This window comes from Symphalangus syndactylus, chromosome 9 (assembly GCF_028878055.3).
Source record: "Symphalangus syndactylus isolate Jambi chromosome 9, NHGRI_mSymSyn1-v2.1_pri, whole genome shotgun sequence".
NCBI lineage: Eukaryota > Metazoa > Chordata > Mammalia > Primates > Hylobatidae > Symphalangus > Symphalangus syndactylus.
The window spans coordinates 13078783-13655498 of record NC_072431.2 but is presented as its reverse complement, the minus strand read 5'-3'; the positions used below and the strand labels follow the sequence as shown (position 1 = coordinate 13655498).

The 576716-nt window shown below is 34.8% G+C and overlaps 1 protein-coding gene, 1 non-coding gene and 1 pseudogene across 9 annotated transcripts; 2 read left to right on the top strand and 1 right to left on the bottom strand.

The window, feature by feature from the left end:
• Positions 1 to 217780: 217780 nt before the first annotated feature.
• Positions 217781 to 218194, bottom strand: LOC129490517 (ubiquitin-conjugating enzyme E2 D3-like; annotated as a pseudogene).
• Positions 218195 to 258271: 40077 nt separating this feature from the next.
• Positions 258272 to 258400, top strand: LOC129490885 (small nucleolar RNA SNORA31). Its single transcript, XR_008660359.1, has one exon. It is a non-coding gene; the product is annotated as a small nucleolar RNA SNORA31 (small nucleolar RNA).
• An 11254-nt stretch (positions 258401 to 269654) lies between these two features.
• LRFN5 (leucine rich repeat and fibronectin type III domain containing 5) lies at positions 269655 to 560069 on the top strand. Of its 8 annotated transcripts, none has more exons than XM_063609274.1 (7): positions 269655 to 271465; positions 384178 to 384194; positions 384614 to 386490; positions 418106 to 418281; positions 518569 to 518664; positions 542423 to 543827; positions 546729 to 548141. In XM_063609274.1, the coding sequence occupies exons 6-7, from the start codon at positions 542443 to 542445 to the stop codon at positions 547642 to 547644; spliced, it is 2301 nt and encodes a 766-aa protein (XP_063465344.1). In that variant the 5' UTR covers positions 269655 to 271465; positions 384178 to 384194; positions 384614 to 386490; positions 418106 to 418281; positions 518569 to 518664; positions 542423 to 542442; the 3' UTR covers positions 547645 to 548141. The 8 variants fall into 8 exon arrangements, with proteins under 8 accessions (XP_063465344.1, XP_063465347.1, XP_055147430.1 ...); XM_063609277.1 differs by lacking the exon at positions 518569 to 518664 and adding an exon at positions 386914 to 387011; XM_055291455.2 differs by lacking the exons at positions 384178 to 384194; positions 384614 to 386490; positions 518569 to 518664 and adding exons at positions 554441 to 554484; positions 559680 to 560069 and having other exon boundaries at positions 546729 to 547441.
• The last annotated feature ends 16647 nt before the right edge of the window (positions 560070 to 576716 follow it).

The following is a 576716-nucleotide window of genomic DNA, read 5'->3' as shown; positions in this document are numbered from 1 at the left end:
GTATTCTTTTTTTTTTGTTATTATACTTTAAGTTTTAGGGTACATGTGCACAACATGCAGTTTAGTTACATATGTATACATTCGCCATGTTGGTGTGTTGCACCCATTAACTCCTCATTTAACATTAGATATATCTCCTAATGCTATCCCTCCCCCCGCCCCCACTCCACAACAGGCCCCCCTGTGTGATGTTCCCCTTCCTGTGTCCAAGTGTTCTCATTGTTCATTTCCCACCTATAAGTGAGAACATGTGGTGTTTGGTTTTTTGTCCTTGCGATAGTTTACTGAGAATGATGGTTTCCAGTTTCATCCATGTCCATACAAAGGCCATGAACTCATCATTTTTATGGCTGCATAGTATTCCATGGTGTATATGTGCCACATTTTCTTAATCCAGTCTATCATTGTTGGACATTTGGCTTGCTTCCAAGTCTTTGCTATTGTGAATAGTGCCACAATAAACATATGTGTGCATGTGTCTTTATAGCAGCATGATTTATAATCCTTTGGGTATATACCAAGTAATGGGATGGCAGGGTCAAATGGCATTTCTAGTTCTAGATCCCTGAGGAATCGCCACACTGACTTCCACAATGGTTGAACCAGTTTACAGTCCCACCAACAGTGTAAAAGTGTTCCTATTTCTCCACATCCTCTCCAGCACCTGTTGTTTCCTGACTTTTTAATGATCACCATTCTTACTGGTGTGAGATGGTATCTCATTGTGGTTTCGATTTGCATTTCTCTGATGGCCAGTGATGATGAGCATTTTTTCATGTGTTTTTTGGCTGCATAAATGTCTTCTTTTGATAAGTGTCTGTTCATATCCTTCGCCCACTTGTTGATAGGATTGTTTGTTTTTTTCTTGTAAATTTGTTTGAGTTCATTGTAGATTCTGGAGGTTAGCCCTTTGTCAGATGAATAGGTTGCAGAAATGTTCTCCCATTCTGTAGGTTGCCTGTTCACTCTGATGGTAGTTTCTTTTGCTGTGCAGAAGCTCTTTAGTTTAATTAGATCCCATTTGTCAATTTTGGCTTTTGTTGCCATTGCTTTTGGTGTTTTAGACATGAACTCCTTGCCCATGCCTATGTCCTGAATGGTATTGCCTAGTATTCTTAAAGAATAAATTAGGCCCAAGAATTTCATATACAGCTAAAGTAAGCTTTATTAAGTGAAAAAAAATAAAATCCTTTTCAGACAAACAAATATTAGGGACATTTGTTACCACCAGATCTGCCTTACTAGAGGTCCTTAAGGGAGTACTAAACATGGAAACAAAATTCCATTACCACCCACCACAAAGACACGCTTAAGTACATAGACCATTGACACTATAAAGCAACTATACAATCAAGTCTACATAACAACCAGCTAAGAGAATAACAGGATAAAATCTGCACATGTAATACTAACCTAAAAATAATTAGGCAGAATGCCCAACATAACATTTATAGAGTGGCAATTTGGAGAAAGAAATAAGACCCAACTGTATACTGCATTCAAAAGACCCATCCCTCATGCAATGACACTTGTAGGCTAAAAGTAAAGGAATGGAGAAAAATGTATCAAGGAAATGAAAAACAAAAAAGAGCAGGGGCTGCTATTCTTATTTCAGACAAAACAGACTGTAAACCAAAAATGACAGTAAAAGACCAAGAAGGGTATTGCATAATAATAAAGGATTCCATTCAACAGGCAGACTTAACTATCCTAAATATATATATCCAATACAAGAGAAACTAGATTAATAAAACAAGCTGTTAGAAACCTATGAAGAGACACAGGTAACCACACAATAATAGTGGGAGACATCCACACCCCACTGACAGTATTAGCCAGATGTGATGCAGAAAATTAATCAAGATATTCGGGACCTAAATTGACACCTGACCAAATGGACCTACCATACTAACTGCAGAACTTGAAGAAAACAACAATAGAGTATACATTCTTATCATTGGCAAATGGCACATATTCCAAAATTGACCCCATCCTCATCATAAAGCAAAACTCAACAAATTTGAAAAACACAGAATCATGCCAACTATACTCTTGGACTACAGTGCAGTAAAAATATTAATAGAAGTCAATACCAAGCAGATCTCTCAAAACCATACAATTACATGGAAATAAAACAATCTGCTTATGAATGATTTTTGGGTAAAATCTGAAGAAAAAAAGATCCCATTAAAAAGTGGGCAAAGGTCATGAACACACGCTTTTCCAAATAAGACATACATGTGGCCGACAATCATATGAAAAAAAGCTCAACATCACTTATTATTAGAGAAATGCAAGTCAAAACCATGATGAGATATCATCTTACACCAGTCAGAATGATTGTTATTAAAAAGTCAAAAAATAACAGATACTAGCCAGGTTGTGGAGAAAAAAGAATGTTTATGTGCTGTTTGTGGGAGTGTAAATTAGTTTAAACATTTTGAAAAACAGTGTGGCAATTCCTCAAAGGCCTAAAGACCATTCTATGTACCTATCTTAAGAGTATCTTTGAAAACGATATGATTCTACACCTAGAAAAAGCCATAGTATCTGCCCAAAAGCTTCTATATCTAATAAACAACTTCAGCAAATTTTTAGGATGCAAAATCAATGTAAAAATCAGTAGCATCTATATACATCAATAATGTGGAAGCTGAGAGTCAAATAAAGAATGCAATTGCATTCACAATAGCCACTGAATAAACGAAATACCTACGAATACAGCTAACAAATGAGGTGAAGGATCTCTACAATGAAAATTACAAAACATTATACATATGCAAAGGGAAAAACGTCCCATGCTCGTGGATTGGAAAGATCAATATCGTTAAAATGGCCATACTGCCCAAAGCAATTTACAGATTTAATGCTATTTCTATCAAACTACCAATGATGTTTTTTACACAATTAGAAAAAAACTATTCTAAAATTCATTTGAAACCAAAAAGGAGCCTGAATAGCCAAAGCAATCCTAAGCAAAAAAGGACAAAATTGGTGGCGTCACACTACCTGTCTTTGAACTATACCACCAGGCTCTAGGAAGCAAGACAGCATGGTTATGGTACAAAAACAGACACATAGATGAAGGGAACCGGGTAAGGAATCCAGAGATAAAGCTGCACCCCTACAACCATCTGATCTCCAACAAAGTTGACAACAACAATCAACGTGGAAAGGACTCCCTATTCAATAAATGACGCCGGGAAAACTGGCTAGTCATATTCAGGAGATTGATACAAGATTCCTTCCTTTCACTGTATGCAAAAAAATAACTCAAGATGGAATTGAGACTTAAATGTAAACCCTAAAACTATGAAAATACTAGAAGAAAACCTAAGAAATACCATTCTGGACATAATCCCTGGCAGAGATTTCATGATGAAGATGTCAGAAGCAATTGAATCACAAACAAAAATGACAAAAGGCATCTATTTAAAGAGCTTCTGCACAGCAAAATAAACTATTAACAGAGTAAACAGACACCCTACAGAATGAATGAGAAAATATTTGTGAACTATAAATCTGACAAAGTTCTCATATCCAGAATATTTAAGGAACTTAACAAGCAAAAAACCAACAACTACATTGAAAAATGGACAAAGGACATGAACAGACGCTTTTCAAAAGAAAACATGCGTGCAGCCAACAAGCACTTGAAAAACTGCTTAACATTACTAATCATTAGAGAAATGCAAATCAAAACCACATGAGATGCTATCTCACGCATGTCAGAATGGCTATTATTAAAAAGTCAAAAAATAATAGAAGCTGGCAAGGTTGTGGAGAAAAGGAAATTCTTATACACTGCTGGTGGGAATGTAAACTAGTGCAGCAACTGTGGAGATCCGTTTGGAGATTTCACAAAGAACTTAAAATTACCAACCGACCCAGCAACTGCATTTCTGGATATATATCCAAAGGAATATGTCATTCTACCTTAAAGACATATAAATGCATATGTTTATTGAAGCAATATTCACAATAGCAAAGACATGGAATCAACCTAGGTGTCCGTGAACAGTAGACTGACTAAAGAAAATGTTGTACATATACACCATATAACACTACACAGTCATAAAAAAGAATGACATCATGTCCTTTGCAGCAACATGGATGCAGCTGCAGGCCATTATCCTAAGTGAACTAATGCTGGAAAGGAAAACCAAATACTGAACATTCTCACTTCTAAGTGGGAGCTAAACATTGAGTACACACGGACACAGAGAAGGAAATAATAGACACTGAGACCTACTTGGGGGTAAAGGGTGGGAGGAGGGTCAGAATAGAGAAACTGCCTGTTGAGTACAATGCTGATTACCTGGGTGATGAAATAATCTGCACACCAACCCCCCATGACACACAATTTACTCACGTAAGAAACTTGCACATGTACCCTACTAAACCTAAATTAAGAGTTGGAAGGGAAAAAATAGGTTTTAAAACCACCAAAATTTTCCCAAAGTGGCTGCACCATTTTGTAATGTATTTCAGCTTCTCCAGATTGCCATCACACTCTTTATATTATCTGTCTTTTCAACAGCCATCCTAATGAATACAAAGTTGTACCTCAATGTGGTTTGACTTACATTTAAGTAATGATTAATGAAGTTGAGCACCTTTCTGTGTACCTTGTGTAAGTCTTTGGGAAAATGTCTACTCAAATATTGTTTTATCATTTTTAAATTGGGTTGTTTGTCTTTTTTGTTGTGTTTTATGATTTTGTTATATATCCTGAATGTAGGTCTATTGTTAGGTATTTTATTTGAAAATATTGTATTTCATTCTGTGAGTTAACTTTTTCCATTTCTTAGTAGAGTTTTAAAGTTTTAGCAACATTTTGCTCCATAATCTATTTGCAGTTATTTTTTTTTTGTATTCTGTGGATTGGGGATCCAAATTCATTCTTTTGCATGTGGATATTCAGTACAGCGTTTGTGAAAAAGACTATTTCTTAACTTTTTTAAAAAAAGAGCTCACAAGTTTAAAGGGCAATTTAAGAGACATCCTGAACTGTCTCTTATGGAAGTAGAACTATGTCCATTGCTAAGCATACACCGACCTTACAAGTATACTTATTCTTGATCCTTATTAAAGATACCATAATTTGCAGCTAAATAAGAAAATGGATATGAAAGTACGTTTTGCTAAAATCTCTTTGGAATGCAATATTGCCAAATAAGGCAATCACAAAATTTACTTTAATTATAACTATTCTAAAGTTTTTACTGCATATTATTTCAGAAATTGCAGAAGCACCTTTATAGACAAGCTTGCTGTCTTTTTTCCAAAACACCTTGCAATATGCATTGAATATCACACACAAGCCTTTAGCATGAAAATATAAAATTAACATAGTGTTCATTTTTTTAAAATGTGCTTTGATAAAATGGTAAATGAAAATTGAATCACTAAAAATTGTTTAAATATTAAATTTAAAACATTTCTAAGAATTCAAAGAAAAATAAACAAAGTGGTAAAAATATTAGTAGAAATAATGCAAGACTGTTAGGTATAAATTATTCAAATTTTGAAAGGAAGTTTTCTGAAAGAAAAAACAGAATATATTAAACAAAATTGATAATCACAGGAAAAATTGAAGAAAAACTTCCTATACCGGACAATTGTGACTTCAAGTCTAAACAAAATAATCTTTCATCTAGTCCCAAAGTGTATAATTACAATATGAAAGTGGAATTATAATGGTTTCAAAGTTTTTAACTACATCATCAAATTCTAGAAAATATTCAACAGCATCATCAGTATTTACAATATTTAGCATGAAAAGTGTAACATCTCGAGGATTCTATAACTAAATAAGTTATTGTGAGCAAATAAAGAAAAAACAATGACAGCTGTAGAAGGTTTTAGAAAAGGCACTACTGATGAGTGTCTTTCCTCAGATAAAAGATTAAACCCTAATAACCTTCTTCAGTAAACAAAATGATTAATCAGATCAAAACGAAGAATGGAAGTAACAGTGCCTGAGCAAATGTAGTGCAAGATGAGAACCCCTGTGTGCTTCTTTGTTGTAGCAGGGAGCAGAATGTTGAGATGATGTTCTGTGCAGATTATAATTGAAAGGTCTGCTGTTGATGCTATCATATGAATCCGAGGAGATAACTGAGGCTTCTATGGGTTGTCAATGTTCTGCCACATAAGAGTAATATCCAGATATGTCTTCTGGGTCTCTATAACAAAGGCACATCTATAGAAGACTGTATACACATATATTGCAGAGACACAACAGTTTGATGATCCTATTCCAGCTTACCTTAAAAACCATCTACATCTGTACGCTTTTTCCTCTGAGGTCAAAATTTAACTGTGGGACTGTATAGATGGCATTCCCATAAAGACTTTCGTATTGTACATAAGCAACATGTCTTTCTTGCTCTTACCTATAATAGGTATCTACATTTTTATGATAAATAAAGAAGCTCCAGATAGCTTTCAGCTAGTTCTTATGAAACTACCAAAATCATCAAGACAATAAAAACATGCTAAGGAGTTTCCTTTACTTTAGATTACATAAACCAGGTAACATAAATGTATTACCTTTAGAAATGAGGAAAATATGTTGCCACCGTACCAAACTTTTATTGTTTTTTTAAATTAAAACATTAAAATGTTCTTTATTGTTATCAAGATGATAATGATGAATATATAAGTACCAAGAATACATTTACTTATGAAGCATTTCACCAAAAGTGAAACTGCATAGCAGTGGGTCATATTAATTGCAAATATCATCACTGAATAAATTTTGATGCTCATAAAAAGCCCACATACACATGTTTACATTGACACCATGATATAGTCATGGATTTGAGTTTTACAAAACCAGTAACCAGTCAGCCAAGTGGCCATTGTGAATTTGTACTTTTACAGTAGCAAGATGTTACAGGGACGAGATTTTTCTCAGAGTTAGCAGATATTATTTGTCATCTTTTAGTCTTATCTGCAGGGTGTTTGTTCTGTATCTCACTTGGATTGTGGAAGACAGTGTTATCTTTACTAGTTGTAAAATGTATCCAATAATTAAAGCTTTGGTGATAAACAGAAGACCTGGAACCTGTGGTTTTCATCTCTCCAGAGTGACAACTACTTATGTAAATTATGGGTACATGGTAAAAATATATCAGTTATTCTAGTCTGATCCAAATTGGAGTGGCAAAGACTGCATTTAGCTGTCAGTGAAGCCTTCTTGGAATAGTGGGACAACAGCAACAAAATAATAAAATAAAATAAAATAAGACCGGGCGCAGTGGCTCACGCTTGTAATCCCGGCACTTTGGGAGGCCGAGGCGGGAGGATCACGAGGTCAGGAGATGGAGACCACGGTGAAACCCTGTCTCTACTAAAAATACAAAAAATCAGCCGGGCGTGGTGGCGGGTGCCTGTAGTCCCAGCTACTTGGAGAGGCTGAGGCAGGAGAATGGCGTGAACCCGGGAGGCGGAGCTTGCAGTGAGCCGAGATTGCGCCACTGCATTCCAGCCTGGGCGACAGAGCGAGACTCCATCTCAAAAAAAAAAAAGAAAAAGAAAAAAAGAAATAAAATAAAATGGAAATGAAGCTTTACTTGCATACGCAATCAAGGACACAATAAGAAAACAAGTGTTCTGTCCATTCTGAACATAAAACTTAACATGCTGCACAAAAATTGATAACATATCTTTCTGTTTCTGTAATACAGAAAAATGTTAAAAACCCCACCTTTGTTTCAGCTAGTAGAGATGAGCACTTCGAAGTGTGAATGTTAACAGATAATTATGATACATGAAAAAAGCTGTTTGCAGAAACTGTGACTTTGTGGAAAGTTACCACAAATATAAAGCAACAAACTTTTGTTTCTCACAAGATGGCTCTTCTTGACAGTTTTGAGGAAAACGTCACAATATGAGACTCAGAGGCACAGGAGTTTAAATACACATTCTGTCAATGAGCTGAGAAAATAAGGAACCTTTACTTTGGGAAATTAACATGTGTTAAGTATCTTCTTGCTACTGCTGAAAATGACATTCTTCACTATTGGAATCTGTCTAACTGTGCATTGAAATAGAATACAATATTTAATGTTCTAGTTGTAAAACCTGATCCTAATTCAGAAAGCACTGCTGCATAATTTTGATTTTCAAAAGATTTACTTTTTTAACCCAGCTAACTAAGGCCACTTTATATTCAAAAGAATATCTCCATTTTTAATATCTCCAAAGAGGAAATTCACTGGGGAGTGTTTAATTCTGGAGGTATCTCTGAATCATTCATCTTGGAAGCTTACCAGAGACTGAACAGATCACAGTTTTACTTACAGTTTTATTCACAAAAATGACAAGAGTTTATTGACATGCAGTCCAACATTTCTTCTCGAAAAAATGTTTCCAGGAGAAACGTTGGACTGACTGTCCAAGAGACAAAATTTAGTTCATAAAAACAAATGGCTAATAGCAGAATAAAGTAATTCAACAATACTATTTAACTTCATGTATGAAATCTCAGACAACAGCAGGATTTAAATAAATAAAACTTTGGGTAATAACTCGTAAAATTTCCTTTAACAGATACCATGCCTGCAATTATGGGATTCTTCCTACACTACCTCATGCAATGCCATCTGATTTTCTATGCTCTATGTTTATAAATGTATTAAGACTATCAGTAAAAGAAATTGATAATTCAGATAAAGAAAGTAATTTTATTGGATACAGTTAGATACAGATTTTGGAGAGGACACTGAACATGAGCTGTGGGCAACTGAAGAAAAAAAAAGGACTTAGGGTGAGTAAATTAGATCTGCAAAACTATTCTTCAAACTTTCAGAATGAGGGCAGGATCTTAAATTTTTATTGTTACGTTTATATACCTAAAGCGTCAATTTTAATGTTATTTCTTTTCCAAAATAAAATATTAAATAATGGAAAAGTAGAGGACTAGGGAATAGTAAAATAGATGTCTACATGGGTTGAAATGAATACAAACAAAGTACTATATAGAGATAAGTAAAACAAATTGTGTGAAGATTATTCATTTAAATTAAATTTTAAAATCAAAGATAATTTAAAAAAATCATATTGTGGTAAAATTGATGATATATCAAAATATCGAATTATAATCTCATTTTAATTTATGGATCCTAAGTTGTAGGTTCCAGGAAAATAACATGGATGCTAAATTGTTTGTGTAATATAACAAAATGTCAAATGACATAGTTTTGTTTCATCCTTTGATAACTTATTTATGTAAATATATATTATATAATCATAAATGTGATTGTTTACAGATAATCACCACTTTAAAAATAACTATCAGACATAAAAGAACATTTAAGTTGGTTCACATGAAACATAAAAATGTAAATTATAAGAATGAACAAATACAAAACAAGGTAGTATATTTCCAAATATTTAAGTTGTAGCATTTAATTCAATTTCATAAGAGATAAAGTCTTGAGATTAACTTAAAACAATAAATCCAAACTATATGCTATTTACCAGTGATTTATTTAAAACAAAGAACTGAGAATAGTTAAAAATAAAAGATGACAAACAAGTATGTCAAATAAATGTATCCCTAAATCAGGCAAGAACAACAATATTATTTGCAGACTAAAAATAATCTAAGGCATAAAGCTGTGTTGCATATTATTCCAAATATATAAACAATTATGTGTATCATAATGTAAAGTTTCATACTCCAGTGCTTTTTTCTTATGTATTTGAAATTTCTTTCCCCCTGGCCCCATCTGACTGGTGAAAATCTATTGTTTACCAAAATTTAGTTCAAGAATCATTTTCCCTATAAACTTCTCAAATGCATTCCACTCCTACCAACTCTTTCAAGCTTCCCAACAAAAAATTGAACATGTTCTCTGTTGTACCATCTTCGTGTACATATATTTATTAAGATTCTCATCAGTCTGTATAATATCTTTTTATCTGCCAACTTATCAAACAGATTGTGAATGCCTTAAACTTAAGGTTCTGTGTCTTATTCATCATTGTGGCAGAGATGGGCTCTTTTCCTACTTCATGGGCACACAATTATATGATATTTCTCAGTCTTTCTTATAATTAGGTGTACTTATACACTTTAAGGCCTTTTCTGTACAAAGTTTCCATTTGCCATCCTCTATGCCGTTTTTCTTTCCCCTGGCTTGATGCCTAGGACCATGGTAACTCAAATACTGGAAGAAGGTGGTTTCCTAAACCACCACTATAGGAGTATGGGCTTTACCTCACACTGGCTAGAATTACACAAGTTGATGTTTTTTTTTTTTACACTCAATACCTGGCTCTTTATAACAGCTCAATAATAATTGCTGAGTGAACAAGTAACAATTTTTTATTCTCTGTTCAAAGTTATACCATATCTTCTCTAAACACAAAGCAGCTCTTTTCAACCATCCAACATATTCCTTTCTATCTAGTAATCTGAAATACGTTGAATATTCAGCACGTCTATCCAGAATCCCATTAATGTTTAGATACTGACATTTTCATTGAATTTGGATAAAATGGAGTTTAAATAGTTATGTACTGAATATTGACTTAATGCAGTTAATAAAATATTTTATTTTTGTAAAAATTGAAATAATGACTTCATTTACAATAATGTAATGCTGAGTTATAAATCTTTATTAAATGCAAATTTAAATAAGTAGCCCTATAAAATTCGTGCCTGTTGATGCTAGAATATAAGTTGTTCTTGATTTGGAAGAACATTTGTTTTTATAGTATTCACAACCTCTTGAATTATTAGAGAATATATGGAATCATTGCTGTGTTTAAACTGCTTTCACTTGCACAGCAATATTTCATTGTCAAAGTGAAATGGATCATTTTTTAAAGAAATGCATTTAATGGTAATGCATATATTTTTGGGATCCATGTTGTTTGCAGCTTCTATGATGTTTATATGAATAAGGTATTAAAGAAATTTGTATTTCTTATTCTTGGATACAGTATCTTTTAAAATATTAGGAAGAGCCCAGCTTAGAGAATTATATCCCTTCTTGGAGGTAGACTTAAACAAAATGAAGCACTGCTGAAATCCAGTTAATGACTTGTGGTGTGATTCTGTGTTAACTGCATCAACCAGGCAAGTCCTCTAAACTTTACTTGTATATTAAAGGAAAAAAAAACCACTATATTAGGCCATTATAGAGTTGTAGTTAGAGAGGAGAGAAATAGCAACCCCCTCACCTCCCTTCAGGGAGGAACAAAACAGGGAGAAAAGGAAATGTTGAGGTATCTTTAATAATGCGATTAGGTAAATAAGCACAGAGTATGTGTGGCAGACTGTATTGTTTAAAATGTTTGCTGCAACTCTCCTTGTGGAAGGATTCTGTATATCTGACAACTGCCATCAAGCTTAACTATGAGACTTGCTTTAAGCAATAAAAGTGAACATAAATGTTGTGTGAGAGCCATCAGAAGCTTCTGCTGTAATGATGATGTGGGGCAGAGCATTGGCATTTAACATAAAAAGGAAATTAACATTTTTCTTTAAGTCACTGAGATTTGGAGATTAGTTGTTACAGCAACATAATTTGGCATGTATGGTCTTGTTTATCACTGTTTGCTAACCTCAGCACTGAAAAAGACTCCATACAGCACTCATCTCATGGTATAAATAGGAGAAATAAACCTTCAGAAAAAATAATTAGTACATTCAGAAAAGTATCCTTTCTTATCAAAATTTTGAATAGGCTCCCAGGAAAACCTACTTACAGGATGAAAGGAAACAAAGGCCAAACAATGTGCCCCTCATCAGAGGACCAGTATCTTGGAAATCACTCAGTAAGACAATAAAAATTAAATAGAAATTAATATATAAACTTGGAGGGAGAAATAACTTTATTATTCTTATAAATTCAGTTGTATTTCTTATTTGTGATTCATTTATCAGTGGAGATTATATTTAGTTTTTTTCTTACTCTATATGCCCTTTAGACAACACACAATGTATATTACTACCCATAGGTGAATGGTTCTAAAGCTAGTTTTTACTTTGTCTTTTATGTTTTAGATACATATAAACTGCTACTAAATATCTCTATATGATATTCCAAAGGCACTTTCCTGTCTTTCACCAGGGTGAGTAGTAACAGCATTCTTCTAATACTTAGACCAAAATCACGGGAGTTATTCCACAGACCTCTCTCCTTCAATTAATGGTTAATAAATCCATTTAATTATATTTATTTAACCTTCCTCTGATTAGAACTTCTTTTGCTCATAATCCCCAATATTTCACCTGTATTGCTCCATTCATATTTTAGTGTCTTTACCTCTAGGCTCACTACGTATATATCCATCCTCAACATAAGCACGTGAAAGATCTGTCAGAAATGTGAATTTAACCATATAAGGGCCTTTTCTGTTTCTCAACTTAGTAAATCTCTATTTACCAAAACAAATGATCAAACTTTGTAGCACATAATTGCAAGCTTTCATGATCTTCTTTCTTTATTTCTGTGAAATAATTTTCTACCTCTTATTTCATAGAATCTACATATTTACCATTCACTTGCAAAATACTTCATCATAAAGCACAGCCTATAGGCATATATGTCAAAATACAGTAAAAGAATACTCAAGTACACTAAAAGATAGTATTTCTTCCATATTTAATTGTAAAGCATTTCACCTGTAATCTTCAGCAAGTTTGTTTCAGTTACTTATTTGTTTTTCATGGCACTGATCCATATGGTATCAGGACAAAGAAGCTAAGAACTGATAGTCCCTGACACCATGAAAAATAATCTCAACCACAAATAATCAGTCTATTCTCATTGCACATTGAAGCAGATTTCAGAAGTGTATTTTTCCATAGTGTCTACACAGATACAAAAATGTGTTGTTGTTTCACTGTATGTGCACACAAAGCTTGTGGAATACAGTTTTTTAAAGCATATTCCATTCATATCTTATAAAGGTGATTAATTTAAACAGACAAAATGTTTTAAATGAATGATTCCAGTTGTACACAAATAAAAAATTTAGGAGAAGTAGCTTATATATGTGCCTCAAGCTTAAGAAACAGCTCTCTATTCTCATTGTTTGTCACAACAGGGGGGTTGCAATGGATGAATGGCTTTGCGAACACATTAAAGGCCTTGAAGCTTTATCCACATGCTAGAATGAAAACTTGGGCAACATATTCCACTCTTGTGGAAATCAGTCCTTTACAAATCTTGGTGCAAAGATTCACTGCAGAGTATTAAAAAAAAAAAACCTGCAGAGCCACTGGACCAATTAATGATGTCTCCCTCTTCTTAATCATAATTTTAATCATCATAAAAGTATAAAGCAAGAATTCAGACAACAGTGAGGGAAAATAAATAAGTGCATTTGATTATGTTTCCATCTTCTGAATCCTGACACACACAGTTGAAATAAATGTGATTCTTTCATTTCCATACACATGAACAACAAAAGCAAGTAATGGCAGTAATTTTGCCTATTATGAGAAAGATCATTTTTTTAAACTCCCCAAAATCAGATTCACCTTTTGCTCTGTCTTATATTAACAAGTCTTTGTTCTTATATTTTGAATACTATATTTTCTAATATGTAAAGGTAATTTATCTTGTTTTTAATATTTCCTGGGTATGCATTTTAGGTGAAAATATTTTGTTTTATTTCTTAATAATTATAAGCAAAATACAATTTATTTTTATTCTCCCATTTCATTATTGAACCCGTGCTCCAGTAACAACAATTAATTTTAATACTCATCTAGGCAAATCTGTCTCTGAAAAGTAACTGTTTTATTGTGCAACATCATTATCACATCCCAAAAGCAAACAAATTATTTTTTCTGAACTGCATTAGTGCTTCTTCTCCATTCAGTTGAATAATTGAGTTAAAGGTGCAATACCTCAGTATTTATTGAGATTACCTCAACTTGCAGGGAGGCCACCGACTGTTTGAAGCCCCAGATTGCATTGAGCATGTTAATAAGGAACAGAGCAAAAGAGAAATATTGAGAAAACAAAAATAAAAATAAAACAAAGAAAAACAAACAAAAAGGTTAAAATGTTTGTATACCCTGCATAAGTAAGAGCGTAAAGGAGAGATAAAAGCTACGAACACAAGTTTCTGGAAACAGTAGTTTGTACTATTTCTCCTAGTTTTTTTCTTTTTTTCCTTCAGTTCATTTTACCACTTACTATAACCCAATTTTTCTCCCCATTAAATTTTTTATATTATTTTATAAGTGAAGTGATCAATTATGAAATCTGTCATATTTCTCACCACCTCTTGGAATGTACTTAAGTCCACGTCTAGTATGAAGTCAACTCTATCATTTATATTTATTATTTAAAACTTCTTCTGCTCAGGCAGTATTTGTGTAGCCCCTATAGGCCTCAACAGTTTAAAACTCTCAGTCTCAACAAATTATTTTCTTTAAAAACTAGGAATATGTGTTGACATCTCAAAGAAAATGGAAATTCAAAACTAGAAACATCTTATAGACGTTTATTCATGCAACATGAAACACTTCAAAAAAAGACTAAACAGAAATGAAAAGGGACTAAAACAACATCTACCAATTTTTTTTTTTTTAATTGGAGGTTAGGGGAGAAAGATAATATACTTAACTTTTTTAAAAAGAGGATCAAATAAATAAATAAATGATTTTGGACTGGCACACAGAGCCAGAGAAACACTTCTCCTCTATGTGTATCAGCTCTTCAAAATCCACACTATGGAGATGACTAAATCTGTGAAGTTTCCGTAACATGCCAGCATCTTAAGATAAACCAATTAGATGGAGGCCTATATGTGTTTGGACTATTGAAGCTGACTGCTGGGAGATCAGGAATACAGATAATGATTCTGATTCTCTAAAAAGGAAATGAAGTCTTGACAGAATAATCCAAATGCTAAGGATATGGTACATAACAAACGTTTGTAGTGCCATTATATACATATTTTTAAAATTAACCCAGTAAGAAAACAGAGAAGCATCCAGGCAGTCTACAGGCATCTTCACTGAGCCAACTCCTCTCATATTACCTTTTCTTTAGCTACAAGAAGGTCATAAAACACAAAATTCGTTGCCCTCACAGTATAGTCTGAGATACCTTAAAAAGGGAATCAGAAGTTTATGAAAGATTATGTATGGACAGAAACATGCAAGCACAAATAAGATAAAAAGGTATAAAATGAAAATGTTCAAAATACTGCAATACGAAATAAAAGAAGAAAGAAATAAAAGATATACATAAAGACTGCCACAAGAAAAATAAATTAAGGAACCCAAGAAACTTCTGTAAGTCAATGAAATAAAAAGCATAAGTTCTTAACATGAGATGATTAATTAAAAATTAATATGAAAAGTAAAATTCCAAACTTAAGACATATTAAGAATGAAGACAATATCATCAAATACTTAAAAAATAAATTCAAATTAACAGTACAGATAACAGTACTGAACAGTACTGAAAACGGAATTATTCCAAACAGGGCTTTGAAAGTAACAATGAGTAGAGATGAAAAATGACAAATTAATTAATCAGTTATAAATAAAGGAATACATATGGAAGACAAAGGAAATTTAACACATAATATAATCAATATTTCTGAAGCAGAGAGGTCAAGAAATGGCAAGGATTTATTCAACTAGATACTGCAAAAGAATTTCCTTGAAATTGAGGGAGTTATAAAACTGAGTTTTGTTACTATGCACTCGGCTTAGGGGAATTTGATACAGAATGTTCAGTTCAAGACATTTCATACATCAGTTTTGGTTCCTTGACTATAAGAAATTAGGTGAACAAAGCAAAAAAAAAAATTATTTCACAAATCTTTCACACATCTTTTGGAAATATGGTATAAAATGTGCCAAGCCAATGGCAGAGTTAACTGTAGTTGATTTGGACAGGGCATTTTCTATGCTCTTCTTTTAACTTATCTGTATTTTTAAAGTATCTGAAGCTATTCTATGAATTGGCATTTTCTTTTGCTAACTCCCTTATCAGCTAAACATGTGTTTCCCCCAACGTTACTTTTTTATTTACTGTAAATATCCTAGAACAAGTTATTAAACATTACCACAGAATTTCCAAAATTTTACAAGGAGAAAGGAATAACACTTCAAGAATGGATACATTTATTTATTTATTTATTTATTTATTTATTTATTTATTTATTTATTGAGATGGAGTCTTGTCTGTTGCCCAGGCTGGAGTGCAGTGGCACGATTTCAGCTCACTGCAACATCTGCGTCCCAGGTTCAAACGATTCTCCTCTCTCAGCCTCCAGAGCAGCTGGGAATATAGGCATGCGCCACCATGTCGGGCTAATTTTTGTGTTTTTAGTAGAGGCAGGGTTTCGCCATTTTTGACAGGATGGTTCAAACTCCTGATGTCAGCTGATCAACCTGCCTCGGCCTCGCAGCACCAGCTGGACCCAAATATGCTTATACATTGAAGCAATAACTTTTTAAGTTATGTATTTTATTATGTTTACAAATTTATGGAAAAATAGCAACCTTACGTTAAGCCTAATAACTTTCAAAATTGATAGAATTGAAAATATATACTTTTTAATTTTATTAAAATTAATTAATCAAATCATGTCTGGGATTACAGACATGAACCACTGTGCCCGGCCAAGAATGTATACTTTTTAAAATATTTAAAATAAATTGTACCATATAGCAATTATATGGCTTTAGACACACTGAAAAAGCAATTTAAAATTTTAGTGTATGGAATGTAAAATTGGACAGATTCTGGTTTAAGTCTAGCCTGTGTTACCTAATCCCTCAATGACTTCGTGAATTTTACTTATACACTCTACACTTTAGTTCCTCTAACTATACAACGTGGATAGTAATATCTACCTCAGAGGGTTATCATGATATAAAGTATGACCAGAGCTTTATATTCTGCCTGTAATAACTACAGGATACGAGTTTGTTCTTAATGCTATTTTTATTTTCTATTTATTCTTCTCTTGTTTTATAAGTCAAAATCGCATCTGGAGAAAGATTTAGACAGCAGTGGTGTTCAATGCTGTGTGCACATTAGAACCACTAGGGAAGCTTTTTAAAAAACACAGATGCCGGAATCCTATCACCAGGGATTCTTATATAATTGGCCTTGAGAGAGAATGAAACCTCAATATTTTTATTTTCCCCGGGTGACTATTTTGTGCATCCAAGTTTGAGACCCACTTATTTAAAAACACTTCAGTTTGTACCGTCTGACTAGTTTACTTTCACATTCTTTAAATCCTGTCATTGACATTTTGTTGAGTTGTATCTACCCTATAAAACATTAGCAATCTATGAAGCACAAATCCTTGTCAATTTTACCTCTCAAATATTTTTAAGCCAACTTTCTACTCAGTTTTCCTCATATTAGCAGTCTGGCCTTCATCATCTCCTACCTGGATTACTGCATTATTTCCCACTGCTCTCTCTTTCCAGGCTTGCTCTTTATAAATTTCTTTTTCAGGCTAGAATGAAACTCTCACTCATCTACTAAAATCTTCAATGCTTATTTATCATAGAGGATGGAGCACAAATTCTATGCTTTGTTCTTCAATGTCCTTTATCACGTTTCTCCTTTTTAACAATTAAATTGAACACACAATCTGTATTCACGCACCACCAAGTGCATTGTAATGCCATAACTTTACACACAGTGTTGCTTTTTCTTCTTCTTTAAATGCCCTTCCTTCCTTTGTTTTCTTGTATTATCCTTTGATATTTATCTCAGAAATTCAGGCCTCCTGCAAAACCCCTAAACTCACTCTGTCAGGCAAACAGTGCATCTCCTATGCTCGTAAAGTTATCATTGCATTAATCACTTTGTTAAAGTAATTAATTCTTTTAGACAATATGTTCTTCAATGAAGGTGTGGTGTCTATCTCATCTTTGTATATTCAAAGCTTAATATACTCCTGTGGCAATCGGTAATGTGAGTTGATTAAAATGATTCAAGGAGCATAAAATTATATCGGTAGAGACTTCATAGTTTCTAGAGTAGAAATTCCCTAAATGACAAGTAAGAACATTTTTACCAAGCTTTTAAGAATCTTTCAGTATTACTTACAGCTAAAATTAACTTCAGGGTTACCACATACAAGGATGGAAATATATTGCATGTTCTACAGAGTCAGGCTTTATGCCTTGGGATATACACATGGTATCTCACCTACTTCAATTGCACAGGTCATATGTGGTGGCTCAGATTAGCTGGACCCAAATATGCTTATACATTGAAGCAATAACTTTTTAAGTTATGTATTTTATAATGTTTACAAATTTATAGGAAAATAGCAATCTCAAGTTAAGCCTAATAACTTTTAAAATTGATAGAATTGAAAGTGTATATATTTTTAATTTTATACTCCTTGACTCGTTACTACAATGGCTATTCAACATGAAACCCCCATTTAATAACTCATCACTTAAATAAAAGTAATCCTTTTTCTGTTCAAAGTAATTTACTTAATTTAATCATGAGAACTAAATTTGTAAAATGATGTTATCAGAAGTCATACATTTAAAACTGACCAGATTTTAACATATATTTTTTCTTGTAATTGATTTACACAAGTGTTACAGAAAAGCATTACATTTGTTTTTCTCATTGAAAAGATCTTTGGTTCTTTCCCTACCCAGCAGCCCTATACCTTGCCTTAATGCTACGTATAGCTGGAGTTTATCTCATACCATGAATAGCCAAGCATCACATGGAATATATCCTAAGAAATATTCCATAAAAATGAACTTGATGGGATAATGACAGAGATGGCATACCAACAAATTTTAAGAATTGGAGACTATCTTATAGACTTTGTTAAGATCACAATCAGTTCTCAACTTCAATGTGGTACATTTACAAGCAATGCAAACGGTGTGAGATCCTAGCACAGATGTCAAACCAGAAATTATGTGACTTGAATGGCTTGGAATAATGGCCCATTTGAAGCATCTAGCACTTCCACTGTTGGGTAAGTACTGTTGTCAACAGTCACACTGTCCAAGTGGATGATGCACCCTTGACATTCAAGTCTTATAAAAATAACTCCAGTATTCTGCTACAATTTTTTCAGTTGTAAAAATCTTCTTAATGCTGGTACTAATTTGCTTGATATTTTTCCTGCATCTTTTATAGCTTTAAAGTGGGGAATTGATTTTGGTAACACAATCAGATATTTCATTTTATTGAATAAAAGAAAGGCATTGCAAATGTAGCTGCCAATTCTTTTAGAGACTACTTTCAAATTCAACAAAGTTGAATAGTCAGTTACAAAATATTCACTTCTCATGGCTATGGCAAAGTCTTCTTTTTGTTCATTTACATAGCATCTTTTGTTTTCAAATTACTACAAAGATGATCAGTGAAAACGAGTTTATTTTTGGACTTCAATTTCCCCAAGAGCCAAGCAAAATTAAGGAAACAGTTTCCCAGTTTAGAAGCTTCCTTCTCAAATTCAATGATTCTCAGTATTTCACCACTTTTTTTAATGTTTATTTTTAATTTTTGTGGGTATATATTAGGTGTATATGGTATATGAGATGTTTTGATACAGGCATGTATAGACCATATGAGCAGTAAAAGGGAACCGACCAAAAGTACACTTATGGCTAAGACATTGAAAGACTATGTAACTCTGCATTTCACTCATAATCTACTCTAATAAAATAATCTAATGTCTGGATTAAGACATTGGCTTTTATTATCTATATGTAATAGAATTGAAAAAAGTGTTTTCTTGAAATAGGAATAGTCAAGTAAATAATTATGTATTCTTACAATGAAATGAATGCATTCATTTATCAAGAGATGAAACAAATTTAAAAATAAATGCCTTTGATTTAGAATTAATTAAAAAAGAGAAAGTACACAAAGTTGTATATAGCATACTATATCAAATATGTAATAAACTATGCATAGAAAAAATAGAAATTAACACAAAAATGTTATGTAGTTATTATGTATAACAGAGAATTATGGATGATTTATATTACCTGAAAGTGCTTTGTATTTTCTATCCCCTTTCTTTGCTATAAATCAATTTTATAATTTAAAAAATTAAAAAAAGAAAAAAATTATGTAGATCATATTATTAATGATAGAAAATGTGCTTAAATGCTTGCTTTTTATTACTGTTACAATATACTTAGGTTGAAAGGTGATTATATATTAATATTTTAAAATACATATAATTTTCTGTGTGCCAGACACCTTTTCTACCACTTCAAAAATACTAACTCACTTAATCCTCATAACAACCCTAATGGGACTATTTCTATTATCATGCCTGTTTTATAGGTGGGAAAACCAAGGCATGGGATGCTAAGTAAGTAGCCTACAAAAAAACACATCTTTGGTGGGACAGCTGAGATTTCAGAGTCTGTGCTATGAACTACTATGATGTTCCCATTTATAATGATTATAACATTTTATCTCTTTTTAAAGTAATTGATTATTTTAATTTATTAAATAATAAAATTGGCTTTTCTCAAAAACCAAATTAACATTTATAAAACCAGCCTACCAAGAAAACAATTATTTTACTTTTAGTGATACTATTTGATACGGTTTGGCTACGTCCCCATCCAAATTTCAACTTGAATTGTATCTCCCAGAATTCTCACATGTTGTGGGAGGGACCCAGGGGGAGGTAACTGAATCTTGGGGGCTGGTATTTCCCTTGCTATTCTTGTGATAGTGAATAAGTCTCACGGAATCCGATAGGTTTATCAGGGGTTTTCGTTTTTGCATCTTCCTTATTTTTCTCTTGCCACTGCCATGTAAGAAGTGCCTTTTGCCTCCCACCATGATTCTGAGGCCTCCCCAGGAATGTGGAACTGTTAAGTCCAATCAAACCCCTTTTTCTTTCCAGTCTCAGGGATGTCTTTATCAGCAGTGTGAAAATGGAGTAATACAGTAAATGGGTACCAGTAGAGTAGGGCATTGCTGAAAAGATACCCAAAAATGTGGAAGCAACTTTGGAACTGGGTAACAGACAGAGATTGGAAAATTTTGAAGGGCTCAGAAAAAGACAGGAAAATGTGGGACAGTTTGGAACCTCCTAGAGACTTGTTGAATGGCTTTGACCAAAATGCTGACAGTGATATGGACAATAAAATCCAGGCTGAGGTGGTGTCTGATGGAAATGAGGAACTGTTGGGACCCGGAGCAAACGTGACTCTTATGTTTTAGCAAAGAGACTGGTGACATTTTACTCCTGCCCTAGATTATTTGTGGAACTTTGAACTTGAGAGAGATGATTTAGGATAACTGGCAGAAGAAATTTCTAAGCAGCAAAGCATTCAAGAGGTGACTTGGGTGCTGTTAAAGGCATTCAGTTTTGTAATGGAAGCAGAGATAAAAGTTTGGAAAATTTGCAGCCTAAGTGATAGAAAAGAAAAACCCATTTTCCAGGGAGAAATTCAAGCCAGCTGCAGAAATTTGCATAAGTAGCAAGAAACCTAATGTTAATCCTCAAGACCATGGGGAAAATGTCTCTAGGCCATGTCAGAGAACTTCACAGCAGCCCCTCCCATCACAGGCCCAGAGGCCCAGGAGGAAAAAGTGATTTCTTCTTTTTTTTTTTTCCCTGAGATGGAGTCTCGCTCTGTAGCCAGGCTGGAGTGCAGTGATGCCATCTTGGCTCACTGAAACCTCTGCTTCCTGGGTTCAAGCAATTCTCCTGCCTCAGCCTCCCAAGTAGCTGGGACTACAGGCACACACCACCACACCCAGCTAATTTTCATATTTTTAGTAGAGATTGGGTTTCTCCATGTTGGCCAGGATGGTCTCAATCTCTTGACCTCCTGATCCACCTGCCTTGGCCTCCCAGAGTGCTGGGATTACAGGCGTGAGCCACCACGCCCAGCCTGAAAAAGTGGGCCCAGAGTCTCTCTGCTGTGTCCAGTGTAGGGACTTAGTGCCCTGTGTTACAGCCGCTCCAGCCATGGCTGAAAGTGGCCAACGTACAGCTTGGGCTGTGGCTTCAGAGGGTGGAATCCCCAAACCTTGGCAACTTCCACATGGTATCAAGCCTGTGGGTGCACAGAAGTCAAGAATTGAGGTTTGGGAATCTCTGCCTAGATTTTAGAAGATGTATGGAAATGCCTGGATGCCCAGGAAAAAGTTTGCTGCAGGGGCGGGGCCATCATGGAGAAACTCTGCTAGGGCAGTGCGAGAGGGAAATGTGGAGTTGGAGTCCCCACACAGAGTCCCTACTGGGGCACTGCCTAGTGGAGCTGTGAGAAGAGAGCTACCGTCCTCCAGACCCCAGAATGGTAGATCCACAGGCAGCGTGCACTGTGCACCTGGAAAAGCCCCAGACACTCAATTCCAGCCTATGAAAGCAGCTAGGAGGGTCGCTGTACCCTGCAAAGCCATAGGGGTGAAGCTTCCCAAGACCATGGGAACCCACATCTTGCATCAGCATGACTGGGATGTTAGACCTTGAGTCAAAGGAGATCATTTTGCAATTTTCATATTTGACTGCCTGGCTGGATTTCAGACTTTCATGGGCCCTGTAAACCCTTCATTTTGGCCAATTTCTCCCATTTGGAACAGCTGTATTTACCTAATACTTGTATCCTCATTGTATCTAGGAAGTAACTAGCTTGCTTTTGATTTTATAGGCTCATAGGTAGAAGGGACTTGACTTGTCTCAGATGAGACTTTGGACTGTGGACTTTGGGTTAATGCTGGAATGAGTTAAGACTTTGGAGGACTGTTGATAAGGCATGATTGGTTTTGAAATATAGGGACATGAAATTTGGAGGGGCCAGGGGTTAGATGATATGGTTTGTCTGTGTCCCCACCCAAATCTGATCTTAAATTTTGTCTCCCAGAATTCCCACATGTTGTGGGAGTGACCCAGGGAGAGGTAATTTAATCATGGGGGCCGGTCTTTTCAGTGCTATTCTAGTGATAGTGAATAAGTCTCATGAGATCTGATGGGTTTATCAGGGGGTTCTGCTGTTGCTTTTTGCTCATTTCTCTCTCTCTGGCACCATGTAAGAGGTGCCTTTTGCCTCATGTCATGATTCTGAGGCCTCCCCAGCCATGCGGAACTAACTGTAAGTCCAATTAAACCTCTTTTTCTTGCCAGTCTCAGGTATGTCTTTATCAGCAGTGTAAAAACAGACTAATAAACTATCCTAACCTAAAGAGCCATTTTATTTTAATAAACTTAGTATACTTGATGCCTCTCAAGAATCAGGTTCTCAAAATGTATAGTCACTTAATTTGGCCTTAAATAATTTATAGACCGTTGTTTTAATATTTTGTTAAAATGCTACTGATTGCTAGTTATCATAGCCAGCAATTTATAGAATCTATGGAAAAAAATTTCCTTTACATTGGCCTTAGAAGAGTTTTTTAATTGAAGACACAATTTTGAGAGAGACTGCTGAGCTTGAGTTATAAATGATAAGTCCTTTTTATCACAGCTGGTTCAGTTTAATCACTCAGCATGGATAACCACGTGATGAAATGTATTTCTCCTTTGTGCATATTACTAAGCATTATTATTGGGAGATATTTAAATTTGTTTCTTTGCAGCTGCCAAATATGCCTTGTTATATATTGCTTAAACATGAGTTCTAAGAACATGAATAAACAGTGTTTTTTACAACAATAGCTTTCACTCTCGCAAGGAAGTTGCCTGTAATTTAGAAAGTTTTCAACTGAAAACATAAAAAATCTGTGCTAAATAAGCCCCACACCAGAACAGATGTTCTGCTGCTTGGTTTTCAAGAAGTTTACATAATTTAAGTGATGTACAGTTTCAATAAACATATTTCCATAAACATAGATTCTTTTCATTCTCAACAGCAAACATTTACTATGGCTTGATATGTGCTGCAAATTCTGCTAGATATTATAATGCAAAGTAACAGCCTCTAGCCCCTGTTCTCAAAATTATGGGACCAGATAAAGCATTTCAAATCAGATGGCTGGATGATTGGATAAATAGAAAATGACTACTAATTAGATAAACAGATAATGCAGGAACTTGGAATCTGAAATTTTAGTTGAATATTTTATTGACAAGAATAACTTTTGGAAATATGCAGTTGTAACATTAGGCTAAATGGAAATACAGTAAAAAAATGTAAAACATACCATAGAGGTGGTAATTATTAAACAATAAATGGCTGTGTCATTACTGTAGGATGGGAAGAGCAATAGATTTTGAATTTACTGTTGTGTTCACTGGGTCTTGGTTAATCACTCTCTGAATGTTTATGATAAATATGGGTTTTAGAAGGAAGGTAACATAAAGCAACTGCTTCAGGAAATCAAGAGCACTAACAAATGCTAAGCTTTAAGGAAAACTTTCCCAATAGGGTATAACTTGAGCTGGAAACATTTTCACAAATATTGTCAGAAAAATTAATTCATTGTCTTAGAAGACATAATTTTCTTACTTAAATTATTGCAAGTTTTCAAATTACAGATAGAGAAGAATACAGTCTTCCTAATCAGACCCATGATGCCAGAATATCTCTGATTCTAAATATGAACAAGAAATGCACATCCCTACACAAACATCACTCAGTGAATAAATATGTCAACAAGCAACTTAAAGATGCAAGTCAATTTCGTAAACATATTTGCAAATTAGTAGTGATGCTTGTAAAGGTTTATACTGTTATTGGAAGTATGTTTTATAATTATAGTTTAAAAATAAAATTCACATTATTATTTTGGCAAAGAAAATTAGGTAATCTCAATATATGATAAAAAAAGAATCCAAAAAGATCTATCAAAAATTGAAGATAATATCATATAACATGGAAAAAATAACAAAATTAAAGAAACAATACAGCTAATAATGATATTATAGGGATCATTGAGATATTCCTGAAGCAAAATTTCTTCACACATATTTGGCATGGTTCTTAAACTTCTGACTAATACCTAACCTTCAAATAAAAAGAGTGGAGAAAGTGGTATACAAGAAATTTACGTATGTAAATTTCTCAATAAATCCAATAAAAATAATTTGAGCTAGTAGGGTTGTATAAAGGTGCAAAACACAAAATAAACATACTAAATTAAATAGTCATTATTATGTGTAAGGTACTCAGGTCCTGCTTATGCTAGGTTTCATAGTATAGTGTGCCTGCTAAACTAGTGGAAAGGATTGTTAGAATTATATAGGTATCTGAGGCCAAGAAGTTCCCAAAGGTGGGAAGAAATTATGTATAATTTTCATACATATGTTATATATATATATATATCAAGGTGAAGGGAAGTCAGGCATCATATATTTGAGCAGAGAGAAATAATATGTAGCAGTAACTTTATTTTCTGCCCAAAATTCATAGAATTCTTTATAAATTGAAGGGAAAGGGATTTCTGAGTACAGACTAAAAGAGCATTTTCACTAATAATTAATTTAATCATTCAAGTACAACTAACAATGACTGGTAACAATTTAACACAGTACAGAACCAAAAGGGAGACAAGGTCTTCTTTCTCACTTTACCATAGATCTCTTTCATCCTGCTGCTGCATTTCATCTATGCTGCTAAAATGTATTATTAAAATAACATACCAAGTATCAGAATAATGCATAGATGTTCCATATATGTTTCTGTGCAACATGTTCACATGTGCATAAATAATTATGTACTTGCATAATTATAGGTCTGGAATGATGTATACCAGGGCTCAGCAAACTATTGCCTACTACCCAAAGCCAGCCCACTGCCTGTTTTAATAAAGCTTTCCTGGAACAAACCAGCTAATCTGAAATATAAGGAAAGCTAGGAGCTTCCAAGAAAAGACAGGACAAGATGGCTTGCTTACATGAGTATTATATTCCTGGGCTGTTGTAACAATTAGCACAACATGATGAATTAAAAGAGCAGCAATGCATTCTCTCACGGTTTTTCAGGCCAGAAGTCTGAAATTAGTTTGAATGGGCTGAAATCAAAATGCCGTTAGAGAGGCACTCCGTCTAGACGTTCTAGGCTCTGCTCTATGAGGGCAGATCTCACCCCTGACAATCCAGAGACACAGTATCTGCTTAAATCTGAGGCTGAATCAGAAAGCGAGGAGAACTTGCCCACTCAGGAAGAATTTGCAGCTAAACAAGAGCTAAGACAATAGGAAAAAATATTCCCTGAAGTGGAAGTGTAAAGGAAAGACTCAAAACCAAGGGTCGGTGCATATTGAGATAAATCTTCTGGCACCCCAACCATCACAATAAACACAAGGTAACACTAGCAAGATTTGAAGGCTATGGTATTCTGAGGGTAACTGTAGCAACAATATTTCCCAAAGCAGCTCTACTCCTGATGAGATTAACTCAGTGCCCCATACTAAAGACCAAGAAGAGATAGACAATGTATCATTTTATTAAAGAACATAAATCGATGTTACCAACAAAATTACAATACATTTGGTAAGGGAAATCAGCAGCTTAACAGATCACAATGTTGGTGCTTAATACCATAATCAAAGTATCTTATTCCTAAGTAAAAAGATAACCTAATGTCACATTTTCTACTTTCTTAAAAATTGTTAGAATAATTTTTAAAATTTATCACTTATTAAAGGAAAAATGTATTAAAATATAATCACATGCATGTAACATTTTAGCATTTTCATGTAAGTATCTTGAAAACACAGAAAGTAAGCTTTCATTAATTATATCACAGTGCAGAGAAAGACAAATTATTTTAAGAGAATGGTTGCATTTCACACTCACAATGTAACATCAATAAATGTCTGTAAAATGTAATAAGAGCTTATAGAAAGCAATAGATTATTCACAAATAACTGAAGAACTGGTCTTGTAGCTGAGTACAGAATACCTGTATGAAAATCTCTAATTAATGCCAAGTAAGAATGAGCTTAACTGAAATAAGCTAGGTGCTTGGAGTTGAATACTCAAGTTAACATTTCTGAGTAACAAAAGAATAACACTAGGAACAGAAATTCAGATAGAAGTAGCTTTTGAGTAGCATTATGTTTCACTAAAAACAGAGAGCATATTATTGAGATAAAATTACAAGCTGGTTGAATTGATACATATAATTTTAAAGAGATCTGTGGTATATATAAAATAACTCCATTACTGATGATAATAACCATCCCCATGAATATCCTGAAGAAGAAATTTTCAAAACTGGAATTAAACCTACGTAATAATAAGAGATAATTGTTTTTTATGCTAAATTTTACTGTTTTATATCTTGGAGATTACTAATTTTTGAGACTTAAAATACCTAAAATTTAATTATGATTAACATTTTATAAGCTGTGGACTTGATTGAAAGTGATCTCTTGACTGTTTCATGGAATGACTAAATATTGTATTCCCTGACTGACAAGTTTTGTAATGTCAAGGTTATTTGACCAAATAAAATAGAAATTTCAAAAATAATTTCAATATTTATTTGCACAATGATGTCAAGTCATAACTATATTTTCTTTAAATCATCTCAAGAATAATTTACCACAAAAGGTTGCAGATTATTTGAAATTATTTTGTCTAATTATTTATTTTTAGATGAAGTGAAAGAAAGAAAAACATAGTAATTTACCTAATGATAAAAAAGCCAAACTTGAAGACCACGAAAACCATGTTATGCCAGTTCTAATGAAGAATAATAAATCCTATATTTAAATTTTACAGTTGAAAAAATTTTTTTTGAAAAAACATTGAATTAAATTTAATTTTTCTCAAACACTTTGTCTTTCAACTGGGAGCTCTCTGAGAGCAGAGATTTTTGTCTGTTTTTTATACTTCGTACTTTCTTGATGTCATTTTTTTATTCAACACGAAGAATAGTGGCTGGCATTAAAAAATAAGCTTTGATAGTTGATTCTCAAATGCATGAATATATAAGTAACCTTTGATGTCTCTGGCAGAATTGACAGCAAAAAAGGAGGATAACTTTTATTGGCACATAAAAGTTAGGTACATAAGAGTTGGAAGTATATTGCATAGTACTTAAAATTTAATTTAATAAATGAACATGTAAATTCAAGAGTATCTTTTCAAAACTCAAAAAGAATATTGTTTGCTTATTTGTTTTTCAATAATTTTTATTAATAATTCTAGTCAGAAATACTTTAGTTGCAAAGAATAAAAACCAAATCTAAAGATATTAAAATGTTTTTTAAAAATCTAAACATTTTTAAAAAGTGTTTAAAGCATATTAAAGTAGAGAATTCTCACAACATTCCAAAAAGAGCTAACATTGGTATCTCGGGAAGTATAAAAATCAAGTTATCTCTAGGAACTCCAATGCCAAAAGTTCATCAAAGACATTCCCTGTGCATCAGAGTTATCTTTCTTCAGTTACATTTTGTAATTTGCTGCTATTTTATCACCAGCCAATTCAGCCTCTAGATGTCTCAATTCTATACTTCTCAGAAATATTTAGCTCAGCACAGACTAAATATTTCCACCATGTTCACTATATATCTACCTCAATCCAACGTTTACTTGCTTTGTGTCATCCATTGCAGTCTCTCCCTCTTCCCAGGGAGGTTTTATTTATTTATTTATTTTTATTATTATTATTATACTTTAGGTTTTAGGGTACATGTGCACAATGTGCAGGTTTGTTACATATGTATCCATGTGCCATGTTGGTGTGCTGCACCCATTAACTGGTCATTTAGCATTAGGTATATCTCCTAACGCTGTCCCTCCCCCCAACCCACAACAGTCCCCGGAGTGTGATGTTCCCCTTCCTGTGTCCATGAGTTCTCATTGTTCAATTCCCACCTATGAGTGAGAACATGCGGTGTTTGGTTTTTTGTCCTTGCGAAAGTTTACTGAGAATGATGTTTTCCAGTTTCATCCATGTCCCTACAAAGGACATGAACTCATCATTTTTTATGGCTGCATAGTATTCCATGGTGTATATGTGCCACATTTTCTTAATCCAGTCTATCGTTGTTGGACATTTGGGTTGGTTCCAAGTCTTTGCTATTGTGAATAGTGCTGCAATAAACATACGTGTGCATGTGTCTTTATAGCAGCATGATTTATAGTCCTTTGGGTATATACCCAGTAATGGGATGGCTGGGTCAAATGGCATTTCTAGTTCTAGATCCCCAGGGAGGTTTTAATATGAGAAGGGGAAGGTTAGTGGTGGCCATCAGACTGAATAACATCTAAAATTAAAATCTTGAGAATAGATTTTGAACTTCATCAAATGTCTCCTGGTTAGCCTCAGTCTACCATTTATCTGTTTACTTACTGTCTCTAGTTGCATTTCCCCATACTCTACACATACATGCATATTGCATTTGAGGCCTAAGCCTATGCCTTGACTGTGTTTCCCTCTGCTGGAAGTGTTTACCCTTTCTTCCACTCAGAAAAATCTTACTCATTTAAAGCCTCAGCTGAACTGTAACCTCTTCCAAATCAACAAGGAAAGTCCATTTCCACCTCCACTGGAATCCCCCGGCATTTTAATTGTACTGTTCATATAGCTGTTCATGACGTGGCTGACTTTGTCATGGTCCGCATGAGAGCTCCATTCACGCAGGCATCAGCATCACATAATTCCTGGGTCTGTTGTCCGTTTTTGTGTCTTTCCCATTTTTGTTAAAAGTTTAATTTTAAAAGCCTCATCATTATTTCCAATTGCTGTTTCTCCATTTTCTCCTCCTAAGCAACATACAACTCTTCTTGACCAAGTTATTTCCTAACATTACTATAAGTAACTGACACTATTGGAGTTGTCCAAAATGTAAACAATACATAACTGATACCCATAAGATATTACAAAAGAAAAATGTCTGACTGAAAGTAACTGTGTATGCTAAGTCAACAGAATTGTAGACATCATCAACTTCAGTTACATTAGCGTCCCCAAATAATCACAACTCAGATTAAATTAGATGGTTTAACAACATGAACAGTTTTCCATTCTTCCTACTCTAAAAGGCATTTTAAAATAAATTTTATTTCAAAGGTTTTCTGTCCTGGAGATTAATGTTTCAACAACTAATTCATTCAATATTGCTTAACATATTAGTAAAAGAATTATAATAACCCCCCAAAACACAAGTCTGAAAACAATGCTTCCTTTTTTGTTAAATTTAGTATGTATTTGATACATGCTACAGACAGGGGTTTTAAAATGCTCTGGTGATTGATCTTCTCTCAGAAACTTTAAACCAAAGTTTTATGCTATTAAGATTCCGACTTATATTCAAATAAACTAAAAGTAACCAAACATGCCATTAATAACCCTAATAAGAGCAGTATTAATTTTAATATTTTTCTTCACTTTTTGTTCAATTTTTGAGTCAGATATTAAAAGCAGGAATAATAGATGAACACTTCATTAACTCTTTATGCCATACATTTTTAACATTATATTTTTCTTTAACTGAATAATAGACCAAAAAGAATTAATAAAGTATTATTCCATATTGACAGGGAAAAGGCCACTGACTAAGCTACTCTTCCTTATTCAGTATTTAGTAATTATAGATTATGTAAAGACAGATAAATTGTTTGAAAGATTAAGAATTTCAATTTCTGCTTCTGGCTAGTATGCACACGGATTATCATGCTAAATAAAACTATTTTATTTTTACCATAAAGAATACTTTTCATTAATTATTAGGATCACTAATAAGTATGGCAAGGGAGAAATGGGAAATAAATCCATTAAAGTGTAATGATCAATAAGGCAAAATATGAGATTGACAATGACTCACTAAAATAAGAAGAATACATCCCCCCACTTTCAAACATTAACCTAGGAGTCCTCCATGAGTGGTAACTGTTTCTAGGATAGGAATATCTACTTTTTTCCAACAGATGTAAGCAGCATTCTCTCTTGAATATATCATCCACAATTTAGGACCTCTATACACCAGAGATTACATCAACAAAATAAAAACTTACCAAAAACATACAATGAGCAAACTTTAATTAATGAGCATAAACATAAAAAAGCAGATCTAGTACCATGCCTAGATATTAGACATGTTGGAATATTTAAATACAGAATATGTAATAACTACATATAAATAAAAAGTGAGATAAAAACATGCAAAAAGAGGAGGCCATAAATATTGGCATCAAGATTAAAAAATGAATAGAACACTAAAATATAAAAATACAATAATTGAAAGTAAAAGACTACGAGATCCAATGTCAATGTACAATTAAGAACATAATTTCGACCATCACTCATGATAGAGATAGGCTGTTTATATATATATGCAAACAAATGCTTTAAGACATCAGAACGGTAATACAGTAGTGAAGAATTTCTGAGCCAACTGTGGCATAAAATATAAATCTGTAAAGATTAGCCCAGCATTTGGGTGGCATTGAGCCGCGAGGGTATTAGCTGATAAGGAAGAGGAAGGTAAAAGGATTAGCAGCGAGTATGCAGCCTCTCAAGGGTATAGGGTTATATTTTAGAAACAATGGGGCCTCCAGGAATGGAAACTGTTGAACACTGCTATGTTTTTGGTAGTGACCCCAAAAGGCTGCACGCCAGTATTTGGAGCAAATTGAGACTATAGCAGTATTTGCATAAACTGCTTCAAATTATCCATATCAACTAGAAAATTTAAATCGTTAAATCTGGATACAAAGTAAACATTTATATATCAATTTTATGTCTATATTTTCAAGAAACAACAATTTGAAAATTCACATTTTTACAAATTACTTACAATCACAAAAGACATTAAATTAGGAACGAGGTATCACAAGCTATTTTGAGTTTATTCCAGATATATTACAGTGATGTGACACCAAAAATGAATTGATTAACATTGTACAGAAATGGAAACAAATATATGATTATTTCAATACATGAAGAAAAAAGTACATTTGGCAAAAATACCTAACTCTGAAGGCAGAAGAGAAGTTTCTTGATATGACAAATAATGCCTGTGATATACTTACCATAAGTAACATGGTTGACAATGATTTATTAAATAATTTTCCTGTTAGATTCATAATAAGACAAGGATAGCTGAAATAAATAGTTCTCTGAAACCAGGCCTGAAGGTCCTAGCTGGTGAATTAAGGCAAAACAAAGAGGCAAAACATCTAAGGACAGAAAATTATTTTAAATTACTATTTGGAGAAGATATCATTGTGAATGTAGAACATTTTTTTAAAAATGTTTCAGAGAACTTTTTGCAGTTAATAAAATACTAGCAAATTTGACGGAAGCATGGCATGTTTGTGAACTCACAGAAATAAATTCTTTTTCTATACCATCAGCAATAAAAAATATGCTTTAATATAGGAAACATTTATAATAGCATACATAATCAGATAATTAATAATAAATACAACAAATGGTATGTAAGATTTCTATATAGAAAACTAAAATATATGATTGAGAGAAGTTAAGGACCCAAATAATAAAAGACTAGACATAGTCATAGAAGGGGTAAGGGCCAGAGAGAGCAAAGATGCTCCTGAAAAAGAGCAAGGTGCATAAATTTGTCATAGGAGATAGTGAAATTTAGGGAGAGCTGCAGTACTAAGTATCCTGTGGTATTTGCACAAGAATGGGTGAATGGGCCAATGGAACAGCAAAGATTGTGCAGAAATAAACTTACTTCTATTTAAAATAGTAGATGTGAAAGAGCTGGAATTGAAGATGATTGTAAATAAAGGAGTTTGTTTAATAAATACTTCTGGATTAGTTTGTTTTTCATATAGTCATTATATGAATTTTGATTCTTATGCAATATCGCATTTGCTACAAATAAAAATAAATGATTTAGCATCTTAAACCTGGAAGACAAAATTTGAATATTTACAACTATAGCAGAATGGCTTTGTAATCTCAGCATGAGAAAGATTTATTAAATACTTTTCAAAATTTACTGAGGGTAATAGGAGACAGTACATTTTATTTCATTAAGGACTTCTGTTGGTAAGGATACAGTGAAGCAAAAATGCAAGCTGCAATACAAATAACTAGCAATGTTGATATTCAGATTATTGACAGAATTCCTGAAAATCTACAGGTAAAATACATTATCTGATAGAAAAATAGAAGAAGACGGAAAGAGGAACTTTCGGATAGCTGAATAAGTGGAGGCTCCTGGAAGGTGGCACAACCAGGGAGGGGATGGAAGCTCACTCCCCTTCCCACATAGCTTGTCCTATGCATTTCTTCATCTGTATCTTCTGTGATAATCTTTTATAATCAACTTGTAAATCTTAAGTGTTTCCCTGTTCTGTAAGCCGCTCCAGCAAATTAGTCAAACTCAAAGAGGGGGTTGTGAACTTGAAGCCAATAGCTCAGAAGTTCTGGAGGCCTCGGCTTGTGACTGGTGTCTGCAGGGAGTGGGGACGGTCTTGAGGACTGAGCCTTCAGCATGTGGGATCTGATGCTACCTGCAGGTAGATAGTGTCAGAATTGAACTGGAGGACACCAGGCTGATATTAACAGAGAGGACAAACAGTAGCTGAGAGTAAAGAAATGAATAAATAGAGTATTAATTGAGGAAAATTCAATATTATATTAACAACTTGAAGGAGTCTCAAAGCAAGAGATGATACTGTCTCTCAGCTTAATTATTCCAGATGCCTGAAAAGGTGAAGATACACATTTGCCGAGACCACTCCTACTTTTGGAATCTGACAAGATTGAAAGGAAGCCTATAAGCATGAGTAACCTCACCCTGGAAGACATTCTTACAATGTCTGCCAGGCATTAATTAATTATTAATTAATTATTTTTCCACTAGTTATTAATTATTAATGGTTCTGTATATTCTTTTGATGTAAAAGATCCATGGCCAAAAACCAGGGGGTGGCCTGTGGTGGTGAGATCTATATATATATACACACACACATACACACACACACATAGGTATATATATGTTTTCATTTGTTTTCATCTATGGTTCCTGGTTAATAACTCCTAAAATCCTTGAGATTTCCAAAGTGCTGTCTTTTGTGTGTCTTCTGTATGATAGTTTCAGGGTGGTGCTGGTCGCAGGAAAGACTAAGGCGGGATTAGTGGACTGGACTTTCAGCCCCACATTGCAACCTCCAGGGAGGGGAGAGGGGCTGAAGATCAAGTTGATCACCAATGGCGAATGGTTTAATCAATCATGCCTACATAAAGAAGCCTTTATAAAACTCAAGAGCACAGGATTAGGAGAGCTTCCAGACAGGTACACACGTGAAGTTTCCTGGAGGGTCAGCGCCCCAGGGAGGGCATACAAGCTTCGTGCGTTTTCCCCCATACTTTGCCCTACATCTTTCTTCATTCTTTGTAATATCCTTTGTAATAAACCAGCAAATGTGAAAAAGAAAGAAAGAAAGAAAGAAAGAAAGAAAGAAAGAAAGAAAGAAAGAAAGAAAGAAAGAAAGAGGAAGAAATAAATTTTACATAAAAAATTAAATTTTTCTAAGACAAAAAGGGCAAACAAGCACACACACAAAAGATCTTCAGCTTCATTAGTAGTAAAGAAAAGTAATTTAACCACCCTCCCAAAAAATTCCATACTACGGCTACATGCATAGATTTGACAAAAATTTAGAATTCGGAGAATAACTAATGTTGGTAAGAATTTGGAACAAAATGCGGCTCTTACTCTTATTCAAAGTACAAAATTAAGCTCCATGTTGGAAAGGATGTATCATTGTCACTAAAAGTACATATCATTTGATTATACTTAAAGACATGTCCTATAAAATTTCTGCAATTTCTAAACTAACAGATATGTACAAGAATATACTTAGCAGTGTAGTTCATAAAAGAAAAAAAACTAGAAACTATTCAAGTGTCTATGAACAGGTGAGTTAAAGAAACTGTTGTTTACTTAAACAAAAAAAATTAGACAGCAGTGAAAATTAATGTAGGAAATGCAGCTGACAAAAATATTGCTAAGTGATGAATACAAATAAGGGCAAATGCAAACAAAAATATTCACATCTAGAATAGAGTCAGCATTCCTTACCCTGACTTTCAATTTCTACATGCTCTGGTCCCATTTTATAACATCCTTATGTATAATTGATTGATTGATTGACTTTGTTTCCCCCACTACAATGGCGCTTGGTGAAAAATATAGATTTATTTTTATTTTTTTAAATTATACTTTAAGTTCTAGGGTACATGTGCCCAACGTGCAGTTTTGTTACATAGGTATAAACGTGCCATGGTGGTTTGCTGCACCCATCAACTCATCATTTACATTAGATATTTCTCCTAATGCTATCCCTCCCCCAGCCCCCCACCCCCTGACTGGCCCAGTGTATGATGTTCCCCGCCCTGTGACCTTGTGTTCTCATTATTCAGCTACCACCTATGAGTGGGAACATGTGGTGTTTGGTTTTCTGTCCTTGTGGTAGTTTGCTTAGAATGATGGTTTTCAGTTTCATTCATGTCCCTGCAAAGGACATGAACTCATCTTTTTTTATGGCTGTATAATATTCCATGGTGTATATGTGCCACATTTTCTTAATCCAGTCTATCATTGATGAACATTTGGGTTGGTTCCAAGTCTTTGCTATTGTGAATAGTGCTGCAATAAATATATGTGTGCATGTGTCTTTATTGTAGAATGATTTATAATCCTTTGGGTATATGACCAGTAATGGGATTGCTGGGTCAAATAGTATTTCTAGTTCTAGATCCTTCAGGAATCACCACCTGTCTTCCACCATGGTTGAACTAATTTACACTCCCACCAACAGTGTAAAAGGTTCCTATTGCTCCACATGCTCTCCAGCATCTGTTGTTTCCTGACTTTTTAATGATCACCATTATAACTGGCGTGAGATAATATCTCATTGTGGTTTTGATTTGCATTTCTCTGATCATCAGTGATGATGAGCATTTTTGCATATCTCTGTTGGCTGCATAAATGTCTTCTTTTGAGAAGTGTCTGTTCACATCTTTGGCCCAATTTTTGATAGGGTTGCTTGTTTTTTTCTTGTAAATTTGTTTAAGGTCTTTGTAGATTCTAGATACTAGCCGTTTGTCAGAGCAGTAGATTGCAAAAATTTTCTGCCATTCTGTAGGTTGCCTGTTCACGCTGATGATAGTTTCTTTTTGCTGGGCAGAAGCTCTTTAGTTTAATTAGATCCCATTTGTCAATTTTGGCTTTTGTTGCCATTGCTTTTGGTGTTTTAGTCATGAAGTCTTTGCCCATGCCTATGTCCTGACTGGTATTGCCTAGGTTTTCTTCCAGGGTTTTTATGGTGTTAGGTCTTACATTTAAGTCTTTAATCCATCTTGACTTAATTTTTGTATATGGTGTAAAGAAGGGATCCAGTTTCAGCTTTCTACATATGGCTAGCCAGTTTCCCCATCACCATTTATTAAATAGGGAATCCTTTCCCCATTGCTTGTTTTTGTCAGGTTTGTCAAAGACCAGATGGTTGTAAATGTGTGGTGTTATTTCTGAGGCCTCTGTTCTGTTCCATTGGTCTATATATCTGTTTTGGTAGCAGTACTATGCTGTTTTGGTTACTGTAGCCTTTTAGTATAGTTTGAAGTCAGGTAGTGTGATGCCTCCAGCTTTGTTCTTTTTGCTTAGGATTGTCTTGGCTATGCGGGCTCTTTTTTGGTTCCATATCAACTTTAAAGTAGTTTTTTTCCAATTCTGTGAAGAAAGTCATTGGCAGCTTGATGGGGATAGCATTGAATCTATAAATTACTTAGGGTAGTATGGCCATTTTCACAATATTGATTCTTCCTATCCATGATCATGGAATGTTCGTCCATTTGTTTTTGTCCTCTTTTATTTCATTGAGCAGTGATTTGTAGTTCTCCTTGAAGGGGTCCTTCACATCCCTTGTGAGTTGGATTCCCAGGTATTTTATTCTCTTTGTAGTAACTGTGGATGGCAGTTCATTCATGATGTGGCTGTTTGTCTGTTATTGGTGTATAGGAATGCTTGTGATTTTTGCACATTGATTTTGTATCCTGAGACTGAAGTTCCTTATTAGCTTAAGGAAATTTGGGGCTGAGATGATGGGGTTTTCTAAATATACAATCATGTCATCTGCAAACAGGGGCAATTTGACTTCCTCTTTTCCTAATTTTATAGCCTTTATTTCTTTCTCTTGCCTGATTGCCCTCGCCAGAACTTCCAATACTATGTTGATTAGGAGTGGTGAGAGAGGACATTTTCAAAGGGAATGCTTCCAGTTTTTGCCCATTCTGTATGATATTGGCTGTGGGCTTGTTATAAATAGCACTTATTATTTTGAGATACCTCCCATCAATACCTAATTTTTTGAGAATTTTTAGCAGAAGGGCTATATGTAAATATATTTATAAATATATATAAATTTTATATATATATAATTTATATTTATATATATATATGTAAAATTCCTGACTTCTCTATACCTTTTAGAGGTTCCTGAGCAGACTTATTTTACCTTCGGGTTGCTGATTTCCACTGATATCTACACTTTAAGGGCTTGCCCTTGATTTCTTTTTCCCAAAAGATGTCTGGCCTAAGACATATTTTGTCAGGAGTTTATCTATATTTGTCATCATGATGTTTTATGGTGTTTCTCTAGTCACCTCAATTACTCCTGGCTTCCTCTTCTAATTTATTGGCCCACTGTCTTCTTTTTCTCTACTCATCTTTAAAGTAGTTCCAATATTTGGAAGAAGTTTGGGATAACAGCTGTTCTTGAACTGAAATATTCCTTTTAGCAATTACTCCTTCAGGATTCACTTTAGTGAAAATGCTGCCTTTTTTCTTTTCTAGTACCGTTTTTGTATTAGAATAATCAATATTATTGTTAGAGAAACACCTTTTTTCCACTATCAGCAAGTGGTATGACTTCAGACCTGATCTATCGTATGATTTACAAATAGCCTGAAGCATTCTTTCTTCTTCATTTTTATCATTGAGAATGTCAGGTTTCCAAGGCCTTCTGTTTATCTCCTCCTGTCTTTTTAGAGTGTGAAGAGCATGCCATAGTTAGTTGTCCAGTGCACTTTTCTCTTCTAGTGGGATGGTAACCCATAAGTTTAAGTTTAAGTACTGTTTCGTTTTTTTATAGTGTCCGTAACAGCTGGGATAACATTTCTTTCTCTCTTGGACCCCTGACTTGGGTGGATGTCCAAAGCCAAAATATAACTAACGATTCCCCCCATTCAATGATCAGAGAGACTTGGGCAATATTAACAATTTTGGAAAGACAGAACATGTTCTAAAATCTCCAATTTTTTTTTCAGCTACAATAACATGATATCGATAACTACAATCTATTCATAAATAAAACTTTTCAACTATATTAGTATAGCTCATACAAAAACCTACTTAAAATCCTTACTTGAAATGGGCAAATCAATTATGTGAAAATATCACCAGTATGAAAACACAAAACACATGATTTAAAGGTCAGATTAGTGAGTAATCTGTCACTCTACTATGTAAAAAAATCCAAATATATCTGTAAATAAATCCAATATAAATTATGTTTAAATCATAAAATTGGTTTATGCATAGTATTATACTTTATCCTTGACATATGTAATCATGAGTTTATTGATTTATGAGAAAAATTAAAATCACATGAATTTTTCAGTCATTTAGTCAACAATTAGATATTGATGTCTAAGTAATCGAAACTCTTGATTAGAGGCACATTGTATACAAAGCTAAACATACAAAATCTGCTCTATATTTAATTCATATCAGTTGTAAATTTTGTTACAATAAACATGCTAATAGTATATTTCTGTAAAATGTTTTATAGACAGAAAACTATTTCAAACACTTTATTTGCTTATGCTGTGAGATATATATGAAATCCATATACCTTTTAAAAACTCAACCTTTATAATCTTATATCCAAGATAATAACATCAACACTGAAACTTTGAGTTTCAGTCAATTTGCTCAAAAGTAGATCAGTTTTGCCATTTGAAGTACTTGAAAGTTTATTTATATAAACTTAAGAGACACAATGCACTTAGTACAGTTTTGTTACATGGATATATTGCATAGTGGTGATGTCTGGGCTCTTAGTGTAACCATCACCCAAATAATGTACATTGTACCTATTAAGTAATTTCTCAATCCCACTTTCCTCACACTTCCCCACGCTTCTGAGATCCAATGACTATTATTTCACTCTCTATGTATACACATTATTTAGCTCCCAACTTTTAAGTGAGAATATGGATATTTAACTTTCTGAGTTATTTCATTTAGGATAGTGGCCTCCAGTTCTGCACATCTTTCTGCAAAAGATATGCTTTTATTGATTTTTGTGGATGAATAGTATTCCATTGTATATATAAAACAGGTTGTATTTTAAAATTTTCAGTATTGCGGTTCGTATTTCCATTGCCTGTCTTATCTTTCCCTCATCCTTCTTGTAACAGGATGTTCCCCCTTCAACAGGACACATAACGTACCAAAATATCACATTTCCCTGGCGGTGTGATTTTATTCATTCATTTATACATTCAACATACCATACTTTATTTTTTTAATGCTTTTTTAATGCTGTGAGGAGACCTTTTCTGCCTTAATTACATATTTCAACAAATTCAGCCTTTAAGGTTCCAAAAAGCCTTTCCAAAAGCTATGTATGTTGGAGCTAATTGAAAGTACAAATAATAGTGAAAAACCTCTAAGAAATATGAGAATCTTTCATTCGTCAGTGGAAGCAGCACTGAATTAATATGTAATTCAGAAAGAGACTGTGGTAGCCATGAGGCTGTACCTTGCAGACCTCCAACTGCAGAGAGCATAACTGGCCTAGGTCATGAGAGGCTGCTCTGAGATGACGGCTGTGTTTGTGCAGAGACCACGCTTCTGTGTGCTGCTCCCAGCCAATTACTAAGCTCCATAGGATACTGCGCAGGCCATTTCCTGGGAGACATATGGCTCCTCAGGCTAAAGAATGCTTAAGGCCTTGTCAAACATGCCTCAGTCTAGGACTGTTCCATCAAAACTCTCTTCTTCCCTTATCCCTTTATGTTGTGTTAGATTTGCATAGTGATCTGATGGCTATCCCAGTCTTCCCAATTTATTTCTCCTTTTCTCTTGGTTTTTGCTTCTCTGAGAACCTGGACTAACATAAAGCTAAGTAAAGATCTGTGTCAACAGTAACAGGGAAACAGCCAACAAAGAAAGAATTAAGAACTCTATTGAGGGAGGAGGCAATTTGAGGAGGGTAAATTGGAGTCTAAATTATTTTCGTTATGATGTTTCTTTGTTTCTTAAACCCATGTTGTAGTCTTCCTCCAGGGTGGTATTGCGTGATAAACTAAGATTCAGATGAAGGTTTCAATTTAAGTGCCTAAGCAAAAAATTTAAACCAATTACCACTGTTTGGAGGGAGGTCCACCATAGACCCTGAGTGTTTTTGCACATTTTGCTTACTGTGCTCACCCTCAAGACATTCTTCTCTTAATTCTAAGTAGTTTCTGTAATTAGCCACATAGGCAACTATGTAGCTCAAGCCCACAAGGGAATGATGACCATGTAAAGTCTTGCTCCCTGAAGGGAGGAAGACTGGCTTGTTTGCTGCTTGCTACCAAGTTTGCTGCTAGCTCAGAAAGTACTGGGCCCTTGGCCCTGGGATCTTCCCCTGTGAGACAAACCCCTTCCTGTGCAGGCATAATCTGTCCCTCCATACTGCCCAGTGCAGTTAGGGGTCAGAGAACAAGCACAAACTTTCTGACACACTGGTTACTGCTTTCTCTGTGGCTATTAATGCCTTTTGTGTCTGCTTCAGTAGTCTCATGTCTTCTTCGACTGTCTACACAGTGTGGGCAGGCTAAATTGTTAGCTTGCAAGTAGAGTAAAATTGCATACTCTTCTCAGCTGGGGACACTCAGTACTTCTTTTTTCTCAAAACTGCTTCTCTTCTATGTTCTCTTTTTAGTGAATGAAGCTATTAGTCATGCTACAAATAAGAAAATTTCTCAGATATCTAAGAATACCAATGGTGGTCTAGTATGACATATAAAAAAATAAATTTTCTTAAACATTCTTTTTCTGTAAGCAGAAAACAGTTTTAATTAACCCAATGTAACTGGCCACTATTAACAAATGACTTATCCTATAGTATTTAATGAGGCATCATTTATGTTTAAGTCATGTTTAAAAGAATAGTAATCATTCATTTAAAAAATATAGTGATATAACATCAGTTAATGAGTTGCTTTTTCACTCCAATGGTTTCATTTTAATCCTGCAATTTACTTCAGTTAAGTATTTGGGCCAAAATATAATTTAAAGGGTGCACAAACTCATTAAACTGTTCAGCTATTGAGCATGTTCTTATTTGAGCATAGGATCCTGGTTATGTGTGCTTAAACTCCTATGCAATATCTTCACAAAACTAAGTGCACTATACAATCATATTTTTCCTACTGGCATTTTGCCTATCTCAGTTAAGCATCCAAGTGTCCAGATGTTTTAAGAAATTCTCAGATAACTAGAGATTACATAGAATACATCTCGGCCAAATGAAATATTAATGTTTCTGCCAAAAGCTAAAGAACATTTGTTAATGACTTCACAAAAGAACATAACTCTGGACCAGAAAAAAAAAATCTGAAATGTAGAATTTTAATTTTTCTAAGATCTAGTTATATAAAGATATTAAACCAAAACTTTAGTATTTAACATCTGAGGGTTTTTAAAACATGTAAATATAAGATTTTTTGAGGAATTAATTCTACTTTACATTAATTTAACTTTTGGTTTAAACATACTATAAGATACCCAAAGCCTCATATGGCCAGGTCATCGAAAGTGTAGCAAATGCCTGAATAGGAAAGCAAGGATGAGATGAGAGAAGCCACACTGGTGTGAACCACCTGAAGCCCACAGAGCAGCCCAGGAGCAAACCACTCTCCTCTGCTGCCATGAAAATATGTAAGATAAATCTTGTAAGCAGATGCTAACAAGGGAATAGTTAAGGAGTAACAAGAATGAGAAACTAAGCTTCCATGGATCTCAGTACATAATTTTAAGTTATTTATACTTTTAAATACAAAAATAAAGTATTCGTTGTCATTAGCGTAATTATTTCACACCATTCTTGCTTTTGTTAATTATATCTTAAGTATATTTCTGTATAGAGAACCATATGCTCCAGTTTGTGCAGGACAGTCCTGGTTATGTGTGTTGTCTCAGCATAAATAACTAATTAACAGACCCCGTTTTCTGTGCAAAGTATCCCAATTTGGACTATATATTACGTAATCAATATCTTTATTATATTTTCTTTGTATTGTGCTTTATATTGCTCATACAGATAACACTTTGATAAGTTATATGTAATACATAGTACTTTTCGGCTTAGGTTTTATTTGAGGATAACAATATTTAATGTTTAATGCATGATGAATATATTGCACATATCACACTTGGCCTTGTAAATAAGACACAATTATTTTGTTACAGGTTCAGTTATAATTTTACTTAAAGCCAATCCCCATACAGTCTTTGAGTTAAGCCTATTGATAGTTCTACGCGCAGGAGAATTCGAACATAATCACTACAAGTAGTAAGGTAGTCTCCTGAAGATGAAACAAAGAGTTCTAATCCATTATACACTGACCGACTTGTATTCCCATTCATCTAACAGTTATCTGGGAGCATTTCTATAGGTGGAGGAGAAAACATCAAGCTAGTTGCAATAGACTTTATTTTTGGCAATGCTTAAACTTCAGGTGTTCACCTATGCTCCCATAAATTGATTCCTCTGCCTGGCTATTTCCCATTTCAGTGAATAGCAATAAACAAATTCCATTACACAGAAGTATTTTATTTTATGGCAATTGGAACAAAATGAATAAAGTATTTTAATAGCTTGAAGATTTTCATCACATCAAAGCTCAGTAATTGTTTCTCAAAATGATTCTCTTGGCTAATATACACATCTAAAATTGAAAGCAAAAAAGAGACAACCTTAACTATCCATGTAGTTTGGCACCTGTGGTAATGCCATTTGCCAGGAGTTTTTGAAGAGAATATAATGGATATTGTCACATGGAACCAAATTGTGTCAACTGCAGTGTTCCTGATAATTAAAAAGATTGGTCACAGGTGTAAATTGGAGTACACAAGAGAAACAGTAAAAATCAGGTTTTTAGTCATTAAAGCAGTGGGGCAAAGGATAAAACATTACAGGAAAAACAGCTGCATGCCTGCTTCATGCTTTATGAGCATCATGAGTATATTTGATGCTCAATTAAATCATCATAATAATAATTTAGGGTGCCGCCCTCAAGAAAGAATATCTTAACTTTAATTATCTGTCCAGGAGTTGCTACTCTGTTTTGCATAGATATCAGCAACAATGTTTAATCATGGTACAATAAACCAAATTTTAAAGCTGCCTAAAAGATATTTTCTAAAATAAATAAAACAGTAAATCATGCAATGCAATGTTTATCTACCTTTGTTTTTATAGGAAGCTCTGACATTGATTTTATATGTTTACATATAAATAAAGTAAAATTAACTTGGGGTAAATAATGAATAGAAGTTGCTCACTAACATAAAAATTTTCATTTAATTAAAAAATAAATTTAAAGAGTGTATTCATGAATTATGTTAATAGTATTAACTTTTACATTTTATTAGAGGTTGGGGTGATTTACAGCTTATATGGTTTGACAGTGTCCTCACCCAAATCTCAACTTGAATTCTGTCTCCCAGAATTCCCATGTGTTGTGGGAGGGACCCAAGGAAGGTAATTGAATCATGGGGCCAGTCTTTCCCATGCTATTCTTATGATAGTGAATAAGTCTCACAAGATACGATGAGTTTATCAGGGGTTTCCACTTTTGCTTCTTCCTCATTTTTCTCTTGCCACTGTCATGTAAGAAGTGCCTTTCACCTCCTGCCATAATTCTGAGGCCTCCCCAGCCATGTGGAACTGGAAGTCCAATTGAACTTCTTTTCATTTCCAGTTTCAGGTATGTCTTTATCAACAGCATGAAAACGAACTAATACAACAGCTTATTTCACATTTCTCCCTAAATTAAATGTTTTCCTTTCTGTAGGCCTTCACCATATAATATGGTTTTGTAACCAATACAAAATGGTTTTGTAACCATGATTGAGTTTATAAATGTCTCTGAACTCCATTTTTCATTTATAAAGTGCAGGTAATAATGACCTGCTTATCAGGACAAATTTGAGGATTTAAATTGGTTAATAAATGTAAAATTCCTAGAGTAATGCTTAGCACATAGTAAGAAATCAATACACAGTCATCCCCTTCTTATCCCAGGGTTCCATGTCCATGTATTCTAAAAATCATGGATCAAAAATTTTCCAGAAAAAAATATAAATAACAATTGAACAAAATATAATACAAATAAAATATGCACTGTAACAACTATTTATATACACTAGCATTTACATTGTATTAGGATTCTAAGTAATCTAGAGATGATTTAAAGTATGTGGGAGGATGTGCGTAAGTTATGTTCAAATACTGCTCAATTTCATATAAGTGACTTGATACGCAGACTTTCTTATCTGCAGATAGGTACTGGAACAAATCTCCCACCAATATCAGGGGACAAATGTATGTCGCTGTAGTTTTGAAGATAAAACCAAGATTTAGAAAGGCAAAATTAATTATCCCACATGTATACTAACACAAGATAGTCTAAAAGCAATATTCAATTTAAAGTTCATATCTTATAGACTGATTTTGCTAAAATTGTTCTTATGGTGTTGAGTCTTTGCTTGTTAAATGTTTCCTAAAGGTTTTCTAAATGAATCATTTGCAAAGGGCTTCTATCAGCAAAAAAGATAATTTTAACTAATACAGAAAACAGAGTAACATATGAAAAACAATAAAACGCCTGTTACCTTTAGTTATTGGACTTTATATCTGACTTGATAGTTAACTTCATAGTGCTTTGGACACTATTGTCATGAAAAGAGGAAAACCAGGATTCAGAAGGTTTAAGCAGTTTGCACAAAGTCTTCTTGACAGTGTAAACTTGAATCTAGATACTGATATCAATATCTGTGTTTTTCCCACTTAAATACAGAGTTTGCACTTAGCCAGTTACACACTCCTGCCAATATTTCAATAAGAAGGTACACAAGCAGACATGACAAGCACACACACAAACGTTCATATTAACATGCACAAATGCTCCTACCCCACCCCCAACACACATCGGCATTTATGGGGATGGACTTTTATACATTTGAGTCCTGAACCACCTACTACTTCCATCTATTACTAGTGTGGTAGCTAACGCCCAAACTGGTGATCAAATCAGCACTGAAAGTAGACTCCCGGTGATTATAAAAATTCACCTTTAAAACAACTACTTACGGCTTCCATTTTATGACGAAGAGCAAACAAAGATCAGTGATAAGACCTCATTTTCATGACATAGATAAGGGCTTATTTTTTCTTTATTCAAAATGAGAGCTCTTACTTCATCCACAAATATTTAATTCTGTACATTAGAGACCATCCTACACCAATATATTAAATCATGTCTTTGAAAATTTAAACAAAATTATTCATTTCTATTAGATTATCTAACTCTCCATCGTAAAATTTTGTCCCTACTCTGCTCTCTATTTGCTTATACTGAAGTAGTTCAATATGTGTATTTCTTTAGATATCTGTCTCTCATTTCTAGGTAGTAATCTCCTTGGCTTTGTGTACTTTGTGATATGCCTGGCTTTGTATATCCAGCATGCAGTATAGAGTGTGGTGCAAGATGTGTTTGGAGAAAGGAATAAATGCATGAAAATACAGATATGGCCAAAGTGAAAGTTCAGAAAAACTTTCTTGAAGACATCAGATAACTAACCTTTAGTTTCTTCATATGTAAAAAGATGATAGCAGGAATACTAGTCTCAGATGATAGCTGTACAGAAAAAAAGGTAGTGTAGATATTAATACTTTGGTAAAATGAACATTATAAAAACATGAATTGTTATTTTTACATCTACTTTATTTTAACCTTTTGATGGAGAGTTCTTGCATCTTCTGAAATACAACCCTACTTGGTTCCACTTTTAATTCTGCTTCTTCTAGTTTCCACTGCCTTCCACTCCAACTCTCAAGCCATGGCGTTATTGTCCACATGCACTATTGTCCCCCATATCTGTTATTTAAAGGCTACTCAGAATATTCTTCTTAAAACATACACAGATTCATCATTAGCATGACCCAAATATTTTAGCCTTTCATTTCACTTAAAACAAAATCCTAAATATGTATTAAGATATAATAAATATATCCTCTGTGTACACCTCCTGTCATTTTCCCCTCTCCAGTCTGTTTCTGATATATGGACTCTCTTCCACTGTCTTAAACTCAATAACAAATGTCTACATTCAGTGTTGTCCCTCTGCCTCACATCTTCTTCCTATCGTGCCTAGTTATTTTTCTGGTCTACATTTAAAGGTACTTCCTCAAATGGTCCTTCCTTTCACTTAGCTGTTTTGGTTATGCCATCTCACTATGCTCTATAATTATCCTTCATAGAATATTGCTTTCAGTATTTTTTTTGTTTTTATCCAATTAATGTCTGACTCCCCTCACTAACTAAATGAGGGGAAGGGTAATGACTATTTTGATAAAGCAGAGTGGCTGACATTACTAGGCCTTTTAGAGCTTTTCTAAAGGATATTGTCAGGTCTTATATGAATATATAAGAATTAGAAAAATGTACTAACTGGTGGTGCTTAGACCCAAAACAATTTTGTATAGTCATGTGCTATCCATATATTCCTTAACATAACTAGAATAAATTATTGTTTATTCAAATGAATTCATCTATATGAATATATATCTCAGACTGTACTTCTGGGAAGACATCTAAAATAAATGTGCTGAGCACAGTGGCTCATGCCTATAATCCCAGCAATTTGGGAGGCCGAGGCGGATGGATCACCTGAGGTCAGGAGTTCGAGACCAGCATGGCCAGCATGGCGAAACTCTGTCTCTATAAAAAATACAAAAAATTAGCCAGGTATGGTGGCAGCAGCCTGTAATCCCAGGTAATCAGAAGACTGAGGCAGGAGAATTGCTTGAACCCAGGAGGCGGAGGTTTCAGTGAGCCGAGATCGTGCCACTCCACTCTAGCCTGGGTGACAGAGTGAGGCTCTGTCTCAAAAAAATAAAAAATAAAATAATAAAATAAAGTAAAATAAATGTAATTCTCTTTATATTTTCCCAACCAAAATAGAAGTTAAAATCAGTATTTAACTCTCTACAGGGAATTACCATTTTAACTACATATCTAACAAATTTAACATATCTTCTTTGGATAATCAGAAAAAAATTAGGATTTTAATATTTATTACTTAATGCAATTAACTAATCAACTGATATATTTTAATGTGTGACATTTTATTTTAATTATTGTTTTAGTTAGAATAATGAAAGTTGGTTTACGTTAACCTGAAATGTAAGTGGCTTCAAAATTTAGAACTTTTTTTTTTCATTCACCAAACAATTCATCACAGCTCTTAGTCTGCAGGTGGATTTTATCACATGGTAATTAAGGAATGCAAGCTCTTTTCATCTTGTGGCTTCTCTCCACTATGTTTAGAGTCCCAGTTAGCTAGATGGGAGGAAAGCAAAAATTGTTAAAGCACACTAGCTTGTTAACTACTTTAGTAAAGGAATGACACATGACTTGTTCATATTCGTGGGAACTATCCACATGGCCCAGCTAGATGCAAGGCCGTCTGGGAAATGTATTCCAAGTTTGTGTAGCTGCTTTACAATGTCAATTATACACTGTAAAAAGTAAAACAAATGTGTACCTGCCAGCTAGCTTTCCCTGCATGAACCGTATAAATATAGAAATAGTATTGATGCACATACATAATCTGTAAAATACAGATAGTACAACAGGATATAAAGTATTCTGGTTTTGTTTTTCTCATTAATATTTTTGAAGTGATAGAATTTGAATTAGGTATTAAAATTCAAAAAGTTGACAAATGATTTTGTATTATAAATTTATCATTATTTTAATATTCTAACTTCAGATAATTTTCCAACATTCTCAATTTTACTAAGCTAAAACATGATTTTATTGAAGACCATATTAAGATTCAACATTCCAGTTTTATAATGAAGTGTATAATACTATGGAAGAAAAATACTTTGTTTAATCATATTTAAGCATACCCTACTAGGAAAACTAGCTTTAGAGGAACTTCTATAAAAGTTAACATTAAACTAATAACCTCTAAATTACCAGATACACATTCATTAGCATTCATCACTTTTTAAAAATGAAACTGTATTTTATATTGTTTCATCTCTCTTGAAGAATTTAATAAAATGACTAACTCATGAAATAGAAACTTTTTATTTATGCCAGTGAACCTGATCTACAAAATAATACAACGATTTACAAAGTACTAACATTTCCATTTCAATGATTTAGCCTGTTACAAAATGATAATATGAATTTTATTTCAAAATTGTTTAGCTTACATGCTACATATAACTATAAATAAATGGAATTGCAGTGGTCATGTTATTTTTAGAGCACATGATCTTACTAAGAATATTTATTTAAAACATTTGATATACTTAGAAATTAATAACTATTTTCTTATTTTTATAATTCCCACCTGCAATCTCCTCTGCCTCCATTTGCATATGAGGTTCTCCCCTTGAGTTTCTGTGTCTCTATGTCTCTCCTCTTCTTAAAAAGGAACTAGTCATATTGAAGGGTCCACCATACTCCAGTATGAACTCATCTTAACAAATTACATATGCAATGACTCTATTTTAAAATAAGTCACATTCTGAGGTATTGGGAGTTAGGACTTCAACATGATTTTTTGGCCGGGGTTGAGGGGACGGTGGTGGAGAGACACATTTCAACCCATTATAATCCCCAACAAATTTACTATGAATCAGGAGAGCTAAGGGAAGGTTTTACAGGATTTCTGCACTAGGATGCCCACAAAGGTTTCTTAATTCAACCCATTATAATCCCCCCAAAATTTACTGTGAATCGGAAGAGTCAAGAGAAGATTTTACACGATTTCTGCACTAGGATGCCCATTCTGACTTTAGGCAAACAGAATATGAACCCCCCCAAAAGAAAATAAAGGTTATATTTCTGTTATTTTTCCTATTTATTCACTCAGAGAGTTAAGAGATAAATAAAGATAAAATGTTTCCATTACATGATTTGGGAATAGGTTTGACTGCCATTCCTTGACAATGACATAAAACCATTTAAAACATTTTCCAATATACTGGTAAGAAAAGTGCAATGGTAGCAGATTTTTTGTTTGACAACAGCTTTGGTTAGGTTAAGGAAGATGGCAGCACATGTGAGGTTAGTAGAAAAAAAGCCTGATAGTAAGTTGGTATACTGTGGAAATGGCAGGACATATCTTGATAATGGCCTAGGTTAGATAATGGAGAAAAAGGTGACAAAAACCAATTATGTATAGAATTATTGTTATGTGAATAGTGAAAATACAAAATTCCCTGACCACAAGAAGATAAAAGTGTATTTTTATGTTGGATTTTCAAGGCTAGAACTTTAATGGTGATTAATTTATTTGAGTTGGAAATTTTCTAGGTGTTGAAAATGATCTTCTCTATTAAAGTTTAGAGAATTTGTTCACCACTAGAATTTGTGCTACAGGTAGAACATAGCACTTACATATAACATTACTTGTAAATGCCCTTCTCTTCTCCAATCACTGTTTGTCCCACTTTGCATTCCTTATTATATATACATATGTATATATATATATAGCAGAACAATGATTAATGTGTTCTAATAATTGACTAAAAGTAGTTGGCAAGAGTCAGACGATTATGAAAAGGGTCTTCAGAAAAGTGGAAAATGTGTATTAGGAAAAAATATATAGATGGATTTCAAAATATTTTTGCATCAAAATAAACCAACAGGATCTAGTTTGAGGCATAAGGATAAGACATTATTTTGGAAAGAACCCCTATCAGAGCAACATGAATTCTGATAAAATAGAAACAAGAACAAACCTCAAATTTATGGTGAAGTGTGGATGGAAGAGTTAGGGATGGCCCTAACTGAAGGGGGCTGAGAATCAACAGCTAAAACAGCTAACACCATAGACATTTCAATTGGTTCAGCTTACACAATTCTGAATGAAAAATTAAAGTTGAGCAAATTCCACTCAATGGATGCCAGAACCATTGCACCCAGATTGGCCGTAGACGAAGGCAGAGCTTTCAATGAAAATTTTAAACAAGTGGGCTGAACATCCTGAAACGTTTTCTTGAAGTATTACAAGAGGAGATGAAGCATGGCTTTACCAGTATACATGGCTTTACCAGTATAATCCTAAAGACAAAGCACAATCAAAGCAATGGATGCTAAGAGATGGAAGTGGTCCAAACAAAACAAAAGTGAACCAGTTAAGTGCAAAGGTCATGACAACAGTTTTTTGGGGATGTTCAAGGCATTTTGCTTGTTGACTTTCTGGAAGGCTAAAGAACAATGACATCTGCTTATAATGAGAGTTTTGAGAAAGTGATCCAAGGGTTTAGCTGAAAAACACCCAGGAAGGCTTCACCAGTGAGTCCTTCTCCACCATTACAATGAAATTTTGCCAGAGTTTCAATGAAAAATTATTAGGCATCCACCTTAAAGTTCTAACTTCACTTCTTCTGGCGTCTTTTTGTTTCCTAATTTAATTGTTTAAAGGTCACCCAGTTTTCTTTAGTTAATAATGTAAGAAGATTGCATTGACAAGGTTAAATTCCCAGGACTCTCAGTTCTTTAGAAACAGACTAAGTAGCTGGTATCATCATTTATAAAAGTGTCTTCAACTTGATGAGGTTATATTTAGAAATAAAGTTTCTATTTTTTATGTTTATCTTTTAATTCAACTTTTCACAAGCTTTTTGAAGCCCCCTCATATTCTACTTTAGTTGAGTTGGAATTATCAGAAATTCTAGACTACATAGTTCTTTTTCTCACTAGAAATGTTTTTAGTTACATTTACCTTCTAATCTGTTCCCTCTTTTTCGATCACCTCATGCAAGAATCTATCATCACTACTAAACACATCAGGTTTTAAGTTCTCTTAATTGGCTTTTATGAAATTCCTGTTACAATCGAAAACCTGATACTCTTGTTTTTCCTTAGACAAATCAACAGTTACCTACTCTGCTTCCGTTTTTTATACTAATCACTGCTTGTAAACTTCTCTAATCTCTCCAGGGAGATTTTATATTTTGGAAGCACCAAAGCTATTCCCTTAATACCAGCCATTGTAATGAAAAAGTTTGGGGCAAGTCTTCTAAGAGAAGATAAACAATTATTTATGTAACATTTATTCTCTCTTTCCAAACACCAGGACTATTTAAAACGGCATAATATTGTCTCAGTTTTCAAATGGATTAGTTAAATGTGAAAGAGTTGGTTTGATGATGATAATTCAATTCCATAAATGCTGCTTCTATCATCTTATCCCAGGGGTTCACACAGGTGACATCACACAGCATAATCTTCTGAGATATTTAGAGCAATGGGCAGATCAAAATTATTCCATTATTTTCTCTAATTTTCTAGAATATGAGTTGGATTTTTATTTTGAAGAGAAAAATATCTTAAAATATTTAATTTAAATCATATATAGTGGAATTTCTAGAAATGACTAAAACTTCTTTGGGCATTAAAAAACTGATTTATTAAAGTTATTTGTACGTGAATGTTAAACAAGTACAGATACACAAGAGCTTAAGAATAAACTAAAAATTTTTGAAAATATGCAGTTGTCTTTGAGAAGCAAGGATGAAATAAAAGCTCGTAAGGAGATGGTTAGTGTAATTTATCTGTAGATAAAGCTGATTTAGTGCTTCAGGCTTGTATACTTACCCTGAGGCACCAGTCTCATTAGAGAGGGAGAAAATTATGTCTTATATCTCAAGTTAATGTTTTAAAAGTACAAGATTCTCAAAGAAGCATTCAAGGATTTTTAGATCATTATTGTTTTATGGATGGAAAGTAATAAATGCAATTTTAAACTCAAAGTTTAATTTCTGTAAGAATACTTTTGAACTTGCTAATATTTTGTATTAAGTCAAATAACATTGGATAGTACATGAAGTCTTGATATATATCTGGTATTTAAACAAAATACCACTAGTAATAGCAAGTCAGTGACTTTATTATTACTGATATAAATAAATTATGGATAAATCTAAATTTGCGGTCAACTACAAGCTATTTTCTATTTTTACAACTCAAAATTGTAGTTCAAATTAAATTTGTTACTTCATAAGTCAAAATATAAAATTTTGGTGTTTGATTACTTTATATAGTATTTTGCTAAAAATGAGCAAAATATTGATATATTAGGCTGATCATTCCTCCACACTCATACAAAGGTGATACTTGACCATACCTTTTTTTAAAAAAAGTCTTTTTTGGCTTTTGTTGCCGTTGCTTTTGGTGTTTTTGATATGAAGTCCTTGCCCATGCCTATGTCCTGACTGGTATTGCCTAGGTTTTCTTCTAGGGTTTTTATGGTTTTAGGTCTAATATTTAAATCTTTAATCCATCTTGAATTAATTTTTGTATAAGGTGTAAGGAAGGGATCCAGTTTCAGCTTTCTACATATGGCTAGCCAGTTTTCCCAGCACCATTTATTAAATAGGGAATCCTTTCCCCATTGCTTATTTTTGTCAGGTTTGTCAAAGATCAGATAATTGTAGATATGTGGCATTATTTCTGAGGGCTCTGTTCTGTTCCATTGGTCTATATCTCTGTTTTGGTACCAGGACCATGCTGTTTTGGTTACTGTAGCCTTGTAGTATAGTTTGAAGTCAGGTAGCATGATGCCTCCAGCTTTGTTCTTTTGGCTTAGGATTGATTGACTTGCCGATGTGGGCTCTTTTTTGGTTCCATATGAACTTTAAAGTAGTTTTTTCCAATTCTGTGAAGAAAGTCAGTGGTAGCTTGATGGGGATGGCATTGAATCTATAAATTACCTTGGGCAGTATGGCCATTTTCACAATACTGATTCTTCCTACCTATGAGCATGGAATGTTCTTCCATTTGTTTGTATCCTCTTTTATTTCAATGAGCAGTGGTTTGTAGTTCTCCTTAAAGAGGTCCTTCACATACCTTGTAAGTTGGATTCCTAGGTATTTCATTCTCTTTGAAGCAATTGTGAATGGGAGTTCACTCATGATTTGGCTCTCTGTTTGTCTGTTATTGGTGTATAAGAATGCTTGTGATTTTTGTACATTGATTTTGTATCCTGAGACTCTGCTGAATTTGCTTATCAGCTTGAGGAGATTTTGGGTGAGACGATGGGGTTTTCTAGATATACAATCATGTCATCTGCAAACAGGGACAATTTAATTTGTCATTTACATTAGGTATATCTCCTAACGCTATCCCTCCCCTTCCCCCACCCCACAACAGGCCCCGGTGTGTGATGTTCTCCTTCGTGTGTCCATCTGTTCTCATTGTTCAATTCCCACCTATGAGTGAGAACATGCAGGTCTGGTTTTTTGTCCTTGCAATAGTTTGCTGAGAATGATGATTTCCAGCTTCATCCTTGTCCCTACAAAGGACATGAACTCATCCATTTTATGGCTGCATAGTATTCCATGGTGTATATGTGCCACATTTTCTTAATCCAGTCTATCATTGTTGGACATTTGGGTTGGTTCCAAGTCTTTGCTATTGTGAGTAGTACCACAATAAACATACGTGTGCATGTGTCTTTATAGCAGCATGATTTATAATCCTTTGGGTATATACCCAGTAATGGGATTGCTGAGTTAAATGGTATTTCTAGTTCTAGATCCCTGAGAAATCGCCACACTATCTTCCACAATGGTTGAGCTAGTTTACAGTTCCACCAACAGGGTAAAAGTGTTCCTATTTCTCCACATCCTCTCCAGCACCTGTTATTTCCTGACTTTTTAATGATCGCCATTCTAACTGGTGTGAGATGATATCTCATTGTGGTTTTGATTTGCATTTCTCTGATGGCCAGTGATGATGAACATTTTTTCATGTGTCTGTTGGCTGCATAAATGTCTTCTTTTGAGAAGTGTCTGTTCATATCCTTCACTCACTTGTTTGATGGGGTTGTTTTTTCCTTGTAAATTTGTTTGAGTTCTTTGTAGATTCTGGATATTAGCCCTTTGTCAGACGAGTAGATTGCAAAAATTTTCTCCCATTCTGTAGGTTGCCTGTTCGCTCTGATGGTAGTTTGTTTTGCTGTGCGGAAGCTCTTTAGTTTAATTAGATCCCATTTGTCCATTTTGGCTTTTGTTGCCATTGCTTTTGGTGTTTTGGACATGAAGTCCTTGTCCATGGCTATGTCCTGAATGGTGTTGCCTAGGTTTTCTTCTAGGGTTTTTGTGGTTTTAGGTCTAACATTTAAGTCTTTAATCCGTCTTGAATTAATTTTTGCATAAAGAACAAAGCTGGAGGCATCACGCTACCTGACTTCAAACTATACTACAAGGCTACAGTAACCAAAACAACATGGTACTGTTACCAAAACAGAGATATAGACCAATGGAACAGAACAGAGCCCTCAGAAGTAATACCACACATCTACAACTATCTGATCTTTGACAAACCTGACAAAAACAAGAAACGGGGAAAGGATTCCCTATTTAACAAATGGTGCTGGGAAAACTGGCTAGCCATATGTAGAAAGCTGAAACTGGATCTCTTCCTGTCAATTTATTTTTAAAAAAGCGCTAAGGATTTATGAGAAATAGATGTTAGCTAACATTTTTTCTACATATAACGAGAGGATTATATGGTCTCCTAATATGGGTAATTACAGGGATTGAGTTACAATATTAAATAAGACTCACATTTGGAGGATTAAAAAGTCTAATATTCTCTTTCATTATCATTTATTCATGATTTTTTTTTTCATTTTGTCTTGAGCAATTTTACTAAAAGCAACTCAATTTTATTAGGTGTCTTTCTGTTTGTCTTAAAAAACAGCTTTTGGTTTTGATTGTCCTCTCAATGATTTCTAGTTTCTTTCTTATTAAGAATTAAACTTTTTCTTTCTCTTAATTTCTTTAGTCTAACTCTGTTAAAATGGTTCTAGTAAATTGAATTCACTCATTTTCAAACTTTTTTTGCTAATTCATTAATGCCATAAAAATATATTTTATTCTATTTCAGAATTTTGACAAATGGTAAATTTCTTTTCGTCAGTTATAAATATTAAATTATTTCTACCATAATTTTGTCTTAACTCATGTGAGTTAATACATATATTTATGTATAAAAATACATAAGATTTAATGCTTTAAAATATTTTTATGTTATGGTAAAAATATGGATTGATGTTATAAATTTTTGGAAATGTGATGAAACTGCCTTTAAAACCTACAATATGGTCAAATTTTGGAAATGCTGAAAAGGACACTTAAAATCAATATATTTTTATTCTGTATTTATTGCAAGCAGAGTACTTTATACATCTTTTAGATAAAACTTGTTAACATGGTCTATATCCTCATTAATTTTTGTCTTCCTAATCCTTTATTTTATTAAAAATACATATCGACGCATCTGCTATGATTATGCATTTTTTAAATCTTGTACTTCTCTCTGTTTTCCCTATTTATAATGTGAGACTTTCCAAGTTCACAAAGGTTCCATCTTCCTGTAATAGTGTTTTTTTTAATTTTTGCACTATGTATTTTTTTATATTTATTACCTTTTAAATACTAAATTGTATAAATTAATACAGTTTATGTACTGATTCAGATTAGAATTTTAACATTTTTATACTTCACTTCTCTATTCAACCTTCAAAAAACAATGATATTTTAGTTTGACTATTCTCAGGATTTGAGGAGTAGTTTCTGGACTACCCTCACGACTTGATGAACAGGGCTATACTGTAGCTTTGGGCAAGATTGAAACAGTAAAACTCTTTCACCAGCTCTTTCTAAACTCTCTAGTGAAAGACCATATTTCAGATTTCACTGAAAACAAATAGACTATAAAGCATGGATTTCCTTAATCTCTTACTCTGCATAAAAATTACATCTCTGTCCATCATTATTTCTTTCTCTGGAAACCAAAGAATCCTGTCTTCTGTTTGAGGCTAATCCTTTCACCTATGTTTCTGACACTAATCTCCTGTATCACAGGTACTTGCGCCCTTAGCCACCCACGCTGCTTTCTCTTGTATGTGTAACTTTTCCCTCTCTACTCACTTATTCCCCAGTAGAATATGTGCAAATATCGCATGTCCTTTACAACATTCCAGTGACTCTGTCTTCTACTATCTACCCTATGACGTAATATCATCTCTGCTTTTGCAGACAGGCTCCTATATCATATCCAATATATCACCTCCCTCTCATTCCTACAGAATCTGAGCTGATGTTTTTTAAAGTACACTAAAATTGTTTGGCACAATTTTTCTATGTTTCTCTATCTCCAAATCCAATGCATTATTAGGTTCTTATCAAGAAACATCTCTGAAATATTGATATATTGATATTCTCATTTCACTTGACCTATGGGATGACACTATTTTCTGAGTTTCACACTTCTTCCCTCTCAGTATTACCACTACTATCATCCCCATATCCCCATGCCCAATCAAATGTCTGTCTTTGGGTTCTTATCTTACATCCACTTTTTGTTGATCAAATTGTATTATGTAAACTCTTATTTACATTCTAATGACTCCTAGGTCCATATTTATGGCTTAGTTCTCACTTTCAAGTTTCTAGGAAAAACATTTTGCTTGTTTCAAAAGGAATTAAAAGCCCATGTTTGTTGAACTACTTTATATTTGCGATGGGGAAAAAATTGAAAAAAAAATGAAGGAAATGGCTTTTGGTGTCAGATTATAGCAGAGTACACTCGTGAAACAATTTGAGCTCTACTCAGTAGGTAATGAAAAATCATCAAATGTTTGCTGAAAAAGACAGTGATTTTATGGATAATGTACTTTAGAGAAAGTAATGTATCATTCTATGGTAGACAAATTAGCGAGAGATAGAAGAGAATAGAGATGGGGAGAAGTTAGAATAAAGAAATAGCATAAGAAATTGATGACCTAAAGTAGGATATTAAATGAAAAGAAAATTTAACTGGATAAAAGATCGCATGGGGTTTATAAAATGCATTAGAAAATGATCTATGAATATTGGAGTGTGAGAAAAAAATAAAGAGGGACTAAGTATGGTGTTAAATTATGCGATGTGGCTGAATAGGAAAACAGCACACCCATAGGAAAAAGGGTTAATTCATTTTGTCTCATTTTTAAGGTACCAGTTAGACATCTCTGTGAAAAAAAAATCTGCAGGCATTTACAAAAGCAGTTCTAATATTCAAGGGAGAAGTCATGCTAAGGACAAAAATGAGGAAGCTACTCAGGCTGATGATGGATGTTTTATAAATGAAGAAAGTCCTCTAGATACAGTTTTTAGAGAAAGTGCATTGAAGATAGATTCCTCAAAAGTGACTGCATTTGTATATAGATAAAAATGAGTAGTTGATATCAGTGAAAATACAGAAGTAATCACAGAAAAAAAGAGAACACAGCATTAGGGAAACTAAGGGAACAGAGAGCTCCAGGAAGTTGATTATGGTCAACAGATATGAAAGTTGCAGAAAGGCCAATCCATCAGATTTTTTTTTTTTAAAAAAGGCACTTTGGTTACATAGCGAATTTGGGCAACCTAGAGTACACATTTTTTCGTTTATTCGAAACATATCACTGAAGGTTCATGAGAGTGGAGCAAGAGCTCTTTCCTATTGCAGATTAGCACCATGGCATGCAAGGGGCACTCAGTAAGATTTGTGCCCTCTATTTGAAAAGTCTAGTAGACATTGGAAATAAGCCAAGCTTACTGTCCTTAAGGATATCCTAATTGGCTTGCAATGGCTACTACTTTTGAAGGTAGAAATGTCGATGTAACCTAGTCAGTGAACTCAAGTATATATGTACTGTAACAAAAGGAGGGCTTTCAGTAAAAAACTGAGTTCAGCTTAAGCATGAGAAGGTAGTGGGTAGTTAGGTAGGAATCAAATCATGAAAAACATTGTACACTCTGCAATGGGGACTCTTGTAGTATCTTAAGGAGGATAACCATATTGCAGGAGAATATTTTAAATTCTTAACAATATTCACCTATTACTTTCTCAAATTTGCCTGTCCTTTTTCAAGCAGAAAGATTTTCTGTACAAATTGCCAATGTAAAAAAAGAGTGACTTCACTGCCTAGAGTAGTAAAAAAGCAGCAATTTCCCAAAAACAAACAAACAATGCTACTTGATGTGTTTAAAATGTGGGGCCCCAGATAGTGTTACTGAGATTCTCTGTGCCCTGCATGACACAGAGTAGCAGAATGATTTCTGAGTGTTTAAGAATAGAACAGATGTACGCAGAGCTACTAGGCTTAAAAGGCCCAAGTAGTCAGGGTCCTGAAGCACCTCTAATGTAACCTGTCTGGGCTTGTAACACAGAAGATACGCCTACAGAATGTAACACAGAAGATACGCCTACCTGAAATAGTTTAGCCTCCGTGTAAGTAATATCAATTTATGTATTTCAATTTGATCTTTTCCTTTGAGTTGCAAACAGCTTCAGTTCTTTCAATTTTGACTCTACATGTTCTTGAAAGCATTTCAAAATCAGGATCATGAATTCCCAATAGTTTCGGTTGCTATATTTACTTTTTTTTTTTTTTTTTACCACTGCATGTTACTTAATATTAGAAACAACAAGAAAGTCTCTCAGCAAAAGGGATATTTCAGCACAACACAACCGGATGGCTAACCAAGATTATGTTTTGACCTATTGAAAAGAAAAAATGGATATTAAAATATCTCTAATTCAATTATGTAGTATATATACATATATTCTTCTGTACTCTTTTACAGTACAATGTTAAAGTATTTGCATGCAAATTATATATTATGAGATTTAACTGAATAAAAGCCAAATTAAATATCTTAAAGTTAATACTGAAAAGACATTCTCTGTAAAAGATGGCCTAATATTTAGATAAAAATGTCTTTGACACATTAGGAAAAATTTGATCCCTTTTTTCTTTATTATGACTTCCTTCACATCTGAAGATATAGTGCAAGTTGATAATGCATTATAAAATAACCTTCACAAATTTATAATAATGACTGTCTAGAACAGATTATGGTATTATGGATTACTCAGTGAATAATGATAGTTTTTAATGAAAAGAAATAGTGAAACTTGTCTGACCTTGCCACTTCTATATGTCCTTCCGGAGAGTCACAGTAATAGCTCAGTCCATTCATTCTCTATAATTCAATAATTTCTGATTTTAGCATCTTTATAACTGCAAGGGGATTAAGAAAACTCTGGAAAATTTAATCTAGTTAATAAAATTAAGTTAAATGGTAAGGCAAAGCGGTAAAATTTCAGGGACAATATTTTAGTTAGAACCTGGTTTATCTGTAATGCCAACCACACGTGGAAATGGAGAACCTGCCTATATATTATTCTAACAAAATTGTGTTACAAAAATCTCTTTACCAAAATAACTAAAATAATATTAGCTTTCCTAGAAAACATTTTTAGTGTTATTTAAACAGAGAGAAGCTAAAATAGCTAGACAAAATTCAATATGTTTGGAAGAAATATGTTTGTAGGACTAAATAATCAATGCAAGTTTGTCAAATTACTAAAATATCAATTTGAATGAATTGAGTATAGTTTGAGATCATAGGATCATGTAGATTTTCCTACAGTCAAAGATATTAATGAATTTTTAAGACATAACAAACATTTTTATTTGCTACACTTATTTTACCAAAATAGAACTAAGCAAATCAAGATTGGCAAATTTCACATTAATATTTTTATACAGTGTTTTAAATGTTAAAAACTGTCAGATGCATTCCATGTGGATGATCTGCCTGAACAAAAGTGCTAAAGTAGACTGACTTAGGTTAACTTTCCTTTCTGAAAATAATTAATAATTTTTTTGTTTTGTTACAATAAAGACTGATTCATATTTTAGCTTTCAATGTCATATTGCCAATGCCCAATTTTTATTGTCTCCTCTACTATAAAGCATGTCCTCTTCTTGTCAAGCTCAAAAGGGCACTGTGATGAGCCTTGAATTGCATCAGCTCATGATCATTTTTCTGTCAACATCTATCACAATATCACAGAAAGAATGTCTTTCCTACAGTCACCTCAGTGAGACTATTATATAATCAGCACTTACTATGACTGAACATCACTGCTCAATATTGCATTTATCAGAAAAATAAAAAAGATAGATTTGCCTGTTCTGATTAATAATGTGCAATAAGATATATATGACAGGTAATTACTTTTTAAAAGAAGCTCTCATTTAAAAGCAAATTTGCTGAATTATCCAAAAGCATCAATAAATAGTGAGAGTAGAACAAATGTGGGTCAACTTCAAACCTGAATTTAAATGTTGCTTTATAGTTTCATAAAGCCAGTGGGATTTTTATGACTTCAGAGAAAAGGGATTTTTTTTTTTAAATTTCATGGGGAAATTGACAGAGCAAAATTAACCAGTTTATGAACCACAAATAGACAAGATGAACAAACTCTGAGGGGTAGAAATAGTTAAGAGATTATATTCTAAGAAAACTGAAAGACAAGTCTAGGAAACATAGTCAACTTGCCAAGTGAATATTCTATGGCAGAGATGGAAAATCCTGTCATTCCCTCTCCACTGCTCATATTTGAGGTGACCTGAACATGCTTAGTCTTAACATTAGACTGTCCTGGGATCAATTTTGTGCTCTGCTGCTTTCTTACTAGTGCTGTGACACTGTGACTATAATTTACATTGCTCATGCTTTAGTTTTATCTTCTTCAAATGATGCAAGCTTGATGGGTGGATTAAGGCTAATTTTACAAGTGTATCTCATCATGCCTTGTGATTTCTAATTTTGTGATAGTAACAATGGATATGAAAATAGTTTAAACAATAGTAATAATGAGGCTATTTTAGAATCTCTGGTCTCATGTCAAAGAACTCCCTTTGATCTTAAAGGTTTAGTGAATCATTAAAAAAATTAGAAACACTTGCTGAGATTATTCAGGGTAGAGAGCCTCTTAAATGGCCTACTGGAAGCTGTTCCTTCAAGATTAGATTAAAAATGCCTCTTACCTATGTGTAGAGAGCAATTTTTATTTTTATACTTATGAAGAGTTTGTGTTTCTCACTTAAAAGTCAGAAATTTCAGTCTCAGAAAACAAAAAGACCAAAAACAACTAAAATTTAAACAATTTCAATTAAAGTAAAAGGAGGTGATTTTGTCGTAACCACTAAAATCCAACTTGAAGTAACTCTGGAGGTGACTTCTTCAAAATAGGCAGTCGAGGCCGATACCATGAAAGCGAGAGACATGAACACTATCAAGTCCTCCTTTTGGTTTTAGCTTTCTGTCTATATTTCTGTTTCAGTCTCATATTTTAAATTCCATTTTCTCCATAGAATTGGAACCATGTTCACGAATGGCCATGAGATGAAATATTTTTAGCAATATTACTTAGGAAAAACATCCATTTCCAGGATTAACACCCTTGAAGACAGTTTCTAACTGGCCTAGGTTGGATTATTTTGTCGGTTTTGGGACAATTAACAAGTCCACATATTTGAAACAACTGAAATTTCCGCATCTTAGATTATTTGCCTATCACTGTGAGTTATAGGAAATCTGTTTTTCACCCTCCAATAGAAAAACAGTTTTGTTGGAAAGAGACTCAATTCCCCTGAGTACAGGGCACTAAAACCAGAGTGGGAGGAAATATGTCTTATAGTTACAGTGGGAATTCCCTTTTATGTTAAGCTTAGAAATTTGTTATTTAACCAATATGCAGCAAAAGACAATATGTCTTACAAAAATGATGATCATGAAAAGGAATAATAGTGATTGTAATAAAGAGAACAACATGGGTTAAGATAAAAAAAGAAACAAGATGGATATACTGACCTTTATGTCTCAGGTAGATTTCTATTTTTCTTTATATCTCTATGCATTTATATATATAGACAGTTTTAAAATTATCTAAATTACTTTCTTAATTGATTTATATATGTAATGCATAAGTCATATTTATTTTTTCTAAGATAAACATTTAACAATATTGTAATATATTGCTTTAAAGAATGATTCTCTGTACATTTTTATTTACCTAGTCAGATGACATGTTACATGAATGTTATTATTATTTTGGGTGTATAGCCGGGCATAGTGGCTCATGCCTGTAATCCCAGCACTTTGGGAGGCTGAGGCAGGCGGGTCACGAGGTGAGGAGTTCCAGACCAGCCTGACCAATGGGTGTGTTCAGTCACAAATAACAGAAGACATTACAAACAGTGGCTTAGAAACGTCTGTAATCCCAGCATTTTGGGAGGCCGAGGCGGGCGGATCACCTAAGGTCAGGAGTTTGAGACCAGCCTGGCCAGCATGGTGAAATGCCATCTCTACTAAAAATCCAAAAAAAATTAGCCCACCGTGGTGGCGGGTGCCTGTAATCCCAGCTACTCGGGAGGCTGAGGCAGGAGAATCGCTTGAACCCAGGAGGCAGAGGTTGCAGTGAGCAGAGATTGTGCCATTGCACTCCAGCCTGGGGGACAAGAGTGAGACTTTGTCTTAAAAAAAAAAAAAAAAAAAAAGAGTGAGTATGTATCCTACACAACAAGAATCCACACTGGCATGGAAATTTATCTTTGTCAAGAGGAACCTATGCCTCTTCCATTGTCCTCCTCTATCAGCTTAAGCTGGTGGCTTTCATCCCTATGGTCACAAGACGGCAGCCACACTTCCAGGTATCAAGTTTTCATTTCAAAAAAAAAAAAATAGAGAAAGAGAGAGAGAGAAGCGAAAAAAGGAAAAACAAAAAAAGCAGAAAGAGCAAACAAGTTGTATATCCTTTTATAAAAAGTTTCCTGAAAGTCTGTTCCAGCAACTTTTTAAAGTACATTGTCCAAAACTGCATCTTAATGGCATTCTCTGGCCCCAGGTTAATGTGAGAAGATAAATAATTTTAATTAGCCTATTGATACCCAAGGAAAATTAGAGTTCTTATTAGTAGGGTAAGAGAGACTGATAATTGGATAGGCAACTACTTGCATTGACAGTCCATCATGACATAAACCTATCATCTATAGTTTACACCCCACAGAGGCATGAACAGACATCTGATGTTTCAGATGGAAACATAATCAGAAATCGTAGTAGCTACGGTCAGCTAAATCTTTTTAAAAACTGCCAATTATCACAGACAATTTAAAGCTGATGCTGGAGAAGTTTTCAACTTTATATGTTCTACATGCCTTTTTGTTTATTTCACATAAACATCTGAGCAGGCAACCCATTCTCAACTTAACAGTTCAAGATGTTTTATCTGTGGTTATATCTAGGTTTAGTTAAAGAGGGGTTGTTTTTGTTACTTAGTCTTCAGAATTTTTCATCCTAGTCATCCCCAAAATCACAAAATCTAATTAAAATCAGTGTTCTTTCCATATATATTTCGGCCTATAGATAGTCCCATAGATTTCAGCTATCATCTAGGCACCGCTCCCTTGAAGTCCTTTCTTTTTCTTTTTTTTTTTTTGTTATACTTTAGGTTTTAGGGTACATGTGCACAATGTGCAGGTTTGTTACATATGTATCCATGTGCCATGTTGATTTCCTGCACCCATTAACTCGTCATTTAGCATTAGATATATCTCCTAATGCTGTCCCTCCCCCCTCCCCCCACCCCACAACAGTCCCCGGAGCGTGATGTTCCCCTTCCTGTGTCCATGAGTTCTCATTGTTCAATTCCCACCTATGAGTGAGAACATGTGGTGTTTGATTTTTTGTCCTTGCGATAGTTTACTGAGAATGATGTTTTCCAGTTTCATCCATGTCCCTACAAAGGACATGAACTCATCCTTTTTATGGCTGCATAGTATTCCATGGTGTAAGAAGTCCTTTCTTTAGAGAACTATAGAGTAGCTACATTTATTCAGCTGACGATGATTACGGCCAGAACCCCCTGTCTTAGGAAGTTCAATAAGATGATGACATTCACGAGACCCCTGAAAACCCAGCCAGCTTGTCTTTTCTTGCTGGTTACCCTATGGTTATCTTCTTATATTGTTAAGGTGCTATTGTTACTATGACTTCATCATGCTTTCTCCCTGCACTGCATCCTATACAAATTGCATAGTAAAGGCAATACTTCAGAAGTAAATTTATCAAGAGCAGAGCTAAATTCCCAAAGGGAAGCATAAATGACCCCTGCCGTGACGCGAATCCTAGGCTCCTGAGGTGGAAATGGCCCTGCTTTACTCAAAATGTAGAAAGAAAATGCATATAAATAATTCTGATTCTTATAAAATTAGAAAGTGATTCCCTTATTAATCTAATATTGTGTTCATTTTTTTAAAATGCCTTAAATTATCAAATAGAAATAGGAAAGGATAAGAAAAAAATATAGCTCAATAATATATTGAGAAACAAACATAGCTCAATACTAACTGGTAGGAAATTCATAATTCTTAATATAGCAAAGACTATATTATACACAAGGGTGGATATAACACATTAAATACTTGCAGAATGAAAAGGTAAATAGTTCTATGAAGAAGATTGTAAAGTCACTCACTCCATAAGGACGTTTCAGTCAACAACAGACAACATATACAATGTTGGTACCATAAGATTATAATATCATATTTTTATTGTACTCTTTTAATGGCAGATATGTTTAGATACAGAAGTACTGACCATTGTATTACAATTGCCTATAGCATTTAATAGTAATATGCTGTGCAGATTTGTAGCCTAGGAGCAACAAGCAGTACTATATAGCCTAGGTGTGTAGTAGGCACTACCATCTAGGTTTGTGTAAGTACTCTATGAAGTTTGTACAACAATGAAATTGCCTAATGCATTTCTCACAACGTATCCCATCTGTAAGCAACAAATGATTGTATTAATTACAGTCATTGTAATAAGTGGCTATTGTAATAAGTTACCACAAACTTCATTATTTAAACACCACTAATTTATCACTGTATACTTTCGTAAATCAGAAGTACAAAATGTGTTTCAGTAGGTGTCAGCAGGGCTGCATTCCTTGTTGGGACTCTAGGGAAGAATTGGTTTCCTCAGCTTTTCCAGGTTCTAGGTCAGTGGTCCCCAGTCTTTGGGCATCAGGGACCAGTTTTGTAAAAGATAGTTTTTCCATGAGATGGGGTGGCTGGGGGATGGTTTGGGGATGAAACTGTTTCATCTCAGATTATCATGCATTAGTTAGATTCTCATAAGGAACATGCAACCTAGATCTCTCACATGCGCAGTTCACAATAGTGTTCCAGCTTCTATGAGAATCTAATGCCGCTGCTGATCAGGCTGGAGGCAGAGCTCAGGCAGTAACTAGAGGTTATTCTCATGTCGCAAAATACTGTGTCACACCAAATTCAGTATAAAATGAGATGAGAAATTTGGGAAAAGTACTCTACTTTTAACATTATTAAATGTAGTTACACATACAAGGATATATTTTGTGTGGAATTTGGAGATATTCCAATATCTGCACTCCAGTGCACGAGCAAACAAGGAAACTATTTTGATATGTGATATCAGCAGTCAGTCCAGGTAAATACTGGCCTCTGTCCCTGGAAATTTCTTAAGATAGCATTTCTCAATATTGCTTTTTCGTGTATTTCTTTTTTTAAGCTTCATGAGATAATTCTTCTCTATATAAAATACTGAAAGATAGTCTCTAAAGTTTTGTCTGGACTGAGGTAGCTTAGCAAAACTATGTAAGTTTAGGCAAGTTATTTTTATCTGGGCTTGCAAAATCACATAATCGAGTTGGTGAAAACAACTGATTTACTGTGTTCAAATAGAAACATGAAGTTCCGAAAAAAGAAATCCAGATTGAAAAGTTAAGAATCATATATTCAATAAATGGGCTCAGTAGTAATCATCAGAATTGTTAACAAATATTCTCTTTTTTTTGACCACCAGTTATGTCTTTGACAATCATTTCCCATATGTGACTATCAACCACTGGAGTTTTTTTTTTTTTTTTTTTTTTTTTTACATAATGTATTTGAATTGGTACAAATTGAGCATTTCTGTTTAAAAAATAGCCAGAAAAGTATCAGAGTGAGTCCATGTTACCTACTTATTATATAACAACCAACAGGAAAAGAAACAAATACTATTTAGATAGTACTTACACTTGCTAGGTTCTGGGCTAACAGTTTTAAATGCATGATTTATTTAATCTTCATAGCAGATGTATAATTGCAATAATTTTGCATTTACAGTTGAGGAAATTGAGGTTTAAAGAAGTGAAATAAGTTTTCTAGGTTTGCCCAATTTGTTAGCTGAAAATATTTTCTTTAGTATATTGACATAGTTTTCTAAAGGCCCATAGAAGAAGTAAATACATGAAATATCACTATAACTATATTAAGCAGTAACCAACTTCGTTTTCATGTTTTGTTCCACTTCCTGAATTTGAGAAGCCTTCTTACATAAAACAAAGATTAATCAACATGTATGCTATACTATAATCATTTAAATTCAATTTTCCCTATCGGTTTTAATTTTTAAAACATGATTTGAAAGTTGATTTACTTTGAAAATATATACATACATATGCATATAGTTTATATATTATGAAATCTAGGATATCTCACCACAGATATGATTTGATGTCAACTTAGATAATAAAGCATAATACTCATCAAATATCTTATTATTGTGCCTTGCTGACTAAAACCAATCTACCAATCTATTCAGGTATTCTAAGTACATTTTTGGAAAAATGTACTTAGAAGTTAAATGAACACCACTTGTACATGATTATTATAAAGGACTAACAATCTCAAAAGATTTCCAACTTACAATCAGAGAACTGTATAGGTGTTCCCAATTGTAAGCATTATTTTTGTCTTTATCTGAAAATTAAAAAAAAAATTTAAAGCACAAACACTGGTTTGAATTATTTTTATCTACACAAGAATCACCTATTTCACCTACAGATTTACTATATTATGCATATAATTAATGAATTTCAAACATTATTTGAAATATTTTATTCTTGAAGGTTATTTTAGTTTCCAGGAACATGTTTGTTTTATAAAATAAATTATATTTTCATATGGACAATAAGGAACCACATGAAAAACTCTAATACACTATGAAAATGTGTTTGATTTACAGTTGAGGAAATTAGGAGAAGGATATTCATTAATATTTGAGTATTTTATAGCTATCAGCATAAATTCAGTAAGAGTTTAAAGTATAGCTATATTGGTGCCAGGTGTGATGGCTCACGCCTGTAATCCCAGCACTTTGGGAGGCCGAGGCGGGTGGATTACAAGGTCAGGAGTTTGAAACCAGCCTGACTAACATGGTGAAACCCCATCTCTACTAAAAATACAAAAATGAGCCAGACATGGTGGTGTGCACCTGTAATCCCAGCTACTCGGGAGGCTGAGGCAGAAGAATCACTTGAACACAGGAAGCAGAGGTTGCAGTGAGCCAAGATCATGCCACTGCACTGCACTGCACTCCAGCCTGGGCGACGGAGTGAGACTGTCTCAAAAAAAAAAAAAAAAAAAAAAGGATAGACTATATTTATCTAGATATTTAAAATATTTTGTATAAAAATTCATTACATAAAGTCTGATATGGAGTGCTTATGATTTTTATTGGGTTTTTTGAAGTCAGAATTTTTATTTGCAATGTGAGAATATCTTATAGTTACATGTAAAGAACATATTCTCAAGATTTAAAAAATTATGATTATAACGATGATGGTGGAAAAGATGATAAGGACAAATCACTTGTACTTCTTCAAGAATGGTGGTTGGCTTCTTTCAAGAATGCGAGAAAGCACCAATATCTCTTTTAGAAACTGAATAGTTTATTAAGGAAAAATTAAATCAGATTCCTTTCTTTCTGAAAGGACTATTGAAGAAAATGACTAAACACATATGTTATTTATAAGTGGACAATTATAAAATTCTCACAATGTAAAAATGATTCAAATATTCTGTTCTATTCCCTTAAACATTTAGCTTACTGTACTCTGAGCAGAAGAAATTATTTCCTTGCATAACGTCACATCTTAATTTAGTGTAGAACAAAGCCAAATGTTGAATGATTATATTAGCAATTTTAAACTGTTTTTTGATTATGGGAATGGACTCCATTCTTTCTGCCTCCACAGATAACATCAGGATAAATATATTTTCAGTGATGCACCTAATTTTATTATCCTGACTTAGAGGTGTCCTTGGTAGAGAGTTTACTCTATTACTGAATTATGTCGGGGGAGTTATTTAAGAGTATTCATTCTTAAAATCATCATTTTTTAGTTCATGTTTTCTCAAATGTAATTGGCTTAAGTCAACAACACTACAGAGTTGGTCACTGTCGCCTCATAGAGTTTCTACTAATTTAATTTGGTAGTTTAAGAGAAGGTAAGTTTACTGAGTTTCCTGGGGATATAGAAGGTATTTAATAAGAATATTTTTATAGAACTTTTTATTACTGTGTGAAAAGTTAATTTACCTGCCTTAAAATATATCCAATTTAGGCTTAGTTCAATATAGTAGATTAAGCTGGCATAAAAAAAATCATTCTGTACCTCCAGATTTCTTTCTAAAGTGCCTTATGGAAACCACTTCTAAGGAATTAAACGTTGGCTTTATGTCTTGCTTTGCATGAGAGATATAAAGAGCTATACTCACTTTTTTTTGTTTTTAGTATAGGTATATATTAAAAGATATTATCTACAATGTTATTAATTGTTTAGGACATTATACCAGAGTCAATAGACGTTTGTTTAAGCTATTATTCCAGAAGCCTGTGTTCCCAGCACATTGGCTCTACCTACACGATTATACGTTCAGTATTTAAGTAATGTGTACTAAGATTTCACTATGTGTTAAGCAATGCAATAATATTTTACCTGCATTTTATTGCACCTAATACTTCCTGGCACACATATGACCAAACTATGATTCAAATGTAAATCTGACTGGAAAAATTCACAGCCTCTTAAACTAATTTTGTGTTGCATGTCTTCTTACTGGTTAACTAAAATGTGCAATGGGTTATAAATAATCATTACGTGGTGATTTATTTCTTTTTTGTGGAGTAGTTTTCTTTTAAATAAAAGTATTTCTTCTGCATTACAAACTCTTTCCAATTAATGACTTATTTCCCATAATTTATACTAACAACTAACATTCTAAATTGTTTTGCTATTTTGCCCTGTAAAATAGCAACAGTGTTAACAGTTACAATAGCAATAACAATAGCATTCCCCAGTGGTACTGCCCTTAGGCAGGCATGTTCTAAGAGCTGTCCTCAACATGTCACTTTGTTCTAGAATATTAAAGAGCATAATGAAAGGCAACACTTAAAAGTGGATTGTAGTTGCCTTGGTTTATAATACTCAACTCTGAAAAAGAAACTGTAAAATGTGTTAAAATTTTAGCATAGTCGGCTCCATTATGATAAGCTTAGTTTCTTGGTATTTAGGTGGACACCTAAAAAAAAATGCTTATTCCTTACTCTCTTTGCAGTCTTCCTAGATAGCAAAAACTGTCTTCATAGAGTTCTTTTCTGTCTTTTGTGTTGGCTACATTATGTCCTTGATCATCTAAAAAAATGGAAAATACAACGTGTCTCACCTATTGTATACTATATTTAAGTGTTTCATTATTTTGTTAAGTAAGTAACCAAGTATGGTTTTTTAGGGACCCATGATCTTATCTTAATCAAATGTTCAAGTCTTTTCTCACAACTTTTTAAAAATTTTATTCTGCCAGATCCTAAACACAGAAAAATATAAAATAACATTTTCAGGATATCCCTTGTGCTGAAAAGTCTTTTTGAAATTTTTCTGAGAGCTTCTGGAAAATTACAAAAAAAAATAACTTTATGATAAGAGAGATGCTAGAAATAACTAGATTTGCTTGAACAGTTTCCTGAGATGAGTTGTTAAACCAAAAGAGACATACAGCCTTTTCCAGGTTACATTTTGATAGTTAAAATGCTATCAATATAAATACAGCAGGTCGTCAAATAACATTGTTCTGTTCCATGTCATTTTGCTAGAAAGCCGATGGGGGCACTGTCTGCATGGAGTCTGTGTGTTCTCCCCATGCCTATGTGGGTTTTCTCTGGGCACTTGTTTTTTCTCCACGTCCTAAAGATGTGCATGTCTATATGGTCCCAGCCCTACAGTGTGTGTGTGTGTGTGTGTGTGTGTGTGTACATATGAGTGCGCCTATGTTGGAATGATATCCTGTCCAGTGCTAGTTTCTTCCTTGTACCCATTACCCTGAACTGGAATAAGCAGGTTGGAAACTGAATGAAGGGATCAATACAAATTAATTCTCAAATAACACTTTGTAAAGTCATACAAATGCTTGACAATAAATGATGTGATAAGCAAGCACTGGGCCAGCCCCCACCATATCTGTTACTCTTTGTTTGTGCTACAATTTGTGAACTGTAGGATGTGCTCCTTAAAATTTTCCCTTTGTAAACATTTATTCCTTCATTTAACTCACCACCACTGTGACCACCATCACTCACCAATTCACTAAAAATTGGGCAAAAAATTATCTTACTTGGTTTTATGAATATTTCTTAAATGCATATACAGGTCATGGTTATTTCAATGGGCAAGCGTTTGGGTTTTTATCGAGAAGTTTAGTGATGTTTTAGTGGCCAGAAATATGCCATAGGAACTTAACACTTGTTTATATCAATTAGCCTATGTTAAAACTGGTTTTGTTATAAATCTTTTCACTTAAGTCTCAGTTTCCAACAACGTATCAACAACATTAAGTGAGGGCTAGTATGTCTGTACTAGTAAGTCAAAACATGTGATTTGGGGAAGGTTCCCTGTAGATATGCCAATGCCCTGGCTGTCCGTGGTATGTTTTTATTATCAGGAAAAGCATTGCTCGTATTTTTATGAAATAGTTATTTCGAATTTTCTAATATTTACTGGGAATCCTGATCATGTTTGATTATGTTACATAACAAAAGTATAAATTGTCAGTAATAATTTCAGTTATTATTTAAAATATTAATGTGGTCACAGTTTTTACTTCTTTAATTTCATTTTAGCCTCTTCTAGGCCAGTGCATATTAGATTCATTCATGAATTTTATTAAAATATGGATATCTAAACTCAACCCCAGATTTTGTTGATATTCCTGGAATAATGCCTCAGGATTATTATACATCATATCTAGAGCTTTTTTCCTCTATACATATTATGTTATTAATTCATTTTTATAAGTCTGATGCAACATTCCGCAACTTATTTGAAAACAGACAGTCATTTTAATCATTATCCTTGGAAATATTTGTCTGATTCTTTTTATTTGAATGGCTTTTTTATCTCTTTGTTTTGTATTATACTGGAGGGAAAAATTTCAGTGTCAGCTGCATTATTCTTATTATGAATTTTCAACAGACTTTTTACATTTGAAAATTTTCAATAATAAAATAACAATTATCATTATATTTCTGTTCTCCAAAATAGTTTTTATTTTATTCTAATGCTTTTTAAAAGACTCTGCTATAAGCGAGAGTTTGTTTCTTCAACAAAGAACCAGCTCGGAACCTCATGGAAAATAATTTGACTCAGTACTTTAAATTATTGACATTTCAAAAAAGAGATTCCTGGGCACAGTCTTTGAGCAGACTTTGCTTAGATGACATGACATTCAGAACATACTCGTATGTTAAGTCAGGATTTCCAGATTTTTTTAAAAATTCAGACAACAGGCAGTTGCATGCCATTGTTAATCAAAGATCAAGAGGAATATGAACTAATTATATGGGACTAAATGAACTGATCAGGGAAATTTTACTGTAATTTCTTTGAAATTTTTTGATGTGGTTTTAGTGTTGTCTTTTCCAGATATTTAAGGAAGTCCTTTCTGTTTCTTCTTAAGCTATTCTTTAACTTACAAAAATTTAGTAGATTCTGCTTTTATGAACTATGATGAAACATTTCAAAATTAAATTTGATTCTCACTGATTCCCCCCAATTATGAACAGACACTTCTCCAAAGGAGACATTTATGCAGCCAAAAGACACATGAAAAAATGCTCATCATCACTGGCCATCAGAGAAATGCAAATCAAAACCACAGTGAGATATCATCTCACACCAGTTAGAATGGTGATCATTAAAAAGTCAGGAAACATCAGGTGCTGGAGAGGATGTGGAGAAATAGGAACACTTTTACACTGTTGGTGGGACTGTAAACTAGTTCAAGCATTGTGGAAGTCAGTGTGGTGATTCCTCAGGGATCTAGAACTAGAAATACCATTTGACCCAGCCATCCCATTACTGGATATATACCCAAGGAATATAAATCATGCTGCTATAAAGACACATGCACACATATGTTTATTGTGGCACTATTCACAACAGCAAAAACTTGGAACCAAGCCAAATGTCCAACAATGATAGACTGGATTAAGAAAATGTGGCACATATACACCATGGAATACTATGCAGCCATAAAAAATGATGAGTTCATGTCCTTTGTAGGGACAAGGATGAAGCTGGAAACCATCATTCTCAGCAAACTATCGCAAGGACAAAAAACCAAACACCGCATGTTCTCACTCATAGGTGCGAATTGAACAATGAGAACACTTGGACACAGGAAGGGGAACATCACACACTGGGGCCTGTTGTGGGGTGGGGGCAGGGGGGAGGGATAGCATTAGGAGATATACCTAATGTAAATGATGAGTTAATGGGTGCAGCACACCACATGGCACATGTATACATATGTAACAAACCTTCACGTTGTGCACATGTACCCTAGAACTTAAAGTATAATAAAATACATTTATATATATAAAATCCCTAAGCCATTTTTTTCTTTTCATGCAATATTGTTATTAATATAGTTTCAGTAAGAATCTGTTTTTCTTTCTCTAGAATATAATTTGATACACTATACAAGATAGGCTTGACCTGGCGTGCCATATTTGTAAATCATGCTCCTTTAATCAGGTATGATAGGCCACTTTTAAGTTACCTAATTGACTTAACTTATAGACTCTAGAAGAGACTAATTTCTGCAAATGTATAAGCAGTTGAAATATTGTGCAGGGTCTTGGGCTTAGTTTCATAGTCTCTGGATATCAAATAATACAGACTTTTAAAAGTCTTACCTAAGATTCCAAAAGAAAATTTCCAGACAGAAGTTAGTTTTGTGATCTTGGTAAAGGTTCAATACCATATGGCTCTAGATGTTTCAAAGCAAATTGAAGGAAGATTCATATAGTAAAGTAATACTCTTTCTACGCCTATAAAATTAATCAGGCCAAGCCCAATGTAAAACACCTCCTTTTGTGATTGAGTTGTATTTCTATAGAATTATTATAATCACAGAGTGGGGACAGGTGGGTTATGAAAGACTTTGAAATGTATAAAATAAGACTAATGTAATGTGTACAGTGTCCAGCTTATTTTTTCAACTCTTTATTTTATTGTCTTAAGCTATTTTAAAACTCTATAAATTGTAGCAAATGAATAGTAATACCAATTATTCTTGATTATAGAGATTCAAATAAATTGCATCCTGTGGAATGTAGCTGATTATTGTCCTGTTAGTATTTGTTTTGCATCTATCTGTAAATGCATTTTAGATTTCCTTATTCCCAATATGTCTCTCCAATCGTTGAATTCTCCTTTGTACCACTTGAAAACTATTACCAGGTTCCTTCTTAATAAGTAAGTTTAATAAAATCTTTCGCATGCGTTCAGTACATGTAAGTATTAGAATCATGATTATACACTAAACTGCTATTCTTCAACATAAATGACTCTAAATAAAGATTATAAATTAGAATTACTATATTTAAGATTTGATTAAGTTAACGATCCATTTACTGCTATAGACCTTCTATTTTGTTCAAACTTACAAACAATAAGCTCTTAAACTTGGGAGTATGTATAAAGTAACTAATGAATAATGGTCAGTATTTCAAAAACCATCACTTTTTACAAAGCGAAGTCTTCAAGATCAGATGGATGTAGGCATCTGTTGGGATGATATAATATTTACCGTCAATGGAATTTACTCCTGAGTGGAGTAAAACAAAGCTGTAAATGCAAACAGGCAGAAGAGAACACAATTTTTTTTTTCTCTCTCTCTCTCTCTCTCTCGTTTTACCATAAGAGGCAGATCAGGCCAGAATGTCTGAAAGGGTAATTAGAAGAACATTCTACTCACTACAAAGCCTGAGTTTCCCTGGAATTACTGCAAAGATGCTTAGAGGTTTCCAGAGCTAATTAAAAATGCTAAGAAGCAAATTAACACTTTCTCTCTAATAAACCGCAAACCGGCCTTTTAATAATGTTCCAAAGTCTCCCAAACAGCTGGAGCAAGCCCAAACAGATTGAAGCCAACAAAGCAGGCAATGTGAAATAAAGGCACCATGCCCAGGGTATTTGGATGGCCAAAGACGGAGTGGGAAAAAAATTAAGGTACATCCTAACTGAGAGTGTGAAGGAGCTTGATGAGAATACACAGAAGTTAGTAAAAATAAAAGTTTAGTAAACTACACTTTTTTTCAGCATTTGTTCAGTACCATTTGCTGATTTCCATCACTATGGTTCTTTTCATTTTAAATATAGCTATTTACTTGTTATTTTCTCCATCTAAATCACGTGTCTCGCTTTCTGTTGATTTTCTAGCATCCAGCGAAGTGCAAAACCAGAATAGGTCTTCGATATTTTTTGATAAATAAATGGATGAGTAAGTAAAAGAATTAATGGATTGATGATATAACATGTGCAGGCAAAGCTTAGAAATGTTAAGAAAATACTTACAATTTCTATTGAAAATAAAATATTTTGGCTTGTAATAATTCATCCTTTGTTTGAAAATCGGTTTTTATGTCTCCTTTTCAACCTGTTATTTATTTCCCACCAAAGAGCCAGAGTCACTTTTTATAAATAATACAATAGATAGATCTTACCCTTCTGCCATCCAAAACTCCCCAAGGTCCCCTAAAAGGCAGTTTAGCTGACATCCAAACTCAACCCTCCACCCCTGAGTCCCTGATTCCCTGACGCATATTTTACCATGCTCCCTCTTACCCACTCACTTCCTAGCTTTAGCCTCACCACCCATTCTGTATCTCTGAGTCATGACAGTCCCTTTCTTGCCCCAAAGTCTTCCATTGTGCTCTTTCCTACTAATGGAATTATCTTCTTTTCCAAGTTTATTCAGAACTCTGATCAAGTATCAATTTCTTGGAAAGATCTTCCCTAAGGACTCTATCATTTTACTTTACTTTTTAAAACATTGATAGCACTGATTCATCACTTGTGTTTACTTGTTCACTTTCTTTTTTTTTATTATACTTTAGGTTTTAGGGTACATGTGCACAATGTGCAGGATAGTTACATATGTATCCATGTGCCATGTTGATTTCCTGCACCCATTAACTTGTCATTTAGCATTAGGTATATCTCCTAATGCTGTCCCTCCCCCCTCCGCCAACCCCGCAACAGTCCCCGGAGTGTGATGTTCCCCTTCCTGTGTCCATGAGTTCTCATTGTTCAATTCCCACCTATGAGTGAGAACATGCGGTGTTTGGTTTTTTGTCCTTGCAATAGTTTACTAAGAATGATGTTTTCCAGTTTCATCCATGTCCCTACAAAGGACGCGAACTCATCATTTTTTATGGCTGCATAGTATTCCATGGTGTATATGTGCCACATTTTCTTAATCCAGTCTATCGTTGTTGGACATTTGGGTTGGTTCCAAGTCTTTGCTATTGTGAATAGTGCCGCAATAAACATACGTGTGCATGTGTCTTTATAGCAGCATGATTTATAGTCCTTTAGGTATATACCCAGTAATGGGATGGCTGGGTCAAATGGTATTTCTAGTTCTAGATCCCTGAGGAATCGCCACACTGACTTCCACAATGGTTGAACTAGTTTACAGTCCCACCAACAGTGTAAAAGTGTTCCTATTTCTCCACATCCTCTCCAGCACCTGTTGTTTCCTGATTTTTTAATGATGGCCATTCTAACTGGTGTGAGATGGTATCTCACTGTGGTTTTGATTTGCATTTCTCTGATGGCCAGTGATGATGAGCATTTCTTCATGTGTTTTTTGGCTGCATAAATGTCTTCTTTTGAGAAGTGTCTGTTCATGTCCTTTGCCCACTTTTTGATGGGGTTGTTTGTTTTTTTCTTGTAAATTTGTTTGAGTTCATTGTAGATTCTGGATATTAGCCCTTTGTCAGATGAGTAGGTTGCAAAAATTTTCTCCCATTCTGTAGGTTGCCTGTTCACTCTGATGGTAGTTTCTTTTGCTGTGCAGAAGCTCTTTAGTTTAATTAGATCCCATTTGTCAATTTTGGCTTTTGTTGCCACTGCTTTTGGTGTTTTAGACATGAAGTCCTTGCCCACGCCTATGTCCTGAATGGTATTGCCTAGGTTTTCTTGTAGGATTTTAATGGTTTTAGGTCTAACATTTAAGTCTTTAATCCATCTTGAATTAATTTTTGTATAAGGTGTAAGGAAGGGATCCAGTTTCAGCTTTCTACATATGGCTAGCCAGTTTTCCCAGCACCATTTATTAAATAGGGAATCGTTTCCCCATTTCTTGTTTTTGTCAGGTTTGTCAAAGATCAGATAGTTGTAGATATGCGGCATCATTTCTGAGGGCTCTGTTCTGTTCCATTGATCTATGTCTCTGTTGTGGTACCAGTACCATGCTGTTTTGGTTACTGTAGCCTTGTAGTATAGTTTGAAGTCAGGTAGCGTGATGCCTCCAGCTTTGTTCTTTTGGCTTAGGATTGACTTGGCGATGTGGGCTCTTTTTTGGTTCCATATGAACTTTAAAGTAGCTTTTTCCAATTCTGTGAAGAAAGTCATTGGTAGCTTGATGGGGATGGTATTGAATCTATAAATTACCTTGGGCAGTATGGCCATTTTCACGATATTGATTCTTCCAAACCATGAGCATGGAATGTTCTTCCATTTGTTTGTATCCTCTTTTATTTCATTGAGCAGTGGTTTGTAGTTCTCCTTGAAGAGGTCCTTCACATCCCTTGTAAGTTGGATTCCTAGGTATTTTATTCTCTTTGAAGCAATTGTGAATGGGAGTTCACTCATGATTTGGCTCTCTGTTTGTCTGTTATTGGTGTAAAAGAATGCTTGTGATTTTTGCACATTGATTTTGTATCCTGAGACTCTGCTGAAGTTGCTAATCAGCTTAAGGAGATTTTGGGCTGAGACAGTGGGGTTTTCTAGATATACAATCATGTCATCTGCAAAGAGAGACGATTTGACTTCCTCTTTTCCTAATTGAATACCCTTTATTTCCTTCTCCTGCCTGATTGCTCTGGCCAGAACTTCCAGCACTATGTTGAATAGGAGCGGTGAGAGGGGGCATCCCTGTCTTGTGCCAGTTTTCAGAGGGAATGCTTCCAGTTTTTGCCCATTCAGTATGATATTGGCTGTGGGTTTGTTGTAGATAGCTCTTATTATTTTGAGATATGTCCCATCAATACCTAATTTATTGAGAGTTTTTAGCATGAAGCATTGTTGAATTTTGTCAAAGGCCTTTTCTGCATCTATTGAGATAATCATGTGGTTTTTGTCTTTGGTTCTATTTATATGCTGGATTACATTTATTGATTTGCGTATGTTGAACCAGCCTTGCATCCCAGGGATGAAGCCCACTTGATTATGGTGGATAAGCTTTTTGATGTGCTGCTGGATTCGATTTGCCAGTATTTTATTGAGGATTTTTGCATCATTGTTCATCAAGGATATTGGTCTGAAATTCTCTGTTTTGGTTATGTCTCTGCCAGGCTTTGGTTTCAGGATGATGCTGGCTTCATAAAATGTGTTAGGGAGGATTCCCTCTTTTTCTATCGATTGGAATAGTTTCAGAAGGAATGGTACCAGTTCCTCCTTGTACCTCTGGTAGGATTCGGCTGTGAATCCATCGGGTCCTGGACTCTTTTTGGTTGGTAAGCTATTGATTATTGCCACAATTTCAGAACCTGTTATTGGTCTATTCAGAGATTCAACTTCTTCCTGATTTAGTCTTGGGAGAGTGTATTTGTCGAGGAATTTATCCATTTCTTCTAGATTTTCTAGTTTATTTGCATAGAGGTGTTTATATTATTCTCTGGTGGTAGATTGTATTTCTGTGGGATCGGTGGTGATATCCCCTTTTTCATTTCTTATTGCATGTATTTGATTCTTCTCTCTTTTCTTCTTTATTAGTCTTGCTAGTGGTCTATCAATTTTGGTGATCTTTTCAAAAAACCAGCTCCTGGATTCATTAATTTTTTGAAGGGTTTTTTGTGTCTCTATTTCCTTCAGTTCTGCTCTGATTTTAGTTATTTCTTGCCTTCTGCTAGCTTTTGAATGTGTTTGCTCTTGCTTTTCTAGTTCTTTTAATTGTGATGTTAGGGTGTCAATTTTGGATCTTTCCTGCTTTCTCTTGTGGGCATTTAGTGCTATAAATTTCCCTCTACACACTGCTTTGAACGTGTCCCAGAGATTCTGGTATGTTGTGTCTTTGTTCTCGTTGGTTTCAAAGAACATCTTTATTTCTGCCTTCATTTCATTATGTACCCAATAGTCATTCAGGAGCAGGTTGTTCAGTTTCCATGTAGTTGAGCGGTTTTGACTGAGTTTCTTAATCCTGAGTTCTAGTTTGATTGCACTGTGGTCTGAGAGACAGTTTGTTATAATTTCTGTTTTACATTTGCTGAGGAGAGCTTTACTTCCAACTATGTGGTCAATTTTGGAATAGGTGTGGTGTGGTGCTGAAAAAAATGTATATTCTGTTGATTTGGGGTGGAGAGTTCTGTAGATGTCTATTAGGTCCACTTTGTGCAGAGCTGAGTTCAATTCCTGGATATCCTTGTTAACTTTCTGTCTTGTTGATCTGTCTAATGTTGACAGTGGGGTGTTAAAATCTCCCATTATTATTGTGTGGGAGTTTAAGTCCCTTTGTAGGTCACTGAGGACTTGCTTTATGAATCTGGGTGCTCCTGTGTTGGGTGCATATATATTTAGGATAGTTAGCTCTTCTTGTTGAATTGATCCCTTTACCATTATGTAATGGCCTCTTTGTCTCTTTTGATCTTTGTTGGTTTAAAGTCTATTTTATCAGAGACTAGGATTGCAACCCCTGCCGTTTTTGTTTTCCATTTGCTTGATAGATCTTCCTCCATCCCTTTATTTTGAGTCTATGTGTGTCTCTGCACGTGAGATGGGTTTCCTGAATACAGCACACTGATGGGTCCTGACTCCTTATCCAGTTTGCCAGTCTGTGTCTTTTAATTGGAACATTTAGCCCATTTACATTTAACGTTAATATTGTTATGTGTGAATCTGATCCTGTCATTATGATGTTAGTTGGTTATTTTGCTCATTAGTTGATGCAGTTTCTTCCTAGCCTTGATGGTCTTTACAATTTGGCATGTTTTTGCAGGGGCTGGTACCGGTTGTTCCTTTCCATGTTTAGTGCTTCCTTCAGGAGCTCTTTTAGGGCAGGCCTGGTGGTGACAAAATCACTGAGCGTTTGCTTGTCTGTAAAGTATTTTATTTCTCCTTCACTTATGAAGCTTAGTTACTTGTTCACTTTTCACAAAAAAAAAAAAAAGCTTTCAGTCTTTGTTCACATCTTTATTCCCACAGTAAACACTGTGCCTAGAAAATAGTACATGTGCAATACATATTTGTTGAAATAATTAATGTTTACATATAGAAGAATAAATTTAAATGTTGTAAGTAATGGTGTTTATAGAAAGATTCAACAATGTAAAGGCTAAATTAATTTTCACGTTTTGAGATCCAAATAAGAATTAGCAACTAAGACTCTTCTTGACCAAATTAGAGTCAGGCTCTCCTTAGTGCTCTTTTTGAGGCCTTGACTTTGGGCTCTGTCCTTAGCCCACTTAGTCCAGTTTCAGCAAGAGTGCTAGGTCGATTTAGCAAAAATCCCTCACCCTTGATACTGACCAAATTCTAACACAGACCCTAGTATTTATGGCTACTTGGTATAGGACAGGCTGGTATCATTTGTGGGGGAACATATATATATATATATGTTTTTAAAAGTTAATATTCCTTTGGTAAAAAAAAAAAAAAAACAAATCTAGATTGCTACCTCTTACACACAACAAAAATTTCAGTTGGAAGGAGCAAATTGAATACATCACCACTATAGGAAATAAGTTCAAATGTGTTTACTTACAGATCCTGAGGAAGGAGGGTGTAATTAGCTGGGAGGGCAGTCCTCCATTTCTGGGTCACTCAAAGCAGGAATGAAGAGTCAGCAGGCAGAAGGAGAGAGAAAGAGCGCTCATGAGCACATGCACATAGCAACTAGCAGTATACATAAGGGAATAAGGCATTGGTCACTTTAAATTTGTGGGCAAATGCCTGAAAGCTTAAAGTCCCTTTAAAGGAAATGGAAATCTGATTGCTCAGTCTGCTAGGTGAGACAGATGCCCCTAAGTTCTTATGTCTGGCCACTGTCTTGGACCGTGGGTGGAGTGTAGAACTATAAACTGTCAAGGGTGAGTGAGCCCTGCTTCTGATATGAGAAGCACTTTTGAACTTGCATTAAAAAATGGATGCAGAGACAACATAAAAGAATTTACTATAGGTGCCAAAGAAGCCAGGGATCCTTTGAGATGGGCCTCATTTAGGATTCTGAATATTACCTGGCCCCTAAACACCCCCCAGCTTAACATGGAGCTATGATTATACTTTAATTATCTGTGTATCTACATCAAATCAAATTTTATGCTATATATTGAATGTTTGTGTCCCCTCACCCCAAATTCACAAGCTAATCCCACCCCCCAAAGTGATGATGTTAGGAGGTGGAGTGATTACGTCATGAGGGTGATACTCTCACGGGCAGGATTAGCGCCCTTGTAAAAGAGGCCTGAGAGAGGCCCATGACCCAATTGCCATGGAAGATTAGAGTGAAGAGGCGACTGTCTATGAGGATGTGGTCCCTTAGCAGATGACATATCTTCTGGCTGGTTGATCTTAGACTTTTCACCCCTAGAACGGTGAGAAATAAATTTCTGTTTTTATAAACCACCTAGTCTCTGGTATTTTGTTTCAGCAGCTGGAACAGACTAAAACACCTTGAATCAAATAGCCTTCACAAACCTACATGTTTTCCCTTTTTTAAAAGCATACGACTAACCAATAGAATAATCACATGGCCCTTTGTAGGAAGTCGGGGACTCACTACTGCAAATGCTCCCTGTGGTGCCCCGTCGTCTTTTCACCTGAGGTCTCAACCTCTCCTTCAGTCACTGGTTTCTGAGAACAGGTTTAGTTCAGAAAAGTGGGTAAGGGACATGTGAAATGTGAGTTAGCTTGGGAAGGCTTGCCTCAACTTTCTGCTCATCCATTCTTGATATTTTTTGTATATATAGAATATATACATGCAGAATCAATATATATTGAAAATACATAATCGAGATATATAGAAATGATCAATAATGGATGAGCAGAAGGCTGAGATAAGCCTTGTGTTTCTGTATGTGCTTGTGTGCATGTACACATGTTTAAATGTACATGTGTTCTAGGCATATGAATGTATACAGGTACATATTCCTATGTACATATATAGAAAAGATCAAGAACATATTTGTGTACATATATATGTGTATGTCTGAAGACAAATATATAGAGATGTAGAAAGGTACAAATATATAGATATAGATGATATAGGTAGATTGAGATATATTGATACAGATATTATTGCTGGCTTCCAAAATACTTTGCCTGTATGAATATTATGTTCTCTATGTAAGTTCCAAAGATCCCTGTAAGTCAGGGCTTCCTTGCTGCCATTCATATATGCTACTTATAATTACATCCACATTGTTTTGACAGTTAAATGCTCCTACTTGGCTCAATAATTCTGAAATCCTGTTATCTCTGTTGTTACTAGAATGCCCAATTGTTTTACAGCATTTCTTTTCATTACCAAAGCCCACAGAAGATGACAACCTCTTAGCTTCTCAATAATGCTTGTGCCTCTGTTATCAGGGCATTTCTCACTGACTTGGTAAATGGAATGCCCTCCAGCTTTCCTATAGAATATAATGAGCTTGGCACATTTTGGTCCTACAGAGTACACCTATTCTAGCACACAGACTTCTCTGAGCTTTTTCTCTTCCTCCAAAGGGCATAGCAGATCTGGCATCATTTAATATGTGCTGTCACTTTTATACAGCCTCCAGGATCCATCCAGTTAGTGTATTACAACATTCTCCCGGGTCCTTTGCCGAGCCGTTAAATACTATGTCACAGAAAGGAGCCCCCGTATGTTTAACTCACAATTTAGGAAAAAATCTCAACGTAACGCAAATGGGGAACAAACTTTCTCTCATCTAGGAGGAAGTGTTTTTCATTTGTTTGTTTGATCCAGGCCACTTGAGATCTATTACTGGACTTGTTCTCCCAGTTTCTGCTGGTAATGTTAGCTAGTACCTACAGTTTCTTTAGTATATTTCCCCTTTCTACCTTTAATAGGAACAGAAATCCTCCAGTTGAATTATGCAGTTATGCTGAGATTTCCCCTAGCTGTAGGAACCTGGAGGTTAAAGTTTCTGAAGTACATATACCTAGTATCCCTACCCCAAATCTCACATCTGACCACTTCCCTGTCAGGTCTCTGACTTTCTTGGGCTAAATAATTAGGTTTCTTTGAAATCCTGCCACTCCTAAAATTAATATTCAGCTCTGTCTACTATCCAGATGTAGGAGAGAAGTCTTTTGCAATGCTGCCAAGGAAGCACTCTCACACTTTGCATGAAAATATGCAAGTCTAAAATAACGTACAAATAATAAAATGTTGAGTAAAACTAAAAACACTGATGTTTATCATTTGCACAGACATAAGAAAAAGGAATTCATATGCTTTGTTATAAATTATATATTAAAAATATAAATTGGTAAAACACTTGAATAGAAACATGGAGCTAAGTAATGTGTTAGCTTTGATTATTATTCAGCAAATATTATTTCCCCCTTTCCTTCTAACCTCCAAAGAAAGAGTGTCTTTCACCATGAATTTGGTATTGAGCTTGACCAGTGAATTTCTGTAGTCAATAAGATGCTAGCAAATGTGACAAAATGAGACATGAGCAGAGACTTTCAATGTGCTTCCCTCTAGTGTTCCTTCCTTTTATCATAAGAAGAACATGCCTTAGGTAGCTGCTGATTCAACAAGGATAAAAGACACATGAGGATGACTTTGACCCAACCCGCAGTTTAAAGCAAAGCCCAGCCAAATGATTACCTGAACATCAACCAAGTCGCAGACATATAAGCAGAAAGTAAATGTCTTCTCCTACATGCCACTAAATTTTGCAGTGAATTTGTTATACATCATTATTGTGGTAATGGATGATTGATACAACTTCTTAAGTGGAGCATGGTTGTATTCTATGACCCAGGAATTTGATGTATTATGATAAAAGAAAAACTTCAGCTGAATTAAATTTAAAGGAGTTTAATTGAACAATGAACAATTAGCAAATGAGGCAGCCCCCATAATCACAGCAGATTAACATAGACTCCAGTGCAGAAGATTTATAGACAAAAAAAAGGGAAATGACATACAGAAATTGGAAGTGAAATACAGAATGGCAGGGTTGGCAACAGCTCAGCATATGACTTATTGGAACACAGTTTCAACACTCAGCAGTGTATGAATGGTTGAAGCATGGCCACTGGGATTGGCCAAGATTTAGCTATTGTTACAGGTGCATACTCCTAAGTTAGGTTGTCAATGTTGTCTGACTGTTAAGCTAGGTTACAGTTCATCCACAAAGACTCAAATATAGAAGTACGAAGTTCTTCTCAGGCCGTATTTAGTTTGCTTTAACAATGTCTATCCTGGACAATTTCTCATACATGTGTGTAAGGAGATATGTAAAATTATGTTCATGGCAGTACTATCTGTACTGCAGAAACTGCCTCACTTGCATTTTTAACATTTTTTAGGCGGTGTCGTCTTTTGAAATATGTGAGCCACCCAGCGTTAACTTAGAAGGTTTTAACATTGTCTTGACCCTGGGTAATGTGACCATACATTTTTTTTTTTTTTTTGCCTTTCAGCCTCATAAGTCAATGCTGTCAACTATACTTTTAAAAATTGATTGTTATCTCATGAATTCATAAATCTAGCCACACTTTAGTATTTCCATAACTTTATGACATGCTGTAAATGTTATTTGAGCAATTTCTGATGTGGTCTCCTATATAATCAATGAGTTTCCTCTTCCTTTTTCTGGATATAGCATATTTTTGAATCATTAATACTGAACTCATGGCCAACTGCACTTTGTTCAGCTCATGCAAAACATGTGTTTTCTTTATAAGGCACATCACTGCCTTCTTGTGCTTAAAAAAACTAGACAGCCAGTCTGTCCAGTACCATGCTTAAGAGCCATTTTCGGCCAGGCACGGTGGCTCACACCTGTAATCCCACGACTTTGGGAAGCTGAGGTGGGTGGATCACGAAGTCAAGAGATCGAGACCATTCCGTCCAACATGGTGAAACCCTGTCTCTACTAAAAATACAAAAATTAGCCGGGCCTGGTGGCGCATGCCTGTAGTCCCAGCTACTCAGGAGGCTGAGACAGGAGAATTGCTTGAACCCGGGGGGGCAGAGGTTGCAGTGAGCCAAGATCGCACCACTACACTCCAGCCTGAGTTGACTGAGTGAGACTCCATCAAAAAAAAAAAAAAAAAAGAACAAAAATGCAAAAAATGTGCTAAGAAATAAACTGTAAAAATGACACATATTTATAGTATGAGAACCAAATAAAGAAAGTAGAATGAGTGTCATCTTGTTCAGCCTCAACTAGAAACAGACACACTGGGTAATTAAAATTTCTTGTGCTTCTGTGCAATTCTATGAGTGACCGTGAAGGTCTAGTGTGTATCAATTGTGACATTACAAATACATTTCAGCAAGAGAACAAATTCACAAATATGTAATCTGTGAAAATAATAAGGATTGGCTATATTTAATTACACTAGAATGCAAATATATGAATGGAATGATATCCAAAAACTTCAGGATAGTGCTTAAGTCTAGCAAGGAAGGAGGTAAAAAGGATGTTTATGTGGGTCTTAGATTTATCTGTAACATTTCATTTGTTAACAGAAAAAAAAATTTCAAACAAATGTTGCAAAATGCTGTTTTTATATTCTCTGATAAGTATAATTGTCTTTGTACTCCTTTCTATAGTTTTAAAATATTTGAAATACTTTTAATATTGTATATTAAATTTTAAGGACATTTACAAATTCTATTTGCAAAAACTTTTAAAAAATAATAAAAAGTTTCATGGGAAGTGGAAATTTGGGCCATGTTGTCAGTTTTGGCACAGAAGGGAGATTTTGAAATATCTATTGTTTCAAGCACAAATCTGACTAGTGAAGTTACAGAGGCCTAGATCTACACTGACTACTAAAAGAGTCTCTTCCAATATATTTAGAAAATGGTTTAATTGCTATAATTTTCAATATATATTTGACTGTGAGATATTAACATTCTTAATATTCAGTGACTTAAAAATTTAAATCTATTAAAGTATCCTAAGAAGTCCTATAAGGCAATCTCTAATTATTGATAGCATGCTCTTCATACATATCCCCAATAATTTTGACCAACTCTGAAATGGTGACCTCTTATTCCTTAAAAACATCAATTTCTTTCTTTCCTGCATATACTATCCAAATAGAATGCCTGCTATTTTCTTGGACAAGTAGAAACCCACTATTACTGATTAAATACACTGAGGACCAGGATATTTTTGGTTACCATTTTTTTTCCATACAGATGATTGCCATACTTTATTATAAACTCTCTGAGGAAAACTTGCTTATTTTTTTTATCATTATACCAAACCTATCTGGACCTTGGCCACTGTGGCTAGAAACAATATTTATAGCCCAAGCTACACAAGTTCAATAAAGACTATGATTACTGTCAGCACTCAAAAACTGCATCTTCTAGCTGTAGTGTAGTATCAAACATGGCAGGAACATTGCTTAAATGAAGCAGTGAGAAATTTCAAAAGGTGTAAAACAGATTCTTATCATCCTCCTTATTTCTTAAGCATTATTTATAACTATATTGAGACCAATTTGTATGAGCCTTTGTTAATAGAGAAAACAAATATTTGTTTTTATCTATTTGTTTTTAAGTAACGAATCAGCATAAGTTATTTGCATGCAGGTCATTATGTATTGATAATTGTATCGAAAGAAATTTGGCCTCACTCAAAGAGACATCTGACATTTTTTTCTGGCTCCCAGGAGGTAAAGTCTAAAGCATTGGAATTTCCCCAGTGCTAAGAGTTTCCATATTATTTCTGATGAGCTGCTCACACTATGCCTAATAGTTGATGTTAACAGAGTGACTCTGGGGGGGTGCTGGCCACACAGGATAGTTAGAGTAGGGGCTGGCGATGCCAGAAAGACTAACCAAAGGAAAGAATTAGTTCGGGCCTTTTGGTCATGCTATATCATTCCACCTCTGGGAAGGGAGGGAGATGAAGACTGAGTTCAATTATGTGAACAATATAATCAATCAATCATACTTAAGTAATGAAGTCACAATAAAAACTCTGAAGACTGAAGCTTGTATTGGCTTCCTGGATTGGCAGTGTGCTATGCTAATTGTCACATACTAATACTGGAGCATAACGTGTCCTGAAGATAAAGAAAGCTTTCTATTTGGGACTTTCCCAGACTCTGTGCTCTGTGTTTCTTCCCTTAGCTAATTTTAACGAATCTTTTCCTGTAATGAACTGAACTATAATAGCTTTCTGTGAGATCTGTGAGTGTTTAGTGTGAATTATTGAAACTGAGGGCATACTTGGTTGTCTGCAGAACTGTCTCCTTACCTCACAGTTTGGCAAACTTTGAAATAATGATATATTGTTTTGTAGAAGTAGGTTTAAGCTGAACAGAAAGCTAACGTTTTAGTTTTCTGACAATTGGGAGAGAAGGGCTACAGATCAACTATTCCAAACCAAAATACATCTTGTTATATATTTTTAAATATTTCATAAATTTATAAGTAGTGTATTTATTTATAATAAGACATCTTATTTACATTCCTTTGTGTATATTTCCCAAAAGTACATCCAGAATTACTGTAAAATAATGTTGCCCAAAGTGATACACTCTCTTCATGAATATATTATGCATATTTTGTTTAAGCTGAGACAACATTGGATTATCCCTGACTTAAAAATCTTTCTGAGTAAAACAATTTCAGCAATGTTGAGTGGAAAGAACTTGAGTGTCAATTGCTCATTCCTTTATATGTATGGGAACAGAGTCAAAACAATCATCTACAAATAATCAAAGCTTGTTTTCTACCTATGTACTAAGCTCACCTCAGACTGAAGAAGAAACACTTCCATTGTGGTACATATCCTAGCAAGGCATCTTGTCTTAACTTAAAAACAAAACAAAATAGTGTGGAGTAGCAGAAGTTGGAGATTCTGTGGGAGGATAAAAAAGGGGTGAAAGATGAGAAATTACATAATGCATATAATGTACATTATCCAGGTGCTGATTACATTAAAAGCCCATACACTAAAACCCAATATATCCATGTAATAAAACTATGCTTGTATGCCTTAAATGTATACAAAAATAAATAAATATCACGATAGCCAACCTACTTTCAGTTTGATTGCTTGTTCAAATGTACATATCTGTGCAACTGGTAGTATGGAATAATTGTTTCCACATATCTATTAGTGAGTAGGATTTTGAGCTACCAAAAATCAAATCAAATTTCAGTTAATAAAATAATTATAATTTTTTATTTTTCATTATTCCTATTTTATAAAACACATGTATCACAACTGTCTTTTTGGTATTTTAAAATACTTCCTAGATCAAGCCATACTCACAAAGACTAAGACACTGTAACAGAGACTACTTATTATCTGCTAATCATTCTACCCAGTGACCACAACAAAAAAGAAAAAGAAAAAAACAAAACAACCCTGGTTATTATCTGGACACATCACTCCCAAGGATAAATATTATATTTCTTATTCCTTTAGCTCTAGATGTGGCTGTGTGATAGATGCTTCTTAATGGCAGCCTTGAAAGAATAGAACAGGGTTAAGGACATGAATAGACAGTTCTCCAAAGAAGATATACAAATGACCAACAAATAAATGAAAAAATCCTCAACATCACTAATGATCAGGGAAACTCAAATGAAAACCACAATGTGATACTACCTTACTCCTGCAAGAATGGCTATAATCAAAGAATAAAAAAAAAAAAGTAGATGTTGGCATGGATGCAGCAATCATAGAACACTTCTACACTGCTGGTGGGAATGTAAACTAGTACAGCTGCTATGGAAAACAGTGTTGAGAGCCCTTAAAGAAGTAAAAATACAACTACAATTTGATCCAGCAATCCTACTCCTGGGTATCTGTTACATGCGAGAAATGCTCGCGGGGCGAGGAAAAGGTGCACACACAATACATTTAAGGGTAAACAACCTTTATCCCATGTAATGGCAATGTGGATATAATAAGCAAATGATATAATCAGCAGATGATATAATAAGCAGATTGAGATAATAAGCAGGTTGATATAATAAGCAGGTTGATATAATAAGCAAATTGTAATAGGAAGGGGAGAAGGGAAAAGATATTTACATTCACCAGACTATGGAGGATTCACCACCAGATTGAGAAGCAACAGCCTAGGCTCCAGAGTCAGAAGGAACAGCCTGGGCTCTACAGTCGGCCACTCGTCCGTGCACAGACGAGGAGAGGTCTCATGAAGCTTTGGGACAGTCTGGGACCCTAGCTCTTTTTGTAAGAAGTTTTTTTGGCATGACGCCCAGTCATGAGGGCCCTTCCCCACTGAGCTAAAGGAACACAAAAAGGTCAACTTGTTTTTTGCGATTCTCTATTGTTTTTCAATAACTAACGTATAGGAATAGCTTGAAGTAGAGATTTCTCGGAAACAGAGCTGGATGAAGCCTCAAGGGGCTAACACAACCAGTTCCAGGACTTGGTAACCATTGTTTGTGTCCATGTTCAATTGAGTTCAAATTTAATGTTTAACTTTTCCTCCACAGTATCTACCCAGAGAAAAAGAAGTCATTATTCAAAAAAGATACTTGCACACGCATCTTTGTAGTAGCAGAATTCACAATTGCAAAATCGTGGAGTCAACCCAAATGCCCATCAATCAATGAGTGAATAAAGAAATTGTGAGATATGTATGATGGAATATTACTCAGCTATAAAAAAGAATGAATAAACAGCATTTGCAATAACCTGGATGAGATTGCAGATTATTATTCTAAGTAAAGTAACTCAGGAATCGAAAGCCAAACATTGTATGTTCTCACTGATATGTGGGAGCTAAGCTATGAGGATGTAAAGGCTTAAGAACGACACAATGGACTTTGGGGACTTGTGGGGAAGAGTTGCGGGGTAAAGGAAAAATACAATAAATGTGGTGCAGTGTATACTGCTCAGGTGGTGGGTGCACCAGGATCTCATGAATCACCACTAAAGAACTTACTCATGTAACCAAATACCACTGGTACCCCAATAACTTATGGAAAAATAAAATAAAATTTAAAAAAATAAAGAAGAGGACAGTTATCTTGGCACACAAGGACACAAGCATGCAGTCAACGACAGGAATAAGATGTTGCCATCTCACCTGAGCATCTTTAATCATATGGTTTCCAAAGATACTCCAGTAATTTAGAGGAGATGAGGAACTGGGATGGAGCTGAGCATGGTCTGTAAGGAAAGAACCACAGTCTTCAGACTCAACCTACATCTAGGCAAGATCTCTAGCTTTTATTAGTTATATATAACCCCCAAACTAAGTTGTCAAAGAATCACTTTCACAGAAAATCCTTCTTGGCTTGCAAAAGCCAGTCGTTTAGTCCCTAAAGTTACCAAGAATAACACTCCCAGTCCCCCCAGCCCCCCCCAGCCCCCACCCTACCACCATACCCACAATAATTGCATCAGCAGGATGCTGGCTAGGAATTTTGCAGCCCCCATAAAGAGCTTTCTTAACACAGTTAACTTAAGACATGACCATGAAAAATCGATAAGGAAGAGCTTCCCAGGGAGTTATGGCTTGCCAGGTAAGCTAGCCAAATAATTTGTACTTTATAATTCATATATGGTAATGTGTCTGGAATTGGTGGGTTCTTGGTCTCACTGACTTCAAGAATGAAGCCGCGGACCCTCGCGGTGAGTATTACAGCTCTTAAGGTGGCGCGTCTGGAGTTGTTCGTTCCTTCTGATGTTCGGATGTATTTGGAGTTTCTTCCTTCTGGTGGGTTCGTGGTCTCGCTGACTCAGGACTGAAGCTGCAGACCTTCGTGGTGAGTGTTACAGCTCTTAAGGCGGCACGTCTGGAGTTGTTTGTTCCTCCCAGTGGGCTCGTGGGCTCGCTGGCTTCAGGAGTGAAGCTGCAGACCTTCGCGGTGTTACAGCTCATAAAAGCGGTGTGGACCCAAAGAGTGAGCAGCAGCAAGATTTATTGCAAAGAGTGAAAGAACGAAGCTTCCACAGTGTGGAAGGGGACCCTAGTGGGTTGCCGCGGCTGGCTCGGGCAGCCTGCTTTTTATTCTCTTATCTGGCCCCACCGACGTCCTGCTGATTGGTAGAGCCCAGTGGTCTGTTCTGACAGGGTGCTGATTGGTGGGTTTACCATCCCTGCGCTAGACATAAAAGTTCTCCACGTCCCCATCAGATCAGTTAGATACAGAGTATCCACACAAAGGTTCTCCAAGGCCCCACCAGAGCAGCTAGATATAGAGTGTCCATTGGTGCACTCACAAACCCTGAGCTAGACACAGGGTGCTGACTGGTGTGTCTGCAAACCTTGAGCTAGATACAGAGTGCTGATTGGTGTATTTACAATCCCTGAGCTAGACACAACTATTCTCCACATCTCCACCAGACTCAGGAGCCCAGCTGGCTTCAGCCAGTGGATCCTGCACCAGGGCTGCAGGTGGAGCTGCCTGCCGGTCCCGCACTGTGCGCTCGCACTCCTCAGCCCTTGGGTGGTCAATGGGACTGGGCGCCGTGAGCAGGGAGTGGCGCTCCTTGGGGAGGCTCCAGCCGCACAGGAGCCCATGGAGGGGGTGGGAGGCTCAGGCATGGCGGGCTGCAGGCCCCGAGCCCCGCCCCGCGGGAAGGAAGCTAAGGCCCGGTGAGAAATCGAGTGCAGTGCCGGTGGGCTGGCACTGCTGGGGGAGCCGGTACACCCTCCGCAGCCGCTGGCCTGGGTGCTAAGTCCCTCATTGCCCGGGGCCCGCAGGGCCGGCCGGCTGCTCCGAGTGAGGGGCCCGCCAAGCCCCCGCCCACCCGGAACTCCAGCTGACCGGCAAGCACCGCGCGCAGCCCCGGTTCCCGGTTCCGGCTCGCGCCTCTCCCTCCACACCTCCCTGCAAGCTGAGGAAGCCGGCTCCCGCCTTGGCGAGCCCAGAAAAGGGCTCCCACAGTGCAGCGGTGGGCTGAAGGGCTCCTCAAGTGCCACCAAGAGCCCAGACAGAGGAGGCGCCAGAGCGAGCAAGGGCTGTGAGGACTGCCAGCATGCTGTCACCTCTCAGTAAGATTTGATCGTTGCTATAGGCATGTAAGTACTATATGTTTCTCATTATACTTTTTCCCAAATGAGAATATCATGATTATTTTGTGTATTCATGCATTCGGGGATGGGCAAACTATGCCCCAAGGGCAAATCTGACTTGTTGTATTGTGTGTGTGTGTGTGTGTGTGTAAGTACAGCTTTATTGGAACATAGCCATGCCCATTCATTTTGTCTCTGGCTGCTTTCACCCTTGAGTGGCTATTAAATAATTATAACAGAGACAATATGGCCTGCAGAGCTTAAACTATTTACCATCTGGCCCTTTACAAAAAAAGTTTGGTGATCCCTCGTCTACATTATCGTTTTATATTGAGCATGTTAAGACCAAATTAGTTGTTTCTAGACTAATGGTAGCTATATCATACTGAAAGGAAAAGATTGCACATTGACTAGAGTGTCAGAGAAAAATCCATTTTTTCTTCTTCCTATAAAAAGCAAAAAACTTACATAGTTATCTACACTGCATGTTGTTGGACCCTTGAAAAATGTAATTTTCTTTAATTACCCTTTTTAGTAATAACATCTATTTATATGAAGGATTCTTGTAATAAATAGTACTATGAGCTTTTTATTGTATATTATAAAGATATTATTGAGTTTTTAAATTCATTATATTATATCATACTATACATTCATTTCTCCCAAGAGAAATGATCATGGTGCCTACTGATGTTAAAAATCTTCTCAGAAGTTTGTTTTTATCTCATGAATATAATAAATTGTGTAAATGATACTAACTTTGCCCTTTTTTCAAATTAAAATTTAAATGATAAATTTATACTTCACTTTTGGTGAATTGGTAAATTCTGAAATTGAAAACAACTCCAAAAGTCCATGATATAGTAATTTTTATTATTGTTGAAACTGCTGAAATATATGTCATTAGGCTGAGAGAGGCTAAAGAACGTCCACAGCTAGAGAGGAAGCCTACCCTACCACCTAGCATCCAGCTTTCAATCCAGTTTTCTTCTTGTATTTACATAGGCAATAACTCATAAAAATAAAAATAAAATTGTATTTTTACAGGTGAAAAGAAAGCACTTGATAATGCTTTGAATATAAAACAAAGGGGCCTAAAATGGTCCTTATTTAGAAAATTGAAAAAAGAAACTAAAAGTAGAATAGCAAATTCTCAAAACTGCCCAGATTTATGGCATTCAAAAACATATATAGTCATTCAATAAAATAAATTTGTGAAGTTTTATCACCACTGCAAAAGTTGCTCAATAATAGTGATAGAATTTTAGTAAAATTTGAAAAGGCCGGTAACTGGTCCTTTGAAGTTGTGTAGCCCCAGGAAACAAGGCATTATTTTAAAAAGTTCTTTGCCCTTGTGAAAGCACAAGAGAGAAAAAGAGCATTAATGTTTCTTCCTGACTGCGGAAAAATACTTAGAAAAGAAGGGGTATAACCAGAACAAGAGAGTGCAACAGTGATGAAACTCACTTAGTTTTAAAGCAAGATGCCTCTGAAAGGGGAGTATCATGGTTAAATGCAGCCAAGCACATACTGATTCCTCCATTGTGGCAACGTGGGATGTTTGAGCTCTGCCTAATCTATAGTCGTGCTAATCAAAAGTCATGACAAAAAAACAGAGAAATCTTATTCTTCCATTGGGTATCCCATTAAAATACTTGCATCATGGCACAGCTTATTTTAACATGATTTCACAGTTATATGTGTGCTAAAGTGACAATTCACAAATGTAAGTTTTTGAAGAGACTGGTTTTCCTTAGAAATGTCAGCATTCTACTCAGGTTGCTTTTGCCAAAGTCACCTAAATTGAAAAGATCCCTCACTCACTGGCATAGCTTCTCCACATCCAGTCTTTAAATGGTTCCATTTCAACAGTCTCACTGAAATCCAGCTGGCTCATATCCCGATTATAATAAAAATCCAAAGTGTTGCTAATTGGCTAGAGAACGGAATTTGAAATTCTGACAGGAAGTATTTCCTCACCCTCGATTGAGAAAAACAGTGCACAGATGGTCAAGGTGATGCACATTCGTGTGCCCTCAAAGATTTCTTTCCAATTGTTATGTCAAAATAAGGCTTAATAAAAAAATATAAATAAATAAATAAATAAAAGGAAGCCCATCTCTAACCTCTGGTTTAAAGTGTTCATTGTTAACTCCTATTATAATTTAAGTTTTTTAACGGATTCACTCGCCCTTGCCTGCCTGTAGTTTAGATTACTGCATGAACTTCCAATTCTACCACAAGCAGAAGTTTCTATGGCAATTATAATTCTTTCTGAGGACAAGAACACTGAGGTCACATCACATCAGTACATTCTGCCCTGTACTGATACCGATCAAATTCTGAAAATAATTTAAGGTTTTGGTCCTTAGCCTTAGGGCACAAAACTCGATAGAATCTAGCAATTTCAGAAACCTTATCATGTTCGACACCACATTACTCATAGCAACTATTTTCAACAAGCAGTCTGTGGTATTGATCCTAAAACTGAAATAGACAAGATTCTAGGTTAGAATACTCCTTTAAAATCAATGGAATTGTAGAAATTAGTTTGAAAACTTCTATCAGGATATTAGAACATTCTCAAAGAACTTGGCAACAATTTAGCAGGTTTATTATTTCACTTGTTTATCAAAATATTCTTCAAGCCATAATTTTGTGATGTTTCCTCTCCTATTTCCAAACTATTTTAGTTTCTCAAAGGTCCCTCCTCCATGCACTCAGCCTAATTCTCCACATCTTTACCACTTACTTGACAAAAAATCAAAAGCCAAATATCAGGAACACCTTCTCTGTCTACTCCTTTCTTCCACCCAATTATATCTGTATTTGCAGGTAAATTGCAAAAACAAAAATTGTTCAAACAGCAAGCTGTTTATTTAAAAATATATATATAGCCCTATTTTTCTCACTCTATGCCTGTTATTTTATCTGTCCTTTTCCATCTCCTTTCTCTCTTTTTCCTCTTCCAACAGTGGAACATTAAAAAAAAGCAAGTTACTACAAAGTAAAATTAGATTTAGGACAAAACTGAAAATAAGGACAGCAAACAAACAGAGAGAACCTGAGGTAACTGTGGCCTGGGTAAGAGTTTATTTACCCTTACTAATCCATGAGACTATGTGCTTCAAACCAAACTGATCCATCCCAGAGAGTGGATCTCAATTAATTGTAACCAGTATCTTGAGATATTACCATGAAAAGTGTACCTGATGGCTCCTGGGAAGTTTTACTCACTCTTAAAAGACAAAAAAGTAGGAAAAGATGGTTTCTGCTTATATCAGTCATAATACGATCAGAGAAGCAGAGCCCTACCCGTTCTTGATTTCTTTTAGTTGGGAGTGGGCAGGAGTAGGAGACTCAACAAACTAGAAATAGAAAAGAACTTCTTCAATATGATAAAAGATAACTACAAAAACTACGTATTACATCATGTTTAATGCTGAAACAATCAATGGGCTCTCCCTAAAATTGAGAACAAGGCAAGAATGTCCCTTTTACCATTTTTATTCTGCATTGTACTGCAGACTCTTTTCAGAGCTATCAGACAAGAAAACAAAAGTTATGCAGACTGGATTAATTTTTTTTAAAAAAATTATTTATTTATTTATTTATTTATTTATTTATTTTTGAGACAGAGTCTCCTCTGTCACCTAAGCTGGAGTGCAGTGGCACAATCTCAGCTCACTGCAACCTCCGCCTCCCAGGTTCAAGCAATTCTCCTGCCTCAGCCTCCGGAGTAGCCAGGGCTACAGGCACGCTCCACCACACCCGGTTAATTTTTTTGTTTTTAGTAGAAACAGGATTTCACCATGTTGGTCAGGCTGGTCTCGAACTCCTGACCTTGTGATTTGCCTGCCTCAGCCTCCCATAGTCCTGGGAATATAGGTGTGAGCCACCGTGCCTGGCCAATTAAAATTATTTTTATTCTCAGACGACATGACCCTGTGTGTAGGAAATACACCCATACTAGAGCTAATAAATATGCTTAGGAAGACTACAGAAAACAAGATCCATATACAAAATAAATGAACGTTTTCACCCTGAAAACTAAAAAAACTTTGCTTAGAAAAAATAAAAAGAATCTAAAGGAAAGGAGAATTATTCCATGTTCATGAATTGGAAGACTCTGTTTTATTACAATAAAAATTCTCCCCAAAAGATTCATTGCAGATGTTTTTCTCCAAAATTGATAATCTGATTCTAGAATGTATATGGAGAAGGAAAGGACTCAGAAAAGTCAAAACAACCTTGAAAAAAGGATAAAGGTGGAGGACTTTCACTCCTTATTTTCAAAAATTATTGGGACTCTACACTAACCAGGATAGTATGGTACTGGAGTAAGAATAGATACACAGGTCAATGGAATAAAATTGGCACTCCTGAAATAAATCTTTACATTTTTGATCAATTGATTTTGAACTAATTTTCGAAAGTAATTCATTGAAGGAAGAATAACGTTTTCAATAAAGTGCCTTTCTCCACCTCTCCTGGTTTAGAATTAGTCTCATATTCTACATTTTAGTGATGGTCTTTTATATTTTATTATTATTTACCAGAAACAGATCCTAATAAATTTTGAATGCTCTTTTTTTTTAATTCTTTATTTCAAAAATCCTTGATTTGATTGAGAACTCCACTCTACAATTTCCTGTGAAAGTTTAGCAGCTGACCCTAAGTATGTATTCAACAGAATGTAAGAGGAAATACTAGGTCAAGACTTTTCTTTTCTTTTTTGGAGACAGAGTCTCGCTCTGTCACCCAGGCTGGAGTTCAGTGGCACAGTCTCTACTCACTGCTACCTCCACCTCCTGGGTTCAAGCGATTCTCATAGCTCACCCTCCCAAGTAGCGGGGATTAAAGGCATGCGCCACCACACCCGGCTACTTTTTGTATTTTTAGTACAGATGGTGCTTCACTATGTTGGCCAGGTTGGACTCAAACTCCTGGCCTCAGGTGATCCAACAGCCTTGGCCTCTCAAAGTGCTAGGATTACAGTCATGAGTCACCACATCCAGCCTGGGTCAGGACTTCTGTAAAAGCTTTCTTTACAAAGGGGTCTGAGTTAACTGGAAGGCTATTTTGCCCTTGACACTTCTTAGTAGCTTACTTAATTGTCTTGATGTCTTGCAATTGGCCATGATGGGAGATGGTGCAATCACTGACTTACAATTAGTGCAAACTATAACAGAAGAAAGAGCCTACATTTCTGATGACAAGATAGAGCTGCCATCTTTGCCCTAGACTGCTGTCCTGTTTTATTTTATTATAAAAAATAAATCTCTAAGATGTTTAAGACAGTCATTTTGGATTTCTGTTACCAGAAGCCAAACATAATTTCTAATAATACTAAACAAACTTTATTTTCAGTTACTAGCCTCACAGCCCTCTCCAAAAGTTACTTAAAACAAGTGAAATCTAATCAACTTCATCCTTTATTGTAGGGCGTGGTTATCTTTAACTTCACTTCAATATATTTTTTGGTGCCTTGTTTTATTAAGCCCACAAAATGGATTTCTTAATATTGCTTTATAACTTGATATTTATTTCAATTTGTTTGTATTTGTTTCCTTATTTGTTAAAATGGCTTAGATCCAAAAGACAGGCAATAACAAATGCTGGTGAGGATGTGGAGAAAAGGGTACTCTGGTACATGGTTGGTGGGAATGTAAATTAGTACAACCACTATGGATAATAGTTTGGAGGTTCCTCAAGAAACTAAATATTGACCTACCATATGAACCAGCAATTCCACTGCTGGGTATATAGCAAAAAGAAAGGAAATCAGTTTATCATTCCTTCTTGACCTCAGCTGTATCTTATGATTCATTTCCTTTCTTACCGAAGTACATTCTTTAAACCTTTTTGCTGTGCATCTGTGGACAGTACACTCAATTTTTATTTCGGCAAACGTTGATCTGGTTTGAGAAAGATAGATAGCTTGGGACTTGATTCAAAGTTGAACTTTCCATCTGTACTTTTAGGATATTCCATTACTTTTCTGTCTTCTGTTATTTCACTTGAGAAATCTTCCTCCAGTACAATTTTCTATTCTTGGAAAATCATCTGCTGATCCTCTCTTGATTATTGAATTCACGTATTTTATCAATTCTGGAATGTCCTTAACCGTTCTCTGTATTTTCTATTTTTGAAAAATGGCTATTTAACTCTGTCCACCAAATCCATTAAGCTCCTTGCCATATTTTGGATTTGATTTTCTCTCTGTTCTACATTCCAAGGAGATTCTTCATGGAGTTATTACTTCAGGCTTCCAAATGCTATGTTTATCTATTCATAATCAATCAATTAGCCCATTCACTGTACTGTCTAATTTTACTTTCTAAATTATTTAGCTTTAGAAGTTTAGTTTTCTCTTTTTATTTTTTTCCCAAATTATCCTAGCAATGTGGATAAACACTAGTTTTCTGCTCACTGTTACTAGGTTTACCCCTTATCTTTTTGAACATCTTATGTAATATAATATATTTCTTATAATTCTATTTTCTTAAGTTATTAGAGGTACTAAATTTGTTGTGTTTTTGCTGTTTTTGTTATTGTGCACTGTTGTTTCTCCTGAGTTTCGCTCATTGTTGGTTGTTTCTTTCTATGTTATACACAAGTGTACTTTAAAAGAATAGAGGATTTTGAGAAAGGTGAGTAGAGAATGATCTACAATAATCATGAGAGGCACTTATAGTCGCTTCCAGACCCTGTGTATATTGATCGTGAGAAAAATTTGTTAAAACTACTGCTATGTGAGATGACTGAATGAGCAAGAAGTGTCTCCAGAGGAGATCTAGGCTTCATTTAGAGAAAAGGGATAAGCAAACATTCAGAGAAGAAGTAAGGGTATGGGAAAATTTTTGTACATATTATTAGGTCTGACAGGCACAATAAGAGGCATTCACCATAGGAGGGGACGGCTTGGAGAGTGACTGAATCAGATCAGCAGATAAAAGAGGAATATGGGAAGAAGTAAGTACTGGATGTCTAGGGGAATGAGGATTCTGCAGGGCCTAAGGTAAGCAGGAAAATAACATATGATGAAATTCTTCTTGATCGTCACTTAGGATAAAGTCTAAAAATTTTGCTCTCTAGGAGCGGCACTCCTAAAGAGTACAGAACTTGAGCAAAATATGATCTCAAAAGGAATATATGGAGTTCAGTGGGCCTGGCTTAAATTCTCCTAATGTTAGAACCCAAATCTTAATAGGTGTGAATAATAGCAACCTATATTTTGCTAAATTATCAACAACAGTAGAAAATAATTAAAAATAGACAAATAATATCTCCACTTCAATTTCTATATTACCCGAAGTAACATCTGAACTCTTCTGGGCTCTAGATTCCTCCTCTTTAAATGAAGAAATTAGACAAAATAATTTTGCCTTTGCAGTTTTGTGTGACTAATTCTTCTAAATTTTTTTCAGTATGCACAATAGAAATTCATCAGAGTACATTAATTTGGATTTTACAGCTCAGTATCTAAACTAATTTTTATACTTTTTGTGTTAAAAGAATGATGGAAAGAAGATTTCAGATTGAACCCTTAAAATTCTCTAGATCAGAGAGAATTGAGAGACGTGTATGTTATAAAATAATATGCTTTTCAGAAATAAGAAATTTTTGAAAGATTCTGTTTTTTTAAGTACTTTTATAAATTTTATTCTTTCTACAAAAAAAAAAAAAACTAATAAGAATTTGCTGTATGCCAGCCATGATCTCCATTTATTTCTCCCAACGCTTATGTGACAGACACCTTGTCCCCATTTTGCAGATGAAGATGTAAAGCACTGGAAGTTTAACTGCCTTCAGTTATAAATTAGTTCGTTCTACCCTCACTTTGTATATAGACACCTGATGTCTGTATTCTCCTTCCTAATGCTTTCTAACAGTTATGATGCACAGCTCCAGGTAACACAGGACTTAGACCTCAGTTTACCCAAGGTATGGTAAGTTTCTTGTAGCTCCTGAAGTATGTTATTTTTAAAAATAACATAATAATAGGTGTCCTTTGGGACCCAGATATTTTCTTCTCAGTCCTCAATGTTGCTATAAGCCTGCTGGTCTCTGCCCAAGGGTTTCCATTGGTCACAAGAGTGTAACCGCCCAATGGGTTCACCTTGCTGGCTGTCTAGACAGAACTGATATATCAAGATTGGAATTGCAATGGAGAAAGAGTAATTCACATAGAGCCCACTGTGCAGGAGACCGGAATTTTATTATTACTCAAATGAGTCTCCCCGAGCATGCATGCAGGGATCAGAGTTTTTTTGTTGTTGTTGTTTGTTTGTCTGTTTGTTTGTTTGTTTTTTGAGACGGAGTGTCACACTGATGCCCTAGCTGGAGTGGTGCAATGGTGTGATCTTGGCTCACTACAACCTCTGCCTCCTGGGTTCACGTGATTCTCATACCTTAGCATCCCGAGTAGCTTGGATTACAGGCATACACCACCACACCTGGCTAATTTTTTGTATTTTCTGTAGAGACGGGGTTTCACTATGTTGGCCAGACTGATGTAGAACTCCTGATCTTGTGATCTGCCCCCATCCGCCTCTCAAAGTTCTGGGATTACAGGCGTGAGCCACGGTACGTGGCCTCAGGGATCAGAGTTTTTAAGGATAATTTGGCAGGTATGCGTTCGGAAAGTGGGGAGTGCTGATTGGTCGGGTTGAAGATGAAATCATAAGGGATCGAAGTGAGTTATTCTTGCTGACTTCTGTTCCCAGGTGGGATTGCAGGACTGGTTGAGCCAGTGGTGTCATCTGCTGCATTGGAATGCAAGGTCTGCAAAATATCTCAAGCACTGATCATAGGTTTTACAATAGTGATGTTATTCCCGGAAGAAACTTGAGGAGGATCAGACTCTTGCAGCCGGAGCCTGCATGGCTTCTAAACCATAATTTGTTAGCCTTACAAAGGCAGACTGGTTCCAAGGCAGGAAGGGGTTTTTCAGGAAAGGGCTGTGATCCATTTTGTTTCAGAGTTTAAACTATAAACTAAATTCCTTCCCAATGCTAGTTCGCTAGTTTGGCCTACACCCAGGAATGAACAAAGACAGTTTAGAGATTAGAAGAAAGATGGGGTTGGTTAGGTCTGATGTCTTTCACTGACATAATTTCCTCAGTTATAATTTTGCAAAGGCAGTTTCAAGAGCATGCTTACTTTCACACAGAGCAGGCTGGAACTGCCAGGAATTAACACTTTCAGGAGTATCCTTCAATCAGTGATGAACAGAAATTGGTGGATAAATACAGCAGAATATTTGCTTACCAATGGGACAAGTATCTCCCACATGCCCCAGTAGAATTTAACCCAAGTTGGACATACTGGCTGCCTGCTTAGTAACATGCCTTGTATTGTGCTTCCTTAACCTCACATCTTGTTCAACTACCAGTGCTTGATGGAATGACCTCAAATAGTCTATCTGCATCTAAATTCTTGTTTCAGGCCAGGCACAGTGGCTCACGCCTGTAACCGTAGCACTTTGGGTGGCCAAGGCGGTAGATCATCTGAGGTCAGGAGTTCGAGGCCAGCCTGACCAACATGGCGAAACCCTGTCTCTAATAAAAATACAAAAATTAGCTGGGCTTGGTTGCAGGCAACTGTAATCCCAGCTACTCGGGAGGTGCAGGCATGAGAAGCTCTTGAATCCAAGAGGTGGAGATTGCAGTGAGCCGAGATTTTGCCACATGCACTCCAGCCTGGGCGACAGAGACTCCTTCTCAAAATAAATAAATAAATCTTTGTTCCAAGGTCTTTCTTGTGGGAAAAACAGTAAAAGTCAAATAATGTTTAAGATTTTATTTCATTATTTGGTTGCTGCTTGAGATTGAATAATATTCTCTATGGATAGATTTTGTAATTTATAACTAGACCTTAAGCCATTCTTTCTCATGCATGAGATACTTCTGACTGGTCACATTTTAGGAGGATACAATTTATGTGTTAAAAATGTTTTCCCAGAAAAGCAGAACAACACATCCTCAAATGGAGTATGTGGACTGAATGAGGATATCAGCCTTGACCAAATGACATAAAAGCCACAAGTCCTTCTCCAGATTTTCTTGTCTACAAAGGCCTCCAGAGACTATTAAATGAGCTATGTGTTCAATAATAGTTTTTTGAATTGGTAAATTAATTCCTTTATTCCACATTAGATTTTGGCAGTGATCTTTTAAATATAGATACAGATAAATAGTTACTAGATATTTGAAGGAGGTGTAGGGAAGTTAATAAAGAAAAAAAGTCAGGATAAATGGAAAAAATTGAAAGCATTCCCCTTAAGTATGTGAACAGGACAAGGATGTCATTCTCACCACTCCTATTTAACATAGCAATGGAAGTCTTAGCCAGACCAATTAGGCAAAAGAAAGAAATAAAAGGCATCCAAATTGGTAACTGGGAAGTCAAATTATCTTTGTTCGGTGATGACATGATTATATGCCTAGAAAACCCTAAAGATTCCTCCAGAAGATTTCTAGACTTGATAAACGACTTCAGTGAAGTTTCAGAATGCAAAATCAATGTAAAAAAATCAGTAGCCAATACACCAATAATATGCAAGATGAGAACCAAATCAAGAACTCAATCTCATTTATGATAGCTACACAAAAAAAACAAAACACCTAGGAGAACATTTAACCAAGGAGGTAAAAGATCCCCACATGGAGGACTTAAAAACATTGAAGAAAGAAATCATAGATGACACAAAGAAATGGAAAAACATCCCATACTCATAGATAGAAATAATCAATATAGTTAAGTGAAAGGAAAATAAATGTCGGAGCCCCCAAATCACTAAGCTAAAGGGAAAAGTCAAGCTGGGAACTGCTTAGGGCAAAACTGCCTTCCATTCTATTCAAAGTCATTCCTCTGCTCCCTGAGATAAATGCATATCTGATTGTCTCCTTTGAAGAGGCTAAGCAGAAACTCAAAGGAATGTAACCACTTGTCTCATCTACCTATGACCTGGAAGCCCCCTTCCCCGCTTTGAGTTGTCCAGGCTTTGCTTCAAGTTGTCCTGCCTTTCCAGACTAAATCAATGTTCATCTTACATATGTTGATTGATTTCTCATGTCTCCCTAAAATGTACAAAACCAAGCTATTCTCTGACTACTTTAGGCACATGTCGTCAGGACCTCCTGATCCGTGTCACGGGCACACGTCCTTAACTTTGGCAAAATAAACTTCCTAAATTGACTGAGACCTGACTCAGGTATTTTGGGGTTCACAGTTAAAATAACCATACTGTCCAAAGCAATGTACAGATTTAACACAATTCTTATCAAATTATCAATGTCATTTTTTACAGAATTAGAAAAAAAATCCTAAAGTTTATATGGAACCAAAAAAGAGCCCAAATAGCCAAGCAATCTTAAGCAAAAAGAGCACACCTGAAGGCATCACATTACCTGACTTCAAATTATACTGCAGGGTATAGTAAATAAAACAGCATGGTACTGATACCAAAATAGACACACAGGTCAATGTAACACAATAAAGAACACAGAATTAAAGTCACATGTCCACAAGCAACTGACCTTTGACAAAGTCAACAAAAGTAAATAATGTAAAAAGGACACCCTATTTAATAAATGCTGCTGAGAAAGTTGGCTAATCAATTCTGTACACAGAAGAATGAAACTGGACCCCAATCTCTCATCATATACAAAAATTAACTGAAGATGGATTAAACACTTAAACATAAAACCTGAAACTATTAAAATCCTAGAAGAAAACCTAGGAAAACTCTTCTGAGTACTGACCTAGGCAAAGAACTTAGAACTAAGACCCCAAAAGCAAATGCAATTAAAACAAAAATAGACAAATGAGTCTTAATTTACCTAAAAATCTTCCACACAACAAAAGAAATAACAGAGTCAACAGACAACCTAAAGAATAGGAGAAAATATTGGGAGGCCGAAGAAGGCGGATCACGAGGTCAGGAGATCGAGACCACGGTGAAACCCTGTCTCTACTAAAAATACAAAAAATTAGCCGGGCGTGGTGGCGGGCGCCTGTAGTCCCAGCTACTCAGAGAGGCTGAGGCAGGAGAATGGCGTGAACCCGGGGGCGGAGCTTGCAGTGAGCCGAGATCGTGCCACTGCACTGCAGCCTGGGCGACAGAGCCAGACTCCTTCTCAAAAAAAATAAAATAAAATAAAATAAAATAATAAAAATAAAGAATAGGAGAAAATATTTGCAAATTATGCCTCTGACAAAGAACTAATAATATCCAAATCTACAAGAAACTCAGACATCTCAACAAGAAAAAAACAACGCCAACAAAAAGGGGGCAAAGGACATAAAAAGACATTTTTTCAAAAGAAGGCATACGAGCTGCCTACAAACATATGAAAAGATGCTCAACATCACTAATCATCAGATAAATCCAAATTAAAACCACAGCTGTTACAGTAGATAGCTAGTCCGACACGAGCAGAGCAGGAGAGGGCTCCCGTCACCCCCCAGTCCCCCACACACTGGGAATATTAGGCGACCATCAGGTGATAGACAGTTGTTAACTATCTCTTTGAAATAATAATTGGTCACAGCAGCACCAGGGAAAGACAGTCTACCAATAAACAGAAACACCTGAAGCTTGTGATCAGCAACTCTCCGATAAGATCTCAGGATTTGGGTGAGTGGACTCACACATGTGCACTAAGAGGCAAAATGGTAGAGTTTAACCGGTATATGATCTCCTAGGGTTATTTGGCTGGTAAGGGAAGAATGCCTCAAGTAAGCATGCTTACAACTCCAGTAGACACTGCACATGCAGCCCCTCCCAAGCGCTGGCAGGCCACTGCACGTGCGGACAGCCCACCCCTAAGAGAAGAATCGGAGAGAAGGGATGCAATTCCCTGGAAGTATGCCAACACATAAAACGCCAAGACAAAAGGTCAAACCCTGCACTTGCCTTTCGAGTCACCTGCTTGACTTTCTTCCTAGTGTTCCTTTTGTTCCTTCCTTCTTTCGTTAGTTTCTTTTGTTCCTCCTCTAAAGCTGTTTTTTTTTTTTTTTTTTTTTTTTTGAGACTGTAGCCCAGGCTGGAGTGCAGTGGCGCGATCTCGGCTCACTGCAAGCTCCGCCTCCCGGGTTCATGCCATTCCCCTGCCTCAGCATCCCGAGTAGCTGCGACTACAGGTGCCCGCCATGGCGCCCAGCTAAGTTTTTTTTTTTTTTTTTTTTTTTTTTTTTTTTGTATTTTTAGTAGAGACGGGGTTTCACCGTGTTAGCCAGGATGGTATTGATCTCCTGACCTCGTGATCCGCCCGCCTTGGCCTCCCAAAGTGCTGGGATTACAGGCGTGAGCCACCGCGCCCGGCCCTCTAAAGCTTTTTAATACGTTTTTAATCCTGCTCTAAAACTTGCCTCAATCTCTACTTCTGCCTTATGCCCCTCAGTCGAATTCTTTCTTCTGAGGAAAAAGAATTGAAGTTGCTGCAGACGTGCCCCAATTCACCGCTGGCAACACAGTGACACATCATCTTACACAAGTCAGACGACTATTATTAAAAAGTCAAAAAACAGCAGATATTGGTGTGGATGCAAAGAAAAGGGAACACTTATACACAGTTGGTGGGAATGTAAATTAGTTCAACCCGTTTGGAAAACAGTATGGAGATTTCTCAGAAAAACTCAAAATAGAACTAGCAATTCCACTACTGAGTATGTACCCCCCAAAATAAATCATTATATATAAAAAGACACCTGCACTTGTATGTTTATTGCAGCACTATTCACAATAACAAACTCATGGAAATAACCTAAGTGTCCATCAGTGATTGATTGGATAAAGAAAACCTGGTATATATACGACATAGAATACTATGTAGCCATGAAAAAGAATGAAATAATTTCCTTTGTGGCAACATGGATGGAGCTGGAGGCCATTATCCAAAGTAACTAAGAAACAGATAATCAAATATTACATATTCTCACTTATAAGTGGGAGCTAAACAATGGGTACATATGGACATAAACATGGAAATAATAGATACTGGAGGTTCCAAAAGCAGGGTAGGTGGGAAGGAGTAAGGGCTGAGAACTTACCTATTGGGTACAATTTTCGTATTTGGATGATGCATACACTGGAAGCCCTAGCCCCAACATTATGCAGTATATCCACCATGTAACATACTTGCATGTGTAACTTTGAATCTAAAATAAAATACAATTTTAAAAAAGAGAAAAGAAAAATGTCAGGTTTTGTTTTCTTTATTTTAGGTTAATTAGGTAATATAATGTTTAATGGGCCCAAATATAATAGAAAATAATTCATGAACATTTTATACTGATATATTCAAGTAGTTCCATGTTTGTTATAATAAAATATGTTTTAGAAATAAATTTGAATGCAGTAATTTCAAGAATTAAGTATTTTCTCTTGTCCAGTGTTTATTTCACTCAAAATTATGTCCATTAAACAGTTTCATCAGAGCTTTCCTGATGCATGACTCTAGACACAAGAAAATGTATTTCTTAAAGTATTCATTTCCATTTATAGGAAAGAAAATTTACGTGCCTAGAGTCATGCATCACGAAAGCCGTGATGAAATTGTTTAATGGACGTAATTTTGAGTGAAATAAATATTGCCTTTCTGCTCTAATTTAATTTTATAAAGCCATTAGTGTCACTTTAAAAAATTATATATACCTGGAGTAATGCTTTTACTCTCTGATAACTTCCCATTGTACTTAAAAGAGCCCAGAACTCCTTATTTATTTACAATACTTTTCATAATGGTGCTGTTCTTATATCCCCAACGTATTTCAAGCTGTACTTCACACCTTAACCTGTTCTGGCCCTCTGGCCTTCTCTCGGGTCCTTTCCTACCCAGTCTCTTACGCACCTGAGGACTGCACTGCATGTAGTATTTCCTTGGACAGTGATCATGTTAGGAAATTTAATTCAAAAATTTAAAAAGCAGTAAAAGGCAGTTCTGTAACTTAAACGGTAAGAAGTGCTGGTGTTAAAATAATCACCAGAATTTATTTGAAGAGGCTTATTTTCTATCAGTTAATAGGTATCTCAGGAAAGAAGCTTTAGGCTTGTTAAATCTGTAGTACTTTTATCTGTGAAGATAAAGAACATTTGTGTCTTTAGTTGGGAATTATCTGTAGCATATCTTCACAAGTTTTGCCATATATTTTCATTTCTCTGTAGAGAAAAACAGATTCAAATTTATGCAATTTTAGATTCCTTTCAAGTGATTTATTTCTCCATATTCCAATTATTTTGTTATTTAATGGATACTCAGGCTAATATTTAATATAACTACCAGATCACTAAATTTAGCACTTATTATCCCAAATTAAGCAGAATAGAGTGATCTTTTATGTCATAATCATCATTACCAAGTTCCCTTGGAGATAGAACGCATTATCACTTTGAAAAAATATGTTAGTAATATTTCAATTTGTGTATTTTTATTACACCTATTACTTTGACCTATAAAATGGATCCTGAAATTAAATGTTTTACTAGCTTTTCCTGCTGCAGTAAATGTTATTTTGAACAAGTCATGATTTTTATGATTCCCTCCTATAAACGGTAATGAATACTTTAAAATTTAAAGTGTCAGTGCTAAGGCAAAGTGAGTACTAGTTAGATGAGTTTGTTAATTGCCTTATTAATGCATTGTCTCTATTGATTTCAAATTATTTATATGGAGGCAAGTTGCTTCTGGTAAAAATAACTCAAGTGATAACTATGGTTGGTGCCGAGTCTATGTCTGAAAAGAAAAAGGAATTCTGAATTGGTGTTGAGTGATAACAGATATGAAGAGATTAGTTCCCTTGGTCAAAGAGTAACTTCAAAAGTTAGGTATAGTACATAGAGAACATCTGAGCCTTGGTTTGCAACACATACACACAAAGAGACAGAGAAATCTGTGTCGAATTTAGGTAGTCCCTGACTCTCTCTAGTAGCCAATGAACTGATAGGAAGGTATTGTCCCATGACAATAAAGCTTTCAGTGTAAGCTATATTTGGAGATGCCCTTAGTTGTGTTGGGGAAAATTAAGAAAATAAACGTACATTTGTAAGTAGGACAAAGTGGTACTGGGTTTAGCAGCATCAGCTCAAGGGACGCAGATGCAGAGTCTTCGGTTAAGTGTTCTTTTGCTCAGAAACAGTCAACTAAGAATGGAACTGAATTCAGAATACTGTAATCAGCTGGCTGGCCAATGTAGTGAGCAAAGGACAAAATGGGTCGTGGAGTTTATAGGCACTCCTAAAAGTAAGAGTTTTCAAACTATGGGCTCAGAAATAACAGCATCAACATCAACTTGGAACATTAGAAATATAAATTCTTGAACCCAACCCACCCCTGCTAAACTGAAAGTCTGGGGATGGGATCCAGCAATTTCACTCTTTGGGTGATGTGGATGAATGCTAAATTTCAGAAACATTGCCCCAGAAATCTCCCCAAAAAGAATATGAATTTGGAAAAAAGACTGGATTTTTAACAGCTATGCAGTATGATAACTTTAAGTAAAAGCCAGTGAAACAGTGGTTTCATGTAATAGATTGATAAGATTTGGGCATTTGAGTTTTATACATTAATATAACTTTATTTAAATAAAAGGCTTGATTGAATTTGGGTTGCAGAAAATTACTATTTTTTTCAGTTAAAGAAATAACAATCCAATTGCACTCTTTAAAATTCCTTTTAAAATAAAAAAGACTACTTTAAAAATATTGTGCTAAAAGTTCAAAAATAGTCAATTAGATATACTATCCTTAAAGTCTAATTTTATACATCTACTAATGAATTCAACATTTTCCAAAATTTACTTTAAAATTTCCTTATTTCTACAATAAATGTAGGCACCATAAAATCATGGTAGCTTGGTCATTAACTCTTTACTCAATCTAATTGCTTTTCAGAAAAGAAGAACAATCTTTACCAATAAATGTATGATTTTAAACAGTCCCACAAATTAGCATTGCATCTACTGCTCACATGAGATAGCTAGACTTTAGAGATGAACAGCTAAGTTTGTAATAATTCGTAAAAATTATGTGCCCTTGAAAACGGTTAGAATATAAAATTTGATCTTATTACAGTAAAATCAGAGTCAGCTGCAAAGTTTTATTGTAACATTTGCCATATTATCTCAGCTATACACATTTCATATCATGATACCCCATTCAGATAAAATAGTGCTAGCATCTCTCTCTTTTATGTACTGATCAACAGATAATCCAGCTAGAAATCTTTTATTTTCTCCATTTTCATCTTTCTTTCACTGTGATTTCTGTCTTAAACAATAATTCAGTAATTCAGTGATGCAAATAGTTTTACCCAAAGACTGCTATATCATTCCCTTTAAGTAAAGTGTCTGCTATGTAATTTATTCAATATAATAAAACTAAATACAGAGCTATGAATTTATCTAATTTTTTCCTAACCTAGAGTTTTATGTACTTACAAGTATTTTGTAGAATATAATGAATTCTTCTTTTTCCTATATGTAATTATTAATGCATTATAATTTGATTTTTGGACTTTACAGACATTCCTCCTTTAATAACACCATAATATCTTTACATTATTTGCATTGGAAATTTTAGATAATATTTTTAAGCTCTTCTTGATTAAGTCTTAGATAATTTTGGAGAGTAGTCACTTTTTTAAAAAGTGGAATACAATATTTTATTTTTTATCATGGCCAAAAATCTGTATCTTACACAAGGCCATTCTTGACTGCATACATTGTAAGATTTAATACAATCAAGCATGAGTAAAAGATTACATACTACTCACATCAAAAATGTATCACTGTAATTATTTTGAATTTTACAGGCTGGCTCTAAATCTTGGATTAGTAACAGGGCAATTGTTTACGTTGTCCTCAATACATGAAAGAAGAAGAACACAAAAACAATGATAAAGCAGTATATTCTATCAGATTATCCTGTATTTGGGCATTTTTATCATCCAATTTCATAATCCATAAAGATCAACAACTTGTTTTGCTAAGTTGCCTGGAAAGATGGAACTTAGACAGTTACAGTGGAAAAAAGCACATGAAAATGACACATCAAAGGCTGGTCCAGTAATGCCATTAATTCACTAAAAGTTGCTGATGGTAATTAATCATGAATAAAATGAGGATAACATTCATGAAAACAAAGCAAGTTGAGAATCAGAAATCTAGCCTTTTATTAAATTTATTGTCCACGTTTGAGTTGGTCATATTGGACAAACATCTGAAAGTTCCTTTGGTAATATCTATAATCACCAAATGCAATAAACGTAGCTGTTTAATTCTATATCCAACACAGTGCCAAGTAGTATCACTTAACATCTCTAGAAAACATATTTTCTGGTTGATTGTATTTTTGAATCATCTTGGAGCCCCTGATATGTCTGAATTAATGAATCAACATTCAAAAATTATGCTCCAAAAGACTTTTCGTCATTTTGTCTTCAACTTGACACAAGGGAATGCCATGTAGGAACCTAATATGACATGTAAGGGATATTAAAATATTGACCTGATTGCTGAATTCATATTATCACCTCACAGGGGGGCCATCAGTCTCATAAATTAAATAAAAATAAATAGGAAAAATAACCCATTCTTTTTGGTTGCCAACAGAAAAGTCTGCTTCCTTTTTAATTGTGTTCAATCGTCTTTGTCCTCAAGGACCATGCATTGAAAATGTAAAAGAAAATATTTAGTTATTGGTGAAAGAATAATAATTTGGTGCTTTCTCCTAGAAATAAAAGCATTAAAGCTGTGGTTATACAAAATAATTTTTCTGTCTATGAAGTTTTCAGATTTAAGACTCTAAAATGCGTTGAGAAACATTATCTCAACACTCCAGTGGCATAATATTTCAGAGTCCTCATTTAAAAAGAGGAAACAAAAAATATTTGAAGCATACATTTGCTAACAGGATTTTCTGAGCTCCCAGAAGTCAGGTAGAGCTACCATGAGTGATGATATCTAGGTTATCTTCATGGGATGGCTTTTTTTTCTATCAGAATAATTTGAGCAAGGAATCAGAAAGCTGGATTTGTAAACTCAAAAGACTAAAATCACCTTACAATAAAAAAAAGATTAATTTTCATTTTTGTCTCACTGTATGAATTTCTTACTATTGTTATATATCTGGTTTTAAATAAAAATATAGGCAGTTATGGAATTGCTAATCCCATAAGGAGTTTCCGGTAATAAGAAATAAAAGGAACAATTTTTATTTTTAACATGTATTAAAGTAAATATAAATATATAAGTCCAGCTGTATAATTTATAAAATAAAAATTTCTATTTCAAATTCATGTACTTTCAGCACAGCATTCTCATTAGAAGACTATTGGAAAAGATTTAAGTAGTTATCAAAATAAAACTTTTATTTAAGAGCAGGATAAACCTCTATGTTTAAGTAAAGCCAACCTAGTGTTTTTTTTTTAATTATTTACACTTTAAATGAACTGTACTTAAATCTTTACATTTAATTGCAAAGCTTAAATGATTTCATATGCACCTGTAATTACCTGTGTATCATAGGTTTGTTGTAGTACAGAGTTTATATCTCTGTGCTTTTTCCCTATATTTGGCACAGCACGTGATTAGCAAACATTCAGTTGGACCATTGGGTTAGATATTATTGCTTGTCTTCCCAAATAAAATTACTTGATCTGTTACTTTGAAGTTATGCAGAAGAACAGGCTCACAAGCCTTCATGAGGAATGCGACTGACCACACACCTCTCTTTTTAAGTCATTTGATAAACTTTCATGCAGTTTGTTTAAAAGGGGCTGTCCCTGTCATTCCTTTTCACCAGAATACAACTTACAACTTGGAAAAGGAGAAAATAGCATACTCATTACATATGCTATAATAACCTTGCACTGTAGATGTTATCATTATTTTAATTATTTTTTACAAAATGAAACTTAAGCTTAGAGAGTTGAAGTGGATTGAGCAATGTCACAGAGCTTCTAAATAGCATATAATAAGTATGTTAACCTACCACTATCTGGAAACAAATTGCATGTTATTATAAATAAATACTTGGCTTTACCCAAAGTCAACTCTCTGATCATTGACATGAGCTAAATTTTATCTAATATTTCTAAATTATAATCACTCTGAAGAAGCTCCCCCATAAAACTACCTCAGTATTGTCAACAAATATGTGATCCTCTCAGATTCCAATAAAGACATTAACATATAACAAAGCTGGTTACTTAAAGAGTTTCAATGTATGTGATACTTTAAGAAAATCTAATTGAATTCCAGATTACTTCATTTGTCCAAAATTCCCCTCATAGTTATTTACTAAATGAAAATGAAAGCATTCCCACAAACACATCTGTATAAGAGCATTGAAATCATCATTATTTGTATTAGCCAAAACTAGAACCAATCCAAATAACAAAAAAGAGAATGATTAAATAAAGGGTTTTATCTTTACATAATAGGATAATATTCTACGTACAAAGATAAATTTTCTGATACAGCAGCAATACGTATGATATAGCATGGCTCTGTGTCCCCACCCAAATCTCATCTCAAACTGTAATCCCCATGTTAGGGAGGGACCTGGTGGGAGGTGATTGGATCATGGCAGGGGGGTTGTTCCCATGCTGTTCTCATGACAGTGTGTGAGTTCTCGTGAGATCTGAGGGTTTTAAAATGTGGCACTTCCCCCCTTGCTCTCTCTATTGCCGCCATGTTAAACATGCCTTGCTTTTCATTTGCCTTATGCCATGATTGTAAGTTTCCTGAGGCCCCCCAGCCATGCATAACGGTGAGTCAATTAAACCTCTTTTGTTTATACATTACCCAATTTCAAGGAGTTCTTTATAGCAGTATGAAAACAGACTAATACAATGTATAAACTTCAAAACATCGTGTTGTGCAACGTAAGTCAGGCACACACACAAGTATTTAGTATGATTCAATTTACATGTAGTTTAAGAAATTCATTGTCCTGAAAATAATGGCTTGGGTCCTTGGAATGTAACGGTAACCAGAACAAGACAGGAGAATGTCAAGATAAGAGAAGTGTTCTATGTCTTGAACTTTGGATTATGGTTACATGGCTGTTTATATTTGTGAAAGCTGATCAAACTATGCACTTAAAGTCTGTGAATTTAACTGTGTTTTTAACATACCTCAATAACAAATTCCAATTTTTTAAATAATCAATTTATGTGTCCATCTGCATGCCCCAACACTCACTTCATCTCTAATATTTCCCATTAGTCAAGAAAAAAAGCTAAACATCTATATCAGGTTTGAGGGTTTCAATTATTCATATGACTCGCCACTATAATAATCTGATAATTCTATCATTGTTTGTTAGATTCATCATTTAATGGTATTGAAAATAATTTCAGTGTGGCAAAAAAGCCATGTTAAGGCTTCTTACATGTCACAATCGAATTCTAGGCAGCCATACTGATCCTTTAAGCAACCTTTGCTACTTATTCTTTTGAATGAACAGCTTTAAATATATTGGAGCGATCATAGAGTTCATTGATCCCTGACTCAGTTCTGGGAGGCAAAAAAGAAACACCTCTTACTAGGGCAAATATTTTGATCATGTTACTTACCAAATGCATTGTGATGCAGCGTTGCTTAAAGTTTGTGGATTTCCAAATGAAAAACCAAGTCACTCAGCAGAAACCTTTCCAGAGGAATCCTATCGCAACAATTTTGGAGATTGTTGATGGTTTTCAAGAGAGGAAGTTAACGCAGAATGTATATTTTACTAGATTGTTTTCTAGTTGCAGAGAAGGATTAATACATGACTGTGAACAGGAATTATCTGTTCTTACCTATCAACCAAAACATATATTTATCTATAGCTTGTAAAATGTTTTATAATATATAAATATGGATGCATAGTTGCCATCTTCATAAAAGATCTTGTTTGATAAAAGTTCTTACGGAATATTTTAGCATCAAGATTTTTGCTTTTCTTTTCTGCCAGAAGTTGAAATAAGGCTGAATATTTTTGCTTTACATTGTTAGTTGATGGCATTAGCAAAAATGAACATGATAACTGTTAGAATTTGTAAGATTCTCAAGAGTGGCATTGCTGTTATGTAATTTCTTTTCAGAGGATTTTTCTCCTAGAATCATTTTTCTCTTACTGTTCCGTGATGATAATAGAGTTTTGTAGTTCTAATTTTTATAAGTGTGTCTGTGTCTCCATCTATCTATCTATCTATCTGTCTATCTATCTATCTATCTATCTATCTATCTATCTATCTATCTATCATCTATCATCTATCCATCCATCCACACATACACACACTTACATAAACACACACACCATGCATTGGATATTTGTGCTATGGAATCATTATACAGATACTTTGAAACTCTAGAATGGTTTAATTAGTAAGTAGATTTCAGGATATACGATTTCTTAAAGCTTTTATATTCTGTGGGTGATAAACTAATTTAATCTGACATTTTGGCCAGGATATGTGAAGAGGGTGGTAAAAAACTAATTAAGAATAAATAAATTAATAGGCATATTTGATAGATAATTTGCCATACATTAAATTTCATTTCAATTATCATTAAATAAGCACCTTGAACACAAATTAAATTCCAAAGACATAAATTGAACACTAGGTTAGGTACTGTTAACTTAATAATAAATTAAGATTACAAGAAAAATCTTAACTTCAAGGAACTTACAATATAGCAACTAAAGATATGCCTCAAATAAGAATACAAGAATATCCTCACTTTATTAAATAGTAATTAATCTTTTATTTAAAAATGCACACTGAGTGCATATACAACGTGCAACATATGTGTAGTATACACAATGCACCCGGAATTATACCGGGTTCTGAAGCATCGACGGTAAGTTGGACAATTTTTTTTCCTAGAAAAGCTTATATTATGGTAGAGGAGACAGCCAGATAAATCAGAAAGTACAACGTAATGTGGCAAATGCTCAGATGAAGTTCTTTATTCTGAGTAAGCACAAAGAGCTGAGTGAATGATAGAACAACTAAAAACCAGTCTAGGTCCATCAAGGGCCATAGAAGTCTTTCCCAGGGAAAGGGATGTTTAAGGATGAGTTGGAAATGCTAGACGAAGGCAATGAGGAATAACAAGAATTTCAGGCAGCCAGAATGACATAAGAAATGCCTCAAATTTAGGAAAAACAGAAACACACTTGTAAAACCACAAGTACAGGTTGGGCAGAAGAACACCAATGAAGAAACTTATAGCAATTCTAATAACTTTGTTTTTTATACTTGAAATAGAGTGTCTTGGATGAGGTCTACAGGCATTCGTAGAAGAAGCCAATCAAGGATCCAGAAAGTCTTTATGTAGGAACTGAAGTTTGAGGTAAGTCTTGAAATGATAGTATTATTTTGATTGGCAGAAATGAGAGCAGAAAAAAATTAGTTTTTTGAAAAAAAGTGAACAGCATTAAGAAAAGGAAGTAAATTTAAGGGTAGATTACATTTATCTCTTTCAATAGGATTATGGCATATGGAAGAAAAGAATGAAAAACAATTGTGAAAAGGCACACCTGAGCTATTGTTAAAGGTCTTGATGAACTGCGTAAGATTCCATAGTATTTCTTGATTAAAAATATACTTCTCTAACATAGTCTTTTTCACTTAAAAGAGGAAAAATAAAATTTTAAGGCATGATTAAAATGTTCTATAATTTCATTTGTGTGATGGTTACACAGATGTATACATATTTCAGTACTCATAAATGTGTGTACTTTAAGATTATGCATTTGTCCATAGGAAAAATACCTAAAATTATAAATATATAAAAAATGTTTATGTACATACATATAAACCAAGAGCAAGCAAACCCATGATTAAGGAAATAAGTTATAGTTGCTTTGTTTGATGGTTATCATTGCAACAATTTATGAAAAGAACATATACGCCTCTAGAACATAAAAACATATTTTCTTAAAATAAAAAAATATTTTTTATCAAAGTGATACTCAAAACTTCAAAAGCCAATTAATAGTACATCATATAATAAAAAACAGATCACTAAGATATTTATAAAGGAGAAAACCAGGATTCAAATCCACCTTTGATAACCTCAAATGTCATGTTCTGTCCACTGTATCATAATTAGTATCTGGTTCAACAAATACTAAAAGTACTACAAGATTAGGCATTCCTTATTTCCCTTCAGTCACAAGTACAAGCTACCCTATAAAGATAAACCCATGAAAAAGACATAAGTATAGATAAAAGACATATAAACATTTATATGACTAATGGCTAATTACTAATAATAACTCAGATGTAAAAATAATTTTATTACAAATGTCCTATAGAACTTTGCAGATTCTATTTTATATATGGAAAATACTATTATTATGTAAGGTGAGTTCTACAGATATGAACATATTTAAAATATACTTCTCTATTATGGTTGGAAAAAAATAAAGACATGAATGGCTCATTGAGAATGAGGTCAAGGGTCTTTCAATATTATATTTTTTACTAAAATGAGTTTATGTTGAAAAATAACTGAGACAAATGACTGTGATTTATTAACATCTGTGGTATTAGTAGAAATAGTTCATTTTAAAAAAGCATCATGTCTCTGGAAAGGCAGAAAATGGTTTTGTTTAATGAAAGCATATAGAAGAATTTCTTATTAGATGCATGGATAGATCTATTTCAAATGAGCACTAACACCTGCTCTGCTCATATTGTTTGGAATTCTCCCAGTGCCTTGCCGGTCACAAACATGCTTGGCTTCCTTCTTATGCAAGTCAATACTTACATGGATTGTAATTGTAAAGTAGTTTTCCTACTAGAATTGGTGAAAAGATTCAAGGAGCACAGCTCTAAAATGTAATTGTCAAATACAATGCAAGACATTACCCAGAAATGAAGTCAGAAAAGTTCAGACCAGAGAAAAAAATTAGCCCAGATGAAGAAACAAGAAAAAGAAAATCCTAAACTCTTGAATTAAGACAATGGTTTTAACACTTAAACCCCATGAAAAGTAACTCTGAGTCATGTGAAGAAGCAATACAAAGTGTTCTATAAGCTGTATATAAATTCAAGGAAAAGGGCTGATTGCAGATATTTGATTTCTAACCCCAAATATCAGTAGTAATCGGTGACTCCCTGTTCTGAAGTACAAAGGCAGCCATGTGAGTACATGACATCTATCTGTAACAAACGTGATTTTCCTCATGTGTGTCTCAAAGTAATGGAGACCTTTCTGAGACTCATAAAAACTGGGACACCAATTGATTTACTTGGTAACAAGTGACCGAGACAGAATAACCATAGTATCCCTTTCAAGTAAGTAGAATTTTATATACAGTAAACTGAAATTTAGGCTAAAAGTTCATTATTCCTTGCAACTGAGTACCATGATAAGTGGATAGAAAATAGTAGGTTATCCAGTAGAATAAAATAACTGAATGTGGGCTGGGTGCAGTGGCTCATGCCTGTAATCCCAACACTTTGGAGGCCGAGGAGGGTGGATCACCTGAGATCAGGAGTTAAAGACCAGCCTGGCCAACATGGCGAAACCCCATCTCTACTAAAAACACAATTAGCTGGGCGTGGTGGCAGGTGCCTGTAATGCCAGCTACTGGGGAGGTTGAGGCAGGAGAATCGCTTGAACCCAGGAGGTGGAGGTTGCCGTGAGCCGAGATCATGTCACTGCACTCCAGCCTAAGCTACGAGAGCAAGACTCCACCTCAAAATAAAATAAAATAAAATAAGGTAAAAATTTTAAATTAAAAAAACTGAATTTGATAGCAAAAAATAAAAAACAGTGCCCATCAGAAAAAGGTAGAGGAAATTTTTACTATAAAAGAGAGTTTTACTTGATCAGCAGGGCTTTAAACTGAAATTCCAGAGAAAAAACATTAAAATGTCCAGTTGCAGAAAAAACTGCATTCTATGCAGAAAAGTAGATTTGACATAGAAATAATTATAGAAGACGTATTCAGTGATTCTCAGTATAATTTGTTGAGAGTATAAAGGAGTACCGAGACAAAATGTTAGAACCCTGTACTTTAAAAGTATGGGCAGAAAATGGAAGACATAATTGGAGCAATGGTTTTCTACTCCCCAGCTTATTTCTCCTGTTTCTTTTTATATATTTTGTTATACTCTAGCAACTTTATCTGAATATTCAGTTTTTTAAAAAAATATGTTTGCTTTTTTCTTTGTTCTTATCTAGTTGCCCTTTCTAATAATATAAGCATTCCCTTTTATAATAAACAGTGTGTCTTATTTCTGTCATCTTGCTTTATCTGTGCTTTTACACTTCCTTTACTTCCTGTGCTTGGACATTTACTTACTTACTGCTTAGTGTCAGGTGTTTTAGAATATATTAGGAATTTACTATTACTCTTTCCATAACACATATTGGTTAATATATTGTCGTATAATACTGTCATTCCAAGTAAGATGAATCAGTATCCTTTTACTCCCTGCACTTAACCCTCTGATGTAATGTTATCCATATTATTCTTATTATTGAACAGTTACTTTCAAAATAATTCTTGATATTTGCATAATGAGATACATAATTGATAAGCCTGTTTATTAATTCACAGTACAAATCAGAAATATAGTATATGTAATTTATTATATTTTATATAATATACATTTCTATTTTCATATAATTTTTTATTATTTAATATAATATAGATGTTTCTTTATATAATTATATAGTTTATTATTACACATACAGTATTGTTTGTGTTTATCAAGTATGCTAGCTAGAAATCTTGTATCTCTTTTTGATATCTCAGTCATATTATATTAAGGGGCTTGCTAGACCCAATTGGAGTTAAATTTGTAAATAGAAGAGAGAGTAAGTTGCAGCCTTTTGTTTTCATTAGGGCTGGTGATCTTCTTTCTTACTGCTATATGGTCAATCCTAGATTTACAAACAAGTATATATTTAGCTGCGTATCTAGCTCACTCTCTACCCAGGTTGCAGCAGTGTCCCATGTTGATGGCCAAGTTTAAAACAGTTTTTATTTCACATATGCCTGCCTATATGGAATCCCACTGTGGCAAGTTAGCTTGGCATGGAGATTTCAGTATCTACTCTGTATGAGGCCAACCCTATGATATAAACTCTTATGTCTTTGTTTTATTTATTTATTTATTTATTTATTTATTTATTTATTTATTTGAGACAGAGTCTCGCTCTGTCGCCCAGGCTGGAGTGCAGTGGTGCAATCTAGGCTCACTGCAAGCTCCGCCTCCCGGGTTCACGCCATTCTCCTGCCTCAGCCTCCCGAGTAGCTGGGGCTACAGGCGCCCGCCACCACGCCCAGCTAATTTTTTTGTATGTTTAGTAAAGACGGGGTTTCACCGTGGTCTCGATCTCCTGACCTCGTGATACGCCCGCCTCGGCCTCCCAAAGTGCTGGGATTACAAGCGTGAGCCACCGCGCCCGGCCTATGTCTTTGTTTTAAACCAGGGCCACAGACTAGACTCACTCTTTCATCTGAGGCTTTATTGCCTCTATCACTAGACATTGATCAAACCATCATTATTCATTCTAACATATCCTCCTAATGTGACCTATTATAAAACAAGAATTTGTGGCCTAATTATCTTTCAAAAAAAAGTCACGCCACAAGAGAAAATCCTAGACTTCTATAAAATAGTAGCAATTAACAGAACCAGAATTTATTGAGCACTACTATATACCACATCTTATTCTTAGCATTTTATAGGTATTGCCTCATTCGTTAATTTATTTATTTTCAAATGAAGAAACTGAGGCATGGAAAAATTGACTCCAATTCACACAGCTAGTAAGAGACAGAATCAAGAATTAGCTAAGCTCTTGACTTTGGAAACCATGTGCTTAACTACTACACAAACAAGCACCCAGTTACACATCAGTCTGTTCCCTTTTCCAGATCCCTATAGAGCAAGAAAAACCTCAGCTCTGCATAGTTCCACAGGACAAAAGGTGTATTAGTCCAGGACTATAGATATCTACTATTTTTACACTTGTGTAACAAAGAGAGCTACTGGAGTTATTTTGTAAGACAATAAAGATTTGCTCAAAAGCAACCTTCCCCACTTGCCAGCTGAAAAATTAGTAATATTTTTATAGTTGACTTATAATAATAGAATAAATTTGGTTGGAGTCAGTACACTTACATCCTTATGTTGCTATTCTTCATCTATTGTTTTGCTTTTTTTATGTAATAAGAAATGAGTTTAGAGAAATAAATATGTTTCAATTGTATAAAAATCATAGACTAATCATGTTGACATATAAATGTATGTTCTCTCTATAATATATAAAAACACGACAACACACATAGCTCACTTAACAGCTCTTGTTAAATTTCTCTTCTACAAAAAAAGGAAGAGATTGAGAAAACATTTGCATTCTAGTGAGAACAGAAGTTGGTAGATAGATAATAGGCAGATAGACCTCAAGTGAACTCAAGCTTTTATTCAAGCCTAAATCCATAGAAACTCTGCTTCCTGCTACCATGACTAGAATTTCTCTTTTAAATGGTATTCTCTTGTGTTAAACAAAGCAAGTTACTCATCATAAATGTACATCCCTTTAGGATGACAAGGTTGCAACTTGGAAAGAGTCTTGCTCTCTGAATTACCAGGCCAAAAAAAAAAGTCACACAACTAAGGAATATCCATGCTGGACATTTTTCCTAGGGTAAAATAAAATTCTATTGCTTTAAATTACTGACATATGAATATATTTTTACATCAGCTGATGTACTCTAACCAATAATCATCAAATAAAATAATGTTTTGCTGAATCTCAGGAATTTAATCTTAATAAAGAGACTTGTAAATTATGTTGTTTTGAGAAACCATATTTGTTCATTAGGCTATAAAATATGCTTATGATGGGAAATTGAATTCGATTCATTAAGCTATAAATAAAACCAACAGTCTTGTAATAATTAAGACAGAAAGGAGAGAGAGAGAGAGAGAGAGAAAGAGAGAGAGAGTGTGTGTAAAATGTTTAAGACTATTTGTCAACTCTCTACTCTTTGATTTCTCCCACAATTCCCATGCCCTTCTGAAATATTTTCCATGGAATATTTGGCATATGTGTTTTACATTTTTTCCAAAGCCTATAGCTTGTCCTTTCATTTGATTTGTGGTGTTTTTAATTTTAGAGCAGTTGTCATAAATGTCTATATTATTTCTTTCTATATAGTTTCTGGGTTAGGATGTGTGTGTGTGTGTGTGTGTGTGTGTTCTGAGGAAAACCTTTTCTACCTACAATTATACTAAATTGTGTGCAAGTGTAAATATACATAGACACACACAAAACTGAACATACGTAACATACATATCGTTTTGACCTTTAACATGTCTAGACTTGGTTTGGTATAAGATAGAAATCTAACTTGTTATGTATTTTTTCTGAATGTATTAAAATAACTTTAAGTTTTACATTATAGATGTATAATTTCTCTCCTGATTTGACAATCTGATGTTACCATAAATAAATACATCCATGCATCTAGCTAACTATCACCTATAGAGGTTTATCCAGTTGTTTTTGCATATTTTCTCAATAGTTCTCTCAGAAGGCTGATTTGCAACCTGTAAATATGTGTGGAGCTTAATAAATGGCAGCTTGGCCTTAGGAATTGGTTGGGTGAATCAACTGGTGAATGAAAACCCTGGAAAAAATAATTTTTTTTGAGCACTTTTATCCAGTCACCAATCTAAACATTATAAAATTCTGAGATTAGAATTTGGCTTATACTAATTTCGAATAGAATAATCTGGACTTCCTCTTATCTTCTTTCCATTAACTGTAACACAAATATGGCAGTAACCAACCTTTAAACATTCAGCCAAGGACAACAACTGGAAGAGCAGTAAGCCATAAAAGAAGAGAAATTTGGTGTCTTGGTAATTTGGGGGATATCTGTCTTATAATCCTAGATATCACATAGTAAAAACAATATTTTGGGGTCACTGTTACGACAGCTAATAAAAAACTTGGAGCATGTCCAAGTTTTTTGGGGGTGATAGGAATAGTAAGGCACTTCATGAATAACTCTTTTTTGAATGTTAAATAACCTTATCAGAAATTTTGACTCATTCGGCATAGTAGCAAATGGACAGCATTATTCACCAGTAATCTTGGGATATGAAAAACTTTCCCATGATCTTCAGAAGAGAAGGGAAGATATTCAGGAGGATATCATAAAAATATTCAAATATTTTAATATAGAGATAATACAGAATGTATAAAAATATTATGCTTTTATTCTGTCAAAGTATATATCAGGGGATATTTATGTAGTAGGTACCATTAAACATTTATATTATGGTACATATATTATATTAATTACTTAGTGGTTAGAATTAGGTATTTTACATTTTGACATGCCAAAGACAAAAAGAAAATAATATAATACATAAATGAACAAATTAATAAGTTAGTATATAGTTGGTATGTCTGTAACTACAACCAAGTTTAAGGAATGGAATATGGTTCCCACTTGTTCCCACCCCAGGACACCCTTGCATGTGCCTACAAAATCAAAATGACCTTCCTTTACCTTAGAGTTAACCACTATATTGACATTTATGGTGGATAGTTTCTTATTTTTCTTCATAGTTTTCCTGGAAATATGTATTCCAAAACACACTAGTTAAGTTCTGCCTGCTTTTTAAATTATACTGTATTTTTTTTATGTCTAGTGTCTTTCACTTAAAATTATGTTTGTAATGTTTATCCACTTTGTGTACACTATAGTTTGTGCACGGCCATTATCTAACATATTGTAATGATGATATCACATTTTAAAATCTCTGATCTTAATTAACATTTGCATTTTGTTTTTTTTTTTTTTACCATTCTTAGCTATGACAAATGACACTGCTTATAAACATTCTTCTCTGTCTTCTAGGACACATACATGGGCACATTTCTGTGCGTATAAGCCTCGCCACACTGCTGTTGGCAGTGTGACATGGTACAACCACCTTGGAAAATGGTTTGGAGTTGTTTACTAAAGTTGGTGCTGCATACTTAACTCTAATCTGCTCTGGAGTCCATTCTGTTAATTCCTAATATCAGTCACTTTAATTGGTAGTTCTAGAATTTCTCCTTGATTTTTTTTTTCCAAAACTGCCATGTTATTTTTTATGGATTCTAGTTCTCCACTTCAACTTTTTGGAATGCCTTTTACCTACTTGAAGTCATGAGATAGTTGTTTCAGAGTCTATTTTGATAATTCAAATATCTGAAGACCTAATTAGAGTGTTGCTATTGTCTGATGTTTATCTTTTATGTTTTCTTTTTAATGTTGTCTGTTTATCATTGACCGTGTGCTGGCATATAGGTATTTGCACACACAGACACACAGACACATAGAAACACTTATGAAAATAATTTGAGAACTAGAATGGGGTTATTTTCTCCAAAGAGAATTTTTGTTTCTGTCTATCACCTGAAGGCACTACCAGGTATAGGTCGGGCAATATTCTGTGCCACCAGACAACACAAAACCAGGAAGTGCTGCAGTCTCTGTGATTACTCCACTGTTCTGTGCTATTCCAAAAGATCAGGCTTCTAAGTGACAGCCCAAATAGGAGTAATTAAACATGACTCCTACTCTTGGTGAAACTTGGAATCCCACTTGTGTTTACTGAGACTGATAAGGATTTCAAAGCTATGCTAAGGCCCCAAGATGTCGGTCAGCAAATTAACCCAAGGCAAAAGTCCTGTCAAATGCCATGTCTGTCTCGCTGGATTTTTACCTACTCCTGAACTTTCACCAAATAATGCTTGTCTTTCTTATTAGCTCTTTAATGTTTTTAATACAATTATTTCTTCTATGTTTTAAAGTTTTCAATAGTGAAAGATTTATTGATTAAATAATTTGCTATTAAAGGCAGTAAAATTCTAGTTAACTTAAAGGTAAATTTATGTATCTGATATTATTAAGGCATAGGTTCCTTGACAACAAGAATACCGTCAGTTTTTAAAAATACTATCACCACTTCCCTATCGCCACAAATAAAGGGCTCAATGAATATTTGCTAAGTGAAAGAATAAAAATTGTAAACTCAGTATTTAAACCATTTACAATTTAGTAGGAACTATACATGAATTTTCAATTAATGAAATCTAGTGAAAAGCTGCTGTATTCCCAGTATTGTAAGAAACTGTGAACAAACTAAATCTGTTGAGAAACTAAAATGTGCTTTCTTGGGAAGGAGATAACGTCCTCACTGTGGCCAGAGTATTTTATGTTTTGACAATGAAGGAGCGCAGGAAATGCAACCCCAAAATATGCTACTTTGGTATACCGATTACTTAACCAGAGAGCACTTGGGGCACAGCAGATGCAGTGTGAGGCTTTCTCTGAGGTCTCCTTATCTGCATAAAGATCCTGCAAAAATAACTCAATTGTCATCAGTCTCCTCCCCAGGAGTTTCATCAACCAGGAGACTCATCACAGGAGAGGAGAGGACAAATTGACGCCCCGGCCAGAAAGACTGTCACAAAAAATCATCTTCTCTCCTAAGGACCTATTTATCTTTCCAAAACATTATTTACCTTTCCTTAAGTTGCTTACACAGTCCCCTTTTCCCCCTTCCTTATGAAGAGGGCATATGAGCTTCTGGATATCACTGGGCTTTGGGATATTCACCTTTCTTTCCTGTGATGCCCCCTTGCAAGTAACAAATTTGTATGTATTTATCCCATTAATCTGCCTGTTGTCAGTTTATTTCATGGACTCAGTTATGCACCCTGAGAGGAAAGGGGAAAGTCTTCCCTCCCTTTAATCAGTATATTCATAGGAATTGAGTTTTTTTCTTTTTTCTTTTTTTTTTTTTTTTTCGGACTAAGTCTCACTCGGTCACCCGGGCTGGAGTGCCGTGACAGGATCTAGGCTCACTGCAAACTCTGTCTTCTGGGTTCAAGCAATTCTCATGCCTCAGCCTCCTGAGTAGCTGGGATTTCAGGCATGCGCTACCACACCCGGCTAATTTGTGTATTTTTAGTAGAGACAGGGTTTCACCATATTGGCCAGGCTGGTCTCGAACCCCTGGTCTCAAGTGATCTGCCCACCTCGGCCTCACAAAGTGCTGGGATTAAAGGCGTGAGCCACCACGCCCAGCAAAAATTGAGGATCTATTTCTTTAGTAGTTTGAAATATTGTTTAAAAGTTTCATAAGAATTGCAAAACTATGAATGTTCACATTTGGACAAGTATTAGTTTTCATCAGTGAAATTACAAGATTTTTAATTATTAATAAAATATCAAACTGGAAAACCAGGTACACCTCCACAAACAGAAAGAAAGAGAGAAAATGAAAGAAAAGATTTAGAAGGGTCAAATATCAGTGCCATTTCAAGGTCATTGAAATGATAGTTTGCTATTTCCTTTGAGGTAAGACAGAAACAATAACTGCAGAGCAGAGCTCTTCTAATAAATATCCCTCTGATATGACTGTAGCTAAGCACATCATTGTCAAAGGCTTAACTATTTCTTATTCTCTGTCATCAATTTTTTAATCCATGTCAATTAGGAGGTAAACATAATCAAGTCTTCAATGACACTTTATTCATTTAACAAATATGTATTGAGTTTCATCCATGTCCCAGGTACATTCCCAAACACAGAAGATACACAATAGTGAACAGGAAAGGCAGCACTGCCGCTCTTATATAGTCCACAAGCAGACTGCAAGCAAGTGAACAAACATAAGCTGGTTTTGACCAATCATAAGTGATAGAAGAAAATGGATCAAGATGAGGTGATAGAAAAGACTAGCTTTATAATTGATAGTCGAGAAAATCCCCTCGTATGAGATGAAATGACATTCAAAGAAAAAACTGGATGATGAGAGAGTATAAATCCTGCATAGATCTAGAGAAGGAGAGTCTGAGGCAGAAGAGATAGCTGATGCAAAGTATCCAGAGTGAGAACAAACTCTGGTCACTGGCAAAGGCACCTGTAACAGAACCATTAAGGATGACAGGATGATCTGTAAAAAATGAAATTAGGGAAAATGGCAGGGAGCACAAACAACTTTGTAAGACATACTTCAGGGTTTTGACTTTATTCTAATCAGAATGGAAAGCAACTAGTGGGCTTGAAGTAGGGTAGGACTATAATCTTATCAAAGTTTTCACAAACTCTATCCTGCTACAGTGTAAAGAATAAACAATAGTGGAAGCAGAAAAAGCAAGATTTTGCAGTTTCCTAGATCAACTGAAACAGTCTCTACTAAAGAAAATGTAGTGTTTACTATTTTCGAGTGCTTATTACATTTAGGCATGGAGCATTCAGTTCATCAGATTACAGTTTCTTATTAAAATACTCTGCTTTTCTTCAGTTTCAACATGTCTTTTCCAGAAAATGATGTAACCAAGGCTTATTTATTATCAGTCTAAACATATATATGTTTAGGTTATATATGTTTATATATTATATATATAATGTTTATATATATATGTTTATATATTATTATACATACATTTACAGTATTTCTCTAGTTTCCTAACTCTCTTATTTTCTTTTTTGGCTTTAGTACTCAGCAATGTAGGGAACAGTGTTATTAACATTTTGGGTAACTGAGTTCTTTCCCCAGAAAGACATATATGCACATGAAAATTTGCAGACAATTTCAGAGGATTCACAAACTGCCTCAGTTACATTGATGAAAGCCCCCAAATAAGAAACCTTGCTATAAACATCTCTCATAATCTTTTCTTAGATGTAGCTGTCTTCCATTAAAAACAATTAAGAAATTATTTAATGAGAAGATGATAGATATAAGAATGGAATAAATGCCTCAAATATTAGCCTGATATAAAATCCAATGGCACAAATAAAATGGTACAATGGCAAAGAACAATGGTCATAACCTGAATCAGTAGTTCTTACGTTGATTATCATCCAATCATATAGGCATCTTTACATCAAAATATTTTAAGATAAAAATCAAACTGGATTAACATAAAGAATGAGTTTCAACTGTGCAAATAATATAAAAATTAAATTATCCTCTGTTACTGAAGTAATGTTAAATCAGACACTGTGATTTACTGGTAGCCATATTTTTCTGAAGTGATTTTAAAAGATAGAAAATGAGCAAATATGCTCACACTTTCTAATTTTGATCTTAAAAGTAAAACACAGGTACTAATGAGAAACTCTGGTTATGGGATCATTAGCATGCAGCTCAGATACTGGTATTTTCTCCAGATTTAATAAATAATTGTATAACCATATTCTCTAGCTTGTGGTAAACAAATCATAAAGTTGAACTGCCTTAAAAAGCAAACCAGAAAATCAATACTTAGAAGAAAAAGCAAGCCTTTATTTTTCTTATAAATGTGATTTATAAAGGATCCTTATTTTAAATGTTCAAATAGATCTCTCAGCATATACACTTATGTTTAATAACCACCTAACCAAGAGCCATCTTTTAAAAACAAAAATTAGGCATACTTGATAGCAAACAGAGAAAAGATTCAATTCAATATACACCATTGAGCAAACCTCAATCTCTCAGCAAAAATTGAAAATTGAAAGTGCATGAACCATAGCTATTAGGCTTTCATGAACCCAGTAAGTATCATTATTGGGCTATTTAGGTGCTTTTTGTAATATATCAAATATTGTAATTGAAAGAGTGAAAGACAGAAAGTCCTATTCATTCCCCTCAATATTAAATACAATAATAATCTGAGGTTTTTCTGTGTCATAGGCAATCCATTACAGGTTATGGAGAAATTGAAGGTCAATGAATAATGAAAAATATATTCATATAAGCAGGTGGAAAAACCCGGTAAAAATAAAATAGTAACAAATAACAGTAAAATATTTAGTGCTTGCTTTGTACATGAAATGCAAATTTAGAAAAATTTTATAAATTGGATTTTTAAATCAAGCACATAATTTTAAATGCATTAGGGGAGATAGCTTTGGAAAATAATATCACTCTGAAAGCTTGTAGAAAATGGGCACTTTTTCATAAACAAGTGCTCTGAACCTTCCTACTCCCATCTACAGTTCATGAGCATTTTAAGAATAGAATAATCTTAACAAAGACACTAACAGGAATAATAGTAGTATTTGCAAAACAAAAATCATTCATATTCAGTCTTATAAATGGGTTCCACAGAATTCCTTAAACCAAGAAGGGTTACACTCATTTGACTTACAAACTGTTTCGTTTTTGTGTGTTTTTTTTGGAGTACATATTTTATGACAAACAAAGCATTTTTGTATATAGTTTTCTGGAAGTAAAACTTCATTTCACAAAATTTAGGAAGTGTCTTCCATGTGTAATGAATTAATTTTGTGTGCTCTATATGAATGAGATGGAAAATTTCATTAACATAAAGTACTATCACTAAATTATTATTTAAAAATACACAATGTATTGAAGCTGTTCTGTAACTGTTTTCTAATGTTTCTACCAAGTCAACATTAAATGGTGATATCTTAGGTCCCTTTCTTTATCTCCTCATGAAAGTGTTTATTGATTCTATCTACTCAACCATCTCCTATCAGAAAATAAATGTAATTTGAGTGTGGCATTGGAAAGGTTTTTAGACTTCCTCATTTTTCCGGGGCAAATATCTCCAAGATAAGACAAGCTTTAGCTTGTTTATATGGACCACATCTGAGGTTGATGCATTGTTTAACAGAGTATATGACTCTTTCTTCTGCATGGTTGAGACGGTCTTTTGAGAATGGGAGAGAAAAAAAGGACATAGATAAGAATTGGAATAATTGGTTTTGTCACTTAATTGAAGTCATTGTGTACATGAAAGTGACTTGGAAGTGGGGACAGGGATATTCAAGTTGGTTCCAACAAGACCAGAGATAGATATCTAACTAAATAATTAAAATTCAATTTGACCAGTAGTTCTATGAGAATAGTAAATACAATTTATGGAAGGTCATTGTCAATTTAGACTGAGCGTCTGCATTAGACTCCAAAAGACCAAACCAAAATGGAGTCACTCGTGCTAAAAGTTCCATGTCATCAAACTGAAATTAAGTTGTTTATCTGACCTTCTGAGAAATCAGGAGAGAGATGATAACCAAACACCCAAACAGACCAGTTTTAGCCAGCATGATAAAGAAATCCCCTCTGCTTTAACACTTACAAGGAAAGTAACCTAAGATACCCTGATGTTAACCAGTCAGCTTTTTTTATATTACATTGTTTCCTTGTTCCTGCTCAAATTGTCTTATAAAAACTGACTGTTCTACTATTCCTAATGGAGCACCTTTCAATATTTTATAGATAGAGTGTTCCCTGATTTATGAGTAACTAATGAAAGACAATTACATTCTTAAACTCAATTTGTTGAAATTTTGTTTTTTGCAAAGAGGCAGTACTGTGCAGGATCATCCCTACTATGAAGGACTAATGAAAACTTTAGAGAAAATAACAGATCTGAAACTTTAAGGGTCCCTGACCAACCCTGAAGTACCCATGGTCTGACATAGTGAAGAGCAAAGTCACAGCAACACTTCTAAATACAGAATATACATAAGATTACTAGGGAAATTGTAATACTTGATGCACATATTGACCACTGAAATTGCATCCAAAAGACAATAAATATGGAACAAAAATCCATTCACCCTACATGTATTTTCCAGAAACGCATGTGTCCTTAACCAAACAGCATCTATACAGCCAACTCCACTGCATGAGAATTGCTCCCTATGATGAGCACTTCTGCTGTCTCCAGTCTTCATCATTATCTCCTATTCTAAGTCCATTTAAAACAGAAGCTTCATGTAATCAAAGCCAGGAGTGAATAGATGTGATCATTAGGGTATTATAGGGATAGTTTACAAAGTAGAGGGTTAAACACTCAGGTTCAAGGACTACCTGGATTTAGATCCTGGCTCTGGCACTTGGTAGCCAAGTAACTTGGCAACTTATTTAAACAGACTGTGCCACATTCCCTTCACTACCTAAATCCTAGAATTGCTATTCCTAGAAAAATCAAAAGACTATCTGTACCATTGTACACATGATACAATTTAGATTAGACCACTGTACTAAACCTTTGAAGGTTTTAGTAAAATGTATGATTCAGAGCTTTTATTATTTTAGAGCATTTGGTGCAATAATTAGAAAATATGACCAATTTTCCAAATAAGAACCTGCCTAGTTTATGGTACTTAAACCACCTTTGTAGAAAATTACTATTTCTATTCTCAATGGCAAGGGGAAAAACATTTAGTTCAGTTAATTGAAAAATGACTATAAATTATTAAGATAAAAATCTGACAGAAAAATATTCAAAAATTCCCCCCAATGTGACACTCTTCACTGTGTTACCTGATCTGTCAGGACACTGTCACTATACTGTACTGGCTTTAATGAAGTTTCTGGAAAATTCTAGAGATAACAGGAGTTCCTTGATGAGGTCAGACATTGTAGCTCATTTTTAGTTCATGTCCACAGATTCAAAATCAATACAAACTACAAAGTATCTTACGCACATTTTTATACAAGATAGAGATTACAAAAACTGGCTGAGTATTAATCAAAGCTAAAGATGCCTGCCAATTGCTGTATTTTTAGGGTGAGAAATTAATGATTATGATTTGACAAGGAGAAAACTGGCAAAGACTTCCAATATCATTTGGATCTCTGTGCCTGCTGAAATCTCATGTTGAATTGTAATCCGCGATGCTGGAGTTAGGGCCTGGTGGGAGGTGTTTGAGTCATGGGGTCATATCCCTCAACGCTTGATGCTGTCTTTGTAAGTTCTCCCAATACCTGGTCATATAACAGTGTGTCTCCCCCGCACCCGACGCCACTTGCTTCTGCTTTTGCCATATAACATGCCTGCTCCCCTTTCATGTTCCACCATGATTGAAAGCTTCTTGAGTCCTCCCTAGAAGGCAAGCTGATGCCAGCACTATACTTCCTGTAAAGCCTGCAGAACCATAAGCCAATTTAACCTCTTTTCTTTATACATTACCTAGTCTCAGTTATTTTTTTATTGCAATTCGAGAATAGCCTAACACAAGTTTAATAGTAATGCCTAATGAATGAATAGAAATATGGCTTGGTGGAAATGTGAAGCTTGTTCTTTAAAAGAATGGCATATATTAAAATCTAGATTAATTTTCAGGACCATATGTAGTTACTCTAACTAAACAAGGCTACAAAGTTTGAGAGCCCCGTTCAAAGGGAATGTATTAAATATATAAGGCAAATAGCATAGCCAATGGTGTGTTGCAAGATTTTTAAAAATGCAATCTCACATCTAATAAATACATCTAATCTTTCTTTAAGCATTAAAATACAAGATTTAGGTAAAGCAAAGATTTATTAATGGTCAAAAAATATGTGACTCAGGAATAACCAACAGAAATCGTTGTTTAGTAGAGAGAAAACCTACAAGTCTGGTTATAAACTGAAGGTAGTGGGGGGAAAGAGAACATTTCTGATAGATGTAAATGGTTGTACATAACTTCTATATCTGTCTCTAAGGAAACAACCATTGCTTCAAATGCACATGGAGCCTCCAAATACATGGATGTTCAATAGGTTGATACTGTTCAACACATCACTAGTTTTAGTTAAACCATTGTGCTGTAGGCTCCAATCTGCTGTTTAACTCAAAAAGTAAATTTTTCATTTCAGATATTGCATTATTTAGCATTATTTAGTTCTAAAATCGGTACATAGTTCTTTTTTATGTTTCTAATTGTCTACTAAGATTATTATCCATTCCCTCATTCTGATAACTTTACTTGTAAGTCCTTGAAAATACGTATAACAACTATTTTCTGAAGATCTTATCTGCTAATTCCAACATCTGAGTCATCCTGTGTTTGTTTCTTCTAACCTATTTTACTATTTTTGGTTATGGCTTATATTTTCCTTCTTTTTGTGAGTGCTAATTTTTTACTGTATGCTTTATGTTGTAACTAATGTACTTTAGAGAGCCCAATTTACTCTCTTCCTTTAAAGGATATTAAATTGTATTTTAGAAGGCAGGCAGTTAAAATACTCATAAATCATGTGATCTTTTTGGGCTTTTTTTTTTTTTTTCTATAGGACCCATTTCAGTTTTTCCCTTAAATCATAGAGTTTACACTAAGACATGGCACATTTCTGGACTTTCAGCTGAATTGCCAAGATGCTCCTCAAGGTCTCTCTACATTCCGACTGGGTCACAATTTCAATGTATTTTAGAACCATGTGACCTCTTACATGTCCATTTGAGTCTTAGTCATGCAACAGAGTCACTCTCTGCTAGGCTTTCTGTAGTCTCAACTTGTGATATAATAAATCAGTCCTAAGACAAATGTCCATAGGAAATCATCATGAAACTTCAGTCGTGCCCCAGAAAGACATCACTCTCCTTTCTGATACTTTACCACCTAAATTATCAAAGTTTTGAAGTCTGAAAGTCTCTTCTTCAGGTTATATTGACCATGTTCTGCAAGGGCTTCACTTACCCTGGTTATCATCTGGAAAATGATTCCAGTGAAGAGCGTGAGGGAGTGTAGGGCTCGCTTAATTTGCTTCTCTTCTCTCAAACATCAGAGTTTTGCATTGTCTGTAATACAATGCTTACAAATATCTATTTCAGATATTTTGTCAGTTCTATAGTTGTTAAGCAAGGAAGCAAAATTTTAATATGCTTATTACATATATGTAATATGATATGCCTAATATTCATATTACAATTATGCTTCTATGGTTAACAACAACAAATGGCACTTACTGCACCATAGCCAGAACTTTTTAAAATTGTATTTATTTAGTAATCATTGAATTAATCTTATTAAATAAGTAGGCCTTTACATTATAATATTTAAAAATGTAATTTAAAAATCTAAAACTATATGCAAACTTTATTATATAAAACTTCTAATAAAAATACCACATTAAAAATAAAAATCCAGGAAAATATTAAATCAATGGAATGTCAGGATGATAGTCTTAAGTAAAGACTATATGAGTATATAAGGATATATTGCAAGCTAAAGAGAGTGAAATTTCAAAGATACTTCCAAGGTTTCTAGCTTGTGCAACTAGAGTTTTCATAGTGACGTTTTTTCAGTGAGCAATTTTAAAAGAGAAACACATGTTTGTTATTGTTTCTTGACATTGTCATGTGTGGATATAATTATTTAAATTCCCAGAATTACTGCAGCCTTTTTGCTACGAAACTCGGTGAGGGTCAAAGTCGAGAATCTGAAGAACGCCCAATGTCCTAATATACAATGCATCCAACTCTTTATTTTGATTTTTGGTTTTTTAACATCATAAAGTTTATTGCTTACAGCTGAAAACATTTTTGCCTGATAAGAGTTCTCTAGTCATTGATTCCATTGTGCCCACCAGACCGGGAACTATAGATCTGCCCCTGATGCCCAGTTCTGTCTGGATTAACTCATGTTTGATAAGTATTCTCTCCAGAAGATTATTACATACATAATCAAGGCTGCAAACTAATAAGTAACTTTAATGATATAATAATTTGTAATGAGTTCTTGCAAACAAATTCACCCAAGCAAAGACTCTGCTCATCTATCAAGACAACATTTTTTATCAAGATTTATCTCAAGACCCCCATCACACTTTTTCCAACAATCCTCGTCTCTAATGTCACAAACGTTGTGCAGTCCCTATGAGTTTCCCACATTGAATGAGCCAGCTTAAACAACAGAAGCCTAAACTTCAAAGCTTGATAAATACCCTTCGGTCCATTTAGTCCTTTTGAGATATTACCAGTAATTAATCAAAGTGATATTTTCTCTTGCTTCAGTAAATTAAATACACTCAAATTTAATTAATCAGTAGGTTTCTCTGGTGGTATATCAGGGGGCAAATAGTCTTAGAGGACCCACTGAGATAAAGCCAAGGACCCTCACTACTGCAGCAAAATCTCTCACCGTGTAAACAGTATACTTATCAGGATACCATTGAACTTACAAATTCAGGGTTTCTCAAACTGCAAAGTCGAGTTTCCACATTGAGTCTGAGCCCTGATTACTTTTTTTAGCCTCCATTTTAAGGGACCCTTAGATTATTTTATCAGACTTGAAAGTAATTTTTCTTGGCATTAATTTTTCTTGTAACTATGAAAGTTAGTACCTTTTCTGTTTGCCTCACTGCCCTTGTCTCTTTCTGTTGTGAGTCTATAAGAGCAAATCCTAGAGTGGAAGAGATACGTAGTTCTGATAAATACATCTCTGGAACTAATCTCAGAGACTAACTAGTAATAATCTCTTCTAGACCTTTCATTATCGGATAGGGACATCTACCAAAATTTAGGAAAACTTTCCTCAGTCTTATCTTGTTTTGTGAAAGTCTAGTTAAAGGAAATATCTCCTCTGAAAATTTCTTGTCTATCAGGAGTTGCAGATTGATTGGGTCTGCAACACAAAATGGCCAGTCCTTAGGTGGCAACCCCACATATAAAATGAATAAAAAGTTTGACTGAATGTTTCCAGACTCTCATGGGTTTATCTCAGCCTAAGGACACACTTTGTTTAGCACAAACTCCTGCTTTTTGTGCTATAAACATCACTTTTGTGCTTATATTTATAAATGGTATAATTTCACCAAGAATAATTTACAATTATCGTGGTCACTTTAGATAACTTAAATAGAAAGGAAATTGAAGTAAAAGGTGAGCAAACTTCCAAACATTCAATGGTCTGAAATTTTTGTATGAAAAAACTTCTAAAAGAAATCAAGATTCCATAATTTTATCCTGAAGTGATTCATTGGCCAAGGCAAATTAAAAAAATACAAAACTTAAATCTCTTTCTCTGTGTATGCACTAAGGAAAGGCCACGTGAGCACACGGTGAGAAGCTGAAAATCTGCAAGCCACAAGGAGTGCCTTTACTAGGAACTCAATTGGTGACACTTTGATTGAGGTTTCCCAAACTCCAGGACTCTGAGAATACATTTCTGTTTAAGCTCTCTAGTCTAGTGTTTTGCTATGGCAGCCCAAGATAATTATTAATGTACTTTGCTACTCTCCTTTTATTACCATAAGGGGAAAGTTAATATTAGCTTTTGTTTGTAAACTATGTTCTAAAGAAACTTATTAGAAACTTTTCTAGAAAATGCAAGTCTAATCTCTTTTGCTCTTAGGTCATACCTTAAGACTGAAATAGAAAAATTTCAAATTCTACCACCAAACTAGAAGTCCATTCAACCATAGATAATTATTGCTTTTCAGAAGCACACATCAGCAGGAATGGTAACTTCATTGCATCCATCAGAGCTTGCCAGTTGGCTAGTGATAGAAGAATCAATACATAAATCGGTAGCAACATGCTATTGTGGCAGTACCTAATTTTGGAATGCTTTGGAAACAGTGAGGGTTCTTGACATTACCTAGGAAACCTAATTTTAATCGTTAACAATTAAATAGTTTTTTTCTTAGAATCTTCTTAGGAAGCAATAGAACACTTTGCAAAGTGCTCTATAGCTTCCTAAGAAGATAGCTAGTATAAAAGTAGGAACACATGTATAAAAGGAAAATAGGAAGGCTAAAGGAAATGCCCAAGCTGATCAGCATGACAGGAAGGCAGTTGTTCCTAACATCCTGTCTCCCGCTACATCTGAAAAGACCAAAACTTTGGAAAAGTTCAAAGAGGCTATATAGAGTGCTAGTGATCTAGACTCAGAAGAAAAAAAAAAAAAACAAAAAGATTTTTGAACAGTCTGATTGCAATTTACATGATGATAATTTCTGGCACTTTCAAAATAGCTGCTGAATAGTACCAAAGTAACTCAAAAGAAATCATCCAAAATTTTAAATAAAATTGCCTACCAAATAAAGTACAAATTGGACAATAGGCTCAATGAATATTGGTGGGGAATGTTATAAAATTTGCTGAGTAAGTTTCTGGTGCCTGACTCACCCATCACTAGTATAATCTTGCAAAAATGATAAAAAATAAGGCACTAACAAGATACCAATATCCTAGGCCTCTTTAAAATTTCCAAAATGTTTCATAAGACTAACCCTAAATAGTTTTGAATACTTCTCCGTCATTGTCTGCTGAGCCTTAGGATAGAGTGACAATTTTCCTTGCCAGAAAGCTACCTAGCAAACATCTGCATTCTGATCACAGCGAATAAATAAATAAATAAATAAAAGCTTAAATTTGTGTTTTTCTGAGATGGTTATTAACTGCTTTGTAATAACTTTGTAATAACAAACTCAGAAACTTCACTTTCTTATCACCCTCAATCACTGCAAAATGTATGAGAATTGAATTGTCAAACTAAAATCAGCAAAGCTTAGAGACACTCAAACTTCCATTTCATAAAGTAAAGCCATGGGCTTTAACACCCAAATCAACTTCTGGGGTGAATTGGCTCTTTCCTCATGGTTAAAGAATAGGCCAACTCAACACAAACACGGATGAATACTGAAAAACAATACATTACATATATTGATATTGGTTATACCAATACCATACAAGCAATATACCATATCTGATCATCAACTTTTCTTCAACATCCTCCCAAACAACTCTTACATGATCTAAAGCCTGAAGATCTAGTCTTCTAGAAGAGATACAGATAAATAAAGCTCTTGAAACACAGTTGGAAGGACCACATCAGGTAACATCAACGAGTAGGATATCAGTAAAACTCCAGAAACTTAATCCTTGGGTTCATAATTTTCAATGAAAGAAACATAAGCCATCCTCAGATTACTGGAAAACTATCTCAATCAGACATCTCAGGCTGAAGATTTTAGTGATCTCTCAGGAGCAGATCATCTTTGGAAAGGAGATAATGTCAAAAAAAAGTCCTACAGAATTAGATTGACATGAATGGGGCCAAAGATTACCAGGGGCCAAAGACTACCAGGTTTCAAGTAACATTCATATATTCTCTATTTTTACAGCTTTTTTTGTGTGTGTCTTTTTATTGATATAATGTCCTGGACTACAGATTCTCTTACAATTGACTAAAGCACAAAACCAAACCAAATCATAAATTTGTACTTTCTTTCTTTTAGAATCTTTTTTTCCTTTTTAGAATTTACCTAAAAGAACGTGGGTATAAATGTCTCTCTCTTCAGTACAAAGTTCATTTTAATAAATGAGTTTACTTCTTAGATAATTGCATGTACCTCGCATGTGATTTTCTATGTAAAATATACAATAATAGGCCAGACATGTCATACCAGAAAAGAGAGGTTGCTATCTCCACTGAAATAATACTTGAGCCTTTGAAACTCTATAGACCTTAAAACTGAAGTTTCACAGAAATAGAGATTAGAAAGTAACCTTGGAAAATGGTGTCGTTGTGGAAGTTGTCTTACTTTACAGACCATGCGAAGAATTTCTCCCAATTTAAACTCAATCTCATGTTCTTTTGCTTCAATCTACCTGGTTGGTAATCTCTGTACTATTAGTCTCATTACTTGTGTGCCAGTACACTCCTCGGTGACAATCAATCTATATAATATGATTCATCAATCCCATTGGAGTATTTTGGCTGAAATTAGATTATTATGTGTCTCCACCATCACCACCATTAACTGGTATTAGCTTTTTTCCACAAAAGTCTATCATTCCACAAAAGCCTATCGGTTAAACTCTGCAAGAAGATCAGTAATTTGTTTTCTCAATAAATTAATGTGTGCATTCAATTTCTTATTTCACTTAGAATTTGCTTTATCTCATCAACTTTCCACTCCTAGCAAAAGAGGCCTTAAGATAATTTAATTTATAAAAGAGAAAAATTTGTTCTCTATTTGAAACTCTGAAACACACCCCCTTGAAAAGAAATTTGATGTTAACTTCTTCAGTATTCTATGTCCTTTATTTAATGCTTACAGTAAGTCTGAAATTGGAAAAAAATAATTTTATGTGAGATTTGCATGGGAGGCATTTCACTAAGAGCATAAATTTTCCTGTCCTTGAACCTTGTGACCTTGAATAGGTTGTGTTTCAAAAGAGAGGAGTCCTAAATATAATAGCAGTCTTTGAAGGTAAAATACAGGTGTTCTTTGGTGAAGAATGCTGTACATAATTCCTGGACACTTCCTGGTATTATTAATATTACTAAAATATTGAAATAGTAAACAAAGACATCAGGAAAATAGGTAACTTGACTAACACCCCTATATTGTTTTTCTCTGAGTTACTCATATTGGGAACTCATTTCATTTTCTCGGGTGAATGTGGACATGCTAGTCTACTAACTGAAAGTACAAAGCAAACTGTAATAATAATAATGATCTTTTTCTTAGACTCTGTATTATTTAGCTTTATTTCATTTTTTTGGGCAAATGTGGACATGCTAGTCTACTAACTGAAAATAACAAGTAAACTATAATAGTAATAATAGTACCTTTCTTAGAACCTGTCTGTATTATTTAGTTTGGACTGCAATAACAAAAGGTTAGGTAAATCAATTGGCAGAAATTTGTTTTCTGACCATTCTGGAGGCTGGTAAGTCCAAGCTCAAGGTGCGGGCAGATTTGGTTATTTGTGAGGGCCCTCTTTTTGTCTTGTAGACAGCCACCTTCTCACTGTGTCCTCACATGGCCTTTCCTGGGTGCACGCTCATGAAGACAAAGATCTCTTCCTCTTCTTATTAAAGCACTAATCCCATCATAAGGACCCACACTCATGACCTAATAAAAACCTAATTACTTTCCAAAGGTCCCACCTTCTAATACCATCACTTTGGGTGTTAGGGTTTCAGCATACGAATTTTGAGGGAACACAAACATTCAGACTGTAGCAGTTACAATTTTCAAAATGCTTTTGCCCAGAAGTTGTCCTATGAAATGATCCAATGAATGATTATTGAGAGAAAAAAATGACAGCAAGAGAGACGGAGATAGAAAAAGAAATAGAGAGAGAAAATAGAAAAGTCTCGATAATATTAAAGATTAAAACAGCTGCTTTCTAAAACATGATCCATAATGATAATTCTTCAGTTCTGCACCTCATTATCCAAAGACCAGTAGCAGTAATGAAATAAGACCAATAGCCCACTGCTTGTACCTTCTATTTTCTTTAGCATTAGTTAATCCTAAGTACTACCTTTCCCAATCCCACGGTGTTCTGGTGGAGCTGTCATTCACTGTGCCACAAAACAAGCCAATCAATATCTCTCCCTCTATAGAATTTTAATCTCAATCGTCATGGCAAAAAGACAGGAAGGCTTTACGCTTCTCTTTCCAACATGAATATGGAAACTAGTCATCAGCTCCTGACTTGCAATCTGGGTTATCCTGACTACTATACAGGTTTTCCAAACTTTTAAAAACAAAATTCTTTGTAATCCCTAGTGTCTGATAATAAATTTGTTATAATTTAGCTTGAGTCAAATTCTGTTACTTATGAAAGGCTCCTCATTGATTTCGTATTAGCATGTGTGCACCAACATATGCTCATTCTCGAAGCCTTTCCATGCTCTGAATTAATTTCCAAAAAAGAAAAGGGTAACGGTTCCAAGCTGCATTAGGCTTAGTGAATTGTATCAGCAGCTGTAGACCAAAGGATTCTCTTTAATATTCTAACAGCATAGAGAAAGCTGCTGCAAAAGGCTCCAGGTTTTCAGCCACACCCCAAAACCTAGAATGATAATACCAGTCACAGTATCATTTTCAAATGCAAAGGGGGCAAAGTCTTTTATTATTAATGTCTTTCCCATATCCTATTCTTAAAGAAAATCTATGATTGGAAATTCCTCTCAGACTAAATCCTAACCTGATCAACTCCTCACCCGCTAAAGCTGCATCCAGCAATAAATGAAGATAGAAAATGACTGACTCATCAGAGCCCTCATAGACCATCAGAGCTATAAATATTAATTCCATAAGGAAACTTGGAGGAAGGGAACAAAGTCAATGATTAGCAATGGAGAGAAAAACCAGGTCTGGGGAACTGGCTAAGGAGGCTAACTACTTAAATTATCAATTTACATTAAAAAGCAAGGACAATAAACATTAAGAAGTCTTTAGGCTAGCTATTTAAATAGAATTATTCTTTTTAAACCCTTTCTTAGTCTACAACCTTCTCTAACTACTTCTAAATGTAATCACGACTAGCACATGAGCCAGTGCACTTAATGCTTGTTGAAAGCATGGGTATAGATTAGTGCTATGTCTTCACTTTATGCTTCTTATCTTTCAATGGCCTGGTTCTTTTTACGTCTGGCCTAACGTTTTTCAAACTTTGGGCCTCAGGGTCTGTGCTAATTTACATAAGGGTATGAAGAAAAAACAGTTCATAAAAATGTCATGTAGAAATTGAAAGACTTCTATGAAATGGCCTAGTTAAATTTGGTGATAGATTCCTTTTACAGGCCATCTGGTTTAATTCTGCAAAATGCAATGTGGTCTTCATGGAAAAAAAAAAAGAAATATAAATGCCAAAGGGGATTATTTTTTAATTGGAAAACATAAAAAGTTGACAGATTTTGAAGAGTTCCCTATAAAAAGATCCCTTAATGTTTTTTATTAACTGTTTTGCTTACATTGAAATATATAAATGATTGCACATATGACCAAGTAGAAAAGTACTTATAGATGTTATAGCTAATCTGACTTTAATATCTTTTTTTTTTTTTTTTTGAGATGGAGTCTTGCTCTGTTGCCCAGGCTGCAGTGCCTTGGCTCACTGCAAGCTTCACCTCCTGGGTTCATGCCATTCTCCTGCCTCAGCCTCCCAAGTAGCTGGGACTACAGGTGCCCGCCACCATGCCCGGCTAATTTTTTTGTATTTTTAGTAGAGACAGGGTTTCACTGTGTTAGCCAGGATGGTCTCGATCTCCTGACCTCCTGATACGCCTGCCTTGGCTTCCCAAAGTGCTGGGATTACAGTTGCTATTTTCTTAATCAGAATTATAAAGGGTAATTTAGTTCCTACTATCTTCCCATTTCAAAGCAATTAATGAATGTCATACTAAAAATGTTTAAGAACAAAGTTGTCTACCTTAGAAAGCTTCAAAAATGTATAACTTATTTCTGTGCTTTTCGCATTTGACAGTCAAGTAAATAGGTTATTAAATCTATTGTAATCTATTAAGTCTAACAGAAACAGAACAATAGTAAGAGCTAGTAAGTTCCATTGCTTACTAGTTCTTTCTTCTGAGACCTTCTAGTACTTTTCTTCTGAGACCTTCTTTCTCAGGATTCTAAGCAGTAGGATATACATTCAATACAACATTATTTAAACAACTTATTTGCATATTCCGTATCACCAAATAATATATGGGAAAGAAACAGCATCCTAAGATAACCAGAAAAGTCCATTTTATTTGACTGAATTTTTGCACTTATTTCCTTTGTGACTTACTCTCTTAAAGTATTTCTGTTTCATTGTTTATAATAGTAAACAACAGGCAAGCAAGGAAAAAAACAGTTACAGCTTTGACTAAATATTTCCCTGAACAGGTTCATGTAAAAGTGGCTTATTTATGTAGCTTGTATGAGAGGGGGAATTTCTTGTAAGGGACAATGTGGTTCTTAATGATTTTTGACATAGCTCCATTTAATCTAGTAAATAATAAAAGACAATGCATTTGATGTTATTTTATTTTATTGTTTCTTTGAAAACATGAACTCATCATCATAATACTATAGTTTTCAATACAAGATAAATTTTCATATTATTCAATCATAAAATATTAGACAGCACAAAATTGCCTGACTTCCATTAGCAGATATGTTTTTAACCAGAATCAGCTCATTTCAACTAGTTTATTTCACCATCATCCCTGACAAAGACTATCTTTTTCTTCAAACTAAATTAGGTTCCAGTAAGCACTCTTCTCAGTTAGGCCTGTTTTCAGTAAATGTTGCTACATCAGTTTAGCAAGAACCCCTACCCTTGATTTCTGATCACTTGGGCCTGCCTTCAGTAAGAATCCCCTTATCCTTGATGTTTCCTCTTAATAATTTGCCATCCTCTAATTTCCTCACTCTGTTCCTTGGCTATGAATCTCCAGCTGTCTTTGCTGTATTTGGAGCTGGACTCACTCTCTTCCCTATTACAGTACAATTGACTCCTATTGCAATATTCCTGATTAGAGTCTTCTTTACTGTTTTAATGTGTCAGAGTAATTTTTTTTCTTTAATACCATAGATGTCAGTTTTTCTCTTCTAGTGAATAGTTGGATTATTGATATCACTTAAAGTTCATCTGAGAAAAGGAGGCATTGGTTCTCACAGTTGTTAAGTGGTAAACCCACCTCTCCTGATATTTTAGCTTAGGATAAGAATTTGAGACTACTTTACCAAAAATTTAGAGATATCAAATGTATGACTCAACTAATCTAGCATAGGATTATTAGGCAGGCTTGAATGCCTAGATGATAAATGGATAGTAAATGCCAGTGGAGAGTGTTGATAGTCAAAATATAAACCAATCACATACAAAGAAATCAATAGTCACCTGATACAGATACTATGAACCAGAGAACTAAAGAGACTGAAATGCACATTTCTTAAAAAATGGAGGATAGGAAGTAAATTAAAAGCGTCATTTCTTGTACCATAGACATGTCCCTCTTTACTTCTTCCCACCTATCTTTTACACGTACTCATAATTATCGCCCCCCACCACAACCCCTCAAATGAATCTCTCAGTCCTCTAGTTTCAGTCTTTTCTCTTCCCATTCACGTACAAGACTCATGAAAGAAACATTCCCAGTTTTTACTTTTTCACCCCTTTTTTACTCTTTATCTCAAACCACTGGACTCTGTGTCCTGCCACCATTAATTCACTGAAGTTGTTCTCACCAAATTCACTAATTCTTCCTTCTAAATTCACTGAATATTTTTGAGTTCTTATCCTACTTTCTATCTCATTTTACAACACTAACAACTCTTTTATTTTAGAAATGTTCTTTTAGCATATATTGACACTGGTTCTATTTATTGTATTCTAGTCATGGCTTTTTAATCTCCTTTGCAACTACTTCCTTCTGGGCTTATCCCTTAAATAGCCCATGAGTTTTCCCCAAGTGTCAGCTACCAGCCTCCTTCTTTTCTCATTGTGTGCTCTTTCTGTGAGTATCCTCCATCATCCTGTGTGAGTTCTAACTACCATCATTAAGCTGACAACACTCATATCTTTCTTCGACAGGTCTTATATCACATCTGAAAATCAAAACCATGTATCCAACTGTCTGTTGATGTAGTTAACTTTCAAATTCACCTATCAAAGCAGTCATGTTTCAAATTCAACATATCCCAGTGTAGTTGATTATCCATAGGGAATAGTTACCTTAGTTACCCAGGGAGAGTCCTACAACTATAGCACCTCTGGCTTTCAATAATGAAAAGCAGCCACTGCCTATCTGAAGAAAGAGAAAAAGATGGAGAAATAAACATGAATTCAGGAAAATAAATATCTAAACTTTACTTTCACCCGCTGATTTTTTACTGGTGCTTGCCATTGGCTAAATCTACCTGGGATCCAGAGGGCAAGATAGCTTGCTGATGCAATCTCTAAAGTTAAAGCCTCCCCAGGCACAAAGCAAAATGAAGCAGAGTCCTCCCTGGACAGCACTTTGAAAAGTACGCCATGACGTCATTTTGAGTTTTTGGGGATTAGCAGGAGATGAAAGCCAATATCTGTTGCCCTCCTGAAAGTCTCCTCATTTCCCTTTCTCCAGTGCACAGTCACCCCAGTGAATGAAAAAAAAAAAAAAATACACACACACACACACACACACTCCTTGGTTTTGTTGCAGGGTCGTTACTCAAAGTACTCTGTTCTTCCAGTTCTTCAAAGGGCTTCAAGTCTGTGAACAGACACACAAAAACTCAGCAAAAATCCTTGAATTTCCACTATGGAGTCTGTCTACCAAATAAATGTACCAATACTTCCATCAAGATGGAGCCTAATTCTCCTCCTGTTGGTTATAGGCTGTATTTAGTGACTCCATTTGTAATGAAAAAAATGTAGCAGAACTGATAAAGTATAACTTCTGGGACTAGGTCATAAAAAGCATTTCGGTTTCCTCCTTGCCGACTTTCTCAGACCATTCTTTCTAGGGAAGTCAGCTGCTATGTCATGACAGAAACTCAGGCAACCTATAGAGAGTTCCATGTGTCAAGAAACTGAGGCCTTCTGTGAATAGTCATGTAGGTGAGCTATCTTGGAAGTGGATTCTCCAGCCTCAATCAGGCCTTCAGATGAATGCATTCCTGGCTGACATGTTCACAGCAACTTCATGAGAGGCCTGGAAACCAGAGACATCCAGATAAGCTGCTCCTACATTTCTGACCCTCAAAAATTATGAGTTAATAAACGTGTTATTTTAAGCTGCTAAATATTGGGATAATTTGTAATATATGTAGCAAAATATAATCAGTATATCTATATAAGTCAACTATCATTGCTTCTTTCTGGGGATGTCGGGATCAATTTGTCAGTGCCAAAAAATCCCAACAAATCAAAATAGTCTACTATTCTGTTCCTATGGCTTATTTTGATAACTGTATTGTCTCCGTCTATTTTTATCCCTATAGGTCTCATTATTTCCATTAAGATCAGGGCATCCCCCATAGTCAACTCTAGCTTATCAGGACAGCCACCATGGTACTCATCAAGGACCCTTCATGACTGCTTTTTATAATAGCCTAGCAAAAAGAGTATCCTCTGGTCCTTATTGAAGAGTATACTGAAGGAGTCGTTAAACAATTTTTTCATAATCCATTCAAAAATTATCGTCTTCCTAATGTTTCAGATTATTTTTCCACCATGACAGTGGAACATCTAGCATTTTACCCTCATTAACTATGAGACCATCAATCAGTCCAGGCATCAATTAATCAATTCAGTGGATTATTAATACTACTTCCAACTGCTCAAGCTACTGTGTTAAGTCCTGAATCCCAGGTGAATGTACCCATGAATTTGACTCCATCTAATCTAATATTTCAGTCTTCCTTCATCTACTTCTCGTAGAATTCATCTCTATATATATTGCTTATATTAGTTTTGTAAGGTTGCTGTAAGAAAGTATGAAAAACTGAGTGGCTTACAATAACAGAAATTTATTTTCACACAGCTATTAAATCTACAAGTCCAAAATCAAGGTATTGGCAGAGCACATTCTCTCTGATGGCTCTTCGGGAAAGTGCTTTCTTGCATCTTAGTTTTGGGATTTGCTTGCAATTCTTAGTATTCCTTGGCCTTTAGATGCATCATGCCAATTTTGTGGCCATCTTCTCTCTCTCTGTCTTCACTTTGTCTTCCCTCTGTGCATGGTTGGCTTTTTGGTTCAAATTTCCTCTTTTTATAAGGATATCCAGTCATATTATATTAGGGCTCACTCTAACAACTTCATTTTATCTTGATTACTTCTATGAAGACCCAATGTCCAAATATGATAACATTTTGAGGTACTGAGGGTTAGAACTTCAACATATCTTTTTTGGGGATGGGTCACAATAAATCCATAACAATCTCCAGCCTCCTTCCAATAAAAAATCATAAAGTCCCATGTCTTTTTTCACTGTATCTGAAATCTTCCCAGGCAATACCTTCCCATACAATTCTGGCTCTCTGCTTTTGTCTATCCTGGGGTTTAATTCTCTTGGACCTGGAGGAGGTGAAGATTGCGTTCTGAGAAAAAGTGGCATCCTCCTGTGAGACAAATTCCATAGCTAAGACTTTTAAGGAAAGAGAGGAGTAGGTTGCTCTATTAGCAAGAAAAATTCAAGGAGATTTTGAATTCCAAACTTCTCAGCCAATTCTGTGATGGCCCACACATTCCTTTCTCAGGTAGCGTGCACAGTTTAAACTTCCATCAGCAGTACCTGAGTTTCTGTTATTTTACTCCCTAAAACTACGCATTGCCCTTGTTTAATCTGAATCATTTTGGTAAACTTGCAGTGGTTTCCCATTGTGACTTTAATTTGTATTTTCTTGATATCTAATGAAATTTGATGGGTTTTCTTATCTTTTTGACCACATGAGTATTCTCTTTTATTCCTATTTAAAGTTCTTGCCGGTATTTTTATTTAGTAATTTCTGACTTTCTCTTACTAATTTTAGAAGTTCTTAATATGCATTTGAAATGTAATTTCTTACATGGTGGCTTAAATTTTCACTTTCTAAATGGTATCTTTGGATATCCAGAATCTCTCTTTTAATCTTAGTCTAATTTGTAAATTTTTTTAGTGTTTATTACTTTTTATAAAGTGTTAAATAAGTTTTTACCTGTATCAAGATTATTAAGCATATTCTATATTGTATTCTGATAAATTTATTATTTTTCGCCCTGAAGACTATTTGTTTAGGGGAGGGTGTGAAATGAAGTTATTTTTTAATAAATTAATGTACTGCTTTATATGAAATTACTTAGACTTATCCTTAGTTGTTTGCTATTTTCTGTAGTTATTATAAAAAGTATTTTAAATTTTTTTTCTAAAAAAAAAAAAATCCAACAGTCTCATGAAAATGATGAGAAAACACAGGTAGAGTTTACTTCAAGGAAGTTATTTAAGGCCATACAATCACTTAATATAGTGTGTACAAGAGTCACTCCTAAGTATTCTAATTCTTCCTTTGCATAGTTTTTTTTTCATTACTATGTCATACCTGAAATATTATTTTAAATTTTTCCATATCAGATTTATACTGGTGTATATGAACCATAACTCAATGATTCTTAATCCTGACTCTGACCAGTGCCCTATCCTGCTGTGGCTGAGCTGGTATCCAAGATGCAAGACAGAGCCCTCTCCACTGTTCCCTCTCCTCTCCTTAAGTGGAAGGAAGGAGTCTCTTCTAGAGCCACTAGCCGTGCAGCCTGGGGTTAGGGGAGGGGTGATGCCAGCACTTCCTTAGCCACCCAGATGGTGTTTCAGTAGGTGGCATGCCTTGCCAGCCCAGTCTTTGGGTCTGGTTCAGCACTAGGACTTGCCAAAGAGTTGTAGCCCTTATGGCTTAGACTGCCTTTCAAGTTTACTTAGAGACAAAGAGAATTGTAGCCTTCAGTGGCAAGGTTCGTGGGTACTCAAGTTAGGATCACTGGGAATAAGCAATTCTCCTCTGGCTAGGGCTGTTTTAAATGCTCCCTCCATGAAAGGTCATCAGCTGAGTTTGGGGTGATTTTCCTTGCTGCTCTAACAAGATAACACTGAGTTAAATGCCTTCCCCAGTGAACAAAGAGACTCTCCACACCATACTGCTGCTGTCAAGGATGAGAGTGGAGGGAGTTGTCGCCAGAGGATTGGAGGCACTGGGTGGCTTGGGGTCGAGGTCAGTGGAGCCTCCTATCCCTCCATCTTGCTCCATGTACCCGCTCTCTTTTTTTACTTACTTTCTTTCTTTTCCATTGATTACTTCTTATTATTTTTTTTCCATTGTGAGCTTGGTATGAACTGTTTAAAACTTATTTTAATGATTTTCTTTGCAATTTTAGCCTACATCCTCAAATAATCAAAATCTAATATGAATTGATAATTTACTTTCTTTCTGAATAATTTAAGGAACACTAAAACACTTTAACCCAATTCACCTCCTTTTGAATTATTTGACATTATTTCCATGCTTTATTCTATGTATGTCTAAAATTCAACAGGATATTTTGTCATTTATTTACTCAGTATTTATTTAGATTTACTCATTTCATTTTATTCCTTCTTGTATTTCTAAAATTTCATCTTTTTCATTTTTTTCTTTTTAATTTTTGTGAGTACGTAGCTAAGTGTATATATTTATAAAGTATATGGATGTTTTTCAAATCAATAAAAATAAAGCCACTGTATGATCCAGCAGTCCCACTGCTGGGTATATACCCAAAAGAAAGGAAATCAGTATATCAAAGGGATATCTGCACTTCCACGTTTTTTGAACTTTTATCTTGATTATGTTTCTTCTGCCTGAAGAACCTTTCTTTGTATTTTTTGCTTAATGTGTCTAATGGTGATAAAATTTCTCACTTTTCTCTTATCTGAAATTAATATAATTCAGTTAATTCCTGAGATATTTTTGATGTTTTTTGGAGATAATATGATTTATTTTTCCCTCTGTGGTTGCTTTTAATCGTTTCTGTTTATCTTTTTTTCTCAGCAATTTTAATGTGCGTGGTAGGCAGCATCCTAAGAAGACCCTATCGTTCCTAGTCCTTGATGTACAAACACATTTTCTCTTTTAGTCAATTGAACACTCAGCCAAGACTCCTCTGAGGGATTTTACAAATGTAATTAAGATATCCTATTAGTTGATTTCTTATTTGTTGATTATATTAGTTATAAATTAGTTGACTGGTTCGTAGGGAGTTTATCCAGGTAGCTCTGACCTAATCGTGTGCACCCCTTAAAAGCAGAGTGTTTTCCAGCTGGTAGCAACAGGAAGTCAGAAATTTAAAACACCAGGAAGGTTTGATGCACTATTCCTTCCTTAAAAATGGAGGAGGCCATGTGACAAGAAATATGGGTGGCCTTCGGAGAACACCTCCCAGCTGGCAGCCAGCAAGGAAACAAAGACCTCATTCAGTCCAGCTATCACAAGAAAACCAACAAAAAGAATGAGGTAAAGAACTTATTTCCCTAGAGCCCTTAGACAAACACCCAGCACAATAGACACCTTGATTCCCATCGCCTTGTGCTGCTCAGGGTAGAGAACCCAACTACACAGAACTGTGAGCTAGGAAATAGTTACGATTTTAAGCTGGCAAATTTGCGATGCCACAATAGAAAGTCAATACAGTATAATGTTCCTACATTAGGTTTTTTTTTTCTTTTTTTCCTTTTTTTTTTTTTAGATGGAGTCTCCCTCTGTTGCCCAGGCTAGAGTGCAGTGACACAATCTCTGCTAACTGCAACTTCCGCCTCCCGGGTTCAAACGATTCTCTTGCCTCAGCCTCCTGAGTAGCTGGGATTACAGGCGCACATGACCATACCAGGCTAATTTTTGTATTTTTAATAGAGACGGGGTTTCACCATGTTGGTCAGTTTGGTCTCGAAATCCTGACCTCATAATCCGCCCGCCTCAGCCTCCCAAAGTGCTGGGATGTGAGCCACCGTGCCCGGCCCACAGGTGTGAGCCACCGTGCCCAGCCCATTAGATTTCCTTATAATTTTTCTGCTTAGAATTTATTGAGGTTGATGCATCTGAAGTACAATATCTTTCGATGGTTTTAAGAAGATGATCAGACATTATTTTTTCACACATATTATTTCTTCTGCCTACTTTTTTTATCTTTCTCGTTTTCAGGATAATATATAATAGATCTTTACTTTGTGTCTTCTATGTCTTTTTTCCCCCTTCTAATTTTAAAACCTTTTTTCCCGCTACTTTATTCTCAATAGTTTCTTTTGACTTATTTCATTTCCATATATACAATCTTCTGTTTAATCAACACATTTGATTCTTTGAGTAATGAATTTGTCAACTTTAGAATTTCTACCTTTATATATTTTCCAGTTTTATGCTTATATTCTTTTTCTTATCTTTTATTCTAATAAGCACAGTAAATAAAGTTACCTGAAGTGTATGTGAGGTGTCCAATGTCTCTTCCCCTGTGTATTTGGCTCAATTGTTAGTTGTTTTCATTATCTAATGTTTACTGTTTTATGTGATTTTTGTTTTGATTTGGTTTGGTTTTGCCCTCTTGTCTCTTTGTGGGTCTAGTAATTTTTGTATATGTCCAACATTTGTTTTTAAATATTTGTAGAAATAATTTTGAGAACGAGAATCATATTATCTTTTTCCTTAGCGTATTTTTGTGTGCTTTCTTGAGGAATCTATTAATGCCTATAATTTAGTATTATCTTCGTCTAAAATCATAGATTTATATATTCAAACATGAGCTCTAGGTTACAGAAAAAACCTATTCTGGTTGACCCTTACTCTCAGATTACAGTTTTTTAAGTTCTCATCCTAAAGCAAGGCAGATCCACCAGCCATTCCTTCACCTTTAATAAAACCTGGACATCAGTTTCTGTCACTTTAGTTTTTCAAAATCCTCAAAAGAGCCTCTCAGGCTCTTGCCTTCTGAATTACTCACTCCAGCAACTATAACAAAACCCTAAAATCTGGGTTAAACTTCCTGGTTATTTCCCTTTCACCCAATTTGGATCCAGTATTTTTTGCTATTTATTAGTTTACCAATACTATCAGATGACCTTAGTAATTGTATTTGTCAGGATTCTCTAGAGAAACAAAATAAGTAGGATGTAGAGAGATAGAAATTTATTACAAGGAATTGGTTCATGTCATTACAGAGGATGAGAAATCCCACGATCTGTAGGGTGAATAGGCAAGTCAGAGACCCAGGAGACCAGAAAGTATAGTTCCAGTATGAGTCCAAAGGCCTGAGAACCAGGAGATCCAATATTGTAGTTCCAGTTCATTCCACTTTGACAGCTGGCACAGCAGAAACTCAGGAGGAGCCAAAATTTTAGTTCAACTCTGAATGCAGGGAAAAGCTAATGACTCAGTCCAAAGGTAATCAAGCAGGAAAAATGTTCTCTTACTCGAGGAAGAGTCAGCCTTTTAGTTGCATGAGACCCACTCACATTAGGGAGAGCAATCTGATTTACTCACTCTAACAGTTTAAGTGTTAATCTCATCCAAAAACAGCCTCGTAGGAACATCTAGAATATTTGACCAAATATCTGAGAACCCCATAGATCAGTCAAGTACCCATAAATTAAACATCACAATAATTTTCCTAGGTTTTCTTTGTATACTTGAATCTGAAAGTAAATGTGATTTAAATTTAAGCTAATATTTCTCTGCTTATGCAATATAATCCAAATTTTTTAGTATGTGAAGTTTGGAACAAATCTGATCCTGGTGAATTTCTCTGACTTTTATTAATAATCCTGCTTACACCATGGCCACCACTTAATGCTTGGTTTTTCTGCATATGCAATGCAATTTTACAATTTCTTGCCATTATTAAATATTCTTCCTTCTTGTCAGAAGGAAGAATATTCCACCTTCTTACCCTGACAAAAGCCTACTTACTCCATAAGGTCTCTTTCTCAATTTTTGCCACCTTTATGGAAGTGTTCCTCAACCCTCTCAAGCCCAGAGAATAAATACCATTTTCCTTTCTTTTCATGTTGTACATGTAGTGTGAGTGTGTGTAACAGGTTATGACACACACCCACATATATATATTATGAAACATAAAATAATAAATGATCGTCTGGTGATTTCCTATCCACTTTAAACTAGACCACTATCAATCCACTGAAACTACCTATTGCTCTTATCTTATTTCATATCACTCTTGCCATAGAGATAATCACCCTGACTTCCTTGTTCATTTTTTTCTTGATTTATTGTTGATTTTTCTAAGTTTCTAGCCTTATATCATGCATTTATTTTAAACTATCTTATTTAATATTATGTTTATAACATGGTTTTATAATGGTGCATGTAGCTGAAGTTGATTTATTTTCTCTACTGTATACTTTTTCACGGTGATGAAAGAGTACAATTAATTTGTCTAACTTCTTGTTAATGAAGATTTTGTTCACACTCTCTTGGTTTTGATAATAAACACATGGGTGCAGGATAGTTTGGTATAGATCCAGCATATCTTGGGTTAGAATATTTCAGAAACAAGAGATTCTTATATGAAGGACTTTCTCTAGCGTTTATGGTGAGACTTGAAATTGTTAAATCTTAGTGTGTACCTATGTTCAATTTTAGATAGTAGCCTATTGTTTTAGATTATTATTGTCCTAGTTCACACTCACACATAAACCAAATAAGTTCTTATTGTTTTGTATCATTATCAACATAGGTATTTTAAGACTTTTAAATTTTTACCAATCTGGATCATGAGAATAGGAACATTTGGTGTTAATTTCCCTTGATCTGATTACTAATAAAGTTAAACATCTTTTCATATGTTCACTCAGAAGTTGAAGTTGTTTCCTCTTTCTAAAAATGCTTTTTTAAGTCTTTGGCAATTTATCTGAAGGTTTGTTTAAATTATTTTTCTGTTGATTTATGAGTTCCTTTTATATTTTTGTACCAAACATTTATCAATTTTATGCATTGCCAATATTTGCTGCTCTTTGTATCTAATGTTTTCAGAGTCTTTGTGGTACTCTGCGTAGAACAGAATTTTAGTTTTCTAATGTGTTCTAATTTAACCATCTTTTTATATTTAGCACATTTGTTATTAGTAAATTCTTATCCTGAGGTCATGAAGTTATTTTTAAAAATATTTTATTCTATTTGTTTTAATTTCCTCATCTTTTTACCTATATATTTACTAAATCTCAAAAAAGTTTTGTTCATTTTCATTAAGAAATGAATTTTTTTTTTCTATGGTTTGGTTAATTTATCAACACACTTACATGAATGGAATTTCCTTTGCTCCGTCATCTACCATATCTGTCATATATTAGGTTTCTATATATGCATGGGTTTTTCTAGTCTTTCTATTTTGTTTCGCTTATGCTAAAAATTCATGGCCTTTACTTTAGGTTTTAATAGGCATAAATGTAGGGAGGTATCTGGTAAACATCGCAAACCTTCTACCTTATTCTTCTTTAGGAGAATCTTGGTTCTTTTTAAGCCTTTGCTTTTTAAATATCAATATTTAAAATCAACTAAATACATTTCTTAGAAACTTTGTGGGATAGTGATTTAAAATCATGGCAGGCACAGTACATCAACCAAATAATCCATTTGCTCTCCATTACAGTCTGAATGTTTGTGTCCCCCCAAAATTCATATGTTGAAACCAATCCCCAAGGTGATATTATTAAAGGACAGGGCCTTTGGAAGTAATTAGGCCTTGAGGGGAGAGTCCTCATGAACGGGATTAGTGCCCTTTATAAAAGGAGCCCTTGAGAGCTCTGTGCCCCTTCTACCACGTGAATACACAGCAGGAAGGCACCATCTATAAACCGGAATAAAGGCCCTCACCAGACACTCAGTCTACCTTGGTCTTGAACTTCCCAGCTTCCAGAATCATGAGAAGTAAATTTCTGTTGTATATAAGCTACCCAGTTTATAGAATGTTATAGCCGCCCAAATGGACTAAGACACTCTGATTTTAGGGAGCAGAGCAGAGTCTATAAGAGAAAGTATTGCTTGATACTTCTGGAAGAAGTATTTGAGAGTGGGTGTGATTTCTCCACATTCTCTCTTGCCCAGGCTTAGTGACAAGGTTTTGTGTGGGAGATGGAAGAGTGTTTCAAGAAGGAGAGTGTTTGAATACTTAAGGATGAGATTAGGAGGATGGTTTTACTCTATTGGGAGACAATTCTTCTCCATTGGTCTGTTGCATTTTTGCATGTTTGTAGAGCAGAGGCATTGATTGCCTTTGTCTGGACTATGTTTCCAAGGACTATGTATGGCAAACAACACTGGAGGACAGAGATACTCTCATGCTGTTTCACAGGCCAGGCATGCTTATTCTCCAGTATTTGGTTCAGGTTGTCTAACTCAGGGTTCCTCCCTTTTATGCAGCCCCCTTAGTATGAGATGCTACCTGGCCCTCTTTGAGTTGTCCTGGGGAACTGAGGCAATAGGAACTAAACAAACATGATGTGCATGCTGCTTGCTGCCATGAGGAATAAAGTTCAGTTTTTCTCATACATTGGCCTAATTTATAGCTTGCAAGTTGGGTAAAATATCATACTCTTGATGCTCTTGACCTACTGAATTCAATATTATGTGATGAAGAAGTAAATATTTATTGTGTTAAGACACTGGAATTTGGGGGATTTTTATGTTACTTCTGAAAGCTTAGTCCAACCTCATATAAAATAGCATGAATCCTATTTTGTTTTTCCCATGTGGAATTTATTTTTCTTGTCTTCCTGTACGTTTTAGAGTCTCTAGTATAGTGCTAAACAAAAGTGGGACAGGGGGTACACTTTTTCCTAATTCTAAGAGGATTGCTTATAAAATTCCTCCATTAAAATAATATATGCTATAGGTCTTAATAGATATTTCTTAGCAAGTGAATGGAATTTTCTTCTAAATTTAATTATGAGATTTTTATCATGAAAGGTTATAGTAGTTTATCAGAATCTTTTAAAGCTCCCATTGAGATGATTATACATGCTTTATCTGTTAATATGTTACATATTTTCCAATGTTAATTGACCTTTGCATCCTAGGACAAAACCAACTAGGTCTTGATGCACTATCACTTATGTACATCAATGGATTTGTTTTGATTATAATTCGTTTGGATCATTTCATAAATATTTATGAATAAAATTTGCTTGCACAAAATTGTTTGTCTATCTTTTGCAGAATAATGATGGCTTCTTAAGCTAGGACCATATCTTATTCATTTTTATATCTTCAATACTTAGTAAAATGTCCAGCACACATATTGTACTAATAAATGGTTTTTCAAAATGCACAATTGAGCAAATATATCCTAATGCAGAAATGTGCTCACAGATAGGTTTTCAGTATTCTCAGCTTTAAATGAGATAGCAAATATTTATCAAATTTCTATAGTGACTTTTCCAACTCTCTGTTTGCTCAAACCACAGATATGAAAGAATTTTAACACCTGACCATACTAGACTCTTTAAATTCTGCCCCCAAAATCTTATTCTGATACCTGCATTTTGTCTGTTTCCATTCTCCCACTAACACAGAATAACTCACTATCACCTCCTACTTCAGCTATTGTAAATGTATTCAAATTGGCTTCTCTAATTTTTAAATTTTTCACCCCCCACTCCATTACCTCATGTGTTTATCATGCATAAAATGTCAAAATGATCTTAATAAAAGACTAGTAAAATTTTTATCCCTTCATACCCCACTTAAAACCTGTCAACTGTTTCCCCTACACTTGGGAAAAACTTGTTAAATATTACACTGACCCGTAAGCCACTACATACCCGCATAACCTCTTGCCTACCTCCACCACCTCCTCTCACACCTCTCTTGTCTAATTCATTACCTGACAGATACACTGACCCATTTTCAATTAAAATACAGCCTTTCTACTGTAGCACTTCCCCGTTGGCTCTTTGCTTAGCAGACAGACTGATGCTTTAAACCTTAGACTACTCTTTAGATTTCTAGGTCCAACTTAGCATGCTCTCTCTTTTTTTTCCTAATTTCATTATTATAATTATTTGTATTTGCACATATCTAATTTTCTAGTAATTTTTCTGTATTTATATGATTGGTCATAAATATAGAAAGCATGTCTATTTTGCCTACCATTGTGTATTCAGCTTACAGTTGAATGCCTTGAAGTTTTATTTCGTCAATATATTTTGTGAATGAAAGGAGGATAATGTACAACATGTGTTTTAAAACTTTTCATTAGTTTTGCTCTAATTACTTCTTTTTGAAGATAGACCAATAAGCAAACAACTGAAAAAAGCGTTTTGCTACAAATAAAGATAGAATTTGTAAATAATACCCAAAAGCTAAATAGAGAAATGACTAACTGAAATGCATTAAAATTGTGGATGTATAAACTAAACTACATTAATAAATGCAGAGTATTTACACAATATAAATGTAGCAGATGTCTCTCCTATGGTCTAAGCTGTATTTGCAGCTCAATCTGGACATAGCTGGAGATAATTGGCACCTGTCCAACTGAAATCTCGTTGCATAAATTACTTAGGATTTTGGGGGAGATAACTCAACCTGTTTTAATAAAAAAAAAAAACTCAGATGAGCTTGACTTAATGTCAAAGTTTTAGTCTTAAGCAGGGCCAAGTGACTTTGAAGAAAACATCGTGCCTGACATTTAGATTTTTCTCTTGGTCCTAAAACCTTGCATTGAAAGACTAGCCTCATACTGTTATATTTGAAAATTTAAACAGTTTTCTATTAAGATTTTTGTATTTCTCTTTTAAACACTGATTTGGCTATTCTCCTGTAGCATGCATTATCAAATGCAGCCCAGAAGAGAGAGAAGGCAAATCAACTAGGGAGACAGGACAGCATGAGCACAGAGCTTCTGGCAGAAAAATCTGCTCTCCCACCTCCTATTGTCCCAGGCTTTCTCATAGATCAGGTGTGTAGAGACTGGACAGCTGCATGGTCTTGGCAGAGTTAAATGGTGCTCACTTTTAGGCTCAGCCTGGAGCTGCGTACTACTACTTTTCTTTTTTTTTTTTTCTTTTTTTGAGACGAGGTCTCACTCTGTCACCCAGGCTGGAGTGCAGTGATGCCATCATGGCTCACTGCAGCCTCAGCATCACAGGCTCAAGTGATCTCCCAGCTAAGCCTCCCAAGTAGCTGGTTCTGGAAACACGTGACACCATGCCCGGCTAATTTTTGTATTTTTTGTAGAGACAGGGTTTCACCACGTTGCCCCACTGGTCTTGAACTCCTAGGCTTAAGAGATCCACCCACCTCGACCTCCCAAAGTTCTGAGATTACAGGTGTGAGCCATTGTGGTCAGCCTAGAAAATTGTGTGAAACAAACAAAAAAATAATCATAACATGTCTCCATCTCCTCGGCCACCTTCACTCATCCCCTATTCCTCTGTCTTGACCAGTCGTTATATTCCTAAATTCCCTCTAATCAGCAACCATTTACACCTCACTTGTTCATAGATGATGATCTTTTCTTCTTATATGACCAAATCTCAGATTGCGAGTGACTATAAAGTTCTCTCAACTTGGAGGCCACTTTGTCTCTGAAGGCTGCAATGAATGAAGACAGGAAACCACAGAGATTGCCTGAAAATTTGGTGGTTTGTGCAAAATACAGTGAATCCAAATAATGCATCAGTGAGCAGGCAGGAGCCATAGCAAAAAGCAATAGGGTTGGTGGTGCCTAGGGGCCATGATCTGTCTATGTCCAATGGGGCTGGGGAGAAGTATTGAAATAAAACCAAAGTTGCCACATAGTTACTGTGAATAGTCTATGAGCATATGTGAAACAGCCTTCAGAGAACCTAGAAATATTAAAGGTAAAATGAAGAAAAAAAGCAAAATGTGAATTATATATAATTATATATGTGTAACTACATCAACCACAGTTATAAAAGTAGTACCATTAGCTATAGTTTTATATAGAGTAGTTTTTCATGGTTTCATATATGTATATATTTTTAAATTTAATCTTCTTATATTTAATTGTGTTTTAATTTAATTGAATAAGATTTATTTTATCATTAAAAGGGATATACACATATTAATATTTAATAAAAATATATATTTTTAAATCTTCAATATACAACCTTGAATATTTCCCCACTTTGGAGATAAAAGGAAAAGCTTGTCACTGCTGTTGGAAAAATGAGTCAATCATGGAGAAAACAGCGAAGCAGCTGAGGCTATGGATCTAAGGAGGGCCTTTTTCTAAGGTGAATGCAATGTTATCAAAAACAAGTAACACTCTGGTGTCAAGCAGTCTGAAAGAATATTAGGAGACTGACAGTTGGTACTAGAAATGAAATATCTACAAACTGGCTAAGCTGGATTCAATCAGAAAGTATATACCTCTAAAGTGGTTACTTAAATGGAACTTTTATCTAAAGTAAGGGGTTTGTAGGTTTGCTATAGAGAAAAGGGAAAAAAGGACAGTTGAACATGTGCTGTGAACAGAGTGACTCAATAGAGTTCGAAAAAAGTGTTAAGATACTCTGCCAATACTTTACCAAATAAGTCAGATTTTGTGGACAAATATTTAATTTAATAGAGAGTTTATTTGTTGTCTTAGTCCATTTGTGCTGCTATAACAAAGTACCATGGAATCACTAGCTTATGAAGAACAGAAATGTATTTCTTACAGTTCTGGAGGCTGAGAAGTCAGAGCTGGAGGCGGATTTGGTGCCTGGTGAGGGCCTGCTTTCTGGTTCATAGTTGGTAGTGGCTCCTCCTTCTTGTGTCTTTACATGGTAAATAGGAAGCTCTGGTCTCTTCAGCTCTTATAAGGGCAGTAATCCCATTAATGAGGGCTCCACACTTATGAGCTAATCATCTCTCAAGAGTCCCTCTTCCTAATACCATCACATTGGGAATTAGGTTTCAACATATGAATTTTACGGGTACACAAACATACGATCCATAACACTTGTTAACATTTGATAATGCCCTTCCAACAAATTCAGCATATTAGGTGCTAGTTTATACATTATTCTTAATAAAAATAAATGAAATACAGTTTCATTTCCTCTTCCACAATCTTATTATACATAGTTACTTAACCAGACCACTTTATTAAAGTGATTTATACTTGTTCCTAATTGGTATCATCGTATGGAGCTGAAAACAGGAAACAGTCTCAGAAAATATTGAAAACAATAATAAATCTATGGGACAGTATCATCAATTCCCAATATGTTTTATGTAAATAGTAATTATTAATAATTTTCTTTAGTATCTGAGATAAATGAGTACTTAACTCAATAATTTTATCCTACGAAATAATAGTGGAAAATACAAGGACTGAGTTATAGTATCTCCCTTCCACAGATTTCCTGTAAGTAAAGCCTTTGTCCATAACATGTCAAGCCAGCCCTTCCTCCCTTTTGACACCTGTCTGAACACACATAATCTCAAAGTGTAAATAGAAAAGAATTCAATTCTTACACATTTTTGAAAAGCAAAAATGATTATTTAAAATCTCATAGTAATACATGGTAAGCCAAGACAGAAGATAGAAATACAGATAAAAAATAAAGTTTTGATAAGGCTATGTAGAATGTTCAAGTGGAAATAGAATAATTGTACTTTCTATTTGAATTTCAAGATGGAAACATTTCTATCCTAAATGTGGGAATCATCTGGGAGAGTAATATGCATGCTAAGCTAAAATTTAAAAATCCCAAACCAGATTCTAGTTAATTAAAAAGCGGATCTCCACATTCTAACCAGATACAATGAGAAACAACGATCCAAAGACAAAATGCGTATGTTAAGTGTCTTCTCTTTCATTCACACCAGGAGTGCAGGGAGTCCTAATAGGAATCAAGGCAACTTCTTTCCAGATGTTGAAGCAGTGTTCTTCATTTTAGGGGTTCATTCACATATGATCCCAAATGAGAGGGATATCAGTGGAACACTCATCCTAAGTCTAATTGGGGTGATAGCCACTGGCTTCACAACCTCAATAACATAAACCAGGGCTATATATCAGTACATTGTGGAAACTTGAATCACTTCTAGAATGTTCACAGCCCATTTTGTGAGAAAATAGATGTGTAGTTTCAACAAATAAGTTGTAACTGAAAGAATATTCCAAGTATTCTGAAGAATCTGCACAAGAAACATCTACTGAAAAGTGTTAAGACAGATATTTAATACTTTGACCACAGCCTGCTAAATTTTCTTCCATATTTTAAAATCATTTCTTTATGGAATGTCCAGATGCTATCCATTGATTTCACAAATGATGTTTTGCTATTTTTTTCAGCTACTTTGCAGGTTAGCATTTGTAAAAAGAAAACAGACAGACAGACTAACCACATTAAGAAGGGCAACCACAAGATAGGCAAATTGTGAATTATTTGACATGTTATAGTAAATATTTCATGCTCATAATATCAGTTTGGTTTTCTGAAAAGCACCTCCACCACACAAACTTCTCAGTATATACATTCTTCCTCTTAAACTGTGAAAATCCAATTGATGTGTTTGTGTATGTGTGTATGTTGATAGTCAAGGAACCCATAAAATAACAATAGTAAGAGTTTTGAGTGTTAAGAATAGAAATAATTATAATTTCATAATTAAGATTTAACTTAGAAGAATAACTTCAAAATTAGAGAAATATTCTAAGGATAGTAAACAAAAATCAGAGAGAAAAATACTTAAAGGGGAAATCTAGATAATTTCGACGAATTAGATCTCTATCTTCTCCAAAATGCAAATGCTTTAAGAATCAGGTAGGTAATACTCAGGTGAAACAGACAAGGAGAAGATCACAGAAAATGGGCAGTGTGTGAAGAGGCAGGCGAGTATGGTGAATTCAAAAGAACTTATACAAATGAGGAAAATTGTCTCTAGTGAATTTTAGCCATGCAGAAATGAAAAATCACTGTTATAGCCCTTCTAATTTTTCAGTATAATTTATGACACAAATTTTCATATAAAACGTCCAGATTCAAAATATTGGCTTTTTTTAAAGCCAATATTTTTAGTGAGCTCACTTTTTAGTGAGCACTCTGCAGCCCAATTCAAACAATTTTCTGAGCCAAATTTTGCCCTTGGGCCACAGTTTGTTACCCCTGCATGAAAATGGAGACATGCGTCAGGATAAATAGCTAATGCATGCGGGGCTTAATACCTAGGTGATGGGTTGATGGGTGCAGCGAACCACCATGGCACACGTTTACCTATGTAACAAACCTGCAAGTTCTGCATATGTATCCTAGAACTTAAAATAAAATAAAATTAAAAAAAAAATCTCTGTAGACTTGCTCAATGTAGGGTTGCCACAAACCTTCAACTTGTAAAAAAACACAATATCTGCAAAGTACAATAAAGTGCAATGAAACAAAAAAAAGGAAAAAGAAAATGTAGACCAGCAAACCCATTCAGAGAAAGAATTGAAGTAAGCTGAGTAAAAAATCTTAGTACTAATCAAAGAGAACTGGATATAAATAATCATGAATCCACAATTAACTTCTAATAGAATAACATAAAATACAAACTCTAGTCATCAGTAGTGAACATACATTCTTAATAATTTCTTTTCTTTTGTTGTATCTACAAATATTTTAATACACAATATACAATAATATAAATATTTATTTGATATCAAAAAGTTAGTTTCTTATACATGTAACCATTTTATTTACATTAGCAAGTCACAAGGATAGATCAGAGAATCTGCTTATACTTTCTGAAAACTATTTTTAGCCAGTAACAACTATGTTATTCTCTCAAGAATCTTGTAAGAGCATATTTGTAAAGAAGGTTTTAAATAGTATTTCTCTCATGATGTACATATCCTTAAAATATTGTCTCAATAATTACTATTAACAACTAAAGTGAAGTATGTAACTCCCTTCATAAACCACCAAAGACTTGGAATAACATCTTAAAATTACAACTATTAGAGAAATCCTTTTAAATATTAATAGCTTAGTTATAAATGCAATTTCATATTAATTTTGAATTTATTTTACCTATACTATTTTGTTTAATCCTGAAAACTACTGCATTTTGATGATATGATTATATATAAATTGAGTTATGAATTAATAAATGAGTTCTCTAAATTCACAAACTAGAGCTCAAATTAAAGTTTTTGACTGCCACTCTTTTTGTAATATTTCACAGTGCTATAAAGCCCAGTTTAAGACTTTGAAGTTACATATAGGATTATGTGGTAATGCAAGAGAAAAAGAATGAGTATTCATAAGTCATTTGCATTTATTGTCTGGCATAATATTTAAACAGCAACACTGAATCATGTTCAGATATAGAGAAAGTATAAATAATAAATATATTAATAAATAATGTTCTATAACAGGAATTAAAGGGTTTTAGTAAGGCAAATTACATGCAAAATATTTCATGAGGCCAAAGCAAAACATGATGTCTATCATAGATAAAGGCATTTTGATGAGGAAACCCATTGTTGGAATGTAATTGTTATCTTGGCTTTGTAACCCCCTGTACCTCATCACTTCAATACCACAGAGAAAGATGATGTGGAAATAAGCAATAGAGCACTGTAGGGAATTTTAGTGAGCCAATAATTAATACCAACCTGCCTGGGCTTTGAACCAATCCAGAAATCACAGGAGAAGTAAGGCAGAAGAGGACCGAATATCATCTCAATTACTGATAAAGAATGTGACTCAACTTTAAGATAATTTGGTTCTCCCACCCCCTGTCCTCCCAAAAAATAAAATTAGAGTAACTTACTCCCTAAACCTGCTTGTACTAGACTAGGCTAGGGCTAGTCTCTCTTTTTAGGGACTTTATTCCTGACATTCTTTTAAACATGGAGAAAAGAATAAAACTTGCTTCCCACAGGTAGCTCACTCCAAGGAAAAGGAGAGAGATTAAGTCATTTTTCACTAAGGAGGAGTGAGTGAGTGAGTGAGTGAGTGAGTGAGTGAGTGAGTGGATCAAAGAGTAGTAGACTATAGTCTCCTACCATAGGAAGTAAAAATTAAATTTGGGAAGAAATCCCTTCTAAGAGACCCAAGTGGGGCATGAGGTACAAATTATGGTGAAGCCAAGAAAAATGGGAAAGAGCAGAACAAAAGCTTAGGGTGTATCCATAGCATATGGAGGGAACACTGAGTTGTCCCGTCTCAGTTTTGATAAAATTATCTTCTAAGCATTAAACTATAGATTCAAAAGGCAGTTGATCAGTCCGCAGCGGGAAAGAAAGAAAATCTTCCAAGCTAGGTCATAAGAAGTATGACAAAGTACACTTTGGTCTTTTACATCACTCCTTCTAGGGGTAAGCCAGCTACCATGCTGTGAAAACACTCAAGCAGCATCATTGAAGGACCCGCATGGAGAGAAATTGAGGTCCCCACTCAACTAGCAAGTACCATATTCCCAGCCATGCATATGAGTTACATTGGAAGTGAATCAGCAGCTCCCTTCCAGCCTTCAGATGACTATAGCAGCAGTTGACATTAAACAACAATCTCACAAGACACACCCAGGTTAGAATCTCTCTGCTGACCCACTCTCAAGTTCCACAGGAATCATGATAAATATAAATGATTATTATGATTAGAGTAACTTTCAATGAAGCATTAGATAACTAATATGGGTTGATATGTTGTTTTCTAATACGTATTTCCTCTCAGTTATAGCTAGCTATTATTGAATAACTTAAAAAATAGTACCAATTCTATATAGAAAATATTCTAAGCTATATATGCATATAAATGTGAATATAAATATAGATACGTAAACTCATTTAATCATTAATTCAAACCTAGTATTACCTCCATCTCACAAATGTAGAATCTGTGACACAGAGAGAAACTTGGCCAAGATCACACAGGTAGAAATGATCAGAACTGGGATGCATTTTCTTAACCACTAAGCTATATTACCTCTTTGTCCACAGAAAGGAAGAAATAAATCAATGTCTCTGAGCCTAGGACAGAGTGGAGAACTCACCATGCTAAATGTTCCCTTTCTTCTGTCTTTGCATCTAACTACCTGAACTTGCCTAGCAATATCTGAATTATTCTCAAAATGCACATACTTGTGGTGTACCAGGACTGACAGAGGAGGGACACAGTGGAGAAAGATTACTAATTCTTTCTAATTATACCAGATGGGTGCAGAGAGGAGGACAAGAAGAACCTGAAAGGTGAAGACAAACTTTTCCTTCACAGTGTCAAAATGTTTTCTTGACACAAGAAAGAGAAGGCTATTGTATTGACTTTTATTATATTCAATTTCCAACCTCATGACTCCTCTACACTTGGTCACTCAGTGATTCAGCAAGATATTGGCTTCTTGAAATGGGTGGTTAATCCTTTCAAGCTTTATATTTTTGCATTTCTATTTAAAGATCTAGCCTACAGCATTTTGAGAGTCACAACCCAGAAAACAGAGAACTTTGATTTAATTATTTGGTAATGTTCTCAGGCATAGTTGGCTTTTTTTGATGAAAACAAAACTTTGGTTAAATTAGCAAACTGTGATCCACTTACTGTTTTCTGAACATCTTATTTAATGTCATATAAAATGTGCACATGCAATTTCTGTCAAAATGAAAAAAATAAAGCAAATAATTCATTTTTAAAAAAACAAATTAGTATTTATAATTAAGCATGAGCATGTCCTCTATGATAATAAATTGAAATCCCACCTCTGTCCATTTCATCATAAGAAGAATGAGTCAAGAATAATGCATATATTTTATAATCTTATTTTATTCTATAAAATAAGCTATCTTTAAAAGGCAATATGATTGTAAAATCTACAGACCTGGATTAAAAGTTCAATTCCATCATTTATTACTTTGAGTTAAACACCATGTGTAGCTGTTATTGTTCATAACTATTTACTCCCTTCCTATAATAGGATTACATTCCCAATGATTCCCAACAGTTGTATTGCCTACCGTAGGAAAAGTACAAATGCCCACCTCAGTGACACTGAGCTTGACCATGTGACTTGCTTTGGCCAATGGAATGAACAGATGTGACATTTACCAAGTTTGAGCAGAAGTCTCAAAAGACATTTTTTTACAAACTGACTTCCTCTTTTCCCTTTGAAATAAGAATTGCATTTTCCAAATAGCAGCTGATTGTTCATACTGGGTCCTTGAATAAGTAGTTGGCTCACACAAATGAACATATAATGTAAATAAGAAAATCGTTCTCATTGGAAGTCACTGGGTTTGTATTTTAAACACATGAACACACGTGGTAAGAGACGCACATTATATTATTCTCCGTTTATCAAAGGTTAATGGTAACTTGAGTCTTAGCATCACTCTTACCATTAAATACATGCTCAGGAAATGGTAGATTATCTACCTGAAAACTTGCATATGGCCTTCATAAAAAATTGAAGTAACTCAAGTAAAGAATTGTTATTTTATTTGGCATGAGAGTGCTGTGATTTTGAAAGATATGTTGAGTTCATATAAATGAATTCCAATTATGGCCCTGCCACTAACCTCTATCATTGACTCTCTTTGTGCATCAGTTGTCACATATATGAGATGGAGGCAATAATACCAATCCTGCCTCCCATCGGGGTTAGTGAATGGCTTAAGTGAGAGGGCAGATGATAAACTTCTGGGGGCAGCTCTGATATAGAAGAGAAAGCATGGATCTAAGTAATGGTACTCTTCCTAAATTTGAGGTCTGATTCCACTTTTTACAAGAGGTATAAAAATAAGTATATTACAGCATCTATGAGTCAAATTTATTAATCTAAACAGGTTGTTGACTCACAGGTTGAGTCAAATAAGATGATGTGATTTATTATGTAAATATGAATTATTGGCCTTATCATCAACACAACACTTTATTCTAATATCTTAAAGAAAACATGTTGATCTATTTTTCTACCATACCATCCTGTTTCTGTTACTTTAGCCTTGCAGTATAATTTGAGGTCAGGTAATATAGTGACTCTATGTTTTTTATTTTTGCTTAGGCTTACTTAGGCTATTTGAGCATTTTTCATTTCCATATGGATTTTAGGATTGTTTTTTCTAATTCTGTGAAAAAGGACATTATTGTTTTGATAGGAATTGTTTTTAATCTGTATATTCCTTTGGGCCGTACAGTTATGTTAACGATAGTAATTGTTTCAATCCATAAGTATGGAATTTTTTTTTATTTGTGTCATCTACAATTTATTTTATCAGCATTTTGTAGTGTCTCTCGTAGAAATCTTTCACCTTTTTGGTTAAGTATATTCCAGTAATAAAGCCACACACAGACAACTGATTTTTGACAAAGTTGACAAGAACATACATTGCGGAAAGGACAGCCTTTTCAATAAATGGTGCTTAGAATATTGGATAGCCATATGCAGAACAATGAAACTTGAATCCTATCTTTTTCACCATATGCAAAAATCACCTCAAGGTGGATTAAAGTCTTAAATGTAAGACTTGAAACTATAAACATCCTAGAAGAAAACCAAGGGAAAGCTCTTGTTGACATTAACATCAGCAAAGAATTCATGACACAAAAGCAGAGGCAACAAAACCAAAATTAGACAAATGGGATTTATTAAACTAAGAAGCTTCTGCATAGCAAAAGAAATAACTAACGGAGTAAACAGACAACATGAAGAATAAGAAAAATATTTGCAAACTACACATCCAACAGGAGATTAATATCCGGCATAGACAAGGAACTGAAACAACTCAACAACAAACAAATAATCCCTTTAAAAAGTGGGCAAAGAAGATGAATAGATATTTTCAAAAGAATACATAAAAATGGCCAACAAGCCTAAGAAAAAATGCACATTATTGCTAATCATCAGAGCAATGCAAATTAAAAACACAATGGGATATTAAACTTACACCAATCAGAATGTTATTATTAAAATGACTAATAATAACAGATGTCGGTGATGATGCAGAGAAAAGAAAAGTCATGCCTTTTTGATGGGAATGTAAATTAGTAAAACCTCTATGGAAAACAGTAGGAAGATATCCCAAAGAATTAAAAATTGCACTATTGTTTGATCGAGCAACCCCACTCCTGTGTATTTACCCAAAGGGAAAGAAATCATTGTATCAAAAGGATACCTGTACTCATGTGTTTATCGCAGCACTATTCACAATAGCAAATGTGTGGAATCAACCAAAGTGCCTATCAACAGCTTGAGTTAAAACTGTGGTATATATGCACAATGGAATACTAATCAGCCATTAAAAATTTTGAAACCACGTATTTTGCAGCACCATGGTCTCTGACAAAGCAGACTTTAAACCAACAAAGATAAAAAAAGACAAATAAGGGTATTACATGATAGTAATGGGATCAATTCAACAAGAAGAGCTAACTAACCTAAATATATATGCACCCAGTACAGGAGCACCCAGATTCATAAAACAAGTTCTTAGAGACCTACAAAGAGACTTAGACTCCTACACAATAATAGTGGGAGACTGTCACATCCCACTGTCAATATTAGACAGGTCAATAAGTCAGAAAATTAACAAGGATATTCAGGACTTGAACTCAGCTCTGGATCAAATGGACCTAATAGACATCTACAGAACTCTCTGTGCCAATCAACAGAATAGACATTATTCTCAGTGCCACATGGCAATTATTCTAAAATCAACCACATAATTGCAAGTAAAACATTCCTCAGAAAATGCCAAAGAACTGAAATCATAACAGTCTCTCAGACCACAGTGCAATCAAATTAGAACTCAGGATTAAGAAACTCACTCAAAACCACACAACTACATGGAAATTGACCAACCTGCTCCTGAATGACTCCTGGGTAAATAATGAAATTAAGGCATAAATATATATATGTGTGTATATATATAATTGAATTTTTAAATATATATTCTCTCTCCCCTTCCCCATATAAACAGATTATATTCTCTCTCCCTTCTGCCATATAAACATATATATCTAAAACTTCATAATACTTGAAATATGATTATAAACAGATATATCTGTTTATGTGGGAGAGGGGAGGAGGGAAGAGAGAGCATATAGCATATAGCAATATCTATGTTTATCCGTCTATCTATCTATCTATCTAATCTATCTATTTATGGAGAGAGAAAGAGAGAGATGGTAAGGGCAATTATCTTATAATTACCTTACAAAAAAATGTTAGAAAAATATGAAGAAATTTATCTGTGAAGGCAGGAGAGGAGGAAGACTCATCAAGGAGGGCAGAGAAAGAGTAGTCAAGAAAGTAGAAAATGAATCGAAATAAAACTCCCTAAGAACTAAACATAAATGGGGATTCCAAACCGAAAGCCTGATGGTTCCAAATGCTGCTGAGTACCAGTAAGTGGGATGACTGAGAATGGGCATTTAGTCATTAGGTTGTCCTTGGAGATTTTGCCCACATAACTTCCAGGCAACTTAAATTTATGGTGGACAATAACTTTCAACAGAAAATGGAAGTTATGTCTAATTAGATCCCTTAAATGTCTTAACTTACTAGTATTTTTATTGTTTTGAAATAGGAAGAGACAAAAAATTTTTCCACTTCATCTATTCAGTGTTCTTAGTAAGACAACACTAAAGCGATACAACAGTCACATCAATAATTAGTCCTCTAAAGTTGTATTTTTTTTTATTTTGGAACAGATTATTTTAAAAAGACTTTTTGAATATTGACCTCATTATAGGATTGAACCTAGTGCTCTCATGCATTATGAAATTTAATTCTTATAACATGCCTGTAAACTTGAGATTGCGCAAGAGGAATAAGAACCAGAATGATGATAAACCGCTTGCCAAAGTGATACAGCCAGTGAGTAAGGGAGCTGGAATTTGAACCCAACTGTTAGAGCTGGTAATCACTTTGCCTAACATGCTCTCGAGGAGACAGGGATGTGAACCTCTGTGTAGACACACAAACTCACAGCATGCATATAGAATTCCCTCCCTTCTTATGTCCGATAATATGTTATACCCTTTCTACGTCTTCTCTGTGTTATTTCTCCTCTATTGAGCAATCTTTCTGATCTGTAATTTGACTTATATAGTGCTGCCTCCATTATCTTTTGAAATAATAATATTCAAAAAAATTACTCTCGCCGCTTTCTGAGCTTGAATTTCTTAACCCTTTCTTTAGTATGACACCACGTTTCCTCTTTTATCATATTTATTAATAATTTGTCTTATTCCTTGTCCTGACTTTTACTTCCACAAAACTCCATTCGCACTAGATTGCAAGCCATTTAACAGGAAGAACCCTTGTATTCAACTTGATGTCCCCACTCCCCCATATTTAAAAAAAATAATATTCATCGGATTTCCTGATGTTTGTGAATGACATATATGTCTCATTGACTATCTCAGTACCTAACACCTTTTCCTTTGGATACTCAATAGATATTTATTGATTGTAAAAATGAATGTGTGTCTAAGTGAAGGGAAACTTCTTAATTATCTACGAGGGGTGCACTGATAATCAGATGCATACTGTTGCTTACCTCTACTCACTCTTGATAAAGCAGCAGGTGTTTCTTGATAAAGCAGAAAATCAGCAGGTGCTTCTTTTCTGTGCCAAAAAAACTCTCACTGGAACTCACAATGAATTAGAGCTTTGTAATAGTCAGGAAAAAAAAAAGAAAAATGTCACCCATAAAACCCATAATACGAAGCACCTGGATCCAGATCTAGTTTTGCTTTCAGGTTTGATGAAAATAGTTGGGGGTGGATAGGTGGATAAAGAGAATAGAAAGCTCGAAATAACACGATGTCTTGGGTCAAATGAAAGTATATTTCTTTGAAAATAGGGATAATTATCACTTAATTTTTAGAGGCCCACCTTGTCTCTAGAGTGTATAATGTGTGTGTGTGTGTGTGTGTGTGTGTGTGCGTGTGTGTATAGTGAAGGGAGGTGTAAAAGAAAACAGAACACTGCATTTTTAAACTGTTACCATCACATACTTGTGATCCTTATAGAGAAATGCATGGTAGACTGGCAAAAAAAAAAGGGGGCTACATAGGTCAGATTAAAGAAAAATTAGTCTTGAATTTATTTTTCCTTTATGATTGTTGTTGATATAAACAGCTTTTGATTACCCAAATTTTCATTTTATAATAAGTTGTATTCAAGATGTGTGTGTGGTCCAAAATAGTAAACTAATTTTATTGCATCTTCATACAGTTCCAACTAATTATAAATAGAAATCATATGTAAAACTTTATAACACTTCAAATACAATTTGGAGATTATTAAGAATGCTGATTTTCTCTCCTTATAGCTAAATAATGGATTAAGTTGCCAATCACAAATTAGTAGGAAGATGATAAATTTATTGGTTATGTTCCCATATGAGGACCATGATCTCAAACCTATTAAATATTTTTGTTTGGCTGAGTGCTAATGGAATTGTTCAGATCAGCATGTGCTTAATTTATGTGCCAGGAAAACTCTTATTGAAATCCACAAAGAAATTAGAACTTTGTAATAGATGTGTGGGGCTGGGGAGGATGGGTGGTATCACCCATAATACAAAGCATCAGGATCCAGATCTAGTTTGATTTCAAGTTTGATAAGAATAGTTGGGAATGGATGAGTGAATAAAGACAATGAAAATGTTCAAAATAGTGATTAAGTGTGTGCATTGTTGCTCGTTATATTGAATAAATGTTTAACTTTCTTTTTATTTCTTTATTTTTAATTTTACTTTAAGTTCCAGGATACAAGTGCAGAATGTGTAGGTTTGTTACATAGGTATACGTGTACAATGGTGGTTTGCTGCACCTATCAACATGTCAACTAGGTTGTCAGCCTTGCATGCATTAGCTATTTGTCATAATGCTCTCCCTCTCGTTGCCTCCGACCCACCAACTGGCCCTGGAGTGTGTTGTTCCCCTCCCTGTGTCCATGTGTTCTCATTGTTCAACTCCCGCTTATGAGTGAGAACATGTGGTGTTTGGCTTTCTGTTCCTGTGTTAGTTTGCTGAGAATGATGGTTTCTTGATATTTTAATAAATGCCATTCTGACTGGTATGAGATGGTATCTCATTGTGGTTTTCATTTGCATTTCTGTAATGATCAGTGATGTTGAGCTTTTTATCATATGTTTGTTGGCCACATACATGTCTTTTTTTGAGAAGTGTCTGCTTATATTCTTTGCCCACTTTTTAATGAGGTTATTTTTTTTATTGTAAATTTCTTTAAGTTCCTTGTAGATTCCGGATATTATACCTTTGTTAGATGGAATTGTTTGCTCTTGCTTCTTTAGCTCTTTTAATTGTGATGTTAGGGTGTCAATTTGAGATATTTCTTGCTTTCTGATATGGGCCTTTGGTGCTATAAATTTTCCTCTTAACACTGCTTTAACTGTGTCCCAGAGATTCTGATACATTGTCTTTTTGTTCTCATTGGTTTCAAATAACTTCTTTATTTATGCGTTAATTTCATTATTTACCCAGGAGTCATTCAGGAGCAGGTTGGTCAATTTCCATGTAGTTGTATGGTTTTGAGTGAGTTTCTTAATCCTGTGTTCTAATTTGATTGCAGTGTGGTCTGAGAGACTGTTATGATTTCAGTTCTTTGGCATTTTCTGAGGAATGTTTTACTTGCAATTATGTGGTTGATTTTAGAATAATTGCCATGTGGCACTGAGAATAATGTCTATTCTGTTGATTGGCACAGAGAGTTCTGTAGATGTCTATTAGGTCCATTTGATCCAGAGTTGAGTTCAAGTCCTGAATATCCTTGTTAATTTTCTGACTTATTGACCTGTCTAATATTGACAGTGGGATGTTACAGTCTCCTGAAGCCCTTCTCCAGCCTCTTTATAGTATCTTCTCAGATGGTCTCATCCGTTCCTAAAGTTTGTAACCAATATGTTGATGATAGATCATTAAGAATGAGTATCCTGAACAGATATTCACAACCAACTGATTGTCATTTCTGTCTCCTAACCAGTCCCGTTTTAAGGCTTCTAAGCCAGCAAACATCTGAAGTTTTTCATATTCTAAATTATACTCTAATATCTAAGATGAACTTCTAATTTATCTATTGTCAAATATTTTGCCTCATAATGAATGCAGAAAACCTAATACTCAAGTTCTTACATCCACTTTGGCCTAATGGTGCTTGTAAATAATGCATTTGCATAATGAACAATATTTATAAAAGCCAATTACTGCTAATACGTATGACCTTTTGTCATCAAGTACGCTAATAACCTTTGAAATGTTGACTAGATTATATAATGCCAAAACAAAACTTAGGTATAATAGGAACCAGGCTCCTTGTATATATAAGAATGAAGGTTAGTTTCTATTTTGGCTGCACTTATAAAGAGGTGTTAATTAGATATGTGATTTGAATTAAAAATTCTGGCACATTTTCAAATGGCATTAAAAGTGAATTGTGTGGAAATGACTATAACTAGACGCAAGAGCCCTACTTTTACAAAATAATTTCTAATGAAATAGAATTAACTTGTAACATAAATACTGAGATTCAGATATTTTCAAAGTATTAATCCTCCAAAGTTGCTATACAGTTTATATTTATAGACAGAAGATTTTGTAGGTTTTTGTTAATTCTTATGTACTTAATATAAATAAATATTAAAAATAATAATCAGGTTAAATTTTAACTTATTTTTTTAAAGGCCATAATAAGTATCCTCAAACATTTAATTCACTTTTTTTTTTGTTATGTTGTAAAACGAATTATTTCACCTAAGTGCTGGTAGATTTACAGGTCATTCTACTAAAGCACTTTAGTTTCTGTATATTACATTTTAAATTGCTTATTTACAACTATATATGCTTTAATATGGCAGCTTAGCCATAGTGAGTTCATGTAATAGAACCACAGAGCTGATTGTGTTTTGTGGCAATAAAAATACTAATGCAAAATACACTGTGTAATCTGATTTTTGCTTCACTGCCGTGCTCTGTCCTATTTGAATTATTTAGGGATCCAAATTCAATTCTCCAAAGCACAAATAACTTTCAACTACTTATCAAATAATTTTCAACTTTGATAATATTACCACAGGTCTGTTCTCATCTATCAGGTCTAAGCCTAGACAAAATAGCCCGAGTAGAGTGAGTTATTTTGAGTAATTAATTCAGTTAGAATTTCAGCTCTATGTTCACCTTTTAGTGACTTTGCACTCAACACTAAATTCGTAACCTGAGCATTAACAATTACTCAGTGATCATTTAGGTCTACCCTCTGGCCCTCAGTCATGGGAATCCCTATAGTTATTTCATCTTCTTTTGTAATTTTCTTTTATTTTCTTCCTAAATTATTACTTATATTCTATTTTCTCAACACTTTATTTTTGTCAACTCCTGTGACAAAATAATTGCAATAATTTAATTTTTAAAAATACAGAATATGCAAGCCCACTAGGAGATTAAAAAGTAAAAAGTGATTTTACTTTCTCAAGGCTCATGAAGTCTAGAGGTGAGCTGCAAGTATACAGGGTAAAGTATAATGAGCACTAGAAGTATCAAAGTTGATGATACTACTTTTTTAAACAGTTTTAAAATAGCCTCAAATCGCCATCTTTCATGTAATACATTTATGTAGGATGTCAAACCCCTTCCCTTTTTAATTATTCTCCATATCCTGACTTTTTAGCAAGGCTTTATTTTTGACAATAGTCAAAAAATCTTTGTAGAATGTGCTGAAAATTATAAACTATGTCAATTGAATACAATGTGTGATAATGGTAGTAATTTTATTTTTGCCCCAAATATTTTTTTGCTCATTTTTCAGTTTCATAACTCTTTAGATTACTTCTCTGACTTTTTTTTTTTTTTTTTTTTTTGAGGCAGAGTCTCGCTGTCGCCCAGGCTGAAGTGCAGTGGCGCAATCTCGGCTCACTGCAGGCTCCACCCCCCGGGGTTCACGCCATTCTCCTGCCTCAGCCTCCCGAGTAGCTGGGACTACAGGCGCCCGCCATCTCGCCCGGCTAATTTTTTGTATTTTTAGTAGAGACAGGGTTTCACTGTGTTAGCCAGGATGGTCTCGATCTCCTGACCTCGTGATCCACCCGCCTCTGCCTCCCAAAGTGCTGGGATTACAGGCGTGAGCCACCGCGCCCGGCCACTTCTCTGACTTTTTATGCTTGAGGTTAGTGGCTGAAATGCTGCAGAGACTCCTAATTTATAACTCAAAGCCTGAAGCCTATATTATACTCTCTCAAATGGATCAAACGTCTTTAAAAATACAGCTAAAGGAAAGGGGAGAAAATGGGTCAAACATTTTGTGTTTGTACTATTTTCGGTGGAAACATTCCTATTACCTAAAACCTCTGAATAGAAGTTAGCTATCAATTCTGCAAGAGTCACTCATGACTAACAGGAAAACACAACATCATCCCACAGCACATGATGCTTTCTACCTTGGTGTTAGTGAGCACTCACAATCAGTAGGACATGAGGCTGTGAAGGTCAACTTATGGATTGCAAACTCCTCCCTCATCTTCTCAAGCTCTATCCTTATTTCCTAAAGTTTTCTCCCCACACATATGAACACCAAAAAGTTTTCTCTATTCTTTCTTCATTTTTAAACTTTTTTATTGAAATATAACCTAATATAGAAAACAAATGTCTAAGCACAACTTATGAGTAAACTGTTCAGCTAATTTTCACAAACAGAACCCACCCTTGTAATCAGCATCTGGATAAAACATAGAATATTCCAATATCCAGAAAAGAAACATGCTGAAAGGGAACATTCTTAGAAATGAAAAATAGGTATGTTAATTAAAATAAACGTGAGAAAGGTAATCCCTTTCCCATGTATATGCACGTGCTGACTCTATAATATACCATTTTCAAAAAATGGGTTCACAGAAGACTTTCCAAGGGATATTTGTGTTATTGTTCAAAAGCTTTTGTGATAATACCGATTTAGAGACATGTTGAATTAAAGCTAGTCAAACAAGTTTACCACATAGGATCTTCACAAATTCAGACTCCAGTGTCTACTCCCTGATGGTTCTCAAGTCAGGAGAGAAATGAGAAAAAAGACTTCTTGTCTATTCTTATAATTATTTTTTTCTACCTGGAGAGAACTCAATTAATGTAAATTGTGGCCTCTTCATCTTTTACACTTTTTTCCCCAGGAGAATGAGTAATCAATTGATAAATTTGGGACAGATGAATTAGACATGCTAACATTAGTTCTTCCCACGGAGTAAACTTTGTATTGAGAGTGAGCTACCTTGAGGGAGCAAGCAGAATTGGCTTCACAAATGTATCACCTGTGTGGCTACATAGAACTTATTACTGAGAAGAGCCCTCCTTGGTTTAATGTTCTACTGTTGCCATCTTGAAATTCTTAATAATTTTGTCTTTAAACCGTATTACGGAAATGAAGTCCAGCAGGAAAATGGAGCGCACTTAGGAGTAGAGTAGATCAATGCAGTATATACGTCTACCATTGTTGCTTCTCTGTTAGCATAGGATATTCGTAATGCCCCATGAACACAAAATTTCTGTGGACCCACCTTCCATGAGAGTTTAAAGAGATTTAAAAAGAGTTCAAGGTAAGCCTGTTACATCTCAGATTGAAAAAGTGGGAATGCTGACAACTTAGAGAGTCCCAGTTTTCCATTCAAACCAGAACTTGCTTTGAATGCAGAAATAAGACAATGGTGTTCTAAGAAGCGTGGACAACCAAGAGAGCCTTTCATATACTTTATTACTCTTGTTACTTCTCTGTATTAGCCAGCCACTTCATTGAAATAAGGGCATAGATGGAAGAGGGAGAAATAGAGACACCCTTGGTTTCTTTTCATTTCAACCATTCCTTACTCATCAGTAGGCGAAAGGCAAAGTGTTGGTAGAATGGGTATATATAAAGAAGTGAAATAAAAACAGTTGAGTTAGTTTTGTGCATCATTTACACAGTTGTGTTAAGAGCAAAATACATAGGTTATAGATAAGCTACAAAATACAGATTGAGTAATTGTGATAATTCCGCTAATGAGTTAAATTCTCTTATAGTTTCATTTAAAACTGCCATTGCACAATATAACATTGAACAGTAAAATTCATGCTAATAATTTAAATTTTCAATTTTCATTTAGTTAGAATGACATTAAGTAGCAAATAAAAATGTCCTAATTGGGAAAGAGAGAGAGAGACCGTGAAACAAAGAAAAGAAACTTTTAATGTTTTAATACATTTTTCCAACTTACTAAAGAATAGCCCCACATTTTCACTTTGTGTCAGGCACCACCTAGTAGGCAGCTGACTCTGGAGGCAAGCATTCTCCTCTGCCCTCAGGGACTGGATGTAACCCTCTAGGAGGGGAAGCCTGCTGTTATGATCAGGTAGGTAAGTCTACCTAGTTCTTGGGTTTCATCAGCAAGCCATTAGGCTCTCACACTGAGCTGCGTTTCCCAACCTCACTTCTGTGAGTAATAAAGGTGATATTTGGGATTTTTCTTCTACTTTTTGTTTTATTTTTCAACATCTGAATGTAGGAAGATACACAGATATAACTGATATCCAGTCTAATTTTGGACTACATTACATCCATAACTCAGGAAATCAGAGTAAAATCTGTGGATTGTGCCAATGTCAACATCCTAATGCTGAAGTTGTACTGTTTGGAAATTGAGTAAAGTATACCTGGGGACTTCCCTGTACATTCCTTTGAAACTTCCTATGAGTCTATAATTATCTCTTAATAAAAAGCAAAAATTATAATAATTTTAAATTTATTAATCTTATTTTAATTAAGCTACTTTATGTTGGCTATTTTCCTGAAAATAATGATAATGTTAATATTTAAATTAATAATAACAGTTAATATGGACTATGTTTACTACATACCAAATATTATATTAAGACACAACATGGTATAGGTAATGTTTAAGTAGTAGGTTTTCTATAAAGATTTGAATAAATACATGAATTAAAGATAAGTAAATTATAATATTTGAGGCTATCAAGGAGGTAAGAAATTACTATAATATTATAGCCAGTGAAAAGAACAATATTACAAAATGAGTTTTGTTTTTAATGGCTGGAGGGAATTAGTAACATTAGACTTCAGTATAAAACTTGAACTATTAATTTAGTGCTAAGTTACAGTATATTTTTTCCAAAACTCTAATATAACTTTGATTAAATTGCAGCCATCTTCCAGGACTATGAAATTCCAATTATAAAGTCAGTATTAGCAATTTCTTTTCGTTTATAAGGAACATCACAATTACTCATGAAACCTAGTATTTAGATAACTGTTTCTTTTTTAAAGCACGATAGCCAATCTCTGCATCTAGAAAAGGCAACTCTTCAGTTAGGGAAATTTTGTAAAACTAATATTAAAGTTAATCACCTGGTAATTATGTTAAAAGATTATTCCATGAAGTACGAATTTATATGCTGACAGGTAAATAAAATTCAATTGTTGGTTCATGGTATACGTTTGTACATTTGGGAAAACCAAGGTGTTTAAAAATAGTCAAATTTTCAGTCAATATTTGGAGAAAGATCTTCGTTACTAGGCAGAATTCAAATTATGCAGTGATATATAATATTTTAATTATAATTGAGATTTGCTTTAATTATTACAATCCAGTTATATTCTTTCTACTAACTCAAGATCCTCTATTATGTGTCATCCCCACCTATCTACAAATGAGGTTTTAAATACTGCACCCCTCTATATCTATTTCCTTCAAATATGGCACTTCAGTACCTTTCCATGTGAGTTTCATTACGGTGATTTTTTTTGGAGCATTCACTCCACCCTGCGTACCTTTCTCTCTTCATTATACTTAGTAAAATCTCCCTGTGCTTTAAAATCCAGCTCACCAAAATCCGTTTATAGGTATGATTACTTATGTGCCAGGCATTGTGCCAATATCCAAATTACCACTTACAGTGTGGTGGGTACAATTATTATTCTTACTTTCCAAATGAGGAGATCTGGGGTTTGGAAACGTAACGTAAGCCCAAAACCTCAACAGCAGGATGCTGTGGATTTGGATTACATGAGAATTCTGACTATCCAGCCACAGAGACTGTATGAAGAGGCCCTGGGACTACAGAGAAAGGCAGAGAGGTCCAGTCATCATACTCATCAAGGCTTTAGGCATGTGAGGGAAACTGACTTTTTTTTTTTTATCAAGACTGGAGTAGCTGCTCATGAAGCCAGTCAATGTTTCATGGTGATGCTTAATTTTTTAGTTGGACCTTTTCCAAATTCCTGACCCATAACACTATAAGATACAAGAAAACATAAATTCCAAGAGAATTGAACATCTAGCCAGTCCTCTAAACTAATATGCTAGACTGTAGTCACACTCAAGACTCACCTTCTTAATTACTTAATTTACTCATTTCATTGGGTAGGAGGAATTAGATAATTAACGATAAACCTTAGTAACAAATGGACTGATATTGCAGCAAAATATTTCAGTATATTAATTTCTGTCTCTTGCCTGGAATCCTGTATTAGTTGTAGTCTAGAATGCACAATTCTATGTTTAAGTTTAATTCTATGTTTAAGTTTTAATCCATCGTTTTTCAATGGTTTCATACCTAAGAGAGTAGAAAGTCTTCTGCAGTATCCTTGAAAAGCACTCTGAATAAAATTTGCATTATTTCATACTTTTGAGTCCTAACCCCATTTTGACTTTCCTAGTAGATTCTGTCATAAATGGTGCTATCCAGAGAAAAGAAGGCATTATTTTGAAAACCCGTAGGTATAAAATTCATAGACAAAGTCAAATTTAGAAGTCAATTTAGAAGTTGGATTTAAAAGGCAGCAATATTCCAAACTAGTTCCTACTTTATTTTACCTTTCTCATTTTCTGCTTCTAGTTAGTTTCACCTTCCTTCTTCTCTTAAGTTTTTTTTTTTTTTTTTTTTTTTGAGACGGAATCTCTCTCTGTCGCCCAGGCTGGAGTGCAGTGGTGCAATCTCGGCTCACTGCAAGCTCCACCTCCCGGATTCACGCCATTCTCCTGCCTCAGCCTCCCGAGTAGCTGGGACTATAGGCGCCCGCCACCACGCCCGGCTAATTTTTTTGTATTTTTAGTAGAGACAGGGTTTCACCGTGTTAGCCAGGATGGTCTCGTTCTCCTGACCTCGTGATCCGCCAGCCTCGGCCTCCCAGAGTGCTGGGATTACAAGCGTAAGCCACCACGCCTGGCCGAAAATATTTTTATTACCCAGTTATGGCAGCTTCTCTAATTAGTGTATACAATGGCCTAAATAGGAAATTAGAAAAAAAAATTGCTTAACATGATAAGAACATTAATATGCTAAAGAACACAGTACTATCTACATAAAACCCAGATGACGTTAGCAATATATAGAGTACTTGATACCTACACAGGTGCCAATAATATCTATTCCTGTCTATCACAGAGCCTGATATAACAGTTTATGGGGTTGATCTTTCAATTTCTTTTCTCTCTTTTTTTTTTTTTTTTGAGATGGAATCTTGCTCTGTCCCCCAGGCTGGAGTGCAGTGGCGCGATCTCGGCTCACTGCAAGCTCTGCCCCCTGGGTTCACGCCATTCTCCTGCCTCAGCCTCCCGAGTATCTGGGACTACAGGCCCCCGCCACAACGCCCGGCTAATTTTTTGTATATTTAGTAGAGACAAGGTTTCACCGTGTTAGCCAGGATGGTCTCGATCTTCTGACCTCGTGATCCACCCGCCTCGGCCTCCCAAAGTGCTGGGGTTACAGGCGTGAGCTACCGTGCCCGGCCATCTTTCAATTTCTTAATGCCATTCAAGCACCAAGAATTTCCAAGTAAAATTTAAAGATTCATTTTTGTTCTGGTGGTTATTTTTTTAATAATTTTTTCGAACCTTTGTGATGATATGAAGTGGAAGGTTTATGTGTCCAGTGATCGTACTTAGTGGGATTCAGAAATAGGTACACAGAGTTATCTGTGGGTGGTGAAAGTCCCTTAACCACCAGGAATATTGATCCACAGCTTGAGATTTAGGTAAGCAATAGAATAACCACACACATATTAAAATCTGCCTGACATCCAAAACTAAAATATTAGAGAAGATTTTCCAAACCATTATTATCAAGTCCAGCTAGATGCTAAGAGCATAGACTTTAAATCAGACTGACTTACGTTGGAATCCCAGCTTTGTTACTCATTGTCTGTAATTATAAGCCTTGGTTTTCTCACTTGTAAAACAGTTGCAGTGATACTTAGACCTACCATTCATTTATTACAAAAGAAATTTGTTCATTGAGTGTGTATTAAGTGGAGAACATTATATACTTGAGATAGCAGTAAACACACTGGACAAAACACATGGCACTTACATTCTTTCAGAGGAAACAGATGATATAAAGAAGGCAAGAAGTGCTATGAGAAAAAATAAGCGGAGAAAACATTAGAGGCTGCTGAGAAAATCGATTATTAAATTTTTAAAATGGCCTGTAATCCCCAAACTTTGAGAGGCTGAGGCAGGCGGATCACTTGAGGTCAGGAGTTCGAGACCTGCGTGGGTAACATGGTTAAAACCCATCTCTACTGAAAATATAAAAATTAGCCAGGTGTGGTGGCATGTGCCTGTAGTCCCAGCTACTCAGGAGGCTGAGGCAGGAGAATCGCTTAAATCCGGGAGGCGAAGGTTGCAGTGAGCCGAGATTGTGCCACTGCACTCCAGCCTGGGCAACAGAACAAGACTGTCTCAAAATAATAATAATAATAATAATAATAATAATAAAATAAGCTGGTATTAAAGCCCATATTGAGAATGTGACATTTGAACCACCTGGAAGGAGGTGAGAGAGAGCACCACTGGACTTCTATGTTAAGAAGCAAAACAAAAACTACATTCTAGCTGGAAAGAAGAGTAAGCGTAAAGATTCAGAGGTGGGAGGTTTGAGCATTCTGTTGCTGAATACTAGCAGGCAGGTGTATAGTGAATAGAAGGAAAGGAGATCCACACACCCTTTTCCTGTCAAGTAGAGTCCCTATAAACTTTATTTTTCAAAAATAAGTGTCAAAAACCAAAATGTTAACAAATTGAATTTCATGATCAAATTGGCTTTTTAAAATGATCCATGAATCAGGTAGCATCTCATCTATAAAATAGAATGGTGCTCCTGTGAGCTGAACAGAGAGGATGAGCTTTACAAACAGAAAAGGTTGAAGAAAGCCAAAACAGGGAACAGAAAGGAGATTGGCCCTTTCAAAGTTCCTTTCCTTAAAGGACTAAGGCAGAGGGGACCTTCTTATCATGCAGATTCATGTTGACTGGGCCCCTTTTTATTGGTTTCTATAAATGTCCTACTTTTGGAAAACTGGCCAATTTCTAAGTTATATTTTATTACATGGCACCAAGCACAAGTGACTCTCATGATTTGATTGGGTCTCTTTGGGCCATGTGCAGGATCTCAGTTCAAAACAATGGCTTCCCATAAATTTTATTTAACATAACTAAAGCAATCACAAATAATAGGAAAAAAAGTTAGCTCAAGAATAACATATTGAAGCTTCAGAAAAATAATATATTGTTTCATTTATCCTAATACACATAATTTTAATATATTTTAACATGTCTGAAATTAGGACTTAGCTAACAATCAATGCGTTAAGAAATTTTACAACTTAATTTGCAATATTTTTTCTCTCTTAGTTATACAAAAAATAATGATGCATCATATAGTTAACTATTGTAGATTCAATAAAATATGACAGTTATGAAAATTACTTGAAAAAAGCGCAGAGATAAAAATTCAGAAAAATTTTACATCTTTTAGTGGGAGGTGAGAGTCTCAATTTCTAGGAACACACACACACACGAAAAAAAAGAAAAAACAGGCAAAAGAACAGAAGAGGCTGAGCTAAAAAAAAAAATGAAGTAATGACACAAACCAGAAAGAAAAGAGAAGACGGAGTGGAACAAAATGATCAAAAGGAAATCCATATTTTATTATGAAAATTAAATGCCTCCCTGGAGATGGCAAGGATCGGAATGACTGTGGCACAGTTATGAGGAGGATAAAGTTGAGAAGCTATCCTTTCCCTAGAATAGCAGAAAAGACCAAAGAGATAAAACCAATCAACAAGAAGGTGATAGATAGGATGAAACAACATGTAAGCCTAATAGTAGGTGTTCCTCAGGAAAAAAAATGCAGAACAGGAACAAAAGCAGTAATCAGAAATAAAACTGGAAATAAATATTTTTCATTTGAAAATGATACCGATAGGCCGGGCGCAGTGGCTCACGCCTATACTCCCAGCACTGTGGGAGGCTGAGGCAGGTGGATCACTTGAGGTCAGGAGTAGGAGACCAGCCTGGCCAATATGGCCACATCCCGTCTTTTCTAAAAATACAAAAACTAGCCAGGCGTGGTGGTGGTCACCTGTAATCCCACCTACTAGGGAAGTTGAAACAGGAGAATCGCTTGAACCCAGGAGGTGGAGGCTGAAGTGAGCTGAGATCACGCCACTGCACTCCAACATGAGGGACAGAGTGAGACTGCATCTCGAAAAATAAAAACAAAACAAAAAGGAAATTATACTAATATATAAAACAAAATAAGTTAACCATTTGTCTAGAACACATGACAAGTTTCTACGAGAAAAAGAACTACAAGCACTCAGTGAAGAGAAGACATGAAGGAAGTAAAACCAGATTATTAATTAACACATGCCAGGAAAAACTCTGCATTTCTTTTACATTGGTAAATGCTTGAAATTAAAGCAACAATGAATACAAAAACTTAAGGAAAAATATGTTCTCTTAAGAATTTCACACTCAGACAAACTGTATTTCCACTGTGAAGGCTGAAACACTCCTTCCAATCAGATGATATCTGTTCTGGGTGCTTTTATTATTTTCATAATGAGGGCCAGCCCTACCCTCGGTAGAATAACTACATTTGAGGACTTTGTCAGAATATAATCTTGAACCTGTTTCCACTCAAGAAATTTCAAAAACTTGACTGTGACAAGCAATATTTATGGAGAACTTTCTGTAGGATATGCCTTCCAGTTTCATTGGCAAGTATTCATCAAATTGTGTTCATGTGAAGATTAATATTCCCAGAATTATTGGTAGAGAAATATAAAGGAAAATTTCTGTGATCAAACGTCAGGAACACACTATAATTCTCTTCCACAAGACTCCTCAGAGCCTGATAACAAACTAAGGTGATTTGTACATCTACAAGAGCAATATAAAGTGTGCAGTATTCAAATGTTTTCACTTCTGCACCCTGTAAACACCCACAAATCACTTGTCATGATTTCACATGATGTCATAATTTGTGATAATTATAATATTGTAATTATATAAACCATATAATTTATCTAATTAAATTTTCATTTGAAAATGATACCGATAGGCTGGGCGCAGTGGCTGACACCTGTAATCCCAGCACGTTGGGAGGCTGAGGCAGGTGGATCACTTGAGGTCAGGAGTTGGAGACCAGCCTGGCCAATATGGCCAAATCCTGTCTTTTCTAAAAATACAAAAATTTTTAGAAAATTTATATAATTTATATAATTAAAAATTTATATAATAAAAAATTTATTTATATAAATAAAAATTTATTATAATTATATAAACCATAATTTGTGATAAAATTCATTCCTGGAAAAGCCATGTTTGTTTCCATCAGTACAGTCTGTTTTGGGAGACATCAAAATTTTAACTATGAAACTCTTGGTCATATCAAATTCGTTGCATAGAAGTGTCATCTTTTATAAAACAACAGGAGAAATGTTTCATTTGTCTTGATATGAAGAGTGGTTCTGTTTCTCCTAAGAAACAAATCGTTTGTTTATGTTGATTGCTGTGAACCTCACAATGTACTGAGTTTTCCTTTTGACGTTGACTGCTAAAAAGGTTATAGAAAGCAAACAAACAAGAAACGACAACAAAAGCACTGTGGTCAACTTCTCTGGGAGTGTGTAAAGAGGAAAGGTGCAAACAAGAAAGGGAACAGTAGGCCCAGTGCAGTGGCTCACATCTGTAATCCCAGCACATTGGGAGACTGGGACTGGAGGATCTCTTGAACCCAGGAGTTCAAGACCAAACAGGGCAACCTGGTGAAACCCTGTCTCTACTAAAAATACCAAAAATTAGCTGGGCGTGGTGGCGCATGTCTGTAGTCCCAGCTACATGGAATGCTGAGATGGGAGGATCACTTGAAATCGGGAAGTTGAGGCTGCAGTGAGCCAAGATCATGCCACTGCACTCCAGCCTGAACAATGGGAGTAAGACCCTGCCTCAAAAGAAAGGGAACAGTAGCACAATGATAGGGCATGATGATGTCTGTTCTGTTACCCAGATCTAGCCTTTCCACTGGACTTTGCCCTGTAAGTCCTTCTGGAGTGGTACAGAAAAGCTTCAGAAGCTTTTTCGAAGAGGAATCTTGTGAGACTCTGGCTATAAGCAATGCTCCTCTGGACCCATGTACCAATGGGAAACACATAGTAGGAGACAAAATTTATCTTCCCATTTGTGCTCCAACACACTGAGGAAGGACTGCACTTACTGTTTTTGCAGTTATAGCAGCCTGAGCATTGTGCTAGAGAAAGACACGTTCTTTCCAGAGCGTCAGTGGTAGCTGGCACAGCAGAGCACCAGTGGAGACAGCAAAGACAAGATGCAGCCTGGTAAAAGAACATTGGCTTGAAGCATGTCCATCCTCAACACTGAGACATATTGAACCTCTAGGAATGCTTGAGGAGAAATTCTCAGGGACACCAGTTCCTACACTTATGATGGTAAGAGGTAAATAAAAATGTGAAATTTGGGTGCAAATGCTAATATTAGTGTATCTGTGCCTTAGAGTGGTGGTTTTTGGGATTATTCAGGCTCTTTATTTAGTAGCTTTAACGCTAGCTTGAATTTCCTACTCTTTTTTAACCTCACTTTTTTTCACATTAAAACGTTTAATATTGTGATATTATTATACGCTTTTTTCTTAAGCAAAATTAAATATTTTCTTATAATAAGATAGTACTAAATAAATGATTAAGTGATTGATACTTTACAGTAGAAGTTCAAATGAACAATAAACGTAATGCAAAAGAAGTTTGTGGTAGACCAAGTAATGACCACCCAAAGATGTCCACTTCCTGCTTGCCAGTATCTATGAATATGTTATCTTACATGGCAAAAGGGACCCTACAGATGTGATTAAGTTAAGGATCATAAAATGGAAGATTATCCTGGATTTATTGGGTGGGACCAATACAATCACAATGGTGCTTATAAGACACAAGATGGAAACAAATGAGTCATGGAAGGAGATATGATGATGGAAGCAGAAATCAGAGAAATGCAGCCACTAGCCAAGTGAGGCAGGCAGACCCTAGACATTGGAAGAGGCATTGAACAGCTTCTCTCCTAATAGCCTCTAAAAAGAATGCAACTCTGCAGAAACTCTGATGATTTTCATGCCGTAAGAGCCATTCTGAACTTCTGATTTCCAGAACTGTTAAGACCTGAAGTGTACATTACTATACAATACTAAATTTGTGGAAATTGGTTACAGCATCAGCAGGAGTATAGTACAAGACTTTACTGAGATACACTTTACTCCTACCAAATTGCCTTTTTTTCCACCCCTAGGTAACACTAAATGTTTAGTAAAGTTTAGTGAAAATAGAACTAATATCCACCACTGATAAAGTATAAACTGAAACATTTTCAGAAAGTAAGCAGCATAGACAAAGTTTTAAATCCTTAAAATAATTTTAATATTTTGACCAGGTAACTAAATTTCAGGAATTTAGGATGAGAAAATAATTAGATATGTGTATACATACCTTTATACAGTGCTGTGCATTCAAATATTACATATGCTGAAACTAGATTAAGTGGTTTGGATAAACTTTACTGTATCCATGCAAAGAAATATATTACACAGTTGTCAACTGCATTAAATGCCAAAGGAAAGAGTCAGCCACCTAAGTTATTGTATATTATAGCTCTAATGTTATAAAATATAAGTATAAAAGTCAATATTTGTGAAAGAAAAATATTAATAGGAAATATACTAATATAACTCATTTTTGAATGAGATATGTGATATGTCTTTTTGCCTTTACATCATCCTGATATTTTTTCATTTTTTCATGAACGATTAACACATTACTTCCATAATCATAAAAAGTAAATATAAAATGTATATTTAACATGTTATTTTAAAGCATATCATCACTGTTATGCTGGAAACGAATGTTGTAAGCCCAGAATCCTCGCAGTAAGATAGCATCATTCTGTTAACGGATAGCTGGAAAGCAATTGTCTGGTATGTCTGTCAATTCAGTTGTTAATCTGTATTCTATATATTTTTAATATTAAAAAATCATTTTAAAATGTAAAATAAATGATTGTTATAATTTTAAAAATTAACTAAGGTGCCAGGAGTTGTGAATCATCACCACAGGGTTAATAATAAGAAGCTATATGACTTTCAGCTCCTTCCTTTAACCTTCTGGAATACAATTTTCTCACCTGAAAAACAAAGATGTTTCATTAGATGATTAGTCAATTAATTTATGGTTTTCTAATTGTGACTCTTGTAAGGATCTAAAATATTTATGCCACACACCCCTTCTGAGAAGAAACTGTCGTTGCTCTAATATTCCTGCCTAAATCTTAACAATATTCCCTATAAATTACTCTGTAATCCTTTTTCACTCCTTACATGCCTTCATGTCTCTTCTAGTACATTAGTTAAGGATGTATGTTCCACTCTGAGCAGGTATATTCAAACCTACCTATAAAGGTCAAGGGAGCTGAGAGGCCAGAGAAAGGGACTGACAAATCCAGTTTCTCAGAAAGAAACATTTAATAGGGTCTTATGAATAGAAGCAAGGTCTCGGCCATGGGATGGTGGATCCCACACTGACCTCCAGAAAGTATTCTTTATATAGCAAGCTTTTTTGGTAAAATATGTGCAGCTCGTCATGTCTCACACCATTTTGTGAAACTCTTGATTGCTGAGGAAGTTACGTAGCATCTTTATGAGAGATTATCTGTGCTACAGGCATTGTTTCTTGGCCTTGCTGCAGGAACACCTTGCTAGCAGGAGTCAAATATCAGTCATTATACCTACTTGGTTTCAAGATGACATCACTCCTGCCATGCAACAGGCTGTTTCCCTATAGTTCCTTTATTGCTATACAGTATTTTATTTATTCACAATCATTCAGCAAGAGTCAGCTATATGCCCAGTGCTATATGGGGAAGTTATTTATAGGTTACAATATACTACTTGAAAAAACCATTCAATGTATGCAGTACAAGTCAATCTTCAATTGGAAAGTGTGGTAGGCCAGTGAAATAAAATAAAACCATCTCCCTGTTATTAAATATATAATTTCACATAAGTATGAAATTAAGTATCATAAAATTCCTATTCAGATCCATATTTGCTACCAAAATAGGTAAGTCCATTTCTAAATACTTTTCAGAAAAATATAGTGTAATTATGTAATGATGGGAAATTTGAAAATATTTTCCTGGAAAATTATTTAAAACTAACTGAACATAATAGAAAACTGGACAGATTTTTTAAAAACATTTTCAAAATCCAGTTAGAAAACTATTATTATAGAAAGAAAACTTGCTGTGCTAGTAGATATCTGTTTTTAGTATATTGAACAAATAGATATTTCAGACTATAATGAAAGCAGAGCCTTTTTTCCTCTACCAATTTGATGGAATGATCTTCATGCCTAGTCTAAATAGTTCAGTAGAAGGTCACACAGAGAATATCCAGAAGAGAAAGTGTAAAGAAAATAATAAAAATCTGTGCTGAAATGATAGACACTTTATTGTAATCCACGGAAGATTATTAAATTAGATATTTTAATTCTTTTTCTTTGCCATCTTATTAATCTTTGCAGACAATTGGGCATATAATCAATAAAATATTCCTAGGAGCAAGTTCACCTAAAATTGGCTGCAGTGTTTTATGCTATTGAGATCATAACTCTAGGCTATTACCTTTTCGAACAAAAAGTCAGCTTTCAATGAAATCCAGCAGAGAAAATATGTATGCCTGGGGGACAGAATACTTCTCACCCTTACAGGCACTCAAATAGAATCTTTTTTACTCACCATCTATTGTTCATTCTGCCATCATAAATTTTAAAGATTTCACGAATTCAGTTTTCAAATGAAACAATGACCATTTTTCTACTGAAATTCCTCAGTATGTCCCAACAGAAAACACCATATTCCACGTTTTCTGCAATCATTCTACGTATATGATTTTCTTGAGATGGGAAACAAAGAAACTTCACAGTAGAGAAAATAAACTCTGCTCTACTTTTAGAGTTTGGCTTTTCAGGAGAATGTAATATAAGAGGTACAGGTTCAGCCTACGAATGTACAAGACAAATATTTGTGCAGCAGTTTCCGACGCAAAGGAAAGGCAACAAAAATTTAGAGAGTAGGACATTTTGCCCAAACATAAATAAGTGATTTATTCACAAAAAGGGAAAGCATTAAACTGGGTTTTATAGGAAATGAATAAGCCTGGGAGGATTTTTATCTCTAAAGAAAGTATCACGTATCTTGTATGGGGAAGTGTGCAAATGAATTTAAGGAACACATCGGGATGGAAGACAGAAGTCTGGAGTCACAGCAATGAGGAACAAAGGCCATCAGTTCCTGAAAGATGAGTATAGTTGGTATAAAGCACAGAAAGTTAATAAATTCAATATGAGAAAACTTCTTTAAAATTTAAAACATAGTCTCCTTAAGCACACCAGTTTAGTTGTTAGGTAAGTTTTCATATTTACTAACATTCCTGAAAAATAAAATGGAGATTTAAAGGGAGAAAATAAAACTGGTATTGTGATATATTTTAATCTTCATGTTGAACTGTAAAACATTATGGCTGTCTCACCAATATTAATTGAAAAGTAAAGGTTCTTTTTAAATGAATCCTATTTTTATGTTTAAATTTCAATATGTTGATTAATAACTGAATAAATAAGTGGATAAATACATAAGTAAAGGACAAATCCTAGTATATATTTAAAATTATCCTATTTCTTATTATTCTTTAAAAGAGGAAAGCATAATCATACAATTAGATTCTCAGACTCACAATCCCCTAAATAATTTCCCCTATTCTAATTGAGGCGAAAAATGTATTTTATTTATCCCCTTCCGTATACTTTCAAGTGTGTTGGCTGGAATACTATATTTAAGCATGCACAATTACCGATTTGCTTACTAGTTACCATTGAAAATAACCAATTCTAAGTTTTTGGTTTCTTTAGTATCTTAGCTTAAACCAAATCTGTGTGGTAGACCAGTATCCCATCACACTTTCTATTTTTCTTCCATTGCAATAATTTGCATAAATCATTTTAATTTAGATTTTTCCCTTTCATTCCTGGGGCTGCCACCTCTCAGGAGCCCTTTACTGGCTTATCTCTCTGCTTTCAGGGTGTGCCCACCATTGAATCTTTCTTCCCTCTCTGCCCACCAACACCATCACCAGTGTCTCTAAAATCTTGCAAATAATCATCTCCCAAAAAATATTTTTTCCAGATTAAAAACTGTTCAATAAAAGCTAGTTATCTATTCACAAATCCCAAACTATTATATTTGTAAAGCATTTTATTAACCGCAACTACTTTTACACCAACCTAATACATTTGTTTATTACCTGTTTCTCCCAAATTTATTTTTTTCACACTTTTTCAGCATAGTTATCCCATTTTAGCCAGGTTTACCTCTTCATTGTTTCTTAAACCTCCATAGACACTCCATTGCGATTTGTGCCTTTATGTTTTTTTGTTTGTTTGTTTTTGATTTTTTACTCTTTCCCAAATGTGTCTCCGAACTCTTTGGAATGTCTTCCTTTATCCTTCCCACATAACCAAGTAGTATTTATTATTTAACTACCAAATCAAATTTCATTACTAAAGATTATAATCAGTCTTCTAGACATATGAATACAAATTGCATGTTGAATTCTATAGTTTCATATTTCACTATTTTCTGTTTTGGTAAGTATACAACACCAAAAGACATTCTGCTTTATTTCAAGTACAAGTACAGAAAGAATCATCCAAAACATGTATGCAATGTTCTTAATGAATGGTTTACCCATACAAACTTATTAGATGTATTTACAGAGATAGGCTCTAATAACCATGAATGAAGTCAAGGTCTCCCCTCTACCTGTTATTCTCTTACCAGTCCACCTCCTTCCTTAACTCATGCATCTCTCACATCTTCATGACACAGAACTTTCCTGAGTGGTCTCTTTGTTCTAACACCTGGTATGTTTCCCTGGTGAGTCACTTCCTCTGTACCTATGACCCAACATATTCTTCCTTTCTCCATTCTTCATAATCTTCATTCTTCTTTTATTTCTTTCTTCACCTTCTGTCTCTCTCTCTATATATATATATATAAATATTATATATATACTAGGTATATAATATATTTACTGTATATAAAATATATAAAAATATTATATATATAAATATTATATATATAAATATTATATATATATATATATATATATATATATATATATATATATATATAAAATGGTCTCATCTATTCACATGACTTCACCTGTATCTTGTAGGTGATAAAATTGTGTATCATTGTATCTCCTTTTTGGTATCTCTCCTAAGTTCCACACTCACATTTCCAAGAGTTTACAGAGTTTTCATCTGGATCCTTCTTTGCATATTACTTATGACAGTTAGACTTCTTGATTCCTTATCTTTTCCAAATGCATGTTTTTTCCCTTTACTATGTAATTAGTATCTTCTCAGGTATTCTTAACAAATATCTCAGTTATGTTTTCTTCTACCTTCTCCAGTCTCTGATGTCTTTCTGAGCAGTATTATTCACTTCTTGATATAGAACATGTAAAGGAAAAAAGTTTGTTTTTTCCTTGTGTTTTTTTTTTTCTATGTTTGGAACAAAACTACTAGAAACTTCTTTATTTTACTTAGGTAATGCTCCAAAACTGATGGTAGACATTTCATTAAAATAAAATACATTTTCTTTCAAAGGCAAAAAAAAAATGTTTTTCAATTGTTTAAAAACTACATTAATAATCAGCATTCTGGGCCGGGTGCAGTGGCTCACGCCTGTAATCCCAGCACTTTGGGAGGTTGAGGCGGGTGGATCACGAGGTCAGGAGATCTAGACCATCCTGACTAACACGGTGAAACCCCATCTCTACTAAAAATAGAAAAAATTAGCCGGGCGCGGTGGCAGCGCCTGTAGTCCCAGCTACTAGGGAGGCTGAGGCAGGAGAATGGCGTGAACCCGGGAGGCGGAGCTTGCAGTGAGCTGAGATCACACCACTGCACTCCAGCCTGGGTGACAGAGCAAGACTCCGTCTCAAAAAACAAACAAACAAAAAACAACAACAGCAAAACAAAACAAAACAAAAAAACAAACAAACAAAAAACAACAACAACAAAACAAAACAAAAAACACCATTCTGACTGGCCTGAGATGGTATGTCACTGCGGTTTTGATTTGCATTTCTCTGATGATCAGTGATGATGAGCTTTATTTTTTGTGTTTGTTGGCCACATAAATGTCTTCTTTTGAGAAGTGTCTGTTAATATATTTTGCCACTTTTTGATGGGGATGTTTGGTTTTTCTTCAATATTTGTTTAAGTTTCTTGTAGATTCTGGATATTAGACCTTTGTCAGATGAATAGATTGCAAAATTTTTCTCCCATTCTGTAGGCTGCCTGTTCACTCTGATGCTAGTTTTCTTGGCTGTGCAGAAGCTCTTTAGTTTAATTAGATCCCATTTGTCAATTTTGCCTTTTGTTGCTATTGCTTTAATAGATGCTGGTGAGGGTGTGGTGAAATAGGAATACTTTTACACTATTGGTGGGAATGTAGATTAGTTTAATGATTGTGGAAGACTGTGTGGCCATTCCTCAAGGACCTAGAACCAGGAATACCATTTGACCCAAAATTCCATTACTGGGTATATACCCAAAGGATTATAAATCATTCTACTATAAAGATATACGTACATGTATGTTTATTGCAGCACTATTTACAATAGCAAAGACATAGAGCCAACCCAAATGCCCATCAGTGATAGAATGGATAAAGAAAATGTGGCACATATACACCATAGAACACTATTCAGCCATAAAAATCCATGAGATCATGTTCTTTGCAGGAACATGGATGAAGCTAGAAGCCATCATTCTCAGCAAACTACTACAGAAACAGAAAACCAAACACTGCATGTTCTCACTCATAATTGGAAGTTGAACAATGAGAACACATGGACACAGGGAGGGGGACAACACAAACCAGGGCCTGTCAGGGAGTGGGGGGCAAAGGGAGGGAAAGCATTAGGACAAATACCTAATGCATCTAGGGCTTAAAACCTAGATGACATGTTGATAGGTGCAGCAAACCACCATTGTACATGTATACCTATGTAACAAACCCGCATATTCTGCACATGTATCCTGTAACTTAAAGTAAAATTTTTTAAAAAAGTATATTGTCCATATTCTTTAGATTCCACAGTTTGAAGTTTTATGATAAAATTATTGCAGGTGTCATTGTTAGGAAACTCCATTTATTAGAACATACTTGCATTTCTTGAAATTGCCCCTCCCTTCGTAAGAGGATTAGCCAAAGGTTAGCTTGCACAAATGTGACTAATGATTTCTTTACACAAGTAACAGATTGTAGAAGTCCACAAAACTGAAAAGAGTACAGAAAAAAAAAGTATGAAAAAATTTAAAAAATGTATAAACACATCTTGAACATTCCAGACCACCAAGGAGAGTTTTAAGAATAAGTAGATCTTCACATTTCCAAATGATCCAAGCGATAGAAAATTAATTTTTTTGCAAGCGAGATAAATGTCTAGGTAGAATCAGCCAGGTAAACCAACAACTGCCAGGACTTCTGTCTGTTTTTCTCTTTGCCTCTGTTTCTGCTCTGATACTGATGATTTTCTACTCTTTGCTTATCATTCCATTTTTGAACAACTGCTCTAAGATAGAAATCAATAGGGCAACAGCGATTATACAGGATGCTTTAAACTTTCAGATGGACAGCTTCCCTGTCTGGGAGTTACCACAAATGGCTTTCCCTGAGAAACCACCTCTGGTTTCATAAAACCACTGTTTTATCAAAAGTCCTCTTTCTGCTATTCTATGCACCCAAGGTTTGAAATTCATTATATTTTGGGCTGTACCTTGATGCCTATTGTAAAGCCTTTCATTGATTGACAGATGCCAGCTAGGAAAGTTTCCATGTGGTAAATCATAGGACATACTGTACTTAGAAAGCAGGAACAAGAATATTCCTGCTAACAAAATTTTGCCTCTTTTAAAACTGATGAAGTTGTTTAGCTGATAATTCTTCCCTTGATATAAAAAATATAAAATTATCTGTCAAACTATTGCATAGAATTTTATTGTTAAAAATAGCATTATTTATTTTTTGACAAAGCATTTTACTTTTTACAAATTAAGAGAAAGCCTAAACCAAAATATTTGTTTTACAGATGTAATGCCATCACAGTTGACTAATATTTAGCCACTTACTAAGGGTAAAATGTTGATGAATGATGTGTTAGATCTGTCATACAACTAAATATAAACTAAATTGAACAATGGAAGATGAAAGAGAGGTTTATTTCTCCAATTTCCAGGAAGCAAGTTTAATAAAGGAGAAAAAAGTCTTCCATCAATGGTATTTTTCAGCAATTAAAATGTATAAAACTATGAATATATTGAGATTCATAATGTGTAGACATAATTTTATATATAATATACATATATGTGATATGTTGTTACCTACTTCAATATATACACATCTTATATAATACATTAAACGTTCATTATTTTTATTATGTACATACTATGCAATATATATTTCCAATATTTTATTGTAGCAAAATATATATAACAAAAAATTGTGCTATCTTGACTATTTCTAGGTACACAATTTGTATGTATTAATACATTCATATTGCTTTGTATTAATACATTCATATTGCTTTGTATTAATACATTCATATTGCTTTGGAACCATTTCTCCCAGCCATTTCCAGAACTCATTTATTCTTGAAAAAATTGGAATTCTATAGCAATTAACCAATAACCACCTCTTTCTCCCTCCCCTCAGACCCTGAAAACAAGCTTTGTACTTTCCGTCTCTATAATTTCAACTACTCTAAGTACTTCACGTAAGTGGAATGGTATAATGTTTTATGTTTTGTGATTGACATTTTACTTATAATTTCCTCACGATTCAACTATCTTATGACATATATTATAATTTCTTCCTTTGTAAAGCTGAATAATTTTCAATGACTGCATATATCACATTTTGCTTATCCATTTATCCATTCACGGGCGCTGGAGTAGCTTCCATGTTTTGCTATTGTAAATAAGGCTGCTCTGAATATGGATGTTCTAATATCTGTTCTAATATCTGTTTATGACCCTCTTTTCAATTCCTTCAAGCAAATATCCAGAAGTGAAATTGCTGTATCATATACTAATTATATTTTTATTTTTTTCAGGAAACACCATACTATTTTCCACAGACATCTGTATCACTTTACATTCTCACCAACAATGTCCAAGTGTTCTAATTTCCCCACACGCTTGCCAATATATTTTCCATTTTTTATAGTAACCATTCTAATGAGTGTGATGTGGTATCTAATTGTAGTTTTGATATGTAGTTCCCTAATTTTTAGTGACTTTGAACATTGCACAATTTGTTGAGCAATATTAATTGGGTTGTTTTTTGTTGTTGTTTAGTTTCAAGAGTTCTCTGTATATTCTGTATAATAATACGCTGTCAGATATATAATTTCCAAGCATTTTCTCCCATTTTGTGGGTTGCCTTTTCACTGTGTTGGCAGTGTCTTTTGATGCACATTTAAAAAAAAATTCCTTAGGTCAATTTGTCTACTTTTTATTTTGTTTTCTGTGCCTTTGGTGTCATATTCAAAAAATAATTGCCAAATTTAATGTTTTGAGTTTTCTGTCCTATATTTTATTCTAAGAGATTTTTAGTTACAGGTTTTACATGTAGATCATAGATCATTGAGTTAATTTTTATATATGGTGTTAGGTAAGGTCCAACTTTATTCTTTTTTATGCGAACGTACTGTATGTTTTCCCAGCAGCATTTGTTGAAAAGATTGACTCTTCCTCCTCAAATGGTCTTGGCACCCTTGTGGAAAATCATTTAGACATATATTTTAAGGTTTATTTCTACACTCTATTTCGTAGGTCTGTATGTCTCTTTTTATGCTAGTACCACACCGTTTTTGTTACTATTGCTTTATAGTAAGTTTTGAAATCAACTTGGTAGTGTGAATCCTCTAGCTTTGTTATTCTTTTTCAGGATTGTTTTAGCTATTTGGGGTCCCTTGAGATTCCATATATATTTTAGTATGGGTTTGTCTAATTCTAAAACAACATGTCATTGTTATTTTTGATAGGGACTGCATTAAATCTGTAGATAGCTTTTGATAATACTGACATCTTAACAATATTGAGGCTTCCAATCCATGAACATGGATATCTTTTGATTTGTTTATGCCTTCTTTAATTTTTTAGGCAATATTTTGAAGTTTTAATTATACAGTATTTTACTTCCTTGGTCAAATTAATTTCTAAGTATTTTATTCTTCTTGATACAATTGTAAATGGAATCATTTTCTAAATTTTCTTTTCAGATTATTTATTATTAGTGTATGGAAACATAACAGATCTTTCAGTGTCAACTCTGTATCCTGCTACTTTGTTAAAATCTTTTATTAGTTCTGATTTGAGGGGAATTTTCGATTTTTTCTACATATGTAACTCGTTATCTATGAAAATAATTTTGTTTTGCCTTACAATTTGGATTTTTTCTGCCTAATTTTATCTGACTCCAATTTCTAGTACTAAGTTGAATAGAAATGGTGAAAGTAAGCATCCTAGCCTTGTTCTTTAGTCTAAAAGAAAAGCTTTCAATCTTTCACCATTGGATGAGGTTCACTGTTTTTTTAATATATATATATATCACTATGTTAAGGTAATTTCTTTCTATTCCTAGATTGTTGAGTTTTTTTTTTAAATCATGAAAGTGGGTTGGATTCCATGAAATTCTTTTTCTGCATCTATCAAGATGATCATGTTTTTTCCTTCATTCTGTTAAGTCATATATTATATTGATGACTTTTGTGTGTTGAACTATACTTGAATTCCAGGAACAAATTCCACTTGGTCATGGTTTATAATCCTTTTAATATGTTGCTGAATTTGGTTTGTGAGTATTTTGATGAAGATCCTTACATCAGTATTTATAACTTATATTGTTCTATAGCTTTCTTCTCTTGAACTGTGTGTGTCTGTCTTTGGTGTCAGGGCAATGCTAGACTAAGAGAATGAGTTGGAGTATGTTATTTCCTCACAAAATTATTAAGAAAGTTTGAGGAGCATTGGTATCCGTTCTTTATTTTTTAGAACTCACTGGTGAAGCAAACAGGTCCAGGGCTTTTCATTGCCAATAAATTTTTGATTGCTGATTTAATCATCATACCAATTATATGTCTATTAAGATGTCAATTTTGTTGGTTTTCACAAAGCACCAACTTTCAGTGTCATTGGTTTTCTCTATTATTTTATATTCTGTATTTTTTAAAAAATCTCTGTTCTGATACCTATTATTATTTTCCTTCTGATAGCTTTGGGTTTAGTTTGATTTATTTTCTAGTGTCTTACATTTAAAGTTAGGTTGTTGATTTGAGATCATTTTTGCTTTTTAATGTAAGCACTTAAAGCTATAAATATTGATTTAACATTATTTTTGCTGTGTCTCACAGTTTTTGTATGTTATGCTTTGGCATGTTGTGTTTTCATTTTCATTTGTTTCTAAGTATTTCATAATTACCTCATGATTTCTTCTTTGATTCACTTGTTTAAGAGTGAATGTCTTAAAATTTAATGTCTTAAAAATTATGAATCTTTCAGTTTTTTCCTACTGTTGATTTCTAAACCCATCCCAGTTTGCAAGATATGTATTATTTTAAATATACTGAGATGTGATTTGTGGAATAACATATGATCTATCCTGGGAAATGTCAGCTGTACACTTGGGAAAAATGTATATTCTATTTTTATTGGATAGAGTGTTCTTATAGATCTGTGATTTGTTGTGTTGTACAAGTCCTCTATTTTCTTACTTATCTTCTGTCTGGCTGTTCTTTTATTGAAAGTGGAGTATTGAAGTCTCCAACTATTATTGTAGAACTTTTATTTCTATCTTCCATTGCATCAATGTTTACTTTATATTTCTATGATCTATTACTATAAGTGTAAATGTCTGTAATTGTTATATCTTCTTGCTGCATTAAAACTTTTATTAATATACATGTCTTTAGTTGTCTTTTGTGTAAAGTTTATTTATTTAAAGTTTATTTTGTCTAATATTAATATAGCTGCTCCTCCTCTCTTGCTTACTATTTTTTCTATGGAATATCCTTTTCCATCCTTATACTTTCAACCTACATGTGTCTTTGAATCTGAAGTGACTCTCTTATAGACAACATATAGTTGGGCCATGTGTTTTTACACCGTCTATTAATCTCGGGCTTTTGATTGAAATGTTTAAGCCATTTATATTTTAAGTAATTGTTAATAACTTACTTATGTCCTTTTGGTATTTGTTTTCCATATGCTGTTATTTTCCTCATTTCCTGCATTATTGTTTTATTTATTTGTGTGTTTATCTGATTTTTTTTGTAGTTAGGCATTTAAATTCCTTTCTTATTTCATTTTGTACCTATTTTTAAGATATTTTCTTTGTGGTTTTCATGGGTATTTAACAGCTGAAAGGTATAACGCTCTAATTTGAATAATTACAAGCCTAACTTTAATAACATACCAAAACTCTATTCCTTTGATAACTCTGTTTCCACCCATGTCAATTGTTGATGTCACAAAATTATACCTTTATAAACTGTGTCCGAAAACCTAAACTAATAATTTTAAAATGTATTAAACTTTTAAATTATGTAAAATACAAATGTAAAGCTACCAACTAAAGTTACAATACTACTGTGTTTGAAACTAATAAGTGTTTGGGGTTTTGAAAAATGTATTAATTGCTTAAATCATGCAGAAAACAAAAACGAGTTACACACCCTTGTTACAATAATACTAGCTTTTATAATTATTCATATATTTATTTGGCTAAGATCTTTACTTCTCCTGATTGCTTCTAGTTACTCTAAAGTGTTCTTTCATCTCAACCTGCATGACTATCATTAGTATTTTTTGCAGAATAGGTCTAATAATAAGGAGATATCTCAGCTTTTGTTTATCTGGTCATGTCTTAATTTTTTTCTCACTTTTGAAGAACAATATTGCCAGATATTGGATTCTTAGTTGACATTTTTTTCTTTTAATATCCAAAATAAATCATCCCACTGCCTTGTGGTCTCCAAAATTTCTGAAGAGAATTTTGCAGATAATTTTAGTGAGGTTCTGGTATATGTAATGATTCACTTATCTCTTGCTCCTTTCAAAATTAACTCTGTGGGGTTTGACAGTTTGAGTATAATGTCTCTAGTGTGGATCTTTTCTAATTATTCTTCTTGAAGTTCACTGTGATATTTGGATGTTTATATTCATGTCTTTCATTGAGTTTGGGGAGTTGGGGTTATTATTTATTCAAATACTTTCTCTGCCCTTTTCTCTTTCTCTTCCCCTCTTGGAACTCCCATAATGCAAATATTGGTCTGCAAGATGTTGTCCGACAAACACCTTTTGCTATGTTCACTTTTCCTAAATTTTTTTTGTTTGTTTTTGTTCCTTAGACTGGCAATTTTTATTGTTCTATCTTCAAGTTTACTGATTCTTTCTTTTGCCTGTTTACATATGCCTTTGAATTACTCAAGTAAAATTTTTATTTTGTTTATTGTAATTTTCAGTTTAGAATTTCTTTCTGTTTTCTTTATATATTTTATCTTTATTGATATTAACTTTTTTTAATGCATAATTTTCTTGAGCTTCTCATCTTTTAGTTTTTTGAGCATCTTTAATACAGTACAGACAGTAAAAATAGTTTACTATTATAGTAAAAATAGAACTAAGAGATGAGATATAACAAAGTTCTGATATTACATTACCACATGTATTTACTCTAGCAATATATAACTGATATAAAAAAATTAGAAGTAGAAATAAAAATGAAGATAATTCATTTTATTTTGTAAAATGTGTGTACAAGATTAAAATAAAAGTTTAGTTTAGAAATTTTGTCTGTTGGAATAAATATACTAGGTATTATTTCTCTATGGTAAAAGTGACTCATAACTGTAAACCAAAATAAGATTCAATTTTATTAAGCTATTAATTTTAAAATAATAATTTCCGAAAACAGAAAGATCTAGAAAATTATTATTGTTACTATTATTAGAATATAATGTTTTTGCTATCTCATATAGTAGTATTGCAGATATTTTCTAGTAGAAAGGAGTGTATTATACATAATATATGTAATTTTTTGGAATTTTTTTACTGTCTTGTGAAAATTAAAACACTTAATTTTTGCACATTACCTATGTATGGAATTAAAACTAGATCAATTAATCAGATAAAATAATAACTAGTCCTAGGAATTTGTGACACCCGGGTCCTGATAACATTTTGTTTAACTGTAGTATATCTTTTTCTATCCCTTTACTTTTAACCTGAGTCTTTATATTTTAACTGGTTTTCTTACATATAGCATACAGTTGATTATTGTTTTATTATATAATCTGACAACCTCAGTTTTTTAATAGTTACATTTAAATTAGTCACATTTTAAGTGATAGTCACATTCATATCTACCATATTTATAACTTTTTAATAGTCATTACATTTCTTGTTTTTGTTCTTTTTTGTCTTTTCTGGTTTTAATTGAATGTTTTATATGTTTCCATTTATCTCATATCTTATTGTATCAATTATATTTTAAAAGAATGTTTTAGTTGTTGCACTAAAGTTTCCAATATGTCTTTTTAGATAATTTAAGTCTACCTTCAAATAATACTATAGAACTTCAGGTGTAGTGCCATTAACTTGTAATAGAATATTCCTAATTGTTTTCCCCAGTTTTTATTAATATTGATTTGATTTATTTCCTTTATCAATACACTGTCATCACACAATAGATTGTTACTATTACTATTTTGAATCCAGAGGTCCATAAGATAAATTAAGAATGAGAAACATAAAATATTTTACTTATTTTATATATTCCTTATCTGATATTCTTTCTTCCTTTATGTAAAACCATGTTTCTGAATGTTATCATTTCTTTCTCCATGAAAACATTTTCTTTAACTTTTTTGGGGTGACAAATCCTGCAGGGTTTTTTGTTTTGTTTTGTTTTGTTTTGTTTTTTTGGTCTTAGAAAACCTTTGTTTCTCTATTTATAAAGGACAATATTCCTGGATATATGATTCTAGGTTGTTGAGTTTTGTCCTTTAACCACTTTAAATATTTCATTCCATGCTCTTCTTGATTGCATGATTTCTGATGACAAGTTCACTGTAATTTCTCCTAGGTAATTTCTAATTTTTTTAACTTTTATTTTAGATTAAGAGGGTACATGTGCAGGTGTGTTATTTGGCTACACTGCATGGTACTGGCGTTTGGATACAAATGATCTCATTACCCAGGAATTCAGCATCATACACGCTAGTTACTTTTCAATTCTTACCCCGCTCCCTTCTTCTCTACTCTAGTAGCCCCCAGTTTTTATTGTTGCCATCTTTATGTTCACAAGTACACAATGCTTAGCTCCCACTTATATGTGATAACATGTGGTACTTGGTTTTCTCTTCCTACTTTCCTTTATTTAGGATAATGGATTCCAGCTGCACCCATGTTGCTGCAAAGACTATTATTTTTTTATGGCTGTGTAGTATTCCATGGTATATATGTATATATATATATATATATACCACATTTTTGTTATCCAATCCACCATTGGTGGGCACCAAGGTTGATTCCATGTCTTTGCTATCGTGAATAGTTCTGCAATGAACATGCAGGTGCCTACATCTTTTTGATAGGATGATGTATTTTCTTTAAGATATATGTCTGGTATTGGGCTTACTATGTTGAATTGTAGTTCTGTTTTAAGTTATTTGAGAAAACTCCAAACTGCTTTCTACAGTGGCTGGACTTATTTGCATTCCCACCAATAGTGTATAAATGTTCCCTCTCCTCTGCAGCCTCACCAGCATCTGTTGTTTTTTGACATTTTTTATAATACCCTTCTGACTGGTGTGAGATGGTATTTTTTTTGGTTTTTGATTTGCATTTATCTGATGCTGATTGATGTGGAGCATTGCTTCAGCTGTTTGTAGGCCATCTGTATGTCTTATTTTGAGAAGTGTCTGTTCATATAGTTTGTCCATTTTATAACAGGGTTACTTGTTTTTTGCTTTTTCAATTATTATGTTTCTTATAGAGTCTGGATACAAGACTTCTGTTGAATGCTTTGTGTGTAAATATTTTCTCCCACTTTGTAGATAGTCTGTTTACACTGTTGGTAGTTTCTTTTGCTGTGGAGAAGTTGTTTAGTTTAATTAGGTTCCACTTGTCAATTTTTGTTTTTGTTACATTGCTATTCATAACATAGTCATAAATAACTTGCCATGTCCAGAATGATGTTTCCTAGGTCTACTCTAGGATTATTACAGTTTGAGGTCTTACATTTAAATCCTTAATTCATCTTGAATTAATTTTTATGTATGGCAAAAGGAAGGGGTCCGGTTTCATTCTTCTGCTTCATAGTGACCTATCTCAGCAGGCTTTATTAATAAGGAGTCTTTTCTCTACTGTTTATGTCCACTTCGTCAAAGATCAGATGGCTATAGGTGTGCAGCTTAATTCATGAACAGTTCATGAATTTTACATTGTTCTATAGGTCTGTTTTTGAATCCGTATAATGCTGTTTGAGTTACCGTATCCTTATCATATAGATTTATTGTTTCCATATGAATTTTATAATAGTTTAATTTCTAGTTCTATGAAAAATGACAATGGTAGTTTGATACAAATAGCATTGAATCTGGGAATTGCTTTTGGCAGTATGGCAGTTTTCACAATATCGATTCTTCCAGTCCATGAGCATAGATTTTTGTTTTCCTTTTCTGTGTTGTCTCTGATTTATTTCAGCAGTGTTGTGTATTTCCACTTCTAGAGATATTTTACCTCCTTGGTTACATATGTGCTTAGATTTTTGTTTTTTTGGCTATTGTAAAAGTGATTGTATTCTTGATTTGACTCTCAGCATGAACATTATAAATGTATAGATATATAGATATTATATTATATCTATATATAGATATAATATAATATCTATATATAGATATAATATATAGATATATTACTAATTTTTAAAATTGATTTTGTATCCTGAAACTTCATTGAAACATTTTATCTGTTCCAGAAGCCTTTTGGTGGATTCTTTAGGGTTTTCTAGGTATCAGATCACATTGTCAGCAACGATAAATAGTTTGACTTCTTTTCCTATTAGGATGTCTTTTATTTCTCTCTCTTTCCTGACTGCTCTGGCTAGAATTTTCAGTACTATATGGAAAAGGACTGATGAGAGTTAGTATCCTTGTCTTGTTGCATTTCTCAAAGGGAATGCATTCAGCTTTTTCCCATTCAGTATGTTGTTGGCTGTTGGTTTGGCATAGATGGCTCTTATTCTTTTGAGGTCTGTTCTTTTGATACCTAGTTTCTTGAGAGTGTTATAAAATGAAGTGATCTTGGATTTAATCAAAAGCATTTTCCAGATCTAATGAGATGATTATATGGCTTTTATTTTTTATTTTGTTTATGTGTGAATCACATTTGTTGATTTGCATATGTTGAACCAATCTTATAATCTATGAATAAAGCCTACCTGCTCATGGTGAATTAACTTTTTTGATGTGCTGCTAGATTCATTTTGCTAGTATTTTGTCGACAATTTTTGCATCTATGTTCATCAGGGATTTTGGTCAGTGGTTTTCTTTTTATGTCTCTGACAGATTTTGGTATTAGGAAGATTTTGGTTTCATTAAATGAACTACCAAGGAGACCCTCCTCCGTGACTTTTTGGGAGAGTTCCAGCAGGGCTGATACCACATTTTTGTACATGTGGTAAAATCTGGCACTGAATCTATCTGGTCTAGGGCTTTTGTTGTTGTTGTTGTCATTGTTTGATATATTTTTTAAATTACTGATTCAATTTTGGAACTCATTATTGATCTATTTAATGTTTTAATTTCTACCTGGTTTAATCTTGGAAGATTGTGTTTTTCCAGAAATTTAATTTATCCACCATCTCTGGATTTTCCAGTTGGTTTGCATAGAAGTGTTTATATATATTTATATATATAAAGCTTTTTGTTTTTATATATATATAGATTTATATATAAAATTATATATATATTTATATATAAAATTTATACATATATTTATATATAAACTTTATATATATTTATATATAGTTTATATATTTGTATATCTTTATATATATAAACTTTATATATCTTTATATATAAAGTTTATATATATTTATATACAAAGTTTATATATATTTATAAAGTTTATATATATTTATAAAGTTTATATATATTTTCATATATATAAACTTTATATATATTTATATAGTTTATATATATAAAGTTTATAAAGACTTTATATATATTTATATATATATATATATACATATATATATATATATACACAACTTGCCATTCATTGCCTTTTAAGTGGGGGCATTTAGCTGGACACAGTGGCTCACACTTGTAATCCTAGCATTTTGGGAGGCCGAGGCGGGGCAGATCACGAGGTCAGGAGATCGAGACCATCCTGGCTAACATGGTGAAACCCCGTCTCTATTAAAGATACAAAAAAATTAGCCAGGCATGGTGGTGGGCGCCTGTAGTTCCACCTACTCAGGAGGCTGAGGCAGGAGAATGGCATGAACTCAGGAGGCGGGGCTTGCAGTGAGCCAAGATTGCGCCACTGCACTCCAGCCTGGGTGATAGAGCAAGACTCCGTCTCAAAAAAAAAAAGTTGGGGTATTTAGACTGTTTACCTTCCAGGTTATATGAGGTTTGGATCCTGTCTTCATGTAGTTAGCTGGTAGTTTGTAGCCTTGATTTTGTAGTTGCCTTAAAGGGTCTGTGGGCTGTGTGGTTAGGTGTGTTTTGTGGCAGCAGGTATTGTTTTTGTGTTTCCATTTTTAAAACTGCCTTGAAGACCACTTGTAAGGCTTCTCAAGTGGTAACAAATTCCGTTAGCATTTACTTGTCTGGGAAGTATTTTATTTTTTCTTTGCTTATGAAGCTTAGTTTGGCAGGTTATGAAATTCTCGGTTGGAATTTCTTTCTTTTAGGATTTTGAAAATAGCCGCCTAGAGTTTTTTGGCTGGTAAGATTTCTGCTGATAAGTCCTGTGTTAGCCTAATGAGGCTCCTTTTGTAAGTGACCTGACCCTTTTATCTAGTTGATCATAATATTATTTCTTTCATGTTTGCCTTGGAGAATCTTTTGCATATATTTCTTAGGGATGTTTATCTTGTATAGTATCTTTCAGGAGTTGTTTGAATTTGTATGTCGACCTTTCTGGTGAGACTGGAGAAATTTTTATGGACTATATTCCCAAGTTTCTCACCCTCTCTCCTTTCTCAGGAATTCCAACGTGTCATATGTTTGGTCAATTTACCTAACCCCGTATTTCTTGGAGGTTATGCTCATTCTTTTAAATTCTTCCCTCTTTATTTTTGTCTGACTGTGTTGATTTGAAGGACCAGTCTTTGAATTCTGACATTCTTCCTTGAGCTTGGTATATTCTGCTGTTACTACTTCCCCCTATATCATGAAATTCCTGTTGTGAGTTTTTTTCAATTCCAGAAATTAAGTTTGGTTCTTTGTAAAAATAGCCTTTCAAATTTTTGATTACTTTATTGGCTTCCTTGGATTGGGTTTCAGCTTTTTCCTGAATCTCATTGAGTGTCTTTGCCATCCAGGTATTGAATTCTTTGTCTGTCATTTCAGTCATTTCATTCTAGTTAGGAACCATTGCTGGGAAGCTAATGCATTCACTTAGATATGAGGAGATGCTCTGACTTTTAGAATTTTCAGAGTTCTTGTACTAATTATTCCATATCTGAGACGGCTAGTGTTTCTTTATCTTTTTGAAGTTGCTGTCATTTAAATGAAGCTTTTTGTTTTTATAGTCTTTATGTTTTTGAGGATTTGACTGTGATGTGTGTTGAGTATAGTCAGTTAACTTCATTTTGGTGTGCTTTCAGAGGGCCAAGGCTCTGTGCAGAATCTTTGTGTGGAGCTATATTCCTGCACTGGGTTTTACCCAGCCATATGTGCTGAAATAATTTTTGTTTGGTGGTGTAATTCAGGCTGAAATCCAGTAGATGGTGGTTAAAAGTAAAGGCCTGCAGATAGGTTCGGCTACATGCCTCTTTTGTATTTCAGCACTTTCACAGCAGTGTTCTGGGGTGGGGAAGACAGGAGGTGGGCAAGAGATGAGCCACTTACTATATCCATTCCTTGGTCTTTGAGGAGCTCTCTCCAGTCACTGGGGCCATGCCCACATTTCCTTAGTACTTATGGGGTCCCTAGTGGGCTGCCCCCCTTCCTCCCTTAAGGGTAGCTGGAACCAAAGTTTAGATTGTCATATGACCTGCAATTTTCAGGGGCCTGCTGGTCTTCTGTGTTTGGCAGAGTTGGAGTGGCTTGTGAGATAAGTCTGGAGGTGGTCCGTTGATGTAGTGGGCCAAAGGCAAAGGGTTCCCAGGCAGGAGAGTGTTGCTGTGGGTGGTGTGCAGCTTTGTGGTGCCCGTAGCCCAGAGATTTTTGCCCAGTAGAGGGCTGTGGGTACCATCTACCTCATAGTGCCCCAACTGGGTCTCCTTCCCATGTCTGTCCCAGTAGCTGGCCTGACCAGATAGTTTTGTCCCAAGCCTTCTGCACCTAGATCACTGGGCTGTTTGATGTTCCAGGTCACAAGGTTCCCTTAGGCAAATGCTGTGGATGGCAAACAGGCTACATTCTTCCTGTACCAGTCTTACTGAGGGAAGCATACCCAGCTCCTGAGCTGGCCCATGAACCCATGCCTCACCCTTCCCAGTGCTCAGAGAGTGGGGGCTCCCCGCTACTTGAGCTCCAGACACTGATCTCAGCTCCATATTCCAGAGCTGAGGGATTGGTACCAGTCCTTACACCCTGGGGGATTGGGACTGGTCCCACGATTTTGTCCTCTGGCTCCTCAGTCAAATACCAGCTGTGCTGGGGGGCTGAAGAGCTCCCAGGCCACTGGTGAAACACCTAGTTGGGAAAGTAGAGGATGTGCTGTATGACTTTGTGGGAGCAGCCAGACAGGGGCCTTTGGAGGGGCCGGTTGACAAAGGGCACAGAGGTTGGATGCACCCTGGTTCTACAGGAAAAACAGCCCTGCTGTCAGTCAAGAGGGATTGGAACCAGTCAAAGCCTTAGGGAATGGGTGCCTATGGGCACGTTTTGCTGCAGTTGCCCCTCACACATAACCATCTGGGCTCCACGTAGGCTCCAGTTTTGTCTCTGCCTACTCTCTGAGCGGTTCCCCCTGCCAATCCAAATGTCTTTGAGGGCTGTGGAATCCTGGAGTAGACTCCCAGAGGTCCACAGCAGGAGTGTGCTGCCCTGCAGGTTCTTCACTTATCCGTTTTTTAGGAATTCTTCAGGGCTGGAAGCTGGTCCTGGTATTTGGCAACTCTGCATGCTTCCTAGCTTCCTGAAACATCCACCTCTTGTCTGCATTACCTCTCCATTGACTTTCAGTGTCTTTTCTCAAAAGATCTCTTGAAAATGTGATGGTTTACTTGGTGTTTTGGTTTCTCAGGTTTAGAGAAGTGCTTTCTGGCTGTCTAATTGCCCATCTTTTGCCCCCACCTCTGAATCTTGTTTTCATTGCCTATTTCAAAAATAAGCCAGGGTAAAGCAGCGTTTCATTACAATTGCTGCTCCTGGTTTGCTGACCCAGGGCACTAGGATCTTGAAATGAGGATATAGATATTGCTATTAGGTGTAATTAAAATTTTACCACCTTGCGTTCTAGTTCATTGTGAAAAACAAAATAAAAAATGAAAACTTCCATGTCTACCCTGGGTTTGAGTCTTTTGAACTGCCATTTTTTCCTCTGACTCACAATGGGATGGATTTTTTTCAGCTGGCGTCATCTTTTTCTTAGTGCATGACTGTTATGACTCTTCCTGATCTATGAGCCCTCTCAGAAGGCTCACAGTACTCTCAGAGAATTCAAATACTACTGCTGCTGTAAGAGTAGTGCTTCTCTATGTGAAGTATTCCCAGGTTTTTTGAGGAGATGTGGGTTGAGAGTTCCCAGAAGAAGATATGATTATGTTACATTAAACATCAGGTGGCTTTACAACATTTCCACTGTGCTTGTTTTTGGCATCTATTTAGATAATCTTAGCTCTTTACCACTGAACCTGAAATAAGCAGGGCCTGTTCTGAGTGCTTGAGAACAGTTCAGTGGAAGGGATCGGTCCTTCACATGAGCCCCGTTTCTTTTCTACACCCGGGAGCAGATGACTGTTTCTGGGAGTTAACCTCTTCTACCTAAATCATCAGGACATCATCAGGACAGTTCATATCCTACTATACTATTCTACAGTGTTTCCTCAGCTTAAGTCTCAGCATTATTTGCTGCTAGGATGAGAAATCAAATACCTTTGCTGTGTCTGATGTCAAGCAACTTCAAGGTTACTGCATGCTATGTTGACAGCAACATCTGCGTTTACAACTATTCAACCATTGCTTCCCACTGAAGGGTGTCTCCAACTATTCAATATATGTTGTTTATTCCATGGAAGTGATTATTATAATTTTGTAGGATAAAAGTAAAGGATAAGATAATACAAGAGTTGTCTTACAGTTCTTAGATTTTATGATTAACGCCCATGCCTTCACAAAAGATGTAGCTATGGAGAATCAGCTCATAAGCTCTCATTTTACATTTATGTTAACTCTTATATTTTATATAAATTTTCCAAGTAGTTAGTGTCAGATAGAATATTACCTTTTTTTGGTCAATTTATTTTGCAGAGGTACTGGGATACAAGAAACTGAAATTTTTGCCATACTTCTTTCAAATAGAAAGTTAGTTGCAAAACATGTATACCTATGTAACAAATTTGCACGTTCAACACATGTATCCCAGAACTCAAAGTAAAATAAATCAATAGATGGATAAATAAATAGATAGATAAATAAAAAAAAGAATTGTCTCAGAAACAGAACTTCTCTTAACTGAAAATTGCCACATTCATATTTTTTCACACATTACTGGATGGTATAGCAACATTTTATACAAAAACATTATGCATACTAGTAAAAAACACCTCTTTTTATACCCTCTGTAATAGCCAGTACATAAAGAAACAAACAATTCATCAAAAAGGTAAATAAATAAAAGGTAAATAAATACCAAATGATCATTTCCATAGATGCAGAAAAAAAGATTTGATAACTTCAATATCCATTCAGGATTTTAAAAACCAAAAACTCTCAGCAAAACAGGTACAGAAGGAAATTTCCTCAACAAAGGCCACTTATTAAAAGCTCACAGCTAATATTATATAAAAAAAGAAAGTTACATAACAAACCAGTCAATATTGTCACATGAGAAATGGAGTGACATAATGGCATTTTAAAACACTTTAATCTATTTATTTATTTATTTATCTTGAGGGTGGGTTATAAGACTTTCCAGTTTTTTTATTTTTGCTAGAGACGGGGTTTCACTGTGTTATCAAGGCTGATCTCAAACTCCTGGGCTCAAACCATGCACCCTCTTCGGCCACCCAAAGTGTTAGGAGTACAGGTGTGAGCCACCATGCCCGGCCCTTTTCTTTCTTTCTCTCTCTTTCTTTCTTTCTTTCTTTCTTTCTTTCTTTCTTTCTTCTTTCTTTCCTTCTTTCTTTCTTTTTCTTTCCTTCCTTTCTTCCTTTCTTTCTTCCTTTCTTTCTTTTTTCTTTCTTTCTTTCTTTCTTTCTTTCTTTCTTTCTTTCTTTCTCTTTCTTTCTTTCTTTCTTTCTTTCTTTCTTTCTTTCTTCTTTCTTTCTTTCTTTCTTTCTTTCTTTCTTTCTTTCTTTCTTTCTTTCTTTCTTTCTTTTTCTTTTCTTTTCTTTGTTTCCAGTTGTTAAGTGTTTAACTCTCACATAGGCCTAAAAGAGCAGAATAACTCCTTGGACATTTCCTCCATGGACTTCAGTGTTCAGTATTTCAAAAGCCTGCAACTGATGCTCAGTATGATTTGTATTATTCATTCATTATTTTGTTCCTCTTAACCATTTGTTCAAAAACTAATTATTTAAGCACGGAAAGGAAGACACAGTACCTCTCCTCGTGGAGGGAATCAGAAAGTAATTCAGTGTATTCACTTCTCTGTTAGGAGAAAGCACTCAGGGCTAAAAGACTACTTAGAAGGACATTTAACCCTCATTTAAGAGGTGTGGGCAGCCAAGGAAGGTTTCTTTGACTTAATGGTTAGGCATACTCCTAAAGTCTAAATAAGAGTTGAAGAAATAATCAAAGGAAATAGAAAGATATTTCAGTAAAACGAAGTGGCATAACCAAGACCCAGAAGAGAAATGAAGAGATCGGGGGAAGCAAAGTCTATGTTCAGGAGACTTGGAACAAAGCATAGAAAATAATTAATGTGATGTGATAGTTGTGACCAGGGGGCTTGGGGGAACAGGAGAGTAATTGGGAGCAATAATCAGAGACTTCTCTTTCCCTCTGTCTCCTACTCAGCTTTCCAGGTCAGAAATCCAAGACCAATTTCCCACAATGTTTTTCCTCCAGTCTTGTTCTGTGGTTCATTTCTTTTGAGTAGTTCTGTTAAAGAATTTTATAGTTTTATTTTAATACTTTTTAATTTTTAAAAATAAATTTCACTGTATCTATTTCAAGTATACAACATGATGTTCTAAGATACATATATAATATAGTAAAAGTGTTATTATAGTGAAAAAAATTAACATATCCTTCATCTTACATAGTTACTCATCCCCCTCCCCCAGCATGGCAAGAGTAGGTATAATCTACTCATTTAGCAAAATTCTTGAATACGGTACATTACTTTTAACTATAGCCCACATGTGCACAAGATCTTTTGACTGGTTAATCTTACACATTTCTACTTTGCATTCTTCTTATGTTATACTCAAAAATATTATGACCTGACTGTCTGGGGAATCTTCAGGGAAATAAAATGGCTGAACTTACTGCCATGAAAGGAACAAGTGAGGCTGTCGGTTGTCTCCTATCATGGGAATGACAAGGTGAGGCATGCAGTTCGGCAGGTTGTAGAGAAGACCATCACAATTTTTTTTTTATAGGTCAGTGTACTGCACAACTACGTTCTCCTAATTTTCACCCTCTCTTTTCTACTGTTAAGCTTGTAGGAGAGTGGTAAAGCAAGAGAAAAAGCTGGAAACTAACTTAGAGTCCTAAGTCCTAATATGTTCGATTAAAATGAAGATGATGATCATTTAAAATGTATAACAGAAAAAAAAACTAAAAGAAATTTTGGCAAAACTGTTCAGATATCCTAAATTTGATAAACATATTTCATAAGTAGGAATATGGTAGATATGGGCATATGCTAGGCTTATTAACCTTGGCACTACTAACATTTTGGACCAGACAATGTTGTGATAGACATCCTGTGTGCTGTAGAATGTCTAGAAGCATCTCTGGCCTCTCCTTACTAAGCGCCAGTGTCACTTCACCCCCTTTCCCAAGTCATAACAATAAAAATGTCCCCAGACATTCTCAGAAGTCTCTTGGGGGGCAAAATCACTCCCTATTTGAGAATCACTGTGCTAGACTTTAGTAGGTATTGAAATGCCTACTAAGAAGTCACTCTTTTCCCCAAGATACCTATCGTCTGGTATGGAAGAAATATTTACTAAAAATGTATTTTAGTTCACCTAATTCAAATTAGTTTGTGATTAGTATAAGCAGAGACATTTCAGCAAAATTTTATGAAAACATAGTAAAATAATTCAGAGGAAAAGCAAGTAAGAAGAAAAATCAGTAAATATTCTTTAAAGGAAGTGAAATGTGACTGCAGACTTGAAAGATGAGTAGACAAAACAAGGTGTAAGGGGACTGAAGAAACAATAGCACACACAAAGCCTGAGTAACATGAAAGCAAAGAAGGTATTTGAGAAATAGTAAAAATCTCTGACAGTTTTAGGGTAAGTTATGGGTTACAAGACTGCAAGAGAGATTGAGGGCATATTTTGGAAGATCCTCAACGCTAAGATAAGAAATTGGACTTTTTTTCTCCATCAAATACTAAAGTGCAATATGTTAAAACATACTGGAACAATATTTGTTTATGAATATAATTTTTAAATTTTAAAAATATATTTTAAGATAATATTACGATAAAATCATATTTCTAAACCATATCCAAGGTTGTTGATGGTTTTGCCAAATAGCAGGTCACACAACTCCAGTGAAATGAGAGCTTCATGAACATTAGCCTTATAAGCAATCCAATTTCCAATCATGATTTCTACTTCTCTGCTTTCCTAATGAAAAGATGACTACTTCAGATAACAAAGGCTGAAAATTATATACAAGATTTTTATGACATGTAACAAATAAACAAAATGTAAATATAAATTTAAATATAGACTCTGATTGCAATAGACTCTGTAGAAATACTTTGGGGTGATGAATCCAGCCAGCAACTAGATTAGGGTTGGCTCTTATCCATGAATAGCATAGAGCTACTTGGATTCTCCCAGCAATGACTCCAATTCTCAATGAGCATAAACAACGTTTTGGCTGTATGCACTGTGCTTGGATTTGGATAATATTTTGATAATCAAGTAATCAGAAAGATTTTATTTAGCACTATTCTGCTATGAGTCCTTAAAAAGCCAAGTAAACCATTTGTGTTAATGAAGTATTGTTCACAAGTGAATCTAAATAAGCCAAATAAGAGTCTGTTGACTTGATTTTGGGGAAAGTGGTAAATGAAGAAAACAGTGAAATGAAAAATATTGTAATAAATGTGGCTTTAAATTTTTCATCTGCATTATTTATATCCCTGCTTTTAAAAATAACTTACAAATCTATTCTTCCTTTTCTTTTTCTATCCCATTTTATTGCCAGAAAAAAATTGTAATATATTCTAATGGGTGGAGATATAAAATAACCAAATAAAAAAAGCTAAATATAGAGCGTGTTGGTTAGTGATGAGTGATATGAAGAAAAACAAAGGAGAGCTAAAGTGTAGGGCATACTGCTAGGGGATGAGAAAGAAGTGAGATCAGTGAAGGCTTTACTGCAGCAAAGATGTGAGGAGGGAAGGGAGCCATCCATATGACTATATGATGATGTAATACTTTCCTCACCTATCATAACAATAACAGCCAACACTCCTGTAACAAAAGACAGGTTAACAAGAGAAAAGCATGACAAATTATATAATCAAAGTTTTATGTGATATGGGAGTCTTCAGCAATGAAGACCCAAAGACCTAGGGAAAACTGTCTAGTTTTATTCACAGCTTCAATAAAGAATGAAAAGCCATATAGAAAGGTGATTGAGAAAAGGATACATCCAATAGCAGCAGGTTGAGGAGGAAAACCTGGTAAGGCCTGTCCATTCAGATGCTTTGTGGCCTCTCTGTGTGGCATTTCTTCCTCCTAGATAGGGGGCAGGACTCCTCTAGAATTAGGGTCTTAAGACTTACTATCAGACAAGGTAAGTCAGAGAATTTCTCTATGGGCAACGTCTACACAGAAAGGCAGGAGAAAGAGCATATTTCCAGGTTGAATGGTTTGCTTTGGGAAAGAGAGGTTCTAATTTCTATGACTCACCTTAGGAAATAATAATTCTGGTTTTTATGACTCACTTTTGTGGGGGTTGGTAAGAGGGGCAGAAAATAGGAATGCAGAGAAAGGTCAGAGACAGACTTTGCTTATGAAGCTATTTCTGAGGACTTCGAATCTCCTTCAGTTCAAAGCAGTCAGCATGCCAAAGCATCACACTTTGGTGTATCATCTTCTGAGCCCCAACAATAATAGAGAGTTTACAGGCAGAACTAGCAAATGCAAAGATCCAGGGTAGCAGGTATGTTATATTTGAGGAAAAACAAGGAGGAGTAGTAAAAAGATATGTCTTTTACTACTTTGTATTATCTTAAAAGTGCCAACCTCATACTAGGGGCTCAATAAATATTTGTTGAATCACTCCAGTGTGCAAGAGTGCAGGGTTTGAAGAAAAGATTGTAAGAGATAGAGCAGAGAAGTTCCAGCAGGGCCTTGTCAGCTATTCTAAAATCTATGGCTCTCAGTCTGAGATAAATAAGAAGCCATTACAGGATTTGAGGAAGGGAAGTGACAGGATCTGGCTTGTTTTAATAGGACCTTCTAGTTTGAGCTTACGGAGAGTTAAGAAGAAAAAAGCAGAAGCAAGGAGGGAAATGACTTTGGACAAAAATAGAAAAAGTGGATGTCGTAGAGATGGCCAAATTCTGTATATGCTTTAAGGCTGTAAATTGCAGCACTTGTGACAGATTTGTGGGTATGATTTTTTAAAAAGGAAGAGTAAAGGAGGATCCCAGGGATTTTCCCTGAGTGTCTGTAAGAAAGGAATTAAAGTTACAGAGATGGGTAAGATTATGGAAAAATAGGGGGAGAGAAGTTGTGAAATAAAAAATATGTCTGAGAATGTGATGTTTGAAATGCATATTAGAAACTGCATAGAATTAAATAAACAATTGGAAATGCAGTGCTGTTGTTAAACTAGAAGTCTGGAATCACGTGTTCTTAAAATAAATGACGGTCAGGCGCAGTGGCTCATGCCTGCAATCCCAGCACTTTGGGAAGCCACTTTGGTGGATGAATCACTTGGAGCCAGGAGTTCAAGACCAGCCTGTCTAAAATGGCAAAATCTTGTCTCTATCACAAATGCAAAGTTTAGTCTGTCATGGTGGTGCATGTCTGTAATCTCAGCTACTACAGAGGCTGAGGCACAAGAATCGCTTGAACCTGGGAGGTGGAAGTTGCAGTGATCCGAGATCATGCCACTGCACTCCAGCCTGGGTAACAGAGTAACTCTGTCTCAAAAAACAAACAACCAACCAACCCTCCCCCAAGACATAGATGATGTTTAAAGCCATATGATGAGCTCATTAAGAGAGTGAGGATAAAAGGGAACTGTCAGCAACTGAGACCTGGGCATACCAATATTCATTCATAGGAAGATGAGGAGGAATTCATAAATAAGACTAGAGAAAAATGGCCAATGAAGTGTGAGGAGAACAAGAAGAGAATCCTGTCTAGATCCTGTATGAAGAAGGAGAAAGTGATAAAGTCAATAGATTAAGAAGATGAGAACTGTAGATTGAGAACCAGGAATAAACATAACCGCCAGTGGTGATTTTGACAAAATCTGCTTCATTGCAGTTGTGAGAAAAAAGCCTAATTAGAGAAGTTTCAATACTGAATGAGAGGAATTATAAATAGAAAATCTAACAGATCTTTTAATAAATTTTGCTTTAAAATTAGCAGGGAGAAGGGGTGGTATCTGGAGATATATGTGTGTTCAAGGTTTTTGTTAATTAACATGGATAGTATTACATCATATTTGAATGATCATCAGAATAACTCAATTGGAGTGGAAAATTTGATGTTTCGGAATACAGAAGGGGTCTATTGCTTAAGTGTAATACTTGAGGGGATGAGAGCTGGTGTGACTGAATGAAGGGTTGTTCTTAAATGCTCTTAAATAAAAATAACAGAAAGGAGGGCAGAGAGGAAATATGACTAGATTGAGTAATGAGGTATGGGGATGTGTATAAATAATTTCCTTTCTTCTATTTTCTCGGTGAAACAGAAAGCAAAATAACTACAGGGAGTGAGCACGAGGAAGGAGGAAGCACAAGGAAGGACTTAGGAGAGAGTAGGCAAAATAGTAGTCTGAGATTGGGAGCATTAAAAAAAACAACAACAACAAAAAAAACTAAGAAATGTATTAGACTTCCTAGGCAGTGCTAAAGGCCAAATAGGTAGGTCACTGTGCATTAATTTAAAGTGAGACCAATGGGCACAATTTTGCCTTTTTCTCTGACTGTGTTTGCTGCCTGATATGAACAAGGAGAAGGAGGAGAGCTGAGTACAACCAGGATTGTGAGTGAGGAGTTGTCATGAGTAAACAATATAAGCTATGTGACTTACATTCACATAGAAATAACTTCAAACTAAAAAAATACCCAGTCATATGTATATGTTTAAAAGGAAAATAGAATCTACTAACCTTAAGATTAAAAACAACAAATTAACCACTCTTGTTTTGGCCACATGATCCAAAATAATCAGATTTAAAACAATATATGCTTTATATATACATGCAGGCACTGACATTTAGATGATTGTCTTTTTAGTACAAGTCAGTTCCCATCCCCCTGCTTGTCTCTCTCTACTCACACCTCTTCTCTACCACCCACCCACAGCACCTTATTTATTTATCTATGATGGGAAAATAAATGGTGCCTCGGTCCTGATTAGGGATCAAGAGTAATCCTTATATTTTCATGTTTGAGAACTACAACTGCTTCTAGTGGAAGTGAGTTGTTTTCTTCATTTAAAGAGAGACATACAACAAAGTACCATTCTCTTTAATTGGGGACATAGTCACTGTTCATACAGCATTTAAAATAATGTTTTCCATAAGAACCGTCTTTGCCAAACCCACAACCACATTTTACTGAATGGGCAAAAGCTTGAAGCATTCCCCTGAAAACCTGAACAAGACAAGAATCACCAGCCTATTCAACACAGTACTGGAAGTCCTGGCCAGAGAGATCAGGCAAGGTAAATAAATAAAAGGCACCCAAATAGTATGACAGAAAGTCAAATATCTCTGTTTGAGGACAATATAATCTAGACATAGAAAACCCCATAGTATCTGCCCAAAAGCTCCTTGATCTGATAAAAAACTTCAGCAAAATTTCATGATACAAAATTAAGGTACAGAAGTCAGTAACATTTCTATACATAAACAACATTAAAATATGTAGGAATAAAGCTAACCAGAGAGGTGAAAGATCTCTACAACGATATCAGAGATGAAACAAACAAATGGAAAAATATTATGTGCTCATGGATAGGAAGAATTGGTATTGTTAAAATGCCCAAAGCAATTTAAAACTTGAGTGCTATTCCTATCAAACTACCAATGACATTCATCGCAGAATTAGAAAAAACTAGTCTGCAATTCAGATGGAACCAAAAAAAAGAGCCCAAATAACCAAGGCAATTCTAAGCATAAAAAGAACAAAACTGGAGGCATCACACTACCTGGCATCCAACTATACCACAAAGTGACAATAACAAAAACAGTGTGGTACTGGTACAAAAAAAAACAGGCACATAGACCAATGGAACAGAATTGGGAGCCCAGAAATAATGCCGAACACCTACACTCATCTGATCTTTGAAAAAGTTGGCAAAAAAAAGCAATGGGGAAAGGAATCTGTATCCAATAAACAAAGCTGGGATAACTGGCTGGCCATATGCAGAAGGTTGAAACTGAGCCCCTTCTTTACACCATATTCAAATATCAACTCAAAATAAATTACAGGCTTAAATGTAAAAACCTAGAACTATAAAAATCATAAAAACCCTGGAAGATAACCTAGGGAATACCATTCTGGACATAGACCCGGGCAAAAATTTCATGACAAAGATGCCAAGAGCAACTGCAACACAAACAAAATCGAAACATGTGACCTAACTAAACTAAAGAGCATCTGCACTGCAGATAAATAGAGAAAACAGACAACCTACACAATGAGAGAAAATATTTGCAAACTATGCATTTGGCAAAGGTCTAATACCTAGAATCTATAAGGAACTTAAGTTAACAAGCAAAAACAAATCAATTAAAAAGTGGGCAAAAGACATGAACAGACACTTTTCCAAAGAAGGCATTTATGCAGCCAACAAGCATATGAAAATATCCTCAACATGATTAATCATTAGAGAAATACAAATCAAAACCAAAATGAATTACCATCTCCCACCGGTCAGAATGGCTATTTTTAAAAAGTCAAAAAATAACAAATGCTGGTGAGGTTTTAGAGAGAAAGGAATGCTTATACACTGCTGGTGGAAATGTAAATTAGTTCATTAGTTGGAAGCAGTCTAAAGATTTCTCAAATAATTTAAAACACAATTATCATTTTACCCAGTAATCCCATTATTGGGTACATACCCAAAGAAATACAAACTTTTTACCATAAAGACACATGCATACATATATTCATCACAGCACTATTCACAGTAGCAAAGACATGGAATCAATCTAAACACCCATCAACGGTAGACTAGTAAGGAAATTGTGGTACATATACACCATGGAATACTATGTAGACATTAAAAAGAACAAGACCATATCCTTTGCAGCAACATGGATGGAGCTGGAGACCATTATCCTAGGCAAAGCAGCACAGGGACAGAAAACAAAATATCGCATAGTCTCACTTATAAGTGGGGGCTGAATGCTGGGTACACATGGACACAAAGAAGGGAACAGCAGACACCAGGACCTACTTGAGCGTGGAGGGTGAGATGAGGGTGAGGATCTTAAAACTACCTGTCAAGTACTATGCTTATTATCTGGGGGATGAAGTAATCTGTACACCAAATCCCTGTGACACACAATTTACCTTATAACAAATTTGCACCTGTACCCCTTAACTTAAAATAAAAGTTAAAAAAAAAAGTAAGAATAATGTTGACTGAAGTCATGAGCGGTGGCTAATCAGCTGAAGAGAAATGTGAGTGGTAACCATAAACTGGGACTCTGGGCCTTCTATGGTTGGAAATCTTGCAATAACAGATGGCTTGAAAGGAAGGAATAAAGACAGTAACAGAATAGCAGAATAAGGGAGAGTGAGAAAGATGAAGGGAGAAAAGACATTAGAGCTAACATAGGGGAACTAACTCATAAGACTCTTCCCAATCACTAAAAGTCATGTTTCACCTGAATCAACTGTTCATTAGTTGTCCTCCTCTAGCTTTCATGTATTTATTCAATAAATAAATCAAGTTCCTCCTATAATCCAGAAAATAAAATAATATTTTCCTATCTCCGATAGCTATATTGACAAAATAGACTGAAGGTTACATTATTAAAAAGATTAATCCTGATAAGCAAAACAAAACAAAATAAAAATGACCTTTTCAGAGTTGGTTTTCACTGACTGGTAAAAAAGCAATTTCATGAAGATTTTGACTGGTTTCTTTATAGTACCGTGAGCATACAGAGAACCTGGCAGAAACTCTTTTCATTTGGAACAAACAATGTCTTAGAAAGAAAAGCAGGATTTCCTCTTAGAAATATATTTTTAAAAAGACTTTTTCATTAATTCAAGGTTTTTCAAATATATTAGAGGCAATTTAGATATTTTGGAGCAGAATTTTTCATTATTATTCTCATCACAAACATTGGTATATAAAAGGAAGCACGCAGCCGTGAGCTGAGCAAAATTTAAAGCGATTTAAATAATCCAAGTCCATGCTTTTTAGTACCAAAACAATTTGAGGGTCTGGCTATATTCACAAACTGGACCAATTTCAGAGAATAAACTATTTTAAGAAAAATGAGTTGAATAATTTGCATACTGCAACTGGCATTCAAGTTTTGTGAGACAGTAAGAAGACTTGAGTTTTTATTTGAGCTTACCATAAATTGGCAGTGCAAAACAGAGAAACAAGGTAACGTGTCCCTGTTTCTTTCTACCTCTGTACTTCATGTGTAAAATAAATAAGGCAATTAAGAAAGCATCTTTGAAATGATAAAGGACCACTTAATTATGCAAAATCAAAATTAATCTTTAGTTCCTTTTGATTAGACATTCTGTTTTGAGCTTGTTAGGTATGTAAAAAAGAACAATAATTTAGTATGTATAATGTTAATTATAAACATTTGAACAATATTTTAATGTTCAAGCTACAATGCACCTCATTTTGACTTTAAGGTAGCATCACATGGCATACTTCTAAGTGCATTCTCGAGATATTCTTTTGTACCTATCTCTGTTTGTCTTATTGTTCCCTGCAATCTCTGGCACATAGAAGTCATCTGGGTTGGGATTGCATAGTAGCGAACAAATGAATAAGAGAATGTTAGAAATAGTTAAAGCAGAAGATGACTTTAATCTTAGAATATTAAGACAAATGCTATCATTACTATTAATATTTGGTTGATAAATTCTTTTTCTAAGTGCAACCTCATGTGGTTTGAAGGGATAGTCTATAGCAAAGTGAATTTTCAAAAGGAACACACAGCCTTAATGTGGGCTGTTATTAGGTTCCATAATTGTGTCTTGCCAATGAAACATATCGTCCCCAGCTGGACCTGCAGAACGTTGAGTTGGGAGGTCACAGGCCAAATCACTAAGTTTGTGTTAGTCCATTTTTGTGGCATAGTCTGTACTTTTCATCTGGCTCCTCACTATCTCAGTATGTGTTTAAAGGTCTGGCCAAAACTCGATTATTGAAGCAGCGCGAAAGGATTGTCTGCTCTCACACCTGCTCTGACATACGCAGTCACCTTACTAAACAGATTGCGGATGGAACTAGGAGGGCAGGGGACAGAGGTAGGTCATGGGATGGGAGGCTAGATAGGTAAAATTTTAGTGAAAATATTTGTGGAAAATGTTTTATATTTGATAAGAAAATGATGTATTGAAAATAGTACTAATGCCTTATTCTCCTGCTATTTCTGTTAATAAGAAATTATAAAATAAGTCTTTAAGAGAAAAGTCATATGGTAGATTTGTTTCCAATGGGAAATAACTTCTAGGGCAGAATTTTTAAGAATAGACAAGAACAACTTTAGAAAGCATGTCAATAGAATTAGCTTTCCCTAAACGTCTTTTTTGTTTTTGTGTTTTTAAGTTTTTTCTTTTCCTTATTTTTTCTTTTCATAAAAGACCATGTGGATGAGAACAGTGTTGTCAATCTCCCTGTGCTTTTGCTAGATGGCATTATCTTTGTCAGTCTTTATTGTTCACCAGTCCTCTCCCTTATATCATTCTACACAATTTCCCTTAATCTTCCTACTTTGTATTGTTACTATATTGTTCTTATCAGATGGTAATATGAATAAATACATAATTTTTCCCTATATTAAACATATCAAGATAAAGTAGACATGGTGATCATGATCAGGAAATCAGGGGAATAAAATGAACAAAATGAAGGACATCATTTGGTTTGTTGACAGAGTGTCAAGAGAAAGGAAAGAAAGTGAGAGATTAGTTCTTATGTCAATAAATAGCCCTGTAGGTTCCTGAAGATTAGACAAAGAGCCAGAGGACTCTGAGGGCCAAATCTGTGGTCTGACCCCAGTGATAATGGTAAGAATGATGTTTATTTTATTATGTTACGTGATACAGTAATGGTAAATTACATACCGGAGACAAGCAGGGCAAGGAGGATGCTCATATTTATTAGTCCTGTAAAAAAATAAAAAGGATCAATATTTACGAAGACTTTCAGAGTGTTAAGAGGACTAATTTGCTTGTCTTGTACCATAGACTGCTCTCTCTCTTTTTAAAGAAAGTTTGTGGAACACAAATCTACTGCATGCATCACTTGGAATTCAGTAAGGGTAACATCGTTGTTTTCAAAATCTTACTTATAACATGTTAAAAGCCAACTAATATCTATTGAGCATTTAACAATGAGATAGAAAATATTCTGAACACTTATAATCCATACAACAATCCAATTAGGTAGTTATTACTGGTTTTCTTTTCTATTTTACCTATGAGGAAACTCTAGCACAAAGAGCTTAAGTGACTTATCCAAGGTTACCTAGATAGGATGTTTTGAGTAGCTCTCCCACCTGCACCATCTGATTCTAGAACCCACACACTTAAAACAACAGTGAGTATGGGGAGCATCACATCCTACCATGTAAGGAAGTTGAAGAGATATAAGAAATCAAAGGTTCTCCCAGAACCTTACTCTCTTGTAGAGAAGTCCTTAAAAAAAAACGCACGTCAGAGTTTTAGCTCTTCATACTTCAAACTAGGACTTGGTTTTTATAAACTAGTATAGTTGTGGGATTTTTTTAATAAGATCTAATAAAGGAAGTGAAACTTTTGAAAGAGATTAAGATTTATATGGGTGAAAGGGAAAGGAGAGAGTATTTCTAGTGACAAGATTAAATTTACCTACCTGAGTCCTTTGCTCCTGGAAAAGAGGAACCATTAAGAAAATCCCCATCCTTCTGTTTTCTGGGAATCAACTTACTTCAAATAATCATCCTCCCCCATGTGATTTAGATAATAATCATGGATGTCCTCCTTATTAAAAGCACAGCCAGACACAGACCCTCCAAATTTTCATTCTTTGATTCAAAAATAATTATCTGAGATGTTTTTTCCCTATTGACCAATCAGCACAAAATGCTCCCTGACCTGAGCAAACTTAAGTTTCTCCTGTTCTTCCAGGCTCACAAACTGTGAGCCATCCTCAGCCTGAGCTCTGTAAGGGCCCATCCCAAGAATCAGCTGAATTGCAAGTAAGGATATTCCCCAACCAATTATCCTATCACAACACCCAGTTGTCCCGCTTCCCCTCACCAGGATTCTTATAGCTTTGTTTACCTTTCCCTATAAAAGAAAACCCCTTTTCTCCATGACCTTTGAGATAACTTGCAGATATTCTGGTCAGAGTATTCTCTCTCTATTGCAGTGGTTCCTCTCACCCTATTGTAATCATCCCTTTCCCAGTCTTGCAACAGTCTTCAAATAAACCCTCCTTATCTAAGTCCAGACTTGTTTTTATTTGATGCTAGGAAAATAACAATATTAGAAAACACATACATATGTACATACATACATATATACAGAGGAATAAAGGGTTTGTTATTTATAGGATAGTGAAGAAATAGCCTAAGCAGAACAAAACAGTATATTTTGCAGAATACAGGGAGATACTGTGTGAGCAGCCTGGAATAGCTTGACTTTGATTCATTGTTAAGCTGAATAATCATAACCAACAGCTGTAGTAAAGACACTGTCATCTCTAATGTATTGAGTGTTTACACTGTGCCAAGTGAATTATGTGCTTATGAAGAGTGGCAGAATATGCCACCCCAAAATATGCCACTTTGACATAAGGATTAATTCAAGCTAGTAGCACTTGAAAAACAGCAGATGCAAGAAGAACATGCTAATTTCCCCATTTCTTCCTGAAAACAGGGAAAAAAAAACACTCCTGTGTGAATGATGTCCTCCCTGTACCAAGAGAAAATAAACACTCTTCAATGAGGAGTATAGTCAAGATTATTGTGTATAAACCTTGTTAAAATAATTCTTATTATTTAGCCTCCTCACACAATTTAGTTACTTTTCCACCATAGCCTCTCTTTTTTCAACCTAATGCAAAAGTGCGTAGGTTTTGCAATTTCTTCAGGTCTTCATTTCCTTATGAGTGTTCCCATGTCAAGTAAAACTTATGTGAAATGTGTATACTTTTCTTCTATTAATTTGTCTTATGTCAATTTGATTCTTGGGCCCAGCTGGGACGCTAGAGGGTAGAGGTGAAGTTTTGCCTCTCCTACACTTACCTTCTTTAAAACTAACATGAGCCCTGTGAATTAGAGACAGTTTACTATAGACTGAATTGTTTTTCGGCTAAATCTAAATTTCGAAGCCCTAACTCCTAATGTGACTGTATTTGAAGATAGAGGCAATAAAGAGATAATAAAGATTAAGAGAGATCACAAGAGAAGGGCCTGTAGGACTGATGTCCTTACCAGAAGAGCAAGAGACGACAGAGACCTCTTTCTCCTTCTGCAGACAGCGGAAAGTAAATGAGAGGACACAATGAGAAGTTGGCTGTGTGCAGGCCAGGCAAAGAGCTTTCACCAGAAACCACTCTGATGGCATCTTCATCTGGTACTTTTGGCCTCTAGAACTGTGAGAAAATAAATTTCTGTTGTTTAAGGTACCCCATCAGTGGCATTTTGTTGTGGCAGCCTGAGCTGACTAATACACTGGCATTATCCTCATTTTTAGAATGCAGAAATTGGAGCATAAAGACTAAGTCCTTTAGTTGGTAAATACAGATCTGGTATACAAACTGTCTGATGGCAAACAAAGGCTGGTCTTTAAACCACTCTGCTGATCTCCTGTCAATGAGTGGGAGCTGCTAACGGTGCTAGTGAGATTTCAATGGAAGAGGTCAAGCAAAAACTGACCAACAACTTAACAAGACATGTCAAGTCTCAGAAAGGTATATAGATAAGGCTAACCTAGAGTTCCTTAACTCCAGATTATTTGCTCCTATAACCCAGATCAGGGTGACTGGATATAGGACAGGGTGATCATGATGGGAATACAGATACAGGGAGAAAAATGTTGTATGTCAAAAACACTTTTAATTTTAAAGCAATGCAAGGAATTCACTGGAAGACATTCAATAATATTTTGGTGGAAAGTTAACATACTTATCCATGTAGTGTCAGGCCTCAGAGTCAGTCATGCCTTTATTTTAATACAATTCCATAGCATTTTCAATACATACCTATTCCTTAATTGTTTCTACTAAGCTGGGTTCCATTTGCTTTCTTCACAAAGCACTGTATTGCAGACATTATTCCAGGATATTGTGTTCAGATCTACCGGGTATATTGTAAGCTGTTTTCTCACATTGTATTTATCGTATTATGTGCTATAATTTACTTAATCTGAACTCTTTAATTGGCCTTTAGACTATTTTAAATTTTTCTTTTTTATAATTGATAAAGCCAAATTCTAGCCTTTAAGAAACAAAGTGCCCTTGAAAAATATATGCATAACTCCATACCTATGTTTGTGCAATCTTACAAGAATTTCTTCTAAGATTTTGAGGTATAAACTTTCTAGGTTCAAGTGTCATGCATATTTTAAATTGATGTAGAAATTGCCAAATTACTGTTTAAAAATGGATAAGCTTTATTGCTCACTAACAAGAAATGAAGTGCCGTAATATTTGGCAACAGTAAATTTAATCAATTCTTTACATTTTATTTTTTCTCTGTCTGTAATAAGAAAAATATGATTTGTAAGAACATGTAATTGAAATAACGAACCTGCTTTGTATTAGAACTACTTAATTGACCTTGTTTATAAAAAGGTATAGGGGCATGAAGTGGAAACTAAAATGATCCGGAGCCTAGTCTCAGAATTAATCCCTGCTAATAGTTTTTTTCTTTTTTTTTTTTTGAGACGGAGTCTCGCTCTGTCACCCAGGCTGGAGTGCAGTGGCGCAATCTCGGCTCACTGCAAGCTCCGCCTCCCGGGTTCACGCCATTCTCCTGCCTCAGCCTCCCGAGTAGCTGGGACTACAGGCGCCCACCACCATGCCTGGCTAATTTTTTGTAGTTTTAGTAGAGACGGGGTTTCACCGTGGTCTCCATCTCCTGACCTCGTGATCCGCCCGCCTCGGCCTCCCAAAGTGCTGGGATTACAAGCGTGAGCCACCGCGCCCGGCCCTGGTAATAGTTTTGACACTCCTTGTGTAATGATTAGAGTTCTGCTTTTTTATTTACACTATCCTGGATATCTCTTAGTATTATTAGCACACTATTTAAAAAAGTTAAGGAGTATTTAACTGAATATATTTATAATATTGCATTCAACCAGCTTCATACTGGTAAATATTAAAGTTAAAGTTGTTTGCTATTTTTATAAAACCATAATAAACATTCTTGTATATAACATCTTTTTTGAGTATACCTACAAGAATGAGAGATTTTAAATGAGTGAAAAAAAAAAAAATGACTCAGTGATTATAAACACAGTTTTGCACAAAAAGTTGCAACAATTAGACCACATAAATCTGATATTAGAGAATAATTAAAAGGAAAGAGATGGAAAACTTTGGTGCACGGTACGTTCAAACCAACATTTAGTTTGGTAAATGGTAATGTGCTGCAAAATGTATAATCATAATTTTTCATGAAACCAAGATTTTAATGTAACAAAAATTATTCCTCCGTTTTAAGAACCAATGTTAATCAGACTCATGAAGGAAAAAATGTGTTTATGCAGAAATTCATGTTGGAAGATATGACAGCCACTCAGACCAAAAAGCATTTGCCCACAGAGCATCCAAGAGATTGAGAGACTGAGGGGTTTGCCCTGGATCACACGCATGCTTGGTGGCAAAGCAGATTAATTTTTTTGGCAAAAAATTACATGGTACAGCCGAATTTTGTTATATGTATAGATTGCTGAGCAGTCAAGTCAAGGCTCTAAGGTATCCATCACCTGAATAACACACATTGTACCCATTAAGTAATTTTTTATCATCCATCTTCTTTCACTCTAGTCTCCATTCCCTTTGCTAGTTTCCATTTTTTGCTATTATCATTCCACTCTCTAAATTTGAATCCAGGCTGATCAATCCCAGAATATTCCCCCTTTGGTACTGTACTATGCTATGCTATACTATATCAAAGAGGAAAGATTGCCAAAATCAAGGTAGACAGTATTCTTAGAAAGCGTAATGTTCTGTCTGAAAACGTTACCAATACAAGAATACGAGCACTGGGGATAAGGCAGATGCCCAGGCGTGAGAAGCTAAAGGATCTTTTATAGCCAGTCTTGTAGTAATGTGCTTTGAAGTGGAATTCCTGAGAACTGCACCTGCATATGGAGGTCAAGGTACCTGTGAAAATATAATTGTTACATTTATTGAATATAAGCAAGGCCTTGAAAGTGCAATTCTGATCTGTAGAAACATTAGCATTATAAAATTTCAATAAATGTAAGAATAAAATATTGTAAGTAAAATTACACAAGCAATATTTGTCATATTTCAGACACTAAATAGATATTTATTGAAATGTTGTTTTATTATTTTACAAGGTTGTACAAATTTCATAACACACCATGCTAGAAGTAGAATTTTAAAATATTTTATTAATTCACTGGAAAATACAAAATTTCCAAGATTTTCACATTAAATAATAGTAAATAGAAACATGAAATTTATTTATCTCATAACTACTGCTAGACCATAAATGAATTAGAATCTTTTAATGTTGCCTTTGTTGAGAAAACTAAACCTGACTAAACAAAAATCACTGAATAATAAATTTATTTATCTTAATATGTGTAAAGTCCTAAGCAATTACAGAATTTTAAAAAAAAGTATCCAACCACCAAGTTCTAAATTAATGTGCTTCCAGCTCTTCACTATATGTTAGACGTGTATTTTATTTAATAGCGATTATAACAGCTACTGACTTCAAGTTTGGCTGAATTTCATTAATGGAAGAGAGAAAAGATACCATAACCCATTATTGTGTGTCCATTACAATGGAAGAATGTACTTTACACCACTGAACAAATAGAAACGTGACTTTGTGTTTATATATGTTTTGTAGTCAATTAATGAAATAATTATCTCATTTTAATGAAATGTAATTTTGACTATCCAGTCCCACAAATGAGTTCATAGTATGATGTCAGACATTCTTGTTTTGCAAAGAAATTTATCATACAATTCCTTTAAAGAAAAGTGCTATCTAATGCATTTTAAACATTTTTTTCAGGCACATTAAAAAGTAAGCACAGTTGGATTATGAGGCATTTGAAAGCAAGTTATGGTATTAATATAATGATCTTTACAATGTATATACATATCAAACTGATTCTACAAACTGCCAGTCAAGAATAAGATTTTCATAAGCATGTAAAGGGAAATTTATAATTTCCAGAGGAAAAAAAAGTGAATATTTTCTCCTCCTGTGGAATAATCAGAAAGAAAGGAAGGCTTCTCCACGTGGTAATTCCAAATATTGTTCTGGATCCAGAAGCTGTACAATTTAATTACAAGAAATACTATGTAATTTACCTTAGGTCAACCAAAGTTTGTTGAACTACTAAGAAGCACATATTGCATTTTACAGTGGTTAAGAACACATCTGTCAGTCTATGTGGGCTGGGATCAGATATTTAATCAGCTGTGAGACTTCAGCAAATTCCTGGGAATTCAGTTCCTTCATAATTGTGCTTTAGTTTCCCCATCTGTAAGACATAGATTAATACTAATATTAATAAAAATTCCTTAGCAGCATTAGAAGATTGTAGGTTAACTTAGGCAAAGCACCTAGAATAGTGTCTAGAACATAGCAGGTGGTATGTAAAGATCAGCTGTTGACATTAGTTTTGTTGAACTGTATAAGGAAAGATTTTTGTCTTTAGCAAGCTCATCATCTAGCATGCATTAGCCTAGACTAGAGAGTACCCAGGAGAAGTATCACTGCAGTGTGATAAGTATTAAAATTGAGCAGCTTCAGAGTGTCTCATATCTTGTTTTACAGGTAAGATGCTAGACATCATCAAAGATAAAATTTAATAGTTAATAAACCTCCTGGTAAATACACTTGCGTGTGATAAGATATCTTTGTCAAAGTTATTTGCCCTTTAGCATTTTCGTAGACTCAGATATAATTGAATTTTCCCTTTGCAAGTCTTTGGAGAGTTCCACATAAGAAAGCATTAGTAGAATGCATAGCGTCACCAGCTACCAATTGCTATACAGCTAATGTAAGAGACGCGCACATCAGAGATTGATAGGCTATTGCCTACAAATATTAAGACATTATGTAATTACTGATGCTATTCATCTATAGTATTTCTCCAGTCTACAAAATACCAATGCCTCAGTATTTAATGTTGGAGACAATACTTAAGAAAGCCAAACAATCTATATGGTATTTTCTAATTTTTATTATTAAGGCCACAACTGTGTCAAACACAGACTAATCATAAGGCTTGCCAAGCCTTTTAACTTTATAGGGAAGTTGGTTGCATATTTAGGAGTGTGCTGGCCCCTACATTAATATAATTGTACAAGTATCTCTGCAATTGTTTTTAAGCTTTTTCCCCCAGGAAAAAATTGGAAAATATATTATTATTATTATTAATTAAAATACATAACTGACAATGTATAGTGTTATCCAGGATTCTTAGGAGACCAGTTTAGCTGTAGGGTAAATTTTTAAATCTCAAATTAAAAGTTGATAAATTAATAAAACACATGTTGTATGTGCTATTATGATCAAGTATTATTTTTCTTTTTCTTTTTTTTAGACAGAGTCTTGCTCTGTTGCCCAGGCTGGAATGCAGTGGTGCAATCTCAGCTCACTGCAACCTCTGCCTCCCAGGTTCCAGCAATCTTCCCACCTCAGCCTCCCAAGTAGCTAGGGTTGATTACAGGCTCACCAACACGCCCAACTATTTTTTGTATTTTTAGTAGAGACAGGGTTTGACCATGTTGGCCAGGCTGGTCTTGAACTATTAACCCCAAGTGATCTGTCTGCCTTTTCCTCTCAAAGTGCTGGGATTATAGGCGTGAGCCACTGTGCCCAGCCAAGTATTCTCTTTCTAAACCCTAAATAATAAAACCATTAAAAAAAACCTCAATTATATATGTTTTCCTTTAAGCTATAGCATTCTTTCTCTGATAATACAACTGATTCAAGCTCTGGTCCTCACCCTCTTACAACAATCAAGACTGCCCCTAGAGAGTTAAGATTTTTCAGTCCTTGAAGAAGTTCTGTGTGTACAATATAGAGCAAATATCTACATCCATGTACATCATGAAATTGCAATTAAAGCCAGAATTATGCCCTAGAAATCTAGTCGACAAGGATCTAACCCATATCTTTTGGCAAATATAAAACAGGTAACTTAAAACTCTTAAGGAATCATGATACACAAGCTAGGAAATGACTCAAGAAGCACAAAGATGTGGGACCCTACACCGAAGAGGGACCCTACATTAAAGAGGCCACAAGAAATTTGACTGAAATTGTAAGACATGCTTAATGAAGAGCAGGTTCTCAGATTGCTGAGGAGTAAATAGTCATGGAACTACAAAAGGAAGAGGTAAACAGTAAATGAGGGAAAACTTTAGAAGAAAACTATATTTTCTGTTTACTTTTCCCCTGGTCTATATGTAAATATCAACAAAGTGAAGAGTCTCTGTGCTTTAGAACTCTTAGAGATAGATTTTATTTCCTAATTAATAACAATGTGAATACTTCTCAATTAAAAAATATACAGTAAAATATGTACACAGAAATGGAAGCTCAAGAATTGCATTATCTTTATTCTGAGATGAACATCATCTCACTCTCATGCAGAGGGAGATGGCTCCCGATGGCCTCAGAGACATCAGGTTTAGCACCATTCTGTGTCCCTCATAAAAGCTATGAAGAATCATAGTGTTTTCAAATGAAAACTCAAGAATAAGTAAAATTAATTTTTCTCAGGGGAGAGGTTGAAATTTTCTTTTTATTCTTTATGCAATCTAAAGCCAAATAAATGTAAATTTAGTAGGAGTTTGTGTGAGTGTGTATGTGTAGTTACCCAATTTTAGATCTAAAATGGTTTTTTTGGTCTTTTTATATTTTTCCAAATATCATGTCTAGATATATTTCTACTGACCCCAAATTCACAATTAATTATACATAATTGCATACAATTCTCTATTCCTTTTTACTTAGAAGGATGATAAACCAAAATGATAACATTCTTGAAAGTCAAGACAGTTATGTGTTCCTCCTCTTTTGTTTAAATTTCTGAATACCATCTTTATTATTTATACACACATTACACTGATTGAGCACTAACTCAATTTGCCAGCTACTCTATAAAATGTTTTGGAAACATTGTGTCATTTACTTTTTATGATAATTCTACGAGTTCTGTACTATCATTATATCCAGTTTTCAAGCAGGGAAACTGAGATTAAGTAACTTGTTTAGGAACATGTCACACACATAATAATTGATGATAGGCAGGTTGACATCAGAGGTCACATGCTTAACCAATATGAGACTCTGCCCTCTTGAAACATAAAAGAAAGGGCTTGCTATGAAGGCTTCCTGTATTCTGGCATCTTGATGCCTGAATTCAAATAGCATTCTTCAATTTGTGTCCATTTAAATTATTATAATGGGTATATAAATTAGGTATTATTTTCCCACATGATGATACAGATAGATCAATGAGGATTAGAGAAGTTAAATAACGAACGGGACTAAAAGAACATGACTACTAAGTGGAAAAGCCAGTGTTGACACAAGTGTTTTGACTCCAAAGCCTCTGCTCTTTGCAATACATTGTACCATCAGTCATTTCATTTTTTTTATTTTTTATTTATTTATTTATTTATTTATTTTTATTATTATACTTTAGGTTTTAGGGTACATGTGCACAATGTGCAGGTTTGTTACGTGTGTATCCATGTGCCATGTTGATTTCCTGCACCCATTAACTCGTCATTTAGCATTAGGTATATCTCCTAATGCTGTCCTTCCCCCCTCCCCCAACCCCACAACAGTCCCCAGAGTGTGATGTTCCCCTTCTTGTGTCCATGAGTTCTCATTGTTGAATTCCCACCTATGAGTGAGAACATGCGGTGTTTGGTTTTTTGTCCTTGCGATAGTTTACTGAGAATGATGTTTTCCAGTTTCATCCATGTCCCTACAAAGGACATGAACTCATCATTTTTTATGGCTGCATAGTATTCCATGGTGTATATATGCCACATTTTCTTAATCCAGTCTATTGTTGTTGGACATTTGGGTCGGTTCCAACTCTTTGCTATTGTGAATAGTGCCGCAATAAACATACGTGTGGATGTGTCTTTATAGCAGCATGATTTATAGTCCTTTGGGTATATACCCAGTAATGGGATGGCTGGGTCAAATGGTATTTCTAGTTCTAGATCCCTGAGGAATCACCACACTGACTTCCACAATGGTTGAACTAGTTTACAGTCCCACCAACAGTGTAAAAGTGTTCCTATTTCTCCACATCCTCTCCAGCACCTGTTGATTCCTGATTTTTTAATGATGGCCATTCTAACTGGTGTGAGATGGTATCTCACTGTGGTTTTGATTTGCATTTCTCTGATGGCCAGTGATGATGAGCATTTCTTCATGTGTTTTTTGGCTGCATAAATGTCTTCTTTTGAGAAGTGTCTGTTCATGTCCTTTGCCCACTTTTTGATGGGGTTGTTTGTTTTTTTCTTGTAAATTTGTTTGAGTTCATTGTAGATTCTGGATATTAGCCCTTTGTCAGATGAGTAGGTTGCAAAAATGTTCTCCCATTCTGTAGGTTGCCTGTTCACTCTGATGGTAGTTTGTTTTGCTGTGCAGAAGCTCTTTAGTTTAAGGAGATCCCATTTGTCAATTTTGGCTTTTGTTGCCATTGCTTTTGGTGTTTTAGACATGAAGTCCTTGCCCACGCCTATGTCCTGAATGGTATTGCCTAGGTTTTCTTGTAGGATTTTAATGGTTTTAGGTCTAACATTTAAGTCTTTAATCCATCTTGAATTAATTTTTGTTTAAGGTGTAAGGAAGGGATCCACTTTCAGCTTTCTACATATGGCTAGCCAGTTTTCCCAGCACCATTTATTAAATAGGGAATCCTTTCCCCATTTCTTGTTTTTGTCAGGTTTGTCAAAGATCAGATAGTTGTAGATATGTGGCATCATTTCTGAGGGCTCTGTTCTGTTCCATTGATCTATGTCTCTGTTGTGGTACGAGTACCATGCTGTTTTGGTTACTGTAGCCTTGTAGTATAGTTTGAAGTCAGGTAGTGTGATGCCTCCAGCTTTGTTCTTTTGGCTTAGGACTGACTTGGCGATGCGGGCTCTTTTTTGGTTCCGTATGAACTTTAAAGTAGTTTTTTCCAATTCTGTGAAGAAAGTCATTGGTAGCTTGATGGGGATGGCATTGAATCTATAAATTACCTTGGGCAGTATGGCCATTTTCACGATATTGATTCTTCCAACCCATGAGCATGGAATGCTCTTCCATTTTTCTGTATCCTCTTTTATTTCACTGAGCAGTGGTTTGTAGTTCTCCTTGAAGAGGTCCAGTCATTTCATTTTTAATTAATCATTCAAACAATGCTGCATGATAGTCCTATTATCTACATTCTTATAAGCAATAGAACAGGTTAAGTGATGTGTCTGAGTTCACCTAGGTATTAAGTAGCAAACTTGGGTTCTAGGCTAGCCTATTTGACTCTAAATTTCATTCCTTGTGATAATCCGTTGTTACTGAGACATTCTTTTGATCAAGCTACCCCTCATTTTGATATTTTTGCTTATTGATTTAACCTTTGCTATATGATCCTGTTTGCAGGTAAATGAATCTTAAACACAAACTTGACCATTTTATAGTAGTCATTTGTTTTCCTAATCCTGATTCAGGTGATGCTTGAAAAACATAAATGACTTAGAAGGGCAATAGCCAAAAACAATGATATTTCTATACAATATTTATAAAATATTTTTCACTGGAAATGAGTCTACACTATTTGGAATGTTTTAAGTGAGTCAAGAATTTATTTCAATAACATAAATATTGTATTTTATTTATTTAAATAATTCCTCATTCTACCAAGGAATTATTTAAGGAGTCTCTGGAATGCTATTTCTTATATGTTCATAAATTATTTCTGGAATATATCTTCTTTCACAAATAAAATCAGTGACTATACAAGCTATTTTTAATTTAGAGATTGTATTATTCATAACACTAGCAGCAAACAGATGGCACACTCACATTAGGATCTTCTGAGGAAAAGTTATTTGCAAACAACTAATTACAGAGCATGGGAAGGGTGTGGGAAAATCACAAGGACTAGAGTATAAATCTGAAGCTGTTATTAGCCCTAGGCCTCAATGAATAAATGAACAGAGAGTTTGCTGGAATGAAGAAGGATTAAGAGTCACATAGATTCAATACTGTTTTTTATCAAACTACCAATAACATTCTTCGCAGAATTAGCCCATCAATGAAAGATCAGATAAAGAAAATATGGTTCATATATACTATGGAATACTATGTAGCCACGAAAAAGGAGAAGACCATGTCTTTGTGGGATCATAGATGGATCTGGAGGCTATTATCTTTGTCAATGTAATGCAGGAACAGAAAATCAAATACTGCTTGTTCTCACTTGTAAGTGGGAGCTGAATGATGAGAACTCATGAACACAAAGACATGGACAACAGACACTTAGGTTAGAGGGTGAAAGGAGGGAGAGAATTAGAAAAAATAACTATTGGATTCTAGGCTTAGTTCTTGGGTAACAAAATAATCCGTACAACAAACCCCCATGACACAAGTTTACCTACATAACAAACCTGTACATTTACCCTGAGCATATGAGCATTTACTGAGATGGTGCCATTTTGTTTAATCCATCTTCCTTGAAATCATGTTGCTGAATCTCAGTCCTGAATCCTACTTTTTTTGCTTAAATACTATTTTACAAAAGTGATCCCCCCACTGTTCTCTGTGAATATAGCTGATGTGAAACTTAAGAAAAGGGTGAAGTTACTCCATAATGGATATTAGTCCTGGTGTTCATGTTTGTGTATGTTGTAACTTAAATATAAAGAAAAGACACCTCTCTTAGCTTTATTCTGAGTGCCTCTTTGTTAGTTCTGTCTAGAGTCTTTGCTCCTCGCAAACAGCCCAACATCACTGGGGCGTCCATATTAATCAGCTATGATAGAATAACTGCTCAAATAAGGTTTGAGGGCAGGCAGCCTTGTACCTGGGATCTGTTCATCTGTTTACATGGATCGGAATCTGAAATACTTCTCCAAGTCTCTCAGTGTCAATTCCATTACTTACCCTATTATATCCGATTTAATTCACGCATTGAATTAAATGGTCATGTTATATAATGACCATAAATCTGGCAGTGATTGGTGTCTAGATCAGGGGAATCCACACAGACTCCACTCCTCCTGCTCAAGCTCTGAGTGCCACCTCATACCAGAGTGTGTGCCCACACTGTGGACTTGAGTTTTACTGAGAGGACTCATGCAACCACACCCTTCTTGTACTCCCTCCTCCAGTTCTTCTAATACACTTTTCCCTTCTCTGTCTTTCCTTAGTCCCCTTCATCAATCATGTATCTATGCTAAGCATATCTTTATTATTATCTGTCCTCAATTGGTACTCAGCTTTACCTCATTTTTCATGTCCAAAACCACATTAAAATTTATTTTTTTTTTGCTGCTTTCTCTTAAAAGAGCACCCGAAAAAGATATGTTAGTCAATAAGTATCAGCTTATATTATTATTTTACTTCTACCCATTCCAGACCCTGGAAAAAAACAGGGTCTAGGATGTTCTCTGAAATTAATTGCCAATGCTGTGTAGCCCAACTCAAGTATCTCCTCCCTCTCTCACCTAAACATAAGTGTTTTGGGGATGCAGGGAAATAGGGAGAAGTGGACCTAAAGCTTTTCTTAAAACCTCCAATTATTTTAGACTCATATGGAACTATTTACTAGGATGTGGAGATACCATGTGTATTAGATCATTCTCACACGCTATAAAGAACTGCCCAAGACTGGGTAATTTGTAAAGGAAAGTTTAATTGACTCACAGTCTCACAGGGCTGGAAAGGCCTCAGGGAACTTACAATCATGGCAGAAGGGGAAGCAAACACCTCCTTCTTCACATGGTGGCAGGAAGGAGAAGTGCCAAGAAAAGGGGGAAAACCATTAGATCTCATGAGAGTTCACTCACTATCACAAGAACAGCATGGGGGTAACTGCTCCCATGATTCAATTACCTCCACCGGGTACATCCCAGGACACATGGGGATTGTGAGAACTACAATTCAACATGAGATGTGGGTAGGGACAAGGACAAACCATATCAACATGCAAATTCCTACCATAGCTTCTTCGGTCTTGTGCTCATATTTGCCTTCCAACTTGATTTTCTGTTCATAAAACAGAACCCCCCACTTCTCAAACTCTTCCCTACCCACTCTACACCCTAATGTTGTTTTCCATTTGACTCCTAAAAATGCTCAACTTATGTTGTCCTTTGTCTGATTACTACTTCTGTGTATGCCTTTGTCTCCAATTTTAGCTCCCTTGAGGACCCCATCTATCTAATGGGATAAATATACCAAAGCGCATGCGCGCACACACACACACACACACACACACACGAACACATACTCATGTTTGCACATCCATGAATTAAAATTTTTCCCTGAGTCCAGAATAACTAGTGAGAATATAAGACTTCGTAGTACATTAAGTCAGAATTAATAAACAAAGCCCAAACTTACAACTGTATCATACTAAAACCTTGCATGTTCAAAACAATTTATCCTAGCATAAGGTCTGTTCAATTAGACTTTTGATGGTAAAATTTATTCTAAATAAAACCTCACCTGCATGCTGTGCCTTTTCTACGTAAGAATTGGAGAAAACTATGCAGATCCTGCACCTGTTGAGCTATACAGAAAACCTACAGGAAACCAAGAGTGCAAACCCATGCAATTAAATACAAAAGAATAGAATGAAACCTTAGGTGGCTATGGTTTCTCCTGTTATTTTAGCTCTCCATGCTCTTGTACATCATATATCATTAGTGGGCAAAAATTACTTAATAACAAATTACTAGCCTTATGCTCAAAGTTCTTAGACAATGTGTATTATGGAAACATCTATGGCTATTCTGAGCATACAAAATGTTTAAGCCAAACAGAAAGGTTATCACGTTGCGTTTACGAATTTTGATAACTAGTGGCTGTGTGGTGCGCATGTCTGTGACTCTGGAGAGCAGATTTAGGTCCAGCCTTGTGGCAGCTCCTGCAGGTGCTAATCAGGAGAGCTGCTGTGACTAAAACTGAAGTGGAAATTTCAGCTGCCTGGGAGATGATTTTCATTAAAGCTGCCTGCCAGTGGCAATGCAGAATCCAGACTGGATTTTAGAAACAAAACGTGACACTTGAAAGTACTTGGACACAGTGTTTATAATTTTCTAATGGTGGCATTGTGTCTTTTCATCATGAATGGAAATAAAATCTTTAGACAATTATTGATATAAAATTTACTGTATAACAAACTGGCTAAATGTGAACATTTCCAAATTTTCTTCTAACTTATTTATAATACGTATACTGGCTTTGCCATTAAATATAGATGTGTTTAGCATTTAAAATTAATTAAAGCTGCTGAAACTCGTCTTTACTAAAAATACAAAAATTAGCCAGGCGTGGCGTTGTGCACCTATAGTCCCAGCTACTTGGGAGGCTGAGGCAGTAGAATTGCTTGAACCCAGGAGGTGGGGGCTGCAGTTAGCCAAGATCACACCACTGCACTCCAGCCTGGGCGACAGAGTGAGACTGTGTCTCAAAAAAAAAAAAAAAAAAAAAAAAAATTAAAGCTACAGACAAAGACTAGAGGATAATTCTGAATTGTGTAAGTGTGAATTACTTTCGTATTCTTTTGCCTTATTACAGTATGGTCATATTGCTTTATCACAATGAAATAAATGTAACTGATGATATAAAATTTGGTTCATTTAACAGCAAAGGTTAATCTTGAGTTAACATTGTGTGTGTGTATACACACTTAATACTCTGCATTTATCCTTTGTTTAAAAAACCAGAACCCTATTTATGTAATTCTTTCTAGTATGACAACATATTTAGGGGAAAAATGACTTTCAGAAAACCTCTAATACCTATAAACCAGAATGTTTATGACAGTTAATGGATTTATTAAATAGTATTATCTTGACTATGTTATTATTAGTCTATTGATTCTAGATGATAAACTATAAAATAATCTCTACGTAAGAACTTAAGTTTTATTAAGACAAATTTGGTGCTTAGAAAGTAGGTCGATAATATGAAGACATGCAGTAGTATTTTCCAAGGGAAATAAAGTGAAGATGAGTCACCTAAGTGTTGTATTACAATATTGGTATTTGGCCTCAGACTAAAAGAAAAATCCCCTTCTCTCCATTGCTATATATCAACAAACATATTATTTCTTTAGTCACATGCCTATCTTATTTTTTTAAGTAAGTGAATATATACTGAGAAATAATTAAGACGTGTCTTAGTCCAAAACTGTTTCATGCCATCTTGCCTCCAAGTGCTTTCCTACCTTGTTTGATATTCTTCCTGTGCCTTTCAGGCTATCTGATAAGACTTCACAATTGTGCCACATCTTTGCCATATACTATGTACTTAATAAATATTAGTTTACTAAATGAATGTTTCTAGTTTCTACTACTACAACTGAAAGTTGTAGAAACTACAACTGATCCTTTTCTGTCTGTGCTACAGATAGCAGAAAGTTTGAATATTTGAAAGATTTTGAAGTAGCAGAAATTAAATATCTGAAAATTTATGATTGCTAACAAAAAATAGATTGTTGTGAACAGTACACATTTATCATAGTATTTTTAAAGATAATTGTAATAAAATGCTACCTATTTTAGTCATTAGGATCTAAAGTTGTTATGTTTTTGAGCATCCAAAAGAAAAAATGAAATTAATCCACAAAATCCATGAAAGGAAACAACAAGGAAATAGGAAGAGGTTTTTAGAAACCTCTCATATGGCCACAAAATAGTGCCAGGTAAGGTCATTCCTGTCTTAGACCATATGAACACTTTTACATGTTTTTCAACACAGAAATGCACTGGTGCCTATAATAAATTACTCTCCAGGTAATATAAGTCCTAGGGAAGGCATACGTTTTGTTAAAAAGAAAGAACGTTACTGCTTGAGAATATGAAGCTGCCAAAAAGCTACAGAACTTGCCTCTTCCTGTGGATGAGTTTGCCACCTCTGCTTTCAGATGCCAAATGATAAATTCTGAATGTTTTTGTATAATTTCAATGTATGTGTATAATGAGTGAATATAAACACAGGGGTTGCTCAATTCAATTACTGTTTAAGTTCCTATAGAATGCTAGTCATTATATCAATTCTTCTACTTCAATCTGAGAATAATTCCTTTAGCTTAATGCTTAGTGCACGTCAACTGCCCCCAGATTAGTACTTCATCTCCCAGTTCTAGGAACCCACTGCTGTCAAAGCAGGGTTTCCTAATGCAGTATCCACAGTGCCCTTGCCAACAGCACATTTGCTTCACCTTTTGTTACTCTTTCTCCCCTTCTTCATGTGGGTTCAATCCAGGTGCATTATTATATAATCTGAAACATAATTATAAACTAAAGTTTTTATAGTTTAAAAATCATTATCCTGGCCGGGCGCGGTGGCTCACGCTTGTAATCCCAGCACTTTGGGAGGCCGAGGTGGGCGGATCACGAGGTCAGGAGATCGAGACCACGGTGAAACCCCGTCTCTACTAAAAAAAATACAAAAAATTAGCCGGGCGTGGTGGCGGGCGCCTGTAGTCCCAGCTACTCGGAGAGGCTGAGGCAGGAGAATGGCGTGAACCCGGGAGAAGAGCTTGCAGTGAGCCGTGATCGCGCCACTGCACTCCAGCCTGGGTGACAGAGCAAGACTCCGTCTCGAAAAAAAAAAAAAAAAAAAAAAAAAATCATTATGCTCTCAGCTGAGACTAAGGGAGTGAGCAATGTGAGAATGTAAGATACTATAACAGGGTCAGTTCATGCATCATCTCTCAAAATATACTTGATATAGCTGCATTTTCTATACATGCCAAAGACTTGCTCTTTATGAAAATCCACACTTACAAATTGTTTCCTTAAACTCTATATGAGTTTCTGTTTGCATCTCTTCTTATATAAATTCATGTAAGAAAGTGAGTAAACTTTTCACATGCATGCTCGAATTACTTTTGGAAGTATATAAAAAAATCATTTCCTAACCTGAATGAATATGAGTGTCAATTTTGTGGACACTTTAATTAGGATCATTTACTAGGAATAGTTATAACAGGAGTCCATGAAATTTATAGATATAGATGCCCAAATTCCACCATCCTTGTAGATTCCTGTGTAATGTTGAGAAGCATCAAAATATCTGTATAGCTTTTAATAATCCACAGGTTAGTATTTAAATTTCCAAATCTGTTAGATTTAAAAAAAACTGCTTTAAATGAGGTCTCCTATGTGCACATTAATATATCCAAGTCTTCTTAGAACATAAGGTGGAAAGAAACAGCAGTCACAAATAAACTTCAAAATTCAAATTTTATTGTCTATATCCTGACCTGTTATTTAAAAGAAAGTAAATCTCTCCCACAACTTTGTCCAAAAACACCTTGGTAGAAGTTTTAATAGTAAATATATAAAATGTGAATATCAAGAAGAGATGGAGGAGAAAGGAATGAAACTAATTAAGATGATGATATATAGTTGGCAATAGGTTAAATGTGAAAGTTTTCCATTTATATACACCTATACTCTGTTGATAACACTAATTTGTGTACGTATATAACAGCTCAAGAGATTTCTGCTGGCTATAATATTCTCAGTTCCAAAATAAATTGTTTTTCTCTAGACCAGGTAACTAGCAATGATTGTCAGTATATGTGAACTTTAAGATCCGAAAAAGCCTCACAGTAACTTCATACCATTAATTATGAAAAAGTGTTGAATTCTTGACTTTAAATATCAGCAAATGAATTTTGTACATTATTAATACTGCAGATATGTAATAATCTCCCAATACACGAATCCCTACACATACATACACAACCATTACAATTGGGAATTTTTTTAAAAAAGAAGACTAATTAATCATTTTTACTTTAGGCATAACATATTTCTTTTTCAGTAATATAACTGTAGTACTTGGCCCATTATCACTTTAATAAAGTTTAGGCTACAAAGTTGTAAGTAAAATTAAAACAAGTCTCTCTGTTCCCTTAAAAAACAGAGAAATCTTAGAAAGTTTACCAAATTTTTTACTTTAGTAAAAAAGAGCAGCGTACTATATTTTGTTTAGCATTGTGGATATTGTTACATAAATTATAAAGAAAACTACAAATAGAATGATGGAAGAATGGAATAAAAAAAGAAAAATTAGTTAAAATTTGAAGTTTAATTACAGGAAATCAAGTAAACCTAGCAGATAGGGTCAGTGCACCTGCAACGAATACAAGACCATGAGGAGTGTGAATAAATCTTCCTTTCTTGGCTGGGCACGGTGGCTCATGCCTGTTATCCCCGCACTTTGGGAGGCCAAGGAGGGCAGATCACGAGGTCAAAAGATCGAGACCTTTTGGCCAACATGGTGAAACCCCGTCTCTACTAAAAATACAAAAATTAGCTGGGCGTGGTGGCACGCGCCTGTAGTCCCAGCTACTTGGGAGGCTGAGGCAGGAGAATCGCTTGAACCTGGGAGGCAAAGGTTGCAGTGAGCCAAGATTGCGCCACTGCACGCCAGCCTGGGCAACAGCGTGAGACTTCATCTCAAAAAAAAAAAAAAACTTCCTTTCTTTCTTTACCAGCTACTGAAAATTCCCTTCCTTCATCCAGCACTTTGGTTCACATTTTTTTGATTATCCACTTGGGATGGAGACTAAATGAGTGAAAGCTTTATTCCTAAGAAATCTGAATCTTTAGTTGGCCAATCTACATTCCTCCTCTAATATTTAGCACTGATGGTCACATAAATGAGAAACCTCAAAGGATGCCCTAGATTCTGTTCATACTCTTCCCTTCCTCTTTTCTCTGGCATCATGTTATTTTCTCTATAGTAACCACCATAACCTCAGTCAACACATTACACCCCTATTGTGTCTATTTACTTAAGATACAGAGGCTGATAGGAGCATTTTTCCTTGGACTTTACAATCTCTAAACCAACTAACTGCCAAGTAATAGAAATGAAAAGCAGTTTTTTTTTTTTTTTGTTGTTGTTGTTTTTGCCAATAGGTCATGATATATATGAGTGAGAGATACCGCCTCCATTTCTACCTTTTATTTTCAAACTTATGTATTCTATGGGGAAAGAAAATATTTTCTATTGCTCACCGGCTTGGAGCACATACCACACACTGCTAGAGGGTACCCCAGTATTGACAAGGTACTGTCTCTTAACTGTTGCCATAATAAGCCTTCCAGTTTCCTTAATGTCTAGTGACTTCTGCCTGATGGAGAACCTTATAGGAACAGTGAATTATCTGAACATTTGTCAATTATTTCACCTTGTTTACTGTAGAATGAGGTAATTTTAGAGAGTAATATTTTGTGAAATATCACGACATTCTATAAGGCAGTCAGAAATTCAAAAGATGATTCTAGCTGAAATATGAAATATGAAAAAAGAAAATAATTTAAATCTATACTATTTTTATGTACACGAGAACAAAAGACTAGCTCAAGTAAGTGGGTCTAATGTAATCAAATTTTCACCTGTAGCTTGCAGTGCATGTCGTTTCGAGGCAGCATCCCATTTGGTGGCTCAATATTGGCTGCTTCTGTTAGAAACTCAGGCACTTAGCTGAGACATTAGCCAAATTAGCCTTGTTGTGAGAAAATGTTGATATTGAGTCCAAGAATAGCCTCCAGTTTTACGATGGTATTTTTATAGCTTTATTAGAAAGCATTGAGTGGGCAATTGTTTTTTTTACTTATTTTGGGGACATACGGGTGGGAATATTTATATAACATACAAATATTATTAAATTGTGGGTGTAGGCCCATTACTAGTGATCCACCTGCGTATCTCTTCCGTCAATCTCCTCATAATTTCTCCTGTTTTGTTTCCAATCCTATGCTACCCAACTTCCATGTATTCTCAGAAAGCAATATGGATTTAAATTTTAGGCCAGCTCTAATGTTAAACAATGTAGACACCAGGATGCACTACTTGATGTTCTGCCCACTGGAAGAATTCTTTCCTGCATGCCTCTCAGGGCCCTACCTGAGTGAGACTACAGCAATGCCCATCTGGCTGGCCAGCATATCATGTTGGGTATTCTGCGATCCATGCTCCCATGTTTTGCTCCTTTGTCAAGATATCTTAGGGAATGCTGTATGAGAGCACAGTTTTGGAGTAAGAGGGAGAACTGAGGTAGAATTATGCATCCCTAGAATGTGACTTAAAAATACAACAAAGTGGGAATAATGTTGCTCACAGACAAATTGTTACTTTCATGACTTTGAACCTGGAATGACTGCTCTAGTGTAGTCTACTTGATGTGAAATCTGCGAAAAGGTGATTTTTCAGAGATATATCTAGATAAGTAGGCAGACGGTTGTCATTGAATTGTTTGGACATAGCAAGTCATCCAAATGAACATCAGTTATGGAGGAAAGTTATATAAGCCACAATTCTAGTTCCTGACAGAGCCTCTTCTGAAAAGTAAAATAATAATATCCAAAAATCTATCCCATACAAACAATGAGAACAAATGCAAAACTGTCTACATGTGATCTAACAGAGGGATTCCTCTGCATGAATAGTCCTATCATCAAGATATTTGTCAAGAACAATTAGTGGCACTTGTTTGTCATCCTAGCTGCTTGGGTAGGATTACCAGTTGGAGATAGTAAGAGGCTGATCAAAAAATGTAGAAGAAAATAATGTGGAATAACATGTCCACAGGGGGCTTTCAAAGCTCTAACAAAGTCCTGGTGATATGGTTTGGCTCTGTGTTCCCACCTAAATCTCATGTCAAATTGTAATCCCCACATGTCAGGAGAGAGATCTGGTAGGAGGTGATTGGATCGTGCAGACAGATTTTCCCCGTGTTCTTCTCGTGATAATGAGTGAATTCTCATGAGATCTGATGGTTTAAAAGTGTGGCATTTCCCCCCTCCCTTTCTCTATCTCCTGCTACCATTCAAAATATGTCCTGCTTCCCCTTCACCTTTCACCACGATTGTATGTTTCCCGATTGTATGTTCCCCAGCCATGAGGAACTGCAAGTCAATTAAACCTCTTTTATTTATAAATTACCCAGTCTCAGTTAGCTATTTATAGCAGTGTGAAAATGGACTAATATATCTGGGAATCTAAAAGCCACATACTTGTTAAAGGCTGTGCACTTACTAGTGAAAGACGTCAGAAGGTGCTTATCCCTGCCACTTAGTTGACCTTGAGGGTCTGCACAAGCAGAAAGTGAACACTAAGTCAGAGTTGTCAACTGCCTTCTACAGAATTGAAGATGTGTTTCCAATACAAACACAGCACTCGTAAGCAATGTCTGGCATATTCATTAGTTCAAGGTATTGAAGGAAATCTCCTGCTCAATCGTTAGCTGACCACTAACTGAAGCAAGCAGAGACTTGGCTAACAAATCCGACAAAAAAATTGTAATCTACAGAATTTGTCCAGAAAAGTAACCAAACGAGCAAACAGTAACAATAACAATCTCCAGGGTAAGAAGGGAGGTGACCTGATTTTCGGAGTTGAAACATCATATTATTTAAAATGTCCAGCTATAAAGTGCTATGAGATATGCAAAAGAATAAGATAATATGAGCCATAGACAGAAATAAAAGCAGCCAATAGATGCCACTTCCAAGACAGCCTAGATGTTGACCTTAGTGAAGACTTTAAATTAATCATTTAAAACATATTCACGGAACCAAAGGAAACCGTGTTTAAAGAACTAAAGGAAAATATGAGATAAATTTCTTACCAAATAGAAGATAGAAATAAAGAGATAAAAATTTTAGAAATGACTAAATAAAAATTCTGGAGTTGAAGGTACAATGGGATTTTAAAATTAATTAGAGAGGATCAATGGCATATGTTAGCAAGCAGAAGAAAGAATTCACAATTTCAAAAATAGCTTAATTGTGATTATCCATTTTAAGGCAATGAAAAAATGGTATGAAGAAAAATAAACAGAGCTTTAGAGATCTGTTCGACAAGATAAATTACACTAATATATAATGGGAGATTTTAAAGGAAAGAAGAGAAGGAAGAAATATTTGAATATGTAACAGCTAAAAACTCCTCAAATTTAATTAATCTGTACATCTAAGATTAAAGAACTCCAAGCTGGATAAATTCGGATATCCACATGTAAACATATTATAAACAAAGCTTTGAAAGGCAAGTACAAAGAGAGATCGTTGAAAGTAGCTTAAAAAATGACTTCACATATATACTCAATAATACTGACATCAGAAACCACAGAGGCCAGAAGTCAGTGGAAGGACATACTCAAAATGCTGAAAGAAGAGGTTGCCAGCCCAAACATTCTATCTTCTGCAAAACTATTCTTCAAAAATCGAAGACAAATTAAGACATTCCAAGATAAAAAGAGAATGTGTCAGTAACAGGTGAACCCCAGGAGGAAGTTTTTTAATGCTTGAGAAAACTAAATATTAACTTGAATCCAAAAAAATAAAATAAAAAGAAATTACACTGGTAAATCTAACTATATAGGTAAATAAACAGTATAAATGTAGTTTTTATTTGTGATTGTTTTATGTTACTGTTTGATTTAAAGCACAATTGTGTAAAGCAATATTTTAAAAATATTGTTGATGGGCTCACGATGCATAAACATATAATTTGTATGAGAATAATTATACAAAGGAGGAGAAATAGAACTGTATTGTAACAACTTTTTAAATATGTCATCCAAATTAATTCAGTATTAATCTGATCTAGATTTTCAACTGATATGTAAATTGTAACTACCAGGATAATCACGAAGAAAATGACACAAAATCATGTAGTACAGGAAACACCTAAAGCATTAAGATATAAAATACAAATATGAGGCAGTTTTAACAATTAGATCAGCAATAATTGATTTAAAAATCAACCATAATAACAACACTGAAATAATCACTTTACTATGTTGGTGTTTACCATTTGATATGGTTTGGCTCTGTGTCCCCAACCAAAATCGCATATCAAATTGTAAATGTCATGTGTCGACGGAGGGACAAGGTGGGGGGCGATTGGATTACGGGGACGGTTCCCCCCACGCTGTTCTCATGATCGTTAAGTGTTTGACAATCCCTTCTTCACACTCTCTATCTTGCCTCCACCATGTAAGGTGGCCTGCTTCCCTTTCTGCCATGACTGTAAGTTTCCAGCCACGCGGAACTTTAGTTCAATTAAACCTCTTATCTTGATAAATTACCCAGTCTCAGGTATTTCTTTATAGCAGTGTGCAAATGGACTAATAAACGTCTTTAGTCTTTTTAAAAAATGTTCACATGTATTTGTACACACTTGTTTATTTTAATTTAACATTTTTGGCCTCAGGTTGGTATTTGAAGTATCAGTGGAAAATTTTTAAACATGTTTTCTGCATAAAGTGAATTCTGTATTTATACACATGGAAACTGGTATTTTATTTTATGTTACATATAACTGAAGATGTATATGGATTCATGGCATATGCTCATGTATGTTAACATATAAAATATTTTAAAATAATTGCTTATGATTTTGTAATCAAGCAGTGAAAGTTAAAATTAAATTGCATATATGTCTGCATATTCTTTTTTTTTTTTGAGAGGGAGTCTCGCTCTGTCGCCCAGGCTGGAGTGCAGTGGCGCAATCTGGGCTCACTGCAAGCTCCGCCTCGCGGGTTCACGCCATTCTCCTGCCTCAGCCTCTCCGAGTAGCTGGGACTACAGGCGCCCGCCACCACGCCCGGCTAATTTTTTGTATTTTTAGTAGAGACGGGGTTTCACCGTGGTCTCCATCTCCTGACCTCGTGATCCGCCCGCCTCGGCCTCCCAAAGTGCTGGGATTACAAGCGTGAGCCACCGCGCCCGGCCTATGTCTGCATATTCTTGTGATTTAAAGAGCTACCAGTAGTATACATGATATTACTTATCATTTTCCTAAATAAATGAGTTTTATCATCTAAAAACAGTTTAAAGCATTTTTTAACCACAAAATCTTAAAAGTATGTTAATAAGCAAATGATTAAAAAATTAAATTAAAATTTAAAACTTTAAAATAAAATGCCCCATTGAAATGCTTTTGTTTTGTGGGCATATGCAAATTTGTTTGGAGAAGTTATCCTCTCAGTATTCCCTTCACATGGGGATTTATGTGATGTTTGTTTTCACTAAGAAGGAGAAAAATGAAAAAGTGATTTCAGAACCTGATTTGATTGCTTTGAAAACAAACAAAGAGCTTTTTTTCTAGTGGCTTTGAGCTAACTGCTCTTCCCTTCAAATCTCTCTGTCTGTATGTACGTGTGTGTTTTTTTCTTTTTCTATTTTCAAAGTAGATTTAGCAGGTTATAGGAAAAAAACTTTCTTAATTTACTTCTTCATTTTGAGAGATATTTTCTTCTATATATTTTCTTATCTTACTCTCTGAAGTCTCATTTTGGGCTTTTCATGTTGAGGAGTTAATAATGCACATGCCAGATATTTTTCTGATATTTTTCAACTTTTAAGCGGTCTTATCTAATAATCTGATTCCGGAAATGATATATCCTCATTGCAATTCTGCCTCTAAGAAAACTATATTATATCCAGACAGCCATGCCACACAGTTACCTATTCATTATCAATCCCATTACCTATAAAATAGTGAGGGGGGACAGCCCTTGTCAAATGAAAGCATTTGGATTAAATTTTTTAAAAGTTAAGGAATTTACATAATTCCTTTTAAGGATTTAAAAATATAACATACATACACTCATACCCTCAATAGTTGCTAACTTTAACATCTATGCTTATTCTTGAAATATATATATATATATATCCAAATTATCTCTTATGTTATTTTCCTACAAAAAGTAATCGTTAATGTTAACTAAACACTTAATATGCACCAAGCACTATTCTAGGCCCTTTGCCTGTGTCAACTTATTTAATATTCATAATAACCTGTTAAATAGGTTTTATTATTACTGTTTCTTATAGTAGAAGAACCTGAGATAGAGAGGGATTAAATAACCTGCTGCAGAATTTGAACTCAAACAACCTAATGGCAAACAAAGCCTGCAATTTTAACCTCTACGATATTGTTAACTATGAAACAATTATCAATGAGAGAAATTCATTTAGGATGAAAGATGGCTAGTGTCTTTCCTAGTATACAAAAGATACACATATTTGTAGTAACATGTCTATCTTTTGTATACTAGGAAGGATACTATGTCTTTATACTAGTGAAGATATAGATATTTGCTTAGAATAATTTAATTTAGTGGATGTCAGAGTTTCTCTAATGATTAAAGTTCTATTCGCCATAATATAGTAATTTCGGATGAGGTTTGGAAGTAGACGTTTGTCAAACATATCTGGTGGCTGGTTAATTTAAACACATTCTTGTGGCTGTTAGAGGCTTAAGTCTGAATTTTTTAAGTTGCTTTCTTAGTGAGTCAACAAAATGCAGTATAATCTAAATAAACAAAAGGCAATGTTTTATTAAAGACTCAAACAAAATATTATTATTGATTTTTATATTTTTATGAAAGAATGAAAATTATTGTTCATTCAGATATATAATAAAATAATATTTGTGGTTGGGTGAGGGACCTTCATGACTAAAGCAGTAATTTATAAATTTAGGATGAATTTGTACTTTTTCTAAAGACTGAAGAAAAACAGTAACAACAACAACAAAAAGTCAAAACCATATACCATGAGCTTTTATTAATATTAAATTTTGTTTAAGTATGCTTTAACAGTACACACTTATTGTATGTCAGATACTCTTCTACATGTTCTAAAATATAACCTTACTCATCTGTGTACCCACCGTCCAGTGCCTATTGTAATCTGCATACTACAGATGAAGTAACTCAGAGAAATTAAACTACTTTCCCAAAGTCATACCACTGAGATGTGGCAAACACTGGAAGTAAAATATCGGTTCTAATTTCAAAGCTTATGATCCTAGCCACTATTCTGTCTTGTGTATCTTAGGCTTTTACAACTGTCATCAGTTCTCTCTCTTTCACACACAAGAGACACTGAGTTGCCACTCAACAACTCTAATCACACAATCGATAATGGAATATAATAAAATTTCCATTACTTTCATGTATGGCGTTCAAGTCTTACAAAACCCACACGTTCAGATATGCTTTGAAGTTTTTGCAGTTGTACGAAAACTACATTAAATACATACTAGACCCATGCCTTACAGAATAGCGTACGATTTTTAACAAATAATTTTGTTGAAAAGAATACTAATTAACTCTAGGTAGTTTTTAATGCCTGTAACGTATAAAAACAAAGTATAACCATAGTAACGCTAATAATTTGTAATGGTGATTTTTATTCCAGCTCTTTTAAGTTAGAGATCAAATTATGTGCTGAGTGAAATTTTAAAAATCATCTACCCTATGTTACTGATAAGGAAACTATAGCTCAGAGATATTATGTGACCTCTCCAAAGACACAGAGCCAATTGGCAGCAGAGTTGGAATAATGTCAACATCCCCGATTGCCAGATCAGTTTCTCTTCACTAATTTATATGCACAGTTATACAGCTTCTCTGCATGGTTTATATGAATTACCTTACTAATAATATTTTAAATAATAACTGTTAGTAAAAACAGGCACAATCCAAGTCTCTAAATATGTATAACATTTTATTAAAAGGTCAGATAATCCAGGGGCATTATTATAAGGCTGACTTAATATGCAGTTAATGGAAAGGTTGTATTATTCTATAGTCTCTCTTTCTCCCTCTACATATATATATATATAGTTAGACATATAAGATATATCATATATATATGAGATGATATATATAGAAAGAGAGAGAGTTAATGTGATGATCCTGCAAGTAAGTTTGCATTACTTATTTAGTTGTACTCCTAAAATCAGCACATACATTTATACATTTCATGGTGTATATTCAGATGTTTTAGTACTAAAATTAATTTCAGTAGCTTTCTTTACATTAATCTGTAATAAAATTTTAAAGTTGTGGTTAACAATGAGAAAACACATTTACTTTCAAATAGAGTTTGATAAATGTAATTTTAGAAAACTGAGGTGACAAATGTGTTCATTAACTTGATTGTGGTAATTATTTCACAATGTATATATACATCAAATCATCACATTGTACGTCATGAATATATGCACTTTTATAAATTCTACCACAAGAAAATTGGCGAAAGGAACGCATACATGCTCAGACACATTACACTTTGTTTTGCTTGGCCACAAATTGGGTATATAAAAATTTGCTTCCATCATCATATGTAATTACCCTTCCATGTTAGATTCCTAGTAGATACTGAGATATTTCAGATAAAATATCAAGAAAAAACACTGACCCTGCCTTGCAAACACCTATCATCAGATATTTGTTCTCTATGTCTTCAAGGTTAGAACATTTTAAAATGTAAATAAATTATACATAAAGGTAGACATGATGATTAGCCACTTACTGTAACTATGAGACCAAGAACTAACATTTCTATAACATTTCGTAACAAGTTATTCCTATACACATTTTCTTCAAGAATTTTAAGTTATATAGTCAGATGTCATTTATTTTTATTTTTGAATAAATATAAAGAATTGTCATTCATAAAGCGTCATGATTACTGGTGATTAGATGGATAAATTAAAAATAACTTATGTATGTCAATTTTTTAAACTATAGAACAGGGACACTAATGTTCACTTTTCCTACTTCCAAGTGTTTCTACAAATACCAAGATAAGGCAGGAGAAAACTAACTGCATACTATAAAGAGTTTTTCTTCCTTATCTCCTTTCCCATATATACAGCATGAGGTAATTACTGAAGTTCTTTCTGTAATAAAAAATTGCATTTCATAAGTGTAAGATATTATCAACTGCTTATGAGTAGGTTTTCAACCTGGTTTAGAATTTCTGTAGGTTATAATTTGTGTGGTATTAATATTTTTGTCTCTCTCAACATTCATCCTGTAGGATTAAAAAAAATCTGCTTCTGTTTTTCCAACTTGGATTTACTCAAGTTTAGGTCTGACATACTTTGTTCTTCTTCTTGCTTATAAGAGGAATCAAGAGACTTGTTGGATCTATCAATGTTTTCAGGAGAGACGTAACTAAATAACAATAAAACATTTATTTTTATACACACACACATATTTTTACACGGTTCAGATAAACAATCTCTCTTCTGTAAAGCCTAGGAAGTCTTAGCCCAAAAATAGAATGTTAAACAATATATACTGATGTTAAATAAATAATGGATACTTCGCTTTATACATATTCCTAGTAAACCAAAATTTTATAGTTGTAGTAATTGAAGCACTTTTAAAATCACAATTTCATTAGACTATAACCCAGCTAAAATATCATTTACAATGGTTTGGGTCATCATTTTTTACTACAAATGGTTTTAATCAAAAGAAAATGCTTAGAGAAATGGAACTGACCAGTATTTTTTATAATGCAACAGCTCCCCCATCTTACAGACAAAAGAATATAAACTAGAATCTTTTTTGATGTGTAATATTAACAAGGCCTATATCATATAGAGTTAATTAAATTTTATTTTCTTAAGTTCTGCTGGACTTGATATATTTTCTCTTGTAAAAAGACAAATCTTATCATGGATATATATATTCCAGAAGTATCTGTTATATCTACATAATCTTCTGAGAAGGTAAGAATTCATATAGAACACTGAAAATGATAGCTCAGTCACTAACATATTTAAAATCCATGTTGCAAGGATGAATAAATACAGTATCCTGGATATTCTAAGTTCTTTTTTTTAGCATGTTCTGAGAAAATACTTTTTCCATTTATCTCTTTGTGTGCTTTAAAGTGATGTGTTTCTATTTGCAGTCTTTTTAAAAATTTTCTTATATTTTGGTCATTTAATAAAGTATTTAGAGATTTCTCTTCAAAATTAGTTTGACTCCATATTTGAGCAAATATTTTTTCTCCATTTTTAGTCTTGCAAAAAGCTAAAGAAAATGCTTAAGCAATTAACCTCAGATCTCCTTTATAATGATTACATAAATAATCCAATTAAAAAACCTAAAAGTTATTTACTTAAGACAACTCAGGTGAAAGGATTATTTTTTGACATTCTAGAAATTGTATCTGCATATTTATAAACTAATATTTCTGAGATGATTTTTCCATAATATACAAATTAAAATTTCTTACTCTTAGAAGTTCCATCGGGCCCTATATTCTACAGAGTTTTCCTGTATTTCATGAGTATAAAACAAACACAATTGATATGAGAGCCAGGAAAAAAATGCCTACCACATATAATAGTATAATGAATAAATTAAGAGAGAATTACAGATTTTTTAAATTTTACGATGTAGGTATTTAGCCTGCTGAAAGTAAAGCAAATTTTTTTGAAAATTCGTATTTTAACATTAAGTCCACATTAACATGATTCCATTTCGGAAAAACCCCCACCTTACCCCCACACCATCTCTACCAAGATTTCTTGAGCGCATTTGGCAGAGAATATATTGGTCAAAGTTCTTGAATATTTAATAGAGCCATATGAGGACACTTTTAGAATGCTGTAGCCAGTATACTGGGAGCAGCATGTTGGCTAGCTGAAACCAATTATGCACATTTCTTCCCAAATCTGTATTCACTGATGTGATTTTCACCACATCCATGCCAACATCTATTGTTTTCTGACTTTTTAATTGTGGACATTCTTGCAGGAGTAAGGTGGAATCTCACTGTGGTTTTAATTTGCATTTCCCTGGTGACTAGCGATGCTGAATTTTTTTTAATGTTTATTGGCTGTTTGTATATCTTCTTTTGAGAATTATCTATTCATGTCCTTTGCCCACTTTTTAATGGGATTTTTGAATTTATTTATTTGTTTGAGTTCCTTGTAAATTCTGGATACTAGTCCTTTGTCAGATGCATAGTTGGTGAATATTTTCTTCCATTCTGTGGGTCGTCTGTTTACTCTTCTGATTATTTATTTGGTGTGCAGAATCTTTTCAGCTTAATTGAGTCCCATTTATTTATTTTTGTTTTTGTTGCATTTTCTTTTGGTGTCTTAGTCATGAATTCTTTGCCTAAGCCAACATTTAGAAGAGTTTTTCTGGTGTTATCTTCTAGAATTTTCATGGTTTCAGGTTTTATATTTAAGTCTTTGATCCATCTTGAGTCGATTTTTGTATTAGGTGAGAGCTGAGGATCCAGTTTCAGTCTTCTACATGTGTCTTACCACATTTTCCAGCACAATTTACTGAATACAGTATCCTTTCCCCAATATACATTTCTTTGCTGCAAAAGAAAAGATACTTAGACATATACTTAACCAAGGGTGTGAAAGATCTCTACAAGAAAAACTACCAAAAAAAAAAAAAAAAACTGCTGAAAGAAATCATAGATAATACAAAAAATGGAAACACATCCCAAGATCATGGATGGAAAGAACTGATATTGTGAAAATGACCATACTGCCCAAAGCAATCTACAGATTCAATGCAATTCTGAACAGAATACCATCATCTTTCTTCACAGAACCAAAAAAAAAAAAACTCCTAAAATTCATATGGAACAAAAAATGAGCATGAATAGCCAAAGCAATACTAAGCGAAAAGAACAAATTTAGAAGCATCACATTACCAATTGTGCTACAAGGCCATAGTAACCAAAACAGCATGGTACTTGTATAAAAATAGGAAAGTAAATCAATGGAACATAATAGAGAACCCAGAAATAAAGCCAAATACTTACAACAAACTGATCTTCGACAAAGCATACAAAAACATAAGATGTGCTTTATAATTCAAAAAAATGAAAATTGTTTAATATTTAAATGAAAGTAATATAAATTTGGAATATCTGTTTTTCATCAGTTGGTCCTTTTACTATTTATTGTAGGTAAGTTCTAGCCTTAAAAATAGTGGTTCTCAAAATATAAGAAGCACAGAATCACCTGGAAGACTTGTTAAAACAGATTCCTGTGTTTCTAGTCCAATAGATCTTGGGTAGACCTGAGAATCTGCACTTCTAAAAATATGGCATTCAAAGGACCACACTTTGTGAACTGCTGCTCTAAAAGTGCAAGTGTTGTAAGTATTGACTTTATCAATGGCAACCACCCCGACACTGACAAATCACCCAAATCTTTGACACATGAATGCTAGTTAGTAAACCTCAGTACTTTTAAGAAGTATAATTGAAATCTTATTGAGGTTATTATCCTCAACTAGTTGACCCACATAATGGAAAACACGAAGAGCTCAGATTGTATTAAAAATAATTTGGGGCTGGGCGCGGTAGCTCACGCTTGTAATCCCAGCACTTTGGGAGGCCGAGGCGGGCGGATCACGAGGTCGGGAGATCGAGACCACGGTGAAACCCCGTCTCTACTAAAAAGACAAAAAATTAGCCGGGCGTGGTGGCGGGCGCCTGTAGTCCCAGCTACTCGGAGAGGCTGAGGCAGGAGAATGGCGTGAACCCGGGAAGCGGAGCTTGCAGTGAGCCGAGATTGCGCCACTGCACTCCAGCCTGGGTGACAGAGCAAGACTCCGTCTCAAGAAAAAAAAAAAAAATAATAATAATAATAATAATAATTTGGATATTTTCTGATATTCAGCAAGTCAAACAACTATTCTGAAGTTGCTATTTCCTATATTATAAAATAATACTCACATAATGTTAATATTTATCCATAAAGTATTTGTCCTTGGAATCAAAGTATTTGTACCTGTACCTATCCAAGTCTACTAAAAATTGTGGTAATTGGTGAGGGGAAACCACAGTGTGCTTGAACTGTTTTGTTTTATTTTGTTAGTTTTTAAATTGAATTTTTGTTCTGTTTTATCATTTATTTAGTTTTCAAAAATAGTTGTCAACCACTAATTTGCTTACAGATTTTTCTTAGATAGCTTGTTATAATAATACATCTATCACAGGACCTTTGTTTCTCAAAATTAAGACATTTAAATAATTTTACCACATTCCATCATCCTAAATTTAATTTAAAATATCAGTAAGAAAAGTCATACAAAAATAAATGGAAATATTTATGAAAGAGCTTGGACAAGACAATATGTAGCAGCTACTGTTATTCTTCTAGAAAGAAGTGTTCCTTCTTCTGCTTAGAGTTAATCTCTACTAGATAGGATACCCTACAAACTCCTTAGGTATCTTGCTTCAGCAATTTATTTACTCTTGTCTTACTTCCTTTGTGTTACCGTAAGAAAATACCATAAACTGAGTGGCTCATAAACAACATACTACTATTGATTTCTCACAGTTCTTGAGGCTGGGAAGCCCAAGATCAAGGTCCCAGCAGCTGCATTGTTTGGTGAAGGTTGTTTTTTTCATAGATAGAGACCTGATTGTGTTCTCATATGATAGAAAGGACAAAGAAATTTTTTTCGTATTTGGGGCCTCTTTTATAAGGACACAAATCCCATTCATGAGGACTCTACCCTCATGACCTAATCCCCTCCCAAAGGCCTTAGCTTTTAATACCATGGACTATGAATTGGATGTGATTTGTCTGCACCAAAACTAATGCTGAAATTTAATTGCCAAAGAAATAATATTGGAAGATGGGACCTAGTGGGAGCTGTTTGGGTCAGGGCAGTGAATCCCTAATGAATAGATTAATACTATCACATGGGAGTCATACTTTATTCTTGAGAAATTAGATTAGTTACTTTGAGAGCAGGTTGTTATAAATCAAGGTTCCTCTTCATGTTTGGTCTGTTTACACACACCCACTAACCTTTCCACTTTTGCACCTTGTCTTGGTGCTGCACATTGCCCTTACAGAAGCCAGGCAGATCCCAGCACCATGCTCTTGAGCTTTCCAGTCACCAGCGTCATGAGCCAAACAAATCTCTTTTCTTCATAAATTACCCAGTCTTGGGTATTCTGTTATAGCAACACTAAACAATCTAGGAAACCATCAATTTGGGGGTTAGAATATAAACATAAAAATTTGAGGGGAATAAAAACGTTTAGGGCATAGTAATTCTCTTTTCTGTATTTGTATCCTTTATTTCTTGGTAAGATCTGACTTGACAAATCTTTCAGCCTCATCCATCTGCACTTAAGTCTTCTCATTTGGATGAATGATCCATAATTTTGTCTTTGAATTCTCATCGACCATTTCTTTTTTTCCCCACAATAAGGAGGGTCTAGCTTCTCTTTCTGTCACTCCACTGAAAGTGTTTTGCTAACATCATCAGTGATGCTTTATAAATCCTCTCACTTTACTCTTTATGTGACAAATGTCTATCAAATTTTGATGCTGTTTGCCAATCCATTTCTTGAAATTCTTTCCATCCTTGCTTTTCTTGATATTATCATCAGCTCCCAATTGAAATATATTGTTTTTCAACTTATTTTCATCATTTAAAAAATCAATTCCTTGGCTATGTTATACCTCTGGGGTCCATCTTTAGTCAGATTTTTATTTCACCAACTCTCATTTAGTTGCATGATTTTAATAATCATCTATAACTTAATAATTTTCCAATTGTATCTCCATCCCAGATTGTTCCCCTGTACCCAATTTATATATCCAAATGCCTCCTGACAATTTTTTTAGGAAAATGCATCCAAAAAGGGAATTAGCTCTTCTTACTCAAATTTGCTTTCTTTCCACATCTGTATATTGGTGTACCAAAGACCACAAAATGTTCTTTCTAGGGTTTGAAGTTGGAACATGGACAAAATTTGTTATTAGCAGTGGGTGGTGAATTAGGAGAGTTATGTAAGATGATCATATATGAATTATGAATCATGTTCTCTGATGATCAAGCGAGATAAAAGTTGATCTGAAGATAAAGGTTCACAAAAACCCAATCTAGAGAGAGCAGCAGAAATGAGAGACTGTGGAAAAAAATTGGAGATGTTTTCCCCATTTCCTCAGATTGTTTTAGTTCTTTTGTACAACCTTTTCTTGGATTACCGAAGATAGTCATATATAGTTCTAGTAAATTCTGCTTGAGGTACTGGAGGTAAACCCTACCTCTTCAATAGTGATCTAATTGGATATTAAACCCCATAAATATTAACTTCTTATAAACTTTAAAATGCAATCTTTCCCCCTCAATTCATAGTCATACCCTTTTATTTGCTGCTGAAACTACTTTGATTTTCCTTTAGGAAGTCTTTTTTTTTTTCATTCATCCTTAGCCATACCTCCATCTTCCATACTGCTGCAGGATTATTCCTTCTAAAATAGAAACCTATATTTATTATTCTGCATGAAACCATTTACTAGCTCCCTGCTGATTTTCAAATGAGGTAAAATTCCTTGGCAAAGTATGCAAATCACTCTACCTCTAGAACCAGGCCTCAAAATAATAAGAGCCATATATAAATAAAAACCCACAGCCAATATCATATGATAATAAATGAGCAAAAGCTTGAAGCATTCTTCTTGAAAACTGGAACAAGACAAGGATGCCCTTTTTCACCATCCCTATTCAACATAGTATTGATGAAATACCACATTTTCTTTATCCAGACTATCAGCTAAATAATAAGAACACATGGATACATAGAGCGGAACAACACACACTAGGGCCTTTTGGAGGGTAGAAAGTGGGAGGAGGATCAGTATCAGAGGATCAGGAAAAATAACTAATGAGTACCAAGCTTAATACTTGAGTGATGAAATAATCTGTACAACAAACCCCCATGACAAGTTTACCTATGTAACAAACCTGCACATGTCCCCTGAACTTAAAATAAATGTTAAAAAGTAAAACAAAACAAAACAAAACAAAAAAACCAACATAGTATTGGAATTCCTGACCAGGGTAATCAGGCAAAAGAAAGAAATAAAGGGCATCCAAATAGGAAATCAAACTATCTCTTTTTGCAGATGCCATGATCCTTTATCTACAAAACCCCATAGCCTCAGCCCAATAGCTTCTTAAGCTGATAAACAATCTCAACAAAGTCTCAAGATACAAAATCAATACGCAAAAATCACTAGCATTCCTATACACCAAGAGTAAAGCTGACAGCCAAATCAGGAGTGTACTCCCCACTCACAATTGCTACAAAAAGAATAAAATACCTAGGAATACAGCTAACTAGGGAGGTGAAAGATCTCTACAAGGAGAACTACAAAACACTCTCAGAGCAATCAGAGATGACACAAACAAATGGAAAAACATTTCATGTTATCGAGTAGGAAGAATCAATATTGTTAAAAGAAATGTATAGATTCAATGCTGTTCCTATTAAACTACCATTGGGATTTTTCAAAGAACTAGAAAATATTATTTTAAAATTCATATGGAATCAAAAAAGAGCCTGAATAGCCAAGGCAGTTCTAAGCAAAAATAACAAGCTGGAGACATCATGCTACTCAACTTCAAGCTATACTCCAAGGCTACAGTAAACAAAATACCATGGTACTGGTACAGAAGGACACATAGACCAATGGAACAGAATGGAGACCCCAAAAATAAGGCTGCATGCTACAACTATCTGATCTTCAACAAACCTGACAAAAACAAGCAATGAGGAAAGGATTCCCTATTAGATAAACAGTGCTGGGATAACTGGCTAGCCATATGCAGAAGATTGAAACTGAACTCCTTCCTTACACCGTATACAAAAATTAACTCAAGAGGGATTAAATACTTAACCATAAAACCCAAAACTATAACAACCCTGGAAGACAAGCTAAGCAGTACTTTTCAGGACACAGGCATGTGCAAAGACTTTATGATGAAGATGCCAACAGCAATTGCAACAGAAGTAAAAATTGATGAATGGGATCTTATTAAATTACAGAGCTTCTGCATAGCACAAAGAAACCATCAACAGGGTAAACAGACAACCTACAGAATGGAAGAAAATTTTTGCAAACTATGCATCTGACAAAGGTCTAATATTCAGCATCTTTAAGGAAATTAAATTTACAAGAAAAAATAAGGAATCTCATCAGAACATGGGCAAAGGACATGAACAGACACTTTTCAAGAGAAGATATACATGTGGCCCACAATCATATGATAAAAAGCCCAACATTATTGATCGTTAGAGAAATACAAATCAAAACCACAATGATACCATCTCACATCAGTCAGAATGGTTATTATTAAAGAGTCCAAAAAGGAAAAAGATGCTGTTGATGTTGTGGAAGAAAAGGAATGCTTACACACTACTGGTGGGAGAGTAAATTAGTACAACCATTGTGGAACACAGTGCAGCAATTCCTCAAAGACGTAAAGACAGAAATATCATTTGATCTAGCAATCCCATTATTGGGTATATACCCAGAGGAATATAAATCATTCTGTTATGAAGACACATGCATGTGTATGTTCACTGCAGCACTATTCACAATAACAAAGGCATGGAATCAACCTAAATGTCCACCAACAGTAGATTGGATGAAGAAAATGTGGTACATATACACAATGGAATGGTACATAGCCATAAAAAAATGAGATCATGTGTTTTGCAGGGACATGGATGGAGCTGGAGGCCATTATCCTTAGCAAACTAAAGCAAGAACAGAAAACCAAATACTGCATGTTCTCATTTATAAGTGGGAGCTAAATGATGAGAACACATGGACACATAAAGGGGAACAACACACACCTGGGCCCATCAGAGAGCAGAGGGTGGGAGGAGGGAGAAGTTCAGGAAAAATGACTAAAGGGTAGTAGGCTTAATGCCTGGGTGATGAAATAGTCTGTAAAACAAACCCCCATGACACAAGTTTACCTATGTAACACACCTGCACATGTATCCCTGAACTTAAAGTCAAAGTTAAAAAACAAAAAACACAACAGGGCCTAACCTCACATTATCCTGTATGCCTACTGCCTTGTACCTTTCCATTTGGTTTGTGTCATTCTCGCTGCCTAAAATACCCTTTTCTACCTCACTGTCTGGGTCATCCCTACTTATATTTTCAGACCCAACTGAAGTGTCCACTTTTGCAAACCTTCCCTGATCTGCCACATAGTTTATTACTTCCTTTTTGTAATACACACACTCAGACACTCACACTGACACACACATACCCATTTATTCTACTCTATTTCATTTACTTATGTCTTTTTTTCATTCCAGAATATGAGGTCATTGTTGATGGAAAAGAACACTTCATTATTTATCTAGCATTGATTTGCTTATTATGATCTGCCTATACTCAGAAAATTATAGGTTTAATGCAAGGTACAGCTAGGTTTCAGGATACTAATGAATATCCACTGGCCTATGTTTTAATCCATAATCCAATTCACTTCTTCTTCAAGAAAGAATACAATTTAAAAATTATTATAATTCTTACTGCATCTGATTTAATTGTGAAGAAACTCATAAATTCTGTCTTGTTTAGATTAATGATTCTCTTCACAGCACTTCAAATTGTGACACATATTACTATGTTTACTTAGAACTGCAATTTATCTTTTCCTACTCAAATTCCATAAGTATTTTTAAAACTATCTTCTTTTCTCTAAATGTGGGTGAATCTCTGTTCACCACAACAAGGAATCTCATTAATATGCTTCGGAGAGCCAAGAGAAGGAGTCAGTATAGTCTAGTTGTGATTCATTCCTTTCTCTACTTCTCTCCAAGCTTACAGTCTTTGGGCATCAGTTTTGTTTTGTTTTGTTTTTGTTTTATTAAGCTTAAAAATAGCAGTTGAAATACCTGATCTAAAAATTCCTTTCTAACTTTGAGTTTTTATTCTTGGGAAATTCAAGCATTTCCAAATATGAATAAATGGAGTAATTTGTAAAGTAATTATTACTGACCTGCATGCATTCATATTAATGTTTAAAGGCATATATTATTTTTTGTGTAAGCATAAATAAAAAATGCAGTTAATCATGTATTTATTTATCTGACAGACCTGCAGCAGTTACTGGATGCTGTTAAGGTTTCCACTACAGATGCAAGAAAAGTATCCCACACTTTCTGTCTGTCTGATTGTGACAGCTAAGATTAAATCAGGTAGGACAGTAATTCCAGAAACATGGCTGGGAGGGAGATAATGTTCATGACACAGAAATAATCTTGTAAACAGCAAATAGTTTGTTTTATTCCAATAAAGGAATCTAAAATTTGAGTTAAAACTCTATTTATAAACTACTTTTTATCTTCTTAGGCTGTAAATATCAACAAAACATTTTGATTATAATAACATAAATATAAATCACAGAGGCTGTGTTAAATTAATAGTAAATGTGAATTATGTCATAATTTTGACTAAATCAGAGATATAGTACAATTAAATGTCAGATTTGATAATGTACTTATACAGTTGGAGTTAAGCCTAATAGATTATGTACCAAGATTGTTTCATCTTTAGTTCATGCTTATGAAGCCTGAAACAGAACCACTACCAGAATCAGAACAGGGAATAATCAGTTGCCTTTTTATCATGATTGCTAAATTTAAAAGACTTCTGATTGTGTTGGATTGCAGTTTCTTAAAGTCAGGTATTCTGTTTCACTTATTTTTACAGGTATCAGCTTAGGACAAATAAAACAAAAACATATTTTAAAATAAATATGATCTACACCATTGAACAATATGTTCCATGTAAATTTTATGTATATAAACATATGGCTCTAGTTAATATTAAAATCAAAGAGGAGAAATTTAGGGAGGTGTTTGATATCACAAAACAAATGGTTAAAAAAAAAGCCTGGCACATTATCTTATGCATTGCAACATTTAAGAGATGAAGTAATAAATAATAAATTTGAAAAGACAAAACATAAATTTAAGGATTCTTTGTACTGACTACATTTAAAAAAACTTATCACCTTATACAAATGTGATCTACATAGAATGTGAGACTCTGAATTCGCAGACTGGGATATAGCTGAAACTACAGACACACTTCACTACGTTGTGGATGATATTCACTCATTTTCTTTTCCAAAGTTTAACAACTTTGTTCAAATCTGTTTGTTTTTTTTTTTTTTTTTTCCATGGGCTGCACTTATCAATGTTGCCTTTCAGTCTGAGTTTTCACTTCTTAGTGTATACCATGGCATAGATGCATTGCACTAAGGCAAAAATAAATAAATAAATAAAAATCAAAGACCTGGTGCGGTGACTCACGCATGTAATCCCGGCACTTTGGGAGGCCGAGGAGGGCAGATCACGAGGTCAGGAGATCGAGACCATCCTGCCTAACATAGTGAAACCCCGTCTCTACTAAAAATACAAAAAGTTAGCCAGGCGTGGTGGCTGGTGCCTATAGTCCCAGCTACTCGGGGAGGCTGAGGCAGGAGAATGGTGTGACCCCGGGAGGCAGAGCTTGCAGCAAGCGAGATGGTACCACTGCACTCCAGCCTGGGCAACAGAGTGAGGCTCTGTCTCAGAAAAAAAAAAAAAAAAGCAAATGAGCCCCAGTGGGAGAGATTTTACAATCAAGAAAGTGTCCAAGACTTTATACAGTTCAAAAAACAGAAAAATATTTTCAGGGAAACCAATATTAGCTTTCAAAGAGTAGTTGCCACTTGAACTAAACATTTGCTCTATAATTATAAAATCGCCTTGCATATTTTTACAAGAAAAATGTTTTCATATTTACATAAACTAGTGTAGGCATGGCCACTCTACACATACTGTTTTTCTTCTTTGACATTTAAAGTTTCACTGTAAGTTTCAACTGTAGTGTCCTGTGCAACATTTTCCAGAAGCTTCTTTTCTAAGTATTCAAAGAGGTACTCTTCTAATTCTACAATTCTAAAAAGAGTCCTTCTGATGGAGGGCAGGCAAGCCCTGAAGTGGGGCTAAGCCAGCCAGGGTTCTTGGCTTTGCCCAGGAAAGAATTCAAGGGCAAGCCAGAGGCAGAAGAAAACAGCTTTATTGAGGAGGCAGTGTTACAGCTCCAACGGTGCCACTGCTCCGTGATTGCTCCTGCAAGGCTACCCCATACTTAGAGACTAGAAGCTCAGGGCAGTTTAGCAATCACATTTATACACACTTTTAATAACATGTCGAGTAAGAATCCTCTTACCAAGGATAAATCAGAAGTGTTTAAATAACAAAAGCAAGAAAGAGAACCTAGTTGCATATTATAAAGACATAACACAATAAGCAGAAATGAGTTGAAGAGGTCGAGGAATCCATCTCATAGCTCACTGGCAATTTTCTAAATTTCTACTAAATTCAGTAGTACTACTGAATCCAATCAAAGTTTCCAAGATGAGGTCAGTAGAAAAAGAAACTGCCTTATTCTAGTTCACTGCCTCACATAAGGGTCTGTTTCAAAATTAGTAAATTTTTATTTTTTACATTATGAGCATTCTCACATTTTAGAAAAAGTTAAGATTTAAAACTGCATCTCACCATTTACCACATTGAAAAATAAAACCTTAGTGTGTTATAAAGATCCATCATATATGCCTGGAGGTATGTGCATGTTTTTCACATTACTACTTGTCTTTTAATAAATCATTCATTTACCCTCGTCTTGTTAGAAGCGTAAAACATCTCTCTGGAATGTAAGACAATATTTTTGAAAATAGAGCGTTTAGTTTAAAAAAAAGCATTTTTAGATAACATACAGAGAATTGTTTATGTATTACTGAATAACTATTAACTGGGAGTTTACCTTCATTCTTTGCTTTCTCCATTTTGTTCCGTTCTAGATACGTTGAACTTTTTAATGTGAAAGAAAACTGGAGAGTGATAATATATCTTAGTAAATGAAGTCTATATCAGGAGGTACCTAATCCTAAAGCATACTATTATGAAAATGAATGAATGAATAAATGTAATGCTAATATTTTTACACTTTTGGCTACATTATTTAGTATTAAAAAAAGTATTGAAAATATTCAACCAGAAAATGTAGCAAACCCTCAAATTTGTAAAATTATAAAAGGTAACTGTAATCAATGCTGGACGCACAAGTTTGAAAACAATATAGAAAAGACTACAATGCCATATAATTTTTCACAATGATTTCTCATGCAATTTCTCTTATTTCCTGAATTCTGTTGATAATAAAACTATTATAAAATATATAATAAGTTCCCATAATCGGCGTCACATTAATTTTTCAACAATATATTTTTTGGTTTTAAAATGTTCTAACGTTACAATATTACAAAATGTTAAAACATGCCAAATTAAACACAAAATAAAACAATAATTTATGTTTTTGCATATCCAAGCAGAAATTAAATATACATATTTATAGCTTAAACTATTAATTTATTAAATTAATAGTTTGTTGATGATAGACAAATTTACTTTAAAGTGGAAAAATGCTGCATAACAATATAATGCAGTTTAAAAACTATTAAACTAATCACATTTTCTACAAATATAAATGTTCATGATTATTTTAATAAATGGATGGTAAATAATTTAAAATCTATATTTAATGTTTCTATGTTTATTTTCATATTACCCTACTTTTATTTTCCACACATTTCTTAATATTTGTAACAATTAGTGTAATATTTTTCTCTCTAATGAGTTTTAAATACCTCAATAATGTTTAAGTACCTCAATAAGATTCTATGTGTGTGTATGTTAATAGGAGGTAGTTCCAGAGGTCTCAAAAAAGAACACACTTGGGCTTGATACATATATATGTATATACATATATTACATATATATATATATGGAGAGAGAGAGAGAGAGAGAGAGAGAGAGAGAGAAACTACTCTGAAAGCCAAAGACCAGCTGTATAAAATCCAAGGAAACTTCTTTGATTACTTTAGCCTAAAACTAGCCCTTTTAAAGGGGAGATAATTTAAGGTACAAAACTTCTAAAAAGCATTTTGAGAACAAATCGCGTCTGAGGAGAACAAGTTGGATATTGAAAATTTTGCTTAAATTTCATGTTTGAATTAATATATAATTTGGTATATGTATTATATATAATAGATAATATATATTATATAATATATATTTAATATGAGGGAAAATAAAAACATCAGTAGAATATTTTAGGCATCTTCTCAAGGATTTTATCTCAGGAAGCTTTTATGAGCAGATTTTCTTGATTAAAAAGTAGTTTATTTTGAGAAACTGGGTTTATCTGTACTATAATGTGAAATTAATCATTCATTACATGATTTGAGATAGACAAATGACAGGGAATAGAAATGTTATCTATGCAGTACCTACTTCTACTGGGTAGTTTATATTACAGGCAGTCATTAAAGCCTGTCAATCAACCCTAAATATAAATATTCTCATTTCTATTTGATATGCATTATAACTTGAGGATTCAGGTGAGTTAAATGATTTACACAAGTAACACAGCGAATCTCAGAACCATGATTCAAACACAGGTTTGTTTTATTCCAAAACTTTGTTTAGTAATACCCTGGGCTGTATCTGGTACTGCAGTAAAAGACTTCATACAGATGTTTCACAAACTACCTCCCAAGGCAGTTAGAATGAATGTGGGAAAAATAAACCAGAAACTAAGTGCAACAGAGAAGCTATTATTGGCATTAATAGGAGGTGGTTCCAGAGGTCTCACAAAAGAACACACTTGGGCTTGATAACAAATTGTAGTTGGTGAAATAAAAACCAGATCATAGTGTAACAACTAATTTGTTGGTCCATTAACCTCTACTCGATGGTAAGCTCTATTATGAGGGGCAGAGGCTATGAAAATTATGGTTAGTCTTCCTTCTCCAGTGCCTAGTGCAGGGCACTGGCTATAACAAGGCATTCAAAGAATTTACATGGAATGAACAAAACTGCAAGCAGAGAAATCAAGGACACTGTGTGGAGAAAGAAGTTTGATGCTAACCAGTCACAGAAAGGATTCCCTTTCATTACAGAAGTCACAGCCACTAAGAGCTGAGATATAAATCCAAAAGAACTTTAACACCAAGCTAGCCAAAAGATTGCATTCATATACAGAACCAGGAATACTATGGAAGCAAAAGATGAGTAAAAAAAGAACAGTAACTCAGTCTTCTCTCTAAATGGCTGTGATTTAAAGGGGAAAAGAAAAAGAACCAGTGAAGAGATTAAAAGGCAAATTACCTAATCATGTTTTAGAATTTTTTTAAAAAATGACTGTTCCAAAAGAAATTATCTGATTTCATGTAAATAAAACTTATCACACATCATTTATTTTAATAAAAAGGATCTTTAATAAAATAAATTAAAATTAATTCTTCCTTCTAAATCTATGCGGGCTTGTAAGAAAGTCCAGCCATGTGGTTACAACCACGTGAGAGTGTCACATTACTGCCGACTTGTGGCCACCTGCCTGAAATTCAAGGACAGAGTTTCAAGATGAATAATTAAGAAGCTGGATCTGCCTCAACCTTGAAGACAGATTCAGTTTTCTAATTTGGCGCTGGAGGCCATTATCCGTAGCAAAGCAATACAGGAACAGGAAACCAAATACCACATGTTCTCGCTTATAAGTGGGAGCTAAATTATAAGAACACATGGACACATAGAGGGGAACAACATACAATGGAGACTTTGGGAGGGTGGAAGGTGGGAGGAGGGAGAGGATCAGGAAAAATAACTAATGGGTACTAGGCTTAATACCTGGGTTATGAAATAATCTGTACAATGAACCCCCATGACACAAGTTTACCTATGTAACAAATCTGCACATATACTCCTGAACTTAAAAGTTAAAAGCTGGGCGCGGTGGCTCACACCTGTAATCCCAACACTTTGGGAGGCCAAGGCAGGTGGATCACCTGAGCTCAGGAATTCGAGACCAGCCTGGCCAGCGTGGTGAAACCCAGTCTCTACTAAAAACACAAAAAGTTAGCTGGGCGTGGTGGCAGACGCCTGTAATACCAGCTACTGGGGAGGCTGAGGCAGGAGAATTGCTTGACCCTGGGAGGCAGAGGTTGCACTGAGCCGAGATCGTGCCACTGCACTCCAGCCTGGGTGACAGAGTGAAAGCTCCACCTCAAAAAATAAATTAATTAATAAATAAATAATAAAAGAAAAAACAGAAGTTAAAAAAAACCCCGTAAAACTAAAGCTAAGAAGCCAAATCTTTGTTGGCAGATGCACTGGATAGCAATAACTCAAGCATACCCTGAGAAGGTTCCTGTGGTGTAAGAAGAAGGTTTGTTTGGAGTTCTGACCTAAGAAATTCAGGACTGGCCAACCTGGAGATTCATTCCTTAACTATGGAGGACTTCTGAACCCCTCGGCCATACCTTGGAACTCAGGCCATAAAGGGGACTGAGGACGTTTGTTTCGGGTAAAATGGAGGTTGCTAGCTGGAGATTCCTAAATGAAAATGCTATATATCCTGTATGCTTTTTATAAACAGTAGCAGTTTTACTGTCCAGCCCACCACTCCTGGCCCGAACTTCATATAACTCCTCAATAAATGCTGTGTCTGATTCACTGGCTCTGGGTCTCTCCTTCTGCCTCTCAGACACGATGTCAGATGTCATCCCTATTGGAGTTAATAGGGGTCTGGCACAACAATAGTTCTTAATCAGGCTTTTAACATAAGTCTGTTGAAGAAATGAATTCCATAGACATTCAAACAGCTTATTACTTCTACCTAATGTGATTTGGTGTGCCTACCTGAACTCCTAAATCAAGTCATAACAACAATTACTTTGATGTTTTATTTTTAAGATAATTGCTCTACGACTAGATTCATTTTAGAGAACAGTTTCACTATCTAGTGGAAATCTTTTTGAAATTCTATCTATACACACACATAAATTAAAAAAATATTTCTTTCAAAGGCTAAAGCTAGGTGTGAATAATTGTTCAATAGCATTATCAAAGATACAAAAAACAAAAATATAAAATATAGTACCATGCTTATTCAATTTGGTACACAAGGCTAAGAATGACTGAGGTGCGCCTGCTTCCCATATGTATTAACACACTTTGCTAGAAAGTCTACTTTTTATAAATTAAGCTGGCTTCATATTCCTGATGTAGGCTGCTAGTGATTCATACTTTAGCTTAAATTAGTCTGATATAATTTATTTTTTATTAAAAGCTCAATTAGATCTATCTACTATGACTCAATGGAGTTTTGATGAGAAGTAGAAATTGTAATAGCATAGAATTCTTCTTTGGGTCAGATAGTCCTCGAGAGCATGATGAATTTTGGGGCCCTTGGGTAACTAAATAGCACCAGACAAATATGAGGAGTTGACATCAAGGTATCAGCAAATAAGCAAGAAAAAAAAATGAATGGAGATGAAAGATAAAATTTACTTGTAACTTTCAGTATTAGGAAATGTCCTTTCTCTACAGCAACGCTTATCTCCGAAGTAATTCCTTTCCTCTGAGCTCTCTCAAAAAGTCTCTGCTGAGGATATAATCTCTGAAACACATTGTATTTGTGTTTCAAAAAATTAGGTTCAAAGACCATTTTTCTTAGTAAAATAAATGTCGACTTCTGTCCAGTAATTTATTAGGTTCCCAGGGCTAGCTCCAGTTTTCATCAAGTAGACCTTGATCTTTTAGTTCACTATTATGATCTATAAAGGTTAAAATATACAACAGAGATACAGCAAAAAAGGAAAGGAAATGTGTTTTATATAAATCAAGTTTAAAAATATTTTCTTAATAAAATAAGAAAAAATATTTCTGTAACTCAAAAGAAGATTAAATACTAAATACATTTGGTTCTTTTTGTTCCAGTGAGAAATCTGTTCACCTATGTATGCCAGAAATATGCTGGGGTCTTCAACTCTGTTTTGAAGTCAGTTGAAATATATATTTTGGTGAGATCTAGTTGCTAAAATACACTGTATTCTAGGACTTCAAGGTCAGTTGCAACATTGGAAACATGCTCCTAATATAAGCACACTTCTTTTTATATTTCAAAACTATGTAGATTAAAAAAAACCTTCAAAGTTTGGATTTCATTTATTCTGTTTAACTCAGATTTGTTTTTAATGATATCCCTTCATTTCAGAAACTTGTATTTCCTTGTTCTTCATATCAATTTCCAGTGTTGAACTGTCAGATAACTTATATTACATTATATTAGTAAAAATAATCAAAGGCTTGTAACTCAATAGTGATTTATCACCCAGGAAATTTGAAGGTAAAGTATTTCCAATTTACAATAAGCTTCTTCAGTTATATATAAAACAAATTAATGAATTAAAGTGATAACTTGCCACATACCTTAATCCATGCAAATAAAACGCATAAGATGTGCAAACTAATTGTTAACGCCATTAAAAAAAACTAGATCATAACTTTTTTACTACCTTAAAGAGAAACTCAAATATTCAATAACAATATAAGCAGAAACTCAAGTTATCTTTTGATATTCATCACTTTAACTGAAAAACATTCACATCTCTATCAATTACCTGAAATTAGCAAAATACTCTTTCTTTCCCCAAATCTTGGATTATTCTGGGAAAATAGGCAGACCAACACTTATCACCATTGGTCCTCAGAAAAATGACCTGGGAGAACAGGAAAATTGACATTATTTTAAAAGTGATTTTACATATGCAGTAAATCAGGGGACACATTTACAAAGTAAGGCAGATACACTATAGAGGTAAAGAGTTAAATCTAAATTATTTATGAAAAAAATTACTTCTTTTTAAATGTTGTTAATGTTTAAAGGAACCCTATTCTACAAGGAACTTGTTTGAACTTTTAAAAGTATGCCAGCCTCAGAGTGGCTAATAACTATAGTTTTATGAGCAAACTAGAAATTGCTCTTGCAAACATCCTAGTTTTTGACCTGCTGGGGAATAAAATTTAAAGAAAAAAAAAAAACTTTGCTAGCTCTGACATCCATTGGGAAATAATATCCTGGTCTCTCTCCTGAGGTCTTGCCGTTTTCTAGCAACAATCATGAAACAAAATAGAAGCTTTCTTCTCCCTCTCTCATTGCAAATTCTAATCAGCTTGTGTAGGAGGGAAAAGAGCAAATGCTGAACCGGGAGAGTGAGAGTTACCTGGTTTTAGCAGAGATTATTGAGATAAAATGAGGAAAGTAGAGGAAAGCACTTTCAAATATAATGCGTGATACACAGGAAGGCTACAGGAAACGGAAAGAAGTGTTTTCCTGGGCCTGGTAGGGCTTGAAACATGAAAGAACGATGAAAAGTTAAGCATTAAGCATTATTACTCCCAGCATTAAGGAAACGTTGATTTCATCTTTCTCAAGCTGAAAACACACACACACACACACACACACAATTTCTAAAACGCACACACACACACACACATTCCAGTATATATTTGAACTTTGTTTTGTCCCAACCCTTGACTTCTTACAGCTAGCTCAGTGTGTCCCCTCCCTACCTCAGTCTGGACACTATAAAAAAGAAAACAGAAAGTTATTCAGCCCAGTGATGCAAGGTCTTTGGGTTTCTCATTCAACATTTTATACTTTGATTCCTGAGGTAACGGAAAATCCTTATCTCCTAGACTTTCATTGGTACCTATCAGCTCAGCTGGAAAGGGTGGCAAGTGGGACAATCCTGAAGAAAAAGGAGTCACCCCCACGTCCTAAAGTACTTGGAAGTGCTCGCTGGGATCTGCCTGTACTCCAGGTTGGTGCAATTCCACCGCCCTCCAGTGAAGTCCCAGAAGCGATCAAGTTTAAAGTGAAAGGGGGATGGAAGCATTTTTTCTCCCTATGCCTCCGGAGTCTGTGGCTTCAGTTTCCTGCCAGTTCTCTCCGTGGACTTCTCAGAAACCTCAATTTTCCACTTCGAGGGACAGAAAGCTACAAGGAAAACGCTGATGGCTGTGGTGGAGATTCTCCTGGACTTCAGTGGTGTCCTCTGGTACCTCTGTCCGCGGTGTGCCTTTGGTTTATTTCTGTGGTCTTCCTGCGCAGTCCCTCAGCTGCTCGGAGTTTGGCCTTCCAGCTCTCCAACTCAGATCCTGAGCCTCCCAAGCTCCCTCGGAGACCCTGAAGTCCCGGATCTGGCGCCGCTCGCCGACCTGGAAGGAGGCTGCACGGCTGGGAGTGCAGTCTCGGAGCTGCGCTCCCCTGGAACAAAGCAGACAGACGTGGCTTGAGTGGATTCCTAAGCCAAGGATTGGATCCGGAGTACCAGGGGCAGAGAGGGGGAGCAGAGGAAAGAAAGGAGATGTGAGCAGTTTCCACCTAAAGCACTTCACTCCTCGTGTTCTTCCCCGACAGAGATACAGCTGTGTGGTTCTTCCTTACGTGTGGGTGCAGGTGTGCGCGCTTGGGGTGAGCCCATGGTTGTGCTCGAGTATACGCGCGCCTGTGCACCTCCAGGGCGATGGTAAAGCCTGGCAGAGCTCTTTTTGGAACAAAATGAAAGAGCTCCATATCCACGGAGGCCACCCGCATGGGCCTTTGCCAAGTAGGATAGAAGAAGCCCTTGTTAGCCAGCTTCCCTTCGCAACTTCCTACTCTTCCTTTGGGTACAGACTGGTGTCTGGACTAGCTAGAAACAGAGCCGAGAGCGAAGGTGCGCGCACTGTCCGAAGACCACGTGCTGGTGAACCCAAAATGAGAAGCGAAAGGGTTTCAGGACTCCAGCAGAAAGGAAGAGCAAGATTTCACTCAGGGTTTCTTAGAAGAAAGAGTTAACTTTGCTCACTGGCTTTTCCAGGATGGAGGGAGTGGGGATGGGGTCGGGGAGAGAAGCATTGGGAGTCTTGTGGGAGTATCAAGCAAAACCAGGCGAGGGCTCCGGGCAGATGCATTCCGGCAGGGCCCTGTCTAACCTCCTTTGCAGTCGCACCTCTTTCCTGCTTTAGACCCTGCGTCTGTGCCGGTGACCTTAGAGACTAGGTCTGGCTTATAAGACTGTTGGGCTCCCTTTCTGCCCTTGACATAGTAAAATGTGACCAACTGCAGTATTCGTAATAACTGATGCTGAGCTGAGTTGACTCCCAAATATAAATGTTCTTTTCAGAATCCGCTCCCATCGGATTAGTAAGCAAATCACCACCCACAACTAAGGGGACAGCGGAAGCCAGCCTCAGATGACTGAAACCCCCAAGTCAGTAGCTCTCCTCAAAATTTCCGGCGGGTTATTACAGCTAATGACTTTTCCCACAGCCCTAAGCAGCCGAAGCTTGACTCAGTGATGATTCTCTCTATCCCGTAACCGCGAGGAAGTGGGCGATCAGCAAATTGCCCTTTTGCAGGAGGCTAGGGACGGTCCTGGAAGTTCGCCTTCATTCTCCAGGTTTTCTGCCTTTTCCCTTCCCCCTTCCTGCAACGCCCCCGCGCCTCCTCAGCCTGGGGATTTCCTGGCGCTTCGCCGGCCCTCTCCGCACCTCCCTGATAAATCGGTTCGGAACCAGTCTGGCTGGGAGGCCCGAGGGCTGACAGCAGCTGAGCGGCCCCGGCCGGGGTCTCACGGACTCTCGGGGTCTGGCTGACACGGCCGCTCCCGTCACTGCGGCGCGGGCTGAGCTCACGGCCGCGCGCCCGCCGCCGCCGCCGCCGCCGCCTTCATGCTGCAGCGCAGGGCTCAGTTCCACGCGGCCAGGAGGCCGCCGTTGCCCGCACGCGCCGCCTTGGGAAGCCCAGCTCCCAGGTCCGCCCCGGCCGCGGCCGCAGCCCCGGACCTCGGCTGCTTGCCTCGCGCCTGAACTGCGGACTCGCCTCAGCGCGGTGGCCAGCGGGCGGGGCGCTGTGTGCAGCGCCGCGCAGGGAGGCGGTGAGCTTGTGCAGAGCTGCCCGAACGGAGGACTATGTATGTGTGTGCGCGTGTTTGCGTGTGTTTGAGCGTGTTTTTCCTTCTTCCCTTGAGGATGTGAATTGTTTAGAAGCTGGCTGCTCCCTTAGGATTCTTGACTTTGGGGAGCTCCGGGCTGTGAGCACAGCCCACCCATATAATCCATTTTGCACGGTCGGTTATATCAAAAAAGCGCAACTGGACGGGGGTGGGGCAGACCAACGAAACCTTCCAGACGCACACACACACACTCACAGGAGAGAGGAAGAATTGAAAGACTTGAGAAGACTTTGATAACCTCCCTGCTGGTCCTTCTGTTTTCCGGAAAGATCCTGGATGTTGGCTACCTTTTCAAGTCATCTTGGCATGTCTCTAGTGTTTTGTAAGCCGCTTTCCAGCTAGCTGCGTATGTGTGTGCGCGCGTGTGTGTACGCGCGCGCCTATCTGATGCATTTGACTGTCTTTTATCCAACTGCCCAGAAGCAAATGTGTTAACTCGGCGAAGCCCCTTCATGCCCGGGTTCTTGCAGAGATCTGAGGACACCCAGACCCATTTTCCTGGCTGGATTTGGAGCGGCTGCTGGGCTGTGGACCCAGGTGTGTGGATCGCTTTATCCAGAAGCTTGGAAAGCGCCAATATTAACCTGCTTCCAGGTGCATCGCAAGGTCAAGAGAGGGTCTTGCAGCCCTCTTGTTTCTGTGTATCTACACCTTCTTCTCTTGGCCAGAAGGATATTTACGTTTTGGTCCACAGCATTTGAAGCCAAAAGTTCAGCCCTTCGAACTGGTTTGCTATACAAAACAAAACAAATAAGGTAATGAGGATTGCTTATTAAACTGCTTAACAAAATCCCCGACTCTTCCTCAGCCCTTTCTCGGCTCCCTCCTCCCCACCAAAATGTCACCAGCTCTTGAATTACGTGGATTCGGGTTGGAGGAGAACTTGAAGGAAACGTGATTAAAGGGCTATGCGAGAACGCTCTCTTTGCTGCCCGCGGTCCGGTGGGCTTCGAAGCCAGTCGTGAGAAGGACCGGTTCCCTCCGTGCTGCTTCCTCCCTGTGCAGTGCTGGGTGTGCGTGTGCAAGTGTGTGTGCAAGTGCGCGCGCGCCCGGGTGCGAGTGTGTGAGTGTGAGCGTGTGTCTGTGTGTGCGTGCGCGGCCGCCCTGCCTCTGCCCGCTCCCCGGGCACGGAGCCGCGGGTTTCATGGGGCGATTGCAGCGGATCCCCCACCCAGCGCGACCTGCGGGCAGCGGCGGCAGTGGCAGGAGCCGCCTTTCTGATTCCCTACGATGCGGGTGCTGAGCTATGGCAAAGGGCAGCGAAGTGACGAGCGAGACCCGCGTACGACTGTGAAAGCCACCTGGAGCCACCTTGCCGGGATTGTACCTGCGGGCAGAAAGTCTTCCTACGACCGTCTTTTCCCCTAGAGGCACCAGGTAACAAACCAACGATTACTCGCCTCACCCAGTTTCCTTTTGATCTTGTTTCTAGTGTCTTATCTGCATTGCAGGTTACTTTACTTATTAATGTTTTGAAAATCATTGGGAACGGTTGGGTATCCAAGGGCGCCTGCTCTGTGATTTTGTAATACAATTTCTAGTAGGTGAAATATAAATCTATACCTAAGCACTTAATCCAGTAGTGAAAGCTTTGAGAATATGGATGTGCTCCACCCTGAGGATATTTTTTGAGAGCTAGGCGTGTGGAACCTGTCTGAAGATGCCAGAGATCAAAATGCTGTGTTTCCTTCAGGCTGTGGTTGCCACGGACCATTTGGTACCCAACCCTTTCCAGATTGTGGAGTGTGAGTGGGTGTTTGGTTTCCACCCATCGTTTAAACCAAAGATCTTTTTTACCCTTTTCTACCTCTGGTGCCAGGTTGTTTTCCTTTCCTTGTTGTGGAGGAGCTTGCCAGATCTTTTTAGTAGTTGTAAATTACGCATCTGGAGACTTTGACTCGAAATGGAGTTTTCTTGGAACTTGGTTTGCATGAAAGGGAATATATTGTCACGGCTGTGTGTCTTGAGATATGGTGTTTAACTGCCAGGGCGTGCTTTTATGGAGCAGAATAAATCCATGAAAGAAGTCATTTTTATATCTAGCAGAACCAGGCTAAAACGATAGCCACCACCCAACATTCTCTCCCGCTGTATTGTCTCCGTCACGGAGAGGGACTCCTGTGCGCGTTTTTTGTTTGTTTGTTTGTTTTGTCTCTGTATAATAGATATTTTGAATTATTTTTCCGGTGCCTTGATTTACAAGGAGCAGGTTGGATTTGCGACTGCCTAATTAACATATTGGGTCTGGTATGTTAAAATGAGATTCCCCTGGCCGGCTGAAGCACAACAAATTTAGTTAACTTGCAAAGCCCTTTACCCTGGCGCCTTTTTTTCCCTGAATTCCCTTTCGTCTCATCTCAGCGCCCGCCCCCAACGGAAAATTTCACTCCCTTCTCGAAGTCATTAGCATTAACAAGATAAAGCACTTCCAAAGTAGTCTCATCAATGTTTTATTCGGTAGTGAAGACGGTCTGAATAATTTAACTAAGGAGTGTTCGTTTGTCTCCCGCCTTTGGGAGCTGCTTGCTGGCTACATTCAGCGGAGGGTTTGGCCCAGCCAAGCTCAGGGTGCCCTGCTTCAGGAGGCAGTGACTGGGGCTGCTGGGGGGCGGGGGGTTCTCTTTGCTAACGCCGCTTAGGAAGTGTAGGGGCGCTGCCTGATTTTCCTCCACTCGCTGCGTTTCTATAGATATCCATATGATGGCATTTGCAGACTTCTAGCTGGCCGATAGCTGCTCTGCTTGTCCCTGCGCACTGACGTCCCCAACTCCTCTTCGAGTCTGGGCTCGGCTGCTGCTGCAGCCCTCGCAGGCTGGTGGTGCTACAAGGCCATGTATGCAGCGGGCTTTGGGGGCTGGGCTCTGCCACTGCAGCTGGCAGGCCGGCTTTGACGCTTTCTCCGGGCGGGGCGGAAGAGCTCAGTGGACCCCCTGGCAGACAGCAAGCGGATCGTGGCCGAGGCGGCCGCCTGGATACGACAGGAGGGCTATGCCCAGAGCCACAGAGGAGCGTGGAGGGCGGTGGTGTCCTGTCTTTGCCTGCAAAACCTTTCTCTCTCTCTCCCTCTCCCTCCCCGCGACAATGAATATTCAAGAATATAGAAGGGAAAGCTGGCTACAAAAATGTCTTGATATTCAAATAGTGCATGATTTATCAGGATTAAAAACCTGAAGCTAAGTGTGTATTTCCTAGATTTCCATTTGTTCCTCTTTCTTCCCTCCCTTCTTGCTCTCCTCGGTTTGATCATGTCATTTATACCCGTATTGTTTCTGGTTGAAACACCTCTGTAAAGTCAACTAACCTCCCTCCCCCACCTGGTACCCAACAAACGTGAAAGAGGAGAACATGACGGCCACTCTTCAGATAGATTTGCTTTGTAACTTCTAGCTGCAGGGATAACCAAGGAATGATACAGAAGATATCTCGACTTTAACAGAACTTCCACCTCTGAGGTCCCAGGGAGGGTAAAAAAAAAAAAAAAAAAAAAAAAAAAAAAGTGTATTGCCTGGATTAAATAATGAAATAAATGAAAGATAACAGATAACTGGGAACGAATTAAAAAAGGATTTTTTTCTTTTATCTTCTCTTTTTTTTGTCTTTTAATGAATTTACTTCTAATCCCCTTATCACTCAGAAAATCTTAGAAATCTGATTTGTGTATTCTAAACGTCTGACAAGGACACCACTTTGTCCTCCCAAATTACCCCAGAATACTGTTACAACAGTATTGATGTCATACTTACAATATTTGTTAGCAAGTAAGTCATACCTATCTAGAGAGTGCACAAGAAAAAAGAAATGCTGGTGAATATAAATACATGGAAAATAAGGTGTTTTCCCCATCTCCCACCTATTTCACTTTCTTCTGGCCTTTTCCCACTAAGGATTCGATTTTTGCAGGTTAGGCTTTGTTCTTCCACCCTCAGCCTCAGGGAAGGCAAAGCAAATGCATTAAAATGGATGCTGAATGCTCAGAAACCTGAACATAGATGATGGTGTGATGCACGTTTGAAAATGTCACTCATTGGTGCAGATTGGAGTTAGGTTAAAGGTCATAACTAAATAGAGCTGCTGGCACAAGGTTACATGCATAGAAGTTCCTAAGGGGGGGGGAAATATTTCTGCCACCTTTCTCTTCTCCCTTTTCTGGAAAAATGAAGAAGGTACAAGTTACTTTGAAAATCTGAGTCCACTGTCCTTGTTAAGAATTGTCTTTAGATAGAGCTGGCCTGGCTCACTAACCTGGCTCATGGATGAGTTAACACTTCAGGTATTGTTAGGAAATTTCCCAGCCAAAATCCTCCTTCTTTGTAAGCTCTCTTTTAGTCACTATTAATAGGGACAGAACAATAGGATATCTATAAGAACAAGCATAAGCAGATAGGTGAAAAGAAGTTGTCACTTGATTCCTGTACCTTGGATAATTTATTTTAGTCATTTTTTTCCCTTTCTCTTTTCAAGAGGAGAATGACCTTGAACACCAGCCTTCTGTTCTTTCACATACCTCTCTCCTTCCCTCATAGATCTAGTGTGTATACGAGCACACACACCTTGTTTTTGAAATATGAGACTCCTGTGCTGGTGTTTTGGGAGAAGTTCATAAAGGTTTAGTTCTGACTGACAGCAGCCAGAAGTGATTTCTTTCCTTTTTCTCAAGAGGGGATAACAAGAGCCGTAGTTACCTGTGGGAGAATACCCCCACCCTATTCCCTCTTCAATTATTTTTGTCTCCTCTGTCATTAAATGGATTTTGGGTGTTAAAGCAGTATCTAGTTATGGCATTGGTGTTTCAATGATCTTCATATGTTGTATCATGTTTGATCACTCTTTCATCTTTTCATAAATGACCGTCATTTTCCTTTGTCCATTTTTATCAGTGATCTGGATCTTCTTGCTGTTTGAAGCACTTTTGGCTTGGTAGTTTTGCTGAGTTTTCTTGCTGGTGAAATTGAGATCTTGCTTTCTGCTGACCTATTGCTGTGTTGTTATATGGTTGGGATGAGATGCTTGCAGGTATCTAACAATATTCCTGCCTCTACATGAAACTACTACATAATATCTACTAAATTATATATTTAAAAATAAATGTGTCATAAATAAGATTGCTAATGAGTATTATTGCCAATTTTGAGGCTGGAAAAAGGAAGCTACTTGAAACTTGCTAAAGGCTTAACTGGTTAACCTATTAGCTTATTTCAGTGATTTTTATTTTCTGTTTACTTAAAAATGTAACATATTGGCATTATCTTCAGGGTTTTGCATACAGTATAATGAATTTTATGTTTTATGTATTACTGAAGAGTAAAACTGGAAATTTGGACCTTATAGGTGTGAGAGCCCCTAGAATACATAACTAGCAGATAATTTTGCTAAATCATTCCAACGACACACATGTGCACACTCTGTCTTGTTCAACAAGCCTTGAGAGTGAGACTTCTTACTCTGGTTGCAGAGCCCACATTTTTATTCTCATGGCATCCTTCAATCATTGAGGACTATTTAGAACCTAAGGCTGTATAATTTGTTCATTACATGGTAAGTGCATGGTGAAATTAACAAGTATTATATTCATAATTATTGAAGCTTTCCAGTTAGAGGTGAACCATTTTTAGTATGCTCTACCAACATGAATTGTATGTTATTATGAAAATTTCAGTTTCATATAACAGAAGACAGAAATGTAAGAATTTAATTCAAAGATAGCCAATGCTACTTTTAAGCTTTTTCGTCATATTGTTGTGAAAGATACGGTGTTGACAAAATGATTTTTAATAAACATAATTTAATTTTACATAAACATTTTATGTGACATAATTTAACACTAATTATGAAGTTGGTTAATAAGTGATAAAAATTACAATGGAATTACATGGTTATATAACTCTGCTGTCTATCATTTTACTGATTCCAAGTAAACCACATGAAAAGGATGTATTGTTTAAACTACAAACTACATTTGTAATATTTCTCAGAAATTGGTTTTCATAGACAATGTTTAAGTTACATGGTCATATTGGCAGGAAAATGTCAACTGACAAGTTTTGTTTTTCTTAGAAAATATGTCTTCCTTTGGGCATATACCCAGTAATGGGACTTCTGGGTCAAATATTATTTCTGGTTCTAAGTCTTTGAGGAATCACCACACTGTCTTCCACAATGGTTGAACGAATTTACATTCCAACCATGGCACATATTTACCTATGTAACAAACCTGCACATCCTGCACATGTACCCCAGAACTTAAAATAAAATAAGAAAATATATCTTTTTACAAAAGAAATCTATTAAAACTCAAAGCTCACACTGTTCTTGCATTTTTTTTTGTGGGAACATATATATAATTTATTTCTCTAAAAAATCTTCCAAACAAATATTTCGAAAATGGCATTATAATCCTTGTGGGAAACAATTGTAGAATTTTGACAGAAAATGGAATCTATTTTAGATTTTACAAGAATAAAAGACTCTAGAAAAGAAGTAATACAATAAATGATTAAGGTTTCAGTATATTTTTAACAAATTCTGGGAGCAGTTTCTGAATTCTTAGAAAAAAAACAAGAAAACTAATTCATTCAATAGATGTTCAATCAGAAACAGTATATTTAATCAGGAATGGAAGCCTAAACAATGCTGTTTATCTTGATCTATTTTCACTACACCATGTACAGCTCTTTTGAGGAAGTGCCCAAGAGGCTTGAAGGACAAACTTCAATTTACTTCTTGATTCCAGTCTTCATTTTTACTCCTTATTTTCTATCTTCAAGTAGGTTTTCCATGGATTTTAGTGGTATTACCTCCCAAGTAATAGAATATTTGTATTATTAATGTGATTTACTAGTGGGGACGTACCAACTACATTACTATGAAACCTAACTTTCTCTTACCTCCTTTGGAAATATAGGATGTGGTACTTTTCTTATTAGTTAGCTCTCCTTTTATTATGTTTTAATGGTGTTAAGATTTGTCAAGTTTTTGAATGGTTTATTTGCACTTGTTTTTATTAGTCTTTAGACATTTGTACAGCAACATTAAAATACATATAATTTATATGGCAGCATTGAACACTACATGAGTAGTGCATATGCTTTATTTTACGTGGATAGATATCTTGAGATCATTAATATTTACAAATATCTTAATTTGGAATCCCATGCTCAAGAAAAAATAGGCCTACCTTTAAATGAAAAGTTTAAGGTTATTTTTAGGAATTATCTTAGGATATTTGCCATGTATTGACTGTTCAAATATCAGGCACTTAAATAATGTATAACTGGACATTGGGTCCTGACCTCAATAACTTATTTTCTTAGTAACATGAAAAATATAAACAAATTAATAAGCTTGAAAGTAATTTATTAACTCAAACTTTTAGTTCTATTTTGATGTTCTACGCTTTGTAGTAGGAGAGAGGGAAGAAATTAAGAAATCATGGCTGTTTTGTAGAAGTTGGTATTGTGCGGTAGTTAGAAAAAGGAACTATGGAATTCTACCTCCCTTGGTCACAGCCCTGTGTAACCTTGAACAAGTCTTTGAACTTCTCTGAGCATCAGAATCCTCACCTAAGAAATAGGGCTAATAATATGACTTACACAATCAGGCAGTCTGGAGGTTTCAGTGATATAGTTCGTTAGGCACCTGACTGTTATTATCATTCTCACCATCACCATGATCATCTCATCATTAGCTAGCATGAGCACAAAGAGGGAAAGTATAAAGGAGGTGATAATCGTATGGCTTCAAAAGCTCACCGGACCAGGGGTCATAATATAGTCCAGTGTCTTCAGGAACCAGGCAGAAGATGTAAAGCAGAGAATCTAGCTGAGTTTAAGAAATCATAGGCTGTATTTCTAATACACTGGAGAGTGCATGACTTACCCACAGATGTTCAAATTTATATTCATTTGAATCTCTGATGGGCATGGCATTAGGCAACTTGTAAGTTCTCCTGACATATATATTCAATCTTAAATTTTTTTAAAGCATCTCTGCCAAGTGGTCATCTTGACTAAGCTTGAGTAACTTTAGTGATTCCCAAATCACTCCAACTAAAATATATTATTTCACTTTTATATAGATGTATTATAATTTTCTCCTTTAACTTGAGCCAAAACTCTGGCATCTTGTTGCTTCTAATTGTTTTTAACATGGTTGAAAGAGGCACACAAGTCTAATTTCTGAGATAGTACTTCAAGTGTTTGCACTGAGTTCCTTGAAATTTCCAAACCACAATTGCTGTGCTTATGACTAATCATATCTTGGCCCTAAACTGGTTTTGGACAGTTTTCTGTATATCGTGATTTCAAGTCCTTTTACCTTTAATGGTCAATAAATGTTAGCTATCGTTAGTCTTCATCATCACCATTTTCTGGAATGTTTTCATTTGTTATCCAAATTTTCACTGAAGCATGACAACAACCCACGTGGGTAGACTACCCTTGAGTTAAGCAGGGCCATTACTTCATTGCTTTTGGAGCAGAGAAAGCAAGAAAATGCTGTAACTCTCCAGCCTGCACTCATTTTAGATGTTACAGTTTGATCAATGTTTTCTTTCTTGGTGATCCTGGACAAGGCATTGGAGTTCTTAACATATATACCTCTTTTTTAAAAAAAATAAAAATTATTTTTAAACATTTTTGTGGATACATAGTAGGTGTATATATTTCTGGGGTACATGAGATGTTTTGATACAGGCATGCAATGTGAAATAAGCACATCATGGTGAATGGGGTATCCATCCCCTCAAGCATTTATCTTTAGAATTACAAACAATCAAATTACACACTTTAAGTTTACCTCTTCAAGATGCAACAACTGGTCAATCCAAGTTTGATCACAGGATTAAATGTATTTGCTATTATGAATCTTGACATTTTTTGAACATTCAGATCATATGATTTACTCATGATGACGAAGTTACTTAAATCTTTCCCAATAAATAGTGAGAGAAAATTCACTCATATATTTTAATGTTATTGTTCATAATAAATATGAACAGCAATGAAATGGAGCAACACAAGAAGAGTAAATTTTCACCTTACTCTAAGCTGACTGGCTGCATCATGAGCTGTCTGTTCTAGACAAGAATGACTCAAGCCCATTCTTTAATTCCTTTAACAAACATTTATTTGGCATTTAATGCATACTTGGATTTTCTGCCAACCATTTCTCCTGTAAGTCACAGAAGCCAAAATGTCATAGATGCCACTCTAGAAAAGTTGCAATCTAGGTGAGAAACAAACATTCTTTCAGAGAGGAGCCCTAGTCCTTAATCAGTCTTGATGACATTCTCACACCTTTTCCTCTAGATGCCATTGATCTTTAGATTATTTACTAAACTAATTTCTGTTACCTCCTCCATTGTTTAATAAAATTGATGATTAAGCTCCTAGCAGTTTTTCAGCCTCTATATGAGGTTACCTAATTCCTAAAAAGGGGAAAAATAATTTGAATACAGAAGGAAATGACCTGTAAACTTACTTGACTAAGTATCCTGGTAGAATGAGTCTTGTGGTTATCAACATTATCCATAGTGTTGAATGTTATTGTCTTTAGGCATCCTGTTTAAAAATTATTAAAAGTTTTGCATTTGATGTGAATTCAAATAGTTGTCAGGATCAACACACCACATGTAAGTATAGTTATTTTCTTAATGACTCCTTCATTATATATGTTAGTGATTGCAGAAGACCCTTGGGACCAACCCAAGACATGTTTAAGGCAGTTTATAAATTTGCCCCTTCTTTTATTTTTTCTGTCTCAACTGTAAAGTGTTTCTTCAATTTTCTTTGCTCTTATATAGCTAATTGTTGTCAGTGTACTTGCTTTATTTTTAAACTTCCTGATAGGAACTTACTAAGAAAATAATAAGATTGCTAGGTAGGTTGGTAAAATAAGGACCTGAGGCTGAATAAAAGTCTAAGGCTTCATCCTTTGAGACAAGCACGTGATGAGGACAGCACTGAAAGATGCGAATATAGCTTGGATAATATATAATGGATGATGATGGTGGTCATCAGCATCATCTTCATCATATTCTGAGAAGGTGGTCTTTTCCTGGCACTGTAGATTTTGACTTTTCTGTACTCTGTGCACTAGCCCTACAGCTTTATCATGATTGTCTCTGTTTTTTAGAGGAATATACTGAAGCCCAGGGTGGTTGATTTGCCTGCCCATGATTATACAGCTAAGATGATAGGGCTAGAATTAAAATCCAAACATTTTTGATTTTAAAGAGGATGCTCTGTGGGCTACACCTAGGGGATTGCCCTTTTCTCCTGCTTATGGCTGTTTTCCATTGATTATTACAAAAAATGCGTTTTTAATCTCCTTCAAGGATGATGAGCATCCTCTGATCATAGATCCTGTTTTTGGTTTCTCATGTGCTTATGGTACTCTATGAACTGCCATGTCTTATATCTGTATGTTTATAAAAACACTTTATCCACTAGGAGATTCTGTAGTTGTTTGTATTGAGGAGGTATTTGCGTCCTGAGTCTGGGATATAAATATACACTAAAACTTTTTGATAAAATAGATGGTGTGATTTTGGGTGATTTGCCCTCTTTAATTTTCAGTTCCCATCTGCAGGAGGGACTGACATGCCATTTAAATGGACTGGTATGCTGTAAGCAATAAATAAATGTTCAGGTTAACATGCTTCCTAGTGCAAAGAATCAGAACATGCTGCAATATCATGATGGGGTGAAACTTACAGATCATCTGTCCATCATGAACACTCTGGCATTTGTCTCATCATGTTCTACCTTCCACTCACCTCTTCGTTTGCTGTGCTACTTGTGTAGACTGCTGTTGATGCTCTTAATGAGTGCTTCAGGTGTTACTCCTGTTACCTCTTCCATTTGGCAGAGGGTGGAAAAGAAGGCACTTGACAAACTCATTTTCTCATCTTGAATCACTGTTGTTATTTCCATGACAGAGGGGCTAGATAATGGGCAGTCAAAATCTGGGCTTAATTCTAGATATAACTGTTATCAGGACGAATCTTTTCTGAAGTAAGCCCTGTGATGTTTTCCTATCTGTAAGCTACGTTGTTACCTCTTGAATTCAAAATAGCCTCAAATTCATTGCAGTGCTTCATATCAAGAATAGATGTGTGTTTCTCTTCTCTTTGAATCTGAGCTGGCCTTTTTACTTGCTTTCAACAACAGGGATTGCAGAAGTGATATGGTATAATTTTCAAGCCTAATCCTCCAGAGACTATGTAGCTTCTACTCTTGCTCTTTTCAAAAAATGTTACCATTATGTGAAAAAATATGGATTCCTCTGCTGAGGACAGGTGGCCTGGTTAACAGCCAGCTCCAATGGCCAGACATGTGGATGAGGCCACCTGAGACCATTCACACAAATTCAAACCTCCAGATTATTATAGTCACAAGATTGACCCCAGGTGAGACCAGCAGAAGAACTAACCAGCTGAGGCCAGCCCAAATTACAGACCCACAAAATCATAAACAAATAAAATGGTTGTTACTTTAAGCCACAAAATTATGTAATCAGAATAGATAACAGACACCTGTCTTAGGTACTGAGCCATAGCCAGCCACCATACCTCTCTGGAAGAAAAGCTTGGCTCTCTTTTTAAAAAATATTTTCAACAAATATTTGTTAAATATCTACCATAGCTAAGCATGATGCCCCTCAATCCATGGATTCATATATTTTTGAGGCAGAATATATTCTTTTCTTACACCTTTGGAAATATTTGCTGATTTCTCAGTAGGTAAAATTTTCTATGATATTTCCTAACATGTGCATGATAAGTAATTTTGATTTGCCTAATTTATAACGTAGTGACTTATCATTGCATTAGAGAAGCTTCTCTGAAAAGGTTTTCCTCTTGTGCTAGGAGTAATGCTATTCACCTAAAACCCAAGGGAAAATTTGGCTTTTTTTCCCTCTAAGTCATATTTTGGCTTTGTTTAGTTCAGTGTGATATTCTGTAATTTCTCCAAGATTTCATTTTATCTTCTAATTATATTTTGGTGATTCATATTTACTACTCATTTCTTTTGTAAATTAAATTGATATTGCACAATTACTTTATTCTGGGCCTTGATATTCATCTTCTTTTATTTAATAATATTCTCATTTATGTATCAAGTTACTCTACAGGAATTTGACATACTATTACAGGTATAATAAGGTGCAGGGCATAGGTCATGGGGCATTACAATTATAATTTCATAACTTTCTGATTATTTGCAGAAAATAAACAATTAAAATGAGTGTATTTGACTTCAGTGTTTGTATTTTTAGTAAAAGAGATATATTTGTGAGTGGGTACTTGAAAATGCATGTCACATTCACTTAAATATTTTCTTCCAAGGTATTTTGCAATTATGGGTTGAAAGCCTCCCTGGATTATGTTGAATATAAAATATTTTATTTATATTTTCTTTTTGGTACTTCTTACTGTGATCTTAGAATCTAATGTAAGATAGGTAATGTGTGGTATGCTTTTTATTTGAAATTTCTACTAGTAAATTCTAAAATAACCAGGTTCCATATGCTGCATATGGCAATATATGTATATTGCAATATACGTACATATATATGTACGTATATATACACATACACACTACATATACTATGTGTATTATATACAGTACATAAACATTGATTTTCTTGGCATATTTCTCAGTTTCCTTATCTGTAAAATGGGGCTAATGTTGATGACCATCCCAAAAGCTGTTGTGAAGAGTCAGTGAAATAATGTATTCCTAGCACCTCACACAGCGACTGGCAAATAATGGAATGCTCAAACAGCACTAGCAATTATTGTTATTATATATTGAAAGTGAGAAAATTACAATTGTACATAAAGAATAATTGCAGGCTGGGCGTGGTGGCTCACGCCTGTAATCCCAGCACTTTGGGAGGCCGAGGAGAACGGATCACGAGGTCAGGAGATCGAGACCATCCTGGCTAACATAGTGAAACCCCGTCTCTACTAAAAATACAAAAAATTAGCCGGGTGAGGTGGCGGGCGCCTGTAGTCCCAGCTACTCGGAGAGGCTGAGGCAGGAGAATGGCATGAACCCGGGAGATGGAGCTTGCAGTGAGCCGAGATAGCGCCACTGCACTCCAGCCTGGGCGACAGCGAGACTCTGTCTCAAAAAAAAAAAAAAAAGAATAATTGCAAATATTTTAAAAATATTTTTATGCATAGCATGATGGCTCTTTTAAAAAATATGTCTTTATATTTTACATGTTAGACTGTAATATTTGGCCTTAGTAGATTGTCAGCTTTCAAATCTGTTTCTAGTTTATTCTATTGAGACACAGGACCAACGGGATCTTATAAAACCGTATCAAGGCAGTAAATTTCCTTAAAAATTGATACAGAAATTGTTAAAAAAATAAAGTAGAAGCAAACTTTCCTACAGATCTACAGTAACTAACTATTGTTAAACTAACCGGGATATTTTAAAAGCAGCGTCTCAAATAATATATGGTTCTAATAGGCAGGACCAATCCAGGTTGTTTAGGGTTTTGAAGTAACATAATTTGGGAAATCTGTTAAAGAAAAAATTATATAAAATTAAAAACACAAAAAATAGGTAAAGTATCTTGGAAGGGACTTGTGTATACCACTGGTTTTGTGGTACATGTGTCACTCTTATTAAGGACATGTTCGAAGAATTGAGGAGAGATGAGTAACTTGATTTTGTTTTCTATTTGAGAAAATTGATCTTACAGTAGCTTAGACTAATTCGTGCAACTTTTTTCCCATTGATGTCTGTCTCTTTAATAGTTCTATTTCTTTTTTAAATTGAAAATTAAAATATTGTTTAAATAGCTGTGTGAATCACACTTATTATTCTATTGGGATCAAAATAAATGGACAAACGAATATGTGTAATCGATGGCCAAATTTTCCCAATGATGTTGGGGAAAGCAATTTTTTTTTCAATTCTAAGTGTTGTCTGTACCATTACATTTTGAAAACATGGAATAAATAATTAGCTCTAATGTCTGTATTAAACAAAAGAAGCAGATTCGAGGGCAATTTAAAACCAAGATAGGAAATTTAAGTGAAATATGTCACTCTTGGTATAAAGTGTGTATTCAGGAGGTGCTGGTCAAATACATGAATTGATACATACATTAATAAATAAATATTGATTTTGGAATGTGGCCATAAAGCACTAAAATTTACTTATACGTACCAATAGGAGAAAACCAATTTTGTTTTTTACAGTCATTACCTCTATATTGGTGAATATACTATTAGTGATAGCATTTTGTTTACATTTGAGGATACACAAAAAAAAGAATCCTAATTTTTGGAATATGAAACAGCCTTTGAAAAACAATGTCATATCATTCTAAATATTTTTTTCTATTTTCTGTGTCCCTATATCCCCTGTGTGAAATACAGTCTATATTGGGAATGAGAAACTAGTATCAAGTCTCTCAAACTGATGCAAAGCCCATAACACAAAACTTTCTTGAACAGGGTAATCGGTATTGTAGGATTATCAGTGATTCTTAAGTGGAGAAACTATGTGAGCTGAATTTAAATGGAGTTAGCACTCACTGTTGCTGAATTGGTGCTATCAATAGTAATTCAAAGATATGCTTTGCCATTTTAAACTGAAATAATAAATTGACTATATATCAGTCCAAGGAGGAGTTGAGACCTACAGGTGAACAATGTATAAGAGTGAGACAGATGGAATTATATGACGGTCCCGAGCTTGTTGGAGTTCAGGTTCTGTAACTCGCATTTAACAGAATATTTTTGGTTTCAGCATCTACAATTAAGGCTGGAAAATAGGGTTGTATCACTTAGAACTCATTTAGCAGGATGTGAAAAACTCAACCTAAATTGCCTCAGCATCAAAGGAATTTTTTTGTTCAGACAACCAATTGCAGGATTATTTTCAGGCATAGCTTGGCTCAGTATTTAAAAAGTTGAAAAATCAGGATACAACTTTCAGCTCTAATTTGGCTCCATCAGTTCCTTTCTCAGATTTGCAGGGGTAGGTCAGGGTCGCTTCGCATCATAACAACACCATGTCCAAAGGCTGACGGAGAAAGGCCATTAAAGAGAGGAAGGAAGGGAGAGAGAAAGTGGGAGATAGAAACTGTTTCCTGACAGTCCTAACAGAGATCCTTAAATTGACTCTTTTCAGCCCTAGTTGTTTGACTTGGGTCATGTTACCATCTCTGAACTTGGTTGGGAAGAATCAATGCACTATTTGGTTTATTTAACCTTTCCTTCTTCTTGTCCTCTCTTTCTCTTTCCATCCTTCTTTTTTTTTTTTTCATTTCTTTCAGAAATAGTTTATCTGAGAAGCCATTTTTCTGTCCCCCATGTGAAATTCAAAAGCCAATATACCTTTAGTGAACTTCTAATATTTTGGTTTGATAATTAGTGTTTCCTGTGTTAAGATTTCTTAGCAAATTTTGTTATTTTAGGGAAACAAATGGAATATTGTCAAGCCACAGTCTCACAGCAAAATGTTTGAAATGGCTGGATCTAACAGAATTTTACAAATAAAATTGCATCATTTTTCACTGAGAAGCTCACAACTGTAATATTTGTATAAGCTAAGCTTTGTCTTACGATCATAAAAAAGGACCATATGCATGTATGAATATACACATACTTTCAAATAAGCGTATTTATTTTTATCAAATACTGAATCTCTATTAATATGCATACTATATATTGTACTGTTCATCATTATCATACTTTAAAAGAAGTTTACAAATAAATTTAAGCTATAAGGTTGTGGAAATATAATCATCTTTCCTTCATTTTAAAATGAAATAAAATATAGTAAAATTATAGAAGGGAATATGACTGGCTGCATTTAAATATCATTTTTCTCAAAAGTCTTAGGTAACTTTCTTTTTGTTAGAGAGAGATCACACAAGTGCTGAAGAATTATTGTAGCTTTGTATTTGTTATCATGAACTATTTTTGAATAATCTGAAATATAGAATTCTCCATTATGATTTATCCAAGTCATACTCTTTTTTGATAGGGATAAATCCATATTTACTTATCAACTTCCTTTTAACTTTGTACAATAATTTAATTTTAAGCTTATATGAGACAAAAACGAACTCAGTTTTAACTGAGTTACGATATACCATATTTTGTATTGACTTCTGGTATGATTACAGTTACAGGAAGGAAATAAACCTTTGAGCTGGTGAGATCTCGGTCAGTTTGAGAGCCTCTGTTTCAGTATAATGTCAGCTCTGCTATTAAAGTTCAGCTTTCCAACCCTCTAAAGGGTCATTGCTTTCCTCTCAGGACCACAGCATTTCTACAGTCGTTGAATAAATAATTTTCCATTTGACAAATAAAACAGCCAAAATTAACCTCCTGTGGTGATACAGTTAGACTTTGTGTCCCCACCCGAATCTCATCTTGATTTGTAGTCCCATACCTGCCACCTTGTGAAGCGGCTGCTTTGCTTCCCGTAACCTTCCACCATGATTGTAAGTTTGCGGAGGCCTCCCCAGCCATGGTAAACCGTAAGTCAACTAAACCTCTTTCCTTTATAAATTACCTAGTCTCAGGCAGTTCTTTATAGCAGTATGAAAATGGACTAAAAATGTGGGGATTTTAAAAAAATTCTCTGTGTTTGAGTTCCCAAGTGGCCTGTCAGCAAAGTAATCAAACACACCTGTGTTTTGTAGGGGAATCACACGTGGTTCAGTTACTTGTGTATGCAGTCTATATTAAGTGGTTTTAAGATCAGTTTTAAATATAAACTTTCAGTGACTTTGCTATAAAGCTTTGTGAGAACATTAAAAATATGTAGGCCCTACTCTCTAGTTTTAATTGGAAACTGTAGGGCAATATCAACTTATATTATTATTATATTTTAATTGCACTGGGCAGGCTTCTTCAGGTCTAACACATTCTTTAAAAGTTGCATATTTGTTTTGTTTCAGCTCACTTCAATATTGTGGAGATGGAAATCTGAAAGTCCCCTTTTTATAGTCATTTTTTGGTCAGAGTACTCTAAAATTTATTAACTAATTATGGTGAAATCACAACTCAGCATTCCATTTGGGAGGAAGTTGCTGGCAGCCTGTGAAGAAAATAATGCAGTGTGGTTAACTAATGTTCCTGTTTCCTATAGTGTAATGTAACTAGTTTAATAAATTACATGTGCAAAAATAATCTCCTGAATTATCAAGAAGGAAATACTTCCTGGGCCTCTACAACTAAGATGTTTCGGAGTCAAATACCTTGAGCTTCAGATATTCAGATTTTGAAATAACCTCTGCTCCTAACTTCAGCATGGGTAGCGCATACTCCATATATTTCACTAGATAAACATACTTTGAAATATTTAATATTTTAAGTATAGTCCAAGACATTATACTTTTGTCATTTTTATCAGTGTGGACTGAAATTTGAATGACTGGTTAATTTTCCTACAATTAATCCTTTTGTGAAAATTTCATTGCCACTATTTAATTAAAATCAACAATAGATTGTTCATAATCATGAACAAGGAGAATATACTGTAATATAATATTGTATCATTTGTAGCCTCTTCAAATAATTCTTCAGAGAAGAGAAACATTGAACTAGAAGGTTAACAGCGAAAGTAGCATATAGCAAAAAATAGAAAAACAGAATATTTTCCTATTTGGGTAGAGCAGATTTATTGTATGATTCTGCAGGGAATCTGAAAAGTGCTCCGAACACTCACTTTTAATTGAAATAACCCTAAGTTTCTTGAAGTGTAACCAGTGACAGACTAAAGTAACATTTTGATTAAGCAATGTTGAATTATGAAATACTGTTACTCTACATTACTGCTGGGAACCTTAATTGAAGTGCAGAATCTGACTAAAAGCAACAAAGGCAACTAAGCAAAAACAAAGAAGCAAAAGTTCTAAATCATGCTTTTTTTAATCAGTTTCTTCACAGTTTACCTCTGAGCGTACATACATGCACATACACGTTCACAGGATTTATAATTTTCTCATTATCTTCATTTGTTCCTGTATTTGGATTAAATAATGTCCCTCCTGCTTGTTAATTTTTTTTCTTTTCCATGTCTTATTTGCAAAGAGTTGACTATTTCCAGATAAAATATCCTAATCATAGGCAATCAATTGCCAGTTTAATTTTTAATGAAGCAGCTTTAACGATGTGCTTTTTACTAGTATTTTTATTCATATTTTTCTAAGATACAGATTGCTTTGTTATCTTCATCATGATTAATGGATGAATATTTAAAGATAAATAATGAATGAGAGAGGATAGTACAATTACAGTCTGCTCTTCTTCACATAGTACTCTGTGTTGTTCTCTAACGTTGATATGGTTTGGCTTTCTGTCCCCACCCAGATCTCACCTTGAATTGTAATAACAACCATATGTCAAGGGTGGGTTCATCTGGAGATAACTGAATCATGGGGGCCACTTCCCCTGTGCTGTTCTTGTGATAGTGGGTGAGTTCTCACGAGATCCAGTGGTTTTATAAGCAGCTTCCTCCTGCGCTGGGCACTCATTCTTTCTCCTGTCGCCCCGTGAAGAGGTAACTTCTGCCACAGTTGTAAGTTTCCCGAAAGCCTTCCCCAGCCATGCAAAACTGTGAGTCAGTTAAACCTCTTTATAAGTTACCAAGTCTCAGCTATTTCTTCATAGCAGCGTGAGAATGGATGAATACAAACATTACTAGAAGAAATAGTATACAGGTATGGCATTGGAATTATTCCTTAGATATAATGGAACAGGTAAACTGTAATTGCAAGAAAGTTTATTGCTGTGTGTCAATAGCAAATAGCATATACTGGCCTTTAATGATCATTTCAAAAATAGTCATTTTAAACTTTATTTGACCTATAATAATCTCTATTAAAATGTGTATTTTATGAATTTTTACATGTACAAGGTAAAAAAAAAGTCAAGTATAACAGCAAAAACACATGTAAACAACTTTATACAACCTAAGTATTCATCAATGGAGTGTAGGTTTCTTAACAATCTTATTCTGCTGCTTAATTAAATGAAATAGGTCTATATTTGGTAATAAAGTAAGTTGCTGAAAATATGTGGTTACATAAGCATGGAAGCCATTGTGGGTATGTTTCTTTGGGTAAAAACATATATGTACACACTTATGTAGACACACATAAATGCACATTTGTGAATTTACATTTTCTGGAAGGATACATACATAGGCAAAAAGTAGATAGGAGTACTTTCTAGGGTGGGAGGTTCTAGGGTAGGAGGGTCAAATAATATTCAACTTTATCTTTTTTATAGAATTTGACACTTTTTGCCTTGTTAATGTAAAAATTCATAGTAATAAAAAACAAATACATGTTTTAACAGAGATTATTATTATAGGTCAAATAAAGTTAAATATGAGTATTTTAAAATTATGATTAAAGGCCAGTATATGCTACTCACTGTGCTATTAAATATGTATGTGTCAACTAAAACATCAGTGATATTTGCAAATTATTTTTCTATAAATAAATTAAAGAAGTTTAGCAATCGAGTTTATCTACAATGTAATTTGTAATATACAACAGACTGTATGCCTGGCTGCTAATGGGAATTTCACTAACAGTGGGAAATACCAAAAGTACTAATTTTTTGAGAGTTTTTGCTGTGTCTTACAATGTAATTTTATGGAGGGAGTACCTGTAGAATCTGAACATCTAATTTAATTAAAGTAATACTAAACTTTTGACTTATGTGATAAAGGGTATGTCATTCGGGGACTCTATTTATGTTCATAGTGTTACGTTTATGGAGCCAGGAATGTTCAGTGTATTGTGCATCTCTACGTCTGGCCCTGGCAGAATGTTCACTATGTAGATTAATGATTAGACAATTAAATTAAAAATACCATTTTTTCCTACAATTTCAACGTAATTTTAAGGTTATGTTCATATGATACAACTGTGTATTCTAATGTACTCTGATGTATTAGGCAAAGAAACGAAAAGGATAATAGGTTCTGCTAAGATGCTATTCTAGAAAATTAATAATAGAAAAAAACACCGAATTCCACATTAACAGAGATAAACGTTTTATTTGGGTTTGTACAGAAGAATGAAGCTACACTTTTGAAAACTATTTTATGTCATATTTAACAGAAATATATTTGCATTGATGCATATTCCTAGAACAGAAGAAATACTCAAATCATATCTTTGCTCTGTACATTTTCAATAAACTTGTATAAAAGGATAGTCTTCGCATTTAACTTTCACAGCAGAACTCTAAGGAGGTTAGCTTTTAAAGACTAATCTCTCACTTTTTATTGAGATATAGTTCACATAACAAATAATTCATCTTTTTAGCATATACAATTTAGTGGTTTTTATTATAATTACAAGGGTGTGCAGCTATCACCACTATCTGATTTTAGAATGTTTTCATTATCCCTAAAAGGAACCCCATATCTGTTAGGAGTCACTCCCCATTCCGCCTCTCAGGAGATTATTTCTGGGAAACGAGCAACAAGCAAAAGAAAAACAAACGCACATACACAAAAATGAAACTTTATAAAAAATTCATTTCCCCAAAGGCCTTTTTCTTAATCTAGGATAATGAAACCATTTTTTGAAGCATTCCTCTAGGTATATTTTCCTTTTGTCAAGTGGTTTGATTTTGCCAGATTCTCATTTATTAGCAGCTATACATTTGAGTCTAGGAGTGATCCAACAACATTCACACTGACTTCATGAAATCCTAACCTTTATAAATGAAATTTCCATTCCACTTTTCCATAGCTATATTTATGTTTGTAATCCAAAAGTATTGATAAAGGAATCGACAACATGGTCAAAGATATAGATATCTCTATGTTAATTTATGTGTCCATTTTTCTATACTGGTATAATGTGAAGAGACATTTGAATGGGGCTAATTATATACAGGAGTAATTCTTTAGTGGATATTGTAGTGACAATATTTTGCTTTAAGCAATCTTGTTATTTCAGAGACTTGAATAAATAATACTAGGTTGAGAGCCTCTTTGCATATCACTTGAAATTGTATACATTTTTTTCTCTTGAGAAACAATGAAATGTACTTAGTTTCTATTTGTCCAATTGATGATTGAGGGAATTAATTTTATTTATTGCAGCTAAGAAAATTAGCATTTACTTAGTTTTTATTATTCTAGGCTTTAGTGACATTTAACTGATAGGTACTTTCAAGGATGCTGAGTTTCTTTTTGTTTGTTTTCACAACTGCTTCTGTAATATGTGGTGAAAACTCTAGGAAGAGACTGTTCTGTAAAGGTGAAGCTAATCTAATCATTCTGCAGTGAGTTCTTGAATCCTCTCTATAATTTTAAGTTTCTTTTACCCCTCATTTATTCTTAACAATATCTTGCTTTTTTCTCACTAAGCTATCAGTGAAGTCATTTATCAGAGTAGGCAAAAATAAAAGTTTTCTATCTTTAGGCTGGTCCTCTTTTTCTCTTGTCAGGTTTTGCATCTTTAACTCATTGATTTATTCATTCTACAAATATTTATTGCTAAACATCTTCCTGTTCCATAAAGAGTGGTAGGATCTAAAGACTCAGCAATAGAGTGAGACTTCATGTCTACAAAAAAAATTAATAACTTGCCAGGTGTGGTGGCATGCACCTGTAGTTCTAGCTGCTTGGGAGGCGGAGGTGGGAGGATCGCTTGAGGCCAGGAGGGCCAGGCTGCAGCAAGCCATGATTGTGTCACTGCACTGCAGCCTGGGCGATAGAATAAGACCCTGCCTATAAATAAATAAATAAATAAATAAATAAATAAATAAATAAGTAAGTAAATAAAAGCTTAGCAGTAAACAGGAGAGAGATGATTGTTGTCCTGGTTGAATGTACAGATTAGGAGGGAATCAGATTCCCAAGAATTCATAGATTAAATGTATTGAGCACCAATCTGATGTCTGATACGGATAGTAGCATTGAAGATATAGAGTGAATTTGCACGTGTGGGGACTTGGATAAAACAGGAAGCTTCGTGTGCCCTGGCAGTGTGTAAGGTGACGTCTCCACATCAGACTCAGCTTCTTTTGTGTCTCCTGTCAGCGCATACTACGTAAGGCACAAAGATGGTGCATGTTGGACTCGCTGTTTATGTTGGATCTACCATTCCGACTCTCACAACTTCCCGTTTAGTGTGTAAACTATTAAAATCCAGTTGTTAGGCTAGATTCATCACCAGCTGCTTTTAAAAAGTAGATATTTGTAGATATTTATAGATCTATATAGATATTTAAAGGCATTGAAGATGCCATATGTCTCTACATTTGCAAAAAAATACATTCTGCAGTTATTTATAAGTTCTGGGGATTTTCCCACTTTTATTTTAGATCATGTATACTGCTCTGGCTCAAGTGTTGGGTTGATAATGTCTTTAAAGATTATTCTTCATTAATCAAAAACTCACTGCCTTATGATTGTTTCTTGTATTGCGCCATCAGATAATTTATCCAACAACAGGATAATGGGATTTTACTGTTCAACCAGCTTCATGCTTACTTATTTGTGGGTTACATGTCCATGCAGCTTTATGGGCTTGAAAGGGTTTTCTATTACTTATTTGCAAAATAATGCCATAGTTTTGCTTTATTTCACGCTCTTCAACACACTAAGATATTCAAAGTTTTTTGCATTTACTTAGGTTAGACAAATACCATTTTATTTCTCTGAATAAAATTCCTAGTTGTATAGTCAGTGTAGCTGATACAAATATTGTTCAAGGATAACTAAATTGTTTGTAGTTCTCTAAACGCACTAAGCTATTTCATGTTTTGGTGTCTTTGTTTTTGCTCCTCATTCTGCTAAAATATCATTTTCCTGATCATCGTTTAATTAGTCATTCAACAAGATTTCCAAAATCTCCTTTGGAAGGAGGCATTCCCAGTGCTTCAAAGTTGATGTTAGTGTCACATGTCTTAGTTCCCATACTGCACTCAAATCATATGTACTGGTGAGGCCACAGGTGAGTTTCTTCTAAGTAGCTTCGTAAGTTGCAGAATCATTTCCAGGATCTTTGAGAAGTTGTTTTTTCTGAGAACCTTACTTTTTTTTTTTATGTAGTAGCTGTTTTGTATCAGAGCTTTATTTCATTGTCAAACACATTATATTTAAATCATTTATCCTTCTATTTACATATGAGACAGTCACTGATATCTTTGAGTACATGATATATTTGGCTTCTTTCAGTTTTTTATCCAAGTACCTAGAAAGGTGCTTAAGATATTATCAACATGAAGCACTCAGTTATGTGTAAAGGCATTAATGATGTCATAAAACACAGGTGACAGTTTTCTCACAGATTTTCTCTGACCCTGTTAATGCTAAGCAAAAGATTTGCTATAGAATGATATCTGAAAAAACTTTTATCAATAAAGAAGTAAGGGGAAGAGCTAGGAAGGATCTATATACATCTTGGTTAAATTAAAGCATTCCTCTGGATTAAATCACCTTAGGGCAAAGACTTTTTTTCAGTTTTGTAGATACCTGTCTGAATTGGCAGTTGGATCATGTAAATTCAATAAATACTGTTAATATTTATTGTTTCAAAAGTATAATGGGAATTGTTGATCCTATTCAAGGGTTTCTGAAGACTGCTTTTGAGAAATGCACGTCCTTAAAAATATGCTTTTGGATTACATTCTTCTCATTTGTTTAATATCAATCTGTATTGTTTGCTTAGAACTTCTAATTCCATGTTTTGTATTATATACTGTAATTACTATTTATTTGTTGTCAATTTAGATGTGCAGTAATGAAACATTGAGTAGAATTTCATTTATTTAAGATCATTGCCATTTTGCACTATATACTTTTGAGAGAACATAAATGGGAAAAGATAATTTTCCTTTACTTTATTCATTTAACACTTATAACTGCTTCAATCATGGGATGTAAATTTATCTACTCAGGTTTTCATTAGTCACTTGTAAAGTCTTTTATATATGATTAGAAATTATATTTTCTTGAGAGTTTCCTTTGATATTTATATTAGTTCTTTGTTTTGCTAATTATTTATATGAAGGTATTTCCTTTTAATTAAATGAATTTAACTGGAAGGCTTAACAATTATAATCTGGAAATCTTTTCTGATTTACCGACTGTTGGGGTGAATTAGGTTGGAATGGCTTATATAAAGCTCTGGACTCTCTTCTTTTAATCCTCCCTCTTTTAATTTATGCTGTATATTCCTGCAAGATAAATCTTCGTAAAGTGCTTCAGTCAAGTAATTTCCCTACTCAAAAACCTCTAGAGGTCCCTCATTGCTTACTAAATTAAACTCAAACTTGTTCTCTGACATTCATAGCCCTCCAAACCCCAATATAATCCAGCTCTAATCTCAACTATTACTATTCTTCTGTTTACACTGTTCACAACAGTCAGACAGAATTATTTGGCTTCCACAGACTCTATTTTATTTTTTTCCACTCTGTGTATTTTTTTGGGCTTGTTCTTCCTGGAAAACTTGTTCCTGTACCATTCCATACTGTTCAAATCCAACTGATCCTTCAGAGCCTATCTCAGAAAACCATGTCTGTGAGAAGCCTCTCCTGATTTGTTTATTCAACAAGTATGTACCTTCCCAGGCATTAGTCAAGTGTACTGTGAATGGAAACGACAAAAATCCCTATTATCCAGAGCTTACTTTTTAGCTAGGGGACGTAGATAATAGATGAGGAAACATATAAAATAAAAAATAAAGATTTAAATATATAAAATATGAAGTGGCAAGAATTATGAAGGAAAATAGTGAATGTAAGATATCAAGTGTGGAATTTGAGAGGGAGGGCTGATATTTTATTGAAAGTGATCAAGAACATGTCATCTCGGATGAGAAGGTATTTTTCAGAGATGCCTAACTGAGAGAAATAGTAAGTCATGAGTATATCCAGAAGAACAGAGCCTGAGAGAGGAGTGAGTTCAAGAACCTTGGGGCAGAAACAAGCTTAGCATGGTTATAAAATAGCCAAAGGGCAAATGCGGCTAAACAGAAATGAGTGAGCACAAGAGTCGCTGAAGTCAGAGAGGAGTAAGTCCTGGGGACCAGTTAAAGGACTTTGGTTTTCATTATGAAAGAGATCAGAAGCCACGGAGAGTTTTGAGCAGAGACATGACCTGAAATGGCTTATATTACAAAGGATTGCTCTGGCTGCTGCCCTTCAATAGACTCTAATGACACAAAGGAAAAACAAGGGAGGACTAAAGGCTATGCTGATCAAGACTTGGTGGTAAATCGAACCAGAGTTCTGGTGTAGGAAGTGACTAGATTCAGGGAAACTATCGTAAAATAAGGAAGTACATATAAAGGGTGAATAAGAAATCACAAGGAAAAAGAGTAGCATTTCGGGGAATCGTACTTCATCTTAATAACTATCATTCCTTTTTATTATGTTTGTTTCTTGTAACAGCTTCTTTACTATGCTGTTACTTCCATCATCCATATGTAAATGTCATAACAGCCCTTTAAAAATGTAGGTGTTGTTGGCCGGGCATGGTGACTCACACCTGTAATCCCGGCACTTTGGGAGGCTGAGGCTGGTGGATCACCCGAGGTTAGGTGTTCAAGACCAGCCTGGCCAACATGGTGAAACCCCATCTCTATTAAAAATACAAAATTAGCTGGCTATGGTGGTATGCACCTTTAATTTCAGCTACTCGGGAGGCTAAGGGAGAAGAATTTCTTGAATCCAGGAGGTGGAGGTTGCGGTGAGCCAAGATCGCACTGTCGCACTCCAGCATGGGCAATAAGAGAAAGATTTTGTCTCAAAAACAAAAATAAAAGTATGTGTTGTTATTGTTACATTTATACAGATGAGGAACTTAGAATACAGAGAGTTTGAGTTATAAGAAAATATTGTATGTGTCAATCTTCCTGTAGTCTTAGTAGAGCAGGAAAAAAAGGCAAGGAATAAATACACTAGAATTTTACTAGTGGTAGAATAATAAATAATATTTTAGATTTTTATGTTTATCTGCATCTGTTTCAAGAAAATGTATGATTTTCCTTCTACTTATTTTAAAATTCTTATATTTTGGTGAATAAGGATATTGCCTTAATAATCTCATAACCATTAAATGTAAGAATTATGAATTAATACCCCATTTATGATTTTTCTGTTCGATTTTATAGTTAACAAAGTACAGAATTTGTAGTCAGATTTGGTTTCCAATTCTATAACCCTGGACAAATAATTTAGATCCTATGAACCTCAGGGTCTTCATCTGTAAACTGAAATCCCAAGGTTTTAGACTTATATTCAGGATGTAAGTGGAAACAAAATGACAGTCTTAAACACAATACCTGTCACACAATACAGCATAATAAATGACTGCTATTATGATGCCCATGTTATGTAGATATTCAGATTAAATTTTTCAACAGATAAGAAAAAAGATATAGTACTATAATATATATAAACAAATAGCTGTATATTATAACTAATAAATTACTATGAAAATGAATTTCAATTCAGAATGTTAAAAAATTTCACTGTTTAATTCTTCAATATTATGACTTGATTTTAGACCTTTATAGATGGCATTTATTTTCATTTTTAAATAATTAATATGCATTAATTTCTTGTCACTTAGTTATAAATGCCTTAGCAGATGCATTTCAATAACTTTGAAAAATTATGAATAATCAGTTCAGAATTACTCTTAGATACTGGTTTAACATGGGCCAGTGTTTAGTGAAACAATCTGCTAACATCAGTTGCAAACAGACTTGATGTCAGTGCCTGTTTTGTCTAAATAGAAGTTTTAAGATCAGGTCCAATTCCATAAAAGTCATTGCAATTATGACATTGTGTGTGACAAAGTAAATTAAGATATTCTTTTTTTCAATTACATTTTTAAAAACATCAAACAAAAATGTTTTCTGTAATTTTTGTAAATGTTGCCTTCTCCAGTTAGAAAATTTTAAAAAACAGTATAAAATAAAACTGTTTAAATGTAATTGTGTGCACACCTAAAATAATGGAATAGACCCTATCTTCCTCATACACAAGTGTGTGTATGTATGTATGTATGTATGTATGTATGTTTTTTCCGTATGCTTTATAGCAATCCAAACAAAAGACTGCTAGATACCAATTAGTGTGACTCAATTGCATTTTTCCTAGAGATATGGAACAAAGAAATAAAAAAATCCAATCTTCTGCAGTATGTTTCGAAATTATCAGTTCTAATGAATTATTGCCATATAATTATATTATTAACATTTGCTTTTCCTCTATTACAAGTTATTCTCATTAGCTTTCACTTTCTTTCAGTGTCACAGGATTCTTCATAGTACAGTGACTGTTATAAAATAAACTCATGCTATGTAATAGTTCTCAGTAAAACTGGGCTGAGTTTGTGAAGGGTATGCATCATAATGAGCTCCACCACACTTAATTTTAGATCTGTATGAATCACCGATGAGCCTATCTTTTCTTAAATTAGGTTTTTCAGCATCTTCTTTTAATATATTGGAAGCCATACTCCTTTTTGAATAGTAGCCAAAAATATGTCACTAAGTTAGGAAGTTCTTCTAGTGCTGGAACCATCGAGAGATAGCCCTCTCTCTAATGTACTTTCTCCCCGTGGAGTCTCCTGATGTTCAAAAAGCCATAAAGACGAATAGCTTAATACAGAGAAAGGACATGCAGTGCTGTTGGCTAGACACGAGATCTTCTGCACTTCAACAGTAGAAATAAAATAGTAGAATCATGTAATTTGGTAACTAGGGAAGGATTTTGTAATCGTCCCTGATACACCATCTGGATAGACATAGGTCCTGAAAAGTTGAAGGATGAAACTTTCTTTCAGGGCTTGGTTAACTATAATATGTCTTGTAAACTGATTCTAAGACCTGTATGTTCCAATGTATACTAATGACCCTCTGCTTAAGTTGAATAATAATGCTGTAGGGTTTGGGTCTGTTTTAATTGGTATCGTTTTCAGTTTTGATTCCTTTTTGGCATATTGAAAATCATTTGAAAGTGAAGTTTGTTCTTTTACTTTTACCTACACTGGATCAACATTCTTTTAAATTATTCTTAAATAAAATGTATAATATGAAAAATGCATTATTATAGTCCCCTGATAAATAATTACCCCAAGAAATAATTTAATTATGTAATGAAACATAATTACATTTAAACAGTTTTATTTTATGCTGTTTTTTAAAATTTTCTAGCTAGAGAAGGCAATCTTTACAATGGGGGAATTATTATACTATTGGAACTTATGAGTATAATCAGTAAGTTGCTCTCAAATAACAATTATAAAAGAACAGCATGTTGATATTTTTATAATTTTAGAACTCAGAGAAACATCATTTTTGATTTATAATGAATCTGGAACATATTACACTGGAACAAAATCATCCATTGTATTTTGTTAAGAAACCATGCTGAATTCTGACTATTGACCTAGATACAGCCTTCAAAATGATGAAAAGTTAGAATGTGCTTTTGTATTTCCTTAAAATGTCTTAGTTTGAATACATTATTTTTAAAAACATAAATAAGATTATGTATTCAGTCCTCTGTGTTGGCTAGTACATATAATTTATCTGAAACTTTATAAACCAAAGAACCTAAATACTCAAGTGTCATAATTTTGAGTCCAGTTTTAAAAGTTAATACATGCAGTCAAAATGAAGTTGTTATATCCTTGAGAACTATGACAACCTCACTCTTGATTCTAATCCAATTAGAATACTAAGCATGCAGTAGGAGACTACTGTGTTTATGGGGTTTAAAGAAAGAAAGATAAGATCAAGTTGTTAGGAATCCAGAAAAATACCACAGAGAAGGAGGCACCTGAAGTTGTCCTTGAAGAACAGGTTAGATTACAGTGGTTTGAAAATAAGGGCAGGTATTTTAGAATAAGGGAACAGTATGAATAAAACAACAACAGGTGAGGTCCAAATCATGTTTGGGTATAAGGAGCAGTCTCGCTACTGCCTCAGTATAGGACATAAATAGGATATTTATGCATGTTTTTCCTTTTTTTGCTCCTATGTAGGCATAACTCAAGGTGTTATTATTAGATGCAGAATCTGTCCATACTAGTCTCTAATTCTTAAAGTGCTCCATTCTAAATTTGCACACTTTACCCTTATCCTGTTACCCCAGCAGGGCAGTCAGGATTGGAATATTCTAGTCAACCATGTTTGGGGTCTATTTCATTCAAGCCCAGAACTGACTGGGTGGACTCCATGTTAATGGGGAAAAACCCCTGAAATATTTTAAAGATAAGGAATTTATATTAGGTTTTGATGACATTTGGGAGCCGCTGAGGTTCTCTGTTGGGAAATTATACTGTTGGAACTTACGAGTATAATCAGATATTGGTTCAACTGATGAGTAAGAGAAATATTTGAAGCAATGAGACTGGTTAAAAGGCAGTTAAAACATTCTGGGTGGAGGCAATGAGGAAATACATCATGGAGTTGGTATTACAAATGGACATAAACATATGGCTCAGTGAACTTCAGTTTACTTCCATTAGAATTTAGCAATTAGGAGTTTTAAAATTAGGAGTTAAACATTTTCATTTTTGATATCATGGAGGTGAATAATGAACTGTCTCTTTTAATCTCAAGCTCTTGGTCTGAAAGAGGAGTTAATTTCATGGGTCTCTTGCACTGTTCCTTACTATGGGTATTTGGTATGGCTTGCAGGCCCCTCAGCACCAGTTACATTGTTTAAGCCAGATAGAAAGTAGATGCTTAGCACCAACATGGCACGTGTATACATATGTAAAAAACCTGCAGGTTGTGCACATGTACCCTAGAACTTAAAGTATAATTGAAAAAAAAAGAAAAAAAATAAAGTAGGTGCTTAGGCTATGGTCTTCAGTAGGAGGTGTGGAGCAGGTTTACTGGGCACTGGTTACCAACTTGTCGGATTCCAATGAGACAGAACACACTCATATGCAGCAAGCCACCTGAAGTGGATTTGTTACTTACAGATAAGCAGAAAGGGACAAAAGAAGCATAGCATCCTATGTGAGCTCATTTCTCAAGGTTCAAAAAAGCTTACTAGGGCAGATTGAGTTTTGACTGCACAGGCCCCACTTGCACCAGAGCTGAGGGACTCCTCTGAAGGCAGACTGCCTTGGGTTATATACCTCAGCGGCAGCATCAATCACTGAGTAAATATTTGAAGGACATCCTGCATCCAGGAGAAAGAGAAACTAAGCCTTGAATATTGCAGGCAATTCCTTTCTAACTCAAGATGTTACATACCACAAGAGGGACATGAACAAGGCTTGAACTGTGTCAGGCAGCTTCTCCCTATCTCAGGATATTCCATTTCCAGTTCATTCTGTAGATATGCTTGAGAACTACAAACAAGAAAGAGGGGAGAATTGGGTTAGTTCAAGGTCACACAGAGAACTGTTCTGTCGGAGGCCCTATCCTAGTCAGGCTGTTTAATTTCATGATTGTAACTAAGGACAGTTGCTGTCTTTTCTTGTGCTTCCATCATCTTGTAGTCAACCAATTACATGGTTTTCAGCTTGATATGTTCAAATATATTATTTTAATTTAGTGATTTAAACAAATTAAAACTATTAGAATCAAGGGAGGGAGGAAAACATATATATTTTTTTTCCTTTTTCCAAATCTGCTTTGCTCCTATGGAGGTATAAATTAAGGGGTCTTTATTAAATCCAGAATCTTTCTATACTAGTGTTGAATTCTTAAAGAGCTCCATTCTAAATTTGCACACTTTACCCTTATCCTGTTATCTCAGCACAGTAGTTGGAATTGGAATGATTCTATTCACTCACGTTTGATGTCTATTTCAGTCAAGCCCAGAACTGACTGGGTGGATCCGTGTTATTCTTTTGCTCTGAGCTCTGTACACCTTATTTGGAGGTTATTAATATTATAGGTTGCTTATAGATAAGTGAATTTTGCAGCTTCTGTCTAAGGATAAGTCTAAAAAGTATAAGAGCTTCTTGATTTGCGTTTTTGTCAAGCACCAGGGATATATGACCACGTTCTTCATAATTCCAAGGGAGTCCTTAGGACCTTTTAGACAAGATTAGATTGTCGTGTCAATTCAGCACCTTGAACAATTCCTCTATGCCCATTGGCTCCACTCCAGGTACCTAGATAGCTTTCTGGGTTTTGCTTCAAATTCCACTTTCTGTTTAGTCCCTCGGATTTAATATTAAAACATTCTCTTACTTCCAGGCCCATTTTGCCTATTGCAGCAACACCAGATCCTCTTGGCTATCACCTTTTGTGAATGGACCACACTAACCACAAGACAGCTGTGATACCCTAAATGCATGCTATAGTATGACAGCAACCTATCCATATGGATAACAGCACCCCGATTTCTCTACTCAGCTCATAGAAATTATGTACCCTGAAGACTTTGGGAACTCCAGGATTTCTGTCCTTAGTAGTGAGGACTTTGAAAATGTCAATATATTTTCATGTCACACTAGATATAACTTGTTCCTCCTAATTAAAATGATAGAGGGTTAGAAACCAAGATTGGCCCAAGCAAGAGCTGTGCAATTCTTCTTAGAATACAGTGGAAGCATCTCTCTAGTGTCAATAATTAATTCCATACTGTCAGAGGGGCAGCTGTGTGTCCCAAGGAATTACTGAAGGACAGTCCTTCCCATTCTTGCTTAAATATACTTTTAGGGAATGAATGATGAAAGCAATTTAGTGAAGAAAAATGGACTGTGAACATGTAATATAAAATTCTAATTGCTTTCTATTGCTAAATGGGAAAAAGACATTTAAAAATAAGTGATTTATCAGCTTTCTAGCTTGTAACTCTCTTAGTATTGTATATTGATTCTGCTTACTGAAATTCATGTTCCGTGAGAGAAAGATATTAGTTCTTTAATAAAATAATTTTAGCCAATTCAATGAATAGATGCTAGTTTTAAAATTAATGTAACCTAATATGATAATTTATAGCTTTTATAACATAAACTAAATTATGTAATGTATAAACACATATAAATTTAATTTTTATAAAGCATAGTAATAATGATAAATATGTTAACATCATTAAATATTTTAATTAGAGTTTTAAAAATATTCTTCTGGAAATACAGTATCTGATACAGTAGACGTGTTTCAATTATACATAGAAGTAATTTATATTTGTACATAACTTTGGCATCTGCTAGAAAACATTTCTCTTATTTAATCCTTACAAAAATGCTGTGAGGTGGAAAAGGTTGGTGTCATTATATTTACAGTAAACAGAAGAAATTTGTCCAATAGAACATACCTGAAAAGTGACAGAAATGGAGCTAGAGAGTCTTATGACTCCTAGTATTAGTTTGTCTCTACTGAACTGCTGAAAGTATATATGTATAATATATGTTATATATATAACTAAAGACAGAGCTCATGAATCATTTGCTCAATAGCAGGAATCCACTGTGTTTCTCTTTTTGGCCAGGTATATTGCAAGGCACAGGGAACACAACATTAATGAGTAGATTTGCCTTCAAAGGATGGACAGTCTGATAAATACTCTAATTTAGAAGTCACATAACAGTATTATGCAGTCTTTTCTTTTCCCCTACAATGTTATTGATTGATCAAAAAGAAGCTCATGGTTCAACTTGTTTTATCTGCAGATGAAGTGGAGGTTCTCATCGAAAGAGAACTCTTCCAAGAACTGGACACCTGGATTCCACTTTTGCCTTGTTACTAACGTTATGTGTAACACTGAGAGTTATCATTTAACCTTTTTAGTCCTTAGTTTGTTCATGTATGAAATAGTTAAAATAAAACTTGACCTACCTACCTCACAGGATCAATGTGAGGAAGAAAAATATGATTTAATAGGTAAAATCAAAATTGAAAAATGTAGGAGGACTGAACAGATACAGGATAACAATGTTTAATTCTGGACTGTATGGAATAATTATTATCAAATAACTAGAGTTATAATAAAAACTGTTGCATTGATGGTATCCAGCACATGCTTGTATTTACTTTTATTAATTTTAATTAACTAATTCATGTATTTATTTATCGAGATGTGGTCTTGCTTCATTGCCCAGGCTAGAGTGCAGTAATGCAATCATAGTTCAGTGCAGCCTTGACCTCCCTGGCTCAAGTGAACCTCCTACTTCAGCCTCCACAGTAACTGGGACTACAGATGGATGCTAACATGACTGGCTAATTTTTTTTTTTTTTTAGAGCTGGGATCTCCCTATATTGCATAGGCTGGTCTCAAACTCCTGGGCATAAGCAATCCTCTTGACTGGGCTTCTCAAAGTGTTGGAATTACAGATGTGAGTCACTATGCCCAGCCCATTTTCTTTAATCGGGCCATACCCCTGGGATCCTGGGGGAAAAGTAAACTTAGGTGATGAAAATATCAGAGGTGAAAACATATTTCATTGTCCCTCTGAAGGCCCTGACATTCCAAATAAGCTTGGTCAATATGAACTTATAGGCTGAGGTAGATTGGAGTGCCACTTTTGCTTTGCCTTAGGCTGTTGATATAAAACATACACTTTTTATGTCAAACCAAGTGGGGATAAGTTATTGTTAGAAACCTATAATGATTTCAGGTTTTCAGAACAGTAATGGACATCAAAGAACCATATATTCGTGTCGTTCTACATGGAAGGCAAACCTCTGATTTTGAATAAGCAAACTGAGGATGCATTTCCATTCTCAAATGGTTTCTGTCATGACCTTTTTCTACCAGATTGTACTTGTGTTTATATCTTTGAAGGAGAAATACACAGGAAAGATCAGGACACTGTGGAGGCAGAGTCATGTGGAGCACTCATAAAAAATTAAATGCCCTCAGCATTCGCAGAAGTAGGTCATTTCATTCTTAATTAAATTTATACATTATAGTCACTGATTAACTTGTATCTGGATATTAGATACTCTGAGGCTTCCTTATTGGCAGAAACTATTGTGCAAATAAATACATTGTACACACAAAAACTATAACAAACAAATAATATCTAGTTAAAATTAAGAAGTTTCTTTCTCAAATTTTGTTGCCCTTTATCCCATATCTCATAATTTCACGCTTCTGTCTTGCATGCTTCTGGGATTCTCTATCTTAATGACCTATTTTTATCTTTGGTTGCTTGTATCAGCAAAATATGGGAAAGCTCAGGTATAAATAGAACACACAGGACATTACCTTAACAACTATATGTGAATCCCTGGTGTTAGTATTTCAAGGATGACTATTGAAAGAAATGCCACAAAAATCTTGATGTTTTTCAAAGATATAGAAAGGCTGAGTAGACAAAGAATAAAAAAAAATTCACAGTCTCTAAAGTGCAAATTACATGAACTGTGGGGAGATAAACCCCTCCTAATATAAAACCACAGCACAGTAACTTGAGACATATTTGATCATTCCCGGAGACAGGAAGATCTCTTTAGAGGGCATTTGAAAACGCTATTCTGAAGGTCTGAAAGGACATTGGATGGGTCATATAAAATATTAACTATAAATTCAGGTATTATATTAGAGCACGCTACAGAAATGAAAATGCATTTGGTGGTGGATTTCGTAAAATGGATGAAAGAAGTGAACTCATCTTTCTCTTTCACCATCATTAAGACAATTTTACCCGTACCATTTTTTATTGCTTGCTGGTTGGATGGGAAGACTAATATTTTGGCCAATGTAAGTTTCAAATTTTAGCTATTTTGTAACATATTTTTCGATATTTTGAAACACCATACTATAATAATAAAATTACTATTTTTCCATTTTACAGAAACATCAGTACTTTTAGCGTGAAATGTCTTTTCTATACTTTTCTCTACACATATTTGTAGTTTGCTTGGGAAGAAAACACAAAATTAAATGCCAATTTGCTCTTTAAATTCAATAAATATAATGCCAAAGTAATAGATGTCAGATCCGTGGTGTCCCAAACCAGATATTAACATAGTTCCTTGTGGTTTGATAATGGCTTTATGATTTATATTTAAAATATTTAGATAGTTGAAGGGTAATTGTGCTGCCCTAAAATATCAGAAAATGAAGTTTTGAAACTTTATTAGAGTCACACAAATCAACTGATGTTCCTTTGTTTTTATAGTGCAAAATATTTTTCCTTGTTGAAAATGAGTGCATCAGCATTAAGGCCTCTTGAGCGAGAAAAATGTATATTGATCACTATAAGTGCTTTTCTGTAATACCTTGAAGTGATTGAAATTGACCCTAAGCCATGTTCTATTTCTGATAATGGATTCTTTTCATGTGTTATTTATTGATTTACAGCTTAATAGAGACGCAGAAGTAATTTCTGTTATGAAAAACACATGTAAGACCTTGTCTTACTATTTGAATTTGTTTGTAGCTTTAGGAAAACATCAAACACATTATACTCAGTATAAGAGCCAATAGATTAACCAACATAATTCTTATAACACTTTTATCCTTCAATAATGTGTTGAAATAAATACGCATACTGAATCATCTATTGGACCACAAAGTACAATCTGGCTAGTGCACATGTGGAGAAAATAAATTCTAGAGTAAAAGGTTGTTTGTATTATAACCTGAATTCTACTCTTTCTCAGATTTAGTATATCATTCCTTTGCACCTCAGCATTTCCATTTGGAAAATACTGATAACATTAGTCTTCTTCTAGCTCAATGGCTGTTATGAAAATACATGAGGCAGCATATGTGAATAGTTCCCAAAGCTTTCGAAGAAAGTTGCTTTGCAAATTGAGGTAATGCATAGGTCAACTTTCCTGGCTGAGGCAAGTGGTTCCTCATTGTTATTTAGTTTCTCCCATTCTAAGGGCAAAATAGGCTGCCTGCCAAAAGACATGGATTATCATGAAGAACTGGCATAGATTCTAGGACTTGAGCCCTGACTCCTGCTTTTGCATTCATAGTGACCTGGATCAAATGAAGACTGCCAGCATGGATTGACAGAAAGGCAATACATCTCATGATTCATGGGCTTCCGTTTGCTACTTCACACTGTCTTTTCCTTTTCTTTCTTTCTTTTTTTTTCTTAACATCTTGAACCGTAGCGTAAAAGGCTAAATAAGATGTCTGGTTGTTTTATATAAAATTGTACACAATATAACACAGAGGTTTTAAATGTTAAAGATTAGAGACACATAGCTGGTTAAATCCAAATAATTTGTTATACTTGTACACTGTTACTTCATACTTCATTGTCACAATTTATACCATATATCTTAGTGCAAGTAATAAAAATGGGATTAAGAGCTTTACATAATTAGTGTGAGACAGTCACACTGAATGCAGTATTAAAAATTCCTCTTAACTGGCTGATAATTCAGGAGTAAAATACAGCATTTAGAAAAATCACATATTTTTGACTCCCCACATATTTTGTTGATAAGCTAATATATTCTGTAGATATTCTGTGACTCTTTCATAAAATAAATCAAGAGAAAAAGGTATCAATAGGAATTAAAAACATTCTTAATTCCATTACATTTTTCCAAACTGTTTGAGTGAATAAAGATGACTAAACAATATCAGCAGAAATTAAGTAATCAAAACCAATGGAATGTTGAATACATATTAGTGCAATTAAAGTTATATATTTTTACATACGTAATATCCTGTGGACATATTGAAGTGGAAAATATTTTCGAATGATTTCCTCTCAGGGAGTATTTTTGAAATGAATCCTCTTTCCCCCAACACACATACCTTCTCGGCACACAAACCATGTGTGTTAGCTTCTAAGTTTTCTTGTGTGTTTGAAAATCATTTGTCTTTGAATCATTGGGTTGATTCAAGATTCTGGCTGTATCTTCAGTAGCTCCCATGATGCACTAAAAAAGGTGAATTCAATAACATCATTTCACATTTATCTATAAACTATTTTTCCTGGGCACAATCTCTCCCCACTGGCATGCATGTGAGAGTGCACACATAGATATAAACACACACACACACACACACACACACACACACACACACACTGCCTGTTTAAAGCTATTTGCTGTTATTCCCATATATTCTTTAACCCTCTCCTTTAAACGCTCTGATTTTCTCATCTTTCTCTACACGTAAAACCATATTTCCCTCTCTGCCTATGGTCATGTTTTTCCCTATAATAAACCACTTCTGTTCGTAATCTCTGTAAGTCTCAAAGTGAATTCCTTAGTGAATATGCCCAAACTAATCTTTCTCTACTCAGAGAGAATGCTCTGTAACCAATGCAGTTTAGTAGGTTACCCTATATAACATGTGGTAATATAAAAATAAACTACTACTGTTAAAAGTTGAAATGAAAAATAATTAGAATACTTTTTCTTGTTTGAAGTCATGGTTGAAAATCAAAGTGTGTTTTTGTTTCTGATACTTTTTGTGGTTGCTTTATTTTGCAAACACTTAGAGTTTTAAAGTTAATAGATGCCTTGAGATTCTAAAAGTTTTATAAAATGACTATAACCAGTTTTGGTAATATAGATACTTCATGTGTGGATCCAAGATTCCTAATGGACTTTAAATCATCTGCATTTACAACATGCATGTCGGCAGATTCCAAGAGTTATAAATTGGTCGTTGAATTTATTAGATAATGTCTTACATCTTTAAGAACATACAGAAGGGATGAAGACCATTTATGTTGCTTTCACTAACTGCTTAAATCTATCATGCATTTAGGAATATAATTGCAAGCTGCTGTTTAAAGTTTTGATAGTGTAATATCGGAAAATTACATACCTATCCTACTTTACTTAATATGCCTCCAGTTTTGTTAGCTATCATGAACCATATACCACACAGTGTGGCGGGGTTGGGTAAGGAGATAGTCTGAGTGTGTGTTTTGTGTGTGTGTGTGCGTGTGTATGTATATATGTCTGTACTGGCAGAGGTTGAATTAAACCCTGTGATAAAAAAGGAAACAAGGTTTATCCTAAGAAAATGTATAAGGATCTTTCTTCAGGATATATTTTGTGTCCTTCCCCTGTGTCCTCCAACTTTCAGTCAGTCCATTATTTGATAGTTTAATTCTCAGATGCTGAGGATCAGAACAGATGGATGCAGAAATTCTGGGAGAATCTTGGCTGAAGATGTGGGTTTCTCTTCTGCAAAGAACACAAGATCAGAGAGTCTTTAAAATGAGATGGGAATAAATTTCAGGGATCATATTTGACATTCTAAATTAAAACATGGTTTCTTTTTTATGGTCTAAAAGCAGCTGTCTAGTTCCTTTAGAACAACCACAGTAAGGTAACTAAAGCATAATGGTTGAGAGCTTTTGGTATGGATTAGTCCAACTGGGCCTGTGTGTTCTACCTGTCCTAGCTCAATGAGCTTAGCGTTTTTTATGCTTCAATTCCTTCAATTGTAAAATGAAGTTATTAATAATACTTGTTTCACAGACTGGTTGAGGGGATTAAAAGAGATGATGCATGTAAAGTGTAGCATAGTGCTTGGAAGGAAATGCTCAATGACTAGTAGCAATCTTACCTGTTGATTGATTGATTGATTGATTGATTGAAGTGGAGTCTCACTGTGTCACCCAGGCTGGAGTGCGGTGGCACAATGTCCGCTCACTGCAACCTCCGCCTCCCAGGTTCAAATGGTCCTCCTGCCTCAGCCTCCAAAGTAGCTGGGATTACAAGCGTGCATCACCACACCTAGCTAATTTTTGTATTTGTAGTAGAGATGGGGATTTCATCATGTTGGCCAGGCTGGTTTCCAGCCAGCAATTATTTTTATAAGCTTACATTTTTTTGAGAGTTTGTTAAAAAGTTTCCTTCCCCACATTTTAAGTCTCAAACTAGAATCTTGTTACTCCTACATGTTAGAAGAGTTTATACTTTGTAGATGGTATTCAAAAGGACTGTCTTTTTCAAATGGGAGCCATTTAAGCATTTAAGGTAACATGTTTCTCTGAAACTAAAATAATCAGTTGTTTCACCTCTTCATAGGTCATGATTCATCTCTCTTACTATTCTCCTCTGGGGATTGAACATTTGTTAATGTTCTCCTAGAAATTGATTGAAATATTCCTGTGGATTGGAAGAGCAGAGTGAAGCAGAATTTTCACATACTTTTTTGTGTAATCTGCTTTTGGTGATGTAGGTTCCGTTCTTATTATTTTGGGGCTACATTTTCTTGTTAAATTGGGGCAGTTACAAATTACATTTTGAGCAACATCATGAAAATTAAGCTTTCTGTCAACTCAAAATCTGAAGTGATTTTAAAATTGTTTTATTTTATTTCATGTTTTAGTTGACACAATAATTGTACATATTTGGGGAGTGTACATTGGTGTTTCAATATATATCATGTATAGTCATCAGATCAGAGTAAGTAGCATGTGCATCATCTCAAATATCATTTCTTTGTGTTGGGGACATTCAACATCCTTCTTTTAGCCACTTGAAAGTATAATATATTATTGTTAATCGTTCTATAGTTCTATGGAACACTAGAAGTTATTCCTTCTATCCAGCATAATTTGTAACCTTTAATGAAATGATTTTTAATCTTCTATCCCATTGATTGGATGCTGTTGTGTTTCATCATGTATATTTATCTTTGTTTTAATTGATATTTTTAAGTCTTATTGTAGAAATTTATTTCTATTCCTATTCCTATAAAATTAATTTCAGCTCCTGGTACCATCCTGTCTATTGCTGGACTAGAGCAAACTTTGTCTCTCCTTTTGGGTGAGGATATTCAACATGGAAGGAGAAATTGTGCTCCCCCGACAAGGGAGAAGTCTCAGGGACACAAACCCCTTTTCTGTATCCCATTTCCTAGAATCGCCTAGCCTTGTAGTTAACTCCTAAAATGGTTCCTTTAGCCTTGAGAAGATAATATGAAATATCTTTCTATTAATTATGCCCTGATAAGCTCACAGCATCATTTTACTTTTTTTTGTTTTTGATTTTATGTTAGTATATCCTCACATTTGTAAAAAATTTTACTTCAATTTTGTACATTTATTGAGCATTCATGCTGTGCCATGACAATGCTCACTGCTACTAAGGGGATCTCTTTCCTCACAAAGCTCTGTTGATATTGGCCATGGGCCTCCAGACAATTTCTAGAGCCACCTTTCAAAGTACAAGTATGTGTGAGAATAGTCTTCCTAACAGCCTCAATTCTAGATCAGCTTGGAGTCAGATCAAGCCACACTCCTGGTGCTTCCATCTTGAGCATATCTAAATTGAGGCAAGGATGGAGAGTATTCAGAGAACAAGAGAGTCCTTTTGTTTTCCAGGAGTCTGTGAGGAAGTAAAATTTGAAAAATTTTGGAAGACTAAATGTTTATATGACACTTTTATTGGTATATATCAATTTATGCAGCTAATATTAGCCCCAAGTCTTATCAAGTTCCCCTGGTGTTTATATTGTTGGTGTTTAACCAGTAGCACCTCTCATCATTTTTATGTGATTTTAGTGTATTTGGATAACATACATAGATTTTGATTCTGCATATTATAAAATTCTTTCAGATGTCGCCAATCACCATACCAGAGAAACAATATGACAAATGCCTACCCCTTGTCTAGGCCCCATATAATGAAGACCCAGCCTCAGCTTATCTGGGAAAGCAAATCAGTCATCAAATGCCATCCAAAGATGTTTGGGCATTTTTTATAAATGTTACATCTCATGGAGGAATTTAGATAAGAAACAACAAGACTAGTAAAATCAGATGGATAGCAGTATGTAGAAGGCGGGATGTAGGTACATCAGGAGATTTTTGCAGTGGGCATGAGGCTGATTATGAAGAAGCCATGTAGAAGTACAATCTGCAAGCATTGGTAACTGAAGGGGACAGAGAAATGGAGGAAGGGGTTAGGTTAGTTGGAGGTCACGATATGGATATTAGTTATAATTTTAACAAGGGTAAGAAAGGCTGAAGGATATGGCTTATCAGGAGGATAAAGTGTTCAGGTTTGGGCATGTTTACTTGGAGTTCCACATGGGATAAGAACAGGGATTCAAAACTTAACATAAGAAGAGATGCCAACTCTGGACCAAGAAGAGATTTGATAGTCGTCCAGTTTTTGAAGTGATTGGATGAAGGAGCTAATCAGATGGGGAAAAAACTGAGAGGGCTAGACCAAGATAGTGGGGAGTGTGATGATAAATTTTAAATAACAGGAGAGACAATATCTAAACTCAGGTAATTTTAAGAAGAATAAAGATTACATAGGCAAATAGATGTTATTACAGTAATAGTTAAGAAGAATATGGCCAATTTAACATTTTGAGGCAGTATATCTCTATGTAACCCTATATTAACACATCTACATCTATATCTTTTTATATAGCTTTATCCTTTGTTCAATAGTATGCTTTTGGAGGTAACATACAAGCGCCATCAGCATTTTGCTTAGTGAGAAATCACCAGATCTGTTATTGTTACAATAAAACAATATAATAATTATTTTTACCACCAGTAATTTTTCAGAAGGCTCTAGTATGGAATTTACCATTATTGTTTCAAATTGTTCTTGAAGTGTTCAAGAAAAAAATCGATACTGGAAATGAAGAGTTGTATTTAATATTATTTCCACATTATTTTATCAACCCGAAATCTTCCAAATCAATAAATATATTCAAAATAATAATAACTAACTATTGTGCCTGGTGATAATATAACCATATACAATTCAGTAGTTTGCTTTAAATAATTGGCAGTAATCTTAGCCTGGGCAACCAAGCGAGACTCCTGTCTCTAAAAAATAAAAATAAATAAAAATTGGCAGTTGCCAATTGAAAAATGACATGGCTGTGTCATCAAAATACTTTAAAACATAAAAAAATGCTCAGGATTAAGCTTAAGACATGTATAAAAACTTTATTAATGAAACTAAGTATTTCTGAGAGAAATTTAATAAAACAAATAAATGGCATTAGCAAATCTCTTGCATGGGATGACTCTATATTTTAAACATGTCACTTTTCCCAAAACTCTTTAATGTGTTTATTAGAATTCACCTCCCCTCCACTCCGCCCTCCCCTTACAGCGGCATCCACTTTTGTATTTTTTGGAACATAATGAAATAATTGTCAATTTTATTTGAAGGATAAACCTTTAATTGAAATTATTAATCATAAAAATTATAATAGAAATAATATTATAGAAGTTGCCCTGTAAACTTCTATCATGTAATTGAAAACGTGTAATTAAATATTGGTGAAAAGTTGACGAGTCATATAATGAAAATTAAACGTTTTTAAAGAAGTAAGCACCAGGCTGGGTGCGGTGGCTTGTGGATCACCTGAGGTCAGGAGTTCAAGACCAGCCTGGCCAACATGGCGATACCCCGTCTCTACTAAAAAAATACAAAAATTAGCTGGGCGTTGTGGCGGGCGCCTGTCATCCCAGCTACTTGGAAGGCTGAGGCGGGGAGAATTGCTTGAACCCGGGAGGTGGAGGTTGCGGTGAGCTGAGATTGAGCCACTGCACTTCAACCTGGGCAAAAAAGCGAGAGTCCGTCTCCCCACCACCCCCACCCCCACCCCCCCAAAAAAGTAAGCACCAATAAGTATATCAACTTAGTTTTTAGGCTAGGATTTTAATAATAATGAGAAAATGATAAATTGTTTAATAATTAATATTGTAATAATTTTAAGTTTGGAAAAGCGCTTGAGTAAATATATTACCACCATAGATCAAAATAAATACTCAAATATTTAATATTTAGCTGTTAAGATACTATAATAAAATGATATAAATATAATACATTTTACATTTGGTGACAAAAATTATTTGCTTGGCTAAGCTTGAGTCAGCTTCTGAATCTTCTGCTAGGCCCACCTGTGCACTTCATTGTAAAATCTAGTTTTAGCAAAGAACCCTGCTGCATCAGTTTAGCAAGACCTCCCCATCCTCAATATCTGATCATCTTTAATATTTTCTCAGGTTCCTCATCCTCCACATCCCCAAATGACACCTGTCACCCTGGTCTGTCTTCAGCAAGAATCCTGTTAGGTGGGTTTAACCAGAATTCTCCTTACCCCTGATGTTTCCTCTTAGTAATTTTCAATTCACTGAACTCCACGCTACTCCTTGGCTATAAATTCCTACTTCCCCCTGCTGTATTTGGAGTAGAGCCCAACCACTCTCCCTCATTGCAATACTCTGTTTCAGTAGTTCCTCTAGCCATGTTGATGCCACTGAATAAAATCTTTCTTATTGGGCTTTAATAAGTCTCATAGAATATATGTATTTTTAACATTTGTAGTGTTCAAAGGCAATAATAATTAAGAAAAAATGTAAAGATTTCACTGTGTAAACATTTTATTTTGCTTTTTAGTTAAAAGTAATAAAAACAAAGTCAATAAACAAATTATGTGCTGGTAAAAGATATTTGCAACACAAGCCTGGTGTGGTGGCTCACACCTGTAATCCCAGCACTTTGGGAGGCTGAGGTGATAGATTACTTCAGGTCAGGTGTTTGAGACCAGCCTGGCCAACATAGTGAAACCCTGTATCTACAAAAATACACACACACACATACACACACACACACACAAGATAACTTGCAACACAGATGAGAGATAGAGGTTTAATTTACCTATAATATTAATATAAATTGCAAATATTAAAAAGACCAATGAGGATATGGTGATTTGTAATAGGTGAAATGGTTGAGGTCAATGAGAGTGAAAATATAATTAAATTTGTTAGCAATTAAAGATGTGCTTCAGTGACAACAAATCAGTGAGCTAATGGAAATTTCCATGAACTCTTTGTTAGAGGATACATTGATAGAACCTTTCTAAGAAGCAGCCTGACAGTATGTATACAGCTTAAATATTAGTAAGGCTTTAATTCAGAAAATCCACATTGAGTAATCTCTTTTAAGGAAATGATTTAAAAATTACCTATTTATGTGGATTTATATGAGAATATTTATAAAGAACAAAAAGGAAGAAAACATCTTGAAGTATTTTGTTCCTACTCGGAGGCTGAGGCAGGAGAATGGCGTGAACCCGGGAGGCGGAGCTTGCAGTGAGCCGAGATTGCGCCACTGCACTCCAGCCCGGGCGACAGAGCGAGACTCTGTCTCAAAAAAAAAAAAAAAAAAAAAAGTACATTGCTACACACATTAGAATGTGGTATAGCCATCAAATATTTAAACCAACATGTTCACTAATATGCTCTTAAGTAAAAGTAGACATGATAGACTACACATGTAATGCAATCTCATTAAGCAACAAAGAGACAGACAGAGAGAGAGAAAGAGAGAGAGAGACGGAGGGAGGGAGGGAGGGAGAGGGAGAGGAATATGGCCTTTATGCAATGACTAAAAAGATACATACCAAAATCTTACAGAAAAGATACTGAGTCTATAAATTCATTTTCTTCTTTGTGTTTTTCTATATATGAAATAAGCATGTTTTAATTTGAATTTGGAAAAAGATAAAGCTATTTCTATGTATTGTCTCATATATTTAGACATGAAGACAACAGATACATTTTGTGCTCAAGTTCATGGCAAGGGAGCAAATTGTGTATATTATTTGCTATCACAGCAGTCTCATGGATTTTTAACAACCAGAAACAATTTGAGCTTCCTTTGTGGAAACTTTAAATGAATATTAAAATTATGCTACAAAAATGCCCGGTCACTCAGCTAACCTGAAATGGTAGTTCTCTAACTCTGGAGTTTTCTGTGACAAGTACTGAATCTCAAACGGAGAACACTCTCAAACTATGCTTCTGAGATGGTCCCTGAGAAAATGTATGTGAGCTAAAAATGGAAAAACAAGATTAAATTTTGATGTACACTTACAGAAAGAACTTGAAATGGAAAACAAAAACAAAAACCTTTCACATTTATTACCAGGTAGTTGTAGTGTAGGTAATTCTTTACATGATTCTCTAATTTCTCCATGTAGGTATGTATCTGATAAGCCTGGAAAATGCTGCTAGAATAAACCATCCTTTAGAAAGAATTAAAAATAGACATCCAAATACTGATGTGAATCTTAACACTTTTGTTGTGAAGCTGTTAATTCCAAAAAGTGTAACTGAGCCACAAATTTTACTAAGCAAAGCATACTATATTGGACGATTCCTATTCTCAGCTATTTTCATTTGCCAGAGCTGCGAAGCTTATTTGCAAAGACTAGATGGCTTAAACAACAGAAATTTACTTTTTCACAATTCTAGGGACTAGAAGTGCAAGAACAACGTGTTGGCAGGGTTGGTTTCTTCTGAGGCATCTTTCCTTGGCTTGTAAATGGCTTTCTTCTCCCTTTGTCTTAATATGTCTGTCTGTCATAATCTCCACTTCTTATATCAATACCAGTCACATTGGATTAAGATCCATTCTAGTGACTTCATTTTAAATAATCTCTTTAAAGACCCCATTTCCAAATACAGTCACATTCTGGAATACTAGGGGTTAGGACATCGACATATGAATTTGAGGGGAGCACAAACAAATTGAAGGAATGAATGACTGATGTATAGATAAATGAATTAATTTTTCTAATATTAAAATTGTTTTTAATATATTCAATTAAATATGCATAAATATTAATAAATTATTGAAAATTAGAGATTATAATCTTTTCAACATAATATTTTAATGTAGCATGTTGACAATATTATATCATTTCTATGATATTCTTAGAAGTGTAAAATGTAAGGAAAAATTTTGGAGCAAGATGAATTTGTTTTTGTGATATGCAATCATTGTTAAATCAATAAGTCAGTTAACAAATAATTATAGAGTGGGCTAGGCGCTGTTCTCATTACTTAACATAACAATAAATAAAGGAGATTGAGCCCTTGCCTTCAAAGTGTTAACAAACAAATGAGAATATAGTAAATAAATGTGCAAGCCAATCAATAAAATAAGTTTAGCATTTAATATTCTACAAGGAAGAGAATAAAATAGAAAAATATGACAAGGAGTGACAGGCTGGTTTCTACTAGGACCAGGGAAACCCTCCTTCAGCGGATGAGCTGGAAGTTCTGACCTACCTGAGGAGTAGGCTTTTTAGGCAAAAATAACAAGAGTCATTTCTCTTAAAATGCAATGTTCCTGTCTTTAGGTCTTTGAGGAATTGCTGCACTATCTTCCAAAATGGTTGAACTAATTTGTACTCCTATCAACAGTGTATAAGCATTCCTTTTTCTCCACAACATCACCAGCATCTTTAATTTTTTTTCCTTTTTAAGAATAGCCATTCTGACTTGTGTGAGATGGTATCTCACTGTGGTTTTGATTTGCATTTCTCTAATGCTCAGTATTGTTGAGCATTTTTTAGATGATTGTTGTCACATGTATGTCTTCTTTAGAGAACTGTCTGTTCATGTCCTTTGCCTACTTTTTAATGAGATTGTTTGTTTTTCTTCTTGTAAATTTGTTTAAGTTCCTTGTAGATGCTGGGTATTAGACCTTTGTCAGATGCATACTTTGCAAAAATGTTCTCGCATTCCACAGGTTGTCTTTGTACTCTGTTTGTTGTTTATTTTGCTAGGAAGAAGTTCTTTAGTTTAATTAGATCCCGTTTGTCAATTTTTGCTTTTGTTGCAGTTGCTTTTGGCATCTTCATCATAAAGTCTTTGCCTGTGTTATTTTCGTAAGTGTTATTGCCTAGGTCATCTTCCAGAGTTTTTATAGCTTTGGGCTTTACATTTAAGTCTTTAATCCATCTTGAGTTAATTTTTGTATAAGGTGTAAGGTAAGGTTCACTTTCAATTTTCTGCATATGGCTAGCCAGTTCTCCCAGCACCATTTATTAAATAGAGAATCCTAATACTAAACTTGCAGCCTCCAGAATTATGAGAAATAAATTTCTGTTTTTTATAAGCCAACATGCAGTTTTTCTTAAGTTCCCTTAAAAGTGTTTAAAGGATGGAAACAAGGTGATTGTGACTGAAATGAAGCAAACAAAGTGTGTAGAGGGAGATACTGAGTTCAGAAAATATTTTGGCTTATACTAAAAGGTTTAGATTTTTATTTTAAGTAAAATTTTATCGCATTGAAAGTTTGAGGTAGGAGAGTAACTGGTCTGCATAAATACTTAAGAAACATCACTATTGCATAGAAGGGAGGCAGGAGGGGAGATAGGTAGACCACTGAAATTGCTTCTATAGTACTACAGGTAAGAGGAAAAGATGGCCTTAAGAAGGGCTGGAGAAGCAGAAAAGGGGAGAAGTCATCAAATTTGGGATTTGCTTTGAAGATACATCTGACAGGAGTAACAGGTTAATCAGGTGTGTTGTGTAAGGGGAAAGAACTAATCCAAGATGAATCTGACTTCTTTTTGGTTTTAATAACTGTGTGAAAAGTAGCACTGCATGTTCTCACTCACAGGTGGGAATTGAACAATGAGAACACTTGGACACAGGAAGGGGAACATCACACTCCGGGGACTGTCGTGGGGTGGGGGGAGCGGGGAGAGATAGCATTAGGAGATATGCCTAATGTAAATGACGAGTTAATGGGTGCAGCACACCAACATGGCACATGGATACATATGTAACAAACCTGCACGTTGTGTACATGTACCCTAGAACTTAAATTATAATAATAATTAAAAAAAAGAAAAGTAGAACCAGTTCCTGGGAGATATTCCGAGTGAGGTGGATTGGAGGAGACATGGCATGTTTTATTTTGTCAAATTAATTCTGAAATGGAGAAGAAATAGGTGATAGGATGTGAGCTTTGTTCTCAGAGAAGAGTTCCGGGCAAGAAGTCTGAGGTTGAGAGTTTTCAGCATGTACATAGCATGTACATAGTGCATATTCATATGTACATAGTTTTTAATACGTACACATTAAATCCATAGGGAACTGGAAGAAGTCACATAGTTTGAGTGCAGAACGAAAAAAGAAAGGGTTCTAGGATCGAGTTGAAGGGCTTAGAACACTTTTCAGGTTTGGAGCAGAAGGAGGTCTCAGTAAAAAACATTCCATGAACTTAAAGAATCCTGAGTATAGGGACTAGGAAACCTCAATACATTTTCAAGAAGAGAGAATAATCAATTGTGTCAAATTGTATTGCATGGTAGAATAAGAAGAGATAATTTACCATTAGCTTTGGCAAAATGTAGGTCTTTGGTGTTCCCTAGGTTTATCAGTGTCTTTTTTCAACAGCAGTCTTAGAAAAACAAGTAGAAAATAGGGAGGGTTGGGCCTTCCCACAGTACTGATATTGTAATAGTATAGGTAATTTTAGGTCACAGAATTATTTTTAGAGAGATACCACATGAACAGTAGTATAGTTAGTGGTTAGGTGCATACGCTCTGCAACCACATGGCACAGGTTTTCTTCAAGATCTGCCATTCTGTGCTTTTGTGATTCACATAAGTTACTCTGTCTCTGTATGCCACTGCCTGTGTCCCTTCATCTCTAAAGGATATATACTATAATGCCTACCTTGTTTGGGTTGTTGATTCAATCCTTTGTTCAGCATGTTTATGTTGAGCATCTGGTTTGTGACATACACTCTTATAGCTATGTACAAGACAAACTGTCTATGCAGCTTCCATTGGTGTAGGGGAGATAGACTCCCCTCCTCTCCAAACAAGGAAACAAATAAAATACATGTGCAGCTGCTAATAGATTCTAGGGAAAAATAAATCTGGATCAGAGTGGGAAGCTGTTGGAAGGATTATTATTTTATATAGACCAGTGGGAGGAAATCCTCACTAATAATATTTGAACAGAGACCTGAAGCAGAGTAGAGACTAAATCATAAGTATTCCAGAAGAGAAAACAGCAAGCGTACAGCCCTGAGAAAAAAAAAAAAAAAAAGCATGGCTAGAATGATTTAGGACAAGCAGCTAGATTAGTGGAGCTGGACCAAAGAGAGGCCTGGTCAAGAAGTATTAATGAAGAGATGATGGAGGGCCTTTTGGAACTTCGTTAAGGCTTGTACTCTGTGTAGAATGGGAAACCATTAGAAAGTTTTGAGAATAATAGTGACACCATCTGACATGGTTTAAAGAGATGATTCTGGTATTGGGTTAGGGAATAGGCTTAAGGGAACCTGCTTAGGAAAAAACAGAGGAGTTCAGAGGCTATTGCAGTAATTCTGGTAAGAGAAGATAGAGGTGTGAGGTAGGCAGTGGGAGGTGGTTAGATTCTACATATATTTTGAAGCTGGAGACCACAAGATTTGTGGATGGGTTAGACGTACAGTGTAGGAAAATGAAAGAAGTCAAGGGTGATTTCACAGTTTTGAGCTCTGTCGTTGAGATGATGATAAGGATTACATAGATCATGTAAAGCATATTAAATTATGCCTAGCACGTAACAAGTGCTCAATAAATATTAGCATTTAATATCTTTAAATGCTTATTAGTTATTTTGCACTTTTATACTTTTATATATTGTTTTAATGCTTTTGACTTCTAGATTTCAAGTTGAGTGTAAACTTAATGCCATTTCCTTTCAGTGGTAACCATCTAGCTAAATAAACTTGAGTAATGTAGTAATCTTAGTGCCATTGCCTTGGACTGAAATTGGCATATAGTTCACTTACTGCGTAGCTATGGGCAAGTCACTAATCTCTCAATTTCATCTGCTCTGAAATGAGGATAATGATATTTACCTCCCAAGGCTATTATGAAAATTAAAAAAAATCCAGATTCAAAAATGAAAGTCACTGCAAAGTATGAGTTATTACAGTTTTTATTGTTGCCTACACTCTGAGAAGGCTCTTTATGCTAATCCTACCCACTTAAAGCCATGAAAGAAATGAATTTGAACACATTAGTTATTCACACCGAATTTTATTCTTGTTTGGTAATATTCGAATGTTTTCCTTGGTGAGATTTGTTTTTATATTTCACAGTTTGAGATTTACTGAGACCTGAGCAGCTTTATTGAACCACTTTTTAAAAGATTTGATGAATTCAAATCTTCCAGTCAGGATGAAAATTGGACACAAGAAGGGAGTGTAGGGGAGGGGAGCAATTTAGACGAGATCTGTCTAAGGCATTCAACTGAAGAGTGCTTCATACCTTAGTGTACTTTAGATAGATACTCCCAGAGTACAGTGATCAAACACATTGTTATGATTCAAATGCTTAGCAAATCAGTGTCCCATAATTACTGGAACATAGAAGCCATTTCCTTTATGGGGGAGGAAGAGCATTGATCACTTATATAAAACTTGAGAAGACTGAGGGACTGAAAGTGTGACATTATTTTATTTCAGTTATTGTACCCGTATTGAAACTGAAGGTGGGAACAATTCTGTGTGTTTTTCCTCCGCCAGATAGGAATATGTAGCATTATCTGATATTTGTTCATTTTTTTATATCATTTTACCACTTGTAGACAGTTCTCCATGTGGATTCATTTAAAAGTAAAAACGCGTATCCTCAATCGTTATGTTTCTTAGTCAGATATTATTATTCCTAATATATAGAAAAGGGAATTGAGGTCAAGAGAGATTAAGTCATAGGATCATTTGTTTACAAGGGAAAGAAATGAAACACAACTTTGTTTTCCAGCGTCTCGTCTATATCTTTCTTCTATGTTTCTGATCTACATGTTTTGCATTATGAAACGTTGGCCATTTAGGTAAAAGGATTTTCCTAATTCGCAGAAAAAAGTTGATATTTCAGCTTTTATATTTGTTTATAAATGTTTTACAGGTAAGTGGGGCTATGTTTTTATTTAATTTTACCCACAAGATGGATACAGGATAATTTTAACATCCTGTTCTTAATAAGAGTTTAGAGGACACCCGTATATTTATACTGTCCACTTTGGTTTTATCTTGAATGATGTAAAAGCAAGTGGAAGATTCCCATGGTTGTCACTGGAATTAATACTCTGCTCTGACCCGTCTCAGAAGGACATCAGAAAGGCAACATTTTAAAATTAGTCTCTACGAAAGTAGTTATTGCATTTGATAGGAAGCACATAAGGTAATTTGGAAAATTTCTTTGCAACTAAGAAAAATGCCTTTTAAAACCTTTTGATTTTACAGGCACCTTATAATATGTGAGAAATATTCAAAGCCATTTAAAGTATTTAAGGACTTATGACTTGTTAGATGCCTTTGTGATGATATAATAAAACCAAACTTACGTATATACCCATAGTCATTTTTAAAAGCTTTCTTATTAAAGGCATGACATTATTTAATAAACCTTCCCAATTCATCTCCTTTGTCAAGGGCATCTTATGGAATTGTTGGTGAACCTTAAATATATTTGGCATAAGGAATATTGTTGCTTTCTCTCGGTCTCAATAGAAACTGGAATTAGGAATTGCTTCAATAAGGTAAAAGAACTTTTTGAAAACCAGCTTGGGAGAAAAAAGAAAAAAAAACCTCTGACCTATGTCAACATTTTTTCAAGTCTTTATTATTAAATTCATGTGTATTCTACTTGTTTACAAAGCTCTAATCAAACATTTAAAAATACCTTATGAGTAATTAAAGGAATGAAAACATTTTTCTTAAATCTTATAGCTAAAATATTATGATATTTTTGAAGGTCACATGCTGACAGGGTAAGTCATGTTACAGGAATTAGCAAATCATTTTGGTCTCGATGGAGACAATAACTTTTGTATTTGTTATTTCGACAAGGTATTGGAAACACATTTGTCAGGAAAGATTGACCTTGCAAAAACACCAGACTAATTTTCCAATGAAGAGGGACTGACATTTTTATTCATAGGATTGTAAAGGGAAAATTAAGCTATAATTTTACTTGATACATTCCTGATCGGTGTGTGAATGGCACTTACACCATCTTCCTTTAATCGTGACTTAATGAATACATGGAACTTTGTCCAGGGAAAGAGTTGAATAATAATTCATTGATGATTCAGGCATTCACTTCTCACTTTCTTGAAAGTAACGTCTATGAAGTTGTAATATATTTTTCAACTTATTTTTCTTTCCATCTGTAGCATATAATTTATTTCTAACATATCAAATTTTATCATATGTAAATAAAAACTTATAATGCACTTCATAAAAGTTTTACCTATATAGCCAATGATACGCAATTATCCTATTAAAAGGTTACATTACATCTACTTTGAAATGTTTAGCATATTTTCCCAAATACCTTAATGTCATATAAAATTTTTCTCACTGATTATTTTTCTTCTTGAAGAAGTGAAAATATATTTACTATTAGTTAATATTAACTGTGACCTTGCATATGATGTATCAATGGTCAATATATTTTAATATGTATAATTTTTATTAACTAAATCTGTGATTCCTAATAATAGATCTGAGGATCAAAGCTGGTTTATCTAATTTATCAAAACTTCAGTTTCACTTACTTAACTCATTATCTCATTCCTTAATTGTTCTCTTTTCCTGCCTGCCTCTCTGTATGCTACGGTGTTTTCTTTTTGTCTTAGCCCCTAAAATTTCCTTCAGCTCTATTACAACCAACTCTTTTTTATATTTTTTATTATGTAGTGCTTATTATTATTATACTTTAAGTTCTGGAGTACATGTTGAGAACCTCCAGGTTTGTTACATAGGTATACATGTGCGATGGTGGTTTGCTGCACCCATCAACCCATCATCTACGTTAGGTTTTTCTCCTAATGCTATCCCTCCCCTAGCTCCCAATCCCCAACAGGCCCCAGTATGTGATAATCCCCTCCTTGTGTCCATGTGTTCTCATTGTTCAACTCCCGCTAATGATTGAGAACATGTGGTGTTTGGTTTTCTGTTCCTGTGCTAGTTTGCTGAGAATGATGGTTTTCAGCTTCATCCATGTCCCTGCAAAGGACATGAACTCTTCCTTTTTTAAGGCTGCATAGTATTCCATGGTGTGTATGTGCCACATTTTCTTTATCCAGTCTATCATTGATGGGCATTTGGGTTGGTTCCAAGTATTTGCTATTGTGAATAGTGCCACAATAAATATATGGGTACATGTGTCTTTATAGTAGAATGATTTATAATCCTTTGGGTATATACCCAGTAATGGGATTGCTGGGTCAAATGGTATTTCCGGTTCTAGATCCTTGAGGAATCAACACACTGTCTTCCACAATGTTTGGACTAACTTACACTCCCACTAACAGTGTAAAAGCATTCCTATTTTTCCACATCCTCTCCAGCATCTGTTGTTTCCTGACTTTTTAATGATCACCATTCTAACTGGCATGAGATGATATCTCATTGTGGTTTTGATGTGCATTTCTCTAATGGCCAGTGATGATAAGCTTTTTTTCATACGTTGTTGGCTGTATGAATGCCTTCTTTTGAGAAGTGTCTGTTCATGTCCTTCACCCACTTTTTGATTTTTTTTTTTTGTAAATTTGCTTAAGTTCTTTGTAGATTCTGGATATTAGCCCCTTGTCAGATAGATAGATTGCAGAAATTTTCTCCAATTCTGTAGGTTGCCTGTTAACTCTGATAATAGTTTTATTTTATTTATTTATTTTTTTTGAGACAGAGTTTCTCCCTGGTTCCCAGGCTGGAATGCAATGGCACGATCTTGGCTCGCTGCAACAACTGCTTACTGGGTTCAAAGGATTCTCCTGCCTCAGCCTCCTGAGTAGCTGAGATTACAGGCACCCGCCAGCATGCCCAGATAATTTTTGTATTTTGAATAGCGAGGAGGTTTCTTCTTGTTAGCCTGGCTGGTCTTGAACTCTTGACCTCAGGTTATCCACCCACCTTGGCCTCCCAAAGTTCTGGGATTACAGGTGGGAGCCACCACACCCAGCCATATGACTAACTCTTATATCTTAGTCAGTGCTTCTATTTCAACCCCAAACTGTGCTAGATCAAAATGTTTGAACATTTGCAAACAGTGGTTATGTGATGGATTACAATTGTATCCTGGTCTATAAACCTGAATTTACAATTACTAATATTAGAAAACATGCTGTTTTGTCTACATAGCTGTGCCAGAATTTTCTATGCGTGTTTAGAAGACTGGCTTGCAGAGGATTTTAAAGAGTTATCCCTTTATTGTAGACATTGGAAACAGTTTGTCTGTTACTCGTGTATATCTCAACAGCTTAAATATATCAGTGGTTCTGAAATGATATATGAATAACTATCCTGGAGTGCTTGTAAAGATACTGATTGTTGGCTGAACATTCCAATTCAGTTAAGTATTGGATGTGACTTGGGAAACTACAGTATTAATCAGAACCTCAAGTGATTCTGATGCATGTGGCCCATGGATGACTCTCTTTAATATATATATTCTCTTTAAATATATATATATATATATAATTTTCTATGAACTATTTAGGATGTGTAGTTAAATAAATTAAGATACTTTGGCCAAGTTCAAACAGCCATTACTGTTTTTCTCTACCTAATTTATTTATAATAGCTATAGCGCCAATCTTGGATTTATTTCACTTATATATTTTTCCACCCTTGCATGATTTGGAATTATTGTTTTTCATTCCTATGAGGTACAAATAATAGATGCTAATCTCATATGGGTCAGAAGCAAATTTATTTGCATGCATAGTACTAGTTCTTTCAACTTACCAACACAAAATAAATCCTTTAGAGATGAAAGAGATATTGTAGACATCTTGTTTCTAATCCCTTCTTCCTAATTGAAACTAAAATCTCATCTTATTAAAATATTTGTTCATGAAACATAATCTAATCACTGGTATTGTCACTAGTAGAAGATAGGTCTCTTAATCTCAGTAAGAACTCTTCTCATTCAAGCAATATTTTTCAAATTTTGCTCTTCATAAGAAACACCCAGGATGCTTTTCAAAATGAATATTCCTGGGTTCAAAATACTGCTGTAGTAAAAGAAGCATATAAATCTATCTTGTTAACAACCCTCAAGGGTGATTTGAATGTAAGTGGTTCAAGGCCTACATTTTGTGAAATAATGTACAATATCCTGCTAGAAGGGTTGAAGAGTTAAATAAACAAATAATTAAAAGTAGGGCCAAATAACTAAGAATAAAGGCATTTAGCTGGGCTCTATGACAGGCCCTAGGGCTAATACACGTAGTCCTTATAATTGAAGAAGCCCTCTGATTAGCGTTGGTGGCAAATAAGAAAATCAATCGCTTACCGTGTTAGGTGATGTGGAGCACAGAGAGAGGAGCCTCCAGTAGTGAAGAGTGTCAATAAGGCCTTCAGGAAAAACATCCCAGAGAAGGTGACCCTAGTGGCAGGAGCAGAATGTGGGGAAGGTTGCTCTAGGCACCTTTGAGAGTAACTTGTGGGAAAAAATAGAACAACAATAAACCTAAAGCAAGAAAAATTGGCAATGAGAGTAAGCCTGACATAAGGGGTTATTATAGAAGTTAATGTGTGTACTTAGCACTGATTAAAAGCATTCATTAACTACTTATCATTATTTGTACTACTTATTTCAGCAGAGGGTTGAAAAGAGAAGAGTATCCAATGAACGACATTGACAAGAGAAGGGGTGGGGGCTGCTGAAGCTTCAGACTGAGCAGCAAGCACAAACTTAGGGTAGGTGGTGTCTGTAACTCTCTCTTATGAACTCACAGGTAACAGGGCCAGCTTTATTCAGGGGCCTGGGCCGGAGCCTCTGGGAACATGAAATTTCAAGGAGGGATCATTAAGAGTATCAAATATTGTAGAAAGGTCAAATATGAATAAGAGCTGAGACGTCTCCTTCACATTTGGTAGTTATTCATGACATTGTTCCTAACCACCTGCATCAGAATAATTTAGGAATGCTTATACATATTCAAATCCATGCCTTCTAATTCGGGACTATTAAATTAGAATCTCTGGGGTATCTGGCTTAAGGATGTCCATTAAAAAAATAAGAGATTATTTTGTACTCTGGAACTTAAGAACCAGTAAACTAGAGAGATAGATATATTTTGCTATGTGATAGGACTACAAACAACTGTAAAATTTTAAATAGTACAGATATAAGGGGAAATGGAGATAAAACAAGTGCAAACAACGTTTGTCATTAAAGCAAGACAGGAGGATAATTAAAAAAATATGGCTGGGACCACAGCCAAGCATCTGTTGTGGGCCTGGAGTTGCAGTTGGTCAGCACGGCCACCAATCAGGAAAAACAGCTGTACATGGAATAGAGGAGACTGTAAACTACCTGGAACCCATGAGGCATCTCTGCAGCTGTTTATCATCACATCAGTCTGTGAAAACAACTTCAGGGAGTGCTGACAACTGCTTCACTTCTGCTTTCTAAATTTTGCGAAAATTCCACAACTGACTAACCTGCACAACACAAGGAAGGGAATTCAAATTCTGCAATCATTGATCCCAGTTTAACCAAGTTGCACAACTCAATATACCCATCACTGACATCGCCAAGCACCTTCTTTCCATTACATTTATGAGTTAGAGTGGTTTCACATGTCGTATGAAATTGTACATTGATAAGACATGTGAAACATAAGGGTGGTTTACCACCACTACTACTAAAAATAAGTAGCATTTATTAGCTACTTAGGATCTGCCAAGAACTGTGGAAACTGTTTACTTGCAGTTTAATCTAATTTCATATGCATAGAAACATGAGAGGTGACTAACATTATTTTTCTAACATGTCTTTTTATTTTAAAAATGCTAATGTGTTAGGCCAAGGGGCGTAGCCAAACCGCTGTGCTGTTGAGAGTAGAATCAGCATTCGATGATTGACCCGAATAGTGGTGAGAAGAATGTTCAGAGTTCAGATAGGTGTTTATACTTCCTTGTCAGAGAGGACTCACTTGCATCCTTTGATGTTAGTAGGTCGGTGTTTAACACAAAGGCCAACCAGAAGGTCACAGCTCACCAAAAAGGACTTTGAGGTATAGAAAGAGCCTCACAGAACTGTAAGACCCGATAGGAGGTGAATTGTATGCATTGGTGTTTACGGGGAATAAGTCTTCTAACTTCCATATTTACTATGAACCCTTTGTGTAAGATTAGAGAGGAAAGAGTGCCTACCAAGATTTAGTTATTAGAAAAAAATAAGAATAAGGGAGGATTACCTTGAATGGAATCTCATTTTCCTTTGTGAAGACATTACTCATATGTAAAGCAGCTGCTTGTGAGACTTACCTCGTTCTTCACTTGCCAGCGTATCCTGGCAGCCCATACTTAGTTGTGCATCGATTACCTAGTGATAATTTGGCAGTGATTTATTCTTCTGCACTCTGCAACCTGGTCTCATGAAGGGGAACACATATTTATAGACTTGGAGTTAGAAAACATGGTAAGAGTTGCTAGTTTTGGGAGAAAAATATTAAATAATAAGATGAGCTCATATAAAAATGAAATAAATAGTTTTTTGTAAATGAAAAACCTCTCATATAGGAGAGAGATACCTTGATCAATACACGTTATCAACTAGAAATTGACTTATATCGGATTACAATCATCGTATTCACGGTATGAATTGCAACGTTTTCTGTTTCTTGTCCTCACCCCCCATTTCCTACTTAATAGTCTCAAGTGTTATAAACATTCAATATATACCCTCTGTCTCACCTTCCCTCATTCCCAGAAACATAACTACAAAATTAAACTCTCCCTACAAGTGTTTGCAAATCATGTGTAGGTGAGACACGAGAGAGTAAAAATTATAATAAGAATTTGCTGTCATGGGAAGTTGCTAAATTTTGTGAGTGATGTTGTATCTTTAACTTAAAATACTATCAAGAATAGCTAATAAAATCATATTTAAAACTGCTAAATTTATACTACTTCCCTAGTTATAAGTGGTAACAGATGACACAGGATATTGCTTATATCAATTTTCAGTTGTCTGTGCCATCATTTTGTACATTTTTCCTTGTGACTGTTTTTCTTGGTGGTATCTACTCCTGATATTAACAGGTTTGAATCTCACCAGTTTGAGAATTAAGTAAGTCCTTATTTAAGAACTTGGGGGTATGTTAGCACGAAATCATTTTAAAATTTTCTTTCTAGGCTGGGCAGAATGGTTCATGCCTATAATTCCAGTGCTTTGCAATGCTGAGATGGGAGGATTGCTTGAGGACAGGAGCTCAAGGTTACAGTGAGCTATGATCACACTACTGTACCATAGCCCATGCCGTTAAGTGAGAACCTATCTCTGAGAAATAATGAAAAATAAATAAAATTTCCTCTCTAAACCAATGACATAAAGAAAAAAAGGCAAAAAATTATGCAATATACATTCAGTCACAAAAATGATTATTTTTCTACTCTGAGAGAGTTCTTTAAAAATTCTTTTCTGATTAGCTTCTTTCTCCTAACATGTTGGTATTGATTGATTTGAGGTATGGGCCACACAAATCAATACACAAGAAGACAAGTTGTATGTGATGACAGTAATTCTATCCGCAGGATAACTGCTAAATATCTGGGTACCAACGATTATATTTCAGCCAGCTGGTCAGCACATGATAATTTGTCAGTAAACCATTTTGCTGTCTTTGACTTCTAAAATGCTTATTTTCTTCAAAATATATATTTTGCTTATTATATCAACACTATATGTATCCAAGACTAGAAAGCTTGAAAATTTTTGTTTTTTAATTTGGCATCCTTTTCTGACAATTTTTTTCTGTTTTTAGAAAAAAAAATGGTCTCAAATTTCTTATGCTGTCTGGTTTCCAAAATTGTTTTATGCAAGAAGGTGCTTATGGCCAGATATAAGACCAATGACACACTTGCTGTAATGTTTTCTAATGAAGAAATTTATGCATGTGAAGCATAAGGAAAACAAAGAAAAAAAGAGTAACAAATTAGAAATTAGAAATTTATATAAGGGACTAACAAATGAGGGATGAGAGGCAACATTCAGATAATTTATAGAACAATGTAACTAGGTTAGTAAAATTCATTTTACTAACATTAAAAAGGGACTAGAAGCAACAGAAGTCACATATAAGAGTTTTAAAAAATTATCTTATCTGAATTTGTGTAGGTACCTTTGAAATAAAACTGATGAGTGATGTGTTTAATCTCTGCTTCTACTTTTCCTCATTTTATTGCAGCCCTGAAGAGCACTTGTGGTTACAAGACATTAGCAATTATTTGAAAGAGCTCCCCAATTAAAAAAAATTTCAAAAAGTTCTAGCCTTAGTGAAAATTATTAGTATTATCCCCATTTTCCAGCAACGGAAATGGATATTTAGAATGTTTAAAGTATCCTGCACTGGGCCACACTACTCAGCAAAGATGATCCATCTTAGTGTTTAGCATTCTGGATGAATGTTTCAAATCATCATGACTACTCCTGCTAAATGGCAAAATGATTCATACTATAGATTTTGCATTTTTTTCTATAATTCCTTATGGCTATTTTTAAGTAGGAAGCATGCACATTTATGTGGAAGAAATGCAAGATAGAGTTAATTTTCAACTGATAAAACATTTTATACTTGGATTTCATTCTTTAAAGGTTTCAATTTCGTGGCTAAGGCGTTGTCCAACTAACAGAAATAAAAAGGCCAAGATAAAGTCTTGTTCCTGTTAATTTTTTTTGTGGAATATGAAGTTCTGGGATGAGCTCTTCAGCCATTTCTCACTGCCCAAGAGTGACAGAAAAGAGAGATGAGAAGTGCTAGCTAGATCTAAGGAGGGAAGGCTATGCAGCAGTGACAGTTAACCTAAATTGCAATAAATGGACTCTTCCTTCAATTTGACCCATATAGATTCACAATTTATTTTTGATATTTCTTTACAAGAATAAGAACATAATGATTATACAACGTTATACAGTTTTGTAGGATTTTTATTGTATTTCTATTTCTTATTTTACTTTTTAAAAGTCTACGGTCTAACAATTTTATTTTAACAATTAAAGCAAAAGCTGTATTTAAGCTTTAAGAATTCTTAATATTTCATACTTTTGGTTAAAACAAGACAAAGAATTAGTGGGTAGTCAGGATCAATGTAAGCAAAGTGATGAACTGTCAGTTTAGAGAAAAATGTTTATGGCTTCAATTTGTAAGGTAGGCTATCACTCTTTGCTTTGTTCTTTCCTCACTCTACATTCCTAAATTTCTCATGGGCGTTTTTACTGCACACATCTAGATTGTAGTCAGTTCTTGATAAAACCTGAATTAAATCAATGGATTCATCCCATATTCAGCAAGGAAGATTTCTGATAAAGTAGTTATATTTTAGCAGTACTGTCTAATACAGCAGCCATAGCCATGTTTGCTGTATCTAGCACTTGTAATGTGCCTCATGTGATTGAGGAACTGAATTGTCAGCTCACCTCAATGTGGTTAGTGGCTAACATGCTGGACAGGGAAATGTGTAGCTCCAGTGCTCAGAAGAGGCTGCTGGTGTCCACGCTCCTGCCCCTTTCCTGAGTCTGTAGATTGCTAGTTCTTTGGTAAGACTCATCAATCCCTGTCTTATTGATGAATTTAAACATTCCTTTTTCCCTAGTGTCAGCCTATCCTGAATGGGTAGACCTCTATCTATAAAATTCTTTGATCAGCCAGTATCTGTTAGTGGGCCTGTAGCTTTGGAACGCTGGTGGCCTGTCTGCCTTCTCTTTTAATTAAGATTGGATCCTATTCTTCCCAATCCTGAATCACACTGACAACTACTGAACATGGCTTCTGACAGTTTATACCTATTTATAATTAGTTATTTGTGATTCTTGAACATACAAGTATTTTTCAGTGTGCAACGGGCATCTTGACTGTGCTCCTTGGGAGATCCCTGCATACCAAACCTGGTGATGAAGTTACTATTCTTCATTTTGTTATTGCACAGCTGGATCAAGACTGGCTGTAGAACTTTGGGAAGGTTGAATCTTGTGCTTCAGCTCTCTCACTTATAAAGTGGAGGCAATAACAGTATCTTGCTTGTTTGGTCACTTGAGAAATAAATGTTAATATAAGGGAGGTGCTTAGAATAGCATATAGTGATTGCTGTGTAGATATAGCCATTAATAACAGTATTACTGCAGTTTGCATCAGTACATCAGATCCCATCGAAACTATTTGATTATTTTCACTTAACTCTTCATATTTATTATGTGCCCGAGTATCACAAAATAAGCCTCTTTTATATTTATTTTTATAATCTAGATTGAAAATTTTGTAGGAAGAATTAGGAAAGAGATCATATTTATCTATTCAATTTCAGGAACTTGAAATTTGCTTTCAATACTCCATTTTTATCCCAAGTTCCCTACTTTATAACCTTGGACAATCATACATATCTATGCATTCTTTTTTTTCACCTTCACTCATGTTGTATCACCCCTCCTATCCCACATTACTACCTAGTCAAACAAAAAATCCTGGGTCAGCAAAATCCTCTTAGGAAGTGGTTTCAGACAACATCTGCTGTTAATTACACATGCTCTTATGGGTTTTAACCATGACTCCATAAAACTTCAGAATTTTTCAGACAAAATGCTGTCCCCAAGACTGCTTTTCACATCAGCTTATATGAGAATACATTTTCTTTATGTAATTCGCCATCTGTATTAGAGTTAGTAAGTCTCAGATTTGGAATAAGTTTTTTATAATTGATGTTTTTACCAGATACCAAGCAGCGTTTACATAATAATTGGATATCCTGAAGAATAATGAAGCCAAGAACCCCGTGAGCTTATCTTCATTCAGTACTATGGATTTTATCTGTTGAATGTAGGTCTGGCTTTTATTCTTCTAAAAATTTGATTTATATATAAATATAAATGTGCATGCACATACACCTTGGTAATTGCTTATGTACTTAAGCAATTATGATCTATATGAAGAAGAGAAGAAAAAAGTAGAAAATCAGGATGAATAATCTTGGCAGCTATGTAATAGAAATGTGTAATTTTGTTCATGAAGTCAAGTGACTAATTTGTATATGGTGTTGTGAAAAATGGATAGCCAAATAGCAAAACAAAAGTATCTATAGCTGAAACCATAAACCAATGTGAATAGGTAAAATATTTATATGTAAAATATGAAGCCTTACTAATATAAGAGGAAAACATGAGGACATTTATAATCTTGAAATTGAGTATAACTACAACTCCAAGACTGAACCCATACAAATCAGTTAGAAATAATCTGTCCAGAAAAAAAAATTAAAGGAGAGATGAAAAATTATTTGCAATTAATAACACAGAAAGGGAAAATATGACTAAGATTTTCTAGAAGTCAAAAACAAAACAAAATTTAAACCAATACAAAAAAACATATTTAATACAAGAAAATGTAAAATAATTATTTCATATAGAAAATTATATCTAACATTAGAATCCTATTAGAAATTCAAATTAAAGCAACAATGATTGAACTTTTTTTTGAACTGTTTTTCTATCTGTTGGATTTATAAGCATCTGTAAGCTTAACACATAGTATTGGCACGGTTGTTGCTTGTGGGAGTGTAAGCAATACATTCCACATGTAGGACAATTTTGAAAGAAGTATAATTAGTAAAACAATGTACACAATTTGACCCAGCCATTTCTTATTGTACGAATTTATTGCAGTTCTGTCATTGCATATGCATAAAATAATATGGGCAGAAAAATTTTCACTTAACATTATTTTAATACCAGAAATAATTTAAATTTCCATAGTATTTGGCGGTTAAACCAATTAAAGTATGCTCATAAAATGGAATGCTCTCTGACTCTAATAATTGAAAAAAGGAATAGAGAAACTATATGGAAATGTGGAAAAGCATTGAAGCTATATAGTTAAATAAAAAAATAATTTGCTATGCAGTATATAAAATATAATAACATCATGCAAAAATACATAATAAAATGTGTTTTACTATATGCACCTATATATATATATACAGAAAGAACCTCTGGAGGGAAGAATATATATACAGAAGAATATATATATATATATATACAGAATATATATATATACACAGAATATATATATACAGAATATATATATACAGAATATATATATATACACACAGAATATATATATACAGAATATATATATATATACAGAATATATATATACAGAATATATATATATATACAGAATATATATATATACAGAATATATATATATACAGAATATATATATATATATATATATATATATACAGAAGAACCTCTGGAGGGAATATATATATATATATATATATATATATATATATACACACACAGAAAGAACCTTTGGAAGGAAGAATATATATTATTAAAGGTGATACATGACAATTAGTTATATGAGCATAGAGATGAGATGAAAACTTTTCACTCTATAATTTGTATATGTTTTTGATTTATGACAGTTTAAATGCATTACCTATTTAAAAATAAATAAATTGAATTATAAAATGTTTAATTAGGAAAATATCCCTTTGAGAAATTCAAAATAAAAATTATATTTGTGTAGCTTGTCTTTCAAGCCACTTATAACACTATTAATTTATTTATTATGTGGGTAGAGTGAACCTTTTGGCCTCTGAATTTAATTGTTTTGAAATTCATCTTTGGTTGTATCCAGTTGAGTTATAAAATCGTAATTCCTCACTGAAATAGGCTCAGATTTTATCCACCATTTTTATTTCAATAGATAGCCAAATAAGACCCAGGAAAATTACATTTGCATAATGTCAGAAAGCAAAATACTAGGAGAAAACACACTAAATTTTCTATTTTTTAACTTCCAGCCATTATTCCCTTAATGATGATGAATTCTATTACATTACACTATTATTTCTTATATGTTCTATTTCACTTTTAAAAGCTTCTGTTTTATTGTTTTGTAAAAACCTTGAACTGGTTTTTCTTTGAGGACAACAATGTTAGCAAAATAGAATGTGAAAGTTTCAAACTAAGATATAACATCTATTTTTAGAGTAACCATTAATATTTAGAATATAATATTAATATTTAATTTTCTTCTAATTATTAGACTGCAAAAGTCATGCTTGTAAGGGAAAATTATTTTCTAATGTGAGGATTCTTTGAAAATAGAATGTCTGTCTACTTTACGAAGTCATGAAAAGGAATTAATATTATCAAGGCATTTTATAGTTTAAAAAGAAATTAAGTTCTCAATATCATAATCATCTAAGATGAGAATATGGACTTTTCTTCCCAAAGTTTAAATATAATGTCAATTGGAAACTAATAATTATCTTAATCTAAAAGTGAAGGGCAACACACTAATATTTTCCTCCTTAAAATATTTTACCCCATTCCTAACAATTTCTTTGTTTGTTGCTTTGACATCTTACTAGCTATTTAAGCTTGTCATCTTTATTTGTTCACTCCAGTCTCTCATCAAGCAATTAATCTTTATTTTCTTTGCAGTACCACTTTGAACAATTCACTTCTTTTCAAACAAAGTGGTTAATTAAATCTTAAAATATTACTTCGTGGTATCACTTCCAATAGCTCACAATTGTGTGGGTGTGGAGGAGAGATTTTTTTTGTTTTTTGTTTTTTTTACAGAGTTTCCTCTTACTGCCCAGGCTGGAGTGCAATGGCCCTATCTAGGCTCACTGCAACCTCCGCCTCCCGGGTTCAAGTGATTCTCCTGCCTCAGCCTTTAGAGTAGCTGGGATTACAGGTGTGCACCGTCATGCCCTGCTAATTTTGTGTTTTTAGTAGAGACGAGGTTGCACCATGTTGGCCAGGCTGGCCTCAAACTCCTGACCTCAGGTTATCCGCCCGCCTTGGCCTTCAACAGTGCTGGAATTACAGATGTGAGCCACTGCGCCCAGCCATGAGATCAAATATTTCATAGTCAAATCTTGATTCAAAGCCTATTTACTAAGCATCTAACCATGTTCAAGGTCTACCCATACTTATTTACCTGATTCTTAATAGTTATCTTTCCATAAGCCAGAAGTTTAATCTATATTCAAATTCTGGTTCTACTAGGTGACTTAGTGCAAATATTCCTTTCCTAGCTTCCTCCTTCTGTTTATTTTTTAAATTGGAATAATAAGCATTCCTTCTTACCTCACTAGATGTTAGGATTAAGTTAGGATAACACATGTAACATGCTTTAGAAATACAATTGGCATTAGGAAGTACTCTGATTTATTAGCTATTTTTATTACCTTCTTTTCTGAAGTGTCAAAGTTGTGTTTGATTTCTCCGTTAGGTTCTTTTGTGTCTCATGTGTAAGATACCATTCCTCCTTCTCTTTATTTATTAAAATTCTATTCTTTTTTCATAACAGTTTAAGTGCCTCCTTTCTGATGTATACTTCTCTGTGTACTTCAACTAGATATCTAATGACATTGGACTGAAAATTATACTTAGCTTTTAATCAAATACTTCTTAGGAGTGGTGATGATGTTTTTAGTTATTTGATTTCATCTAATGTATGGGTGCTCAGATGTCTTTCAGAAATAGACTATTAGAATCAATAAAGTAACAAATTTCTTATGTGTTATGCACCCATTTCATGGACTCAAGTTTTAAAAAGTTATAACCTTTTGTCTTTATCACTCTCTCAACCAAAATATCTCTCTGTTTTTACATGAAACTCATTGAATCTCCCTTAAATACAGAAATCCTTACCCTGGGATTTGTGGATGGGCTTCAAGAGGCACAGAAAGCCTCTGAAACTATCTATAGACTTTTGAGTATGTAAACACATGTATTTTCTTCAAGAGAGATGATGGATACACAGAATAGTAGGAATTATTTTAATGATTTATTGTTTTTATCTATGCCTTTTAAATAAATAGGGACAAAACTAAGAATATACAATTTAATGAACTGGATATTGTATCATATTATATAAATATATCCTATTTTTCTTCTACACCATGCTTATGAAAGATCTACTCTAAGTTAAATATATGAGATTTTTATGATTTTGTTATTTATTGTATTTATTGCGTATGAGGGCCTAAATAAATAAGCCTTTATTTCCCTGCCCACATCTGACTAAATGAAATTTCTGCTTTACAAATATTAATGATGATCAGTTGGCTTCCAACGTAATGTAATAATGAACTTTGCAGAACTCTCTCCAGCAAAACAATAATTTAACCAGTGAAAATTATAAAAATGATAATCACCTAAAGCCTGTGAAAATTACCTAAAGGGCATTCAGCAAACAGATAAACATTCATTTGAGATAATCTACAATACCTTGATAAAAACAGTGAGGGACTGCTTTGTTTATGACTTGCTTCGTTATTACCACCCCACCACCAGCAGCTCCATGATACAGATGGGCGTGAGCAACCAAGAAGGGAAGGCTCCCTTTCCCCTGCATCCAGTCTGGGGCTATGGTTTTACCCTGGGAGGGGCAGGCTGACAGTGTCTCTCATCATCCTCCTGCCAAATGTTGCAGAAGCCATATTTCAGCAAATGCCCCTTCAGTGACTGTATCTTCTTTTTGTATGTAGTCTCTTGAATTCCCCTCTCTTAACCTTCTATAGCAGAAGTTCCACATTTCTGAAGAAGCAAGCTGAGAAGACCAGGGGCTACTTCCCCTTGTGGTGCTCACTGCTAGTGCCCAGTCTGTGGATCAAGAGTATTACTTTGAGAAAAGCAGCAGTGGCCTATATGGCTCTGCCTAGAAAAAAAAGGCAGACCTTAAGCTTAGAAGCCACTGTTGAAGGATTTGACTTTGAAAAAGAGAGTGGAGAACTCCTTACCTATGAGTGTGTCAAGAACAGTGGGCATCTGTTAACTAAGAGGAGGCTGGAAGCTTTGATAATGAACAAAATGTCAAAGAAACAAAAAATTCAATGGTAGTGAGAACCAGGGAAACAGACAACTAAGAAGAACCTCCTAGGTTTTCAGTCAGCTCTGGGGGTCTGGAGAATGTTGTTCTTATGTTCTAGGCAGCATCCACTGAAGAGCAATTAGAGAAAGATGTGTAACAGACTCAAAAGCATCCACCAACCTGCACAAAAGACCTATAAATACCGGGCAAAAAGGCTTCCTCACTCAAGGATTTAAGTAAAACCACTGATCGTGCAACTAGGCTATTGTACAAATAGGCTACTCTGCCCCAAGGGTGACTCCTAAGAATCTAGTCTTCAAAATATCATCACAGACATCCCTGTGGATGTGGAAGACTGTGCATTCTCAAGCTGTACCTTCTTGGGAGCAATGAGAGAGGGATGATATATGCTACACATTTTGAGATCCTTGCCCAATGTGGAACCAAAAAATGAAAACTTTCTGATATGTGCTATCAGCCTGCACAACACATATGCATCCAGAGACAAAAGGTAAAAATATAACTGGTAATTAAACATAAGTTTTGACCAGTAAGTGGCTTATGCCAATCCAGAAACACATCCTAGGTAGCAGAGCCAAAAAAGTAAAAACAAGGAGAAAAGGGGGAAAAGCAAGGGGAAAAAAAATCTAAGCAGAAATATGAGAGGCTAAACATAATTAAGGAAATAGACTTTGAGAATTAGTTCAGTCAAATAACTAAACAAATAAACAAAATGGCCAAGTAGACAACAGCTACCACCTGCAGGGGATGAATAACGAGAGTCACTACAATCTATTAGCAAAATATCAAGTTTTAAAGAAAGACAATTATAAAGCATTCAAAGGAACAGGAAAAATCTAACACGCACACACACGTACACACCCATCAGGCAGTAGAAACTTCCTCTGAAGGGGCCCTATGGTGGAATTAGTAAATAAACATATCAAAGAAACTATTATATTTAAAGAACTAAGAAAAAAACACGCCTTAAAAAATTACAGGATGGTACAATGGAAATGCCTCATAAAATACAGAATATTAATAAAGAGATGCAACTTGTTTGAAATAATCAAATGGAAATTCTGAAGCTGAAATGTAATATAATTAAAACAAAAATTTCACTAGAGGGTCTTAAGAGTAGATTAGAGTTTGTAGAAGACAGAATCAGCAGACTTTGAGATAGATAGTACTTATGTGATCCAATGAACACAGATAAAATCAATAAAGAAAATTGAATAAGAGAAATGTGAAACACCATTAGATATATAATATGTGTATTGTGAGTATCAAAAGAAGAAGAGAGAGAGAGTAGGATAGGAGAATATTCAAACAGTGGTTGAAACTTCTCACATTTGATTTTAAAAACATCAATCTACAAACTCAGGAAGTACAATTAACCCTAAGTATGATAAATTTACAAAAGACCAAATGGCAATATAAACACAACTATATTGATAATAAATTTAAATGTGAATGAATTAAGCAATCTAATGAAAATATTGTCAGAGATTGTCATGATAATTTAAAAAGAAAAGTTAAAAATTCAACTAAACACTGTCTATAAGAGACACATTTCAAATTAGGTGAAAAGAGAAAGGATGGAAAAGCTATATCGTGCAAATAACAACTAAAAAGAGCTAGAGTGGATATACTAATATGTGACAAAATACACTGAAAAATGTTATTAGAAATACTGAGGGACTTTTTATAATGTTAAAAAGATCACTCTACCTGGAAGATATATACATACATACATATACATATACATATATATATATTCCATATATATTCTATATATGTATATGCCATATATATGAAAATATTCAAATAATGGTTGAAAACTTCTCAAATTTGATTAAAATATATATATACCTAACAACAGAGGCCCAAATTTATGAAGCAAAAACTAATGGAATTGCAGGGAAAAATAGACAATTCAGCAATAATAGTTGGGGATTTCAGTACCCCATTTTCAATAATGGATATAACAATAAAAGATCAACAAAGGAATAAAGACTTGAATGATATCATTTTCCCACTACATCTAACAGACATTTATAGAACATGCCACCCAACAATGAAAGAATATAAGTTCTTCTAAAGTGCATATTAACAATTCCCAGTATATATAACATCTTAGGTGGATAAACTAGTCGCAATAAATTTAAAAGAGGAAAGCAAAGCAGAGCAAGATGTCTGAATAGAAGCTTCCCAAAATCATCCCTGACCCCTGTAGGAACACCAAATTGAGCTACTATCCACCCAAGAAAGCACCTTCTAAAAACCAAAAATTGTATGAGCAGTCATGGTACCAGGTTTTAACTTCATATTACTGAGTCATTGAAAAGGGTAAGAAAGACAGTCTTGGATCACCTATACACACCTCCCCCATCTTCTTGCAACAGTCTCAGGGCACAGAGAAAGAATCTGTGACCTTGGCATAGGTAGAGTATGGTGATTATGAGACTTTGCATTGGAACTCAGTGCTTCTCCGTCACAGCAGAATGCAACACCAGGCAGAAGTCAGCTGGTGCCCATGGAGTGAGTATTTACACCAGCTCTAGCCAGAGGGGAATCATCAATCTCACGGGTTGGAACCTGAGTTCTGGCAAGCCCCACCACTGTGGACTAAAGTACTCCTGGGTTCTAAATAAACTTGAAAGGCAGTCTAGGCCACAAGGACTGCAATTCCTGGGCAATTTCTGGAGCTGTGCTGGGCTCAAAGCCAATGGACTTAGCAGCCATGTGACCCAGTGAAACACAAGCCAGCGTGGCTAAGGGAGTTAATATGCCACCACTTTCCCAACACCAGGCAGCACAGCTAGCAGCTCTGGGAGAGACTCCTTCATTCTGCTTGAGGAGAAGTGAGGGAAGAATAAAGAGGATTTGTCTTGAAATCTACATACCGGCTAAGCCACAGTAAGATAAGGCATCAGGCAGAGTCCTGAGACCCCTATTCCAGGCACTAGGTCTCAGATGACATTTCTAGACAAATCCTGGGCCAGAGGGGAACATGTTGTCTTTGAAGGGAATGGCCCTGTACTGGCTAAATTCATCACCTGCTGACTAAAGAGCCCTTAGGCCCTGAATAATCAGCAGTGGTACCCAGGTAGTGCTTGTCATGGCCTTGTGTGAGATTCGAGGATGTGCTAGCTTCAGGTGTGACCCAGCACATTCCCAGTGGTGGTGGCTGTGGAAAGAGACTCCTTCTGTTTGAGGAAAAGAAAAGGACGAGTAAAGGGGAGTTTTTCTTACTGCTTAGGTACCAGCTCGGCACCAGTGGAGTAGAGAACCAAGCAGGCACTTGGAGTCCTTGATTCCAGGCCTTGGGTCTTGCATGGCATTTTTGGACCTTCCCTGGGACAGAGGGTAGACCACTCCCCTGAAGGGAAAGTCCCAGGTCTGGCAGCATTCACCAAAAGCTAGCTAAAGAACACTTGGTCCTTGAACTAACATCATCAGTAGCCAGGCAGTAGTGGCTGAGGGCCTGGGGTGGTGGCAGCCATGAGGAGAGACCCCACTGCTTGTGGAAAGGTGAGGGAAGCGTTGGAAGGACTTTTTACTCTTGTGGCTTGGGTGCCAGATCAGCCTCAGTAGACTAGAACAATAGGTAGATCCCTAAGGTTTACAACTCCAGGCTCTGGATTCTGGAGAACATCTCTGGACCTGCCTGGGACCAAAGGGAACTTGCCACCCAGAATGGAAGAACACAAGAGCAGCTGGCTTTCCCACTCGCTGATTGTAGAGCCCTATGGCCTTGAACAAACATAGGCGGTAGCCAGGCATTGGTTACTGTAGCCTTTGGCCCAGACCCAGTGTTGTTCTGGCTTCAGGTCTGACCCAGTGCATTCCCAATGGTGGCGGCCAGAGGGGTGCTTGTGTCACTCCTCCCTCAGCTCCGTGCAGCTTGAGACACACAGAGAGAATGTGTTTGGGGGAAAGAAAGGGAAGAGAAAAAGAGTATCTTCCTGGTAATCAAGGGAATTCTTCCAGATCTTATCGAAGATGACCAAGGGGGTCCCTCTATGAGTTTTTAAGAGCCACAGCATTGCTGAGCTTCAGGTGCCCCCTAATGCAAGTAGAGCTGCAGTGACCAAAACCTTAGATCACAATCTCCAAGTCTCTTTAAATACCTGGAAAGCCATCCCAAGGACAGGTACAAGCAAGCCCAGACTGTGAAGACTATAATAAATACCTAACTCTTTAATTCCAGAAACTGATGAAATCCAGATTATCCTGGAAAACATGATCTCACCAAATGAACTAAATAAACCACCAGGGACCAATCCTGAAGAGACATAGACATGTGACCTTTCAGATAGAGAATTCAAACTAGCTGTTTCAAGGAAGCTTAACAAAATTTAAGTTAAAATAAAGAAGAAATTTAGAATCATATCAGACAAATTTAACAAAGAGATTGAAATAATTAAAAAGAATCAAGCAGAAATTCTGGAACTAAAAATGCAACTGACATAATGAAGAATGTGTCACAGTCTCTTAACAGCCAAATTGATCAAGTAGAAGAAGGGATTAGCGAGTTTGAATACAGGCTGTTTGAAAATACACAATCAGATGAGATGAAAGAAAAATAATTTAAAAAATGAAGCACACCTATTAAAAAATAGCCTCAAAAGGGCAAATCCAAGAGTTACTGGCCTTAGAGAGGAGGTAGAGAAAAGAATGTGGGTAGAAAGTTTATTCAAAGGGATAAATAAGGATAAATTCCAAAACCTAGAGAAATAGATCAATATTTAAGAACAAGCAGGTTATAGAACACCAAGTAGATTTAACTCAAAGCCACCTGAAGGCACTTAATAATTAAACTCCCAAAGATCAAGGATAAAGAAAAGATTTTAAAATGAACAAGAGAAAAGAACCAATTAACATAAAATGTAGCTTCACTACCTCTGACAGCAGACTTCTCAGTGGATGCCTTATAGGCCAGGGGAGAGTGGCATGACATATTTAAAATGCTGAAGGAAAACAAAACTAAACAGAACAAAAAATCATTTTATCCTATAATAGTATATCCAGCAATAATATCCATCAAATATAAGGGAGAAATAAAGACTTTCCCAGATGAGCAAAAGCCAAGGGATTTCATAAATAACAAATGGGGTCCTACCAGAAATGCTAAAGGGAGTTCTTCAGACTGAAAGAAAAGGATGTTAATGAGCAATAAGAAATCATCTAAAGGTACAAAACTCACTAGTAAAAGTTAGTACACAGGATAACACAGGATATTATGACACTGTCACTGTGATACATAAACTGCTGGGTTTTTTTGTTTGTTTTTTTTGATATGGAGTCTCACTCTGTCACCCAGGCTGGAGTGCAGTGGCCCGATCTCTGCTCTCTGTAACCTCTGCCTCCCGGATTCAAGCAATTGTCCTGCCTCAGCCTCCTGAGTATCTCGGATTACAGGCGTGTGCCACCACGCCTGGAAATTTTTGTACTTTTAGCAGAGACAGAGTTTCACCATATTGTCCAGGCTGGTCTAGAACTCATGACCTCAAGTGATCCGGCTGACTTGGCCTCCCAAAGTGCTGGGATTACAGGTATGAGCCACCACACCCAGCCTAACCTACTCTTATCATAAGTAAAAAGACTAACCAATGAACCAGTAAAAAATAATGGCAAGGAGGTTGCAGTGAGTTAAGATCATGCCACTACACTCCAGTCTGGGCGACAGAGCAAGACTTCATCTCAAAATAATAATAATAATAATAATAATAATAATTATGACAACAACAACTTGTCAAGACGTAGTTTAATAAGATACAAACAGAAACAACAAAACATTAAAAAGTAGGAGGACAAAGTTAGAGTTTTTATTAGTTATCTGTTTACTTACTAGTTAATTTTTTTATGGAAAAAACTAGAAAAACAAAAGCAAAGCAAAGCCAAAATTAGTAGAAAAATGAAATAATAAAGATCAGAGCAGAAATAAATGAAATTGAAATGAATAAAATAACTAATACAAAATATGAAAAGTTATTTTTTTGAAAAGACAAACAGAATTGACAAATATTTAGCCCGACTACGTAAGGAAAAAAGATAAGACCCAAATAAATGATATCATAGATGAAGAGGAAGGCATCATAACTGATAACGAAAATTCAGAGGATTATTAGAGCAACTATATGCCAATAATTGGAATCTAGAAGAAATGGATACATTCCTAGAAACATACAATCTCCCAAGGTTCTTCCTGGTTCTTCCTGAATGAGAAGTAATTAAAAACTTGAACAGAGCAATGATAAGTAACAAGATTAAAGACATAATAAAAAAGTATCCTGGCAAAGAAATGCCAGGGACCAGATAATTTCACTAATGAATTTTCCCAGACATTTAAAGAAGACCTAATATTTATCCTACTCAAACTATTCCAAAAAATGGAGAGGGAGGAAATACTTCCAAACTCCTTCTGTGAGGCCAGTATTACCCTGATACCAAAACCAGACAAAGACACAGCAGTAAACAAATAAATTAATTAAATTAAACATAGGCCAATGTTCCTACTGAACATTGATATGAAAATTCTCAACAACATTTTAGCAAACCAAATTCAACAATATATTAAAAACATTATTCAGTAAGACCAAATGGGATTCATCCCTGGGATGCAAGGATGGTTCAACTTTTGCACACCAATCAATATGATACATCGTATCCATAGAATGAAGGAAAAAATCCATATGATCATTTCAATTGATGCTGAGAGGAGGGCTTTGATAAAATTAAACATCTCTTCGTTATAAAATATCTCAAACAACTGAGTATAGAAGGAAGATATCACAACACAATAAAAGCTGTGTATGGCAGACCAACAGCTAGTATCATACTGAGTGGGGAAAACTGTAAACATTTCTTCTAACATCTGGAATGAGACAAAGATACCCACTTTCATTACTGTTATTCAACATAGTTTGGGGTGTCCTAGCTAGAGCAGATAAGAGGAAGATATAAAGGCCATCCAAGTTGGACAGGAATAAGTCAGACTATCTTTGTTTGCAAATGATACGATCTTATATTTATATTTGAAAAAACCTAAAGATTCCACCAAAAACTATTAGAACTGATAAACAAGTTCAATAAAGTTTCAGGATACAAAATCAACATATGAAAATCAGTAGCATTTCTATATGCCAACAGCAAACAATCTGAAAAAAATCACTGAAGTAACCTCATTTACAATAGGTACAAATGGCATAAAATATTTAGGAGTAAACTTAACCAGAGAAGTGAAAGACCTTTACAATTAAAACTATAAAACATTGATTAATGAAACTGAAGAAGATATACAAAAATAGAGAGATATTCTCTGCTCATAGATGTGAAGAATCAGTGTTATTAAAATGTCCATACTGCCCAAAGTAATCTATAGATTCAGTGCAATCCCAATAAAAATACCAATGTTATTCTTCACAGAAATAGAAAAAACAATCCCCAAAATTATATGGGAACCTCAGAAGACCCAGAATATCCAAAGCTGTCGTGAACAGAAAGAACAAAACTGGTGGAATCATGTTACCTGACTTCAAATTATACTACACAGCTATAGTATCCCACACAACAGAGTGCAAAGACATAAAGCAATGGAACAGAATAGAGAATCCAGAAACAATTCCATACATCTACAGTGAACTATTTTCGACCAAAGTGCCAGGAACATACAATGAAGAAAGGACAATCTTTTCAGTAAATGTTGCCAGGAAACCTGGGTATCCGTATACAGAAAAATGAAAGTAGACCCCTATCTCTTGCTGTATTATTCCATTTTCACACCGCTATAAAAAGCTGTGAAAGACTGGGTAATTTATAAAAGAAAGAGGTTTAATTGCCGCACAGTTCAGCATGTCTGGGAAGTCCTCAGGAAACTTACGATTATGGTGGACGGCAAAGGGGAAGTAAGGCACCTTCTTTATAAGGCAGCAGGAAGGAGAATGAACACAGGAGGAACTACCAAACTCTTATACGACTGTCAGATCCTGTGAAACCTCGCTATCACAAGACAGCATGCGGGAAACTACTGCCATGATTGAGTTACCTCCACGTGGTCTCTACTTTAACATGTGGGGATTATGGGGATTACAGTTCAAAATGAGATTTTGGTTGAGGACACAGCCAAACCATATCACTTGCCATGCAGAAAAATCAAATAAAAATGAATTAAAACTTAAATTTAAAACCTAAAACAATGGAACTAGTAAAATAAAACTGTAGGACCTTGGAATGGGCAAAGATATCTTGAGTAATACTCCAGAAGCACAGGCAACCAAAGGAAAAATTGGCAAGTGAGATCACAGTGAGTTAAAAAGCTTCTGCACAGTGAAGGAAGCAGTCAACAAAGTGAAGAGGTAATCCAGGGAATGTGAGAAAATGTCTGCAAACTATCTATCTGAGAAGACATTAATAACCAGAATATATAAGAAGCCCAAAGGACTCTATAGGAAAATATCTAAAACCTGATTTAAAAATGGGCAAAAGTCCTGAATAGATATTTTTCAAAGGAAAACATACAAATGGCAAATTGGTATGTGAAAAGGTGCTAGGCATTATTAATCACTGGGGAAATGCAAATCAAAACTACAATGAGATACTATCTTGTGCAAGTTAAAATGCTTTTTATCCAAAAGGCAATAAAAGATGTGGTGAGGATGTAGCGAGAAGGGAACCCTTATACGCTGTTGTTCGGAAGCAGGAACTATGGAGAACAGTTTGGAGGTTCCCCCAAAAAACTAAAAATAGAACTACTATATTTTCTGGCAATCTCATTGGTAGGTATATACACAAAATAAAGGAAATCAGTTTTTTTTTAAGAGATATCTGCACCCCCATGTTTATTGAAGCACTATTCACAATAACCAAGATTTTAAAGCAACCCACATGCCTATTACCAGACAAACAGATAAAGTAAAATGTGTTGCTTTTGCTGTGCAGAAGCTCTTCAGTTTAATTAGATCCTATCTGTCAATTTTGGCTTTTTTGCAACTGCTTTTGACATTTTTGTCATGAAATCTTTGCCCATGCTTATGTCCTGAATGGTATTGCCTAGGTTTTCTTCTAAGGTTTTTATGATTTGGGGTTTTACATATAGGTCTCTAATCACTCTTGGGTTAAATTTTTATAAGCTATAAGGAAGGCGTCCAGTTTCAGTTTTCTGCATATGGCTAGCCAGTTTTTCCAGCACCATTTACTGAATAAAAGAGCCTTTCCCCATTGTTTGTTTTTGTCAGGTTTGTCAAAGATCAGATGGTTGTAGATGTGTGGTGTTATTTCTGAGGTTTCTGTACTGCTCCGTTAGTCCATATATCTGTTTTTGGTACCAGTACCATGCTGTCTTGGTTACTGTAGCCTTGTAGTATAGTTCAAAGTCAGGTAGTGTGATGCCTCCAGTTTTGTTCTTTTTGCTTAGGATTGTCCTGGCTATATGGGGTCATCTTTGATTCCATAAGAAATTTAAAATTGTTTTTTCTAATTCTTTGAAGAATATCAATGGTAGTTTTATGGAAATAGCATGGAATCTGTAAATCGCTTTGGGCAGTATGGCCATTTTCATGGCATTGATTCATCCTAGACATGAGGATGGAATATTTTTGCATTTGTTTGTGTCCGCTCTTATTTCCTTGAGCAGGGGTTAGTAGTTCTCCTTGACGAGGCCCTTCACGTCCCTTGTTAGCTGTATTCCTAGGTATTTTATTCTCTTTGTAGCAATTGTATACGGGAGTTCATTCATGGTTTGCCTCTCTGCTTGCCTATTGTTGGTGTAAAGGAATGCTTGTGATTTTTGCACATTGATTCTGTATCCTGAGACTTTGCTGAAGTTGCTTATCAGTTCAAAAAGTTTTGAGGCTGATACGATGGGATTTTCTAAATATAAAATCATGTAATCTGCAAACAGAGAAAACTTGACTTCCTCTATTCCTATTTGAATACCATTTATTTCTTTCTCTTGCCTAATTGCCCTGGCCAGAACTTCTAATACTATGTTGAATAGGAGTGGTGAGAGAGAACATCCTTGTCTTGTACCAGTTTTCAAAGGGAATGCTTCCTACTTTTGCCTACTTAATATGATATTGGCTGTGGGTTTGTCACAGTTATTATATTGAGATATGTTCCATGAATACCTACTTTATTGAGAGTTTTTAACATGAACGGATGTTGAATTTTATCAAAGGCATTTGCATCTACCAAGATAATAATGTGATTTTTGTCATTGATTCTGTTTGTGTGATGGATTACATTTAGTGATGTGCATATGTTGAAGCAGTCTTGCATCCCAGGGATGAAGCCGACTTGATCGTGGCGGATAAGTTTTTGGATGTGCTGCTAGATTCAGTTTGCCAGTATTTTACTGAGGATTTTCCCATCGAAGTTCTCCAGGGATAATGGCCTGAAGTTTTCTTTTTTTGTTGTGTCTCTTCCCAGTTTTTGTATCAGGATGATACTGGCTTCATAAAATGAGTTAGGGAGGAGTCCCTCCTTTTCAATTGTTTGGAATAGTTTCAGAAGGAATGTTACCAGCACATCAGAGTGAACAGGCCACCTGCAGAATGGGAGAAATTTTTTTCAATGTACCTATCTGACAAAGGTCTAATATCTATACTTTACAAGGAGCTTAAACATATTTACAATTAAAAAAACCATCAAAAATGGTCAAAGGATATGAACAGACACTTCTCAAAAGAAGACATTTATGCAGCCAACAACCACATGAATAAAAGCTCATCATCACCGATCATCAGAGAAATGTAAATCAAAACCATGATGAGATACAATTTCACTACAGTCAGAATGGCAATTATTAAAAAATTAGGAAACAATAGATGCTGGCGAGGCTATGGAGAAATAACGCTTTTACACTGTCAGTCGTAAAGTAAATTAGTTCAACCATTGTGGAAGACAGTAATGCGATTCCTCAAGGATCTAGAACCAGAAATACCATTTGATCCAGCAACCTCATTACTTGTTATACACCCAAGGGAATATAAATCATTCTACTATAAAGACATATGCACACGTATGTTTATTGCAGGACTATTTACAATAGCAAAGACATGGAACCAACTCAAATGCCCATCAATGATAGACTGGATAAAGAAAATGTGCTACATATACACCATGGAATACTATGCAGCCATAGAAAGCAATGAGATCATGTCCTTTGCAGGGACATGGATGAAGCTGGAAGTCATCATCCTCAGCAAACTACCAAAGGAACAGAAAACCTAACACCGCATGTTCTCACTCATAACACATGGACACAGAGAGGGGAGCAACACAGTCTGTGGCCTGCTGGGGGCTGGGGTTTGAACAGAGGGAACTTAGAGGATGGTTAATAGATGCAGCAAACCACTAGAGCACACATATATCTGTGTAAAAAACCTGCACTATCTATACATGTATCCCCCTTTTTTAGAAGAAATAAAGAAAAAAAAGAAGCATGTACTATTCAGCTTTTAAAAATAATGAGATCTTGTCAGCAACAACATGGATGGACCTGAAGATTATTATGTTGAGGTAAGCCAGGCACAAAAAGACAAACTTTACATTTCTTCACTTATTTGTGAGAGCTAAAAATTAATAGTTCAACACATGGAGATAGCCAGTAGAATAATGGTTACCAGAGCCTGGGAAAGGTAGTCGGTGGGTGGGTATGCGGGGATGCTTTATGGATACAAAAATATAATTAGATAAAATCAATAAGATCTACTGTTTGATAGCATAATGGGGTGACTATAGTCAATAATAATTTATTGTACATTTAAAAACAACTAATAGAGTATGGTTGGATTGTTTGTAGCACAAAGAAAGGAAAAATGCTTGAGATGCTGGATACCTTATTTACCCTGATGTGATTATTATACATTGTATGCCTGTATCAAAATATCTCATGTACCCCATAAACATATACACCTACTTGGTACCCACAAAAAATAAAAATAAAAAATTTAAAAATAAATTAGTAAATTTAAAAGGATTGAAGTTCTACAAATTATCTTTCCTAATAACAATGTAATTAAATGATAAATCATCAACTGAAAGAAATTTGTGAAATTCAAATACACAAATTTAAACCAAACAATTCTAAATTACCAGTGGGTCAAAGAAAAAAAATGAGGAAAATTAGGATATAATTCGAGATCAATGGGGAAAAAAAAAAACATGAGATACCAAAATTTATGAGATGCAGCTAAAGCAGTGCACAATGCTCAGAGGTCAATGTAGACCTGGAAATGCCTACATTTAAAGAAGCCAAGCACAGTGACTTATGTCTGAAATCCCAGCACTGTCAGTGACCGAGGCAGAAGGATCTCTTGAGGCCAGCAGTTCAAGCACCATTTTGGGCAGCATGTTGAGACCCTATTTCTATCAAAAAAAAAAAAAAAAAAGGAAAAAAAGAAAAAAGCTGGGTGTTGGAATGTATGACTGTAGTTGGAGTCCCAGCTACTTAGGAGGCTGAGGTGGGAGGATCACTTGACCCTGGGAGGTTGAGGCTACAGCGAGCTGAGATCTCACCACTGCACTGCAGTTTGGGCAACAGAGTGAGAACCCATCTCTAAAATAATAATAATAAATAATGATGATGATAATGATAATGAATTTTAAAAAGAAGAAAGCTCTCAAATCAATAACTTAAATTTATTCCTTAAGGAGCTGGAAAAGAGAAGAGCATATTGAACACAGCAAATAGTTGGAAAGTCATACGGAAAGCAAAGTATAAATAAATGAAATAGAAAACAGAAAAATGATTGACAAACACAACAAAACCAAAATTTGGTTCTTCGAAAAGATTGACAACGTTGACTAATCTTTCACTTTATTAACCAATAAAAAGAAAACATGACTTTGATTACAGAAAAACAGAAAAAAAAGAGAGAAAATCACTACTGATCTTACAGAAAATTTTTAAAAGAATGCTATTAAAAGCTTATGCAAACAAATTAAATGACAGGTGAAATAAATAAATTCCTAGAAAGACAAAAATTATTAAAATTGACTCAGGATGAAATGAAAAATCTGATTAAGATTATAACGAGTCAAATGATAAAATTAGTATTTTAAAAATTACCCACCAAAAAGGCCTAGGTCCCTAATAATACACTTTTGAACTATGAAAAACATTGAAAGAATTATGAATGCTAACTTTTTACAAACTCTCTTTTCAAAATAGGATGCCAGAATTACTCTCATACCAAAACCAAACAAAAACATTACAAGTAAATACATCTTAAACTCTTCTTTATGAATACAGATGCCAAAACCTGGAACACAGTACTTGCAAACCAAATGTAGCAATATTTTTAAAAAGTTTGTACTTCATAACCAAGTCCTATTCATCATAGGCATGTATAATTAAAAGAAAGAAAAATGACCATCTCGGTAAATACAAAAGTAAATAAAGAAATAAACATTTTGGCCAGGTGCAGTGGCTCACACCTGAAATTAATCCCAGCACTTTGGGAGGCCAAGATGGGTGGATCTCTTGAGGCCAGGGGTTCAAGATCAGCCTGGCTAACATGATGAAACATCATCTCTACTAAAAATACAAAATTAGCTGGGCATGGTGGCATGCACCTGTAGTCCCAGCTACTCAAGAGGCTGAAGCATGAAAATCACTTGCGCCCTTGGGAGGTGGAGGTTGCAGTGAGCCGAGATCTCACTGCTGCAGTCCAGCCTAGGTGACAAAGCAAGACTCTGTCTCAAAAAAAGTGAAAAGAAATTAGCATAAATTTAATGTCCTTTCAGGATAAAGACCTTCACCAAATAAAGAATAGATGGGAATTTGCTTAACCTAATAAAGGACATCTATGAAAAACCCACAGCTAAATTTATATCTTTTGGTGAAAGAATAGTTTCCCTCCAAATCAGGTAAAATATTGAAAAGTCCACTCTTTCTCTTTAATTTACCACTGTATTAGAGATTATAACTGGAACAATTCGGTGAGAAAAAATAAATAAAAGACATCCAGATTGTTTATTTACCCTTATATCAAAATTCGTAAGTTTTATTCTTTAAACATTTTATCTTTTTCATTTGATTGCTCATATTTTGTGTGAACCCTTGTTTATATTTTTAATATTTTAGGCTTATTAATGATAAGCCAATTTTCATTCCTGACACAGAATAAAACAGAAACACTTATACTGTTTCTGTTTTATTCTTCCTATGTTTTATGCATTTAATCAATTTTATGTCTGTTTATAGAGACAGATTTTCAGTTTGCTGTTTTCTCTGTTGAGCATTTATTTTTGATTGTATTAAATTTTGGCATTATTATTTATGCACTTTCTTGTGCCTCATTTTAAGCTTAATTTACTCTGAACATTTTTTTCAGCTCTATACTTAAATAATTGATTTTTAAAAATCATTTTTCTATTCTGACATGTGCTTTTAAGCTACAAACTTCCTCACACAATTAATTTACATCTATTCCTTATAATTTAAATTTTCATCAGGATTCATGTCAAAATATTTTCTAACTTTCATCAAGCTATCGCATTTTGCCTATGAATTATATACATATATATTTGGAACTTTTAGTTGTCTGTTATTATTTCTAACTCAACTTTACGGTTGTCAGAAAACAAACTCTTTATGATTTCAATGCTTAATGATATGTAGAAGCCCATCACTGGTCAAGCTTGCTAAACTTCCCATATGTATTTGAAAAGAATGTTTCTGTTATTGGTGCAATTGTGTATATACATATATATACATATACATATACAATTTATGTGTAACATTTAACAATTTTGGTTATATTTTATAGACATTAAAATACATAGCTCTTAAATGGAGAGTTTGATGATTTTTTAACAATTGTGTACTTTAACCACCGCACTATACAACATATAGAACAATTTCATATTTTCAGTTTCCTTATTCCACTTTCCAGATTATCCCCATTCCTTACTGTTCCCAGAGACCAATACTTTCTGATGTCCAACACTGTGGATTAGTTTTGCTTGTTTTTGCCTATTTTTGAATTTCTTATGAATAATCATCAACGTTTCTGAGTTGCATCAATATTAGTGCATATATCAGTATTTTGCTCCTTTTAATTGCTAGGTAATGTTCCGTGGTGTTCTTATACCACAATTTCTTTACCCATTATTTTGTTAATGGATATTTGTGTTATTTTTCAAGAAAGGCTTCTTGTGGATAAGACTGATGTGAACATTTTCTCCAATCTTTTCATGTATATATGTTTTCAGTTGTCTTGGGCAAACATCTGGGAATAGAAATGTTGAATATAGGGTAGATGTATGTTAAAATTTGTAAGAAACTGGTAATCATTTTTCAAAGTACCTGTGCCACTTTACACTCCCAACTTGTACAAAAGTGTTATTTGCTCCACATCATTGCCAATGTTTGTAACTATTTGTCATTATTTTTCTTTAAATTTTAGCTATTCTTGGAATAAATGCTGTCTTGTTTTTTTTGTTAATTTTTATTGTAGCTTTATGTGAGTCCTTTATAGATTCTGGATATGTACTCCTCATTAAAGATATACATAGTAGATATTTTCTTCTAAATGGTTACTAGCCTTTTAATTTTCTTTTTTTTTATTATTATACTTTAAGTTCTAGGGTACGTGTGCGCAACGTGCAGGTTTGTTACATATTCATACATGTGCCATGTTGGTGTGCTGCACCCATTAACTCGTCATTTACATTAGGTATATCTCCTAATGCTATCCCTGCCGACTTCCCCCACCCCACAACAGGCTCCGGCGTGCGATATTCCCCTTCCTGTGTCCATGTGTTCTCATTGTTCAATTCCTGCCTATGAGTGAGAACATGCGGTGTTTGGTTTTTTGTCCTTGCAACAGTTTGCTGAGAATGATGGTTTGAAAAGCCTATGTTTTTAACTTGGTAAAGACAGTGTATCAAATTTTTCTTTTACAGTGTGAATTGTGTTTTTTGTCTTCTCTTTAAGAAATATTTTTCTATTTCTAAAATGGCAAAGCTCTTCAATTTTTTTCTTCTATAATCATTATTGTAGCTTTCATGTTTAGTTCTATGATATACATCAAACAAGCTTCTCTGTATAGGATTATCTACAGGTTAAAGTTTATTTTTTTTTCTGTAGATACCCATTGGAACCATCAATATATGTCATATAGATTTTATTTCCTCATTCAGTTGCTGTTGGTAACTTTGTTAAATATCAGTTAACTATATGTGTGTGCATTTATTTGTGGACTTCATTTCCTATTTCACTGATGAATTTTTATATTCTTATTCAAACACTATACAATCTTGATTATTTAAGTGTAGAGTAAGTCTTGAAATCAAGTAGGGCAAGTGTTTTAAATAATGTTTAAATATTTTTGAAAGTTGTTCTGTCTCTTTTAGGTCATTTGCATTTCAATATAACTTATGAAAAATCAGTGTGGCAGTTTCTATAATAAACCCTGCCTGAATTTTGATTCACATTGCATTGAAGTTATAAATTGTTGTTGGCATAAAAGATACTTTAAAACATACTTTAACAATATAGAGTCTTCCATTTGCTTTTATTATGGGACCTTTCATTGACACATATTTTACTCAATGTGTTTTGTAAACTCCAAAATACATGTTATGTTTCTCCATTTAATTAGGTATGTTTTATTTTTTCTCAACAATGTTTTGGACATTTGAATGTAGTGGTTTTGTATATATTTTATTAGATTTTTTTGTAGAAATTTAATTTTTCTTTGCTGTTATTGAATTTATATTTAAATTTCATCTTCCAATTGTTCCTTTAACATGTATTGAAATGCTATTGGTTTTTACATATTAACTTTGTATTCTGTGATTTTTTGATAGGCTTCATAAAGGATTTTTTGAATGCCATTGTCAAGTTTTCTGAGAATAATAACTTTTTTCTTCTTTTCTGATCTTTATAACTTTTCTTTGTCTTGCTTCGTTATTCTTGCTTAGGCTCCATATACTATTGATTAAAGACGGAAAGAATAAATGCTCACCTTGTTTATATCTCAGGGAGAAAGCGTTCAGTGTCCTCCATTGGTTTAATGTTAGCCCTTTATGAGCTGCAGACCACTTCAATGTCCTTTACCAGACTTAAGGATTTTCTTTAAATAGTGGTTGCTGAGAGATTCTGTCATGTTTGAGTCTTGATTTTGGCCACCGCGCCCAGTCGTTCACTAAGTATTGATGGACCATCAGAATACATAACACTTACTCAGCTCATAATATGAACCACATGCTGTACATACATTATTTTTTAATCCTCATAATAACTCTTGAAAGTAATTATGATTATAACAATGGGGACCTAAGCTTGTATTTAAACTGTCAATTTCTTACTGCTAGAGCTCAGACCAAAAATATATAGTGAACTTATTGGGCAGATGTTACAAAAGATAATTTGTGTGGTAAAGTCTCTCTTGGGACAGAATACCTCTTTAAACAAAGAAGATGCCAGGCCAAAGTGGGTTCATCACAAAGCATTAATTGGTAAGTGGACGTTTCTGATTCGATAGATAAAAACCTGTCCCTGTCCCTATCCTACCTGCATGAATATAGGTGTGCTTTATGGGCAGAGAAAAAGGCTGCTTCAGTAAATGCTGTAATACACAGGAAAATGCAGAATGTGATAGGAAGAGAAACTCCGCCATCTCACTTGACACAGATCACCAAGAGGACTCATTGCTGAGAAGGCTCAGGGTGATGGTGACAGCATCATGAATATCAAAGGGAAAAGTGGAGATTAGCACTACTTTGAAAGTTGTGACCTTTTAAACTTGGCTGATGGATCAACAGCATTAGCATCACCTAGAAGCCTTTCAGAAAGGCAGAACCTCAAGCCCAACCCCTGATTTGCTATTAGGAATCTGCATTTTAACAAGCTCCCCATCCTGAAGTATGAGGAGCACTGGTAGGTAGTGCTTTGGCTAAGCAATTAGTTGGAGCAGAACCTCCTGGAGCAGTGGCAATATTAGAAGTAGGAGACTTGCTCAGGCCTAAGCGTAGGACTTATTCTGAAGATCCAGTACTGATTAGGTAGATGAATACATACCCAATGTGAGCAAATGTGAGAGAATTTAAATAAAATCCTGCTAGTTGCTATTAGCATGACTCCATCTGTAAATACAAGTTAGTGAAGCCTAGATAAATTGAGGTTTTTGTCTGTGTTACAAATGAAGACACCAAGACTCACAGAAGTTAAGTAGCTTGCTCAATCAAGGTGACACATGCAGGGAATCCATGAAGCGACGTACAAGGATGCTGAAGTGAAATACAGTTCACACTTCTAAATTAAATCAGTAGGAAGCCACTGGCACAATACATTGTATGCTTTCTATAATTCTGGTTATAATTAAAGCAGCTTCTATTCAAGGGCCCAATGTGATTCTTCTTGTTGGTGGTGAAGGTTTTGTTTGTTTGTTTTTTAGAGACAGGGTCTCGCTCTTTCACCCAGGGTGGAGAGCGGTGGCACAATCATAGCTCATTAGACTCTCAAACTCCTGGGCTCCAGGGATTCTCCTGCCTCAACCTCCCAGAGAGCTCGGTCTACAAGAACATGCCACTGTGCCAGCTAATTTTTATTTTTTATGTTTTTGAGATGGGGTTTTGTTGTGTTGCACAGGCTGATCCTGAACACCTGACGTAGAGCCATCCTCCTGCTTGGGCCTCTCAAAGCTCTGGGACTGTAGATATGAGCCACTAAACCCAGAATGAATGTGTTTTATAAGCATAATCACGCTAATTTCTATAGTACTTTCTGGAGATATGGATATATACTACTAGTTATACAATATATATTTTCTATCTCTCAGTTAAGAGAAAGAAAGAACTTGGTGAAGCAGTACTAAACCCCCTCCTGAGGCTAAAATAGTTCCAAGTGTATTTTTACCTGTATCTTTTAAAACCATGGCACCCCTTTATCACTTTCAAATTCGAATGTGTGACAATTATTAGAAGATCCTTTTAGCTCTCCTGGTAAAAATGAAAGAGGAATGAAATGAAAATTCAGATTTTATAAACTAGGAATATTTTAAGACTGCTGTGTAGCTATCAAAGTCTGATGATAATGTCTACATTTATCTACAAATGGAATGTCGTCATTTAGTTAATTAGAAATTAAACAATTTAATTAATTTAATTCTTCAGTTAATTTCTTCCAGCCCTTTAAATATAGTAATATTTGATGATGGGTTCTAATTTACATACCATGTGCATATGTTATAAGGACAGATTTAGTAAAATTAATGGTTTCTTCAAAAATAGCTTTTTTCTTGGAAGAGAAGATTCTATAAACAAGCATTGGACTTTTTCCTTTTATTTTTCCTGAAAAATCAAGACCCATGAAGTGAAAACATTTTGTCGGCTTGTAAAAAACTGCATTAATTATTCCATTCTGACTATTTAATCAATTTTCTCAGTTTTCCTTTTAAACTTATTCGATTAAACAGAATGGTCTTCAGAGCAATGACAGGTAAGACAGTGTTTTGTTTTGCTTTTCCCCAGCAAAAGTGTTTTCTTTAAAAAGGCTGCCACACACATCAGTTTTTGCTCCTTGTCTTTCTTTTGGGAGAATAACTATTTATAAATAATTGCCTACAATAATGTGCACATTCTCAGAGTAAATGCCCAAGATTTGATGATCATTTCATGGTAACCCTTTGAAAATCAGCACATTTGCCTTCAAAGATGATAGTGTCAGGTGGTACAATAAATGTCAGTATTTTATCAGCATTATTGTAACAATTTTGTATCACACCTTGATAGCGTAGATTTGTTTTCTTTGGGGACTTTGACTTTCATGTATCTTCTTTTAATGGGACTTAATACTCATATTTAACAATGTCAAGCAGAGCATAAGAATGGAGAAAATCTTCAAAATTCTGTGTCCGACTTGCTTATCACTCCAATCTAGGTAGCTCCATTATTTACCCCAGAATTTTTTACTCTGTTAATATGACCTTCTATATTCTAGACTCAAGGCGATCATATCTCCACAAAAAGAAGCTGAAGGACAATGATGTTTTTAGAAGAAGCGTGTGGGCTAACAGTGGCCAAAATAGATCTTCACCAGTGGCCACTGGATAGCGCTTATTTCAATTTAAATGAACGCTTTTTTATCTCCAAATATATTTCTCTAATATGGAGGCCATCTTTAGACATCAGCAGCCAGAGCTGTAGTTGGGGAGTTATTTATAACTTCCAGAGTAGCCACGTGATTTCCCTTTCTGTCTTTTCCATGGCGTTGTCTCATCATCTCATTACTTTACCTCTCGACTTGTATTGCTTGTACCTCGCTTTCAGTGAGAATTTCACCTTCATTTTCTAGACTTATTGTTATACTTTTCTCTCTCTCTCTCTCTCTGTCTCTCTGTGTGTGTGTGTGTGTGTGTGTGTGTGTGTGTGTGTATGTGTCTGTGAGATATGGAGTCTTGCTATGTTGCCCAGGCTGGAGTGCATTGGCTATTCACAGGCAATCATAGTGTACCACAGTCTTGAACTCCTGAACCCAAGCCATCCTCCTGCCTCAGCCTCCCAAGTGGGTGGAACTACAGATGCATGCCACCACACCTGGATAGACTTATTTTTATACTTGTCATTATTTTTCCTATCCACATGTCAAAATATATTATCACATATTGCACTAGTTGCAGAGGTGTTTCTTAGCTTTGTGTTTTTTTGAAAGTGAAGGATCATGCCACTTTCCTATTATCTTTCCTTAGTTATATATACAACAGGAAATAAGTATCTTTTAAAAATATTTTGGGAGAGGAAATAAAGAAGAAACCTATTATGTTAGCTGGAATATATTACACATCTCTGGAGAAATAAACTTACTGTAAGCAATTAGGTTTCTGGATTCTACCTGCTCATCTTCCAAATACTCTTAAAGAATAAAAGATAAAAATGAGATACAGTTTAATGATGTGATGTATGTAGGCTAGTCAGCTGTATCACTCGCTCATTAATTATAAGGATAAGTTATTATGTGGCTTGACTGATTCACTTGTTTGTTTCTAGGAGCACTTAAATACTAAAGTGTACCATTTTTCAAAAGGAAAGAGTAACAATTTTTCATATAAATTAACTAATATAATTGCAAGTGAGCCTCAAAATCTATTTGGTGAAAATGCAAAAAAAAAAAAATCCCCTAACTAAACAATGTAACACACTACTCTGCACAGTGCTATGGCCTCAGTTGCTTTTTTAGAGACAACAAAGATACTAAAGTGACATAAATACTAATGTCACCACAGCGGCAGTTTCTCCAAGTACCTTGTTCTAGATTGTGAAAATTATTGAGGTGACTAAGGTAATTTTTGAATTGTTTTGAAATGATAATATTACAATTTGAAATTAAGGAACATATATGAAATAATCCAATTTTGCATTATAAAATATTTTGGTAATTATTGTGAAATGCCATTAATATTTTGGTGATTACTCTTACGTCATATGTACATGTACATGAGCATGCACACAGACAGACATAAAAATGATAGGATCGTATAAGACATTGTATAGACTCTTTTATGATAGGGTAATACACTTCTCTTTTCTTTTTCTTCATTTTCCAGCTCTTCTACTCTTTATCCATATCGTACGCTATCCCTACCCGAGGTAATCTAGCAACATGTTTATAGTTCTATATGTCTCATTATGCTCTTATGTCATTTACATGGTATTTTATATACGGGGTTTACACATTTATAGTAAATGATCTTTATATAGTTTATACAATATCCGTTTTTCTTTTCTCTGCAATACAAACGTGTTTCATATCCCTCAAACACACCCACACCGCTCACTTACACATATGTTATCACTGTTTGCTTTTGTAAACTTGTGTTCAACGTATGCACATTAATCATTTAAGCATACCTTGTGGAAATCCTGCCAACTCGACTACTGTGCCTCCAATTTCTTCCTTTTTATCCCATCATAATAAACCTGGCAATAATTGATTCAACCATATGCACATTGATATCACTTATGCTGTTTGTTTATTTTTTCTACTACAAACATGCTACAACAAAGTTCTGGTACTTTTTTTTTTTTTTTTTTTTGAGACAGAGCTTTGTACTTGTTGCCCAGGCTGGAGTGCAATGGCGCGATCTTGGCTCACTGCAGCCTGCACCTCCCAGGTTCAAGCGATTATCCTGCCTCAGCCTCCTGACTAGCTGGGATTACAGGCATGTGCCATCACGCCTGGCTAACTTTGTATTTTTAATAGAGACGGGGTTTCTCTATGGAGAAACCATGTTGGCCAGGCTCGTCTTGAACTCTTGACCTCAGGTGATCCACCAACCTTGGCCTCCTAAAGTGCTGGGATTACAGGCGTGAGCCACCATGTTTGGCCGTTCCTGTACTTTACCCTAAAAATTTTAGTGCTTTTTTAAAAATTTTTATCTTATTTTTTATTCTTCAGTGGAATAGATTCCCAGGAGAGGGCTTATTGAGTCAAAGATTCTGTTTATATTGTCAGTTTGACTTTTAAAAAGCCTATCAAAATCCACATTCCTTTATTCATATGTGAGTATGTCTTCTTATCCAGGCCATCTGTAGTTATTATCATTCATTTAAATTTACACCAGTCTATGTGATGGATGTTATCTAATATCTTAGTGTGGTTTTAATTTTATATTGAGCATCTTTTTATGTGTTTGTGGGTTTTTGTTTTGCTTTCATGTGAATATTTTTCCGTTTGTTAAGTAGAGCTAGATTTACCTGCATTAAATAAAACACTCGAAATAATAGTATGTAAAGCCATATAGAAAGATAAGTTTCTGTTATAAAAGAGATCTAGATGTTAGCAGTGCCTATGTTGGTGGCTTTCTACTATACCCTGGGTCCTGGGTCCAGTCTGTGTTCTGTTGTGCTTAGCATCTTCTACCTGATCCACGAAAATGGGCTGGAACTTTAACCATTAAATCTACATCCCCGGCATCTGGAGACAGGAGGAGGAGAAGGAAGTGCACTTGCTCCCTCCTTTTAAAATAAATATTCCCTAAATGCACAAATTTGTTCTGCCTGCCTATATAGTATTAACTGGAAGGTAGGTACTGCCGCAAATAATTACGATATAGTTTATGAAGTGTAGTGTTTTACATTGTTGGAAGAAGGCCTGCCTTAAATGCAATTTTATCTTACTAAGGTGGAAGGCAAGAATACACATTAGGAGGTCAGAGGCATTCTCTGCCACACTTATCCTTTTCCTACGTTACTATTGGATTATCTGTCTTCTTTATTAAATTTTGGGTACTACCTGCTACTGTCAAATCTGTCTTTTTCCTCTTAAGTTTTATGTTTTGGTTAAGAATTCTTCCCAAGTCACTGAATGAATATGATAATATCATGTTTCTAAGATTATATATTGCTTTATTTTGTGTAATCAGTCTTTGTATATTTTTACAAATAATGTGATGAAAGGATTTAAATTAGATTTTGTCTGCATGGCTATTAAGTATGTTAGCATTAGTAAATGATGAAACTCATCATCCTTTTCTCACTAAATTGAAATATGACCCTTGCCACTTACTTTACTTTTATATATACTAAAATATACTTCTGCACTTTCTCTCTTAATCTATTTTCTATTATTCTGTCAGTACAATACTAATTTAAACTAACTATTTTCAAGCATTAGCAAACTAGAGCACACTGACAAATGCAACCCCCTGCTTGATGTTTGTAAATAAAGTTTCATTGGAACTTACTCATGCCTCTGTTCATTCGCATATCATCTACGGCTGCTTTTGGACTACACTGGTAGAGCTCAATGGTTGTATATAGCCACAAAGACTAAAATATTAACTGTTAATTCTTTTACACAAAAGTTTCTTGGCCCCTAAATGACTAATTAATGAGGGAAGGTATTGACCTAATTAGAAGATGTTCAAAAACTAAATACCTGCTAATGTTTAAATATCTACACATGTTAACTGTTTTGAGCAATAAATAAGATGACATATATATGCCAATAGAAATTAAACTATTAACAAATTATCAAAACCAATTTTTGATATTAAAAAAGATGATGAATTAAGTATCAAAATGTAAAGTATTTCATATTAGTACTTTTTCCATATTCATAAAGTTTTTATTTTTGGGAAAACGTTTCTCGTAGGGATTATATCATATTGCGTATTAAATATTGTTGTTATTTTGATTGCAGGAAACTTTAAACATACATTTAAAAATACAAAGAACAGTATAATAAATGCCCAAGTACGTATTACCCACCTTCAATAATTATCACCAAATGGCTAACCTTATTCATTCATCTGCCTATTCTTATTCAACAACTTAAAATATTTATCTCTAACATTGTATTATTTCATCTGTAAATATTTGAGCATTCGTTGCTAAAGATTAAGAACTTTTAAAAACAAATCTGTGATACTATTATCAGGCTTAAAAAGCTACTATTACTTTATTAATATAATCAAATATCTAATCACTGTTCAAATTTCCGTACTTGCTTCATAAAGGTTCTTTTCATGATTGTTCTTCTAATCAAGATTCAAATAAATTCCAAGAATTACAATTAGTTGATGTTTCTGAAGTATCTTCAAGTCTATGAATTTTCATTTCCCACCTCCCTTGCCAGGAATTCCTTGAAGTAAGTAGGCTGCTTTGTTCTATATTGATCCCTCCCATTACGGATTTTGCTGAATTCCTTTCTTTTTTTTTTTTTACGTTTTGTTATTGATTGTATTTCCTGTGGACTAGTAGCTAAAGATACAGAGGCTTGGTAAGATTTAGATTCACATTTTAAAATCAATATTCTTCATACATAGCGCTGTGTACTTCCAAGTGTTTTTATCGGGAGGTACATTGTGTCTGGTTTATCTTAAGAATTGAGCTTTCATGTATTGTGAGCCTAACACATGTGTTAAAAACTTATCCATCTAGTGTTCCCTAATGATATTTTGAGCATTATTGAGAGTCATTATTCATTAGGATATGAAAGTGGTGATATTCTAGGTTTATCTTTCTTTCTTTATTTCTTAGCTGTAAATCTTCTAGAAAGTAAAACTCGTACCAACTGTTTCTTCCACTTAGGTACAGTTCATGTAACTGTATGTTTGATTATTTTCCTTTGTTTGCTGGTTTTCAGAATATCTTGGTTTCCTAGCATCAAACATAATATATATTTTATTTTATATCTGTTGGATTGATTGCCTGTTGAATATCAATATGCTGAAATTAACACAAATTTGGCTAGTGAAAGATTCCTTTGGTTGTTTCCTAATTTCTTTTGATTGGAATTCAGAAGACTTCCTTGCTTATATGGCAAAATGAGATGACCTAAACTGCTTTGTATATTTTTGGACTCAGACTTGGAATTCTATTATATTTTTGAGGACTAGAACTTGAAATCACTTCTCATTTTTCAGACTGTTTATTAAAGATGTTGACAGGGAAATACTTCATACGTTTATTTTCCCATTTATTAATTCCTCTTTTATATTTTGCTTCAAATATTTTCCTAGTCACATTTTAAGCCTATTGAATATCTTACCTGCCAGTCCTTTTTATAGCATTAACTGTGGTGTGGAATTTCTCTTTGTATGTGAAGAATGACACTGTATGTCACCCATCTTAATTTATCTGTTTTATTTTATTTACTTGTATCTTCCTGGAATTTTATTTTAATTTTAGGAACATATAGCCAAAAAGCCAAAATAACATAATAGGAAATTTAAAAGATAATATAAGCTTATTTTGAGTTAATATTTTATCAATAGTAAAAAGTAGATTTGTCTCAATTTTACCTAAATAGAAAAATATAGTATTTTACTCCAATATAAAAATTCAAAGGAAAATAAAATGTATTGCAGCTTAAGTGACTTTACTGTAGATGTAAATATACCTAAATAAATAAACAACAACCATCAAATAAAAAGCATCAAACAATAATATTGAAATCCAGGGTCTGTATTGAGTTTTTTTTTTCTCTGAGCATATACTAACTGGAGTGTTTCACACTTAATTATTACCTATTCTAAATTCAAATATCATGATAGAATATATTGTTGTTTTTTAAATAAATGTAGCATAATTTACAGCTCTTGAAGACTGTAGATCAGGGTTGTTTACAGACAAAACTTTTAAAGCAATAATATGAATGTATTGGATTATTAATTTGTGTTCCAATATAATACTGCAAGAAAGTATCAATAAATTTTCTTTGGTATTAGTATGATACAGTTTTAGATACTAACCAAGAGTCTCAGTCTCCAAACATTTTTGAAAGGACCTCAAATTAATGAAATTTCATTAGTGGCATATTCTTGCATCATGGCTTATTAAAGTTACTTCAGGAATAAGTTTTTAAAAGCATTTAACATATTTTTCTTAATCTTTTTTGAAATAGCTAACATGGTCATATCTTTTCAAATATGTATTCAGTAGAGAGTTTCCTGTTAATGTAGGTGTGTTTTTTGTTAATGTAGAGTAACAGCATAAGATACTGTTTTATGAAGATAGTAGTAGTTCATTTTGTTATAACTAACAAGATTTCTTGATCTACTTTAGATTGAAAAAGGGATAAAACATAAACTAAAACATATATATATTATTTTTTATTTTTTTAAAATTATACTTCAAGTTCTAGGGTACATGTGCACAACGTGCATGTTTGTTAGTATACACGTGCCAAGTTGGTGTGCTGCACCCATTAACTCGTCATTTACATTAGATATATCTCCTAATGTTATCCCTCCCCTCTTCCCCCACCCCCGACAGGCCCCGGTGTGTGATGTTCCCCTTCCTGTGTCCAAGTGTTCTCATTGTTCAATTCCCACCTATGAGTGAGAACATGCGGTGTTCGGTTTTCTGTCCTTGTGACACAGCTTGCTCAGAATGATGGTTTCCAGCTTCATCCATGTCCCTACAAAGGACATGAACTCATCTTTTTTTATGGCTGCATAGTATTCCATGGTGTCTATGTATCATATTTTTAAATGCTGATGCATTTCTCATCTGACTTGCATATTTAATCAATAATTTGATGACTCCACTCTGAAAATCACTCAAAATAATAATTGAAACTATGTATTTAAATTATATCCGTGAGTTTCTCTCTGTCAAGAAAGAAGACTAGATATCCTGAAGAAACATCTTACTACAAAGATGAAAAAATGATCTTAAATAGGCAATACATATGTACACCCACACACATACACACACACGCATGCACACATATTTTCAGGAATGGAATGAATATTGACTAAAGCATAAAAGACAAGTGAAAATAGGAAGCTAGAGCTGTATAAAAACTAGAAAGTAGTATAGAAGATGTTGAGCGTCTTTTGTTTGATGGATACATGGTGCAGAGGACAGGGTACAAAGCCAGGGCACATGCAGATGAGTGTCTCATAGGAGTTGCCTATATAAAGCCAACCCTGGAGAGTAACATCTTACTGAATCATGGAGATAAGAAAAATGTTCTACATAGAAGGGGAGAAAAACACAGAGGACATATGTATATATCTCCTGAGAATTCAAATCTCCCCATCATATAGAATAGATTTGGGACCTGAATATTCTGTACTTGTTCCAAATAATCTTAAGCTGTAAATTACTTTTAATATAGTCCCAGGTTTGTAGTGTTTAATGGATAGCTTGCAGAAGCAATCAGTTTCTTTCTAAAGAAAACCTCCTTAAAAAGAAGATTCCGTTTCACAGATAAACTGTTATTAATGTAAAATCACAGGAATACCTCTGAAAATATAAAAAATGCATTATGAATAAGACAATAAGACCAAGAAGAAGTCAAAGAAAACAGAATTAGACTCTCCATGTTCTCAGATTTTGGAATGATAATTCTGGAATATAAAACCATTTTGTGTGTGTGTGTGGGTGTGGGTGTGTATGTGTATGTGTGCGCATGTGTGTACACACATATATATGAATCAAAATGATGCTTAGGAATTGTATACTATGAAAAATTGCCACGAGGATTAGGAAAAGAGCTAAATGACACTTCATTAAATGAAAAATAATGTTGTAATTAAAAATCCATCCAACAGCAGATTCGACACAATAGAAGAAAGAATTGTTGAAGTTGACGAGAACTAAAGAAATGATACAACAAGCAGTGGAAGTAATATAGGGGAATATGCAGGAGAGGCTGAGAGACATGAGGGACAGCTTGAGATATTCTGATATATGTCAAAGCAGTCTTATAAACAGATCAGGTACATCTCTTTTAAAAATTATATTGTCTTTCAAGACAGGATTAAAAACTCTGTACGATTTATAATTTTCATTAAGAAAAAGGTTTTGGGCCAGGCACAGTGGCTTACACCTATAATCCCAGCACTTTGGGAGGCTGAGGTAGGAGGATTGTTTGAGGCCAGGAGTTTGAGACCAGCTTAGGCAACATAGTGAGACCCCATCTCTATGACAAAGAAAAAGTAAAAGGTAAAATGTTTTGAATTTTGAGTTAGTTTTGTATCTAGATATCTTCTTCTAAAATTGATCCACAGATTAAATGTCATTCCAAACAAAAGGATAATAAGTTTTGTTATATAACTTGGCAATTCTAAAATTAATATGGAAGAGAAATGATCAAAAATAGCCAAGGCATATTTCTTTTTAAATGAACAGGTTTAGGTATTCTACCAAATCACAACAATTTTTATATAACCTAAGCAAGTAAGAGAAGGTGATTACTATGAAGTTTGCATAAGACATCTTAAAACAGGCTATTTTATGCTAATAACAGCTTAAATTTGGTCTCATGCCCAAACTTTCCACTTTTGCTGCTCCTCCCATTTTGAAGTTTAAAATAATAGATTTTAAATTTTTTTCACCAGAAAAGATGTGTGGTGATGAATATGTTAATTGTCTCGATTTAATCTGGTACAATGTATAGATACATCACAGCATCACATTTTACTCCACAAATATATATAATTATTATTTTCCATGAAAATAAAATAAAACAAATCTAAAGAGAAATATAATTTATAAAAGGAAAATAAAAGCGTGTGGTATTAGCAAGGAAATATTCATGGAAGAGTCTGATTAAAAAAGAGTCTACAAACAAATCTATGCAAATATGAAAACTGTATATCATAGAAATGTCTTTGCAGATTAGTGGGAAAGAATGGATTATTAAGAAAGCTGTAGAACCAGCTACTGAATATGCATGTGATAATATTTGAAAATGACTACAGGAATCCCAAATCAATTCCAGCTAAAGACTTAAATGTGCAAAACAGTCTGTTAGTAATTTCAGAGTAAATAATGGGAGAGTCTCATAATGTAAGGGAAAATTTTAAGCAACATATTAACAATAAATAGTAAAGAAAAATGTGTGCAAACAAAGGAAAACAGTACTGAGAAATTAGACTCTTGTACAATTAAGATTTATAAACATATATTTGATAAAGTACATCCAGTACAAAGACAATCTATAAACTTGTCTTTATTAACATAAAACTGAAGATATATGTAACACATAAAATTGAAATGATTAGTATTGAGGTATACAAAAAAATCTATATACAATCTAAAATCTCCAGAATCTCAGTGTGAAATAGTCAAAAGGCATAAAGATATATTTGCCAGAAGAGGAAAGAAGAATGATCAATAAACCTATAAAAGTACTTTCAATGTTATTGGTAATCAGAAAATTAAAAATTAAGAACGAAGTGAGATACCATTTCAAATACACCATATTGGCAAACTGTTAATCATTTATAATCAAGTTACAGTGTATAGAGAACATTAATAATTTTGCCTGCTGATGAAAGGTAAATTGATACAATCTCTTCCTGAAACAATTTGTCATTATCTTTTAAAGTTGTGTGTGTTCATGCCTTATAACTTTATATATTCAGTTGTAGGAATGTAATAATTCCAGAGAAATTTTTCTTATTGTGAGTTAGAAAAGAAGAAAGTTCATGCCTATATTTCTTGTAGCAGCAGCAGGTTACAATCAAATGCCCACTGTCAGAGCAATTAATATGTAAATTGAGTTGTATTTTTAAAAGGGAATACCATGCAGCAGTTAAAATGAAACATAACTACATGTATAAATATGCAAAACTAAATTATATAAGAGAAACGGCATTAATTATGTGTATCCTTTGTACGACGATTATACCTCAATAAATTAAGGAAAAAAAGAAATGGAACACATAAGATTTTTTAAAGTGCTTACTTTAAGTGGTTGGGATATGGAATTCAAGGGAACAGAGACTTGAGAATCATAATTATCATCCTCTTTAGTTGATATTTAGAGGGTTACTTCTTTCTCTTTCTCTTGGCTGCCCACATAAATTTGGTCATGCTTCTCCTCAAGGACTTACATTAAATCGTGAGCTTTGCCTAGGTGAATCAACATATTATTATTTACCCCCAAAGCACAAAACATAATACTTGACATATAATTATCATACAAGAATTGTTACCGAACTATATAATAGTCCGTTACTACTTCAAAATTACGCATGGTTAACAAAATCGGATTTTTTTTCCCTTTGCTGTAGTGAACTGGTAAGATTTTATTTACTATAATCAGAACTAATTGAATTGGACAGACGTGCTGTTTTCTAATGTGTAGAGGACATTGTTATTTTAGATTTCTTTAGTCAAAGTGTTGAAAATCAGCTGCATGTGGTGGCTCACGCCTGTAATCTCAGCACTTTGGGAGGCCAAGGCAGGCAAATTGCTTGAGCCCAGGAGTTCAAGACCAGCCTGATCACATGGCAAAACCCCATCTCTACAAATAATGCAGAAATTAGCTGGGAGTGGTGGTGCACACCTGTAGTCCCAGCTACTCAGGAGGCTGAGGCAGGAGTATCGCTTGAGCACAGGAGGTTCAGGCTGCAGGGAACTGTAATCATGCACTGCACTCCAACTTCGGTGACAAAGTGAGACCCTATCTTAAAAAAAAAAAGTGCTGAAAAATCATTACGACTTTTTAGAATGTTTCATTTCCAGAGTTCTGGGCAACATAGTCCTCAAACTTTCAAAAACATAAAATGTTAAAGGGTTATATAAAATATTGGTGGTGGAAGGTATGCAGAGGCAGGCAGATTTCCAAGATCCTTATATCCATGAGTTACATATCCATGAATTAAAGGAATTTGTATATTAAGGTATATGAACATAGAGAGAAAATTGAAACAAATTGGAGAGAAAACATCTTCAAAATCTTGTGCTTTCTCTAATGCATGACACTGCATTACCATTCTGAAATGATTTATTTAAAAATCAAAGAGGGCTTCTTTAAGACCACATCTTTGGCATTATTTTATCTTTGATCTCATATCCTTCCTTTGTATTGAGTCACCAGAAATTCTATCATTTGATCCAATAATGTGGAATGTTTAACACTTTGAAGAGGTTTCAATTAGGTTTATAATGTAGAACATTCTATGGTTCCATATGAAAGGTCAGAATTCCAACTCTGCCTCTGGGTTCTTTTTAAACCTCTTCCTTTAACAAAAATACCTCATGTGGTATCTCACCTTAACTTTAATTTTCAGGTGGACAGTTTTTTCAGAAGCAAAGGAGTTTGCTTTCTCTGTGCCTTTGTTCATTTTCTGCTGCTATAACAGAATACCACAGACTGGGAAATTTATAAGGAAAATAAGTTTATTCAGCTCACATTTCTGGAGGTTGGGAAGTACAAGAGCATGCCCCTGTTGCTTTGCAGGGTACAGTCACCCTCCTGGCTGCTTCCACAGGCTGACGTTGAGTGTCTATGGCTTTTTCAGGTGCACGGTGAAAGCTGTCGTTGGATCTATCATTCTGGGGTCTGGAAGACAGTGGCCCTCTTCTCATAGCTCCACTAGGTGGTGCTCCAGTAGGAACTCTGTGTGGAGGCTCTGACCCCACACTGCCCAAGCAGAGGTTCTCCATGTGGGCCCTGCCCCTGCAGCAAACTTCTCCCTGGGCATTCAGGCGTTTCCATACATCTTCTGAAATCTAGGTGGGCGGTTCCCAAACTCCAATTCTTGACTTCTGTGCACTGGCAGGCTCAACACCACATGGAAGCTGCCAACGCTTGGGGCTTACACCCTATGAAGCCACGGCCTGAGCTCTACCATAAATGGAACAGCTAGTACACAAGACACAAAGTCCCTAGGCTGCACACAGCACGGGGCCCCTGGGACTGGCCCCCAAAACCACTTTTTCCTCCTCAGCCTTTGGGCCTGTGATAGGAGGGACTGCTGTGAAGACCTCTGACATGCCCTGGAGACATTGTTTTCCATTGTCTTGGGGATTAACATTGGGCTCCTTGTTACTTACACAAATTTCTGCAGCCAGCTTGGATTTCCCCTCAGAAAATGAGATTTTCTTTTTTATTGCATTGTCAGTCTGCAAATTTTCAGAACTTTTATATTCTGCTTCCCCTTATTCCAGTTCCCAACAAGATCCTCATCTCCATCTGAGACCACCTCAGCCTGGACTTTACTGTCCATATCCCTATCAGCATTTTGGGCAAAGCCATTCAGCAAGTCTCCAGGAAGTGCCAAACTTTTCCACATTTTCTTGTCTTCTGAGCCGTCCAAAATGCTCCAACCTCTGTCTGTTACCCAGTTCCAAAGTTGCTTTCACATGTTCATGTATGTTTTCAGCAGCACCCCACTCTACTGGTGCGAATACAGTATTACATTAGCAAATAAATTTCACCATTCATTTTGAAGGGGACATTCAAACCATAGCACTCTGGTTTTGTTTGATTTTCTTTCTGTCTTCTTTGCTTCAAGTCAGAGCTCACCATGGAATCCTTGTTCTGATGGAATTACTTTTCTATGCTCTATTTTCTAATAGAGTCTTTCAACCTTTGTTTTTCGTCAAACCAATATATTTTCTAAATCCTGTCCTCCTTTACTGCTATAAAAACCACACAGTTTAATCTAAACTTTTTCTATACTTTGTTTTTTCTATACAAAGCAGTAAAGGAGGACAGGATTTAGAAAATATATTGGTTTGATGAAAAACAAAGGTTGAAAGACTCTATTAGAAAATCATTCTCAGTAAACTATCGCAAGGACAAAAAACCAAACACCGCATGTTCTCACTCATAGGTGGGAATTGAACAATGAGAACTCATGGACACAGGAAGGGGAACATCACACTCCGGGGACTGTTGTGTGGTTGGGGGGAGGGGGGAGGGACAGCATTAGGAGATATACCTAATGCTAAATGACGAGTTAATGGGTGCAGGAAATCAACGTGGCACATGGATACACATGTAACAAACCTGCACATTGTGCACATGTACCCTAAAACCTAAAGTATAAAAAAAAAAAAACAAAAAAAAAACCACGCAGGCTCATGATAGCAATGATCATTTTAAAATTTCTTTTAATGAATCTAAGCTTATAGATTAGCATTTTAAGTTGTCCATGTTTATAAATAAAAAGGAATGTAAGTGGTGAAGATACTACCTAGAAGTTATGGACGTTGTGGTTGCCCTCCCAACTCCATACTCACCCTCTATTACATCCCATCTAATTGTCTTAGGCAAAACATGTTTGATCTTTCAGTCTTGCAGGAATGGCTTAGAGTAGGCTTGGATGGATCAACGCATGTTGAAGATAGACTTACTGAACATATTGAGGAAAGAGCATTTCTTGTGTTTAAATGAAAGCTATGAAAGCTAAATTTTTCCATGTCTTGCTAGATGTAAACACCAAAACACATAGTTTTAAATTGCCACCTACATGGTGAGGCACCAGCCTTAGAGTAAAAGTGACACTGTGCACTTGAGGAGGGTTACAAAACTTGGATCCATGATGAAATTCCTGAGTCTCTCTGACCTTTGCTGAAGCCCATTCTCACCACAGCTTCCACTTTTGTCAACCAATAGTTTATCTTATTGTTTTAAGCCAGCTAAAGTTGGGTATTCTATAACTTATAGTAAGACCCGTCTTAAGGGTTACACTAGTTTTTATCATTGAGTGTCTACACTGTGTTAAATCCTGAGGCTGACGTTTTACATACTATACAACTCTAGTGAACATTGCTAAAGGCAAATTCTCTCAATCTCAGCAGTCCTACAAATTTCCAGAAAAAGGAAAGTCTTTTTCCGGGTGTCATCAGTCTCAAACCTCTTATTTATCTTAGAAAAGTGTGATAGGCCAAAAGTTACTAGACAGATTTTAGACCATGTATATTATAAATCCTACACCTATGGGCTAGCTCTTCACTATGGAATATAAGTATACTTCTCATTTTTTGTGTTGTTCTTAGCTTAGGTGAAGCTAAGAACCTTTGGAGACTTTTTGTCTCCAAAACCAAGACAAAGTGTCCTAGCATCTTGTTGTACATAGATAAAATGCAGCTACATTGTAATGCATGTAGTGGAAAAATAACTGGACTCTATTAAAATAATTGGCTATGGTCTTGGCATCTTCTCTTATTAACTAAGCGACCTTGCAGAAGTTACTTGACATTTCTAAGCCTTAGGTTCCTCATCTGTCAAAAGGAAATATCGTATCTATTTTTTAATGCCTGACAACTAGATTCACAATAATATGATTGTTGAATGTAATTGTAGAATATGCACTTCTCTGTCTTGCAATTTAAAATATCACCAGTACAAGTGATAATTGAGCTTATTGAAATTAGCCAACCATACCATTAAGTGTCATATTAAGTACCTGTTCTTTGATTTGTTTGACATGGATTAAAAAGGGCAGAGAAATATCTCTTTAGCTACTAACAGGCAGAAATTCTAGTTATTATAACCATTTTAAGCCTATATTTTACATGTACTTACCTATTGTTCATGTTTTTAAATTAAAACATAAGATTCTTCACTTTTAGAATTTACGTGTTTTGAATTAGTTTCTCATGCCACCTGCATATGGGAAAGCTCTCCATGTTAGATGAGGTAAACAGCATAGTTAGTTCCCTCAAATACATCTTACCTCTTCCTGACTGCATATTTATTTAGGCAATTGGCCAAAACTCCCCATCTCTGCCCTGATTCATCTACGCTAAATCTAAGCTCAATCTCACCTGCCTTATTAGCCATTGGCTCAGAAACTCAGCTTTAAACACTTTAGTGATTGACATTAAACTGGTGATAGGTACTGCTTTGTAGGTACCTATGTAAGGGGCATTAACAGGGATGGAAGTTTATTTTTCAGAGTTAGAAAGAGGCATTTGTCACCTCTCTTGCAGCAAATAGGAATGAGGAAGCCAATGTTAGCTTCCTCTTGTGACTCTAAGACAGGAAGCCATTGAACAACCACAGGAGAAGGCAGCATTAAGAGGAAGCTGAACACTCTGGACTACAGAGTACCAGGAAAGAAAAATCTGGGGTAATTCATCACTTTAGTGAACTGTCTTTTCTCTGGAATCCCAGAATTGTCAGTCATTAAAATCTTTGTCTTTAATTATCATGCGAAACACGAAAAGAGGCCTCATATAAAGGAATGTGTTCATTATTTTACTCTCATCCTGGCTGTGTGTACTCAAATCATTGAAAAGGGGCTCATATATCTATTTATGAAATATGATGTCTGTTTGTTCCATTTAGGCTTTCCATTTTAGCAAGAGTAGTAGATTTTAAGTAAGTGGTTTATTATTTTTAGACTGATAACATTTTAGATATATGATATATTTTAAATATAAAAATGATAACTACTGCATCCTTTTATACTCATATCGTGTGGTATTTTAATATCTGTTATGTATATTTTAAGAAATTGTTGTTGAAATTATCCTATTGTAATAGCTATTGTTGCAAGTCACCCACATAGCAACCTTTATTTCTTACAACTGTTTTTACTATGCGAATGCTTAACACACTTAGTAATCTCATTAGCTTCAGATTACCTCTAATGCAACTTCACTGCATTCTGTCTAATCACTTTCTTGTTTCTGACATAGATAAATATTTCTCAAATCATTTTACTCTTTTCATCTTTTAAGATTTTGATGTATACTTCAAAATTTTGATATATTTTGAGATATGTGTGTGTATGTATGTGTGTGTATATATATATATATATATATCTGAACTCACTCTCCATATATGTATATATATTTCCCTTTGGATATATACCCAGTTATGCGATTCCTAGGTTAGAAAATTAATTACTTTGAAATCTTCTAACTTTTTGATGTAGGTGTTTAGAGCTATAAACTTTCCTCATATATATATCTGAACTATCTCTCCATATAGAGAGGTATAGATATTTTTCTCTGTATGTATTGATTTACTTAATAATTTTAACTATCATTTTAGATTCAAGGGGTACATGTGCAGGTTTGTCATATGGGTATATTGTGTGATGCTGAGGTTTGGGATATGAATGATCCTGGCACGCAGCTAGTGAGTATTGTACTCAATCATTAGTTTTTCCCTCATCCATCCCTTTCATTCTAGTAGTCCCCCGTGTCTGTTATTGCCACCTTAATGTCCATTGGTACCTAATGTTTAGCTCCCACTTGCAAGTAGAACGTGTAATTTACTTAGGATAATGGTATCTAGCTCCGTTCATGTTGCCACAAAGGACATTATTTCATTTTTTATGGCTGCATAGTATTCCATGATGTATATGTACCACATTTTCTTTATCCAGTCCACTGTCGATGAGCACCTAGGTTGATTCCATGTCTTTGCTATTGTTAATAGAATAGCAACGAACATAAGAGTACATGGGTCTTTTAAGCAGAATGATTTATTTCCCTTTGGATATATACCCAGTAATGAGATTACTAGATTAGAAAATTAATTTGAGAGCTTCCTAACTTTTTGATATAGGTGTTGAGAGCTATAAACTTTCCTCTTAACACTGCTTTCACTGTATCTCCTATATTTTGGTTTATTGTGTCTCTGTTTTCATATATTTCAAATAAATATTTGTTTTCTGCCTTAATTTCATTGTTTACTCAGAAGTTATTCAGGAGCAAGTTGTTTAATTTCCGTGTGCTTGTGTGGTTTGAGGAAACCATTTTATATTGATTTATATTTTTATTCCACTATGGTCTGATAATGTGGTTGGTGTCATTTTGATTTTTTTTTAATTTATTGAGACTTGCTTTATGGCCAAACATAATGTTGATCTTGGAGAATGTTTTGTGTGTAGATGAGAAGGATGTATATTTTGTGGTTGATAAGTGGAGTGTCCTACTGATGTCTGTTAGATACAGTTGGTCAGTGTTGTATTCAAGTCCAGAATTACTTTGTTAGTTTTCAGCATCAGTGGTCTATCTAATGTTGTCAGTAGGGTGTTGAATTCTCCTACTATTATTCTGTGGCTCTGTAAGTCTTTTCGTAGGTCTAGAAGTAGTTGTTTTATTAACCTGGGTGCTCCAATGGTGGGTGCCTATATATTTAGAATAGTTAAGTGCTCTTGTTGATTTCAACTCTTTGTCATTATGTAATGTTCTTCTTTGGCCTTATTAAATCATTGTTTAAAGTTTATTTTATCTGATCTAAGAGTAGCAACTCTTTTTTTTTTTTTTCCATTTGAGTGATAGATCTTTCTCCAACCCTTTACTTTGAACCTATGGTTGTCATTATGTGTGAGATGGGTTTCTTAAAGACAGCAGATGGATGAATCTTGCTTTTTAATCCAACTTGCAGTTCTGTCCCTGTTAAGTGGGGCATTTAGATCATTCACATTCAAGGTTAATATTGATATGTGAGGTTTAATCTTGTTGTGAAGTTGCTAGCTCTTTGCTTTGTAGTTTCTATTGTGTCGTTGACTTATAGGCTCTGTGGCCTATGTACTTAAGTGTGTTTTTGTGGTAGCAGGTATCATGCTTTCATTTCCGTGTTTAGAACTCCCTTAAGAATCTTCTTTAAGGCCGGTATAGTAATAATGAATTTCCTTAGTGCTTGCTTGATTAGAAAAAAAAATGTATCTCCTTTGTTATGAAGCTTAGATGGTGGTGTATGATATTCTGGGTTTTAATTTCTTTTCTTTAAGAATGCTGAAAAAAGGCCTCCAGTCTCTTCTGGCTTATAAGATTTGTGCAGAAAAGTCTGCTGTTAGCCTGATGGGATTCCCTTTGTATGTAATCTAGCGTTTTTCTCCAGCTACCTTTTAGATTTTTTCTTCAGGGTTAGGCACAGACAGTCTGGTGACTATGTGCCTTGGTGATGTATATTTTGTACAGTATCTCACAGTTCTTCTCTGGGTTTCCTGTATCTGGATGTTTACCTCTTTAGCAAGATTAGGGAAATTTTCTTGAATTAATCCCTTAAATATGTTTTCCAAGTTGTTTACTTTTTTCGTTGATTCCAAACATGCCGATAATTTGTAGGTTTGGTTGCTTTACATAATTCTACGTTTTTTGAAGACTTTGTTCATTTTTTAAAATTATTTTTTCTTAATTTTTGTCTAATTTGGCTAGTTTGAAGGAACAGCTCCCAGCTCTGAAATTCTTTTTTTCTATTTGGTCCAGTCTATTAATAAATGTTTTAATTATATTTTGCAATTCCTTAAGCAAGTTTATCAATTTCAGAAATTCTGATTGATTTCTTTTTAAGATGTTTGTGTCTTCCTTCATTTCCTGGATTGATATAGAAATTTCTCCATGCTGATTTTCAACATTGTCTTGGGTTTCTTTGAGTTTCTTTGCAATCCATGCTTTTGAATTCTTTATCTGTCATTTCTGAGTTTCCATTTTGGTTAGTGACCGTTACTGGAGAGCTAGTGTGATCCATTGGTTGTTTCACTGCATTCATATTTTTCATAGTTCCAGAATTCTTGTTCTGATTTCTTATCTGGAGACACTAGAACTTCTAATTTTTATAATCATTTTCATATGTGAATATTTTTTTTTCTTTTTCTTTCTCTCCCTATAATAAAATATGGTGTTTTTTTTTTTTTTCTCTTTCCCTTTTCGCTTTGTCCCCAGTCCGGGGTGTGATTGTAAAGAATGTTGGGGAGAGTCTTTTTGCTTTGCCTCTATAGCCCTGTGAATTTCAGCAGATTTTATATTGGGCTGTGCAGTTCATCCTACAAGTCAGTAAATGATTCTTATGGGTAAGTGCCAGATGTGGCCAATGTGGCTGGGTATATACTTAATTCTTGTTTACTGGGAGCTCTCTGTTCCCTCAGACAATGGGCTGATTCATGGAATATACAACGTTCTGTGCTCCCTGCTCAGTCCTTAGGAGGTGGGGGACAAGATGGGTGGGGCCAGGTTGGGCAGGTCCACCTACAGTTTCCCTGCTGGCAGGCACAAGCAGCATTGCCAAGGGAGAATCAAATGGGTAGCCACCAAGCACCCAGAAGTGTGCCTAGATTTGAAGCTGGGAAACCTCCTTGGCCCCAAGTTCTCTGCATAGTAAGTGGGGGTAGCCTCAACTCCTAATCCAGGAGAGTGAGTGCTCCAGATACCTGGAAATTTGCATGGGTGTGAGGTGTAGAAGACCCCAGTGCAGCAAGATCGCTCCACAAGAAGGGCAGGGTCCCTCAGGCTGCTGAACCAGGCAAGCGGATACTCCTAATGCCTGGAAGTCTGCATGGATGTGAAGTGGAGAGGGTCTCCCTGTACCAGGATCTCCGCACAGAAAGGGTGGTGTGGCTCGGGCTGCTGAGCCAGGCAAGCAGGTGCTTAGAATGCCTGGAAGTCTACTTCGGTGTAAAGTGGAGAGGGCCTCCCTGTACCAGGATCTCTACACAGAAAGGGTGGTGTGGTTTGGGCTACTGAACCAGGCAAGCAGCTTCTCAGAATGCCTGGAGCTCTGACCAAGTATGAGGAAGACAGGGCCTTCTTGCACCAAGATTTCTGCACAGGAAGGATGGGACAGCTCAGGCTGCTAGTTCATCTTAGCGGATGTCCCAAATGCCTGGTGATCTGCCCAGGAGTGGGGCAGAGGGCACCTTGCTGCACCAGGATCTCTGGGGAGCAGGCTAGGGCATCCAGCAATGACACACACAGACTGCTTCCAGGTCTCCAAGCTGACTCTTGCTGCAAATCTCGTTGCCCAGGAGAAACCAGAGCTGCAGCAGCTCTTCTCCTGCCCCAGGTCTGTGACCATGGAGAGCACAATTCTAGCACCTACTACTGAGCCACTTTTCACAGTTCTGAGTGTGAAGGCCCCTACTCTACTCTAGAGTAAGAACTCTAGTCTCTGGCCTGAAGCTAAAATGCCTGTGCCATCGTAATGCCATGTCACCAAAGAATGACTGACTTTGTATATACCTGGATTAAAAATTGTGTCCTGTTCTCGGTCCTGGGTCTGGGTTAAACACCTGAAGCTTTTCATGGTATCTTTCCCTCTCACTGTCTCTAAGCCTATCTCCAAGTTAGCTCTAGGGCTGGGGAGAAACAAAATGTTCTCCCTTGGCCTCGAATTCTCTGTGAAAAGATGAGTCACAAAAGGAGGTTCTGTGCCTCTCTCACGTACTGGGGCTACACTCACTTTTATCAGCCAAACGCTGTCATGGGATCTGTCTACCCGTCTCTTCTCCTCCTTGAGATCTGGAGTGTCCTTCATGATTCCAATTTTCTTTCTCAAAATACAACTAACAGAGTTGATCTTTATGCACTATCTTGCTGTTTTCAAGTGGCATGCTAAAATCCCCTAATATTCCATCTTGGGAAAAAAAAACTAAAATGATTTTGAAACATTAGAAAGCACCCCTAATTTTCACAGTTAGCATGACTGAAAGAACCATTTACATTTAGAGCATAAGGTTTTTTTCAGACCAACAAATTTACAAACTAAAAACATTTGAAACCCATTAAGATATTTATATGTCATTACCAATTAGCTAATACCTTTAGCTAAAATATATTCTAAAATGCTGCAGTGAAGACTGAAACAATTTGCATTTGAGATCTAAAAGCAATGTTCATAAGGTCGTATGAATGAATTTATATTAATTAAAACTACAAGGCCATATTAAGTTATGGTTGTTTTAAGTAGCAAAATGGCCAGTGTAGTTATTTTTATCTTTGTGTAATATAAAAAGTATGCATATTTTCAATAATGTGTTATGATCAATATATAATATAGCATGTAATAACCTGGACAATTATTGTATGTGATAATTATTAATTTTCATCTTTACATGTTTACCTCTTTACACCTCAAGCCCCCCTTATAAGAATCATGTCAGTTCTTCATTCATCTTCGTCCCACAGCCATAATAAAAGTCTCATTTATTTTTCCTACTCTTTGAACTTTCTATTTCAAAATTTAGTAATCAGTTACTAGCTTTCAAAAGGCTTGTAGATTTTGACAGACTATATTCCCTCATTTTTTGTCCATTTTGTCAGATTATCCTTTTTTTAACAGAGCTGAATTGTTACGTTTATTGGCCCTATTGAAGTGAAAAACCACTAGGATATTTTGCCTTGGGGCTATGTATTTTCCCTTTCTTGTTTCTTAGTAAATAGGAGCCTAGCACTAGAAATTGAGTTACTGGCCCAATGCCTTACATTAATTCTGTCATGTATGCTTTATTACTACTTTAACAAGGTGCCTAGAGTTAGGATTCACATTTTAGGTGTGGCGAACTTGAGGTTTAAAAATGTTGCTGTCATCCTTAGGTGACGTGGCTATTAAGAGGAGGACTCAGGATAAGAACGTGGGGCTCGCTGACTTTGGAATCCTTGCTTTAACTCTCGTGTTTTCTGCTTCACATTTGCTTGCATGGCTTCATCTGCTGTTTGGAGATAGTTGACATTTCACTGCATCTTGATTCACAAGTTTTATTTCTGTATATCAGGTGGTAGTTAGATCAGGCCTAGAGAGAGATCTTCCTGTCTGTTTTAACCCTTACTGGCTATTGTCCACTGGCCGACAGATGAAAACTAGTCATCTGTCTGAAAACTATAAGTCAGAAGTCATTCTTAATTCCATAGTTGTTGTACCATATTTTTGGGGCAAGAACAATTTCCTTAATTTATACATCTTGTACCCTCAACCAAATCTGTTTGTTAGGAGCTGGTAAATATTTGCCAGATACTGTAAATTGCCACACGTCTAATTATTCCAGAGTGCGTCTGATCAAATAGTATTTCTAAGTCTTGACTGAACCAGATTGCTTTACTTCATGAAGTCTTTTGAGATCTTCCAGGGTGTGTGTGTCTGTTTCATAATATATATAGATTCCTGAATGCAGAAGACATGCTCTTTTCTGGAGTAACCGGTATTTACTTTTAACTCTCCAACTTTATATTTATTTGCTTTCTCTTAAGGTAAAAATCATGTTGGAAAATGTTACTGTTCAAAGTGTTTACCTCTTATCTCCTAAACAGGAAATTATGATTCATTTGCTTTAAATTTCTCGTCAGTTATTTATTTGGTAGTATTTTTCCTAGTTATTAAACGTGATTGCTCACAGAAATATAAGCATATAGTATCAAGTACGATTGATGATCTTAAGACATTAATTGGGTAAAAAGGGATCATGTTACTTAAGTAGCTTGGCTTACCATTGACCATAGAACTGTTCCTACTTGGAGCTCAAAAGTATGATACATAGTCTTTGTTCCTTCAGTTATTATTTTTTCATTATCTACACCCTAATTTCGCTATCTGGTAAACCTTGTTCAGAGGGATCCAGGGAACTTTCATCATTGCTTGCCTTTCCTATAAACTGCCTTCATTTTTCCTTTCTAATTTGTGTCAATTAAAACTTTCCTAAGTTATAATTTGGTGGAACTTAATCTTTGTTAAATAACAAATATACTTTGTGAAAGATAACTCTTGGTAAACTGCATCAGAGGAAGTAACACCCATGCATCCTTCCAGGATATTCTATAAATAATAACTAAACTAACATAATATTTATAATGCCTGAATTTTCATAGAGGCATTATGATGCTGAAACTAAAGAACAATGTGCCTCTGAAAACGCATATGAACAGTAGTCTGTTCTACTTACTCATACCTACTCCATGAACAAAATAATGGTTCATATATTTTTTCTATTTTTTTTGACTTTTTAATGGCCATCACAGAAATCTGTCACTCTGAAACACCGTTTTCTCTGTTACAGGTGGTTCAAAAGTATAAAGCACATTATTCATTATAGTTAAACTGATGAACTGTGTAAACATACATATTTACTAACATGGGTAATATTTTAATAGATCGTTGATAGATATTTAGTAAAAACACGAAATCAACATAATGCTCACCAGAGCAATATAGGACTATAGTAAGAGTATAAATAGACAAAAGGCTGTAATTGTATGTATATATTAACATTTTATTTAAAATTATTTACTTTCAGTTTCTTTACCAGTTATTTTTTGTTTCTTACCCTTAATATGAATTTTGTTGCAAAACGAGGTCATAACATCTTGGTGTTTTATGAAACTTGTGCACTATGCACTAGTCAGTGCTTATACATAGGCCAGACACTTCCGTTTGAAGATGGAACCACCATTGACCTTTTACAGTGGCAAAACTTTTTACTAATCATTTATTTGAGGGTAATGACTTCACATATGTGTGGAAGAATATAATCTTAATGTTGGAAACTAATTTAAAAGTCATTTGTACATTAAAACAGTGAACTATTTACTGGTAATTATCTTAAATGACAGTTAGTATTAAAACCAGTGCTTTATAAACATCAAATCAGCAATTGAGGTAAAACAACCAGTCAGCCAGGCCTCACGGCTCCCAGTTGTAATCTTAGTACTTTAGTAGGCAGAGGCAGGAGGCTTACTTGAGCCCAGGAGTTTGAGACCAGCCTGGACAGCAAAAGCAAAAACGTGATCTCTACAAATAAATAAATAAATAAATAAATAAAAAAGAAAAAAAATTAGCCAGTCATCATGGCAAACATGTGTAGTTCTAGCTACTCCAAAGGCTGAACAGGGAGGATTGCTTGAGCCTAAGAGTTTGAGGCTGTAGTCAGGTGTGATGCTGCCACTTCACTCCAGCATGGATGAAAGAGTGAGACCCTGTCTCTAAAATAAAATAAATAGTCAACATCATCAAGCAGCATGTATAATACAAAATAATAAGAGTAATAGTAAAAACAAGTAAATAGAAACAATTTCAACAAAACATTTGAACTGGAGTCTGAAATGTATGGATCTTAGTTCTGGCAATACCTTTGGCTGTGTATGTGACTTCGAGCCAGAATACTTCTATTTTCTGCATTTATAAAATATTCCAACTATGAAAGTTAGGTGAGTATTGAGTAGTACATGAAGGTGGGGGTGGTAGGGGATTACTAAATTGCTGAATAATCTGAAACACAGATGCTTTCTCACTCTTGTGTGTAAATTCTCCAGAGAGGTCAGTTGCAGATGGGAAAAAATTTGTTTTGTTTTCATGAAACTGCATTAACATACACATATGCTTATTTTCAGGTTTCTGCTCATTCAATGGGAAAATTCTGATAATGATTTTGGCAATATCACTCCAGTTGGGGGGGTTTCTAAAATCCAAAGGGCTGTATTTCACTTTGAGCAATCTTCCATTAGTCATATTTATTGGATAAACTTGCCAGGTCAGCAATCACTAAAAGCACATGCCAACAAATTTAATTGGTGTTGCTTTTGTTTGAAGAAAACACAAAGTAGGCTGTAACTATCTCTTTGAGAGTTACAGATTAACAACTTAAAAATATCTATAATCCAGAGAAGAAAAGACTAAATATAATTGCTCAGCAAAAAAGTTTATGTGTCTGAGCCTCCTATAGATAGATCATCTTAATGAGTTCAGAGACTCTCAAGATAAAAAAAAAACACACATCTTTGTCTTTCCATTTCAAAAATGACGGAAGTCTTTCAAGTATGAAAAATGAAGCAAATTGAAACCATGTCCTTATCTCTCTTTTAATAAAACAGGAGTGAAAGATACTGCATAATCTTTGTAAATGTTTGTAAATCCTTTAACTCTCAGATTTTTTTTGTAATTAAGATTAGAATCTATTGAGTTCATCTAATTTTCTCTCCTAATTCTTTATCATTAAGAGAATCCATCAAGTCTACCACATAAGAATGGGAAAGATTCCAAATTTTATGGCTGCCTTCTATCTTGAAGCCAAAACATTTTATGAGTCTCTTGGTTCTAATGTTCTTAACTCAGTTGAGTGTCTGAGCATTTTAGATGAGAGACATTTTTATCACTTTGACAAAAATGGCATCTTTAAATTTAATGGCTCCATCAAAAATTGATCAAGCATGTTGTTTTTGTGAGTCCTTTTAGAAATGAATTCACTAACCAACAATTTTAAAGATTCATCCATTTTTGTTTAAAAACGCCCCTTCAGCTCACTACATGAACTATTTATTCACAGATGGCATCTTTTAAAAATAAATCTGAATTGTGTTTTGAAACCCAGAACCAAGGTTTCCAACAGTGAGCTCAGTTTTTGCAGTTAATCAATCATTCAGTCACACCATCTGATGTGGTTTGAACATTTGTCCTCTCCAAATCGCATGTTGAAATGTGATTCCCAGTGTTGGAGGTGGAGCTTTGTGGGAGGTGGTTGGTTTAGGGGGGCAGATCCCTTGTGAATGGCTTAGCACCATTGCCGTGGTGATGGATAAGTTATTGCCCAGTTCGTTCACACAAGAGTTGGTTATTTAAAAGAGTGTGGCACCTTCCTTATTTCTCTCTCTTGCTCCCACTCTTGCCATATGACATCCCCCTCCCCACTTCACCTTCCATCATGACTATAAGCTTCTGGAAGCCTGCAATAGAAGCAGATGCCGGCACCACACTACCCATACTCCCTGTAGAACCATGAGCCAATTAAACCTCCTTTCTTTATAAATTATAAATTATAAATTTCTTTATAAATTAACCAGTCTCAGGTATTCCTTTATAGTAACACAAATAGAGTAATACAACATTATAGTATTACCTATCCTCATTTTCATAAACAATCATTTCCTATTCTATACAGGAAAGAATACATTATTTTGAGTGACAATGCTTTTGTAATTTCAAACCTTTTAAAAATAATTCTTGCACATATTTTGATATCTTAATTCTTGTACACATTTATATCTTAAGTAGTTCTATGGAAGGCATGATTTAAAAAAAATGAAGTTTTGTTTTTGCACCCCTCTTTTGAAATAAATATGTCCAAGTTAATGCATTCTGTACGTATAATATTCATTTTTTTAAAAAATTATTCAAATATTTAGCAATGGTTTTGGAGTTTTAAATATTTTAAAATATACATGATTATTAGGGGAAAATTTAAGAAATCAACACTTTGTTGCCAATTAGGTGAAGAATAATTTATTTAAAGAGATTGTTTACTGGAAGAATTAGTGTTAAAAATTTTAATTGTTGAAACCAAATCATATATAAACTGCAACCTAAAACATGAGAAGTAATTTTCTGTATATAGTCTGTACATGTTTGCCAAAATTCTGTTTCTGGCATTTTAACATAGCAATTGTTTTTCTGTTCATAAATAAAGATGGAAATGTTTATTGCAAATTATCAGTTATTTATTATCTCATTACAGATGCGAATAAAACCATAGACAAAAATAGACTGCTTTTAAATGGCTGTCTTCTAATTTTCACCTTGTATTACAAAGATGATATGAAGTACTAACTAAACTGTATTATTTAAAAATAAATAAAAGTCCTTATCATTTATCACCACTACAGAAAATATTGAACAAAACAACCATGTCTTTATTCTTTTCTAGTCTTTGATAATATGCAAACTTACTTTTATCAATGTTGCTAAATTTCAAACACTTTAGTGGCAATGCACTTTTTTAGATTCAGAATATAATGGACTTGCAAGAAGATGCATATTGTTTTATATTTCAGGGAGCCAAAAATGTGATTTACAATGTGATTTAATTATGAGTCCAGAAAGAATTTCCACAGGAAATGTAGTTTGAATGTGAACTTGATGTTTAGAAGTAGTTATAAAAAAGGCATAGATAATATCAGTTTTGTATGTTAACACATATTATATAATTTTCATTTTTAATGACTATATAGTGTTCAAGTCATCTCTATTTTACATAAGCATTTTTCTGTTTTAGAGCCTTGGTTCTTTTCGATCCTTTAATTTGCCATTATACATATGTCTAATAGAATATATATATATATATCTGTATGATTTTATTAAAATAAAGCCACCAAAATGGTATGGTTTTGTTAACAAAAGATGAGAGGTTTTTTTTAAAAAAAAATAGAGAATTTGAAGTTGCCTTTCCTTTCTCTGATCATTGGTAATGTCTTAATTTGTGCCTGTATATGTTAATTGAATGAAAGGTTCTCATCTGCTCATTTGACGGGTAGTACCCAATGGACTGGTCTATACAAAATGGGCTTTTGGCATCTAGATGTTCATTTTTAAAAACAAAAGGAAATTTTGTAGTTATGTATTTCAAGACTCTTAATATCTGAGATGTTGAATGATGCAATGTTAATTAATTTTTCTTATGGACAATGACAACAACAACAAAAAAGTGTGAGATAATTGAGTCTAGGACCAAAGTCTCCTCACACACCAACTGTAGGTCTTCGTCACTCTATTTTCCTTTTGCCCATGGTTAAAATTATCTAAATCATTTGGGTTTTTATTTATATTTTCAGATCATATGAATTTAGGGGATCTTTTTTTTTTCACATACAGTATCTGAAATGCTCTCTCTCTCTCTCTCTCTTTTTAAATTTGTCACAAACTTGACCAGATTTGATATTTTCAAAGGTAAGTCCCATTCTTGGCTACCTTCTGTGTTCTTCAGTCTCTTGTGCTAACTGTTCACTGGTATTATCTTATTTAATTTTCATGTAAAATATGTGAGATGAAATAATTGGTGTTTAGGTAAAATGACTTTCTAATAATCATAAAGCTAATAAATAATAGAATCGAATTTTAACATATCCCTCTTTCTAGTATAGTTTATTATGCAGTCTTGCATCAGACAGATCTGTATGGAGTTCCATTCTTGCTGCTTCCACCATTCTACTCTAAAATTGTCAACTATAGCTTGCACTATGGAAATTTTCTCCTAACTGATTTCTCTGCTTTAATTTTAGCCATCATTAGCCAGAAAAATATTTGAAAAAATATAAATTTCATCATGTAATCAATTCTTGATGTTTTCCCTTCTTTATCTCCTTCAGATATTTGAGCTAAATTTGCGTCATAAGAAGGAGTTAGCTAGGCAAATAAGAGGAAAAAGGATATTCCAAATTGGCCGTGCAGATGCCTCACATATCCAAAAGGCAAGTTTGCTTGAAAATTTGCAAGTATAATTAGAGAGTTGAAGTCATTTTTTAAAGTATATGTTTTAGCAGGTGATTCTGGAATGATGGCGTATTGGGAAGCATCAGAAATCTGTCTCCTCATCCAGACAACAATTTTGCTTTCAGAATATGTCTGATATAACTGTACTCAAACTCTGAAGCCTATTGAAGTCTTGAAACTTCTGAAGGAAGGATTGGACAGTAAATTGTAGTTAATTTTGATCTTCCAGTTCATCTACCCATCCCCTGCACCCAGTTCCAGAGCAGCCAGCTGTGTGCATGTTCCTAGAGCAGCACGCACACAGCTTGGGGAAGCCAGAATGTGCAAAAATGACTCTCAAATATCAGGATCTGTGCTCCGATTATTGATTGCTGATTTTGATGATTATAAAGAGGCAGTGGCCATTATTGCTGAACCAACCCCCATTGTTGTAAGTCTTCTCCTTCTGGCTGAGGTGACTTCAAGGGGATTTAAGAGGTCGGTGCCTTGTTCCCACTTTTATTTTTGCCTTTGTCTCATTTTGGGAGCCAGACATTGATAACTAAAATATTTTTAAAAAAACACGTATATTAGGTAAATTAAGAAGTAACCACACTTGCCAAGAAGAAGTTTCAGGCTTAAATAAGACGTGAAAACACCTTAAGTTTACACTTCAGGCCAACTCTGCAACAGAGACAGCCTACAACAATCAAAACAAAACATAAACAAAAAATGAAAACAAGAACAAACACTGCGGGAAAGAGATAATCTAATATTCTGGGTTTATTATATCATTAGATTCAAATGTATAGTTTTCAGCAAAATGTATAAACATACAAGGAAACAAGAAAAGATGAGACATTTAAAGAAAAAAAATAACCAACAGAATTTCTGATGGCAGATCTACTAGACAAAAAAAAAATATATATCTGTATTAAAAATACTCAAAGAATTAAAGGAACACATTGAAAAGTCAAGACAATTATGTGTGAACAAGTAGAAAAATCAATAAATTTATAGAAAACCTAAGGAGAAACAAAAAATATAGCTAAAAAGTACAAGAAAAGAAAAGAAAAAAATTCACTAGAGGGATTTATAGAAAGATTTCATCAGGCTGGAGAAAGAATCAGCAAACTTGAAGATAGAACATTAAAAATTACAGTCTTAGGAAAAGAAAGTTAAAAAAACAGATTGAAGAGAAGTAAACAGAACCAAAGGGACCGTTGGTGTGTCATCAAGGAGACCGACATACACATTTTGTAGTCCTAAAGAAGAGAGTTAGAAAGGAGCAGAGAGAATGCTTGAAGAAATAATGGCTGAAGGCTTTCCAAATTTGATGAAAGACATAAATATAAGCATCTAAGAATCTCAGAGAACTCCACATGGGATGAACTGAAAGATAGCCACACCTAAATACATTATATAATCAAACTGTTTAAAGACAAATAAATTTGAAAGCAGCATGGGAGAAGCCTGCTTATCATATGCAAAGGATAGTAATAAGTAACTTTGGAGGCCACAAAGCTGTGGGTTGATATATTCAGTGCTAAAAGAAAATTTAAAAAAATGATCAACCAAGACTCCTGTATTTAACAAAGCTGGTCTTCAAAAGTGACAGAGAAAGTAAAAGAATCCCAGATAAACAAAAGCTGAAGTAGTTATTACTACTAGACCTGCCTTAAAATAAATGTTAAGGAGAGTTCTGCAGATTGAAATAAGAAGACAGCAAACAATAGCTCTCAATCGGTAAGAAGAAATAAAGATCTCAGTAAAGGTAAGTATGTCGCAAATTGTAAAAGTCATATTATTTTTAATAATATTTGTAACTCCAGTTTTTGATTTCTCCATGATTCAGTGATGAATACATTAAAAGCAATTAGTCTAAAAGCTAATATTATTGTAACTCTGGTTGGTAACTCTAAATTTGGTTTTCTGCACAATTTAAAATACTCAAATATAGAAAAAATTATTGATTTATGGACAGTAGTTCCTTATTGATTTTTTATCTACATGAACTGCCCAATGTTGAAAGTAGAGTATTGAAGTATTCGGTTATTATTGTATTGCAGATCTCTTTCTTCAGTTCTATTAATATTTGCTTTATATATTCAGGTCCATTGATGTTGTGTTTATATATATATATTTTTTTTTTCTTTTCTTTTTTTTTTTGTGATGGAGTTTCACCCTTGTTGCCTAGGCTGGGATGCAATGTCATAATCTTGGCTCACTGCAACCTCTGCCTTCTGGATTCAAGCAATTCTCCCACCTCAGCCTTCTGAGTAGCTGGGATTACAGGTGCGCACCAATTTTGTATTTTCAGTAGAGACGGGGTTTCACCATATTGGCCAGGCTGGTCTCAAACTCCTGACCTCAGGTGATCTGCCACCTCAGCCTCCCAAAGTATTGGGATTACAGGCGTGAGCCACCTTGCCCGGCCTGGGTTTATATATATATTTACATTTGCTATAAGTTATTGATGAATTGACCTTTTATTGTTTTATAATGACATTTTCTTTTGTATAGTTTTCAACTTAAAGTCTATTTTATCTTATATAAGTGTAGCTATCTAGCTACCCCTGCTCTCTTTTGTTTCCATTTGCATGGAATACCTTTTATCCATTCTACTGTTTTCAGTCTCTGTGTGTGCAAAGAGGTGAAGTAAGCCTCTTATAGGCAGTATACAATGGAGTCTTGTCTTTTTTTTTAATCCATTCAGCCTCTTTATGTCTTTCAATTGTGAAATTAAATTCATTTACATTCAAAGTAATTGCTGTTAGATAAGAACTTACTTATGCCATTTGTTCATTATATTCTGGTTAGTTTGTAGATCATTTGTTCTCTCTTCCTTTCTTGCTGTCTGCATTTTGACGAATTTCTGTAGTGGTATTCTTTGAATTATTTCATTTATCTTTTGTGTATCTTGTAAGGGTTTTGCTTGTGGTTACAATAATGCTTACATAAAACATATTGACAGATTATTTTAAGCTAATAATAACTTAACTTTGGTCACTTACAAAAAAAAGCTCCACTTCCCCTGACAACCAAAAAAGTGTTTTTGATGACATATGCTTATCTTTTATAGTTTGTGTTACTTAACACATTTTTGTAACTATAGTTTATGATAGTTCTCTCTTTAAACCATCATTGTAAATATTTAATTTATTTTCTCAACATCATTACAGCATAAAAATGTTCTGAGTTGGCCGGGCGCGGTGGCTCACGCTTGTAATCCCAGCATTTTGGGAGGCCAAGGCGGGCGGATCATGAGGTCAGGAGATTGAGACCATGGTGAAACCCCATCTCTACTAAAAGTACAAAAAAAAATTAGCCGGGCGTGGTGGCGGGCGCCTGTAGTCCCAGCTACTCAGAGAGGCTGAGGCAGGAGAATGGCGTGAACCCGGGAGGCAGAGCTCGCAGTGAGCCGAGATTGCGCCATTGCACTCCAGCCTGGGTGACAGAGCGAGACTCCGTCTCAAAAAAAAAAAAAAAAATGTTCTGAGTTTTACTGGACTTATTTTTACTAATGAGTTTTATATTTTTACATGTTTTTATGTCACTACATTGCAATGTTTTCCTTTAGCTTGAAAAACTCTTTAACATTTCTTATACAAATAAATTCCTTTGGGTTTTGTCTGAAAAAGTTTTTACCACCCATTTACCTTTATTTTTATTTTTATATATTTTTTGATACAGTGTCTCAGTCTGTTACCCAGGCAGTAATGTGGTGGCACAATCATGGCTCACTGAAGCCTCAAACTCCTGGGCACAAGCCATGCCCCTACCTCAGCCTGCTGAGTAGCTGGGACCACAGGTGTGCACAACCATACCCAGCTAATCTTTATTTTTACTTTTAGCAGAAGAAGGATCTCCCTATGTTGCTCCGGCTAGTCGTAAACTCCTGGGCTCAAGCAGTCCTTCTGCGTCAGCCCCCCACTTACTGGGATTATAGGTATACGCTAATGCATCTGGCCACACTCCTTTATTTTCATTTTTATTTTATTAATTTTATTAATTTTTATTTTTTATTATACTTTAAATTCTGGGTTACATATGCAGAAGGTGCAGGTTTGTTATATAGGAATATAAGTGCCATGGTGGTATGCTGTACCTATCAACCCATCATCGACATTAGGTATTTCTCCTAATGCTATCCCTCACCTTGTCCCCCACCCCCTGACAGGCCCCAGTGTGTGATATTCCCCTACCTGTGTTCATGTGTTCTCATTGTTCAGCTCCCACTTATGAGTGAGAACATGTGGTGTTTGAATTTCTGTTCATGTGTTAGTTTGCTGAGAATAATGGTTTCCAGCTTCATCCATGTGTCTGAAAAGGACATGGATTCATTCTTTCTATATGGTTGCATAGTATTCCATGGTGTGTATGTGCCACATTTTCTTTAACCAGTCTATCACTGATGGGCATTTGGGTTGGTTCAGAGTCTTTGCTATTGTGAATAGTGCTGCAATAAACGTGTGTGCATGTGTCTTTATAGTAGAATGATTTATAATCCTTTGGGTATATACCCAGCAATGGGATCACTTGGTCAAATGGCATTTCTGGTTCTAGATCCTTTAGGAAGTGCCACACTGTCTTCCACAATGGTTGAATTAATTTATACTCCCACCAACAGTGTAATAGCGTTACTATTTCTCCACAACCTCTCCAGCATCCATTGTTTCCTGACTTTTTAAAGATCACCATTCTAACTGGCATGAGATGGTATCTCATTGTGGTTTTGATTTGCATTTCTCTAATGACCAGTGAGGATGAGCTTTTTTTTATAAGTTTGTTGACCTCATAAATGTCTTCTTTTGAGAAGTGTCTGTTCACATCCTTTGCCCACTTTTTTATTTTTTTCTTGTAAATTTGTTTAAGTTCTTTGTAGATTCTGGATATTAGCCCTTTGTCAGATGGATAGATTGCAAAATTTTCTCCTATTCTATAGGTTGCCTGTTCACTTGGGTGATAGTTTCTTTTATTGTGCAGAAGCTCTTTATCGACCACTAGCCAGACTAATAAAGAAGAAAAGAGAGAAGAATCAAATAACACAATAAAAAAAATGATAAAGGGGACATCACCACTGATCCCACAAAAATACAAACTACCATCAGAGAATACTATAAACACATCTATGCAAATAAACTAGAAAATATAGAATAAATGGATAAACTCCTGGACACATACACCCTTCCAAGATTAAACCAGGAAGAAGTCAAATCCCTGAATCGACCAATAACAGGTCCTGAAATTGAGGCAGTAATTAAAGCTTACCAATCCAAAAAAGCCCAGGACCAGACAGATTCACAGCCAGATTCTACCAGAGGTGCAAAGAGGAGCTGGTACCATTCCTTTTGAAACTATTCTGAACAATAGAAAAAAAAGGAATCCTCTCTAACTCATTTTATGAGGCCAGCATCATCCTGATACCAAAACCTGGGAGAAACACAACAAAGAAATAAAATTTCAGGCCAATATCCCTGATGAACCTTGATGCAAAAATCCTCAATAAAATACTGGGAAACTGAATCCAGCAGCACATTAAAAAGCTTATCCACCACGATCAAGTTGGCTTTATCCCGGGCATTCAAGGCTGGTTCAATATATGCAAATCAATAAATGTGATACATTACATAAACAGAACCAATAGCAAAAAACACATGATTATCTCAATAGATACTGAAAAGGTTTTTGATAAAATTTAACACCCCTTTATGCTAAATACACTCAATAAACTAGGTATTGATGAAACATATCTTAAAATAGTAAGAGCTATTTATGACAAACTCACTGCCAAGATCATAATGAATGGGCAAAAGCTAGAAGCATTTCCTTTGAAAACCAGCACAAGACAAGGATGCCATCTCTCTCCACTCTTATGCAACATAGTATTGGAAGTTCTGGCCAGGGCAATCGGGCAAGAGAAAGAAATAAAGGGTATTCAAATAGGAGAGAGGAAATCAAATTATCTCTGTTTGCAGATGACATGATTGTATATTTAGAAAACCCCATCATCTCAGCCCAAAATCTCCTTAAGCTGATAAGGAATTTCAGCAAAGTCTCAGGATACAAAATCAATGTGCAAAAATCACAAGCTTTCCTATGCACCAATAATAGACAGCCAAATCATGAGTGAACTCCCATTCACAATTGCTACAAAGAGAATAAAGTACCTAGGAATCCAACTTACAAGGGATGTGAAGGACTTCTTCAAGGAGAACTACAAACCACTGCTCAACGAAATACGAGAGGACACAAACAAATGAAAAAAAAATCCATGCTCATGGATAGGAAGAATCAATATCATGAAAATGGTCATACCACCCAAAGTAATTTATAGATTCAATGCTATTCCCATGAAGCTACCATTGACATTCTTCACGGAATTAGAAAAAACTTTATATTTCATATGGAACCAAAAAAGAGCCTGTACAGCCAAGACAATCTTAAATAAAAAGAACAGAGCTGGAGGCATCACGTTACCTGACTTTAAACTATACTACAAGGCTACAGTAACCAAAATAGCATGGTACTGGTAGCAAAACAGATATATAGACCACTGGAACAAAGCAGAGGCCTCAGAAATGACACCACACATCTACAACCATCTGACCTTTGACAAACTTGACAAAAGTGAGCAATGGGGAAGTGATTCCCTATTTAATAAACGGTGTTAGGAAAACTGGCTGGCCATATGCAGAAAACTGAAACTGGATCCCTTCCTTACATCTTATGCAAAAATTAACTCAAGATGGATTAAAGACTTAAATGTCAGACCTAAAACCATAAAAACCCTAGAAGAAAACCTAGGCAATACCATTCAGGACATAGGCATGGGCAAAGACTTCATGACTAAAACACCAAAACTAACTGCAACAAAAATAAAAAATAAAGGGGTTACCCTTTATTTTTAAACGACAGGATTTTGGGTATAGAATTCTTTGTCAGAAGTTGTTTTCTTTTTTCTTTCATCTTTTGGAATATATCATTCAATTCTCTCCTGGCCTGCAAGCTTTCTGCTGAAAAATCCAGTGACAGTCTTTTCAAGATCCCGTTTTATACATTAAGTAGCTTTCCTCTGATAGCTTTCAGAGTCCAGATTGCTCATCATTACACGATGGAATCTCTGATAGCTTTCAGTATTCTCCCTTTAACTTTTAGCAATTTATTTATAATGTGTCTTAGTGTAGGTTGATTTATATTCAAACTGTTATATGTTCACTGAGCTTTATAAATCTGTTTCTAACTTCTTCCCCAGGCAAGAGAAATTGTCTCAACTACTGTTTAGAACAAGTGAATCTAACGTATTTATAGAACATTTCATCTAACAGCAGTGAAATACATATTCTTCTCAAGTATGCATGGAACATTCTCTTCTATAGATCACATGTTAGTCTACAAGTCAATTCTTAACAAATTTAAGAAGAATGAAATTATATTGAATACCATCTTTTATGACTAAAATGGCAGGAAACTAGAAACCAATAATAGGAGCAGGCAGAACACAGTGGCTCATTCCATAATCCCAGCACTTTGGGAGGCCAAACTGGGTGGATTGCTTGAGCTCAGGAGTTTGAGAAAAGCCTGGGCAACACGGCCAAAGCTCATCTCCACAAAAATACAAAAATTAGCCAGGCATGGTGGCATGTGCCTGTAGTCTTAGCTATTTGGGAGGCTGGGGTGGGAGGATTGCTTGAGCTTGGCTCATCAAGGGTTCAGTGAGCTGTCATCACACCACTGCACTCCAGCCTGAGTGACAGAGCCAGACATTGTGTCAATCATCATCATCGTCATCATCATCATCTTGAATAACTCACAAATATGTGGAAATTAAATATCCTTCTTAATGACACATAGGGCAAAGGATAAATTGAAAGAAAAATTAAAAAAAAATCTTGAGACAAGGAAAAATGGAAACACAATATACCAAAACTTATGGGATACAGCAAAAACAATCCTTAGAGGGAATTTTATAACAATAAACACCTACATCAAAGAAGAAAGATCTCAAACAACCTAATGTTATACCTCTAGCAACTAGAAAAAAAAATAACAAACTAAGCACAAACTTAGTGGAAGGAAATAAATAACAAAGATCGGAGCAGAAATAAACTAAATAGAGACTAGAAAAACAGTAGAAAATATAAATGAAACTAAAATTGGGGTTTTTTAAAAAGATAAAATTGGCAAACCATTAGCTAGACTAACAAGGACAAAAAGAAAGAAGACTCAAATAAAATCCAAATGGAAGGAATCATTATAACTGATACCACAGAAATGCAAGGGACCTAAAGACTATCATGGACAACTATACAATAAAAAATGAGTAACACAGAAAAACTAAATTAATTCCTAGAAACCTGTAATATACCACGACAAATAAAAAAGAAATAGAAAAATCTGAACACACTTGTAATGAGTAAAGAGATTGAATCAGCAATAAAAAACTTTCAAGAATAAAAATAAAGCCCAGGCATGATAGCCTCACTGCCAATTCTACCAAACATTTAAATAACTAATATCAATCCTTCTCAAGATTATCCAGAAAATTGAAATGGAGGGAATACTTCAAAATTTATTTTACAAGGCAAACATTACCCTAATATTAAAGCCATACAAGGACACTACAAGAAAATAAAACAACAGGACAAAATCCCTGTTAAATATGGAGGAAAAATCCTCAGCAAAACTAGCAAGCCAAATTCAGAAGCACATAAGATATTTATTAACTATGATCAAATGAGATTCATTCCACAAGAGAAAGGATGGCTCAATGCACATAAATCAATAAATGAGTTACACTATATTAACAAAGTGAAGAACAAAACCATATGATACAGAAAAAAAAGCATTTTCTCGATAGATACAGAAAAAACATTTGACTACATTTAACATCTGATCATGCTAAAAAGCTCTCAACAAATAGGTATTGAAATATTGTACCTGAACATAATAAAAGACATTTATTACAAGCCCATAGTTAATATCATATTAAACAGTGAAAAGCTGAAAGCTTTTCTTCTAAGATTAGGAAATAGAAAATGATGCTCACTGGCATCACTTCTATTCATTATAGCGTTGGAAGTCCTAGCTAGAACAACTAGATTAGAAAAAAGAAGTAAAAGGCCTCCATAAAGGAAAAAAAAGAAGTGAAATTGTCAGTGCAAATTGAAATTGGCATCAGGTTTGCCAATGACCTGATTTTATTGTAGAAAACCCTAAAGGATTTATCAAAGACCTATTAGAACTGATTAATACATTTAATAAAGTTGTGGTTTATGGAAACAAAATTTTAAAAAGTGTCCTATTTCTATAAACTAACAACAAACCATCCAAAAAGAAATCAAGAAAATAATTCCATTTACAATAGCATCCAAAAATAAAATTAAATATTTAGGAGTACATTTAACTGAAGAGGTGAATGATGACTATGATGAAAATGATAATACACAGGTGAAAGAAGTTGAAAAAAACACGAGTTAATAAAAAGATAACTCATGTTCATAGACTGAAAAATTTGCTATTTTAAAAACATACATATTACCCAAAGCAACCTACAGATTCAATGCAATCTGTGTCAGAATTCCAGCTTGTTTTTCAGAGAAATAGAATAAAAGTCTAATAGAAAAAAAATCCCTGAATAGCCAAGCAATTGAGCAAAAAGAATAAAGTAGGAGGTATCAAATTTCCTGATTTCAAAACAGATTATAAAGCTACTGTAGTCAAAACAGCATGTTACTGGCATGAAAGAAGATACATTGATGAATGGAAAAGAACAGAAAGCACAGAAGCAAACCTGACTAAGGTCAATTGATTTTCCACAAAGATACACACAATGAAGAAAAGACAATCACTTCAATAAATGGTGCTGACAAAACTTTATATCCACATTCAGAAGCATGAAATTGGATCTTTCTGACCCACCATATATGAGAATTAATTCAAAATGGACAAAAGATCTATATGAAAGACTGAATCAATAAATCTACTAGAAGAAAATGTAGGGTAAAGGCTTCATAATTTTGGTCTGGGCAAGGATTTCTGGGATGGAACTTCAAAAGCACAGATAAGAAAAACAAGAATATACAGAGGATATTGCATCTAACTAAAAAGCTTTCATGCAGCAAAGACAACAATTTACATAGTGGAGAGATAGCCCACAAATTTAGATAAAATATTTTTAAACCATACAAATGGTAAGGGGCTAAAATAAAAAAAAAAAACTAATTTAGTAATAGACAAAGAATCTGAACAGACATTTCTCAAAAGAAGATGTGAATGATCAACAGATACATGAAAAAATCCTCAATGTCTCTAATCATCAGGGAAATGAAAATTGAAACCACAATGAGATATCACCTCACACCCATTAAAATGGCTATTACAAAAAATGATAAGTATTGGTGAGATAACAAGTGTTAGCAAGAAAAGGACCCTTTGTACACTGTTGGGGCCAATGTAAATTAATACAATCATTTTGCAAAATAGTATGGAGATTTTCCAAAAACTAAATGTAGATTCCATATGACCCAGAAATGTTACTTTTGGATATATAGCCAATGAATCTGAAATCAGCATGTGAATGAGGTACCTGTACTTTCGTGTTTATTTCAGAATTAGTCACAGTAGCCAAGATATAGAAGCAACCTGATTTTATTAAAAGATGAATGAAGAAAATGTGATGTGTATACACATACATACATACACACACACACACACTAGAATAATATACAGCCATAAAAATAAGGAAATTTTTTTCATTCACAACATGGCTGGAACTGGAGGAATTTCTGCTAAGTGAATGCAGCCAGTCATAGAAAGACAAATACTTTATGATCTTGCTTATATGTAATATATAAAAAACTTGATATCATCCTACCTACTGACTCAGGTCCCAACTTCAGCTACACTTCTTTCATCTCTGCAGTTGTGACAGGAAGGTAAGTTGGAGCGACTATGTGACTGGGGCAGGAGCCAAACTGGGTTCAGGGCAACATCAACAATCCCCAGGGATGGGGCCTATGGGGCCATGATGGGTCAAGAAAGACATTCACCAATAAGAGCCAGAAGAGTCAAGAAGAGCCAGATGTGTGTAGCGCACTACATAGGGATGTTCCAAAATGGGAATAAATTTGATATATCCCAAGACAGAAACAAACTTTTCCAGTTCAAAATTGTGGAACAGGAAGTCATCAATGGTTTTGAAGAGTACACAGCGCAGGTGAGCTTGGGGCTGAAGGTGAAGCTGACCTGCATACGTGATGTGTCATACAGAGCTCCAGGCTACTCTAGTGTCATCCCTCCCAGTGCTACCCTATCTTTGACATGGAACTGCTCAACTTAAGAGTGAAGGCAGGAAGGAAATCAAGGTGGCTGAAGATGGCTGCTGCTCACCCTCCTAGCCTGCTTTGCCACTGTGTTGGCTCCTCCTGTTTGGGGCCCTTGATCAGTATGCTAACCTCACTGTCCCATGGCCTGATCCATTCTTTCTGCCCAAGTTGCTGTGTGTGTGTTCATTATTGTCCATGCATATCCTTGCTTGAGGAAATTTGGATTGCATTGAAACATTTCATGTTGTGCATTTTTTTATAAGGCATGTAGTAGACATTCCTGGTCGCAGAGAATAGATTTCTTGCTTGCAAAATCTACATCACCCTACCTTGACTTAAGCCAGACATGCAAGGTGATCAGATATGAAATATACGTGGTGTATGCTAGAGACGAGCCAGTTACCTTTGCTTTCACTTTCTATCTTATAAATTCTGTTGGCTGCTCACTTAAACAGTGTCTGCTTTGGAAATAATATGTAAAATGAAGACACAATGCTTGACCAAAAAATAAATCAAGAAAATAAAATTAAAAATAGAACAGTTTATCTCATAGAATCAAAAGTTAAAAGGTGGTTACCAGAGACTGGGGAAGGATGAGGAAAATGAAAATGTTGACCAAAGGGGACACCATTCCAGTTTTATTGGAGGAATAAACTTTAATGTTGTATTCCACTGCATGGTAACAACAGTTAGTAGGAATATATCATGTATTTATTTAAAATAATAGATTTTTAATGTCCTCACCACAAAAAAAATAAGTTGTTAAGGTGGTGGATATGTTAATTAGCTTAATTGGCTCCCTGTACAATGTATACATAGGTCAAAACATCACATTTTTACCTCATCGATATGTACAGTTATTATTTGTGAATTAAACATAAATTAATAAAATTTTAAAAGAAATATATTAGTTTGTACTTTAGGAAAAAATGTACAAAGATATAATTTTGTGACAACAGCTAAAAGTGGTGTGGATGAAACTGTCAAAGGAGTAGAGATGTTGTACATTATGGAAGTTAAGCTGGAATAAAATCACAGTCTTGTAATTGGAGGATGTTAAATTCAATCATTTGGTAACTACAAATAAAATACTAAAGAATATACACAAAAGAAAATGAGAAAGCTACTGGGTGCAGTACCTCATGCCTTTAATCCTAGCACTTTGGGAGATCAAAGTGAGTGAATTGCTCGAGCCCAGGAGTTTGAGATCAACCACGGAAACATGGCAAAAATCTCATCTCTAGAAAAAATACAAAATTTAACCAAGCGTGGTGGCGGCATGCACCTGTAGTCCTAGCTAGTCAGGAGGCTGAGACAGTAGTATCACTTGAGCCCAGGAGGTTGAAGCTGCAGAGAGCTGGTATCGTGCCACTTCACTCCCAGCCTGGGTGATAGAATGAGGCCCTGTCTCAAATAAATGAAAAAATAAATAGGAAGAGAGAAATAAATTTAACCATTTCAGTACAAAAAATTTAAATAAACACAAAAGAGTACAGTAGTGTGGGAAAAGAGGAGCATTATTCTATAATACATATGGAAAACAAATAGCAGCGTGATAAAAATAAGTCCTACATTATCAGTAATCACTTTAAGTGTAAACAGATTAACTACTCCAATTCAAAGAAAGAGACTGGTAAAATGCATTAAGAAACACACACACACACACCATAATTCAAATAATATGCTGTTCACAAGAGACTCACTTTGGATCCAGAACACCAATAGGTTGAAAATGAAAATATGTAAAAATATATTTCGTGCAAATATTAACAAAAATAAAGCTGGGGTAGCTATAGTAGTAGCAGATGAAATAAACTTTAAATTTATAAAGCTTACAATAGACAAACAAAGGCATTATTTATTAATAAAAGTTGAGCGAGAGTAATAGAGCAAGAAGACAAAACAGTTTTAAACATTTACACATGTAGTAATTGACTGTAAAAATATAAAGTAAAAACTGACAGAATTGAAGGGGAAAGTATCTCTACACAATAGGTGGATACTTCAATACTTCACTCTCAATAGAACAACTAAACAGAAGATGAGAAGATAGAAGATTTAATGAACAAAATAAGACAACCAGACCTAACAGATACACACAGAACACTCTACCCAGCAACAGAATACACATTCTTCTCAAGTTCACCTAAGACATTTTTCAGGATAGAACATATATTAAGCCACAGATTCAGTATCTATACATTTTAAAAGATTGATATCACATAAAATATTTACTCTGGTGACAATGGCAGAATAAAGTTAGAAATAACAAAAGAAAAGCTGAAAATACCACAAATTTGTCAAAATTAAATAACATATTTGTGGAAATTAAATAACACAAATGGGTCAAAAATCACCAGGGAAATTAGAAAATACTTAGCAATGAATGAAAACAAAATCATAACATATTAAAACTTATGGTATTCAGTGAAAGCAGTGCTAACTGGAAAACTTTTAGCTATACATGCTTACATTTGAAAATAAGAAAGCTCTTCGTTAACAACCCAACTTTACAATTTCTGGAATTAGAAAAAGAGGACCAAACTAAACCCCAAAAATAGCAGAGGGAAATAAATAATAAAGATTGGAGCAGAGATCACTGAAATAAATAATAGTAAAATAAGAGAGAACATCATTCAAATTAAAAATTGGTTCTTTGAAAGGCTCAATAAAAATTGATGAATATTGGACTAAGAAAAAAATGAGAGAAAATTCAAAATAAGTTTGTTATAAGAAATGAATGTGGGGATGTTACTAATTCTACAGAAATAAAAAGGATTACGAAATTATCCTCAACAATTGTTTATCTACAAACTGAATAACATACATGAAATAGACAAATTCTTAAAAATACAAAACTTACCAAAATTAACCCACAAGAAATAGAATATCTGAATAGCACTGTAACTAGTAGGGAAATTGACCACTAATTAAAACCTTCCCCAAAAAGAAAAGCCCTGGATCTGATGGCTTCACTAATGAATTCTACTAAACATTTATAGAACTAACACTAATCTTTCTCAAATGGAAAAGGAAGGAACACTCCCTAACTCATTCTATGAGGCCACCATTACCCTGGTAGCAAAGTCAGACAAAGATAATACAGGAAACAAATATTGCTGGCAGCTATGCCTTATGTATGAATTCTCAACAAAGTACTAGCCAACTGAATTCAGTAGCATATTAAAAGGATTATATACCAACTGACTGTGTGTGACTTACTCCTAGAATGGAATGATGGCTCTACATATTAAAATCATTCACTGTAATATACCACATAAACGGAATGAAAGAAAAAATACACGATTATCTCAGTGTCAAGAAAAGATTTGACAAAACTCACTATCTTTTTCTGATACAAAACACTCAAAGAATAGAAGGAAACTACTTCAATATTATGAAAGTCACGTATGACAAAAAATACAGAAATATCACACTCAGTGGGGCAAGACTAAAATATTTTCTCCTAAAATTATGAACATGGCAAGAATCCACTTTTCTGCTTTTATTCAACGGAGTGGTAGGTCTTCGCCAGAGCAATTAGGCAATAAAAACAAATAAAGGGGTGAGATGACATCTCATCGTAGATTTTATTTTCATTTCTCTGATTATCAATGATGTTGAACACATTTTCCTATACTTCTTTGCCAGTTTTATTTCCTCTTTTGAGCAATATCTATTCACCTACTGTGTACTCACAAAAATTTTTTAAAAAAGCAAAAAAAAATTGAAAGGCACTCCAAATGTGTAAAAGAAAGAAGAAAGGAAGGAAGGAAAAGACATTAGAATTGAAAAGAAAGAAATACAATTATCTCTGATGTCAGATGATACGATCTTTTAAGTAGAAAATCCTAAAGCAAATACACATCTGAAAGCCTGCTGAAACTAATTAACACATTCAGCAAACTAAGCAAATACAATGTTAACACACAAAGAGCATTTGCAGTATATACAGTAATAATGAACAGTCTGAAAAGAAAATTAAGAAAATGATTCCATTTACAATACCATCAGAAAGAATAAAAGAGGAATAAACTTAACAAAGGAGGCAAAAGTCTTACAGAATGAAAACTACACAACATTTCTGAAATAAATGAAAGAAGACATAGATGAGAAAGAATCCCTGTGTTCACAATAGGAAGAGTTAATGTTGTTAAAACATCAGTATTACCCAAAGGGATCTAAAAATTTCCAATCACTATATTCTGTTACTTTGTTGAAGAAATTTTTAAAAATTCCAAAACACATACAGAATTTCAAGGAATCCTGAATAACCACAACAATATATATTTTTTAAAGCTGTGGGGCTTATACTTCCTGACTGCAAAACTTACTACAAAGCTATAGTAATCAAAGGATTTTGGTACTGGCATAAAAACAAACATATATACCTATGAAATGGAATACAGCATTTAGAAACAAACCCTTGCATGTATGGACAAATTATTTTTGACAAGGTTGCCAACACCATTCAGGTAGAGAAATAACAGTCTTTTTAACAAGTGATGCTGGAAAAACATGCAAAATAATTAAGTTGGACCTTTACCTAACACCATATACAAAAATTAAACTGGATTAAACACCTAAATACAACACTGACAACTATAACCTCTTAAAACAGCACACAAGGCAAACGCTTTAAAATACTGGATTTAGTAATGGCTTGTTGGATATGACAGCAGAGGCATAGCCAACAAAGAGAAAAATAGGCAAATTGGAAGCATGAACATTTTTTAAAGTGCATAGAAGATACTATCAATAGAGTAAAAAGGCAACCCACAGATTGGGAGAAAGTATTTGGAAATTATATATATGATAAGCTGTTAATATCCTGAATATATAGAGAACTCCTAAAACTCAACAAGAAATAAGCCAATTCAAAAATAGATGAAGGCCTTCAACAGGCATGCTCCAGAAAAGATATACAAAAGGACAACAAACATACAATAAAATGCCTAGCATCAACAGTTTTAGGAAAATGCAAATCAAAACCGCCATGTAATACTACTTCATAATCATTAGGATGACAACTCTCAAAAGAATATAAACACAGAAAATAAGAAGACTTGGAGAAGATGTGAAGAAATTTAAACCTTTGTACGCTCTTGATATGTTGGCGGGAATGTAAAGTGAAAGTGGCTCATTTGCCTGGGAAAATAATAAGATAGTTCCTCAAGATATTAAGATAGAATTATTGTGATTCAGTAATTCCACTTTGGGGTATAGAAGTGGAAAGAATAGAAAGCAAGATATCAAAAAATGTATTTGTATATCCATGTTTAAAATTATATTAGTCACAAAGCCAAAAGTTGGAAACAATTCACCTGTCCATTAGCAGACAAATGGCTAAGGTAATGGTATATACATGCAATGGAATATTAGCCTCATAAAGGAACAAAACAACTTACATATGATAGAGCATGGATAAATCTTGAGGAGATTATGCTAAATAAAATATGCCAATTACAAAAGAATATTATATGACTCCACTTATAGAAGGAACTTAGAGTAGTCCCAAACATAGCAAATGACAGTGGAATGTTGACTGCAAGGGGCTTCAGATAGGGGATAATGGAGAGTTATTTTTTAATAGTTTTGCAAGATGAAAAGAGTTCTGGAGAAGAGTGGTAATGATGGTTGTGCAACAGTATAAATGTACACAATACTACTAAATTGTGCACTAAAAACTATTAAGATAGTAAATTTGTTGTGTATTTTTACCCCAATATTAAAAACTCAGAAAAAAATGTATGGTTCAGTATGAATACAGCTTAGAGTGTGAGGAATGGTGAAAGCCAGATGCTTATGGGCTTTTAATGGTACACTAGAATTTCATATGTGACACATAATTTCATTTGCATTTAAAGATAATCATTACACTGTTGGCAAAATAAAAATATGGATGACCTACTCTATTTTCTGCTGCTATAACAAAATACCACAGACTAGATATTTTATATATATATATTTTATATATATAAATATATAATATATATATTATATATAATATTTCTGTTCATAAAGTCATATGGTTTCGCTCCCACTTATAAGTGAGAACATGCAGTATTTGGTTTTCTGTTCCTGTGTTAGTTTGCTAAAGATAATACCCTCTAGCTCCTTCCATGTTCCCGCAAAAGACATCATCTCTATATACACCATGGAATACTATAGCTGTATAATATTTCGTAGTGTGTAAGTAACACATTTTTATGGAATCTGTCATTAAATCAGATTCCATAAAATGGAATCTGTGATGTTCCCCGCCCTGTGTCCATGTGTTCTCATTGTTCAACTCCCACTTATGAGTGAGAACATGCTACTTTTAAAACCATCAGATCTTATGAGAGCCCCCTCACTATCATGAGAAGAGCACAGGGGAAACTGCCCCATTGATCAGTCACCTCCCACTAGGGCTCTCCCTCAACACAATTATAATTCAAGATGACATTTGGGTGGGGACACGGAGCCAAATCATTTCAGCATGTAATCACTCTAAAGAAGAAAATCAAATTATGCTCTTATTAATAAAGTTCGGTGTTAATAGCACTTATGGTAAAATTCAAATGCACATAGTTTTAGAGCTGTAAATGGAGTTACAGCTCCCGTGGTCAAGCATCAAAATCACAAATTAGAACACTGAAAAGAAATTGAAATTATAATCCTTCCACATACGTATATTTTTCTTTCCTCCAATGCACATATGTATTGGCTTAAGAATGGACTTCTAGATATGTTCAAGGAAATGAGATAAATATTCAAACTTATATTTAGTTTTAAATGTTTATCACATTATAAAGTCACTGATGATACATACAGTGTATCTGTTTATCTCATCTCTTTGGAAGTCTCTCCAAGGAGATGCACACTCTGAGGATGCAGAGAAGTCAGTTTGACCTTGAGCACAGGGTTACCTTAACCCTAGGTATCTTACTAAAGGCAGTCTCACAGGACATTAGCATCAGACAGAATCCTTAGGGCCAGTCTACTCCAAACTTAAGTCCCACACAAGGATGTCATTTTTTTAAATTATACTTTAAGTTTTAGGGTACATGTGCACAACGTGCAGGTTTGTTACATATGTATACACGTGCCATGTTGGTGCGCTGCACCCATTAACTTGTCATTTAACATTAGGTATATCTCCTAATGCTGTCCCTCCCCCCTCCCCCAACCCCACAACAGTCGCCGGTGTGTGATGTTCCCCTTCCTGTGTCCATGAGTTCTCATTGTTCAATTCCCACCTATGAGTGAGAACATGCAGCGTTTGGTTTTTTGTCCTTGCAACAGTTTGCTGAGAATGATGGTTTCCAGCTTCATCTATGTCCCCACAAAGGACATGAACTCATCATTTTTTATGGCTGCATAGTATTCCATGGTGTCTATGTGCCACATTTTCTTAATCCAGTCTATCGTTGTTGGACATTTGGGTTGGTTCCAAGCCTTTGCTATTGTGAATAGTGCCGCAATAAACATATGTGTGCGTGTGTCTTTATAGCAGCATGATTTATAATCCTTTCAGTATATACCCAGTAATGGGATGGCTGGGTCAAATGGTATTTCTAGTTCTAGATCCCTGAGGAATCGCCACACTGACTTCCACAATGGTTGAACTAGTTTACAGTCCCACCAACAGTGTAAAAGTGTTCCTATTTCTCCACATCCTCTCCAGCACTTGTTTCCTGACTTTTCAATGATCACCATTCTAACTGGTGTGAGATGGTATCTCATTGTGGTTTTGATTTGCATTTCTCTGATGGCCAGTGATGATGAGCATTTTTTCATGTGTCTTTTCGCTGCTAAATGTCTTCTTTTGAGAAGTATCTGTTCATATCCTTTGCCCACTTTTTGATGGGGTTGTTTGTTTTTTTCTTGTAAAGTTGTTGGTGTTCATGGTAGATTCTGGATATTAGCCCTTTTGTCAGATGAGTAGATTGCAAAAATTTTCTCCCATTCTGTAGGTTGCCTGTTCACTCTGATGATAGTTTCTTTTGCTGTGCAGATGCTCTTTAGTTTAATTAGATCCCATTTGTCAATTTTGGCTTTTGTTGCCATTGCTTTTGGTGTTTTAGACATGAAGTCCTTGCCCATGCCTATGTCCTGAATGGTATTGCCTAGGTTTTGTTCTAGGGTTTTTATGGTTTTAGGTCTAACATTTAAGTCTTTAATCCATCTTGAATTAATTTTTGTATAAGGTGTAAGGAAGGGATCCAGTTTCAGCTTTCTACGTATGGCTAGCCAGTTTTCCCAGCACCATTTATTAAATAGGGAATCCTTTCCCCATTGCTTGTTTTTGTCAGGTTTGTCAAAGATCAGATAGTTGTAGATATGTGGCATTATTTCTGAGGGCTCTGTTCTGTTCCATTGGTCTGTATCTCTGTTTTGGTACAAGTACCATGCTGTTTTGGTTACTGTAGCCTTGTAGTATAGTTTGAAGTCAGGTAGCCTGATGCCTCCAGCTTTGTTCTTTTGGCTTAGGATTGACTTGGCAATGCAGGCTCTTTTTTGGTTCCATATGAACTTTAAAGTCGTTTTTTCCAATTCTGTGAAGAAAGTCATTGGTAGCTTGATGGGGATGGCATTGAATCTATAAATTACCTTGGGCAGTATGGCCATTTTCACGATATTGATTCTTCCTACCCATGAGCATGGAATGTTCTTCCATTTATTTGTATCCTCTTTTATTTCATTGAGCAGTAGTTTGTAGTTCTCCTTGAAGAGGTCCTTCACATCCGTTGTAAGTTAGATTCCTAGGTATTTTATTCTCTTTGAAGCAATTGTGAATGGGAGTTCACTCATGGTTTGGCTCTCTGTTTGTCCGTTATTGGTATATAAGAATGCTTGTGATTTTTGCACATTGATTTTGTATCCTGAGACTTTGCTGAATTTGCTAATCAGCTTAAGGAGATTTTGGGCTGAGACAATGGGGTTTTCTAGATATACAATCATGTCATCTGCAAACAGGGACAATTTGACTTCCTCTTTTCCTAATTGAATACCCTTTATTTCCTTCTGCCTGATTTCCCTGGCCAGAACTTCCAACACTATGTTGAATAGGAGTGTTGAGAGAGGGCATCCCTGTCTTGTGCCAGTTTTCAAAGGGAATGCTTCCAGTTTTTGCCCATTCAGTATGATATTGGCTGTGGGTTTGTCATAGATAGCTGTTATTATTTTGAGATACATCCCATCAATACCTAATTTATTGAGAGGTTTTAGCATGAATCATTGTTGAATTTTATCAAAGGCCTTTTCTGCATCTATTCAGATAATCATGTGGTTTTTGTCATTGGTTCTGTTTATATGCTGGATTACATTTATTGATTTGCGTATGTTGAACCAGCCTTGCCTCCCAGGGATAAAACCCACTTGATCATGGTGGATAAGCTTTTTGATGTGCTGCTGGATTCAGTTTGCCGGTATTTTATTGAGGATTTTTGCATCGATGTTCATCTGGGATATGGGTCTAAAATTCTCTTTTCTGTGTGTGTCTCTGCCAGGCTTTGGTATCAGGATGATGCTGGCCTCATAAAATGAGTTAGGGAGGATTCCCTCTTTTTCTATTGATTGGAATAGTTTCAGAAGGAATGATACCAGCTCCTCCTTGTACCTCTGGTAGAATTCGGCTGTGAATCCATCTGGTCCTGGACTTTTTTTGGTTGGTCAGCTATTAATTGCCTCAATTTCAGAGCCTGTTATTGGTCTATTCAGAGATTCAACTTCTTCCTGGTTTAGTCTTTGGAGGGTTTATGCATCAAGGAATTTATCCATTTCTTCTAGATTTTCTAGTTTATTTGCATAGAGGTGTTTATAGTATTCTCTGATGGTAGTTTGTATTTCTGTGAGATCGGTGGTGATATCCCCTTTATCATTTTTTATCGCATCTATTTGATTCTTCTCTCTTTTCTTCTTTATTAGTCTTGCTAGCAGTCTATAAATTTTGTTGATCGTTTCAGAAAACCAGCTCCTGGATTCATTGATTTTTTGAAGCGTTTTTTTGTGTCTCTATTTCCTTCAGTTCTGCTCTGATCTTAGTTATTTCTTGCATTCTGCTAGCTGTTGAATATGTATGCTCTTGCTTCTCTACTTCTTTTAATCTTGATGTTAGGGTGTCGATTTTAGGTCTTTCCTGCTCTCTCTTGTGGGCATTTAGTGCTATAAATTTCCCTCTACACCCTGCTTTGTATGTGTCCCAGAGATTCTGGTATGTTGTGTCTTTGTTCTCTTTGGTTTCAAAGAACATCTTTATTTCCGCCTTCATTTCGTTATGTACCCAGTAGTCATTCAGGATCAGGTTGTTCAGTTTCCATGTCGTTCAGCAGTTTTGAGTGAGTTTCTTAATCCTGAGTTCTAGTTTGTTTGCACTGTGGTCTGAGAGACAGTTTGTTATAATTTCTGTTCTTTTACATTTGCTGAGGAGTGCTTCACTTCCAACTATGTGGTCAATTTTGGAATAAGTGCAGTGTGGTGCTGTGAAGAATGTATATTCTGTTGATTTGGGGTGGAGAGTTCTGTTAGATGTCTATTAGGTCCACTTGGTGAAGAGCTGAGTTCAGTTCCTGGATATCCTTGTTAACTTTCTGTCTTGTTGATCTGTCTAATGTTGACAATGGGGTGTTAAAGTCTCCCATTATTATTGTGTGAGAGTCTAAGTCTCTTTGTAGGTCTCTAAGGACTTGCTTTATGAATCTGGGTCCTCTTGTATTGGGTGCATATATATTTAGGATAGTTAGCTCTTCTTGTTGAATTGATCCCTTTACCATTATGTAATGGCCTTCTTTGTCTCTTTTGTTCTTTGTTGGTTTAAAGTCTGTTATATCAGGACTAGGATTGAAACCCCTGCCTTTTTTTGTTTTCCGTTTGCTTGGTAGATCTTCCTCCATCCCTTTATTTTGAGCCTGTGTGTGTCTCTGCACATGAGATGGGTTTTCTGAATACAGCACACTGATGGGTCTTGACTCTTTATCCAATTTGCCAGTCTGTGTCTTTTAATTGGAGCATTTATCCCATTTACCTTTAAGGTTAATGTTGTTATGTGTGAATTTGATCCTGTCATTATGATGTTAGCTGGTTATTTTGCTCATTAGTTGATGCAGTTTCTTCCTAGCCTCGATGGTCTTTACAATTTGGCATGTTTTTTGCAGTGGCTGGTACTGGTTGTTCCTTTCCATGTTTAGTGCTTCCTTCAGGAGCTTTTAGGGCAGGCCTGGTGGTGACAAAATCTCTCAGCATTTGCTTGTCTGTAAAGTATTTTATTTCTCCTTCACTTATGAAGCTTAGTTTGGCTGAATATGAAATTCTGTGTTGAAAATTATTTTCTTTAAGAATGTTGAATATTGGCCCCCACTGTCTTCTGGCTTGTAGAGTTTCTGCCGAGAGATCTGCTGTTAGTCTGATGGGCTTCCCTTTGTGGGTAACCCGACCTTTCTCTCTGGCTGCCCTTAACATTTTTTCCTTCATTTCAACTTTGGTGAATCTGACAATTATGTGTCTTGGAGTTGCTCTTCTCGAGGAGTGTCTTTGTGGTGTTCTCCGTATTTCCTGAATTTGAATGTTGGCCTGCCTTGCTAGATTGGGGAATTTCTGCTGGATAATATCCTGCAGAGTGTTTTCCAGCTTGGTTCCATTCTCCCCGTCATTTTCAGGTACATCATTCCAATGTAGATTTGGCCTTTTCACATAGTCCCATATTTCTTGGAGGCTTTGTTCATTTCTTTTTATTCTTTTTTCTCTAAACTTCTCTTCTCGCTTCATTTCATTCATTTCATCTTCCATCACTGATACCCCTTCTTCCAGTTGATCAAATCGGCTACTGAGGCTTGTGCATTCGTCTCGTAGTCCTTGTGCCATGGTTTTCAGCTCCATCAGGTCCTTTTGGGACTTGTCTGCATTGGTTATTCTAGTTAGCCATTCATCTAATTTTTTTTTCAAGGTTTTTAACTTCTTTGCCATGGGTTCGAACTTCCTTCTTTAGCTTGGAATAGTTTGATCGTCCGAAGCCTTCTCTCCACTCGTCAAAATCATTCTCCGTCCAGCTTTGTTCTGTTGCTGGTGAGGAGCTGCATTCCTTTGGAGGAGGAGAGGTGCTCTGATTTTTAGAGTTTCCAGTTTTTCTGCTCTGTTTTTTCCCCATCTTTGTGGTTTTATCTACCTTTGGTCTTTGATGATGTTGACATACAGATCGGGTTTTGCTGTGGATGTCCTTTCTGTTTGTTAGCTTTCCTTCTAACAGTCGGGACCCTCAGCTGCAGGTCTGTTGGAGTTTGCTGGAGGTCCACTCCAGTCTCTGTTTGCCTGGGTATCAGCAGCAGGAGCTGCAGAACAGTGGATATTGGTGAACAGCAAATGTTGCTTCCTGATCGTTCCTCTGGAAGTTTTGTCTCAGAGGAGTACCCAGCCATGTGGGGTGTCAGTCTGCCCCTACTGGAGGGTGCCTCCCAGATAGGCTACTCGGGGGTCAGGGACCCACTTGAGGAGGCAGTCTGTCTGTTCTCAGATCTCCAGCTGCATGTTGGGAGAACCACTACTCTCTTCAAAGCTGTCAGACAGGGACATTTAAGTCTGCAGAGATTTCTGCTGCCGTTTGTTTGGCTATGCCCTGCCCCCAGAGGTGAAGTCTACAGAGGCAGGCAGGCCTCCTTGAAATGCCGTGGGCTCCACCCAGTTCGAGCTTCCCAGCAGCTTTGTTTACCTACTTAAGCCTCGCCAATGGCGGGTGACCCTCCTGCAGCCTTGCTGCTGCCTTGCAGTTTGATCTCAGACTGCTGTGCTCACAATGAGTGAGGCTCCATGGGCGTAGGTGCCTCCGAGCCAGGTGCGGGATATAATCTCCTGGTGTGCCGTTTGCTAAGACCGTTGGAAAAGCGCAGTATTAGCGTGGGAGTGACCCGATTTTCCAGGTGCCATCTGTCACCCCTTTCTTTGACTAGGAAAGGGAATTCCCTGACCCCTTGCACTTCCTGGGTGAGGTGATGCCTCGCCCTGCTTCGGCTCATGCTTGGTACGCTGCACCCACTGTCCTGCACCCACTGTCCGACACTCCCCAGTGAGATGAACCCAGTACCTCAGTTGGAAATGCAGAAATCACCCGTCTTCTGTGTCGCTCACACTGTGAGCTGTAGACTGGAGCTGTTCCTATTTGGCCATCTTGGCTCCACCAGGATGTCATTTTTGTTACCCATATAGAGTGAGCTCTCAGAAATCAATTTGCTCACTTTTCCCATGGTGGCTCATACTAATATGGGACTATCCTAATAGTATATTCTTAATGTAAAAGTAGAGCCCCCATGCAACTCTCATCCTTCTTTCCAAATTATGCTTTCAAATGGCATTTGAAGGTATCTTCTCTTTATCGTATCTCTTTCTCAAGCTAAAATTTCCAAGGTTTTTCCAACCACTTTTTAGTGCAGTGCTTGCCAGATTTCCTTGATTTTTTGTCTGTAGGCATGTTTCACCAGAATTCATAATGAGACACATTGTTTTCCAGATGTGGCTTGATAAGGATGACATATTTCAATATGGCTATTAAACTTGTTCTTCTGGACATGTCTTTTCTATTAATGAATGCTGAGATTGCAGTCCTGAAACTATTGACCATTAAGGATCATAGAGACAATTAATCCCTTATGTGTATTTCATATAAACTACTTTCAAAGAAATAACCCTCACCTGTACTTTAATAGTTAAGTTTCTAAATCTAAGCCTCTTTACTTTGGCTTTACTATATTTCATTTTGACAGTCTTGGCCCATTCAGTAAACCTATGGAGACGTTTTTAAATCCCCATTTTGTGTTAGTCACAGATTCACTGATTTAACAAGTATCATTTCTTATGTCCTTTCTTAAGTCAATGTTAAAATGCTGAGCAAGAAAAGACCAAGGACAGCAGGGTTACGGTCTAATAAAATAACATGTCTGAAAATGCTTTGCAAACATTATTTTGTATTCATCTTTAGTTCTCCATTCTTCCTCTGTCTTTTATACATGACGGTTTGTAATCTGACCTTATGGAAAATTTGTCCTGTACAGCCTTCATAATTTAACTTTCTTTCCAATGACCTCTCTATCAAAATAATATCTAATTGCATCATTTAATTTTCCCTTTTAAAATATTTTCTTCTTTTTGAGTCATCTTTTGGAAACTTTCTCCTCAAGAGGTGACTTCTTTGAATGTTTTTTACTATGTGATTTTGCCTCATTTGCAGTTAAAAATGTAATTTGTTGTATGTAGGTGAAGGTGCTAGATGCTGCAGGGCATACAATTATTCATATTATATTCCTGGACCTCAAGGAGCTTACAGGCTAATAAGAAATCTAAGACACGTGGTATATCACATGATGTACCATTAGGATGGTACATTTTAAAGTGTAATACGTCTCACATCAAAACTCTTAGTTCTTCCCTGTCATTGTTATGTGTTTTTAAGTCCTCCTTCCAAAAAAGGTACTTCTCCTGCTTGTAGATAATTCTCACACCCGTATTGCTTTTCAGAATATTTGCAGTTCTTTGAAACTCCCATACTCCATGTGGTCCTTAGTTTTTCTCAGTTTATTTCAAAATCTCTTTTAACTGTCTATGAATCTGATTTTCAATTGCTCAATAGTTTCCCAGGACTTATAGTCTCATGTTCAACCCACTGACTTTAATATATATGTTCCAGTATTTTTACAGTGACCATTATAAAGTATATTCTCTCTGTCTGTCTCTCTCTCTACACACACACACACACACACACACACACAGAGAGAGCACCAGAAATCAGCATTTTATTTTGTTTTATTGGCTAATACAGGGAAATGCAATTAGGCAAGCACAGGTAAAGACTCTGATTAACACCAGTCCAGGAGTGCACTTAGTAGTTGGTCATTTTACCATATTACATACCTGGTACAAAATGTAATCTCTGTGCTCTACTATAATGCCATGGATGTGGTCTGGTACCCAAAGCAAACAGCAATTCAGAGCTTTTCATTGACTGATAGATTTATATTTTTTCTAGTTTTCTGTGAGACACACTGTATTTCAAATGTGGTTTAATAAGGACAAGTAAATCACTGTGACAATTAAATATGTTTTTCTAGATATTCATTTTCTAGTAAAGTGCTAAGATTCCAGTCCTGAAACTCTTCACACTTAAGTCCGCCCTAAGGCAGATGATGCTCTATTATGTAGATTTTCATGCAGTCGTGGAAATAACACAGAGGGATTCCCACATATCTTATACTTGGTTTCTTCCAGTGGTTACATCTTGCATAACTGTAGAACAATATCACAATCAAGAAACTGTCATTCATACAACTGACTGACCTTATCAGATTTTTATCAATTTTACATATATTTGTATTTGCTTCCATTTAGTTTTCTAAATTTTATCACATATGTAGGTATACATGAACACAGTAAAAATATGGAAATGTTCAGTTAACATGATACATTCTGCTACACATGTATAGCCACAAATAATTCTCTCCCTCATCCATAAATAAATAAATAAACATTTATTTCTTAATTTTTAGACATAGGGTCTTACTATGTTGCATAGGCTGGGCTTGTTCTACTGGGCTCAAGCAGTCTTCTCGTCTCAGCCTTCCAAAGCAGCTGGGATTACAGGCATGTGTCACTGTGCCTTGCTTCTGTTATATCTAATTTTAAAAGAATAATGTACTCATGTATTACTTGTATTACGAATACTAATAAATAGAACATGAACTTTCTCATTTGCACATTAAAAAATTGATCTGGCTTCTACAAATTTACACATGAATCAGAACACTAAAGACAGGACATAATGTAATACAAATGTTTTGAAATTCTACTGAATTGGGTTTTTAAAAATTTGTTTGTTTATCCAATGTGCAGTATTATGGTTTCTTTATGAAATAATTTCTGATTTAACATGCAAATGAGGAGGTCTTGGTGGAAGGAAGGAATAAATGAAGGATGAGGGAGGGAGGAAGGAAAGAAGGGAATTAGGGAGGGATAGAGAGAAGAAGGGGAAACAGGGAGGGAAGGGACACAGAAGAGGGGAGAGAAAGAGGGAAGGTGAAAACTGGTAGATATAAAGGATCTAAATAAGGGGATTATATTATAGAACAAAATGGTTAGGGATTAGGTGGAGACAAAACCTCCATGAATACACTAACACAGAGATTTGCTATTATCCAATAATCAGCTAAAATGATGTTCACAGTAAGCCCCAATGTCCATTTGGACTAATAAAGATTTGCCACCTCCTCCTGATATGAACCTAAATTGGGCCCCTGATGGAAGTAGTGGAACAAGGTCAAAAATCAGGTCAAACAAACTTGAAATAGATAACATATTGATTTATATAAAACATTTTTTTTCAGGTTATGGTACTTGGGTACATGTGTGTATGCACACACACACAGGTGTGTGCATGTATGTAATATATCCAATAACATTCACAGTGCTACTCTGATGTAGGTATTATAACCATTTCAATACTAATGGACAAAAGGTTTAAGTATAAGTCGTTGAGTTACTGAAGGGAAAAAGAGAGGGAGGGAGGCAGGAGAAAGAGGAAGGAAGGAAAGGAGAGAGGGAGGGAGGGAAGAAATGGGGAATACAGGAAAATAGAAAGAAGGGAGTAAGGGAAGAAAGAAGGAAATGCGGTATGTAGATAAAAAATGATAATTATTCTATTGATAGGCACAAACTGATATTCTGTTTTAATTGAAAAAGATGATTGCCAAAGAGATAAACTGACATACATATTAGTGTGACCATACTATCTGTCTGCTGACTTTGCCAAACCACTAAGAACAACAAGAATGTTGTATTTTGTTTTTCCCTATGGTCCAAAGAACAGAGTAGGCCTGCCATTTACATTGTCAGAGCACAACATGAGCTAGCAAATGAAGTCAAAGGACCACTCTCTGATTTCACCAAAGGATGAAGATGTGCCAAAGTTGTCTTCAGGGGAAAAAAAGTTTATAGCACTTTGAATTTCTGATAAAAATCAAGAAAAATTTTAGCAGAGTAAATTTCAATTGTGAAGTCATTATTTGAAGTATTTTTGTTATTATTTTGGATTGTTTTGATTCTATCATTTGACAAAATATTGCTGTGCAAGTAAAAATACTTTGATAGCTCTGGGGTCTTCATCTGGGCCTGGTTTTACATTTCTTTTGTTTATTTTTTGTACAGGAATTTTACAACCACTATCTACTAATCAGAAATTTTGTAATTAAATTTAAATTGTAATAATACATTTTGGTTTTCACTGAATCAGTTATTAATTTAGCATCTCTTTTTTTGTATGTGGTGAGAATATCTTATTTTAAACTATTACTATGAAACATAGTGAATGAGTCATTTCTTTAAAAATAATGAAAAGCAAGCACAACATCTGCCCACCCTCTGTCATCACACCCTGAAAAAAAAAAAAACCTTTACCTAAGTTCTAGCTTACTGAAATACAGTATCCCTTAATGTTATATTCTGTTAGTTCTTAACAAGATATTACAAATGCAGTAATAAAATTTTTAGGTCAGCAAGATTTATGCTTTATTTAACTGCTGAACTCTTGCTATTAGAGGAAAGGAATGATTAGTTGTTCTCATTTACAATGTGACATTTACGTTAAGCAATAAATGCTCTAGTAGTGTATTAATTTATTTGTCATATGATCTTGGACGTGTGTAATTATTTGTAAAAGTTTTCCTATAGCCAAGGATATGGTGCTACATTTTTTCCAATAACAAATGCATTTTCATATTCAGTCATTGCCTCTAATTTAATTTTAAAGTAAGTTTAGCAATATTAATGGTGAGGCAAGCATGTTTTAATAATAGTGTTTATATGAATTTCTGAATAATTATGCTTTAACAAACTTATTAGTATGGAGTAATTTTCAATTTTTTGCTTGTGTCCCAAATTATTTTTCAAGTCATTTGTTTTAATAAAATAGCAATTCCTATCTTGTAACCTCAGTTTTGGAGTAGTCCCCCAAAAGATAATGGCTATTTTATCTCAATATATTATTACATAATTATAAATAAGTAATTGAATGAACTGTAATAAAACCATATGATTCAATTATTTATATATTTTAAAACAGCTGGTTTTTGCATCATGTAGGCCAAAACATTTGGCTGTTCATTTTTTAATCATTTTTAACACAAAGTAAATATAGCTAAAGACAAAGGTAGATGAACTCATTCTTTGTTTATTTTGTACTATTAGGAATTCTAGGGAGAAATGATTGGTAATGATACCATCTGCTGGATTCATAATTTTTCAAATGTAATGAATATTTAAAATGAAGGGAATATGTGAGATAATATTCTGGTGTCTTCAAATATTTCAAGGGTTTTCAATGGGTCAAAACTTAGGGCAGGTTTAGGAAGAATTTTCTAAGGGTAACAAAACTGTTGCAATGCCTATGATGTATGAGGTTTATGGTGAGTATTTTCACATACATTGTATCTTGAAATAATTACAACTTTTTGTAACTGTTTTCATTTTGAAAGAGAACAGTGGTCACAGTTGTGATTTCAGCGTTGGTCTAGAAGACTTTAAAGTCCTACCTTTGTTGATTTTAAGGCTGTTACCAATGTATGTGTTCAGGCAATTGATGAACACTTAGTAAAGATATCCTAGAGGATAAGAAAGTATCATTGGGTGCTGGAGGAGGTAATGATTCTCACTTATAAATACATATTTTCTAATAACTTCCAGAGCTTTGCCCATTTTTTCTAAGTTCTTTCTGAGTTTAGTATTGGCACCTTATGTGGTTTGGCTTTTTCCTCACCCAAATCTCATCTTGAATTGTAGCTTCAGTAATGCCTATGTGTTGTGTCATGGGAGGGACATGGTGGGAAGGAATTGAATCATGGGTGCAGGTCTTTCCAAAGCTGTTCTGGTGATAGTGAATAAGTCTCATAAGATCTAGTGATTTTATAAAGGGGAGTTCCCCTGCGCATGCTCTCTTGCCTGCCACCATGTAAGACGTCCCTTTGCTCTTCCTTCATCCTCTGACATGATTGTGAGGCCTCCCAGCCATGTGGAGCTGTGAGTCCATTAAATGTTTTTCCTTTATAAATTACCCAGTCTCAGTTATGTCTTTATTAGCAGCATGAGAACAGACTAATATGGCATCCACAATAATTGTTAGAGGGAGAACTATATTTCTTGGAAATACATGTACATAAACAATAACAGTTGCTGAATTTTCTAAGACTGTGCTAAGAATGTAACAACTTGGAACGAAGAAATTGACCATAATTTTTTATAGGGTGTTCCATGTCAACGTAATATCAAGAAAAAAATCTTTATATGATAACACTAGAAAATGTAGTATTAGAATCTCAAATCTGAACTTTCTTACTTTGGTCATTGCATTGACCAAAATATATGGACTAAAAAAATAACACCTTACTTTAATATAGAATCCTTATTGATTTTCTGAAAATTTCACTTACATTATGAGATATAAGACATTTCATAGAGTGAGATAGCCCTAGGTGAGAGTCCTCACTTTGCTATTTACCTGTATGACCTTGCCCAAGGTTAGCTGACCTTTGTCTGTCCTTGCATTTTTGTAGCACTAAAATAGAAACATGTATTTACCTCATTCGATTCTTAAGAGAATTTTTTTAAGTTAACACATGTTTTATGGTAGCTGGCACATAGTAAGTCTTAATAAAAGGTATTATTACAAAAAAGGAAATGCTGTTCTCATTAGTAATGTGACCATATAGACAATAAATTTTCTCTTGGAAATTAGAATTTAGGTGGGAATTTCAGCTGTTACTGTGCTTTTCATGCTAAAATAAAGACATAGACCTACTGTTGGTCAACAGTATGTTTTAGGGGGAGTTAGGATGATATTTATTTTGAGGCCTTTATATTTTGCTACCATAATGAAATAATATAAAATGTAATTACAGAATTCAGATTTATTTTTTATACTGCATCTTTACTACAAAGAAAGAAACATGATCAGAGCTGCACGGACAATGAGGTGTTTTAACCTAAACAGTTTGTTTAGCAATATATTGTGCCTGTATTTACTAACGTGTGCAGAATGCATACATATGAATATATGTGCAGAATATATATTCATATAAATATTATTTTTATAACAACAAAATCCCAGAAACGTGTACTTTTTCAGTTAAGATACTTTAGGAGCAGATTATGCTTATGGTAGATGTGCACTGTTAGAATGGATGGATTCATGCTAGAAGACAGAAATGGAATGTTCTTCAAGACGTTAACGAAACAGGGCACAGGCCAGGCACAGGCCGGGCGCGGTGGCTCACGCCTGTAATCCCAGCACTTTGGGAGGCCGAGAAGGGCGGATCACGAGGTCAGGAGATCGAGACCATCCTGGCTAACACAGTGAAACCCCGTCTCTACTAAAAATACAAAAAAATTAGCCGGGCGTGGTGGCGGGCACCTGTAGTCCCAGCTACTCGGAGAGGCTGAGGCAGGAGAATGGCGTGAACCCGGGAGGCGGAGCCTGCAGTGAGCCGAGATTGCGCCACTGCACTCCAGCCTGGGCTGCTGAGCGAGAGTCTGTCTCAAAAAAAAAAAAAAAAAAAAAAAAATAGGAAAAAAAAAAAAAACAGGGCACAACACAGCAAAGTATTCTGATATATGTACAAAAATTTACACACGCACACACATACATACACACACAAACTATTTCTGGAAGAATGTTCTAAAATGTGAAATTGGATTTCTCAGAGGAGGATATCTTACTTTGGAGGGAGATGTACTGTTGGATTTCTGATGTTTTTATCATGCATATATGAATGTGAAAGTTAGCTTAAAATATATTCATGGAAGGAAATAAATGAAAAAACAAACAATTGCTGTATCAACATGGTTGTCAAATGATTGATTTATATTCATACATGTGTATGTGGTATGTCCCAGTTATTCTAAAATGCTGTAGTAAACATAAATTTCAAAAAGATACAGCATTGATTGACAGATTCAGATAAATAATTGAAATATATAAGCTATAATTTACTTTTATTTAATTGCACAATTAATCTGTGCCTTGATTTTTAGTATTTCTGACCATTTTAGTATTAAATTAAGCAATAGCTTAATTTTCCTTTTTAAATAAATTCCTAATTATTGAGTATCTTAAGACAATATAATCACTTCTTTAAATTTTGACTCTATAAGATTATTCGTATATCTTTACAAGTGGAAGCAGCAGAAATAATAAACTAAACTCAAGTTGCTGTTTCATCTTAGGTCTGTTTTTTATTATTATGCTTTGGAATTTCATTATTTCTCACTTTCACTTCCTCAGACAAAATAAGTCATAGTTGAAGTAAAATTACAATGCTTTTATTAATTTCAAGAACATTTAAAAAGCTCAGCCTATTTCTGCATTAAAAATATCAGTGACTGAATATCAATTGGTACTATTACATAGATCTTAAAGGAAAGAAAGTTAAACTTTGTGTTTTATAGAGCCAAGTTAACTATTGTTTAAGAGTAACATGAAAACCTCAAAAAGAGGTAGAAATCAGTAATCTTCTGACATAAAGTTAAAAAATAAATGGCATGCCTATGTATTTCTTTCATAGACATATAGGTTGCAATAGACAGATTTTCTCTGTTGAAAAAAATATGGGAAAAACAACATAAGACTATTAGCTTAATCAGGGTAAGGGTTTTTCAGGTTCATTCACTGCCATATCCTAACTGTCATATGACTCGTAAGTAGTAGGTGATGCTTAAATATATGTTAACTTATGCAGTGTTTTAACATTAGACTGCAAGTTGAATTAATTTAAATATGATGAAATTGAACTATACAGCTTAAGATTATTTAAATTATCCTCAGTTTTGATAAGAAAACTTATTTCAAAAAGGAAAGGAGAATGCTAATATATTTATTGAAATCACAGTATGTTGCACATTCCATTGGAAAGCTTTATTATGCAAATATATTTAAATCATATTGCATGATAGTCCTGCTGTAGTTTGAGATCACCCAGTTAACAGCCACTATATTTTGCAAGGATATTTATAAGCATTTTTTGATACACTCTTTTTTTGTGCTTGCCTCCTTTGAAGAATCCCTGTAACCATTCATCCAGGTGTTGAGAAGATATGTAGCAGCCGAGCACCCATCTTTTGACACCGTCCTCTGAAATCAGCTTTGGAGATGCTTTCACTCTGTCCGTCTTCTGTAGCAGCCAGGCAGAGTGCTGACTCCTTCACAGCCGCGAGGAACTCTTCAGGCTCCAGAAGTAAGTTGATTGCATTCAGTTCAATCATTGTCAGTGGGTTTAAAACACTTAAGGGAGGAAAACTAAAAATCTTGCCAAATTACATACAAATAAAACCTAGTGTTATTCATCACTGATTATCTTGTTTTTTTTGTTTTTTGCTTGTTTTTTTTGAGTCATATTTTTTGGAGATTCAATGTCTACCACTTTTTGTGTTGATAACCTATATCCTTAAGGAATTTTCTGATTTTTTTTTCAGGATTTTTGTTTCACATGCATTATCATAATTTATACTTAACAACCCTAAGGCCTGGACAAGGAATAGATTAAAATAACAATGTTTGCAAATGAACAAAAAGTTTCAAAATGACCAAATATTTTATCAGATTTGCTTGGCTAATAAACTATGAAAGTGGAATACAATTTCTGGTTTTCTAAATTTTAAAAAAATAAGTGCTGTTTCTATGGCTTTGATGTCCAGTGCTATATAGAGGGTAATGGGCTGGTGCTAGAAAGAGCAATTTTCCTGATTGGTTGGTTTATTGAATGTTACATTATCTGGGTCATTCAAGGAGGGTTTATGCCAGCCTTTAAATGTGCATACTAGAAAAACAAAAGAAAATGAAAATCATATATAGGAAAATGAATTGAAATCAGGGGACATGAAGAATCTGCAAAATGCATAACACAATGTACTGTAAACCACCACAAAACAAATTCCCAGCCATAAATTTATGTATGGGCTTTCTAACTTCTAGGTAAATCAGGTAAATGTATTAGTTAAAAGATTATTTATGGTCATAGGATTTGAAAATAAAGACAACGTCTCAGGAAAAGTTCGAACTTTCCTGGTTCATACTTATAAGCTTGTTGTTTTGCCATGTTTCTAGTTTAACTTTATGTTTGAGGCATTTTTTTTCTTCTCCTAAATATTTGATGTAAGCATTTCTTGTTGCTCTTGGGGATATATTTACATTGCAATGTCACTGCACAGAAAATTGATTGTAGGTGCTCTTTTATATAGAGCAAAAGTTTGATATAGCTGAAATTGTCTGTCAGTGATTGGATGCTTGGCAATTAAAATTTTCTTGAAGTGAACAGGTAAGATAAACTTAATGAACCCACTTTTATTTTGCAACATCTTACATGTCAATATGCAACATAAATGCATATGTTATTAGAAGAACAGAAAAACTGTAGTTAAGAATTTATATCTGAATCATGATGTATCTAATTATATAACATTTAAAATAGGCAGCCAGTATGTTGTTGCTAGCATGCTCAAGGTGGTGTAGAAGGACTACTTTTAAGACATATACAAAAATAATATATCTAGATTATATTGAGGTTAATTGATTATAACTGTGATGGTGGTGTAAAATGATGAATCTGAGTATGCAGATTCATTCCAAACATGATTTTAGTGTAGATTTCTTCTTCCTGTATTTTGTTACCTGGTATTCCTTTTGTACATAATTTATTCATTTATTTTAGGAATTGCTTTTGTTGCTTTGCTTCTTTAGCTTTCCATTAAATGAAACAACTTGAGAAATGCATTCTAAATTTTCTGTGTTTTACATGTTCATAAGGAGACAGAGGACACTGTCCAAGCCTGAGGTGACTGTGAAAATGTAAAAATAGTTTGTTTCTTTATGGCAACCCCACAAGAAACTCCAGAGATTTTATCTACCCAAACAATTAGTTAATTAATAATTTTTTTGTGTGTTGTTTTCCACTGGCAAGACTTTCTCTAGATAAAAGCATTTACTTTACAAAAGCTGTTAGCAAAGGAACTGTGTTTACTGATAGATTCTCTAGTGTAAATCACAAAATGAAGTAAATTCAAACACGTTTTCATTTACTAATTGCTAAAATCAAGGCCAAAAGATTTTCTTAATTAACCTGGAAATAAAAGGCTAACCAGAAATAATTTATATATTGAAAAAGACTCTTCCAAGTTAATGCTTGATTTGGTTTTTTAAATTAGCAGTCCATTAGTGTGTAGAAGTAGTACCTCATGTTCTCTATTTTTTCTTTGGAGTAACGTTAGGTTAAAGTCTTGCATGAAATTAATCACTCTGAAAAAAAAAACAGAAAGTAAACACATTCCTAATTAGGTTTGTCCAACTTCAAATAGCTCACTGAAAATTCATAGGACATCCATTAAAATCCCTTTAAAAATTAATGGAATACCAGGAAGTTTCTTAGAATGAAACAGTGAATGGAGTAGTAGTAGTGGAATAATGATGCAGTGGAATATCCACTTGTGATTCAGGAGGACAGCTGAGGTGGTAACGGTTGCTATTATGATTATTTTTCTCACCCTGGCATTTCCAATTAGCCTTGGACAGTAGAAGACTACTTTTGTCTGTTTCTCTATTCGTTCTCACTTGACAAAAGTATTGATGAAATTAAACAATGCATAATGTCTTAACAGCAAATGTGCCTGTAGGTACATGTTTTTGAAAATACATACGTATGTATGTGTGTGTATTTATGTGCATGTATGTGTATGTATATATTTACATATGTGTGTGTATATATGTATATATATGTGTGTATATGTAAAGATAATTTATTATACACATAATGAGGATAATCATTTTACAAAGCTAATATTCCTTTTAACTATTAAGGTATCCTTAATGACATTAAATATATAACATTTAAGTGGTGCTTTATTTTTCTGAAATGAACTCCCTTATATTTAAAGTGTGTAAATTATCACCTTTTATGACATTATTTGAAAGTGGCTTAACTAGCTATCATAATAATGGTCAACATGTTATCATTTGACAATTTGTAGTATTCTTTACTAAACATTAATTTATTTTCTCTGTATACCATTTCTATGAGTACAGTTTTCATTTGTCTATTTCTTCAACCATGTGTTAGTCCATATTTGCATCACTATAAGGAAATACCCAAGGCTGGGTAATTTAGAAAGAAAAGAGATTTAACTGGCTCTTGGTTTTGCTGGCTCTACAGGAAGCGTGGTGCCAACATCTGCTTCTGGTGAGCCCCTCAGGAAGGTAACATTATGACAGAAGGCAAAGCGGGAGCAGGCACATGACATGGAGAGAGTGGGAGCAGGAGAGAAAGTGGCGAGGTGCTACACTCTTTTTAACAACCAGATCTCACATGAACTAACTGACCAGGAATTTACTCATCACCAAGGAGCCATTCATGAGGTATCTATCCCCATGATCTAATACCTCTTACTAGGCCCCACCTCCCACACTGGTGATTACATTGTAACAAGAGATTTGGAGGGGATAATCATCCAAACCTTGTTATTCCATCCCTGGCCCCCTAAATGTTCTTCTCAGATTGCAAAATCCAATCATCACTTGCCAATAGGCCTCAAGAGTTTTTCATCATTCCAACATTAAGTCGAAAGTCCTAAGTCTCATCTGAGACTCATCTCCTTCCACCTATGAGCCTGTAAAATCAAAATGAGTTATTTGGTCCCAAAATACAATAGTGCTACTGGCACTGGGTAGGCATTACCATTCTAAAAGGGAGAAATTGGCAAAAAGAAAGGGGTAATAGACCCCGTACAAGTCTGAAACCCAGCAGGGCAGGCCTTAAATCTTAAAGCTCCAACATAATCCTTGACTTCATGTTCCACATCATGTTGTGAAGGATGGGCACCCAAGGACTTGGGTAGCCCTGTGCCTGTGGCTTTGCAGGACACAGTGCACATAGCTGCTCTCACAGATTGCGGTTGTATGCTTGTGGCTTTTCTGGGCAGAGGGTTCCAGCTGCCAGTGAATCTACCACTCTGGGTTCTGGAGGACAATGGTTTCTTTCCCACAGCTCCACTAGGCAGTGTCCTGGTGGAGACTCTGTATGGGGGCTCCAACTCCATACGTTCCCTCAGCATTGCCCTGGTAGAGCTTCTGTGTGAGGAGCTCCACTCCTGTGACAAGCTTCTGCTTGGGCACCCAGGCTTTCCTGTATATCCTCTGAAATCTAGGTGGTAGCCACCAAGCCCCCTTCACTCTTGCAGACTTAACGCCGTGTGGAAACCACCAAGGCTTATGGCTTGTGCCTTCCGGAGCTGTGGCTTGAGCTGTACTTGGGCCCCTTTGAGCCATTACATAGCTGGAGCAGCAAGTATATGGGGAGCAGTATCCCAAGGCTGCTCAGGGCAGTAGGGTCCTAGGCCTGGCCCCTGAAACCATTATATTCTCTTGGGCCTCTGGCCCTGGATCTCCTTGCCCAGAGGCCCAGGAGAATAGAATGGTTTCTGCGAGCAGGCCCAGTCTGCAGATCTCTGAAGTTCCTTCAAGGCATTTTTCCCATTGTCTTGGATATTAGCTCCTGGCTTCCTTCTGGTCATGCATGCCTCTCTAGCACGTGGTTGCTCCATCGGTTGTTTATATTCTTTCTCTGTCACTTGGCCAGTTTGCAAATTTCCCAAACTTTTATCCTCTGCTTCCCTTTAAAATATAAGTTCCAACTGTAAATCATTTCCTTGCTCCTGTATATAATTTAGGCTGTTAGAAGGAGCCATGTCACTTCTTGAACATTTTGCTGCTTAGAAATTTTTTTCTACCAGATACCCTAACTCGTCACTCTTAATTATCAACTTTCACAGATCCCTAGGCCCTGGATGCAGCACAGCCGAGTTATTTGCTGGGGTGTAACAGGGAGGACCTTTACTCCATTTTCCAGTAACTTCCTCATTTCCACTGGAGACCTTGTCAGTGTGGTCTTCACCATCCATATCTCTGTCAGCATTTTGGTCAAAACCATTTAACCAGTCTCTAAGAATTCTAAACTTTCCCTCATCTTTCTGTCTTCTGAGATCTCCAAAGTCTCCCAAACTCTGCCTGTTACCCAGTTCCAAAGCCACTTTCACATTTTCGGTTATCTTTATAGCAGTGATCCACTACTTAATAGCAATTATCTGTGTTAGTTCATTTTTGTATCACTATAAAGAAATGTCTCAGGCTGGAAAATCTATAAAGACAAAAGGATTAATTGGCTCATGATTCTCTAGGCTGTAGGAAGTATGATGTCAGCATCTGCTTTTGGTGAGGGCCTTAGGAAGCTTACCGTCATGGCAGAAGGCAAAGCAGGACCCAGCAGGTCACATGATGATAGTGGGAACAAGAGAGTGAGGGGGGAGATGACACATCTTTTCAAACAACCAGATCTTGCATGAACTGAGTGAGAACTCACTCATTACCAAGGAGATAGCACTAAGTCATTCGTGAGAAATCCACCCTCATGATCCAAACACCTCCCACTAGGCTTCACCTCCAACACTGGCGATTACGTTGCAATGTAAGTTTTAAAGGAGACAAACATCCAAACCATATCAAATCTGATAGATGTTTTTTCATGTTTAATATCCTTAGGTATATACCTCACTGCCTAAAATCATCCCATAAAATATGATCCACAAAAACTTACAGATAAAAAATAAAGTCATCAATAGGACAAAAGCAATATGCTACCTATGAATGCTTATCTGGTTACATGAATTGAGTTCAATTAGTTTAAATGATATCAAAAGTTAGAGCAAATTAGACATGTTATCTTATACAGTATTCACTTTACAAAGAAGAAAGAATAGGCCGGGCGCGGTGGCTCAAGCCTGTAATCCCAGCACTTTGGGAGGCCGAGGGGGGCGGATCACGAGGTCAGGAGATCAAGACCATCCTGGCTAACACAGTGAAACCCCGTTTCTACTAAAAATACAAAAAATTAGCCGGGCGTGTTGGCGGGCGCCTGTAGTCCCAGCTACTCGGGAGGCTGAGGCAGGAGAATGGCATGAACCCGGGAGGCGGAGCTTGCAGTGAGCTGAGATCGAGATCGCGCCATTGCACTCCCGCCTGGGAGACAGAGCAAGACTCCGTCTCAAAAAAAAAAAAAAAAAAAAAAAAAAAAAAAAAAAAAAGAAAGAATAAAAAATCCTCAGACAATAAAAAATTCTTTAAAATGGCTCTCACAAATTTGTATAGCATAGACCTTGCTAGTCAATTCCGAATTGATATATCTAATTACCTACATGCCTTAAATTTAACTTGTGGAAAACTAACCCCTTGATTATCTTGCCATATATATTCTTCTGGTATTCTTGAGCTCAGTATACAGCTCACCATATACCAGTAAAATTCCGAATCATTTTGTCATCTTTCTCAATCTTTCACTCCACAAAAACAATTCATCACCTAATCTGGTCAGTTTTACCTACAAAGAAAATTCTAAAATTCACCTACTTTTCCCTATTTTTACTATCATTATCCTAATCCTTACTACTGTGGTTTCTCCCACAGACTACCCCAAGAGCCTCCTAAATTATCTACAATACCCAGTGATGTATCTATTCTGCTTATTCTCCATATGCAGACAGAGAGAGCTTACAAAACACAAAATTGGGATGTCATGACCTCAATAAAGACCATTATTCTTAAACTGAAGACAAAGTTATTTATCCTGGCTTACAATGTTATCCATGGTTTAGCATTTTTCTAAATGGCCCCAAGTTGTCCCCCATCATGCACTTCTTCTTGCATTCAAGGCACAAAGACCTTTCTGTTCTTGTTCACATAATGTCACCTCCCACCATGGTCTTTGCACCTGACTGTTTCTCCCTGAGCGGCTCACCTTTTTTGCCTGCATCTCATTCAGTAGTCACTTTCTGAAGGAAGCTTTTCTTGGTCAGCCAAACCAGATATGCTCTTTCTATTATATGGTCTCATAGCATCATATACCTGTATTTCATTATATTTTTATGTTTTTTCTTTAATTGTCTGATTAATATTGTCCTCTCCTCCAGAATGTAAACATTGCAAGGTCAGAGTCCACATCAATTTTGCTCAACATTAAAATGCCTTTTTTATTATTTTTGTATATAATGAAAGGCATAGAGCATTTTCCTCTTTCTCTCTTTCTGTCTCTTTCTCTCTCTCTCTGCAGAGTAATACGACTGAAATTTTTGTCTAAAAAATAATTACAGACTTGGTGAGGTAAGGCAGTACACTGCAGAAATAACTACTATATGATAAATAGTGAGGAAAAGCTGCAAATATTCATGTGAGTTCAGTGGAAAAGGAGATTACTTCCATCTGAGATAATGCAAATATGCTTATTAGAAGTAGAAATTTTCTGGCTTTCAGAGACAGGCTTCAGCATTAAACTGTTGTGGTTAATATGCTGATATATTGTCTCTTTTAAATAAGAATTAGAAAAACCAGAGAGACAATGCAGAGTCTTTCTGAAAGCCCACACATACTGACTCAACAGCTACAAATGTCTTAGCTGGCAGTGCTTGATATAGAGGAATCTCTGCTGTCTCTGCCCGCTGTTAATGTTGGTCTTTGGGTTGCTAACACTATGGTTCTTACTGTGAAATGTCCAGGGAAGAAGTCTGAATAAATGCTCTTCTTTATGAGATAATGATTAGTTTACATTTAGGACCAGGAGAGATTTATGTAATTTGGAGAGTACTCTTGGCAACCAGCATTAGATGCATGACAACAATCTTAATTGCAAAGCATTGGCTATGAAAACCAATGGAAGCAATCCAATTTGTACTGACTCAATGTAAGGTTATTAACTCAGTTATTATAATGAGCAATCTATTTTGTGAATGTGCAGTTGATCTCCATATACCACTACAGACTACACTATGGAGTATTTTAACACATATTAAACTTAGAATTTCTGTATAAACTGAGGCATCTCTTATCAATATGAAACAGAATATGAGGGCCTTTACAGAAAGAAAAGCATTGGCCGTCTCTACAAAGGCTTCTTTTAGGATAATTCATGATTTATTATGGGAAGAAATTCACAGATTGGAAGAATTGTGTATTGATTATAAATGCTAACATAATATTAGTAATGATTTGTAATATGAAAAGAATAAAACACAACAAAATTTTATGTTGGAGCTATGTGAAAAATTGTATGGAAAAAACGTCAGGAATTTTATAGACATAGGACTACCAGGTGAAAACATTAATAGCATAAGACAATCTAAACTTGATTTTGAAAAGTGTTAACTTAGATGTTAGTTAACTTTGATCATGTAGTTTTCACACATAAGTATTCAATAGTTAGAATGTTTAAGAATCCCAGTGAGGGTCAAAAGATCATGACAGGGAAGATACATAAAGCTCACCTGTTGGGAATGCTGACATGTAGGCGATATATAGGTTAGTTGCAAACAATAACCTCTTTCATCACTCCTAATTACATATGTAAGGCTGGATAATGACTGTGATCTTGCAGGGGGAATAGCTTGATCTTACACGTATAACTAAACTTACCTTTGGCCTCTTAGGAATAATCAAGGATAACCAACTCAACATAAAAACACGTTTCCTCCTGTAGTAATACAATAAAAGACCAGGCACATTAGATTTGACAATTGAGGTGAAAGATTTGATGCTACTTTCTCTTTTTCTTTCTTTTTTTTTTTTTTTTTGAGATGGAGTCTCGCTCTATCTCCCAGGCTGGAGTGCAGTGGTGTGATCTCAGCTCAATGCAAGCTCAGGCTCCCGGGTTCACGCCATTCTCCTGCCTCAGCCTCCCGCGTAGCTGGGACTACAGGCGCCTGCCACCAGGCCCGGCTAATTTTTTGTATTTTTAGTAGAGATGGGGTTTCACCGTGTTAGCCAGGATGGTCTCGACTCCTGACCTCATGATCTGCCCACCGCCGCCTCCCAAAGTGCTGGGATTACAGGCGTGAGCCACCACACCCGGCCGTTGCTGCTTTTTAAGCAACTATTTTTTATAAGATGACTTTTCCTCTTAATGCCAGGCAATCATAAATCCATAATAAGAATCTGGCTTTCTTTTTGATAACTGGCATGCAAATCTTCAAGCCTTCACATACTGTTTAATATCTGGAAAACAAATAACCTTTTCATACCTGCTTACTTATTTATGTCTTGAAGATGTAGTTCCATTACAGGCAAATAAACATCTCTTAGATTATTTCAGTACCTACTGCAGTAATGATTTCAACACAGAAATCATCCACAATTGAAAAAGTGCATTCATTATTTATAAAGTGACAGAATTATAGCATAAACCTTTTTATAATGAGAACCCTCTCATTATAAAAAAAGAGAAATATTCACAAATAAAATTATATGTAATTTTAAATTAATGTTCTCGTTTTATCAAGGTTATATTGTGAAGCATTTTTCAACATTTCTTATATGCATCCTGCAATAAAACAGCAGGTGATCAAAATTTTCGGTCAGATTTACTCAAAATTGGTTCTAAATGTAACAGTTATACTGATGATGAGAGTGGCCTTATGGCCTTCATGGATTTTCTTTAGGTAGTTATATGCAAACACTCCAGTCTGGAAATTGGTATGCCTGAATGTGTCTCTAAGTAGGGATGCCAGCAAACAACCAACATTGAAATTGCTTCTTGGATTTGTGGTTCTATATTTATCATAACATACATGTTACTCTTTTGAAAGTTAAAAGAGAGATCGTTTAAATTTTTAGTGTATTTTATGGGAAGTTTTATAGCAGTAATCCTGATTCCTAAATATTTGGGGACAAAATACACATAAATGACTTCTTGTTTAGTTAGTTCCATCAGTGTATTCATGTCAAGGGATCTATGCTGCCCCAATAGGAAAAGTAATGATAGATAAGGAAGGTATTGAAGGAAATGTCAAGTAAGAATATTTTAGTTACCACGTGAGTGTCCCCGTTTTGGTGTCTTCTGAGTGGATTCCTGAGTCTTATTTGGTGTGGGTTTATGGGCATTCTGGTGTTTACCTATGCGAATAACACAGAGATAACTTTTTAAATATAATGACACAGTTATCATTTTACACAATGTATGGATGCCTTAATTTAGTGTGTTGTCATCAGCTTTTGTGAAACATTTTTATATTTAATAACTTGTCTTTAATTTAAAGGGACTGCCCAGTGAGGGTGACAGTCCTTTTTACAAGGAGGAATTTTCGTAAAGGACCCAACTTTTTAAGAAAAGGATTGTCTCAGAAACCCTTTACCAAAATAAAAAGCTTTCATTTAATGTGATGAAATTATCAATTATTTATTTTGCTGTGTGTGTGTGTGTGTGTGTGTGTGTGTGCTTTTTTTGTGCCTTGTTTAAGCTACCTTTCTCTGCTGTTGAAGAAATAAAGATATTTTCCTAATGCATTCTTTAGTATTTTAAAAGTTTATTTTCACGTTTTTTGTGTAATGTAGAAATGAAGTTGGATTTGGAGTACTGTACACAGTTCCATTTATGTTTTCCATACTGATAACCAATTGTCTTGTATTGTTTATTGAATAATGTATCCTTTACACATTGAATTGGAATTCTAGCACTGCCATATACAGTTTTCATATATGAATGGATATATCTTGATTTTTCTATTTATTTTATTGTTATATTCACCATCTCTGCACAAATACTATACTGTGATGTAATTGTCCTATTTGCAATATGTCTCAATAGATTGTGAAATAAATAGCTCCTTCCATTTCTCTTCAAAATTGCCTTACCTAATGTTGGTTTTTATTCTTTATCCTTTTATTTTAATGCTAGGAGTAGACAAGTTTGGTGAAAAATTATGTTGTAAATTTTATTGGAGTCACAAGTAATTTTTATTTTAGATGAGTAGAAATATTTTATTTTATATTTTTAAATAATTATCAAGGTTCTTTTTTAGGTCCTATACTAAATTTTTATAACATTATCCTGTACATCTTGAGTTTCTTTTCTATTTCTTCACTAATGATGCTTTTTGTGTTTCTGTGTACGGATTTTTAAAGTGTTACATTTTTACATTGATTTGTCCGAACAGTAACATTGCTTTTTATCATTATCTCTTCTAACTAACTATGCTGAAGTCGAATTAGTTTTAGTAGTTTTGTTTGTTATTCCAATTACATGTTTGTAGTTATAATATCTATGAAAATAGCACTATTAAATTTTCCTTATATTATTTTTTCATCATCGAATTGAGCATGCTAGGCGCTCTATTACAATGGTAAATGAAAATAGTGATCAAGGTCATTCTTATGTTTTCCTTGGCTTTTTGTCTTTGCCATAGCATATGATGTTTTCTTTAAATCATTTTATGCTGGGTACCATTTTGGGATATATACACTCTAACACTGCAGAAGCACCACTGTCCTTTTTATTATCTTCTTCCTAATGAATATTATGGAGATTCTATTGCAGTAATCAGTTTTAATTTTTAATGGATAGTGGTGTTTAAACTAACCAAACCTTAACCCTATTTCTGACTCTGTCTTTAAGATGGTAATTCTTCCCAACGTATATTGCAGTCAGGATAAAAGTACCATTAAGAAGATGCATGGAATCCTTTATTTTTGGGTGGGGAGGGGATTGAGAGGGGAGGATTGTACTTTTGAATATCTCAATATTTGATAATTTTTAATAATATTTTTTCCAGGCTCAGAATAATGTCCCTTCTCAGCTCTTTTCCAGAAAACTTTATTTTGGCATATTTACATACGAAATATTTACAATAACTGAAAATAGAAATGGGATTCCCAGTCTGAATCTAGAAGCAAATAGGATTTTTTTAAATAAATGAGCAATAAGGCATATATTTCGTAATTGGATAGAATTTGAAACAACATGACTCTTCATTTATAACTGAAGGATTAGGGGCCATCAAGAGATTAATTTACGTGAGCTTATGCAGACAATTTGTGTAATTGGCTTAGCTTCTTCTGGGCTATAACATCAAAAATTTAAAGTCCTTTAGGGACTATTTTATTGTTTTACAGGTAAAATTTCTTGGTTTTCTTTCCCAGTTTATTTCTTTGATTATCATTGGTTTGTATACTGCCATTTACTCCCATGGACAGATGGTTATTATTATCGTCATGATTATGGTTTAGTATTTTAGTGAATAATATTGTGCTATTATTTTTGTAACATTTAATCAAGAAAGGTTTTTAAAACTCATGGACACTTTAATTAATAACTGCAATGTGAAGAACTATGGAGCTTCTACTACTCCTCAGTTCAAGAAGTAGAACATTGTTATGATCCCTTTCTGCCTCTGTCTGCAATATTGTCCTTCACTAAAGCTAAAAGTTGTATAATGATTTAAGCTATGTAATAACCATTTCTTTGTTTTTTAAATTTATGGTTATTATAAAGTACATGTGAATTGTTGTGCATGTGCACAGATTTCCACATAAGGATCTTGTACATATTTTGTTAAGTTTGTACTCACTTATTAATGGCAGGAGTTTTTTAATCAGTTCTCTGGAATTTTCTGGGTAGACAGGTGTCATCTGTGAACAAAGACAGATTTATGTCTTCTTGATCTGTACAACTTTTATTCTCTTTTCATTTCTTATTGTACTAGTTCAGACGTCCATTATACTGTTAATAGGAATGCTGAGAGGGAACATTCTTACATTGTTCTTGATTTTAGAGGGAAGGCATTTAGTTTCACAGTATAGGGTATATATTTGCTGTAGGTATTTTGTAAATGTTCTTTATCAAGTTGAAGTTTTCCTCTCTTTCTAGTTGGCTGAGAATTTTTATTATGAAAAGTTATCAGATTTTGTCAAATGCTTGTTCTAAATCAGTTGATATGACTTTTTGTTTTTGCTTTAGCTTGTGATGGATTACCCTGATTTTAAAATTTTAAATTAGCTTTGCATAAATCTGATTTCATCATGGTGTATAATTTTTCATCCATTGTTTGTTCAATTTGTTAATACGTTATTAATTTTTGGATTTATGTTAAAGAGAGCAATTGGTCTATAGTTTTCCATTCTCGTAATGTCTTTATCTGTTTTTATTATTAGGCTAATGCTCTTCACATAGAATGAGTTAAGAAGCATATGCTTGGCTTCTGTTTCTGTTAGAATTTGTAGAGAACAACATAATTTCCCCTTACATGTTTTGTAGAATTTGCCAATGGAATAGTCTGGACCTGGTGCATTTTCTTTAGAAAGTTATTTATGATTTACTCAATGTCCATTAACAGATAAAGAGATATTCAGATTATCTGACTCTCTTGGTGTGGGTTTCAGTAGTTGTCTTTCAAGGAATTGGTCCATTTTGTCCAGTTTATCAAATTGGTCAGCATAGAGTTGTTCATATTACTTTATTGTCATTCAAATGTACATTGAACCAGTAATATCAACTCCTCTTTCATTTCTGATGTAGTATTTTGTGTCTTATCTCCTTTTCTTTTCTTGGTTAGTCTGGCTAGAAGTTTATAAATGTTACTGGTCTTTTCAAATAACTAGATTTTTCTGTTTTCCGTTTAATTGTTTTCTGCTTCAATTATTATTGTTAATTTTCTTCTGCTTTCCTTAGGTTTATGTTGCTCAATTTTGTCTAGGCTCCTCAAGTAGAAGGACTATTGAACTTGTATCTTTTTTTCTAATATATGTATTCTATGCTATAAATATCTCCTTAGCCAGTGCTTTCACTGCTTTTGTTAAGGTATATTTTAAGTTTTGTTTAGTTAAAATTTTTTTTAAGTTTTCTTGAGCCTTTGACATGTGGATTCTTTACAGGTATATTTCTTATTATCCGAATGTTTTGATATTTTCAAGCTATCTTTCTGTCATTAATTTAATTACATTTATTTCCATAGTCATCTTAGAACATAATATTTTTTTCTATCCTTATGTAATTTCCTTTGCATTTCTGTGAGTTTTTGCCTCACATCTTTTAATGCACTGTTAGGTGAATTCACGTTAAGGATTGTTGTGTCTTCCTGAAGAATTGACAGCTTTCTCATTACTAAATGTTCCTCTCTATCCCTGATAACTTTCATTGCTCTGAAGTCGGCTTTGTCTGAAATTGATATAGCTACGTTAGCTTTCCTTTGATTGGTGTTAGTATGGTCTATATTTCTTCATCCCTTTAGTTTTAATCAGTGTGTTCTTAATTTAAAGTGGGTTCCTTGCAGATAACATATAGTTGAGTTTTTTGTAAATCAAATCTGAAAATTTATGTATTTTATTTGAAGAATTTAGATCATTCATGTTAAAAATGATGATTACTATATTGAGTTAGTATCTACAATGTTTTAGTTGTTTTCTATTCATTTCAGTTATTTTTAGTTTCTTTAATTTTTGTTTTTCTGCATTATCTGGTTTTAAGTGAACATTTTATATGATTCCACTTTCTGTCCTTATGTATTAATTCTACTTCAAAAAATTTATAATACAGTTGCCCAAGTGTTTATAATATACATTTACCATTGTTTACTTTTAAGTAACACTATACTATTTTACAAGTATCCAGATAGTTAACAACAGAGTGTTCCTAATTTCTTTTCCCATCCCTTTTTATATTGCTGTTATTCATTTCACATATACCATATTTCACTTTATGCTATATTCAAACAAAATATTATTACTATTTGTACTTTGAACAACTAGCTATCTTTTAGATTGATTAAGAATAGGGAAAATATTTTACCTTTACTTTTTCTTTCTCTCTTTCTTTATACCAATTGAAGTTCTGACTTAACTATTTTCTTCTCCTGAAAGAACTTCTTTTAAAATTTCTGGCAGGGCATGTGTGCTTGTGATGAATTTCCTTAGTTCAAAAGCCAAGTGTGTTGGTTCATGCATGCAAGCCCGGGAGTTTGGGAGGCTGAAGCAGTAGGATTGCTTGAGCCTAGGAGTTCAAAACCAGCCTGGGCAACGTAGTGAAACCTCATTTCTTCAAAATAGACTGTGTGTATATACCCAGCTACTAGGGAGGCTGATCTGGTAGGATCACTTGAGCATGCGTTGAGCCATGATCATACCACTGTAGTGAGACCCTGTCTCAAATAAAATTAGGAAGGAAGGAAGGAAGGAAGAAAGGAAGGAGGAAGGAAGGGAAAAGAAAGAGAATGAGAGAAAGAGGAAGAAAGAAAGAGGAAAGAAAGAAAGAGAAAGAAAGAGAGGAAAAAAGGAAGGAAGGAAGGAAGGAAGGAAGGAAGGAAGGAAGGAAGGAAGGAAGGAAAGAAGTTATAGTTTTTATTTTCTTTGAGAGAGCCTTTCTTTCTTTTTACTCTTTGGAGGAGAAGATGTTGCTAGATACAGTATCACAGGTTGTTGGTCTTGTTTTTCCTTCAACATTTTATGTATTCTATTCCACTTTCTTATTGTTACATGAGTCCTGATGGGAAGCCCAATGCAATTCATATTCTTGCTCTGTAAATAAGGTGCTTTTCCCTCTGATTTTTTTCAAGAGTTCTGCTCTATAATTTGAATATTCTGTAAATGTATGTTTCTTGGCATTTGTAGTGTGTAGTGTTCTCTGAGCTTCTGGATCTGTAGTTTAGTGTTTCGTCTTTAATTTAAAAAAATTATTGGTTATTATTATTATTTTAAATATTTTCCTACTCCATTATCTTTGTCTTTTCCTTCTGCTATTTCAGACATTTTTAATGTTTAAACTTTTGAAATTGTTTTAAAGCCCTTGGATATTCTGTTTCTTTTTATTATTTTTTTTAATTCTTTTTTTCCTCTGATATTTTAATTTGGGGAGTTTCTATTGACATTTCTCAAACTTGTTAAGTGTTTCCTTAGCCTTGTCCTGTTTACTGTTGAGCCCATCGAATCATTTTTCCTTTCTGTTACAATATTTTAATTTTTACTCTTTCTTTTGATTCTTTCTTATAGTTGCCATTTCTCTGTTTACATTGTCATCTGCTCTTGCATAATGTCTTTTTTAGAGCCCTTAACATATTAATCGTAGTTATTTTAAATTCTCTCTTTGATAACTGCAAAACCTTAGTCATATTTGAATCTTGTTGTGATGTTTGCTTTGTCTCTTTAAACTGTTTCTCTTGCCTGTTGTGATACCTTGTAATTTTTTGTTAAACATCAGACATGTGGCATTGGGTAACAGAATTGAAGTAAATAGGCCTTTAATTTGAGGATTTATGTTCATTTGGCTAGAGATGGAGTTTGTGTAGCATTTGCTCTAGTTGAAGGTGCCAGAGGCTGTAAATTCTTTCAGTGTACTTATTTTTGTCCCTCTTCTTACTGTTGGGCTTCTCCAAGTATTTCTCCTCAGAAAGAGTCTGTGTCTTACAGCTCTTCCACCTGAAATCACTCTTACTACATTGGAGCCTTGTTATAATGGTAGTAATGTGGGATAGGGGAAGTCTTCTATAATCTTATGACTGAATATTGTCTTTAGTGAGCTATATCTCTCGGCTATAATCTTTACAAGTGTTCCTGTGGTGATACAGCTTTTTTTTTTATTATTTTTGTATTAGATGAATCAGGAATGCTAGTGTTGGCTCAAGTGGGTGGAAATCCTTTCTCGAGATGGTACAAGGTCTGGTAAAATCATTTCCTTTGACAAGTAGGCCTTTCTTGTGGAGAAAAATCTGAGTATATTTCAGAATGGTTACTTTTCCCCTTTCCCTACCAGAGCCTATGGGGATTTTTCTTGTCAGTCAGATTCTGGTGGGTTTATGAACTAAAATATAAGAATGTAGGGGGAGACTTTCCAACTACAGCCTCCAAGAGTTTCTCACTGTCACTCTCAGCCTTCAGCAAATCACCAAAATTTCAATGTAAATATTCCTTTGTGTGGCTCTAACAGCTACTGCTCCAGGTAAGCAGATGCTGTCTGTATCTCTCTGGATGTGCCTGAGTCTCCAGATTTCATTGTGGCAGTTTTTCTTGTATCTTCATTTATCTGATGGGTCCATGAAAAGTCACTGATATTTTGTTCGGCTCTTTATTGTTGTAAGGCCTGGAATGACAGCATCCAAGATTTTTTTACGTGTTATAGCTAAAAACTTATCAATCATTTTTAGTGGCCATTCTGGTTGGTAGTTTAGAGGTTTCAATTTTGACTAATACGGCTGTCAGTTTCACTAATGAACTTTAGTAATTTTCTGCATGCTGCTTGTCCATTTAGATATTCTTTGTAGTGCAGTACCTCTTTAAGACTTTTTGCCCCTGCTTTAAAAAAAGGGGGTGTTCTGTTATTTTTTCACTAATTTAGAAGTTCCTTGTGTATTTTTTACATAAGTCCTTTGCAAATTATGCATGTGATAAATATCATCATCATGTGTTATTCTGAAGATTAGCATTTTAGTTTCATAATGGTGATTTTTGAGTAATAGAGGTTCTTACTTGTAATATAGTACAATTTATTAGTCATTTTATAATTTTCATTTTATGATTTTTGTGTTATAAGAAAAGTTCTATAGCACCCAAATCATGAATATACTATTTAATGCTGCTTTCCATAAGCTTATTTTACCTTTCACATTCTCATGTCCATGAACACTGGCCTATGTGTAAGGAGCTGGGTAGGATTTAAGATTTTTTTCTTAATCAAAAACTAATTGACTTACCATTCTATTAATGGCAAAATTTTCTTTACACCACTGCTGTGCTCCACCACTTTTATTTAAAATTATTTATATTAGATACTTGATATATTCCAGATGTATCAGAGTATAGCAGTGAAATGAATGAAGGTAGTGATTTTTGACACTTTATTATATTACTCTATTTTGTTACATTTGTATCTATAACACACTCATAATTAGCATAGCTTTATAATAAATGCTGATCTCTGATAGAGCCAATCCTCCAACATTGTTATATTTCCAAATTTTCTTGGGTTTTCATGACCTTTTTAAAAATTTTTATTTCTTTCTTTTTTTAAAAAAAACGCAGTAATCATTTAGGTTTACCCTCATACTCATGTTGCCCTTTATTCCTTCCTCTATGTCTTTCTTGTATTATTTTCTTCCTCGCAAAGACTCTGAAATTTCCTTTATTGTAGGTAGAATGCTGACATAGTTTTTCTTTTTGTTTATCTGAAAATGTTTTAATTTTTTCTTCATCTGCCTAAATATATTTTGAAGCCTGTGTGTGTGTGTGTATGTGTGTGTGTGTGAGACAGAGTCTCGCTCTGTCCCCCAGGCTGGGAGGCGATGGTGCAATCTCAGCTAACTGCAAGCTTTGCCTCCTGGGTTCAAGTGATTCTCCTGCCTCAGCCTCCCAAGTAGCTGGGATTACAGGCACGCACCACTATGCCTAGCTAATTTTTGTATTTTTAGTAGAGACAGAGTTTCACCATGTTAGTCAGACTGGTCTCGAACTCCTGATCTCAGTTAATCTGCCAGCCTCGGCCTCCCAAAGTGCTGGGATTACAGGCGTGAGCCACCTTGCCTGGCCCTGAAGACTCTTTAATTGTTAAATGTACATTTAGCATTACCACGTTCTCTGGGAGACACTGACACATTGATAATCATGAAATACATCTCAATCCTGAAAATACTCATTCTTCGGAAATCTATTTCAAATAATATGAAAATAGCCACTCTAGCTTTTTTTGGGGGTGATGTTTGAATAAGGTAGCTTTTCCATTCTTTTACTATTTTACATTATTTGCATTTTTGAGTTTAAAGTGTCTTTCTTTTAGCGGACATATTGTTAGGTCTTGCTATTTTATTCTGCTTGATAATTTCTGCCTTTTAATTGCAGTGTTCAGACCACTTATAATTTATGCAATTATTGAGATGGTGGGTTTTAATTTTCCACTTTGTTATTTTTGCTCTATTTGTCCCCTATATCTTTGGTTCATTTTTCTCCTCTTTTCTTGCCTTCTTTTAAAATAATTGAGTATTTTTATGATTGTATTTTATTTCCTCTGTTGGATTATATACTTATACTTCTTTGTTTATTTTTTATGGTTTGCTTCAGCACTTATAAACCTTTACCTTACCAAAGCTTCCTTTAAATGATATTATACCATATCATATATGGCAGCAGTCCCCAAACTTTTTGGTGCCAGGGACCGGTTTTGTGGAAGATGATTTTTCCACAGATGAGAGGAAGGTGGTTTTTTAATGATTCAAGCACTTTACATTTATTCTGCACTTTATTTCTGTTATTATTACATCATAATGAAATATACAACTATAATGAAATAGTTATACAACTCACCATAATGTAGAATCAGTGGGAGGCCCGAGCCTGTTTTCCTGCAACTGGATAGTCCACTCTGGGAGTGATGGGAGACAATGACAGATCATCAGGCATTAGATTCGTATAAAAGGCGTGCAACCTAGATCCCTCACATACACAGTTCACAATAGGGTTCACACTCCTATGAGAATCTAATGCCATCTAATGACAGGATGTGGAGTTCAGGTGGTAATACAAGTGATGGAGAGCAGCTATAAATAAACATGAAGTTTTGCTAGCTTGGCCACTGCTCACCTCCTGCTGTGTGATACAGAACAGGCCACTGACTGGCACTGGTCCATGCCCTGGGGTTGGGGACCTGTGGTATATGCTATAAGAAGCTTACGGTGGTTTATGTCTATATTTTTGCTCCTGTCCTTTGGGCCATTGTTGTCTTATAGTTTACTTCTACCTATGTTCTAAACTCTACAACATAGGGTTATTATTTTTATTTTAAACAGGCAATTACATTTTCAAGAGACAGACAGTGGGCAAAATAATACCCACAAGATATTTATCATTTGTATGACTTCGTTCTATCTAGTATCATTTTTCTTTTGCCTAAAAAAGTTATTTTAGCATTTCCAGTAGTATAAGTCCACAGGTGATGCATTTCTCAGTTTTTGTTTTTTCACAAAGTAATTATTTTTCATTTTTAGAGTTTTTTTAATACACTAACCTTTTTTCTTTCAGTACTTTAAAGATGTCTTTCAACTATCTTCTTTCTTACATATTTTCTGAGAACAGCGTACGTCCATTCTTACTTATGTTCTTCTATATGTAGTGTATGTGTTTTTCTAGCTGTATTTGAATTTTCCTCTTTATGAGGCTTTTTTTTTTTGCAGAAAGTTCATTATACTATGGCTTGGTGTAGTTTTAAGATTTCTTTTGCTTGGGATTTGTTGAACATCTTGCATCTGTGGGGTTGTGATTTTTTTTAAATCATCTTTGGAAATTTTAGCCATTGTTGCTTCAAATTTCTTTCTTCATATACTCTTTTTTTTTCCTAGGATTCCAGTGACACTTATGTTAAATTGCTGTGGAGTCTCACAGGACACTGATGCACTATACCTTTTTATTTCTTCATTTTTTTGGTTCATTTCATTGTTTTGGTGTTAGTATATTTGTGCTTTATTTTAGGCAGTTTCTATCACTATGTTTGGACATTCTTAAACCTTTCTTCTTCAGTGTCTACTCTGCTATGAATACCATCTTGTGTGTTTTTCATTTTGCATATTGCATTTCTTATATCTCCAGGTGTTATTTGATGTGTTTTATATATATATTTCATTTCCTTACTCATCGTGGTCATGTATTCCTCTAAATTTTTGATCATATGGTACATCTTTAAAGCTATTTTAATATCTTTGCTAATTCTATTATCTCTTTCTTTTCTGCATTTTCTTCTGTTGATTGACTTTTTCTGATTTGGGATAATTTTTTTTTTGCTTCTGTTCTTTCCTATTAATTTTAGCTGGATACCAGACATAATGAATTTTAAATTATTGGTTGTTGGATTCAGGGTGACCCCACTGCAGATATTGGGAACTTTCTCTGTGCATCTTCCTCCTCTCTGATATCTGCACCTCTCTGAACTCTGATCATTGTCCACCCAACCCAACCAAACTTCTAGGTTCTATCTGAGTCACTCTTTCCTGTGCTGTAATAAAACCTGGAAACTGCCTCCACTCAGAAAGTTGAAGCAGTTTTAGGGATAATCTCATTGCTACTCTTTTTTTAGCAATTAAAATTCTGTGCCAATTGTTGTCTCATGTTTGAAATATATAGCACTTTTTTTGTCTTTTTTTTTCTAGTGGCTTAAAAAATGGGATAAGTATATCAGTCTCTTCAGTAGAGGTAGAAGCAGAAATCTCTATTTTTCCTGAATTTTCAAAGTATATTTTGCTGAACATGGTATTATAAGTTCATAAATATTTTATTTCATTTCCTCGTTGTGTAGTTCATATTTTGTATTTGTTTTGTCATTACAGGAATATAACTTTTTTTCTTATTGCTATTTGTATTTTCTCCTTGTAGTTTTTCATTAGTTTATATTTTACTTTTTATTTTTATGATGCAGCACTATCTTCTCTGCTTAATGTTTGCGTCTCCTCCAAACTCACATGTTGAAGCAATAACCCCCAGTGTCATGATGTTTGGACTTTCGCCTTTTGGGAGGTGATTAAGGTTAGATGAAGTCCTGAGAGGGGCCCCTCCCGATGGAATTGGTGCCCTATAAGAAAAGATACCAGAGGGCTTGCTCTGTCTGTCTTTCTAACACATGAAGATATAGTGAGAAGGCAGCTGTCTGCAAACCAGGAAGTGAGCCCTCACCAGAACTCAACTCTTCTGGCTCCCTGATCTTGGATTTCCAGCCTCCAGAAATGTGAGAAAATAAATTTATGTTGTATAAGCTGCTCAGTCTGTGATATTTTATTATGTCAGCCCAAGCACACTTATTTATTGTGCTAAAGTTTATAGACTTACTTGAATCTATTCCATGATACCTTCTAACAGCTTTAAGTGCTGTTCATCATATCTCTGAATATTGTTTTTTTTCCATTATATGGAAGTTAATTCTTCTGCCCCTTCAATTACATGTGTGGCAGATTCGTTCTCCATGTTCCATTGACATTTACTTATCTTTTCCCATTTTTTATCCTTATTCCTCTTAAAGTTTTATCTGGATTTTTGCTCCCAATTGTGCGAGGCCAAATATGGCATAAGTATTGTTTCCAGTTGAATGCAATTGAGAAGAAGCTGATGCAGGAAAGCTCTCTGCCTTTCCTCTATTTACATAAAAGGGGGATATAAATTTAAAAAGACAAAAGATGTTCCATCTCCTCTCTCCCCCAGGGAGAACAAAGAGTAACCACTGAAGATAACTGTAGACTATTATTTACCTGGAGATAGCACCAAAGGAATCTACATTAAGATGCTTTACTAACTAGCCTTATCTACTATTTATTTCCTTTTCCATGATTTTCTGCCTCCAGAGACTCAAAGTCCTTTTTCTTTGACTTATCACTTTTCCAATAATTAACTTTTCTTTGAGATGCTACATAAGCTGCAATTCAAGGACAACTTTTTCGGATTTACTAATTCCTTGGGTACCTCCCATGTGCATGTATGTGAAATATACACATTAATATACTATACTTCTGTTTGTTTTTCTCATTAATGTGCAATTACAGAAGCCTGTTCCAACTAAGAACTTGAAAGGGTTGAGGAAAAATTATATTTCTTCTATACTATTTTCCAACTTTCTAATTTTTGTTTAAAAATACCTAATTTCCTACTAAACTCATTCATTGAGTTTACAATTTTAGTTCTGATAATTGATGTTTGAAGTTTCTAAATAAGTTATGCTTTTCTTCCAGCATTCTAAATTGTGCCATTTAATTTATAGCTCTTATTAATTAAATTTATTTTAAAGACCATGTCTGGTAAGTGGTAAGTCAAATATTTTCTAGTCTTTTACATTTTTTGCTATTATATCCATTACATCTTTCTATGCAGTCAAATGTTGCCTTTTTATTTGACTGGTTTCTTTTTAAATTTTGTTCCAACTATTGGATATAAAAAATTACGGAAATAATTCCAGTATATGGATAATATTTTAGTAGGTTAGATCACATGGAGGATTTTCCATTGCTTAGAAAGGGCAAGTAAGCTGGAGGCATCTTCCTCCTCTCTGATATCACTTGATATTCACATGAATCCAACTAGAATTTGATTGAATACAGACATAAACATCAGTCATTTTGAGGACTAGCCTATTTGTCATGCACACATGCCCTTTGGAGTAGCCCATTTTTATTGCAGTCACGATTCTGGTATTTCTACAAAGGCTTCTCTACCTGGAAAGTCCCAAACTCCATTTACTGTTCTTCCAGACCCAAGGGACTCTCAAAAGGTGTGCTCTGCATCTTAGCCTCTCACTCACTTCTATTTCACTGTAGAATCCTCATTTGTATCTAGGAATATCTGTGCTGTTCTTTTCTAATTTTAATTTTCCCATCATTTTTTCTGTGTCTGCTAAGATAAACATAATGATTTTATAATGTTTAACTAGCTTTGCATTTCTGGGATAAATATTTATTGGCTAAGATTTTCTAAATATATTTTTGACTGGTTTTCTAATATTTTCATAAACAAGTTGCATCTGAGTTTATGAGTGATTTTCCTGTAATTATCCTTTTTTCTGTTTTCAAGGTTATGCTGCTTCATAAAATGCATTGGGGACTTTGCTCTTTTCTGATTTTTTAGGAGTGTTGGTGTATAATTTAAATTATTTATTCTTTGAAAGCTTTCTCGAATTTGACAGAGAAGACATCTGAGCCTGGAATTTTCATTGTGGAAGATGTAGTATTATAAATTCTACTTCTTTGATGATTAAAGGACTATTCAGGTTTTCCGTTACCATTTAAACTAGTTTTGAGAGGCACTTTTTCTAGGAATTTATACTTTAAAGCTAAATTTTAAAATTTATTGTTATTTACTTATGCATAATCAACTTTATTATTATTTTATGTCTGCATTTTCTGTGGTAGTGTTCTCTTTTTCATTCCAGATGGAATTCCTATTTGAGTCTTATTTTTTTTCTTAATATTACCAGTGACTTAATATTACCTGTCTCCTCAGCATAATGAATGTACTTGCTTCTAAGGAGTGACCAATTATGTTTGAAAATAAAGTAAGATTAATAGGCAGTAATAGGTAACAATGACTCACCTTTTTCCATATGATGTATTTTGTCAAAGTGGACTGCCATTTATTTCCGTTAACTTTGTCTCAAATATTTACTCATTTCTGATAGGGGAAGTAAAAATTTCAAGACTGAATAGTACTTAGGTTGATAGTTTTTATCACAATCATATCATTTTAAAAAATGTTTCCTGTTAACAGTATCACTGATTAACTGTGTTCGGTTTTTTACTGATGAAAGTGTCCTTGATGATACTATGTTTCCATTAAGAGGATTATTTCATCTCAACTTTCAGGTAATACTGCTGCAAGAGATGAGATAATATCTATGATCTATGCTTTATTCAAAGATGAGGCTATTCTGAAAATTTATGCTAGATAAGACTTTTGAATATCACCATGAACTAAGAAGTAATTTCCGTGGAGTCTTTGAATATGAAACATCATATAAGCAATACAGTTCCTTTCCTTTGGCTATCCAATATGGTTGAATAACAATCTATTATACTTTTGCAGTTAACATGATTAATTATTAGGGGAACCCACCACCAATATTTCAATATAGGTTCTTTCTATTTTCTATAAGTGTTGGCCTGCTGAGAAATAAAGAGAAAGAGTACAAAGAGAGGCATTTTACGGCTGGGCTGCCAGGGGTGAAATCACATAGCTGTAGGACTGTGATGCCCTCCTGAGTCTCAGACCAGCAAGTTTTTATTAATGGTTTCAAAAGGGGAGGGGGTATAAAACAGGGAGTAGGTACAAAGATCACATGCTTCAAAGGGCAAAAAGCAGAACAAAGATCACATGCCTCTGAGGGAACAGGACAAAAGGCAAAACAGAACTACTGATAAGGGTCTATGTTCAGTGGTACATGTATTGTCTTGATAAACATCTTAAACAACAGAAAACAGCGTTTGAGAGCAGAGAACCTGTCTGACCACAAATTTACCAATGCAGAGTTTTTCCCCACACTAATAAGCCTGAGGGGACTGCAGGAGACCAGGACGTATTTTAGTCCTTATCTCAACCACATAAGACAGACAATCCCAGAGCGGCAGTTTATAGACCTCCTCCCAGGAATGCATTCGTTTCCCAGAGTATTAATATTAATATTCCTTGCTAGGAAAATAATTTAGTGATATCTCTCCTACTTGCATGTCCATATATATGCTCTCTGCAAGAAGAAAAATATGGCTCTTTTTGCCTGACTCTGCAGTCAGTCAGACCTTATGGTTGTCTTCTGTTGTTCCCTAAAAATTGCTATTATTCTGTTCTTTTTCAAGGTGCACTGATTTCATATTGTTCAAACACACATGTTTGACAATCAATTTGTACAGTTAACACAATTACCACAGTGCTTTTGAGGTATGTCTTCAGTTTACGAAGATAACAGGATTAAGAGATTAAAGTAAAGACAGGCATAAGAAATTATAAAAGTATTATTTGGGAACTGATAAATGTCCATGAAATTTTCACAATTCGTATTCCTCTGCCGTGGCTTCAGCTGGCCCCTCTGTTTGGGGTCCCTGACTTCCCACAACAATTAATTTGAATGCTCTTCAAAATCATATGTAAAGCACACCAAGTACAGAGGTTGGATATGAGTCAAAATGCACTCTGTGCCCTCTGACATACCAAAGTCCTAGGTATAATAATGCATGTGTATTCTGTTTTTGAAATAGTTCTTTTCCAACAAAATTTCATAATATTATAACTTTTGGAATATAATTTTACTAGAAAACTTTTTTTAAAAATTTTCTCGCCTCATGGTATAATCTTTGTTGTCTCTAATGCTTAAATATTCATTCAAGAGACCCGCAAGACCACTGCCTCCTGGTAGGGCAACACTACAATTTATTGTCCAACTGGGACACTTTTAGCTGTAAAAATGCTAATCCAAAGAGCATGGTGGGGCCACAGTTATCAACTGGGACTCTCCCAAACATCACTATTACATACAGTCATCCTACTCCTAAGGAAAAAAAAAAAAATAGAACTAAATAGTCACACTGCCCAAGTTTGATCCCACGAATGAGAAACATGGATGAAAGACAAAAGCAGATCAGTAACTAACTACTTTCTAGCCAGAGATTTTTGCTAAGTTCCTGTCCTGGATGTTCAGTTACTTTGGGGGTTCATCCACTTGCATGTTCTAAATGTTCCTTACATGCAATATACCTGAAATTAAATTCATATTTGAAAATCTACTCTCCTGTCTTTATATTCCTTTGCCACGTGCAGAAACAAGGCAGTTATTATAGATTCCTCCTCTCAGCCACTTCCATAATTATTCTTTCACCAACTTCATAGATTTTATTCATTATTATCTTTCTTTATTCCACTGCCTTGGTTCTGCCCATATCAACTCGTATTTATAAATGTGACCCCCCCAATGATATTCTTGCCTACAGTCTACCTCTGTAACATTGTTGCCAGAGTTTTATATCTAACATGACAGTTTATTTAAGTAATGACCCTGATGAAAATAATATAATAGCTCCAAAGAGCTGTCCAGAAATTTTGCTCTTTGCATTCTAGGATCTGCTACATTTATTCATTACTATATGTCATCCATACCCCCATTTGACTATTTCTCCTTCCTGTGTATATGCTTTATAATAATACTAAACTGGTCATAATCTCTGTCTAACATATAATAATTCAATACATTCTATGCCTGAAAATATGACATTTTATTCTTGTAAATTATTCTTCCTTTTTGATCTAATTTCTATGGTATTTTAAAAATTAAGTTCAAATATTACCTCCTGTAAGACTTTTCTGATTCATTTAATTTACACTTGTATTTGTATTGCATGTTTTACTAGTTTTATCTTGGCAATTACTAAAGTTCATTATAAGACTTGCTCTATTTAGCTCTCTCCTCAACAGGAGTGTAGCCCTCATATGCAGGATCAGTGCATAAAGGAATACAGAAAAGTACAGTGTGGGCAAAGTTCAAGATGAGCTTAGATGTGAGGGTACTGACATCAATAAGTTAAGGTACCTTTCTTGAGACGATTGTTCTTTGGTAGATAAAATAAATCTGTCTAGAGTTAATAATAAGAATATACGGTTCATGCTAGTCAGAAATTGTAGAAGATGCACTTTGAGTTCAGGAATTTTTCTAGAATCAGTTAAGCATTGCAGCATATAAAAAAAGGCATAATCTGCTTCAAAATTGTGGGGTTTTCTTGTTCCACATTTGTTAATTGTGCAATGTGGTCATATGTTCCCAAGATGCACAATTATTGAAAACTTTAATTATAAATATTTAAATATATATGTCTGTAGGTATGTTTATATACAAATATAGATCTATGTTATGCATATTTATGCATGCTGTATATTCTAATTATGCATACACACATATGTTTGGTATATATACTATATATTCTTATAAGTGGGCTATAAATGTTTGGCAACTAAATAGGTTAAAATTTATGGTTTAGAATATTTATTAAATGTTCAGGCTTCAGACACTTTTCAAAAGAAGACATTTGTGCAGCCAACAGACACATGAAAAAATGCTCATCATCACTGGCCATCTAAGAAATGCAAATCAAAACCACAATGAGATACCATCTCACAGCAGTTAGAATGGTGATCATTAAAAAGTCAGGAAACAATAGGTGCTGGAGAGGATGTGGGGAAATAGGAACACTTTTACACTGTTGGTGGGACTGTAAACTAGTTCAACCATTGTGGAAGACAGTGTGGCAATTCCTCAAGGATCTAGAACTAGAAATACCATTTGATCCAGCAATCCCATTACTGAGTATATACCCAAAGGATTATAAATCATGCTGCTATGAAGACACATGCACACGTATGTTTATTGTGGCACAAGTCACAATAGCGAAGACTTGGAACCAACCCAAATGTCCATCAATGATAGACTGGATTAAGAAAATGTGGCATATATACACTATGGAATACTATGCAGCCATAAAAAAGGATGAGTTCATGTCCTTCGTAGGGACATGGATGAAGCTGGAAACCATCATTCTTAGCAAAGTATCCCAAGGACAGAAAACCAAACACCCGCATGTTCTCACTCATAGTTGGGAACTGAACATTGAGAACACTTGGACACTGAGTGGGGGGAACATTACACACCGGGGCCTGTTGTTGGGTGGGGGGAGGGGGAAGGAATAGCATTAGAAGATGTAACTAATGTAAATGATGAGTTAATTGGTGCAGCACACCAACATGGCACACATATATATATATATATATATATGTGTAACAAATCTGCACGTTGTGCACGTGTACCCTAGAACTTAAAGTATATGAAAAAAAAGTTCCAGCTTAAAACTCTGTCAATGGATTTGTATTTGTGTGCCTTAAAGACACTTTTTATCTTAGGAATGGGCATAATACAAATAATACACAATTTTATTATTGTACATAAAATTAATTTAGTAGTTACTTTCCAAAAATAGAAAATCAATAAAAGTTTTTTCAAAAATAAAAAAATAAATTTTATACACAAAATGTTCTTTATATTTTGTGAATTCAAAAATCTGAGTAATTCTTTGAATAAAAAAGTTTTTCTAATCACCTCTTAAAGGTTGATATTACAATTTTATTAAAAACATCATTTTGCTTAATGATAATAGTAATGGTATTGTAGAGAATACAGAAAATTATCAGGAAATATATGTCATTCATAAACTTATTATTCAGATATTACCACTGTTAAAATGTTGCCTCCATATGTTTTAATAAACTTAGTGCATGTGAATATGCATGGTAGATAAGCAAATATGTTGAAATTATATTTTACATAGAGTTTCAGATTTTTAACGTAAGTTAATTTTTCACAGTCATTTCGTCTATATGAGTCTTCCAAAATATGCTTTTAAAAAGCCTGGGTAATGTTTTACAAATGTATACTTTGCTGTATTTTTTATAGTTTTACGTTATAAGTACTTTAGTGTATCACATAATTTTTGTTTGCATCTTATTATATTAGCAATTAATTAGGGTCACTTTATTAGGCATTACTATATCAATGTATATTAATTCTACAAAACTACATATTATAGAATTCCACATGAATCTCTGATCTTATCACTCTATTTAACCACCTCACAAGCATGGCAACATTTTCGCCCATCTGATGGTTTCATTCCTTGTTTGGGTATGTTTACTAAACAGGCACTCCTAAATTATTTTTTCAAGTAGCTGTTGAAGATAATAATTCCTTAGTATTTTTTCATGTCTTCAAAAAGTTTTTGAATATTTTTGTAATATTTGCTTATGATTTTTATTTGTAATTGTATATTCTCTTTGTATCCTTTACTTATATTTAAAATTAAATTGTCTGTAAATTGATTAGTAAGAATATTTATCTCATGTACTTTCTGCTCACACTTTCCTACATGGTTACTAATATTATTTCAAATAGTTTTTAATCTACCAAATCTCAAATGTGTATTAATCAACTGTATCAAATATTTTAATGATTTTTAATGTCTTATGCACAGAAAGTTTCTTTTCACAGTGAGATCAGATAGTCAACTGTGTTTCCTTAGCATTTTTCATGGCATTTGAAATTATTTATTTATTTGGGAGTTAATTTTGAAATTATTTATTTATTTGGGAGTTAATTTTTCTGAATACTATTAAATATGATACCCTAGCTGGTTTATTTTTCTCAATATTTAGACAGTTTTCCCAATGCCGTTTGTTTGTGAATATATCACCTTCCTATTTTGTGATGATTTTTAAAATTCTGCACCTAGGTTTAGTCATTGGAATATATTTCTGTTTATCAACTTAGCAAATCTTATGATAGCATTGTTCTGTTTTAAATATAAATAGCTTTATAATATTACTTAATACCTTACTGGAAAAGTGCTCTGTCCTTATTCTTTTTCTTTCTTTCTTAAAGTTTCTTAGCTAAATTACTATTTTTTCTCTGCTTAGAATTTGCTAAACTTCCATCCAGAGAAAAAGTTTTGGATTTTACACATTTAAATTATATTATATAAAATAATCAAACTTTTTACATGTTTATGTATGTATGTATATCTGTATGCATATATTTATCTACCCATCTGTCCATGTATCTGTCAGTTCATCTTTGAGAAAACTAACATCCCAGTGATATTCATTTGTTCCATTCAGAGTATCTCTTGACTTTAGTTTTTAAGTATTTCTTACAAGAAAATCTCCAATTTACTCGATGTACCGTACATGTATTGCTTGTCAATTTTGAATTTTTTAACGTTTGGATTTCTTGTTTTAAAAAATTTGTTGGTTTTATTTTTTAAATGTCTCTCTTTATTATTTAGTTTTTCATGTCTTTATTGTTGATTATTAAAATAGTACCAAAATACAACTGCCCCATTATTTGCACACGTTTTCCTCTTGGAACTATCTCTAGCCCTGCTTTAACTTAGACTTATTGCTCTCTAGACATGCTCCAAACTGTTATCCTCAGACCACCCTTCATTACTCACCTTGTTAGATCATGGAATCAACTTATTTCTTGGTGCATAGGATTTCTTATCACTTGAATTAATCATTTTATTGTAGCCATCTTCAGATACTTTATGAGAAAATTTGGGGGAGTAAATCTTGTTGAGCTCTTCCACGTCTGAAAATATTCTTACTTAAGTTTGTAATTTGGCCTACACGCATTGTTCCACTTTCTGTTAACATCAATGTTGCTGATTAGAATCCAGGATTTATGGTACGTGTCTTCTGTTTTTCCTTTCTAGAAAATTTAAGAACTTATGTTTAACTTATTTATTCATCCACTAAGTAGCTGCTGTGTGCTGGCTATGGTTCTGTGTTGTGTACTTAAAACAGAGCAGTGGGCAAAGTAGGCAAAATTCCTGCTCTTACGTAGTTTACCATAGAGCTGGCCGAGAAAGACTAGCAATTTCCTAATGATTAGATCCATGAATGTATCTTTTTATATGCATTGTGTTAGACGTTCAGCAAGCCCTTCTTGTCAGAAATAGTGTAATCTTAACCAACAGGGATTATCTTGTATTAGTTTGTAATGACTGAATTCACTTTTTTTTCCCTGAAACATTGTCTCATTAGAGGTAAAAGTTTTTTTAGTAATCTTTTGCAACTTATGCCTTTTATCATGTTTTTCTTTGTTTTGTTCTCAAATTTGGACTCAGTTTCACTTTTCACATAATCACACAGGTTTTCTACTATGTTAACATTTTGACTTTATTCTATATAGTCATTTTTGTCTCTGATCATTTATTATAGTGTTATATTAATTTATATCTCTGTAAGATATGTTTTAATCTTTCTGAGGCTACTCTAGTTGAGGTTTTCTTGTGGTGTGTGTGCTCTTTTTATCATTTTACCTTTTATTACTCTTTTTTCTGTTTGTTTTAACCTGGTCTCTGGTTTTCCTTAGATGACCTGGAAAACTTAGTTGTATATCCAAACTTTAAAGTAGAGTATAAATCCAGTTGGGAGCACTGTGTAAGATCTAACCTTATTGACTAGTGAACTTAGCTAATGGGTAAGTGCATAAATTGCTGGTTGTTGCACTGGGCCAAGGGATCACTAAACGTCAGAATATGAAGACCTTTTCTGTAGTGTACAAATAACCAAAAGTCTGCTCTAATTTTTCCAAGGGAGTTCATTATGGTTGTTTTTTAGGAAAATCTTTTCCACTTTTTGCCTGGGAATTTGAAGGTTGGATTGCTGCCAGGCATTCTGTGCACAGCAACGTGTATGTATGGAGGGGGATCACTGCTGATCCAAATACAAACTTAACAACTAATAGGACTGTTTTCTACTGCACATTTCACTTCTCCTTTCCCTCATGCTTAGTATTTCTAGGTACAACTTCTTTTTCTGGTGTTCTGAAACATTGCTTGCTTCCATTTTCTAATACTATAACCCCTCCTCTACAAGTTCTACAAATCTGCTTTGTAGACATTAGAACTCCTTTATCCACTTTTTTTCTTTCTCCTATTTGTTAATATATTTTTCTGTTGATGGCTTCAGACTGGTTTTCCTCATCACTGTGGATACTTTTCTTTCTGAATTGATTTACTGTCAGTTTTATGGCAGAGTATGTGAGGAGATAAACGCATTTGGTGGTGATCTCTGTCCTTTGGAATTGGAAGTTGAGGAAATGTGACTCTTGCTGCTGTTTTTGCAATTGTTGTTTCATCACTTATAAATAATGGGTGGTATTTAGTATTTGTGTCCTAAAAATCCTCTTTATAAATAGTGTAACTGATAAAATGATATCTCAGGCTATGAATTAGGGTCAATGGAGGGGAAAGAAAAGGGAAGGGAAAGGGAAAGGGAAGGGAAAGAGAAAGGGAAGGGAAAGGGAAAGGGAAAGGGAAAGGAAAAGGGAAAGGGAAAGGGAAAGGAAAAGGGAAAGAGAAAGGAAAAGGGAAGGGAAAGGGAAAGGGAAAGGGAAAGGAAAAGGGAAAGGGAAAGGGAAAGAGAAAGGAAAAGGGAAAGGAAAAGGGAAAGGGAAAGAGAAAGGAAAAGGGAAGGGAAAGGGAAAGGGAAAGAGAAAGGAAAAGGGAAGGGAAAGGGAAAGGGAAAGGAAAAGGGAAAGGAAAAGGGAAAGAGAAAGGAAAAGGGAAAGGGAAAGGGAAAGGAAGGAAAAATTTATCAGTGATCAATTATTGGTAAGATAATGGACTAAGTATTTTTCCTTAATATGAATAACTCACCTGTTATTATCATATATAATTGACATCAGCTAATATTTCTAAAGGGCACTTCCAAAATTTGACACCTTACTGATGTACCATGTGGGTCACTTAAAATTTCAAGTTGCATCACATCCTATAATTATTTGTGTATTTGCCTTCATTTATCTTTAATTGGAGGATTTTAAATGGCAGGACTTATGTTTGGTTGATATTGTTGTTTCTTAAAATACTGATCACAGATGAAACTGAGTGAAATTATTGGCAAATGTCCTTAAGTTAAAGCTAATTACTGCAATGGTATATTATTTTAGTTTATAATTCTGGACTCTACCTGCTCAAGTATAAGTAAACTAAAATTGGTAAAAGTGAGAAATTTATATTAACATATAGGTTATCAATACTTATACTTTCATTTTAGATAATGAATTCTAACTTCCTAATTTATTTTCTAATAATTGAATGATTATATTCAATAATTTAACAAAAATATGTAACAAATATTATGTAACAAGTACATTATTAGACAGTAGAGATATAGGCAAAAAAACTCATTATTATTTTATTTAATATGACTTCAGCTGTACTGTATATAAATATGAGATACAAACTAAAGTCTATAATTCCTAACAAATGAAATAATATGTTTTAAAAAAATTAAATGCAGCATACACGGCAAATCAGAGGAAAATATATACAATAAAAAAGTAAGTCTAAATTCTGTGTCTCCTAACTCATAAAAGATTCCCCTGGAGAAAAAAAAAAAAACTGCAGTGTCTTTTAAAGGAAAATATAACAATCACTAGTATTGTCTAAGTGTTTTATAGGAAGAGGCAAATTTGTCTTTTTAAAAAATACTAGCTCTAGAGAGCAGGGCCATCAAGAAAAATATGTAATGTTTAGGGACTGCTTCACTTATGAGTCAGATAAAGAGACTGGATATACATAGAAATTATTTGTACTTTTCAACAATCCTATAGCAAAATTAATGGGACACTCTTTTGTTTATATATAATGACAATATCACACTATATCTAACAATATCAGAGTTATATGTATGTACATGTTACATAATATACATGTGAAAATATTGGCAAGGGAGTAGAAAAAGCTGATTTTGAAGCCTGGTATAATTTAAACTTAGTTTCCCGTACTTAGCACTAAATGACGTGTAAATATGCACAAAAATATTCAACCACTCCGTATCTGCATATAAAAAATGAAACAACAATCCTCCCTTAAAAACTGCTATGAGGATTAAGTATATGTATGTTTGTAAAAGACTTAGATTCTGTGTATCCAACTAATGATAGGGATTCAATTAATGTCAATTAAAATCTTGCACATTTTTAAATATTATTCTTAATCTTTCATTTTGAAATTAGTATTCGAGAGTAATGTCGAGCTTTTAGTCATCACACCTACCTACAAGGAAACAAACTGCATATATCTTAGACAAAAGTCCTTGATCTTATACTTTAAGTGTTCTTTTCCAGTACCATTGACAGATAAGTTACTCCAGAGTAAAGATTTTCAGTGCTCCATCAGTGTTCTTCCATTTTTCTAGTTTTCTCCTATGCCTGTTTACTTCTCTACAAGAAGGACCCTTGAGGAGCTTGAATCTCACAGCATGTGCTCATTATCCCAGATGTTGGGGCACTGAAGCACCATACAGAGTGTGTTGGAGATGGTAAATAGCTTTTTTCTCTCCCTGCCAGCTTTGAGTGATTGGTAGTAACTGCATAAATTGCTCTTCTGAGAATGAAAGAATGCTTTAAAACCTGCAGGAGAAAAGCAGCATGTTTCACCGGGTGGGAGGGAAGAGTCTCATCTTACTTGCCAGTTCCTTGACATCCCAAGCGGGTCTTAAGGTGGAGGTGCATCTGCCAAGGGGTGTTCACAAGGAACTGGGAGGGACCTCAATGAAGAAACAGAAAGGGGAATGGGCTCGAAATTCCCAGAATCTGGAAATTGAGGAAGTCTTATGGTGGAGAAATTAGATGAGATCAAACAGGGTTAAGGTGGAAATTTTTTTGCGACTGATTTAATGCATCTTTCTGCCCCTTTTGAGTCATCTCTCAGCAGTATTAAAATGGCAACAGTCAGCCTTAATATTGTCAGAAAACCAGAGCTGGACAAAAGTTAAAGCGGTAAATATGGATTTTACTTAGGGACTATTGCAATAGTGGAAAAGAATCCTAAGTATAGATATGGGCTCAAGTCAGAATACAGCAAAGACAAATGGGGATTTGTAGCCAAGGAGCAGGTTGTCAGGGATGGGAATTGGGAGATGGAACATTTCTAAGAGAAAACATCAGAGGCAGGGAGGATTCTGGCTAAACTGATTTGACGGGATTCTTGCTGAAGGCAGGCCAGGGTGATCAAATACTAAGGGTAGGAGATAAGGAATTCCATCAGGTATGAGGGTAAGGGATTCTTCCTAAAGTGATTTAGCAGGATTCTTACTGAAACTAGGCAATGCAAAGAGGAACACAAAACCCAAAGGTGGAGTCCTAGTTGAGAAAAGAGTTTAGAGGAGCTGGAAAAATGTTTTGTCAAGGAAATCTATCACCACAGAATAATTTAATAGGCTAGGATAAAATTTTCTTAGCCCAGAGTTTTGTGGTCTTTAAATTTTACATGCAAACTGAAAACCTTTGCTTCCAGTTAAGTAAATGTTAGGCTAAAATCATAGTAAAGATGACATTCATAGGCAGGATTTTTTTTTTCCTTTTCTGTAACTTTAGGCTCCAAAAATATCACTCACTCAGAGTTTAAATTGTTTAATAGACAGTAGGAAGTGGGAAGAATATATCTAAGAAGGTTGAAGAATTACTTGACAGTGAGATGATTGCAGAAAACAGAAATGAAAGGGAATTGTATATTACTGAAGACAAATTGTAAGACATTTTATTCAACATAATCCTTTTCTGCTTATGTTCTTCTGTAAATGGAAAATGAATTTAAGAGTCTCTTGTGTCCTATTTAATAATGCAAGTTGCCTTAGTGTTGGTATCAAGTCAAAGTGAAGCTCTTGACCTATACCTCCCAAAACAAACAAAATAGAGGACTATAAAGATATTAGTGGTTTTCAAGTATGTAATTATTTATGTGTAAAAATCAGATAAGTTAATAAATCATAGCAGGTATGAATTGTCACCAGAACAAATAATATATTTCAGTATTTGTCATTCAGATTATTTTGATAGCTGATGGATGTGCAGTTTTTAAGTTTTATGTATATTCTTTTCCAAAACTACATACAGTACTACAGTAATTGGTTTAAAAAAGCTAATTCAACTCATTGAACAGTGCATTTATGTGCATATAGCTTTTTCTTTTTCTTTTCTTTTTTTTTTTTTTTTTGAGACAGGGTCACACTATGTCACCCAGGCTAGAAGACAGTGGTGTGATCATACCTCACTGCAGCCTCAAACTCCTGGGTTCAAACAATCCTTCAGTCTCAGCCTTCTGAGTAGCTAGGACTACAAGTGCACCCCTTTGTGCCAGGATATATTTTTTTTAATTTTCTAGAGATGGGTCCTCACTTTGTTGCCCGTGCTAATTTTGAACTCAAGCAATTTTCCTGCCTTGGTCTCTCAAAATGATGGGATTACAGGGATGAGCCACCATACCTAGCCCAAATACACTTTTAGTTATTTTGTTTTAGAACATTTTTATCATGATATGCTTACGACAGTAACTAGAACATAGCGAGTTCTCAAAATGTAACTGCCCAGTGGATTCTTCTTGCCTGCTGCCCAGATAGAGCTGATTTTTCAAGACAGAGGAAATGAAATGGAGAAAGAGCTTTACACAGGTAGAGCCAGCTAAACAGAAAGCCAGAGTTTTTTTCGTTTGTTTGTTTTTGTTTTGTTTGTTTTTTTGAGACGGAGTGTCACTCTGTCACCCAGGCTGGAGTGCAGTGGCGCGAACTCCGCTCACGGCAACCTCCGCCTCCCAGGTTCAAGTGATTCTTGTGTCTCAACCTTCTGAGTAGTTGGGATTACAGGTGCATGCCACCACACCTGGCTAATTTTTGTATTTTTAATAGAGGCGGGGTTTCACCATGTTAGCCAGGCTGGTCTCGAACTCCTGACCTCCAGTGATCCGCCCGGAGCCTCTGAAAGTGCTGGGATTACAGTCATGAGCCACCATGCCTGGCCCAGAGTTTTATTACTTCTCCAATCAGCCTCCCTGAAAATTTGGAGACTAGAGTTTTTCAAAGATAGCTTGGCAGAGAGGGAGTTGCCTAGTGAATGAGTATTAATGATTGGTTGGGGATGCAATCATAGGGGTGTAGAAAATGGTCCTAGTGTGCCAGGTCCACTTCTGGGTAGGGCCCACAGGACAAGTTGCCAGATCTGGGTGGAGCCATTTTGTCATCAGAAATGCAACAGCCTAAAAGACATCTCAAAGGCCAATATTAATTTCTACAATAATGATATTACCTGCAGGAGTAATTGGGGAAGTTGCAAATCTTGTGACCTCTGGAATAATGGCTGGTAATCATTTATGTCTACATCTTGGCAGAATTCAGCCTCCTGTCATCCTCCTAACCTGGTGATCTTTCATTAGTTTTACAAAGGTGGTTCAGTTTTGGGGAAGGACTATTATCATTTAAAGTATAAACTTAATTTATCCTAAAGTTAGCTTGACCCAAGCCCTGGAAAGACTAAGGGAATTTTAGAGGTTGAAGGCAAGATGGAGGTTGGTTAGATCAGATCTCTTTCACTGTCACAATTTTCTCAGTTATAATTTTTGCAAAGGCAGTTTCAAAAACATATTTGTTAAATGAATAAATAATTGATTTATTCTCTTATTTTCTTTTCTACTTTTTAATTGCCTTATAATGTTCTGAATGGAAACTGATATTACCTCTGATACCAATAAACCTTCAGAATAGAAATGTGCATTTCCTTTTTTTTGAAATGTCAGCTCATTAATTCTAGAAATTATCATTATATTAGCTATTACTTATAAATATCTTCAGGCCATTAGTGATGGTAATGGTTTTACTGCAGAAGCAATGAGGATGAAAGATCAATGTGAATCAAAAAGCAGATGGAGGATAACATTACTAAAATTAGCTACAGAAGAAAAGTAATAAATAGCATCTGTATTTTCAATTTAAATAAAAATTTGATTACAGCAAAGTTATATGCCTTCTTTGCTTTTGAAGCAAAGGTTTGGATGTCAGCAAATGTCTGAACATTTTTATCAGAAAAAATATTGGCCAGATTGGTTATTATGAAAGTGAACAATATCAGGAATATTAGATTTTTATTTTTATATATTATAAAATAAAATCTAGAAGAACAAGTATATCAATTATGCAGATTTGGAAAATTGGAAGTTCTCACAAAACTCCTCAGGGCATACTTACCTAAGTTTTATTGAAGTAGAGGATACGTTGGAACAGGAGGATGAAAGTGAAGACAAATGTAGGAGCTGAGTGACTTCCTGGTGCAGCTCCTCGGAGTGGTTTTCTTTTTGGTTGTTGCACAGCATACCTTTTTCATCAGATTATGAATTATCAGGGTATGTATGAGGACTCTTAGTCGCACAAACTCAGGCATAAGTTTTCAGTGGACTCTGCCCACTGGTCTTGCAGACAGACCTACAGATCTGCAGATGCAAATTTCCCTCACAAAAGACAAACTTGCAGTGCCAGTTCTGTTTGCTAGCCCCTGGTAGCCATCTCAAAATATGTCAAAGAAATATATTTTGGTGTAAAATATTTTTATTCCTCTCACTAGCTCATGTTGGCCTTACCTTGACTGAGGGTCAGGATTAGACTTTCAAGAGTCTGAGAAATAAATAAGCCTAATGATACTTCAATTAAACTGTAAGATAACATTTAACATTAACCTTGCTAAATTAGATAGATACATATCTAGATCATTCTAGGTTACTTAGGATCCTCAGAAATTGACTGACTTCGTGGTCCTCAGCATTCAAGAAATACAGATATATGAGCTATCCAGCCAAAGGCTTTATTGCTTTGTTAGGGAAAAGGGCTAAAAAACATAAAGTGAAAAATGTACTAGATGGATAGTCAATTGCTATTTTATTGTACTTTACCATTAGAGAAAAGGAAGTTTTGTTTGCTAGAGTAAGCAGAATGATATTCCTAGAAGTGAGAGCACTTAAGATAGATCTTGAGGAACTAAAAGCTTTGCTGTGATTACGTGTGATAATACTAAGTATTCTGAGTACCTTTAAATAATAAACCAGGGCCAAAGCCACATCTTTTATGCTGGAAAAGTGAGCCCAGAGGTTGGTGGATGATGAAATTGGAACACGGTATGATTGAAGTTTGGCTGTGGATTAGGACTGGGGATTCATTTCAAATAAACTGAATTCTGGGGATAATTCAGCTAAGCAGATACCCTCCACACACAAACAGGAAGTACACCTACCTACTTACTGTACACAGACAGACCTGAAGAAGCACACTGATCTCACTGATGAAGAGGTCTCATCAGCTTACTGCTGGCCTGGACAGCTCCTTTTATATGGAGACTAAACCTTTAACAGTCAAAATTGCAGCAGCCTGGGAATCTAGAGCCTTTCTGAAGCCCTACCCCTAAACTACTAAATTAAATGGCCTAAGTCTGAAAGCCTATGTGCTGCTCTAGAGGAGTAACTACACTACTACTTTTTACTACTTACCTAGCACCTTCCAGAAAAGACTAACTTGCCTGGCTGTTGAAGGAATTCATACCATCTAACGAGTCAAAAAATTAATATAAGAAGTAAAGAAATAAGATACATTCTGTAATAAGGATGTGTAATGCAAACATCCAGAATAATTTGCCGGTATTTTTAGGTATAATCCAGAAGTTAAAGGATGTCTACAGACTTGATTTTCTACCTATTGAAGAAATATGAACTGGTTAGAATTGCCAATTAGTTTAAAAGTAAAAGTTTTTTTTTAGCTCAACATAATATGATCGTTTTGTATCCATTGAATAGGGGACACATTAAAGAATAGAAATCACTTTGTTAAAACCTGTTAGCCAAAACTACAACCGCAGATGATATGTTATCAGAATGACAGCATCTATATTTATGCGTACTACATTTTTAATAAAGTAAACAATAGTTCTAGAATTATCTTATCCATTTGAAGAATATGGAAAACATCTGATGAAAAGCTATTTCATACACATCTACTGAATCTATACCATGATTTAGGCACTGAAATCTGAGTAAATGAGATCTGAATTCTCTTTGCAAGAAGATCCTGAGCACTATGTGTGAAGGTTTGAAAGTTAGAAAGCACAGACCACCCTGTATGCTGGGAGGGACAATGAGAATATTTTTGGTGTATTTTTAAATTAATGCATACTAATAGGAACAGCATGTGATGAAAAGAAAATATAGGTAGCAGTAGGTTAATAAGAATTTTCCTTGAAACATGGATTTGAGTGAAGATAGAAATTACCCCCCACCCCTTTTATTTTTAATAATTGGCCTCCTATACTGGATAACTTTGGGAAGTTAGATATTGGAAATGTAAAAAATAATTTTGAGGCTGACGCCATCAAAGTGAATAATTTTCACGATGTTTATCTCCAGGACTCCTTGTAGTCTAGTCCTGACCCTCAGTCAAAGTAAGACCAAGATGAGCTATCTGGTGATTTAAAATGTGCTGTTTAAAGTTTGATACCTTAATATCCTACAGTGCAAATATGTAGACAAGCTAACCCCCAGGATTAGCTTGTCTACATATTTGCAGTGTAGGTTATTAAGACAATGCCTGTGTCTTGAACCTGTATAGTTATATGTTATATGTTAAGAAGCAGAAAGAAAGTGGAGGGAGGTAGGAATAAGAGGAAGTAGAGGGAAGGAAGGAAGGAAGGAAGGAAGGAAGGAAGGAATCGAGGGAGGGAAGGGGGGAGGAAGGACCTATGAGATTAGTTCTGGAAATAGTATACCCAATTGTGGCCAGACAAGGAAGGAAGGGAGGGAGGAAGGAAGGAAGGAAGGGAGGAAGGAAGGAAGGAAGGGAGGGAGGGAGGGAGGGAGGGAGGGAGGGAGGAAGGGAGGGAGGGAGGGACCTATGAGATTAGTTTCAGAAATAGTGTACCCAATTGTGGCCAGACCTATTAATCCTGAATAAAGCAGATATAAAAACACTAAAACAAGATAAATCAAAATAAGTAAAACTCCTTCTAATGTTTCAATAGTGAATTAGATGTGTGTCATTAATAGAATTCACTATTAGGATAAGCTAAAGGTAGGATAATTTTCAGGCTTTGAATGTCAACTGATTGCTTATTAGGCCAGGAAGAAATCCACTCCAGCTCCTAATCACGACCCTGCACTGTGCATTTGATTATAATATTGTCCCATAGTATAGGTTTCTAGGCACTTTACTTGATCAGTTTTTCATTCTAAAACACAAAGTCCTCTATTCGTCTGGCACTGTAACTACCATCAGCTTTAGCAGAAATATGCCTGCTGTTGAACTGCAGTTATGCGAAGCAGGAGGACATTTCCTCTCCTCAGATTGTTCTTCCTTTATAGTAAAAAGTGCCGTATGGCTACAGTCATCTGGATTTTTTACTCTAATGAAACACAATTATTCTGTTTTAGAAAGCAGTGTTTTAAATGGCTAATTCAACTAGGTAATGTCCATTAGTAGGAAAGTGATTAAACAAATTATGAAATAGTCATGAAGTGAATATAAAATGGAATAAAGATGAGTCTAAGTGTGTTTTCATGAAAAGTGACTACAAAAAGTTAAGTTTTTAAAAGCAGTTTAAAATAACATGGTTGATTATTTGTATTATATCTAAAATAGTAGGTAGGCACCTTACTAAACTCTTTTATTTTTTTAATTCTTAATGCAACACTGAAATATTGAGAGGGTGGCAAAAAATGATACAGGTATAACAACACAATCATTACATTTTTCCAAGTGACAGCTGGGATGTGAACTGAAAAAGTCTAATTTTATAAAACTCTTCAAAATTTTAATTAAAATATATAAGCCAAGTAAGGATGTTAAGGATATTTATTAATTATTAACAATATTATCTCTGGATAGCAGCATTATGTTTTATATTTACCTTTGTCTAATATTTTAAATATATATTTTATGTATTTTATATCATATTTATGTATTTTGATATTTAATATTTATTTTTTTTTAAATTATGGCAAACAAAGATATTTAAATATTAATCAACAAAATGATAGCATACAGATTTATAGGAGATACACATACACACATTTATGTTTTTATTTAGTGTAAAAATGCTATCTAAAAATACTGTACACTCCTGATTTGAGTCCTTTCCAGATAAGAGGTAATGAATATAAGAGGAATGAAAGGTAAGTATGTCAGACAATTACTGACAATCTCTTTATTTAGGATCTAAGGGAAGCCAAGTTTATCAAAACTATGACCAGAAAGTGTGGATAGCAGAATAAGTCGCTTCAAATCTATACTAATGTAAAAGTCAGCTTTCAAATATTATCAAATTTCTCTTTAATAATAAAAATTAACATTTTAATTAGTGTTTTTAAAGCTGTGAATTCACCGAGTTGATTGAACTTCATGACATAATTGTAGACCAATACACGGATTAACAGACATTCTATTGTAGTTTACTTCAGTGACTTTTGTTACTCTAGAGAATTTAGAAAACCAAACCTAAGAAGTTCATCTCCACCAGTTTTGGCCTGAAGAGCTATAGATCCCCAAATTTTGTTAAGCTTCCTGGCCTACCAGGAAGACCACAGCTACTTGTGAGGCTGGATGCTTGTTAAGACACAGAAGATGTGCCAGTTTTTTGGTCAGAGCTTTGTAGGGATTAGTTTCATGTCTGTTCTAAAAGGCTTGGTAGTAATTGTGAGCTTAGCATCCGTAGTAAAATCAGAATTACCCTCAATATGACACCCAAGGTATTGCTGATTGTCTCATTTTTCTATCAGATCCAGATAAAATAGGAGAATAGGTTTTCATTGACTTATGCAATATTTACATGGCCATTAAAAAGAAAGATACCGGTTAAAATTATTTTCCTAAATTCTGAGGTAGAGTGAAAATGAAATACTATTTTAAAGGTTGTATTTTACTTTCCAAAGGCGTTATATTTATTGTTAAGTTGTATTATGAAGAAAGTAAAAATATTTCATCCCATTCTCATCAGAAAATAAAAACAAAATTAAGATGTCAATAACACACCCAAACAACCTGCCAACCTTAATGCTGTCTTTTCTGTACTGTCCTTCTTAGTTGAAAACACTCTTTCTAGTATGCAGCTAATAGAAAAGCCTTCAGGGAAGCATGAGGAAAAGCAGAAACTACATGTTGATGAAAAGACTTAACGGTTGTGGTTATTTTGTATGAAAACAAAAATGATATCTGAATAAAGGGCAATAAAGCCATCTATTAAATTAAAATACAGCATTATTTCCTAAGGACTTTATTGGTGTTTTTCCTGAGGATGAGCATAATATGGACAGTAAGGGCTTAATAATAAAAAGATAAATTACTCAATTTTAAAAGTTGCCAGTAATCTAAACAGACATTTCTCCAACGAAGGTATAAAATAGTCAATAAGCATATGAAATGACATTCAAAATTATTAGCCATTAGAGACATGCAAATTATAACTACAATAAAAAGTATTTCACATCCACTAAGATGACTACAATAAAAAAGACAACAATAACAAGTGTTAATGAGCATGTGGAGAAATTAGGATTCTCATATATTGCTGATGGGAGTGTAAAATATCGCAGCTACTTTGGATAACAGTTGGTAGTTTCCCAAACTCTTAAATGTATGGCTAGATATGACCTGGCAATCCTTGCCTTGGGTATACATACTCAAGACAGGTGAAAACATATATCCACATAAGTACTTGTACACAATGGTTTGTAGAAGCCTAATTCATAGTAGCCAAAAAATGGAAACAACCCAGGTAACTATCAACTGATAAATCCATAAATAAGCATGGTATATACACACAATGAACTATTGTTTATTAATAAAAAGGAATGAAGTAATGATATGTACTACGAAGTCCGTGAATCCTCATCACACTAAGTGAAAGGAGCCAGTCAGAGAGACTCCATATTCTAAGATTCCATTTGTATGAAGTGTCCAGAATAGAAAAATCTGCAGAGAAAGAAGAAGTAGTGCTTACTTAGGACCTGGTGGGTCTGGCGGGAAGGCTTGGGAGAAGTAGGGAGTGAGTGCTAATGGACTAGGGGTTTCATTTTTGGGGTGATGAAAATGTTCAACAATCGATTGTGGTGGTTATTGTACAACTACATTAACACACTATAACCCTTTGAATTATATACTTTAAAAGGGTACATTGTATGGTTATTGATTTATATTTCCATAAATCTATTTAAAATAATTATAGAAATAAATATGGAGTATAAGATAATTCAAAGTAATTCTTTATAGCATAGCATCTTTTAAAAAGTCAACGCAAAGCACAAAAAGTTATTCTGGTGAATATGGAATATCTACTATCTAGGACATTACACAGAAGGTAACCTTATTATAAACTAATTAAATACTCTGAACCAATTTTTCATTTAATAGAGATTAAACTGAGTTCTTACTTTACACAAATCCATATGTACTTGTATATATTCCAAAATGATATCAGATAAATAATACTTGGATTGTTTTAAAACAAAATGATCAAAACAGGTCTTCATTTTTTACAGAATTTGGATTTATTATATATTAAAATGATTTTTAACTAGGAATTTCTGAGTTTTTTAAAAGACTAGCATCTTAATAATATCATAATTAATTTTAGCTCCCTTATTTCCTGGGAATTGTGATAAACTAATCAGAACAGAGCTCCTTTATTTTAAGACATTCATTTTTAATTTCTTTGTACCTTCTGGGGGTACTAATTTCTTAGTACCTTCTTAGTATACTTGGACAACGATGGACAAAGATTATTCTCAATTATATATACAAAGGCACAAAGAAAACTTGCAGTTTTATTTTTATAACTTCAGCCACATGTCAGAAGTAGAAATAAATATATATATATAAATTATTGCGTCAAAATTCAAAAAGAGCTGTTTAACAGAGATTGTAATTAAAATTTTGTATTTTTCTTTGATTGAAGAAAATGATTTTAATACAATAAAATTTGTTAAATAAAATTGATGTAATGAAACAGTGTTTTAAATGATTGCCTTCTGAGCAATATTTCAGAAGGCAAAATTATTTCAGGAGAGAACAAGGCAGTGTAAGTAATGATAGAAAGTTTCATGAGGAAACTTAGATTGTGCTGGATCCAGGAATGGGATGGTGATTTGAAGAAGTCATCACATTCCAGACTAGAGAAAAGACACACACAGATACCTTTCAACTGAGGAAAATAAGTAAAAGATGCTAACTTCATAGAAAATACAGGTTCAAAGTGATGAGAAATAGATAGGAAATTTGTTTCCCACCCTTTGAAATGGCTGTATTCCTAATACTGATATGCAGTGATAATTTGAAGATGACTCTGAATGCTAAACTACATTTTTTAATAGTCCTCTTAAATCTGTTTTCAACTAACTACAGAGAACAATTACATTAACAATTTCATCCCTTTGATTTTCCTTTTTATTACAGTTTAAGTTCTGGGATGCATGTGCAGAATGTACAGATTTGTCACATAGGTATATATGTGCCATGGTGATATGCTACACCCATCAACCCGTCATCTATATTAGGTATTTCTCCTAATGCTATCCTTCCCCTTTCCCCCAACCACCTGTGGCCCTGGTGTGTGATGTTCCCCTCCCTGTGCCCGTATGTTCTCGTTGTTCAACTCCCACTTATGAGTGGGAACAAGTGGTGTTTGGTTTTCTGTTCCTGTGTTAGTTTGCTGAGAACAGTGGTTTCCAGCTTCATCCATGTCCCTGCAAAGGACATGAACTCATTCTTTTTTATGGCTGTGTTGTATTCCATGGTGTATATGTGCCACATTTTCTTATCCAGTCTATCATTGATGGACATTTGGGTTGGTTCCAAGTCCTTGCTATTGTGAATAGTGCCACAATAAACATACGTGTGCATGTGTCTTTACAGTAGAATGATTTATAAACCTTAGGCTATATACCCAGTAATGGGATTGCTGGGTCAAATGGTATTTCTAGTTCTAGATCCTTCAGGAATCGCCACACTGTCTTCCACAATGGTTGAACTAATTTACACGCCCACCAACAGTGTAAAAGCGTTCCTATTTCTCCACATCCTCTCCAGCACCTGTTGCTTCCTGACTTTTTAATGATTGCTATCCTAACTGGCAATCTAATTGTGGTTTTGATTTGCATTTCTCTAATGACCAGTGATGATGAGCTTTTTTTCATATGTTTGCTGGCCACATAAATGTCTTCTTCTGAAAAGTGTCTGTTCATATCCTTTACCCACTTTTTGATGGGGCTGTTTGTTTTTTTCTTGTGAATTTGTTTAAGTTCCTTGAGATTCTGCATATTAGCTCTTTGTCAGATGGATAGATTGCAAAATTTTTCTCCCATTCTGTAGATTGCATGTTCACTCTGATGATAGTTTCTTTTGCTGTGCAGAAGCTCTTCAGTTTAATTAGATCCCATTTGTCAATTTTGGCTTCTGTTGCAATTGCTTTTTGTGTTTTAGTCATGAATTCTTTGCTTATGCCTATTTCCTGAATGGTATTGGATTTAGGAAGCCAATGTTTAGAGCAAGTTTTCTAATCCTTTCTTATTATGACCTTATTATTCTGGTATAAAAGCGGCTACACTTCACTATAAAAGGTCTTTTTTACTGGCAATCAATACATACTAATTGAACAATAGGTTTAATTAAATGGTATGAAAGTTCAACTGAGTCAAGAACATAGTTCTTTCCCTAAATAGCTTATAATGCTTTTAGAGGCATAACAAAGGCATGAAGGGGACCCTGTATAAAGATATTTACAGAACCTACTTAAATGGTAAATGTCGTTGGGCAACCTAGAGGCACTCAAGGAAGTCAGCAACGAGGGAATAAATCAATGGGGACTCAAATAGTCTAGGAAAGAAACTCTACTATGTACCACATACTGACTGAGCTTCATGTTTGCCTGTTTTATAGAATGGAATATTTTAACAATCTTAGGAGCCAAATTTTTCGTGTTTCTCAGATGATTAAATCAACACTCAGAATCAATATTGCTCAAGTATTGTGTGGCCAAACCTTCAGAAATTTGGTCTTCTGACTCCATTCCTAGCTGTCTTACTTTGCTTAAGTTTCTTCATAATGTAACAACCATGAGAATCTAATAGTTTGTGATCTGGAATTTGCGGTAGCAATGGGATTTTAGCAGAGAGGGGAATGTAACAAAGAGGGCATTTCAACAACCTGAAGTTGACATTTGAATAATAAGTGTTCTTTTTCATTCTATAAAGGAGAAAAATAAGTGCTATGTTTTCCAAGGTTTGAGGGGTTTTTAATGTAGCCTGTAATTTATTCTGCCAAATAATCCAAGAGGAAAGACCCCAGTCTTTCTTTCAATCCCCAGGTCATTAGAAACGTTAGCTTTAGTCCTAAATATCAACAACACACATTAAATATAACATGGCAGTGTAGACTTGGAATACATGAATTTAATATCTTCAGTCCTTACTGTGCTCACTCAGAGCTCAAACTTTAGAGTCTTGCCTAGCGTGATATTCATCTTATTCCTTCTAAATGGACAGACCATAGACTACTTAATAATGGGCTCCTCCTTGTATCTTGGAAATCCTTCTGCCTTAGGTGAATTTGAGGGAAGCAAATAAAGCACTATTCAGTAAACTCTTATATATTGTTTTGGTATTCACGACAACCGTAGGATGGAAGTTTTATTATTTTTATGCCATTTCACAAAAGAAAAAAAAACCTGAGTTCTTAGTCATTGTGCAAATACTTCTTGCCTCTTAACTGCTATATCTAATTCTTAACCTTAGCCACGTTGTATGATCCAACATAGAGAATGGTAAGCTGTGGTCCTCTAAGTTGGGCAGAAGTACGGCAGGTGCTTTCATTCCTGTGTACCCTATTTACAAAGATTGGTAGTACCCAGTTTTCTCCTTAATTTCTTGACATAGAGAATTTGAATTTATGTTTTAAACTCATATTCTGTAGAAAGAATGATCAATTTATATTATTAATAAACTGTTGGCCTTATTTCTTGAGTATTAGTCCTGGCCTGGCCTTGCTAGGTTAAGAGAATCTTTGTCTTCTTGGGCCTGTCTTCACAATTTGTGCTTCTAATTACTGCTCCCCCCACTTTGTATTTTGTCACAACTAACCTACAGAAATGCCGTATTCAGTCAACATCAAAACATGTGTTTTTCGTTGTTGAGTATATGTTAGACAAATGGACAAATTGGACAGCATCTATAGTGTTGGGTGGTGGGTGGTGAATCTAACAGTTGGGACACTTACTGTGAAACCCTTCTGAGATGGAATAGCATTTAAGCTTTGGTATGAAGAAAGAGAAAGAGTATTGCTGGTTAAGAGAGGATGGAAGAGCATTTCAGATTAGAAGAACAGCATAGAAAAACATCCATGGAAAAAAGCATGGATGGCACTTGAAGAACTAAAAAAAAGTCTATTCCAGTAATAACAAAGTAGTCTACAGATGTCCATTATATCCAGTTGATTAATGGTGTTGTTGAGTTCAACTAGGTCCTTACTGATTTTCTGCCTTCTGGGTCTGTTTGTTTCTGATAAACAGGTGTTGAAGTCTCCAGCTATAATAATGAATTAATATATTTCTCCTTGCCATCCTATCAGTTTTTGCTACTGCAAAACAGATGCTCTGTTTTCAGGCACATGCATGTTAATGGTTGTTATATTTTTCATGGAGAATTTACCCTTTATTATTGTGTAATGCTCCTCTTCATATGTAATTAATATCCTTGGTCTGAAGTTTACTCTTTGAAATCAATATAGCTATTCTTGCTTTCTTTAGATTAGTACTAACCTGATGTATGAGTCTCCACCCATTTACTTTTAATCTTCACCTGGTTTTGTATTTAAAGTGGGTTTCTTGTCTAGATGCAGTGGCTCACATCTATAATCCCAGTCCTTTGGGAGGCTGAGGCAGGAAGATCGCTTGAAATAAGGAGTTTGAGACCGGTTTGGGCAACATAGCAAGACCTCGTCTCTACTAAAAATGAAAATACTTAGCCAGGTGTGGTAGTGCATGCTTGTGGCCCCAGCTACTCTGGAGGCTGAGGTGGGAGGATCGTTTGAATGCAAGAGATCAAAGCTGCACTCCAGCCTGAGTGCCACTGAGTGCCACTGCACTCCAGCCTGGGTGACAGAGTGAGACCTTGTCTCATAAATAAAAATAAATGTAAATACATAAATAAAATGAAGTGGATGTCTCGTAGACAACATGTAACTGGATCTTGTTTCTTGATCCACTTTGTTAATTTCTGTTTTCTAATGGTTACATGTAGACCATTGATGTCCAATGTGAGTATTGTTATAGTTGGATTAGTATCTATCATATTTTTTAGTGTTTTCTACTTGTTGCCCTTATTAGTTATACTCTTTTATTTTCATTTTTTAGAGTTTTCTCTAGAGTTTGCGATATACTTTTACAAGTAATCCAAGATGTTGTAGTGTTTCACAGAACACCGTACCCACTTCACCAGTAGTGTGAGTTTTATATTTTTATTTTTTACCCCCTTCTCTCTTCCCTTCCTCCTTCTCCCCCATGGTCCTATTCTTCCTCCCCTCCCTTCCCTCTATTTTCTCTCCTTTGTGAGTTTTTTGTAATGACAAAATAATTCTAACTCTTCTCTCCTGTTCCTTACGTCACTGCTATCATTCATTTCACACACACACTCACACACACACACACACACACACACACATATATATGCGTAGATTATTGAACATATTTTTGCTATTATTATTTTTAAAAGTTATCTGTTAGGTCAATTAAGAATAAGAAAAATTAAAATTTTTATTTTATCTTCTGTTTTATTTCCTTCTTTGTGGAGATGTGCGTTTCTGGCCTTTATTATTTTCTTTCTCTCTAAAGAACTTATTTTTTAACATTTCTTTTATAGAAAGTCTACTGGCAACAAATTTGTTTGTCTGAGGGAGTCCTCATTTCTGCTTCATTGTTGAAGGATAATTTCATAGGGTACAGTATTCTATGTCTTTTTTTCTTTCTCTGTCAACACTATACATATTTCTCTTTCATTTCTTCTTGCTTGCATGTTTTCTGAGAAGCTAAATGTAATTTCTTATCCTTCCTCTTCTAGAGGTAAGATGTTTTTTATCCTCTGGTATTTTCCAAACTTCGTCTCTTTTTTAAATTTTCTTTAGCTTGAAAATGATATGCCTAAGTACGATGTTTTTGACATATGTACTGCTTGTTTTTTTCTGAGCTTCCTGTATCTGTGATTTGGTGTCTAAACATAATTTGAGAAAAATCTCAGTCATTGTGGTTTCAAATATTTACTATCTTTGTTTCTCCCTTTTATTCTTTTTCTAGAATTCCTATGACACATATGTTATACCATTTGTAATTATTTCCAGTTTGGGGTTATTTTGTTCTTTTTACAAGTATTATTTTTCTCTAAGCTTTTAATGTGGGAAGTTTTTTATTTTTTTTTTTGAGATAACCTCAAGCTCAGATTCTTTCCTCCGCTGTGTCCAGTCTATGGGTAAGCCCATGAAGGTAATTCTTTATTTCTGTTACAATGTTTTGAGTCTCGAGCATTTATGTTTGTTTCTTTATTAAAATTTTTATATCTCTGCTTACATTGCCTCCGTTCTTGCATGTTGCCTGTCCATTAGAGCTCTGAGCATCTTAATCATAGTTGTTTTAATTTCCCAGCCTGAGAATTCCAACATGCCTGGCAATTGAGTCGTATTCTGCTGCTTGCTCTATCTCTTCATAGGTATTTTTTTTTCTTCCTTTTTAGTTAGCTTTGTACTTTGTACTTGATAACTGGAAGTGATGTGCTAGGTAAATAGAACTGCTATAAATAGACTGTTGGTGACATGGTGGTAATGGATAGGGGTGGAGACGCGTTCTATAATCCTAGGAGTAGAACTGTCTTTTACGAGCTTGTGCCTCTGAACTGTGAGCTTCTCACATGCTTCTTAGTTGACTTCTGCCACTCTATGAGACAGGATGACTAGAGGGGTCCGCAGTTGGGTATTTCTCTTCCTCCAGGTCACTTAGACTCTGATGAAACTTAGAGGTTAGAATTTGGCTAAATTCCCTCTTTTGAGAAAAGACCTTATTAGAAGAGTGGAATGCTCTGACACATTTCAAAATGTTTATTTTCATCCTTCTCCTGCTGGAAGCACTGAGAGTTTTCTCCAGTGTTTACTATGAGAACCTAGATAAACTCCAGGAGGTAAAATACAAAAGGGTAAAGGGCCCCTGATGACTAGGTTCCTTTGGAGTTTTTAACTCTCAAACTTAATGCTGAGCCTCCAGCAATTTATCAGTCATAGCTGAGGTTTTCCTATCTAGATAGTGGTTCCTTCTGAGGTTTGCGGGCTTGAGTTTCTGCTCTAGCAAGGTGTGATTCTCTGCATCCCATCATGAAACCAGAAATTCAATGACATTTTGATTCTAAATCCTTTCCCATGACTTAATTTTCCTCTGTGTGTTTTGGAATATTCACATATACTTTATTTTATTTCCTTTAATTCTGGAAATGTTAAATTATTACTTACATACTTATTTTCTATTTCAAAAAATCCTGCTAAACGCATATTAATTATCTGGGTCTTAGCCTTTTCCTTTTTTATTCTTCCCTTCCTGTTTAGCATTCATTGCCATTTCATTCTACTTCCTGGATGAGATACTTAACTGTATCTTCAACTCTTCTTTTAATTTTATCTATTGTAATTCATGGTACTAGTTTTTCCAGTTTGCTTTTTATATAGATTTCAATTTTTGATTTGTGAATCAGTTTAAACAGGGAACAAAGTTCTTAATTATATTGGCTTTTAGTAGGGGACTAAAATATCTCACTATTTTATATAGAGACCATTAGCCGAACTTTATTTATGTTTAGTAACTAAATATATCATTTACATATATATATCATACATATGATATACACACACAAACACACACACACACACACACACACACATCCCATTTACATTCCTTCCCTTCAAGTGATATATGCCATCACATTTCCAATATTTCTTAAGTTGTATGTGGGCTAATTGGCTATATTCTTGTGATCTTTCAAGTTTGCTGTGGCTACTTCTCTTATTTCAATTGTAACTAATGTGTTGGAATAGCTACTCTTATCTCTCCAAATATTTTTGTCTTTTTGTGTTAATTCTTTATTTCATCTCTTTACCATAATTTAAAAATTAGATTTGTGGGCCCACTGCAGTTTTGTTACATGGATATATTGCAAAGTGGTGAAGTCTGGTCTTTTAGTGTATCCATCAGCTGAATAGTGTACATTGTACTCAGTGGATAATTTCTCATCCCTCATGCCCCTCCTAAACCTCCTATATTTTTAAGTGTACAGTATCTATTATTCCACTCTGTATGTCCATGAGCACACATTGTTTAACTCCCACTTATGAGTGAGAATATGTGGTATTTGGCTGTGTTTTTGAGTTATTTTACCTAGGATAACAGCCTCCAGTTCTGTCCATATTGCTACAAAAGGCAAGATTTTATTCTTTTGTATATCCGTATAGCATTCCATAGTATAAATGCATCACATTTTAATCGAATTATCTATTGGTGGACACTTAGTTTGACTTTGCTGTAGTAAATAGTGCTGTGATAAACATACCAGTGCAGGTGCCACTTTTGTATGATTATTTATTTTCCCTCGGGTAGATATCCAGTAGTGGGATTGTTGGATCAAATGGTAGTTCAATTTTTAGTTGTCTGAGAAATCTTTGTGTTCTTTTCCTTAGAGGTTATACTAAATTGTCTAACCAATAATGTAAAAGTGTTCCTTTTACATTCATATTAACATCTATTGATTTTGATTTTTTAATAACCATTCTGATTCACGAAAGATGTTATCTCATTGTGGTTTTAATTTGCATTTCTCTGATGACTAGTGTATTAGTCCATTCTCGCATTGCTATAAAGAAATATCTGAGACTGGATAATTTTTATAGAAAATAGGTTTAATTGGTCACAGTTCTGCAGACTGTCCAGGAAGCATGCCATCATCTTCTGGGGAGGTCTCAGGGAGCTTTTACTCATGGCAGAAGGCAAAGTGAGAGCAGGCATCTCATGGCCAGAGCAGGAGAAAGAGAGAGAGAGAGAGGTGAGATGCCACACACTTTTAAACAACCAGATCTCGTGAGAACTCATTATCATCACGAGAGCACCAAGGACGATGGTGTTAAACCAGGAGAGACAGCCTTCATGATCTAATCACCTTCCACCAGGCCCCTCCTCCAAGATTAGGGATTACAATTCTACATGAGATTTGGGTGGAGACACATATCTGAAACATATCAACTACTGATGTTGAGCCTTTTTTCATATGTTCACTGGCCACCTGTATGATATTGAAAAATGTCCACTTTTTGGTAGGGTTATTTGTTTTTTTTTAAATTTTTCATGCTGATTTCTTTGTCATTCTTTTAGATGCTGGAAGTTAGTCCTTTGTTGAATGCATAGTTTCCAAATATGTTCTCCCATTCTGTAGGTTGTCTGATACTGTTGATTATGTCTTTTGCTGTGCAGAAGATTTTTAGTTTAACTAAGACCCATTTGTCTATTTTTATTGTTGTTGCTTTTGCTTTTGAGGTCTTAATCATAAATTATTTTCGTAGGCCAAATTCCAGTGTTTTTTTTCTAGGTTTTCTTCTAGAATTTTTATAGTTTCAGGTCTTATATTTAAATATCTAATCTATCTTGAATTAAATTTTAAGTATGGTGAGAGATATGGATCCAGTTTTATTCTTCTGCATGTGGCTATCCTATTATTCTAGCACCATTTATTGAATAGATTCCCATTCCCATGGTGTATTTGTATTGACTTTATTGATAACCAGTTAGTTGTAGATATTGGCTTGATTTCTGAGTTCCTTATTCTGTTCTATTGATCCGTGTGTCTATTTTTATACCGGTACCATAGTGTTTTGGTTACTGTAGTCTGTAGTATAATTTGAAGTTAGATAACATCTTGCCCCCAGCTTTGCTCTTTTTGCTTAGAATTGCTTTGGCTATTTAGGCTCTTTTTTGTTTCCTTGTGAATTTTAGTTTTCTGTTTGTTTGTTTTTAATTCTGTGAGCATTCATATTGGTCATTTCAGAGTAATTTCATTGCATCTGTAGATTGCTTTGGTTGGCATATTCATCTTAACAATATTGATTCTTCCATTCCATGATCATGGAATGCTTTTTGACTTGTTTGTGTCATCTACAATTTCCTTCAACTATTTTATAGTTTTAATTGTACAGATCTTCACCTCCTGGGTTAAATATATCTTGAGATATTTTATTTTTTGTAGCTATTATAAATGCAGCTGAGTTATTGATTTAGTTCTCAGTTTGTCATTGGTGTATAGACATGCTACTGAGTTTGTATGTTGCTTTGCATTATAGAACGTAATTAAGTCAATTTTCAAATGTCGAAATCTTTGAGAAGAATCTTTAAGGTTTTCAAGGTATACAATTATATAATGAACAAATAGAGACAAATTGAGTTTCTCTTTTCCAATTTGGATGTTTTTAATTTTTTTCTTGCCTGATTGTTCTTGCTAGATTTTCTAGTACAATGTAAAACAGAAGTATGAAAGTGGGCATCTTTGTCTTATTCCAGTTCTCAGAGGGAAAGCTTTCAACTTTTGCCTGTTCAGTATGATATTGGCTGTGGTTTGTTATATATGGCTCTTATTATTTTGAAGTATGTTTCTTCCATGCCTAGTTTGTTGAAAGTTTTTTTTAATTTTATTTAATTTTATTATTTTTTTAATCAGGAAGGAGTACTAAATTTAACTGAATACTTTCTTTGCAGCTATTGAAATGATTATATGATGCTTGTTTTTAATTATGTTTATGTGTTGAATCGCATTTATTGATTTGCATATATTGAATTATCCTGGGATAAAACCCACTTGATTATAATATAATAACTTTCTGATGTGCTGTTGGATTTGGTTTTCTAGTATTCTGTTCAGAATTTTTGTGCCTGTGTTCATCAGGGATACCAGCCTGTAGTATTTTATTTTTGTTGTGTCATTGCCTGGCTTTAATATCAAGATGATATGAGCTTTGTAGAATGAGGTATGGAGGATTTCCTCTTTTTTGATTTTTTGAAGCAGTTTCAGTAGGATTTGTACCAGTTGGTTGTACATCTGTAGAAATTGGCTGTGAATCCATCTGTTCCTGGGCATTTTATTGGGGTGGGGGGGAGATTTTTTTTTAATTACTGATTCCATCTTACTACTCATTATTTGTCTACTCAAGGTTTCTATTTCTTTCTGGTTCAGTCCTGGGAGATTGGATGTTTCCAGGAATGTATCAGATTCCTCTAGGGTTTCTTGTTTGTGCATGTAGAGATGCTCTTAGTAGTCTCTGATGATCTTTTTTTGTTTCTGTAGTATAAGTTGTAATGTCTCATTTTTCAATTTTGATTGTGCTTATTTGAATCTTCTCCCTTTTTTTCTTGGTTAATCTAGCCAGCATCCTAGCAATTTTGTTTATCTTTTTCAGTAACATACTTTTCATTTTGTTGATTATTTGTATTTTTTCATCTCAATTTTATTGAATTTTTCTCTGTTCTTTGTTATATCTTTTCTTCTGCAAATTTTGGGGCTTGGTATGTTCTTATTTTGCTATTTATTGAGGTGTAATGTGAGCTTGTTTTCTTGTGATCTTTTCTATCCTTTCAATGTAGGCATTTATTACTATAAACATCCCTCTTAGCACTGTTTTTGCCATACCCCAAAGGTTTTGGTTGTGTTTCTATTTTCATTTGTTTCACTTTTTAAAATTTTCTTCTTAATTTTGTCATTGACCCAAAGATCATTCAAAAGCAGGTTGTTTAATTTCTAAGTGTTTTTATAGTTTTGATTGTTTCTCTTGGTATTGATTTCTAAGTATTATTCCACTGTGGTTGAAGAAGATAGTTGATATGATTTTTATTTTTTAAAATGTGTTGATACTTGTTTTTGGCTGAATTTATGGTCTATTTTGGAAAATGTTCTATATGCTGATGAGAAAAATGTATATTCTGTTGTTGGGAAGAATGTTCTGTAAATGTCTGTTAGGTCCATTTGGTATAGCATCCAATTTAAGTACTTTGTTTCCTTGTTAGTTTTTTTGCCGTGACAGTGTCTCTAGTGCATCAGTGGGGTGTTGAAGTCCACCACTATTGTTGTGCTGCTTTCCATATATTTTATTAGGTCTAGTAACATTTGTTTATGAAGCCGGGTGCTCTGCTATTGGTTGCATATATATTTAGGGTTGTTATATTTTTTTGTTGCCTTGATCTCTTTATCATTATATAATTATCTTCTGTGTCTTGTTTTAATGTTGTTGATTTAAAGTCTGTTTTGTCTATTATCAGTGTAGCTGCTCCTGCTCAATTTTGGTTTCCATATGTATGATATATTTTTTCCACCCGAGTCTATAAGTGTCATTACAAGTTACTCGGGCTTCTTGTAAGCAGCATATGGTTGAATCTTTTTTTAAAAAATACATTCTGCTCATCTATATCTTTATAGTGGAGTATTTAGTCCATTTCTATCAAGGTTAATATTTATATGTGACTTATTGCTTTTGTCATATTGTTAAGTGTTACCTAGTTGTTTTGTACTGCATATGTGTATGTGCTTTATAAGACCTGTGAGTTTTGTACTTTCTTTTTTTTTTTATGACAGTGACTATTAACCTTCCGTTTCCATGTTTAGACGTCCTTTGATCATTTCTTGTAGGGCTGATCTAGCGGTGATGAATTCCCTTAGCATTCGCTTGTTTAGAAGACTATTTCTCCTTCATTTATGAAGCTTAGTTTAGGAGGATACAAAATTCTTGGCTGATCTATATATCTGTATCTATATCTATATATCTATATCTATATCTATATTTATATCTATATCTATATCTGATTTTAGAGGACTGAAAATAGGACCCTAATCTCTTCGGACTTGTAAGGTTTCTGCAGAGAAGTCTACTGTTAGTCTTTTGGGATTTATTTTATAGGTAATTACATCCTCATGTGTTGCTGATTCAGGACTTTTGCTTTCACATTCAGTTTAGAAAGCCTGATGACTGTGTGCCTTGGTGAAGTTTGTCTTGCAATGTATTTTTCAGTAGGGTTTTGAGTTTCTTGTATCTGGATATTTAAATCTCTAGCAGCACTAGTGAACTTTTCTTCAATTATTCCCTCAAATAGGAAATATTTGAGGAAAATCTCAGAAATACCCATGACTCATAGTTTTGAACACTTTACACGATTCTTTCTCAAAGACTTTGTTCATTTTTAAAAATTATATTTTCTTTATTTTATCTGAGTTAATTCAAAAGACCTATCTTTATGTTCTGAAATAATTTATTTTGTTTGGTCTAGGCTATTATTAAAGCTTTAACCTGTATTTTGTAATTCCTTCGATGAATGTTTTATTTCCAGAAACTGTGTTCATTTTTTAAAATCATTTTAGTAAATGTTTCATTTATATATTGAATTTTTTTTTCTGATTTCTTTGTGTTGGTTTTCAACTTTCCTCTGATCTAATTGAGTTTCCTTACAAGCCATAGATTGAATTTTTTATTTGGCATTTCAGAATTTCCATTTCGGATAGAATTCATTGCTAGAGAGCTGGTGTGGTTATTTAGAGGTGTTGTAACATCCTGTTTTTTCACACTGCCAGAATTATTACACTGTGTTTTATCATCTGGAGAAGCTATCACTTGTTAGGTTTGAATTTGCTTTTGGTCATTTGGTTCCTCCTCCCTCTCAAAGGGTGTGTAGTTGTATATTACCATTTAGCTTTTATTCTGGGTGCTTTCAGGGTGCTAAGGCTCGTTATGAGTTCCTTGGTTGTAGAAGCTTTTGTATAGTGACCTTCTCAAATCTCAACTGTAGTAGTGATGCACTGGTTGTATGAGCAGGCTCACGACCTTCCACAAGACTGGGATTGCGGAGCTCAGGAAGCTTATCTTATACCCAGGGCTGTGCACTTTTGTTAGCAGGTTTTTTATTGGGTCGTGTAGTTCTACCTCCAGGCCAGTAGGTGGTGTTTATGGGTAAAAGCTGTAGCAGAAGAAAATCGGTACACTGTTCCACCTTTGTTTACCAGAAGGACCTCTCTGTTGTCTCAGACAGTGGTGTGTTCTGTGGAATGCATGCCTGATGCCCTGAGTTTCTTGCTTAGCCTTGGAGAGAGGGACAAAGCCGCTCTCAGATATCATAATTACTAGCACTGCCCCTTATGGAAGTGGGAGACGGAACCTGTGGTCTCTGCAAGGGGAGAGGGGACTGCACTAGCTCCAAGTCCCGGACAAGCAAAAACAATGTCCACCTCCCTATCATATCCCTGTCCTGGGATTCCTGACTCTCTGTTCAGAGAGATATTGTCATTTATTTCCATGCTGCACCGTAGCTAATGGCTGTGGAAAATGCTTGTCCTACAGCTATCTGCTGTAATGGCCTCTGGGCAGAAGCTCTTTTCTTAGCCCAAAACAGATCGCTCTGCAGCTCACCTATGCCCTGTTGCAGGAACTCTGCCGCTCCATGTAGAAAAGGGGAAGGACCGTGCCCTCTGTTCAAGCCCTGGCCCAGTGGGCACACTGCCAGTGTGGGTCCTGTCACCCTTAATAGACCTGGAATGGCCATCCACACGCTTTTGCACCAAGCCCCTGGGAGAGGAACCCTAGAGGGTTGGGAGGGGGAGAAGTCCCCCTCTCCGTGTTTATGCAAAGTACTGGTACTGCCTGGATACTGGGGCAGAACCACACTCCTCCCTTTCAGAGTCCAGAGCAATGCTCATGTCTCTGCTGGAAGGAGAACAATCACCTTCAGCTCACATTCAGGGAGCTCTTGGTATGGGAGAACACGCATTCTGGATTTTGGTTTCCTTTGCCCCGAGGGGCACTTTCTTGGAATGCTGCACTCACTCTCTTTCCCCAAGAACTGTCTGCCCTGAGGTTCAGACTACCAGTAATTATGCAGCTCCCTTGGCTCTCGTTGGCCCTTTGTGGCCGCTGTAGTCTGAGCAGTTGTTGGTGTATATTTCCAGGGATCAAGGGAGATGAATACACTAGGGCTGAGATTTCCTGGGCATTACAGTGGCCCATAATGGATGCATACTCAGTATAGTGCCTGCCATCTCAGCTTAGGTCTGGGGGGGAGGGGGAGTTACCCTTTGCCAGCTGGCAGCTCAGTGCAATGCCCTCAAGAAGTTCTCAAATCGCCACCCACACCAGTGCTTGGGTTTATGAGGGCAGAGGAGCCCTCCAGCAACTTGGAAACGAGCAGCCTGCTGCAGGGATTTGGTGAACTAACAATAACTCCACCTACCTTTTCCATAGGACTTCAAGTTCTTCAGTGTTCCATCTCTGCTTCCTTCTTTCTCAGCACCCTATTTTCTTCCTGTGAGTCTTCTGTTAGGCTCCAGCATTCTCCTTTCAACATTTAGTTCAAGTTGTGATATTCATCTATAACACTGATTATTCGTTCTGAGAACTAGCATCAGATAGGTCTAGTCATCAATCTTGAAATGATCTCACTGCCATCATTTTAAAAGGATTTTGTGAGGCGGATTGTGGAGAGAGGAAATTCTTTTGAGAAGTCACACTAACTCACTTACAGTTTACAACCCTTCAGAGGTTGCTTATTACATTATGAAGATTATGTAGATACTTTAAAAGTGACTTTCTGCTTTTTAAACTAGCCTCGTACCATACTTTCCTTACACATGAAGTTCCGATCATGGTTAACTTCCTTTAGCTCTTCAAATGTCGTCCATGTCTTTCTTATATTTGATCCTTTCTCATGCTGTACTTTTAATTTGAAATGCTCTTCTTTTCTCCATTAGTACTCTGTCTTCATTCTTGTCAAATTTTAGATGTCATTTCGTCTGAAAAGTCATTTACCATAACTATCTCAGCTGTTAGTTTCACCACCTACCTAGGGATATTGTAGAAAATGCCCAATCTCTCTGTTTGTCCAATATATACTCAATAATAACTAAGAAATGTTTTGATGTTGAATATACATGTCATTATTGTAGGTTTATTCTTGTCACATAAATCATAAACCAGTGTGGATTATTGACTAGAAGCATGAAACCAGAGGCCACATTACTTGGGTTTGAATACCAGCTCTACCAGTGCCTACTCACATGCCTTTGGACATGTTATTTAAGTAAATGTATAAGTATCTTCATCTATAATATGGGAAAATAATATATATGTTTGATATGTTGTAAGAATTGTGTAAATGTTGTTTTAATAAGTAATTATTTTGATTCACAAAATAAGTAATTATTTTGATTCACAAAATAAGTAATTATTTTGATTCACACTGAGTAAAACAGAGCAAAACAATCCAACTTTGCAAAGGTAATTTTCCATCATCTCATAAGTAACTTGAGAAATATGAATTAACCTTACCTAATTTGAAAATCTGAAATTACAACACATATAATTAGAACAAATTACCTATACCTGAAGGATAGAAATTAATTAAGATTAATATCAAGTGAATTAGTGTTGAATGGCATATACTTTCTTTCCTTTCACAATCATGAAGCTGAGGGTCATTTGGAGCTTTCTTTTTTATATCAACCTACTGGCACTTTACAAAACATAAAAGCATAGCTATTAAAATGTAAGCTTATGATGGCAATTGCATTTCTCAGCTGCTTAAAAAGATCTGTACATTTATTTCTAATTTTCAAGAAGAAGTAAACTATAGGCAGTGCTGGAATATAAATTTGAATGCATAAGGATAAAGATAGAATCATATTTCAAAAGTTATTGCTTGAATTACTTTGAAAAATGTATATTTGGTAAGTATATATTTTTATTAGCTAGAGGAAATATCAAGCCACATACAGTGAAAAGTAATCGAGGCAAAATGTATCAAAGGAAAATTTTTTTAAAATGAAAAAAATGAATGGCACATTCATAAGCCATTCCCTGAAATTCTAGTCACTATCTGATGCTAATTTTTCCTTGACATAAATTCCAAAAACTATGACCAAAAAAAACCATAGACCTGCTACTCGTTAACCAATTAAAGCAAAATTCATTATATTTGAATAAGATTACTGTATCTTTCCAAACTTAAAATTTAGAACCATTTGTTTTAACAATTGTTTATTTGTTTATAATTGCCTGAAATAGCAACACATTTCATTGCTTATATGTTTCTAAATTTGGGAACTAGTTCTAGTTTACATCTTTCGGTTCTCCTACTTTATTTTAGCAGTAAAAGGAACCATAACATACATGATCTTCCTTGCCAATTGCCTTCATTATGTGCTTTTATTCTCAAAAGTTTCAACTATTACCCTTCAAATTTGCACTTGCTTCAAGGTTGTTCTTAATGTTGCACATTTGGTTCATGTCACAAGGGGACTATATCTGTTCACAGTAAAAATAAGTATGTATTGTTGTATCATGAAACTGAAGTAAGTTGAAGGGAAATAGGTCAGCTTTTTCTAGTCATAAACTTTATGTCAGTAGAACAGACTGTACATTTTGGATTTTAGATATGAAGAAAACCTTTCAAACTCAAAATAGTTCCTTTCATTTATTTTTATCTAAATACAACTTCCGCCTAAGTTATTGCTGTTATTTTAGAATTTTTTTTTTATTATTGTACTTTAAGTTTTAGGGTACATGTGCAAATGTGCAGGTTTGTTACATATGTATCCATGTGCCATGTTGGTGTGCTACACCCATTAACTTGTCCTTTAGCATTACCTGTATCTTCTAATGCTATCCCTCCCCGCTCCCCCCACCCACAACAGTCCCTGGAGTGTGATGTTCCCCTTCCTGTGTCCATGTGTTCTCATTGTTCAATTCCCACCTATGAGTGAGAACATGCGGTGTTTGGTTTTTTGTTCTTGCGATAGTTTACTGAGAATGATGATTTCCAGTTTCATCCATGTCCCTACAAACGACATGAACTCATCATTTTTTATGGCTGCATAGTATTCCATGGTGTATATGTGCCACATTTTCTTAATCCAGTCTATCGTTGTTGGACATTTGGGTTGGTTCCAAGTTTTTGCTACTGTGAATAGTGCTGCAAGAGACATACGTGTCCATGTGTCTTTATAGCAGCATGATTTATAGTCCTTTGGGTATATACCCAGTAATGGGATGGCTGGGTCAAATGGTATTTCTAGTTCTAGATCCCTGAGGAATCACCACACTGACTTCCACAATGGTTGGACTAGTTTACAGTCCCACCAACAGTGTAAAAGTCTTCCTATTTCTCCACAACCTCTCCAGCACCTGTTGTTTCCTGACTTTTTAATGATGGCCATTCTAACTGGTGTGAGATGGTACCTCATTGTGGTTTTGATTTGCATTTCTCTGATGGCCAGTGATGATGAGCATTTTTTCACGTGTTTTTTGGCTGCATAAATGTCTTCTTTTGAGAAGTGTCTGTTCATGTCCTTTGCCCACTTTTTGATGGGGTTGTTTGGTTTTTCTTGTAAATTTGTTTGAGTTCATTGTAGATTCTGGATATTAGCCCTTTGTCAGATGAGTAGGTTGCGAAAATTTTCTCCAATTTTGTAGGTTGCCTGTTCACTCTAATGGTAGTTTCTTTTGCTGTGCAGAAGCTCTTTAATTTAATTAGATACCATTCGTCAACTTTGGCTTTTGTTGCCATTGCTTTTGGTGTTTTAGACATGAAGTCCTTACCCATGCCTATGTCCTAAATGGTAATGCCTAGGTTTTCTTCTAGGGTTTTTATGGTTTTAGGTATAACATGTAAGTCTTTAATCCATCTTGAATTAATTTTTGTATAAGGTGTAAGGAAGGGATCGTTTCAGCTTTCTACATATGGCTAGCCAGTTTTCCCAGAACCATTTATTAAATAGGGAATCCTTTCCCCATTGCTTCTTTTTGTCAAGTTTGTCAAAGATCAGATAGTTGTAGATATGCGGTGTTATTTCTGAGGGCTCTGTTCTGTTCCATTGATCTATGTCTCTGTTGTGGTACCAGTACCATGCTGTTTTGGTTACTGTAGCCTTATAGTATAGTTTGAAGTCAGGTAGCCTGATGCCTCCAGCTTTGTTCTTTTGGGTTAGGATTGACTTGGAGATGCGAGCTCTTTTCTGTTCCATACGAACTGTAAAGTAGTTTTTTCCAATTCTGTGAAGAAAGTCATTGGTAGCTTGATGGGGATAGCATTGAATCTGTAAATTACCTTGGGCAGTATGGCCATTTTCACGATATTGATTCTTCCAACCCATGAGCATGGAATGTTCTTCCATTTGTTTGTATCCTCTTTTATTTCATAGAGCAGTGGTTTGTAGCTCTCCTTGAAGAGGTCCTTCATGTCCCTTGTAAGTTGGATTCCTAGATATTTGAATCTCTTTGAAGCAATTGTGAATGGGAGTTCACTCATGATTTGGCTCTCTGTTTGTCTGTTATTGGTGTATAAGAATGCTTGTGATTTTTGTACATTGATTTTGTATCCTGAGACTTTGCTGAAGTTGCTTATCAGCTTAAGGAGATTTTGGGCTGAGACAATGAGGTTTTCTAGATATACGGTCCTGTCATCTGCAAACAGGGACAATTTGACTTCCTCTTTTCCTAATTGAATATGCTTTATTTCCTTCTCCTGCCTGATTGCCCTGGCCAGAACTTCCAACACTATGTTGAATAGGAGTGTTGAGAGAGGGCATCCCTGTCTTGTGCCAGTTTTCAAAGGGAATGCTTCCAGTTTTTGCCCATTCAGTATGATATTGGCTTTGTGTTTGTCATAGATAGCTCTTATTATTTTGAGATACGTCCCATCAATACCTAATTTATTGAGAGTTTTTAGCATGAAGAGTTGTTGAATTTTATCAAAGGCCTTTTCTGCATCTATTGAGATAATCATGTGGTTTTTGTCTTTGGTTCTGTTTATATGCTGGATTACAGTTATTGATTTGCATATGTTGAACCAGCCTTGCATCCCAGGGATGAAGCCTACTTGATCATGGTGGATAAGCTTTTTGATGTGCTGCTGGATTCGGTTTGCCAGTATTTTATTGAGGATTTTTGCATCAATGTTCATCAGGGATATTGGTCTAAAATTCTCTTTTTTAGTTGTGTCTCTGCACAGCTTTGGTATCAGGATGATGCTGGCCTCATAAAATGAGTTAGGGAGGATTCTCTCTTTTTCTATCGATTGGAATAGTTTCAGAAGGAATGGTACCAGTTCCTCTTTGTATCTCTGGTAGAATTTGGCTGTGAATCCATCTGGTCCTGGACTCTTTTTGGTTGGTAAGCTATTGATTATTGCCACAATTTCAGAGCCTGTTGGTCTATTCAGAGATTCAACTTCTTCCTGGCTTAGTCTTGGGAGGGTGTATTTGTCGAGGAATTTATCCATTTCTTCTAGATTTTCTAGTTTATTTGCGTAGAGGCGTTTGTAGTATTCCCTGATGGTAGTTTGTATTTCTGTGGGATCGGTGGTGATATCCCCTTTATCATTTTGTATTGCATCTATTTGATTCTTCTCTCTTTTCTTCTTTATTAGTCTTGCTAGCGGTCTATCAATTTTGTTAATCTTTTCAAAAAACCAGGTCCTGGATTCATTAATTTTTTGAAGGGTTTTTTGTGTCTCTATTTCCTTCAGTTCTGCTCTGATTTTAGTTACTTCTAGCCTTTTGCTAGCTTTTGAATGTGTTTGCTCCTGGTTTTCTAGTTCTTTTAATTGTGATGTTAGGGTGTCAATTCTGGATCTTTCCTGCTTTCTCTTGTGGACATTTAGTGCTATAAATTTCCCTCTACACACTGCTTTGAATGTGTCCCAGAGATTCTGGTATGTTGTGTCTTTGTTCTTGTTGGTTTCAAAGAACATCTTTATTTCTGCCTTCATTTTGTTATGTACCCAGTAGTCATTCAGGAGCAGGTTGTTCAGTTTCCATGTGGTTGAGCAGTTTTGAGTGAGTTTCTTAATCCTGAGTTCTAGTTTGATTGCACTGTGGACTGAGAGATAGTTTGTTATAATTTCTGTTCTTTTACATTTGCTGAGGAGAGCTTTACTTGCAACTATGTGGTCTATTTTGGAATAGGTGTGGTGTGGTGCTGAAAAATATGTATATTCTGTTGATTTGGGGTGGAGAGTTCTGTAGATGTCTATTAGGTCCACTTGGTGCAGAGCTGAGTTCAATTCCTGGGTATCCTTGTTAACTTTCTGTCTCGTCGATCTGTCTAATGTTGACAGTGGGGTGTTAAAGTCTCCCATTATTATTGTTGTGTGGAAGTCTAAGTCTCTTTGTCGGTCACTCAGGACTTGCTTTATGAATCTGGGTGCTCCTGTGTTGGGTGCATATATATTTAGGATAGTTAGCTCTTCTTGTTGAATTGATCCCTTTACCATTATGTGTTGGCCTTCTTTGTCTCTTTTGATCTTTGTTGGTTTAAAGTCTGTTTTATCAGAGACTAGGATTGCAACCCTTGCTTTTTTTTTGTTTTCCATTTGCTTGGTAGATCTTCCTCCATCCTTCTATTTTGAGCCTATGTGTGTCTCTGCACGTGAGATGGGTTTCCTGAATACAGCACACTGATGGGTCTTGACTCTATCCAATTTGCCAGTCTGCGTCTTTTAATTGGAGCATTTAGTCCATTTACATTTAAAGTTAATATTGTTATGTGTGAATTTGATCCTGTCCTTATGATGTTAGCTGGTTATTTTGCTCGTTAGTTGATGCAGTTTCTTCCTAGCCTCAGTGGTCTTTACAATTTGGCATGATTTTGCAGGGCCTGGTACCGGTTGTTCCTTTCCATGTTTAGTGCTTCCTTCAGGAGCTCTTTTAGGGCAGGCCTGGTGGTGACAAAATCTCTCAGCATTTGCTTATCTGTAAAGTATTTTATTTCTCCTCCACGTATGAAGCTTAGTTTGGCTGGGTATGAAATTCTGGGTTGAAATTTCTTTTCTTTAAGAATGTTGAATATTGGCCCCCACTGTCTTCTGGCTTGTAGAGTTTCTGCCGAGAGATCCGCTGTTAGTCTGATGGGCTTCCCTTTGTGGGTAACCCGACCTTTCTCTCTGGCTGCCCTTAACATTTTTTCCTTCATTTCAACTTTGGTGAATCTGACACTTATGTGTCTTGCAGTTGCTCTTCTCGAGGAGTATCTTTGTGGCGTTCTCTGTATTTCCTGAATCTGAATGTTGGCCTGCCTTGCTAGATTGGGAAGTTCTCCTGGATAATATCTTGCAGAGTGTTTTCCGACTTAGTTCCATTCTCCCCATCACTTTCAGGTACACCAATCAGATGTAGATTTGGTCTTTTCACATAGTCCCATATTTCTTGGAGGCTTTGTTCGTTTCTTTTTATTCTTTTGTCTCTAGACTTCCCTTCTCGCTTCATTTCATTCATTTCATCTTCCATAGCTGATACCCTTTCTTCCAGTTTATCGCATCGGCTCCTGAGGCTTCTGCATTCTTCATGTAGTTCTTGAGCCTTGGCTTTCAGCTCCATTGGCTCCTTTAAGCATTTCTGTGTATTGGTTATTCTAGTTATACATTCGTCTAATTCTTTTTCAAAGTTTTTAACTTCTTTGCCTTTGGCCTGAATTTCCTCTGGTAGCTCAGAGTAGTTTGATCGTCTGAAGCCTTCTTCTCTCAACTCATCAAAGTCATTTTCTGTCCAGCTTTGTTCTGTTGCTTGTGAGGAACTGCATGCCTTTGGAGGAGGAGAGGCGCTCTGCTTTTTAGAGTTTCCAGTTTTTCTGTTCTGTTTTTTCCCCATCTTTGTGGTTTTATCTACTTTTGGTCTTTGATGATGGTGATGTACAGATGGGTTTTTGGTGTGGATGTCCTTTCTGTTTGTTAGTTTTCCTTCTAACAGACAGGACCCTCAGCTGCAGATCTGTTGGAGTTTGCTAGAGGTCCACTCCAGACCCTGTTTGCCTGGGTGTCAGGAGCGGTGGCTGCAGAACAGCAGTTTTTCGTGAACCACAAATGCTGCTGCCCGATCGTTCCTCTGGAAGTTTTGTCTCAGAGGAGTACTCAGCCCTGTGAGGTGTCATTCTGCCCCTACTGGGGGGTGCCTCCCAGTTAGGCTGCTCAGGGGTCAGGGACCCACTTGAGGAGGCAGTCTGTCCATTCTCAGATCTCCAGCTGGGTGCTGGGAGAACCCCTACTCTCTTCAAAGCTGTCAGACAGGAACATTTAAGTCTGCAGAGGTTCCTGCTGTCTTTTTGTTTGTCTGTGCCATGCCCCCAGAGGTGGAGTCTACAGAGGCAGGCAGGCCTCCTTGAGCTGTGGTGGGCTCCACCCAGTTCAAGCTTCCTGGCTGCTTTGTTTACCTAATCAAGCCTGGGCGGGCGCCCCTCCTCCAGCCTCGCTGCCGCCTTGCAGTTTAATCTCAGACTGCCATGCTAGCAATCAGCGGGACTCCATGGGCGTAGGACCCTCCGAGCCAGGTGCGGGATATAATCTCCTGGTGTGCCATTTTTTAAGCCCGTTGGAAAAGTGCAGTGTTAGGGTGGGAGTGTCCCAATTTTCCAGGTGCTGTCTGTCACCCCTTTCTTTGACTAGGAAAGAAAACTCCCTGACCCCTTGTGCTTCCCAAGTGAGGCAATGCCTTGCCCTGCTTTGGCTCGCGCACGGTGCGCTGCACCCACTGTCCTGCGCCCACTATAGGCACTCCCTAGTGAGATGAACCCTGTACCTCAGATGGAAATGCAGAAATCACCCATCTTCTGCATTGCTCACGCTGGGAGCTGTAGACCGGAGCTGTTCCTATTCGGCCATCTTGGCTCCACCCCTATTGTAGGATATTAATTAACCTAATAATGTGTGTTTTCTCAAAAAATAATATTCATAGATCAAGATTTGAAATTCAAACAAATCGTCTATTTTGTAGGCATCTGATTAGCTGGAGAGGGTAGTAGTGCTAGTAGAGTCAAATTTACATTCATTCTTCACAACTTCTATGCTAAAGCAAAGAGATCACGTAGTTGATGAAGAAATATTACATACTACGTAAATGGTTCTTTAACAAGCACATCCAAATCAACATGTTTAATACCAAACTCGTAATCATTTTCTGAAACCTTTTCCTTTTTTTCCCACTTTTCTCCATGTAGTATTCCTCAAGTCAGAAATCTGGAAGTCCTTTATGGCAACTGTCCATTCGTTTACCTATTCAAACCTAATAAGCAAATAAGTCCCAATGATTCTCTGCCATAATTAACTCCCAAATCTCTTCACTAAATCTCAAGCTTCTATTGTCAACACTGTGGTAGTTAGGGACACTACTCTTTCTCACTTTGAGTAATAATGTTATAACTTTCTCCAATCTGAAATTAACTACTAGATCATTTTTCTTAAAGTTGAAAATGCATACCGTGGACTTTATTTTATGACCTCTCTAGACTTACCTGATGCAATTTCCTTACAACAGGCACCAGATTCCTGATCCTTTTTCAGTTGTTCTAAAGCTTAAGTCTTTCCTAATAGGAGACATTACGCATAATGTCTTTTCTTATAATAATCTTCCCTCTTTCCTCATTTATCCTTCTCCCACATTTTATGACTTAATCATTACTCATTTATTAGCTTAATTTTTATTTCCTCAGAAAACCTTCTTACTTCTCTGATGATAAAATCACTGCTAGTTTCACAATCCTAGAGTACTCTGCTTCTTCTTTATATTAGTCATTTGCATAATTACATGTTTAATATTTGTCACCTCCACCTCCACTATACTCTGCATTCCATGAAGACAGAGATTAGTTCTGTGAACATAGAACTAATTTTGTTACATTTCCTTACAGATAACATAAAACCACAACCCACAAATGAATTTTTGAAGATAATTACATTAAACGTCAATATTTACGAAAGAGCCACAGAGATCCTGAGTATTCAAATCCACAAAAAAGTCGTATCTTTCTTTTGATTTATTTTTAAAAGTATATTTCATGAAAATATTTCTTTTTTAAATAAAATTTATGATGAGATGAGCAACTTCAGACAAATTGTCCACACTGTCTGGTGGTCTGTTTATCTGATTGACTCTATCTTGAATGAGGTAAATTATAAACCATATTATCCAGGTCTATTAATGGTTGTTTTCCTCTTGATTTTTATCTTTTTTTTCTGAATTAATCTGGTTATTTTATTATTGACTTCAAATATATCTTTATTTATAAAATTCCCTTTCATTAAGTGATTATATTCCTTTGTTCATTTCAAATATTGTATATTTGTGTGTGTGTTTACCATTTTATTAAACTATTTGCTTTTTTTTACTAAGTCAATATTTTTTGAACTTTCTGATTCCGCACCTTTTTTTAGTAATACTTTTTAAAAATTTCTGCTGTAACATTTATACAACCATTTTATTCTTTTCTCAAATTATTTTCTTTGTCTCTTTTTAAAATGTATTTACTTGAATGCTTAGTTCATCTATATTTTGTTCATTATTAACTATGAAACTATTTAGAGCTTTGGATTTATCTCTAATTGTATCTCTTAATACATAAATTAACTTACTATTTAGAGCTTTGGATTTCTTTCTAATTGTATCTTAATACATAATTAACTTTTGACTTTATCTTATATTTTTAAATTATGGATTTCATTTTATTTCAGATCATACAATTATTTTAACTTGTATTAACTTATAAATCTTTGGTTTATATTTCTTGTGTTTATAGCTGTCTTTTTTCAATTGTAGTAGAGTTATGTAGCCCACACAACTTTTTGTGTTTTTTGTTGGTTTTTTTTTGAGACAGAGTCTCGCTCTTTCGCCCAGGCTGGACTGCAGTGGCGCAATCTCGGCTCACTGCAAGCTCCACCTCCCGGGTTCACGCCATTCTCCTGCCTCAGCCTCCTGAGTAGCTGGGAATACAGGCGCCCGCCACCGTGCCCAGCTAATTTTTTTGTCTTTTTTTAGTAGAGACGGGGTTTCACTGTGTTAGCCAGGATGGTCTCGATCTCCTGACCTTGTGATCCGCCCACCTCGGCCTCCCAAAGTGCTGGGATTACAGGCGTGAGCCACCGCACCCGGCCTTGTTGTTGTTTTTGATATGGCAAAATTTCTCTTTCTGGCTTATTTCATGATTGATACTCATATGTAATAACATTCATATATTTTGAATTCTAACTTAGCTTTCAAAAATATGATCCTTAAAAGTCAAAGCTCAATCTATTAAACACTGCTAATAAAATATTTAAAGGGTTTTATTAATGTGTCCCATCAGCTTTACTTTTGATTTCAATACTGCTGTTTGATATATTGAATACTGTGAAAGATTTATCTTTAGCATACCTCGTATCTTAATAAATACACCCTTCTATATCATTCAGTGTTGATCAGGAAAGCAGAACTACTATAAGTTTTGAAGAATAGAGAATGAATTATAGGAGATGAAGTCCAGAAATAGCACTTGGAGAGTCAGAAAAGAGTCAGAAACTAGCACTCCTGCAGTGCTGGCTCAGGTAGATAAACCTGAGCTTCAGGGAAGCTGGGGATGCTGACTTGCCAGAGGGGAACCATAAAGGGAAGTTGATAGAGACATGTGTAGAAGGCTGCTGCTGTTCTTGGTGGGCCTGTTGGTCAGCAGTGTCAGCAGTTGGAAAGAACTGGCCATGGAACAAGGAAAGCCAAGACAAGTTGCAACCTGCCAGCCCCTCTGAGTTGCCTCTTCCCTCATCTGACTGCAACAGCCTTCAGAGATTAGTAGCTGTTACTTCATTTCTTTCTTCTACATCTCACAGAAATTTATCTTTAGGCGATCACTGTTTATACCAGAAATTCTGGGAAACATTGCTCTAGCTTACAACTTTATACAGTCTATCACCACTATTATCACTCTGGAAAACTTGGCATTTATATTTCATTTTCTTAATCATCTGTTTATTTTGAATAAAGTGATTTTAAAAGCCCATTTGAAAACATGCTAACATTCTCTCCAAAAGAGAATACAAAGAGGATGAGTGTTACATTACCCATCTTTTAATAATGTTTATTCTTTTACTGGCTGAGTCACACCATTCTTTGATAGCTTGTAACTTAAATACTGAGATATAACTTAATCGCTAACACCTTTTATGAATAGGAAAATGAGTAAAGTATAATAATTTTGTATGTGTAATGTTTGTTTATACATACATAGACATATACACACATTCTATACGTGCCATATAAATACTCTATGCACATATATACATGCCACAGAAATATAAATACACAGTGTATGCAATATGTAATATATACACACAACGTATGCTATACACTTACATAGATGTATGTGTGTGTGTGTGTTTATGTTTGTAAGTATATACACATATCTCTGTATATATGCTTGGTACATGCTAGTTAGAGAAAAAAGGGCTGTTACCTTATGAATATTTCTTCCTTAAACTGAATACACACATAAGTATTAATATATTATTACATTTTATACATTTACAACTACCACAGTCCTTTTTCTCTGTAACTAGTCATATGGCTCAAGGTAGTATTTGCCTCTTCCTTCTTCCCTTATATATTCCATTTCCCTTTGCTCTTGTCTTAGCTCAGGCTGCCTCAGGAAATACCAAAGAGTAGGTGACTTCAACAATACACTTTTATATATTACAATTCTGGAGGCTGGGAAGTTCACGGTCAAGGTGCCCACAAGTTCAGTTCCCGGTGACAGCCCTCTTACTGGCTTACAGATGTCCACCTTCTCCATGTCCTCACATAGCAGAGAGAAATAAATTTTTAGCTTTTTTCTCTTCCACTTCTTATAAAGCCACTAATTGCATCACAAGTGTCCCACCCTCATGATCTCATCAAACTCTAATTACCTCTCCAAACCCCATCTTCAAATGCTCTCACTTTGGAGGTTAGGGATTCAATATATGAATTTTGTGGGGAGTCACAATTCAGTCCATAGCAGTCCTCATCAAGCATCTCAGCTAGTCAGGGGTTCTTGTCTAGTGTGGTGACCCAGAACATTATTCTGAAACAAATTTTTATTTCTGAATTGTCTGTGACATTGCTAGTGTTGCCTGTATTGGGTTGTTAACATTTTCCATTGGCTAATCATAGGATGTAAAAGTAGGAAGAGGTTCCCAAGAGTTCCCTCCAATTCCAGAATACCTTTTATATTCTTATGGTAGCAATACAATATTCGGTCACTGGCATAAGGGGCACAAAGCGACCAGTGGCAATTTCATTTTTTAGTTTAATAAAAACATTGTTGTGCCCCTAAGTGGAAATATTCCTCCCTTCGGAGCTAAGATTATTATACTAGTAGCGCTATCAGATTTGCCGTAATGAGAAGCAGAATTTTCACTAGAGGGTCATTAGGGGTAATCATGAGAGGAGCTGTTCATCTTTGCACAACATGACTCCTGGACTTAATGCTAGTTGTGGTGCATTAACCTTATATTGGCTATGGGTTCACCATATATTGGTCCCTTTCTCAGAACATATATCTGGACCTCTCACATACCGTAAAGCATTGCCCCAGTCCCACGATGTGTTACCACACCGATAATACCATTACTGATTTTTCAAAATGCCATTCTACTTTTCTCTTGTGTGAGCTGTTTCAGGATAATGGTAAATATAGTACCAGTAAATCCCAAGTTTGTGAGCCCATTGTCATACATTCTTTTCTTTAATGTAAGATGTTAGTTTTAACAGAAACATTGTGGGAAGGGAAGGCAAATCTGCATCCATAATAAATATATATTTCTGGAGAACAACAAGCGCCTTTTCTGTTCTAGATGTGGTCCGATGGTCCTGTATATTCAACCTGTAACCAGGTAGCTGGCTTCTCCCTATCAGGGAATCATGCCATATTGGGGGTTCAGTATTAATCTCTGCTGTTGGCAGTTTACCCATTCAGTAATTTCTCTAGACTGATAAGCCTTGATAAGTAGAAATTTATCCTGATAAGCTCAATCATAACTAGATTACAACCATTATCACAATGTTTTTCGGAGCCCATTGATAAGAGCAGAAGTAGCCACAGAAGGAAAGTGATTAGCAATCCGCAGTAAAAGTCAGCTTATCCACCTGATTGTTAGGATTCTCTGCTGAGGTGGCTGTGTGATGAGCATTCACAGAGGGCAGAAATTTCTTCATTCTCTGGATTCAATCAGAGGGGTCTAGCCACATCCGCCTTCTATGGAATCTCTTGATACCAATTTTCCAATTATATTATTTCAAATCTTTAACCATCCAGCCAAAATATTTGCCACTACACATGAGTTACAGAAAATTCACACCTCGGTTTCCCTCTTTCCAGGCAAAATTACAACCAGGTACACTTCTCAGAGTCCTTCCTGCTGAGCAGTTTCCTTCATCATTGTCTTTCAATGTCACTTTTATGTGATGTTTTAATGCTACAGCTGCTGTTATTCATATTTGTGCAAAGAGCATTTAGTGTACCTCTCTGAACAGGATGTGTGTATTCAGTATTGGCTTTTGGGCAACATCCAATTTATTATTTACTTTTTCTACTTTCTTAACTTTGTCAAGTTATTTTTTTGTATGATAACCATCTCCTAGTTTCTCCCTTTTCTTGGCATAAATCTCTTGGTAGGGAGAGAGTTACTCAGATTCTCCAAATTAGTCTCTTTCTTTTGAACTACTGATTCTCTGAGAAGACTTATCAGGGTGAAGTTCAGTCTTTACTTATTATTGGGAATCTGATAGCTGAAGTGATTCTTGTACAGCAGTCTGTGCCCAGATATGTGAGGGCATAATGTTTTGAATGTGTTTATAAATTGCCTATTTTAGTGCAGTGGTGTCCTGCTTTCCAGGGAAAGCAAGGAAGAACTAGAGAAGAACATTTTTATTTGCGTGTCAGCATGGCCTGTACTTGCTTCCAGATCTACATTGTGAGCTAAAGGTGTCAGTAAGATTCCAGTGAATGCATGTGCCACTTTTTCCCTAGAAAACAAAAAAAAATTATTTTGCATTCAGGGAACCTCAGTATTTTTAGATCTCATTTTGGTCTCAATTTGCGTAATAATTAGCTGAAAATCTTAAATATCTTTTGCAAAGTGTTCTGTTATCTTCTAAGTTTATTCTTATGTTTTATTTATATGTGTTGGTTTATTCATGTATTCAATTACTTACTTGCACTTTGGTCATTTCATTTGGTTTTTTAGAGCTAAACTCAAGGGCTCAAATCATCGTATTGAATGAGATCTGTATTTACTTTTTAAACCCAACTACACCTAGGACATTTAATCCTATAACATTCACCTGTCCTCACAGTCTAGCAAAATCTGCTGTATGCTAATTACATAACATGTTTTAATTATATTTTTATTTCACCTTAACATTTGATAAAGTACACTCTCTATGTCTTCATCTAATTACTTGATAATCATGTTAAATATTATAAAGGGACTAATATTTGTGGGTGGATTTTGGTTGTTGTTTGTTTTGTTTTGTTTTGTTTGTGAGACAGGTTCCCGCTCCGTTGCCCAGGCTGGAGTGCAGTGGCATCATCACGGCTTACTGCAGCCTCAACTTCTCTGGGCTCAAGTGATCCTCCCACCTCAGCCTCCTGAGTAGCTGGTACTACAGGCATGCACCACCATACCTAGATAATTTTTGTATTTTTTGTGGAGATGAGGTTTCGCCATGTTGCCCAGGCTGCTCTTGAACTTCTGCGCTCAAGCAATCCACCTACCCCAGGCTCCCAAAGTGCTAGGATTACAGTCATGAGCCACCCCACCCAGCCTGGGACTGACATTTGAGTGTTAGTCTCCAGTAAATTTCAGAACAAATTAAAAAGAAAAAACCATGAAACAGAAGAGAATCTTAGAAGCCCAAAGAATTAAAGCAAAGTTTTTTCATCATTATGTATTCTTATTTCTTGAATATGATGACTTTAAAAGCAAAAACAAAGTGAGGTGCAAATTTAAACAGAAAATTATATAGCAGTTTCCATTTTAAAATGTCCTGCTTAGAAAAAAAAGATAATTGAGTCCAGGATGATTAAACATATAGGACATCATTTTTGCAAACCAGATGGGATGGTCATGATAAATAAATGCTTAAATGCTTACTGCTGTATTTCACTGCTTGTCTGTGCTTCTTTGGCTATAGGCTAAAAACATGGAATACTCTCTCTTTCCTAAGGACACAAAATTATGCAGTAAACAAGGGTTCAAATAAACCTTTGGTCTGAACAATTTGAGCAGATGCTTATGTTTGGGAATAGAACACCTGCCAATTACTTTGAAGTCAAATAGACCTCATAACTTCCAATAGGGTTAAATGTAGTGAAGGGAGCATTAAAAACTAATGAGTAAGCCTGGATAATATGGCGAAACTCTGTATCTACAAAAAGCACAAAACTTAGTTGGGCATGGTGGCATGCACCTGCAGTACCAGCTACCTAGGATGCTGAGGTGGGAGGGTCGCTTGGGCCTGGGAGGTTGAGGCCGCAGTAAGCCACGGTCATGCTACTGCACTCCAGCCCGGCATGACAGAGTGGGACCCTGTCTTAAACAAAACATAACAGCACAAAACTAATGAGGTAATAAATGAGGTAGAGAGAAAAAGGTTTTGGAAATGCAGATAAAAATCCTTGGAGTTTATTTTAAAGTAATAATTCTAGATGAAAGTAATCGTTCATAAGCAAAGAGCATGCAAACCAAAAAATGACTTTAATCAGGATAAAAAGTTTTTCTTTTCTTTTTCTTCTTTTTTTTTTTTAAAAAAAAAAAAGCCTTTGAAAATGTGGCTTTCAATTGTCCTCAGAATTCACTATAATTCAAATACTATAATAGTCCCATCTCTTAAAGAGAGAAATCTCAAGATGAGCTCAGAAATTACATGATCTTCCACCTTTAACAAAATCACAAAGATATAAAAAGCCTTTACAAATAAATGCTGCTTACTTGGACTTGGGGGAAAGAGGAATAGTGTATGCTTCTATGAACTCAGACCTTAGTTTCAGCTTTTGCATCCTATTTAAAGTGTAAATTGTCACACTTCCACTATTCTGAGAACATGAATATCTCTGGAAAAATGGGGAAGTATTCTTTGACAAAGTTTTCAAATATGTGCTGCTAAAATGGAGACAGTTTTTACTTTGACAGTCTTAGCAAATAAAGATTATATATTTACCAACAAAACAAACTCATTTAAAATGCATGAATTGCACATACTTGATATACATGTATATACGTGTAAGTACACATGTGTATGTTTGGGCATATGCATGTATAATACGTGCATGTGTACTTACGTGTCTGTCAATATGCATGTATATATTTGTTATAATGTATGCACGTTTATATTATAGGATTCTACAAGTAACTTTTTGTTGCTTTTGATTTGGGGAGTGGGGCCCAAAGCTGAGGACAAAAAGAAACTAAATATATTCATGTTCTGAAGTGATCCAGCAACAACTGGATCAAATATTACCCAATTTTTGCTAATTGACACAATCTTTGGCCTTGTGGAATTTGTAGTGCTTATTCTGTGAGGCAGTTCCTTTTCTTCAGTATGAGTGCATGACTGCACCTAAAGAGATTCATTCAGAGAGATAGGGATGCCTCCAAGAGTGGCATTTTATTCCTTCTCGTTGGTAGCCTCCTTGTTGGGTATCCTAATAGTCAGAAATTTTCCTGTTCAGCTTGTGCTTTCCTGAGGAGTGAAGAGGACAGTAGCAGCAAGACACAGAGAGGGAATGACAGAGGAGCAGTGTGTAGTCCCCTGTTTGACAGGGCTGGGATGGGTGAAATTTCTTTGAGACTAGTGGTTACTTGGGAAGTTGACTAAGCTTGGGTGGTTTTGCCAGTTTCTTCCTCCCCACACGGGAAGATTGCTCCAAAGGAAAGAAGGTCAAGCCAGAACCTCTGGAGAACTGGAAGGTGAAAAATGTTGAGTCCAGTTGGTTTCCCAGATCAGCAGACTGAGAAGTTGGAGGTGCTAAAGGGAATTTGAAGAATTATCTCTCTCACACACTCCACCAAAAAAAAAAAAAAAAAAAAAAAAAAGCAGCATTTGAATAAATCTCAGTTACATCAAGAGCATCAACAGTCAGGTTAGTGTTAGAGGAACAACCACACTTGCAGTTAAGACAAATCGGCATTTGTTTTCCCTGCCCACTACTCTGCCCCTGTGGTGAAATGCTAGACTTAGTATAGGGCAGTGGAGAAAGACATAGAAGGACAGGATCTACTTCCACTGGCTTCTTAGTCTCCTTACTCTGTCCTGAGATGGTGCATGGAGAGACCTCTGAATCAGAAATGAATTTGTAGTATTAAACTGCAAGAACTAAATTTTATTGACTAAAAGCAACCTGTCAGCTGTACAATCTGGCCAAAGTAACAACCCACTTTAGAGACAAATATAAATTTACATAAAGTAGTAAGTAAGGAATGACATTTGCTGTATAAAGATGGAGAAGGTAGGCCAGCAAGGGGAAAAGGGATCTTTTTTTTTTCAGTTATTCTGCTAGAGGCACTTTAAAAAATGTATTTCCTGCATGTGCAAGCTCTCTGTCATGTAGAAGAATTGTTCTGTTTAAAGAGCTGCTGCTTTAAAATAGCTAAAATAATTTATCTGGGAGTTTGTAAGATGATATTCAGCTTTGAAGCTTGTAATGCAAACTAAGGAAAGCTAACCACTGACATAATTCTAATTTAATTCTCTCTTACAGACCAATTTTTCACAAATGTACTCATTGTAAATGTAGGAATTGTGTGTGCTTGTGCTTATGAACATACACAACATTAACATACCCACATGGGACTATATTTAGTCTCTGGAAAAATTGCACATCATCTAAAAAGGATGTAGAGCCTAATTTGTGTGGTTTTTACATTGTTAAAGCAGAGTGAATATTGTAAAAAGGAAATAAGTGTGCTTATCGTTAGTGTAATAGCAATGTAATACTATTTTTAACATCTACAAAAACAAGGATATGCACTATGTTATTCTATTTTGTATTATTTATTACTAAGACTACACCCATATTGGTTCTGACATATTATTTTTCTCCTTTGATGATCCTTCACATAATATGTAAACTATTATGAGATTTTAATGCTAAACATTTCATTTTGGGAAGTCTATGATTATGGCATAGGCAATGCTTGGTATCACATACCCAAGGGAGATGCTAATGAAGTAGGACTCTGTGGACTTGGATAAGAGCTGCAATCCTGGAAGAGAGGTTCTATGCTCTTCTTTCCTCCAGCAGCCTTCTGTAGTATCTGCCCGTACCATACAACCTAGTTATGAAGTTGTTTCTAATTTCTGCATTTAGAGCTATGAACAGATGAACCTTAAGCAGACACAAGAAGAGTAGGAACAATATGTTTATCATCTTTCTGGCAGATATGTCTTATGTCTCTCCTTGTTCTCCTTGAGGTTTTGAAAGAAACTCAGACGGGGGTGCAGGGAGTAAAGAAATAAAGGCAAAAATAATTAAATGAAACAATTATTTCCAGAAATACTATAGCAATGCTTTGAAAAAGTCACTCAATAATGAGTGTCTTAGATATGAATGAATATTTAACATGTTTCCAAAAAAATTACACTTAGCCTGTCTTAGACTGATGTGGGAATGTTGACTGGAAAATAGATAGCGCTAAAATTATTGGTGGCCCTGAATGTGCGGGTATTTTCTTGGCTCGTTGCCTCTACACCTATGACCAAAATCATTATTTATTTTAAGGAGAGTTAAAGGAAAGCAATTTTAAAATATTGCAGCCTCTATTTTTTCTCCCTTATAGAGAGAGAGATTGGCTGTTGGAGAATGTCTTTTTTTTTGTTGCTTATGTTATATGCTTTTCTATTGCTTCAGGTTACAATATGGAATTGTGTCTGTCTCCTCTCAAGGTCTTTGGTAGCCTGAGATAGTGTATTCTACCTACTACTGAACAAAGTTTTAATTTCATAAATTACTCAGAATGTCATATATTTTTATAATTTCTACGATTTAAACAGTTCTATTAATTACAGCTATCTCCTCTTTGCATATATAAACAAAATAATTCTCAGAGTAGAAATCGAAGTGAACAAATTTACTGACTACTTCAGCAGATGTGGTGCCCTAGTCAAGTTGCTTTTGACCAACCATAAGGGTAGATTTTTTTTTTAAAAAAAAGAAGGAACTTCTTAATGAAAGATGAAATGGTTTCAAACATATTGCTGGTATTCAGAAATGTATATTTGATTCTTAAGATAGTATGATAACAATAACAATAATTTCAATAATGATGACTGCATGATCAGTCTGTACAGTATCTCTATTTTTACATTCACCTAATTATACTGATTGCCAGTCCTTGCAACCTGGTAGCAGCTATCTTATTTTTTTGCCTGATGATTTCCATACAGGCAAGCCCAGGTTTTTTATCAAAGAATATGCATTCTGGGAGGAAGGACTACACACTCAATCTAAATATGAGCCATTTATTTTCTTTATAAGAATAATAGCTGTAAAATTTGTGGGAAAGACAGCTCAACTCACCAAAGCTATTTCTGTGGAGGGACCTTGAAAATGATCAGCTTTTTCTTCCTGATCTAAATACCTGTGAACCTATTGCTATACACTTGCTGAGGTCTTTCGATTGAACTTCCCTGGCTTTAGCTAATTCAATTTCTAACCAGCGGGTATTGTTAAAGCATGCTGTGTGCACATATTCATAGCTTTGATAATACAGAGGGGAACAGCCAAAGAATCACCAAATCAAGACAGGCATGCTGTTTGTACTGTAAATAGTCACATTATCCTGGCATTCTGTTTCTTCTTAATTCTTCCTGTCTTTTGTTCGTCCATATAACCCCAATCTGTAAATTTAATTTAATGATTATTTGGAAGGATAATTTGGACGCGTGCAATAACTGTGGAAGGCAACTTGGGAATTTGCATAAATTAAAGAAGATCATTCTTGTTAGACAGAATTATCCAGGCACTTAATAAATAATCCACAATGTTCTAAAAGATGTAGAAAAATCAGTCTGGTAGGCTGATTATATGACCTTCAAAAGTTGCAAAATATTTCTATATGAGTTTTTTTCTCACCAATGTAAAACTATCAGTGTTACAAAGGAATTCAAGCAGCAAATACGTAGACTAATAACTTCACATCTCTAAATGTCTTTCTTCTCTTATAAAATAAATTAATATAAATACTATTAGTGAAATGTATTTTGTCATTATTTTCAAAGCAGCTATTCCTGAAGGCTATTTAGGCAACAGTGCCATGGGATGACTTCTGTTATTATTTAATCAAATCTGTTAAATATTTTAGTATCATAATATGCACAAAACATCAAAATTACAGAAGTAGAATGTAAAATGTTTTATTGATGCTTAAGTGCAATTTAAAGTAGACTTTCACAATCATAAGAACTCTGGTGTACCTCTCCTAGGCATAAATATTTTCTGTGTGGATCAATAATTAATATTCTTTTTCCCCTCATCCCTTAAGTAGGGAAAATTGTAACCTTGCCATTATATTATTTTATAGGCCAACTGAGAGAGCCAAAAGAGCCATATTCTTCAGAGGACTGGAAGCCAACTAAAATAATTCTAAACATTGCTCTTTAATTTTTATCCAGTTAGCTCCTGTTGATATTACATGATTTAATAATGTGGTATCTATGTGTTGTATAAACCTGCGATAGAATTATTTTTGGATTCACCTATGGATTTGGATTCAAATATGAATCTAAATGGGTTGTAATTTTTTTTGGTTATACAAATGCACAGAATCAATGTATTTTATTGACTACTGCTTATTTTAGTAGTCAGAATTTGAATTTGTTTAAAAATGTTACTATTCAAGAGATCTGTGTATAATCCAAACCCACAATCAATAATAGTATGGTATGTATCTGTAGCAATATGGAAAAAAGACACTTTTCTTCCACAATAGCAATTATTTAACTATATAAATAATACATAAATATGTAACTAAATCAACAAATAGCGTAGCTAAAAATAAACCAGTGATGCTAGTATCACATTTTAATCATTTTTACAGGCAATTATAGAAATTATATAAGGACATTATCTGTTACTATCCTAATTAGAAAACCTGAACATGAAAAAGAAATTTCTAGAATTATACTTCATATAAGAGAAAAGTAAAATGGCTTCACTGGATGGAAATAGCTAGTTGTAAAATTAGGGCTGTAGAGATAAGTTGCCTTGGTTTCCCCTTCGAATTATTTTATAAATCTCATTGGTTTAAGTATATTTGTATGTGTACCTGTTACATAAATTCTCACAGATGGCATTAGATGGTTGTACCGTTTGTGTCTGGTTTCTGCTACTCAATGAAATATTTTAGTTCATGATTTGTATGTGTCAGTAATTTATTATTTTTATAGTTGTGTACTATTCCATTGCATGAATGTATCAGAATTTCTTGACGAATCCCCAGGATGGAGTATAGTGATGTAATGACACCTCACTGCAACCTTGAGTTACTGGGCTCAAGTGATCCTCCCATCTCACACTCTCAAGTAGCTAGCTGGTACTGCAGGCATATCATCATGCCCAGCTATATTCTAAATTCGTTTTGTAGAGATGAGGTCTCACTATGTTTCCCATGGTGGTCGTGAACTCCCGGCCTCAAGTGATCCTCTGGCCTTAGGCTCTCAAAGTGCTGGGATTTCATACGTGGGAAAAACATTCTTAATGATATCTTTCATAAGCAGAACTTTAACTGTGATAAAATTGTATTTATCAATTATTTATTTAATGGTTACTGACCTTTTGTGTCCTGTTCATATCTTTGCCTACCCCTCTGTTATAAAAATCGTCTTCTGTGTTTTATTCTAAAAACTTTGTAGAAGCTTCTCATTTTAGTGAATGATCCAATTCAAATCAGTCTTTGTGTATGCTGTGAGTAGCATTCGAGATTCCTTTTTTTACCATAGCGATATACTGTTGCTCCAGCGCCATTTACCAAAAAGACCTTCTTTTTACTGATAAATTGTATTAATACTTTCTTGCCTACATATACATATATGTCAACACAAAATGCACCTGCATCTGAATATATGGTCCATGTAAGTAATCGCTTCATGAGCATGGATTTTACAAACCTGAAAGAAATGGAATTAATCACAAAAGAAAGATAAAGAAGATAAACACACATGTTCATAAACAAGTAACAATATAGAAAATAAGATATGGACAGATATTTGCAACAACTGGCACTTAAAGATAAAATTTTAATGATCACTGTTTTACAAATAGCTTATGCAAAATAATAAAAATACATGAAGGGGCCAATAGCTAAAAGAATAATGGAGGTGAATAGATACTTCATAACAGAGGAAAAAACAGGTAACAAACTCATTAACAATTTTTGGTTATGCTAATTATTAGAGAAATGGAAAGCATAGCAATGTCACAATTCAACTGAAATGAATGAATATTTTAAAAATATAAAATTCAGCCGGGCGCAGTGGCTCACGCCTGTAATCCCAGCACTTTGGGAGGCCGAGGTGGGCGGATCACGAGGTCAGGAGATTGAGACTATCCTGGCTAACATGGTGAGACCCCGTTTCTACTAAAAATACAAAAAATTAGCCGGGCGAGGTGGTGGGCGCCTGTATTCCCAGCTACTCGGGAGGCTGAGGCAGGAGAATGGCGTGAACCCGGGAGGCGGAGCTTGCAGTGAGCCGAGATTGCGCCACTGCACTCCAGCCTGGGCGACAGAGCGAGACTCCGTCTCAAAAAAAAAAAAAAAAAAAAAAAATATATATATATATATATATATATATATATATGTATAATTTACACTGATTTTGAAGTTGTGGTAAGATGAGAATTCATACAACCTCCTGATTAGTTTAAAAACCATTCCAACATTTTAAAGGACAGTTTAGTTATATAAATATCACATCTTTTACCACTTTACACTGACAGTGATTTCTAATACACGTAACCATGGTATGCTATTAATTTGACTCTCTGGAAAAAGTAAAGCCTTGATTTGTAGTATTTGCCAATGTTTATGACATAAGTACTCCCAACATGGTCAGTTTCAAGCTATTAACAGTTCAAGAATTCACTCACATAATTTCACAATTATCTCTTTGCAAGAAAATTCAAGCCAGAACAAGAATTCCACTACACATAGTCTTTTTTTGTATCATTTTCATATAGCTGTGAATTGTTAAACAATAGATTATATTAGAAATATATCAGATATAATTAATTATTTTAAGAAGAAATGGATTTGAGTATGGCTTATTTTCCTCACATAAAATGTAAAATTAAAAGATTTTGGCTTCATGGAGGCCAATTTATAAATAAGTATCAAATCTAAAAACATGATTGTATTTTAATACAGAAATTCCACCTCTAGATTATCCTAAGAAAATTAAAATGAACCTGCACAATTTTATCTAACACTAGGCTCACTGAAGTATTACCTTTTTTGAGCAACTGCTAGGGGAAAACATGAGTAGATAATAATAAATATTTTAATCCAGTTACGGTTTAGCTAGAAGACAGATTAATAAGCATGCATTATATAAAGTATTTTAAAATACTATTTAAAGGACACAACAAAATTATTGTAAGATACATATTGGAAAAGGAGGCAACCAAACAGCATGTATAGTCTTTTATTAGAAAAGATTGTATACATTTAATTGATTATGTTTGCATTTATTGTTATTCATATATATTTATACAACTATGTGTATATAATATACATATACAACGTAAATGCTGTATGTCATCTGCCACATGCATGTATATTTACATATTTGCATGTTGTATCTAAACAAAAGCATTTTTCATACTATGTGAAGTTTGTAAATTTTTTTCTTTCTTTGTTCTTGTTTTTCTCTATTCTCTCAATAATCTACATCTCCTTGGAAACTGCAAGGTATTCTGTGATTTTAAATCTGACATCTAATTCCGACATATATAAATGTGAAGAGAGAACCTAGTTCTTTTCTAGGATATCATATAATGTAATTTTAAATTTCAAGATTATTAAGTGCACCTAGCAACAGATAATAATTTCATTAGTTGTCAACAAAAAAAGTTGAATACTACCTAACAATAAGAGTATTAAAATAGCTCATATGCCTATAGCTAACCGCTGTAAATGCATGCATTCTTATATAAAGCCAAAGTATTTAGTGCCTATTATTGCCAGCTACTTCTGAAAATTAGTTAATTAAATAATGAATAAGAGGGACATTTTCCCTGCATTCCAGAGCTAAAACTAATAGGAAAGTTTGAATCTCAAGGGCTTAACGCTTGTTAAAGTATTTGTTTCAGAAAGAAAACCAACAGTATTTTTAGCCATTTCAGAGCCCCTTCCATAACTGTTATAAAACTAGAAAGCTGTACAGATGACCACGTGTCTGGTTGCATGGCAGTGAATGCAATCTTGAAATCTTGAAATCCAGCAAACTCAAAACTGTGTCCATACGCTGCTAGTGTGTATCTCAATTGGTACAACAGTATTGGAGAACTATTTCCAGAATTTACCAGATATGTGTATATGTGTACACAGACACACACACACACACACACACACACACTTTCCCATCTGGCAGTTTTACTCCTAGGTATGAACTCAACATATATTTGCATATATTTACAAAATGAGAAGAATGATTATAATAGCACTATTTGAAATAATCGAAAACTAGAAAAAGACTCCAACAATAGAATCAAAAAATACATTTTGCTATAATCATATAATGTAATAATGTATAGCAATGAAAGTGAAAACAATACAACAGGGATTAACCTCACAAACTATTGAGGGAAAGAGGTCACATACAAAAAAACACTGTATGATTCCATATACATACCATTCAAAAACTAGCAAAATCATGTTAGATGGTGTTAAAACTGGAATTTCTGTTTCTTAATCTGGATGCTAGTTATATAACTATGTTTATGTGGAAATTTATTTTGTCATATTTATATTTTCTGCACTTTCCTATATGTATGTTTCTATAGCATAGAAGTCTGATATGGATCTCACTTAGCTAAACCCCAGGTGTCAGCAATGCTGTGTTGCTTTCTGTAGGATGTAGAGCAGAATCTGTCTTCTGTTCATTCTGACTGTCAGTAAGAATCAACTTATTGAGGTTGTGAGGACTGTGATCTTCATTTCCTTGCTGGCTGTCAGGTCAGGACCATTTCTAACTTCTCACGTCACCCATATTCTTGGGTTCCTTCAACTTCAAAGCGACAAAGTTGGGCCCAGTTCCCTCATGTTTTCTATTAACTTTACTTCTATCTTCAAACTTCTTTTTGCTGTGTAAAGTAACATTCATAGATTCCAGGGATTAGGGCTTGGACATCTTTGGAGGTACAATTTTTCTGCCTACCATGATATTAAACTTCAAGATAAAACATTTTCATGAAAGTGTGTTTAAAAACATATCAAGACAGGACTAATTCAAGAGTAATTATTTTATTTTAGAGTCTTCATTGGGGCCCATACTCTTTGCCCTTCTGCTCCATGAGGTTAATAAACTACCTGAGATCATTCAAGATTTCTGTTAAAAGTGAGCTAGTCCTCCTTTCAAAATGTTTAATTAAACTTGTGAAACCTGACTGCTATATTCCTTCACGGGGAGTAATAGTATGCATTAGTATAGAAAGACTGAGATATTCTGCAGTAAAGAAATTTACTTAATTTGCTTGCCTGCATTAACCCAGCGTTACCAAAATATAGTTGGAATTTTTCAAAAATATCCTGAAAAAGTTCCTAACATCATGCATAAGAAATGTTTTTTTCTTGGTCTTAAAATTGAACATTAATGCTTCTCAAATTTTTAAAATTATAACACCATGGTTAGTATCTTCCTTTCTCCTGCTTTATTACAAATAATACTTTTGATTATGTTCTCACTACATTTTAATTGTTTGGTAAGTGTTTTTTTTTTTTTTTTTCAGAATTATTACCCTTCTTTCTGATGAGAAAATCAAAGTGAAGAAATGTTTCCAAATTTCCAGAGCTAGTAACTGGTGGAAGAAGATTTTTTTTTAAATTTTAACATTTTATAAAGGGTAAATTTAGTGAATTATTTTTATCTTCTACAAGAGTTATAATTTTAATGCTTTTCATATACATACTGAAAATTTGCAATTAGATAAAAATTAAAGGAACATATAATTCTCCAAAGGAATTTTTCATGCCATTATATAAACACGTCATGAGAAAGTTTCACTTACTCAATGATCACAAGTTACCAAGATAATAAAATATCAAATTTGTACAGATATTGATCTACATATCAAACACAGGCAGAAATGATGTGAAAACCTCATTCAGTTTACTTTCACTTCTGTCCTCAAAAGTTTTATTTGCCCACCGGCAGATGCTTTTCTTTTGTATAAATGACTATGGCTTTATTGAAAATATGAAAATCAAAGGAAGAAGCTCAGTTTAATCAGAGTATTTTAAAAATCCGTTCCCAATATTAAAGGATCATTACCAATATATAGCACCATAATACAAATATTGATCGAAGAGGGTATTCACATCACGCAAAATAAATAATAATAATAAAAACAAACAAACATTGAAAACCTGTGTTGGTATCTGTAGAATAAGGAGCTGATAACAGCTTTAGCTTTCCTCATACACAGCAAGGAAAAGGTTAGAAAGTTTAAACTACCAAAAGTCCCCAAATAAAACCTAACAGGAAAAAGAAAAAAGTAAAACAAACCCAAGGTCAGCAGTACATTTTGAACCATAAAAGAGAATGGGGCAATTGAGTTGTACAGCTGGAGTTATGACTAAGACGTGAATCTCTTCTGCATTTTTTTTTTTTCCTATTTGTCAGCAGTAGGAGTTAGAGTGTGAACAGTGGAGAGGGCGTCAGGTTGTGTTTAGACTGTAGGAAAGTCCTTACCAACCTTCAACTGTTGGTCATGGGATCAAGAGAAGAAACACTGTGAATTGGGAAATTCTAAAACACGTAAAGCCTGGTTTTTCTGTAGAATTGGGAGCTTATGAAACCTGGCTATAAGTGAGCATTTCATAGATTACCAGGACTGACTGGCTTCAAATCATATCTCTTCTGCTTTATTCAGTTCCCCATGGAGCCCCTAAACCAAGATACTGGCAGAGCATACCATACAACGGGCTTCTTGTGCCTGTATTGTGAAATTAGTCCTGGGTTTAATTCGGTGAGCCTGAGAATAAAGACTCCTGTAACCCTTGCTTTGGAATACTTCTAGGCTTCAAGCTTTTGAGATTTTTCAGAGTTAAAGATTTGGGAAGTTTGAAGATGTCACATTTACAGTAGGTTCCTCTCAGCAATGTTAAGATAAATATTGACTAATTTAACAGCTGAATTCACATGTGTTTGACACATGAGAATCAACTTGCACTTATGTGATCTGCATTTATGCCCCTGAAGAGTCAGTATTAAGAAATGGTGGCATGAAATTCTATACATTCTTGCACTATAAAGTAACAAATTTTACTTCCATTAGCTATTGCAAAACCTTATGTTATTAAACCCTCTTGCATAGAATGAGGTAATCCAATGCTATTATTCCCCAAAAATCCAGCTATTTATTTTCTAAAATATTGCTCTACTTTTGAGAAGAAGATCTTAACCCATCCCTAGATCTTCATCTTTATCTTCCCAAACTGTCTTCCACTCTATGGCGAAAGTTTGAATCCAAAACACAGTTTTGACTTTCTTGTTTAAAACATTTCAACACATTTTTATAAGGTAGCATCAGATTTCCTTAGTGTGGTTAAAAAAAAAAAAAGTGGGAGGCTCTTTTCAGACTCTGCCAGACTGCACTACAATTACTGGGACACCTCCTTGTGAACATCCATTTGCTCACCTGCCTCTTCACACCTCCTTGCCTTTCTATATATTCTCCTACTCCCTCTATTCCAAATGATTATTTAATTTTTAAGAACCACCTCAAACATTACCATATCTGTGAAGATTTCTCTGTCTCTTTTAGGTGGAATCGTGTGCTCTTGCCCTTGTGGGGTGGTTTACTGCATGTGTGGTGTAAATTCAGTTAATGCGTCGGCTCAGAGGGAAGTAGTTTGTAACTTTTATAAATTTTAAAATAGTTTCCTGTCCATCCTCCCCTCTGAAACTCTAAATCACTGTCATTATTTACCATTAATAAGTAAATATTATATTCTCTATACTTAAGAGACTTGAGATTTTTTATAGTGATTAGTCAACTTTGTTAAAACTCGTTTATAAAAAATATTTTCTCATACTAAATTTGCAGTTATTTTTATGACATCTCTACCACTGCCCCAAATTAGATGGTGAACTTTTCAAGGGTTAGGATAGAAACAATGACCTACTGAGGTTTTGGTCTTCACCTCCAAGTACTATGCATGTACATAATACGTGCATGTATAATATAGTACATGTATGTATAGTGCATGTAAAATATAGTGTGTGTATGTATAGTACATGTATTATGTACGTGTATAGTACTTGGAGCTGAACATGTATAGCATATTTACATACATGTACAAGTAGAATACACATAGGTAATACACGTACCTACATAATATATGTCTGACACATACACAATACATGCTCATGAAAGGTCTGACTAACGAGTGATTGATAAAAGTGATTGAGGTAGAATAAGGACAAGGCTGAGGTGTAGAGAAGTTAAATCCAGTCACATAAATCTGCTTCAAAAATGAATGAATTGTTTGAATAACTTCTGCATCTAAGAACCATAGTCACTTTCCAAAAAGAAAAAAATCCATATTTAATATCCAATATTGAGGCCTCTTATTTATTATTACTACCAAGTTATTAAAATATCATAGAACTGTGAAAATTATGGGACTACATACCACACCAATGCATTTATTCTTGTTAAAGTGAGAACAAAAAGAGAAAGGTAAATAGCATATTAAAAAGAATAACAGTTTAATGTCTCTTTGATAATTATAGATATATTTTCTTTCTTTATTTGCTGAATTAATTTCCATGAGCTATTTCAATTTCATTACCTTTATATGATCTCCGTCTGTTATTGGATCACCAGCTGGCCATTATTTATGCAGTACATTGCAGTGCAGTACAACAGTCCTCTGTCTTACACAGCACCCACCCCATGCTGGAGACTATTTCCTGCAAGTTACATCTTAGCAAAACAATTTATAAGTTTGTTATCCAAATGTAACTGTAGTATTTCAGAAAAAAAATATGTGTTACTGAAGGATTCCTGAATGACAATATCCAAATGTCTTTGCAGTTAACAAGTGGGTAAGAAAAATGTCCACCATTTTTTCCCAAGGGGTTAGTAATAATGAATAAACTATTGAAATGTGTGTAACATAGTATCTTATGCATTTGCCTTCCTTGCTTCAATACAATTAATTTAATTTCAAATAGATAACAGTTTCATTGATAACAGTATTGCAGTATACCATATTTACTAATCCAAGCAGAAGTTATAATAATGCATTCTACTTTGGTGTCCCGTCTGCCTGTAATTAAACTGTGGAAATTGGCACCTGAACGCACATGCTATATATATTACATAAAACAATGAAACTATAAAACAATTCTTAAGGACTTTCCAGACTTACAATACTAACATATGAATTACATTCTGGTATATTTACTACTCAGTTTACATGCAAAGCATTTTGAATGTCATTATTAGAGTAATATTATAATATACTGATTTCAAAGCTAATTCTCACTTCAAATATAAAAGCTAATGAGTAAAAAGCTGAGCTTTTCATTATGTTACATATGATGTTTCAATATTTGCATAAAATACTTATGTAAAAGTTCCCCAATATGAACCACAATTCTTTGAAAAATTAAAAATATGTCTGCAGGTACTTTTTTACATAAATTAATTTAAATTAAACATGTACATCTGTTCAGTGTGGAAACTTACGGTGGTTGTTTAATTTTTTCTGAAGCTGTTCAAAACAAGATTATTTAATATAAATACTGTAAATGTAATTTTGAGTTTAATTTTCATAAACAGGTTGGGTGGCTTAAAGTACCAGATGCCGTAGAAAAGCATATTTTAAAACATCACTTTGCATTACATAGGCAGTTTAGTAGTATTGCGTGTTTCAGTCTAAGCATTTGACAGTCTCAGGCCTTTCCCCATAATTAATAAACCAATATTAATGGGTCTGTTTGATCTGTGGCACTTGAGAAAAATCAGAAATTGGGCTGTTTTATTAATGATCAAGCTTTGGTATAAAAACCATACCTAATTTGATGTATATCCTCTGGCAGTGGTAATCCTTGCTCTAAATTAATGCAGAAAAAAAAAAAAGAGAATCTTTGTGGAACCCACAACATCGTTTTTTTTCCAGCTTAGTTCACATTGCATTTTCTTTCCTGATGAAAATTGTGGATATAACTATACTCCCTTAAATTGCTATTTACTATAAATGATCATAATTAATGTACCATTTTCAGTCTTCTTTTAACATGTTAAAAAGAAAAAAGTTGGTAATGCAATCCTGTTAAAAAATACTCTATGAACAAGATCAAATTATGTTAATTCACTCTCAGAAGTTGGCAAATAACATAATCAAATGAATCTATACTTCTTTTGTTTGCATTTTGAATCAAAGATACATATGTAAAGGAAGACAACCTTCTAATTTATCACTACCATCCACATTAATGCAAAATAATTAATAATCTATGAAAAATGAATTTTCAGCATGTCACTCACATTTTCCTTTTATATATTGATTTCTTTTCACTGGCTCGCAGGTAGTTCAAAATTAGATTTGTTCTCTTTCCTTGATCTAAAGAACATCAAAATATCTAAAGCTAATTATGAAAGGCATTCAGACTTTCAGATACTACATATTGACATAAAGTTTTGTTTTTCCCATTTCTGCTGCCTATCTTCTTTTTTGACATACTTTTTTTCCTGAGCTCTGTAGTTATTTTATCTTTTTTGAAAGCCAGCATTTCAGCTTTGCACTAACTTTACCCATTAAGTTTTAAGCCCCTTGCCAAACCTTTATTCTCTTTAGCTCACAGGTCTTCAAAAACGTCTATGCTATCCTTCTTTCAGAGATTATTGCTCCATTGAATAAAACTACCTAAATCATGAAACTATCTGTATGTTTTCTTTTTCACCAATGAAATGTGACATTGTAACAGGTACCATGAATCTTCTGCCTGATCTTATACCTTGTCACATTCCACCAAGATGCTTCAAATGGAGGGTATTTTTTCTTTATAACTAAAATAATTTTTTGTGTTTTCTTGTTGCCAAGTTGTCCCATTATAAGATAATTAAAACACATTAATGCGTCTCTTATCTACAGACACTATCTTTAATGCAAACGTAGTATTAGTCTTAGAAGAAAGATACGGAACTCATAGGCATAAAAAGTGGTAGCTAATTTGTTTGTAAAGCTGTTATCGCAGTGTTCTTGAATTTACTATCTCCAAATTTAAGAATGAGGATGGGTCCATTAAATATTTTGGTAATTTAGAATCCATCTAAATTTTTCAAATAAAGTGTTTTCTATGTGTGAGAGATTAATGCATATTTTATTCGTTAATTTATATAACAAGTGCTACCTTAGAGCTAATAGTTCTCAGCTCTATTCTGGATACAGTAAGTGGAACATTGTTGTAGACAACAAAGATACCAGGTAGTGGGAAATTAAATGTTTCAAGCAAAAGATAATAGAGTCTTGGTCTAGGGAACTGACAATGGAGATCAAGTTAAGTGTGTATTTTCAGGATATATTTGACTATAGAATAAGACTTACCAGTGAATTGGATATTGCAGCATGGGAAAGGTAACGCCACAGTAGTAATTCTTAAGCGAACTTCTTAGTCCCTGAGATGGGGAAAAGAAGGTTGTAGGGAGTAGTTTCCTTGGATTAAATTAGGTTTCCATTTTGGATTTATTATATTTGAGATATTATTAAACATCTAAATATAGATATCAAGAAGCAGATAGATATAAGGTTCTGGAACTCAGAGGGGAAATCAGGACACAAGATATATTTGGAGAAAATAACATTATAGGAATTATTTAAAACCATGGGGAATGGTGAGATTACTTTGAATAAGAATATAGGTAAAGAAGAATAGAAGCTGGAACAAGTACTGAATTCTAGTGGTATAGCAACGTTTAGATACCAGCTAGAGGAATTGATGACTGAGGATAGTGTTGGTAGTAGTAACAACAGCAGTCATAGCAACAACTGTGATTTAATGGGTTGTTATTCTAAACCCATCCGTATTCTAAGCACTTTACACTATTTTAGAAAACTCATTTAATTCTCATGACAACTTTATGCTGTGTGCACTATTATCACTTTCATTTGGCATAAGGGGCAAGTAAGGTACAAAAGAGTAAAGTGACTTGTCTGGGTTGAAGAGGTCATTTTTCCTTGCATATTTGTTTAATAAGAGAGTATCAGAACACATTTGTGTGCTATTAGAAATGATCTGGTGTGTGATGTTCCCCACCCTGCGTCCAAGTGTTCTCATTGTTCAATTCCCACCTATGAGTGAGAACATGCAGTGTTTGCTTTTCTGTCCTTGAGATAGTTTGCTCAGAATGATGGTTTCCAGCTTCATCCATGTCCCTACAAAGGACGTGAACTCATCCTTTTTTATGGCTGCATAGTATTCCATGGTGTATATGTGCCACTTAATCCAGGGGCCTGTCGTGGGGTGGGGGGAGGGGGGAGGGATAGCATTAGGAGATGTACCTAATGTAAATGACGAGTTAACAGGTGCAGCACACCAACATGGCACATGTATACATATGTAATGAACCTGCACATTGTGCACATGTACGCTGGAACTTAAAAAAAAAAAAAAAGAAAAAAATGAAGTGACCTGGTAGAGAGAATGAGAAATTGCTGAAGTAGGAAAGAAACAGAATTAACACTGAAGCTATGCCCTTGAGAATTTGAAGGAAAGAAAATTCAGAATCCAAAGCTCAAGAAAATAGGTTGGTCTTTGAGTAAATTAGTGTAATTGAAGGAAAGAAGAAATTGAGCAAATGTACAGTGTATTGAGAATGTGCAGCTTGTGCATGTGAAGATGAGGGGCTCCCTTTTGATTGCTTCTGTTTGTTTTTGTTACTGTTGTGTTTTAAAAGAAAATCAAAGGAGATTGATTTTTGGAGGAGAGCCTAATTATCTTGTAGGTTTTAAACTCAATACACTTACAAATTCACGTCTCTGATCGATAAAACAAAAGCTTCATAAATAGTATGCACTTATATGTATCTATGGCATGAGTCATCTGTTGGCAAGGAACCGTGACTGCAGAAAGCAGGGTAAGACAGGAATTAGTTAAATTCTCCAGGTGAAAGGTAAAATTCTATCAAACTTAACGTCTGCATTTAAACCCAGTGATCTTAAAAGGTTTCATGGAGGGAAACACGTTTCAGTGGACACTTGTAGAATGAGTGGGATTTTCATGGGCAAAATTTTGAGTGAAGAGTAATCCAGATGGATGTAGCAGGGTGAGGAAAGGCATGATCAGAAGTGATAAAGCTGAACTGGCTTAAATGTAGGATGAATAAACTTATAATAGTGGGATATAACTCACACAGATATTAGGGACAGATTGTGAACAGCCTTGAATATCACACTGTGTATAGACTTATTATGTAATAAACCGGGAGACATGGGAGGGTTTTAGCAGTAGAGTGATGAGACAAATATATTTGGAAGTAGATAATGAGCCTTACTGTTCTGTAATTTGGAATGTATGATATTTTAATACCACTGAACATATCTAGCTACACTTTAGGTTGACACTTTTTTCCTTCTATTATCTTTTCTATTCCAAGCCTAGGGCAACACTGGAGGACACCGCTCTTTTATACAGTTGGACAAGAATGTCATAGGTACAGGGATGTATTTTTGTCTGTTAAAATATAACTAAATATTTTAGCCATTTAGCATCCGTGGCACATTTCCACTCTGAAAAATGTAACGACAAAAGTGTTCTTGCCTACTAAGAAGACTCTCAATAACTATGCCAGCAAGCTGAATAAACATTTGAATAAATGTTTAACGAGTCCCACTGGCTTAAAATATATTTTTGATTCACCTATAACAATCCAAACATAAATTTCAGTAAAACAGACGTTTTCACTGCAAAACTGTTTTACCTCTTAGGATCTAACAAAATCAAATATTTACTTTGTGAAATTATGTATCACTGTAGACATTCTTTAGTGTATAGAGACCTTGTAGATACAACTTAGAGAATCATCAATAATTCTTTTTTTAAAAGTACTTAACAAATCAACCTGTTACCTCTTTTGTTTCCTCTTTTAGTACCCTAATATCTAGGCATCTCAGACAGTTAATTTTGTGTCGTAAAGGAGTTAAATTTAACATCAATGCATAGTCGAATTTCAGTAGTCTTTTCATGAGAGGAATGTGACGTGTGCACAAAGACATTGTCTCTCTTATCTAGTTTTTTCTTTCAGTAAATATAGCAAATGTACTGTCTGTGAAACCGCTGACCATGCTTAACAATCTAGACAGAAAACAAAGGGAATCATCTTCTATAAACACATGATCAGAATTTAGATACTAAATGTGTGATTTTAACCCAATTAATCCATGCATTTAGCAGATAGTCCTTGAATATATATTATCCATTAGACCTCGTGGTATGTTCTACACATAGAAATGTAAATAGCGCATAGCCCTTTCATTCAAGGAGCTTCACGGGGCTTCTATCTCTAATAGAGAAAGACATTTAGATAGTGCATGGCCGTCTCCGTCAAGGAGTTAAAGCCCTAGTGGAGGCAATAATGGAAGAAAAAACTTACGGGGTGTGTTCGCCCCCTTGAATGTGAGCATTTCAGACTTTCACTTTCTGAACCATTTATTGAACATGTTTTGATCACCCAATACATGTAAGGAATCTGAACTTGCCGAGTTTTGTTAGTGAGTCTTCTAAGTATTTTGTAATTCTTTCCTAATTATTAATGGCCAATAATAACACTTACTATGTATAAAGTCCTTACCTAAGAACCTTATAAGTGTTGTTTTATTTTCACAATTAATTTGAGTGGAAGTTAATCTTCATGTTATTGTTTTATAGATAAAACTCAAGAAAAAATCATTTTGTGACATATTCAAGGTCCCACAGCTTTCAGTGGTAGAGCCATGCTTTGATGGAGCCCAAATAATTTGGCCCAGATCTCACAGTTTTAACTTATTTAATAATACTGTTTCCCTGGAAACAGACAAGAGACAGATGCCATTCATTTTGTTATTTATGCGATAAAATATTTAGGAAATAAATAGATGCAATAATATAATTCCCAGAATCTGTCTCCTCGTGGTTTGTCCCTATAGTATATATGCCATTTATTTTTTCTACCTGCAAGTAAGCAAGGTTATTTACAGTTGGTGGTACTGCTATTTATAATTCTGATTTTTCTACTGCGTGCAACTCATCATTTTATGTATTTGTTCGTTCATTCTTAAGTCCCACATACGAAACACTGAACCTGTACTACCTGTGTGGTGATAAAAACATGCATAATACACATACTCAGGACTTGTTTTTCACACAATTTGGAAAGAGACAAATCTGAAAACAAATTACTGTTCAGTCTCCCAAGTTCTTTACTAGAAGTCTCTAAAAATGTTATTAGACGATAAGAAGATAGCAATTTATGCTCAGCAAAAATGCCAGTGAAGACCTCATAGAGATGAGAACATTTATGCTGAAACTTGAAGTTTGAAAATAAGAGGAGAAGAGAAAAGAGATAACTCTGTTGGATGTGAAATACTAGGGCTGAAATGATTGGGCAAAGATTAAGCAGGCCAGGGTGAATGGAATGTAGAGTTCCAACAGGGAATGTTGAAAGATAAGGGGAATATAATACATTAGAGCTAAATTGGAGAAAGTTTAATTTTATCTTATAAATATACATTTGCAAATGTTATTATATTAAGAGATGACATTGTGAGTTTTTAATTTCAAACATTAACGTATGGAGCCAGCTGTAGGAAGAATAGACTGGAGGAGAAGGAACAAAAGGCAAATTAATACACATTCAGGCAGCATCCTTGCTCACTAACCCAGGGGCTACCATAAACTTTTACCACTCCCTCCAAGCACCACCCAGTTATTGCCACCTTCGTGTAAAGCTGGCAGTTCTGCAGAATGAGTCCCCCTTTCTCCAAGATAAAAAGGCCTTTAGAGATGCATTCTCTCAAATACCTATTTCCAGTAAAAAATTTCTCTGATTCTACCCATAATACATCCTTTTTTTCCCTGCCTGCCAATCAGGATTATGTTCTCAATTTCATCAGCTCTTGGCCTCACAGAGGCCTTGCTCTAGTAAGTGTTTTTTTCTGCCATAGGCTTATTTTTTTCTCTTTTGGGACTTTTCCTCAGCCTTGCATGGGACTGGACGATGCTAAAAACGAAACCAAGCAAAACAACGAAGTAAAACTCTTCCTTTAATCCCACATGCTTTTCTTATCTTTGTCCTCTCAGTCTGATCTTCAGAACAGAATCTTCAGAGTACTCCAAAGAAACTCACTTTCAGCGCTCTCTATCCTCTCATGGTTTTATTCATTCCAGTGCACATTGCTTGGTCTCCAGCACTACACACAGAAAATCATGCTGAACCCTGAACTTCAGTGTATATTCCTCAGTCACAATCTTGTTTGGGCTCTCCAGGCATTTCGTCTGGTTTACACTAGTTAGACTCCCCACTATCCCTACTTTGTAGCATTGTTCTTTAGTTTTCCTTCCAAATGTTTCCCATGCAAATTCCGCCCAAGAGTAGTGGTGTATGTGGTCTTAATGATTATGTGAATTGAGAGGAAGATCATTTAGCTGGCAGGATATTACACAGTAGTATTTTGGAAAATGTATGTTAGTAGCTGGCTGGTTGTTGAGGGAGAAATCCTGACTTGCAGCATTTATGAATTTCTATGGTGAAATTATTCCCACCAGGGCCAACTTCAAGCTACCTTTGTCAGGTGAACAAGCTGACATCATTCCTGAAAATTTAACAGTCTTCCATGTGCCACTGAGAGCCATCTCCAGCACACCACTGGATTCAGAAACTTTCTAGCTACATGTCATGAAAAATCAGATTATATTTATGACTAATTTGACATAGAGAGCAATTCTAAATGATTTCATTAGCCCCAGACTTTTATTCACTTTCTATGTTCCCTGTCTACAAATTCAGCTATCTCCAAATACAATTCTGCAGGTAAAACCATAGCCATTTGCACCTGTTTGAGAGGAAGTAACCTCACGAGGAAAGACCATTAACCCTAATGTTTGGTGAGGTCATAACACCTTCTTTATTATAACAAATAGGCAGTGGCTAAACTCCTCCTTGCCTCACGCCAAACATTACAAATATCTATTGTGTAACCCAGAGGGGGAAGCTTTCAGCGGTCACTGTGCCTACTTATAACCATATTTAGGTAGTGCTATAAATGAGTTCAAATGCTGGAAGAAGCTTTATTTAACAAAAGTTTTCTAACTCAGGACAGAAAACACTCAAACATTCTCCAAATATATAGAAATTCATGAACATTCTGACACAGATTAAGAGAAAAGATGCAGTTTGAACATTTCTTTTTGCTTGTCTTGAATATTTCAATATTATACCTTTTTAAAAATTAATGTTATACCTTAATACTCTCTCATAGTTGTCATCACATTGAAAGTATCATTTTCCCTTATTTGTGCCAGGTTCCTTATACATAATAATCAACGATTTATCACATCAATCACTATACCCTTCTTTCTACACTGGGTTTTAGGGACAGTTAGTGTGGTTCACAGGCAAAGACATGTGGAGTATACTTGGAGATGGTGTGGCCATCATGCATTCCTGTGTTTAACTTTTTTCCAAATATTCTGGACTTGGTTCCAAGGACCATGGGTACAGACAGTTATCACTGCCATCACTTTAACACAATTCCAGCTATCCAGAAGAAAAGTGAAGTTCAGAATTCCTGCTATAGTCCAGAGAACCAACAAAATAAAACAAACAAAAACACCCCAGGAAATTTAAAGGCATAATAAGGTACTCAGCATACAAAATAAAAATCTTTTCATACTTTATGCACACAGCAATAAACAACAAGAAAATGTTGCTTTTATTTTATTTCATTTGCTTTATTTATAAGATAATTATTTCAAACACTAAAGGATTTTAGAAAGTAAAAGTATTTCTCCTTTTTAATCCAATCTTAGTTTCGTTTTAGATTTATATTCTTTCGATATCTTTTTATACAAACAAAAATAAATATAACGAAATATACAATATTTTAATATACATCAGTTCATCAAAGTAGACTGTTCTGAAGCTAATCGTTTTTAATTTAACACCTTGCCATGGACATAATTATATAGTACACACAGTTTATATTATTTCTACTGTCTCATAGCATACTTCTATGTTATATTTAACCAAGTTGCTGAAACTGCTATTTAAAAATTAAAAGAGGAGAAAGAATGTTTTCTTTACATTTTCATCCAAGTTTGGATAAGTAAGCAAATGTCTCTGATTTGCCTCCCTTGGCTTACATGACTGCCCCAGTGTTCAGGGCAGAAAGACAGAGAATTGTAACAGTCATTTCTCCAGAAGTCCCTGGAGTGCCAGAGACAGTTCTGCAGACATAGGACTTCTTCAGCAGATGAAGGAGGAAGGAATACTTGGAAAACGAAAGCTACAGACATCCACTACAAAATGAAACCTCTGCAAATTTAAACAAAATGAAATACATTTAAAGAATAATGCACTTTGAAAGAATATTCTAAAGCCAGCTATTCCAAGGTTGTCCTTATAAGAAAAGTAATTCTGCTCAGAGTCCAGTGCAGGATTACTTGTTGCGTTTATTTCACGGAGTTTATATTAGTCTCTATCTGGAACACTTCAGAATGTCATTAATGTTTATACATTTTTAATTTAATATGTTATTTCCCAGGTTTCCTTGCTATAAAGAAAGCACATTTCTCTTCGGAGTTAGCAATTGTGAGGAGATATTTTGAGACTGTAGAAACACCCTATTTTTCACCAAAATTAGACCCACTATTTTAACATTGACTTATGCCTGAATCAATTATTACTGTGATCTTTGCCAAATGGTGGTTTTTGCTAGCTCGATTATTGTTTCTTTGCTTATTCGTTGCCATTCTATTACTATAAAGAAGATCATTTCCTTCCCTACTACTTGTTTATATGTTTATTTATATCTATCCGTACTGACTGATGAATTCCTATGTTATTCAACAGATTAATACATCGCAATCGTGTATTTTGATGTTAAAATTGGATGTAACTCACTTTAAGCATCACAGTTTTAAAAGCTTCATTTTAGCAAATATTATGCTGCATTTTTAATGAGTGTCTACATGTTTTCCATCTTTACTAGAACTGTCTGGGCAGAGACCTTGTGTTATTTATCTCTGTATTTCCCATGTCTGACAGGATGCTTACATAGTAGTAGTGATCAGCAAACATTTGTTGGGTGAATAAAAGGCTACAATAGCTCTCATGTGAGTTACTTTAAAGGTTTTATTGAAGTAGATTGTAATATGCAGAATAGTGCAAAAAGTAAATGTACAGGTCTATTAATTATTACAAACTGAATCTTTATGTAAACACCACCTTGGTCAAGAAAAAGACTATTGCCAACAGCCCAGACACTCCCCTCATACCCTGCCTGTTGATATGGTTTGGCTCTGTGTCCCCACCCAAATCCCATCTCAAATTGTCATCCTCATGTGTTGAGGGAGGGACCTGGTGTGAAGTGATCAGATCATGCGGGCGGTTTGTTCCATGCTGTTCATGTGATAGTGAGTGAATTCTCATGAGATCTGATGGTTTAAAAGTATTTGGCAGTACCCCTCTGCCTACTTCACTCTCCTTCTGTCTCCTGTTGTCATGTAAGATGTGCCATGCTTTACCTTCCACAGTGTTTTCTGAGACCTCTCCAGCCATGCGGAACTGTGAGTCAATTAAACCTCTTTTCATTATAAATTACTAAGTCTTAGGTAGTTCTTTATAGCAGTATGAATGGACTAATACACTCATGTTTTCTCTTGCAAATAAGCAAACCAAACCCAAACAAACAAAACCCACTATCTTGAGTTCTACATTATTAATTATTTTAGCCTGTTTTTACATCTTGTAGAATCACCCAGTACTTTATGTGATTTTATTTACCCAGTGTTACTCTTGTGACATTCATTTATATTTTTGTATATTAAAAGGGGTTTGATTAATTTTTTTCTTATTATATTGCTCAATTATATTAATTCCAACATTTATGGACATTTGAATTCCTTCTTTTTTTTCGTGATTGCATATAATGCTGATAGGAACATTCCCATACATATCTTTTAGTGCCTATGAGCACGCGCTCGTGTTGGATGTATGCCATGTGCGGAAAGGCTGGATCATAATTTATACATACATATACAACATTAAGTAGAAAATGCCAAGTTATGATTGTGCAAATTACAGACAGAGTATGAGAGTAGATGTTGCTCTATCTATAATTGACAACTTTATTTTTTTATGAGGGGTCATTGGTGGATGTGTATATATGTAGTAGTAACACAGTGCTATTTTATTCTGTATTTTCTTAATGACTAGTAAGGTTGACTACCTCTTCATATGTATATTGGCTTTTAGTAATCACTTTTCATGAAGTGCTTATTTAAGTCTCTCTCTCTTTTTTTTTTTTTTTTTTTTTTTGATACGGAGTCTTGCTCTGTGGCCCAGGCTAGAGTGCAGTGGCGCGATCTCGGCTCACTGCAAGCTCTGCCTCACAGGTTCACACCATTCTTCTGCCTCAGCCTCCTGAGTAGCTGGGACTACAGGCGCCCGCCACGACGCCCGTCTAATTTTTTGTATTTGTTAGTAGAGACGGGGTTTCACCGTGTTAGGCAGGATGGTCTCGATCTCCTGACCTTGTGATCCACCCGCCTCGGCCTCCCAAAGTGCTGGGATTACAGGCGTAAGTCTCTTCTTAATTAGTCTTACTAGTGGGTAGTAAATTCTAATAGATATGTTAAATAATATTTTTGTTTGTGATCTTTCCTATCTTATATTTGCTTTCTACTTCAATAATTTCTCCTCTTGTCTTTATTATACTATTTTACTTGCTTAGGATTAATTTGTTGTTCTCTTTAAAACATTTGAAGATTGATGAGTAGTCATTGCCTTTCAACCTTTCTTATTTTCCAAAAACTGTCTTTAAGCTTATACGTTGACCTATTTGTGATTATAGTTATATCCCACAAGATTTGATATATAGAGATTTTAATCATCATTTAATTCAGAATGTTTTCTAATCTATTTTATGATTTCTCTTTTGACCCATGGGTTATTTAGAGTGCACTGGCCAATTTCTACACAAATGCATATTTTATAGACATGTTTTCCTTATGAATTTCTAGTTTAATTGCACTGCAGTCTAAACAATTATTCTGAATAAATACAATTCTTTGAAATTTTATAGGCTAGTTTTAATTTAAAGTATGTTTGATTTGTTTTATTATCATACTTTAAGTTCTGGGATACACTTGGAGAACGTGCACGTTTGTTACATAGGTATACACGTTGCATGGTCGTTTTCTGCACCCATCAAACCGTCATCTACATTAGGTATTTCTCCTAATGCCATCCCTCCCCTAGCCCCTAACCCCCAACAGGCCCCGGTATGTGATCTCCCTCTCCCTGTGTCCTTGTGTTATCATTGTTCACCTCCCACTTATGAGTGAAAACATGCAGTGTTTGGCTTTCTGTTCCTATGTTAGTTTGCTAAGAATGATGGTTTCCAGCTTCATGCAGAGGACATGAACTCATCCTTTTTTTTAAGGCTTCATAGTATTCCATGGTGTGTATGTGCCACATTTTCTTTATCCAGTCTGTCATTGATGGGCATTTGGGTTGGTTTCAAGTCTTTGCTATTGTGAATAGTGCTACAGTAAACACACATGTGCATACGTCTTTATAGTAGAATGATTTATAATCCTTTGGGTATAACCCAGTAATGGAATTGCTGGATCACATGGTATTTCTGGTTCTAGATCTTTGAGGAATTGCTACACTATCTTCCACAATGGTTGAACTAATTTACAGTCCCACCAACAGTGTAAAACTGTTCCTATTTCTCCAAATCCTCTCCAGCATCTGTTGTTTCCTGACTTTATAATGATTGCCATTCTAACTGGCAGGAGATAGTATCTCATTGGGGTTTTGATTTGCATTTCTCTAATGACAAGTGATGATGAGCTTTTTTTTCATATGTTTGTTGGCTGCATAAATGTCTTCTTTGAGAAGTGTTTGTTCTCCCTGTTTGTCTATCTTCAAATGTCCCCTTTTATAGGGACATGAGTTATATGGGATTAGGAGCCCACCCTACTCCAGTATGACTTTATCTTAGCTAGTTACATCTGCAGTAACCTTATCACCAAATAAGGTCACATTCTGAGGTACTGGGAGTTTAGGACTTCAATATATAAATTTTAGGAGGAACACAATTCAACCCATAACAGTGAGTATATAGCCCATCTATATTTTATGTGGATATTGATGTATTTTTATTTACATATACTACATTAGTATTTACATTCCCTTTGTCTGATCGATTATACTTTATTTTCTTTTCTCTCCTTTTTTGGTTGATTATTTTTCCCTTGGGATAATGAAAAGCTTTTTCTATGATTCTCATTCCTCTCCTCTATCAGCTATTACATTGTACCTTATTTTATATTATTTTATAATATATATTCTAAATTTATTACAAGATGACTTAGTTAATTACTTTGCCACTTTTTAGGCAGCAAACTACATCACATTAAAAATAACTTCTTTGTTTTTATAGAATTTTACTTTTCTATTTTTAAAAAAAGTTGTGTATCATTATTTTAGAACAGTTTTATTGAGATATAATTCATGTGCCATTCAATCTACTCATTAAAGCTGTGCAATCTAGTGGTTTTTAGTGTATTTACAAAGTTGTGCCACTATTACCATAATCACATTTAAGAACACTTTTGTGACTCCACAAAAAACCCCTACTCATCAGAACCACTCCCCATGCCCCATCCCCAAACCCATATAACCATGACTCTACTTTCCATATCTATGAATCTATTGATTCTGGATATGGCATATAAATGGAATTGTGTCATATGCAGCATTTTTTGACAGGCTGTTTTTATGCAGCATGATTTCAAGGTTCATTTATGGTATTGCATATATCAGTACAGCATTATTTTTATTGCCAAATAATATAATATTTTGTGAATATGCCGGGTTTTATTAATCCATTCATCAGCCGATAGACATTTGGATTGTTTCCACATTTTTGCCATAATGAGTAATATTGCTCTCACGATTTTTGTATAAGTTTTTGTGTCACCGTATTTTCATTTCTCTGGTGTGTAATTAGGAATGGAAATGTTAGGTCATATGGTAACCATATATTTAACATTTTAAGCAATTATATTTAACTGCTTGCAAAGTGACTACACATTTTTGCATTTCCAAAATCAATGTATGAGGATCTTAATTTCACTACATGTTCACCAACACTTGCTTTTGTCTTTCTCTTTGGCTATAACCATTCTAATATGTGCAAAGTGGTATCTCATTATTGTTTTGTTTTACATTCCCTTGATGTTTAACATATTTTCATGAATTTATGGATGATTTGTGTATCTTATTTTGAGAAACGTCTATTTAAATTCTTTGCCCAATTATAATCTGTTTGTCTTCCTATTATTAAGTTGTAAAAGTCATTTATATGTTCTTGAATACCAGACCCTTATCATAAGTATGATTTTCAACTGCCTTTTCCCATCTTGTAAGTTGTCATTTCATTTTCTTTATGGAGTCGTTTGATGCACAAAAGGTTTAAATTTTGATGACCGATTTTGCTTCATTTATTATTTGGGGTTTGGTGACATATCTAAAAAACTACTCCCAATTTCAGGGTCACAACGATTTACACCTCTGTTTTTATCTCGAAGTTTTATAGGGTTAGATATTACATTTGGATCTATGAGTTAATTTTGGTAAAGGAAGTGGGTTCATTCTCTATCATTCATTTTTCTTTCTTCCTGGGAGTTCTGACAATTATAGATTGTCTTAACAGGGTTTCTTACACTAAGAAAGAGATCAGAGAGAAAACACCTTTAAAGCATTTTCTCAGCTTCTGTAGGCTCAGGGCAGTTACAGCTGAGGAGCAAGTCTAGGTTACCATTAAAAGAGCTGCAGATACACTGCCACTATTAAATCCTCTACTCTTGGGTCTCTTAGGATGAGATAAAATCACTGGCAGAGAAGAAGTTTCACCCCAAGTGATGGTATATCTGAACCAAGGAGGTCAAGGATCTCCAAAATGTGCAAATAAACTGTGTAAACTCCCTTTTACCTGGTCTTATTGCTTAGTTGCCTTTCCTTCAACTCACGCTGATAACCCCGTGCCGTTTTATATTATTATATAAGAAAGGAGAAGAGCCTTCTACATTTTTGTTTGATTTTTATCTTTATATCACTTATGTGGAACAGCCAAACAGGCAAGCTCCTTTATAGAGAAAATCACAGAATTTAAAATCATCACATAATTAACAAGTTGCATTTAAGAGACAAATCGAATATACCTGATTTTAACACACATTTGACTTAATCTCTAAACAATAACATAGACACATATCAGTGTTGTCTCCCACAAGTAATTTTGATTAATGAATCCAGAATATGACCTAGATTATATTATTAGCTACATAATATTGGATCATATTATTATATGGACCACATGCTCTTATTTATGTAATTGTCAATGTGATTTATCTTACATAGTGTGATACACAGTCTACAAATCACAAAGAACTATCTTCCAAAACTACACTGAAAAGGATATTGACATAATCTTTAATTATATACATTACTTTAAGACCAGCCTTCTTAAATCCATAAGGCAGTAGAAGTATGGTATGAGAATATTTTCAATGAAGGTGATAAAACATACTGGATAGGAATATAGACTTTAGACTTAAATATGTATATTTGGAATGGAAGCTATGATTTTTAATAGTTCTTTGACTCTTGATGATTTACTTAGACCCTTGGAACCTATATTTTAAAGCTATTATAATACCTACATAAGAGGGTCATGTTAAATGTTAGTTGGTGTATTACACATATGCACACATCTGTGTGTGTGTGTGGAGGGGTATGTGTGTGTGCATGCGTGCACATGGTGAAAATCCTAGTGCCCTGGTTTTAATCCAAATCTCTGGCTTATGAAAAGAGATTTATGTTTTACAGAAAGCAAATCTCTATATTTCAACTTATTTTCACCTGATTTTTAATTCTTCCCACTCGTTTTACCAGACTGCCAATTAAGTTGTGTTTTGGTTAGGATGGGTGGCATGTATTAAATGTGAGTTTACACTGGTGTTGATGCTTAATGTGTACGTCATCCCAGCTGATTCTCAGTTCACAGCAGATCTCCATATTACATTCTCCTTATGTATTTTGTCGCCATCAGATCTCTGCCATTTTGTTCAGTGAAGAATTGGCTGAAAAAATCTCCTCATTCAGACTTTTTATTTTTTGTCACTTCTCACCTTTTCTCACTTCCTTGCTCACATTTTCTCACTTCCTTGCTACCTTCCCTCATATCCTCCCTCTTTGTCTTATGCTAACTGGGAATATTTTTTTCATTTCTTCTTTGTCTCTGTTTGCCATAATTGCAAAAAGAACTTTTTTAGGGGAGGGATCTTCCAGGAAATCAGATAGAAAGTGTAGGACAGATCTCTTGACTCCTAGAAAGCATAAATGTTTTCACTTTATATTTATAAATATATTTCACTTATATTCACCATAGAGTTGCTATCCATATGTCTGTTTTTGTTTTTGTACTTTTTTCTCCAGGTCACAATTTTTTAATCACCCTCCTCTATGACAGAGAAAATCAAACAAAGAGCAGCAGCAAACTAGTTGGGATGCAATACAGTAAAAAAGCTTTCTCCAAGACATAGGCCTTCAAAAGCTCATAAAAATTAACTTTTCTTTCCTTTTTTTGTATTTTATTTAGATTTTGACTACCTATTGAATAGCAGATGACAAGGTTCTAAATATTTGGCCAGTGGGAAGAATGAACAATGGAATATGTAATGGAACTAGAACTTTAGGACAAAAAGTTACCGTATTGAGTAGTATTTTAATTATCATGCTCCTTCAAGCTTAGCACCAACACAAAGAAACCAATTGAATACACAGTGGTAGCCAGACTATTTCTAGTTCTAATTTTATTAGTGATAATAGTGTTAGTAGTCATTTACTTATCTAAAAAATCCTGAATAAGTGCTTAAAATTTGCCTTCTCCAGAGGGCACATAAACATGAGTCCCTGTTCTCCAACTATCCACTACCTACTGATGCATGGTACGAATGGAATGTAGGCCATGAAATGTCTTTAGAAGACATCTCTTTGCTCCCTGACTCCTTCCACTGCGTTGGCAGTATCTAATTTGCCAAAATGAGGAGAAGCTTTTGAATAGAGGCCATTACTAGTCTCAGGACACATTGAATACTTTTCAGTATTTTAAGCCATTTAAAACATTTTTGTGAAACGCATTATTCACACTGAAAAGTGCATAAAACACACATGTGTAGTACAATGAGTAATTATAAAATGACTGCCAGGCAGCCTGCTTTTTGGTGTAGAAACTGAACATGCCATTACCTTCAAATCCCATATGTCCCATGGAAACTACATTTCCTCCATTCACTGTCAAATAAACATAATTCACACATTTATGTTAACCACAATTTGCTTTTAGTTATGATTCTATCACCATTTAAATATGTCCTTGGTTTTGAAATTTATATATAAATAAAACCCAGAATATTCACTAATTTGTGTCTTTCTTTTGTCAACATTATGCTTATAAGCAACATGTTACTGCTGGAGTGGCAGCTATTCATTTCCACTGCTTTATAGTATTTTCTTGTTCTCTCCAATTTATATTTCTATTCTACTCTGAGTGGGCAACTTGGTTGTTTCCAGTTTGACATTATCACAAATAACACTGCTGAAAGGAAAACACTGTTTGCATGTCTCCTGAGCACCTGTACAACACCACAGGTCTGTTAACAAGTCTCTATTTTCATGATCAGAAAAAGCTCTCAGAACAAAATTGTCTTTAAGAAGTAGGTTTACCTCTGTGGCATCTTATGTTTCCTAAATGTCAATCTGCTACTCCTCCTCGTGTTAACTTTATGCAGCTTTTTTTTATAAAGAGGTTTTTTTTTAGTATTTCATTCAGCTTAAAGAGGTATCCAAATTATCTAGCCTGGCATTGTTGAAATAAAAATTATATCAAGTACTATTTTAGTTTTAGTTTTTTGTATAGTTGTATTAGTCTGTTTTCATGCTGCTGATAAAGATGTACCCAAGACTAGATAATTTATAAAGAAAAAGAGGTTTAATGGACTCACAGTTCCACATGGCTGGGGAGGCCTCACAATCATGTTGGAAGGCTAAAGGCACATCTTACATGGTGGCAGACAAGAGAGCTTGTGCAGGGAAACTCCCCCTTATAAAACCATCCGATCTTGTGAGATGTATTCACTATCATGAGAACGGCAAGAGAAAGACCCACCCCCATGATTCAGTTATCTCACACTGGGTCCCTTCCATGACACATGGGAATTGTGGGAGCTACAATTCAACATGTGATTTGGGTGGGGACACAGCCAAACCATATCAATAATTGTGACCATGGTGCACATTTGACTTTTAGCTCAATTTTTAATCTAAATATTTTTTATTAGTTTACTATGGCTGTGAAATTAATAAAGACTGAGGGCTTAGAACAGTACACATGTATTATCTGCAGGTGTCATGGAGTAGGAATCTAAACACATCTTAGCTGGGTCTTCTGTTCAAGGCTATGATAAATGTATTGGCCTGGTTGAGTTTTCATTTGGAGGCTTAACTAGGGAAGAACTCACTTCCAAGCTCCTTCAGGTTGTTGGTAAAATTCATTTTCTCACTGCTGTAGAATTATGACAGTTTGATTTCTCAAAGCCAGCAATTAAGAGAGGGAATCTGCTGTTTGGAGTCTCTAACTTCAGGAAAAATACCTTCCTTCAAATGGTTTGCCCAGTATGACATCCCTCAAAATAACTGTATTAATCTGTTTTCCTGCTGCTGATAAAGATATACTCCAGATTGGGTAATTTAAGGAAAGAGATTTAATTGACTCACAGTTCCACATGGCTAGGGAGGCCTGATAATCACGGCAGAAGGTAAATGAGGAGCAAAGCCATGTCTTACATGGCAGTAGGCAAGAAAGCATGTGCAGGGGAACTCCCCTTTATAAAACCATCAGATTTCATGAGACTTATTCACTATCATGAAAACAGCATGGGGAAAATCCACCCCCAATGGGTCTATCCCACAACATGTGGGGATTATTACAATTCAAGGTAATATTTGAGTGGGGGCACAGAGCCAAACCATATCAATAACTCTCTTTTTATTAACTCAAAGTCAATTAATTGGGAGTTGTACATACATACATAAACTGCCTTTTTTAACTGACATTTAATATTGATTAGAAGTTGTAGCTTTTAACTACACTCAATGGAATAAGATTACACAAAAGTGTATACACCAGGGAGTAGCAATAACAGGGACATTTTAGAATTATGCCAACATACATTGTAGCACATGTTTTATGATTATTTTTAACTCTCAAAAATTTTTTATGACTGTGTTATATTACAACTGACCAGGTATATTATAATTCATCTAAATACTAGATTATCAGTACATATTTAGGTTGCATATGTCAGTTTTTAAGGTTTGAAAAACTCCAGTCATATCTGATAAATATTTAGGCCTTGATATTCTCAGCTAGAAATAAGTGCTTTTAAAAACTAGAAAAAAATGAGAGATGGGGTCTTATTTAAAAATCATCCAATTCTATTTTTAAAATCCTAGGGACAAAAGTAGATACTAGATTTATCTCATTAAAAAAAATGCTTGCGTCAATAGCCTTGCCAATTGAAAAATTAAAAATAATCATCAAATCAAAAGTAATTATTATTTTGTATAATAACAAGTAACAGTACAAAATACTCCCAGATTTAGGCCAGGCACACTGGCTCATGTAAGTCCAGCAACTTGGGAGGCCGAGGCAGGTAGATGACCTGAGGTCAGGAGTTCAGGCCTAGACCGGACAACATGGTGAAACCCCATCTCTACTAAAAAATACAAAAATTAGTTGGGCATGGTGGTGGGCACCTGTAATCCCAGCTATTAGGGAGTCTGAGTCAGGATAATTTCTTGAACCTGGGAGGCGGAGGTTGTAGTGAGCCAAGATTTCACCACTGCACTCCATCCTAGGCAACAAGAGCAAAACTCTGTTCAGGAAAAAAAAAAAAAAATCCCAAATTTATACAATAGGGTGCTGTCAAGAAATTTCAAATAGCACATACTTATTGTTTGCAAAGCAGCCATATCTATCCATTATATCCTCCAATGTTTTCTACTCACAGTATCCTGTTTATTTCAACATCTCTCCCACCCTGATTTAAACCAGAAAGTTACGTTCAAAAATAGATTACCCCAATTAATTTATTATCTCTTATCACATTCCAACTTTTTTTTACTACATTCTAATTAATATTACTCTATCTGCTCTTTTACACAAGCTAAAGTTGAGGACATTAGCCAACACTTGTACTTACTCCACATATTTAACCAATAACCATGTTGGAAAGCTTTTTTTAATTATTATTTTACATTCTTATAGTTAGGGAATGTGGGCTCAATGGCTTTTTTTAAATCACAATTTCTTTAGCTAGTTTGAAATAATAATCTCTCCTATCTAACTTACTATCAAGAAATGCTTCAGAGACTGAATGAACAGTGCCTGCCTGCTGATAGGTGACAGATGTAGGCTAAATGTGTTTATTCACTTTAATCATCATATAATATTTGTTTCTAGTAATTTTGCTACAGCTATACCTGTCAAAAACTTCTCAATTAGCAGGTAACTATTATGGCTATGACTAATCACTAATGTGGATGATTTAATATTAAAAGAACCCAAGTTACTTTTAACTTTTTGAAAAATTTACAGAAAATAGCTACACACAAAAAGTATCTAAAGTATCTACAGACATACAGACTTGAATGCGTGCTGTGTTTTTTTCTAATCATTTTAGCCTATTCATATTTGATGCTTTAATGATTTAAAATCACACTGCAACCAATTGAAATCAGTTTGGCTATAAATAACAGACTTTTCAAAATAGTAGTAGTTTAAGCATGTTAGAGAGCAATCCAGGGCTTGTAGAGCAGATTCAAGGCAATTAGGAATGAGTCCTTATCATCCTTGCTCATGACTCTCATCTTCAAGCTTACCTTAATGGCCCAGTTTGGTGCTAGGTTTCCACACATTATATTCGAACTGTAATTCGAAAGCAGGCAAACAGCACAGGATAAGTGGTAGATCGCATCTCCGTTATCTCCGTGTAAGCAGCTTGCTCTGGAGTTCTCAACATTTTCGCTTATGTATCATTGGAAGGCACAATCTACAAAACAAACTTCATTCTGGGCAATGCAATGGGTAAAAATTAGGTTCTTCTTCTAAAGAAGGGACAAGTGGATATCAGAAACGCAACTAGTACTTTCTCATAAACACATAACACAGGCACATATGTGTGCACACAGATACGTGTATAGATTTGCATACACAAAAGTATATATGATAGTTTATTCTGTTTTTTCACTAAACTTTTCTCTAAATTCCACTTCTTTATGAGTCATAAACATTTCAATGGCTTCATTTAAAATTCACTGAGTTGATGTAGCATTGTTCACCCTAAAATTGGTAATAGGCTGTTTCCACTTTGTTACTGTTCTTGCCTACTGCACTGTTGCAGTAATGACTGCTGCTGCTGCTGCTTATGGAGAGTCTGTCCTGGGCCAAGAATTTTGTTAAACAGTTTATATTTACAATTGGTGGATAAAACTGCATCTTGATCCTATTTTCAGGCATAGTGCAGGATTTGAAGGAAACACGAACTCGAATCACAGAAACACAATTAATGTGGAGCTTTCTTAAATTTTTCTTTAGGGGTAGAAGAGCAGAGTGCACTTCCCCAAATACAATAAAATGTACTAAATATTCTTAACCCTCCATTTTCCTAAGACAGAAGAGGGAGAGAGATAGAGACAGAGAGAGAGAGAGAGAAGGGGAGAGAGAGAGAGAGACATTGCATTCAGTGATATAAAATCTTCCATATGGTGTTAGTTTGTCAAAATATTTCTGTAGGAGTACTGCCGGAACTTTCCACCCGCACACATACTTAGTATTTATACCCTCAGTAAATTCACTTTGCTTCCTTCTGTATGTGTGTATGCCTTTCTTCTCCCATTTTTCATGTTCACAGAGACTCGGCTATTCGATTTTATTTTCTGATAGAGATAACTAGGCTACCTCAAAGCCCACAATAATATGAAGAGAAATTATTTCCTGAAGAATTTTCCATATTTCTAGATGCCTGAATTCTGTCATACAGCATCTCCATACTGGTGATCATTCTTTCTGCATTGCTTTACTACTGTGTTTCTTTAATTGCTATGGCAACAGCACAACAGAGCCAATATAACCACAGGGACTACAGTTACAAGAAATGTTAAATACCCTAGGGAAACTGAAATACAGTGGATAGTCTGACATCTCTATGGCTCAGAGATTCCCCCTTCAGAATTTCAAGGAAAAACTGGATAAAGTAATAAATCATTTATTAGATTTGAAACACCAGTTAATAGCATTCAAATTTGTATTATAACCTTTTTTATGTCCTTTCAAGTTGTCATATATCAACGTGAATTCCGGGAAAGAGGCTGCTATATTGGAAGAAACAGGGGTCATCTACTGTGCTGAGGTAGCAGCATGATGATTTCATTGCATTTCACATTTGTGGCAGTGTTCAATGTGTGAACCTTTCCTAATTCCTGTGACCGTTGAAGCCTAATTATCCTGCAATGAGATGCAGTAGAAAGACAACTGGGGCATTAAATTCAGGTTGGAATCTTAGATACCTAATGTTTTCTGGCCTTCACTGAGATTCAGATTCCTCATTCATCAATGATGTAGAACTCAAGATCTTTTTACTCTGATGCTTTCCAAAAAGCACAGATACATTGAGGCAAACATCTTCAGGTTTGACATCGATAGGGAGCAACAGGGCAATATCACAGCAACAATATACTCTGTAACTGAAAGGTAACAACTCTGCTTATTTATCTGAAGCCACATGCCTACCCACATTTTATATAGAATATTGTTCTTTGCTATACTTTCTTGGGTCCTTTCTCCTCTTCATCATAATGCACTTTAATTTATCAAGTAGAGGAATTTGGCTATGCTTGTTTTATTGTACCTACAAAAGCAATGCCCTGGGGAATGTACCTTTCACAAACAAAGTGGATCATCAAATTATTTATCTAAATGAATATATTAGTCAATTCTCACACTGCTAATAAAGACATACCCAAGATTGGGTAATTTATAAAGAAAAGAGGTTTAATTGACTGACAGTTGGCCGGGCGCGGTGGCTCACGCTTGTAATCCCAGCACTTTGGGAGGCCGAGGCGGGCGGATCACGAGGTCAGGAGATCAAGACCACGGTGAAACCCCGTCTCTACTAAAAAATACAAAAAAAAATTAGCCGGGCGTGGTGGCGGGCGCCTGTAGTCCCAGCTACTCGGAGAGGCTGAGGCAGGAGAATGGCGTGAACCCGGGAGGCGGAGCTTGCAGTGAGCCAAGATTGCGCCACTGCACTCCAGCCTGGGTGACAGAGCAAGACTCCGTCTCAAAAAAAAAAAAAAAAAAAAAAAAAAAATTGACTGACAGTTTAGCAGGGCTGGGAAGGCCTCAGGGAACTTAAATCATTGTGAAAGGAGAAGCAAACATGTCCTTCTTCACATGGTGGCATCAAGAAGTGCTGAGCAAAAGGAGAAAAAGCCCCTTATAAAATCAGCAGCTCTCATGAGAACTCACTCACTGTCACAAGAACAGCATGAGGGTAAGCACCCCTATGATTCAGTTACCCCCCACTGGGTTCCTCCCATGACACATAGGGATTGTAGGAACTAGAAATTGAGATGAGATTTGGGTGGGGACAAAGTCAAACAATATCATCAAATAACCATCTACTCCCCAGATTAATTGTACTTATCTCCTGGAGGTACTACTGTTTTAATTAATTGAAGTTTTATATATGAATTATCTCCCTCTTTTCTACACACATCACTCCCCTATCCCAAATATTTCCCACTTATTTCTGCACATGCATAGGAAATGCTCATGATCAACAAAAATTCATTTCAGGGAACCATTGCCACCTGCGCCAGCTGACTCAACGCCAAACTCCTGTTGTTCCAGCACTGCAGGGAATCTTCACAGCCTCTTAGCACTAGCCTTTTCTAGGCTGCTTTTTCTCCCCAAGCAATTTTCTGCAAGAAAGAACACATTTACCTTCACAGTTCCTAGCAGTATTTACTGGTAGGTTCCATGTGTTCCCAATATCACATAGAGTCTCTGTAGGGAGATTTCTGAGTAGGCAAGATAGGTGACAACTCAAGCCATACCAATTAAAGAATACTGAGTTTTCTTTGCATAGAGAAGTCACTCTCTCTTGTATGAGGTGGAATTTATACACTTAAAAGAAAACTTAGCATTCTGAATTAAAATATTTGGGTGACTTCAGTCATGTTTTCACTTACCGAAGAAAAATGAATGACTGTAGTTAAGTGTGTCATTTTGGTTGCCTTCCAAGTTGTTCTGATGTCTTTACTGTGTGAAAGAAAATAGAGTCTTTAGGATCCCAAACTCACAATGCCAAAGGGAAAGTTAAGGTTGGAAACTGAGTCATGTAATACTGTCTTCCTTCTGTTCCCCAAAAGAGAGTTGTTATTTCACAACCCTGTGTCCTGACTTCATACATAAATCAGGTTCCCACTATAGGCCACGTATTTACCCAACTGGCCTCCGTCACAAATTGCTCATGAGGAAATTCCCTGTAAGCTCCTAAATCTTTCAGGATACATATATAACCTGAAAGATACATATGTATACATGTAAGGGAGATACCCCCACTGTAACCTAGCACTAAATCCAAGTTGTGTTTAATCTCATCCTGACTATGTCAATTACTAGCTTATCTTCGCAGGACAAGAGCAGACCAGAAGTCATTTCTCCACCTACCCAGAGAAGAATGCGTAATTGACTTTTTCTCTATTCTATTTGTTCATGTTTCCTATATTTTATGTAAAATGTAGATACACTGAGCACCAGAAGAATGCATAATTGTCTTTTTCTTTCTTTTTTTTTTTTTTTGAGACGGAGTCTCGCTCTGTGGCCCAGGCTGGAGTGCAGTGGCGCGATCTCGGCTCACTGCGAGCTCCGCCTCCCGTGTTCACGCCATTCTCCTGCCTCAGCCTCCCAAGTAGCTGGGACTACAGGCGCCCGCCACCACGCCTGGCTATTTTTTTTTTTTTTTTTTTGTATTTTTGATAGAGACGGGGTTTCTCCATGTTAGCCAGGATGGTCTCAATCTCCTGACCTCGTGATCCACCCGCCTCGGCCTCCCAAAGTGCTGGGATTACAGGCGTGAGCCACTGCGCCCGGCCAATTGTCTTTTTCTTTTACTCCCTTTCACCTGTAAAATACAGGTTTATTGATCACTAATCAGAGTCTCACAAGAATGTGACCGTTTGCCCTACTACCTACCTGCCCTCTCTTTTATCCTTCCTGCTTGCTCTTTCTCCTTTAAATACTGAAGTTTCCAAAACCCTCTTGGGAAAAGTGCACAATACAGATGCTCCTATGCCTTGTGTTTTTACCCGAAGCATCCACAAACTTTGGCTAAATAAACCTCTATCAATTGAGACACTCTTCGAAATCACTTTTTGGTTAACAGCCACAATAATCTGCTAGCACCTTTAAAATGTAATTTAATTGTAAAGAGCGACAAAGAAAATAAACGAGTAAATGACACGATGAATGTAAACTATCATTGTTTACAATGTGAGAATTAAAAATCCTTTATATGAAAGTGCTACATAATCAGAAAAACACAATATAAATAATATTTGCCACTAGCAATCTAACATACTAGGAAGAACATGGCTTTGGGAAATAGATCTCTCTCTCTCTCTCTCTCTCTTAAAACTACCTTTTGTTTACTTTCTATACGACTGTGAGAGTATCGCTTACATTTCCTAAATTCAATTTTATCATCTACAATGGGAATAAATTAACTGTATGCAGTTGTGCAATATAGTTGCACAAGCTCAGCAGCTTCAGGCTCCTGAGTACCTGGGATTACGGGTGCAGAATACTATGCCCTGCTAATAAATTTTTAAAATGACATAAAACATCTTTTTATGCAGCCTTCACTTCAGTTTTAGAAAGCAATGAATATCTGGAATATTTGCATATCTACAAGTTAGAGAAGGCACAAGTTAGAGAAGGCATGATCATGACAAATTTTATTTCCTCATCTATAAAGAAATTATTACTTTGTGTTTACCTATCTTCAATAAATGATAATTATTATTTTTAGAATTATTTGTTTTGTGTAAGTAATTGCTGTCTTATCTGTAGTTACTTTATGTAAATAATGTTTATGTAAATTTATTTCATGGTAAAAATACGTGTGTTTGTGTATATATATACACGCACGCACATGTTGAGAACAAAAATTACAGGATACTATATTAAGAACTCAGAAACCCATGAGGACTATGCAAATTTAAATATCAAAATATAATAAGTCAACATTTTCATAGTTGGCCATCTATTTTGTTTATATACCTGTTTTACACAGATCCTAACTCTCTAAGTTTGGATAGATTCCAGCAATGCACCTTGTGTATGTTGCAGTTGCTAAACACATCTTCCTGAAAATGTTAATGAAAGGATAAATAAATTGATGCATGGGTGAATTTTAAGAATTTATTACATTCAATGTACTTAGCCATATTACTAGTGACTGTTATAATCAAATCCCAAAATGTAATTGTTCCAGGTTATATATATCATATTTTGAGGCCTGAATTTTAGAGGCTCAATAATATTATTAGTATGTATTTTATTGGAGAATGCAGTTAAAATGTTAGCATTTATAGTCTCTCTAGAAAAAAAGTTAGACAGAAAACCTAAAATATTTGAAATAAAACTATTAAAGGCATTTCAGTTTCTAAGCTATATTATAAAATATCCTTTACAATACTGTAGCCATTTAACACATCCTGCAAAAACTCATCAATATCAACAGACATTAACATTTGTCCCCAGACATTAGTTGAGACAAAGGGGCACTAATTGAATTAATAGCGTTTTACTGAATGATGGCAAGGTAGCTATGGAGGAGCCCAATAACTTTCCTTTAACTCGACTTATAAATTGCTACCATATTGGTTTCTGCAGAGAATAGGCTTTACAATCAGTTAGTTGTAAAATCTAAATTTGCTTTTATATTTCATCCTGGTTCCCAAATAAGTACTGATACTCTTGAGCATATGTTATGTAATAGCCATGACAGAAAGATGTATGTAGTAATGGAAAATCATTTTTCAGTTTGTGTGTAATAGACTCTTCTTTGTCTGAACAGAATTTGCTTCAAATAACATATAATAAAGAGACATGTAAATATTATCTAAAGAGCTGCAACTGCATCACTATTTGCTGAGTTACAATTCCAATCAAATATTTAACAAAAACCTGTCTGGGTTGCTTACATTTAATTATTTGGAGAAATAGACAGATCGTGCTTGAAATGGCTTTACTTAACTAGATTAAAAACATAGATAGTATGTTTCGTATTTATGAATTTTTAAATTATTAATTCCAGAAAAGCATGAAAGCTGTTCTGACTTTCCATTTACATTGATTTTTTAAAAGTGGTTATGTATTAATATAATAAATATGTCAAGGATCAGTTTGTGAACTTGTAGGAAATGAAAACTATGCTTCTTTACGTGAGATCTTACCTCATATTTCTTAATAAACTTTAAAATCTTCATCTTGTCCAAATAACTTGGAAAAAGTCATTAATTACAATTTATGTGATTTTTTTTTCATTACTTAGAGGTCTCAAACAGAACATAGACTTAAGGGAGTAGTCCAGATTTTATTCTACACTTACTCTTACTTTCTAAATTACCGTATCTGTATATATGTTGCCTGATGATAAAAAGTAAATCAAGCTATGAAATAGGAAATATAATTTAAGTTGCAATAGAATCACCTCTTTGAACATATATGACAAAGTTAAGAAGATTTATGTTCCTAAAATATGATTAAGTTTTAACTACAGATAATGTGCCCTTTTATATATTATTCTTCCTTTGGAGCAAATATTTAGAAACATAATGAAAAATCATTATTTCCTTTTTTTAAAAAAAATTTAATCACCTACTCAGAATTACTAAAAAGTGGCAAGAATAGCATGAAGAATTTCTGTATACCCTTTACCCGGATTCCCAAATACGCACAAATACCACATTTGCTTTCCTCATCTTCTCCTTGTCTTCCTTCTTTCTATTTTTCTCTCTCTCTTTCTATATATGCGTATTTATATTGTTATATATAAAATTATGTGTTACATGTTTAAACTGTATACATAACTGATCATGTACTCTATATTTATATTATGATAGATATGTGGACATACAGATCTCCACCTTGATCTGGAATTACCTTTATGAGAGGATTTTGATTTCAAATTCAATTTCCTTAACAAATGTGATATTGTTTACATCTTCTATGTATCTTGTTGTCTATACATTTTCTTCTATTAGTAGTTTGGTAATTTGTGTTTTTCAATGAATTTGTCCATTTCATCTAAGTTATTGAATATATGTATTGGCATGACAGGGGATTTTGTATTTTCTTATTCTTCTCATTGGCAATTTTTGGTTTCTCTCATTTTTTCTTAATTATCTTGCAGGGATCAATTTTTCCTTTTTTTTTTTTTTTTTTGACAGAGTCTCACTCTGTTGCCCAGGCTGGAGTGCAGTGGCAAGATCTAATCTCGGCTCACTGCAAGCTCCGCCTCCCAGGTTCACGACATTCTCCTGCCTCAGCCTCCCCAGTAGCTGGGACTACAGGCACCCGCCATCATGCCCGGATAATTTTTTGTATTTTTAGTAGAGACGGGGTTTCACTGTAATAGCCAGGATGGTCTCGATCTCCTGACCTCGTGATCTACCTGCCTTGGCCTCCCAAAGTGCTGGCATTACAGGCGTGAGCCACAGCGCCTGGCCCTCAATCTTTTCTAAAAAACAGCTTTTGACTTTATGTATTTTTTCTATTTTTTGGTCTGATTTCTATTTTATAAATTTCTGCTCATTTTAATAGTTTCAGTTCCTCTATTTACTCTCTTTTATATTTATTTTCTAGCTTCTTAGGTATCAAGCTTAGATAACTGATTTTAAACCATGTTTTCTTTCTAATAATATATTTAGTCTGAATTACCATAACAATTCAAATACACTATTTTTATACCATAAATTGTTATACTTTAATTTCAATTAAATTAATTTCATTTAATTAATTTAATTTAATTTTAATTTCATTTCGATATAATAGTCTTGCTAAAGTTCCATGAGAATCTAGAAAGAATGTGTATTCTCCGTTTATTGAAGTTGCATTTTATAATTATAAATTAGGTGACGTTGGTTGATAGTGCTGTGTAAATCTTTTATAGCTACTGCTCTCTCTTTTTTGTCAGCTTATTATATCAATTAATAGTGAAGGAGAAGAGTTCGTATCTCCAATTGTAACTGGGGATTTTTTAAAAATTCCTTTTTTTCTGTCATGTGTCATTTCATGTATTTTGAAGATCTGTTGCTGAGTCCATGTGTATTCAGTGTTTTCGTGGTTTCTTGATGAATTGATCCTTTTTCTCTACAAAATGCCCGTATTTATCTCTCATATACTGTTTGCCTTTTTCTAATCTGTAGCCACATCAGCTTTATATGTTCAGTGTTTTAATGACATATCTTTTTCAGCCTTTGACTTTTAGTTGTTTATATCTTTATTTTCAACGTGTATTTTTCTAAATGCTTCATGGATGGCCTGTATTTTAGGCAGGGTAAAAACCTTTGCCTTTAACTTTTACATCCCATTCATGTTGAAGTTTTTGATATAGTTTAGGATTAAGTCTACTACCTTGGCAATGATTTTCAATTTTCCCAGTGTGTTCATTATTTATCTTTTCCTTCTATACTTGTGAACTGCTGCTGTTATGTCTTGCACAGAATATCTGAGATAAATTTTTCTTAGATTTTGCCTAGCTGTGAATACCTTTTTATGCATTTTGCAGGATACTTTTATTGGATATAAAATTCTAGAGTATAGGATTTTTTCCTTTTTTCTTTATAAATTTTGAATATATTATTTCATTTTCTTTTGACCTTAATTATGATAATTCAGTTGTAAATTATACAGTTATTCTGCAAATATGCAGTACCTTTTTCTCTGCCTCTTTTAATAAATTTTTACCTTTATATTTAGTTTTCAGCCATTTGTTCGTTTGTGTCCATGTGCTTATCCGCTGCATTGGTCTTTTTTTATTATCAGTGTCATCAACTCTGGAATCTTTTCAGATATTTTTACTTCTACTATTTATTCTGCCCCGTTCTCCCTTTCTTTCTGAGAGAGATTAAGATTCTGATAATATTAATCATTCAAATACTTTTCCCTAACATCTAATACTTTTTGTTCTGTTCTTTCAGGTTTTTAAAATCTGAATTTAGGTTTTTTCTATTAATTTATCTTCCATTACATTTATACTTTCTTCTGCTGTGCCCAATCTTCTGTTACGAAGATATTGTTATATTTTAGATCATATACATTTAAAAATTGTTTTTCACATATCTGCTAAAATTTCCCATCAAATCATGCATGATATCCATCTTTTCCTGTAGACACGTTAGAATTTTTATTATAGTAATTTTATGCTCCCTGTGGCAATTGTAATATCTGGGGTGTCTCTGGATCTGCTTCTATTAATCACTTCCTTTTTAATGTTCGTCACTTTTTCTTGCTTCTTCAAGTTTTTATGTGCATTCTTACATGTTTGGGAATTTCCTATTTAGTAAGACCTGAGATCCGTGCCCTATAGCGGTTTTGGATACCTATCTCTATTTTACAGATGAATCTTTTGATCTCCAGATTTCTGGAGGTCTCACCACCCTGCTTTATAGCTCTGGGGCTAGATTTCTTGGTGGCCTAGGAGAATTTTTTGATCTGAAATCTCACCCCTAGCATTTGTTTTTTTCTTTTGGCTGCAGCTACCCCATAGTCTACGAAGGTGGAAATATCCTCTAGGAAGCATTTTTCAGCTGCCCAATGTCACCGTAGGCATTTTGTGGTTAAAATCAGAAGTATTTGTATGGAGATGAAGGAGACTGAGCTCTCCACCCCTCAGTCAGTCCTGATAGCTGAAATCCCTGAGGGACTGTATTTTTCTTCCAGTTCCTCTGCATCTTTCCCATTCTTTCCAAGCTGAAAAGCAGGTTTGCCTGAAATATTTCTTTCAATTTTCCTGTCCTTCCTCAATTTTTTTCTCATCTGAAAATAAGGTGTATCTGAGAGAAATTATCTCTACCCTCTTTCTATTCTCATATTTTTAAGATAATATTCCTGTTACTCAATGAAGGTAATGAGAATGAGGTAGGTGTTAATATTTTCTCACTGCTGCTATTGGGGCTTTTGTGAATTCTGTTTTGTTATATCCAACCACAACTGCATTCTTAAAAGTTTAGTAAAATGTAGGCAGGATTCGTTTTATCCCAAGTTATGTCAGATAGGATGTGACAGTTTCTTTTTTGTTTGTGGGGGAAGTATAGCAACAGCTATGTATTTCCTCTTTTTTTCTTTTTCTTTTTTTTTTTTTTTTTTTGAGACAGAGTCTCTCTCTATGACCCAGGCTGGAGTGTAATGGCACAATCTCTGCTCACTGCAAACTCTGCCTCCAGGGTTCACGCCATTCTCCTGCCTCAGCCTCCCCAGTAACTGGGACTACCGGTGTTCGCCACCACGCCTGGCTAATTTTTATATTTTTAGTAGAGACGGGGTTTCACCATATTGGCCAGGATGGTCTCGAACTCTTGACCTCATGAGCTGCCCCCCCCCCCCCCCGCCCCTTGGCTTCCCAAAATGCTGGGATTACAGGCGTGAGCTGCCATCCCTGGCCATTTCCCCCCTTTTATCAAGGACTGTCACCTCTGGAAGTTAGATTCTGTAAGTTTCTTTGTATTCGAAAGCTTATAATGTTACTATTTTTATAAATATGATTTGTAGCTTATCCAGCTTATTTTGTTGGTTTAGGGTGACAGTGGTGATTTCTTATTGCTTTCTATATTCCTGAAATACTATTTATAAACACATTAAAACGCAACAAAAATATTGCATACATATCTACAGATGTATCATTTCTGTTGTTCTTTAGCCATTTATAAAGTTTCAAGTTTCTTCCATCATGTATAATTTTCCTTCAACCTAAAGACACTATCCTTTACATTTTCGTACAAGTCCACGTTTGCTGGTGAAGAAACTGTTTCTCTTAAAATTTCTTACCTTGTTTTCATCTTTTATAAAAGTATAATCCTACCTAGGTTGCTAGGTTTTCCTTTCTTCATGGAGCACTTTAAAGATGTTTTTCATTATCTTCCATCTCACTTTATTTACGATGAGAAGTCAGTGAGGAGTCAGCAGTTACTTTTATTTTGTTTCCCTTACCTTATTGTAATCCATCTTATTTCTGTGCCTACATTTAAGATTATTTTTCCTCTGGTTATCAGCAATTTGACGATGATGTGTCTTGGTATGGTTTCATTGTGTTGAGCTTGGATTTATAGTTTTTTTAATAACATTCAACAAATTGTTTGCTTTTATTTCTTTAAATATATTTCTGCGTAACAGCATTCTTCTGATACTGCAATTTCGTATATGTTTGACTTCTTAACATCGTTCCACAGGTCACTGGATTTTTGTCCCCTTTCCTTTCATCCCTTTTTATCAGTATTACAGCATAGTTTGTACCTATTACCCTGCCTCCACTTACATAGATTAGCAGAGCTCTTCTTCAATACCTCTCTTTTTGCTAGTACACTGCCCCACAAATTCAAGCCACCTGAGACTCTCTGCTCTCCAATCTTTGTCTTTTCAGTTTAACAAGACTGTTCATACTTTGCCTTGTTTCCCCTTCTTGCGCTGCGATTTGGAAGATGTCTCCAGGGATAATTATAGAATTAATTTTTAACTCACTATCTCAAGGATCACAGTTCTGTATTTATTCATTTCCAATGTCTAAAACTTGTTGTTTTATATATTTTTGTAATTTTAAAAAATATTTTTGTAATTTTATTTGTTAATGCTTATTTTGGAAAGGCTAGTTTAATACCAGTTAGGAATGAACAGAAGATTCTATCTTTATTTGTTGATAATGATCATTTTTATTAACGAGATCAACATTTCATATGGCATCAAATAGGTGTTGTGCTGGACACCTCTTAACCTCAGTAGGGAAGGATCCAGGTTCAAGAGGCGGAAGAAGAGACCCAGAGCCAGCAAGTGAGATATGGGGTTTGATTGGGGGATTACACACAGGGAAGAGTCCAGTGGTCTCAAGCTGGACTGCATCTCTGCCTTATGCACAGTCCAGTGGTGGCAGGCTGGTCAGGAAAACCACAACTGCTTGCAACTTATATAGCATTTAACACCTTCCCCTTAACGATCTCCACCTGGCAGCCTCCATTTAACCCAAATTTCAGGGCATCAATCTTCTGTACAGCCCATGTTCCACTGGACAGGTTGGGGGTTCAGATGTTTCTCATAACCAAGGAATGAATCTCCGGATTGGGCACTCCTGGATTCCCTAGCTCAGGACACACATCAGGTGCATCTTCAATCTGGGGTCATTCTAAGTATATGTTTAAGTTATTGCTATCAGGGGCTTTTACCCTACAAAAGGCATTAAATAATTAAAAGTCATAGAATATGCTTTAATTAGAAAATTAGGCATGATATTTCCAGGATGATTTCATATTTATATTAAATTGAAAATATGTATGATTTTCTACAGCTATTTTCATTCATGGTTTTTAGAACTTCATGCAATGGGCTGAGTAAGGTAGCTCATGCCTGTACTTGCAGCACTTTGGGAAGCTGAGGCAGGGGGATTGCTTGAGCCTGGGAGTTTGATCCCTGTCTCTACAAAAAAAAAAAAAAAAATTACCCTAGGGTGGTGGCACTTATCTGTAGTCCCATCTACTCAGAAGGCTGAAGTGGAAGGATCATTTGAGATGAGGAGGTGGAGACTGCAGTGAGCCGTGATCGCACCACTGCACCCCAGCCTCCAGCTTGGCTGACAGAGAAAAACTTTGTTTAAAAAAAAAAAAAAAGAAAGAAAAGAGAAAAAGAAAACCTGATGCAACATATGAGAACTTTTAATCAAATATATACTATTATTTTTATTTTTGAGAATTGATTTCAATAGCATATACTCAAGATCAAACTGAAAAATGAAAATTGTCCAAGTGTTTATTTAAAATTAAATTTGGATAAATATACATTCATTAAGATTTTAAAAGAAGGAAAACAGAATGTAATATCTTGTCAAACATACTGTTAAGTGAAATCACTGATGGCTGCTTCCCAGAAATTATCTTTAAAAATCCACATATATAACCAATAAACTATTTTAATATTTAGGGAACTCGGAGCTATTGTGGTAAACACTCAACCTTGTTATTTTTGAGAATAAGATTTTTGTATTTTCAGTTAAGATGTGAAGATTGGCCGGGCACAGTGGCTCATGCCTGTAATCTCAGCACTTTGGGAGGCTGAGGCGGGCAGATCACCTGAGGTCAGGAGTTCGAAACCAGCCTGCCCAACATGACAAACCCTGTCTCTACTAAAAATACGAAATTTAGCTGGGTGTGGTGGCGGGTGCCTGTAATCCTAGCTACTCAGGGAGGCTGAAAGGTAATAGCTTGAACCCGGGAGGTGGAAGTTGCCGGTGAGCCAAGATCACGCCACTGCACTCCAGCCTGGGTAACAAAGCAAGGCTCATCTCAAAAAAAAAAAAAAAAAAAAAAAAGTGAAGGTTGATCTATGCCAAGATAGTTTGTAAAGATGAAAAAAAATTAATCAAGAATTTGTTATCTTCAAAGGTCATGCTGCAAGCTAACAAATATTGTTTTTTATTGTTTCTGTTTAGTCTATTGAATTGACCTACTTACAAATCTTCAAATATGCCTCTAATTTTTTTAATATCTTTATGTAACAAGATGTCCTTCATGGTCTAGGGTATGTTTTCCTGAACCCCCAGGCCTACAATCTCGGCTGTATATCTCTTTTGGCTCACCCATGGAGTACCCTGGACATACTTAAAAAATGGCATGCTTAATTTGCAGAGTTATAATAATCTTTTGACTGCTTTGTCTTTCCTACTTGATTTTAAATCCCACGAAACTATCAATGGTATATTATTCATCCCTAGTGTATAGCCTTTACTACAGAATAAATATTAATACTTGTTAAGCAAACAAGTGAAATTAGTTCTCTATTCTAGATTGCATACAAATATTATTCTAGTAGGAATATGAATATGAATTAAATCATTGGATGCTAACATTCTATTTTGTGTCTTCTGTTACAGGCTCTTAAATCTGATCTACAATGGAAAAAATTCTTTTTTATCTGTTTTTCATTGGCATAGCAGTGAAATCTCAGATCTGTCCAAAGCGTTGTGTCTGTCAGATTTTGTCTCCTAATCTTGCAACCCTTTGTGCCAAGAAAGGGCTTTTATTTGTTCCACCAAACATTGACAGAAGAACTGTGGAACTGCGATTGGCAGACAATTTTGTTACAAATATTAAAAGGAAAGATTTTGCCAATATGACCAGCTTGGTGGACCTGACTCTATCCAGGAATACAATAAGTTTTATTACACCTCATGCTTTCGCTGACCTACGAAATTTGAGGGCTTTGCATTTGAATAGCAACAGATTGACTAAAATTACAAATGATATGTTCAGTGGTCTTTCCAATCTTCATCATTTGATACTGAACAACAATCAGCTGACTTTAATTTCCTCTACAGCGTTCGATGATGTCTTCGCCCTTGAGGAGCTGGATCTGTCCTATAATAATCTAGAAACCATTCCTTGGGATGCTGTTGAGAAGATGGTTAGCCTGCATACCCTTAGTTTGGATCACAATATGATTGATAACATTCCTAAGGGGACCTTCTCCCATTTGCACAAGATGACTCGGTTAGATGTGACCTCCAATAAATTGCAGAAGCTACCACCTGACCCTCTCTTTCAGCGAGCTCAGGTACTAGCAACCTCAGGAATCATAAGCCCATCTACTTTTGCATTAAGTTTTGGTGGAAACCCCTTGCATTGCAATTGTGAATTGTTGTGGTTGAGGCGTCTGTCCAGAGAAGATGACTTAGAGACCTGTGCTTCTCCTCCACTTTTAACTGGCCGCTACTTTTGGTCAATTCCTGAAGAAGAGTTTCTGTGTGAGCCTCCTCTCATTACTCGTCATACACATGAGATGAGAGTCCTGGAAGGACAAAGGGCAACACTGAGGTGCAAAGCCAGGGGAGACCCTGAGCCTGCAATTCACTGGATTTCTCCTGAAGGGAAGCTTATTTCCAATGCAACAAGATCTCTGGTGTATGATAACGGAACACTTGACATTCTTATCACAACTGTAAAGGATACAGGTGCTTTTACCTGCATTGCTTCCAATCCTGCTGGGGAAGCAACACAAATAGTGGATCTTCATATAATTAAGCTTCCTCACTTACTAAATAGTACAAACCATATCCATGAGCCTGATCCTGGTTCTTCAGATATCTCAACTTCTACCAGGTCAGGTTCTAATACAAGCAGTAGTAATGGTGATACTAAATTGAGTCAAGATAAAATTGTGGTGGCAGAAGCTACATCATCAACGGCACTACTTAAATTTAATTTTCAAAGAAATATCCCTGGAATACGTATGTTTCAAATCCAGTACAATGGTACTTATGATGACACCCTTGTTTACAGGTAAGAAAAATTAAGCAAATTTGTATACTTACCATGCATCTTAGTGTAGAACTTGTTAATTTACTACTGATTTTTTTTTAATTGGCAGTGCTGTTCTGTGTTGTAATTCCATATTTTAAAGTGCATAGTGTAAGCTTTGAAAAAGGTGGTAATACAAGTGGGGAGATCTTTTGAATGGTATTTTTTTAGAGAGTTCAATTTATATTTAATATTATGCTTACTTACTTTTTTCCCCTTCATCTAAGAGATGTGACTATCAGAGAACAAGACTGATTTATCATAAAAATTCAAAAACATACCAGAACTTACACATCCACACGAGTGTTCTTTCCTTCAAGGAAGCCACGTTGGGAGGCTATACCATTATCCCAATGATGCTGCCATTGCTCAAAGCACTTTTGGAATTATCTTTAGAACCTTCATCATACTATTTTGAATATCCTCAGTGGTGGCAAATCTTCGTCTTTTGAGGGTGAATTTGAATTTTGGAAACAAGCAAAAGCCATTTGGAGTCAAGTCTTGTGAATAAGGTGGGTGATCAAGATGGGTGTTGCCATTTTTGGTCAAAAATAGGATGTAACTATAAAATAATGAGACTGATTCTTTGAGTGATTAAGGGGTGTGTGTGTGTGTGTGTGTGTGTGGTTGTGTTGTCTCATGTGTACTGGTTCTAAGACGGTTCCAAAAAGAAACCTTATAAATAATTTGAGCAGTGAAAGTATCACTGGAATTAGTTGTGTAATATCCAAGTAAGGATGGTGATGAATAATTTGCACCTACTAAAGAATTTCTGGTATGTTTTTCTAAAGTTCAGCCTCACTGATTTATAGTCACATCTTGTCCAATTTTCAGTTAAAACGATATATTTTTACCCTTTCATATAATTTCACTTGTGAGAGACTTACTATGCCCTGGGAAATGATGCAAAACCACGGCTTTGCATTATATATATATATATATATAATGTGTGTATATATATATATATGTGTGTGTGTATATATATATGTATGTGTGTGTATATATATATTTATTTCAAAGCCATATATATATGTCTATATATATATATATATATATATTCTGTTTAAGATATTCAGAAATCAGATCAGATCAGTTCCTATGTACCCAGGTGAATTATTCAATATAATTGATTTTCATTCCTGTATGGAAATGAGAGTATTTTTTCTTTTTAAAGCATGGACTAGTAGGCAAAATTAAACCTATCCTAGCTAGCCATGTGATCAGCCCGGGGCAGGAAACTACCTGGCTGAGTTTCAATTCCTCATTATTACAAGGGATAAATTAGTCTAAAGGTCTCTAATATCCCTTCATCACTAAATACATGGGGACATGGAGTATGATACACGTATATTAACTTAAAGTAATTTGCTCTTGTCATACCAGGCTCTTCACATAACCCATGGACTATTGTCAATGACAAATACCTCTCCCCACCCCACACTTTTTTGTAGCTATTGGATATTCTATATATTTTAAACATTAGCTCTGTGAAATAAGCCAGATTTTATTTTCCAAATTCCAGGATTTTAATCGTGCAATGACAAGTAAAATTCTGTTTAATCTTGAGGAAATTTCTTGAATCCCTGACCCTTTTTGTTATTTGTAAAATAGTGATAATGCCTGTCTCCTAAGATCAGTTGTAAAGATTAAATTTTAATGTATACAAAATACTTAGTAATGCCTGTTATTTAATTATAAATTAGGTCATATTCAGTTGCAGCTGAAGGAACAGAGGAAAATAGACATCAACAAGAAACTTTTAGAATGTAGTAGATTCAGAAATGTCTATAAACTCTTTTATTTATTTATTTATTTTGAGATAAGGTCTCACTCTGTCTCCCAGGCTTGAGTGAAGTGGCACGATCTTGGCTCACTGCAACTTCTGCCTCCTGGGTTCAAGCAATTCTCCTGTCTCAGCCTGCCCAGTAGCTGGGACTACAGGTGCCCCCCACCACTCCCAGCTAATTTTTATATTTTTATTAGAGACGGTGTTTCACCATATCGATCAGGCTGGTCTCAAACTCCTGACCTCAGTTGATCCACCTGCCTTGGCCTCCCAAAGTGCTGGGATTACAGGCATGAGACCCTGCAGTGAAAGTATCACTGAAATTAGGTGATATTAGATTTAGGCACTGCCTAAACTCTTGCACTTTATAAATTGTGCTCTGATGGAAATTTGCAGTAGCATACAACGGGATGAGGGATTTATGCTGTGGTCAACAGCCGTGCCTTGTTCATGTTTCTAGGATAATATTACTTATATGTTTTCATTATCCTCATTTATAGATAAAAACTTAATGCGGTCCAAGTGTTGACTGCATTAAAAAAGGATTATATTTGTAAAGAAAATACTTTAATCTTAGTAATAATCTTAGTTATTAAATATATATTTACTGGGTGCCATTTCATTTTTGTGAAATGGAAAATAAATGCTTTAAAATGAGTATCTATTTAGACTTCTAATGTGATTGTCAACATTTTCCCTTCTTTCAAATTTGCTTTTAGTCATAGACCTATTGTAAGTGCTAAATGGATTTGTTTAGCAGTCAGATAATGTCACAGTCACACCTTTCAAAAGTGATTTGTCATCAATGATTTTTTAGCAGTGTTTTTTATTAGGAGTTCTCCTTTGCCAAGCAGTGTAATTAGTAAGCTTGTGAAGGCTTGGTGTAGGCACGATTAATATAGTGCAGATGCTGACAAGGACTTTTAGCCATTTTAACTAGGTAAATATGAGATTAGATCATTTTTCAATAATTCATATGTTATAAATGTATTTATCTTAATGAATACTAAAATGACACCGAACTAAAGTCATAATGACTTTCTGTGTATATATTTCGTTTTGTTATTAATATTAACACGAATTCCATTGTCTCTCAGAATGATACCTCCTACGAGCAAAACTTTTCTGGTCAATAATCTGGCTGCTGGAACTATGTATGACTTGTGTGTCTTGGCCATATATGATGATGGCATCACTTCCCTCACTGCCACAAGAGTCGTGGGTTGCATCCAGTTTACTACGGAACAGGATTATGTGCGTTGCCATTTCATGCAGTCCCAGTTTTTGGGAGGCACCATGATTATTATTATTGGTGGAATCATTGTAGCATCTGTGCTGGTATTCATCATTATTCTGATGATCCGGTATAAGGTTTGCAACAATAATGGGCAACACAAGGTCACCAAGGTTAGCAATGTTTATTCTCAAACTAACGGGGCTCAAATACAAGGCTGTAGTGTAACGCCGCCCCAGTCCGTGTCCAAACAAGCTGTGGGACACGAAGAGAATGCCCAGTGTTGTAAAGCTGTCAATGACAATGTGATTCAATCTTCAGAAACCTGTTCGAGTCAGGACTCCTCCACCACTACCTCTGCTTTGCCTCCTTCCTGGACTTCAAGCACTTCTGTGTCCCAAAAGCAGAAGAGAAAGACTGGCACAAAGCCAAGTACCGAACCACAGAATGAAGCCGTCACAAATGTTGAGTCGCAAAACACTAACAGGAACAACTCAACTGCCTTGCAGTTAGCTAGCCGACCTCCCGATTCTGTCACAGAGGGGCCCACATCTAAAAGAGCACATATAAAGCCAAGTAAGTTTCTCACTTTGCCTGCTGAGAGATCCAGAGCGAGGCACAAGTACTCCCTCGATGGAGAATTAAAGGAATACTATGGTTACATTAAGTTACCGAACACATGTGGACTGTTTTCTAAAAGAAGCATGTCTATGAATGCGATGTTTATTCAGTCTGACTGTTCTGACGGTCATAGTGGAAAGGCCACTCTCAAATTCTGAGGGGCCACTGGAAAGCTCTGTGTAACTTATAATTTCTTTTTCATGAAAAATCATTTTGAGAACTCACAAAGAAGATTGGAATTTGCAATTCCATTGCTGTGTATAAATCAACCTTCTCAGGTACAGTATATATATATATACATATATAACTATATATATATATGTATGTATGTATATGTATACTGCAAGGAAACATAAATAAAATGGATAAGGGAAAAAGCATGACATAGCAGCAGTGCCTTTCCCTATTCTAAGACCAGCTCCTAGGACTGGCCACAGCAGATTAAAAAAATGAAAATTGTTGTAGAAAAAAGTATTGCATAAAAAATGAGATTTCTCTAATTTTCCAAAGGGCCGCCTATGGATAACTGATATTTTTAATAAGTAGACTGTATATTTTCTTTCAATGGTAATAGTGTTTGCTTTGTTTTTAGGGAAACGTTGTAGAGAACAACTTCATGTTGCTAAATTATTTAAAATAAAATATTCAGTTAGTATACCGAGTTAATGTTAAAATTAGTTCCCTTCTAAACAACATCCTTGGTGCAGGTGCCTTAATGGTTGTAAGATATTTCTCCTCCATGACACACCTTTTTCAGTGGAAAGGAGAAGAAAGTGCAATTTATTTTGCATTTATGAAAACTCTAATCAGTTTTAAGTCACAGGCTACAAATTCCTATGCATCTCCGTGGACATGTGAAGATTTTTTCATTCATTTAATACACATTTTCTGAATGAATGAGTTTTATGTTGTTCTTAACGCAAGATAAAGAGGGAGACAAACATACAAGACTGCCTTTATCAAAGGGGTGTTTATTTTTATCATCAAGTAAAATTTAAAAACGTCTAATGGTGTTCTCATTATATTTATAAGTCATATAAAGTCATTGCTCATTAAGCAGATAGTGGATTTTTTCCCATTTGCACTATAGTTTTTGCATTTGAATGTTCTCCTTTTAAAGTAAATGCATTTGCTATTTTAACCAAAAGCTGTGATAAATTTAACTAGAAATCATGCCGTTTAGCGAGAATACATAATTTTTTAAAACGGGGTTTTAAATTTAGTAGAAACTAATATTGCTCCTGGATAATGTGGAATTATTAGAAATTTACTGAAATTAAGGTCTATAGATAAATGTTTCTATTCACTCCTTGAAAAATTTAATTATATAACAATTTGATGGTGTTTTATTAAAGATCTATAAACAGGTTACCATCAAAGAGGTTTTATTTTGTTTTGTTTTGTTTTGAGAATAAGGCTCACGTGAGAACTTAGACCCATTGCTTTGCACAAAAGAAATGACATTTTATCCATATCATAAGATAGGTACCTTACTATCTTATGTCAAGTACTCTTTGGAGGTAAGTTAAACACACAGTAAAAGTTTATTAATTTTTTCAGATCACTTGAAATACCACTTAAGACACAAGTAGGGAATGTGGAATCGTTAATTTCCTTCTGCTAGAAGCATATACCACAATTTCAGTTACTGTTAGCTTGACAAAGCCACATCTTCCCATACACAGTGTATCACGATGCCCTTCAATAGTGTGTAAGATTAAAGTAGTTAGAGATTACTTTCAGTGCCAGTGTTGAAAATAATTATCCAACGGGCTTTTAGTTTTTTAGGTGTTTGCCAAATCCCTTCTTTGCCCTGATTCTCTTTCTAAAAAGTTTGCCTTTCACATTTGCAAAGTCTGATTATCCTTCACTGCCCAGTTATTTATTTCTTGTAAGGAATAGATGAGGTCACATGTGGTCGTAGTTTGCGAAATCAAAAGCAGCACTCAGAGTGAAATGTATTTTCAGCACTATTAATATAGTAATGCTCTAATTCCAACTAAATATTTTTAATTAACATCAATTGCCTAATTCCTCAATAGGTGTTGATTTGCAAAAGCTTACTACTTTTTCCCTTCTTAGATTTATCGGCATAGTATTAAAAAATACTGAACATACAAAAGCTTTCAAGACTTAAAGAAATGAATCTTCAAAGACATTCTGGGATTATGAAGGTTGTGATCAAAGATAAGGATGCTCTGAAATCATGCAACATTAGCAAGGTTAACATATGTACTATAAGTTACTGATGAACTTATTTACTATTTTCCAGTATTTTTAAAAATCAATTGCCTACTTATGTTTCTAATAGAGTTTGATTAAATATCTTTCATTTCTCACAGACATTTAAAATTCCATATTTAATCATATGAGATTTATTTTGTTTGACTAACACCATTGAAAATAATTTAATTTAATAATTTAATAAATTTAATAATTTAATGTTACTTAATATATTTTTAATATGATCATTTTTACAATATTTAAACCAAATTCTTGAACACTTGTTCTTAAAAATGATAGAAAGGTGAGTATCTGGCCTGAGATTTTGCCCTTCAAAAACTCCATACTTTGAGAGATTAACAAAAGACTGGATTATCAAGAAGGTCAAAATTTTTTTGTATTTGTTTATAAACATATGAAGAAATTTTTGCTTAAAGTAATTGCAGTGTGAAGTGACTGAATAGTAAGTCTGCGGAAAAGTTGGGGATAATATTACCTATCGTGATGTCTGAAACATAATTGTTGCTCAGATGAATAAATGAGTAAATGAGTAGATAAATATGGCCATGAAGTAAGGTGTGGAAATAAGAATTTTCATTAATTAGTGCAACACAGATTTGTGATCTAAATATTATATTACCATAAGCAACAAATTCTCTGTCCTTTTCTTGTTTTGCTTTCTGTCATTTATTATTTTATTCCTCATTTAAACAGTCATATATATGTGATCTGAAGCATCTGGTTTGCTGTTGTTTCTGACTATATGAAGATTATATATACATATATATTATTTTTGCTTCCTCGTTCTTATTTTTCTTTTATTTTTGTCATTTTACATTATAGTTTCAGCTTGTTCAATGTGAGAACAAACAAAATAATGTGTTTCCTGTTATGCACGTATTGATGATGTTTACTTCAGACTTTTTTAAAAATTGTGTTCCTGCATTATTTTTGTCCCTTTTGAATAATTGTCCCCCAATTGAAAATATAAAATTATTATTACAGTAGTGTCATAAAGGGATAATGAAGCATCTAACGTGGCCCCAAATTTTAAGAAGCAGTATATTTTAGTTTGATGGATATTATTTATGTTAGTCTACAAATATATAAGTACCTAAAAAGATTAAATACAACCATTTAAAGTAGACAAAGTGGCCGGACACGTTGGCTCACACTGTAATCCCAGTACTCTGGGGGCCCAAGATGGGCAGATCACTTGAGGTCAGGAGTTCAAGACCAGCCAGGCCAACGTGGTGAAACCCTGTCACTAGTAAAAACACAAAAAAATTAGCCGGGGGCGTGGTAGGAATCTATAGTCCCAGCTACTCAGGAGACTGAAGTGGGAAAATTGCTTGAGCCCGGGAGGTGGAGGTGGCAGTGAACTGACATCCCACCACTGCACTCCAGCCTGGGTGACAGAGACAGACTCTGTCTCAAAAGAGAAGAAAAAAAAAGTAAATAAATGAATAAATAAATTAGACACAGTAACACTCAAACTGTGGCCAGTTTATTTCCCTTTTTTTTTTTCTAACCATTAAAGGAGTCAGTGGGGGTCTCAGTAAGTTGTTTCATGCTTTAAAACAATGGGTTTTTACCTGCTTTGTAGATATATTTTACTTAAAATTTTGGAATATAAGTTTTGAACCATTCTAAGAAATCTCTAAACATAACAAGTCTAATCTTTGAAAGATGCATACTTTCTCCACAAATTTATTAACAATTAAAAACATAAATGTGTTCCATTTGTCTCCAGACATCTTTTTCTTTTAGTTTTGTAATGTATTTTCTCTTCAATTTAAAGTACTTGCATCCAATATAAATTTTATTTTATTTGCTTGTCTTTTTGAAAAGAAAATACATCATTTATAAAGCTAAAAACTTTAAAAGTTGCCCTAAAATTTACACTATTTGCCTTTTAGTTCTTAAATTTAAGTTTTTCTCTTTCATTATAGCAATAAACGTAAGATTTCTTAAAATTCCAATAGTTTAAAAAATCCATAAATATAAAGTATCATCTTTTGGGTAGAATTGTGAAGCAAATTAGACATTTCTTAAGAAGACAGCAAATACAAGCCATTATCTTCTCAGCATAGTTGATTTCCAGTTGCATTTTATAATGCTAAGAATACAATGTTCATTTCTATTAGACAGAATGAAGACTATCTGCTGTCTTTCCCTTGTTCAGCCTTCCCTTGTTTCAAGAATAGTCCGGTGATTTACTTTAACGATGTATGCTTCTGTGTGAGTGTGAAGTGTTTTGAGGAAGGGACTTCTGCACAGAGGTGGATTGTATGTGAAAAGGATATTTTTCTTATCCTCTTATGTTGCTAATAATAACACCGTACCTTACAATGTTAGTGATATTTAAGTAAATTTATAGACAAGAAATATGTCATTTTTGAAATGGCATTGAGAAAAGAATAATCAAAATTAATATTTGAATTTTTACTTTCAAAGGACAGAGCGCCCAGTTTCTTTCTTCCCACGCTAGATAAATATATGCTAGTATTATTAATCAAATTAGTTTGTTCACATCTTTATTATTTGTTTATTTATTTGTTATTATGTTTTTCCACAGAAACAATCAATTCATGTAGCAGGGTACAGAAGGCCACTTAAAAACAGTGGTAGTCCAGGCTCAGTGGCTCACACCTGTAATCCCAGCACTTTGGGACGCCGAGGCAGGCAGATTATGAGGTCAGGAGATCGAAACCATGCTGGCCAACGTGGTGAAACCTCGTCTCTACTAAAAATACAAAAAATTAGCTGGATGTGGTGGCGCTCACCTGTAATCCCAGCTACGCGGGAGGCTGAGGCAGGAGAATCACTTGAACCCCGGAGCCAGAGGTTGCAGTGAGCCAAGATTGTGCCACTGAACTCCAGCCTGGTGACAGAGTGAGACTCCGTCAAAATAAATAAATAAATAAATAAATAAATATTAAAAAATAGAGTGGTAAGCATATTGTTTTGATTGGGCCATCCTAAAAATGTGGTGTTATCTGAAGAGGGATATAGAAAGTAACAATTTATAACCAGGAGTATATTTAAGTAGTAAATTACCACTCTAAGGTACTGTTAATGCATGGGGGATTTCATCAAATTACACAAATAGTCAATATAACAAAATAATCACTGATTACTCTGGTAAGTGTAATGTACACTTAGAATGATTGTCTTCTGATTATGTTCAGCACTTTCAAAGTCAAAATTTAGGATCTAAAGTTAACATTGAATAAATATATACATCACATACATTTGTATAAATATATATGTGCTCAACAAATATCTGCCTATATATGTATTATATAGACATATATTTATACTCATAATATTAATCAGCTAAAATGATAATTTTGTGTCCTGAAATATAGACTGAATTTTAATTACTATGAAAACATAGATTTAAATGTACTGGCTATCAGAGAACTTCTCCCAGAAATACAGTAAAAGTTATATCTGTTACTTATCAGATAACAATAGAATATAAAGTACAAATTTAATTTTCTGCATTTTTTTAATGATAACCATCTCTACAACCTAATTTCATCCATTTCAAACTTGGTGACTGTTATGTTCATGATATCTGAAAACAAAAACAAAGTATTTTCAAATTCATTCAGGAATAAGCCATGATGGCCCTTTCATTTAATGTACTTGTGTTTGGAAGTGGTTGAACATTTAACTTTATCTGGCACATAGGTTATGTGCATATTATGTTTATCCTCTAGAATATGTCTAATAAATAAATATTTGACTAAAATTAAGGAGCTTATGAAATATACCATGTTGGCTATTGGCTCTACCATAATATAATTCTGTAATCATTTTTTCATCTATAATGTGAATATCTCCTATTATTGATTTTATGTAAAATCTCATCTCCAAAGACCATTGTATATTTACATGAATATTTGTGCTGAAAGTTTTGTAAAAAACAATTTGTCTCAGTCTTGTGACACTCATCTGTGAATCCTAAGAAGGACTTAACCTTTACTCCTAGTTTTCTGTCATGTCACTTCTCAATGATTAGACATATTTGCTTAAAAAGAAGGCATTTTGGAAAAAAATAGAATGTGTGCTGCACAGGTTTATGTAATGGTATTAAACTTTTATAGGCAATTGGAACCTACATATAAACCTTTAAAGGAAAGCTGTATTTAGAATGTTAGTGTCTTACATAGGGATGAACAGGTACTTGTTAAAATATTAGCTATTTTCTGGGGAGTAGGTACTGAATGATGGTTAATATTGTACATGATTCTTTTGTACTCCATATGGTGAACATAGTTAAACTATATTTTCTGCTTTGAATTCTTTTTTCCTTCATGTATTTTTGCATATTATTCATATGAATCTATATAGATGAAATGTCAACTGTGAGTAAGAAAATGAACAGAAACTTGATTATCTTATTGAACTCTGTCAGGAATACCAAATGCACATTGAAAATCACTCATTTTAGTTATTAGAATAACATTTTACAAAATTATGTTTTTAAGCATTAGGAATAAGAAAGTAGACACAGAGAACTGAAATATTATAAAAGTTCCTCTTTTGCAATTAACCCATGCAGTTAACCCATGAACTGGTAAGTTTTTTTAAAAAAACATCTTTAGATAAATCTTTGTTAATTCTTGATATGAAGTATTACCAAGATTTCAGTATGAAGTTTTTTGAATCTATTTCTCTTAAAAATTGAATTGTTTATGACACTGAACGTTTTATTCCCAGATGCTTTGCTGACGAATGTTGATCAGATTGTCCAGGAAACACAGGTGAGATTCTTAATACCTATAACATATTTCAACACTTAAATGGGTATACACTTTTTATAAATTAACTTTAAGTAATTAATTTCCTAATTTGTGTAGCTTGTTGAAATTTTCTTTTAAAACTTACTTATAATTCTAAACAGTGAAGACTAAAGTTTAGTTTGATTAAGTGAATTCACAGTTTCTAAATTTAGAGATATTTGGGGTTAACTAAACATCTCTGCTTTGTCCTGTAAGAAATAAAGTTAATGATAATAGTGATGCATGCAGCTTTGGAGTCACTCTTGTAGTCATACGTGATACAATGTGCATTTTTTAAAATATTTCCAAATGTGAAGACAGTACCTTGATAAGAATGTATTTACTCCTATCCTTGACCTCCATGTCCTAATAAGAGCTGAGATGACACATTATGCCTCATTGAAAACAGATGAACAGAAGTGTTTCACTGTTGTCTAAAATGAATGAAGCCTCTTTAAAATGGAGCAAAAGACTGCATATGAAATATTCATGGTATTACTTTTGTCAGCAACCAATTATTCTTCTTGAGTGGTTTTTTGGGGGGATGTTTGAAATGAGTATCTGATTCTTGAATTTTAATTGGATCAGAGAGTGTGTTTCCAGAGCAGAGAAGCACTTTAGCAATCTGTTCAAACAGCTGGAAGCATCAGCCATTTGCTTGAGGTTTGGCACACACACAAAAATTCTGCTTTTAACAGTTCTAAAAAAGGCCATTGATTTATTTACTGGTAGTAAAAATAGTGTCTTGGTTTTTAACATTTTATATTTAAAAGAAAAACAACTTTGTCAATCTTTCAGGATCTTCCCTAATGAATTCTATCCACAAATCAAAATGTTTTCATGCATCATTTCTTTACTGAATTTAGAATATCATTCTTATGTTGCAAAAAACAGCAGATGGCTCATTGGAAATACTGAAACAGTCAATAGCACAATGGCTGGCACATGTTTGTGTTCTGTTGTATGCAGTGAATTGACCTGCATGAAGGTGTCTTGTTTCTCCATCACCCCTTTTGTTCTCTCTCTCTCAATTTTAACCTTTCTTCTTCCTTCTCTTTCCATCTTTCTCTCTACCCATCACTCTCTCTCCCTCTTTGTCTCTCTTTCTCTTTCTCTCTCTCTGTTTCATTTTTAAAGTTCATTTTTCATGTAACTTTAATAAATCATATCCAGCCAACCTGAAATTTAGGATAGGATACCTTTATATAAGAATTAGGAAACAGATGATTAATCTATAAGGAACACAAGCCAAAATGGTACTAAATGTTGTATCAAAATTTGGAAGCAGGTGAGTAAATGTCTACGTAATTTTTCAATTATCAATTTAAAGAATTTTCGAAAGATTCACGTTTGAAATGGAATATTGTATATTATTTTGCTTATGTATTTATTTTAGTATATTATTAGAAATGGAATTCGGACTTTCTTTGGAAATCTTCGTACTACTAGATATAACACAAAATTTTGCAAATGTGATACATACATAAAGCTTTTAATAATAATTTTTATCTTAAAGTAATTAGTATTACAAAAATAAGAAAATGTCATTAAAAATAAATGACTGTCATAACATTATAGAAAACTTCCCTTCATACTTAAGCTACCTTGTTCCTCTTTCTGTAAATATTAGCAAGTAAAACAAATCCAAAGACAAATAACAGTTTTAACAAAATTCAGTGGCAATACATCATTCACTTATTAGCCAGCTCCTTGCTACCTTTCTATTATCAGATTTAAGTGACTGTATGACCCCAAGGTGGCTATTCTTGATTCTTGGTAAATGATTTGTGCTATAGCAGGCCTGTGTCTACCACTGTGAGAAGACCAAACAGTGATGCTCCTACTGAAGACAGTGTGTGACCTGTGTGTTTTTAGCTTTGTCATAGCCTTTCACATTGTCAGTGTGTGAATGAACAGAGGTGGAGAGCGGGCAGAGACCCTTTGTGATTGCAACTCTTCAGCTCTGAGTTTTCTGTAGCCAGTCATACTGAGGTACCTGTTAAGGTGAATTTTTTTCTATACATAGAGAGTTAAAACACTTACTTCATTTCCATTATTCAGAATATGCCCCATGCCAATTTTCTTTTTTAGAAGTCTTTAGCAATGTATATAGAAGTAGAGTGGCCTTGAAATATTTTAATGTATAATATATAATACAACTTTTATAATATAATCATAAAATTTCAATCACACTAAAATGAGTTGAGAGGAAAGGGGAAAGGAATTACACATAAAATTAATGCTGATGACTCTATGTGGAAATTGGCACTTACCTATAAATTTTCCTTGTGTTTGGCTAAGATTTTTATCTTTACAAGGAACACAGTAAAACAATAGTTATGCTGTTTGGCAGTTAAGTAAGAAATAGTTGAGTAGTTTCCATTTATACTGAAAATGCCTTAAATAAAATTTCTTGGGAATTGTTTGCTGTATTCTGACCAATAAAATATGTGTGCATTTGTGTGTGTGTGTGTGTGTGTGTGTAGCTTTGCACAAGAGCTATAGCTTATTCTGTGATTGCTTGCACAGGCCTTTAAGATAATTGCTTCCTGATTTTAATAAATTTAACTTGCGGTTAGTCCACGTTTAATAACAAGCAAAAATGTAAACTTTGCAATAAAATCTCTGTTACAGGTGAGTAGAATTTTTTAGATAAATAGTTAATATACAAATTAATAAAAAGCTAATATTGATTATAAATACATAACAACATTGATAAAACTATGGGAAAACACAGGGTTAGGAAAATACATGAAATAAGAGCCAAAGAGAAAAGCAAATTTTGTACACATGATGCAAATATGCTTCCAATATGTTTCCAGGTGAGTGTGATCAGTGTAAAATATTTGCTTCTGCAGGAGGAGGTTCCTATGAAATTCTTTTCAAGTAAATTTTCTGAAGTAAGGGTAAGAGAATAAACACATATGTAGGAAACATTTGGCTATTTTTATAATAATTAAAGCATGTTTTTAACATATATATTGGAATATTATACCAAATTTTAAAAAAGGAGAGCCTTTGTGTCAGCAATGACCTTTAGAAATCATCTCCTTGCTTAGACATCCTAGCTATAAAATATCAAAATATTTCACAGTTCTTAATTACATTGAGAATAGGGGCAGTAATAAATGTTTTCCCACAATTCATCCAATGTCAGGATGTTTTTTTCTTGTCTTAATGTTCAGGGAGCTTGCATTTCTTATTTGTCTTTTAGTACTGTTAATAAGACTGTCCACAGATTTTTGCATCATATCCACTCACTCTTAAATGAGGACAATAACCAAAACATCCTAAACCTACTACAACTTGATTATTTTTAGTTTTTGTAACATTTTTACCATATTTAGTCTGCGTTACTTGTATTGTTTGATACTCTTGTAATTTTGTGTTTTATGTTTAGATATTTATGGAATTACTATAGGAGCTATCTATTGATAAGTAAATTAAAAAGTGTCATTTTGGATATTCTATTAAATGCCAGTTTTTATTTGGCTTCATATTATTTAATAATTTTAATATTGCTACATCTTCAGAGTAGACAAACTTCATAGTTTACAAAATTTTTGTTATTTCCTAATATTCAAATATAAACCATAATTTCAGTTTGTTAATGTCATTATTTAATGTGAAATTCAAGGAAATCTTTAAGATATGTCAGCTTATAAAATCATTAACTTGATACTAAATTAAAGTTTGCTATCCTGGAACCATTTATTACTTAAAAACTTAAACTAGTTATTTTTCCACTGTCATTTTCCTCCTATGTGTACTGCAACTTTTACTACGTTATTACTTTTTGTAACTTGAGCTTTGATATAGTACCATAACACCTTTTTTGTGTCAAAGGGAGTATATCACTTGAAATATAAAAAGAGAAAACATGTTGATATTCAATTTTACCAATATGAGCTCTGCAATGAACCAAATAAAAAAGAATTTAGTAATATATACCATTACATTTTTACAGTGATTTTGCAATGTTTTTCTTAGCATATTCCAGGTAAATTATGATAATGATGTCTATATTTCAGTAGCTTTTTAAAAAGTAATTCTTTTTTTTACAAATAAGATACACACCGGTCCCTTAACAATCTTCACATATGTGGTGCATTTCTTATTAGCTGTCCAAAATTATTATTTTTGCTAAAATCAATTTCACTGTTCAGGTTATCAATTATTTTGACATATTTTCTTAAATAAAATATCTTTACAGCATTTTACCTACCTTTACGTAAAGTTACCAAAATAATCTTTAATATACTTTAATAACTTTGTCACATAAAATTATCTAAAGATATTCTACATCAACATTTTAATACAGAATACTAAATAAATGAATCTCTATTTCATGAATCATTCGTGCCATGCATTTTATAATTCCCAAAATAGAAAATTGTAAAGATGCAATTGCTTTTTAATGGAAAAGAGAAAATTACTTGTACTCACGTATATGAAAGCATATATTTCTCAAAAAATTATTTTCCATTTTCATCAAGAATAGACTTCATTAGACATATCTTAAATCCATGAAGACTGAGAACACATATTAGAGGAAAAATATTTTCACAGTTGTATGTTTAAATACTTTTATAAAACGGCTTTGACATTATTTTCCTTCAAAATCATGTTTAATTCAAACACGGAATGCCTTTAAGAGTTACTGTGAGTTTTCCATTTATTTTGTTTTGTGGGTGAAAAACTGATTAGTTAAGATGAATAATTTACTACCATTAAATGTATTATTAAATGTTTGTAAAATTTTAATATTATACACATTTCTAGAATAATTTTTAAAATTTATAAGTAGCATGCATTAATAACTGCAATTATTATTTGTTTTTCTTACCTTGAAATTATATATGTGAAAAACAAAGCAAGAGAAAATGCCATTTTACAATGTAGCTTTGACTTTACGTAATTATCTAGGCTTCATATACTTAGATTAAAAAAAAAGATACTTTTATGTATTCACCAATTTGAAGTTACTAAGCAACATTTTATGTTCATATGCATGTTTAGATAGTTTTCATGGGTGTGTGCTGTATTTCATGGCAAGAAACTCCTGCTTGGGTGCTTACCTTTAGTTACTTTTAGATTGCTAGCACAATGATCTTATTAGCTATGTGTTTTCTTTCTTTCTTGTTTTTTTTTTCCTTTTTGTTTTTCTTTCATTTCAGAGGCTGCAGTTAATCTGAAGAGCACCACTTCTCCTCTCTCTCCTGAAAAAATTTGCCACTGATATTTTTACTGGATAAAATTCAAAAATGTTTCAATTCACAAAGGCTAATTGTTGAACTGGTGTCGTAGAAGAAATTGTCTACAGGAGCCAAGGTGAAAGTCTCTGATGACGGCGGAACTGGCTCCAATAGACCATGGTTCATCCTCTTTTAAAACCAAATTTTTTTTTCTTCTGGCCTACAAGTATTTTTTTTTAAGAAAGAAAAAAACCTACATTGGCATCAAGTTCTGTATCAATCCATCTTACATTGCCGTCCATGATTTAACAGACTGTAGAATCTTGAATAATCTATATCACTTTAACAAATAAATGTTTTACTATGACAGAATTTGCACATTGCCTGATTTGTGAAAGTACCCATTGCTTCAAGTGTGAGTGGTGGAATAATTATTGCAAGAACTAATACTACTGTTTTACATGTAGGCCGTGCTAAAACCTTAAGAGATTACAAGCGGCTTTATATATTGGAACTATTTCTTCCATGATTCGGTGCACCTAGTTCTTTGGGAGAGCAGTGCAGCTATTTAAGCAAATGTATACTAATTTTATGCTTCAGTATAGGATATAAAGTGATAAAGGCTCTCTTCTCCTAGTAAAACTTCCAAAATGATCAAGATAGGAATATTATAATTAATCCAAATTGATTCATTGCTTTTCTAGAAAGCCGGGGCAAAAGAGGTTTGAATAATTACAAGCCTTAAAGTGCACATTTCTCCAATTTTGCACAAGTTCAGAGTAAGAACAAAGAATATGCATCTGATTTAATACCAGCACACATAGAACTGAGTTAATTTTGGTGGCTAATACAGGAGAATGCAGTCATATTTAAGCAATATCCAAGCTAAGCATTTCAGAGCTGCCCCTGGTGTGAGGCAGGTCTCAGCTGTGTGAGTTTGGCCAGTTACTTGTGCACAGCAATCTTCCATGTTGTTATAGAATAGATATTAGCGTAAAATTTGAAAGCACGTACATTTATCAGAATACATGGCAAAGGCAATAAGTTCAATAACAATATTTGTAAGAGCATTGTTACTCCCAATTGAATTCAGACTCTCTAAGATACTATAGATTATATCTCTATTCCTTGGTAATTCTGATAGTTATCATTGACACCAATATGTAGTTTATTTTTTTAAGTTCAAGTGAAATAAGCTAGAAAACTGTTCGCCTTTTAAGAAATTCAGGTTAATCTGTTAATTATTCCACATTTGGACTATTACAAATATCCAGCCATCCGAGGAGAGGTTTCAGGACGTTAGCCATTTAGAACACTTGGAAGCCGTGTTAAGGAACCTGACTACACCGGACAATTTAGATACAGTTGTTTGCATGCACACACATAGAGGCACACACACAGAGGCACACACACACGTACACACACACTCCCTGACATACACAATGCAAGACTGAAACAGAAGTTACAAGTTTGAATTGAATTTTTGTAGTTAACATTTTGTAGTCACGACATTGGGCAATTTACCTAATTCTCTGTTTGACAGTTTTAACACTCTGGAACAATTTTGCTTATGGGTGTGTGTGCATATGCATACATAAATGTGTATGATGATTAAAAAGAGACAGATTGAAGAATGAATATTGCCTCTGCAAATACTTCGCTGTTGTATACAGCGTTTCTCCTAATATACATACGTAAAGAGGGAGTCAAGAACAGGAATGGCTTTCCTGGATCTCAGCTCAGAGTGACATTTTCAGTTACCTTGGTTCCTCAAGGACATTGTCCTGTTTATTCTTACAGTCCTCCCACCTCTTTGGGGCTAATTCTTTTCTTGATGGTGATAACAAAACAGTGTTGGTCATAGCCTGTCCCGTCATCTACTTTTTTATTAGTTCAGGATATTTATGCTATTGTTTTCGAAGGAACAGAATTGTTAGTGAGTTAAAATGAAAGTTAATCACTTCAAGTCTTTACCCTGCATCCCCTACACCTAAATCCAAAATTTCCATTTATGCATATATTCGATCAAACAGCGTTACTCAGACACTCATAATGTACACATTTTCTTTTTTTAATGTTGTTTATGAGGAAGAGTAGGCACAGACTCTGATTCTCAAGGTTTGTGAGAATCTATTGTTTTTATGAAATGGTATTTAATTCTTATATTAAGGAGATTAAGAGAACATAGGTGTATACCCATAACTAAATAAGATTAATAATCATTAACAAATAAAGTTCTACAAAAACATAAAGTTCTACAAAAACATAAAGTTCTACAAAAACATAAAGTTCTAAAAAAGTGGCATGATTATATTTTAAAAATAAGCAGAAGCAATTTGTTTTAGCTGAGCATATTATAAGGTACAGGAATTAGCTAATCTATGATAACAAGTCTCAATGCTAATGTTAATGGACATAGACTGGAAACCATTTAAATCATTCCTGTTACTCTACATTCCTGGGTAATTTTGAAGTAGTCTAGCTGCTAAAAATATGAAAGTATAAATACATACATCTTATGGCACATCTAATGCATAGTATATATTGTAAAGCACAACAAACAAGAATTTCAAATAAAAGTGTTTTGAATGCAATAGAGTTATAGCTTAATGAGGTGTGGAAGTAGACTGCAAACTATAAGTTCCTCTTTTGAAAATCTAAAATCATGGTTTTTAAAATTTGGAATAATCTTTAGAACTAAAGGGTTCTAATATTTCTAACAGTTTGTAGAAATAAAGTACTGTTAGAAAGGAATAACACATAGAAATAAATCTCTAACATTTATTTTTTATTTTATGTATAATTTTGTAGCTCTCTGGCTAGTTTCTGTACAAGTTTTAATTGTCAGATAAATCACAAAATATTCCTTTTCTTATATATGTAATGTTTTAGGGCACTTTTTTATTTTTTCTAAAATATACTCATAAACTCAGGTTATTTATTCAATCACTCTGTTGTACTTGTTCCAGAAAATTTTTCAAGTTTTATTTCTTTACTTTTATAGTTCCAAAATATATTCATACGGACATTTTATAGATCTAATAATTAATTATCGTGTGCACTTGTGTGTATTGAAACATATGAAATTATCTAAAAATGCAAATTAGGTATAAATTTTTGTGTACCAGAGTAAAAGTAAAAAAGTAAAAGTATAGTACCAAGTAAAAGTCCCCAGCACCTGATTATTTTATTTAATATAAAATTATATAGGGAGGCTATCTACACTAATTTTAAAGAAGATTTTACTTTGGAAAATATATAACATAAAATTTGACGTGTTAACTATTTTAACTGTACAAGCCAATAGTGTAAACTACACTTACCATGCTGTGCAATCATCACCTTCTATTTTAAATATTTCTTAAAAAGCACTTAAAGATTTTTTATGACCCAAACGCAAACTCTGTACCCATGTAGAAAATAATACTCATTCCTCCTCTCTCCCTATCTTTAGTAGATTCTGATCTACCTTTTTTCTATGATATGCCTATTCGAGATATGTCATGTAGTCTCGCTTTGTCGCCCAGGCTGGAGTGCAGTGGCGCAATCTCGGCTCACTGCAAGCTCCGCCTCCCGGGTTCACGCCATTCTCCTGCCTCGGCCTCCGGAGTAGCTGGGACTACAGGTGCCCACCACCATGCCCAGCTAATTTTTTGTATTTTTAGTAGAGACGGGGTTTCACCGTGGTCTCGATCTTCTGATCTTGTGATCCGCCCGCGTCGGCCTCCCAAAGTGCTGAGATTACAAGCGTGAGCCACCGCGTCCGGCCGAGAGAGAGAGATTTCTAAATAATGTTCACTGATATGGACATCAAGAATACTTGATGCTTCTTTGGAGGTGAAAGAAGTGAGATTTTCTTTTGTTTCTTGTGCTTTTGGTGTCATTTCAAGAACTTGTTTCCCAATTCAAGGTCATGAAGATTGGCCCCTGTGTTTTCCTCTAAGGGTTGGGTAGTTTAAGTGCACAAGCCAATGGTGATTATTTTTAGGTAATTGATTTGTTTAGAGTAAATTTTTGCAGACAGTGTGAGGTAGAGGTCCAACTTTGTTTTTTTGTGTGGAAATCCAGTTGTCTCAGCATCATCTGTTGAAGATGCTGTTATTTTCTCATTTAATTTGGCAGTCTCATCAAAAATTAGTTGGTCAAAGATGTATGGGTTTATTTTTTGGATCTCTATTGTATTCCATCGGTCTATTTGTCTATATTATAGTGTTTTGATTACTGTAGCTTTGTAAGTCTTCAAATCAGGAATTGTGAGTCCACTAACTTTGTTCTCTTTCAAGATTGTTTTGTCTAGTGAAGGCCCCTGGCAATTTCATATTCATTTGAAGTTTAGGTTTTTCACGTTGGCAATAAATCCGTTGGAATTTTTGTAGAGATTGTATTGAACCTGTATATTGCTTTGGGTAGTATTAACATGACAACAATTTTAAAACCTCCAATCCATGAATGTTGGACGTCTTTCCATTTATTTGTGTCATTTTAATTTTTTTCAACAAGGTTTTGCTGCTATTTAGAAGCACAGTTGATTCTATATGTGATCTTGTACCTTAACATGGCTGAATGTGTTGATTAGCTCTAGCAGCTTTTTTGTCGGTTCTTTGGGAATTTCTCTATGTAGGATCATGTCATCTGTGAATAGAGACACTTTGCTTCTTCCTTTCCAATTTGGATGCCTTTTATTTCCTTTTCTTTTCCAATTTCTCTGGCTAGAATTCCAGTGGAATGTTTAAGAGCAGCAGAGAAAATTGACATCCTTGTCTTGTTATTGATATTAAACATTTTCATATTTCATGATGAGTGTGATGTAAGCTGTAGACTTTTCATAAATAAGGTTTGTCATGTTAAGGAAGTTCCCTTTTGTTGTCGTTTTCTAGTGTTTTTATCAGGAAGGAGTGTTGGATTTTATCAAATGCCTATTGGTTTTGATTTATCATATGTCCTTTGTCCTCCTTTATTATATTGTGTTGTATTGTGTTCATTGATTTTTGATCTGTAATTACCATAGCATTCTTGGGATGAATCTTACTTGGCCATTGTGTATTATCCTTTCACTATACTGTTGCACTTCTTTTGCTAGTGTTCTGTTGTGGATTTGTGTATATATAGCTTTTTCATTTATTATGTATATTATATATAATATATATACATACATATGTAATGACTTGGTGCAATTTTATTTTTTATACATATATAAAATATATATAATAAATGTATATGTATATGTATAAAATAGGTATTGGTACAGTTTTATTTTCTTGTGATGTCTTTATCTAGCTTTGGTATCAGGTATACATATAATAGATGTATATGTATATGTATAAAGTAGGTATTGGTGCAGTTTTATTTTCTTGTGATATCTGCATCTAGCTTTGGTATCAGGACTATTTTGACCCCATAGAATGAGTTAAGAACTGTGTCCTCTCTTCTGTTCATTTTCTTAAAGAGTCTGAGAAGAACTGATACAATTCTCTGAGTTTGGTAGAACTCCCCAGTGAAGCCATCTGGTCCTGGCATGTCTTTTTTTAAAGGTTTTGGATTAGTAATTCAATGTGTTTGTTGTTATAGTCCTGCTGAGATTTTCTATTTTCTCTTGAGTCAGTTAGGTAATTTCTGTGTTTCTAAGAACTGCTGAATTTCATCTAGGCTATGTAATGTTCTAGTGGTTTGTAATATTTTCTTATAATTCTTTTTGATTCTTTAAGGTCAGTTCTATCTATTACTGACTGTAGTGTACTGCAGTCTCCAACCATTACTGTAGAATTGTCTGTTTGTACCTTTGATTATGTCAATGTTTGCTCATTTTGCTCATATTTGTTGTTGTATATAAGTTTACAATTGTTATATTTCTTGATGAAGTGACTCTTTTATATATTTATTTTTTTGGACACAAAAACAAGGCAAGGCAAACAAACAGATGCTTGAGGTAAAAGATTACAGTTGTGACATAAAGTAGACTGCTTAAGATCTAGGAGGAAAGATTTGTGTCAGCATATTATTGGGTGATTTTTCTTACTAATTCTACCAATCTCTGGATTTTTTTATTTGTTTGATTTTTTACCCTTGAAAAAACTCCACACAATATTGTTTATATTTGGCATTTTTCCACATGGTCATATTCTCTTTGGTGAAAACTAGAAGGACTTGGTCTTCCATTCTCTGGTCAATCATAAGATGTCTTGGGATAAAGTACTCAGTACATTGATATCAATGAGCAACCTCAGAAAACATGAAAGAGGAAAAAAAAAAATGACATATCCAGGACCTCCGCTTTCAAGAGTCCTTGAATACCAATAGAGTTTATGTAATCACCAAATTAAAAAATTATTTTTAATTAGGACTTTTCAGTAAGTTATATCTTCTATCATTGCAGCTATCAGTAAGCAGGACAGAGAAACATTAATAGTATTGAGATACAAAATGCAAATTTTACATTTATGTTCAAATATAAAATATTAACTAGATATTTGACATTCTATTTTCATAATGTCTTCAATCTCTGTTTTTCTGATTGGGGAATTTAATTAATTTACATTTGAAATAATTACTGATAAGGAAATATTTACTTCTCTCATTTTGCTATGTGTTTTTTTCTATGTCTTATACCTTGTTTGTCCCTTATTTCCTTCATTATTGCCTTTTGTATTTAATTTTTTATGATGAATCATTTTTACTCTCTTTTCATTTCTTCCATGTATATTATATGAATATTTTATTTGTGTTTATGATGGGAGTTGTATTTATACTAAATGCATAACAACATAATTTGAATTGACTCTGATTAAACTTCTGTAGCATACAAAATTTCTACTCCTAAACAGTATAAGCCTTCATTCTATGTTATCATGAAAAGCTACAGCTTCATACCTTGTGCATCCAATAGCATAAATTTATAAATATTTGTATGTATTTCTGTTTTACACTTTTTTATTATACTTTAAGTTCTAGGGTACATGGAATACTATGTTTTACACATTTTTTAAGAAACACAAAGTAGAGTGACAAACCAAAAATAAAGTAATGCTAGTTTTTTATAGTTCTGTGTATTTACCTTTACTAAGACCTTTACTTACATGATTTTGAAATACTGTAAAGTGTCCTTTCATTTCAATTGGAAGGATTCTCTTTAGCTTTTCCTCTAGGCCAGATCTGATGGTAAAACAGTCTTCCATCCTTTTTTTTTTTTTAATCTGAGAATTTCTGAATACCTCTCTTAGTTTTAAGTACAATTTTGCTGGATATATAATTTTTGGTTGACTTTTTTTAATCAAATAAGATTATTTTATAATAAAAGAATTTCAACATTTTATGCTATTCCCTTGCCTTCTTACCATCATACTTTCTGATTACATTTGGGCTCTGAATCTTATTGCAGATCCCTTGTTAGTGACAAGTTTCTTCTCTCGTTGCTTTCAAGATCCTCTCTTTGCCTTTGGTTTTCAGCGTGTGAAATGTGTCTAAATGTGGATATAATTGAATTTTTCCACCTTGAAGTTTGTTGAGCTTTTTAGACTTGTAGATTCATGTATTTCATTAAAATTGGTAAGTTTGAGAAGTTGAGTATTCTTTAAATATTATTTCAACCCCCTTTTCTCTGTCTTCTCTGGGACTTGGACAATGCATGTGTTAATCCGCTTGATGGTTTTCTAGAGGGCCTTTATGTTCTGTTCACTTTTCCTCTTTATTTTTTTCTTTTTTAAACCCAGTAACTTAACCTGTCTTATGTTTAAGTCCATGCTATTTTTCCTCTGCCTGATCAAATCTGTTGTTGGACACCTCTGGTGATTTTTTATTTCAGTTACTATAATTTTACCTCAATAACTTCTGTTGTATTCTCTGTTATAATTTCTGTTTTTACTGATACCATAATTTTTTCATACATCCTTTTTTTCTTTATGTTTTTTGTAGTTCTCTATGTTTTTTTCCCTTAGCTTTTTAAACATATTTAAACAGTTTTTTTAAAAATATTTTTCCAGTATGTGTGATGCCTGGCTTCCTCTGATATGGTTTATTTCAACTTACTTTTTTTCCTTTTTACTCATTCTTATTGCTTTATACGTCCTGTTGGTTTTTGTTTAAAATTGGGCATTTACATATTATAATATAGTGACTCTGGAAATCAAACTTTATTCCTTCCCTAAAGTTTGCTATATTTTCAATTGTTGAAGTCTGTGCTAGTCTATTTGTTTAGTTACTTTTGCAAACTATTCTTGCCAAAACTTTTTACTTGTTTTTTTGTGACCATTTAAGTATGTTCATTCAGCTAATGTCTGACTAATGTTTTGACAGATATTTCCTTGAACTCTAGGAGCTAAAATAAAGATAAAACAAAGCAAAAATACAAAACATAGCAAACAAAATATTAGAAAATAATTACAAAAGAAAAAAGCTTTAGTATTTGGAGATTGTCTCTGTGCTGTGGCATTTTCATCATTTAGCCAGACTTGCACTGAGCCTAGGCACCAGCTCAGGGTGGAAACACAGAGTTTTCTCTGTTCCTTTATTAACATGTGTCTTGCCTTGATCATGTGCTTGGCTTTATAAATTCCCCTGTATATACAAGTGCTTTTCAATATCCTGATTTTCCAAAGAATTTCCTCCTAGATCTTAAGCAGTCTACTTTATGTCACAACTGTAATCTTTTACCTCAAGCATCTGTTTGTTTGCCTTGCTGCATTTTTGAGCAATATCTGATTCTTTAGCCTGAGATCCAAAACAGAGATGATTGCTTTTCACGATTTCTTCAGGTAGTCCCCAGACACAACAGAACAGAAATACACAATAATTTGTGAATAAGGTCCATTTGACTTTCTTCAGAATCAAGGACCAGGATTCTGAACTGGCTACACAGGGTGCTACTGCTTTAAGACTTGTGAAAGATTGGACAAAGCAAGTAAAAATGCCACAAATGCCTTTCTACCATCTTAAGTTGCAGTTTTCTTAATTTACCATCCATTTGGTTGAGGTAAGTCTTTGACTGTGTACCAGAGTTCTGTCAAAGTTGGTTCTGACAATTTCTGTGGAATAACAAGAGCTTGGAACTGACGATTCTGCTGATATCACTCTATTTGGTTTTTGTTTTCTCTTGATAAGTATCTTGGTAATGGAAAGAAGAAACATTTTGGTAATGATGTGAACAAGGTTATTTATAGAATTTTAGAATGTTTTCATTTTAAAATGTTTTCAATATCACAAATCTGATTGTCGTAATTGTTAAGTGAATTTACTTTGAGTTCACTAGCCTTGTTAGGTGTAAATTTGTCACATGTGTTTCACTTACTTCTTGCCCAAACTATCAATGGCTCCTCTTTTATTTTTTAATGACCCTGATTTTTTATTCCTCTTTTCATATTTAAAATCCAGTTCCAGGACCTAGCGTCTATCACTTACCTTGTGTCTCCTTAACTAACCCATATACCAGCCTTTCTATAATTAGTATATTACTAACTTCTGGAACCTTACTGCCACGAAGCAGAATTCCAAAATGCCACCTAATCGAATTACCAGTAAATACATTTTTCTCTATCTAGGTTAATAACCATTGTTTATTTGCCCCTATGATGACAGTGCCTTTTTGATGACTAAAAATTAGCATGATCACAAAAAGTTTAAACTTCAATCCTTTGCAAAAGAATGCATTATTTATCTATATGCATAAATTATTCACAAACTTTAGTAAAATAGCTTATATGTGAATTCATGTACAAGTCAACAATAAATACTCTATGTTGTGGCAGTGTACATGCAGGTCAATTGGGACTCACCAAGTGTCTATGGATACGTTACTTTAAACTGTTTTTTTTGTTGTTGTTGTTGTTTGTTTTTAAGGAAAGGAGCATTAGGTGTCTATTATGACATAAAATAGCATTTCATAAGTCTTAGGGCATTTAAAACATGCAAGGTTCTAGAAAAATGAAAGCAATAGAGTGGATCAAAATTATTTTTCTAGATCAAGTTAATAAACTTGGTGCATTAAAAGTCTTAAGTTATCACATTTAACAATTTAGACATAAAACATTTAACTAAATACATTTAGAAACATTTTTTGAATGAATTTTTGAGTGGAGTGGCTTACAAAATGTCCTCAAGAGTCTCCAATTCCTAAAATCTGTTTATTGTATTTTAAATGGAATATTACAAAATTTATGACTTTTTTATCAAATGTTTTCCATTCTGTAACTATTTTTTCAGCATTTAATATGGCCTTGGTATGATGGTCTTTATTGTGAATACAGAGATAACAGACTAAAGACCTCCCATATGTTAATATCTATGTGGTATTTAAATGTGCGGACCCATGTATTTACATAAGAATTAATATTATTATGTCATTTAGGATCACAACTCTTTGGAAACAGTACAGATCAACCCAATGACCACTGAACAAGAAAGATGAAAAAACGTTTATACAATGATGCTACTTAAAACGAGTAAGGTTTAATAAAATCCTCAAATCATAATTCTAATTATGGAAACACAAGATTCTACATTTTCATTTTGAATCCACTGTTAGTATTTTACCACATCAACTCAAACTACTTTTCCTGAACTCTGTACTCCATGTACCCTTGTGTTATTTAAAGAAATACGTATCTTCATCTCCTTAAAGTTCCTTTGATATTAGGCATTATTTCTTATTAAATTTTGGATCTCCTATAGTGCTTAGTTTGTTGTTGCAAATACAAAAGACAGATTGTATATATTTGCTATATAAATACATTGTAACTGTAGCTGTATACAGAATGAACCAAGGAATGGCAAATTTGGAGTCAGCTGTAAGAATGTGCAAGTCTTTCTACCATTACATTAGGGTAATAGCTAACAAATAAACAAAAGCTGAAATAAGTACAGAAAGTATCAATAGAACCTGCATTTTCATATTTAATAAACTCACATTTATGTAACACTTATTTGTTAGAATTGTGTGCTTCTTAGTCTTTTAGGTGATCTAGATAGAGTAGACAGTAAGTGACTTTTGTATGTCTAACATGAGTTCATATCAAGTCAATGTAATGGGCCTTATAGAAGATTTGGTTCCTAGACTAAAAGAGCATATTTTTATGGTAATAAATAAATATGGTAACAGGAAACTTTAATACAAGACATAACATATGTACAATAGTAAGCTTAATAGATACACTGTGAGAAATAAAGAGAAATACATGATTATAAATTATTACATGTTTCTGAGTTTGGTGTCTCAGAATATAGTGATTAATACCATGACTAATGGAAAAGGTGAGTAGTATAAAGTGTTCTTTCCATTTAACCATGCATAATTTTAAGTTTTATAATGATAGCAATAGGAACTTAGAGCTTTGAGACTGGGGAAATATATGTAGCTCTGAATATAAATTAAACTAAATTTGAACCTTTATTCTTGGGTGCTTAACCACCATTTTCCTGCTCTTCTCTGGGAAACAAACTTAATTTCTATCCTGAATGTACTGAAGAGTAATCACACACAGTCTTATCTAGCATCTTCTCTATAATTAATTTATTCAAATACTTGTATAGATTATGCTTTCAAAATTGCTTAACACTCTCTTCTCTATGATGACTGCCCTAACTGAGCTAAAGGGCAAGTCACGTGAATTAACTGATATTGCCTTAGCAATTGTGAACAGCTAAAATCGGCTGTATACATTGCTTTACTTTTTATTACTTGTGGGTTTTTTTCATCGTATGCTTTTTCTTTCTTTCTTTTATTAGTCTTGATTTGCTTTTTACTTTCTTTGAAATCAGTAAAAAATAAATTAATGTGAAATGTAAATAAATTTAAGTTCATTTTTAGAACCTCAATAATAAGAGTGTTTTTTTTTTCCAATAATTTCTTGTTGGCACCCTTATAGTGTTCTGCTGTTTTTTCTATTGCCTCACTGGCAAATGCTGGAATAAATAGTACTCAAAAACTAGAATACTATTTTTGTTTATTTTTATCTTTAAAATGTAATTTCCAAATGTATAGCAAATGAAAATTGTAATAATTACTATTTAGAGGCAAATAACTACCATTTGTATCCCTGGGCTTGTGATTCAAAAATCACTTTTCTTGTTTACGTAGTCAATGAACACTCTAATCCTTCTTTGGGCAGATTCTGTGAAACAATGAAACTTGATCACCCTAAATTCTAGTTCTGTGGTCCAATGGTTCTATTTCCTTCTCCACTCTCGTTTATCTAAGAATGAATAGTACAGTGTAGGCAAACCCTTTTGTCAAGAGTGTTTTCAGTGGATTTTTAATGACATCAAATGTTCTCTAAAACAACATTTCTCAAACTTTATTGGACATCAGGATTATCTCAGAAATGAGTCAGTTCCTGGCCTTTACCACTCCCTCAGCAAATTGTGTGTCAATCTTGAGTATCTCAACAGTTTACATCCTCTACTTCGTCACATACATGATTCTAATGTAGGTGTCCAGAGAATAAAACTCTGGGAAAGACTGGCCTGCTAAGGTGTCAAAATATCTGGAAAGTTGGAAATTCACTTAAAAGAATTTGGTCTTCATCATGAGTGGTTTTTAAATTATCTTTCTTATTTGGATTGACTGATTGTATATAAACACAGGGATGAAGTAAATATTTCATGAAAATTGATTATTTGTTTCTGACAAAGTCAGCTAAAAGTTTCTTCACTATATTACCTAAGAAGTTAAATGTTTTCCTTAAAAATGTTTTCATTATTTAAAATGAAATGTTTATTTTCAAATAAATGAGAAATTATTTTTATTAAATTTCACTGCTGTTAGTGATACCATTTCATCTTATATTGATTTACAGTTTGGAGGCCTTTTCTACACTACAAAATATTTTTTTCTGAAATGACACTGTTAAACTTTGCAATGAATGCATTTATTTTCTTATCATTTTTACTTACATTATCACTCATGCTAAATTGATGTAAGTTGTCAGAATAAGTATTTGCTCTGTTTAATTATATAATTTTAATATTCATGTAAATTTAAAAAACTCTAATGACAAAAATTAATTTTATCTATAAAGATATTTATTATAGTGCCTCTATCACTATTCTGAATGTTAGCATACAAGAGGGATACATGGAAGTAGCAATAAAGTTTTCTAAAGGAAAAAATAACAAGTAAGTCACTATAATTGTGTTTCTTACTATTTCAAATTTCCTGAGATCTCAGTGTGGCCAGAATTGTGATTAATATAAGACTTGATGCAAAGGAAAAGAGCAAATCTTCATTAGAAATTCAGGAATAGTTTAATTATAATTATTTTCTTTAGTTCATTGAAATGGTCAGATTATTCTAATATTTTTCTTTTGAATCAATAAAGATACATAATGTCTTTATAGCAATACTAATTTTATTATGTAACATTTTAGTGCTCTATATTTTTATAAAATATACATCTACAAGTTGCATTCCAGAAGCAACTAGATGCTTGATCGATCAACATTTTAATGCATCCAGTGTATTACATTTGTCTATTTAATTCACAACAATGGTAATCTTTCCACAGCAGTTTCTTTCTAGGGATCCTTTGAAGTTAGCAGCAAGTAAAATATTAGATAATTAATCAATACCCAATTACTTAATGTAGGTAAATGTGACAAACTTCTTATCTTTGCCCAGAGTACTAGGTATTTAAATTCTGATAAATATCTAGTTTTTGCCATCACTAGTTTTTTGTTGTCTTTCATCTTTTCAACTCTTATTCTATTTCTTTACATGGTGTGGTCTTCATGTAATATTCTACAATTTTACTTTTTACCACCCTTAATGCCTATAAAATCATTTTTAAATTATACTATTTATTCTTGAATTATGTTTATATATTCAACTACATTTTCAAATTTTAATCTCAAGATATTTAATATTAATCTAATTACATATTACTTAATTCTCTGTTTCTTAGTTGTCAATATGATTTTTGGTGTTGACTCTTTTGTAAGTCAGTGTTTTGGTCCTCATAATTAATTGTTTTACTATTGTTAATACTTATTCTAATTTAACAATAATCCAAAAAATAATCATAGTAGATAGATGAAGTATGTGAAATATAGTACATTAAATAATAACAGTTATAACAATATGTAAAGGTCGTCTACAAAAAATAAATGAAAATCAAATTTTTGCTGTCAAAATTAAACAAATTGAACTATAATAGAGGCCTTAGGCAGAGAGAACTGGCAGGAAATTGGAGCTAGGGAGTTAAGTATATAAATTCTGGGACCAGAGAGGTAGATGTGGGAAGAGATACTATATTAAATAAAATTTTGAAGACTGAAGCTATAGAAAAGATTTACCAATTTAAAGTTGAATCCAAGGGCAAGTAGAGAGTGGAAAACTTGTCAGAATTTCGTAAATGGAAAAATTGGTGAATAAGAAAAAGAACAAGATAAGGAAGATAATGAGATGCATTTTTAGATCTAAGACAGCTTTCAGTAAATGACACATGACACTAATGTTTTGATAAGAGATAGTCAATTTTTAATAGTCAGGAGACTAAGCACAGTATGAAAGAGAATAAAGAATGGTGATTAATTTCCAAAGGGCAATAGCATAATGGTACAGGATTCTTTGAGGTGGAAGCAATAAAAGGAGGGCATTATAAAGTTAAAATAGAGATGAATTTCACATGCATCTCTGGGTCTTCGACAGGTGATTCTGGTGCTCAGTGAGATGGCAATGGATATTTTATATTTTTAAATTTTGTTAGATCTTACATTTTCTTTTCTGCACTTGGCCAAAGTGTGGTGCCTTAGAATGAAGAAGATTAAAGTTAGGCTGAAGCAAATTCCCTAGTTAAAAATCCTCAGTGTAATATCATTGGATTATTTCAAAACTAATTATTTTGGCTATTGGTTAATTGACTTATTTCCGCAGAGTCAAAAAAAAAGGGAGTTGTTAACGTTGTCTAGAATATAATTCAAGACTTCTGACTCTCCAATGTAACCACTACACCGTATTTTGATGACCTTTGCCTGACACTGCAGAAATAATTTATAAAGCTTTAAAAACTATGGTGTAGTATTTTGGGTTTCAATCTAAGACTCAAGTAAATGAGAGCAGTAGCTATTTTATCGAGCAAATACAAATTGATTTTAGTTGTAAGTGTGGTCCAGTTCACTTAGCTTGAATTATTTAAGCATCACCTATAAATGTATTCAGTAGTAAATTACAGCTGAAAGCTTCATCTTCAAAAATAGAATGTTTCACTTTATAAGACTTAGAAATCCTAGATTCATTGTGAGGAGGTGACACAGCACTATCTTTCCTAGCTCGGATGGAAAGCTTTATTCAGCATTAGATAGCTGACGATGTGGTTTAGAAGACAGATTTAAATTTCTATAATTTCTAACATTATAATTATATAATATTGTATTTGTTTCACTTGTAAATAATGCATTTATCTAATTCCTATTATGATGTGTTGAGACTTATTCTCATTGATACTCGTGGCCCTGATTAGAAATTAAGTAGACAAGTTTAATTTAGAGACTCTCTCATCCTTGGAAAATCCCCCAAATCCCACTAGATGGCACCTCACTAAGGATCTTGCCAGTGCTCTCTGGCAGATTAAACATTTCTCTATGGGAGGGAACCCAAGGTTACAATCTGTTGAAAGCAGAGACGGGAGGCTGTGTTTTTCACAGAACATTACATAAGATTAAGACTATTTTAATTGTCTCAAAAAACAAAGATGGAACTAATACAGATCAAGCCATATTCTGTTGCCACTGTGATCTCCTTGGAAGACTAAGCTCACTTAGGATGTACATGATGAATGTCTTTAGTTTTCCTAAACAAATAATTATGAAGTTTGCTTTTGAGATATGAAACCACCAGGCAAACTCAGTGAAAGTTTTACTCAAACTTACTTGGCCTTATAAAGACTGTTTTTAATTATATCTAACATCACTTGTACATAGATAAGATCCCAGTGGTAGATTTAATTGAACTTAACCTTCTCATTGGTCACCAAATATTAAGCAATCGGTTCAGACAAAGAGCTGTTATGTTAATTTAGAAGTATTAAACTGCTTATAATTAGCCCAAGACTGAAGGGATGGGGAAAGTAGACATGCATGTACAAAACCTTTTGTGAGTCTCTTAGAGAATGGCTTTCAGATTGAATGAACTTCAAATTGAAGTCCAAATGCAAAATCTCACTACCATAAAAGTGTCTGAAATGGTTTAAGAATTCAAAGTTACTAACTTAAAAGTCAAGAGGAAAGAAAAAACCTCATGGTCAATTACTTATTTTATTTTTAAATAAAGCATACATATTTTCTCATATGGAGAACTTCTGACCACTACGTGGTCAAAACAGGGCATATAATTTACTAAACACATGATTAAAAACTCATATAAATGTGTGCATAACAAAGAGTTAATAATAAATATTTGTTGGATAAATAAAAATATGAGGGGAATATTTCAAACATTGAAAACCTATTAAATTCATAACAAGACAATATTACTTGTTTGTAGATTTTTTTAAATAATCACAATAGCTTTTCTCCTTAAATACTTAACTTACATTAATCAGGCATGTGCCTAAAGACCAACTGAAAAAATCAACTATTATAATGCTTTTAATTTACTTATATGACATAGTACCAGACAATTTCATTTTAAGTAACTTTACCATGCTTTTGATTAAATAATTATCCAATGAAAATCTTCATCATTGTACTCACAAATACAATTCTACACACTTGGTAATAATTTTACTTAATTATCTCTAAATACAGGTGCAAATCTAAGAAAGTACCAAACATGTACCTTAAGCCCTGGCAACCTTTTTTCTTACAGGTAGCTTGTTATATTAATGCTGTAGAATAACTCTGAAAAATATGTAAGAAATCTATAACACAGCAAACAGATAACATCATCCAAAGGTGAGCATGATACTATTAAAATAAAATAGTACCATTCTTTCTGCTACTGTTTCTACTACAACTAATACAGGAAATTGCACCACTAATAATAAATTTATTAAAATTGCATACTCGCTGTATAATTTCTGTCACTTTAAGTTCATT

Coding starts and splice junctions, on each gene's coding strand:
- LRFN5 (XM_063609278.1), top strand. CDS start 542,443: ATGGAAAAAATTCTTTTTTATCTGTTTTTCATTGGCATAGCAGTGAAA. Junction 543,828..546,728: donor GATGACACCCTTGTTTACAG/GTAAGAAAAATT, acceptor ATTGTCTCTCAG/AATGATACCTCCTACGAGCA.